Raw genomic sequence first — 576,716 nt, forward strand, 5'->3', positions numbered from 1 at the left:
GGAAACAGTGCTTTTTTTGGCCTATTACTCACTCTTGCTAGTTTATCCATTTAAAAAAAGAGAAACAATATGATCCAGCAACTGAATTTAATTTTCAAGACGATGCCAAAATCTTCACGGCACGTTCAGACCAATAATAGTCCTGAAGTAAATAAGTACCCAGTCCCCAAATGTTTATAACAGAAAATTGCGACCCTCACTGTCCCGCTCCCTATCTATCTATCTGTTGTAAATGTGATGTTCCGAGTGCATCAAGTTTTCAGATTAACTTGAAAAGACTACAGATGCCGAGCTCCTTGCACTTTGGTATGTTTTCAGTAGCTGAGATTTTTTTAATGCTCATCAGAGTTCTGGGAGTTGTAGTCTTATTGCCCACGTCCCACTCGACAGACGCGCAGAAACGGTGAATTGCAAGGTATTGCACTGAGTTTTGCTCTATGATGCGTCGAGTTTTACAAATAGTGTGAAATTTATTGCCACTTATCAATCAGGATTCAGGAAGAAGTTTTAATTAACGTCAAAGTTGTGTTTGATAAGTTTAAAACTTTTTTTCATTAACTCCACCAGCCAAAAAAATACAATTTATATATTAATTATTTATGCAATTATTGATAATGTTTAATTAGCAATGAGGTAAAGTATTACCATATTAACAAAATTATCCTATCACTTATTTTCTAAGGTTTGACTGAATATATTACAATATAATTATCTGATAATATGCTGTAATTTATCTCGAAATAACTCGAATATAAAAATGTGCCACCTTTCTCACGGTGATAATGGCACCAAGACATCTGGGTGCTAAAGGAGTTACATTATTTTTCTTTTTTTTGCAACTACCAGCTTATGTATCGATTTTTTTAATTGGTTGGGGTAAATCTAAGTGTATCTTTTGTTGTATGCTGTAATATATTTGTACTGTCAGCTAGTTCTTTCTCCAAGCTCCTTGGTACTGTTAAGCTGTTCACGTTCAATGGGAAACTGAGATAATTAATAATGTTAGGTATTGATTTTTTGGTGTTTGTTGAAATACAGGCTTATATAGGCCATCAAAAGGGTTAGTGCAACATTAATAGATACACCCACAGTGCAAATTTATCAATCTCAGTATGACTTTATTTTACTTTTATATTTTTGTACAATTAATTGATTGATTTTGGAAATTATGTTTCTCATAATGTCTTTTCAGGCCCTGTCTCTTTCGCCGAGGAACCCTGTCGGAACTTAGAGAAGGAACTTTAATCGCGGAACTTTGGAACTCATTTTTAAGAGTTTTATTATTGAAGTCTTCCCCCTTTCCGCCTTCCCAATCTATGTTATTCAGTTGAATCGATTATTGTCGTTAGCAGGAGCGTTTACTGAATGGCAAAGAAAGTAGTAAATTCTCGAAGATGACTGGAAATAGCAGACTAGAAAGTTAGGGTCGGAACAGGAATTTTCTTTTTTTCTTATAGGAATAAAGCAAACGAAACAATGAAGAAAGGGTAGGTGAAGTAAAATGAGGCAAGTAAAGCACAAAACAGAATAGCAATGAAACAGAAAAGCAATGAAACAGAAAAACGGGGTTAAATGGAGCCGACCATTGTCAAAATCAGGTGCATGGATGCACTGAGTGCACCAGGGAAAGAAGGAAGCGGAATTCATAAATCTGGGGAAAGTGAAGAGGCTAGGAGGAAAATCACAACAACATCGAAATTCTGCACGGACGGTAAAGAAAGTGGGAAGGTTGTATAGAAAGGGATGAAAAACAGGTCAAGTAGAGAAGCAGAAGGAGACAAGAAAGTCCATATAAAAAGCGATAGTGCTTATAGGTTAAAAAAAACACGAATCTTTATGTGTTTTAAAACTGAATAAAGAATGAAGCCGGGCACAACAAAACTCAATAGAATGACAAAGAAAACAAGACCCCGAAAGGAAATCAAAATAGAACATACCCAATATTAAACAAGATAGTGAAAAAGAATAAATACACAGCGGGCAGAGGGACCAAGGAGTAATATACTTTTAACAAGTAAAAACAGGAAATGATAAACACACGGACAATAGAAAGAATAACAGAATGATAGATCTTTAAGCAAATACAAACGACGTCTAAATATAAACTCTACATGTGAAATGGAAAAGGCAAGATTCAATCCATGAACCGGAAACAGGGAAAAGATAAGGGGGAAGCAAGATAATACATGGAGCTAAACAATTAAAAAAGGCAGGAAGAGAAATAGGGAAGAAGACCTCTTTTTTTTTAGTACAGCAGGAAGGCGAAAAGCGGGAGATAAAGCGATGAGTAAGAACTACAATTCCCAGTTACCAGTGTGAGGACAATACGGCTGCGCAGTAGACTGGCTGGGTCTGCGCTGCTATATTGCTGTCCCGGTGAGTGAGTTCTGAAATTGACACACACATATATATACACACACACACACACATACACGGGCACACTGAGCCAAGCGGAGCAGCAGCAACGCAACATTCCTCCTCTGATCCGACTCGGGATAGGGATCCCTCTGTGCATGTAATCAACACCATCCTCCAACAGGAGACTTCATTCACACACACACACGCACCGTATTTCCAGACTTCCACTACACAGCCCTTGTACACTAAGGGAGAGTTTTACCAAAAGAAATAAATCCTTTTATTTTCGCGTGTATTTGTTCTATTATAAAAAAGTGAAAGCATCCTTGGGAATTAAAGTAAGTACAGTAATGCAGAAATGTGTCTGCGATGTCTCCAACTTTGTGCGGAAGTCATTGTTTACATGCTCCACGGTCTATATGTGTTGGTGCGTGCACCTTGCAATAAAAAACATGCTAGAGTAAAAGTAGTTTAGTCCAGACAGTTTGCGGTCCTTGCTTGTATTATCACCTACCGCTTTAACTATTTAATGCCTTATTTATAATAAATTGCGCTATGCTAAACCGAACGTGCGAATTGTATTCACTTATCTCATGCATCTATGTAGTGATATCTGTACTATTGTTAATACTTTATGGCATAACTGTTTAGTTTTTCGTGCTGTTATCCATTTCTAGGTGATCGCTACGAAATATCATTAAATTAGCTGCTTAATTGGCCTCAGTTTCAAAGTTACAATGAATTATCTGGCGGTGGGTGTTATTAATCTTGATAGTTGTAACAAAAGTAGCAACTGGGTTTTTCGGTGTCTTGATGGCTGACGACTAGAAAAGTATGAGATGATTTAGTGTCGGTACATTTCGATTTTTGGCTGGAGTCCTGCTTTCTCTCTTTTTTACCAGCGCTGTCATTCGTTATTAGTTACTATTGATCGCTTTGCAAAGTGATAACTGAACTAAAATTAATGTCAATTCTACCGCGTAAATCAATACAGTTAAGTTATTTTAATCTTTTTTCCTTAACCATGTGGCAAATTAAAAATCCAAAAGATAAATATATTTGTCCAAAAAAGAAAACCTAAAAAGCGACTACTTACATTTTTTGGTGAGTAGGATTTTGGGAGCAAAAAAAACTGCTTAATCAGTAGCCGCCTCTTGTGATTTCGGAGCAATAAATGCATTTTTGATCACAGGGCTGCGGAGGTTCTGTTATTTGGGGTCAGTCTTTAAGCCCGTGACACTTTGACACCAGAGTGTATTAAGTATAGATTTTCATAATTACTGTGGTCAAATAGTACCTAATCTATACAAGCGTCAGAATGCCTGTAATGGAGTACATACATGTGTATATATAGTGAGGCAGAGTGTGTGTATGTGAATATTTATTTTTGTGCTCTCTATTAATACAGGGTCTATCAAGCTGTGGTGGTAATGATGTCACCTTGTTCTTTATAAAGCCAGCCTTGCCTGCATTTGAGAAGGTCATTATATAATTCTGGTACCAGCGAGCAAAGAGTTTCCAATGGACTTGCACAGAACAGCTTTCAAGATGGAGAATTCTTCCTACCTCCCTAATCCCCTTGCATCTCCAGCTTTGATGGTCCTTGCCTCTACAGCAGAGGCTAGCCGAGATGCTTCCATCTCCTGCCAGCAGCCTAGACCCTTTGGAGTACCTGTCTCTGTGGACAAAGATGTCCACATTCCCTTCACTAATGGTTCCTATACCTTTGCCTCGATGTACCATCGTCAGGGCGGGGTGCCAGGGGCCTTCCCGAACCGGGATTTCCCCCCTCAGCTTTTGCACCTGCATCATCAATTTGCACCTCCAAATCTGGACTGCACCCCAATCAGCATGCTGAATCATAGTGGTGTTGGGGCATTCCGACCTTTTGCCTCTGCTGAAGACAGAGACAGTTACCAATCAGCCTTTACACCTGCCAAAAGACTAAAGAACTGCCATGAAACCGAATCCCCCCATCTGAGGTTTTCGGACTCTGAGGGCAAGGAGTACGAGTTCACAACCCAGCTCCCATCCAGTTCCCCCAGTTCACTGAAACTAGATGACACTGGAAAAAAAGTCTTTGCTGTGTCAGGTCTCATCTCCGACCGAGAAAACTCAGCAAGCCCTGAAGAAAGTCGAAATGAGAGATGTAAGTGTTTTTTTTAACTTGTCTTAACTATTTTGAGCCTTTTATATTGTCCAAATTGAAATTTTCAGCATGTACCCTGAACTTGTGGCAACAACTTAAAAATGTATAGCATATCTCACTATATTTAGACTTTCTTGAATAATGTTTCATATTTTATTGTGTTAGTTGTGCTTGCTAAGTTTTTTGAATATAAGTACATGTATATTATTTTAAAGTTGAAGCAACTTAAATCTTTAGAACAGTTGTCATTTTTTTCTTAATGAAATCAGAAACTGAAATATATGGGCAACATCTAAAGTTATTGTTTTTGTCGATCATGTTTCATGTTTCATCTCGTGTGTTCTAATTTCATTTGGGGATATATGTTCTTCAGCCTGCAGATATTTGTTTGCTAGAAAGTTATTTTTAAACAGGCCAACACTTTAAGATAAAACTATGTAAAACAAACAGAATAATTTTATCTTCCAGTGATTAAAATCCTCCGAAAGAATTAAGTGTTGATCGTGTCTTCTGTGTGCAACTGATGGTTTAAATATTCATTTAAAGAAAGATTTGTTATCATTGACAATTTTCACCTTGCCCCACCCTGCAATCCAAATAACTCATGGGGGGAAAAAAAGACCCTGTAACTGAGAGGAAACCAATTCAATATATCTGTGTTGTGATGTTTGTTGAGTTAAATTGCGATTCTAGAAGTTTTGTGGGGGCTCATCAGCAGCCAGAGAAGAAAAGTGGTGCTTGGAGGATGAGGTGATAATGAGTGATAAGTTAACAAGCTTCAGCTGTGGGAAGCTACTGACTTTTTGTTACTGTTTGTTTTGGTTGAAGAAAGAGTAAAAGGCGGCAAGGGAAACAAGAGAAAAGTAAGAATAATAATAGAATTGAAAAAGATAGGCAGAAAGTGAAAGGAAAATGTAACAAAGTGAGTAACAAGCAATTGAACTACAAGGCTGTTGGAAAACTGGATGAACATACAAAAAGATGCATAAAGCTGATTTTAAAAGTTTAGACTAAAGACCAACTCAGTAGGGCTACATTATGGCAAAGAATGAGTGATTAATCTGTACTTGTTGAGTCAGAATCCAGGCCCCTATCTTCCTTCCTGAACGGTTAACAAAAAAACCCTTAAAACAACAAAACATGGATGTCTTTGCTTCCTTCCTGACAGGACCAACCTGGTTGATTTTCTTTTTCATAAATTTCTTTTGATTTATTGGGCAAACAAATTGGAGAAATGGTATATGGGATGGTAAATGATAGGGGAAGTGGCGCATATTGAAATATATGGTAATAATCTTTTCTCTCACTGCAAGTAAACTTTAGCAAGGACATTCTTAATAATCATATGGACAACGGGGTGTTTTGCAGCACTTAACCAGATGTGAAAAGGCTGATCTTTTCAGCTCTCCCCACTGGTTTTCAACTGGTATCCCTTTCACATTTCTTTAAGTGCTTCCCTCCCCTCTTTTCCTCTACCTCTTCTTATGGTAATGACAGCCACTAATATGGAAAAATCGAGAGGAAGAAGGCAGTAGTGGATCGGCTTTGAGCACTTGCTGAGAGCCGGTATTATACAGCCCCAGTCTTTAAGCCTGTGGTGTAGCAAAAAGGATTTGAGGGTTGTTGGAATGAATATTGAGGTGCGAAGGAGATAAGAGAAAGGACAATTGGCCTTTAACACTATGCCATTTGTTATAAAGCTGAGGTGTGAGTTGACACAGTAAAAAAAAGTACCTCACCCTATGCTGTGTATTAAATTGCATGCAGCTGGATTAAGGATGTCTTTTAAGCAGATAAATATGCATTGGCAGCTTTATATGATTGTAAGTAAGAATGCTCAGGAAAAAAAATGTGGTAAAGGAAATGGTTGCAAGAGCTCCCAAATAGTTTGCTCGTATCCAAGATATGTACATTACTTTCAAACTGATTTTATAGATGCTGACTTGCTTGACATCTGCAAAGTGTATCCAGCCAAATACACACCCAAAGCCGTTGTTTCACATAAAAGCAACATTAAACCTCCTCTTCGATATTCCAACCATCTGCTTTAGTTTTAAAAATTCTTTTCATCTCTCAACCAAGATGAGAAGCTAAATAAGTCTATTTTGTGGATGATAAAAAAAACTGTGTTAAAAATTACAAGCCTGATTTGTTACAACTAACTTTGCTGAAACTTGTATCACTGATTTGCCGGAAAATTCAAACAACAATTCGACTTACTTACAAGTCAGATTTAACCAGACATTCCTTTACTTGTCTAATTTTTTTTCAGGGAGTGGTTAATAATATCTGCATTATAATTGTAGTTTTTAAGAATGGCTATTGTATGTGAATGCTTTCACATCATAAAATGGATCATTTATCAATATTCTTCTTAAAATTCTATTTGATTTTTTAAAATTGACAGTAATGTGACATTTCTTCAACTATATTTGTTATTAAAATTGTTAATGATGTCAGTGAAGCAGGCTATACATTTGTAGCTTTATCTATTCAACTGTCTCAGTATTACTATTTATTGCAATAGCTACTTTTAGTTAACACTGATTGCATTGCATAACTGTATAGGATAAATGGTTGAATTACAAAGTGGAGTTTCATTACGAAGGCTGTAGTCTGAAATATTGCAGCTAAATGGTAATATGTATGGAATTTTTGGGGGCTGCCAGAGGCTTAGTACGCAGATCTGTCACTTTCCTTGAGCAACAACCCTGACGACCTCTATTCAAAGTGCCATCGATTTCCTTTCTTTTTTTCTTCCCAAAAAATCTGTTACAAGACTGCTGCCAAGGGAGTACCTGCTCACTTGCAGCATAACATTTCTCCTTGTTTAAATACCATTCCTCAAAAATAAAAATGTTACCAATACAAACTTTGAAATTGTTTCTTCCAGATAAAAAAAATTCTCGGTATATGATGAAATGTTACAGATTTCCAGTTCCCTATTATTTTAAGACGTTCGGACATCGTCTTGACTTTTTTTAAAGCCTGGTTTAAATACATTTATTTATTAAGCCAAACACAGTGCTTTCTTATTAGTAAAACGTTCCAAGACAATGCCGAGAGTCAAATTTCCATTTGTTAAGAACAATTTGTATTGTGTATGATTCAGGGCTTTAACAAATGTTTTAAAGAGAAAAAAAGCTAATGGTAGCCCACATATAGCCAATATTCTGTATAATTTTGATTTTTTTTTGAATTTTCATAGTTTAGCAAAATATTTGTCTTTAATATTTCAATACAGCTTAGGAAGTCACAAAAGGACCAATAAAATAGATAACATATCACTAAAGAGTGAAAATAACCCTAACCTAAGGCTTTGAATAAATAAAACCATAATGAGAAATAAACAGCTTTTTTTAAAAATGGGAAAATTGGGAAATGTGAAGTTATTTGTTTTGATCTGATGACTTATCTTAAGATTTTATTTGACCTTTCACACAATCATTCACATTCAACTTGCTACTTTCACTGCAACATAGAATAAAAACTTTGTGTACTCTTGTACATAATGAATGGCTCTTGAACACAGACTCAGCACCATGTGAACAAGTCCAACATTTGTTTAACTAAAAGTTGGGGGGGGGCAGGCATTTCAGGAATTGTTTCGTTTCTGAGCGATCAGTGACCACTTTTGGTGAATACGGTGGGGGGGGTGAGGGGTTGGGTGACAGATATCTTCTCAAACCCAGTCTGTGTAAAGCTATGCGTGTAAAGTCTTGGCTTTGGGATAAAAACAAACGGCTCCTCAGATGCTAACAATCGATGGCAGTGTTGCTGTACTACATTTTGTTAGTCCCTGTGCAGTGCTGTTTCATGTTTTTACCTTTATTTTTCATTTCAAAGTGTTCTGTTCACAGTTAGTGGCCCAATTTAAATTTTTGTTGCAGAATTCATGGCAAAGTGGGGCGTCTATCTTGTCTAGTCCATGTTTTATTTGTAAATGCCTCATTTCTCTGTAGGGGTACTATCTCTGTCTGGCAAAACATCTTTATTCTCATCAATTACTGCTCATTTGCCCTCTGTCTACATTTGTGCAATGTGTCTGGTCTACAGAGGCTGAAGGAGAGCTTGATGTTCAGTCAGTAAACCCACCAGGGAGACTTGGTCAGTATCCTCGGCTCTCTCCGACAGCATGATAACGCATACAATGAAGGAGACAACTGTCAGAAAGCAAGCTAGCATTACACCATACAATTGTAATCACTTTTGCCACCCAAATCCAAATAATTTTCATTGTCAGAATGCTTCTTGCAAATTATATATTGATAAATTTCCACTGTTTTAAAAAATCTTGAATAGCTAGTGCATGTATTTAGCATTTTCCAAACGACAGCCACGATTATTGTATTCTTAAGCACTTTTTTACATAGTAATATGATAATTCTTTCATTGTTTTGCCAAATTAAAAATAAAAAACTGTAATGATTGTTCATTATTTATGAATGAAGTAAGCTTAATATATTTGCTGCGAATAATAGATAACCATTTTACCATATTTTAAAAATGTTCAATCGCACAAAATATTTTTGCGCCCAGTTGAAAATATTAAAATGGTAAATGAAACCAGACTGAAAATTTCAAGGTAAAGAATATCTTAGCATTGTTTAAAACTGTTGCTCCCTAAGAGAAATACATAGTAAGTACTAAATTGGCAACCTTCAAACAATGAACTGGAAAAATATATTTTGCTATTCTTTTCCATAAAAATCAATTTGTTGTCCTTGCTACCGTGAGATTTTCACACAAATTTTCAATCATTGGTTGGCACAGAATGCATTTTCCTCCATTGATAAAACATAATTTTTATAGCTTTTGAAAAATCAACAACATACCAGCATTTCTAAGCTAATAATTGATAAGTTCTTTCAATGTAAATTTTTTCCAAGCAAAATAACCTTGTTGGAGTGTCATTATGACGTGTGCAAAATAGGGAAAGAGAAACATACCAAATCTTGCCAGTTAGTGGCTATGTGGAAGTAAAAACGTGTTTTGGTGTTTTTAATGAGAGTTCATCAATAAACTGAAAAATGCTCATCTTGGTTTCTAAAAGAATAAATTTCATATTAAGTACTATAATCTTGAAAGGGTTAATAAATAAAGCATATATGTTGTCAAAAGCTACAGATCTTTGCAACAGGTTTGCCTGTTGCTTGCCAGTTAGTTTTTTTTAAATTCAGCAAGTATCTTGTCCTTTTTTTGTGAAAAATGGGTAGCAGCTGCTCTGGTGGGCTGTGTATCGTGAGTATAATTCAGTGGCTCGATTGTGTCTCTCTGCTTGTGTGCGAGAGGGAGAGAAAGAGCCATCCCTTTGTTTCCTTTGTGAGAGCCAGGTGACAGAGCCAGTGTTGAGAGGGCAGAAAAATAGCAACCGGCAGTTCTCTGGCAGCCGAGATCAAAGAAGAAGGCAGGAGGTCTTTTCAAATTGGGGGCCCTGGTGTTGAAGCTATAATCACAGCTTACAGCCAGCCAGTTTCTGAAAGATACTAGCCTGAAAAAGGGGAAAAAAACTTTCCAGGAGCTAAGATAGTTAATTAAAACCAGCAAACAGGTGCCCTAACAGCAGCAGTGAATCAAATCATAAAGTTTTACAATGGAACAGTTTCTTTAAAGATACTGGCGGAAAAAAAAAGCAAAAGAATTGGCTTCACCTAGCATGTGGCACATGCCATTTACAAGCTCAGAGGCTTTTGGGAAGAATATAAACACTTACAGTTTGTTCGCAGAATCTTGCAGATTTAATATATTAAAATGTCCCTTTCGCTTCTGCTGCAAATCAAGCAGCTGTTTTAGTTTATTCAAAAAAAAAGACCGTGGTTAATGCAAAATCAGCAGTGGTGCAGGGCTTATAAGAAAAAGATCAATCATGGAGTGGGGTGATAAATTAGACACATCAGCGAAAGAGAACACCTTAAATCGAGCTGGCTAGGTGACGGGGGAATGCGTCTTGAAGGATGGTGGCTGCTTGTGTTTTTCAATAAATAGAAACATCACATTGAATGGAGCAAAGCAGCCATTTGAGTTTAGAATCTGGTAAATCTCTTTGACCCCAAGTTTTAATAGTATTTTATACAATTTCATCATTGTACTGTACAAAGAATTAATTGCTGAAAATGCCAATGTCATTTTTTGCAACTTGACCAAAAGTAGATGTAAAGTAAAAGTAAATCTTTTTATTTAAAAAAAGTTAATCTTTTGAGGTAAATCATTTTCATAGATTATAATTTAAGAAATGATATATTAGACTTTGTCCCTTATACTTTGAATTTGACTCGGAGCTCATGAATTAATGAGGGAGTTTAAAAAAAATAGCATTCTTGTTGATAATTATGTAAAGTGCAAATTTAAAAGTAATTAGATCAAGGACAACAGGTCACTGAGTTGTTAATCACACAAGAAACCCAGTGAATTCACCCCAGCTAAAATGCACTCATTCATTTCCCTCAGGAAGACAGCTCATCATTTACATTTCTGATAGACAAGATTTTAGTCCTCTTCAACCCAACTGTGGAAAAAGCACAAGAAAAGTTGGCATTTATATTAACCAGGCTGTCTATTCACCCCCAAACAGATTGCCTTTTGGAGTATTGATTGAGAGCTTCAGGTTCTAAATGAATGAGGTAGGGGGTGGGGAGAAATAAAACTAAATATTAACAAAAAATGCCCTTTTCCCTTTTTATGTCTCATTGCAGTCAATGAAATAAAATAAATGCTTCCTCCATTATAGTATAGGTTGAGTCACTTAACATTTTCAAGAAATTAAGGAAACAGTGAATAGCTCACTTATTTATTAATGAATTTTTGTGCTCAAATAGCTAAGCAAATCATTCCTTGGTTTTGTCCTACAGCTTTATAGTTCTAATTATTGAACTGCCCTTATGACCAAGAATTAATTTCTGTGTGGCCTAAAGTAGTTTTTAAATTTATTTCCATAACAATTTTAAATAGACTGAAAAATACAGTTGAGGGAAGCTGTTAAGGGGTTACCAGTCTCTGATGTCATAGTATTAATCCCAATAGTTGTGTTCTTGTCAAATTAATGGATCACGTTTTCTTGGTTACCTCCCTATGATAAATTAATTGTAATGATGACTGGCTTTATTATGAGATCTATGCTGTTGCTTGTAATCTGGGCAACAGTTTTAGTTTTTTTTTCTGTTTCCTTTTCCTTGTTTCATTTAAAGTGTCCTGTAATTACAGGGGTGTTAGCATATGCGGAGAGGGTGATATGATTTATCCTGCACAGACAGCCATGACACAGCTGTTTGGAAGATAAAATAGTACAACCGTGTAGCTACAAAATGCTCTCCTTATTATACCTCATTAAAAGCAGGCTGCGATAAGTCAGCCAAGCAATGAATAAAATCTATTGCCTATGTAGAAAACAGATATCTAAGTACCTTCAAAGCTTTTTTTTGTGTGCGTGTGTGTTTATGACATGATAATAGCTTGGTGGAGAAAAATTATGTCTTGTTTTCTTCTTTTTCCCTTCTGCCTGTGAGTGAAAGCAGATAGCATGTAGTGCTTCTCAGTAATTAGTAAATCTTTCAAGAGTGACATAAAGGAATATTTGATTTCAAGGATTGTTCTAAGTACTGTCATGATGTATCAATTTGACCTTTAGTTATCTGACTACCTTAAAATCATAGTCTCATTGCTCCCTTCTTTCCATTATCATCAATGGACCATATTTAAATCTGGAACATCAGAAAAAATATTTGGCTCTGATTGACTTTCATGTTTTTTTTGTTTGAATATTACAATACTCGAGCCTGGAAGGCAGCGGCGCCTGCGTTGCTCATTTTTAAAAAATAAGTGAAACTCGCGTGATTTTAAAAAAAATGTTGGATCATTGGGGCTTTAAGAATTGGAAAATCTTCCAAATGTTATTTCAAGGTTTTGTGTGTTAGATTATGACTTTTCAATTCAGTGTTGTTTGTATCTGCTAACTATAATTTTGAATTATTATCCAGCTAGGTTATTTTGACATTGTGCAATGATTTTATCATGCAAGGAATACTAGAATTCTTGTCATTACATATCAGAGTAACTGTCTTCCTGCCATGGTATGATATTCATTTAAGTACCTCCAGAATAAATATGGATACCAAACTAAGCATAGGGAATAGGTATATTTTAGACAGTTTTTAATAGAAGGAAAGCACAATCTCTTGGTGCTACACTTGGAGAGTGAGCATTAAAAGGATACTCAATGAATAAGGGCACCCTGTGTGAGTAAAAACTGCACAGAATGCATCAGTATGAATGAATTAAATTAGGAAATTTGTGTGCATAAAGCTACTCAACTTGAATAACGTAGAAAATGAATGGGGATATTTGGAGTAGATAAGAATGAGAAGAGAGTAAAGATGCTCAGCATAAATAAAGATGTGGGGTGAATAAAAACGTGCAGACTAAGGATGCATACAATGAATAAGTATGCATGAGATAAGGGTGCACACAGTGACTAAGAATGTATAGAGCTAAGTATGGGTGAGCACGTAAAATTACACAGAACTTGCAACCTGGAAACAGGCCACTCAGCCCAACTAGTCTGTGTTGGCATTGACCCATCCACCTATCTAATACAATCTTGGATGTTGACACAGTATCTGGCATAACAACCGACTCTGGAATGAATTCACAGCCTCATAACTCTCTATATAAAGAAGTTTCTCTTGCCCTTTGTTCTTGATCTACATCTGCAGCTTTTCACCATTGCTTGCAGTAGTTGAGGAATCAATGTACTTTTATCTACCCTGCCACATACTTCCATAATCTTAAACACTATATCATACAACTCCATAATCTGCATTGTTCTAATGAAGAAAGATGTTCCTATTTTTCCTTTTGTGTTTGTATTTCCTCCTACAGGACAGCATCCTAGTGAATCTGATTACATAAGCAGGCTAAAATCTCAATATTCTTCCTACAGCATAGACTCCAGTCCTGTATCAATAATCTAATTGAGGTCATATTAATATTTTTACATAGGGTTGCATCTTGACTTTGATGTCCAATATATCTTGTGATGAAACCTAGAATTACATAAAAACTGCATCACCTCACCTTTTACTGGCATGGAATTCTACCTGCCATATTTTAGCCCAATCCTCTCTCTCATCATTATCCCTTTGTGGCTGTATTTAGTCTTCAAAATAATTAATCATATCTCTTATTTTGATATTCTCTGCAAATTTTGCTACTACTCTTTCTGGGTATATATCCAAATCATTGATATGCACAGTGAACAGATGTGGCTCCAGAACTGAACCTTCTGGGTCACCACTATTGACTTGAAACCATTCTGAAAGATAGTGGCAAAGGGAGTCTGAAATAACAATGTGCACAGTGAATAAAGATCTATAGAGTACGTAGAGAGGCTGTGTGAAGCATAGAATAAGAGAGGATGTGCTATTTAAGAATATATTGAATGAAGTGCACAAAGTGAATTGCAGTGTTTGACATAATGGAATGCACCGTGTATGTGGGCAGCATGGTGGCACAGTGGTTAGCACCGCTGCCTCAAAGCACCAGATACCGAGTTCGATTCTGGCCATGGAGTTTGCATGTTCTCCCCGTGTCAGCATGGGTTTCCTCCAGGTGCTCTGGTTTCTTCCCACACTCCAAAGAATTGTGGGTTAGGTTGATTGGCCATGAGAAATCATCCCTTAGTGTCAGGGAGACTAGGAGTGTAAATATATGGGGTTACGGGGATAGGACCTGTTTGGGATTGTTGTCGGTGCAGGCTCGATGGGCCAAATGGTCTCCTTCTGCTCTGTAGATTCTATATGGATATAGGTATGCACAGTGAAAAAGATGTATGGAGTATGCGTGTGCATAGTGACGATGGACATAAAAGGGCTCCTTTTCTTCCCTAAAATATCTTAGGGGTGTTAAGTTTCCAAGTGCTATGGAGAAGACATGATAGAAACTTGATGCGTCAGATCATCACTTCTTTATCATTGCCCTGGATTATCCAGCATTTCTACAACTATGAAACAGGCAGAGATATCCTCAACATTCCTATCTAGATTACCTGAAAACATGTAAATTAAAACACTTGGACATGGTTGCACCCAGACCCTTCTCAGATCACAGTAGAAACATAGAAAATAGAAACAGGAATAAATCATTCGGCCCTTTGAGCCTGCTCCATCATTCATTTTGATCATGGCTGATCATCAAAATCAATGTTCTGATCCTGTCTTCTCCCCATATCCCTTGACCCCTTTTAGCCCCAAGAGCTATATCTAATTTCTTCTTGAAATCACACAATGTTTTGGCTAAGGCAATGTAGCTAAGGTTGGTGGCCAGGGCTGTAGCCTACAAGTCTCTCCGGCTTGCAGATGCATTTCTCCTTCTGCCCCCATTCCCCAACATAAACCTTTCCAGGAAAAACCAAAATGGGGTGTGAAGAAGCCTTGACAAGCACAGTACTCTTCATGTGCACTGAGCTTGCCTAGTGCTTTGGTCAGGGGAAAAGAGGGTGCAAAGTTGGCCCTATCAAGTTGCAGTGCGCACAATGACTAAAACTATGTGGAGTAAAGCTTCACACAGTGACAAAGAATGTGCCTTTGTAAAAGTTTGCATATTAAATGTAAAACCCTTGCATACTTTTGTTAGCTCCAGACTTCCCTTTTCTGTTGCCCTTCTTGTTGGCTCCCCAAACTTCCCCTCTTACAAGTACAGTTTGTCTAAAAGTCTATTAGCTGTCACCTGTCTCATACTAAATTATACTTCCTCACACTTATGGCCTTGCTGACATCCATTGGCAATGTGTTTTAATCAAAGCCGTGGTTGTTTTCTACAAATCCCTCAAATGACAATACTCCCATCATGCCATTACACCCTCCTCCAATGTTATGATCTGGACCTTTGATGTTTCAATTCTATTGTCCTGTGTACCCTTCCTCTCTTGTCCTGCAAAGTCATAGCCTGTTTTGGGCCTATTCTCAGCCTTCCTGACTCTCTACTCAGGTCTATTCGAACCATAGAATCCCTAAAGTGCAGAAGAAGGCCATTCAGACAATTGGGTCTGTACCAGCTCTCTGAAAGAGCATCTTACCCAGGCCCATCCCCCTGCCCTATCCCCGTAACCCCACTCATTTACCATGGCTAATGCATCTAACCTACACATCTTTCGACTTTGGGAGGAAACCAAAGCACCTGGAGGACATCCACACAGACATGGGGAGAACATTCAAACTCCACACATACACTCAAGGCCGGAATTGAACCTGGGTCCCTGGCGCTGTGAGGCAGCAGTGCTAACCATTTGTCACCTATTTGATTGCACTTTTGGTTACATGTTGTAACTTGCCCACTATTGCTTAATGACTTTTGTCCTACACAAAGGCCATGGGTTCTTTTTTTATATCAGTCCTATATAAATGAAAGTTGGTGATGCAAGTTTAAATTAAGTTTATTAGTGTCACAAGTAGGCTTACATTAACAATGCAGTGAAGTTACTGACAGAATCCCCCAGTCACCATACTCCAGCGTCTGTTCAGATACACTGAGGGAGAATTTAGCGTGGCTATTGCACCTAACCAGCATGTCTTTCGGACTGTGGGAAGAAACTGGAGCACCCGGAGGAAACCTGCACAGACAGTGACCCAAGCCAGGAATCAAGCATGTGCACAATGGCTGAGGATGTATTTGTGCACAATAAATAAGAATAATAGAATAAAGATGTATTGAATGAATAACAGTGCATGGGGTGAGGTTGCATAGAGTGTGGATGTATATAGTGAATGAAGAATTTTATATTTAATGCACAGTGTAAATAAAGATTTACACTGTGCATTTTATTCATGCATTGTCAGATTGTAAATGATCAGCCCCCCCTTATACATAAGTTGTGAAGACTTGACAATGAAATTTCAATTAAACATAAAATACTTTTAATATATCATGAACATTTGTTGCTATCAATGCAGCAATTCCATATTTTTATATTAAATTTTAAATTTAAATGTACTCTACTATGTCTTTTGCAGATTACTTATTTAACATCGCAGCCTGACTTTTTCAAATTGCAAAATGACCTTGCTATACATTACCACTGAGGAGTGAAAGCAGATATTAGAAAAACTAAGTGCTGCGAACAGTGACTAAGGGCCTTGCAGGGTTAAACCGATCAACCTTGGGTTTGGTGTATCACAGGAGTAACGAGAACAAATCAAGTATTGACTGTTTGCGCAAATTCACCTTTGTTCAGTAGATTAGCGTACTGGAGTCCAGTAAGTAATGAGAGTTCCTGTTTCCAAATAAATACAGCTTTGCTGGGTGGATGGTTTGACTATGCACTCTCTGAGATTGATAATTTGATGAAATTAAAACTTAATCAAGCATAGTTGTGTTCTACCTTTGAATAATTTAATAGTCGCTAAGAACTGTAACCCAGCAATGCAGTCAAGACTGATGTTGATTCAACTGATCATTTTGAATGTTTATTCTATCAAGTGCTACTATCTTAGTTTATATATATATATTTTTTAAAGGTTTTCTTTTAAAAGGTTTGTCATTGAGGAAAAGGTTTAGAGTTGAGATTTAAATAAACAGAACGCATCTCTTTCTCAGAGCTGCATCAAGTTGCATTGAATACACCCTCTGTGTAGTTGGAATTAGTCTGCAGTGGTGTTCGAACCTTTGTCCCTAGCTGTAAGTCTGTGGTTTTATGAACTCTGTTTGGAGAGTGTCAGAAGAGTTTTAAAGACATTCCACTGAATTTAAATTAGTTTTAACACCCCAAGTCATACAGTAGCAATGTTATAGTGTGCTGCGGCACTAAATGTGATAGCTGTTCAGCAACAATCAGGTCTAAAACATTCTGCAACTATAAGTGAAAGAAAACTAAGGTTAAAGGTTAAAAACTGTCCATATTCTCCTATTTCAATTGGCATTGATAAGCATGTCTAGTGTTTCTAATGATGTTCTGAGTTGACCTACTTGTGTCTAATACAGAATAAACCTTAGAAATTTAGCACTTAAAATAGTAAGTACTGCATGTTCATGGACACTTAAATTTTCAGTGCATTCTGTTTAATGCACGACCATGTAAGTAACCTTTTTAACAAACCACACTTTTTTGCAAGTCCAGGTATGATTTTAATGTGCTGCAGTTACATAACTGGCATTTTCTTAAAATAAACCATTTACAGTCAAAATATTTACTGAATACTTTTAAATCAATTTACAATGACTTCCATTGTTAACAAGATGCAATAACTTCTATATCTGATTCCCTTAGCCCTCTAGATTGTTTTCTCCATATGTACCCCCCTCCCCCCAAAAGTCACAGTTTTATCATTCAGTATTCTCAAGTACTGATTTAATTCTGATCATTGAATTAATATTGTTTCCTAACTTTATATCATTTTTGAAGTATTAGCCCATTGAAATTTGTAAAAAATAGTTGGAAATGAATTGTAAATGAAAATTATGCTGTGCTTTGGCTAAACTCAATGCAACCATTGTTTCAGGTGGCCATCAATGGTGATATTTTGACTGTTATTTAATAAGAGTGTCAGCATCTGGAGAATTTGTCCAAAAAGAACAAGATTACTAAAATGTTGATATTGTATTCTAATTAACTGATCCATGGTCTGAATACATGTCATAATTACTTTTACTTTCTCCACAAACATAATGGCTGGAATTTTGCCGCTGCTGAAAGCGAGGATGGAGAATTTGGCACTCAGCCAAATCTCCGTCCACTGCAGCGGGACAGGAGAATCCCACTGGTGAGAATGTCCAGAAAGTTCTGGCCAATATATCAGACTTAGTGTACTATTTATTTAGAAGTATGGTATAAATTGAGGATTCCCAGGTTTCTTCACAAAATCAAAGCAATAATTCCTTTCTATTTCACACACATTGGATTACAATGAAGACCATATAAGATAAATGAAAATTGCTACTTTACCTTTAAGTCCAGTTTGCAAATTTAATTGAGTTTTCTAAAATGGATGGTGGCTTGCATGTCCCATGTACAGGAAATGACAAAATTGGATTCATGATCAACTCAACATGCCATAGCTAAGACATTGTGTGTTTTCCAATTGAAATTGTTTTCTGGTCAAACTGAATGTAAATTGAGCACTGAAACCTTAATTCAGAATGAGTCCCCTAACTTTGCCCTGAAGGACGTTTGAGATGAAGAGGAATTTCTTCACTGTGATGGTGGCAAATCTTTGGAATTCTTTATTAATCATTGAGCATGTTCAAAACAGAAACTGACAGATTTCTGGACACTAATGTCATCAAGAGATATGGGATAGTGGCAAAAGATGTTGTAAATAATCAGTCATGACCTGTTTGACTGGCGAAGCAGGCTCGACAGGCTGAATGGCCTACTGCTGCTCCTGTGTTCCTAAGAAATACTGTGAAGAGAAAAATAACCATGTGTAATGTTTTTTAAAAAAATGTTATCATGCTAGTCAAATCTACAATGATGTGGTTTGGTCTCTCATTCAGAACTAACATCTCCACTATGGTTCTGCTCGTATTTGAGATGTCTTCTGTAACCTTAGGTTGGAACACTTCCTGCTACTCAGTCTGGGGGTATGGATGGAGTAAGGAGATTGCTGTACCTGAAGTGAGGTAGAGACACAATGTAATTCAAGATCTGAATTGAAAATATTGAGAAGATGGTGACTGTGAACGTCAGCCACCTCAGAAAATCTTTCAGCAATTAGTTAAAACATATTTCCAGATCAAAGGATTTTTATTTGGATCAGCATTTATTTGTCAAATGGACCATATGTAAAATAGCTTCTTCCATACAAAAACACTGTATATTAAGTATCCTTGATATTAATTTTCCATGTGTTTCTTGTTGGTTATTAGAAAGCTTTAATTGATTAACCAAACACTAGCACAATATCTGGGACTCAAAGGCTGCCCCTCAAGGAATGAAAAATTTAGCAGTTTTTTTTCAGGATGTAGATAATGTAAAACGTTAGTCACTCAGTTACATGGTGAAAATAACAAAATTGATCAGATTTAATCTTGAATTTTCTTAGTCTGCAAGACAGCCGAATGTCGAAAAGCATAAGGTATTTGATAACAGCCTCTTCTTTTGTAAATTACATGAGGATTCAAGAGGCTAAAAATGACATGTTGTGTCTGTGCCGTGAATCTGAGATGTTGGCTTATGAAGCCCACTTCTCGTCTCTCGGAGCATAGAGAAAGAGGGAGAAACCTTGAAGTTCTACTAATTTCTTGCTCGTTTGACAGATTGCAGAGCAGTGAAATGGTGGGACGGACTCCCACCGAGACAACACAGCTATAACCAGGGGATAGTTTGTGTAGCAATTGTTTGCTCTGACCCTCAAAAGCTCCTGATCTGTAACCGTGAAATCTCTAATCTCACGGTGGCAGGAGGGAGGAGTAGAAATCACGCATTCCACCGACACAAAAATATTCGAATCGTGGCTTATCTTGTCTAATCATATGCTTTCATCTGCGTCAAATACTTAGTGTATCATGGATTTGTTCTTTGTTTCCCTTCAACATATTCTATGAATATATCCTAAAGCCCAATACAAGTTAAGTAAATTTAGAGTTTACTCAAACCTTGCCATTATCTTTGAACAAAAGTTTTGAATAAAAACATTGCTATTCAAAATATATTGGAAGTGTGAGAATGCAGAAAGAAACCATAATTGGATTCAATCATTCAGAAACAAATTAATAATGATTTTGTTTAATGGCTCCTGACATAAAGTTCTTTGTCTTTTTTAAATCTATTTTGATCAAAACATAAAATGTGCAAATACAACAATAGATATCAATTTGGGCAATGTATTAAAGGCCAAAGTTGCTTTTCAAGTTTGGAAAAATAATTCGGCAACAAAATGACTTTAAACTTAAATGTTTTTAAAATAACAAAAGTTTACACCTTTTGAATTCATCAGCTGGCTGCACCGTATCAAAACATAAAATTTCTGTTTCCTTTAGCTTTGTTTCTATTAAACCATTTTACACATTATCATTCCCCACCTCTCCGCCCCCCCCCCCCTCACCCCCCCACTCTCCCCCTTATCTGTTGTTTGAACAAATGTTTGAACTGTTGAGTGGAAAAAAGGGATCGAGGGGAAAAAAAGCTGCGTGCAGATGGTGTAGTGTTTTCGATAGCCATCATGCAACCAAGGGGTGCTTTCCCTTCTTTTCCTCTATTATGCAGAAGTTTCTTGAGTGGGTGTGAACGTTTGCCCCTCTGTCTCATTTTGTCTTTTTCTCCTCAATGCACACTTTCAAGCCTTTCCCCTTGTTAAGTCCAGTGTGCAGTGCCGTGAATTAAAAATGAGTAGGGATAGACGCTATAAAATAAACTCCCTGGAATTGTGGGTGGCCATCAGGAACCCAGACAAAGCTAAACCTGAGAAACAATACACAGGCAAAACACAGTTTATCGGAGGAAAAAAATCTATCTGAAATGTTTTCTGTTTGCGAATAGAGTTTTTTTTCAAGAATGTTTCAATTTTATTCTGGCATTAAAATGTGATATGCCATGGATTGAGCATCAAAAGGTTTTTAAGCACAGAATTTCAGTGGGTGTTTTGTGTGTGTCTGCAGCATAAATAATGGTAACTTTATGGTTATTAGGTGCAAGTGAAGACACAGTGGCATACAAGCAAAGAACACCAGCTCTCCTTCAAAAGAAACAGCCTGGCATAAAATGTTCTGATAATTGCATTACTGTGGGGTTTAGTCTTTTTTTTGTGTCTGATTTGTCCCTTAAGCCAGCGTAACGCTTCTGCTGCTGAAGGAGAATGTGAACTGCAAATCGTAGGCAGAGCGTGAATGACACTACATGGTACACTGCTGCTTTTCTTAAAAAAAAATCTCTGACTCCTCTGCCACTGTGATTCAACTACATCCCTTTCCCATTCCCCAACTCCTTCCTGCTCTTTCCCCAAATGTGCATGGATGTGTGCACACACAAAAAACGGTAAAATAAGAAGCTTCACAAGCTCGGTTTGTGTGATTCCTCAGTGTCAAGTTGAACTTGTGTACTGCAGTTGGCAGCTATCTCAACCTCATAACAAGGAGAGATTGCATCGCTCATGTGAAGAGGGTTCCTTGGATGTGAAGTATTGGTTTTGGGATAGGTTAAGAGGGGCCACAGCAGCATGAGGATTTCAAGCCACATATCCATCTGTATTCTGACAAGATGTTGCTTTTTTTTTGCAGCCCCTACAAGTTTGTTTGTAGAAGATTTTCTTTTTTTGCTCCAGTAGAATAAAAACAAATATTTTTTGCCAAGGTTTGTAAGTGTACACATCATTTCTCAGTTTTGCCATTTGTATTAAAAGGAAGCTTGTAAATTTGGTGGTTTTCTCTCCAAGAAAGGCAATGAGATTTAGGTTTTAGTAAAATTCTGAAGTATTTTTAATTTTACAGAATTAACTATATATTTCTCAAAGTGAAAATAGGCAAACAGAAAGTGGATGGATATTAAAGATAAAATATTTTCTTTAAGTTTAAAAAAATTCCAAAAAAAACAATATTTAATCTGTTCTTGCATTATTTAAGTTTGGTTTCTTCTATTTTTCCCTATTTTCAGTGTTATTGCTGCATCTTTTGGGGTAGTTGGGATCTACGCAGATCAGGAAGGCCCAAGTTCAATCCTGATCAATACAGAATCGCAAATAATGAATAGCCTCTCTAGCAGAGGCTGCCAGCATCTGTGGAATGACAGCCCAGTATAAGTGTACACCTTTAGAACATTGGAAGAAAAGCAGATCTCGATGTAAGTGTTTTTACTGTCAGTAAGTTTTGCCCTGATTCAACTTACTTTCATCGTCCATAGCATGTTTTAGATTTGCTGTAAGGATGATGGGAGTTGTTGGTATCAAGAGCAGTGGACGTAAAATAATCAATTAGGTGAGACCAATTAAAACTTCTACAACATTTAGAAACATTTCCCAGTGCACAGCTTTCATCTTTAGGCTTCTGGCTGCATCTGCTTTATCTTCAGTCATTGATTTCTGCAGGTTAACATGTTGATGTAAACTGTTAGAGTGAGACATTACCACCACTCAACCAGCACCACCACAGAGATACACGGGTAGTAATGTGTCATTCATTCCATTTAAATGTATTTCATGCCTGTATGATTTGCAAAATGTAGTGGATTACTTCCAGATGCTGGCCAGACTTTGAGAAAGCTGTTAGCATTTTTTTTGCTAATGTGAAATGTAATTCAGTAACAACTGTTTGGTGCACACAGCCATAAAATGCAGCTTTAAAAATTATACTCATTTATTCTTAATGTTATAATTTTCAATTGAACAGATAGTATATCTCATTCCCTTTCTAATTTAGTAATGATCTAACCATTAAAATAATTAAGCTGTTAAAATAATAAGACAAAAAAGACATATAGAATATTTGGGGTTATGTTTTTCTCTAACCCCATTTACTATCATTAGTCTCGTTTGAGGAGTTGACTTTCATCTTTTTTTTATAAAGTCATGTTTGAAAAGGCAATGGTAACAATATGCTAGGTTTGTGTGTATTTAAGGTTAACATGGTCTATAATCAGAGTAGATCTAAGCTTATCAAGCTGGGGAGTGTTGAAATGCCACCAAAGTTTTCTGCCAAAGTGGCCATCACGCCTTGACAGTCATAATGTGGCCTGTCTTCTGACCCTTAAATGCACTCAAAAGGATCAGGTTTTTCTGTATTATCTAAGAGCTTGAAAAGGACCAAGTAAAATGGGGCTTTTGTTAATTCTCTCTCTCTTTCTCTCTCTTTTTAAAAAAAATCTAGTGATGACTGCTGTTTTTTATTGGTACAGAGACAGTGGTGACTGACTGTTAGCAAGCCATCTGTGCCAGCATTTAGGTCGGTGCATGTAAAAACTGTACAGCGCTTGGAAAAGAAATCTTTTTAACCGCCAATATTCACTGCATTAACTCTTTTGTTAGCTCTTTGCTTAGAGTGGATAAAATACGACTGAACACTAAAGTTTAGCTTATGTCAAATGATGTTTTGAATCCATTTGCATTTGCTCTTCCAGATTTTGTTGTTTGTTTCATCTCCCGTCCTTTATCTTCTATTTTAATTGCCTTTGCAGACCATTCACCACAACATATGCTCTGCCAGTTCACAGGGCTGAGTGTTTTAGAGGTAATAACTTCTCCATAGATAGCTTCTACCCTGTTGGTTAGCCAGCGAGATGAATGACAAGGATCATTATTTTTGTTTATTTCCTCCCCCACTATCTCACCCCTAATATTAAATGCCTTGCTTCTATGTGGGACTATGTCCAGTGGATCAATCAAGGTTGATAAAATTTACCTGATCAGAGGAGAGACATTGTGGGGAGGGGTGCAACTGTACCTCTATGGACTGTTAACTCAATTGTTTTGATTGGAAGCCAGATGAATCTAGCAATTTAAAATTCCTTCATTTGTCTTGAATCCAAGATACCTTGTGCCAAGATATGCCATGTGATTACACAGCAGGAGTCAGGTCAGGATTTGAAGTAAAAACTAGAATTGGCATAGTTGGTAAGTCATATCATTGCTGAAAAAGGGACATGTAGTTGAACTTTTTATTTTGCGCTCATTCAGACAGATGCAAACTTTCAAAGGAAGCAATGATTTATACTACATGAGAAAAGGGTGCTAATTGGTTATAGAGTCTACTCTGGGATTGCAGCCGGGAACTATTGGAGAATGCAGCAGGGAACTATTGTCCCTCACACCTTTGTTTCATTCAACAAAGGTGTAATGCCTGGACATGTTCCTTTTGCCTGAAGGTTTGGGAAATGCGTTGAAGAAACCTTGATGATGTGCTGCACTGTACCCTGTGGTTAGTACACACTGCAACCATGGTATGCCAATGATGGAGATGGTGAATTTTTAAGACTGGATCACCAGATTGCCTTTCTGTAGCATTATTCTGTTGCGACAAGCCTTGGAGGTATATTATCACATGTGTTGACCACTCTCTTGACCGGATTTACCATTCTTCAAATATAAGCCTGTGCATTGATTGGCTGTTCAACCATGCAGGTTTCACAGTTGAACTTGAACCTGTACTTGCTCAATATCCACACTTGTCTACTCTTCATTAGGAACCATATGGAAGCTGTGACTTTCTTTCTCCCCAGCCTAGAGTACCAAATCCATCCTCTTGATCACTATATTTTAGGTCCAATGAAGAATGAGGCATTGCTGGATCTGGTTCTGGGGAATGAGATGGGTGAAGTGACAGTAGAACATGCAAAGAATAGTGATTACTGTACCATAGGTTTTAGATTAGCAATGGCAAAGGGCAAAGAGCAATCTAGAGTAAAAGTATTTAATTGGGAGGGGTGCTTTCGGTTGCGGGAAAGGTTTTAGGAATGATAATTTGGACAAAAGTAATGGCCACTTAAACAAGTGTGGATCAATTAAGGAAAGTCGTCACGGATTTGTTAAAGATAAATCATGGGGATGGTTACTCAACTTGAGCAATTTGATGAGCTACCAGAGAGGGTTGATGAGGGTAACATGGTTGATGTGGTCCATATGGACTCCCAAAAGGCGTTGATAAATTGCCGCAAAACAAGCTTGCCAGCAAGATTGAAACCCATGGAACAAAAGGGATGGTGGCAGCCTGGATATAAAATTGGCTGAATCACAGGAAAAGATGCATAATGGTGAATGATTCTTTTTCAAACGAGGGGACGGTATACAATAATGTTCTCCAGGGTGTTTGATACTAGGAGCACAGCTTTTCTTGATCTATATTAATGACTTGTAAAAGAAAAGCCTATAAAAGTGCTAAACACAAGCTCACTGTACTTTCAGAGAAATGTAGAATGGCTGGTGGAACACAAAAGTTGATGAGCTGCAATACCTTGCTGAAAGGTATGATTCATATTTTTACAGTGAGCTGAGGACTGTAAATGGCTCACTGATCACAAACATTTCTCCTATGCAAACATCTGATGGAAATGAACTAATCACTGATAAGACAGCTATGATGGGAAGGTGGTGTAAGCATCAAATCGAGCAACTGCCTCAGAAAAAAAGCCTGTCCCTTCCTCCTTCCATTGAAGCAGTGATAAAGATAATCAAATCAACCGGACAAAGATGAAGCCCTGGTCCAGAATTTTCCACGGAGATTTGGAAGTGTAATAGTACAAAGCATGTTAACAAACTTACATCTGTCTTCAAGAGCATTTGGGATCCGAGAAAAATTCCACAGAACCTCAACAGTTGCTAACAATATCAACATTTGGAAGCAGAAACGATCCAAAGGGTGTGCGGCAACTATCGAGGAATAAGTCTTCTCTTAATCACAGGAAAGACCCTCTTAACGGTCCTATTAAAATGCCTGTGAAACAGCCTCGTCCTCCTGGAATTACAGTGTGGGTTTAAAAGTTACCATGGGATATCTGATATGGTTTTTGTAGCAAGATGACTACAAGAAAATTCAGCATCGTATATATGCTATTCATAGATCTAACAAAAGCTTCTGACAATGTGAGTTGATCTGGTCTATGGCACTTGCTCACTAAGCTAGGATGTCTGAACAAATTGGTTAAAATTCTGTGCCAATGGCATGATAACATGGGTTTTACATTTTTATGCCTGTGAGATGTCTGATGCCTTTGTGGTAACCAGTGGCATTAAAGTATGGATGTGTTGTGGTTCCCCAATTGTTCAATCCCTGAATTGCTGCAATGCTCAAGGAAGCCTGCAGATATCAACATCAGGTTCCATTCAGAGAAGCTCTTCAATCTGTCCAAATTTCATGCTCCAGCAAAGTCATGAAAGCAGCAATCGGAGAACTTCTATAGGCAGATAACTTTGACCTAATTACTCACATCAAGGACAGCACAGTGGCACAGTAGTTAGCACTATTGCCTTACAGCGCCAGGGACCCAGGTTCAATTCTAGCCTCGGGTCACTGTCTATGCGGAGTCTGCACGTTCTCCCCGGATGCTCCAGTTCAAAGATGTGTGGGTTAGGTTGATTGGCCATGCTAAATTAACCCTAGTGTCAGGGGGATTAGCAGGGTAAATATGAGGGGTTACAGGAATAGGGCCTGGGCGGGATTGTGGTCGGTGCAGACTCACTGGGCAGAATGGCCTCCTTCTGCACAGTAGGAAATCTATGATTCTATGATCCAGACTATGGAAAACAAATTCTTGAGTGCTACCAAAATTTCTGGTGTCCAAATCAAGTTCTCCAAGATCAAGGTCATGATTCAACCAGCATCAGGCACACACTATGTAATGCCAGGCATAACCGTTAACACCAGGTTCAAGGCTGTAGAAAAATGCTCATAGCTTGGTAAAAAGGATCGTCTGGACTCGAAACATCAGCTCTTTTCTCTTCTTACAGATGCTGCCAGACCTGCTGAGATTTTCCAGTATTTTCTCTTTTGGTCTCATAGCTTGGTAGTTTTCTTTCTAAGTTTGCTATTGTTGATGAAGCTATCCATGGAGGTGTCCAGAAAGCAATTTCTGCTTATGATTGATGCCATGAATGTGTCAGGAAGCTGCATGGCATTAATTTGAAATCTGAAATCAGACTCTACCAGACCATTGTCCTTATCATCCTGCTGAATGGCACAGAATCCAGGGTCTGCTATAGGGGCCACATCAAAGCTATGGAATTCTTCCACCAAGACACCTGAGATCCATTATGAAAATTTGATGGCAGGATAAAATCACAAACATTGAGGTCCTCCCTTATGCTGGGATCATCAATGTTGACTGCCCTCAAGAAAATTCAACTTGTATTGGCAGGCCATGTGTCCCGCATGGATGATTACAGAACCCCAAGCAGATCTTCTATGGAGAAGTGTCTCAGGGCAAACAGCATCAAGGTGGTCAGTAAAAACAATACAAGGTCACTCTAAAAAAGAGCCTTACAAACTTCTGCGTTGCTGATTATTTCTCTTGGGAAACCACTGTGATTGACCAGCCTGCGTAAAGGCAAGTGCTAAAAATTTGGTTTAGCAAATTTCGAAGACCACCTAAACCAAACTCATAACATCCAAAGTGCCAAGAAGAAAGCCTGAGGTAGTGCTGCTGCAGAGATTTCCCCAGGCATTAACAATGACAACATGAACTGCCAGTTCTGTGGACATCCATGTTGATCCCACAATGGACTCATGAATGGACCCACCAAAACAGTGGGATCACTTGCAGCCTGGACATACTTGAACAACAAGGAGTTTACCATGATTAATGGCTAGACATTAGTGTACAGGACACAATTTTAGTATTTGAAGATTAACCTTGAGGCAGATAGCGATAGACTTCAGGGAGATATGGACAGGCTGATGGAATAGACAGACATGGTGGTAGATGTAATATAATGCAGAGAAGTGTGAAGTACTAGAGTTGGGTAGGAAGAATAAGGAAAAGCAATGTAAATGAAAATATACATTTCTAAAGCAGGCGTCAAAACAGAAAGATCTGTGGACACATCTGCACAAATCATTGAAGAAGGCAGGGCAGTTTCAGAATTTGGTTAAAAAGGCATGCAGGATCTTGAGCTTTATAAATAGAACAAAGAACAATACAGCACAGGAACAGGCCCTTCGCCCTCCAAGCCTGCGCCGCTCATGTGCCCACTGGACCATTCTTTTGTATCCCTCTATTCCTAGTCTGTTCATGTGGTTATCTAGATAAGTCTTAAACGATCCCAGCGTGTCCGCCTCAATCACCTTGCTTGGCAGTGCATTCCAGGCCCCCACCACCCTCTGTGTAAAATACGTCCCCCTGACATCTGTGTTGAACCTTGCCCCCCTCACCTTGAACCCGTGACCTCTTGTGTTCGTTACCTCCAACCTGGGAAAAAGCTTCCCATTGTTCACTCTATCTATGCCCTTCATAATTTTATATGCCTCTATTAGGTCGCGCCTCATCCTCCGTCTTTCCAGGGAGAGGCATGGGGGATAAAAGCAAGGAGGTTATGAAATTTTAAACATGGGTTTGGCCTCAACTGGAGTATTGTGTGCAAATCTGAGCATAGATTAGAAAAGCTAGGGTTGTTCTTCTCCAAGAAAAGAAGACTGAGAGGACATTTGATAGAGATATTCAAAACTTTGAGGAGTCTGAACAGAATAGATAGTGATAAACTGTTAACATTGGCAGAAGAGTTAAGAACCAGAGGATGCAGGTTTAAAGTGACTGGGGGGAAAAGAAGACTAAAATCAACATGAGGAATTTCTATTTACATAGTGAGTCATGAGGATCTGGATGGCATGGTCTGAGAGGGTGGAAGAAGCAGACCAAATCATTACTTTCAAAAGGGAATTGGATAAGCACCTGAAAGGAAAACTAAATATCAGAGCTACTGGGAAAGAATGAAAGTGCGTCTAGATTAGAATCATAGAATCCCTACAGTGCAGAAGGGGACAATTTGGTTCATTGAAATTGCACCAACCCTCCAAAAGAGCACTCTACATAGGCCCACTCCCACCCTATCCACATAACCTCGTACACTGATCTAATCCACCTAACCTGTGCATCCCTGGACACTAATGGGCAATTTAGGATGGCCTAACCTGCACACCTTTGAACAGTGGGAAGAAACCAGAACACCTTATAGAGATCTATAAAATAATGAAGGGCATAGATCAGCTCGATAGCCTAAAACGAGAGGGCATAGGTTTAAAGTGAGAGGGGAGAGATAGAAAAGTGTCCAGAGGGGCAATTTTTTCACACAGAGGGTGGTGAGTGTCTGGAATAAGTTGCTAGAGGTAGTAGTAGAAGCGGGTACAATTTTGTCCTTTAAAAAGCATTGAGACAGTTACATGGGTAAGTTGGATATAGAGGGATATGGGCCAAATGTGGACAATTGGGATTAGCTTAGGGGTTTAAAAAAAAAGGGTCACATGGACAAGTTGGGCCGAAGGGCCTGTTTCCATGCTGTAAACCTCTATGACTCTATGACCTGGAGGAAACTTATGCAGAGACTGGGAGAATGTGCAAACTCCACACACAGTTGATTGCTCTTCCAAAAAAACAACACTGACTTGATGGGCTGAATGGCCTCATTCTGTGCTGTAACAGTTCTATGATAAAACCTCAAATGTTTTCCAGGGTCACCTAAGATAACCTATCTAAGATAAATAATCAAAACTGAAACCTTCTGTTGTCTTAGTTCTGTGGTGGATGATCCCTTTATCCATCACATAATTTGTGAAGAATCATATGATTTAATGCCTGACTGTCAAGGATAGTGTTTTGTATGTGAGGGGAATGCGTATTTTCTTACCCTCAGAGTGGTTGTCGCAATTTGAATACATCCAGAAGCAAGCTTTTTTGTGAGTTTAAAAATGAAGAAGGAGATTTATTATCCCACACTTGCCCCAGAGGTTTAAAATGTGACATTTCACACATGCCTACTTGCACAAAGATTAGATAGAGAAAGGAAAAACAAACAATAAAATTGCAAAGTATAATTGCTGATTAAAACAGCAATTATTGCAAAATTGCAAAGTATAATTGTCTTAGACTCTCTATCATGGCAGGCTTGTAGTTTCTGAGATGAGTGTGTGCCTTTAATTGAAGTAAAGATCTTGCAGGCAGAGGATTCGTAGTAATCTGTGGCATATTTGGCAAATTTCCAGGAGGTTGGTTTTTGGGTGCACTTAAACTTAGAACAGGTTGGAGAGAGTCCTTCTCCCACTTAAAGGTTTTGCTTTTTATTGCCTTGGCTGCTTTCTGGACCACAGCTGGTTTGATGGCTTTCTGATGTGCCTCTGTCTCACCCATGTAACCTGTTACAAATCCAAGGACCTTCTCCTGAATAATGTGGGTGGCCAGGGCAATTATGCATTCAGGTGTGATGACTTCACACCTTGAGCATTTGAGACAGCTAGTTTATTTTAATTGAATAATCCATCAATTCAAAATGATCCTTTTGAATTAATTTCAGGCAAAAGGCATCATGTCAACATCAGTCTAGAAATCCCCGTTGTTCTCCTTTGAAACAGGGGAGTGTTTCAATCCACAAAAGAAGTCAGGTTAACCTCAGGCAGCCATCTTAATGTGGCCTTTTGTGTTTTTTAAAAATATAAAGTATTGACTGAGAGCTCATAACCTACTGGAATATGACACCGAGGCAAACATAATACAGTTTCCTCATTTGATAGTAATTCAGCCATGGCTGACAACACGTAAGAGGGTAGACCTACAAATATAAATTGTTTTAATCAGCATGCAATGTCAATATAAAGAGGATAATAACTTGTAATGATTCAAATAATAGTAATTCAAGTGGTTCTCTCATAAGCAAAGCTGGAGTGGTTTATGAACACAAATAAACAATTCAAATTGAATCACTGACTCAACTCTATCAACGTGTAAAATATAGCATTTAGCAGTTATGGCTCTTTATGGGCTTTTTCTTTTAAAAACAGACAGAGAAAATGATAGCGTACACTTTTAGTGAGGCTCCAGTGGGGACATGGGGCTTTACAACAAAAAGTGCACATCAGAAACTCAACATCGATCATGTGTGATCGATTTGCAAAGCACTAGAATTTCTGATGGACAGTTTTGGGACAAAAACTAAGGCTACCCTTCCTGCATCTGCAGGTTTCATTTTATATCAATATCGATTCATTAACGGTCCTGTGCCAAATTTCACATCTTCAGGCAAGCTGCAATGCAAATAGACGCAAGTCCATTTTACACTGCAGCCAATATCCTTTTCTGTTGCAGTCAATTTTAAAGAAAATCCATTGTGGCATTAAAAAAGGTGCTAATTTGCTAAAATTTGTTAAACCAGCAAATCAAGTTCACATTTTCAGACAGAAGCTTAAAATTAGTAGACAGATTTATACAATTTGAACCAGAATAGAATGGTAAGTAACTTGAATTTGCTAAATTTGAAAATATAATATACTATTTATATCTATATACAATATTTTATAGACAATATTGTGATTGGCTTACTACTTTTATTGAAGATTGGATCAGGTTTCATGCAAATAATTACAGGCAGCAGACTATGGAGCCAGTCCGGCAGGCCTAGAAATCCTCCCTGAGTACAGCAGCAGCCATAGGCTGCCCTGTTGGGGGTTCTGTTCCCTTTTTTAGTGGTGATCGGACTGCAAAAGCCAATTGTTAGTCGACATTTTAAAAAAGATGGTGAAAGGGTGCCTCCATTTTAGGTGTCCTCTCCCTCCCCATCCTTCCATTGCGTCCTGCTGCTGTTATCAAGCTGGATGGCCTTTGGTTAGTCCTTCAGCTTCAAGAGCCTACCAGTCCTTAATTCAATGACGAGCGTACCCTCTGGCCATTATTTGGCAACCCTGGGGAAAATCACAACAAGTGACTGTTTTCCATACCATACAGGCTTCTGACCTACATTTCAGTGTGATGGGGTTCAGAAACCCACAGGGAAAATCCAGCTTCTAAACTCAGGATTTCCAATTCACTTCAAACTGGCTTCAGCGTGTGTCTATTACGCGTTTTGTCTGTTCTTTAAGTCTTGACGGGAGAGAACTCAAGAGAGAGCAGAGAGATATCTGGTGAGCTCGAACAGGGATCTGAGCTGGCAGCACAAGACACGGGCCACATTAAAACACAGATAGTTCTATTGTGATCTCAGCCCTACCTGGCTGCCTAGCTTATTGTAATATTTGTCTTGCCTGACATCAAGAGAACTGTTTTCCTATTTTAAACTATCCTGAGTAGGATACCAATACAAAAATTGAAGTACTAATTTTGTGGAAAAAATTTGGAAATTTTATCCAACCTTTTTTCTTCAAGGAGTTTTGAAATTAAATAGTAGAGCTCCAGTGGGCTATTTTTGGAATAATGGAAAAAGCTGTAAGCAAGCTTTATATAAAGGCAAGGCTGAATGAGAAATCACACATTGTTATTTAGTAATTGCATTTCAGTTTTGATTTCAGAACTTGACAAATAGTGACAACTTTTTGTATTGTTGAACAATAATGCATTTACTGGGGTTGTGTAGCATTGCATTTTCCTTGTTGGTAATAAAAAACATCTTTTATAACTGCTTGATTAAAGACAAAAAATTAATTACTGAAAATCATCTCTGATTTTATTAAAGATCTTTTGGAAAAACAAAAAAGGTTATTACTATTCATTTTTTGAAAAGTGTGCAATGCCAGTGCTTTCTTGATTTTTGTTTGGAATAACCTTGCAAAAGGTTTGTTGAGAAAAGACATTGAGGAAAAACAAGTAGCCGAACCAAAGAGAATGTCAGTATCCAGAGGGTTAATTCTTTACTAAAGAAGGGTTTCTTCGTTTTAGTATTCTGAGTCATTCTTTTACATTTGATGGCACCAGACTTAAGTTTTACAATTCAGCTTTTTTTTTAACATGATGGACTGAAAGTGGGTGTAGATTATAGCTCTCACACTTCTGCTGGCTATCAGGCAGTCAGTAATGGAGGCCTAGCCACTGGCATGATGTGAAACTAATGGTCATAATTGCCCTCAGTGTTTGACAGGGCCGCTATCACAGCTCTTGAAAACTCTATGTTTAAAGCAAGATTTACAGTAAATTACACCATAATGGTGAAACGAGCAGTGTACCCAAACACACATACAAACAGTCTTCCTACTTCACTCTAATCATATCCACTGCAGAATTTGGCTATATACCTAAGTGACATCTAGGTACGTTGTTTGACAGTTATTAGATTGTTAAATGCTGGAGTGCATTTTCACTACTTGCAGTGCAGAAAGGTAGTTGATAACTAGAATATGTAATAGAATTGGAGTCCTGGAGATAAGAAAATAAAGTTATGCTACCATGCGAATGCAACCTTCTTTAAATATCACCTAGAGAAAATGGCAAGTGCCTGGAAGATGATTGACAATAAATAAGGTTGTAAAGCAAATAGGCAACAATGGACCCATTTGTCTTGTTTCCACTCCATGTAAAATACTGGAATCAATTATCAGGAATAAACTTGAGGACCATCTGTGCAACAATAACTTGGATAACAGTCGCACATGGATCCAGAACGGGATGATCCTGCCTGATCAACCAGCTCCTTAGAGAAAGTGACAACTGAAGTCATTTGTTGTAGGCATGTATGACAAGATAAATCTTGACTTATAAAGGTTTCTGATAAAGTTGCACAAAAATGGATACTAATTAAAGTCAAAATCATGGATATTTAGATTAAACTTCAAGAATGGATAAGAAATTTGCAGAAACATGGGAAACGGTAAGTATTTTTGAAGGAGTAGAGCTGGATTTTTGTTCCAGACTCCCAATCTCACCACCAGGATGCATTCTGGGTCAGGAATCCGGAGCTGCTGGCATTAGGACCCTCGACCCTGACATCAATTTTGGAGGATGCAGCTAATTAAGTAGCTGCCTCCAGGAGGTCCTTCCAATTAAGGATGGTGAATGGGCATCAGAGACTAGAGGGTCATTATATTAGCTTCCGATAGGAAGCCCTCCAGAACTGAAAGATCAACAGTCCCATCTTCAGAGTTGGGAACTGTCAGTGTTGATAGGAGAAAGAGAGGATGCTTCAAAATGGAGGGATCATCTGAAAATATTTTTACAAGTTTATAAATACAAAGCGACCGCAGCTACCATGTTATCATTGTGGAGAAGAAACTCACCACTGCACATCCAGCAGTCATAACTGTGGCCTTTTGGCTATGGTCGATAAAGGATGGAGTGCTGGGCCCTCAGCCTGACACTGAGAGGCCACCTCCCCATGTTTCGGACTCATTGGGGGGACCCACATGCCAACTGGAGAATTATAGTCAGCAGTGGCACAGTGGCCTTAAGTCTTTTTAGGTGGCCTAATTGACTACCCAACTCTTGCTGGTGGGTAGTAGTTATAATATCCCCCTCCCCCACCCAACCCCAATCCAGTCAATTCACAAATGGCCTGGAGGCAGGACCAGGTTGGTGAACTGTCCCGGTGTCTGGTAGCAGGAGATTGCCAGTCCACCCACCTCCGCTCCTGCCCTTGCAGCCAAATGAAAAATCAGTCTAATGTGTCAGCTAAGTGAGGCACCTCAGGGCTCAACAGTGGGTCCATTCTCCTCGTGTCTGTGTGGGTTTCCTCCGGGTGCTCCGGTTTCCTCCCACAGTCCAAAGATGTGCGGGTTAGGTTGATTGGCTAGGTTAAAAATTGCCCCTTAGAGTCCTGAGATGCATAGGTTAGAGGGATTAGCGGGTAAATATGTGGGGGTAGGGCCTGGGTGGGATTGTGGTCGGTGCAGACTCGATGGGCCGAATGGCCTCCTTCTGCACTGTAGGGTTTCTATGATAATATTTCTAATTTATATATGACCTGAATTCAGAAAAACTCAATGCAAAGTATTTATATTTGCAGATGATCCTAAATAAGAAAGGGGAATGAAATCAAAAGAGGTGGCTCAATGAGCCACAATGAGTTGGACAAGGTATGTAAGTGGGCAGAACAATGGCAGAATAACTACATTACAGATAAAATGCTACACAGGAAGAATTTTCAAGTTATGTGTTTGTGGTGAACCATCGTTGGTTCCCGCTGTGGGGTTGTTCTAATGTTGTTGTTGGGCTAGGGTGGGATTGATACACCTGTGGTTGTAACTGTTGTGGCACATCCCAGTCAGGCTCCGCCTCCTGGGAGAGGTATAAGACCCCCTGCTCGGGCGGGACCTCTTCAGTCTGGGATAGTGTGTTAAAGTTCTGATAGTTCTATTGTTAGTTAATAAAAGCCTTCTTTTACCGAAGCTTTGTGCCTCGTGTCCAATTGATGCGCATCAGTGTTTCAATGAGATCACCTCTCATTCTTCTCGAGAATATAGGCTCAGTCTACTCAACATTTCCTCAAGAAAATCCCATCAGTCTAATGAACCTTTGTTACAGTCCCTCTAAAGCAGGTGTATCCTTCCTTACGTAAGGAAACCAAAACTGTTCACTCCATGCATGATTTCCAGGGCCCTATGTAATTGCAGGAAGACTTTAAAGTTTATTTATTAGTATCACAAGTAAAACATAGAACATAGAACATTACAGCGCAGTACAGGCCCTTCGGCCCTCGATGTTGCGCCGACTAGTGAAACCAATCTAAAGCCCATCTAACCTACACTATTCCAATATCATCCATATGTTTATCCAATGACCATTTAAATGCCCTTAATGTTGGCGAGTCCACTATTGTTGCAGGCAGGGCATTCCAAGCCCTTACTACTCTCTGAGTGAAGAACCTACCTCTGACATCTGTCCTATATCTATCATCCCTCAATTTAAAGCTATGTTCCCTCGTGCTAGCTATCACCACCCGAGGAAAAAGGCTCTCACTATCCACCCTATCTAATCCTCTGATCATCTTGTATGCCTCTATTAAGTCACCTCCTAACCTTCTTCTCTCGAACGAAAACAACCTCAAGTCCCTCAGCCTTTCCTCATAAGACCTTCCCACCATACCAGGCAACATCCTGGTAAATCTCCTCTGCAACCTTTCCAATGCTTCCACATCCTTCCTATAATGCGGCGACCAGAACTGTACGCAATACTCCAAGTGCGGCACTGCACCAGAGTTTTGTACAGCTGCAACATGACCTCATGGCTCCGAAACTCAATCCCTCTACCAATAAAAATGAACACTCCGTACACCTTCTTAACAACCCTATCAACCTGGGTGCCAACTTTCAGGGATCTATGCACATGGACATCGAGATCTCTCTGCTCATCCACACTACCAAGTATCTTACCATCAGCCCAGTACTCTGTAATCCTGTTACTCCTTCCAAAGTGAATCACCTCACACTTTTCCACATTAAACTCCATTTGTCACCTCTCAGCCCAGCTCTGCAGCTTATCTATGTCCCTCTGCAACCTGCAACAACCTTCCACCGACTTTAGTGTCATCCGCAAATTTACTAACCCATCCTTCTACGCCCTCATCCAGGTCATTTATAAAAATGACAAACAGCAGTGGCCCCAAAACAGATCCTTGCGGTACACCACTAGTAACTGAACTCCAGGATGAACATTTCCCATCAACCACCACCCTCTGTCTTCTTACAGCTAGCCAATTCCTGATCCAAACCGCTAAATCACCCTCAATCCCATGTGTCCGTATTTTCTGCAATAGCTTACCATGGGGAACCTTATCAAGTGCTTTACTGAAATCCATATACACCACATCAACTGTTTTACCCTCATCCACATCTTTGGTCACCTTCTCAAAGAACTCAATAAGGTTTGTGAGGCACAGCCTACCCTTCACAAAACCGTGTTGACTATCCCTAATCAAATTATTCCTTTCTAGATGATTATAAACCCTATCTCTTATAATCCTTTCCAAAACTTTGCCCGCAACAGAAGTAAGGCTCACTGGCCTATAATTACCAGGGTTGTCTCTACTCGCCTTCTAAACAAGGGGACAACATTTGCTATCCTCCAGTCTTTTGGCGCTATTCCTGTAGACAATGACGACATAAAGATCAAAGCCAAAGGCTCTGAAATCTCCTCCCTAGCCTCCCAGAGAACCCTAGGAGTTACTGTGAAAATCCCCTAGTCTCCACACTCCGGCACCTGTTCGGGCACACTGAGGGAGAATTTAGCATGGTCAATGCACCCAATCAGCACATCTTTCGGACTGTGGGAGGAAACCGGAGCACCTGGAGGAAACGCACGCAGACACAGGGAGAACGTGCAGACTCCACACAGACAGTGTCCCAAAGCCAGGAATCAAACCTGGGTCCCTGGTGCTGTGAGGCAGCAGTGCTAACCACTGTGCCACCGCGCCGCCCCTTCTTTCCTCCTCCTTCTCCTTGTATTCTTCTTTCCTCTTGTATTGCAATTCCTTTATAACAAAAGCTACAATTTGTCTCCAGATGACTTGCTGTACCTAGATGTTAACTTTGTGTATAAGGGTACCCTGTTTCCTCTGAATACTAATATTGTCCAGTCTCTCTCCATTTTAGATAAATGTTCTGTTTTTTTTAATCCTACTAAAGTGGATAGATACCCTCATACTTCACCATGTTATATTCTTGCCCACACACAGTACTTTGCAGTCTCTTTTTATCCTCCTTGCAGCCTGCTTTTCCATTCAACTGTTATCATCAGAAAACTAGGATTATTACACTCAGTCCCCTCATTCATGTCATTAATATAGATTGTAAATAGCTGAGGCCTAAGCACTCATCCTTGCGACAACCCACTAGTTACAACCTTCCAACCAACACCCTCCGGAGTGCTGAGCCCATCTACATGCAAGGAGAAGGAATGCAGAAGTTGCTGATTCCCTCTGCGCCAAAGTCTGTTTTCACCCCCATCCCCCACTCCATGCAATGTTCCATGTCTGTTGAAGGGTGAAGAAGGCACAGTGGTTACTCTACTGCAGAGTGGATGCACTGCAGTGGGGCTCTGAGGCATAATTATGCCATTACCACTGAAGCCCATATACCCTGACATATTGGTCTCTTTGTAGTTTATGTGACCATTTGCTGAGACTTATCCTGGTGGAACAAATAAGGTTGTTCATCCTCTTCTGGCATTTTATGACAGACTTTTTGTATACCCTCTGGGCACTTATGACATCACTCACCTGTGCCCATGCAGGGGCTGATCTCTCCTCTTATCAATCAGGAAAAGTATATTCCTCTGGACCTTCACATGGTCCAGGAGGATGCACAGGGTGACATCACTTAACTCAGGCTCTGGCCCCTTGGGTCCCCTTCCAGACATACATGAGTAGATGGCCAAGGGCCTTTTAAAAATGATGCCAGGATGTGACGATAAGGTTTACACCATTCAGCCCTCCCTGCCACAGCGGACATCGCAAAACCCATGGCTACATAATTAATGAGGTTAGGAACAGAAGATACCATGGGATTTGCTGTCTGCCTCCACAACAGGAATTAATCCCATTCCCCGTTCCCGCCGCTGGACCTTTAGACCCAGATGGGAGAATTCGGCCATAAGTACTTGTTTAATCTCTCTGCCATTTGCTTCTTCCTTATAATTTCCTGTATCTCTGCCTTCAGATTTATTTTTGTTCATTTCTTCCTTTTTACATACCTATAGAAAACTTTTACAACCCATTTTCATGCAACTTGCTAGCTTACTCTCCTATTCTCTATCTTTATCAATATCTTTGTCATTCTTTGCTGAACTCTAAAATCCTTCCAATCTTTGGTGTTGCTACTCTTTTTGGCAACACTATAAGGTTTTGATCTGTATTATCTTTAACTTCTCTTGTTAGCTATGGTTGGACCAATGTTCCCATGGGGTTTTGTATTCCTGAAGGGAATATATACTGATTGCAAAATATGAATTAATTATTTAAATGTTTGCCATTCCTTATCTATCATCATTTACGTTAGCCAATTCACCCCACAGTTTGCTTTTTCAGATTTAAGATGCTAGTTTGAGACTTAAGTAAATCTCTCTCAAGTACAATATAAAATTTTGTCATATCATGATCATACTTCCCCTGGGGCTCCTTTACTATCAGGTTATTAATTAACCTTTACTCATTGTACAACGCTAGATTTAAAATAACCTGTCCCCTCGTTGGTTCCATGACATACTGATCAAGAAAACTATTTGAATACATTACATGGACTTCTCCTTCATAATATTACTGCAAATTTGGTTTGTCCAGTCTATGGATTGAAGCCCCCCCGCTCTCCCCCCTCCCCCCACCGCTCCCTCCCTCCCCCCCCCCCCCCCCCCCCCCGCCCCCCCACATGATTGCTGTATTATCCTTGTTACATGCACATCCAATTTCATGACTTGTACACAACCCAGAGACAACAACTACTGTTAGGGAGCCAATAACCAATTCCCACCAGTGTTTTCTTCCTTTTGTTGCTCCTAAACTGATTCAACCTTTTGATTTTCTAAATCAAGATCACTCCTCTCCATTTTGTTTATCCCATCCTTTATAACCACACAAAACCCCACCCCTTCCTAACTCTGCCTGCTCCTTTTGCATTTGTCAACCTCTTTTGCTGGAATATTTAGTTCTAAACCTTGGTCACTTTGCTAGTAGGTCTCTGTAATAGATATTAGATCAAACCATTTAGTTCTATCTGTGCTGCAAATGCTTCATGCACTCAGATATAATGGCTTTAGCTTTTAGGTTTTTCTATTTTTCCCTCATGTCACCTTAGTGTCTCATGAGCCACCACCTTTGTTAAACTCTGTCTCTTGCTGATTTGACTGATTATTTTTTACCCAAATTGCCACTCAGCACTACAGCCTTGACATTCCCCTTACTGCATTTAGAACCATATTTCCTGAATTCTCCCACCCACCCCATCAACTTCACTGGATAAAGCCCTTATCTACTCCACTTAGTTGTTCCATTGACTATGACACTGGTGCCAACCCGATTTTAAGTGGAGCTTCTTCCAATGGAATGACTCCCTCTTTCCCCCAATACCATTGCCTGTGTCCCATGATCAAAATATTGGCCTTTCCCACAGTTCTTTCATCCATGCATTTAATCTTCTAGTCTGTTTGCCCATTTGCTAATGTGTGTGTGGCTCAGATAACAATCAAGAAATTATTAGCTTGAGATTCTGGGCAGGCAACACAACCTTCAGAACTCCTGGTCTCAGTTGCAAAGAACAGCATTTTTACCCCTGAATATACTGTCGTCTACCACTATCACATACCTTTTAAATCACCACAACTGGAATGGCCTCGAATAGTCATTTTGCTCATTCACCTTACAGATGTTTCCTTTGCATCAGCCATGGCTCAGTTGGTAGCACTCTCACCTCTGAGTCAGAAAGGTTGAGAGTTCCAATCCTACTCCAGAACTTGAGCACCACAATCTAGGCTAACATTCCAGTGTGAGAGACCACTGCACTCTCAGATGTATCATTTTTTGGATGAGAGGGGAAACCAAGACCCCCATCTACTCACAAGTCCCCATGGCACTATTTCAAAGAAGTATAGGGTAGCTATACCTGGTTTACTTACTAGTATTTACCCCTCAATCATGGTCACAAACACATTATTATTCGGTCTTTATTGCATTGCTGCTTGTGGGGAGTATGCTGTGTGCAAATTAATTGCCATATTTCCTACATTACAATGGTGACTGCACCTCAAAAGTACTTCATTCATTGTAAACCACTTTAGTACGTAGGGCCATGAAAGGTACCATTTAAATACAAGTCTTTCTTTCCTTCATTCAAACAAGCAGCAAGGACTTTGGTACCTGTCAGATAAAGGCAAAGCTCGAGGCATTCCCAGCACGACACCTCAAGTCCCCTTACCAGTTTGCCTCAGTTTCTCCCCTTCCTGTGGTTTGAGCACTAACTGAACCTATACCAGTATCTAACCTAAGGAGTGTCTGATGGATTAAAGTGTCCAGGTGATTCACTTCCTTCTTGATGTCCAATCGTCCAGCTCAATAACTCAGACCTGAAGTTCCTCAAAACACGGACTCTTACTGTAGAGATGGTTGTGCAAGATCATGATGCAGAATCTCCACAGATTCCCACATTGTGTCGAAGATGCACAGCAGCTGCACTGCCATCCCTGTATAACTGTGGAAATTCATTTCCTTATTTCAAGTTTTTATATATATATATATATAATCAGAATTTTGCAAACTTAACCTCTCTATCATTATTCTGTGAAACTGACAGCGACATTTGATGTCCGTGCATATGCTGTGGAACATGGAAATCCTGAAGTTGTTCATGATTTCTTCTCCTTAACAGGGGACCTTCAATTTCACTGCTGAAGTCCTCTAAGATGGCAATCCTTAGGCATCAATGAACAGACAAGGCCTCCCCTTAATGCTGTAAAGTTACCCTTAAAACTCCTCAAATGTTGAGACCATGATCACCACAAAGGACAGGGCAGTTCCATCGCTTTCAATAAGAGCAAAATACTGTGAATGCTGAAGATCTGAAATAGAAAATGTTGGAAAAACTTAACAGGTCTCACCGCATCTGTGGAGAGGTAAACGGAGTTAATGGGTGGGATTGTACGGCCTCACTCGTCCTGAAACCGTAAAATCCCGCCCGAAGTCAACAGACCTACCCATTGTCTGCCCCTTCACCCACTCAGATTCCTGTGGCGGGCAGGGCGGTAGAATTCCAGCCAATGTTCTGAGTACAAAACTCCTTTGGAATGGAGGAGAATATTCCGAAGAAGGAATTTTCCAGCACTTTCTCTTTTTATTTCAGACCTCCAGCATCTGCAGTATTTTGCTTTTATTATTGAAAATATTGCACCTTGTTAATGGGGTGTAACTGGATAGTGAATCATAACTATTGTTGATGAACCCTGTCCCTGGAAAACTAACTTTATATTTGTGTAAAGTCAAACCTTTCTATTATGATAATTCTGTAGTTTTAAAAATAATTTTAGAGTTTATTTCTGATATTTCATATATATTTGTCAATCTTTCTTTTGTTCTCTGCAAAATAAAAAAAAAATGAAAGGCAACCCCACATTTATTTCCTGATCTGCTGTCTGTGAGAATTTTTCAATATGATTGGCTGCTTGCCCTAACTGAGGACATCACTGTTGCCTGATGCCTGGAAATCTCCTTGACTTGACACCAGATTCAAATGAACATCTGGAAAGCTGAAATCGACATCACAAAAATCACTAGATCTTTGTGCGCAGCTTTCTTTTACTGTAAAATCTGAACTGCATATTTTAGTCCAACTCCACACTAAAATGACACGGTCGCACAGTGGTTAGCACTGCTGCTTCTCAGTTCCAGGGGCCTGGGTTCGATTCCCGGCTTGGGTCACTGTCTGTGTGGAGTTTGCACATTCTCCTCGTGTCTGCGTGGGTTTCCTCTGGGTGCCCCGGTTTCCTCCCACAGTCCGAAGATGTGCGGGTTAGGTTGATTGGCCATGCTAATAATTGCCCCTTAGTGTCCTGGGATGCGTAGGTTAGAGGGATTAGTGTGTAAATGTGTAGGGATATGGGGGTAGGGCCTGGGTGGGATTGTGGTCGGTGCAGACTCGATGGGCCGAATGGCCTCTTTCTGTGCTGTAGGGTTTCTAAGATTCTAAGAATACTGCGACAGATCTGCTCAACAAAAAATAAGAGAGACATTCAAGTACTGCAGGCATCGCAGAGAAGTGCCATGATACTGACCACAAGAATCAAGTGTGAGATATGAAGAGAGATTGGAGAAACATGGATTTTTCATCTTATAATCCAGCTGTCTGACTGGCCATCTTATTAATTTATAAAAAATTGTTATGAATTGAAGTGAACCTAGAATAATGCGTTACATTCAAACTACAAATATAGTGTGACTGAAAACAAAACCATAGAAACTAGACGCAGCAGTAGGCCATTCAGCCCTTTGAGCCTGCTCCACCATTCATTATGATCATGGCTGATCATCAAATTCAATATCATGATCCCCTCTTCCCCGCTCCCCCTCCCCCCCCCCCCTCTGCTCCCCTCCCCCATTTCTAATTTCTTCTTGAAATCAGACAATGTTTTGGCCTCAAATGCAGTAATTGCAGAATTGATATCAGGAAATTATTCGTCACACAAAATGTGATTGATCCGAGTAGTGGGAAAAAAACCCTGGAATCATTTGGATGCTATAATGCAGGAGCATTTGGTTTTCTGACTGGATGCATTGTGATGGCTAATGACCTTCCCATCTAAAATTATCTTGTACCATTGCAAAACAACAATAAAAGAGAATATAAAAACCTGTGTAAAAAATAATCATTTCCTTCTGAGTAGCTTTGTATATCAAACTAATCTCCATAATAAAACTTCAAGTCAAGAACTGTAGTATCTGATCATTTATGAGAAGAACACTTCAGTGTGTGTCATGGGCCTGAAAACAATATAGTGTCCTGTCAGTTGAAGACTATCTTGCGAACTGCATGGTACTATAGTTTGGATTTTGTTCAGGTGTTAGGCCAGCACAAACAGGTGCATAGAACGGTTGCCCTGCCAACTTTGAGCCCATTTTCAGCATATCTCAAATTTCTGCTGCAATGATTCCACTTGAAGTGAAGCTTCTGTCAAGATGCAAAGTAAAAGGTCGAAATGAAGAGATTGCTGCTTTTGAATGTGAGCCATTAACCGAGTGAGATTTTATTTGAAAGACCACTCAAAAACAACACTTTTTTTTACAAAAAGGAACTGTAAATATTTTCTGGTCTAAATGTGAGAAATCCAATGCAGTTTTAAATCCCATAACTGTCCATATTTGCCTATTGGACAATAAGTATGCTGTTTCAGCAAGCTGGCAAAATATGCTATGTACCCAAGTAACCAATATCATATGTGCAAAAGGATTTGACACAATGTACTTCACGGAACATCCAAATTCTGGAACCTTCAAGGATATGAGACCAAAAATAGCACACCCTCTCTTCCCTGTCTGGGCAGAGTCTGACTGGTTGGTCATCCTCTCATAGAGCAGACCGGCAGCTTTGTTTAGTTAATGCAGATCCCTGGCTCATGAGAATGTTTAGTCTGGATGACTTCAATGACTCTGACATCCTGTGCATCATGAACATCTGCAGAACTCATTTCTTCTTACAAAGGCCCAGAATATTTGTAACCGAAAGAAAATCTTGGTACCCCACACAATATGTCTCGCATTGTTAATCGCTATGACAAAGAATGTAGAATCAAATAAATGCCTGAGGTGTGGAAGCAGGTTGTTCTTGATAAATTTGTGATTTTCATATATGTTTCATGTGTTGCATTCAAAAATTGATGACTGCGTTAAGTTAAAGTTGGCCCATCATGTATTGTAGGTAAAATGCAACCAACATTTAAATGAAAAAAAATGGCTGCATTGAAGTAATTCTCAATTCATTTTCCATTGGCAGAACACCACAAGGAAATTAATCTCCAACTACTCTTTGTATTTCCAATCCTTTCCTCACTTAATCTTCCTTTTAAAATGCTCATTCATTTCAATTTGAAATCATGTCATAGCTTTTACATCTTGTCACTGATTCAGCAACACCTCAAAACTGCCTATTACTATTTACCCTTTCAAAAATAATACTTTTGAATACCGCCATTACATCATCCCCTCAACACCTATGTTCCATGGAAAGGTAAACTGAGTGAGGGTCAGGGGTATGTTTGGAGGCACATCTTGCAAATGATGGAAAGTGTCACATAGGGGGAAGCGAGCTAGACTATTAGTCCAGAAACTCAGCTAAATGTTCTTGGGACCCAGGTTCGAATCCTGTCACGGCATGGTGGTGGAATTTGTATTCAATAAAAAAAATCTGGAATTAAGAATCTACTGCTGACCATGATACCATTGTCGATTGTCGGAGAAACCCATCTGATTCACTTTTGTTCTTTAGGGAAGGAAATCTGCCGTCCTTACCTGATCTGGCCTACATGTGACTCAAGGCCCACAGCAATGTGGTTGACTCTCAACTGCCCTCCAAGGGCAGCTAGGAATGGGCAATCAATGCTGGCCAGCCAGTGTCACCCGTGTCCCACAAATGAATTTCAAAAAAGCAGTGTCAGCAGGTGAATTTTGTGACATCTTGTAGGGATTGATGTTGGTTTTGACTACAAGTGTCAAACAAAATGGAACAAAGAGAGAAATTCTTTACCAAAAGCAAGAATTGGAGGGGAAAGCAACTTGTATTTCATGTAATATTAACTGAGAATAACAGTACTCAGCAGGCCTGGCAGCATCTGTGGAAGTCATGATGTGGAGATGCCGGCGTTGGACTGGGGTAAGCACAGTAAGAAGTCTCACAACACAGGTTAAAGTCCAACACAGGTTAAAGTCAGACGAAGGAGCTGTGCTCCGAAAGCTTATGGTATTTGCTACCAAATAAACCTGTTGGACTTTAACCTGGTGTTGTGAGACTTCTTACTGAGCATCTGTGGAGACAGAAATGCGTTAACGAGCAGCATTTACCATCCGCCAGGGGTAGAAATGGCAGCAATGGGGCAGGTCAAATAGCAGAGAGCTGTATTGGAATGGTTTCCCAGTGGCAGGATGTGAGGTAGTTCAGCTGTCCAATCCAAGGATGCTATTTTCCAATTTGTATAATGAAAGGCCCTCATAAGCGCCGTTTTGGCTGCCAGTATTTTGCCCTGTTGCGTGGAAGCCCAGCAGCTTCATGGAGGCAGCCTTCATGTGGTAGTCCTCGGCGATGTTTAGTTTTAGTTTAGTTTTAAGTTTTTATTTATTAGTCACAAGTCGGCTTCTATTACAACTGCAGTGCAGTTACTGTGAAAATCCCCTAGTCGCCACATTCCGGTGCCTGTTCCGCTACACCTGAGGGAGAATTTAGCAGAGCCAATTCACCTGACCAGCACATGTTTTTGGATCGTGGGAGGAAACCAGAGCACCTGGAGGAAACCCACGCAGACACGGAGGGTACATGCAAACTCCACACAGACAATGACCCAAACCAGGAATTGAACCCGGGTCCTTGGCGCTGTGAAGCAGCAGTGCTAACCACTGTGCCACCGTGCTGCACCTTTTGGAGCTTGAGGCTCCACGCTCCAAAGAGAAGGCCATGAGCAGAGGAAGCAGCTCCCAGAGAGTCCCAATAATTCCCACGAAAGAGTTTTCCCTGCAATTGACGCACCCTTGGCTATCCTAATATTCATTTGTAGCTAACTCTACCAAGCTGTCTTCCAACTGAGGTCCTGACCTGCACCCATGTTGAAGGATCCTCTCTGTTACATACCTGCTGCTGAAGCCTTCTGCTCCTTTGAAGTTGGAAGGCTTCTGACCATCTAGCTTTGAGAGCCCGCCTGCTGCCTTTAACTGGACACGGAACTTGTCTCCATACAGATGAAGACTAACAGTTGTTGGGTAGGTGGAATGTGGAGTTGAAGCCACAGTCAGATCAGCTATGAGCTTGGTGAATGCTGGAGTAGGTTCGAAGTTGCCAAATGGCCTACTCTGCTCTTAATTTGTATGTTCATATACCAATTAAGGTGGTGCCTCTTTGAAAGTCAGAGTCACTGTTTGCTGCCAGGGGTGGGTTCAAGACACAAACAGTTTCGAGGTCCTGTGCACAGTGGGCAGTATCCCCATCTTCGAGCCAGAAGCTCTCGGTTCAAATCCCACTCCAGTAATTGGTGGCCGAGCATGGTGCATTCATAATACGGCTAAACAGCTTTCAACTTACAAATCCTTCCAACATATGCCGATGGCAGGTGATAAAGGTGACGAACTTAAATCTCCAGCCAGTCTCTGAGCTCACCAATATAGATTGAAACATGATGCTCAATTCTCTAATTCTATAATGCTCATCAAATATTTCGATTACATTCGTGAGAACATTGTATTTTAGACAAGTGTGATTATAAATGTGAGTTCAAATCCCTCCAGGGTATCCAAAACTTCCACCACTCACTCGCTCTCTTCAGTCTCCTCCACAACACTTTGACATCTGTGTTCATCAAATCCTACTCTCTTGAAGATCCCAGATTTTAATTGCTGCACCATTGGTGGCCATGCCTACAGCTTCCTAAGATCTAGACCTGACTAAAATGTTCTCCCACACTACTTCTGTTTCATTCTTTTAAAATGCTCTTTAAAACCTGCCTCTTTGGTCAAGCTTTTGGTCATTTGCCCTAATGTGTGATTCATTGTAAAATTTTACTTCACGACACTCCTGTACAGTTACTTTAAGTGTTTTAGTATGTTAAAGACATACATACAAGTTGCTGTTGTGTTGTAAAGGTATTAGAACAGGTACTTGTTCAATTCAACCTGCACACTAGATGGTGCTGTATTAGGTATAGATGTAATTATAGATAGCTGTATCTGTCTATCTATTGACTGTTGGTTGCTTCAGCAATTCACCTTGCTGTAGTAATTTCCTCTTTGAAACTTACCATCTGATCTTCCTTTCCATTTATCTCTTGAACACAGCTCTTAGTTCATAGCATAGTACTCATACTGCCAGTGTCTCTATTCCCTGCCACTATCCCCAGTCCTTTCAAAATTTCTGTCATCCTTTTTCAAAAAGCATATTAAACCATTATTTCTGACTTTCCCTTGGTCTCCAGTGTCCAAAACTCCCACTACTACTACTACCTTTCATAGAACATAGAACATAGAACATAGAAAGTCACAGCACAAACAGGCCCTTCGGCCCACAAGTTGCGCCGATCACATCCCCACCTCTAGGCCTATCTATAGCCCTCAATCCCATTAAATCCCATGTACTCATCCAGAAGTCTCTTAAAAGACCCCAACGAGTTTGCCTCCACCACCACCGACGTCAGCCGATTCCACTCACCCACCACCCTCTGAGTGAAAAACTTACCCCTGACATCCCCCCTGTACCTACCCCCCAGCACCTTAAACCTGTGTCCTCTCGTAGCAACCATTTCAGCCCTTGGAAATAGCCTCTGAGAGTCCACCCTATCCAGACCCCTCAACATCTTGTAAACCTCTATCAGGTCACCTCTCATCCTTCGTCTCTCCAGGGAGAAGAGACCAAGCTCCCTCAACCTATCCTCATAAGGCATGCCCCCCAATCCAGGCAACATCCTTGTAAATCTCCTCTGCACCCTTTCAATGGCTTCAACATCTTTCCTGTAATGAGGTGACCAGAACTGCGCGCAGTACTCCAAGTGGGGTCTAACCAGGGTCCTATAAAGCTGCAGCATTATCTCCCGACTCCTAAACTCAATCCCTCGATTAATGAAGGCTAGTACGCCATACGCCTTCTTGACCGCATCCTCCACCTGCGAGGCCGATTTAAGAGTCCTATGGACCCGGACCCCAAGGTCCTTCTGATCCTCTACACTGCTAAGAATGGTACCCTTCATTTTATACTGCTGCTCCATCCCATTGGATCTGCCAAAATGGATCACTACACACTTATCCGGGTTGAAGTCCATCTGCCACTTCTCCGCCCAGTCTTGCATTCTATCTATGTCTCGCTGCAACTTCTGACATCCCTCCAAACTATCCACAACACCACCTACCTTGGTGTCGTCAGCAAACTTACCAACCCATCCCTCCACTTCCTCATCCAGGTCATTTATGAAAATGACAAACAGCAAGGGTCCCAGAACAGATCCCTGGGGCACTCCACTGGTCACTGACCTCCATGCAGAGAAAGACCCCTCCACAGCCACTCTCTGCCTTCTGCAGGCAAGCCAGTTCTGGATCCACAAGGCAACAGCCCCTTGGATCCCATGCCCTCTCACTTTCTCAAGAAGTCTTGCATGGGGGACCTTATCGAACGCTTTGCTGAAGTCCATATAGACCACATCCACCGCTCTTCCTTCGTCAATGTGCTTGGTCACATTTTCAAAGAACTCAACCAGGCTCGTAAGGCACGACCTGCCCCTGACAAAGCCGTGCTGACTACTTTTGATCATACTAAACTTCTCTAGATGATCATAAATCCTGTCTCTCAGGATCCTCTCCATCAACTTACCAACCACTGAGGTTAGACTCACCGGTCGGTAATTTCCCGGGCTGTCCCTGTTCCCTTTCTTGAATATAGGGACCACATCCGCAATCCTCCAATCCTCCGGAACCTCTCCCGTCTCCATCGACGATGCAAAGATCATCGCCAAAGGCTCCGCAATCTCCTCCCTCGCCTCCCACAGTAACCTGGGGTACATCCCATCCGGTCCCGGCGACTTACCAACCTTGATGCCATTCAATAGTTCCAACACATCCTCTTTCTTTATGTCCACATGCTCGATCCTTTCTGTCCTCCGCAATCCAGCAGTACAACCACCCAGATCCCTTTCCACCGTGAATACCGAGGTAAAGTATTTCCACTTTGAATAAACCCACTCAAACTGTATTTCATATCCTCTTTCCATTATTGATTTTTTATGACTTCCCAATCTGGGTTGTAATTTTGTCATGTCACTCAGACTGTTTTATTCAAAGTGACTAACAATATCCTATGTGACTGTGACTTGAGTCATCCTCTTTAACTTCTCTGCAGTCATTGACACTATTGCCCAATTCATTCTATTGTCTCTATTTCTAGCAACTCCAAGGCTGTTACTATCCCAGCACGCGCATTTACCGGATTTTGGGCAAGGCTAAATTTTATTTTGGTTCAATACTACAAAACAGCACCTTTTTCAGTTCTGGCAAATACTCTTGGATCCACGTCATTAATCTCTGCCCAGCTGCTCGGGTGACCCTTGAGATATTACACCCTTACTCTTTTGAATTCTTCCTAAAACAACTTCAGTTTTCTACTTCACTCCCTTCTTTCAGAGGCCTCTTTAAAAATGTATCTTTTGTCTCTAAGCAATCCTGTCTCTTATTTGATGTTCTCCTTTTACCTCTTAAACTGTCCTGAGACTTTCTAGTGCTGACTGCTATATGCAAGCTTGCCTTAATTGACAGTGCTTTTCACTCTGAGGTAGCTAAAATGGAGCTGATAAACATATCACCTCATTCCACTTGGCTTTGTTTTTCTTGGGGGCTTCCAATTGACCAGTTGAGGTATCTGGTGGGGGGCCTCATTAATTATGCAAATCAGGGTGCTAAAATTACCTAGGATACTGATGCATCTGTAATAGCCTAATGGGCACATTGAGCATTTTGGGCACTTCCCTCGGTGAAACCTGGATGGTCGACAGAAGGGTGTGCGGAGTGTGGTGGAATTGTTGCTGGACTAATCCAGAGACCCGGAGTAATGTTCTGGGACCTGGGTTCAAATCTAATGATGACCAAGAAACCATTGTCAATTGTCAGAAAGTCCCAAGTGGTTCACCAATGTCCTTTAGAGAAGGAAATTTGCTGTCCTTGCCTGGACTGGCCTACATGTGACTCCATTGCAATGTGGTTGATTCTTAATTGCTCTTTCTGAAATGGCCAAGCAAGCCTCTAAAAAGACCTCTTAAAAAGTCTCAAAAAAATGAAACTGGATGGACTACCTGGCATTGACATAGCCACTGGAAATGATAAAGGCAAAATTGGGAGAGCTGTCTCACAGACTAGTCAAACAACATTCTGACTCATGGAATCATACCTTCCAGACAATGTCCCAGATGCCACCATTACCATCCCTGGATATGTCCCGTTCCACCAGCAAGACAGACCTGGCAGGGATGGCGGCAGCACAGTGGTATAGAGTTGGGATGGAGTTGTGCCGGGAATCCTCAACATTGACTCCAGAACCTATGAAGTCTCATGGCATCAGGTCAAACATGGGCAAGGAAACCACATGCTGTCCACCTTCAGCTGAAGAATCAGTACTCCTCCATGTTGAATACCACTTGGAGGAAGCATTGAGGGTGGCAAGGGAATAGAATGTACTCTGGGTGGCTTGACTTCAAAGTCCATCACCAAGAGTGGCTCAGTAGCACAATTGACCAAGCTGGTTGAGTCCTAAGGATATAGCTGCGGGACTGGGTCTGCAGAAGGTGCTGAGGGAACTAACAAGGAAAAACATATTTGACCTCATCCTTACCAACCTCCCTGCCACAGATGTATCTATTGATGACAGTATCAGTAGGAGTGACTACTGCATAATCCTTCCTCACATTGAGGATACCCTCCATCGTGTTGTGTGGCATTACCACTAGGCTAAATGGGATACTTTCAAACAGATCTAGCAACTCAAGACTGGGCATCCATGAGGCGCTGTGGACCATCAGCAGTAGCAGAATTGAACAACACCACAATCTGTAACCTCATAGCCCAGTCTATCCCCCACTCTACTATTACCACTTAGCCAGGTTTAATGAAGAATACAGGAAAGCATGCCAGGAGCAACAGCAGGCATACCATAACATGAGATGTCAACAAGGTGAAGCTACAACACAGGATTGTTTGCATGTAAAACAACACAAGCAGAACATGATTGACAGAGCTAAGCAATTCCACAACCAAAAAATTCAGATCTAAACTCTGCAGTCCTGCCACATCCAGCTATGAATGGTGGTGGACAATCAAACAATTCACTGGAGGAGGAGGCTCCACAATTATCTCCTCAGTGATGTGGGAGCCCAGCACATCAATGTATAAGAAAAGGCTGAAGCACTTGCTACAATCTTCAGCCTGAAATGCCAAGTGGATGATTCATCTTGGTTTTCTCCAAAGGTCCCCAGTATCAGATGCCAGTCTTCAGCCAATTCGATTCATGATTGTGCTCCAGAACTTGCTATGCCCCAAGTCAAACAGTTCCAGTACAGCTAAAACCCAGGCATCTACCCAGCAATGTGGAAAATCCTGTACACAAAAAGCAGGACAAATCCAACCTGACCAATTACTGCACCATCAGTCTACCTTCGATCATCAGCAAAGTGATGGAAGGGGCTATCAACAGTGCTATCAGGTGGAGTTTGCTTCACAGTAACCTGCTCGCTGACGTTTAGTTTGGGTTCTACCAGGGTCACTCAGCTCCTGACCTTATTACAACCTCGGTTCAGACATGGGCGAAAGAGCTGAACTCCAGAGGGGAGTGAGAGTGACTATCCTTGACATCAAGGCTGCATTTAACTGAGTGTGGCATCAAGGAGCCCTAACAAAACTGGAGTCAATGAGAATCAGGGGAAAACTCTTGGAGTCATACCTAGCACAAGCAAAGATGGTTGTGGTGATTGGAGGTCAATCATCGCAGCTCCAGAACATTACTGTAGTGTCCTGGGTCCAACCATCCTCAGCTAGTTCAGCAATGACCTTCCTTCCATCATAAGGTCAGAAGTGGGGGTGCTCGCTGATGACTGCACCATTCATGGCTCTTCATATACTGAAGCAGTTCATGTCCAAATGTCGCAAGACCTTTGGCTGACAAATGGCAAGTAACATTCATGCCACACAACTGCCAGGCAATGATCATCTCCAACATGAGAGAATCTAACAATTTCTCCTTGATGTTCAATGGCATTACCTTTGCTGAATCCCTTACTATCAATATCCTGGTGGTTATCATTGACCAGAAAGCTAACTGGACTGGCCATGCTATAAGAGCAGATCAGAGGCTAGGAATCCTGCAGCAAGTAACACACCTCCTGACTCCCCAAAACATATCCACCACTTACAAGGCACAAGTCAGGAGTATGATGGAATACTCTCATCTTGCCTGGAAGCTTGACACCATATAGGACAAAGCAACCACTTGATTGGCACGCCATCCACAAACATTCATTCCTCCACCATTGACGCACAGTAGCAGCAGTGTGTACCATCTACAAGATGTACTGCAGGATCTCACTAAGACTCCTGAGGCAGGACCTTCCAAACCCATGATCACTACCATCTGGAAGGACAAGGTCAGCAGACACATAGGAACACCACCACCTGGAAGTCCCTCTCCAAACCACTCACCATCTTGACTTGGAAATAGATTGCTGTTCCTTCACTGTTGCTCGGTCAATTTCCTGGAACTCCCTAACAGCACTATGGGTGTAGCTACACTATGTGAACTACAGCTGTTCAAGAAGGCAGCTCACTAGCACCTTCTCAAGAGTATTAAAAAGCCCACATCGCTCGAATGAATTTTTTTAATAAGCTAAAATTTCCCCCTAAGTGTTACTGGCACCCTCCAAGCCTTGGGTACAAATTCCCAACTAACAAATTAGTTCAGTATTGAGAGTGTGCTACAATATTGAGTTTCTATCCTTTTGTTTAGACATTGGAACTGAGGTTCTGTCTGCTGATTTCTTTGATTCCGTTGATATTGAGGATCCCATTGCATGATTCAAAGAAGAAAAACATTCCTTCCTATTGTCCCAATCAACATTTCTCCTTCACCCATTATCACTAAAATCAGATTATCTGGTCATTCAACCCATTGCTATTTGGGAACTTTTTGTGTGGAAAATGGAGACCCCTTTGTCTGTGCAACAACAGTAACCAAATTCAAAGCAGCCCATTGTTTATGAAGTACTTTGAGATATTTCTGAGAGACATGAATTCAACATAAATTGATGTATTTTGTTTATATAAATGTAATCCACTGAAGTTGGATGCTTGATATGAACTAAATTAACTTATCTTAGCTAATTGGTTGCAGGGATGCTGCAATTAACCTTACCTGTCCCCTGATAGAAAGGAGGGAACAAAAAGATCATTGCTATCTAAACACTACTGCTGGAAAGAGCAAACGTGAATATTGAGTGATGAATGGGTTGGGCTTAACTGTGGTTCAACTACATAGTTGAATAGCTTGCTGACACTATGGCCTAGATTTTCCAATTGTCATTATTTAGATCCACACTATATTTTCAGATTTGAGAGAACAAACTATCAGATGCCTGGTTTCGGATGCAATAAATGGGCCAAAAATTAGCAAGTAGTCAGCAAATATACAGTAGTGTGTGTTTGATCTACATTGATAAATAAAAGACTAAAAATGAAGACTGAGGTGCTAACTCTTTCGGGACGTAGTTGAAAATAATCAACTATGTGGTTATATTTTGCTCACATTTTGCTTTAAGTAGGGGCTGACTATGTTTCACAAATTAAGTGTGAATCCATATCCTTCAGGAAGCTGCCTGTTGTACAAACTCCAGCCCTCCTCTCCACTTGTGGGCAGCCCTGGGACAGCATATTAATTACATCTGTAAAATCCTCAAAGAATGCGCTGCAAGTATAAAAAAAGATCGTGGATGTTTGATTTGGAAGCACAGATCTTAACTTGTAAATTAAATTATTATGTTTATATGTGTATACAATTTAAGGGGAGACAGGGAATTATTAAAGTAATTAGTCTAAATATTTGGCAATGATAATCAAAGATCAAGTAAACAATTGTGGGTGAGCACATTTTTATAAATGGCATGGAGAAATGAATTTGGGCAGTTTAACCTGTTTTTCCTTTGCAGATTAAAATATATCTTTTTGAGCTCCGAGCTCTTGATTGTCTGTTTTACATGTGTGGCTAAGACAGCAATGGCACAAAATTCAGATTAATAGCGCGTGTTTGGATGCCACAAGTGCTGCTTGGGATCCAAAATGGCATCCTTTGTGCTCTCACCGTTTTGGGTGAGTTGCTCTGGATGCTGTATTAGTGAGGGCATTAGTGCACACAATGAACAGCCGCTGGAAATATGCAGAGCAGCCGATCATGACGTCAATTAGAGTGGCACACTGATTTGATGCCAGCAGTGCCATTTGGAGGTCAATGCTTGAGCTAATATCCTCTTAAAGGAGCCCCACCAGCACTATTTTAAAAGATTATCAACTGCTTACTAGATTAGTTGCTGGTTGATTTGATGTGCGGGTTAGGTTGATCCAAAGATGTGCGGGTTAGGTTGATTGGCCATGCTAAAATTGCCCCTTAGTGTCCTGAGATGCGTAGGTTAGAGGGGTTAGTGGGTAAATATGTAGGGATATGGAGGTAGGGCCTGGGTGGGATTGTGGTCGGTGCAGGCTCGATGGGCCGAATGGCCTCTTTCTGCACTGTAGGGTTTCTATGGTTTCTATGATTTCTTCTGGCTGTTGCCTTGATGTCATAAGTGTTTGGTTTTCCCTAGGGTGGCTCAAAGTTGGCACAGTGTACAGGGTGTGAGGTGGCAGGTGCCCAAGGAGTTTTGGTCAAGAACTTCAAACCTTTGGCAGACATAGGTGTCCTAGCAGCTATTTCCATTGGAATACATTTTGACGTGGGAAAATAAACAGTGGTCACAGAGTGCATGGCAAGCTGCTGGATGAAAGAGTGGGGGGTATAGGGCTCTCAGCAGGGGGACTCATCAGTCTGTGGTACTTGGGGAGCAATTCTCTGACCTGAATTTCAGTGAGCAGCAACATGTGCGATATCTGTGCTTCACAAAGGAAACTCTCACTAAAATCTGCCACCTGCTGCATCCTATTAACCCGTTAGGCCAACTAGCTGACAGGCAACAACAAGAGTAATAGGGGATTATCAGGAGTGGGAAGAAGAACGCTGTCTTCCTGTGAGGGGACAGCAGGTTATGTTTCATGGAGCTACTGCTACTCCCCTGTGGTGATGCCTCGGCAGTCCTAGTTATCTGTAGCAAACAGATTGCTGGACTACTGTGACACCTCACAAGCCCCTCGCACTCCACAGTCACAACAAGAACAATCTGACCTTGTATGACTTCAGTCTGAACTTCCAATGCTGCACTCAGACTTCTGACGGAAGCTACTTATGATGTCATGGAAACCAAGACATCAGCCATCCGCTGTTGAAACATAATTGCATCCACAAATCTACTGATGGAATCGGCCATCCCTTCCGCACTTGAAAGGATGGGCTCCAAGTCTTGCACGGAGGCCTGTGTCAAGTTGCTACTAGACTCTGCCGTGCTTCTTCACATCGACAGCAGGCTATGGGGAACACCTCCCAATGCATTAGACATTTTGTTGTGCATATCCATCAGCTTTCTTTTGTAGGCTGCCCCATTGATGTGCTCACCTGAGTTCTGTGCAGCAGAATTTGTGTGCAACCTTGCCCTCCAATGAGCTGGTACGAGTGCTATCCTTACCATTTCCCTGGCTGCAGGCTGCTCATGCCCTGTGTCTCATCACATGAAAATCCCACCTCTGTGCTTTCCTCCAAAGTACGCACAGTAACATATCTGGTGGCTGAGTGTGAAATCAAGTAATGATGCTATGTCTTCTTGCTATGCCTGGCCAGGTTGCACTTCTTTGAAGTCTGAAAGAAGGACACAAAAGTAAGGTTGTGGTGTGGGGAGAGTAAGAGGTCCATGTTTATATTACATGCAGCTTGTAGAGCAGAAGAGAGTGTGGGATGAGCAAGGAGAATTGGGTTTGAAGATACCATCAGCCTCAATGATTTAAGTTGGTCTGCTGGCCACAACCACAGCAATGGACATCTCTGTGATGGCCAGCACCATCAGCTCCATGGGGTCAGGATATGCAGGTGTCCCTGACCCCCCCCCCCCCCCTCCCCTCCCCCGGTTAGCTCCTGGTTTCTCTGGTTGTGCACCCCCTTGTCCTGCAATAAAATGGGAAGTTCATCAATGAGCGTTGTGCAATCTGTTTAGGTAGTATGTCATGATTAAATAGCTCACAGTATGTACTAACCGTGGAACGTAGTCTTGTGGTGGTGCTAAATATTTGAGGATGCAATGGACCGTGTGAATTACTGATTTGAGCTTCAATTAATAGAGATTCCTGGTGTTTTGATGAGTGAAGCAATTGGAAGGATATCGCATTTGAAGATGCATTCACTGCCCTTCATCATTCATGTGAGGTCAATGAACATCTGTAGCCAAAATATCCAGATTCTTTGGGCTTGACATCTGGTATTGATCTGTACAATGCTTCCACTGCTTTCGAACATGTGGCTGAGGACCACATGGCTCCCTGGAGATACAGGACATCTATCCTCCTTTCCACTGCCTTAACCAAGGTTTCCAGTTCAGCTTATCAAAATCTTGCAGCCTGTTCTTGTGCAAGTTGTGACATTATTGAATGTTAAATGGGTCAGATGCTGTTCCTGCATGACTGACTACATGTGTTCCAGCTACAATGTACCTCCTCTTTAAAAGGTGCAGGCCAGATTTGAGCAGTGGAGGCTAGCTTTAATTGGCATTAAGACTGTAATTGATGCCCTGTTTATCCCTGTGGGGAATTGCATCAATTTCTGGATAGAATTGGTGTCTCACATGCAGAGAGCCATGACCTTTGCCCTATGAACAGACTCCCCTCTGGTGCAGGGTGTTAATGATTGCACCCATGTTACCGTAAAGGTCTCAACTCTATGTCAACTGAAAATCCTTCCACTTATTCCATGCACAGGTGGTTTGTGACTGCCACATGGTCTTCCCTTGTGTATGCAAATTTCTAGGAAGCTGCCACGACTCCTTCATACTTAGAAATTCGAATGCCTTCGGATATTTTAGCTACTAATGCAGATCTGTGATTGGCTTCTAGGGTACAAGAGGTGTCCCCTAAGGACTTTGATAATGACCTCCTTTTGGACCCCTCAAAATGAGGCAGGGAGCAGCTACAAAAGCAGCCATGTCATCACCACGGGTATCATCAGGCAGGCAATTGGTATTTGAAAGATCCACTTCAGGTACCTCAATTGCTCAGGTGGAACTCTGCAATATACCCCAGCAGGGGTATCAAGAATAGTAGTGAGGTGCTATATGCTGTGTAGCAGAGGGGCATGCGCATTGGTGATGATGACACCATGGACAGAGTTCTAACCTCTGAAGGGCAGGAAGATGAGAAAGCCCTTGTCCATTCCGTAGCTTCCAAAATGTATTAGTCTATGAAGGCCACCAATGGCAGAGCAGTTGGGAGGCATGATCATGTCGCCAGGGCTGACTCATTACCAGATGGTTCCTTGTGCAAAATGCATTCCCATACGATCCTCCCACATCACAATTGCCATCAGCAGATTCCTGGAACCTCATACATTGACTTCACAATGAGTCAAATTATGTCCATTCTCCAGAAGGGAGACAATGGGCCCGATTTTACCATCAAGTTGCGCCCATTTTTAGGCGTGAAAACTTGGTAAAGTCGGGCGTGAGGCGAGTAACGCGATCCGCGCCCGCCTCCATGCCAGTTTCCCCTGTACCACGGCCCGAAAATGGCCGCGATCGGGCCGTGCCCCAAATGGGCGCGATAGCCATTTAAATGCATTTAAATAGACTTAATGGGCTGCACGCCCAACCTTACCAGCACTTCCCCCTTTGTTTGCCCATCCAGAATCGGCGCGAAACAGACACGCTCTACAAAAGTCCAATTCGGGCGCTCCAGCGAGTGAGGAGGTAAATGCAGAGCATCTGACGGCGCTCTGCTTGAGATCGGTGCGGGGGCGGGGGGGGGGGGTGGGGTGAAAGGGGGGTTCGCTGCCACTCTGCCTGAGGTCGGTGAGGGGGAAGGGGAGGTCCACTGCCACTCTGCTTGAGATCAGTGAGGGGGAAGGGTAGGTCCACTGCCACTCTGCCTGTGATCAGTGAGGGGGGGGAGCTTGAGATCAGTCTAGGTGGTGGGGGATTGGGGGGTAAGGGGGTTAGTAATGTTGTGGGTGTGGGGCAATGTCTGTGGGGGCCAGGGGGAGGCATTATCCAACCCGGAAGCGATATGACAGGGGAGCCGCATTCTATCATCTTTTTTTCTGCGCATGCGCAGTTGGAGTGCTGATCGGAGCTACAGGATTTCGGTGTATTAAGTCCCGCCCACAGGCTTCTGCCGCGCATTTCGGAATTGCTGATGTTTTTTCAGGCAGAGTATATATGGGGGCGCCTGAGAACAAGTCTAAAAGTCGGATCTGAAACACCCGCAGTTTCAAGTCTGCCCAGCACTTAGAATCAAAATGGTAAAATAGGGCCCAATAAATGGCAATGAGTTGGACCTGGTCACATTCATATGGTTGAAACCCTCACTATTATAACTTGGGCCTCATCATATTGCAGACAAACAAGGTAATAAATCAATCACAATCTGGCCCTCTCACATGAATGCTAGTGACTGTAAATGAAGGGCCCATGCAGCCAAATTGACCATAGCCATGTCCACAATGCTGAGAGTGACAGAATTCAAACTCTGCACATGCTGATAGGATTGTACTTTGCAACACACAGACAGGTAAGGCATTTCACACATGAAGAGCCCATAATTCTGCAACAACAGGTCTTTGAAAGAACCATTCTGGTCAATGGTCCAGTTTCTGACCTTGGGACCACATGCAACGTACCTGAATTTAATATGCCTCTGTAACATCTGGAATGCAACTGCAGCCAAAGTAGTGGACACAGCAGAGGACCAGTATTACCCATGCAATGCATGGCCTTTGGAGCTGTGATGGCTACAATGTGTAACACTGCAGTACAGATGAATGCCCTGAACCCAAGCATTCATATTTGAGCTTCACCTATGGCCCAGTATCTGTTCATGAAATCTGATCATTGAATCTCACTTAAAGTCAAATTTGGAATAGAATATACAAGGAGCATCTCGGTACGCAAGCATATGAATACTTGAATCTTATGCAGAAAAAGAAGAAGCTCTCCGCAGTATCGCAAATTAGCCAACAACTTGAGCCGGCTGATGGTATGTCGAGATGGACCTCAGCATGCAAATGATAGACCTCAGTAGCAGACGAGTGCTCCAGCTGACGAGGTGCAGGAAGATGAGAAATTGCTGGTGATCTCTCAGTATTTTTACCCTTCTTTGTGACCTGCAGAGCCTTGGATTGGCTTTCAGGTGGGTTTGATGGGGCTGGTTGTTGGTGCACTGCAGCCATCCATTCAAGGAATTGCTGTACCAACAGTGCAACTGACCTGTTGAAGGTCTGTAACTCCTCATGTACTCCCTGGATGTCAGTGCTCATATTCGAGTGGACTGATCCAGGCTACAGTAGGGGGCTTGCATCCTTTCCTGGCTAAGGTGCTGCTCTTGCACCTGCTCCAAATTTTGCTGCAAGTGTCTCTCCACAAGGTTTGCCAGTTTTTTCATGGTCAGAGCTAATGAGCTGGAGCTCATGGGACAGTGTGGAGCTCATGACAGCGATGGACTCTTGCATTTGACATCCAAGAGCTCCCACTGCCTAATATCTACACATCTGTTGCTGATCTAAATACTGTGCCCAAAAGGTGATTCTTGAGCCCAAAAGGCCCACTTGAGCATCATTGTGACTTTGGTCCCTCCTCTGAATGGGGCTGTGCACAGATATCTCTGACTTTGACACTCTTGTGTATTTGTAGAGATGACACTTGGCAAAAACAAACTAATTTTTTTGTTGTTGAGTGTGTTGACTCTCATATCTGCTGCTTCTCTTTGTATACCGCTCTACATCTTATTACTTTGTCTGCGCGCGTGTGAGAATGGGTCAAAACCTGTGAGAATACTTACCTGCATATATTACTACAGCAGGGCTCCACTGTGAACCAAAAGATAAATACATAACAGACACCTTCTTGTGCACTCAATTCTGATGACTTTCAGTATTCTGGCAAGCTCCACAGCCATCTGTTCCATTGGTCTGATGCGACTTTGCCAGGCTGACTCCCCCCGCCGGGCGGGTGCATCTCAGTGGCATTCTTTGGCCTTTTCGACTGCTTGTTATATGGTGCACGGTCTTCACTGTCTTTGTCCATTAGAGTGCTCATTCACATGTCCGTGTGCACAGAACAGTACAAGCCTCAGTGCTGAAGCAGAGGTATGTGCCATGCCTCGCATCTTAGCTGCAGCATGTGGATATGACCTTTCCCTGGGATCTCTATGTGATTTAGTGAAGCTACATTGTTGGAATGCAGCAAGCCATTTACCCTTTTATTCAATGATTACTGGTGAGGTTTAATGGAGAAAATGGCTCTGCGCAAATTCTTGGTTCCATGTTGTAGCTATGAGTCCAAGGTAACATGCTGTTCTGTGTGACCATTGACAGCTTCACTGATTTAATTCCTCAGTCACAGTTATGCCATGACAGTGTGCAGCTGTGAGAAATCTGGTTGGGAGTCAACTGTGTGGACTCATGCTGATAGACGGGGGCAAGAAGATGAATCGCAGCATCCCGACTGTGCAGAAGAGGCCATTCGGCCCATCAGGTCTGCACCGACTCTGACAGAGTATCTTCTTACCCAGGCCCTCTCCTCAGCCCTATCCCTGTAACTCCACACATTTACCATGACTAATTATCTAACCTACACATCTTGGGACATTAAGGCGCAATTTAGCATGGCCAATCCACCTAACCTGCACACCTTTGCACTGTGGGAGGAAACTGGAGGAAACCCACACAGACATGGGGAGAATGTACAAAATCCACACAGACGGTCACCTAGGGCTGTAATTGAACTGGAGCTGTGAGGCAGCAGTGTTAACCACCATCCAGCAAGTGGATAGGGTTGATCATTGGCAACTAACTACATGACTGAAGAACATCTGTACCAGGTAAGTGGTAGCAAGATGATATCACTTCCACGGCTATGTTTTGAGAATCACTCCATGCTTTTAGTGGTTCAGTAGAGTACACTTTGATTAGACAGCACCAATTCTCCCCATAGGGAAAGCCCAGGATGGGACATCCATTCCAGGGTCAGCTAACATTTGGGCAACCTTTACAATTTGGACATTTACTGCTTGCAATGGCGTCTCCTCTGAAGCACAGGGACTTCAACATTGATGACCAGCCTCTCAGACTGGCCTTTCTGAAGGCCAGCTTTTGAACTGTGCCTGACTGGGCACTGAGCCCACCTTGGACCCTGCACTACTTCCAGGATTGCCCGCCTGACTCCTATCTTACTCTGCATCCATCACCTCCCCTCACCACCACCCCCCCCCCCCCCCCCCCCCCTCCCACAAACACAGACACACACACCCTGGACCAAAAAACGGAAGTTCAGGCAGAAATTTTTAGAGGTTGTGTTCACTGACCCAGGAATTCTCCCATCTCTGCGCACCTGACCCAGGAGTTAAAAACTAGGCCATAGTAGGTTACAGCTTTATATGTGTCACAGTTTTGGGGTTTGGGGTTGTTCTCGCAAATATTTTGTATATTTATAAATGAATTAAAAAATAATTTCCTGCCTGCTACAACAGCAGGAAACACTCCATGTTCCCACACCTGTCATGTTACTTTGTCTCAAAATGGAAAATGTTTGCCCCTAAAGTTGTTCCGCACTCTGGCCTAATCACCACTCCAGTCGTACATCATTGTGGTTGCCTCTTGTAGGTGATTTCACCTCATTCTCGGTTGAGACCAAGGATTATGATTGGCACAATCTCATACTAAATCTAGGACACTTGGTGAGAAATTTTAAACAAAACAGTTCAAGTAAATCATCTAGTTACTCCTCAGGTGGTCAATCTGAGATGACTGTATCTCTCTTGGGAGTGATCATTGACTGATATCTTCATGCTTGATTCACCAGGACTCTGCCTATCCTGATACCCATCTTCTCTTCCCTCTCAATTAAATCATAGAGTTAGTACAACACATCTGAAATTTTTGTTTATCTTATTGCCAGTACTTTGCGGGTAACCAAGAGGGCATTTCTGAAATGTGTAATGTAGTTGCTTTTTGAAAAGGGCAGGGCAATTTACTTAGTTCAGTTTCTACTTGCGAAGTCTCTTTGCTCTACTTCTTGCTTGGCTAAAAGGGGTAAGCTGGTCCCAGCTTTCTTAGTGCAAGTCACTGGGAGATTATACAGGAGAGTCTCTGGTGAAGATGAGAATCTCACAGCACAGAGGCATGTGGGTATGATCCTGCCTCCCACCACTCAGTGACACAGCTCAGCATTCATTTATAACATGATGATGCATTCTTCTAATGTAATGGTCTCATCAATTTTGTAATAGTGCCTTTTGGAAAATATGCGCTATTGTGTTTTCAAGAGCATTGATTGCCTCTGACGCCATTCAGGCCATCAGTTATGCTCAGTGACAACTGTTTGGAAGCAGTGCTGCTAAATGCCATGTCGTAAGCTGTGCAGTCAAATTTCAAGAGGTGAAGCTACACATGACTGAAAAGGGCGATGGATAGTTGTGACAAACAACTTGACCATAAAAGGGGAGGTGTAGTTTTAAGTAACTGTCGGGAGCTTTGCTGAATGGTGAATTTGTGTTGAAGTGAAGGAAGTTGTGTTATAAAGTAGGCGCTGATGTGTTAAGCCTCAAATTTTCCCTGAGTGATGACATTTAAGAACAGTAAGAGGCCTGTGGTGTCATGCTTCTAGCTTTCCATCTGATTTTTAAGATGAGGACAGGATGCTTTGGAGATATAATTAAATTTGTCTATTTCCACTGTTTCCTAGATCAAGTGATAGTACATTGAGTCCCTTAAGAAATTGTATAACTTAAGGACACTGAAAACATTTCTCATATTTAAATAACATGTTCCCTTCTCAAAAAAACATAGGCAAGCAACAAGTATTTTTTCTTTTCAACATAATATTGGCTGATGATATTGATTTTCATTATATTTGTTTGTCTTGTTTTCTTTGTACCAAGCTCAGATAATTTTCCCTCTCCACACATCCATTTTCCAGAATTCAAACAATTGATATTCTTGCTGCTGAAAGTTGTCAGCCAGTCAGAGGATCATTTGTGGCCAGTTACTGGTTAATATGCCTTAGTACGTCGCAAGGTAAGCATAGGTATTTGGAAGACGATCATAATAATTTAACATAAGAAATAGGAGCAGGAACAGGGTTTGCAGCCCCTCAAGCTCGCTCTGTCATTTTATAAGATTCTGGCTGATCTTAAACCCAACTCAATTTTTCCACCCTATTATAACCCTCGAATCCCTCATTGTCTGAAAATCTATCGCTCTCAGCCTTGAATTTCATAGAAATCATAGAAACCCTACAGTACAGAAAGAGGCCATCCAGCCCATCGAGTCTGCACTGACCACAATCCCACCCAGGCCTTACCCCCATATCCCTACATATTTTACCCACTAATCCCTCTAACCTAGCATCTCAGGACTAAGGGGCAATTTTAGCATGGCCAATCAACCTAACCCGCACATCTTTGGACTGTGGGAGGAAACCGGAGCACCCGGAGGAAACCCACACAGACATGAGGAGAATGTGCAAACTCCACACAGACAGTGACCCAAGCCGGGAATTGAACCCAGGTCCCTGGAGCTGTGAAGCAGCAGTGCTAACCACTGTGCTACCGTGCCACCCACTGGCATTTACACAATTTGCACAATGGCTGAATTTACACAATGGCTGATCATCCACACCTCTAAGGTAAAGAATTCCAAGGTTCACAACCTTTTGAATGAAGGAATTTCTCCTCATTTCAACCCTAAGTGTCCACCCCATTTCCCAGAGACTAGACCAGAATTTGGTGACTGAAGCAGGTGGTGGAAGACTTCTTGATTCACTGGAGCCTTCTTAGTAAAAATTACTCAGAAATGTGCAGATAGGGTCAGGCCTATTGACTCCAGAAGTAGAGTCTAGGTAGCCAAAGGGGCAAGGTGGGCTGGTTGGAAGGCCTGCATTTGATGCCAACAAATGCCCCATTGACCCATGGCCCTTCTAACTCACCATGCCAACTCAATGCCAACTCAAGACACCCAACCACAACCCATGATCCATCATGCTTTTCATGGTCCCCTTAATTCTCACTCACCTGGTATCCACCATGGGCAGAGCGTAAGAGCCAGGTAGAGATGAAAATAAAATATTTTTAACAATCAATCACAGCTTACACTTGATGATGAAAAACTTCCATTGATTAAATCTATACAAAGCTTTTAATTCTCAAGTAGTTAATCTCATAAAAGCATACAAACTTCTATTCAGAGCCCACATCAATAACAGCTAATCCTTTAATAGTCTCCTTAAACTGTCAGTTACATTATGAAGTAATTTTGAAACTCAGCCAGGTATTTAGAATGATAGCCTTTGGGAAAATATTAACAAAGAGCTCCAGTGAAATTGCACAACCAGATGCTTTTTTTCCCTTACCTATGCATATCAATCAAAGCAGCCCAGCAGAGGGTTTTCTTTTCTTTTAACTTTCAATCAGAGCTGCAGCCTGCTTGTTGTTCCCCCTCCCCTCGAGCATTTACATCGACTCTGTTGATTCATGACTCCCACATTGCAGGTCAACGTCCTTGGACTAGCCAAAATGGGGATTGAACTCAGCACTGAGTTCTGGTTTCTCACCTATGTGAATCATGCCCCACCTCTTTACCCTATCAGCAAAAATTGGATCCATCAGAAATGGGGTGTAACTTCTGCATAAAAGTCCACAAAATCTTCCTGATTCCATGAGAATTCATCCCAAGACCCCGAGTTCTAGATCCTCTAGCCAGAGAAATCAGCCTTTCAGCATCTATCCTGTCAAGGCCAATAAGGATAATACATTTCAATACGATTACCTATCATTCTTCCAAACTCATGAGATTATAGGCCCATCCTGCTCTCTGCCTAAGACAACCCTCTCATACCAGGAATCAATCTTATTATGACATTAATATTCTGCAATTACATTGTCAAGTCAGTTTATTTATTGCCAAACATTACTTGTAAGAAGTAAACAGCATAAGATGTGCAAGTAAAATTCAAAGAAGCTTTGGCATCAAAAAGATACAGTAAATCTTTATCTTCCACTGTAGTGTCTTGGTAATTGGTGTTTACTCTTCAATATTGGGGAACAAGTTGCAATACCATGTAAATGATTATGCCTATAATTCGAATAATCAGATACTTTATTGCTAAAGATGATTCCATCATGTTCTTAAATTGTGCTATTGAATCAGGCACCCATATTGTCGCAACTATTTGTAATGTGCATTTAATGTGTCACTTTTCTAGTAAGAAACAAAATACACTTAAATTAGTGCATGCATAATTTAACAGTTATACCGTTTAAAACAGAAGTTCTGTACATTATGTTAGAAATGCATCAATAACAATAGTTATCCTCTAAGAGTTCACATCTGAAGTCTGAAAGCCATAAGATTCACATGGTTTATGACATCACCTGGACCTTAATTATATAATTGCATTGCTACTCACTCCCAACCATTTGTTATCACCGTAGCTTGTGGCTACATTTCCTCGATGAGACATGTTTCTATTTTTCAGGTGAGGATGCTCTTGAAATTACTGGCATTTATCAAAAACAAAGGAAGTCTTCTTTTGTTATTCATTTTTTAAAAGAAAGCTCCCACGTTTTGAAAAATTTGACTTGAAATATTTCATGCCAAAAAAAAGGTATCCACACATTGAGCTGCTGATTTTAACCTTGATGGCGCAGTGGTAGATGGGGTGTCTCCCTGCAGGGAAGTGATTATGCAGTCAAAATAGCCCAAGCCCATTGCAAGCCCCCAATAACTCGCTGGTTAGTGATATCCATGAGTTACTAGGTCCTTTACTGGTCAGTTCCTCTTTACTCGGAACTGCTTCTTACGGGGCAACATTTTAGCACTGCCTCTTCGAACTGGTTCTAACTGGATCAGTTCTTAACAAAACATGCAGCTGACTTATTTTGCAGCTGGACACAATATAAGAATTCCAGAGCATAATGATATCCATTCTGTGCATTACCCAAATATTGTTACAGTTACAGAGATCTCCGAGCTGGATTCATCCACTTAACGTTCTCTCTTGGGTGGAAAATGGTGCATGGAACAGAGGCAAAAACTAGGAGAGGAGAGTAGCCGAGAGTTAGAAAACAGAGCATGCGAGAGAGAAACAAGCTGAGGGAGGAAAAAAATAAATTAGAAACACTTTTCACCTTGAAAACTATTGAATCACCTTTGCAACAAAATTGTGTGTATTAACTGAATATTATGAATTATATGTTATCTTAATTTTACTTTATAATCTTCACATTAATATGCAGAAAATTACACATCAAAGTGGCAGAGAATAATCAACAGTGCAAGAGTTAAAATATTTAGCCTAAGGATTGTTATCCCCAGTTTCATGCACAAAACCAAGCTTTTAAAGTTAAAGTGTCATGACCAGAATTCCTTTCTCATCAGGCCCACCATCAGACTGGAGATTTGTATTTGACTTCCTGCATATTTAGAGCTTGAAGGGGTGTGGAAGTCCATCCCACTGTCTCCTTAGTTACCAACAGCTATTTTGCTGTGTTATTCAAGTCATTTGTGGAGTGTGAATCTATTCACCTCGCAAATGTGGGAAATAAAAACAGGCCCAAGTTTTATTGTGAGTTTATCACCATCCCGGCTGCTTTCAACATTGATTTCCTTTGACACAAAGCTCTGTTTCCTCATTCAGCCTAAGCAGCAATGTTCGATATTTCATCTGAGGGTGTTAATCGCATTACCATCCTTGACGTTTTACAGATATCATATTATAGGCACAAATTTGGCAAATTATTGTAGGCATCATGTATAGCTTGTCATCGGCATTTAGAATTCAAGAGCTGCTGGCTTATCAGGAAAAGCAGCGAGTTGGGTTGATCTTCAGATGTGACGGAAAGTTGTAAAGGAGCCTCTGACTGGCTTTTCATCAGTGAAGTACAGGACTGATAAAGAGTTACATTTTCCCAATCTGCCGTTAGGTTGAGCAAGAGGTCAGGAAGCAGAAAAGCAGTATTTCAAATCGAACTAATGCTGGGATTTAAATTGGATCTATCTATGTAAAAGTGTATATTGACAATTCAGTGTTGTTTAAACTTCATGGCATTGAATTTAAGAATCTAACAGCCAGGTCTCATTATTTTGGGCAGAGTTCTGAATGTAATTGTTCTGAAGCATAAAGGATTCCACCTAAATAAATATCAATGCTTTTATTGTAAATGATAATTGAAGAAAATGTTGTAAAAATGCAAAGAAAGTGTGAAAATATGTGGTATTGTGGATTTAGTATTTACATTCCAGCATTTCAGTGATGCTCCCATTAATCCCCTCATGTTGTAAGTCTCTGTTCTTTAATGATCAGGATCTTAGAATATTTACAACTTTGATCATACAACAATGTCATGTTCAATGTGGTGGACATATTGCATGTGCTTTTGTTGATAAAACCATGGCCAACTGAAAATGGTATGTCAGATAAACGGTATGGTAGTGCAAAAAGCTGAAGCATTATCGTATTATACCACATTGTGGTCAGATTCAGGTTACCCATTATTCCCATTAGTGCTCACATTGTGAGTTCCTGATCTCAAGTGTACTGTTGGGTTTGATGGAGGTGAGAAGGAACAAAAACCAGGTACTTTCCCACAGACATTAAGGTGAAAATAAACAAAAGATGAAGAGGCTCTTTCTCCATCCTATCCTTGACTGCTGTCAAGGAGCAGCTTTAGCCAGACTGGACCTGGACTATAGAATCCCTACTGTGCAGAAAAAGGCCATTTGGCCGGTCGAGTCTGCACCAACTCTTACTCATTCCTACCCTGTAACCCCATGCATTTAATTACGCCATTAATCCCCCTAAAATGCACATCTTTGGACACTAAGGGGCAATTTAGCATGGGTAAAACACCTTACCCATCCACCTTTGGACTGTGGGAGGAAACTGGAGCACCCGGAGGAGATCCACATAGACACGGGGAGAACAAGCAAACTCCACACAGTCACCCAAAGGCTGGAATTGAACCCAGGTCTCTGACACTGTGAAGCAGCAGTGCTAACCACTGTGCCACCGTATTGCATTCAGTTCTGGGCATCATACCTCAGGAAAGTTATACTGGCCACCGAGGGGAGGGAACCATACCAATTCACCAGAAAGGGTTAAATTATGAGGAGAGATTTCATAAACTTGGTTTGTATTTCATGAATTTAGATTGCTGTAAATAATAAAATTGTTTAATATGATATGTAATGGGATTTAATAGAGTAGATACAGAGAAACAAGTTCCCTGAAGGAACCCGGAACAAGGGGTATAATCTTTAGCTTTGAGTCGGGCCTTTCAGGAGTGAAACCAGGAAGAGCTTTTTTCATAAAAGGGGCAGGAAAATGTAATACTCTCTCGGCTAAAAGATTGTGGATGCTGGTTTGATTTGAAATAGTCAAGAATTGTAGAGTTCTTTAGGTCAAGCTGTCACTGGATGTGGATCACAGATTGGTAATTAGAGCTAAAGTGCAGATCAACCAAGCTCCAGGGTCCTGGGTTCGATTCCTGGCTCAGGTCACTGTCTGTGTGGAGTTTGCACATTCTCCTCGTGTCTGCGTGGGTTTTCTCCGGGTGCTCCGGTTTCCTCCCACAGTCCAAAGATGTGCGGGTTAGGTTGATTGGCCAGGTTAACAATTGCCCCTTAGAGTCCTGAGATGAGTAGGTTAGAGGGACTAGCAGGTAAATATGTGGGGGTAGGGCCTGGGTGGGATTGTGGTCGGTGCAGACTTGATGGGCCGAATGGCCTCCTTCTGCACTGTAGGGTTTCTATGATTTCTAAGATCTATCTGAATGGAAAAGACTTGAGGGGCTGATTGGCCTACTTGGATTCCTACATTCCTCTGATAATTTGAGTTGCAATGGCATACGGTTTCAAGCGGGAGTAGAGGAAGGAGGTGGAAAAAATTTATAATAAGTTAAGGGAAGAAATCTGAAATAGTTTACCCGTTCTAATGCTTTTCCTAACACTGCATTTATAATGGACATTTTGTCATTACTCTTTGCAGCTGTTTCACTGGGAAGTCCTGTCAGGAACATGGTCCCTGAGAAATGATCAAAGTTCTGTGACGAACAGGTTATTCACCCAACAGGAAATGATTACGGATGTTTTCAGTCCGGAAACATCTGACTCATGAGACATTACCTTCGTTTTGATTTCTTTTTAATTTAAAAGGCTGTTGTTGACCCATTCTGGGAAAAAGGAAGAGTTGTCCTAATTACAGACAAAAACAGCAGCAATTAACATGCAGTTGAACCGCAAGCTCTTTACTATCTTTTCAATGATTCTGTTTTATAAAGAGGATTTAAACAATCCGACCTTTACTCAATAGGGTGGACTATTTGAACTTGTGAGAGGTGCTGTGAGTGAAAAAGCAATTACCTGTTTTTGTTCACTAGCTGTCATTAGGCCGTTCAGAATTAAACCTTGCATTGCTACCAGTACTCTGAGCGTTATGTTTTATTTTAGGAGTGAGATTAAAGGAAAAACATTAAATTGAGATAATAAAATGTGAGGAAAAATAATGATTTTAAGGACTCCAGTTGAAATTATTAATTCAACATTTAGGTGGCTCTTCTTTGTATTTTAAAAAGCCTCCACATTTGTTCCTTAACGTAGATAAAATATTTTCCGAATTAAAAGGTCATGTAACAACAGCAAGTGTAAGTAGCAATGTCCTATTGGTGACCATTTATCTTACATTGTTCAATTTGAAATAGTACCTTAAATCATCAGGGTCGGGTCATGGGTTAAGCACAGGTGTTAGGGGCTCTGACAAGTTAACCTAGGCGATTATCTTGCACTACCTAGCAGCAAATTAGAGAATGGTAATATCAATGTTACGGGATCAGGTTGCCTGATTGTTCTTTCAGTTAGGGAATTATCTGGGCAAGAATTGCACGAGAAAAAGAGAAAATAAAAGTTATAGATGAACTGCAATCAAGCTCCTATACTGTTAACAAAATGAAACATTCTGAAACCACGTTGGAGTGAGACTTAGAAATCCCATTGCCTTTGAGGAATTGTCTTTTTAATCAGTTACAAAAAAAATCTGATATTGTTCCACCCCCAAGTCTGAGACTACATATGCACTCTTATCCATTTTAATCCCTCTGTTTGAAAGCAGTATATTAGAATGGTTTTAAGATCAATTGAACCCACAAGGATTTAAAATCTTTTCTCTAAGTAGTGGCAAGTAGCGTTTGCTCCTTTTCATTTTCATGGAAATGCGCCTGCAGTTTGTAAACGATGAACTACTCAGAGAGTGAGTGAGCGAGAGAGAGGATTGTGTAACTTGAATTCACTCCCTGCTGATCGGAGAATTGATATCATACCCTTCATTATATTGTTAGGCAGAGGAGTGCTCCCGCTGTGCATCATCAATTGCGACAGCTGAGATCAGTGGAATCCATAAAATCTGACTCCAAATTTTCCTTCTGACGAGTGCTACTTGACAGGCTACAAGCGGCAAGTCTCTTCCCCTCCCCTGCACCAATCTCCAAACACTACTCCCCCTACCCCCAAAGCCACACAGGGGGCCATGTAGTCACTTCAGTAATAAATATGCCTTGAGATAATTGGTATGAAAACAACACTTGTGCAGTATATAACGTTTTATGGCTGTTTCATGTACTTTATTATAATACTAATGAGAGGTTGTATATCAAAGTTAACTACATGCAAGATTAGCTTGTTAGAGGGATCAAGCTCTGTATGTCGATAGACAGCTTTCCCTTCATTTGCACTTGGTAATTAGTATGCAAATTACACAGAGGACCACACAAGTTCTAGTATATTACAACAGCTTTATTATGCTTCTGTGAAGATGAGACACAAACAAGCTATGACAGCATTTATGTGGATACTTTCCCCACAGTAAATGCTGGTATGTCTAAGGTGTGCTGAGCAGAAGCTTTCTTTCAAACAGGGCCCTGAATCACTTTAAATGCAGCCAGATAGCAAGATTCATCCAAGAGGCTTAAAAACACATTTTTATATTCTTCACGCCCTCTTCTTGACATGGTTGGAAAATGTGCCGATTTGTCACGTAACTATAAAAATAATCTTTTTTATCTCTGCATGCAACAATTCAAAATAATGATTTTGATAATTAAATAATTATTATGCCCCTTTTTAAAGTTAAGCAGCATAATATAATTAATGACAGCTACTTAAATTTTCTCACTTAATTTGGACATGAAAAATGTCAAGTTGGATATGCTTACATCCCAACTATATTTCCTGACCCTATAACAGAATATCTTTTCTTCATCATTTTATCTTTCTTTACTCCTTATAGTTTCCTTTTGGTTTAATTTTAGCTAAACTTCACAACAGCCAGAAGCCAGTGAAAAAAATAGACCATAAACTATCTGCCAAAACAGGAATAAGTAAGCATTAAAATAGATGAGTGCAAGGCAGTTTTAGTAAAGTGTTCCTAGCTGCTACAGATCACTGCATCACAAGCCTGATGTCAGCTCCAAAATGTACCACAGGAGACTCATTATGAAAAGCAAATATTGTTTCACAGAGAAATGATTTATAACAGAGCAAGGTTTTTTTCTCTGCCTTTGTATGAGTGTTATTTACAATCTAGGCATACAGCAAGTTGTGGTGATGAAGCATAGCCAAAAGGCTCTTGATTCTGTCTGTGTGTTTCTCTGTCTCTTTCATGTCAGAAGCTCTGTCTCTTACTTTTATTGCAGAATGAATACAGTATGGGTTGAGTCCTGGAATGCAATATAATGCAGGTTTTACAATGGGAAAACTCCAAGATAAAAGCAGTTGCACCGAGCCATGGTTCAATCACTGTTTCACCTTAGCACAGTGCTGTAATACTGAAGCCTGCAATTATGTCCCACTACATACCACTATCCTATTGCTCTTGTCGTTGCCAACAACATTGAATTCAAAAATATCATCATCATTTTCAAATCTCGCCATAGCCTCATCAGCCCCTATCTCAGCAATCTCCTACATGTTAGCAAGTGGTTCTGCTCTTCAGACTCTGGCCTTCTTTTGCACTCCTGACCTCTTGCAGTTTTATCGTTGACGACAGAGCTTTTAACCATCTAGGTTCAACACTCTGGAATTCTTTCCTTAACCCCTTGACCTTGCTACTTCCCATCCACCTTCAAATACCTGCTTAAAATCTGTGTGTTGTGTGTGTATGCGTCCAATGGAAAATGTCAAGGGCAAACCGACATCCTACTTTTAGTGCCATAATTAAAGCAAAAATGTGCTAAACGTTTTATTTTTGTTTAGTACTGGTTTTGTCCAATAAAATATTAAGATCTTTCTATAGTTTCTTTCACCCATTCACAATTTTCTAAAATCCCTCCATTGTTTTCTCACTCATTCAGAATGGAAACAATCAAAGATTTTCAAAGGAAGTTGGATAAACACTTGAGAGAATCGAACTTCTAAGGCTTTGGGGATAGAGCAAGGGAATTGGGCTAACTGGATTGCTCTACAAAGAGCCAGCATGAACTCGATGAGCAGAATGGCCTCCTTCTGACTCTCTAAAACAGAAACCCAAATTGATCAAACTAGACTTTCCATTTTCATAATTTCATAATTCACATTGTCCCCACTTTCCTAAGGCTCTGTAAAATGTAACATTGTTCAATTTAAAAAGCTAGTTAAGAGTTCTTTATCCCAACTCTGTGGCCAGGATTTTGACTCTGAGGTTTTGCGCATTCTGAAATTTACACTTGAGATCCAGTTTATAGCTATGTCATCAGTGCTTCGAGCACACATTGTGCTGTTTGTTATTCCTCATACTTTAAAGGTTAATGAATGAAATTAGAATTTCGCATCCTCCAACGACAACAGCTTGCTCTTAGATGAGTATCTTCAACATTATGAAATGTCTCAAAATATATCATACAGAGGATTGAGGAAAATGGATGGAGAACTAAGAAAGAATAAATTAGAAAAAGATAACTTGAGGAGATGAGTGTTGAGAAACATTTGATAAAGGAAGATTGGCAGAAGGGAGGAGGGAGCTCCAAACATAGGAGCCGGTTAATGAAGGACCTGTCAAAATAATGGGTTGAAGGGAAGGCAAGATACCTAGAAGACTGGATTGGAGGAATGGAACATTTGGGATTGCTCGATGAGATTGCATAGATAGGATGGTGCAAAGCCACAGGGTGACCCATAGTTCAGGACAAAAATTAGGTATTTAATATGTCGGGTGACAAAGGATGGGGTGATGGGCATATAGCACTTGGTATGCAACAGGATACGTGTATCTGTGGTGGAGTTTTAGACTATTTGGATTTTAAGAAATTAGATGGATGGGGCCTTAAAAGAAGGTGTCAGAGAAATTGATTTAGGTTACCAACCCTCCAAGATTAGCCTGGAATCTCCAGGAATTGAAGGTCAAGCTCCAGTACACTGTCATGTACAACTCTGGAGAAAAATCATTGGGACACCAAAAAAGATTTGTTTTTGTAGTTTTCTTGGAACATTTCTTTTTGCCAGATATCAAAATATGGAAAATGGGAAAATGGACTATTTGGTTGACAGTCAAACATCATGCAATTGGATAATAAGTCATTTTGCTTTCTAATTAGTTTGCTTTTCTCAGTTGGAGTTGGTGCGTCACATGGATAGATGTGTTGGCTGACCAATGACTGGAACATGGGGGTAGTTATGTGATGAACAATCCAGGAATATATTTAGTCAAAGTTGGCAACCTTAAGTTGAACCTGGCGATAATGGATTTTAGGAGCGGAGTAACTGACATAGGTTGTGGAAGTTGGCAACATAGAGGAGATGAAAAAAAGCTGTCTTGATGATGTGGACATAAAGCTTGGCTCAAAGTTAAATAATACACCCAGACTGCCTATGCACTGAAGAAGTTCTGATGAAGAGTCATCCAGACTCGAAACGTTGACTCTATTCTCTCTCCACAAATGCTGTCAGACCTGCTGAGAATTTCCAGCATTTTCTGCTTTTGCCTGTGGTTTGGTTCAGCGTGAGAAAATGCACGTTGAGGGGAATTAAGTCCATGTCAAGAGAGTAATGTTTGTAGTTGGGTCAGTGATGGTGGCTTTTATTTTACTCATGTAGATTATAAATGCATAAAGTGTTTGCACTGTCATTTCCAATCTGGTATCCATCATGTTCTGTGGAGGAAGAGTTCCTAAATACTGTTCAAATTGTTCAGACAATATACTTCTTTTCCCTTTATAAACATAGAAACTTGGGAATATTTTTTAATCACCAAAAACATATTTTGCTATAAAAAATAGATAAAACATTATAACAACTATTATTTTCCAATGTATCCACTCATCAATTTACAGTCCAGGCTAAGAACTAAACTCTGTGATGTGAAAATAGAGTTGAGTTTTCAGTTGATAACAATGTGGCTCTAATTAGATTAGAGCGTAATACGTAATATTGTCCTTGCTAAATATACGCTACAACAACTTGTAGTTATATAGCACCTTTAATTTAGTAAAATGTCCCAATGCTTTTTGCAGGAGCATTATTAAACAAAATTTGACACTTAAGGAGAAATTAGGCTAGATAACCAAAAGCTTAGTTAGTTTTTAAGGAGCTTTTTAAATAAGGTAAAATAGGTGAAGAGATGGAAAAGTTTAGGGAGGGAATTCCAGAGTTTTGGGTCTTGACAGCTCGAAGCATGGCAGCCAGTGGTAGCATGGTTAAAATTGGGGATGCCCAAGAAGCCCAGAATGGAGAAGTACAGATTTCTCTGAGCAAAGGCAGCAAGCAAAGTTATTTTCACTTCCCATGCAGTACCTGGGGAAATTTTGGCGATCAAAGTATTTTATTTTGAAAGAAACCTGTGTAGCAAAGATGCCCAATATTACTGTTTTTTCCCTCTTTCTGTGAAAAATAAAATGGTCTTTTGCACATCAAGGAAACATGCCCACTGATAATGGAGAAGAAAGGAATTTTAAATTGGTTTTATATTGATAACTTGAGCTAAAAGGCTTTGAGAGATGAGGTGATATGTTTGACCACCCCTCTCTTCACAGTTCCTTTTCAAAGCTTAGACCCTGCTCCTGTTTGCAATCCTGTGTGGGTTTCTATGGAGCTTGTAGTTAGGCATGGGTTAATGTCCTGTGACACCTGCAGTGAGGATCGTTGGTGGTGCTATTGTCTGATTTCCCAAAGACTATAGGGTGTTCTTTGTGTTACTAGCAAATAAATGAAGAAGGGAAAGTGGTCTTCCCTATCTGTTATGGCAGGAGGGTCAACATCTGTACATGACATGACAAATTGGGCCTCTAGCAATGATGGCAAAGGACGGAAGCTGAGGATTGTGTGGGTGGGAAGCAGCTGGAGGAAAGAGAGGCAAGGGAAAGCCGAAAGATTTGTGGATTATCTGAATTGTACTTCTCACTCGGAAAACATAATTATGCTCATTACTGCACACTTTGCAAAGGGACAATAAACTGTCACTGCTTTTTCTCGGATGTGTGTGTGCGTATTGTGGGGAGAAGCTGGAACAGTTTCATTGGTAAATCAGAAAAGATACAAACCACAAGAGCAGAGGAACTGCTTTGTTCCACCCCGTGTCGTATTTTTGGTAGCTGTTTACTATGTGTTTGTCCAACGGTGATTGTAATGTTTAGACAAACCCCATGCCAAGCAATTAATGAAGGCTTATAGGAGCATTTTCACAGCAGCGAGTGAAAAGAGCCAGTAATTGCTGGGAAAGGGGAAAGAAAGAAAGAAACTCGGAGAGCAAAAGAGATAGTAGTCTAAAGAATCTTCTCTCTGTCTCTGACAGCATGCTTGCTGCAGCTCTCTAATTTTGACCATTATTTACCTCGAAATAATTGGTGATCTAGTTCTTTTTACCCCATTGGCCTGTCAAAACAAAGGTTTTATACACTCCTCATACCATGAAAAATTGGTGGAAACGTATTGATTTTTGTCAGCCCACCTCCGGACTCTGAGCTGATGACCTGACAGCTGACTTAATGCTTAAACATACTACCTCAGGAGTGGCAGCCACTGACTGGCAAAGCATGACGCCTTGCTGAGAGGCAGATCCTGGCTCCTTACGTACTGCCATCACTGAAGTGCAGTTTACAGCTACTTTCTGACACTGTAAATTAGCTGCGAGTTCCAATTTGCTGTCTGATCTATAACGTGCTGTCGACAAAAATCCAAAAGGAAGCTACTCAGGCTCTGGGTTTTTTATTGGCAGAGTTGTTTTCTCTTGCTCCTGCCACTGGGAAGGACTAGAAATTCTTCTCCTGCTTCGTTCAGTTATCTATTTATTCAGCTTGAGCAGCCTGCATACTGTCATTTTTGTATCACTCTGGGAACTATAAACTTAGCTGAGAATATTTTTTTCATACTGAAAGCTTTCATCTGTCTAGCCTTGTTTAGCTTGCCAACAATAAGCAAAGAGAACATAAAGATGAAAAGGGAAGTTTATTTGTGATTAAGTTTTTTCTGGTAATATTTTCATCCTATTCCTTCTCAGATTTTGGTTCTCAATAACAATGTCATTTCCTTTGACTGGAAACTTAAGTGAATAATCTACAGGCATTCCAACAATTTTGCTACTGGTCTCTGTACCACTAAAAAGAGGCCTATTTATTGTTGCAGGACTGGTGATCCCAACCCAGGGTTGCTATTTTCTTTTCAGTTTTTCTGTCCACCAAGTGTTTTGACTCCTGCTGGGGTATGTTTCCATGTGTAACTAGGCATTCAAGTGGCCTCTTTCCATAAAGGAGTACAAACAGTGAATCTTTTAAATGTTATTCTATAGAGGGAGCAGTGGCTTGAGGTCTGGAGAGTGAGAGGATCAGAGGCCTGGGAAGGAGCAGGGATCAGACAGAGGCCTGGTTAGGGGAGGCAGCTAGAAGCCTGGGATAGATTGGAGGCTGGAGAGTTGGGCCAAGACCGCAAGAAACTACAAAAGGTCGTGAATGTAGCCCAATCCATCACGCAAACCAGACTCCAATCCATTGACTCTGTCTACACTTCCCGCTGCCTCGGCAAAGCAGCCAGCATAATTAAGGACCCCACGCACCCCGGACATTCTCTCTTCCATCTTCCGTCGGCAAAAAGATACAAAAGTCTGAGGTCACGTACCAACCGGCTCAAGAACAGCTTCTTCCCTGCTGCCGTCAGACTTTTGAATGGACCTACCTTGCATTAAGTTGATCTTTCTCTACACCCTAACTATGATTGTAACACTACATTCTGCACTCTCTGGTTTCCTTCTCTATGAACGGTATGCGCAAGAAACATTACTTTCTACTGTATGTTAATACACATGACAATAATAAATCAAATCAAAGTCAATGATCTTCCGGCCTAGGGTTGGGAGATTGGAGGCTATGGCATCCATGTGCCTGATTTCCCTCCCCTCCCAAATCTTCAATTGCAGCCTCCTCTCTCATTACCCCCCCCACCCCCAACCAATGCACTACAGGCCTTAAATCACCACTCCCCTCCCCACCCCCCTTCCCAAGATTCTGCGGTCTGACCTTCTGACTGCCCCCACAAGCACAGTCACTTCAAAGAGAGACCTGGAATACATTGAAAACGTCCTAGCCCCTTCTCATCAAAGGCCACTATTGACAAGAGGATCCAAAACCAGATCTGCTCTGCAGTTCAACCTTCTACAAACTACAGCAGTGAGTGTTTAACAATGAAGACTCTGTAAGTCAATAGAAGACCCAGTGTACAGAGCAGCTGTTGTCACAATGTTTCTGAGACCTGGACAATGCATCCATAACACATAAGAACGCTAGCAAAATTCCATCAGTAATGCCTCTGCCGCATTCTCTGGATTCAGTGGGAGGTAGTGTTCTTCTTGAAGGCAGAGCCATAAACATTCAGGCAAAACTCCTGCAAAATCAACTTTGGTGGACTGGACACACTGTCCGCCTGATGGAAAACCATCTCCCAGACCAGATCCTCTTCTCTCAACTAGGGGAGGGCAGCACAGTGGTTAGCACTGCTGCCTCAGCGCACCAGGGACTCAGGTTCGATTCCAACCTTGGGTGACTGTCTGTGTGGAGTTTGCACGTCCTCCCCATGTCTGTGTGGGTCTCCTCCAGGTGCTCCAGTTTCCTCCCACAGTCCAAAGATGTGTAGGTTAGGAGGATTAGCCATATAAATGTATGGCGTTGCAGGATGGGGTGGGCCTGGGTAAGATGCTCTTTCAGAGAGTCAGTGCAGACTCAATGGCCGAATGGCCTCCTTCTGCACTGTGGGATTCTATGGCTCTATGGTTCTAACTCTCAAATGGCCAATGTTCCAGAACAGGACAGGGAAAACACGTCAAATACATGTCAAACTCTCTCCTTGAAGAGTGGTGGCATTGATTTTAATGACTAGGAAGAGTTTGCTATCAGACATTGAAAACTGCATCACACTTTGAGTCCCAGCTCTTTAATGATGAGACAGAGCACTAGCAGAGAAAGAAAGCAAAGGAGGCAAATCCTGCACTCCAAACCCCACTACCTCGTGACATGTCCTGCCCCATGTGCCTAAAAATCTGTGGGTTGAGAATCAACCTGTTCAGTCACATGAAGAATCGCCACAGAAACTTGCAACCCTGAGTAGATGCCACCCTCAAATCAAGGGAAAGCCGACAATGATGACAATAACCAGTATGTTCCTACTCCACTACCTCCCTGGGGCAGGAATATACCCTGTTTGGTTATAGAGTGCCCACTCCTGTGACCTTTACCAAACTCCTTCCCGACTGACTGGAAACTAAACCTGTCAGACTGGCTTCCAATTGGGGAACCAGCTGGTGGCATCACACGCAAACTTAAAGCTTCAGGTGGTATCTTGGGCCCAACCATCTTCAACTGCTTAATCAATGACCATCCCACCATTCTAATGTCAGAAGTGAGGGACGTTTGTGTTCAGTATCATTCACAACTCCTCAGATACTGAAGCAGTCCATGTCCATATGCAACAAAACCTGGACAGCAGTGGAACCAGAAAATCCCGCTGGCATGAATGGCTGGAAAATTCCACCCATTATCTAAGTTCCAATTTAAATATGATCCCTTAGTTGAATTTCCAAATGCCCATTGCTTGCAAAAACTTATCCATTAAGGAGGGGAGAAATTGGTTGGAAACAAAATACAATGTACGCTAGGTATTAAATTGAATGGAAGTCTTGTGGTACAGTGGATAGTGTCCCTGCCTCTGAGCCAGTAGCTCCTGGTTCAAGTCCCACTCCATGTCTCCATGACCAGGGAAGGTGTGTTCACAATGTGGCCAAACAGGTTGAGTGTTGTAAATCTTTCTCATAGGATTAGTTGGATTGACCATGCTGAATTGCCCCTTAATGTCAGTGGGACTAGCTAGGGTAAATGCATAGGGTTGTGGGGATAGGGCCTGGGTGGGATTGTGGTCGGTGCAATGGGCCAAATGGTTTCCTTCTGCACTGTAGGGATTCTATGATTCTATTCTATGATTCTATATACAGCAATGGCAGGCAGCAAGAGTGAGAGAAATTCCTGACCAGCCATGTGATGGAAAGAAATTGGAGCCTCTAACCATAGCTCCAGGCTATGACATGCATTTAAACATGCAAATGGGACTCCATGGCGTGGGGGGGGGGTGGGGGGGGGGGGGGGGGTGGTGGAGGGGTGACAGGGTGGTTGCTGGTTGACTCTGTTAGCTCGATGGCTGGTGTGGATCAGATTGCTGTCAACAGCATAAGGTTCGATCCCCATTTCAGCGGATATGGATTTGGGACTTGCCTTCTTGACCAACCTTTGATGGAAGTCGTGTTGTTGTGGTTCAACCTGCCGTCGGAAAGAGAACTTGAAAACTCGGGAGGAAGAAGATTGCATTGAATCAGCTGTAAATGTACAACAAAAGCAGAGATTATTTGATGAAGGAGCAGCACTCTGAAAGCTCATGATTCCAAATAAACCTGTTTGTCTTTAACCTGGTGTTGTGAGACTTACTTACGATGGTGACTGTTGTGCTGTCAGATAGCTGTTTGCACTGGGTTTGTTTGGTCAGGTATTTAGTAATACCCCTTCCTCGTTGTGGCACAGTGAAGCGTGACTTTAAGAACCCCCTCTCCCTGAGACAGAGGCGTTGATTTAAAGTATCATATTTTTTAATCATCCAGCTCAATCATCTGGGTGGTCTCAGAGTTCATTCTGTGGTTATAGCCACTGGCTTGGGAAAGGGAAACCATGCTGCAGCAATGATCTAGTCATTTTTTAAATGGCCTTCTTGTAAAACAAAGTATTGATTGAGTAACACGACACATATGCTGCATGCGGCACACGGGGCAACCAGAAATCACCCTCTCGCATGTGTTTTCCTCTTTAGAACTCTCTTTTTTCTCTTAAAGAAAACCTTTTGAACTTTTTTTTACATGTGGGGAAACTATGAGTAAATAAATTCAAGCAGAAAAAATAAACGCTTCAACACAGCTTGATGTAGGAATTGTTTAGAAATGGAGCTGGGGCATAGATGGATTTTTGGCTGATTCGCCTGCCTTGGCGATGAACGTTCTCACCTATTTTGGGACTGTGTTTTTCCAACCTGGTGAGCACATGGTGTTTGGGTTGTACTGTTTATTTTACATTGGATATCTTGCTGTTCACCTTGTTGGAAACCCCTTTCGGATCTCTCATTAATTTCCTTCTTGAAAGTTTCAGGTCCTAGATCATCCACTTCATTCCGCTTTGCTTCCTTTCCTAACTTATCTTCTGCTGCAGCATGAACTTCATCTGGTGCCTGCATGAGTAACAAAGGTGAGAGTCTAGTTCAGGGAACTAATTTTTCAGCTGGACGTTTGCATTGCAAAGAACTATTTTTGTACAAATGTATTAGGGTTCTGGCTTGCTATAGTTACGTATCGATGGAGAGTAGCATTAGTGGTGGTGAATCATAACCGGAAGAAATCCTGATGTATCTCATGCTGGTGGACAATTTTGGTGCAAGGGGGAAAGAATCACTCAGTGAAAGTTAGTCTCTATTGAGACAGAATGAGAAACATTAATGGTTAAGTCACCCTTCTGTCTCTCATGCATTCTGGAATTGGCAGTTCTCTACCAACTAAATAACTGGTGCAACTTATGGGCAGAGGGGAGAATGAACCAATGTTTAGTTAGTAATGTAACTTACACCTACTGTTTGTTGCATGCAGAGATCACACTGTACTTCCACAGGTTGCAGATTTTCAGTGATTTGTGGTGATACTGAGTTTATTTGGGAGCATAGCAGTTAGATTTGGAAAAGGGCGCCTATAGCCATGAGATGAGAAGGCCTTGGGTGAGCATATGGTCCCGGTGCTGCAGAAAATTGAGGCATTTTCTGGGAAGAGACTTTAGTGAAGAGATATGGGTGAAACTGGATGAAACAGAAGCTTGGGGACCACACCAATGAGGAACAGATCTTTTAGGCCTGGAAGGTTATGCTCTGTGATGTTATTGTACGAGACTTTAATGTACTTACATTAAATGCCTCTGTTTAACAATGGAGTTGCGTGTTGAAAAATACTGCACAATGTAGTTACCAAGCTTTAATTTCACACTAACCTGTCCATTCTTGAATCATTTGATTTGTTTCTAAAAATAAGTTCACTTAATGGTTAAGATTTATTCTGATTTTAACCGAAAGGGGTTTTAAAACAATCTCATACATATATTCAATTTTTAAAGTTACAATTTAATTTTCTCACACGATACAACAAGCGACATATGTCCAGTTCAGAAGACAAATTCACCAATAGAATTGTTCCAGTTAAGAGCCATGCTTGAACAAAGCTTTGATTGGAGAGAAGGCTACAATATTGTACTGCTGATTCTCTGACTCAAACTCCCTTTGAGCGCAGCACCCCAAGTACAAGATATTCATATATTTAACCCTTGTAAGGAGTCCTCTTATCACAAAGCCGCTATTGTAAACAAAGGTCCTAAAATGATCTTTTTTGAGATATTAGCATGCAAACTCTCAATATATGTATTTTTGAATTCACTCTCGGCTACCTTAGTGGAAGTTTAAACTCATTCAAATAAATGGGTTACAAAAAATACAAGAAGAAGTCTCACAACACCAGGTTAAAGTCCAACAGGTTTATTTGGTAGCACAAGCCACTAGCTTTCGGAGCGCTGTTCCTTCATCCTTACTGTGTTTGCCCCAGTCCAACACCGGCATCTCTGCATCATGGTTACAAAAAATAGGCAGAGGACAGATTCAAATGACCACATCAATAATTTGTAGGTTAGTATCCCATAGTTTATTTCTAGGTTAAGTTGAACAAAATGTTATTCCACGAACCTTGCATTCCTTTTGCAAACTGTTACAATAAACACTTATTGCAAGTCTGGTATTATTGTTTGTTTTTAAAACTGTTGCTACATACAAAATACTATTAGAACAATTGTTGCTGCAAATCTTATGTTACCACAAACTTTGTTGGAAGTAACCTGATGTTATTATAAGAATCATTATGCATTTTGTTTTTTAACAATCATATTATTACAGACCTAATTAAATAAGTGACTATGTAATAGGGAGGAAAATAATAAGTAAGTAGTTCTTTTGTCCAATGTTGTACAAAACACATGGCATCCCTTAATTGATACTTTGGGGTAAACTCAGAAAGATAATGGCTCCGTGTATTTTAATAAAGTTCAAATGCCATAAAACCATTCTCTTTTACTGCCACTCTCCGAGAGAATCAACCTCACCCCCACCCGTCTGATTTCCCTGGGTTAAATTGTGCAGGATAATACCTGCATTAAAAATGATGGGCTAGAGTGCATAATTCTTGCACTTGCACAGGGCACTCCTTCAGTGGTGGATAGTTACTTTGATCTGAAATCCTCCTTTTGTGTGAGGCATACATTAGTAAAAGTTTGATTTACTGCACAGCAATTTTACAACATTGTACTGCATGCATTTATTACTGATTATTTAAATTTAACATTTTATTTTGGCCAACTAATGAAACAAGGGATGCTAAATAGTTGCTTCGTTAGTGAGGAGCACTTGTTTGAAAGTCTGGTTTTGGGGCACAATTTTCAAACTAATTGATGTTTTGAATGTAACCAGAAACTTGTGAGTTTTGTATTCAAATGATGATTAAATCGCTACAGGAATCTTTGCACCCACTTCCACTGAAGGTATTGACGGTTCTGGCTAGCATTCAAAAGCATGTTGCAGGATCTCTTGGGTGCACAGGTGTTTGGATAGGGAGTTCTGGTGGAGGTGTACCAGAGGAAGTGGAATATCCTGCACCAAGGAAGGCTGGATGTCAACTCACTATCTTCTCTTATACCTGGCCTTATAATCTCCTCATCTTTCACGTCCAGATCAAGGAGGATCTCTAAAAAGATGCTGATGATCAAGCACTTCCTTTGTCCCGGTGACTTTGATTGCTGTAGCATAGTATGTACTCTTTTTAAATGAAATCCATAGAAAATCTCTGGAATAAATGTTGGTGAAGTCTTTACAAAGTGTCCTGGAAAGCCGATAGTTACAAATGTAAAGTTTATAAAATGGTTGCGTTTTGGGACAGTCTCTTTAATTTGAGGCGAAATGGAGGAACGAAAGGGGCCATGTGACCTGCTTTGAATTCTGTCTGATAACAAGCCTAGGTGTCTTAGTTATTACAAACTAAAAGGTTGTCTAAATGGGAAAAAAGGTACTATGGTTCACACTTGTAGACAAAGGTAAGAACAGTTGTGCTGGCAAGTCTCTCGGGATGTGATAAGAATATCAGGTTTTATAAACAGTTATACTTTGAACTGTCTGTGTAATTCCAAGATAAAATTGAGTTGGGGTCCAAAAGATAGCTCGTTAATATTTCCACCTGGATACCTCTCTCTTTTAGTAGTTCCTTGCGATTGAGGATGACTTGCTTCCATTCCAGCTTGATGAGTTCTGAGTCAGCAGGCATGTTTGACCCCTTCAGGGATGCTTTGAGGACATGCTTAAAATATTGTTTCTGTCCTTGGAATCTCCTGCTGTGACCTGAGTGGTGCAGTTGCTTTGGGGATCTGGTATCAGGCAGCGGAGCTGGTTTTGAATGAATGGAGCCATAATGCTGGATACGTTGTCTTGGGAGAGGATGCTGCTGTTGGACTGCCCTACTTGCCACTGGATTTGGAGATTTCATTGACTGTAAAGAGAAAAACTGTAGTCCTACAGGTGGCTAGAGGCAGCGGTACGGCATAAAACCCATGACATAAAGATCAAATGGTGGATAGAAAGGAAAAGACATCCAACAACTCATGGACACGATAAATGGAAGAACCATAAAGGGTGTAGAGACGCAGAGAGACCTGGGTGTGCAAGTCCACAGATCTTTGAAGGTGACGTCACAGGTGGAGAAGGTGGTGAAGAAGGCATATGGCATGCTTGCCTTTATAGGACGGGGCATAGAGTATAAAAGTTGGGGTCTGATGTTACAGATGTATAGAACGTTGGTTCGGCCGCATTTGGAATACTGCGTCCAGTTCTGGTCGCCACACTACCAGAAGGACGTGGAGGCTTTGGAGAGAGTACAGAGGAGGTTTACCAGGATGTTGCCTGGTATGGAAGGGCTTGGTTATGAGGAGAGATTGGGGAAACTGGGGTTGTTCTCCTTGGAAAGACGGAGGATGAGGGGAGACTTAATAGAGGTGTATAAAATTATGAAAGGCATAGATAGGGTGAACGGTGGGAAGCTTTTCCCCGGGTCGGTGGTGACGTTCACGAGGGGTCAGAGGTTCAAGGTGAAAGGGGGGAGGTTTAACACAGATATCAGAAGGACATATTTTACACAGAGGGTCGTGGGGGCCTGGAATGTGTTGCCGGGCAAGGTGGTGGAGGCGGACACACTGGGAACGTTTAAGGCTTATCTAGACAGCTATATGAACGGAGTGGGAATGGAGGGATACAAAAGAGTGGTCTAGTTTGGACCAGGGAGCGGCGCGGGCTAATTGTTCTTTGTTTCTCGTTTCAAGGCTTCATTCTATGATCATCTTGCTGGTGGACTGTTGGACTTTAACCTGGTGTTGTTAAACTTCTTACTGTGTTTACCCCAGTCCAACGCCGGCATCTCCACATCTTGCTGGTGCCAGTACAGAGCGAGACTGCGGATAGTTGGGAACCTGTCTCGGGGGCAGGGAATTCAGATGGTGTTCATAAAGCAGAAGTGGAAATGAATAGGGTTGGGAAGCATTTTCTGATCAGGGCCAGTGTGATCTCCTGGACTCGTTTCGATCGCCTCAGGGGGTCGGAGAGGAATTTCCCAGATTTTTTTTTCCTCATATTGGCCCTGGGGTTTTCACTCTGAGTTTTCGCCTCTCCCTGGAGATCACATGGTCTGGAATGGGGGGGTGGGGGTGAGTTAATAGGTTGTGATGAACAAAGCATCGTAGCTATGAGGGACAGCTCGGTGGATAGGATATTAGGATGTAGATAGGCTGGAAAATTGGGCGGGGATCCTGGATTCAGGATTCAATCCTGGACCGGGGAACGGCGCGGGCTTGGAGGGCCGAAGGGCCTGTTCCTGTGCTGTATTGTTCTTTGTTCTTTGACATTGACATGTATAGTTTCCTCAGTGCTGTCAAGATGACCTATGGCCCAAACTCTGAAGTGCCCAATGGTCTGAGAGACAATCGTGCGTGGGGGAGGGGGGGAAGGTTGGGAACTCATCAAGGATATGGAGGTAGCAACTGATCTCTGGAAAGAACTCCTGAATCAAGATTCTGTCTTCAACTTGAATGTCCTCAACTCCATTCTTCAATACCCTGTCAGGCTTGATCTCAGCACTACAGTGGTATGGAGTGAAGTTATAAAAGCTGTTCAACATTTGGCAAACAGCAAGGCCTCTGGAGCAGATAGAGTCGCTGCTGAAATTGTGAAACATGGCAAAGATGAAAGCATGGCAGGGCTGCATAACCTCATAACCCTCAATTGGGAAGAAGAGCACAAGCCAGTGGATCTCTGGGACTTGGTGTTCATAACTATATTCAAGAACAGAGCCAAGTTCAATTGCAATAATTACAGAGGATGCTCCCTGTTGTCTGGCAAAGACCAGATCATTGTAAGAATCTTCCTCAACCACTGCCACCACTGGACCATTAACTCCTTCCAGAGTCAATGTGTTTTTTGTCCATCAAGAGGCACACCGACATGATCTTCACTAAGCAGCAAGTTCAAGGAACAACATGACCTGTTTCAATTTCTTGAAAACCATTGACTCTGTCAACCACAATGGCTTATGGGCTGTTCTCGTCAAATTTAGCTGCCCTTGGAAATTTGTCACCATCCTCCCCTACTCTATGATGATGTGCAAACTGTGATCCTCACCAATAGAACCCTTCTTCAATGGAGACTGGGGTCAAACAAAGTTATGTCATTCCACCAAATCTCTTCTCCATTTTCCTTGCTGCAATGCTGAACTAACCTCCAACTAATTATCCATAGGCGTGGAGATAATCTACAGAACAGGCAGGAAATTCTTCAGCATGCATTGCCTTCAATCCTAAACCAAAATCAGTCCAACCTCAGTCATGGAACAAAAACAGAAAATGCTGGAAAATCTCAGCAGGTCTGGCAGCATTTATGGAGAGACAACAGAGTTAACATTTCGAGTCTTGCTGACTGTCCAGTCTAGAAATGTTAGCTCTATTCTCTGTCCACAGAAGCTGCAGGACCTGCTGAGATTTTCCAGCATTTTCTGTTCTGTTTTGGATTCCAGCATCCACAGTAATTTGTTTTTATTTGAGTCCTGGAACTCCAGTTTGCAGATGACATTTGTGTGCACGCTCACTCAATAAACTGAGTTTCAGGTCATTTTTGAGTCCTCCTCCAAATCATGTGAGAAAATAAAGCTTATGCTCAACACCAGAAAAACTCTTCCAATTAGCTCCTTCAACACAACACCTCCCCTGTTGATTATGATCAACAGCGAGATGCTGAAAAATTCCGTATCTTAGGAGCCTCCTCTCAACAAAGGCCGATGACGGTGATAAAATTCATCATCACTTCTAATATGTCTCTCAGTCTTCGACTGACTGAGAAAAGTAGTATTTGCGAACCTGCTGACTATGGTCATTGTTCACTCGGCAGCAGTGATCTCCATGCTCCTGTATGCTTTAGAGACTTGGACAAACTACAGCAGACACCGCAAAGCACTGGAGAAGTACCACTAGTGGTGGCTTCACATCTGGACACATGTGATTCATATTGCCCTGGAAAAGGGCTTTGAGAAGGGAAGTGGCCATAGAAAGCCATCATAGTATCGGATTACAGGTTTTCTAAGATTGGTTGTTTTAAAAGTCAAATGGGGAAACTTTCTGTAGTTTAGAACATAAGTTGCTTACAAAAATTGGGTTTAGTCAATGTTGCTTTTAGTTTGTTTATTATAGTAAAAGTTTGAAAACTTGAAATCTTGCTGTGTGCTTCTTTCAGTCAGTCACTGGAATTCACATATTGTTATAAAAGTTACTGATCTCTATGGGGATTGTAACACTACCAGTGTGTTTCAGGAGTCCCCTTTACAAGACCAACATAAAAAAGAACAATGAAATGGTCGGCATCTGTTTAACTAGCACTTGAAATCTACATCAATTCTGCATTTACTCCGAAATAGTTGGTTGCCATTAGAAGAAGGGAGGGTACTTGAAGCTGCAGCTTCCAAAATGCATCCCGCCTCTTTAATGAACATTAGCAGGTATTTTAGATGGCATTCAACTGTTGAACTAACCTTCAGGCAGCCACATGTAGAGCTGGCTTCAGTTCCTTTATCAGGATGGTATCTCGCACTGAATGCAGGCTAAACTGGGATTTCAGCTCAAGACCTCACCTTGACCGCCACTGTACCTCCTTGGGGTCTGAACCCTTTGGTAAAAATCACCTCCACTATGCCTAGTATGGTTATGTGATGCTGGGAAAGAATTATGCAGAACTCAGCTTATTGAATGCTCAGGGAACCAAAAGTGCTCTGTTAGAAGTTACTGTTAAAAGAAATTAAAAGAGAGGTCAGAACTCTGAAAAAAGAAATGTAAGATGTGTCCCGAAATATCTTCATTATCCTTTGAGGGGGTGCATAGCCTAAATGTTTCTTGAGCTGGAAAAATCTTTGTATTAGTCTAATATAAACAGAGATGAATATTTGAAATTTTTTCGGTCCCCCTTTCATGTGTTTTTGCTCCTCTAAAGTTATGTCTGAAGTAAAGGAAGCTGGCTAGTCAGGATTAGTTGTCTGCCTTGTGCAGGCAATTTCAAAATAAGAGCTCTTATTATGGTGACAAACTGCAGTTAATAATAGCCTGTGATGGAGTCGACTAGGAAAGACCTCTGATTGAGGTACTGTTGAGATATGAGGGTGGCTAATCTGTTAAATTGTATGTGCCTGCTAGCCTCTATACTGGGAGTAAAGTACATATCCATCTTCAGAGTAAGAAGAAAGAGATATTGTGTGCATGGCAGGAGGCGATCTAAAAGATGAAAAATACGAAAAAGAGGAGGATATTGTAACTAATAAGTAAATAGTTGTGTTTTTCAAGATGTGCTGTTAGATAAACCAACTTACATGAGCTAGCTATTCTATTTATGAAGGAAGAGAGAGGACAAGCTGGTTTGGGATTAATTTTCAAAGCTTTATATTTTGAGTTCAGGCACAACTCTTGTCACACAAACATCTTATCCCTTTATCATCCATTGTCCAGTGATTCATTAAGATGTAAATCTGAGTCAACTGATATTAGTGACATGTTTGCACTTCAATTCACATCCCCCATGTGCTAAAGTAAAGCATTGGTCCCTCATCTGGGGTGTGTAAGGATGCAGAGTCCTTATCTGACTGAACTGAAGTTGCACAATTTAACCTATTATGGCTACCTGCAGAGGACATTGTTCAGATTTTATAGCCAATTAATACAGGATAACCACGGTCACCTAGGAGGGTGTGAAGTGGTCACGGTCATTGCAACAGTTTACCACCCAATTTGTTACTGTACATGTAAAAAGATACAAACTCAAATTGACCATGACCTTTGTAACTACAATAACGTAGTCAGCTACTGTGCAAAATATGTGAAGTATAGTCACACTACACGTGATGGTAACATCTACACTGAATGGAATGCTTTTATTAATGATAAAAGTATGAAGTTTTAAATAGCAATGTTAATGAATGAACTGGCAGGAAAGTAATCTAAGTTATATGTATTCGAAGGGCAACCACTTTAGAATCATAAAAATCATAGAAACCCGACAGTACAGAAAGAGGCCATTCAGCCCATCGAGTCTGCACCGACCACAATCCCACCCAGGACCTACCCCCATATCCCTACATATTTACCCACTAAACCCTCTAACCTACACATCTCAGGACACGAAGGGCAATTTTAGCATAGCCAATCAACCTAACTGGCACATCTTTGGTCTGTGGGAGGAAACCGGAGCACCCGGAGGAAACCCACACAGACACGAGGAGAATGTGCAATCTCCACACAGTGAGTGACCCAAGCCGGGAATCGAACCCAAGTCCCTGGAGCTGTGAAGCAGCAGTGCTAACCACTGTGCTACCATTCCGTCCTTTAGGTTATCAAACATTAGGTAACTTTAGGTTATCAAAGGACCATAAATAATAAATGCACTTCCAAATTCTACCTGCAAGATCCCTCCAAAGTTTCACAGTCACTATCAGTTTTCCTCAGTAACGTGTCACACACTTCACTGAATCACTGTTGTTACAAAGATCATAGCTGATTTTATAGTGCGGTTACACTTTTAATTGTGCCTGCTTTTGTTTCTAAACTGGAGCTTTTTAATAAACAAAAAAAAGAACAACATACAACCTTAATCCTATTGCATGATCTTGATTAAAGGCAGTCTCCCTTAAGACCATCCAGTGGGTGCAATTACTAGTTAATGCTAATTTTTCAAAACAATTATATTTTGCTCCATGTGTGAATCAATGTGTTTACTGCAGTGTCTATCAGGATCAGTGTTGGGCCTACAAGATCACGAGAAATATGCAAGCCTGTTTGAAATAATTTATTTTTACTTGAAATCCTTCCTTTCTTAGGGTCAACGGGGAGGCTGTGTTTTGATTACTGGTCCTATCAGTCGTGTTAGGCTGACTGCTCTCACAGCATCGTGTCGCTAGCTCCCACATCTGCTGTTCAATGATACAGATATTGTTTTTCCCTCCACGGTGGTTACTCTGAGGTAATGACTATTGACCCTTGGCCTCTCAAGTCGAGCTCTAATCTTGTTGTGACTGCATAGCAGGTGCCTAAAGCGAAGGGCAGGGGGGTGCGGGGGTGGGGGGGTGCGAATGGTACAAATTAGTGGGGAGGTGGGCTTTTGGCTTGGAGGAGACATGTGTGAGTGTATATAGTGGAAGTATAGGAGGTTGGGATGGTCACTCCACAAGAACAATGGCTGCTATTTTATTGAAGCTGTCATTTCCTGAAGGATTTTTCCAGTCAAGCAGAAAGAAGCTAAGTAACATCAACGTACAGTATGTCAAATAATCAAAAAAATACAATTTCTTCTTTTTCACTGCACTAAAAACAAGCTGTAAGAAAAGAGATTTTTAGTTAAGCCAGTGGCATGGAATAATAAATAATTTGAAGAGTTTTCTGCTTCTGTTCCTACTTTCAGGTCCCATAACAGTCTCCAAGATCAGTGTACTGCAAATAACCCTGTTTGCATTAGTTTTGCTGTTGAGGAGGTTATGGTTTGAGGTGTTGATTCCTTCAGTAAGACTGAGATTCTACCATTCCAAATCAATGAGCTATGAAGAGAGGCTAAAAAGAACTCAACCTCTTCCTGTTCTCATTGCATTGGTAATGGACCTATGGAGGGTTGGTGGCACGGGCAAAGGTTGTTAGGATGATTTCTCATTTGTCTCCTCTCGTGCTGAAGGTGCTGATGGTAATGATTTCTTTGGTGTTGCCACCTTGCTAGTGACATATCATTCTGTTGACATGCTATTGAAAAATGTAGGCACCACAACCAGACCTGATCCTATTTCACCAACATGACCACATCAGATCCCATCTCCCTTAAATGTTCATATACTGGACCATCATCAGGAATGGGAAGTTTTCAGGGGCAGATAGACTGAACTCGATTGCAACACCTCAACATCTGGCAAATTCAGCATGGACTGGAAAGCATACATATCTTCTGACCAATGATCATTGACCTGAAATGTCAATTCTGTTTCTCTTTTCACAAATGTTGCCTGAGCTGCTGACTAATTCCAGCATTTTCTCCTCTTATTTTGGGATCTTCACGATGTGACCATTTCTGCTGTGTACACACTTGCCAATTCTTTGTGAAATGATTGTAGATATGAAAAAGAAAGGGACAGGTTCCTAAGAATAGCAGAACATGTGCTTGGTGCAGAGGAGAAAAGAATGTTGATTCTGCACAGGATTTGAACAGTATGAGCTGGATCAGCTAATGGGTCTTTTGTAAGTTCTGTTTTTAATACTGTTAAAGGACAAATGTCAAAAAATTACAAAGATTCTTGTCATGTTATGTCACTAGAAGTGCTAGTGCCACAAATTTTAAAAGTTATTATTCTGATACTCTGGGCGGAATTCTATGGGCATGTCCACCCGAGGTTCACACAATCCTGCCTGAGGCCAACGGAGAATGCCATTCTCCGAGCCTCACCCGCCCCCCAGAATTGGGGTGGGTGTGCCAGCAAAATCCTGGCCTCTCAGTTCCATCTCCTGTTAGAAGCAATATAACATCGCTGATAAATTCATTCCACACTTCTCTCTGACAACCAATCAGAGGCTAACAATCTCCTGAATTCTCAAGTGATTGAAAATCTTAACACTGAAATAAAAAAAACTTATGTATAAGCACCTCCTCCTCCTAATCTTTCAGGAGCCATGCCCTAAGAGGGCAGCCATGACCATGGACTTCCATTGGATTGATCCTGGTTGTCATGTGACTGCAGTGGTTTGCTGTTGCCTTCTGTGTTATGTCTGACCAGGAAACCCTCCTGCTCTTATTATCAGCCTGTTTGACTATGCTTTGAGCGTACCTTCCATTACCAACAAGTTCTGAAGTGGGATTTGTACCTGAAACATCTGGCCCAGAGGTATGGGAGCTTGCCTATGGATAAACACACATTTTTCATAACAAGGTACATGTATAAAAATAACATAACATTTTTTAAAAAGGTCCAAGAAATACATTTTATAAAGTAGAAATCTACTAACATGTTAAGAGAATTTTATAAATGGTTTCCTGTACTTGTACAGGAAACTTGTACAATAAATGACTGTTGAGCCAACAAATGCTCATATTGCGCCAATAATTATTTTTTATTTTGTGTTCTGTTGTGCCAGCAGACCCAGTGAGAGCTTGCATATCCTTGAGTCAAATGTTTGTGGGTTCAGCCCTATTCCAGGGACCCGAACACAATCTAGGCTGACGTCTCTTGCTGCATTGTTGGAGGTGCTGTCCTTCGGTGAGGTGTCAAATTGAAATTGTGCGCACCTTGGTGGCCTTGGAAGAACAGAAGAGGAATTTTCTCAGTATTTTGGCCAATATTCATTCTGAATCAACACCATAAAAGCAAATGAGCTAGTTAACAGATATGCCGGTATCTACCTCACTGCTGTTGGATAAATTACTGAGTCCAAATTGGCTAGTGTATAGGTCAACAGAACAACATCCAAATTGGTTGTTGTATATGTTGACAAAATAACATTGATTTCCCTTCAAAAGCAATTAATTGAAGCGCACTTGGACAGTCCTGATGACATGAAAGGTGCTACCTAAATGAAAGATCTTTCTATATGCCATCTCTTTTAAAAATCATGTTCTCCTTTGATAGTCTCTCATTTGCAGCTCCTTGACCAAAGAACAGCCGATTAGTGTCTTGTTGCAAGGCTACTGTTGTGTCTACCATTAGTGATACGCATTAGTGATTAGTTTTATAATAAAAGATTAAATTACTTTACGCAGTCCAGGGTTAATACATATTGGCAGAAGTTATTTTACATACTACAACCTTCAAATGTTTAGCTTTTCAGGAATTTCATATCTTTGGAAAATGTGATCCTTTATTGAACTGCCCACATTAAACCCAGTGGAAACTGTAAAAATAATTATCAAAATAATCTTTGTAACAATCTTTCCTTGTGTACTTTAAGCTTTTACCTGCCTATCTAACAACCCATCACCCACATGGCAACATCTTAGAAGTGTTTCATCTCTAGCTAAGTCTATACCTGTATTTTTTTCTCTTTCTTGCGAATCCATGCTGGCTCTTTGGTGTTTTGTTCACATCGAGATGTCAAGATTGTTTTACCGGGTTTATTAGGTGTCTGCTGTCACACCATTTGCTTTCCACTTCATTAAACCTGTAGCAGAGTCTGATAGAGTTGTTGCAGGTGGGGTAGGGAGCTGTGTGCTCTGCAGGATATCAGCTCAACAGTTCAGCACATTGTATGTATCCCACTTTCAAGTCAGCGTTTGTTTAATCTAAAAGGTTTAACTCTTCAGTGGGCCACTTCAGTGGCAAACATTTAGCACCATATTTCAAAATGTCCAATGCCAGTATCTGTCAGATAATAAGTATGTAGGTCTGTTTTAAATGAAATGTTGAACAATAAAAGGATGCGTACGTGCAGATCTCTTTGTGTGTTCTTTTAAATGATTTTAAAATTAATATTTAAGTGTGGAGTTTTCAGATAGAATCGGCAGAGAAAAAAATCCTACGAGCCATTATGGAGGAAGGTTCTGGTTCTAAGACTATTTCTGTTGCTGACTCCGGATCAGTCCCTGACTTGGCCTGTTTACAGTGGCACTGATTGAGCCTGTAGTTCTGATAGTTTATTGGAGGAAATGGGACTCAGATTTGTTAAGTTCATCTTCTTTCCTACCCCCATAAATGGGATATAACTGAAAGGTTCAGATGATGCCATAAACTACAAAAGTAAAGCTTTGAGCAATTTATACTTGTCATCTTAAACCCAAAATCAGATTACAATCTCTCTTATTGCCCCTCCTCTCTCAAAATACAATAAAATTCGTAATATAAATTATTCTCTTTGTTTGACGTGCTGTTTGTGCATGGGCAAGTGTCTGCAGGTTGCTTGTCCTCATACATGTTGTGAAAATGGTATTAATGCCTTGTGATATCGACAAAAGGGTATTAACGAGAATTATTGTGCAGTGGTTTACCAGGATTTAGCCCGCTCAGTGTATCTTATAATGAAAGAACTGCTAGCTTATAAGAACAGTTTAGTCTGGAGTTGCAGCACTAAAGACACAGTTCTTGGTTCGTGCTGCAACTGATCTATTATGGGATTAGCAGACCTAAGTGCTTTAAAGAAAAGCAGTTGTCTCATTTGCATCTAGTTAACCAAGTACTGTGACCCTCTGTGATGAGAGCTGATTAGATTTTCTATAAACAGATAAAGTGAAACTTGTATGAAACACAGTTTTGCACAAATGTCCTGCTATTGATGTTCAATAAACCCAGAAGTATGGATTTTGGTGAGTCAGTTTTATACCTTTTCTGAGTAGACTGAGTTGAAACTGGGATTATGAATTCGATTCTCAAGTAATTTCGAGGATTGCTGATAGCATCAGATTAATCTGTTAAAGAAGTTGGGCTATCAATAGTATTGCCTTCAATAACGGAATTGTTACAAAGAATAATTATTGAACTTAAGTTGCTTTTGTTATTAGTCTCTCGTAAAATTATAGAATCCTACAGTGCAGAAGGGCACCATTTGGCCATCGAGTCTGCACTGACCACAATCCCACCCAGGCCCTATCCCCATAACCCCATGCATTTACCCTAGCTAGTCCCCCTGACACTAAGGGGCAATTTAACATGGCCAATCCACCCAACCCATACATCATTGGACTGTGGGAGGAAACTGGAGCACCCGGAGGAAACCCACGCAGACACGGGGAGAATGTGCAAATTTCACACATTTCTATTGTATTCTTAGATGAAGAACAAACATTGAAAATCATCAGGGTAAATAGCTGACAATTCACCGAACCACTGGACAGTAGAAGGTGACAAAAGTCACAAACTATTGGTCTGCTAACACCATTGTAAGAGGGTCAATATCCTAGAATTCCCTACCTAATATCAATATGGAGCACTATTACTACAAGGATTGGCAGGCTTCAGGCAATAAATCTACCACCACTTTCTCAGGACAGTTAGGAATGAACAGTAAAAAATTTCCAACTTCAACCACATCCAGAAAAACATTAAAAAACGGCTAATTTAAAACAACATTGAGAAGTGGCCCTATTAAGAGGTGCCACGAAAAGAGCAAATTATTCTTTCCAGGAGGCCTGCCACCACCACCTCTTCCCACACACATACGCGGACGTGTATACATGTGCGCACACACACACACACACACACGTCTTCATCTGGAGCTATCTGATTGCTTTGGATGTATAGGTGTTCTAAATGCATCCATATTGCCTTGAACACTTGCCATTGAATGCCAAATTAGAGGAATTTTTCCTTTACCCTGGAAAGTCACTCTGGATCCGTCATGTAGGATCCCGACAGATGTGTTCTGGGATTCGATGAATTTTCAGGATTGCCTCTTGGTTTTGAAGAATAAAATTACACCGAGTTGCTACGTTACAGCTACCACTGGGGTATTATTAACTAAAGTTGATATACTATTCTGACATCTTGAAAGAAATGATTCGATTCTTGAAAAATTCCTTCTTTCCTGCAGTTGACTTCACATTTAAATGCAAGCTTTTAAAGTGAGCCATATGTAGTTTGATTATTCACATCTATTTCTAAGAAACTGCCTTAGTTTCCCTCTCCCTTGGCCTTGGTCATCCCTTGGTGATGACATCCTCTTCTGCCTGGGAAATCTTCTCCAGCTATGCAGCCCTGTCCATTCCTTATGATATTTGTAGACTGGATTATTCTTTGTTCCCCATTCCCTCCACTTCATCAAAGGCTGATCTTTTCAAAACGCCCCTGCTGTCCTGAAACTTTTACCAAAACTGCTTTGTCTTACTATCTTCTTGCTTTTAAAAGTCTCTTTTTCGTTGGTCATACTTTTACCTTACACTTTCTGAATTACCCTTTTACTGCTCGGATCCACTCTAAAAAGTATTTATATTCTGAGGAGTATCTTGCAAGTGCAAATTATTATGTTGAGCTTGGTGCAGTGAGCATGAGCCTATTATATTGTCACTCTCTTTATTTTTTATTTTACTCCTTCAGCTGCCATATCATTTGGTGAACTTATGCTTTTTCAATTTCTCACCACAGAGAAGAGAGTGTCACTACTGTAACTTTTTTCTTTGTGAGGATAAGTTGTGCACCTTAAACAAATTCTGATTGGGAAATACCTTGGAGTGCTCTCCTTTGGCTGCCATTAGTTCACTGAAAGTGAAACAGAGAGACAATTTTACATACACAACCAAGGTTTCTGCTGCACTTACAACAAAATAATGCTGATGGAGCGGGAACTCCTCTGATGAATATCCAGCTTATGTAGTCTTTTATACGGTACTTTAATACTTCTAAAAATATTATTAGTTTATATTAGTAAATATTATTAATATATGCAATGAAGCAATCAATATGTATTTATATAATATGCATATATACTATATCTATCTATCTATACAAGTAGGGCTATTAAACTATTGAATGGTTGTGAATGTCAGATTAATTAGTTGTCCACATATTTCCTACTGATATGTCATTATGTGTCATACCTTATGCGGAATTATGCAAACTCTTAATTACATCCATTTATTTAGTCACTTTATAATTTTTTAAATGTTTATTTAATAGTGTCACCAGTAGGCTTACATTAACACTGCTATAAAGATACTGTGAAAATCCCCCAGTTGCCACACTCCAGCGCCTGTTCGGGTACACTGAAAGAGAATTTAACATGGCCAATACACCCAACCAGCACGTCTTTCGGACTGTGGGAGGAAACTGGAACACCTGGAGGAAACCCACGCAGACACAGGGAGAATGTGCAGACTCCTCACAGACAGTGACCCAAGCTGGGAATCGAACCTGATTCCCTAGCACTGTGAGGGAGCAGTGCTAACCACTGTGCCACCATACACCAAAGACATTTTAATGCTGCAGTTGTTTTATATTGCAGTGGTCTCCTTATATATGTGATATCCTTATATATGAGCGTACTGTGTTATGAAAAGCTGCTGTTAATTCCGACATATTCTTGCCCTCTTTTGTACTCATTTTCAAACCTGATGCTTGGTGAGATCAGGCTTGAAATTAACGCTGGTCTGCTAGAGCAAGACCAGCATGTTTAGCAATTGATGAGTGCAACTGGCCTGCTGGATCATGAATGCATTCCAACAGCAGGACAAGCTCAGAAAGCATATTATGCAAGTGGTTGCGTAGCAAACTACCTTTAGCAATTCTCTGTGCAACCGTCAGTGTTCTTTTACATTCTGGCGTATTAGTGGATCAGCAATTTGCGGGTTTTTTTGTCATCTGCTAATCCTGCTGTCTATTGGTTCCACAATTCCAACTTTCAATCAAGGGTGAGAATCAAATTACACCATTAGAGCATCTTATTTTAAGAAAGAAGTGGTTAAAATATCTCCATTGTCTTTTAATTTATTTAATTATACCTAAGCACTGAGTGGTAAACAAGAGCATTAATTTGGAAGAGTTATTGAAAGGGCCCATTGGTGAATGATGAATTAACATAATTCAAAAAGATTAGCTCAAGATGCTTCAGCAATTATGCCACCTTGGTTCAGGATATTCGCAATGGTTAAGTGCAGCAGCCCATTCCGCCAGTTACCTTTGATGAGATCCATAAACTGAAATATATTGGCTGAAACATTTCTATAAATGGAAGCACAAATATTTGGACAAAAACAGAAGAACGATCAAATTAATCTTTTTTGTGACTATTTGGTCATTTTTTTAATAGGGCGGCACGGTGGCACAGTGGTTAGCGCTGCTGCCTCACAGCTCCTGGGACCCGGATTCAATTCCGGCCTTGGGTGATTGTCTGTGTGGAGTTTGCACATTCTCCCCATGTCTGTGTGGGTTTCCTCCAGGTGCTCCAGTTTCCTCCCATATTCCAAAGATGTGCGGGTTAGGTTGATTGGCAATGCAAAATTGCCCCTTAGTGTCGGGGGTTTAGTATGATAAGTACATGGGATTATGGGGATAGGGCTTGCGTGGAATTGTTGTTGGTGCAGGCTTGATGTGCTGAATGGCCTCCTTCTGCACTGTAGGGGTTCTTTGATCCGGTGTAAAACTCATTTGAGCTTTCCTCTCCTCTCTATTTAAAATAATAACCAAGGCTGGGAATTCTAGCTGCTCCCAGTACCCTACCCAAATGACCATTCTTCCTGTGTGAAGCAAGATAGAGATTGCCCAGATTTTAAAATTATATAGGGCATCATGCACAAGCCCAATCAGTTGTCAACCAATGCACCATTTTCTAGTGGTGGGCACTGGATAGGAGTGCGCACTGTGAATTTTGGTTTGGGCACTGCGGCTAATTGTAGCTTCCATATTAATGTCACTCGCGAAGTCAACTAATTCTGAAAAGTCTAAAGTTTTAAACCCAAGGATTTTAGAGTTGAAGTGGCTCAGTTCTGTACTGGGTGGTGTAGTGACCAACTAATGAGAGTTGAAGGAAGACTTAATTTCAAATGACTGATGCAGTGAAAAATATATATCATTTAATATTGTTAAAAATGCAAATGCTAAATTATTTTGTACATTGGAAATAGCCAATTTTAACAGAAAATTTGATGGCGCATTTGTTTGGGTGGCTTTCTAATTGGCTGCTCTAACTTTGCTTACGAAACTTTTGTGTGAATTCTGTTGAAGTTACGGTGATTGATCAGGAGAATCCTGAGAAAATCCCAATGAAACCAGGAAAATCGCCAGCAATAAGGATAAGAAGATGACAGCTATAATTGTTGTGTTATCGTAATAATAGTTAAAGTAGTTAGTGTCAAAAACACTGTAAATTTTAGATGAGAAAGGAAGAAGGGCACAGTGGTTAGCACTGTTGCCTCACCGCTCCAGGGACCTGGGTTCGATTCCCAGCTTGGGTCACTATCTGTGTAGAGTTTGCACGTTCTCCCCGTGTCTGCGTGGGTGCTCCGGTTCTTCCCACAGTCCAAAGATGTGCAGGTTAGGTGCATTGGCTATGCTAAATTGTCCCTTAGTGTCCCAGGATGTGTAGGTAAGAGGGATTTGTGGGGTAAATATGTGGGTTACGGGGATAGGGCTAGGTGGGATTGTTGTCGGTGCAGACTCGATGGGCTGAATGGCCTCCTTCTACATTGTAGGGTTTCTATGATTCTATTTTTATGAAGAATATTTTCCTTCTCGAATAAATACACAATCAGAGCTTGCTTGCAATACCTAATAGAATATGTTCCAGTCAAACATGAATAATTCTGTGGAAGATATTTCTTGGTGCAGTTCACTTCCTGCAGTTAAACTAGATTATTTGAAAATTCCATGCCGCTTTTTCTCAGCTGATCCAAGTCCCAAGGGTCAGTAAAGCGCTTTCCTTTTTTATTTTGAATGATAGGTATTTTTAATTTCTTTGCACCAGTCATGTGCTTGTCCAACTTTGCTGATGTTCAGCGAAGGAGTTGCAGTTCATGTTGTGACTCATGACAATTCTTCCAATTTGCTCCGTTTGGTGAAAAGCCGAGAAGCGATTGATATTTCTTCCTTTAAATTATTGAACCCCGGACTTCTCTTACACTCTCGGAGGACCTTCTCTGACGCTGAGTGTAACAGCCATTGACTGCTGATGCTAAAAATGTGAAGTGGAAATTGATCAACCTTCTCATATTTAACGTGGTTACTGAATAATATTTTTACATCAGTTTCTCACAATTTTTTTTCCGGGCTTGGCTCATTGATTTGCTTACTGAAAATGGAGGAAGCAGTAGCATGTTTCTCTCTCTCCCTCTCTCTGGATCAGATACATTCCATTAAATTGATCAATACTCAAAACGCCAAACGCTGAGTGTTGACAAAACTAAATAAATACAGATGAGCAAGAGAAAAGAAATTAGATTTGTGTCAAAGAATCCTGGCAAAACACATTTAACCCTTTCACCTTTACAGAGCATGTTTACATGCTTTATGTGAAGAGGTGAGGATTGGGGCAGGGAGTATGGTGTTGACATGGAGAGGGTTTAATACTTTCTTATGCCCATAGTAGCCAATTCTACGAATAAACCTTTGGAATGCTGTGACTGAATAAACCATGCTTAGCAACGGTGTTTGACTTGAAGCAAAAATCAGCGGCAAAGTTAAAGAGATAATTGGGCAGTGCTGCTGCACTTTCAAACTCCTAACTGCCTCCGAGCCTTCCTTGTTCGATAATATTTCTGCAGCTGTTAATCTGTTTAAGCATGTTGTCGCCTCCACCTTTGCCCCAGCCGCCAATGAAACTTCAATTCTCTCACTTCCCGGTCACCCCCTGATATTGCCTGTATCTATGTTCTCTCAAGTTCAAGAGATAAAAATCTGGTGCACGATTGATTTAGCCAATCATCACCAAATCTGGCTGTATCGCATTCAACCTCACTCTCCTTTGCCACAACCACACACTACTCCAGGATCAGCCTGGTGAACAAAGATAGTTTTTAGCCACCTTAGCCCTTCCTCTTTCCTTTTAAGAACCTCCATAAAACCCATCTCTTTGACTAAGTGACCCCTCCTACCATTTCCTTCTTTGGCTAGATGTCCATCTTTGTCTGACCAAGTCTCCATAATGTACCCTGGGATTCTTATATACATATTAAAGGTGCTATTTAAATGTTAATTTATAGAACCATAGAATCCCCACAGTGCAGAAGGAGGCTATTCAGCCCATCGAGTCTGCACCGACCACAATCCCACCCAGACCCTATCCCCATTACCCCACATATTTACCCTGGTGGTCCCCCTGACACTAAGAGGCAATTTTCCATGGCCAATCCCCCTAAACTGCACATCTTTGGAGTGTGGAAGGAAACCCAGACTCCGCACAGACAGTGACCCGAGGCTGGAATTGAACCCTGGTCCCTGGCGCTATGAGGCAGCAGTGCTAACCACTGTGCCACTGTTCCGCCCAAGAACAAGTTGTTCTTGTTGATCTGATTCAACTTGGATATTTTTTAAAATCTAAATTTCCTTAACACTCAGAGGCGAATTTTCACACCTGAGTCAGGAGCACCAAATCAAGAAAATTCCTGATTCTGCAAACCTGACTCAGGAGGAAGTACCCCGCTTATTGGAATTTTGGTTTTGGTGGGCAGGGGGAGGTGCATATTAATGGGAGTTGGACCCACTTCCCAGAAATGATGTGGAGGCAGACTGCTTAAAAGGCCAATTTCAATGTTACAGGACTTGGTCCAAGCTGTAACCGAAAGCAATCAAACCAAAACAGCCCTCTAGTCCTCAACCCTCACTCCCCACATACACCCCATGGCAATGCATGCCAACCCATGCACCCTTACCACCCTTTGCCCTTACACTCTCTTTGCCAACTCGCCCAGTATCCATGGGCAGACCTCAGGAGCCATGGTTGAGATTAAATTAAATAAAGTTCTACGTGTCTGTTGATGACTTCACAATTTAAAAAAAAACCATCCATTTATAAAAATCCCATTCATTATATTTAAATTCCTTCAAGTATTGTCTCTCTTATAAAACATTTTCTTCAAGTATAAGTTTTAAAGTTTATTTATTTGTGTCACAAGTGGGCTTACAGTAACACTGCAATGATGTTACTGTGAAAATCCCCTAGTCGCCATGTTCTGGCGCCTGTTCGTGTACACTGAGGGAGAATTTAGCAAAACCAATGCACCTAACCGGCATGTCTTTCAGACTGTGGTAGGAAACTGGAGCACCCAGAAGAAACCCACGCAGACACGGGAAGAACGTGCAGACAGACAGTGACCCAAGCTGAGAATTGAACCTGGGTCCCGGGCGCTGTGAGGCAGCAGCCTAACCACTTTGCCACTAGGCCGCCCTAAGGGTATTTAAACCCTGATAAAACAAACATTTGTATTCATAGCCTCACATCAAAGACTCTTTGATCACTTGGAACTGTCAACCAAACTATGAACTTATAGGCCCCTCATGTGATAATAATAACGATTGTGGATTCACTAATCCTATAATGATGACCCTCAGGCTTATGTCAACAGACATGCCAGGGTGGCATGGTGGCACACTGGTTAGCACTGCTGTTTCACAGCGCCAGGGACCCGAGTTTGATTCCCGGCTTGGGTCATTGTCTGTGTGGAGTTTGCATGTTCTTCCTGTGTCTGCGTGGATTTCTTCTGGGTGCTCTGGTTTCCTCCCACATTCTGAAAGGCGTGCTGGTTAGATGCATTGACCCGAACAGATGCTGGACTATGGCGACTCAGGGAATTTCACAGTAATTTCATTGCAGTGTTAATGTAAGCCTTACTTGTGACTAATAAATAAACAAACAGACAGCTAGTGAAATTGTAATCACTGATTTTTTTTTCAATTGCAAGCTAGATTTTTTTCAAAAGAATAAGGAGCTTGGCGCTTTAAATGTCTTGAAAGTTTGACGGTTTCATTGAATTTATCCACTTTTATATACATTTATGTCTACTTTTAACAATCCCAAAAGGCAACTTTCCTCTCCCAAAGGAGCACTTGACCTCTCCAAAAGGAAGTCCAAACTTTCCCAGATGATTCCCATGTAGCCATTGCATGGGGAATTCCAAGAGGTCCTCCAGTGCATCTTGGGAGTTATCTCAGGGATATGATCACCCAGAGATCAGAAGTTCTTGGCCAGTGTTCATCAGGACATTTTATCCTGAGCTGTCGTCAGAAATGTAGTCAAATAATTGACGCTTTTGTGATTGTTAAGCATCTAATGAGAGGGGTATGTATTTGATCCTTAAAGTCTTCAGACCCCACGTCTTTCAATTTTGAGTTAGATTTGGAGTGAAGGGAATATTAATGGTGGCAGGTTTAAAAACAAACATATTTATGATAGAGCAATAGTATCCAAATCTCATTGTACATATTAGTTTTATAATCCTGCATAGTTATCTCATACATGTGGTAATGCACATATCCTTTCCCGATGAAGTTATTGGTTTCATTTGTTTGTTTTTACCTCATCTGATACTTTAGGTTTGAAGAAAATACTGGCAAACATACAGGTGCTGTACCTGGAAATAAAAATATCCTATATCATTCTGTCCATTTTTGTCAGCTAATGGTGTTAAGCAGTAAATTTATATTGAACACATGTCTGTATGGTAATAGATGGAAGGCAGTGATCCAAATTTGAGAGTCTGATGCTGTTCGAAAAACACTTGAGCTTGGCTTTTGTGGTTTATGGATGTCAACAAAGCCATGAAATGAAATCAGTGTCTTAAATATGTTGTATTTATAATATCCTTTGTTTTACATGGCCTGAAGCCCAAGTTGAACGTGCAATGTAAATTTTTACTATTTTTCTATTCATTCGTGTGATTTAAGTGTCACAGGCAAGGCCAGGATTTATTACTCAACACTATTTGCCCTTCATAAAGAGTAGACCTTGAATTGCTGCAGTCCGTGTGGTGTAGGTACACCCCAAGCACTATAAGGGAGCAGGTTCCAGGATTGAATGAATACCAATTTATTTCCAAGTCAGGATGGTGTATGATTGGACAAGAACTTGCAGGTGTTGTTGTTCCGAAGAGTTTACTGTGCACATGTTCTTCTAGCTAGTACAGGGTTCCTGGGTTTGGAATTGCTGTCATAGACCAAAACTCTTGCAACTGTTGCCGATCATATGGATAGTTAGATAATTGATAAAATAATAATGGCACGGGATCAGTGCAAGTAACAAAGTACAAGGGAATATTTATGAAAGGGTTATCAAAAATATTAAGAGGAAGAGAGAGGTAAATAGATGGGAAGGCAAGTGGTGAAGATGACAAAAGAGTGTATAGAGGGATACAGATAGGTTAGGTGAGTGGGCAAAAACTTGGCAGATGGAATGTTATGTAGGATAATGTGAAGTTATACACTTTGGTAGGAAGAATAAAGCAGCTGAATATTATTTAAATGGAGAAAAACTGCAGAAAACTGCGGCATAGAGGAATTTGGGGGTCCTCGTGCATAAATCACAAAAAGCTAGCATGCAAGTTCAGCAGGTAATAGGGAAGGCAAATGGAATGTTGACCTTTATTTCAAAGGGAATGGAGCATAAAAATAGGGAGGACTTGCTAAAACTATACAAGGCACTAGTTAGGCCACAACAGGAACACTGGGAAGAGTTTTGGTCCCCTTATCTAAGGAAAGACATACTGGCATTGAAAACAGTCCAGAGAAGATGCATTAGGTTGAACCCAGGTTTGGAGGGATTTACTGATGAGGAGAGGTTAAGTAGGTTGGGCTTGAGAGGTGACCTTATTGAGACGTATAAGATTCTCAGGAGGCTTGACAGGGTAGATGCTGAAAGGTTGTTTCCCCTTGTGGGAGAGTCTAGGACCGGAGGGCATAAACTCTGGGTAAGGGGTTGCCCACCCATTTAAGACAGAGATGAGGAGGGATATTTTCTTTCATAGCGTAGTGAATCAGTGGAATTCTTTACTGCAGAGGGCTATAGAAGCTGGGTCATTTAGTATGTTCAAGGCTGAGATGGTCTTATGGTAAAGAGGATTGTGGGCCCTTTAAAGACTGATGTAAGTGAGATGACAATTGACAATGAAAAATTGACAGGATTGATGACCTTCTATCCATTTTCGCAGTGAAGGAAGTGGACAAAAAAACTCATTGTACAAAGAACCTAAAAATAACTCAAGGGTTAAAACTCAATGGATTTAAACAGAAAATATTGACAATTAAGTTGGGCAGATCTCCAGGATCAAATTGTTTCTACTCTGGTGTATTTTTTAAAAAAGTGGGTGAGGAAATTAAGATGTGTTAATCATAATTTTCCCCAATATTGTGGATTCAGGAATTGTGCCTTTTTGGTTGGGGGGAGTGGGGTGGGGGGGATGAATGATGGTTGGGGGCGGGGGAGGGGGGGCGGGTGGAGAAGCCAGGTAACTACCTACCTGTCAGGTTTCTTAAAATCAATTTTGATGAAGATACTGGAGTTTATCAGCAGAAATAGGATAGAAGGGGAATGGAAAAGAGACCTCTCTCTGGACAGCAGGAACCCTGTTCCTCCTGGCTCCACATCAAGCTTTTATTTTTAAAAAAACCTTATTAGTGGTGGCTGCTTGTTAGACTGCATCCATGTCGTGGAATTCTCAGCAGACCGTGCCTGCTATTCATTTTCAATTTCCCAGTGGGATGTTAAGTATTAGGCTCCTTATTAACAATTATAAAGAATCTAGAACCAATTTTAGGCGGACACTAGGGATCGGCCTACTCAATATGCAGTTAAACGGAATTAGGTGTCCTTGGGGCGTAAGGGACAACACAGTTAAGTTAGTACTGTTGCTTCCCATAGGACACGATTTTTGTTCTGGTGTTTGGACCCCAATGTTGTGACCATTTCTGGGTCCTGACCCATACTGTTGGCATCAGCCGCCTGATGCAATTTTCAAGAAGATGGCCAGTTTGTGACCAGATGGTGCAGTTGCTATAGTGAAGGGGCTCCTGAGGGTGCAGCTAATAGAAGTGCCCTCCAGCACTGTAAGATCAGCAGCCCCTCCATCAGAGCTGAGCATTGCTTTGCTTTGATTTGATGTATTATTGTCAAATCATAGAATCATAGAAACCCTACAGTGCAGAAAGAGGCAATCTGGCCCATCGAGTCTGCACCGACCACAATCCCACCCAGGCCCTACCCCCATATCCCTACACATTTACCCGCTAAGCCCTCTAACCTACGCATTTCAGGACACTAAGGGGCAATTTTAGCATGGCCAATCAACCTAAACCGCACATCTTTGGACTGTGGGAGGAAACTGGAGCACCCGGAGGAAACCCACGCAGACATGAGGAGAATGTGCAAACTCCACACAGACAATGACCCAAGCCGGGAATCGAACCCAGGTCCCTGGAGCTGTGAAGCAGCAGTGCTAACCACTGTGCTACCGTGCCGCCCAAATGTATTGGGATACAGTGAAAAGTATTGCTTCTTGCGCACTATACAGACAAAAACATACTGTTCATAGAGTATATAGGGGAGAAGGCAAGGAGAAGGTGCAGAATATAGCATTGCAGTTACAGATAGGGAGAAGAGAAGGATCAGCTTAACTTATAGTAGATCCATTCCCTGCTGATGGCAGCAGGGAAGATGCTGTTCTCGAGACGGTTGGGACGTGCTCTTAGACTTTTGTATTCTTTTCCCAATGGAAGAAAGTGGAAGAGAGAATGTCTGGGGTGCATGGGCCCTTGATTATGCTGGCTGCTTTTCTGAGGCAGCGGCAAGTAAAGACAGAGTCACTGGATGGGAGGCTGGTTTGCGTGATTGACTGGGCTACATTTACAACCATTTTTAGTTTCTTGCGGACTTGGTCAGAGCAGGAGCTATACCAAGCTGTGATACATCCAGAAAAGATTATTTTTATGGTGCATCTGTAAAAAATGGTGAGAGTTGTAGTGGGCATGCCGAATTTCCTTAGCCTCCTGAGAAAGTTGAGACGCTGGTGGGCTTTCTTAACTATAGCGTCGGCGTGGAGAGACCAGACAGATTATTGGTAATCTGTGCACTTAGAAACTTGAAGCTCCCGACCATCTTCACTTCATCACCATTGATGTAGACAGGGGCATGTCCTCCACTACTTTAAAAGAAAGAAAGGGCACCTCAAGAAGAATCCTCAATCTTATGAAGAATCTTCAGAAATGTAAAATAAGAAGTGGTCACAGCTTTCAGACCATCATCGTGGAGGTAGTTGGCATCAGGAGAGTGGCCTTAATAGGCTCCTTAATTGGCTTAGCTGGCTACCTGCTGCTTGTAGGTAGCCGTCAGCTCCCTGAAGTCACTTGTTCCAAAATTGCCCAGCAATGAGAACCTATCAGCAAATCTATCATGACAACTGGTGGTGGGAAATGGTTGATCTGCCTGCTTTGGGCCTCGCCTCTACGGTTGAATGAAAATTTGTTGCATATTATGCCAATAGTGAAAAGAGACAGCATTATTCAATTTCTGTGTAAGTACAATCCAGCAAGTTGAGAGCCTGAAAAGTAACACTAGGTACTTTACAGAAATGCGAGCAGTAAAATGAATGTTGACCTAAATTTGAAAAGATTAGGCAGTATCAAAAAACTTTGCCAAAGGACTGGGCTTTAATAGAGGATAGAAAGGTGGATACATGGAGGGTTTAAGGAGAGAAATTTGGACATGGGGGCATGGTAGCCAGTACAACGGCCAAAGGAAGGGAGCAATGTACTGCAGGAGGGAGCAGGGGATTTTGGTACAGGGGCGAAGTGTAGTACTAGAGGAGGCTAGAGGAGCGATGAGTACATGGAAAGATTTAAAAATAACAATGAGAATTTAACAGATAAAGTTAATGTCGGACAAGGAGCCGATGTTGGTTAATGAGGGTGGGACCAATGCCCAATTGGCATTAGGTGCAGAATAGCATATGCATTTTGAATGGGAGTTCACGCAGAGCATTGAAATGATTAGGTCAGGACCAGGCATACAGTGAGGGCAGTGGGACTTGAGATAGGTTTGGTTTTATGGATGAGGAACAATGGAGAATACAGTTGGGTCAATGGAATAGATCGTGATGAAGAAATCCATTGGTTCCTCTTACTTGTTGGAGCTGACAGTGGAGAGCACAGGGACTTAATGAACCTGTTAACAGTAGAGAAAAGGCTCCTAGCATTGCCTTGCTGTCAATGTCATGAAAGATCTGCTCATACGATATTATTATGTTGTCCTGACCAGATGAACAGGGGCCAATTGGCTCCCCTTTTTGATCTCACTTCATTTGACTGCAACAGGTTGGTTTTTGTTTGAAAAGGATATACTTGTTGAAGAGGTAAGTACTTAACTGTTTATACGCTGTGATCATGAAAGAACCAATAGCACAGGTTTTCTTACTAAAGTTTAATAACCAAAGAGGTTAGCTTTATGATACTAAATCTGATCTTAATAGGATAATAAAATATGCACTGACTTTTGCACTCACGCACATGCATACAGATTATAGAGTGAGGAAGGATAGGCTGGCCAAATTAGAACGCATACAAAAAGCAACAAAGTACATAGTCTGTAGTTTGGTGACTCAGCTGGCTTCAGGCTGAATTTCAAATTCGGTTCTTTTGATCCAAAAATGTAGACAACTGGTTTGGCTGGTCTTCTGGAGGTGGTAGAGCTGGGTTGGATTCTTGGTGTGCAGAAGGGTAACCCTGGATGTTCACTGTCACTAAACAGGTCTTACCAAGTCGGTTGGAGAAAAAAGGAGCTAGGAGGACCCCAAACCAGGTCTTCTCCCTGGGCTCCTTGTCCCTGGTTCTGCTGAGAAAGCATGTGCTTAAAACATACAAAGGGTTGGCGTGTCATGTGCCTTTCCTGCTCCAAACACCAAGTGGTTTAAAAGAAGACATTATTCGTATGTTCTAAAAGCTGACTTGATTAACTCATGTCTAGAAGCTAACTTAGCCAAGGTCCCATTGTCCAAACGATTAGTCTTAATGGCCCATCTCCAACAGTTGAGTGCCTCAGATGATTGCCATAGACAGGAGATTGCAAGTCCTTCACACTACCCTGAAGGCATTGTCTTTGGGTTTTGTAGACAGGCTGACTCCAATTCAATGAATTGGAATATGGAACATATAGTAATGCAAATTGGGGTAAGCCATCTTGACTGTGAGTTCAAGTCATTTTAGTCTCTTTTTTTAAAAGAAACTCTATTTTTAAAAGTTCAATTCAGGTTTCCAGCTGGTGGATTAAAAAATCATTATTTGACATAAAGCACATCTTCATGACAACATTCTATGCATACTTCTTAGCCTTGTTGTGAGCACATATCTTGGTGTATTGTCAAACCAGATTGCACAGTTGCATTTTACTACATCCATTGCACCTTGTACCTTTCTGCTTTGTATTACAGTTTCACATTATCCAGCAAATCTTGTTTCTTAAATTTATCCTTGCTATTAGAAAAGAAACCCAGAGATTTTGCTATCAAACACACATGTCAATTCCTCTGAAGTATATATTCTTCATAATTGGATACAGTTTTGTGGTAAACAGCCTATTTAATTACAAAGAGTCGACGCTACCTTTTCTTTTAAAAGCCTATAAAAATGTTAGCCAGCCCTTGCAATTTTGTTTTAATATTGAGTAGGGACTGATATTAAGGATGTTATCAATGGGACTATGTTCTGTTTGGAATTAGTTTAGCAATCCGCAGGATGGGCTGCGGAAAGGAATATTGTTTTTTGGCATTTTGAGAAACATATCATTATTTTTCTTTTTTGAGGATATGGGCGTTAGAATGAAATTGAGAAAACACAGTCTGGAATTTAGATGTTTTTGAACAGAATTTGGCTGCAGACTCCAACGTCTGTTACACACATGGCCGTCTCAACACGGCAGGTGGCTCAGTACAAATGCTTCCTAGACTGGGCAGTACTAACTTGGCTTCTTTCTCTGAGGATCTAACATGGATTAACCCTCTAACGTCTTCTCCCTCCCCTGGTTCCATTCATTAAGACAGCAGCAACACCAAGGCGTTTTACAACATCTGGCCCGTCTGTAACATCAGAATTCATGTGGCCTGGTAATACATGACTGAAGACAGAACTGATGCTTCTCTGCGTGGTTGTTTATGAAAAACAACAATTTTGAATTAGGATGATCAAAAGGATATTCAACGAGGCATCATCTCCTCTTTAAAGTTATTTTTGACTGTTTTCAATTTGCCTTTTGGTTTTGTGCTCTTTCTTCACACAAAATTAATGTTATTTGTGTTAACCACAATTAAAAGCAAACCCTCGTTTGAGAGGGAATTATAGGAATCCTGTTTTAATCACTGCTTTAATTTGGCTTATGATTACATATACAGAGCTTCTTTTGCAGCACCAGCTAACTCTGTTTCAGTTGTTTCTGGATTGGAGTGAAGTAAAGCAAAAGGTTTCTCGAATGGTTCTTCGGATATGAAATTAAACAAGATTTGAACTTCGATTCGTACAAGTCCTCAGCACAAAACTGCCCATCATTTGGCACAAAATAAGTGCTAAATGTAGAATTGCAGTCGAGAAGCTGGATTTGGAAAACAGCAATGTAAACTGATGCAATGGAAGATATGGTTATGAAGATAAAGGTACCATGAAAGCTACTTTACATCATGTATGTGCTTTCATAATGCAGCAATGGTTGGAGGTGACATTTTATGCCAAAAGTGGAAGTGTTCCATTCTTCCACATTGACATCTCTTATTTTAACAAGCAAAAATGTAAATTCAAACCAGCAATAATGAGAGGTGTTGATAGGTTGAATAGGAAAAAGTTATTATTTTCTGGGTGAATAGTCAGTCAGTAAGAAGTTTAACAACACCAGGTTAAAGTCCAACAGGTTTATTTGGTAGCAAAAGCCACACAAGCTTTCGGAGCTGCAAGCCCCTTCTTCAGGTGAGTGGGAATTCTGTTCACAAACAGAGCATATAAAGACACAAACTCAATTTACATGAATAATGGTTGGAATGCGAATACTTACAACTAATCAAGTCTTTAAGAAACAAAACAATGTGAGTGGAGAGAGCATCAAGACAGGCTAAAAAGATGTGTATTGTCTCCAGACAAGACAGCCAGTGAAACTCTGTGGGGGTTACAAATAGTGTGCCATGAACCCAATATCCCGGTTGAGGCCGTCCTCGTGTGTGCGGAACTTGGCTATCAGTTTCTGCTCAGCGACTCTGCGCCGTCGTGTGTCGCGAAGGCCGCCTTGGAGAACGCTTACCCGAATATCAGAGGCCGAATGCCCGTGACCGCTGAAGTGCTCCCCAACAGGAAGAGAACAGTACCTCTCCGGCTATGTCGAGGGCATCCTGAAACCCATTGTACAAACAACCCCCAGCTTTTGTCGCGACACGACGGACTTCCTACAGAAACTCGGCACACATGGAGCAGTTGAACCCCTCGTCACAATGGATGTCTCGGCACTCTACACCAGCATCCCCCATGACGATGGCATTGCTGCAACGGCCTCAGTGCTCAGCGCCAACAACTGCCAGTTTCCAGATGCAATTTTACATCTCATCCGCTTCATCCTGGACCACAATATCTTCACCTTCAGCAACCAGTTCTTCATCCAGACACACGGAACAGCCATGGGGACCAAATTCGCACCTCAATATGCCAACATCTTCATGCACAGGTTCGAACAAGACTTCTTCACCGCACGGGATCTTCAACCGATGCTATACACGAGATACATTGATGACATTTTCTTCCTTTGGACTCATGGTGAACAATCACTGAAAAAACTCTATGTTGACATCAACAAGTTCCATCCCACCATCAGACTCACCATAGACTACTCTCCGGAATCGGTTGCATTCTTGGACACACGCATCTCCATTAAGGACGGTCACCTCAGCACCTCACTGTACCGCAAGCCCACGGATAACCTCACGATGCTCCACTTCTCCAGCTTCCACCCTAAACACGTTAAAGAAGCCATCCCCTACGGACAAGCCCTCCGTATACACAGGATCTGCTCGGATGAGGAGGATCGCAACAGACACCTCCAGACGCTGAAAGATGCCCTCATAAGAACAGGGTGTGGCGCTCGACTCATTGATCAACAGTTCCAATGCGCCACAGCGAAAAACCGCACCGACCTCCTCAGAAGACAAACATGGGACACAGTGGACAGAGTACCCTTCGTTGTCCAGTACTTCCCCGGAGCGGAGAAGCTACGGCATCTCCTCCGGAGCCTTCAACATGTCATTGATGAAGACGAACATCTCGCCAAGGCCATCCCCACACCCCCACTTCTTGCCTTCAAACAACCGCACAACCTCAAACAGACCATTGTCCACAGCAAACTACCCAGCCTTCAGGAGAACAGTGACCATGACACCACACAACCCTGCCACAGCAACCTCTGCAAGACGTGCCGGATCATCGACACAGATGCCATCATCTCACGTGAGAACACCATCCACCAGGTACACGGTACATACTCTTGCAATTCGGCCAACGTTGTCTACCTGATACGCTGCAAGAAAGGATGTCCCGAGGCATGTACATTGGGGAAACTATGCAGACGCTGCGACAACAGATGAATGAACACTGCTCGACAATCACCAGGCAAGACTGTTCTCTTCCTGTTGGGGAGCACTTCAGCGGTCACGGGCATTCGGCCTCTGATATTCGGGTAAGCGTTCTCCAAGGCGGCCTTCGCGACACACGACGGCGCAGAGTCGCTGAGCAGAAACTGATAGCCAAGTTCCGCACACACGAGGACGGCCTCAACCGGGATATTGGGTTCATGGCACACTATTTGTAACCCCCACAGAGTTTCACTGGCTGTCTTGTCTGGAGACAATACACATCTTTTTAGCCTGTCTTGATGCTCTCTCCACTCACATTGTTTTGTTTCTTAAAGACTTGATTAGTTGTAAGTATTCGCATTCCAACCATTATTCATGTAAATTGAGTTTGTGTCTTTATATGCTCTGTTTGTGAACAGAATTCCCACTCACCTGAAGAAGGGGCTTGCAGCTCCGAAAGCTTGTGTGGCTTTTGCTACCAAATAAACCTGTTGGACTTTAACCTGGTGTTGTTAAACTTCTTACTGTGTTTACCCCAGTCCAACGCCGGCATCTCCACATCATGAATAGTCAGTCAGCCAGAGATCTTCAATTTAAATTTGGCGCTAAATGAGTGAGGAGAGAGTTTAGGAAAAATTTCTTTATACCCCATAGGGTTACAAATAGTTGCATTGTAGCACATCCTTGGTGTTGCGATTGACCAGAAACTCAACTGGACTCGCCACATGAACACAGTCGCTACAAGAGCAGGTCAGAGGCTAGGAATACTGCGGCAAGTAACTCACCTTCTGACTCCCCAAAGCCTGTCCACCATCTACAAGGCACTAGTCAGGAGTGTGATGGAATACTCCCTATTCGCTTGGATGGGTGCAGCTCCAACAACACTCAAGAAACATGACACCATCCTGGACAAAATAGCGCACTTGATTGGCACCACATACACAAACATCCACTCCCTCCACCACTGATGTTCAGTGGTAGCAGTGTGTACTATCTACAAGATCCACTGCAGAAATTCATCAAAGATCCTTAACACATTCCAAACCCACGACCACTTCCATCTAGAAGGACAAGGGCAACAGATACATGGGAACGCTACCACCTGCAAGTTCTCCTCCTAGCCACTCACCATCCTGACTTGGAAAGATATTGCTGTTCATTCGCAGTCGCTGGGTCAAAATCCTGGAATTCCCTCCCTAACGGCATTGTGGACCCATAGCATGTGGACTACAGTGTTTCATGAAGGCAATTTACCCCTACCTTCTCAAGGATAACTAGGGATGGGCAATAAATGCTGGCTAGCCAGCGACGCCCATGTCCCACAATTGAATAAAAAAAGACAGAAATTGAATGTTGAAAATAGACAAGTTGCTGCAGCTTTTCCTCTTGCTCTCATCAGGCCAAACACAAGAATGCCAAATTTCAAACGATCGTAATAATATATACTACAGGAGAAAAGGGTGCTGATTGGTTGGCTAGTCGACTTGCCAGCCATTCAACACCATTTTCTCCTGTAGTGTAAATTGTGATCATTTGAAATTTGATATTCTTGTGTTATTCCTGATAAATGCAAGGCAAAAAGCTTCAACAACATGTTTCTATTTTCGGCAACGCACATGGGCTTGTTAGAACACAGAATGGGCAAAGTATTCATGGGCACTTTGAGGCAAGCATCATTGCATATTTTCAGGGAAATTTGGGTAAATATTTGGACGAAAGGAAGGTATAAGGAACAAGTTGGGAAATGGAATTCTGGATTGCTGTTGGAAAGAGCCTTCAGAGACTTAAGGGCTGTGTGGCCCTTTTTGTGCTATAAAAGTTTATGATTAAAGAGCTATTAATACTAACTTTACCATAGTGACCGTCGACATGGTGCAATATGAACTGTACAATGATACTGGCAACAGTATTAGGAACATTTCAAGGTGATGACCTTATCTAATTTGTTTGTTCCAATGTTTAACAGCTAAACTGAAGGTTATGTGCTCCTTCAAGGAATCCAAACAAATTGAATTATTTTATAAATGAATTAGCCTTCATGTGAATTTGTTTTTAGCTGATCTAGTGGTGTAAATACATGTACTTAAAATTCATGTACTCAGCTTTGCTTGTACTTAAGAATTTTTATTTCTAGCGCTTACATGACTACTTAATGTGGTGAATTCCCCACTTTCCCCAGAGGGAATCCAGTGGCACTAGTTGGACAGCCTATGATCATGCAAGGAGGCCTATTCCATTTTGAGGACCGAGCCCCATATGCAACAGGTTGACAGGATGCAGCTAGAAACTGAGAGCCCCAGTGTCTTCCGCTGGCTCCAGGTCACCACAGTATAAATTGGCCCAGCTGGTCATCGGGCCAGGGACAGGTACAGACTGTTCAATACCCAGTGGGGTAGACCTTGGCTTTGTGCGATTGTGTAAAATGGATAACAGCAATTTGACAGTCCCGTTTACATCCCTCCTAATTGTAAAGCCATCAAATTACAATGAAGATTCCTGTGAGTGAAGTTGCTTTAACTCCTTGTGTGCTGGCAAAATGAAAAAAAAATCATTAAGCTAAGTATTGCAAAAAGTAATCTTTTTTTTTGGTCGTCTACCGTTTCCCACATCATTTGCTTCAACGGATAATGATCCTTGCTGTTATACAAACAACAAACAGTATTCCACAGAAAAGAATGGGACAACGTTTCACAAGAACAATAGCTTTTGTTTTACAGTACAACTGAACGACTCCCTGCTTATGGTTTTTTGTTGCTGAAAAACACATTCCAGCATGTTTTTAAAAAAACAATAATTGTAATCTTTTAAAAAAAGAACAATAGAAACAATGGGTAACTTGTATATAGGTGCGATTAATGCACAGGATTTAACAGTAATCTATTCATACTGCTGCCTTAGTTTAAATCAATACATCTTTGTATTTGTCACATGCTTTGAATGAAATGGTCATTCAAATGCAATTCAATAAAAAAGGGTTAAGTACTTGTGGTGGACCTCAGTTGTGCCTTTGTCCTATATGGACCACCGTTGTGTGTGTTTGTCATACCTGGACACATCCCCTTCCAGTTTGGTTCCTCCCCTCAGCACCTAGTATAAAGGTGGCTGTCTCCTCCCCCTTGTTCAGTCCAGGTCGGTTAATTGTTGGGATCTGCTCCTGATTCTGTTGTGAATAAAAGCCTACACTTATATTGGCATATCGGTAGTCTTTCGCCTTATTGATAGTGCATCAGTACTGTACCGAATAATCAGCCTGAAATGTGAATTTTAGCTGTAGCTTTCGGGTTTTAGAACGTCGGGCCACAACAAGCATCTTTTTATATGTACCTGTTTGTTTCTTATTACTATTGTGCCCTGGGTATTAGTATAACACAGTAAGAAGTCTCACAACACCAGGTTAAAGTCCAACAGGTTTATTTGGTAGCAAATACCAATTTACTGTGCTTACCCCAGTCCAACGCCGGCATCTCCACATTATTAGTATAACTACACTTTACAAGCAAGACATCTGATGACCAAAACTTACTTCATTCTATTATGTTGAAATTTAAAAACATGATTATCAAGCACAGATTGAACAGACCTTCTGGTTCCCTTTCGCCACGTAAATAACTGTCAGCGTTGAGCCTTAATAACAAAAAGTTTTCTTGAATTAGAAAGAGCAGGGGAAAATATTTTTCACCAATCTTAGCTTCTGACTTCATCTGAACCCTTGTAAATTGGTGAATCTGAAAGGATATAAAATGCACAGTTGAGTGCTTTTTGGAGATATTTTACAACAGAGAATAAGATACAGTATGTTGCAGATGTTATGGGCTACTGGAGGAGTAAGTTTAACAGCGCATCTGAGAGCCTTAACAATTTTACAGAGTCCTTTTTACTTACTTCACATAGCATAACTTTTGAAATTTTCCTCTGCTTTTGTATAGGTCTATATGATCATATTACCTTCAGCTCTTAATCCATTTTTAAATTTTCCCAGTTAGTGCTCCATAACGATCACTTGCCATATCGCAGGTTCTTTCATCTAGGAAGGGATTCTTCCTGACTGCCATCATTGCTACCATTTGACAGATAAAGTCACTCAGCTGATGGAGCTGAATGTGTCAACTTTTCTATTTTTCATTCTACGCCAAAATACCCAGGCAGAGCGAGTTACTAATGCATCAACAGTGGGCTGATAAAATTCACTCTCAATGCTCTCAGCCAACCTTGAATGTCAAGAAACACTTGGCTTCAAGGTCATGTCGGTCTCAGTAAGATTTAAGTACTATTCCCACTTAAGGTGACCAACTTCTGATGTCTGCAACCCAGGTTCCTTATAGGCTTTTCCAAGTTCACTGCAGGGTAGTCAGAACCTGAGCATAAAATATAATTTGGGAACTGGTACATGCATGCTTAACTTCAAAATGAATTATAAAGTGATGGCATGGGTGGTCAGTCTACTGCAAGTTGTGCTGCAAGCCCATACATTGTAATCTTCAATGAGTCTTGAAGAGGGTTTGGGCATGGTTTTGCTTTTAGCTTGGTGCTAGAAGTCAGTGACTAGATCCATTTCTGTTATCTTGAATAGGAAACTCTACTGGATAAACTTTCACGCTAATCTAAATGTGTACCCTTCCCATAATTTAATAGGGAGAATCTTTTTCACACAGATTTGTTTTCAAAGGTGACCCTTCAAGTCCCAGAAGAAGTGTTTTAGTAACTTGCTCTGAAATGTCACTTATCTCTCTAATTTAGTTTATTTTTATTTATTAGTGTCGCAAATAGGCTTACATTAACACTGCAATGAAGTTACTGTGAAAATCCTCTGGTCACCACACTCTGGTGCCTGTTAGGGTATAGTGAGGGAGAATTTAGCATGGCCAATGCACCTAACCATCATGTCTTTCAGACTGTGGGAGGAAACCGGAGCATCCAGAGGAAACCCACGCAGACACGGGGAAAACGTGCAGACTCTATACAGACAGTGACCCAAGTCGGGAATCGAACTCGGGTCCCTGGTGCTGTGATGCAGCGGAGCTAACCACTGTGCCACCGTGCCGCCAAATCTGGTATTTCTCTTTGTTTTGTTGAAAATGATATTAGACAGCAGCTCTGATGGCTCTATAAATGTATCCAGTAAATCATTGACTGGGATGTCCTAGGTTCCAGTTCCATCTCTGCTGTGGAAGCTCAGGCAGGAGGAAGGGTGCTATAAATGCCACTCGGGAGTAGGAAGTGAGTTAACAACAACATTTTTACACTGCTTCTCATGTAAGAACACCTCGGACTTACTGATGGTTACAAAGTGAGAAGAAAATAAAGTTAATGAGAAAGACCAAGGCCACAGTGGAAGATAATTTTAGCAGACTTTTAAAGCAAAATGGAGTGGTTTTGGCAGAGAATTCCAGAAAGTTGGACATTAGGACAGAAAGATAACTCTTCACTTCACAGGATGGAGAAATAGACAGCAAGCAGTAATCTGCCATTAGAGGAACAAAGGGTGCAGGCTATAGCATGTAGTTGAAGATGATTGTCTAGATAGGACGAGAAAGACTGTCGGGGGGATTTGATGAACGAGGATTTTGAAATTGATTTTCTGGACCACTTGGAGCCAATGAAGCTTTCTAGGATGGACTGATGGATTTGCAGGACTTTGTGCAGGAGAGGACACAAAATCTGAGTAGGTTAGCCAAAGTTTTTGTAAAGCATGGATGGAAAATTCCGAAATCAGCCCTTGGGATGATGTGATATGGATTTCAGGGTACAGCAGCAGTAGGCAGAAGATAGAGATTTGTGCTGGCAATATTCCAGAGAGGAATCTTGGTGACAGACAGGATATAAGGTAAGGTGATCAGTTCATGCTCAAGCATAATATTGAGCTTGAGCACCTTGAATTCAAACGGAGTGGACAGCCTCAGAGGTAGATGGAGTCAGAGCACTTGGGGTATAAATGTTGACAAGAACCAAAAAGGTGGGTTTGCTTTTGTTAGCATTGAGTTAAAGGAAATTACAACTCGTCCAGGACTCGAAGGCAGGCAGGTGAAGCAATTGGTTGTTTTTGACATGGAAACAAGTTGATGAAGAATTGCACGTCAATAGGAAGGCCAGAATGATCCAAGGGTGGAGCTTGGGAATACATTTGAGGCACGGATGCAGAAACTGTGGTAATGTCATGGCTATGTTGGAATAGATGGGAGTGGAACCATGGAGAAGTGATGCTGTGGAGAACTGTAGAGAACAGTAGAGAGAATTGGTCCTCGTGTTAAATATGGCAGTTATGTGAAGAATAATGAAGGGGCAATGAGACCTGTTGGAAATGTGGTTGTGGACATTGGTTGGGGACAGCTCAAGCCTGTGATCCCACTCCTCTGCACGGTACAGCAACCTGTCAGCATTAATTATCAAGGTATGACAGTAAAACCATCAAAGTGTGCCCGGCATAGAATCAATGGTGTAGATTTTCAAATTATCACCCAGGCATAAAACTGAGGTTGCAGATCAGAAATCTGTTACAGTAGCAACCTAATTTCCATTTCATTTAAATCAATAGAAATGAAACTCCAGCAGTTTTTATAATAGGCTGCCACAACCCACAATAGCAACTTCATGCCCAGATGATAAAATGAAAATCTATTCCAATGACTTCAAGGGAGGAGGGGTTACAATTTGGAAGGAAAAGAAAGAAGAAACCAGTCCTACACAAGAAAATAAAGTTAATTAGAGATATGAAATTATTTAAAAAAAAATAACTGATGGATATTCTGCAGATTTGGACAGCATGTGATGTTGAGTTGACACCAGTGGTGCCATTTTAAACCTCAACGATCTAACATCCTCGCTAACTGGCACAGCTGAACATGTGTTCAGCTGCCTGATGGACCCCTAGCCAAGCGACATTTAAAGGATCATCAACTGCTAACAGATTAGTTGTTGGTTGTTTTCTTCTGGCTTCACTTTTACATGTGTTTGTAATTGTTTAAAGATACAAACATTACAGGAAATATTGAGACATTTGCTTTGGGACTTTTTGCTGACTTTAGAGCCTTTGCACTAACCTGTTGCTCCCAGACAGAAATGCTTAAATTGACTGCATGTCAATTCTGCCTTATATTGGGACGAGTCCTCCAGTGCCCATCTAGTGTGCCATCACAGGCTGTGACTCATGTAGATCAATGCCCTGTATCCTGGCAGCAGTCATGATGCCTGTTGAAATACAGTATCATTTGAAGAATGAACAGAGTTCATGCAGAGCAGGAAAAGCTGCTGAAAGAGGGAGGAATAGTTAGGGAGAAGGACCCGCAGGAGCAGGCCATATCTGCTCCGGGAACAATTCTTTGATCTGAAGTTCAGTAAAGAACAATGTGGACATGTCTGCACTTCAGTATGGAAGTCCTCACTGAAATCTGCCCACAATGCACCTAAAGCTGCCACCTTAAAGCAGGGCAAGGCTCTTGAACCTATCAGCAACCAATGCAGGTCAACATCAAGCTCTGATTGATGGAGACCCTCTAGGCGTCTAATGAGGTTGGAGAAACTTGAGCCAACATTGAGCTTGCCGCGGATGCGAGGGCTGAGGAGGAGGCACCAGTGGTTGTGGCAGTGGGACGACTTGACGAGGTCAGCAGCAAGGCTAAGAGGGCTGGTGGGCAACAAATCAAGGGTGAAGGCAAGGCCAGGCAGCAGCAAAGCAGTCAGTGCATGAGTGAGTGAATCAGCACATTTCCTGAGATTATCATCAAGCAGAGGTGAAGTGTGAGGGCTGAGAAGGCGCTGCCGGTTATCAAGGTGAGCAGCAGGATGACTCAACCAGGCCAACAGGGCTGTGGAGGGCTGGGCAACAAGGTGAGGGTGAGGTGGGGAGGCCAGATAGCCAGGCAAGCAGCCTGTGAGCCAGCAGAATAGCGAGGTCATTGAGTGAATAGGGCTAACTTGAACCCCAGCCAGGGCTCAGGAGGACTGGGCAACCCAGGGTGAGGCAGAGGCCATTCCATAGCCAGTCAGCCAGCACGGCAGAGAGGGGCAACTTGAACCCCAGGGCTGAGGAGGGCAAGAAAAGCCTGCTCTTTCAGAAAAAATTTATTCATGAAAATCAAGAAAGATCAGTCAATACGATCTAAAAAGAAGAAAAACTATCTAAATTGTCATGGATTGTAAACAGCTGATCAGCAAGAAAATCTTAAAAATAGATCCCTCTTCCATATTCTATTGTTTAAATTCTGTTTTTCAAATGAGACCACTATTTGCTGGTCCGATATCATGGCTGTCACATGCAGAGAGTTATAACCAGTGAGTAACCACTAACCCCCATCGCCCTCAATAAAGGCCTTCAGAAAGTCTCCTTTGGACAAAGAACAGAATCCTGCCAGACATTTGCCAGAAAAGCCACTGATACTGGTCTCGGAGTCACTGGACTCCACTTGATTGGAGTATTTGCTCCTGCCTGAGGATTGGGAGCAGTTTAAAATTCAGCAAAGGAGGACCAAGGGATGGATTAAGAAGGAAAAATAGAATATGAAAGTAAGCTAGTGGGGAACATAAAAACTGACTGTAAAATTTCCTCTAGGTATGTAAAGAGAAAAAGATTGACAAAAACAAATGTAGGCCCTTTACAGTCAGAAATGAGATAATTCATAATGGGGAATAAAGAAATGGCTAAGGAATTAAATTTGTACTTTGCCTCTGTCTTCACAAAGGAAGTAAGAAGTTTAACAACAGCAGGTTAAAGTCCAACAGGTTTATTTGGTAGCAAAAGCCACAAGCTTTCGGAGCCTTAAGCTCCTTCTTCAGGTGAGTGGGCCACTCACCTGAAGAAGGAGCTTAAGGCTCCGAAAGCTTGTGGCTTTTGCTGCCAAATAAACCTGTTGGACTTTAACCTGGTGTTGTTAAACTTCTTACTGTGTTTACCCCAGTCCAACGCCGGCATCTCCACATCTTCACAAACGAAGACATCCATAATGTACCAGAAGTACTGAGAGAAACATGTTTTATTGAGGAGCTGAAGGAAATCAGCATTAGTAGAGAAATGGTCATAGAATCATAGAGGTTTACAACATGGAAACAGGCCCTTCGGCCCAACTTGTCCATGCCACCCCTTTTTTTAAACCACTAAGCGAGTTCCTATTGCCCGCGTTTTGCCCATATCGCTCTATAGCCATCTTACCTATGTAACTGTCCAAACAACAAATCTCTTTCGACTTTGAGAAGGCTTTTGACAAGGTCTCACTTATTAGACTACTATGTAACGTTAAAGCACATGGGGTTGCAGGTAATGCCTTGAGATGGATAGAAATCTGGTTAGCAGATAGGAAGCAAAGAGTTGGCATAAATGGGTCTTTTTCTGATTGGCAGTCAGTGACTGGTGGGTTCCGCAGGGATCTGTGCTAGGACCCCAACTGTTCACATTATATATTAATGATTTGGAAGAGGGAACTGAATGTATTATCTCTAAATTTGCAGATGATACAAAGTTGGGTGGGAGGGTGAGCTATGAGGAGGATGCAGAGGTGCTACAGCGTGATTTGGACATGCTGAATGTGTGGGCATCTGCATGACAGATGCAGTTTAATATGGAAAACTGAGGTTATTCACTTTGGTAGCAATAATAGGAAGAGAGATTATTACTTGAATGGGTGTAAATTGAGAGAGGTGAATATTCAATGAGACCTTGGAGTCCTCGTGCATCAGTCGCTGAAAGTAAGTATGCAGTAAAGAAGCCAAATGGTATGTTGGCCTTCAAAGCAAGAGGATTTGGGTGTAGGGATAGGGATGTTTTGCTGCAATTGTATGGAGTGTTGGTGAGGCCACACCTGGAGTATTGTGTGCAGTTTTGGTGTCCTTATTTGAGGAAGGATGAGCTTGCTATAGAGGGAGTGCGGCAAAGATTTACCAGGCTGATTCCTGGGATGACAGATCTTTCATATGGGGAGAGGCTAAGTTGGTTAGGATTATATTCATTGGAGTTTAGAAGAGTGAGATGGGATTTCATAGCAACTTATAAAATCATAATAGGGTTAGACAGGGTAGATTCAGAAAGAATGTTCCCAATGGTGGGGGAATCCAGAACTAGGGGTCATAGTTTGAGGATAAGGGGTAAGCATTTTAGAACTCGGGTGAGGAGAAATGTCTTCACCCAGAGGATGGTGAATGTGTGGAATTCACCAGCACAGAATGTAGTTGAGGCCAAAATGTCTGATTTCAAGAAGAAATTAGATATAGCTCTTGGTACTAAAGGGATCAAGGGATATGGGAGGAAGGGGGGATCAGGATATTGAATTCGATGATCAGCCATGATCAAGATGAATGGTGGAGCAGGCTCGAAGGGCTGAATAGCCTACTCCTGCTTCTCATTTCCATGTTTCTGTGTTTTCTGGCTCATCCTGACCTGCACTGTCCTGTGCTATACTGCAATCATATCATTGGTTGATTTCTTCATCTCATTGCTCATTGGTGAGTTCCATGTTTGCTCACCAAAAGATTGCAATATTGACCAACTGCACGGACATGCTGACAACAGCTAGGTTTGGATTTCAATTGATCAATTTCAGGCTAATTTTCATAATTTAAATGCACTAAAGCGGTGATTTGTCATTTGTGATTTTTTTACGGCTTGCATTGTGGCTTTGGATTTGAATTCGTCAATTACCAGCTTGTTTTATCAGTTACAAAGCACTGAAGCCGTGATTTGTGTGCTTGTACTTTGTTTTTGGGTTCCTGTGGCTAGCATTGTGGGTTTGAATTCATCAATTACAGGCTTGTTTTCATGAGTTAAGAAGCACTGAAACTATGAGTTGTGTACTTTTCTGTATTTTTGTGGCTTGCATTGTGTGAGCTGAAGGTGGGTGTGGTCAGGAGAGCAGTTCAGTCATTTGGCATTGGGGGGGGGGGGGTAGGGCTTGATATAAATTGGGATGGGATTTGATGTCATAGAAACATAGAAACTAGAAGCAGGAGTAGGCCATTTGGCCCTTCGAGCCTGCTCTGCCATTCATTTTGTCATTGCTGGATGGGTCCTGATGGCACCGGGGTCTCCTTAAACCTTACTGCACAGTGAGGTTGAGCTAACTCTGCTGCCATTGACTCACAGGCTGCTCACATAATAATGGAATCTGATGATCCTCATAAAGTGATCTCAGAGTGCCTTGGTATTTTTGTGCCAGTTATCCTACTCATCCTTTTCCTCTGTCTTTTGGTATACCTTGTCTAGGCTTCGTTGTCCAACGAGATATTTTACAAAACAGTCTGCGAAGTTTTCAAAGAGAGCAGCACTGTATTTAACATTATTACTTCATACATTTGCATCTCTGCCAATGAAACATCAGGCTTCTAAGTTTAAGGTCTGAAACAAAGTGTTGAGAGTGTGAAGCTGGAAGGATGTAGGTCGAGAAATTGGATTGCTCAGCACCCTTTATCTGGGTGACAAACAGAATGATCCAATATAACATATGATGTATGCACACATCATGCTAGTAAAGTATTACATGGTGAATTGCGAGAGGCATATGCAATGCTCAGTTTTTACAGATGTAAAACAGTTGAATGGCTGCAGGTGACCACAATCAGAGAATCCCTACAGTGAAGAAGGAGGCCACTCGGCCCATTGAGCCTTCCCCAGCAACAATCCAACCCAGTTCCTATTCCCATAACCCCAAATATTTACTCTGCAAATCCTCCTGAAACTAAGAGGCAATTTATCATGGCCAATCAACCTAGCCCACACATCTTTGGAGTGTGGGAGGAAACCGGAGCACCCGGAGGAAACCCACAGCGACATGGGGAGAACATGCAAACTCCGCTCAGTCACCCAAGGTTGGATTCGAACCTGGGTCCCTGGCGCTGTGAGGCAGCAGTTCTAACCACTGTGCCACCGTGCTACAAAGATTATTTTTAAAATTTACTTTTCTGCAGGTAGAGCCAGGAGGAGTCCTTTGGTTGACATTGTAACTGCGATACATGCTGGTCACCTCTTGAGCCATCCAACCCATGAACCCCTCCCAGACTCACCATGGTCACCCCAGTGCAGATGTTTCTGCTGGGTGATTTTCTTCCTCTTCTTGACCACTGCAGTGCCTCCCAATAGGCTACTCTTATACTCATTATTCAACAAGATCTGCATATCAGTTTTGGCTTAATGGTTTGCTGCCGCTGTTGGGTTCTTGCTTGAAGCCAGGTACAAAGCAGTTTCTGGACCCTGGTATCTGGTGGCTTGCAGTTAATTCTTTTGGAAGTGGATTCTTCCTAATTGAGCTGAAGCCTTACTGTGTCATTAAGAATTCTTGCCCTTCAAACAAAATAAGTCCTATCCAGTACAAATTCGTGAGTGGTTGTTAGTGCACATCAAGAACAGATGGCCGTGCGCAGATTGATAAACATGAGGCTCGACATGGAAAACTATATAACTTTTGAACCTGAACAAAAATTCTGTGTATTGTAGAACTACATACATGGGATTGGGGGATTCAGAATGGCAATCTCTCCATCACCATTTTTGCTGATATTACAATAATATGGTTTTGTAACTCGCCGGTCATGTTATATCAGTGCATCTCAGCAGTAATATCTTGTTGGCGAGCCAAGAATTCCTGACAACACAGAAGCTTTAAATGGCTACTCATGTTGCTGCATGGTGTAATCCAAATGAATTTTACTCGTCAATAGGCTGGAGGTTAACTTCCAGCAACCCTGACATCTAATCCTGCAAAGTGACTGATACGAAGGAAAACCTGAAACAAGCACAACTGCTATAGGGAAAAAAATTTGAATTTCAAGCTGTATGCAAGCCGGTTCCAACTTTGTCACTGACCAGAATGCTTAAGAAGGTACACTCTTGCAAGCTTTTCCCTTTGGCAAGAGAAGCCGTGACAGCTGAAATGCTGAAGGAATAAAGTTTAATGTTGTGTGGAAGGGTTTTTCTTTGGTGGTAATGCACAAAAGGTAATTGAGAGTGGCTATTCTGGTGTAATGTACAGCTCGGGGCTGCAGGGGTTGTATTGCCACAAAGGGTCTCCATTGTACTCCGTCTGCAGTTGCTCAGGTTACTGGCTGCATTGTTCCTGCAATTTGTTCAAACAGTGTCTTAAAGGAATCTGATAGACCGAGTCATGACACCACACTTAGGAAAGCTGTCAGCTGCCAGAAAAGAGTGATGATTTACTGGCTATGAGGAGGACCATTCATAGTACTGCCTCACACTGATTGCAGCATTGTGACTGGGAAACAAAACCTGGAAAAAGAGAGTTTTAGAAAGAGAGAGGGAGAAAATGAATGACTGAATGAATGACAGGAGAACTAGAGAAATGCAAAAAGGTGAGAGTGTTAGGGAAGTCTTCTATGTAACTTTGATGATCAGGAGAGAAATGGAAATCTATTCAATGTCTTGTTCTAAGAGGGATTTTGGATAGTACTATAGAATCCTTCGAGTGGTTGGATAAGAGCAAATTATGGCAGGATAGATTAAAATAAAATATTCAACCTTTAGTCTTTTTATATTAAAATCTAAAATGCGAAGTTAGAATTAGAAAATGATAAAGACAGCTACTACAAAAGTAGGGTTGTCGAATAATTTACAATTGTCTATGAATTATGATCGGTGTAACAAGTGCAGATATTTAGTAAATCTTAATTCAATCCAGTACATATTCTATTTGTAGCATATGTTTCAGATTTCAATGTAAAATGCATTTACATTTTTATAACATCACAAATATAAGGTATAAAAAATAGCTCTACAGATCCCAGGCTCGACATATATTCGACGGCCCAGTAAGAAGCTGGGTGTGAGTGTTTCAACGTGACGCGTCGAAGGTGTGGGCTGCAGTTATCACTCCTAAAAGGGCGGTGGGGCCCGGCTAAATGCATTATTCTTTTTCTTCCTTTTCCAATTGGGAAAGTGACATTCATGGACCAATGCACTTCACCATGGAGGGAAAAATCATAACATTCAGAACTCCATGAACCATTGAGATCCAGAGTCACAATGGCAAACGCATCAAAGCAGGTGAGTGTTCTCCATCCATGCTTAAGCATAGTCTGTGGAAAGACTTAAGAAAGTTGAAGAAAATAAACTATCTCAGAGAACAAACAAAAATCAAAGTTAAATAGTACTGGTGAGCTTTTTACAGAGATGTTGGATGCTTAATGATAGAATCATAGAATCCCTACAGTGCAGAAGGAGGCCATTCAGCCCATCAAGCCTGCACCGACAACAATCCCACCCAGGCCCTATCACCGTATGCTTCGTATTTATCCCGCTAATGCCCCTGACATTAAGGGACAATTTAGAATGGTCAATCAACCTAACCTGCACATCTTTGCAATGTGGGAGGAAACCGGAGCAGCCGGAGGAAATCCACGCAGACATGGGGAGAACGTGCAAACTCCACATAGAGAGTGACCCAAGACTGGAATTGAACCCGGGTCCCTGGCGCTGTGAGGCAGCAGTGCTAACCGCTGCGCCACCATGCCACCTGTACAAACCATGCCACATCTATTTAACAGAATGAAAAGAGAATGGCTCATAGAGTTCTATATGTTGTGATTTTTTTTTTATCTTCACGGTGAAGTGGTTGTATACCCAACAAGGGAACAGGCTAGGAGTGAGTTATTTTCAGCCTCATGAGTGGAAATAAAAATCTAAGATATCAATCACTGGTCTTCATGAAGTACTCTGCATAAAGCTGATGTTATGCGTTTCACTTAAAAATGAAAAATGCTTTTAATGTGTTTCAGCAGTTATTTTAATCCAAGAAATAAGAAGGAAACTGCGACTTTATAATGATACATTGGGGGATGATTTCCTTTTGTATGTTTAATAAAATCATAAGCTTGTTTTTAACGAACAGGGTAATAATTTAGTGACATGTTGCACACAGATGAAATCAGTCTCCGGATAAGTATTGGAATATGATTTTTGTTTTTACTGTTTTGGAGCTGCAGACACGCTGTAAATAAATGAAATATAACAGTCAGTGGTTATGATAAATCGCCACAAATGAGATGACCAAATAATTCGCGAGCAACAATGTGACAAGTGGATCACAGTTAGTCTCACAAGTGGGGATATTTATCATATCACACCGACACATTCTATTTATACCATTTTCCGTTCATTTTCAGATGGGAAGTAGAAAAATTCATTTTAATGAGTGTTTTGATTAATCCAAGAAAATTGTCTGACGATGTCATTTTTGCCGGTGAAATCTGAGCGCTATAGATTGCTGGAAACCGTAAATCCCATTATTAGCAAAAAGAGACACAGAGAGGAACAAAAAAAAGACATAACAAGTGACTGATACATTCACAGAGAGTGAAGGAGATGTAATCTGAGAAGCAGGCAAAAGAAAAAGCAAATCGACAGGACAGACTTGGATAGATGGCATATTGCAAGTGAAATCTGACAAACAGAAGAAATGCAAAAAGAACCTTTTGAAAGGCATAAAAATAAAGAAAACCGCAAATAGGTAAGTATTTAAATACATTAAGATAAAATCTCCTAGGTTTCAGGTGTGAAAGCAGCATTGCGGTCCATGATGCGTGCTTGAACCGGTAGGGCTGAAGCTGGCCAGGTATTGGGCATCATACCTCATTAATAATTTTGGTCGCCGGCATGCGCCTCTGCAGGCAGAAAGCCTAATGAATGAGTTAATATTTCTGCATGCATTGCTGGCAGCAACATGAAGCTAAGTCCAGTGAATGGAGCTGGCAGAAATGGTGGCAAGGTAGCACAGTGGTTCGCATGGCTGCCTCACAGTGCCAGGGACCCGGGTCCGATTCCCGACTTGGGTCACTGTCTGTGTGGAGTCTGCACGCTCTCCCCGTGTCTGCATGGATTTCCTCCGGGTGCTCCGGTTTCTTCCCACTGTCCGAAAGGCGTGCTGGTTAGGTGCATCGGCCATGCTAAATTCTCCCTCGGTGAACCCAAATAGGTGCCGGAGTGTGGCGACTAGGAGATTTTCACAGTAACTTCATTGCAGTATTAATGTAGGCCTACTTGTGTCACTAATAAATAAATTAAAACTTAAATGTGATTTGTGGAGGCTGTGGAGCACACCTGTGTTTCCTGGCGCCTTCGCAATATTTAAAAGTTGTATCTTTTGATGATGGTAACGACTTACGAATCCCAAGTGGAGCAGAACTGGCATATCCAATGGAGCCGAGGAGAGTAAAATAGGCGTTGAGCCCCTTATTTACATATGTAAACTGCCTAATGTCTGTTTTAGACTGGTGGTAGCAGCACCTGAAAAATGGCCCAACATAATGTGTCGGTTTGGATGACCTTTGGATATGGGACATTGATCCTCATAATTGGCCCTTTGCTGGCACATTTTATACTGGTAAAATGGGCGCAATAGTGTTCATTTTCTACTGCGTTGCTTCGATATTTCTGCCTGTGTGGGAAAAAAAACACCTCTAAGTTCACTAAATTCTAACAAAATCTGTTTATTTTAAAAATACAGCAACATTTAATGGGTGATTAGTTTTTTGAGTACAGGCAGAAGACAATGAGTCTTCTGTAGCCAGTGATTTTACTGTTAATTGGTAGCAAAGCAGCCGAGAAAAATGCTATTAATGTTCAGTAATCACTGGGCCAAGTAATAGTAATCGCTGTTTAGGGGCAATCTTATTACTATGTAACTGAGGGCCTGATTACTCTATTAGCCTCTTCTACCCATTCTCCTAAAGCTTGCACAAAAATCAAATTATGACATGAATGACAATGTAAATCATTCGCCTCTACCATAATGGACATAAAAAATTTGCCAAAGGGTCATGCAAAGTTCACACCAGTTAATGAAAGTGGCACTGAGGTAATAGCTTCAACAGGGGGGTGCGATTGGAGCCCAGTGTCTCAGCATCTGTGCTTGTTAAGGCCTCAGCTGTCTAGTCACTTGATTGACTGCATATTCAATATCTACTCATCTTTATGTGTCATACTGCAGATTCACCAAATAATGTATCTCATAAAAGAAGGTGAATGCTTCCCCAAACCTATGGAAGAGACAGGGGAGAGATTTTAATCAGTGTCACTCGTTTGACGACAGTGTCTCTCTGAGTTGACTCTTGCAGGGCTATCGTGCACAGTGTATTAAGCAGCTAGGGAAAGGGTTTTTTTTCCCTTTATTCTTCCAATTCAGCTTTTCATTTATTTAGTTCCTTTTGCATTTTCATCTTTTGGCTCAGACAAGGAAGGCTTGCTCAAAGACGTAGATGGCTCTAGGCAGCTTGCGGCGTCCTGTTTTTAACATGACAAATTACCTCAGGAAAAAAATTCAACAAGCTTTATTCTTTGCTCTCCCCACCATCACCCCACTCAATTCCTACCATAAATTTGATTTTTGATTTGTTTTCTCTCCTCCTTTTGTGAAAGCAAGTTTCTATTACTGTTTCTTACGCTGGGTCAGAACTGAATTACCAAGCGAGGTAAGGTTTACATATTACACGGAACAAGGGGAAATATCAATAAAGAAATTCTTTTAAACAAATGTCACCTGCATGTGAACACAATTTCATCATAGCTCAATTAATATTCCACCGTCTGCAGTGAACTTCCAGTCCTTTTGTAATGTTAAAGAGAGAAGATTCACTTTGGTCAAGCCTGAAAGAGAATCAGGCTTCCTGCTTTTGATATCAGCAGTGGGTCACCTTTTACTGTGTCAGAAAATGGTTTTGTGCTCATTAAAAACAACACAGAGCTGATTACAAAGGTGTTTCTTGATATCGACCTGTTCAGCACTGGTTCTGATATTGCCCAAGTTCTTTATTTGTGATTCTGGATTTCGGAATGAATTTTATTCCTCATAGTCAATGTGATACAGTATCCAAATAAATCTTTGGATAGTTAAAGAAATAAATTAAAAATCGCAATACCATTGCTGATCTTTGATTTTTAAAAAAAATATTGCAATGTTTTTGTTACTTAAACATTGAGTTGGCTTGAATTGTGCAGGAGATACAGACTTCATGATGTGGGGTGTAGCAAAAATATATATTCAATTTTATTGATAATTATCTCAAAAATAATATGCCCCATCTTGCAGAATGGTGAAAACTGGGAGGTCTTGTGGGGGATTTGAACTATTTATTTCAACAACGGTATTAATGGACTCAGAGACAGGATTGTTATCACTGAGTCAAGCCTGACGCCTTACTGAAACTGTACTGGGAAAGAAGGTGCTGAAGCAGGTTGAGGGGGGAATTTTAACCTGACCCATCCATCAGGGTATTGCCTAGATTAGGGGCAGCACTGATTTTATACCCCATCAAATTATACTCTCCATTGGAGACTAGCAACGGGATTTTACAACCTCGCTCGGGCGAGGCTCGTAAAATTCCGCCCGAGGCCAACGGAGAATTCCATTCTGCGAGCCTCGACCGCCCCGGAATCGGCGGTAAAATTCCAGCATTCCATCACAGCTGGGAGCTACGCTAACCACCAATTTAAGTTAATCAGTCAAATTGTAATCTGGTTCATTTATGCTTGCTAAAGGAGACAATTATTTTCATACGCAGGGACCCATTCTCTGCAAACAAAGGGAATATGTTTAAGCCTTGGTCCTTTTCTAAAATACCCCAAAACATTGGGAGCGTATAATTCCCCATTGCTTTCTCCATGGCAACGTCTTGTCCAATCAGAGTTGAATCAGCTCTCCTTTTCTCTTGTAGTATGAATTATTGTGACCATTTGAAACTTGACATTCTCGTGTTTGTCCTGATGAGTGCAGGATGAAAAGATTCATCAACATGGAACACTCAACAACTTTTCAGTAATATTCAGATTAAAAATCAGGCTGGGTCAAATCCAATTCCATGCAATCCCTGCTTGGCATCATATTTTTAAACATATTTGATGTCAAGTGACTTTCTTGCATACAAAGGTAAGTTAAAAAATCATCCCCATTTTACTTATCTTTGTATGCAAGGAAGTCACTTGACATCAAATATGTTTAAAAATATGATATATATATAACTTACTGTATATATAATATGCATGTATATGTGTTTCATAAAGTCTTTGAAGATATGTGGCATCACTTAACTATGACTGATGTCAGCTTGGCACATCGGTAGCATTCTTGCCTGGGAAGGTCATATATTCAAGCTCCAATGCATGGCTCGAACATATAATCAAGGCTGACACTTTAATGCAGTACTGAGGGACTACTGCATTGTCAGAGTTGCCATCTTTTGGATCACACCATAAATTTGTGGCTCTCTCTGCCTGATCAGGTGAATATAACTGATGCCATGGCACGCCTTGAAGAAGAGCAGGGGAGCTCCCCCAGTTTTCTAGATGGCATTTGTCCCTTCACCATCACCACCAAAGCAGATTCCCTGATCACGTGCATAAAAACCAAGTACTGCGGATGCTGGAAATTTGAAAAGAGAAAATGCTGGAAATACTCAGTCCGTGAGTATATCCGTGAAACATTGGGCGGTATCTTGATCCCGAGTTCACTTTCTGCAAGGTTGCCGATGGGGGCTCAAGATCTGGAAGTCGCAGTTGTCGCCAGTGAGAATGCGACTTCTGATCTTCCTTGCCCCTCACCAGCTATGCCATCAGGTTCACACCCATCACAGGCATGAACCTGCTCTACACATATTTCCATTCATTTTAATATTATTAAACCGCCCCCTCGCCTGGTATTGAGCCCCCCCCCCACCGCCATATCTTCAAACTGCGCTGACATGACATCACATCGGCATGGTTTGCAACAGGTTCACCCTGTTGTGGAGGTCTCCCCAGGTATTAAAGGTGAGTATAGCCCCTGGGGGTGGGGGCCATGGCCAGGCAGTGGCCTGGCAATGCTCCTGGCACTGCTAGGTCAGTACCATGCCCATGCCACCCTGGCAGTGCCAACCTTTACCAAGGGGCAGGCCCTAGTGGGAGCCTTATGGGGGCGGGGGATGATTCATTCACATTTGGTTTTGGGCCAGGTGCGGACAGAGGAGTAGGAGATGCCAGCAATGGCAGCTGGGGGTGGGTGGGTTACTGGCTCTGATCGTGGGGGCTGGGGGAAGGGACAGATGATTGGGAGGGGGGGGGTGTGAAGTGGTGGGGTGGGGGAGGGAGAGAAGGTGCCGATATCAGAGGGAGATGGGTAGAGATGTGCCGACTCTGGGGGGGTGTGGGGGGGGGTGTGTGTGTGTGGGGTGGGGTGGGGGATGGGGTGTGTGTGGGGGGTGTGTGGGGGGTGGGGGGGTGTGTGTGGGGGGTGGGGGGGTGGGGGGGAGGGGGAGCTGGGAAGAAGGTTCACTAAGGTCCTGATCTTTTGGCAGAAAGGCCCTTTTTTTGGCAGAATGTTGTATGATCTGGAGAGACAACCAGTGTGTTTGTCAGGAGAGAAACATGCTAGTTTTCTTGTCAGAAACAACACTCTGCCAATTGATTGGTAACATTTCACCCATTAACCCTTTTTCTCCCTCTACAGATGCTGCCTTTTCTGCTGAGTATTTCCAGCATTTTCTGTCAGTTTATCATTGGTTGTTTTTTAATTGTCTTTTTGTGGGACCATATTGTAATTTAGTAGATAAGAAACATTTCCTTATAACATATGAAAAGGTGCTATATAAAATTGTGCAATAGCATTCCCAACGTTTGAAGCAGATTCCGGTAAAATGTACAGAATATATATAATGGACTGTTGATCGTAACTATGTATGCATTAGAGGTGTTGGTAAAGCAATGCACCTTATTACTATTATCAGAAAAGGTATGTGAAATTGTTGGCTAAATGTCTCAGTGATGGTTTAAGTTATTGCAGTGGATTAGCTACAAAAGGAGACTTACAAGCTTGAGAACCACTCGGCCACCAGTCAGTCAGCATTGCATGACTCCTATGAATGTGCTATTTTGTATTGTTATGCATTCCCTACCAGTTTTGTATATATTTTCCACACGGTTTGGTGTAGGGTTATGTGAGCTTATGACCCCGGTACCTCTCCTTATACACCTCGGACCCTTAGCTGTGTCCTGGAAGTGGCTGTGTTCCTTTTAATACTTTTGCTCGTGTTCTGGTTACGTGCAGCATGGTGTGAATGTTTTTGGCTCTTTGCACCTACCTAGCCTTCCTTTGGCATTCCGGTGATGAGGGAAGCCAACCAGCTGGACCCATTCTTGACAGCTGGTCACCAGGAAGTGTCGGGTTTGGTTTAAATCAACTCTCCTAGACCTTGCAAAAAAAAAAGAAACACATTCTATTTTGGAGATGAACACTGCAGAAGCTGATCAGGTGATTAGCAATAAAAAATTTAACAGGGATTCGTATGTGCATATTTCTGTCATTTTTATGAGGTCATTTACTCAAGTAGACAGTGAAAGCCTCAGTAAATCCTCTGGGGCTTACAGTATTTTTTTACACACAATCTTGTGGAGATATGATAGGCCATATTTTAGCCTTACTGTAGTGAAAGCCTGTTTCCCCCATTGTTCTACTGTAATGGAGAACAGGCAATGAATGAAGTACACTGAAATGGCTGGCTTCAAAGCCATTTAAACTCTCAGGTTCAAAATTGGAGGTTGTGGTCCCCACATTCAGGATGGAATTCTCCCATTTTGAGACAAAGTGGCATGGTGGGGGGTGGGAACATGGAGTGTTACCCACTGTGGAGGCTGGCGGGCAAATATGCCAAATCCTCTGGCCCTGACCTCATTAGTCATGCACCCTGGCATTTTTACACCGTATTCAGTGGCGGGGCAGCCCTGGATGCTCCGTAGCACGCCGACATGGCCGGCTGCCATATTGAAAAGATGCCCGACATCACTGATCCACTATTGAAGAAAGAAGGTGGACCTTTTGAAAATGAAGATAGATCTCCAGGAGTACTCTGATACCAGAAGGTGGACCGCCTGAAGATGGATCTGAGGAACATTCTGAGGCTGGAAAATGGGTCCCCTCCAGGATACTGAATCTGGGAAGTCCACCTGGAAGAGTGGCATGGTGGCACAATGGTTAGCACTGCTGCCTCACAGCGCCAGGGACCTGGGGTCAATTCCGGCCTTGGGTCACTGTTTGTGTGGAGTTTGCACATTTTCCCCGTGTCTGCGTGGGTTTCCTCTGTCCAGTTTCTTCACACCGTCTAAAGATGTGCGGGTTAGGTGGATTGGCCGTGCTAAATTGCCCCTTAGTGACTTAGGGACTAGCAGGGTATATAAGTGGGATTACAGGGATAGGGCCTGGGTGGGATTGTTATCAGTGCAGACTTGATGGGCCAAATAACCTCCTTCTGCACTATAAGGATTCTATGATTCTAAATGCATGCCTGACCCACTGTTGTGATGTTCCAGGGTTGCAAGCTGCTTCCATCCCGAATTCAAGGGGCAGCACCAGGTATTGCTCAGGTGAGTCCCAAATCTGCACGCCATGTTGTTCCAAACCTGTCCCACACTGGCATGTTTTACGCCGGCATCACAGAGGATCTAATGTGTGGAGTTGGACATTTATCTGTGAAATGGATGCAACTGTGGTTTATGCAGGCCTCTGCCGGGTTTTCTGACCCGCCATGGCAGTCACCAGTGGAAAATATGGCTGTAAATTCACACCAACGTGAAACTGATTTCTGGGCCTCCCGCCATATTCTCCCCGGCCACCCCCAGCATTCACCATTGGACCTGCCAGCAGAGCTTGGGTGAATCTGCCCTCAGTCTTTCATTTCTGTACCAAAATGTGCTTCTATAAATGGAATAATTTGGGTTAACTTACAATAGTTTTCTCCAAACACACATGCTCAGTACAAATTATAACTTCACTTCCACATACATATTGTTCAAACCATCAGGAATACAGGTGTATGGTTCTTTCCTATTAAAACAAATGACTAGTTGTCCTTTTTATACCAATTCAGATTCCAATATGTCACAGTAACGTGACGTCTTTCACACTATAGCTCCTAAGAATTGGGTTTTTCATCATTAGCACTTTTCTTTACTTCATTTATAATGTGGCGATGGATATTTCATGTGTGCTGATCCTTGAGATCAGTCCACGTTTTAGTTACAGTCAACAAATGTAGCAGCAACTTTACAAAGAAGCTTTCGAGATTACATCAAAATTACTTTTAAGACCAGGTTTACGACCTCTCTGTGGGAATGCTGGACACTGATTCTTATCCTTGCACTGTTTCTTTTGACAATCAGTTCATCTGTGATAAGTTTTGGGATTCTAATTGCTGTGATTCCCACCAGGTAGTGTTTTTTTTGAATATTGTCTTTTTGCCAAACAGCACACATTTCTTCACCATTACTGCAGGTGCTTCACCTGTCATTGAGTAAGTTTATCTGCCATCACCATACTTAGGGTTTGAAGCCTGTTTTTATCAACAAACTTCTTTTCTCTCTCCTTTGTCTATCTTCTCAGTAAATAATTTTATGATGAATCAGTGATTTCTCCAATTCAGCAAAACTGATTGTCTAAAGGCTCTTTAATGCTTTGACATAGCAATCGATTGTTTGCACTCATTTGATTTCTTGAACTCTTATCTATACTGTTTTGCCTTGGCCAACAGTTTTTCTCAAAATTTTCTGTATTTTCTTTTCATCACTTCCATGTAAAAGTGCTTTAGACGTTAATCATTGTATGAAGCATTGCAAGGCTTAAACCTGTATTTGAAACATTTGTAGTTGTCTCCTAATCACTATTGTACATCGTGATCAATGTTCTCCCGTTGGAACTGCTGTTATTCAAACAAAGGTAATCTTTGTAAACCATCTTCACATGTTTTTACCTTCTAAGAAACTTTAGCCAGCAGGTCTTCTGATTACTTTTGGTGGCCTCTAATAATGTATCCAATTCACAGCACACTCAATACTTTCTTTGCTACCATTGGCATCGTTTTTATTGTGAGCAACCTTTGTTATATGTCCCTGATACAGTTGTCCGTTTAATTATATAAGGTGATTCTCCCTTGAGTTTTAATAACTAGAAACGTAATGTTAACTGCTGTCAGTCTACCATAGTCTGTATTAGGCAGACATAATTACATCCACTGCCTATGGTTCTTAACAATTGGAGGTGTGAGAATTCTGTATTTACTGTCGCTGTCTATGTTTTTCTAGAACATACAAAGCCACCAGCCTTTATACATTCTTAGTGCCAATAATAAAATTTGCACTGAGATTGGTAACAGTGTATCACTAATAAAACCCTTAACTTAAGCCATTGCCAGAAAACTCAGTTAAGTCAATAAAGCAATCCATCTGTACTGCATGAATCGCAGAAGCAGTGTCCTATGTAGTGGTTTTAGATGTACCTGAAGGAAAGAATCTGATTTCTCCCTCAGAAGGCGGATTCATGAATTATTACAAATTACAGTTGTGACCTTTATTTCAATAACAAATGTGTTTCAAGCTTAGTATTGTACATAGTGATCAATGTCTCTTGTCATGTTTAATGACATCTGTTTTATTGTACTGTAACTCTGCTAATAATTATCGTAAGTATGTGAAATCAGTAGTTAGCCTTAAAGGATTATAACATTTGAAGGGGAAATCCAATAGTGATGATTCAAAAAAATGACTTGCGGATTATGCCATTAGGATGGTTATTTTATATAAATTTAAATTGGCAACAACGGACATACTGTATAATTTAATCACATTTATTTTTCTTTTGCTAAAGACTTGAACAAAAGCAGTTACAGAAATATCATAAGCTGTCGTGCTATTCGGCTTACGTTTTGGAAATGCGATATATTTACCACCACCATTGCACAGTGCAGTATATGTTGTCGAGGTCAAAAAGGCAAAGTTTCACCAAAGGGTGAATTAGCACTGGGACCAATATCTTGGGGTCAAACCTCTAACAACTAAAGTAACAGAGTTAGTGCCTCGCTTCAGAGGTCTGTGCAAACAGCACTAACTAAACCAATTAATGCCACCTAATCATCTCTGATAGACGGTGGCAAGTCCTTAATATTTTGTCAGGGAGTGTGGCCTCGCCAGTAGGTTATTCTTCAAATGGCTAATGCTATAGTCCTAACTAAATTAACCTCTGTTTGAATGGGGTGAGAGGGAGGTTGTTTGCTGGGTGACTGCACCTTAGGCCGAAGGAGAGAAAATAACATTGGGCTCAAATTTGATCAGGGACCATTGTGTGTGCCCAATTGTGTGCGCACATAAGCAGTCACTAAAAATATTGTCCAGCTTTGTAGAAGTATAAGTCAGTCCTTTACAAAAATAAATCCACTTTCTCTTGTTTCAAAATTTGAAGTAGAAAATGAAGGTACAAGTGACCTGTTAATTTGGAAGAAAAAGATATTGGTGGACCTAGATAGGTTATGGGAATTAAGCCTTTTCTTTATCCATTTGTGGGACATGGGCGTCACTGACTGGCTAGCATTTATTGCCCATCCTGGGTTGCCCTCGAGAAGGTAGTGGTGAGTCACCTTCTTGAATCGCTGTAGTCCGCGTGCTGTGGATTGACCCACAATGCCGTTAGGGAGGGAATTCCAGGATTTTGACCCAGCGACTGCGAAGGAAGGGCGATATATTTCTAAGTCAGGATGGTGAATGGCTTGGAGGGGAACTTGCAGGTGGTGGTGATCCCATGTATATGCTGCCCTTGTCCTTCTAGATGGAAGTGGTCATGTGTTTGGAAGGAGCTGTCTAAGGATCTTTGGTGAATTGTTGATAAACACATTGGACACAATAGGGTTGATTTTGACTTTTGGGTGTTTAACTGGCAAAGTACATTGGTCAGCCATCTGTTCTAGTCCCCAATTGACCATTGAGACTCCAACCTGATTTAAATTTGGCAGATGTTTTGCAAGTGTCCTGGTCCGGCTTGTTAAGGTTAAAGCTTGAAAATTGGGCCCAAGATGTCGTCAACAAGGTAAGTAGAAGTTTGGGATGAGTGGTGGAGTATACGTTGTGTCCCTGGCAGGCAGTGATCCAAATTATTTTTTCAGGAATCTGGTGGTACTGCTCCGAGGCCCACATAAAGAAATCAAGTCTTTCCTTTGCTGTGTCTCTTCTCTTCCATCACCGATGCAAATGGTCCCACCCTGTTGTTACTGACTATCCATCTCCTCCACATCAACTCTGCTGGCATCAATGCTTGCGCGCTCTCTGGCACGATAACTGGAAATGCCTAACAGGTGTTCACAGTTTGCTGCTGCAATGATGAAGAGGCCCAAGGCCCAGTATTATATGTGCCTCAAGGCAATCCATTTTGGCTGAGGGACCCTGAGGCCACTTCCCAGGGTGTAATCGAATTTCTTGGCCATGGTTTGTTCCAAGTTAAAATCTTTTTTTAGAAGTCATCTTGTGAGGTAGGGCTTATGATATATTTTGAGGTATATTGGAAGGTATTTATGTAGTATTTAGTTGTACTCTAGAGTTCTTTTGCTTTTTTGACTCTTGGCTGCTTGGCCATTGAAAAGTTTGTGGGGAGATCCATAGGTTGAGCCTTTACATTCTCTTGATCAGGAAGGCTAGTATATGGATGTACAAAGTTAACTTAGGTTATTGAGGTGGAGAGCAGAACAAGGTATCAATTGAGCTTTGGGTTAGAAAGTATTAAAGGGAGTTTCCTGACTCCTGCATGTTTCTGAGAGTGAAGTAGAGTACAGAACTATCTCCTTCTAATAAGTCATATCCATGAAAAACATATGTACTACCCTTCAATATAAACATATTTAATATATATATATCTTATGCTGCATATAGACTTTCATGGTTACCCAGAATTTCTCAATGCTTCCAAGGAAGATGTCTGTCTGTTTGCAATGTCTTTTTAATTTATTTTAAAGTAACCACCCCACTCCCCCACCCCCCCACACCCACCCCTTCCTTAAATCAGCCTGATTCACATGGCTGTACTTGTGCCTTAAATAAATTTTTTTTTTTTTGTTGTTGCCGAGGGCTCGGGGAGGTCAAGTCACCACAGATCAATTTGAAATGAAGTAGTTTACGACAGAAAATGGGGTCTAAATAGGAAGAGGCAATTCAACAAAACAATTCAAATTGATTCAAGACTGAAGACCGCAGCGGCCCATATGTTTTATGTCTGTTTTGTTAAGCACTCACCAAAACCCACAAAGAAGCATTTTCCTCACTACTGTAATTAAGTGGATTTCAAAAGCTTTTTTTGGGAATGTTGTGAAACAAACTTGCAGAACTATTGTGGGGAGTGGTGGAAGAACATTAGTATACAGTTCATGTAAATTTTAATTTGTAAATGTTATTAAACAATTCTTTATCTTCAGACATGGTAATATTACACCTATCGTTTCACCATGTGGTGGACTGAACTGGTCTAACCAGATAAAGTAAAGTTTATTTATTTGTCACATGTAAGGCTTACATTAACACTGCAATGAAGTTACTGTGAAATTCCCCTAGTCGCCACACTCCGGCACCTATTCGGGTCAATGCACCTAACCAGCACATCTTTCGGATTGTGGGAGGAAACCGAAGCACCCGGAGGAAACCCACACAGACACGAGGAGAACGTGCAAACTCCACACAGACAGTGACCCAAGCCGGGAATTGAACCCGGGTCCCTGGCGCTGTGAGGCAGCAGTGCTAACCACTGTGCCATCATGCTGCTCGTAATATTCTTTTGTGGATTTTGTAGAGGATACAGAATTTGAATCATGCCGAATTATGAGACATTGTTCCCGCTGTCTCTCATTCATCAATCAGATATGTATCTTGCCTTACGTTTTTCTGCGGTTTGTTCAACAAATCCTGTGGAAATATTTTGGCCACACTTTGGTTGCATGTTGACCAGCTTCTACCTTCCGATATCATGGGGCTTGCTCAACAGTAAATGCGTTACATTTTTGAATCATTTGCATGAAGCAGACTTTTGAAGCTTGAATGGTCTTTGTTTGTTGACGTGCAAATAACTCGTTTATCCTGAGAAGGGGAGGCAAGGGAGGTAAGCTCAGCACTGTGCAAGGCATTTTATTTAGTAACCTATGCCATAAAGTACCATCCATACACACTTCATACCTGATGGTATTAAGCCACTGTTAAATCACACCTGTAGAAGCAATCCTTCCATTGCTTGCAATCTTCTGCCTCTGTTACAAAGAACAACAAAGAACAACACAGCACAGGAACAGGCCCTTCAGCCCTCCAAGCCCACGCCGCTCATGTGCCCACTAGACCATTCTAGTGGGCACATGATTTGTTGTGAGCTCGTAGGTTTGAATTAGGGTCTTGCATCACCACTGCTTATTTTCATTATTTATCATCTACCGTTGTAGTGGAAGAGGAATTTTCACGACAAAGAAATTATGTTATGTTGTCTCACATGAGAAGATTCATTTTACTCATACTGTATTTTGTTTTACTCAGGCATTCTTAAAAAATGGAATCCATTGTATTTTGTTGGGATATTCATTAGCCAATATTATAAAGTATAACAATAACAGAGGACACTGGAAAAATTCAGCAAGTCTGTCAGCATCTATTGGGAGGGAAACAGAGTTACCGGGCAGGATTTTCCGGCCGCGCTCGCCCCAAGGCCAGAAAATCCTGCCTGAGGTCAACAGACTTTGCCCGATCCATGTCCTACCTGCTACAACTCTCGGGACGGGAAAATTCCACCCAACGTTTCAAGTCCTTTGACTCTTCATCAGAACTGAAGGGAGGGAGAATGTGTTGGTATTTTGCTTTTGTTATATTGAGTATAATCAGCATGTTCTATTGTGTTATTCACTAGCCTGTAAAACATTGTAATATACGGTATTTTACAGGATATTTTAGCTAGATTATATTATAATCCTTTTGCTTGATTGAATATTCATTTTATATAATAGTGTTTTATTGAGATTTATTTGCCTTAATTGAGACATTCAATGTGTGTGTATTATTTTATATATCTGTTTATCAAAATCATATACGCAGCTAACTTTGTCATTCACACATCAGCTATTGCACTGTCAGATACATTTTCTTTTTGAAAACTAAAAGAAACTCAATTTGACCTCTAATTTAGTTGATCATCTGTGAAGACCAATCAGCCTCAAATTGATCTGAGGATGATGCAGAAAATACTTCTAGTTGCCTTCAGGATTTACTCTTTGAAAGGATTTACACCTTAAAAAGATGTGCACTAATCTGCTAAGACCAATCAGTCTCTAAATGACCTAAACTTGGAAAGGGTATTACACTTTGTTGTAAGAATGTACATTGTGTGTTAAATGATCCAGTGCTCTTGTCTTTATAAAACAACACATCCCCATACCTACTGTGAACAGTACTACAGGATATCTATAAGATATTTACAGAGACCAAGTTTTACTGGGATATTCAGTAGCTAAGATCAGGGGTATTATTACCTATTGCACACTTTAAAGCAAAAGAAAATGATGTGACACAAAGTTTAAAGTTTTTAAAAATCCCTAGCAATGACTTATCAGTGAAACCCACAACTGACAGACCAATGCTAGATCTCCAGCATGTGGATCATACGGTGCCAAGTTATGTATCAGTCATATACTGAGAAATACAATTACCCTTGTCATGATCTGCCTCGTGTTACAGAGGGCAAGGGCATACGTCAGAAGTATGAGTGTACAACATTATAGTTAACTGCAAGAGCTGTTCACAGAAATAAAAACTACAAACAGCAAACCCCTGACTAACAAGTGTTGAAAAAAAATGAAAATTACAGGGTAAATATCTGAGTGACTAAAGGGGACCTTTTAATATGTAATTTCGTATTTGGAGGTAAACTATATGATTGTAAGGGGGTGATTTAGGCTGAATACTTTAGATGCTAAAGAGATGGCTGAGATGTGGTCTAAAACTGGGACACCAATTTAACTGCATCAATTTAAGTCCATCACAAGACGTTGAGGTCAGTGCTTGGAAAGGCTACTCAAAGGCTTGATTCCCACTTAAAATACCTGTTAGTGCTCATTAAAGAGGTTACATTGCATTTTGATGGCTAATGTTTCAACAAATACCTTCTCCTAAGAGCGATCAGCTCTTTGAGAACAAGCACAGTTATGATGTTGGTGTACCTTTAAGAGATTTTTTTTTAAAATCGTGATCTCTGCAGCTCTCACAGTCTTAGCTGATGTCATTATGGCACCAGTTTGACTGGAGATGTCCTTTTTATTGCTGCTTCTAGTAATTACTGGGACATTTATGACTCTACATTGTTAAAGAAAAAACTGGTTGACGAGTGGGGTGATGGGAGGTTTTTCATTTTCAGTTTGAGCTGCTGTTTAATTTGAGTTTTAGTTTGAGAAGGGCATCAAGCTGAAAAGAAGGCTCTATCTCTCTCTCTCTGGTTTTCGAACTTCTGCTGGTCACCTGAAAGCAAGGCCTTGCCTTTCTCAAGGGGGAAATCAGCTGTTGGTGGATTGCCTAGAGTCCCTGGTGTTCTGGGAAGCTGTTATGACTTCAAACTGTTCCGAGTCTATCCAGAGAACTGCAGACTTCATCCAAAGGTCTCAAGTCCAGTATCACGTGAGCATTAGTCTTTTGTCAAACGGGATTGGTTTGATTAGAACTCATTATACATATTTGTTAAGGGTTATACATTATAGTGGTTGTCTTGTTTCTTGTTTATAATTGACAACAGTTCTTGCTAATTTTCTTACTATACATGTTAACTATATTCTTAAATAAAGTTTGTTTGATAAAAGCTCCCTCGTGGGTCATTTGAATCTTACCTGAAGTGAAACCTATCATGCTTATTCTAGCCAAATTCCAGATGCAAAACGTATGAATCAGACGGGCTCCATAAAACACTTTGGAGTTTCTGACCTGAGCCATAACACAGTGTTGATGTCAATTTCAAATTCTACTTAAAGGGTATTCGTCCTTTAATTTTCACTATGAAAGGGATGTCTGAAACAGAGCAGGAGACTTTCTGGGCCATTTTGTCAAGACTTCAACAGTCGAGCAACATTTACATTGGAATTTCTCTGAGGATTTCAAAAAGAGGAAAACCAAGAAATTCCCTGCTACTCCATCTTATTGAATATCTGATAAGAATCACCAGGAGAAAGGGCATGATTATGCGGATCTTACTAAGGGGTCCGCTTGGTTTGGAAGGGGAAATGGAAGGAGGACATGAGACAGAGCAAAACCAGATGCTGCAAGACAAAAGAATACAAGGGGAAAGGTGGTGTCCTTTCACTCTGAAGCTACAGGAAATCCCTCCTTCTCAGTGTCTCCTCTATTAAGACCTCCAGTGCCACATCTGAGAATCAGTGTGCCCTGTCTCTGAGCCTGAGCTACCCTGCAGCATGCTGCTGTATGCCAGCCAGAGAAGTCCATGCTTTCTGTCAAAGTGAATTTGTGCAAAACACATATATGGCTCCAAAAATATTTGGTCAAGTCAGGATTAGAGTGCGAAACCTACAGGTGTCTGATTTAGTGTCTCCAGGCAAATTCAAACTTTGGTAAGCAGGATTTACATGCTAAAACCAGACTTTCAAATAGGTGTGTCTTATTAGCACAGGATCTATTTAGTAACTGTTTTACCTTGTGGCTAAAATAACCCCATCAGAATCAAACATGTCATTGGTCTCTGGTCCAGTATAGATTATTTAGGTCAGGGCTACACCTCTGATCCTGCTCCATGGATCAGAAATGATTATGTACTTTTTTCTCCGTCAAGTATATGTGCTAAATACCAGAACTAGTAGCTAGGGTTCAGATGGGGTTGATTGTGAGGAATATTCCTCTAGTTATTTGTTTGGTTGTATGCAGTCGGTTCTTTTATGTGCACAGTACCTTTACTTTTTTTTGCTTGGTCACACTGTGCAGAATCTTAAAGGGGGTAATTTGCACATGGACTGCATGGTAAATTCCAAGTTTTGTGACTGCAAACATGCATAATTTAAGGGGACATAGGGAGAAACCATTTCTGCTGGATGGGGAGTTTGGAACTGGAGGCATAAGGTGAGATTTTCTCCGATATTGGCAAAGTCTGATGTCAAGTGGGAAAAGCGGCGTTGAGCCTGCCAAGGGGGATGGTGGCTTTTTACGCCATATAGTGCAGGTCTCAGAAGAGAAAAGAGGCAGGCAGTGGTTCCACAATGTATCACTGGTGAGCAGTCTCTGATTCACCTGCCCTGCCATCAACTCAGTGAATCGATCGATGATCCAGGCACCGTTTTTAAAGGCCGTCTCAGTGCACACTGAGCACACCAGGAAACATTCTTCACCCAGGTGCACCTCCTGTATCAAACTGACATCAAACTGGCACCACTGGCATCAAAAATGGCACCCCAGCATCAAATCGCATTACCCTGGCACTTCCTGGCCTAACCTGCTCCTCCTTGAGTGCTGTGCTCACCTTCGAGATCCCCTTGGAGTGCTGCTCGCCAGGTGCATGCCTTCTGAGACCAGTCGTGCATTGTGCTATTCAGATATCACACCATTGTGGACACATTTTGTGACGTTGGGGTATGATTCTGGCGAATGGGGCCAAGATTGATATGCAAATGTATTACAGTGAGGTTCCTGGCATTGAACGGTGGGAAATGCAGAAATTAAGGTGACTTTTTAAAAACGTTTTCTTTGTAATGGTCATTTTCCTGGAAAGGAGACCCTGGCAAGCTTCTGTTAGCATTTCCCGAGTACTCTGGATTAGATTTTTGAATCTTTCTTTGCATGTGGTATCGTCTGTATCACCAAGGCACTTGACCAGTAAACACGCATATTCTTGTCAGTTATTGTCATAGGGAACCAATTGGCCCAGGAACCTTACCAACAATTTGTATTTGTATAATGCAATAAAATATCTCAAGGTGTTATCAAACAAAATTTAACACTGATCCATATTAGGGTGGCACAGTGGTTAGTAGTGCTGCCTCACAGCACCAGGGTCCCAGGTTCAATTCTGACCTCTGGTGACTCTGTGTGGAGTTTGCATGTTCTCCCCGCGTCTGCGTGGGTTTCCTCCGGGTGCTCCGAATACCTCCCACACTCCAAGGATGCGCGGGTTAAGTTGATTGACCATGCTAAATTGTCCCTTTAATGCTAGAGGGATTAGCAGGGTAAATACTTGGGGTTACGGGAATAGATATGGGATTGTTGTCGGTGCAGACCTGATGGACTGAATGGCCTCCTTCTGCACTGTAGGGATTCAGTATAAAGAGATATCAGAGGAGTTGATCAAAAATGTGGTTGAAGAGGCAGATTTTAAAGAGCATCTTAAAGGGGAGAGAAAATTGTCGTGATATTTTCTTTATTCTCTGCAACATTCTATCCATTTCTTTATCTGCCATTTTTGACTTTAAAAGTCACTTGAATTTGGGCCGCTTGCAAGTAACTGAGGATTTTTTTCTTTGGAAGTCCAAGGATAGAGCCTATCTCACTTTCTACAGTCATTATGTTATCTATATTGCACTCTGAATTGAAGATTTGTTCTATTCCAGCATTTCCAAAACTCTTGACATCACTCCTAAATAAGTGATATCCCGCAGTATATAACGCACATTGACAGTTCAGTGCTATTAGAATCATTAGTTATCTGTTGTATCACAAAGATATGTAGTACATTGATAACAGTTGCATTGAAATCTATTGACTGCAAAAAAATCTATGAAACGCTGAATAAAACAGCCAATATAATATTAATCAGCACGCAATTTAATTTCCATTGCCAGCACTCTGTCCGATTTTGCGTGACAAAGACTTATGTGAGAGCTGCATTACTGCACAGCATACTAACAACATTTCCTCCTTTCCCCCCCAAAAAAATCATCCTCATAACTAAATAAAGATTAAATTTGGTTTATGTTATTTGCGTTGTACTTACCTTCAATCCCATTCCCAAGGGAATGCTGTATTATGCATTGTGATATCAAATTTTGGACACTCTCGATTATTTGCCAACTTCCATTACCCCGCCAGGGGGCCTCTTCCATTATGGCAGATAATGGAGGTTCCAATGATATAAATAATAACAAATACCAAGGGAGCAGTTTAAGGCACTAATCTAATCTGGGATATTTGGATAACAGTTACAAACCTCTTGAGCTTCGCTCACATAGCTGATGACATCATCCAAACCTCACGATTAGATTACTGCCTTTTATAACCACTCCTAGTTAGCCATTATTCTCTGTATATTGTGATAATTTTACAATGGTAAGAGTATCAGAAAACGCGTGCTGTGTAACCTCCTGAAGATTAACGTGGTCAGCAAATATTAGCCATAATTTCGTTTCTCTCATGACACAACTGCACTCTCAAGTTACTGCTACCAGTTTGCTTCTAGCTGTCAGCCACAACGTAATGAAAAAAAACACACAAAAGTTGTTATTTATGCTCTTAGCTTGATTCAATCACGGCGATTATTTATACGGTCAGGTTACTCAGCCAAGCTCCCATTACAACTGGACAAGGTAAAAATTACCAAGAAAAATGTGAATGTTGGCTCCAGTCGGGTGCTGATAGCAATCAGCTGATGATCGGATAAATTGTTTCTAAGGTATTTGATTACAATATGATGCACCCATTTACTAATCTCTTCATCTCTGGTTAGCCACATTACACATCACGTGGGAAGATAAATATCTTCTTTGGGGTCTGAGAGTGTTTTGTGCCATTTCACAGGAATTTATCTTCTGACTACCATACGTAACTTTTCTTAGGCCTGAAATCTTAATATTTTTGAATGATATCAGGTCTGGTTGGTACTGTCTCTTCATCTCTAAAATTCAATGTCCATTGCCATGTTATTTGCATAAGCATGTGGGAAAGCTGAACGTATGGGACACACCAGATTGATTCTGGGGGTGAAGGAGTTGACGTATGAGGAGAGATCAAACAGTTGGGGCTTATACTCGCTGGGGTTTGAAGGATGGTCAAGGCATATAAAACACTAAAAAGGATTAATAAAGTAAATGTCGACCAAATGTTTCCCCTTGTAGAGCAAGAGGTTATGGTATAGGAACATAGAAACATAAAAGATAGGAGCAGGAGTAGGCCATTTTGCCCTTTGAGCCTGCTTCGCCATTCATCACGATCATGGCTGATCGTCCAACTCAGTAGCCTAATCCTGCTTTCTCCTCATGACCTTTGATCCCATTCACCCCAAGTGAGATTGAGAGGTGGTAGATTTAAAACTGAGAAGAGGAGGAACTACTTCTCGCAGAGGGTGGTGAATCTGTGGAACTTGCTGCTCCATAGCGTTGTGGACTCTGAACCATTGAATGGTTTCAAGAAGGAGATAAATATATTTCTGATAAAAAAACAGGTTAAAGGAGTGTCGGGAACAGATAGGGAGGTGGATTTGAGACCAGGGAGAGATCAGCCAGGATCTGATTGAATGGCAGAGCAGAGTCGAAAGGCTGAATTGCTTATTTCCTCCTACTTGCTTCTAATTCCTATGTTCCTATGACAGCAGAAAATACTTTTTAAAAAATTATGTACTTTTCCATTTTCTGGATATGATGTCACAGATTAGTCCTAATTCTTGTACCATAGTAGGGATACATTTGATTAAACTGCAAAATCATTTGGTGATCAACACTAGTATAGCCCCACCAGGCCCTCGGGCCATTTGAGAATGCCAGTGCTAACCTGTGATAGGTTTTCAAACAGAGCAGAAAGCAGAAGTGGTAAATCACTGGGCCTGAATGAGGGCGAGTCGGGGGAAGAAACCTGGCTGAACGACTATGCTGCCTTCTTAGGAAGTGAACTCAGGGTAATGGAAACGGTGCTTGCGGAGATGGAACTCATAGCCATAGAGGATCATCTGACTGCTGAAGAAACAACTGAATAAATATTGACAGTGTCAGCCACACAGCAGCAAAAAAACACTTATTAATAAGAATGGCAAGAAATACATTTTTAATTTGAAAATTGTTGATGGGTGAACTAAAGCATTATTGATTCTACTGTCAACGACTATAATTAGGGAATGGTTGTCCTTTAATGAGACCAATGAGATAAAAGGAACATTTTTTCCCACTGCAGGCATGCTCCCATTAAAAACCATCTTCTATGTTTGTTCAATAAACGGAGGCACTTGGAGACATTACATTAAAACAATAATCGACTGAGAGGAAGCACTATTGACGAACAATGCATTTCAGAATTTAATTAGAGTCAACCACTTTTCCCAAACTGTTATCTCTTGTGGTGTTGTTTGAATGAGAGTGCTAAATAGAATATAAGTCATTTCACAGAATGAGACGTAAAAGCTAAGCCTTGTCAGAATGTTGTATTTTAATATTTTTTTCATTCTCTACCCCCATATCCAAATATGTTTCTCAGTTTATTAATGTAGATAAAAAGAGTGCACATTTACTTTAATGGACAATGGCTGTGAAATTTGATAAGACCCAAAAACGGACAAAGGATAACAATGAGTGATTAACCTGCACTCATTGTTTCCAATGAAGGCATCATGCAAACTTCGTTCTGCCTGCTCATTAAGTCTCGCTTTGAGGACCTGGGTACAGTGCCGCAAGATGTTCACATGAGTAGTCAATGTCAGTAAATGCATGTTCAAGTGCCACATCCCACCAAATTCATCACTAGCCCCAGTCACTGCTTAATGCAGCACACTCCCATCACACGACCACCAAAAATCTCCACCAATCACAACACATACCTAACACTTACAACTTCAACTCATCCTCCCTGTTATATATTTGTCCCTTTTGGCTCACCGTAAAGCCCTGCTGTAGCAATATATGCAAGGAAGTGATGCAATACGATGTCGAGTGGGAGACAGAGAAGCAGCAAGTATGAGAGAGATCACACCACAATAAAGTTGTGTTCGTTTATCGAGTGTCATTCTCCAAATACACAACAAAACACAATGAGGATGACGGACGCGCGCTTGCTAAACCACTCGGAAGAGGAAGTTTAAACACCAAAAAGTCAAAGATAGGGCAATCTTTTACACCTGTCTACGGGAAAATCTGGTGTGGACGCGAGTAAAAGATATTCTGGAAAACAGATTCTCGAGTCGCCTATAGTAAATGACAGACTGAAGCTCAAATTAATGCCTTGGATAAATAGGAAAACCAAGCTGGCTGCTGGAAATGGGGTTGCAAAATACGCATATAGGAAGCCTGCATGAGTAAAAATGGTGGGAGGTTTTGGCACTGTTGGAGCTTTTGAGAATATGGAGCAATGGAATTCTTACACTGGCTGTTCAGATTATTTTGCGCTGGTGAGCAAAATAGATGAAGACATTATGGCACTCGCTTTCTTAAGCGTGATGGGAGATAAAACTTTCCGTCTCCTCTGCAGTTTTGTTCTTTAGATTCCATGAAAAAAACCAAGTGGAGGGGTAATCAACCACACAATTTGTTGCAGCACTTAAAGGACTTGCAGAATATTGTGGATTTGGAGACTTTGGAGTGCTTAATGATACCATTTGCGACAGACTTGTTTGTGATCCAAGCAACAAAGCATCACAGAAATGTCTGTTAACTGAGTGTAATATCACTAAGAGAGGGGTCATCTAGACACGAAACGTTGGCTCTATTCTCTCCCCACAGATGCTGTCAGACCTGCTAAGATTTTCCAACATTTTCTGTTTTTGTTTCAGATTCCAGCATCCACAGTAGTTTGATTATATTTTAGGGACCTCAGATTGTTGTACAGAGAGGTTGTAGATATCTGTGAATACCCCCACCAGCTGATCCACACACGATCTGCATACTCGTCTGGATACCCCATTCGGGCCAGTCGCTTTCCGTGGGTTGACCTTCGAGAAGGCTGCTCTGACTTCTGCAATGGTGACCTTGGATACAGGTTCATCCGAGGCTCCCAGGGTGGAGGGCGCGCTCTCGATGACCTCTTACTCAAAACGGGCATAGAATGCATTGAGCTCATGAGGCAGGTGTGCATTGATGCTGGCGATTTTACATGCCTTCGTCTTGTAGCCTCTTATGTCTTGCAGACCTTGTCATAGTTGGCTGGGACTATGTGGCTAGCCTGGGATGCTAGCTTATGGTCACAGTATGCAAATAGTTAAGCACTCTCGGAATTGGCCCGTAAATTCTTTTTTTTAAAAAAACCTGTTGAAGTCTGGATCTGCACCTTAAGTGCTGTAAGCTACAGGGTGATGGGCCAGGTGCAGGAAGGTGGGATTAGAAAGGGCAGCTGGGCATCTTCGGACTGGCATGGACAAGATGGGCCGAATGGCCTCCTTCTGTACTGTAACTTTTCTATGTTTCTAGGTCAAATGAAGAGGGGGAAAAGAGGGAACTATTCAACCCCTCCTAACCTGATTGTAGCAGATCCCAAGAGCAAGTCACTTGACAATCAAAAGAGCAAGGCAATAACTCTTCATGGTGTTGAGGTGCAATTTTTCTTGTGTTCTTGTGCCCCCATTGTTCTGAATGGAGGGTTGCAAATGAATGCCTAATAATGCAATTTGAGTTTTATTTTACTTGTCACAAAGATTTAGTGGTGCAATTTTCCTCGCTCATAAAAATAATAATAATCCAGATTCTGCCAGCTGATATGTGATATCCTGTTAAGGAAGAGTATAATTGGCATATTGTACATGTGATTCTGGGCTTATCCAAAAGGGTAAATTGTTTTATTGAACACTTCACAGATATAACGTCAGATCTGGAGCACCAGGCAGGTAAGTACCTACAACGCAAGATTAATAAGCAGTTGGGGGTGGGAGGATTTTAAATGGACAAATATTTCAACTCTTAAAAGTGTTGTTCATTGCTAGCTGTCTGAAGGCCCCTGTTGATTCAGGACAATAAGAGTTAGTAAAGTTTGGAACTGTGAAAGGCCACCTTTTCAGAGTCAAATCCATTTTATTTAAGGGTTGTAACAAAACATTTGAATGACCACTCAACGACTGAAGCTCAGGTATCTTTCCAATGGTAGAGTCAGGTGTATCACTCTGCCCATATCGCCCGTGGAATTCTATTAATACCTCTCCAAGCTTTCACTCTGCCTCCCCACTATGGGTGGCATGGTGGCACAGTGGTTAGCACGTTAGCACTCCTGCCACACAGCACCAGTGACCCGTGTCCAGCTTAGGTCACTGGCTGTGCGGAGTTTGCACGTTCTCCCCGTGTCTGCGCGGGGTTCCCTCCGGTTTCCTCCCACAGTCCGAGAGACGTGATGGTTAGGTGCATTGACCATGCTAAATTCCCCCTCAGTGTACCTAAAGAGGTGCCAGAGAGCGGCGACTAGGGGATTTTCACAGTAACTTCACTGCAGTGTAATTGTAAGCCTACTTGTGACACTAATAAATAAACTAAACTTGATTCAGGACAATAAGAGTTAATAAAGTTTGAAGCTGTGATAGGACACTCTTGCAGAGTCAAATCCATTTTATGTAAGGGTTGTGACAAGGCACTTGAATGATCGCTCAACGACTTAAGCTCAGGCAGCTTTCCAATGATAGAGTCAGGTGTATGTATCACTCTGCCCATATCACCCATGGAATTCTGAGCTTTCCCTCTGCCTCCCCACTATGCTATTGCGAAAAGAGGGAATAAGTGCAGCCAGCCATCGGTATGGGTTGTATTATTTTATGAATAGAAAACAGCGATTAGCGAAAAGGTGCCCGGTGAAAGCCACAGACTTTGAAATCTGGCTGCCTTGTAAATGAAAGCAGCTGGGGTCAGTGGGGAGCTGTGTCTCGCATGTGGTGGAGCAAAAGGATAAAACAGGCGGCTGTTAAAAATAACACACTAATGATTACATTTTTTTTCCTTGCTGGGGAAAAATTATTAGAAAGAATTATTACCATCAGGGATACTTTTCCAGTAAAAAAAAAGAAGAAAAGCATTCATTCATAATTTATACCCTCAATTACTATTAATAAAAAAATTACAATGGGGAATCGGCTGAAATTACATATAATGTTGCATTAACTTTTGGTTCAACATTTCCTCCCCGTTTATTATAAAATTAATAGAGATATGTAGTGCTGACTTTTTCATGACAATATGATATGAATAGAATATTCTAATTGTACATTTCATATATTAGCATAATATGCAAGTCAGGATGCAGATATAATAAGGTGAGAATTTATTCGAGAGAATAATACTGACTAAGAAATGCGTTCCCTTATGCCTGCTTCTACAGTTCACAGACATTCAACTCTGCAATCTGGAAGGTAATAGAGGGTGAGAGAGGCCGTACAGTGCTCCATAGGGACTAACTTCACTGTTGACCCATAGATTAGGCAACAGGAGTCAGGGATTCAGAGTGGGCGAACGCAAATCTAAATATCTTTCTTCTCACTATCTCTCCCCCGCACCTCCCCACGCCCAAACAGCAGGGTATATAGGAAATGTTTGATTTGGGTGATTAAGAAAAATACTGAATTACGGTGGTGTCAGCATGGAGGCAATTTTGTATTGTATTTTGTATTGTATTACACAGGGCCACCGTCAATCCAGTGGGGGGTGAACAGGTGATGTGATCATGTTACAACGCACCTGTGTGTCCGACTTGTCTCTTCCTCTCTGTGGTAGTATTCACAAACATCCCTCTCTCCCTCATAACATTTTGTGGACCTCATTCCTAAACACGCCCCCCCCCCCCCCCCCCCCCCTCCCACCCTGGCCTCCTACACTGCCACTTTTATCTCTACTGGAAAAAAACAATCCTGTAATAATCATGCATTGATCGCAAGTTATACGAAGGATATATGACATAATTTGGGGTATTCACTGGCCCCATATACTTACAATAATCCTCCTGAAGTAAGAAGTTATTAGAATACAACATTTTTACAACACTGAATTGGGTCATATTTAATTTGATTTATTATTGTCACATTGGTATACAGCGAAAAGTATTGTTTCTTGCGTGCTATACAGACAAAACATACCGTTCATATAGTAAATAGGGGAGAAGGAAAGGAGATGGTGCAGAATGTAGTGTTGCAGTCACAGATAGGGTGAAGAAAAGGAGCAGGTAAATATATGGTAGGTCCATTCAAAAGCCTGATGGCAGCAGGGAAGAAGCTGTTCTTGAGTCAATTGGTACATGATCTCAGACTTTTGTATCTTTTTCCTGATGGAAGAAGTAGAAGAGAGTATATCCAGGGTGTGTGGGGTCGTTGATTATGCTGGCTGCTTTTCTGAGGCAGCGGAAAATGTAGACGGAATCAATGGATGGGAGGCTGGTCTGCGTGATGGTCTGGGCCATGTTCACAACCCTTTGTACCTTTTTGCAGTCTTGGGCAGAGCAGGAGCCATGCCAAGCTGTGATGCAACCAGAAAGAACGCTTTCTATAGTGCATCTGTAACAGATCCATATTGGTCTTTATGCTCCTGGTGAACCCCCTCACCAAATCCATGACCCTCTGCACCTAACTTATTCTAAATAGTGATCATACACTTGTAGGAAAAAAAATCCATTCTCTCTTACAACTCTAATAACAAAACAAAATGTCTTCTTACAACTGTATCAATATATTAAATAAACATTGGATCAGTAGCAATGCATTTCTAGGCTAGAGTTATGCTGTTAAAAAAAACTTCATGATTCATTTATGTGAAAAAATGGGAGATCGCGCTTAAGAAATAGATACTGGCCACTGCGTCAAAATCAAGGGCTGTTGAAACAGGTGACCAAACTTGAGATTATTTATGAGCAATGGAGATGAGCCCTGCACAGCTCGAGCAAGCTCACAAAAGTGCAGGCTGGCTGACAACATCTAAGAAACTCTTCCATATAAGAAATGTCCCATGGATTGTGTTTTAATTATAAACATTTTCCGTAGATTCACTGAATCACTTGCAGGTGACAATGATACAACTGTGTTGTGATATTATAATGTCAAGTTGACAAGTTTTACAGATTGGTAATGGGTTTCAGTAATACTTATACAGCAAAAGTGGTGAAAATGAACAATATTTTCATTATACATTATATTTGCTGTTATAGCTGTAGTGTGAGCACTTGTGCAGGGGCAGTTAGATGCACCACATAATTTAGCAACATGACATAGCGTATGAATGAATGAATCAAATTTGTAATAATGGGTATAAAAAAAGCTGCCTTAACCGAATAGAAAGGTCCTACGTTCTGCGTAATCTTATCTGCCGTTATCGCCACGCTCCTGCTGCAGCGAAGTCAGAGAATTTGGCAGTGAGCCATAAGACATAGGAGCAGAATTAGGCCATTTGGCCCATAAAGTCTGCTCCGACATTCAATCATGGCTGATATTTTTCTCGTCCCCATTCTCCTGTCTTTTCCCCATAACTCCTGATCCCCTTATTAATCAAGAACCTATCTATCTCTGTCTTAAAGACACTCAATAACCTGGCTTCCACAGCCTTCTGCAACAAAGAGTTCCACAGATTCACCACTCTCTGGCTGAAGAAATTCCTCCTCATTTCTGTTTTAAAGGATCGTCCCTTTAGTCTGAGGTTGTGCCCTCTGGTTCTAGTTTTTCCTACTAGTGGAAACATCCTCTCCACGTCCACTCTATCTAGGTCTCGCAGTTTCCTGTAAGTTTCAATAAGATCCCCCCCTCATCCTTCTAAACTCCAACGAGTACACACTCAGAGTCCTCAGCCATTCCTCAGACATCAAGTTCTTCATTCCAGAGATCATAGGGTGTAATCATTATTTAGAATAAATTAGGTACAGAACCAAATCTCCGTGGCATGAATGGTGGTAAGATTCCGGCCTAAGCCTCTGCTGACTTAAGGAAAATTTTCATTTATAAAGTGCAAGTGATGGGCAACATCGAGTTCTCTGACCTTGAGGGCATTCTCCATCACAGCCGTGCTAAATGACAATTTGAGCAACACAAAACTGGGCATCCATGAGGCACTGTCGGCTATCAGAAACTACAGAATTGTATCCTATCACAACCTGTAACTTCATGGGCCAGCACATTCCTCACTCCATGATCATCATCAAGCTGGAGGACTGATCACGGGTCCATGCAGAATGTAGAAGGGTAGTAAGGCTACCACACTCGGACATCTACACAAAAAACACCAAAAGCAACAGTCTACACAGCATCAATAACAAGTTTCATTGATCAGCCTTTAACATGGAAAAATATCCCAAGGTACGCCACAGTAACATAATCAGATAAAAAACTGACACCAAACTAAAGAGCAGATATTGCCAGGCTGACAAGCCTTGATCAAAGGGGCAAGATGAAGAAACAGGTCCGGGGCAGAGATTTTTCAGGAGGACATTTCAGAGCTTCAGCCTTGGTGAAAAAAGCACAGTTACCAATGATGGGATGCAGGGATTGAAGATGCCAGAGGTGGAAAAATGCAGATTTCCCAGAGGGTTGTCGGATTTGAGGAGATACAAAGAGGTGAGTCCATGAAAGAGTTTAAAGTTTACTTATTAGTGTCACAAGTAGGCTTGCATTAACACCGCAATGAAGTTACAGTGAAACTCCCCTCGTTGTCAAACTCCGGCACCTGTTCGGGTACACTGAGGGAGAATTTAGCATGGCCAATGCACCTAACCAGCACGTCTTTCAAACTGTGAGAGGAAACTGGAGCACCCACGCAGAGGAAACCCACGCAGACACGGGGAGAATGTGCCGACTCTGCACAGACAGTGACTCAAGCCGGGAATCGAACCCAGATCCCTGACATGTGAGGCAGCAGTGCTAACCACTGTGTCACCATGCCGCTCCCCAACATGAAGGTGAGGGTTCTAATTTGAGATACTGGGAATCAGGAGCTAGTGTAGGTCAGTGAGCACAAGGGTGATAGATGAGTGGGACCTGATGTAGGTTGGGTTGTGGGCAGCAGAGTTTTGGATGTCCTGATGACAGTTTCTTCTGGGGCAGATAGAAGGTGCTGGGGTTTGAAGTGAATAGGAGGATGTGAGTGTTGAGGGGTTCAGGGAAATGGTCAAAAGATGATGCCGGTGGAAGTAGAAAGGCCACACGAGACTGAAAGGTAAATGGCCTGGGGGAGTTCAAAAGCAAGGGAGAATTTAAGGGAGATCATAGTAATGAAATCAAAGGAGAATAGAAAAACAACTTGAGATGAAAATTGAAAACACCCAATATGAGAAGGAAAGGAACGATTAACTCTTGTTGAGAAATGTCGGATCTCAAACAATGATGAGACAGAGTACAGGAATGAGATAGAGAATCTGGTGAACTGGTGCGGCAACAATAATCTCTCCCTCAATGTCAATAAAACAAAGGAGATTGTTATCGACTTCAGGAAGTGTAAAGGAGAACATGCCCCTGTCTACATCAACAGGGATGAAGTAGAAAGGGTTGAGAGCTTCAGGTTTTAAGGTGTCCACATCATCAACAACCTGTCCTGGTTCCCCCCATGCCGACACTATAGTTAAGAAAGTTCACCAATGCCTCTACTTTCTTAGAAGAGTAAGGAAATTCGGCATGTCAGCTACGACTCTCGCCAACTTTTACAGATGCACCATAGAAAGCATTCTTTCTGGTTGTATCACCGCTTGGTATGGCTCCTGCTCTGCCCAAGACCGCAAGGAACTACAAAAGGTCGTGAATGTAGCCCAATCCATCACGCAAACCAGCCTCCCACCCATTGACTCTGTCTACACTTCCCGCTGCCTCGGCAAAGCAGCCAGCATAATTAAGGACCCCACGCACCCCAGACATTCTCTCTTCCACCTTTTTCCTGTGGGAAAAAGATACAAAAGTCTGAGGTCACGTACCAACCGACTCAAGAACAGCTTCTTCCCTGCTGCTGTCAGACTTTTGAATGGACTTACTTTGCATTAAGTTGATCTTTCTCTACACCCTAACTATGACTGTAACACTACATTCTGCACTCCCTCGTTTCCTTCTCTATGAACGGTATGTTTTGTCTGCATAGTGCGCAAGAAACAATACTTTTCAGTGTATGCTAATACATGTGACAATAATTAATCAAATCAAATCAAAATCAAATTTGGGGCAGTAAAGAATGTGGATTTTATGGAGAAACAAGAGTGCAAGATGATGTGTTTGAAGCAGGAGAAGGTAATAAAGGACTGGAGGCAGAGATCAAGGTATGATATGGTCATAAGGGTCACATTGTAGTTTGAGTGTGGCAGGTGGTGGAGAGTATAGTCAGAATGAGAGGTTTCAGTAAGGGGCAAGGGTTCAATAAACAATACCCTTCTTATGCATGTTGCCCTAAATTTTCAGATGTGATTTTCCAAACAATTCATTAGCGTTTTAGGGACATTTTGTTATTTCCAAAGGTTAATGTCTTCCACATATCACAGTTGTCAGATGTGAAGTTTCATTATTAAGTCCTGGCTCATAGGGGAGAGAGGGCTTGGTCTGTTTTTTCACTCCCGCAGAAAATATCAAAGGAATACATTTGTGCTGGGCCACACTAACATCTCGCAGTAACTCTGCACTCTTTACTTTGAACACAGTTTGATATCAAATGATTGAAACAGGAGAGACTGTATTATGCTGTGGATGCTGGTGCTGCTGTAATCACTTTCATGTACAAAATAAAAGCAGCTTGTAAGCCATTGAATTCACTTTTTATTCATGCTAGCAGCAAACAAAACAAGCGGTAACTAATTTTATTTCTGTAACTTCACTCTGTCATTGGGGTAATTCACTAATTAGGACACTGTAGAAGATGGTTCTAGCATAAAGAGGAGGCTTACAGATCACAAACCTGAAGTCTCGAGATATCCTCAGCAGCAGGCAGGTCAAGCGTGTGTCCTAGTTGCAATAGAATACAAGTTGTACAAATGTGGTCATTTCACTAGATTTTAATCTTCCTATCACTTAACCACACTTCTCGCTTCTATTCTGTTCGGTCCGTCTATCTGTCAAATTAATGTTATTGCTAGACATGTGGGATGAATACCTGGGGTGACTTTCTGGCAACTTTCCAGAATGGAAGCTATTCAAACCTGAACAATGGGCCTCCGTGTGCAATCCCTGCATTCCAAATACAAAATGTAGACATCCTGCGTCAAATTTAAATTATTTCATCCCATGTTGGTTTTTCTAAGGACCCAAAGGACAACTAGAGCCTAAAACAGTTGGATGTTACATTTATGTTTCTTTTTAAGTGAACATTGGGAAAACCTCCTTTTTGTTTTTTAAAAAAAACCCACCAGGTTCCAATTTTATAATTTACTAGCTATAACAAACTGCAACTGAACAAATATTTTGTGGTTGGAAAGTCTCATCTGGTTGTGCTGAACAGTCATTCTCAACATTGTTTTAATGTTGCCAATCATTCTTAGCATTATTCTTTAAACAAACATGTCTGCAGAAGAAAATGCAGATATGCCATGCTAACTACCAGTACATGTTGGGACTGCTTTGTAGCTGCTATTTCTAGCGGGGGGGGGGGGTACAAATCTGAATGTAGTTTCCAGACATTTAGATGAGCTTTCATTAAACCCTTGTCTTAACAAAAATGTCTTATTTTGCAACGTGCTCCACTTCAAAAGCTGGAGGAAAATCCTGTCTTTCTGTACAGTTAATGGGATTCTGCATTTTCTCATTTTTCCAAGTGATGGATGAATGTTTAAACCTACTTGGCACTCCAGAAGGAAGCTGAATTTGAAGCAAATGAGATTCTGTTAAATATTTATGCAAATCAAAATAAAATTAAACATTTGGATAACAAAACCAAATTAAAGCACACCTTTGTAATAAGTAACATTTACTTCTGGAGATGAAACCATCCAATATGTCAAGCTGATGCAGTAGATCATCAAATCGATATCAACGATACATTTCACACTTTCTGTTTCATTGGTTCTTTTACATGTGATTGTACCAATGCTGTTTGTTTGTACAGGTGAAGGAATTGGATAATGCACATTAACCAAAATATCTTCAGTGACTTTTGAAGTGATATCCTCTGTATAGTATCCATTGTTAATTGGTTAAAAAGTATTAAAAAAGCATCATGACGGGACAGTGTGATACAATGGTTAGCATGTGTTTTCAGGCAATGAAACATGATGGGGGCAATTTTGCGCCTGTGTTCCAAATCTTGTAAGAATTGGAAAATGAGCTTCTTGCCGACAAGATCTTGTTTTTTGATTTTTGCCCACCCCTTGCGGTTAATGTATCGAGGTTCCTGCCCAAAGGATGGCACAGCTAGGGGCCTGTGCCAGGGGCAGGCCCGCTGAGGAGGCCCATTGGGGAGGGGGTTCCCCTTATGGGTGGGGGGAATGCCCCGCTGTTTGTGTTGGTCCTACCTTCTCTAGAGGTCCCCAGCATTACAGATGCCAGTCTTCAGCCAATTTGATCTACTCCATGTGATATTACAAAATGGCTGAAGGCACTGGATACTGTAAGGCTATGGGCCCTGACAATATTCCGGCAATAGTAATTCATCTTGTGTACAGAACTTTCCATGCCCCTAGCCAAGCAGTTTAGCACTGGCATTTACCCAGCAATGTGAAAAATTGCCCAGATATGTCTTGTACACACAAAGCAGGAAAAACTCAACCCAACCCGTCACCACCCCATCAGCCTACGCTTGATAATCAGTAAAGTGATGGAATAGGTTATCAACATTGATATCAAGCAGTATTTAGAGTCATAGAGTCATAGAGGTTTACAGCATGGAAACAGGCCCTTCGGCCCAACTTGTCCATGCCGCCCTTTCTCTTTTAAAACCCCGAAACTAATCCCAATTGCCCGCATTTGGCCCATATCCCTCTATACCCATTGTACCCATGTAACTATCTAAATGCTTTTTAAAAAACAAAATTGTACCCGCCTCTGCTACTACCTCTGGCAGCTGATCCCAGCTGCCTATGCATGTCATGTGCCTCTTTCTTCTTCTTGACCAGGGCCTCAATATCCCGAGTCATCCAGGGTTCCCTACTTCTGCCAGCCTTGCCCTTCACTCTAAGAGGAATATGTTTACCCTGAACCCTGGTTAACACACTTTTGAAAGCGTGCCACTTACCAGACATCCCTTTGCCTTCCCACAGACTCCCTTATTGCTTTGCAATAACCTATTCACTGACACTCAGTTTGGATTCTGCCACGGCCATTCCACTCCTGACCTCATTACAACCTTGATTCAAATATGGGAATAAGATCTGAATTCCAGAGGTGAGGTGAGAGTGACTGCCCTTGATATGAAGGCAGCATTTGACAGAGAGTGGCATCAAGGTGCCTTATCAAAACTGTAGTCAATGGGAATCAAGGGAAACTCTCTGCTGGCTGGTTGGAGTCATACCTTGCACAATTATAGTTGATTGTAGTTGTTAGAGGTCAATAACCTCAGTTCCAGGACATCTACAGGAGTTCCACGGGGAGTGTCCTAGACCCAAACATCTTCAGCTGCTTCATCAATGACCTTCCTTCCATCATAAGGTCACAAGTGGGGATGAGCGCAGATGATTGCACAATGTTCAGCATAATTCGTGACTCTTCATGGGGGGGACAAATGGGGAAAATGATTATCATTTGGGGGGTGGCCTCCATTGGGTACAGACTGCCTGAACAGGAGCCCTGCCATCCCTACTCCTCCGCGCCCACAGCCTGGATGCCAAGATTTATCTAGCTGTCTTGCTACATGGAATGGGTGCACCTTGACGCTGGTAAAAAGGGGGTGGTAAAATGGTTCGATTCCTAGCTTGCGTCACTGTGCAGAGTCTGCACTTTCTCCCCGTGACTGCATGGGTTTCCTCGGGTGCTCCAGTTTCCTCCCACAGTCTGAAAGGCTTGCTGGTTAGGTGCATTGGCCATGCTAAATTCTCCCTCAGTGTACCCGAACAGGTGACGGAGTGTGGCAGTAACCTCATTGCAGTGTTCTCATGTAAGCCTACTTGTGACACAAATAAATAAACTTTATAGTATGACTGTTCGCGCCAAACATTTAATGGGGGAAAGTAGGAAATAGCTTCACACACAAAGGGTGGCAGAGGTTTGGAATGCTCTTCAGCAAATTGAGACTAATTATTAACTTTAAACGTGAGATTGGTAGATTTTTGTTAAGCAAAAGTGTTAAGGCATATGAGACAAAGAAAGATATATGGAGTGAGCTCGCAAATCAGTTCTAATTTTATTCACTGGCACACAGGCTTGAGGGACTAAAGGGCCTAGTCTTGTTCCTAAGTTCTTCAGCATGCTTCTGGTGATGTTCCATGCACATCTGTTAATGCCCTCACGAAAATGGTGTCCGGCATAGCTAGTACCAGAAACATGCACTAAAACACTACTCATAGCACTGAGAATTTGATTTGATTTGCTTTATTATTGTCACCTATATTTGTATTCAGTGAAAAGTATTGTTACTTGCACACTGTACAGACAAAATATACCGTTCATAGAGTACATGGGGAGAAGGAAAGGGGAGGGTGCAGAATATAATGTTACAGTCATAGCTAGGATTTGGAGTTTTTAAAACATAGAACAAGAGTAAAAGGTAGAATTAAAGGATATGTTGGGGACAGCTCGCAAGAAGTCAGATGGCTCTGGCGCCATCTTGAATCTTCATTGATGTGATGGAGCCCCATTTTGTGGCTATTGAATTTGCTTGGTGTGTTCCTTGAAGCTCAATGTGCAGCTATGAGGTCTGCGGTGCTGATCGATCTCCTCAAAACTTTGATATAAAGCTTAGAGGCGTAACATGTTGTGATAAAGCTATTCAGCAGTCAAAGGAACAAGCATTAACTGTGGAAGCATTAAAGTCACAACAGAATTTGATGTTTCTTTTCCATTTCCCGTCTCATCTGCCTCATTCAAAAACTGCATTTTCTGCAGGTCAGCATTGCTGGTGACTTTGGGCGATCCACCTAATTGACACTTGAAATCAAAGAATCCGGAGCACCGGTCAGAAATCCCTCAGATGTCAAACTTTCCATTTAATGCAGTGTGTTGGAGACAAGTTCGGATGAGAGGTAGAGCCCGGATATTCAAATGTAGGCCGCTAGTGTCAACAGGATGCTTTTTGTAAACAGGCCACAGATGGAATAAATTTAGAAGCAGGGCTCTGTGGGGTTCCAGGGCAGAAATTTTGGCCTAAGCTGAATAAACAAACAAGCCTCTTTCCCTTTTTTTTTAAATCTGCGGCTGAAAATGTTATTCTAACCACAGACCTCATCCTTGGATGACTGGCTTTGCTCATAACTGTGTTTGTTAAGAAAGCCACGATAATTAGAGATTTAAAGATGTTTTCGGTGCATCTTCCCACGAGAATTTTGCATTACTGAATGCTTCTTGATACGTTATTGTGCAATCACTGATGGACTTTAGTTCTTATTTTGCGAAAAGTAGGATGATAGTATTCATCCAATGCTTAGGTAGACCACCTGACCCAAGGGGCAAGATCTTATGGCCTCACTTGGGCGGGATCATAAAATCCCACCCTGAGGCCAACGGAGATTTCCATTCTAGGAAACTCGCCCTCCCCGATTCTGGGCCGGGCAAGGTGGTAGGTTTTCGGCCAAGATCTGTGACGAGGCCCAGAATACATTATAAAATACTATCTTGTAAAATTAGAAGCTTTTCAGGTAAGTCATAAACTGCGTGGATCCCAATTTCTGATATAGATGCAAAGTTTGTTTGATCACAAAATGCAATGTGCAATTGCATTGGATGTAGAAAAAAGATGAGTTAGCACATTCTCCCCCTGTCTGCGTGCATTTCCTTCAAGTTCTCCTGTTTCTTCCCACAGTTCAAAGATGTGCAGGCTAGGTGGATTGGCCATGATAAATTGCCCGTTCGTGTCCAAAGATATGCAGTTTAGGTGGATTGGCCACACTAAATTGCCCCTTAGTATCCAAACTTGTGTAGGTTAGATGGGTGAGCCACGGTAAATGTGTGAGGTTAGGGGATAGGATGAAGGGGAGGGCCTGGGTGCGATGCTCTTTCGGAGAGTCAGTGCAGACACGATGGACCAAATGGCCTTTTTCTGCACCTGTAGGGATTCTATGACATTTGCCTGAATTAACTGACAAAAACAGAAAATGCTGGAGAAACTCAGGTCTGAAAGCATCTGTGAAGAGAGAGAATAGAGCGAATGTTTCAAGACTGAATAACCCTTCATCAACTTCCTCATTAACTGATAAATTGTGTACATTGAAGATAATTGTCTATTTATGCAATTTGTGCTGAAGAGCAGCCCCTCCCTATTTTGGTCTTGGCTCTACTGCCATTTTGTTCAGAAAGGAAATGAAATGGCAGAGTGTAGGAAGTACCACTCTGCAGCGATGCCACCCAGTAGATTCTCTTCCTCATGGAATCACTTTCTTTCAGTGTTGATTTTCAGGGAAGTTAATGAGGAAAGGGGAGGGGAGTGGACTAATTGGAGTAGCTTTCAAAGAGCAGACACATGTGATGAGCCAAATGACTTCCCTCTATTATTCTATGAATTTATTTAGTAAGAGTATTTGTTTGGTCGTGAGTTTGTGACTATACCCAAGGCATTCTTGTTGAGTAATAACTGGACCCAAATCTACACGGTGTAAACAGCTTTCTGCCAAGCTTCTTTCAAAGTTATAGTGGCTGAGTGGCTAAAGCCCCAGGGGGTTTTCTGACCAAATAATCTCTGACTAAACTTTCACAAACACTATGATAATTGAATCGAAAACTTGGTTTCTATAAGCTTTGAATTCTAAATATGATAAAAGTGATGTGAACTCTTAGGGTAGTATCAGTAAGGTCTGAGACAAGTAACATATTTGAGTCTCATTAAATAGCTGAGTAGAAAAAGTCTTCAGAGCGTAGAAGTCCTGAGGAAGCAGCGCAGATCGAGGCTCAAATGATATTTAACTCCTTTGCAGTCACTGGCCAACATTGGCGTCAGTCACTCTTGATGTCACTTAGCAGCAATTTGATAATGCATCTTCTGTAACACTAGGTAGTTATAAGCTGACAGTTTTAATGTTGATGGCTATATTATAGAGATTGATAAAGAGTCATAGCTGTTGTTTATGTAGTTAAATATGTTCCCTCCTAGAAATAAAACAAAAGTCTCTGCTCTGAGTATTTATAGAGCCTGCTCAGTAGTTAATAAATTGCAATATTTCAGCAATATCAGGAGATAGGAATCTTCTTTGAAATTCTCGATTCATATTAAAAAATAATCTTTTTAACCGGTTGACGAATAACAATTCCTATAGGAATGGGAATTTAAGAAAGCCAAAGAAAGTGTAGAATGGCTTTTAAAGCCATTTACAGCTTATAACTGGACAAACAACTTTAAGTATATAATTTGATATTCAGCACAGGATTCTCAATGTTGCAATGTTTTCAATCAGATTCGACCTAATCAGTCTTTGAAACAAATGGTGATCATTGTGCTCAGGAGAAGTGAAAAAATTGAATGAAACACTTATAGAATTTTTTCCATTCACTTTCTGCTTCAAAACAATCTCACGCATCTAGCAACAAAGCTAAGATGCAAAGAAAAGCTCTGTACCCTACTCCAACAGCAACAACAATGCACCAAAGTCCAGTGGGAGAAAGTAAATCCTAGGGTGACATTTCTGTTTCTAACACCGATTGTTTTTATGGCCTCTCTGACTTGCTAATAAGACCATCATATGGGTCAGCTTGGTTCAGTTGATAGGACTGTCACCCCTGAGTTTGAAGGCTGTGGAAATCACGGTCCGGGGCTCAAAACTGAATGTAAATGACACTCCCGTACAGTACTAGTAGCATGGGGAGTTGGTTAGCTCAATTGGCTGGACGACTGGTTTATTATGCAGGGTGATGCTAACAGCATAGGTTCAATTCCTGTACTGGCTGAGGTTATTCATGAATGCCTGCCTTCTCAACCTTTCCCCTCTCCTGAAGTGCGGTGATCTCAGGTTAAATTTACCACCAGTCAACTCTCCCCTTCAAAGGGGAAGCAGCCTATGGTCATCTGGGACAATGGCAATATTACCTTACTAGAAGCGTGCTGTATTGTTGGAGGTGAACTGTGTATGGGAGCTTGCATGGAAAATGGCAAGATATGATAAGACGATGTGTAAATCTAAGTTTTCTTTCTTTTAAAGTGAAGTATAGCACGAGAAAAAAGTCAAGTTGCTCTTTCAACTCATTCTTCTTGTGCACAGTTGGCTGCGCATTGGGCTTTACCTACCTCACTCAATCTCCTGAGGGAGACAACCAAACCAAAAGATAAAACTGTCTGTCATTTCTCCATAGCCCAAAGGATCATTGAGAAAGCAACATGATATTAAACATGATATGCAACTATACAATTCTAACCAGATGATACAAAGGTTCCACTGCATTGTAAATGTTTTTTGGCCATCTCTACCTATTCTCTTAATATACTTCAGTTCCATTCTTCAACACATATTTATGCAGTTCTGAGAAAATTGACCATTGAGCGTAGAGTCGTTATAGCAAAGAAAGAAGCCATTTGGCCTGTTCTGTCTCCACCGGCTCTCCGAATGAGCAGTTCACCTAGTGCCATTCTTCTTGCCTTCTCCCCCTAACCCTGCACGTTCTTCCTTTGCAGATAACAGTCAAATTCCCTTTTGAATGCCTCATTAGGCTCTCCAGTGAAGCAAAAGAGTTTATTTCCCAAACAGATCACCAAATTTTGGGAAGTGTTATACATAAAGCCCAGATCCAGCAAGAACATTCAGTGCTTATCCATAGTTCTTGCACATTAAACACTTACAGACAACCAGGAAGAGGGGACACTTCTTGTCAGTCTCAGGTGGATTCAAATCCTGCTCCAAGAAATGGACTTAATCTAGTGCGCTGTTTTGTCCTATTAGGTCAGGCACTTTAAATATCACACATTAAATTTGCAAAACCGTTTCAAAATGTCCTCTTACTGTAATGATAAAACTACCTATCTCAAATAAATCAGCTTGGTCCTACACTGTACTTTACATCTACACCATTGATATATTACTCCTGGTGAGTGTTTGAAAACCCATGCAAACACTAGTACACAATTTTAACAAGAGTGCACTAAAGGTCACAATATTAATTTATAATAGTGAGATTCAAAGAGGTTACACCATCTGATTTGGCTGATATTACTTATTAAAAGCATTTTGTCTGTTCAAGGTATCAGTGATTTATCCATAGTTGGATGTTACAAGACCTTTTTTCACAAAATTTTCAAATGCTATCTACTTTTCTAAGTTAAGGAGTGTTGTGTATTTTTATGTAAGGTCTGGTAATGTTTGGCAGAGATTTTTTGTTATCAAGTATCAGACTTTGAACTTATGCTGTACCTGACTTGGAAATGCTTGGTGTTGATATTGGAAGTAAAAAAAAATATGTAAAATCCCCGTCGCCCAACCATTGGTATCTTGCAGCAAAATTACCACATCCTTGGCGCTGTCAAAAATGGCAGTGCATTAGTGAGCATGTTGGTGCTCCAAGATATTGCATTATGGATTGTTCTTCCCCAAATTCCATGTACATATTCTTCCCATTGCGCTAGGAATAAGGCTCTCTTACTGTTCTATTACAGAATGGTGTTGTGCAAGAGTTGTTCAAATAATCATTCTCTTGGCTGGAGGGGGTGGGGGGGGGGGATAACAAAACAACTTAAAAATGTTAATACTTGAGTCATTTTGCAGATACAGTCTGGCAGAATCATAGAGTGGAGATTCCTAAAGCTCTGATGTGATCTTATTTTGTTGGCGAAATGTCTGACCACCAAATTATTGTGAAGCGAAACAAATAAAAATCCACCAACATTGGTCACACCTACTGTGAAATGTTATATAATCATCGGTGTTGGCCTGTGGGAAGTTTAGACTTGTAACAGTCATAACCAAGAGGGGACGGTGGTTTCTGAGGCTGCAACGGCTGAAGGTCAAAGGAAGTGGTGGCAGGATTTTTAAGTATTTGTAAGATTTGTTGCATAACCAGCTTCTATCTAAATTTTTACATTCCAACTGTAAAGCTATGGTGGATTGAAGTTACTTTACGCATGTTTATTGAGTAGAATCCTGTGCGCAGCAATGGAGTTTCCTCACATTGTTGTTTACTCCCCCCGCCACTGTAACATTAGTTTGACTGAAGAAGCCTGCTCATAAATGCAAGACCTATTGCTGCAGGTTTAGCTTTGCTGCTGCCATGGATGAAATAATATGGATGAGTGAATGAGTGTCTGTCAATTCACAGTCAAATTCAATGTAAATCCAAACCAAATTTAAAGAAGAGTTTAACAATTTGCTGTAGATCACAATGGAGGTTTATATCTCCATATGGATTGGCTGCTTATTTTCACTTTGTCAACTGCTTGCCTGGAACAAAATAGAATCACATTCAAACTATTACAACTACCTCATCATTTATACGCATATTTGATGTATTATTCTCACACATATTGGTGAAAAGTATTGTTTCTTACACGCTATACAGACAAAGCATACCATTCATAGAGTTCTTAGGGGAGAAGGAAAGGAGAGGGTGCAGAATATAGTGTAACAGTCATAGCCAGGGTATAGAGAAAGAGCAGCTGAATATAAGGTAGGTCCATTCAAAAGTCTGGTGGCAGCAGGGTTCTTGAGTCGATTGGTACGTGACCTCAGACTTTTCTATCTTTTTCCCAATGGAAGAAGCTGGAAGAGAGTATGTCCAGGCTGCATGGGGTCCTTGATTACCCTGGCTGTTTTTCCAAGGCACAGGAAATGTAGACAGCCAATGGATGGGAGGCTGGCATATATTGGAGATACTGTCTCCTCGACTTCTTAACTCTGCAATTAATTTTTAGCTTTACTATTTCAGTGTCTGCGCTCAATTTGCCCTTCCCCAGTTTTGATCAGAGATGTTACAGTGATGTTTATTCCAACACTATTTTACCAATGTAAAGATTGCAAAGATGTCCAATCAGGAAACATTGATCCAGATTTTGTGGTCGACATTGATAAAGGACCAACATACACATTCATTTCATTGATAGCTGACCACGTTTTTGTAGGCATTTGAACAGAAATTTCTTCTAAACTGATATGCCATCCAGCACAGTGCCTCTACAGGGCATCAAGGTGAGTCAAGAAAGCCAGACTCTTTGACCAGTCAGATTGAAGAATGCCCACTGAGGCACACAGAGTCTAAAACAGGAACTATAAAGCAGAAAATAAATCAGATTTAAATCATGTGCAGAAAGTTAAGTAGAGAGTAAACAAATGTTGGGATTAAAATAGACAGAATAAAAGAGACAAACTGAGAAGTATATATATATACCTCCAACAATATTTAACTTCTGAAGGAATGAAACTACACACTTGAAATTTATATTTTCAAAGTTAGAGAGCTTGTTTGTCAGTAATTATCACTTATTGCAGACTGCAATCAATAAGGATAGGCAACAACATCACCTCCACGGTCATCCTCAACACCGGTGCTCCACAAGGCTGAACCCCCAGCCCCTTATTATAGTTCTCATGCACCTATGATTTTGTGGCCAAATTCCCCTCCAACTCGATTTTCAAGTTTGCTGATGACACCACCGTAGTGGGTTGGATCTCAAACAATGATGAGAGGGAGAACAGGAAAGAGATAAAGAATCTGGTGAACTGGTGCAACGACAATAATCTCTCCCTCAATGTCAACAAATGAAGGAAATAGTCATCGACTTCAGGAAGCGTAGTGGAGGACATGCCCCTGTACACATCAACGGGGACAAAATAGAAATGGTCAAGACCTTCAGGTTTTTAGATGTCCAGATCAACAACCTGACCTGGTCCCTCCATGCCGACTCTATAGTCAAGAAAGCACACCAACGCCTCTACTTTCTCAGAAGACTAAGGAAATGTGGCATGTCCACTACGATTCTCGTCAACCTTTACAGATGCACCATAGAAAGCATTCTTTCTGGTTGTATCACCGCTTGGTATGGCTCCTGCTCTTCCCAAGACTGCAAGAAACTACAAAGGGTTGTGAACGAAGCTCAGTCCATCACTCAAACCAGCCTCCCACCCATTGACATTGCCTACTTCCCACTGCCTCAGAAAAGCAGCCAACATAATTAAGGACCCCACACACCCCAGATATACTCTCTTCCACCTTCTTCTGTTGGGAAAAAGATACAAAAGTCTGAGGATACGTACCAATCGACTCAAGAACAGCTTCTTCCCTGCTGCTGTCAGACTTTTGAATGGACCTATCTTGCATTAAGTTGATCTTTCTCTACACCCTAGCTATGACTGTAACACTACATTCTGCACTCTCTCCTTTCCTTATCTATGTATGGTATGCTTTGTCTGTATAGTGCGCAAGAAACAATACTTTTCACTGTATGTTAATACATGTGACAATAAATTAAATTGTCACACCATTAAAAATGATCCTACTCCTGAATGCATCAGGCTTGATGACGTCCTCCTTGCGGAGCTAGTAGACAAGTATTCCAACTTCATGCTACTGCATTAATTTCAGTGCTGTGGTTATGGATGAGGTCGATTACAGCACACCTTGTGTAGAAGCAGTGTACCTATGAAGGATTTTTTATGGATTTCTGTATTTAACTTCACAAAAGTGGATGCTTTTGTGTCTAAATTACTGTCTAATTTACTCTGTTATAAGTAAATGCCATTGCCTCACTGATATTACACATGCAAAACTCAGACCGTTATTTAGTCCAGGGTTTCCCCAACCTTTACAACCATGGAACCCTTTTGACTTCTCAGTAATACTGAAGGAACCTCTGAGAAACATTTTGGTACATTGAAGAATTAAACCACCAAAAAAGATTACAATTGTGCAATAGGTAAAAAGGCACAATTACAAACTTAATAGATGTTTTCATGTCTTATGTGGATACATTTATTACAATAAAAAGTTCTGGTGTTCAACAAACACTTCCAAGTCTTACCTTTTTGTTATTCTTAATGGGAACACCCACTAGCATACACTCTCTCATCCTTACCCACTCTCACCCTCACTTATTATCAGCCACTCTCACCCACCCGTACCCATTCTCACCCTCACACACTCACCATCCTCTTGGCCTATGCCGTACATGGCCCCAGCTCCGCCCCGGACCCTCTTGATTTTGGCTCTTCTTGCTGCCACACCCCGGGTCTCAGCTCTTCCTTTCTAGACTTCGCTCTTCTCAGCACCTCTCCCAGTTTGGGCCGCCGCTGTCTGGGCTTGTTTTGGCCCCACCGCCTCCCCCCGGCTTTGGCCCTCCTTGGGTCCCCTCGGCCCTGGTTCTTCTCGAGCCCCAGTGGTCCTGGCTCTTCTCAAGCCCTGAGCGGTCTTGGCTCTTCTTAAGTCCCTATGGCCCTGGCACTTCTCGGCCTCCCTTGGCCCTGACTCTTCTCAGGCCCCCCCAGCCCTGACTCTTCTCAGACCCCCTCAGTCCTGGCTCTTCTCGGGCCCTCTCAGTCCTGGCTCTTCTCGGGCCCCCTCAGTCCTGGCCCTTCTCGGGCCCCCTCAGTCCTGGCTCTTCTCAGGCCCCCTCAGCCCTGGTCCTTCCTGGGCCTCCTCAGTCCTGACTCTTCTCAGGCCCCCTCAGCCCTGGCCCTTCTTGGGCCTCCTCAGTCCTGACTCTTCTCGGGCCCCCTCAGTCCTGGCCCTTCTCGGGCCCCCTCAGTCTTGGCCCTTCTTGGGCCTCCTCAGTCCTGACTCTTCTCGGGCCCCCTCAGTCCTGGCCCTTCTCGGGCCCCCTCAGTCCTGGCCCTTCTCGGGCCCCCTCAGTCCTGGCTCTTCTTGGGCCCTTAGCCTCAGCTCTTCTCGGGCCCCCTGGGCCCTGACTCTTCTTGGCCTCCTCAGCCCTGGCTCTTCTCAAGCCCCCTCGGCCCTACTCTTCTTGGCCTCCTCAGCCCTGGCTCTTCTCAAGCCCCCTCGGCCCTGACTCTTCTTGGACTCCTCAGCCTTGGCTCTTCTCAAGCCCCTCTCAACACCTGTGGCCAAGCTGACTATGGAACTCTGGCAGGTGTACCTCAGAACCCAGTTTGGGAATCTCTGAATGAGTCCATTACATCAGACATCGACTGTACTGACCATGGGGGCACTGCATGCGTTTCATTTGCCTTTCTACATTGTCTGTTGATCCAGCAAATTAACATCTATAGAATGTCATTGCGCAATGCTTGTCTTGCTGTATCAACAAAATATCTGTATTGGTCAACACCAATTAAATGGCAGTGTTCTTTCTGTGAGACTAGCTGACTTGTGCACTATGCTTCATTTACATCTGCATACTAAAGGTCATCAAACAAAGCTACAGTGTAAATTACAGCACCTTGCGATGTGCAGTGCTACCTGATAAAGGGATCCATTATGATTTTGAAAAGCTCCTATATACATCTGTTAGCCTGTTGAATGGTATTAAATTTTCTGCTGTTTGAACACGATGATTCACTGACCCTTGTTTTTAAATGGTAAACAGCTCTGAATTCACAGCGCAGTGCGAGATGTTGTTTGAAGCAGTTAACCTTGCCTGCCATTAGGGAACTGTCAGTGTTAGCAGCCCTTTTCAAAATGGGCTACGTGATGCTTACTTCACGATAAGAGACCAATGTGCATTGCAAAGCTGGGAGCACTTGATACAACGACTGATAACCACCACGGCTCATTGTAGTGCCTGAGTACTGTTATCAAATACCCTGAGATTCCTGTTTTCATCCACAGTTTGGGAATTAGTAAACCACTCAAATACATTTCATGTCAAAGTCGTTTTTATCAGGAAGTTGTGGCTAAGCTAACCTCAAACATTATTTCTTGAGAATTCTATCGTGGTAATGGAAAATAAGTACACCGGGATAATCAGAATTTGACACTCGGCTTGAAGTGGGAGCATTAATTCAATTAATTTAAATTGTTACCTTTCTTTTGCTTATTTTACTCCTGTCTTTTACATATTTTGTCCAGATACAATATGCATTGCCCGGATGAAATAACAGCATTGTCTGCTGTATGCTTCTGCCTTTGCGACACTGTAACAAACTATTAGAAAATGTATGAGTGACCACTTTATCGCTGCTTCCCACTTCCCCCTACTGTATACCACCGCCCCCCCCCCCCCCCCCCCACCTGCCCCAACAAGCTTTTTACCCATACTTAGCACCTGTCTTCAGCTGAGGGACTCCCTTTCCCTTGATACGTTAGCTGAGATGTGGAACCCACTATGGGCAAGCCCAGCCTAGCATCTTACCACTTGGTGCTTAAAGCCCACTTCTTGGATTTTGCTCAAGCTTTTGAACTTTACTATCCCACGGTTGGGGGCGGTAAGGCGAAAGAGAGGTGTCAGATTGGAAGTTGGATGTTGCCCTGTGAGGCAGGAGGGAAAATTGGTGAAAGAGCTACAAAAGCCACTCTTTCATGGATCTCGTGAAGGGGCATCCTCGGAATGAGGTTTGCAGAGGCCTGGGGACGGGTCACTGTTCAGTGCCTGCCTGGGAAATGTGCACGATGCTGAAGAGGCGAAAATAACTGCAAGGATCTTTGGATCTTGCAGCAACCCTCCCTAAGCAGAAACAAAACCCACGGCTGTTTGAATATGAAGATGATATTCGAATGGATTTGCAATATGAATAATATGAATGAATAAACAATGAAATTACTCATTTTTAAAATGCATTTAACTTGTTTCAACTTGCCCAGGAATAAAAACAGGAATCCAATGAACCAACAAATACTAATTGCTCTTTCAGCCCATATCAGACTGTCATCCTGTTAGTATTTTGTTTGTTTTTCTACATGGAACCCATCTGAATACTTGTTAAGTGGCTACAAAGAATGTCATGGACACGAAAGGCTTATGACTGCACCACAATAAAAGCAATAATTGCACAAAAATAAAACCCACGTAACTGTCATCTGTTTAGCAGCTTGATTGTTGTGTTATCCTGTGCTATTTTTATTGGCGCTACTGTGAAGTGCATTGTGATTGAAACTGGAAAATCTATTTTTTTTCCAGAGATGCCCCAGCACTTCGAGGGTTAATGACGAGCAGTGTGCTGAATGGGTGTGGGTGCCAGGAAAGTGGGTGACTGTTACCAGTTAATAACTTTATGGCTTAAAAGCAAGACATTCATCATAATGAAGTTTGTTTATCCAGTAGTAATGTTGGATAGTACCAGGCATAAGTTTATTTGATGAATTGTAGTTGTCAAGGCAGGCTGGTAGGGCAAGTCTCTAAGCCTAAAAGTAGCTTTCCTCTATCCAGGCAATGTAAGTCATGGCTATTTTTTCAAAAGCTGTGACAGGAAAGGTATTAAACCTGTAGGTTTTACTGTTGGCTTTCTCCACCCGAGCGCTTTATGTGACAGGGGTAACTTTTTATCTTATAGGAAACTATTAACCTTCTGAATCTAAATGCTGTCTCGACACTCAGTTCCTGAAGAGGATGCAATTAAAGATACAAGACTGGAAATTCCTGTTCACACGCAAATCAGGGGTAAACGGTGCGATGCGAGCTTTTCCAATGACTGCATTCTCATAGTTTTTCACCTCCAGCCTTTAGAATTAGCATATTTCATCTATTCACTGCAAATTCCCGATCACGTACCGGGCTGCCTAATTGAGCGCTCACATGAGGGTAATAACCGAGGCTGTTTTAAAGGGTGCTAGCAGCCACGTAAACAGCCACGAATCACCCGCACCACAAGGAAGCGATTTGGAGCCACAGAATGTTTGGGCAATGGAGGCTTCTCGAATATACAACGCATGCAATTTACTAATCCTGCAGTGGCTCTCGTGCCTCAGGAAATGAGAGCGAGGAGGGCTGTGCTCTTTGTCCCCAGAGGGCACCCTCACAGAAACAATTAGTGCATCAATCCTGGCAGCGGACCACCGATCGAATAAATGGTGTCACAAACACCCAAAGGAGCTGCCTGAGAATCAGACATTAACCTGCTGGTCACTGATGGAGTCGAACTCTTTTCCATTCTCCCAGGCCATTGTGCTGTGCTGCGGGACCTAGCAGTAGAGTAAAAAATGGGCATCCATGCATTGAGTACAGTTGCTGTTTAATGGAAAGGGACGTGAAGTTGTTGGCTCTGCTAAATAAAGAATTGGTTACCTGTTTGTAGACAGCAAAATGGCTTCTACTGCTGATGCCCCCCATGCTGGGGAGGCACGGTGGCTCAGTGGTTAGCACTGCTGCCTCACATCACCAGGGACCTGGGTTCGATTCCCGGCTGGGGTCACTATGTGTGCAGAGTCTGCACGGTCTCCCTGTAGGTTTCCTCCAGGTGCTCCGATTTCCTCCCACAGTCTGAAAGATGTGCTGGTTAGGTGCATTGGCCATGCTAAATTTCCCTCAGTGTACCCGAACAGGCGCCGGAAGTGTGGCAACTAGGGAATTTTCACAATAACTTCATTGCAGTGTTCATGTAAGTCTACTTGCAACACTAATAAATAAATAAATAGTCTGGAAGGAGCCAAAGTGAGGGTTGTGGCGACCTTGGTTGCCGCTGACAGTGCAATCTTTATAGTGGAGAATGACCTCTTGAAGCAGATGACATAGCTCTGAACCTGCTGAAACCAAGCTTATAAATGCAGTTTAACACATGCTTTTTAATTCTTAAATAGCTGTACATGAACCTGTGATTTGTTAGGTCAAGACAGACTGCTTCTGATGCCACGAGAGATCCCTGGAATCCCTTTGCACCTTTTTTTTGCCTCCTTCCATGAAATTAGCCTTATTATTTAGTGGTTGAAGGAAGAAATGGACTTTGCTGCTGTGTTTCAATTCCCCTGTATGTGTAAACTGGCCTTTTCAACCTTAAACCTGCACACTACACAGGTGCTTTGTTAAAACTTTTACTCCGTTCTTAAAGTTACAAAGCCAATGCGCAGAGTGGAATGGGCAGGCCCAAATCCATCTCCTTGTTTGCTCCATAAACCAAATGCAAATTGAATCCACTTTCGGGTCCCCACATGAAAACAGGATAATCGCACGCTTCCCCCATTAAACAATATTCAGCAGAATGTTTGCATTTCCAATGAAAGCACCGCACATTGGTGTGAGAGTGTACACTGCTGGTGGAGGAGAAGAGATTTAAAGAGCAATGCTCAGTGGGTGGGAAGGAAATAAGTTCAGGAACTTGCCTGACCCCTGCCTGCACAATCCCATCAACAGGAATTGCCGTTGTGTAGTTTGTCCAATCTTGGAACATTTTCATCAATGGTGTTGATTCAGGTCAACTGCTTCCCTTTCGGATGCTGCTTAACTTTGTGAATTGCAGAGAGGGTGGAGCATATTAATAATGCCAATAAAAATTCAAATTTACTCTCACTCCAAGTGATTTTCTGTCATTCCCCCAAGTGTAGTATCAGGATCTGCTGAGTGTCAGTGTGTGAACAACTGATAAGAGAGGTGGGTCATGGCATTTCCTTGATGCCCCTTTGCCCACAAGTTTGATTAAGCTTTGCAATTTACCACAAGGGAATGAGTGAGTATGACATGAGGAGGAAGATGGGATTAAATAAAAAACAAAAATGTCATAAATGGTGAAGTGACTTGCATATTACTCTACCAGATTGAGAATCGTAGATCAAGAAATACTCTTGGTACATTCCACCACTAAGCTTGCTTTTGTTAAAAATGATTTTACTGAATTTTAAAACTCGAGGAATTCCGTCTAGCCAGAAGCTCCCCAAAGCCTCTTAAAACAGAAATCTGAGGTGCTCTCGATCATACTTACTGTTTCCTTAAATGTCTAACTGACATGCATGAGCTTGGGGAGGCAGTGGCCTAATGGTATTATCGCTAGACTATTAATCCAGAAACTCAGCTAATGTTCTGGGGATCTTGGTTCGAATCTCGCCACGACAGATGGTGGAATTTGAATTGAAGAAAATAAATCTGGAATTAAGAATCTACTGATGACCATGAAACAATTATCGATTGTCAGAAAAACCCATCTGGTTCACGAATATCCTTTAGGGAGGGAAATCTGCTGTCCTTACCTGGTCTGGCTTACATGTGACTCCAGAGCCACAGCAATGTGGTTGACTCTCAGCTGCCCTCCAAGGGCAACTAGGGATGGGCAATAAATCCTGGCCAGCCAGCGTCCCACGAATGAATAAACAAAAACTGCTGAAGTTGGTTAAAGGAATAACCTAACCATGTCAGGTGAGCTTTCAGGAATATTCAAGGCAGAATTCTCCCATTTTGAGAGTAAGTATGTTGCCGGAAGCGGGAACATGCTGCAGAGGCTAGCGGGAAAACATGCCAAATTTTCCAGCTCTGACCAAACTATTTATAGACCTAGATTTCTCTTTTCGTATTCAGGGGCGGGGCAGGCCTAGATGGTGCATAGCCTGCTGCCCTGTCCAGATGCCATATTGAAAAGGCGCCCAAGATCACTGGCCCATCATTGAAGAAAGATGGTGGACCATCGGAAAATGAAGATAAATCTCCAAGAATGTTCTGAGGCTGGAAGATGGACCCTCTCCAGGACATCCAATCCAGAAGGTCCACTTGCTTCCCCGACCCACTGCTGTGGTGGCCCAGGGTCTGGGGTTATGGGCAGCCTCCATTCTGAACTCTCGAGGCAGCCCCCAGGCATTGTTCAGATAAATCTTAACATCTGCTCAGCATGTCATCCCGAATGTATTTCACACTGGTGTGATTTCCCACCAGTATTGTGAAGAATGGTCAGGCCTTCTTCGGCATCCCTTTAACGGGATCTAACTGAGGTCTACCCCAGCCTCTGGCGGGTCTTCTGACCTGTTGTGGTGGGCACCAGTGGAAAATCCAGCTGTGTAAATTAAGCTGGTGTGAAACCAATCTCTGGGCCTCCTGCCATATGCTCTCCAATGCCTGCCATTGAACCTGCCGGCGGGGGCTTGGGAGAATTCCGCCCTCAGTTTCAGGAACAGCCCCAAAATGATATGCTTCATTTTGCACCTAATGCTACAACTGCACAAAATGTCAGTGCTGCCTCAGCCACTGCTTTTATTTTAGAATGTTTGATTTAAGATGCATTCATAAAGTTTTTTTAAAAATGGGCCAATATTGTAAATTGTATAGTATCTCACTATCAAATGTATGACTACGGATTTACAATTTTACCAAGTGACTGGGGCAAATTATTTGGTACACCAAAAGTTGTTTTATTTTTAAGTTTATTTATTAGTGTCACAAGTGGGCTTACATTAACACTGCAATGAAGTTACTGTGAAAATCCCCTAGTCGCCACACACCGGCACCTGTTCGGGTACACTGAGGGAGAACTTAGCATGGCCAATACACCTAACCAGCGTATCTTTGAACATTACGGCAATCTGGAACTGGATGGTTTGTTTTTTGTAGTTTGCAGTTTTTTTTCCCCTGAGCAGCACTTTATTTTCAATTAGAAGAATGGTTCAAGTGTTGCTATTTTGCTATCTCAGCCCACCTAATAATGAAGGAGGTTTTGACCTGCTTGCTGTACCAGCTGGCTGTACAGTCAGCATGTCCTCATTTCATCAGCACTGTAAAAACTGGAATCTGAATCAGGCTGTCAGTAAGCAGGGCGTCTGTTACCCGATAAGCAGCTATTACATTAGCCAGCCATTCTCCGGTGCTTTAAGAGGAGCACATCGCTATTTTAAAAAACATATTACTGATTAAAATTAAGATGCTAAAGAAGCTGACTGGGAAAGTTGTTCCGTGGGATAGAATTGCAAAACTTCCCTTACACCAAAGTTAATTTATAAAGAAGTACCTGCCTTCGGCACGGCGGCACAGTGGTTAGCACTGCTGCCCCACAGCACCAGGGACCTGGGTTCGATTCCCAGCTTGGGTCACTGTCTGTGTGGATTTTGCACATTCTCCCTGTGTCTGTGTGGGTTTCCTCCGGATGATCCGGTTTCTTCCCACAGTTCAAACATGTGCGGGTTAGATGGATTGGCTATGCTAAATTGCCCCTTAGTGTCAGGGGGACTAAGTAGGGTAAATGCATGGGGTTATGGGGATAGGGTCTGGGTGGGATTGTGGCCGAATAGCCTCCTTCTGCACTGTAGGATTCTATGGGCCCGATTTTACCAAAACTTCCGTGCGCGAAATCGCGGTAAAGTTGGGCGTCGGGCCTATACCGCGATCTGCACCCAATTCCAAGCAGATCGCGGCTTTACCGACACCCGATTCGGGCGTGGGTCCGGCCCGCGCCCGAATCGGGCGGCCTGACGATTTAAATGCATTTGCATGCACTTAAGTCAACTTAATGAACCGCGCGCCCAACTCTACCACCAAATCCCACTTTACCATCTTCTGGTCTGATGCGGATCTGCGCTCTAATCAACCTGCCGAATAAAAATCCGAAGTCGCCGCTGCAGCCTCCGAAGAGCGGGGTCAGAGACTGCAACGGCTCTCTGACCCAGCTCCTCCTTTGGAGGCGGGGGGGGGGGGGGGGGGGGGGGGGGGTGGGAGGAGGAGAGGGGGTGTGACGTATCATCCTCTGGGGGGGTGGGAGGGGAGGGGATGTGACCGATCATCCCCTGGGGAGGGGGGGGGTGGGGGTGGAGGAGAGGGGGTGTGACGTATCATCCACTGCGGGGAAGGGGGGGGGGGGGCGCGCTGCCACTCTGCGGCCGATCAGTGGGGAGGGAGGGGGCAGGGGGTTCCGCTATAGAGAGAGAGAGAGAATCAGATATATATATTTATATATGTGTATATATATATAGAGAGAGAGAGTATTATATATGTATATATAGAGAGAGTATCAGATATATATATATATGTATAGAGAGAGAGTATCCATTCAGCGTTCCGCTGAGGTGAATAATGACAGTTGTGGTGTTTGAAGTATGCGGCCACTCCGGAGAGGAGGGATTCGTTCCTCCGGTGGGGAGGAGGGATCGGCCGCAGAGTGGCAGTGCCCCCCCCCCCCCCTCAGAGGAGGATACGTCACACCCCCTCTCCTCCCCCCCCCTCACCCCCCAGAGAATAATACGTCACACCCCCTCTCCTCCCACCCCCCCCCCCCAGATGGCCTGTGTCAGAGAGCCGCTCTCTCTGCTTTTTTCTTTCGTGCCCGGGCGCGCTGCTTCAGATTTTTTTTGAACTGCGCATGAGCAGTTCAGAGCTCCGATCGTTCCGGCAGCGCTAAGCCCCGCCCACAGCGCGATTTGGACCAAAACGCATATGGGCGCGCTGCAAAGAGGATTCCGGGCTCGGATCCGTATTACGCCCGGATCCCGCCTTTAGGCTCCGATTGGTAAAGTCGGGCCCTATGATCTGAAAGACACAAATCTGAATGATACAAAGATCTGAAGAGTGACATGGCTTTAAGAGGTAGAAGTTGCCTCACCCTTTTTACAAAAAAAGTTAAACAAACAAACACACTATTTTCTATTAACGTTCAATCCTTAATTTTTGTCTTTCATATAATTGATTTGGTAATGAATGCTAACAACATCAGGTAAAATGACTCAAATCATTAAGCTTGTTATACATGTGACACATATACAATTGGAATTGAAGTCACTCCAGCTAATGTCTTTATTTCCACTAGTTTAATGTCAATGCATTGTTGAGCAGCATAGCAAAGCAAATTCCCTCCCCAGTGGAGCCACCCATGCACACTACACAATATTAAAATGAACAGAGAAACAAATTAACAATCTTTAAAAAGTTTTAATTCTCATACTGAGCTCTGCAGTCCCATCCAGTACTGGTTGGCTGCAGTGGTAACATCATCTCCTGATAATTCTATTACCTGATTATAAAAAAAGGACCTTGCTCGAAACAGTATGGCCCAGGAATGGCTGGTGAGACTACACCTTGTGTAAATGACATGCTGTTGTTCAGCTAACCCTCACTCTAATAGATGGTGTAAGGGGATTGCCATGCTCTGCAATTGCTGAACGGTATCGGAAAAATGAAACTGTAAACTCAGTCAGGAGTCAGAGGTTTGAAAAGTTTATTACTCAAGGTCACCTCCATAAATCATGGTTAGGAGGCAGGCTCTCTGGCGATACCCTTTTGCTCAGGCTCTGAGCGCACTCAGGTGTGGTTCTACAAGGCGGCTTATGATTAAGGTGAGCCTGTAACGGCGGTTAACCCTCAGAGGCCTGAAGCAGCATTTTCACAGGTCTTTAAATTCCTGCCTTCAGGGAAAGGAGTTTCTCCCCACAGATTTATTATTTCCTAATGCAGTTGGAAAAGGCCTTAATGCAGCGCTATGAGCTTTGAGGAGAGTGTATGTGGGTGGGTCATGGATATCTTTAAACATTCTCTATAAGATGTGAATGTTTCACTGACATGAGGGAAAGATGGATGAAAGGGATTGAACTGAAAACGTTTTGTCCAAAATTGGATCTTGTGGTAGTGCATCTCAAAGTTGCTGCGGGGAGTTGGGGGAGCTGGAGGGCACAATATGAGAAAAAATAGCATTGGTACGCTATTACAACAAATGTAAAAAATAATAAATGAGCCTTACATTTCATAGCTGCAAGCACTTTCCAAGTCAACTCCCAGTTTTGCTTGTCAAGCTGATATTTATTACTGGGGAAGGGAGAAAACATTAATAGTTGCAAGCAGTCAAAACACATTGGTAACTCTATTTTTAAAATCTTTATTTCATGAGTTGGCAGAGTGAGATTTTCTCTTTTGAAATACTTTATCCTTTCTCATTTCTTGGGGCATCTGATTGCACTGGTCAGAATTTCCAATTTGGTGAAGTTGACTGCTTGTAAACTTGCTAATGTATCCCATTCCCACAACTGTAAATGATTGGTATCTTAACTTGGTCGGTCAGAACTTCTACCTTTACATGTCATCACTGTCCATGAAGCATGGTGGATAACCTGCTCCCACGCTTCCACCAATGCTGCTCCAACTCAGTCAACTCAAGGATCAAGATTGTGTTTTGCTTGATCCAGATCTGATTTTTCTTCTGTTGCTGTGGATAACTGATTTCCACTGAGTGCCTCCTTATACCACTGTGACTGAGATTGGTAACTGAGTATGTAGATGACCATGGTCATGAATTCAAGTAACAGCATCCACAACATAATATATTAGTGCTCAGAAAGACTACAACACGACACCCATGGCATTGTATTTTTGCATTTTTGGTTACAGAAATGCAGCTGAAGTGAAAATAGTAAATCTGTGAATTACAAAGGACCAAACTAAAAGTTTGCTATTTCTGCTGCATGGCAGTATCTGTATTTGATAGATTTTAGACCAGAACACTTACTTTGGAAACTCTACTGTGGTGTTGCAAATCTGGATGTTGCCGAATGTATCTACTGTGGCAAATTCAATGTCTACTGCTGGCGATCTATTCAATATTCTTCAATGACTTGTCCATCTTTAATTTGAACTAAACAAATTCAAAATGTGTAGCAACAGAAAAACTTGCGACATGATGATATCACAGTACGAGTGGTTACTGCAACCTCATCTGAGTATAGAAATTGCACATTACCTTTATACAGCATGGATGGCACGGTGGCACAGTGGTCAGCACTGCTACCTCACAGTACCAGGGACCTGGGTTCGATTCCCGGCTTGGGCCAGTGTCTGTGTGGAGTCTGCACGTTTTCCCCGTGTCCGCATGGGTTTCCTCTTTGTGTGCCCCAGTTTCCTCTCACAGTCTGTAAGACGTGCTTGTTAGGTCGATTGGCTATGCTAACTTCTCTCTGTGTACCCAAACATGTGCCGGAGTGTGGCGACTCGGGGATTTTCACAATAACTTCATTGTAGTGTATATGTAAGCCTACTTGTGACACTAATAAATAAATTTGAAAATAGCAGTTTACCATGGCCACATACTTTATTTATTCAACCCTTCACTTCAGTAGCAATTAAAGAAGCTGATGTTTATTTTTTTCCTTACTCAATCATAATAACGCTACTTTTTATGTGAGAGTCTGTATTATTACTCCATCAGTTCTTCTCTTTTCTATAATGTGTGCACTTCAAGTAGGAATCATTGGATATTATTAAGCAGCAAGAATGACGGGTTGTTCCAAGTCCAGAGCCTTTTAAGAAAAGTCCATCCAACAACAATGACACTATTTATTTAAGTAAAAGTGGATTATTTTTCTGTTTTTAAAACTGTCATATAACGGACAGTCATATATGTCTGTTATATGACAACTCTGTCAATGGTCCAAACATTAGAGTTGAGTGAAGCTTAGCTGAGATAAACCAATTGTTTTGTTCAAACCTAAACCACATCTACTGACTCTGATGAAGAAAGCAAGATAACTTTTCCCCTTTAGCTAAGTGACAAAGGTTAAATGAACTTTGAAATCAAGTCCTCGAAATTGTGCAAACACATTTAGAGTGATGAAAATGAAATGGGCAGAGTTCCTAGGGGATCCCAGGAATACCCAAGGAATCCCCAAGATCAGCGGGGTGGGTGGAATTTGTGAGGTGGGCTATGTCGAGTTTAAACCTGATGAGTGGATTCCTTGCCACATTCAAAAATTTCCCCTTCAACGCTACTGGAAAGCTTATCTTCCTGCTCTCTGAACTTCACCTGATCCCTACTGACCCCACCCAATCAACTGTACCTGAATCCTATCCTCCCCATCCCCCCAACTCCACCTTAATCATATTCTCCCCACTTCTTTGGATGACTAGTATTTCTGGGCTTAAGTCTCTTAAAAAAGAACAACTGCTGCCAAATTAAAAACTAATTAACAGGTTAATTTTAGACTTGCCTTGCCAGATATAAATAGGATGGTAGCTGGACAAACACTATGGGGACTTTACCAGAATTCCAAATTTTTGGAGGGACCTTAATTTTGGAGGCCAGCACACCAAGCTTTAAAATATTGCAAGAGGGTCAACAAGCCATTTTCACATTAATCAACCTCTTCACCACGGAGTCATCAACTCACCTGCAAGCTAAGGCCGCTACAGGTCAGGAGTCAGCCATTTACAATGCAATTTAAAGGGATCCTTAGCTGCAACCAGGGAAAGCTGGAAGCAGGTATGGCACTCATTTTCATGATTCCTTTGGGAGCTTTGAGCTTTAAATGGTTCCTTAAGACCAACTCTTCGCTCCAGGGCATGCTCATTAAATTTCCCTGATGCTGAAATATGCTGCTGCACTTCACCCCCAATGTTTCCAGCTCTCCCGTTTAACGGGCTGCTACAGACTTATGATGAGCAGCTGCCCCGCCAGATTTCCAACCCACCCAAATGGTGAGCTGCCAATAAGTAGTGCTATTAGCACTGGCAAGTCGCTACTCAGTGCAACTGAGCCCAATCATGTAAGTTAATTGGGTGTCCTACCGATAAGATCCTCAGCAGGTAGAGTGGTCACCTTGCCCTCCTGATGTGTGCCCAATGTCAGTATCGACCCCACTAACTCTGTCAATCAAATTTACATTTAATCTGATTTCTATCTCGAATGGGCACTCAGCTTCACTGGAGTAAAATGTGTCAAAGTCCATTAACATAGATACAGTTATATGCATGGACCTCTTGTCTATTATAAAAATCAGTATAGATGGATCTCTTATCTGTATTCACCAGTAGCCTAGAGAGATTAACTGCCCATAACGCACACCAGTGTCAAGAAAATTGTTGTTATCAGGGCATACACACAGGGCTGTCTGTCGTAACTAGTTAATGTTTATCCCCAGCACAAAGCAAAGGATCAGTTTTTGTACCTGCATTGTGAAACTGCCTAACTATATAGACTACTTGAAGTCAATCTCAGAAGCTGTTTCTGATAAGTAGTTATATTACTTTACTGATTGTTGCAAACGTTTGGCATCAAATAATGAACCTTAAAAGTAAATCTCTGGCTTATGAGTCAAGAGAGAAGAAATAAGAGAGGTTATTGTTTAATAATGTAAATATTGGGATTGGGCTGTTATTAGTCATACTGTGAATGGTCGTGCTGTTTGCTTTGTTGTAATTCCAAACTCTCAGGCAATGTTCCTCACTGTCTTCTTTAATAAATCCACTAGGCTTTGGAATAGGCCTTTGTGGAGCCCAATACATCCTTTAAGACAGAAGAAATCCTATGTGGATTCAGACACCAGTTCTGGGTCCATTCCTTTCTCAGAAGTTGCCCTCTCCTGCTAGTGTGCCCTGTGAATAAGGACTCTTGGGAAGTTGGTCTTCAAATGTGTTGAGACGCTGTTGAGAATGGCATTTCAGCTTTATTTCCTTGAAGTACTGTTGGTAATTTTCGCAAAATGTAACTACTTGGATGCACACTAATCATATTCCTTTTACCAACCTTGATAGGATGCAATTCTGAGTGGACCTCAGTGGAATTTAAAAATGCAACCTTTCAACCACAAGCCTATATTAATTAAATTACATTCCTTATCTAGGTTAGTGGACTGGGAGAGCTTCAAACAATCCACACAGTAGGATATCTAAACTTGAATACTGTTGAAAGGAGACAAGTTGCTGAAACCTTTGGTCTTGCACTTATCAGGACAAATGCAAGAATACCAATTTCACAGCAATGTTACGATGCCGGGTAGGTGGGCCGTACATCCCAATGATTGGCTGATTGAATCAGACAGCTTTGGGGTGGCACGATGGCACAGTGGTTAGCACTGCTGCCTCATAGTGCCAGGGACCCGGGTTCAATTCTCAGCTTAGGTCACTGTCTGTGTGGAGTTTGCATGTTCTCCCCGTATCTGCATGGGTTTCCTCCGGGTGCTCCAGTTTCCTCCCGCAGTCTGGTTAGGTACATTGACCCGAACAGGTGCCGGAGTGTGGCGACTAGGGGAATTTCACAGTAACTTCATTGCAGTGTTAATGTAAGCCTTACTTGTGACTAATAAATAAACTTTAACTTTTAAAAAAAAAGCTTGGTTCTTTTGGTTGTTTATAATGGGCAGAGTGCAGATCATACTCAACCAGCCTGTGCTTGCAAAACCCAAAACGAAACATCTACTGTGAGTTGCCATTCCACAATTGGGCAGCGCTTGGTGAACAATTCTGAGTGTGCTCATAGTCACATTAACAACCAATTTAAGATAATCAGTCAAACTTGTAATGTGGCTCATCGATAGAAGGGACATACATTCAGATGCAGGAACCCAGTCTCTGCAACCAAAAGGAATATGTTCAAGCCTTGCACCTTTTTTGAATTTTCCAGGAGCTTGGGGAGCCTATAGTTCCCCAGTGCTTTATCCATGACAATGCCTCAGTCAATCGAAGTCGACTTGACAATCAACTTTGATCATTTGAAATTTGGCATTCTTGTGGTTGTCCTGATTTGTGCAAGATGAAAAGCTTCATCAAAATGTCCCTCTTTTCAGCAATATCTAAACTGCACAAAGAACATTAGTTTGTCCCAGAGAGAGAGAGGGAGCAGTGAATGTGTGTGCATGTGTGTGTGCGCTTGCGTGTGTGTGTGCACTTGTGTATGTGTGTGTGTACGTGTGTGTGTATGTGTGTGTGTGTGTGCATGTATGCACGCATGTATGTGTGTGCGTGGATGTGTGTGTACGATTATACATGTCAAGTGGGTCAGACATTTAGCAGGAAATCTTCAATGTAAGTCAACAACCCACGTGTAGCTTCAATTCATTCTTGAATTTATTCCATTTTCAAAAATGAGAACTATATAAAAGCAAGCAAGAATATTTATTACTCCTCAGGGAACCAATTTGAGGAGAAAAGTTGATTCTTCTCACAAAAGGACAAAAATACTCTTTCATAGCAAGAAAAGATACTATTGCGAGGCACTGAATATTTAACAAACAGAGGCACTTATAGTGTTCTCCCGTGGTATATAAATGCCTGACTGTATTTTGTTTCGGCAACACTCATTGTAATTGGAAGCCCGAGCTTTGTGCTTTGTACTGCGTTACATTCTCTAACAGAGAAAAAAACACAACTGAAAGCGTCTGCTGAATGAAACAGTATCCAGCATGTCTCACAGCATGCAAGCAGAGAAATAACAAATACTATAAGTGGTACCACTTTGTGCCAGGACCTGGGTACAACAAGGGCTAAGCTTCTGTTTCATTTTACAGTGGTTACTGGTTCAGCTTGGGTCTCAGCCTCTCTCCTCTATGTCTCTTTCTGTCTCTCACTGCCACAATAAAAATCAGCTGGTCCACATTCTGTACCAGTAAAAACCTTCCACTTAACAAAGGGACTGGTATAATCCTCATGCTGTTGATGGGAGCAAGTTTAATGTACTACTTAGTGCCTTGATAACTTAGCACCACATTGGGACATAAGACAGAGTTTAACACTTGGATACAAATACACATTTTGGCTTTCACGCCACACTGTGCTATTATATTCTTAGGACAGGATTTTATTTTATTGGCTACAGGAGCAGTTAAAGGAATGCTTCATGCTGTTATTTCAAATGCAAGGACAGTGTCATGAAAGACTGGAGTATGTTGTTTACTTACTTCTTTGCATCTTTATCCCTGGAGAGTTTCTGTTGGAATTTACTGTAATAATTCTGCAATCAATGTTCCAAAGGAGGAGGTCCCCTCACGAGAGAGGAGGTTGGCGGGTATAATCAGGGGTATATTGAAGTGTGACATCATAGAATTAGCCCTTTTATTCTCAGTTCCTCCATGTGAATGCTGGTTACAAGGCTAATGTCCAAAAGCATTTTTCTTTCCCATTGGAGAGAGGGGGCAAAGACCTGTGCAGTCTGTCAACACTTTCCAATAGCTGAAATCGTGTCTATGATTTTATGGAATCGATCTTCCACCATCGTAATCAATATTTTTCAATAAAACTTTAGAAAGGAATTACATTTTTTGTTTAAAAACACTGTTTATTGCTCAGACCACAAAAAACTGTATGATAAAATAAGTAACATCTAAACATGCTTGAGATTGAAAGAAAACAGGGAGTTATAGTGTAGTAACACTAACATGTTACAAAGCTGACACCTTTGTTTATATATTCTTAGAATACTGTTTCATAGGAACAACATACTCGTGCTATATTTAAAAGAGTTACTGCACTCCTGAATACTTCAGCATACAAATAATTGAATAAAACATTGCTGCAGAACAACACAAGCAGATTGAAAAGAGTGTAATTATTGACAACTCACCCAGGCTCTTTCCTATTGTTTAAAATACATTACTAACATTTGTAACAATAACACGTTAACAAGACGGAAAAGCATGCATTTATTGGCATATTAAACAACAATGAGATATGTGGCCACTTGAAAAGTCTGAGTGGATTGAATTTAAATGTCCTTGCATGCATACTCTCATTTTTATTTTTTGGATCAATTCTGACTTCCGACGACACGTACTGGCTGCATCAGGCAAGTGCAGCTTCAGGATTTTTTTAAAGCACAGGTGTTGCAGCCTCCTCCACCTCAAAAGTAATCCTGTGCCGTTGAAAGTTGACTTTGAATTCCCTGGCTGTGTGCTCACAGAATCATAGAATCCCTACAGTGCAGAAGGAGGCCATTCGGCCCATCGAGTTTGCACGAACCACAATCCCACCCAGGCTCTATTCCCGTAACCCCATGCATTTACCCTAGTTAGGTCCCCCTGACACTAAGGGGTAATTTAGCATGGCCAATCCACCTAACCCGCACATCTTTGGACTGTGGGAGGAAACCGGAACACCCGAAGGAAACCTACGCAATCGCGGGGAGAATGTGCAAGACAGTGACCCAAGCTGGGAATCGAACCCGGGTCCCTGGTGCTGTGCGGCAGCTGTGCTAACCACTGTGCTGCCCCATCTCAAACTGCCTTAAAGTCTTCACTGTGGAATATCATTAATGGAAAGGTGACAGCACTGTGGGAAATTGACCATTTGTTTTAAAAAAAGATGTCAACAAGAATTATAGTAATAAATTGATGGTTTTAATATTTTGCTTTGTTACATTAAGTTTTCATTAACAGGTCTAAGATGAAAGGATGTCTGCACATTCTCCCCGTGTCTGCGAGGGTTTCCTCCGGGTGTTCCGGTTTCCTCCCACAGTCCAAAGATGTGCGGGTTAGGTTGATTGGCCATGCTAAATTGCTCCTTAGTGTCAAGGGGACTAGCAGGGTAAATATGTGGGGTTAAGGGGATAGAGTCTGTGTGGGCTCGATGGGCCGAACAGCCTCCTTCTGCACTGTGGGGATTCTATGAAGTAAGAATGTAATGAGCAGTGTCACTAGAGTCAGCTGAATCACCAATATGGTGTGCCACAGAATGTCAGGGGACAAGGCCACCCTGATGGTCCTCAGGAGGAACATAAGAAATTTGCGAAGGAGCAGACCATATATCCCCTTGCTGCACCTCCTCCTTCACTCAGTACAATAATGGCCATTCTTCTGCTCCATCTCCACTGTCCTGCTCCCTCCTCATATCCTTTGTTTCCCTGAGAGATCAAAATCTATCTACTTATCAGTCTTGAATATTCTCAATTGCTGAAGGCCCAGCTCAGCAACAACTCAGATAGCCAGGAGGTGAAAGATAGCAGAGCCAAATCTTTATACATTCACAAGCTTGTATTTACCAAGACACAAAAATACATATTGTGCACCTCCAATCCAACCACCACAGTCAGCCTGCTCCTGCATTTAAACAGGTGAATTCCTAATTTATATCTGACACCTGAATATAATTAAACGCTCAATTAATATACAATTAACAGTGGAGGATATGGAACGGAGATCATGAAGCTCATTGGGATATCCTGGGGATGTGAAAGTTGTTGCACACATGGAATTTCTTTCTTTTCCCAAGGGAAGGTGGGAGAATCTCTTTAAAGTAGCATTGGCAATGATCTGGAAATGAGTTGCAGACCTGACCCCCCTCAGCCAGTGATGCTCCCTGGTGCAGGAAAAGGAAAGGAACGAAAGTAACTCAAAAAAGCGAGTGTCACAAGCTGAACAGAAAAGAAAATGGTTTCCACCCTTCTGCGTTCTCTCAACAAAGAACTGAAGCGGATGACAACAACCCCTTCCACCTGTTACAATCAAGTTATGTTTAGTCACAGTATCACAGTGAAACACTACTGCAGAATAAGACCAGTAGAATGGTGTTAGGTGTTCATTATTTATTTAAAGACACTACAATAAGGCGTCAATATTCTTGTGTATGAAACCAATCACAAAATGTTACTCATTGCGTGGGCTGAAAAAAAACTAAGGATTGTGTACCTAAGCTCTGTGGAGAGGCACAGGATAGTTATACGAATATGTTTTAAGGTTACTCCAGAACATGATGTACTGGCACTCAAGAGAGCATTTACATCAATTTGTATTTTGAAACTGAAAAATGCAACTATATTATTCCGTTGAATAATTATTCCAAGATTCGATCCTTAATTGCAAATGTTAAGTCTGGTTTACTTGATGCTGACCCAGCAAATAATTGAGTTGTATCTGGAAAGTTAATAACCACGGGCACGTAAAAGCTAGGAGTCATTCGATACATTTTGAGCTGACATTCTGGGTTTGATCATCAATTTATATTGGATTGTGATTCTGACATTTGACCTCTGTGCCTGTTAGAGAGGAGAAACTTGGGTCAAGTTCCCATTCCCCTGCTGGTAGTTCACATAGATCGACGCAAGATTGGGGTGGGCTGTGATGCCATAAGTGGTTGAATTTCCTGCTGACAGTTACTCTCGAGGCATCATCATTGTGAATAATGGACACTTGGCACTGGAGAAAAGCCAATGTTTGTGGAAACGTACTTCTCGAGATGTCAGCGGTTTGAGAAGAGGGCAGGAAAGTTGGTGGAGAAAAGGTTCCACCCACTCGCATTGCAGTATATCAAATCAACAGATTTTAATCCCAATTACAATTTTTTTAAGTGAGTGTTTATCCCCTAGCTTTTACAGCCCTGTAATAGTACACAAAGGAAGTGTGGTAAATAAAGACTATTAGGTGGATTAGAAGTTACAAGGTATTAAAACAGTCTAAGGGTTCAAATGACAAAAGCCATATGTAAATCTTGGTGGGTTTTCTTCTCAAGTGACATCAGAGTCCTGGAAATGCAGTACTGTCTTTAATTACACATGAACTTGCAAGTACTTTAATATTAAATAAACAATTCTTATTTTTAACCGAAGTTCCAATGACTCGCCAGTATTTTTGCCCAATACTTTTTGAATAAAACCATGAAAGACATAAAATATGCACTCACAGATAAGTGAATGCTCCTGCAACTATACAATTTGAAAAAATGTATTGCATGGGTAATTTTTGCAGAGAAATACTCGCACATTTATATTAAAACAAATGTCAGGGCATGTCTTTTTGACAGGAAGAAAATGTAATCTCCACAGGATACCTCTTTTTTGCTGCCTTTTTGTAGTGGAAAAACATCTACCACATGTTTTATGTTCAAAGGGGGGAAAAATCTGAAAACACCATCACTTTCTCTGACCCTTGTCCTCCATCCCATAAGCCCTCACTGTGGAGCGCCAAGTCTTTTAATCAATCTCAGCCTAGAATGATAAGTGTCTCTTATCTCCATTGTCATTGTAATAGCTTCCAACATTTTAAGATTGAAATACGAAGCCAGGCAAACCTCAGTTATCAGCAGATGGGACCACTGCACATCAAACAGCACTGGCAATAAAGTCAAGTATAAATTGCTCTGAGACTTGGGTCTCTCGCTACATTGGCAACCTGAAAATCCTATCTCCTTTCCTGCTTCTGATTTTCTCCGCTGCTCATGCTGTCGACCTGGGGCTCAGTGCTCCTGTAAGTGCCCCTAATAACTTTGCTGCCCGTGTATGCTGGTTCTATTTACAAACCTGGGGGCATCTTGTGTAATGCCTGGGGGACATGTTCATCCCTCCTGTATCTCTGCAAAGAGGAAAAAGAGAAAGACACCCTTGCTGAAATCTGTCAGCGGGTAGTTTTATTAATTTTTATTTCCTTTTGACTTTGACAGCTGTTCTGTTAACATCCTGGCAAGTGAGAATTGTGTCACTGCAGCGGGGAGCTTAGGCTTGAAATGGTAAAAGAGGGGAAGGTGATAACACTGTCAACAGTTAAAAGCCCTACAGCAGCTGAAAAGCAAACAATACTGTTGGCCTTGTGCAGGGGGTGGATGGGGGAAGAAAGAGAAATCTTACGGATAAAGGATAGGCAGGGGAAAGGCCCCAATCTCAGAAGAAGAACAAAGAACAGTATAGCACAGGAACAGGCCCTTCGGCCCTCCAAGCCTGCGCCAATCACGTTGTCCAATCCAGACCAACTGCTTATATCCCTCTATTCCCTGTCTGTTCATGTGTCAACCAGATAAGTCTTAAGTGTCGCTAATGTATCTGCCTCAACCACCTCACTTGGCAGTGCATTTCAGGCCCCCACCACCCTCTGTGTAAAAAAAACTTCCCGCTCCCATCTCCACTGAACCTTTCCCCCCTTATCTTGAACTTGTGCCCCCTTGTAATTGTCATTTGTGCCCTGGGAAAAAGCTTCCAACTGTTCACCCTATCCATACCCCTCATAATTTTATAAACTTCTATCAGGTCGCCCCTCAGCCTCTGTCTTTCCAGGGAGAATAATCCCAGTTTATTCAATTTATCCTCGTAACTAATACCCTCCATACTGGGCAGCATCCTGGAAAACCTTTTCTGTACTCTCTCCAAAACCTCCACGTCCTTCTGGTAGTGTGGTGACCAGAATTTCAAATGTTGCCTAACCAAAGTTTAAAGAATCATTTTTTTAATAACATAAACATTCCTGCATCCAGCCATGTCCTGATGTTTGGAGGAAAGGGAAGGTAAATGAGATGGTCCCAACATTTGCAGCATCAGTAAGAATGAAGGAGTTGTGAGTAATTAGCTTGACTTTGAACAAAAGTGAAGACAGATAGTGGTGGAGGCAAACTCGATAGGGTCTTTTAAGAGACTTCTGGATGAGTACATGGGACTTAATAGGATTGAGGGTTATAGGTAAGTCTATTTATAAGCCTAGGTAGGTAGGGACACGACCGGCGCAACTTGTGGGCCGAAGGGCCTGTTTGTGCTGTAGTTTTTCTATGTTCTATGTTCTAGATGCTAAAGACTCAAAAAACAGAAAATGCTGGGAAATCTCAGCAGGTCTGACAGCATCTGTGGAGAGAGAATGGAGCCGATGGACAGGACTCTCTGATCTTGTTTGCCCTCACCCCTGCTGCCAGTGAGAATGGAGAATTTGGCGCTCAGCCCAAAATTCAATTCACTGTACCGGAGAATCCCGGCCGCAGGAGAGGTCGGAGGATTCTGGTGAACATTTCAAACCTGAGATGACGCTTCGTGCTCTGTTCTCTCTCCACAGATGCTGTCAGGCCTACAGAGATTGTTCAGCATTTTCTGTTTTTGTTTCAAATTCCAGCATCTGCAGTAATTTGCTTTTATTTTGGGTGTTTAATACAGGTGCGAAGGATTTTCTTCCTGGTGTGTTTTAATTCACATTTCTAAACGCAGGGATGGATGTACAATGAAGCACACTGTGCCTAGGCATAGGGCCTCAAATGATAGAGATGGGATCGGGGTTGGGGGTGGGGAGAGGGCATCCTGGAACACTCAGCAGTGAAGCTACTCTTCTGGTCACAAGCCGATTCCTCCTTACGTTTGCTGCTGATCTCCTTAACCCCCCCCACCGCCCCCCCCCCATCCCCTCACCCCCCCATAGCACCTTCCCTTGCAATCGCAGAAGGTGTAACACCTGCCTTTTACCTCCTCCCTCCTCACCATTCAAAAGTCCGAAACACTCCTTTCAGGTTAAGCAGTGTTTCACTTGTGCTTCCTTCAATTTGGTCCATTGTATTTGCTGCTCCCAATGCACTCTCCTCTACACTGGGGAGACTAAACACAGACTGGGTGACCACTTTGTGGAACACTTTTGCTCAGTCCCACAAGCAAGACCCCAACCTTCCCGTTGCTTGCCATTCTAATTCAGCACCTTGCTCTCATGCCCACATGTCTGTCCTTGGCCTGCTGCAGTGCTCCATTGAAGCCCTGCGCAAGCTGGAGGAGCAGCAGCTCGTCTTCCGGTTGGACATATTGCAGCCCTTGGGACTGAAAGTTGATTTTGGTAACTTGAGATTTTGACCTTTCTCCTCCATCTTAAAACTCCCCTTTCTTTTTTTAAAATATTCCATTCATGTATTGCATCAATGCAAAACATTCCCTTCTCCCCCCACTGCTACTTTTTTTGCAGTTTCTACAGCTTTAACACATTCTTCCTCCTTTCTGTTCTGACAAAGGGTCTAAGGACTCGAAGCGTTAACACTGTTTCTGTCCTGATAGATGCTGTAAGAGTTTTAACAACACCAGGTTAAAGTCCAACAGGTTTATTTGGTAGCAAATACCATTAGCTTTCGGAGCGCTGCTCCTTCGTCAGATGGAGTGGAAATGTGCTCTCAAACAGGGCACAGAGACACATAATCAAGTTACAGAATACTGATTAGAATGCGAATCCCTACAGCCAACCAGACCTTAAAGATACAGACAATGTGGGTGGAGGGAGCATTAAGCACAGGTTAAAGAGATGTGTATTGTCTCCAGACAGGATAGCCCGCAAGTCCAGGAGGCAAGCTGTGGGGGTTACTGATAATGTGACATAAATCCAACATCCCGGTTTAGGCCGTCCTCATGTGTGCAGAACTTGGCTATCAGTTTCTGCTCAGCGACTCTGCGCTGTCGTGTGTCGTGAAGGCCGCCTTGGAGAACCTCCAAGTTTTGAGGTCCATAACAAGCAGTATCATCTCCCCACTGCCTGCAGGTGGGCAGCCTTGTCCTGCCTCCAGTAAAATACTCTTGCAACTTGGCCAACGTTGTCTACCTGATGTGCTGCAGGAAAGGATGTCCCGAGGCATGGTACATTGGGGAGACCATGCAGACGCTACGACACCGGATGAATGAATACCACTCGACAATCACCAGGCAAGAATGTTCTCTTCCTGTGGGGGAGCACTTCAGCAGTCACGGGCATTCAGCCTCTGATCTTCGGGTAAGCGTTCTCCAACGCGGCCTTCACGACACACGACAGCACAGAGTCGCTGAGCAGAGACTGATAGCCAAGTTCCACACACATGAGGACGGCCTCAACCGGGATCTTGGGTTCATGTCACACTATCTGGAACCCCCATAACTTGCCTGGGCTTGCAAAATCTCACTAACTGTCCTGGCTGGAGACAATACACATCTCTTTAACCTGTGCTTAACCCTCTCTCCACTCACATTGTCTATACCTTTAAGACTTGATTACCTGTAAAGACTCGCATTCCAACCATTATTTTGTAAATTGAGTTTGTGTCTTTATATGCCCTGTTTGTGAACAGAACTCCCACTTACCTGACGAAGGTTTTTGCTACCAAATAAACCTGTTGGACTTTAACCTGGTGTTGTGAGACTTCTTACTCCAGTAAAATAGCCCAGGGTGGAGTGGAACTGGGGGATAAGCTTGCAGGCTGGCAGGGTTATATTTAGCACCCACCCATCTCCAATCCCAGCCCAACCCTAGTGGGAGTTGAAAATCAAGCCCTCAGTTTCTACCTACCCTGTACTGTCTCTCTGTTATTTTAAGCACATATCAAATCACCTTTTTTATTTCCTGTTTTAACTAAAACAACCACAACTTTTCAGTTTCTTTTGTTATTTTATTTCCTTATGCTAGGCAGCAACTGAGTAAATCTGCACCATACTCTTGCCTCAATATCCTTCCTATGATGTGGAGCCCAAAACTGTACACTGTGGACTTAAAAAGTTAAATATACATTCACCATTACATCTTCACTCTTACGTTTTATATTTCTTGCTATAAATCCAGTATTCCATTAGCTTTCTTATCCTCTTGAGATGCAGCAATTAATGTCTTGAGAATTTAATCCTTCTGCTCTACCATATGATCCAGCCTTCTCTTATTCTCTGGGCTGCATTTTACAGCAGGTGTGTGAGGAGGGTGTGGTGCATTGCTCCCCTCCCCCACCACCCGTTAAAAGTTTGGTTGTGGACTGATCAACATTAAAGAAAGGCTTCCCCACAGTGATAACATGCCACGGGCAGCTTAAACAAGCAGAGAGTGGAACCTCCATCTCTTGGTGGGAAATGTATGAGCACAGGTCACCCCCCTCCAATCAATGTACTCCCTGCTTCCTTCCCAAGTTTTAACCTCATGGTGAAAAATCAGATTCTTGACTCTCGCCCACCTGCAAACGCCAACTGCATTGTGCGTGGGCAGCATAATATCCAGGTCAGTTGGCTTTTAACAAGTGGCACGGTGGCACAGTAGTTAGCACTGCTGCCTCACAGCGCCAGGGACCCGGATTCGATTCCCAGCTTGGGTCACTGTTTGTGTGGAGTCTGCACGTTCTCCCCGTATCTGTGTGGGTTTCCTATGGGTGCTCCGGTTTCCTCCCACAGTCCAAAAGACTTGCTGGTCAGGTGCATTGGTCATGCTAAATTCTCTCTCAGCGTACCCGAACAGGCGCCAGAGTGTGGCGACTAGGGGAATGTCACAGCAACTTCATTGCAGTGTTAATGTAAGTCTACTTGTGACACTAATAAATAAAATAAGCTGAACATTAATTTTTAAAAAAATAGTGGGTGGGCTACTGATTTCGCCACTTGCCTGGGAAGCCAGCGTGTTAACATTGGCTTCACGACCCATGTTACCATGCCAGATTTTACACATGCAAGGGTTGGCAGCAGTCCCAATTTGTGACATAAAATCTTGTCTAAGAATAATAATAATTATTTTTCAGTAAAATATACCAGTCCACATTTACTGACATCAAATTCCACCTGTCATATTTTTGCCCATTTCATCATTTTACCAATATCCTCTTGTTGGTTTTCAGAGTGAATTACAATGTTTCTTTTTTAATATGTTGTTTTCAAATTTGAGCACTCCTTCCTCTTTATATCCAAAGCACTGTTATACGCAATGAATACAATGCAATCTGACACAAACATGAAGATTTGGAAACCTGAAATATTTATTGCTAGGAACAACACAAATGCATTGACGAGAATCAGACATGATCAGAAATTGACGAACAAGGCATCCACTTTGCACGTTGTTGCAGCTTCCTTATGTTATCCGTCAGCCTGATCAGCTAGCTGCTAGTTCGAAATCACAGGCCCGTCCCATACATTTACCTAACACTAATGAGACTTATTGATTGGAAGTATGGGATTTGTAAAGGTTACAGGGTTAAAGTACATAAAACTGTCATTTCTGTTGCAGCAGTTTTTCGCAATATCAGTTTTGATTGGTCAGTAGGGAGAGATTAAAGTCTTCCATGTACGAAGACATGGGGCAAGACACAGACTGATTTAGATGGTCGATAGGCTACCTGCCCTACTGGAGCACTGTTATATTGTAAGCACGGTTTCTGCAGCAGGAGACATGAAATTAAATGTTGTCAATGGACTGGATTAAATCAGGATTGAACCTGAATATCTCTGGATTTTGAATAATTATTTTAATTTCTCAACATTCAAAATGCACCTTATTTGAGCAACTCAGGCCAATCGTGCCAGAAAATATGTTGATGTGATGGTGTCATCAGGTCATTGGCTCATCTCTCCTGGAAAGACACTGGTTAATGACTGCAAAGTGCTCAGATAGTTTGAAGGAAGCGTCACTGACAGGGTTCCAACCAATTTTGGTATATGATGTCAGAGTATTACGCCTGGAAAGTTGTCCATGACCAAAATTTCAATTCTTCTGATCCAAAATTAAAATAAAATGATGCTGCCCTGTGTTTAGGAATTTGACCCCAAATCAGGATTTCAGAGATTTTGTTTGATTCTCCCAAGTGGATGTGATTTGTGTCACACCTTGAAGTTTAACTGTTTAATTATAGAATGGTCACACATAAAGCTGTCTGATGAATATGGTGTCTGCCAACACTGACAACGAATGGAGCGTTTTAACAATAAAACTACCCTAAATACTACATTTGCATATAACCTTAAGACTATTCTCTCATCCTAAAATACTCAACCCAAAGCAATTTTGAAACCCTTTTCTCGATCAACCAGTGACTAAACTAAACAGCACAGATCAGAAAGGTGTCAGATTTGATCACTAATCTACACTATTTTGCCCATAATTACTGGCTGGACACTACTGGATGTGATTACAGTGCCCCCTGTTGAAAGTGCCTGTGTGGGGACATGAGAATCATAGAATTCCTACAGTGCAGAAGGAGGCCATTCGGCCCACCCAGGCCCTATTAGATGCAAATAGCATGCATTCCGTGGTTGAATATCTGCCATCACTTGGTGTCAGGGCACAATTCTAAACAAGATGACGACAAGTGCTCATTTGTTTCTTTTTTTTATTTGTAAAAGCCAGAAATCAAATGCTGAAAGAGATTTGAAAAATATTTTATGAAAAAACAGTCATTCATATATTTCCAATCGACTGCGGTACTTGGTCCTGAATGTTGATAAATCACTGACAAACACATTCTGATTACTGAGACATATAGTTGTATGGCTTTCAAGCTTTTTACAGATCTTTAATTCCAAATTATGGAAACGTTCTGAAGCCCAGTGTCGTCTTGTTTCCATAGCTGTGGAGGCTCTTCCATCACTCTCTCACATATACGGACAGGATCCATGAAAAAAGATATAATTTATCTTTCATTATGTATTCTCCCATCACTTTAAATGTTTTCATTCGCTGTCTCTTTGTGCCTCTATATTATATTGACAGTACTAAGGATTGGAATATTCCTCTTTTGTTTCTTCCAGCTTGAAATATGTGCATTCCTCCTCCCCAAATCTTCAGTGCCAAAATCAAAATTCATTGCTTGATCTACTCCTCACACTTCCCTTAAAATGGGAGAACGACTTCCCTCCCTGGATTTTTCTCTCCTCAGATCTTCTGCGGGCTACAAAATCTAAGCATCGAATTACTTAATCTATCTTTTTGATTTTCCTTCTCGTTTTCACTGACGGTATTGTCACTCTTCATCTTGATTTCTCAATAATAAAGAAAATATGTTCCCAGGTCCAAGATAGAAGCTAAGCGCCATGATAGTTATTTTATGTAAATAAAGGGAGACGATGGCCGGCACAGATAATCCAATTATTACAGTTTAATTACGGTAATTTACACAGGTGACAGGAACAAATAATGCAGAATGCAACACTGAAGCATCTAGCTCTAAATTAGCAGACATTAGATAGTTTAATTGTTTATCACCCGAACTAATTTGTATTATGGTGTTTTTTAAAAGAAAGTTATTAAACATCTCCAGTTGTTTTCATTCATTAATAATTCATTCTGTTTTCTCACATTTTCTTCCACTCATGTCCTCTCCTGAAAATCTTTCCGATTTTGATTTATTATTGTCACTTTTTTTTATTATTGCCACATGTATTGCTATACAGTGAAAAGTATTGTTTCTTGTGCGCTATACAGACAAAGCATACCGTACATAGAGAAGGAAAGGAGAGGGTGCAGAATGTGGTGTTACAGTCATAGCTAGGGTGTAGAGAAAGATCAACTTAATACGAGGTAGGTCCATTCAAAAGTCTGATGGCAGCAGGGAAGAAGCTGTTCTCGAGTCGGTTGGTATCTTTTGTATCTTTTTCCCAACGGAAGAAGGTGGAACATAGTATGTCTGGGGAGCATTGGGTCCTTGATTATGCTGGCTGCTTTTCCGAGGCAGCGGGAAATGTAGACGGAGTCAATGGATGGAAAATCCTGTATCTTTGTGCAGGTATTCTGACACCCATCCTGAATGCCCACTGGTTATGCAACAAAGTGATCACTGTTTATGTGTGATCGTTGATTGTGGCTATTTTTGGCCTCTTTAACCACATGATGCACTGCTGGTGATCCTGACCTATCCTTCACACATTGTTTCCCTTTGTGTACATACGGAATGGTTTGCTAGAAATATGGAACCTGAGGCGTTTTCCTCTCCCTAACAGAAAGGCGCTAAGGAGACTACTCACCATGTGAGATTGGCAAACTCAACACAGACCAGGGATCAACATTTTTCCCTTTTCAGTCATTTTTCCAACCACTCTCCACCCCATCCCCTATTTTTGGTTGACTCACACCATGCGCAACTCAAGCAGTAAGAAAGCAAAGCACTGTGGACTGTAAGTGTGAAACAAAGACAGAAAACTCTGAAAGCATGCAGCAGGTCAATCAGCATCTATGGAAAGAACAGACAAGTTATCTTTTCTGGTGTGTCCCATTAGCTAACTTGTTTGTTCATCGCACAGAGACTGTCTGACCAACTAAGAATTTATGTATTTGTTTCATTAACTCCATTGTTGGCAGTTTAAGTTAGTGGAAAGTATTGATTCAGACAATATTTGAATCCTCTTTAATGCTAAAGAATGTCACAAATCGTTATTATTGTCCTATGGGGGATTGTGCACTTGGTTTTGACTTGGGCCATGCAGTTAAGTTTTATATTTTTAAAAATGTATTTCTCTCCACTCACTTAGATCTCCTTCAGAGTGCTCACCATTCCCCAAGTAGTGCTTGAGTCTTCAACTTGCACCGAGGCTTTTTGTAAGCCATTGTAATTGATGTGAGTTAGCAGCCACTGGGCAGAAAGTGCTTGTCAACTCCCCACATTGATACAAAACAGAACAGATTTGTGCAGTGGAACCAGCTCTGGTCTGCCATAGTATCGTAAAATGATTACAGCACAGGATGGGGACATTTGCCCCATCGTGCCCATGCCAGCTCTCTGCGTTAGTTCCACTCCCCCATTCTTTGTCCATTGTCCTGCAAATATTTTTGCTGGTGCTTGTCCAGTTCCCTTTTGAAAGCCTTGATTGAATCGGTCTCCACCAGATTTGCCGCCAGAGAGTGCATTTCAGATCCTAACCACTCACTGTGTAATTTATTTTCCTCATGTTGCCTTTGGTTCTATTGCCAATCAACTTAAATTGGCATCCTCTGGTTCTCGACTGTTCCATCAAATGAAGTTCCTCTTTATCTACCATGCCCAGACTCCTCATGATTTTGAGCACCACGACCAAGTCTCCTCTCAACCTTCTCTTTAAGGAGAACAACTCAACTTGTCCAATCCATCCATGTGATTAAAGTCCTGAATCCCTGAATCATTCTCATAAATCTTTTCAGCACCCTTTCTAAAGTCTTGATATTCTTCCGAAATTGTGGTGCCCAGAGCCGGGTGCAATACTCCAAGGCCAAACCAGTGCTTAATAAAGGTTCATCATAACTTCCTTGCTTTTGTACTCTTTGCCCCTATTTATAAAACCCGGGATCCCGTAGGCCTTTTTAGTTATTTTTTCAACCTGCCCTGCCATCTTCAATGACTTGTGCACATATATCTCCAGGTCTCCTTTAGAATTGTATCCTTTATTTTATGTTCGCGTTCCTCATTCTTCTTAACAAAATGTATTACTTCAAACATGTCAGCATTAAATTTCACCTGCCATGTGTCCACCCATTCCACCAGCTAGTCTATGTCCTCTTGAGGTCTCTCACTATCCTCCTCATAGTTCATGGTGCCCAACCTTTTCCCCTCATAGCAATGTGTCTCGGCTGTACATAGATACATTTTTGAACAGTAAAGGAATTAAGGGTTATGGTGAGCGGGCGGGTAAGTGGAGCTGAGTCCACAAAAAGATCAGTCATGATCTTATTGAATGGCGGAGCAGGCTTGAGGGTCCAGATGGCCTACTCCTGCTCCTAGTTCTTATGTTCTTATGTACAATCTCCTCTTTAAAGGCTATTGTTCCATTAGAGTGTTCCTTGTGAATCATTGATTCTAATTTGCCTGGGATGCATCTGTTCTCATTCAATTATAACAGGGATTTAAATTCAAACTATTGCAGAATTAATCTATTAAAAAATGCTGCTATTGGCAGAAAAGGGCAGTCATGTTCCACTCCTGATATAGAGGGGCAAATTTGAAATCGGCCCCTCTCCAATTAAGTACCTGTCTTTTAGGTTGCTCTTTGTCCTTCTTCATTGTTAACTCACTGTTCTCTAAATGTTCCCCTACTGAGTCTTGAATCCAGTTAACCTACCTCCTTCCCCAGAAGCAGATTCAGCAATGCCTCCGTCCTCATTCAGTCAGAAATATAGGGGGGAATTTTCCCGCCCGCCATGCAAATCGTAGCGGGTGGAGGGGGGTGCAGACCATGCAAAGGTCCATTGACCTCGAGTGAGATTTTCCAGTTTTGGGGCGAGCACTGCTGGAAAATCCTGCCCATACTGACCAAGAAAATTCTCCTGAACACATTTCAGAAACTCTTCTCCCTCTCTGAGCTTCACACTATTCCTAGCCCAGTCTAAAGTAAGATAATTAAAGTCCCTTATTACAATAACTCTTGCACCTTTGTACTTGCCCAGCAAATTTGCTCCTCTATATCTTTCCCATTAGTTATGCTCCATAACAGGAATGGAGAATGACTGTCCCATTCTGCTACTGGGAGCGGTTTTTAATAGATTGATCCTGCAATAGTTTGAGTTTAAACCCCTGTTTTAATGGGGGTCTCTCTACATACAGTAACTGTGGTATAAGTTAGCTCCATAGTACTGACTGGCACTGAATGTCAGTGGGAGGACTGTTACCTGTCCTCTCAGCCTGGGGAATGGCCTGAGAAAGAGGTGAAAAAATATTTACAGCGGGGAAATCTTCTAAAAAAAAACTTTGAAAAATACATTACGTTTCACTCTTTCTTCTCATTTCCTGGACAAGTGATCAGCGTGTCTATTCAATCATGAAAAGCTTGAAGTGTCAAAGCTGTAATGCAGGGTGAGCAGTGTGCTGTGCTTTTGACAGTGTGTTACAGGAGTAAGCCCTCAGTACTTCACAACATATCCAATAATCAAAGGGTGAGGATTAGGCTGATACCAGCGTGAGCTTCCAAATGCTTGGCAGACGTTAGCTAGAAACCTGTCAATTAGGACTGGTTCTACTTTAGGGACCCAAAGGATTTTATAGGTACAGTCATTTTTAAAAATCTAAACTCGCAGTGCTTTTACACATTTGGCAGTTTGTTTTTGGCTCCTCTTCCATCAAAAACAATTTCTGATTAAAATAAAGAATTTTCTTAATATAACAATTCTTTACAATGCATTGTAGTGCCCCATAATGTTAGTCTTTTGATCTAATTTCTGTACGCTATGTGTTCTATGATATCGAAGTACCTTTTTTTACTTAACTAAATTGGGTATGTTTTAATGTTTCTTTTTATGCTGTCTAAAGGGAGTATAAACACAATCAGTTAGCACTTTAGTGATTAGATAATTCCTACTGCTGTTACTGTGCTGTCACAGTGCTGTTTTTCTCCTCAATGCCGTTGAAACAGAACCAGCTTGCCAGACACCTATAAAATGTTTTAATTGAGTGCTAATGACATCATCACATCGTCAGCATTTGACACAGTGGATACTCAGCTGAGGCTCAGTGAAAGCACAGTCACCACAGGCCCGTGGTCTATCTCATGTCCAGACCAGTCTTACTGTCACTTATCTGATGGGAGAAATAGGCTTCAAAGTGAATCCCTGAACTGGCTTTTGCCTAGCATGTCTGCTGTGGTGTTTTGAAATGAGTGATCTGTATAGTGGGTGAATAGTGAGTGGGTTAAGCATAAAACGTTGAGCTCTGAAAGTATGATTATTGTGGCAAGTAAATCTTTCAAATTGTACTGTTAAGTAGTGTCATTGATAGAATCCACCTGCAAGGTTTCTCTCTCCTTTAGTGTAAAAAATCAATTTTCTGACTTAATGCTTATTTTCTGAGGGAAAGCAATAATTTCTTTCCACAATAAGTGCTGATGCCATCATAGAAGGCACTATGTGAGAGGATTTGCTGAGTATGTCTGCATGAAGGAGCTGAATTAATGGTACAGTTAAGCAATCCAACATAAGGCACCTCAGTGGTCTTATCCTTTTTAACATCGCTCGACTTCACCCCTGCCTCAGTTCATCTGCTGCTGAAACCCTCATCCATACCTTTGTTACTTCTGGACTCGACTATTCCATTGCATTTGGGGCTGGTCTCCCAGATTCTACCTTCTGTAAACTTGAGGCCTTCTGTAATATCTTGCAAAGATACCAAGGCTACCAAATAGCTCAATGAATGAGCTGTTTATTAAGGTAAATAACGATGTACAGAGAGTGATTATAAAGTCTACTGTACTCAACAACTCCAGACTCTTAACTGGCAAGGAAAATCCACACTCGGCTCCAAGATTTGCATGCTTAAGCCTGATTGGCCGAATAGGTCACATGATCCTCTGAGAGCTTGCCCTTTAAAGGGGCATGTTACTACATCCCTCCCCCTTTAAGTTCCTGATTAACACATTTCAATAGCAATTGAACTATTTACAATATTATACAATAAATGTGTATCAAACACAGTCTCTTATAAGTCGTTCTAGGGACTTCCTTAATTGCCTTTATCTTCTCCATAGAATGCAGTCCTTTTGCATTCACCTTGAACCCTAAGTATGCTACTTTATGAGCTTGGAATGTACATTTCTCCCTTTTTAGCCTCACTCCGACCTTCTTAAATCTTTTTGGAACTCCTTTGAGATTTGCAAGATGCTCCTCTTCGGATGCCCCTGTAATCAGTACATCATCCAGTAGAAACAGAATTATCTGTCACTATGGCCATGGCTCAAAGTCCCTCTTTCCCTTTCTCAGTATTCGGTCATTGGCGTGGTCACCACACCATCCTCTTCCAATGCCTTTCCTCCATCATTCAGGTCAGTGGAATTGTCCGCAGTTGATTTCATCCTTAACTATCCAATCAAAAGCACCGCATATCCAGCAATGACTTCCCTTCCCACCCCCATAACAGTACCTCTGGAGTCCCTAAGGATCAATTCTGGGGCTTCTCCACTTCCTCATCTATATGGTTCCCTTAGACAATGTGGGAAAGACTGAAGTGAGCCATTCTGGCTCCCGTCACAAATTCTGTATCCTTGTCACTGATTCCACGCCCCCTTCCCAACCCCCAAATCCGTTGTATCAGACTGAAACTGACCGTATCCATCCTACCTCTGCACCCTATTTGACCCTGAGCTCAGCTTCTGACCTGTTGTAGTTTCCATCACAAGGAGAGCCTACTTCCATTTCCATCGAGTTCTTCCATTCCTGCCATCCCTACATCTACAGCTGAAAGATCTTGCCTTTGTCACCCAAAACTCAACTATTCTGGTGGTCTCCTTGTGGGCCTCCCATCCATTATGCTTTTTATGACTGCGGTCACCAAAGACTTTGTTGCCTGTATCCTATCCGATAAGGGCTGGTTTACCTTAAGCGGGGTGCCACATCAGGTTATTAAAATGCTTGTTAATATTAATCCAGCTCATTTGCGCTTTCAACTTGGTTATGCCAGCCATTCAGTACCCTCACAGATTATTATCAGTAACAATCATTTGTATAATAATTCACAAATCATCACAAGAATAAAAAAAATGGAATTCCTCTCTTTAAATAACCAAATTTGATGGGATATTCAGCTGGATGAACAGGAGAGCTTTAAAGAAGTTGAAAAGACTATTTCAGGAGGGGATCTTAAATTCAAAAGTCCTTTGGACAGAGCTCTAAGTATAAAACATCCATCATTAAAAATGGTCTTGATGCTGGGATTCCTGATTGTAAGGTGCTCTGGTCTCGCATGCCCCGTTACCGTTACCAGCGAGAACGGAGAATTTGACGCTCAGCCAGATCTCCATTCACAGCAGCAGGACCGGAGAATCCTAGTCGCAGGGGAGGTCTGCGAATTCCAACCTTTATCTTTAAGAAGGGGGTTAAAAAGTTGTGCCTTTTTAATATTAGTTTTTAAAATCAGACAGAGCAGTGGGGCATCCCAAATTAAAACAAATATTAGCCAGCGACAGAATTCATAGTCCTTTACATTTCTAAGATCCTACTTTTGTGCATGGTATGGGATTTGAAAAAAAAGTCCTGACCATTCAATCCTCTGCCTAAAAGTCTGAAAACATTGAAGTAATTGTTTTTATTTTAATGGGAGACACATCTGGTGTTTTATTTCAGGCACAAGGGACAGCAATGATGTTGTGATGCTTGGAAGGAATTTAGAAATAATATATATTTGAAATATTTGGAATGTAAGGTCAGCATAGACCGGGCTTGGAACATGCTTAGCTATTTACAAATTAGAAACCTTTCCGATTTAAGGGTAAGAATGCCATGGTGCAGTGCAGGTCTGCTGAAACTTTAAAAGCCATGTGGTTTTGTTATGCTGATCTTTAAATCAAAGCCTGTCCGACAGACAGCAGTACAATCAGAAAGATACATTAACTCCTTCACCGATATACAAGGTCCGTGTGATTTATATTCTGGATTGAGGTATGAATTCTCATGTTTGCCACTATCTTTATCTTGGTAGAGAAATCAATAATTGCAACTATGCAGTATTCTGCTACTTAAATATATGTAATTCATTAAAGATTTCGGTTGCTTTTTTTTTACAAAATGTCGTAATTGAAAGAACAGTTATTCTGTTAACTTCACTTTTCCCAGCTAAATTGACAGCTTTATACTCCTGCCAAAATTCCCCTTGAGGAGGCATTAAGAACTGAAGGAGACAATTGTGTCTTACCTCATACAAATGATCAGAAAATGAACAAGGAAATCTTTACAGGATTTGCTTTTGCTATTTAGAAAAGGTATCATTTTCACTGAGTCATTAACAAACACAATCACTTGCAACATTTGCAGCTTCCAGTTTAAGAGCACCTGCAGAGTTATGTTGGGATGAACTTCACAAGTAAAAGCTGCGCCTGACTCTTTGTCCATATTATCTAACACGGCATCAAGGTGCTACAAAGAGTGAATGTAATAAGGACAGATATCTCAGGCCACAAGTCTTATCCTGGTGCTGTCAGTGAGCACGAAAAGCATTGAAGAAATTGAGGTCAAACACCAATTTGATTTGATTTATTATTGTCACATGTATTAGTGTACAGTGAAAAGTATTGTTTCTTGTGCGCTATACAGACAAAGCATATCGTATATGCAAATCACTTATTTTTCATTGCAAATACAGGTTTTTTTCAATGTTGTTCAGCAATTGATCGGTAAGTCAATATTCAAGATAGGAGTTTGAGCAGGAAGAAAGAGAATTATTATATCTCAATATGTTATACCAATACCATAAGCTACTGGCTGACATAGACCAGTGTGGGACTACTGTGGGACTCTTCAGACTGAAGTTACAGCAGAACAAAGAATAAATGGACTTGCTGATGCTATTATATGTAGAAACTATTGTCGTTCAAAAGTGTCCCAGTAGGGAAAATTATAACACCATATTTCTAAATCAGAGACTTTATCACAGTCATCTATGCACATTCATCAAATGTCACTCTTTGAAGACACTTATGCTTTATGATTTGTGTCAAAAAACCTCTCAAATAACTTTGTCTCTCGATAGTCTTTGCAGCAGCCAAATGGTGTCAGAGGAGGTGGAGGGGTATGTAATTTCAGTTGACATGACTCACATCCAATGCCAATATAGGTCTAGACTGAAATGTATTTGTAACAAAAAGGAGGTTGAATGCAGCCAAGCAATTTTACTTGAGCAACATGTGCTCTGATAATACTTGAAAAGAATTCTGCCTGTATAGCACTAAAACTTTCATCCGCTCTGTTGCTGCATTTTGCCAACAATGTAGGTTTATGAGGGGAAAAGCAGTCAGGCACATTGCAGACTCAGTGGAATGAATAGAACTCTGCTCATTTTCGACATTTTTAAGTAATACATACAGAAATAGGTTTCAAATTTGCCCATCACCTAGGGCACTGTAGGATCTTGCAGTTTTCATCGGAGGGGTCTAAATCCAGCTGTGAAAAATGACATTGAATTCTCTCTTTTGCTTGATAAGGATCTTAAGTGAGATGTGTTTGATCAGATCCAATTTAGTGCCTTGCAGACAGCTTTGAAACGCTCATAATTCACTAAGTGGTTGGGAATTTTACTCAAATTCACTGACACAATAAAATTTTCTTACTGAACTGATAAAAATACAAAAGTTAAATACAACATTTCATGAATGATGAAATGCTTCTGGATGTTTTAATCATAATACGCACATACTATAGCTAGCCACAACTTAAAATAATAATGAACTAAATAATTGTGAACAATAGGATTGGTTGGTACACTGACTATTAATAGACTATAAAAATATTGAATGATAAAGAATGAGCAACTAAATCTGATTGCTTTGTCATCATTATTTTTCTTTTTGAAATAAAAACAGGAAGTGCTTTAAAAACTCAGCAGGTCATGCAGCACCTGTGGAGAGAGAAACAGAGTTAACATTTTGAGTCCAACATGACTTTCTGTCTCATACTCTTCATAGCCGTCTCAGATGCTGCCAGACCTGCTGAGTTTTTGCAGGCACTTTGTTCTTTCAGATCTCCAGCACCCACAGTGTTTCGCTGCTTTTTAAAAATTGTTTGTTATTGTGTCCTTTAAGTCCAAGCCCAAACATTTCATAATAAACCAGTGATTTTATGCAAAACAATTCTATCCAAATTTTCTAAATATTGAATATGGTACAAATAAATACAGTAAGAAGTTTAACAACACCAGGTTAAAGTCCAACAGGTTTATTTGGTAGCAAAAGCCACACAAGCTTTCGGAGCTGCAAGCCCCTTCTTCAGGTGAGTGGGAATTCTGTTCACAAACAGAGCATATAAAGACACAAACTCAATTTACATGAATAATGGTTGGAATGCGAATACTTACACCTAATCAAGTCTTTAAGAAACAAAACAATGTGAGTGGAGAGAGCATCAAAACAGGCTAAAAAGATGTGTATTGTCTCCAGACAAGACAGCCAATGAAACTCTGTGGGGGTTACAGATAGTGTGCCATGAACCCAATATCCCGGTTGAGGCCGTCCTCGTGTGTGCGGAACTTGGCTATCAGTTTCTGCTCAGCGACTCTGCGCCGTCGTGTGTCGCGAAGGCCGCCTTGGAGAACGCTTACCCGAATATCAGAGGCCGCATGCCCGTGACCGCTGAAGTGCTCGCCAACAGGAAGAGAACAGTCTTGCCTGGTGATTGTCGAGCGGTGTTCATTCATCCGTTGTCGAATGAATGAACACCGCTCGACAATCACCAGGCAAGACTGTTCTCTTCCTGTTGGGGAGCACTTCAGTGGTCACGGGCATTCGGCCTTTGATATTCGGGTAAGCGTTCTCCAAGGCGGCCTTCGCGACACACGACGGCGCAGAGTCACTGAGCAGAAACTGATAGCCAAGTTCCGCACACACAAGGACGGCCTCAACCGGGATATTGGGTTCATGGCACACTATTTGTAACCCCCACAGAGTTTCACTGGCTGTCTTGTCTGGAGACAATACACATCTTTTTAGCCTGTCTTGATGCTCTCTCCACTCACATTGTTTTGTTTCTTAAAGACTTGATTAGTTGTAAGTATTAGCATTCCAACCATTATTCATGTAAATTGAGTTTGTGTCTTTATATGCTCTGTTTGTGAACAGAATTCCCACTCACCTGAAGAAGGGGCTTGCAGCTCCGAAAGCTTGTGTGGCTTTTGCTACCAAATAAACCTGTTGGACTTTAACCTGGTGTTGTTAAACTTCTTACTGTGTTTACCCCAGTCCAACGCCGGCATCTCCACATCACAAATAAATATACCAAAGTAATCTTTAATTTGTATCTTGGTGAGTTCCTGGGCTCGGCAGGCTAACTCTCAGAACTGCCTTCACCATGAGAACAGGAAGACAATCAACAGATGAATTGGTACAAGGATAATCGCTCATATTTTCAGCAGCCGGTTGTACATCAAAAGGAGGTTTCTTCCCTGTCCTTGCAACTGGTAAACATGCTGGAAATTCATCAATCTTCTGACGCTCATCCAGCCATAACTCCAGTGGCATGCGGGAGAATTCCTGTTAAATTACACTAGAACCTAAACACGCCAGGTCCCAGCTGATCATTGGACCTTCTTTGCCAACTCCAAACATAGCCAGTAATGTAAGACAGAACATGATTGGGGTGTGGATATCTTGGCCAATCTATCCTTCCTGGAGTACAGTGCACACAGTACTCCAGATGTGGCAAAGTGGTTAACACTGCTGCCGGAACTGTGGCAGCGCCAGGGACCTGAATTCAAATCCAGCCTTGGGTGACTGTCTGTGTGGAGTCTGCACGATCTCCTCGTGTCTGCATGGGTTTCCTTTGGGTGCTCCGGTTTCCTCCCAAAGTCCAAAGGTGTGTGGGTTAGGTTAATTAGCCATGCGAAATTGCCCTTTAGTGTCAGTGGGACTAACAGGGACTAACTAAAATGTGAGGTTATGGGGTGGGATTGTGGTCGGTGCAGATTCCATGGGCCAAATGGCCTCCTTCTGCACTGTTGGGATTCTATGATTGATTCTAAGATGCTGTCTAACCAACGATCTATAAAGCTGTGGCATAACTTGCATCAATTCCAAATCAGCTGAGATAAAGACTAGCATTCCATTAGCCTTCTAATTTATCTTTTTGTATGTATCCATTTGTTTTAGCGATTTCTGTAAATGGAACCCTAAATCTCTCGGCGCTGCCACAGTTCCGGGCTTACCATTTGGAAAGTACTCTGTACTATCCTTCACAAATCCAATGGATAACTTCACACTTTCCCCTCATTGGGCAAAACTGTAGAAGATGGAGTTCAATCACTTAATCTATCAATATCCCTTTGCAACTTTCTGCTCCCACTTCATTATTTACTCGGCCTCTCTGTCACCAGTAAATGATGCTGGCTTACCTGCTGTGTGTTTACAGCATTAACTGTTTTGTTTCATTAAAATCACTAATTAGTCACGGGCAGCTGGATTATAGTTCAATAGCTTTTCTGTGAAAATCTTACGAACGGTGGTATTACGTTTTTGAAAAGCAGGCTAGCAATCAATAGGATGTGAGAAAGGGTCGAGCATTTTTAAGAGAGCCATGCTTGCCTTTTCCCATACCCTCTCAAGCTTGGGTGGCGAGATTAATTACCAGAGTCAATTTGATGTTTATGCTCTGATGTTTTAACTAATTACCTCTAAAGACAGACAACAGTGCCTAATCTTGTTAATTTAATTCCTACAACAACCTCATTAAGCTCAGTGGGAGTTTAGCAGTAAGTTTCAGTATGTAGTTATATGCAAAACTTGCCTCTTAAAAAAAATTGTCAGAAAGTAATCACAATTGTAACTTTGTATTAAATTAAGTCTCCAAGTAATGGAACACGTTTAACCAAAATTTTAAAAATACTGTTTAACAAATTTAAAGAAAAGCTACTTGATTTCAATTTTTTCTATATTGAATCAATTTTTGCTTCATTTTAATAACATTCTGTTTTGCGTGGCTCCTGTGAAGCACCTTGGGACATTCCATCATGTCAAAGACACTATATAAATATAAATGTCATTTTGATTTTAAAATCTCATCCTTGCTTGCAAATCCTTCTATGGCTGAGCCCCACCCATAACTCCTGCAGCTCCACAATCCTCCAAAATATCTAATATCACATCTAATTATGCCACCTCATCCAGGTAGGTAAAAAATCTTGCTGGACTGCTTCACTGAAAGGATGAGCTGCATGCTTTGTGGAATGCCCTGTGCCACATCGGACCCTGACTCCTCCATTCTCCCTAACGGTGACAGGAGGCTGTCTGACAGACCTGCCAATGCACCAAGCATCTCGGTATGGAAGCATCTTCCTGTGTGCTGCCCATCAAAATCTTCATCTGAGCCTCATGTAGCAGAACTCACCTACGACTTAGTCCCCTGGGGTTCAGACTCTCAAACTGCCCTATTCCCCTGTCGTGGCTTGCAGCCCACTCATACCCAGTGAATCACCAGGCGCATATTCCAACTCAATACTACCCAAAGAGGTACATGCAGTGCCAGTATCTGATCTGATGCTTGCAAGCATCAGCTAAGTGACCGTGCTTCCTCATCACTGACTTGGGTTGCTGTCTCTCTTTTTCTGCTGGATATGCCAAGGGTGCCATTTTGTCGGTATCTGAAAGCATAAAATCAGAAGGATGGGTTGGGGTGAAGGAGGAGGCGGGTAGCGAGAAGAGGAAGAAGTCTATGGTCACGTCATCTGCAGGGTTGGACACCATGCCAAATAGCAGTAAGATAAAGGCAAAATACTATGGATGCTGGAATTTGAAACAAAAACAGAAAATGATGAAGGATCAGCCTGACCCGAAACGTTGGCTCTACTCTCTCTCCACAGATGCTATCAGACCTGCTGAGTTTCTCCAACATTATCTGTTGTATGCCAGATAGCAGGATGGGAGTAAGCTATTAGGCCTACTTCGCCTTGCATGCTGTGCATGCAGCTAACCAGCAGCACAGGCCGCACACGACTTCACACTGAAATCAGGTGAACGAGAAGGCAGTGTAAAATTTGCTGTTTGCTGTTTGACTCAACAGGAACAGTTGCAGGCATTTATAAATGAATTTTTAGCCCCTGTTGTTTTGGAAGTATTTTCTTTTGAAAATCATGTTGGAGGGTGCCAGTGTTTTTGTTAAGACCATAACACCATAAGATATAGGAGCAGAATTAGGCCACTCAGCCCATCGAGTCTGCTCCGCCAATCAATCATGGCTGATATGATTCTCATCCCCAATCTCCTGCCTTCTCCCAGTAACCCTTGATCCCCTTATTGATCAAGAACCTATCTGTCTCTGTTTTAAAGACACTCAATATTAATATTCATACAAATTCCAAACAGGTAAATGGTAGTTTGAGGCACACCTCCTATTTTCTCTGTCTTCTTCCCTTACCGGGCACTTAGCTTTTAATTTCACTGAAACGTGTTCATTTGTCACAAGACTGAACTCAGTACAAGTGCTCAGTCAGAGAAAACCAAACGCCTGTGTGAAGAAAATCTCCACTGATTAAACGCTTCTTTTCAACAGCGTTTGGCTCACTCTGTGAACTTAATCCTACTTCCATTGATTCTGTAAATGCAATGTAAAGTCATCAAACTTGGAGCCTTACACAGCACAAGAAACTAACAGCTGGAGCAGTGGGCATCTGAGCCACTTGTTACTCTGGTGTAAATCTTTGAAACATAGAAAATAGGAGCAGGTGAAGTGTTTCAATCTGATACAAAACTACCTCGAAGTAGAAAGAGCAGGTCAATTTCTTCACATTGTAGCACCCATCCTCATCTGTACAGTTAGTTACATCTGACAAATACGCCCGAGGGATTTTTTCCAGTCTGCAAACCAGGTATGTGCAGTCTCTGCAGTGCTTTTCCAACCTCCTGACTTTTAAAACACCAATCTGTGATGGCAACAGGCACAGGGTATCTTCGGGTCTTAGGTTTTGTCAGAAGTTTAGCCATTTTCACCAACCCCAATCTTACAGCCCACAAAGCCCTGGCTAATTCTTGGTGTTGGTTTCCAGTATGTTTTTCAGCATTTCATGCAGCACGAGGTCCCTTGTTGTTGACCCACCTTCTTTTTGAATGACTAGAAGATAACGGGATATAGTCCAACTTAACACAGGGATTGCAACTGTACCCTTTCGCTCTGACCATATTGTCCCTTACGCAGTAACTCCCTCACATTGATAGAAAAAAAGTATTAGTGAAAATTATGCTTGAGAACATGCATCACCACATAGGAGAACACAAGATTGGAGAACCTGCCTGCATATGTCACCAGACACACAAAAATGCTCACTTATAATGGGGTTTTGGTGCAATTTTAATGCCACCCTGCAGTTTTTAATGTGATGTGGAGATGCCGGCGTTGGACTGGGGTGAACACAGTAAGAAGTCTCACAACACCAGGTTAAAGTCCAACAGGTTTATTTGGTAGCAAATACCATAAGTTTTCGGAGCGCTGCTCCTTCGTCAGATGGAGTGGAAATGTGCTCTCAAACAGTGCACAGAGACACAACATCAAGTTACAGAATACTGATTAGAATGCGAATCCCTAAAGCCAGCCAGATCTTAAAGGTACAGATAATGTGGGTGGAGGGAGCATTAAACACAGGTTAAAGAGATGTGAATTGTCTCCAGACAGCACAGCTAGTGAGATTCTGCAAGCCCAGGAGGCAAACTGTGGGGGTTACTGATAATGTGACATAAATCCAACATCCCGGTTTAGGCCGTCCTTCTGTGTGCGGAACTTGGACATTTCTACTCCATCTGACGAAGGAGCAGCGCTCCGAAAGCTTATGGTATTTGCTCCCAAATAAACCTGTTGGACTTTAACCTGGTGTTGTGAGACTTCTTACTGTGTTCACCCCAGTCCAACGCCGGCATCTCCACATCATCTCTCTGTTCTCACAGGGTTTCTGCACACTTCTTGAGTTTTTGCTTTTTTGTGCAGGCGCATGAGATCTTTGTGTTCAACTCCAAGTCCCGTTGGTCATGCACATGAGCCTGACCAACGTAACAAATCTAAACCATGCATGTGTGGCTCTTTCCCAGCCGGCACATGTGCGGGAGGCCCAAGATTCGTCAGGTCTTGGAGATGCTGACCACAGCGCTGTAAACGAAGGTTAGTTTTAGTTTAATTACATGAATTTTGAATCTTTTCTTGTGGCACACTTGGGTGGGGGGGTCTTCACAGCATAAGAGTGTGCCACGGAACATTGGTTAGAAACCATTGCTGTAGTGTGGCCCCATACTTTCCCAGGCAATGTATGGTATGTGATAGATGGTATTGGCTCAATGGTCACCGTATCTGCATGGAATCAGGCAGGACTGCTTGGGATGATATTGTGTTTGTTATTAAACACTCCTAATTTATTCAAATCTTTTATTTCTGTTTTGTTTTAATTATTCAAATGAGAGACATTGAAGAGTTGGAATAAAAGGAGGCTAGACCATGCTCGACGCCACAGATGTCGCATTTGCACTTTGACGTTGGCCAGTAGCTAAGGCAGAGCAGAATCTGGCCATTTCTTGAGGACAAAAGAGGGCAACTTGAGGAATAATTACCCACTGTGTTTTTGCATAGCAGTTGGTTACGGGGCTGGAATTGGCAGAGGCCTGGGAGCAGGATGTCTGTCTGGCCTCTTAACCAGGAATGGTGTGGATGGGCCAGTGAGACCTAAAGAGAGGAAATGGGAAAAGCATATTCCAAAACATAGCAAAGGGACAACAAAGATGAGGGAAGTCCTGACCAGCTTTTTTTGTTAAAAAGGGGAAGATGAAAACACTCCACTTCTTGCACAGGGTGGACATCCCAAAATTGAGGTTCAAGTGAAGTTTATTTTTATTTCAACTTTTTAGTCAGAAAGGGGGAAACGATGTGGCAACTTAATTCCCTTTCCCCCTGCAGCTACTGGTTAAGGTGAATGTGTGAACAGCTAACCCGGCTAGGCACCTTCATTTTGTGGGTCACTGCTTGGGTAATGGTCTATTAATTTGCTCTATTTTCCCATGTGAGACAAACTCAATTTCTTGGGTGGATTGTGAGCTAACTGTTGACACTGTGATTGATTGGTTGAACAGATGTTACTCCCCCCCCACTCCACTCCCTGAAAAGAACACTAACCGGCAGTATTTGCTACATGCTAGAGTATCTGCCTCACACCATGAAAAATGACAAAAATATTGTTCAATAAATAGGGTTTACAAACCCAATTTAAAATTATTATGGAAGGCTGTGTTACAGATGGGGCTGCTTGATACTCATCTCAAATAAAATAGAATTTTCTTATCGTGGTATTTTAAGGTGTTATCAAGCGCAGTAATGCATTTATAAATTCAATTTTTGCTGAAAGATTCTGTTGTTTGCAGTTGAATGTTGCGTGACAGTGTAAACACTGGATACCTGCCAAAAATTAATTTCCCAAAGTTGGGACAAAAGGAGAGTCCGATCTGCATTTGTCAAGGGCGAAATATGTCACTGGCCAGTGGAAGATGGCAATACAACTTCAAAACTTTTCATTCCTTGAGATCTTCTTGTTCTGTTACTGCTTTTTTTGTTTGTCTTATATCATGTTGCTTGTTTCTTCTTTTTGTGCCTCCCAAGCCTCCCTCCCTGAGAAGAGGGTGATCAGACAAGCTGCTCCCAGTCCTCTTCAGATATCTTTTTTGCTTAGCTAGCAACTGCACAGATGAACTGCTTCTAGTTTTCTGTTTCTCCTTCCTTGAGATAGAGGGCAAGAGGAACCATTGAGGGAAAGAGAGAGGATGTGTAGTATTTTCTCTCTCCTCAGACGCTGCCAGATTTGCTGAGATTTTCCAGCATTTTTCTGTTTTTGTTTCATACAAGTATTCACCTGGTTAGTGCTATGATCCCTGTAGAGGCTGGTAACTTTTTTAAAAAGTTTGAACTTGCATGGATTCTCCCATCACTCTGACAGATCAGTGTTCAGTAAAACCAAAAGTTTTGATGGTGTATCATGTGTGACTTTAGACCAATCCTCGATTTGCTTAACTGATTGCAAATATTGCACATGAAGTCAGTGTTGAAGAGATGGATGGAGCCATTGATTTGCGCTGCATGTGGCTTGTCCTGAAGATACTTGATTCTGAAGGTTGATTCTGAAGGTACTCAGCACAGTAGCACAGTGGTTAGCAATGCTGCCCCATAGCGCCAGGGATCCAGGTTCAATTCCCAGCTTGGGTCACAGTTTGTGTGGGTTTTGCACGTTCTCCTTGTGTCTGCGTGGGTTTGCTCCGATTTCCTCCCACATTCTGAAAGACGTGCTGGTTCGGTACATTGACCCGAACAGGCTTTGGACTGTGGCGACTAGGGAAATTTCCAGTTAGTTCATTGCAGTGTTAATGTAAGCCTTACTTGTGACTGATAAATAAACTTTACTTTTCTGTTCTCCTCAAATGTCAAAATTGCTTGATGACAGAGATGCCTCCTTTTGGGTCTATCTGATGATTTTTGCTCATGTATTGGGATCCAGCTTGCAAGCTGTGAGGTTGCCTTTCAGATTGTCTTTATATCTAAGTTTGGGATAAACCTGTGGTGCTCAGCTGGCTGCAGTGTACTACTTTTGGTATGCGGGAATCCTCCATGTGAACCACACTGACGATCTAGCGAAATTGAACACTGGATGAACATGCTGTCAATACCAGGTATGCAACAGTTTGCAAGGACCTGTGTTGAGGAGTTTGTCCTGCCACCTGATGTTACAAATAAATCTCAGACAGCAAAGATGGAATGCTTCTCGTTGCTTTTTTGATGCTGGTGGTCTGGCACCCATAAAGAACCACTGCCTGGTCGATTTTGATCTTTATGTTGAGACAAACTACATGCTCTTTTCATTGTCTGTGAGTGAGGCTGCCAACTGCTAAGCTTGCTTTTGCCAAACGGTGGTTAATTTTGTTCTTCTGTTGATTGCACCGTCTGTAATCTGTTTCTGATTTGGTACCCTTAGATAGATGGTGACTTCTCTTAAGAGATATTTGAAGCTGGCAGTGAGCTGCTCTTTCCCTCTCCGGGCTTTGGGAGGTGGCAGCCCTTTGGTTGAACTGCAGGCAGGCAGTTGATCTCCTGTTTTTATAACTGTGATGACCTATCAATTTTCCTACACCAGGCTTGGTCTGATGCTATCAACAACAGCACATTCAAATCTGATAGGTTCCTGATAGCTGAATGTCATCTTTAAACTGATAGGCTGTCAACATTCAAAAGCCTGCAAAGCCTGTTACCAAGGCAACCCTGATACCTGGTCTTTGCTACAAATGTTGCATTCTGTGTACCTTGTATGCACCTGCATTTTAAATTTCCAAGCACTAACACGAAACCAGCTTTTAAAGAGACCACACTCCACAAACTCAATTTCATAACACTATGCCTATAGTTCCCCATCTTGTAGGAAGTCACACTGTGATTCTGGTTACACAGAATCAATGAGAGGAGTGACAATCTGATTAAGAATAACCTTTGCAAGAGATTTTCCAACTGTCACAGATGCATTTGCTCCCTTTCCATTTGTAGGGATGAGTTATGGATATGTGTTCCTTGTAGTCTTGGGGCACAGTGCCCAGGTTCCAGATTAGGCAGAAGACACTAGTGAGTTTCCTAACAATGTGAGTCTCTCCATACTTGAATAGCTCAGGTGGGATGTCACTTGCCCAGAAAAAAAACTTTACGATCTTTGTGACTTCCACTTGAGAAGGCTTGAGAACAAACTCTTTCAGAGTGATTTGCTGTGGAAGTGACTCAATGATATTCATCACACACAATGGATAGTTGGTTTCGGAGATTGCTGAAGTGCTCTGCCAAATGAGAGAGAATCTCATGCCTGCTAGTTAGGGGCTGATCTGCTGAGAGGATGGGTGTCACACTTTGGTTTTGGTATTATAGTTGGGTTACAGTCCTTTGCGTAGAACTTTCAGGTCGTATTTATCAGCAGCTGCTTGAAGCTCACCGGCCTTGTTTTCCTCCCATCGGTTCTTCCACTCTTAGCTTGGCTGCATCATGTGTTTTGCACTATGGCTGCTGGCATTCCATGCTGATGATTCTTGTCAGATATGTAAGATCTATAAACGTCATACATTTTGTGTAGAAGCTTGCCTTTGTCTTGGTTGCTGTTATTGAATAGTCTTGGCACTTCCATTTTAACGAATCCTAGGACATCAGCTTCTGTGCTGTCAGTAACAACTTTAACTATTTCCAAGAATCTCCAATGACAATATTGTCCTCTGAGGTATCAGCAATTCCTGAGCTTAGTTTATGTTCCAGCTCTTGTCTCTTGATCATGTCATTAAGAACAGTTACATTAAGTTTCCTTTGTGACTTGACTTTGTGCCAAAACACCTTAGATTTTAGCTTCAAAAACACAATACTCCTGATAAGCTGATGGTCAGACAGCATTCTGGACCACTAATTTAGCAGGCAGAATGCATGTCCTTGAGATGTCTCTGTCATACACATTGTCCAACATGTGTCAGTGTTTGGATCTGGGGTACATCCATTATGTTTTCATTTTGTCTGCTTGCTGGAATGCTGTGTTTGTGATAGTTAGATTAGATTCACTGCACCTAGCGAGAAGGAGATGACCACGGGAATTTGCTCTGCCAACCTTGGTGTCCTGGTACTCCTTTTCATGTATTACAGTCTGTGCCCATCCAGGCACTGAAATCACCAAGATTAACATGTTTGGGGTACTCCTCTAATTATCTTGCTGGGGGCATCATAGAATGCTTCTTTGACCTCATCTATATGTGTCATTGTTGAAGCACAGGGGCTCGTGAGTGTTGTGTGCTGGCTACTGGAAATGGAGAACCATGAGTTGATCATTGACCCTGTTAGAAGCGACTCAAGCTTACATGTCAGTTCAGATCGAATGGCAAAGCCAATGTCAGACTGTCGAGGACAGTCCTGTGGGGCGGCATGGCGGCACAGTGGTTAGCACTGCTACCTCACAGCGCCAGGGATCCGGGTTCGATTCCCGGCTTGGATCACTGACTGTGCGGAGTCTGCGTGTTCTCCCCGTGTCTGCGTGGGTTTCCTCCGGGTGCTCTGGTTCCCTCCCACAGTCTGAAAGACATACTGGTTAGGTGCATTGGCCATGCTAAATTCTCCCTGTGTGAACCCGAACAGGCTCTGGAGTATGGCGACTAGGGGATTTTCACAGTAACTTCATTGAATGTTAATGTAAGCCCACTAATAAATAAATTTAGTTTAATTTAAATTGTACTTGTAGCATGTGTAGCCTGCAGCACCCCCCTCAAACTGAGACTCCTCAGCCTTGTTTTGCTTATGTCGATGTGGTATCTGCCCAACACTCTGCCTATGAGGGCTGTTCTGTGCTCTGGTCACGTATTGTCATCCAGAACTTCTGACTTTCCATGAACCAAGCTTTGTACAATGTTCTTTATATTTTGACTGAGGTGAATGGACGACCAGTCAGGAGCAATAATCTGGCAGATGCAGGAGGAGCAGGCTGTGTTTAGAGTTTCTTTTCTTCCCCTTCCCAGGATTGGGGAGAGCAGCACTGTACCTGAAAAGGTCTGTTGTGTCACCTCACGAGGATATGAATTCCACATCTGCCCTGATCTATGGAGAATGACCATAACCATATGGTCCATAATCATGGACGAAAAGAAATTGGTTTAGGTTGGAGGGTCACAGTTTTTTTTTTTAAACTGGTCGGTGCAACATCGTGGGCCGAAGGGCCTGTTCTGCGCTGTAATGTTCTATGTTCTATGTTCTATAAGGCTGCTCATGAGCAGGGTTGTGACGGAAGATTGCCAGAAACATCCTCTATCTGCCCCCCTCATCGCTTTCCCATTGTCACGGGGTTTAGTATGTCTGATCTCTTGATTGATGACTTGCTGAACAACTTGTAAGTTAAGTACATTTAAGTAGGTGGGCTTTGTGCAGAACCTCTCCCACTCCCTTGTCCAAGGCAACTAATTATACACAGATGCAGTCTGCACCAGAATTGTAGCAGCTGAAAGGATGTTGGTTTTATTTTGGAGTTGTCCTCTCCTGAACTGGCTGAAGAGCCTCATCCACCCTTGACATTGCCATCCAGTCTGTTGGAACTATTTGTGATCTTCTGTGCTGTCAGCCAATGCACATCTTACTGCTTAACCCATAACTAGGGCTTTTGTAGAGTTACCTTTTCCTAGGCAGACTGCCAATGATGGCTAATGAGCCATACCAATCAGAAGTTGTCTGGGTTTAGACTTGCCAAACACCTGTCTTTGTGCCTCTGACTAGGATTTGAAACAGGCATTGGCACATGAAGCCAGGCAGTAGGGGTTTGATTAGGAGAGGCAATTTAAGATGCTGGCCATATGGGACTCTTTGTAGGTGAAAAACATCTTAACTTCCTTCATTGTTCATTCAGTTAATCACTGCAAGGAAAGCACATTTTAAGACTATTACTGTAAGACCAGACTCAATGCACTATGGACTGAACACTATTTTTGTAGGCATCTTATACTTCCGAAACTACAGAACAGAACTTTTCCCTTTTTACTTTAAGCACAACTGAAAAACGTTATTTCTTAAGAAGACATTCAACTCTCCCAGAATCAGCCCAAAGTGGTTCTTAGTTCCCAAGGATTGACTACTGTTATTTTCCTTTCTCAGCTTGGTAACTTTTAACCCTAGAACTGTGCTTCACTGAGAGACTAAGATCTTCCCTTTAGTGCAAGCTAGGCAATCTTACAGCTTTGATTTAAGTGTTCACGAATTTGGTCTTTTCAATCTGAATGTGAACTTCCGCCCACAATCCAGTGAACCACAGAGACTCTCATACTTTAGCTGCTCTCCCAATCTCTCTCTCCTGGAGCCGAGCAGACTACCCTGTCTGTGATATTCAGCGATATTTTAGGAAGCTTGTAACCTGATCTTTATAATGGTTTCCTCTCCACCTTTTCCCATGCCCATGTGAATCATATGGGCCTTGTGTCCAAGTAGACATGCTGATTAACTATTCTTTTGACCAGAACTCTATCCCATTCTGGAATCAAATGGACAATTAAAGGTGTACCCTTTAGGGCCTGACATTCGTAACACTTCCCTGAGATTTAGTGACCCACAATCTATCCATTGACATCGCAGCTGCCTTTACCAGGTGCTGAAGCAGACTTCAGATCACATGGCTCCCTTCATTTTACCTACTTTTAAAGACACTGACCCAAAACATAATAATCTTATAAACCTCAAAATTGCAACATTAGAAAAGTTTAAAGTTTTTTAAAAAGTTTATTAGTGTCGCAAGTAGGCTTATACTAACACTGCAATGAAGTTACTGTAAAAATCCCCTGGTCGCCACACTCCAGCGCCTGTTCGGGTACACTGAGGGAAGAATTTAGCATGGCCAATGCACCTAATCAGCACGTCTTTCAAACTGTGGGAGGGAACCGGAGCACCCGGAGGAAACCCATGCAGACACGGGGAGAACATGCAGACAGACAGTGACCCAAGCCGAGAATCGAACCTGGGTCCCGGGCGCTGTGAGGCAGCAGTGCTAACCATGGTGCCACCGTGCCACCCATTAAATCTTCATTACCTGACCGGGAATCAAACCCGGGCGGCGGCGGTGAGAGCGCAGAATCCTAACCACTAGACAAGATTCCACTGGCCAGTTTACAATTCCTTAATTTGTTTCCAAATAATCTGGACCTTTCAGATTCCAGTTGCTGCGAACAGTCGTAGAAAATGTAATTCATTTCTCACTGGTTTGTTATTTTTTACTTCACATCTTATCACAACACCTTTCAGGAATAAATGTCAAACTGGTTCACGGTGGTCATTGTTCCACTGTAACTTAAAAATTGAAAGAGAAAGAGGCAGAAACTATAGAAAGGAAGGAGGAAAACAACAACAGTCTGATCTCAGGGCAGACTAAAATGCTTTATCACCAATTAAATACTTTTGGAATGTTATCACTGTTATAATGTAGAAAAGGGTGGCAAGGTCCCACAAACAATGATGAGATACTAACCAGGTAATTTGTGTTTTCATAATCTTGGTAAATATTGGCCGGGACACAGGGGAGAACAACCCTGCTCTTTTTTCAAATAGTGCTATGGGATCTTTTACATCCACCTGAGAGGGCAGAAAGGATTGTGATTTATCGTCTTATCTGACAGTGCAGCACTCCTTCAATAATACACTGGAGTGTCAGACTGTATTATGTACTCAACTCTTTAGAGTAGGACTTGAACCTACAACCTTTCAGACTGAGAGAATGGAGTGCTACCACTGAGCGAAGGCTGACACCAATAGGACTGAATTAAGCAATGCAAATTGCTGTTTTACTGCTTAAGCAGTTGTTTTTAAAGAAATTTAAAAAATATAAGTCCCTCAATATTTGGTTGATCGCTGTATTTAAATAAATAGTTTTGAAATACAAGGAGGCAGACCCTTCTATAATTCCCAAGATGCGACGTTTTAGATGTCTGGGGTTGAGGTACTTCAGATGTACCATTACAAGGCCTTGTTTTATTACAATGCTCATCCCCCAGGTTACTCAACCAAGTACTGGCCAAATGTATTGCGCTTATGGCAGGGAGCTTTTTTAATGCACCATCTTGCTTTACATGTGCAAATTGAGGACATTTAATGGGATCATGACCAGAAGCCAGAGAGTGAGGTTGGTAAGCTGGAGACAAGGGGAAAAAAAAAGAGAGGCCAGACTATCTTATTTCGACTTGGTTTTTAAGTTATTTTTAAAAGACAATGTCCAAATCCCTCTGCCAAGGAAAAGTTCAAGAGCCCCCATTAATTCAAAACTAAAATGACGAATTCATCTTCTGATGACAATTAAATGAAGTACGTTTGTAATTGATATTAATTGATCCATGGAGAGCCATTTCATATTTTACAGTCTGCACTAAAAACTGCTAACGCAGCATATTTTTTGATTTTTTTTTTTGGTTAGCAGCGAGATTTGTTCATTCAAGCTGCCAAAGGTTTATGGGACACAGCAGTTCTAAAAAAAATGCGACACGTGTATAATTAGTTAAAAATTTATATCAGTGCCAGTTCCTGACACGAGGGTGCCTACTGAGCTTTTCTGATCTCTACAGGTACTCAATGCCACATCAAAAGAGGACCCCCGTTTAAATCAGCTCTTTTATAAATTTCATTTGGAACACAGGTAACTGACAATTTACATTTGTTAACAAAAAATTTACAATCTTCATCTGGATGTGGTTTTCTCCACATCATTTTCCAGTCTAACATCAGCCGTTTGGTGCTAAAATACAACCCGCTTTCCAACTATGACAATGTTAGCACATTTATTTGATTTAGGTGATTTTTGTTTCTAATGAGGAGCTTTTTCAGGGGCAGGCACGCACTCTATGCTGCTGTATAATGAAGCTAATGACTCAAGGCATTTGTGCCACTTTGGGGAAGAATAAAAGAAACAGGCATTATTTAAAAAAAGAAGTTTGAAATCCTGAAGATTTTTGACTCACATTGTCTCTCCTTCAGTTACCTTTCTTTTTATCACCAAGTTTCTTTTTTTTGGTGTTGGGGTGTGGGGAGGGATGGTGGTGCAGAGTGGCAGGAATTGTTATCTGTGGAATAGATACTCACTATTCTAATGGAATAAATGATGATTTTGCAAAGAATGAAAATATTGACTAATCAAATTGTTCTTTCATTAGCATGAAAGATGTTGGAAAGAGAGTCTCACCAAAATGATTTCTCATAAAGATCAAATAGTTACGATGAATTATGATTGGTTTTAAATGTCATTTGTTCCTTGGCTACCATTTTTGTTTTGCTTCGAAAAGATACCTTTGTTTAAACATTGGGTTTTGGTAACATTCAGAGGGGAGCCATCTCGGAAAGGTTATTGAAACAAGTATTAAGCTGCATTAACATTATTGGGAATGTCATACCTACAGCGGTCAGCGATTGTGCTTTTTTAATCCAGTGTGTTGACCTGCTGCATACAACATAACCATCTCACCCATAGCTCCTTGTGTGAGGAAGCTTCCCTTTATCATGGATGCACTGAAGAATTGTGGCGTCTCCTGGATCCAGATTGCAGTAAAGATGTAACATTAATGCTGGGTTGGCGTCAGTGCTCTGTTTTTATGGCACAGAATTTACAGCACCTCCCATGCACTGGATGGAGATCTTGAGGGGAATAATTGTGTTACAGCTTGCCGCTCTGTTATTGAGGTTACACATGCTTGTAATTTTATTACCTTTAGCTTCATCATTGTCCTGGCTATCCCTCGATTCGAGAACACCATCTACTCAGGGTCACAAGTATCTGCCATAGGTCTTCATGTGACTGAACAGAGCAATTCTCAACATGCAGGTCTTTGGCACATGGGGCAGGATGTCCCACAAGGTAGTGAGATCCACGATGCAGGATTTGTTTCCTGTAATTTCCTTCTCTGGTGCTGCTCTGCCTCATCATTTGACATTGTGACTCAAAGCGTGATGCAGCTTGAGTCAATTATAGAATCCCTACAGAACCGAAGGAGGCCATTCAGCCCATCAAGTCTGCACCGACTCTCCAAAAGAGCATCTTGTTTAGGCCCACCCCTCATTTCCCGTAACCTCGCGGAGGGATTGTTTCTCTAGCACTCTTATGTATCTCTGATACAGAGTCCAGATCTCAGTGCAATACAGGAGTGATAGCAATTTCTATGTACACTCGAACTTTTATCAACTCGCGGCGGTCTTTGTTGTCAAACACTCAGTGCTGTAGTTTGTAGAAGGCTGAGTTGGTGCAGCTGATCCAGTGTTGGATCTTCTCATCAATGGTGGTCTTTTGAGAGAGATGACTGCCAAGTTGCAGGAAGTGCTCTAAATATTTCAGAGTCTCTCCTTCAACATAAATGGGAAGTGGATTATTTGGTTGAACAGGTGTGTGTTGATATGAGTTTTCCTTTGGCAACAATGAAGTACGAGATAAGTTTCTTATATGTGGAATTGCATAAAAGCTGGTTTACTGATCTGTTGCAATGTGGGCAATGACACTGCAGTCATCTGCAGACTATCGATCATGTCTGCCTTCGGTTTAGTTTAGTTATGGCATATGGCGAAGTCAAAGAGTTTTCCACCTGGGCGATATTTAATATTACTTCAAAGGGCACTTGATCTTTGATGAGGTAAATAACAATTAACATGTAGATTGCCAATAGTATGGTGGCTATCGCACAGCCTTGCTTGGCACTGGTGCAGATCTTGAAGGCGACCGCTTCAGATCATCATGAAGCAGTCGCAGCATTGTGGTGAAGCTTCTCGGTGCACAATTCTTTGGACCACGATCTACAGAGACTCATGATTTACTGAGTTAAATGCAATGAAGAGTTCCTGGTTTGTGCTAGACATTATTCTTGGATTTTTCTGGCAACAAAGATCAGAGATTCCTCTGCAAAGTTTAAAGCCATGTTGTGTCTCTGGGAGGACTTAGCAACAAGAAGCAAGCAATTCAGGAGAATGCTTATCAGGGTCTTCCCTGCTATGGAGATGAGGGAAATGCTTCAATAGTTTCCACAGCATGATTTAACTTGGAATCTTAGAACACTCATAGATAATCTCAAGAATGATCATTCAGAATTAGGAACTGCAGTCGTGCTACTTGAGATACCAAGACTCCAAATGACGTTACAGCCCTCAGTGATACCTGTCTTCCTGGGGAGGGACAACTGAAGGAACAACCATGGGGATGCACTTTATACTGGGAGGGAAAAGCTGACAACGACCCTCATGTCTACCGAATTGGATTTGCCATCCAGAAGCGGATCTCGGATGCACTGCCATAAATCTCAAATGATATATAAATGAAGGGCTCATGACGGTCCACCTACAGCATAGCCATAATTGACAAGCCACTGTCATCAGTGCTTTTGCCCCGACCCTTGACTCAAATGAAGGTGTTAAGGAAAAGATCTATTCTGACCTTGATGAAGTCCTCACCGTCATCTGAAAAGAAGAAAAAATCATCTTTCTGGGCATTGTTAATGCCAGGGTTTGGGCCATGATTCCAAAGTCTGGAGAGGAACCGTTGTGGAAAAATGGTGTTGGAAAAGCCAATGCAAATGGCGTTCTCTTGCTGACCAAGTGTGCTCAGCAGAAGCTCATTATAACAAACACACTTTAGTTACAATCTGTGCTGGCACCCATGTGACTATTTAATCACCCTGCAGCCATTGCATTAACAGAACAAAGCTCTACGTATATGAAAGTCCAACATCCTGCGAGTATCAGTGGATATCATTGGTGTTGGTTGCTATATTATATTGGACTTTGGGAATGAGATTATCAGCATTTTTTTAGGAATGTGCTGTTTCCAGTGTGCCATGCCTGCTGATGAAAGCTTGCCATGGTAGACTCAAAGGGGGCAAAATTCAACTTGCATGGTTTCCAGCATGAAATGGGCAGCATCATTGGAACGTCCTCCCAGGGATGTCATCCTAAGGTTTAATTAAAATGGTACTTCGAAAAATCACTTGTGATGAATAAACAAGCCACAGATGTCAAATGGGAATTCAGCTTGCCAGCCGGGGCCTGGTTTGTTTCCGGCCAGTCCACAGCTACGTCCAGGGAGGAGAACTGGAAGGGCATGTTCCGCCTGGTAGTGGCCCAAAGTATTTTGTTGAATTTCTCTCCTTATGACCTGATACTTGAACTGGGTGGATCTTCCTTACTTGGCATTGTTAAAGCATGACCAGCCAGCTTAATTGCTACAGGAATCTGGAGGTGTGATCTTGTTGCATGGGCTGAAAACTTTCCCATTAATAGCCAGAAAACCCTACAAAGCAATAATGCAACAAGTAGGCTCTCCTAGCTTAAAAGCTTAGGAAGTTTACCAGTGCCCTATAACAGTTAGCTGTGTGGTTTTAGCATATTGAAACACCAGCATGACTCTTGTGTTTACTTTGGAATTCTTGCCCCTTGGTTCCTTGCCAGCCTGTACTTTAAATCTTTGACCTTGGACAAGTAAGTTATACACACACTGCAGGAAAGTGTGCACACCATATTGAAAAAACAAATCGTATTGTGCTTGTACATTTTTCACTACTTTGTGTTTCTGTATACCTCAGTCTTCTTGTTGGCTTTGAAAAAAAGGGATTTTGTGAATCAGATAATCACTGCTCCTTGATAGTGCACAGCTTCGTTGAAGAATTGGCAACATTGCCCTGACTAGCTTGCATCAAGCTCTGCGAGGAGATAAATAGCTGGATGATCTGCTCACGAAATATCCTTCATTTCATTGTTGGCCCCCCCTTGAGGTCAGAATCATGAAACATTGCAGTGAGACCACTGCTGAACAGCAGCCAACCCTTCTTCACCTACCACCTCTGCTTCCTCCATACCTGTGATGAATGTCTCACCCTGTGTTCTCTCCTGTAAATTGCTGAAACTATCTGACCTACTCGCATCTGAGACAGCGCCTGCTTCAGATTATGCGGGTGATAGAGTGCAATGCTGAACCAAATGTTGCTGGAATTCAGACAGCTCTATAGAAAGACAAGATAGCATATGATGCTGCTGGCATGCACATAATCCTTCTTAGAATAGAGTAGAATGGAATCCCTACAGTGTAGAAGGAGGCCATTTGGTCCATCGAGTCTGCACCGACCATAATCCCACCCAGGTCCTATCCCCACAACCCCATGCATTTACCCTAGCTAGTCCCCCTGACACTAAGGGGCAATTTAGCACGGCCAATCCACCTAACCTGTATATCTTTGGACTGTGGGGGGAATCCGGAGTACCCGGAGGAAACCTATGCTGACACATGGAGAATGTGCAAACTCCACACAGACTGTGACCCAGGCCGGGAATCGAATCCGGGCTCGGGGCGCTGTGAGGCAGCAGTGCTAACCACTGTGCCACTGTGCTGCCCCGAGCTATGGAGGTCCAACAATGTTTTTGCAACACAGCATAGTCATTCTTTAAAGCTCATGAAAATCAAACTCAGTGGCTCAGTTGAAGGTTATGTATAAAACAATTTTGATCTTGTCTTTTTGCTGCATCTTCTGCTTAACTGCTTGCCTGCCCAGTTATCCGTAAAAATTTCAATCAGGGTTTTGATTTGATTTATTATTGTCACATGTATTAGTATAGTGAAAAGTACAGTGAAAAGTATTGTTTCTTGCATGCTATACAGGCAAAGCATACCGTTCATAGAGAAGGAAAGGAGAGAGAGTGCAGAATGTAGTGTTACAGTCATAGCTAGGATGTAGAGAAAGATCAACTTAGTGCGAGGTAGGTCCATTCAAAAGTCTGATGGCAGCAGGGAAGAAGCTGTTCTTCAGTTGGTTGGTACGTGACCTCAGACTTTTATATTAAGGTGGAAGAGAGTATGTCCGGCATGCGTGGTGTCCTTAATTATGCTGGCTACTTTTCCGAGGCAGCGGGAAGTGTAAACAGAATCAATGGATGGGAGGCTGGTTTGTGTGATGGATTGGGCTACATTCACGACCCTTTGTAGTTTATTGCAGACTTGGGCAGAGCAGGAGTCATTCCAAACTGTGATACAACCAGAATGCTTAGAATGCTTTCTATGGTGCATCCGTAAAAGTTGGTGAGAATCATAGCGGAAATGCCAAATTTCCTTAGTCTTCCGAGAAAGTAAAGGCATTGGTCTTATGCACATCACCAAACCCTGACTTTAATACTGAAAGACCATACAGCCTGAAATACATTGCTACGTGGGCTGACCAGCAGACTGTGACTGGATAGCAGCCAGCCCATCTACACCCAACATCTCTGCTCCTTCCACAGTTGTGATGAATATCTCAGCTCTGAAACCTCAGCAGTGCCAACGGGCAGGATGATGCTGGGTGTTGCTGGGGTAAGTCAGGGATCTTATGGTGGCTCCCCGACGGAACCATCCCAGTGCCTCCCCCATGGAAACCACTCCCCACCCTCCCCGACATTGTTCACAGACAATGCCGGGGCAGTGCCAGGGTACTGCCTGGGCATGACTCCTCCTCAACCGCCCACCCCAAACGCTTGATTTGCAATGGCAATTACATGTGGATCCCCAACTTTAAAAGTCAGGAACCCCATCACGTCATTGGCGGGGCGGGGGATCGGGGATAATCGTGTGGGGAAATCCCAGTGACGTAAAAGCTGTTTTGAGACTCCTGGCTCAATTCTCTGTCCCCTAACCATTCCCGCTTACTGAACACAGGGTGTCGCCTTTTGTTATTGAACATGCTATTGCCACGTGAAGAGAGTAAAAATAACTCTCCTATCCTACCGCTCCAAGTCTGACTGTAACAGTTTTTTTTGTGAATTTGTAAGGATGAAGATACAGACTCAATGTCTGTGCTGAACCAATGTCTGTGCTTTTTTTGTTATTCATTCATGGGATGTGGGTGTCACTGGCTGGACCAGCATTAATTGCCCATCCCTAATTGTCCTGGCTTGCTGGGCCACTTCAGCGGGCATCTCAGAATCGACCACATTGCTGTGGATCTGGAGTCACATGTAGGCCAGACCAGATAATAGCTGGCAGATCCCCTTCCCTAAAGAACATGAGTGAGAGCATGGGTTTTGAGACAATCAACAATGGTTTAATGGTCATCATTAGACTTCTAATTCCAGATTTTTATTGAATTCAAATTTCACCATCTGCCATGGCGGGATTTGAACCCTGGTTCCCCAGAGCATCATTCTGGGTCTCTGGATTACAAGTCAGTGACAATACCGCTACGTCATTGCCTCCCAGTTGTGCAGATTGCAAAGAAACTAGTCTGGCAGGGTTTCTTGAGTTTAAATCCAATTTTTATTCCGTAAAATAGCCCAGGTAAAGATATCAAAAAATTTTAAATGGGCAATCCAGAGTCCGACCTGCACAATACATATGTTTTATAAATATATATAAGCATACAGAATAATAAGATATGCGGCAAGAATGTGCTTTCTTAGCCAAATGGAAGTTCAATGTTAATAGGTAAGAAAAGGAGAGTGCACTGTTATGAGTCCTTTACTGGTATCCGTGGCTGCAGCAACTGTTTCTCCACAGTGAAGTTCCAGGAGTGGAAGCCCATGTATAACTGCAATTGCTGGAGACAATTTCTTTTTAAAAATGTAACCATCTTTTCCAGCAGTTGATGATTTTTGCACTGAGGTTCCTTTTGATGGAAATTCTGTATCCCTGAATTTTTAACTTTAATAGAGATAGGGTCCTGAACCTGAGAGAAAAGAGAAAGGAGCTCGGTGTTGCTTCATTGTCAGCTTTTCCAGACTATTGTCTTAGCAGCTAGCATGCTGTATTAAAAGAGATTTCAAAAACGATTACTCTATTTGATTTATTAATGTCACATGTATTAGTATTCAGTTTCTTGTGCGCTATACAGACAAAGCATACCGTTCACAGAGAAGGAAAGGAGAGTGTGCAGAATGTAGTGTTACAGTCATAGCTAGGGTGTAGAGAAAGATCAACTTAATGCGAGGTAGGTTCATTCAAAGATCTGATGGCTAGTCACATGACCCTCACCCCCACTGATGATTTCAGAAAGTGTTTGCTAAGCTGATGTCTGAACCAACTGTGGCTATTGTCACATTGCCTATAATGTCTCGCCTATTAACTTCTGAATGATTTATTATTCAGCTTGATGATATGGGAAGAACACCTTTCTATGTAGCTATTGTCCTATTGACTTTCTGTCTCCACTTGAGTGGTAGCCTTATAGAAATATATAGGGTAAACCATGACACTCATTTGGAGAGCCAGTGCAGACACGATGGGCGAAATGGCCTCCTTCTGAACTGTAACAATTCTGTGATTCCGTGAAATGCAAATGTGAGGTCCAGTACAGTTTCAGAAATATTATGAAGTAGCTCTTGACATCAGCAGGTGTGAAATTCCATGAGGATTCCTGGGTATATCTTAATTGTATTCCACACTGAAACCTTCCAGAAAACTGGTTGCTTGCAATACTTGACATCAGGTGACATATGTCAGCCATCTTAAGTCAGTACCTTTGCTCATTTTTTAAAAGTCCTTTTTAAACAATTCGATATATGTTTGATCGGCTAATGAAAGATGAATACCACTCATGCCCACAAGTCATATCATCATGACAAACTAGAGTTAATAAAAAAAACAAAAATGCAGAGGAAAGTGGTGTGACTGGGGGGGTAATTTTCCCCCAAAATATGGGTGTTGATAAAACATTACATGACGTGTTTAGAATGGTTGAGAAAGGGTTAGAAGGTAGATTAATATGTGGATTTCTCTCCACAGGAATCATAGGGTTTGATACTGACTTCGACATAAGCACTGATCCCTTTTTCCCTTCTGTAAAATGGGCCTATAACCACTCATGGAGTCAATATTTATACAGTATTTAAAATTCATTGGAGCACCTGTGCTGCAGATCCAGTAAGTGCTTCCATCTGGGTCTGTGTGTGTAGTTAAAACCTTATCAACTCTTTATCCTGACAAATTATGACGCACAGAAACGTAGTAAAACTAATTTATCATATGTGAACATTACACTGTGGAAACATAACAGAAGGACTAGACTTAAGCAGGTGTATTACACGGATAATGTATTTGACATATTAATAAACTGCTGCATAGCTCAATATCACAGATGTAGGATGCCGATAAAGTGTGACAGATTGCTTATTGATGAAATACATATGTTTTGAATCATCAGCTTTGGCTTCCCATACAGAATGAGGTAGATCATTACATAGTTTAGTGTAGCGGGACTAAAATTGCATTCTGTGATGAAAGAAACTGCCTGTGCTGGGGTCTTAGTTGTGGGACTGCAGGGTGACCTTAAAGACTTCACAATGTTAAAGTGGGGGAAGGTTTTGGTAATGATAAGCTGCTCAGGGTAACCAGGGTGGTCGTGACACAGCTGGTGACACGGAAGTGGCACTACATCACAAGTCAGCTCTGCTGCAATTAACTTATTTTTTCTTCATTTTATTGAAAGGCACCCAGTCCTTTTTCAAAAAGAGGAATTGCATGATTTCTCAAACTATGAGAATCCGTGGTGATATCGGAACTGCACAAAAAGAGCTTGGCCCAACTGACTACTACAGAAGTAACAAAATCTCATTTTACAATGTTGGGAGAGTGGTGGAAGTCATTGATTAGATTCAGTTACTGGAATGGTCTGGAACAAATCCAGGTAAAAGTCCATCCTAAATGGCACTGTCAGTGCATTCTTTGATGAAAAAGACACTGGAGTTGGAAGCTTTCCCTAATAATATTCTTTTTCTTCTAAATGTAATTGAATTTGAAGAATTGTTTTAATGGGTTTTCTGACTGCATTCAGTTGACACTGCTGTTGTACCAACATGTTTTCATGCATTTGCAAAAGCACCTTTTCCCTTGATATAAACACGTTTTATCATTAGATGGATTGCTCATTGTACAGAATTCTAAGCGAACTGAACACCATTGTGTTTGTTTTCTCTCTGTTTGCTTCTGTTTTTCAATATCTTTCTGAACTCGTCAGACCTCAGTAATTATAAATTTTGATAGAATCCTGTAACCTTTAGTTGAAAGTCAATGAATTCTGTAATAATACAGCGTGAATAAAATTTATGCTTCTCATGTATCATTTGGAAGAATCTCCAGTGTCAAACGTTCAAGTGATTCTTGTGCCTTCCTTTTAGTAATAAATGGGAGCTGAGGTGACACATTATTTGGCTCTTCTTTTCCATTATAAATAGCACAAACGAGAAAAAATCTAGTTGTTGAGAATCCCATCTTTCAGGTAGGTTTCTCAGACTTGAAGGCACCCCATAGCTACATTTCAAAGCTTCTCATTGTTATGTGAAAAGGCTTTGGCTTGTTTCTGACATGATAAGGAATATATAAATGCATGTCCTCCCAAATCAGTCATAGCTTCAAACTTCACTCTCCTGCTCCCACGAACAGTGATGTCAAAAAAATAAATTATTGAAGGCCAAGTAGCATGACTGTTGCCTACCCTCCTAGTCCGCTGGGGGAACTATTACTTTCACGCATGATGTCTAAGCTCACTTGGGGTGGTCATACTTGGTAGTAGTCATTACTCTGGTACCTGCTTTCGCCTTCTCACCAAAGAATATATATACATTCTTACCAAAGAAAGACTATATGTACATTTTTAGAAGGCATCTACTGCCAATCCTTCAAAATTTACTGTAAATTTAGAAAGATCTCACGAAGCAGTGCTAGATTAGGGATTCTGGGTGGTTACCAGCACAAGTATTTGGTGAGGGACAGGAGGTTTAGAGGGGGATGTGGGGGAAAACCTTTTTACTCAGAGGATGCTGACGGTCTGGAATGCGCTGCCCGGCAGGGTGGTAGAGGCAGGTTGTCTCACAACCTTTAAAAAGGTTGATGAGCATTTATCATGTCATAACATTCTAGGCTGTGGGCCAAGTGCTGGTAAATGGGATTAGGTGGGAGTTCAGGTCTTTCTTACGTGTCAGTGCAGACTTGATGGGCTGAAGGGCCTCTTCTGTACTGTACGATTCTATGAGTATTTCATAATATGTATGCTAATTGATAGTTGGGACTACTTAGCTTCAACAGTAAAGGGAGATCGCATCAAAAGGGAATCTGGGAACAATGTGAAATAGTTGAATTCATATGTATTGTAAACTTCATTCAATATAGTTCTGTTGGTATTAACACACACATCTCTCACTGATGAGCTGAATAGACATTCCATAGTCCTTGTACCTCACACAATAACAAGTTGACACACATATGTCCAATGGGAACTGATCACATGTGCAACTGGTGGTGGTTGTCACCTGTATTTCTAATATCAGAGGATTTTCTTTAATTATGCTGCTGTGTACGATTTATAATGGTAAACCTTGTTGAATGTTCAAGTCCAAATTGTGTTGGTTGGAGGGTGAGAGGGGAAGAGTAGTGGTGGGAGTCCCTAATACATGTCACTTCAAAGTATTTGCCATATCTTTTGCAGGTTCAAAGCAGGATGGTGGGAGACCGTATATGGGTTCCTCGCAGGGTCTTTGTAAATATATTGATTTTTTGAACTGTATTTTCAAATCAACAGTTACCTGGACGCGATCTGCAATTACTCCTCTACAGAGTTACTGTCCCTCCCTCCCACTTTGTTTGAATGTTTCAGATTAGCAGTTTACATAATATGGCATCTATCAGATTGATATAGTTTTTACTGTTAGTGGAAACATAGCCATCATATTGATCAGATTGTGTCTCTATTAAGCTAAACCCACCAATACTGACTCAAATGCTGAGAATCAATTGGTGCCTGAAAAATGGACAAATGCCCTAATTAAGTGGCGTCGGTGCTATTTTGAGCATGGGGGGGGTGGGGGGGGGGGGTGGGTTTCTGTAAGTGCAGGACTTGTGATAACTGCAGTCTTGATCGAAAGCATCTTCCCGTCAGTGCCGGTTCCCAGCTCTGCTATAGTTTATTTCTGGTATCTCACCTCTAGTTTCACTGAAAGCTGCTAGAATATTAACTTCTGCTGTCCAAGAGTTTCTGGATATCCCCTGGCCTCAGATACAAGGCTGAAACAGAGGAATCTACTGGACATCTAAAACCTCCGCCAGTGGCATGCATGTTGAGAGCAGATACCAACCCAACATACAGTTCACCCATATTTTGCTCACCAAAATACTGTATATCATTGAATAATACAGTGCAGAAGGAGACGATTTGGCCCATTGAGTCTGCACCGACTACAATCCCACCTATCCCCGTAACCCCACGCATTTACCCTGCTAATCCCCCTGGCACTGAGGGTCAATTTAGCATGACCAATTCACTTTAGCTGCACATCTTTGAAGTGTGGGAGGAAACTGGAGCACCTGAGGAAACCCACACTCCACATCAGGCACAAGTAAAACATGCAAACTCCATACAGACAGTCACCTGAGGCCAGAATTGAACCCGGGTCACTGGCTCTGTGAGGCAGCAGTGCGAACCACTGTGCCACTGTGCCACCCTCTTTGAAGTTCCAGTCCCTATGCCCAAGAAATCGCCTAATAAAAAGCATGAAATGCTCCTTCTGCTATACTCAGTTGAAGCAATCTCTCCCTTTCCTTTTTTTTGACTAGGCTCTGTTAAGCCAATCTATTAGAATGTCGTTTGCAGTGCCCACTCACTAGACTGCAGCTACACCTGTTTGATGCAAATGTACACTCTTTATGTATAAAGAAAAGCCTGTCAGGTTTCAAGTGTTGGATCTTGCCCACGATCTATAAGGGCTCACAGAGTAGGCACTCTTGTTTGAGTTGATCTGAGCTGCCTCTCTCCTCAAGGGGAAACTCATGTCACTTTATGTTAGCCCATACAGCCGCTGGCTGTTAACTCAAACTGCACTTAGCAGGAACAGACTGGGAAAGATCGAAGCTGGCGAAGGTCGGAGCGTTCAGGAGTGCCTGAGAGATGGAGGCAGAGGGGAGGGGAGAGGGGGGGCAAAGACATGTTGGCAGCATGTGCCCAAGTGAGCAGGAATTACTGAAATGATAATAAATGTAGATGGTCTGGACAAAATGAAATGATCCATCTCAGTGCATAAGCAGCACTTGAGCTGCATTCAATCAGCCTGTCATACTTATTGCCTGGCATTTTTGTGAAGAATCTGTCCACTAAAATTTTTTGTCATTCCTATTTCCTTGTTATCAGTCCGCTCCTCAATGGCGACCGGAGATTAACAACAATTCATAGAGCACATCCATTTCTGATAAACCTTATCCATTACTTCACGATCCGCGGGTCCATCCCATTTCACCTCGACCATTTATCATCTTTAACGCTGACAGCTAAACAGAGTGCTTTAAAATTTATCTCGGTGTGTCGACAGGGCGGATCTATTCGTCAACCTGTGGAGGTGCAGCTTAGCCTCTTCCTCTTCTTATCAGGATTCCACAGTAAAAGATTTGGCGGAGATGCCCGATTAATCATTGGCCGCATCAATTTGCTTGATTTACTCTCTTGTGGGAAAAGGGTGTAAACACAGCGTACTGAGGCAGCGCGAAACATAATGTGTCTGTCTATAGGAAAAACATTAGCAGATCATCCTGTCTTGTGATTGATGGAGAAGTGAAAGGCACCACTGCAGTGGGCTTGAATCTCATAGAGGACAATAAAAAAAAAGGTGAAGGTGTTTTTTTAAAAAAATAATCATGCCAACAGTTTAACGCCTGTCACCTCGATGTGAACTTTGATGTTTTAATTTGCGTTTATAAATATAAAATACTTGTTACAATTTCTCTCTCTCTCTCTTTGCCCCAAGAGGAAATGGTCATGATCCTTGTCCCTAACTGAAAGATTCATGCTCTTCATTCCACCCCCACCCCCTCCCCAAGCTTTAGCAGCATTCAGCAACAATAGGGTTAAACAGAAAAGAACGGATAGAGAGAGTTTCAATGGTGGGTCATTACTGAGTCTCGGTTTGAACAAGAGTTTAATCACAATTTAATTTTTTGACTTTCTTTTTCACACTTTGCCCAGTGTCTCTCTCACTTTACCTCTCCCCTCCCCCCCCGCCCCTCCCCGTCCAACCATGTCCTAGTTACCCCCCCCCCCCCCCCGCCCTCGTCCAACCATGTCCTGGTACCTGAAGTTTTTCAGCTAAATGTTTAAAAGAAAGAGAAATGTATCCCAGTATAAATCTGTCATCTATCAGGGCAGTGACAGATGGCTTGCTGGATTGTATTTCATTATAAAACATTGCAGGAGTCACTCAGATTCATTCTGACACGCACTCTGAAAAATTCTGAAGAAATTGGCAGCCAACCTATTAGGGAGGAGACCAGCTTAGAAATTAGAGCAGAACATGCACAGTTTTTCAATGCTTGAATAAATGCCATTCATAATCAACTGTTTGTACATAATGGGATTAAATTCTTATCTTTAGCCTGTTGTTTCTTTTCTTTACGACCACTCTACCTGGTGATTCTGATTTTTACACAATGGCATAATCTGTGCTTCCATGTAACCATTTCCCATTGTGTATTCATTTTGTTTGTTGGTAATGCCATCTGTAAAACATTAATATTTTTTGTTTTGGGTGGTTTGATTTAGTGCCTGGATTTAGTTAGGCTATTTTCTCCAGGGTGACACAGCGTTCCCTGTCTTCTTCAAGATGGAAATGTCCTCTGTGATTGAGCACCTAGCTTTAGGAGAACATTGAGATCGAAGGAGCAACTGATCTTACCTGAGCACTATTGCCAATCCAAACAGTCATTGCGAGTTAGGGATAGGGGAATGACAGGTCTTACAGTACTGCAGCCTCACATCTCAATAGAAGATACAGTTACAACCAGTGAATGATGCCTCCAATACCGCTGTGATGATGCTCGGTGTTTTTTCAGGTGAAAGTGAAGTTTTGCCAAAGGAGGGAATTAATCATTGTGCCCAGGATCAACTCCCTCCTGGATCTTTAATGCATGCCTTCTTTCACTGCAATGCCTAGTTTTCCCGAGACGACCAGGATTGGGCCCTGACTACCTCAGAGCAAACCAGTCTTGCAGTGAAGGGCTCAAACAGACATTAAGGCCTTCATCTTGAATATGCAAAATACCTAATGCCTGTTTCAGTTGCGGGCACTGCACACTGATCTATGTGACCTTTCTCAATACAGCCAGTGGCACATTTTCAGCTCATTATGAGTGTGTGCTTCCTACCTGTTATATTAGAAGCTTAGAGGATGATTCAATACCTGGAAAATTGGAAATGTGCAGCAAAATTTCTAAGTTAGTGAGTTCTGGCAGGTCACTTAACCAAGAGGGGGACATCTCAGTACCTCCTCACAATTTTGTTCCCACAAATGCTTCCAAGACCAGATTAACTTTGATCCCACATTTGAAGGGAAAAGCAATCAAAGTTTCCCAGTAAGATTTTACTAACTTAAATTATTAAATTTTTGGGGTAGCTACAAAATGAATGTTTTTAAGCCATTGCAAATAAAGACAGAGACAGAATAGAAACATAGGAACATAGGAATAGGCCATTTAACCCCTTGTGCCTGCTCCGCCATTCAGTTAGATCATGGCTGTTCTCCTGCTGCAATGCCATCTTTCTGCACTATCTCCATATCCCACGATATCATTGCTACCAAGAAATCTATTGACATCTGCTTTAAATATACTCAATGACTGAGCCTCCACAGTCCTCTGGGTAGAGAATTCAGAAGATTCACCACCCTCTAACTGAAGAAGTTCCTCCTTATCTTGGTCCTAAATGGCTAACTTCTTATTCAAAGACTGTGTCCCCTTGTTCTAAACCCCCCAACCTGCAGAAACATCCTTCTTGCATCTACCCTGTCAACCACTGCAAGAACTTTGTACATTTCAATGTAATCCCCTCTCATTCTTCTAAATTCTAGAGAAAGCATCTCCTCAATCTCTCCTTCTTGGATAATCTGGCTATCCTAGGGATTGGCCTGGTGAACCTTTGTTGTATTCCCTCTATGGAAAATATATTCTTCCTTGGGTAAGAGACCAAAACTGTGCATAATACTCCAGGTGTAGTCCCACTAAGGCTCTATACAGCTGCAGCATATCTTCCTTATTCCTGTACTCAAATACCCTTGTGATAAAGGCTGACAAAGCATTTGCTCTCCGAATTGCTTTTTGCACCTGCCTGTTAGTTTTCAGTGACTTATGAACAAAAGTACCCAGGTTCCTTTGGACAGCATCACTTCCCAATCTCTCACCATTTAAGAAATACTCTGCATTTCTCTTTTTTCCTACCAAAGTGGATATCCTCACATTTTTCCACACTGTATTCCATCTGCCATGTTCTTGCCTATTCACTTAGCCTGTCTACATTCCTTTGAAGTCTCTTTGCATCCTCGTCATAACTCACATTCCCACCAAGTTTTGTGTCATCAGCAAACTTGGAAATATTACATTTGGTCCCCACATCATTGATATAGATTGTGACTAGCTGGGGCCCAAGACTAGAACAAGACTCCTGTAATAAAAACAGAAAATGCTGGATAAATTCAGCAGGTCTGGCAGCTTCTATGGAAGGAGAAACACAGTTAATGTTTCGAGTTCATACAACAATTCTACAGACTCTTGTAATGCCTCCTGTCACCTCATGGGTATGTTTATTTAACATAGTGAACATTGTGGCATGGAGTTGTGCTGATTTTTAAAGCACATTTTCCCCAAAATTGGTCAAACCAGCACTAAAGATCGCAAAATTTCAAGTGCAAATTGTATCTAATGCAAATTGCATCCATCTTTTGCAAACATTGAGCGAGAGCTGATTCTGCCCCTAAACCCAGCCATACCCTAGATTGAGTTATTCATCACTGTGAGCATCCACTAATTTGATTTGATTTGATTTGATTTATTATTGTCACGTATTAACATATAGTGAAAAGTATTGTTTCTTACGCGCTATACAGACAAAACATACCGTTCATAGAGAAGGAAACGCGAGAGTGCAGAATGTAGTGTTACAGTCATAGCTAGGGTGTAGCGAAAGATCAACTTAATATAAGGTAAGTCCATTCAAAAGTCTGACAGCAGCAGGGAAGAAGCTGTTCTTGAGTCAGTTGGTACGTGACCTCAGACTTTTGTATCTTTTTCCTGAAAGAAGAAGGTGGAAGAGAGAATATCCGGGGTGTGTGGGGCCCTTAATTATGCTGGCTGCTTTGCCAAGGCAGTGAGAAGTGTAGACAGAGTCAATGGATGGGGGGCTGTGTCCATTTGGAGCCGTGAAGGAGTCTCTTAAAATGAAGCTGGTTCTTTTGTATCAGAATACTAATAGATGAATTTTCAAAGCTTTTGATTTTGTTTCATTGCGAAGAAACTGACCACTGTCAATACAACTGGCAAGTTGTACATTTTCTTTAAGTCATTTGAATAGTTTAAAATTGGGTTACTCACAGGTAGTGGACTGGACTCTGATTACAATTATTTTAGTGATAAACCCATTTTCAGCTGCATTAATCAGATGGCATGAAGACATTTTTTTGGTTACACTAAAACATTGCTGGGATGCATCTGTAAATGGTGAATTTTACATTCGGCAACATGCAAGTGAATATGAGCAGAAACTTGAGGGCAAAAGACACTTCTCAAAACTAGTGCAATTTTTGGAACAATGTGCGTCTGAATTGCTGATTATTAATTGGAAACTCTACAATTATATATTGTTAAAGGAGGAATGTTACAGACTACAGATCTTGACATAATTGTGTCACAGAACACAGCCGCCGCTATTCATTTTTCATCTTTATATAAACAAAGGTAAAAGTTTCTTTAAAAAAATACGTGTTGGCTGACATTTTACCACAATACTGCTATTCTATTGTCACATATATTCATGATGGGGTGAAGGGCCCTTTCTGCGCAGTATGCCTCTATGACTCTATATGGAATTAAGCAGTGGAAATTTGGAGATGTCCATCTAAAGCGCTGATGTCACTTTAATTCCTTTTCAAGTAAATGATGGAAATGAGAAATCAAGATTTCAAAAATGCATTTTAAACAGTAAAATTAATGCGAAGTACTATTGGATTTATTACATCATTAAAACTAAAAGTAACTATCATATTTCCTGGATTATTTGAAAGTCCTGAAATGATCCTTCAGCCTATCTGTGCATATTTCAAAAAGAAAACAGCTAACAGTTTTCTTACTAAGGACAAGCATTACGTGTTTTAGTTAGCAAAGTTTAGTAAAATGTCATTAACTTAAAACCAGAAGTGCAGTCTTTGTTTAGGTGGCTGAAAGGTAGACTTTATGGATGTCAGTAGAGGGGGTAAAATGGACTGTTTGACGAGATAACCGATGGAACAGTATGAAAGGCGTGGCTGAGATTCATTTGTGTCATTAGTAATAGAAATGCCCAAAAGGTAAGTAAAAATAGCATCTTTGAAAATAGAATTTAAAGTATCAAATCTTTCAAAAATATTTTTGTTTATAAATTGGTAAGGGACCTTTCACCATTTAGATTTATTTTAATGCTGTAATTCATAGTCTGGGGTCTTACCTTCATGTTGAGCCCTATATTTTTGCTTTTCCTCCCTTTATAACCTTCTTTAATTTCATCTAACAGCAATTACGACAGGTTGTGTGCACATGGATGTATTAAAAAATGACTTCAGTCATACTGAATTGATTGTTGCCATAATTTACCTGATTCAGGTGATTAATTTGTAGATTCTGTTTTTGATGGTTCCATGAATGCTAGAATTATTTGCAAATGATGTGGTGAAGGCAATAAATTACAGAACATCATTCAACCTCAGGCAACATAATCACAAATTAATTAAGCAAATAATTAGACCCGCCCCCCCTCAAACAATCGATTGGAAATGCTACGGAGTGATGGTTCTCCTTGAGCCATATCCAAGCACAACAACGCACATTTGACGTGGCATTTTTCAGGATTACCCGGCATGTCAGCTTAATTTGACTCATTTTGGCGAATGAGAGATATCTGCAAAGAGAATATTTTATGTAATAAAAAGATGTGGCCATTAAGGCCTTTCAAAGCACTTCACCTTATTGATCATGGGGAAGAAGCTTGGATCCCAGCATCATATTACTAATTGTGTCTGTCATTACTGATCTTTTGATTGCAATAAAAATGAAGATTTAAAAGAATAATGGAAAAACAATGTCGCACCCATGGCAGCTCTGGGCTTCCGAGAGTGGGCTGTTCCTGGATGACAGGAATGGTCATCTTCAAAAGGCTGTGGACAAGGTGACAACACCCCTGTAGTAGACGATTCATTAGGCTGGTGAAACAATGTTGTCAATTTTTGGAAAATCTATTGCTAACATGTCCCCCCCCCCCCGCCAAGGTGGGCTCGTTGGATAAAAGAACAGTTGACTGGTAGATTGCCACTAAGGCTTTGATGAACTTAAATCAGCGTTTATTTGCTGAGAACTTGAAGCAGACGTGCACCTGTAAGAAGCTCATTCATTTACATTCTGTTCTGGATAAAATTCAAATTAGACCAGATTTTTCCATTTGCAGCAGATTTTCTATATTTGAGAGTGGATTTAGACAAGCAGGCTCTCAGAGGGGAACTGGTGAAAGCTGAATCATAGAAAGTAAGTGCACACAAACAGGCATGACTTTTTTTAAAGGGACAGGCCAACCACCATATCTGACTGATAGAAAATCAGATCTAATGTTGAAATAAAACTTAATTTTGGGTCTCATTCTTCCATGACAGTGAATACCTATGTTTCATTTTTCACAAAAGATTTTTGTAAAAGTAAACTTTAATAGCTACACTGAACTGGGTCAAAGTGACTAAATTCAGTATTTCTCATGTTTGATTGTGGAACAAACCCGATGGAAGATTCTACACAAGAGGAGAAAACAATAGTCTGGTGACCGTGGACCTATTTGCACAATATTTTATCTCCTCTTTAGTGCCTTATCCATTAGAGTAGGGATATATGGCCCATTTTTGGGTTGACAAGCTGTTACTAGCCGAATGCCACAGGGATCTGTGCTGGGGCCTCAACTATTTACAATCTATATCAATGATTTGGATGAAGGGACTGAATGTATGGTTGCTAAATTTGCTTATGACACAAAGATAGGTTGGAAAATAAATTGTTAAGAGGACATAAAGTCTACAAAGGGATTTGGATAGGTTAATTGAGTGAGCAAAAATTTAGCAAGTGGAGTAGATTTAGGGAAAATGTGAACTTGTTTGCTTTGGCAGGAAAAGTAGAAAATTATCTGAATGGAGAGAGTCAGATTTCCTTCCCTAAAGGACATTAGTGAATAGGTTTTTCCAACAATCAACAATGGTATTATGGTCATCAGTTGATACTTAATTCCAGATATTTTTTATTGAATTCAAATCCACCATCTGCCATGGCGGGATTCGAACCCAGGTCCCCAGAACATTAGCTGAGTTTCTGGATTAATAGTCTAGCAATAATACCACTAGGCCATCACCTGTCCATTGCATCCCTCTGAAAGAAAACATTTCTACATGAAGATCTGGGTGTCCTGGTACCTGAATCACAAAAAGTTAGCATGCAGAGCCAGTGATTAGGAAGTCAAATGGAATATTGGTGTTTGTTGCAGGGAGAATGAAGTATAAAAGAAGAGAGGTGCTGCTACAGCTGTAGAGGGCCTTGGAGGGATCAAATTTGGAGTTCTATGTACAACTTCAGTCTCCTTATTTAGGAAAGGACATAACTGCATTAGAAACAGTTCGGAGAAGATTCACTCAACTGATTCCTGGGATGAAGGGGTTAATTTGTGAGGAAACATTGAGCAGATTGGGCCTATACCCATTAGAGCTGAGAAGAATGAGAGATGATCTTGGTGAAATATATATGATTCTGGAGGGACTTGACAGGGTGGATGCTGAGAGGATATTTCCCTTTGTGAAGAGTCTAGAACTAAGGACACAGTTTAAAAATTAGGGGGTTTCCTATTTAAGAGAGAGATGAGGAGAAATTTTTTCTCTCAGAGGGATGCAATGGACAGGCGATGGCCTAGTGGTATTTCGCTTGATTATTAATCCAGAAACTCAACTAATGCTCTGGGGACCTGGATTTGAATCCTGCCAATGCAGATGGTGGAATTTGAATTCAATAAAAAATAGCTGGAATTAAGAACCTACTGATGACCATGAAACCATTGTTTATTGTCAGAAAAACCCATGCACTAATGTCCTTTAGGGAAGGAAATCTGTCACCCTTACCCAGTCTGGCCTACATGTGACTCCAGAGCCACAGCAATGTGGTTGACTCTCAACTGCCCTCGGGCAACTAGGGATGGGCAATAAATGCTGGCCCAGACAGCAACGCCCATGTCCCACCAATGAATTTAAAAAGTCTGTGGAATTCTCTTCCCTGGGGACAATGGAGGCTGGATCATTGAATATATTCAAGGCTGAGTTAGATAGATTTTTGACTGACAAGGGAATCAAGGGTTATGAGATTACAGAGAAGAAAATGGAGTTGAGAGGCCGCAATCAGATCAGCCATGATCTTATTGAGTAGAGGAGCAAACTTGAGGGGCTGAATGGCCTACATCTGCTCTTGTGTTTTGTGACATGACAAGTTAAATGCAAACTTAAGTCATAAAGAATATCTAATTTTGACTGATGGAATACACTGTCATATTGTGCAGTGAAAGTAGACTTGATTGAAAACTTCAGGAAAGAAATGACCAGATTCCCAATTCAACTGAAGCAGAGGCAGAGGGGTTGAATACTATGTTCTTGACTCAACTGTTTTACTGTGTTATAACTTTACAACTCATTCTCAACCATTCTTAACTGCTGTTGGAGAGAAAGCACAGCTCATTGCTCATTTCACAAACTGCAGAAGAGGTACAAATTCTTGTTGCAAAATAAAGGATATTGATGGGGAATCTTTTCAGAATAAATTAAACTTTACAAGAGTGCTCAGATATATTAAAGGAAAGAGTTGGAGCATGCAAAGGTGTTTTTAAAAAATCAGAAATGCGAGGACTGCTCCAGTTCTGCTTAATTTCCACTTCTAATGTTTTCTTAATTGTCTGATATCCCAAGGAGCTGAGGGGAAGGTCACACATCACCAAGGTACTCACAAGCAACCTCAAGGTTGTGGCTTTGGAAGGTGTTGTTAAAAACCTGTATCAACAGTGCCTCAAGTGGAATTGTCTGGGCCCTGCCTATTCATTAGTGGTCACAGCTGTGCAGCCGTTCAATTACTTGGAAATAATAAGTACATTTAGTAGTGAATTAAATATTAATTAGTCTTCAGTGAGTTCCTTTTTAGCATTGGGAGCCAGAAATAGGATGTCTGGAGCATGGAGTTCCTGGTGCCAGAATGTGAAGAGACAGAGAGGTGTGCAAATATCTTTATTTGTTCTTACTCTCTCTCTCTCTCTGTTCCTCTTTTTATTTTCTTTCTCTCTCATTCATCCCAAGGTGAAATGAAGGCAGGCTGGAGAGGAGAGGACTGGCATGATCTTGTGATTAAACAAAAGGATTCAGCCAACATGTGTAAAATTAAGTGATCAAGAGTTGATTACAGAGTATATTGATTGTGTACTGATGGATTAAATAGAGTCGTGATCTGGGTGAGATTCGAGGGAGAGAGAATTTACTAGTTAGCAAGGAGCTGCCGGCCCAGCCACAGTTCTTCATACATTTTTGGAATAAATCTGCGGAGAATGCACGGAATTATAATCGATTATCCATTTCTCAAAGTCACTTAAGGGGCCAGAGCAACGAGCTAAGTGCGTGGGGCGACAATTCCTAGTCCATATGCATCGTCATGTGTGTGTGCTGGAGGGGTGGAAACAGCACTGACCCTGCGTGCTGCAAGCTGATGAATCCATTTTCTTGTAGGAAATAGTTTTGACAATCCAATATCTGTGTTTCGATATGTGCCCCCCAGGGAAAAGACACTGCCCCAGTCGCCCTTTCAAATTATAGGCATATCACTATATCACTATCCTAACAGGCTGCCCTCCAAGTCAAGGACATTGGCGCTTAACTGTGGTGTGAATAATTTTTTTTATTATTATTTTTAAAGAGATCTTCTCTTAGCAAAACATCTTACAGGATTTTGAAATTGCCCTACAGGATCAAATTAGATCTTGTAAGACATAAGTCGAAAAAATGCTGCAAGATTTATAGTCTGCCTTATGGAACCCTACACGATTTATCCTACAGAATGATGAGAATCCTATATAGGATTTTGAATAATGTACTGTAGGGTATTATTTGTAAACGTTATCTACTTTTTAAAAATGCCCTAATGATTTGAGTGGGAAAAATTGTTGTTAGAAATTTCTGGTTTCCATGCAACAATTTCTGCTTGGAAGCGGCGCAGACCTGTTCTGGAGTCTGAAAGATGGCTTTAGATATAAAAAGCTTCTGCTTTTTCACAATGCTGATTTTATTTTCATTGTTTGGGTTCAGCTTTGGAAAAGCTTTATTCCCAATGGGTGATGGGGTGGTGGGGTGTGGGGGTGTGGGGGTGTGGGGGCTGGGGTGTGGGGGGGTGGGGGCTGGGGTGTGGGGGGGTGGGGGCTGGGGTGTGGGGGGGTGGGGGCTGGGGTGGGGGGGGGGCGGTCATTGTAATGATGCATTGTGTTATGAACTGAGGGGAATGCAGGCTCAGTTTGTGTTCTTCCCCCATTTGTTTAATTTAAACGGAGCTTGTGACTGACCTCAGCTGTGTGACTTAGGGCAAACCACCTCTCCAGGAGCACGGAAAGAAAGCCAGAGTCGCTCATTGCTACTCTTATTCTCTCACAGTTAGAGAATAACTTGGGCAAAGGTTTGGCAGGGGCAAAGTTTTTGCCCAACCTCTTGGAATGTGTAATGTGGCTTGGCATGGGTGGGTTGGGGTCTTAATAGGGAAACATTAACTCAGAAAACATTTGGAAGGAAGAGAAATGAATGATATAAAAATTGTGACAGTGCAGTTCAGCTGCATATACAAATTGGAGCAGTACAATGATGCAGCTCTCCTGTGACATTGCTCATGGAGAGTAGAGAAATGTGACATTAGTAACATGGATCATGAGAAGTGAGCCAAAGGTCAGTTATACAGAGGAATCCAGCAGTCTTGGAAGGGAACGCACATGAATGTAATATTGAGTTGCAACAGTAATGAAGGGTTGGAGGACAAGTAGGAACTTTTAGAATGGGAGCTGAACTTGCTGAGAAAGGAGAAAGGCTAGGGGATGAAAGTTGGTGAATGTAAAATTCGATGGTTAACTCATTATAACTCTTACAAAATTCAAGATCTTGTAAAACTAATGTAAGAGTGAACCATTGTGTTATAGGAATGGTACATGTAGGTGGCGATGTAATGTGGTTGCTGATAGATTGTACTACTAGACTAGCAGAAATAGGAGAGTTCAGTCAATGAGAAGAATATCACATTTAAAGTGGATTTGTGTGCTATACACAAGACTCTTAACTATATATCAATAACATTTACCCCTGGCATTACTTGAGATTTTTAATGCTGCATTAATGAAAGAAAATTATTGCTTCAGGACATCAAGACCATTATAATGTGCTTATATGCACAGTTACTGGATATATCACAGGAAAGGAAGGTGGAATATTTTACACAGCCATGATGAAAGCATGCTTAATAATGAGGTCACGTGACAGAAAGGAGTGACTTTAAAGGGAAATAACGTATTGCAAAGTGACAGGAATTTTACCTTTAAGAAAACCTATGCCCAAATAGTGACTACTGCAAAGTACCAATTGTTGCGACATTTCATCTGAAGTTCACTTTCATTTGATACTTAAAAAGTATCAATCTTGATGATACCTGTTCCATTTTTATTATCCAACAGATATTTTCTTGTTCAGTGTAAGTGCAGTGTTCTATTAACTGTAAAAAGCCGGGAGTTTGTGCTACTGACTTAGATGTAGGGGAATGTGGTTCTTGTTGACTGTGAGTATGTTTGGCGTATAGAATACTTCACAGTGAGACCCCAAATTCGTGCCTGACTTCCTGCGCCGATTTCCACAGGCATGGGATTTGGTAGCAGCAGCTGTAGCTCCGGAATGGGCATCTAGTGAAGAGGTATATGTAGGTAGGCGAGAGGGACATCAGAGTGAGTGGGGCGGTGGGAATGCTACTTATTTCTAATCGAGGGTCAAAGTTTCTGCGTATGAAAGATTCATGTCAGTGACAGACTTTAGCCAGATGCACATGTGAATCCGCGCTTCCCTTCATAAATTATAGTGCTGCCATGCTATACTTCAGTAAAGACAAAAAATTGCACTCCATCACCGTCTTGCCTGGCTTTTAGCGGTATTGATCATGCTGGTACCTAGTTTACTGAGGCAGTTAAGTGTGGCATCTTATTTTGCGCTGGGATAAATGAAAAGAATATTAGTACGCTGACTTTTCATCCAGTTTTATTGAATCTTTTGAGCAGCTGCCCTTTCGTGTAATGACATCGCTGACAGGGTCCTCATTAAGGCCCAGACAGTAATTGTGATGCATCTACTGTCCGACATTTTCATTGAGTTTTAGATCTATGGAGCGGTAGGATGTATGGATTCGCTCAGTTTCTCAAATTAATACACAACTCGATCCATCAGAGCCCCTTCCATGCTCTTTCATCTTCCCTGTCCCCAGAGGTCCATACGCGGTAATGTGGAGCATCATTCTCCCAGACAACTACACAATGTCTCTTTTCTCCTGCTCCTTATTTATTCAATGTTTCTGAGCAAACACGCCAGATAAAGTTGTCAGGCTTTATTAAAGAGGTCCCTGATGAAGTATTTATGAAAATCTTAATCAGCTACCTCCAGTCCAAGGGGGGAAAAAAGGACAAGGAAGTGTGCTTTGAAAGAAGAACTAAAAGACAACAAAAACATTAATATAAAATTACATTGATTTCTGAGATTTAAAAAAAACCCCTCCACATCTGCTGCCTGGGATTTCAGTTCAAATGTTTATTAAAGCTGCTTTAAATCACAACTGCATTGCGCTTGTTGTTTTCAAATTACGTGAGCTGGGCCCGGGTTATCCAGTAACATTCAGATTTAATTATTTAAAGCTGGGAAAAAATATCTGAAGATTTGTAAGCATTTTAACACTTTTAAATTAGTGAAATGTATGTTATCCAAACACATGCTCATTCTTTTCCATGCAACATTTTAGACGATGGTTTCTGCTATTTTTTAGTTCACCAAAATATCCTTTTCAAAATCAAATACGCGCCAATCATGATTAGTAATTTGATATTCTGCAAATTTCAGGTGGCTTTTTTGGCTCATAGTTTAATTGGTAAGTGATATAATTAAATGACTTCACGATTTATAGGAGTTACATTCTGACATTGCTCTGAAAAGAAGTAAACTTACATGCGTGGTTGAAACTGAATTACTTCTGGGTTAACGCCTATCTCTTCTGATTTTAATTTACCTTCTTCACAACGACATGCCCAATTCTCTTGTAAAATAGTTCCACTCTAACATCTTGTGATGTTACTTATACTCACTGGGAGTGATTTCCATGTGCTTTTCACGTGCCGAGCTCTCCATTTACTCTGTAAAAAGGGTGGCAGGCAAATGAAGGTTTATGTTAAAATGTCCTCTCGCCCAGTCACCTGTCACTCAATGTCATCTCGATTATCAGGTGTACCACAAAAAGATCAGCCAGGACTGCTCTTCAAAACAGGGGTGGGAGTTTTATTCAAATGAGAATCCTACTGACTGTAGAACCATTGCCTCTCGGCCTTTTGGCTAAGATCAAAGGCGGAATCCTCCCATCCCATCCGCCAAGGGAATCGTAGTGGGCGGAATATGGACCACGGAAAGTTCCGTTGACCTTGGGCAGTATTTTCCGGTCTTGGGGCGAGCGTGAATGGAAAATCCCACCCCAAATGTCAGATAAACCCCAAAATCAGGTACAATGCCTTTCCTTGTCAGCTTGGATCTTGCATATTTCTCATGTGGGGACCATGAATTGGATTCAGTTTGAATTTGAATTGGTTGTTGTAGCAAGCAAGGAGGTGGATTAAGGTCTTGTCCTGTCCACTCTGGGCATTGAGAAAGGAATAAAAAAAAACTTGATGCAGTTTGGTCCACCTGAAACTTGTCTGCTTCCAGTGCAAAGTGTTTTCCATGACTGAGTTTGCAGACTGACACACTGCAGGATCTAGGACTATGTACTAGAGGCTGCTGCTGCAACGGCGCAATGGGGGATAGGCCACTGCCCATGGCCCTTCTGCCATTGTCCACCCATGGGCTGGAAACTGAAAAACTACATGTGGAATTCTCTCACCTCGGATTAAGAAGCCTGGTGGGGGCCAGAGCATGGAGTGTTTCCCACTGTGGAGGCTGGTGAGAAAACACAGCAAAAATTCCCACCCAACTTAATTAATTATGTAACCTGGTGTCTTGTGCCATATTCTGTGGCGTGGCAGACCCGATGGCGTATGGTCTGTCGTCCTATCCGGGCACCATATTGAAAAGTTGCCCAACACCATTGACCTCACTATTGAAGAAAGAAGGTGAACCTCCTGAAAATGAAGATAGATCTCCGGGAACACTCTGAGACTGGAAGATGGACTTCCTGAGAAAAAAGATTGATCTCCAGGAACATTCTGAGGCAGGAAGATGGACTCCCTCCAGGACCCCAAATCTGGAAGGTCTACCTGCAGATGCACCCCACCCTCACCCCCCCCCCCACACACACACACACACACACACTGCTGTGGTGGTCCAGGGTTGCATGCAGCTTCCATCTCAAATTCTGAAGCCCCAGGCATTGTTCAGGTGAGTCCTGGCATCTGCACACCACATTGTTCCAGATGTGGTTTGCACCGTCGTGTTTTCCTGCTGATGTCACAGAGAATTGGGCATGGGTGGTTTGGCCTTCACCTTGACCCCATTAGCTGGAAGTGAATGAGGTTCACGCTCGCCTCCAGGGGGTTTCCTGATCTGTCGTGGCGGGCACCAAAGGAAGATCCTGCTGTAAATTCATGGCAGTGTAAAAACAATTTTTGAGTTCCTTCAATTGCCCCATTCTCCTGATCAGCAAACTGTCCATCAGTGAGTACTTGCAACTCACAAAACAAACTTAAATGTGAACTGACCATGAAAAAGTTTCAGGCCTCTTCCTTGTGTCATCAGGCAGGTGATGCAGTTCATTCACTCACTTGAATTGGAAACCAGCCTCGTCGTTTTAAAAATTCACCAACTAACATTCGATTCTTGAGAACCTTGCTGAAACTTGGCTGTGAGACACTATCATACAAAGGCACGTACTTTTGGAGTGGCATTAATCTAGTTACTTTAAGATAAGAGAGAAATATTTCACACAAATGCACTAAATGTTTGGTTGGTCATATCTTTTGGCATATTTTCATGACCCATGCTTTGTAGGTATGTTTGGAAACAGTTCCAGTTGTTAAAGCTTTCCTCTTTAATAAAATGTCAATCGATAAAAGTGAAAAACTGCAGGATGTTTCATCAATCTCCATAGTGGTAGGTTTTACAGGCTTCAATTTAAAAGATGCAAAATGGAAGCTGCTGAGAACTGAAGCTTAGTGCTGCACTGTGTGCAGACCCCAACTTCAAAGGATCTTGAAAGATAGTAGTCCTGATTACCAGGGCAGCCAAATCACCAGGTGTTTATTTTTATAAATTGGACATGGATGTATATTTTAACCTAATAATTGGAAGCTAAAACATTAGGCATATACACTTCTGGGCTTTGAGTATTCTATGTGTGAAGTGGTTTGATTCATTGTGTATGTGCATGTTTACACACACATACATCCATACACAAATACACATCCACGCACAAACACACATTTATACACAAATCTATGCACTTATCATTGTGATTATTATATATGAATTTTAAAAATAACTTATCAACACACTCACTGGCACTTGTATGGCGCGAGTGTCACATGCCACTTAGCAGGCCAAGCTTGAATGTTGTCTTGGTGAATATGGGAATGGACTTCTTCAGTATTTGAGGAGTTAGAACATAAGAACTAGGAACAGGAGTAGGGCATCTGGCCCCTTGAGCTTGCTCCGCCATTCAATAAGATCCTGGCTGATCTTTTCGTGGACTCAGCTCCACTTACCCACCCACTCGCCATAACAGTTAATTTCTTTGCTGTTCAAAAATGTATCTATCCTTGCCTTTAAAACAGTCAACAAGGTTGCTTTAACTGCTTCACTGGGTAGGGAATTCCACAGATTCACAAAACCCTTTGGGTGAAGAAGCTCCTCCTCAACTCAGTCCTAAATCTGCTCCTTCTTATTTTAAGGCTATGCCCCCTAATTCTAGTTTCACCCACTCGTGGAAACAACTTCCCTGCTTCTATCTTATCTAATCCCATCATAATTTTATATGTTCTATAAGATCCCCCCCTCATTCTTCTGAATTCCAATGAATATAGCCCCAGTCTACTCAGACTGTTCTCATAACCCAACTGTCTCAACTCCAGAATCAGCCTAGTGAATCTCCTCTGCACCCCCTCCAGTGCCAGTATATCATTTCTCAAGTAAGGAGACCAAAACTGTACACAGTACTGCAGGTGTGGCCTCACCAGCACCTTGTACAGCTGCTACATAACCTCCCTGTTTTTAAACTCCATCCCTCTGGCAATGAAGGACAAAATTCCATTTGTCTTCTTAATTACCTGCTGCACCTGCAAACCAACTTTTTGTGATTCTTGCACAAGGATACCCAGGTCCCTCTGCACAGCAGCATGCTGCAATTTTTTTACCATTTAAATAATAGCTGTTTTTGCAGTTATTCCTGCCAAAGTGGATGACCTCACATTTACCAACATTGTACTCCATCTACCAGACCCTTGCCCACTCACTTAAACTATCTTCATCCCTCTGCACTTTCAAATGTCCTCTGCACACTTTGCTCTACCACTCATCTTAGTGTCATCTGCGAACTTTGACACACAAATGTTGCTGAACATTGTGCAATCCTCAGTGAACATCCCCATTTCTGATCTTATGATGGAGGCAAGGTCATTGATGAAGTAGCTGAGGACAATAGGACAACTCTCTCCCTCACAAAAATTAAATATGGAACATAGTCCAACTGTGTACTGGACGCACTACACTTAGAGCACTGTATTCAGTTTTGGCCATTGTGCTACAAAAGAAGACATAAATGCTTTGGGAAGGGAGCAAAAGAGCAACATTATTGATTCCAAGTATAAAGTAGAAAGCAATGAAGAAAGAGAAGATAAATTAAGCTTTGCCATCTAGAGTGAAGATGGTTAAGGGAGAAAAATTGTGAAAATATCTATTAAAATATTATAGATAAAATAAACTCCAATTATTACTTTGAAAAGCAAGTCAAGAAATAGGGCTAAAAGATGTAAATTTGAATTAGTGAAAAATAAATTTAAAACAGATATCAAGAACAAGTTTTTTTCTCAAATAGTGCAAATTGTAGAGCAGGGAAGAAGAGGCACAAATAGTGGAGTGGTTGGGATGTTATTACAGGGGAGTTAGGCTACCACAAGGATGAATTATGATGGGCCAAATGATCTTTTCTCATTGTTGACTCTTTAATTTTTTGGGACTCTTTGAACTGTCTTCCTGGAATGGATCACTTCATTGTGGATTTATAGTGTCCATATAATATTTGTGATTAAAACTGAGATATAAAAGAAAAAAATAATAAATCAAAGCCAAGTTCTCGGAGTTGATCCTTCTGCAAAGCAGGGTGTGTGGGAGTTGATGTCCTGATGGATGGGATTATGCTAAACTAGCAGAAATCGCAGATGGTGATCTGCTAATCTGAATAAAGGGTCTGGTGGAATGAAAGGCGAGGACAAGCATGACCCTGTTGGTGTTCAAAGAAGAGAAATGCGGATGATAGCAGGAAAATAGGAAGGTACAGTCAAAGATCTTGTTGACCACTGTTGAGAAGAAATGTCAGTTGAGAAAAAGGGAAGACATTGTAGAAGCTCTGGCCCAGAAGTGGTGACATTGGAACAAATATGACGGATCAGGAGAAACTGAGAGAAGAATACATTTATTGTGGGTAGTTGTGGGAGGGAGTGGACTTGTAATAGATATCTTTCCCCATTCCTGCAGATAAAGAGAATAATCTAGGAAGGAAAGGAGTCGGAGATTAGCTAAGAGAAGGTGGATGAAAATTTGGCATGGTGGCATAATGGTTAGCACTGCTGCCTCACAGGACCAGGGACCTGGGCTCAATTCCAGCCTCGGGTAACTGTCTGTGTGGAGTTTGCACATTCTCCCCATGTCTGCATGGGTTTCCTCCGGGTGCTCCGGTTTCCTCCCACACTCCGAAGATGTTCAAGTTAGGTTGCTTGGCCATGCTGAATTGCCCCTTAGTGTCAAGGGGGATTAGCAGGGTAAATAAGTGGGTTTGCAGGGATTGGACCTGGGTGGGATTGTTGTCGGTGCAGGCTTGATGGGCCAAATGGCCTCTTTCTGCACTGTAGGGATTCTATGACCATAGTTAATGAAATTCACAAGATCAGAGTGAAAGCAAGCAGCACAAGCAATGCATGAATGAAATGGAAGAAAAGTCAGAGATTGATGCTTGACTAGGACTGGAACAAACTGTTCCTCAAGTTCTGCAAAATGACAGGCAAAGCTGCGATCCATGCAGATTCCCGTAATAGCTAACTGGACAAAAGGATAAGTTGAGAGAAAATTTTTAGGGTGTGGAACTAATTAAGTCGGAGGGTGATGATGGGTAAGTGGAGAGCTGAGACATTATTATTGGGAGGGATGTTCGTGCAGTGGGACATCCATGATAAGAAGGGTATATTTGGGGTTGGAAAGCCAAAGCAGTCAAAGTGGCAGAGGACATTGCAGCAATCACAGCGGTTGAATGGAGACTACACAAAAAGTGAAAAAATTGAGTCAAGGAAAGGGAAAATTAGATTAGTGAAACAGGAGTAAAACATCTTGTAAAAATGCATACTAATAAAAATATACTTGAGGTGCAAATCAGTTAGGTAGTGATGTCATCCAACTGTCAATCATGCCATTGAACTCACCTCGGTTTATAATATTTTAAATTTTATTCAATCATGGTATGTGGGTGTCACTGGCAAGACCAACGTTTATTGCTCATCCTTAATTTCCCTTGAGATACTGGTGGTGAGCTGCCTTCTTGAAGCGCTGCAGTTGTGCAGTGAAAGTACTGCACAATGGAACGAGTTTGGAATTTAACTCAATGATGATGCAGGAACAGTAATGTATTCCCAGGTCAGGAAGGTGTGTGACTTTGAGGGGAACTTGCAGGTGCTGTTGTTCCCATGCACTTGCTGCGCTTGTCCTTCATCAGTTTAGAAGATGCTGTTGGAGCAGCCTTGGAGAGTTGCTGCAGTACATCTTGTATGTAGTACTCGCTTGAGCATCCGTGATGGAGGGAGTGAATGTACAAGGTGGGGGACAGGTTGCCAGTCAAATGTGTTGCCTTGCCCTGGATGGTGTTGGGTGTCTTGAATTCTGTTGGCGCATGCTTTATCCAAGCAGGGGGGGAGGGTGGAGGGGGGGGGGAAACAGGTGGGGTCAAGATGGAGGTCTATCCATTCATCAGATAAGAAGGGCTATAGGTGGTAATCAGCAGGAAGTTTCCTTTTCCATGTTTGACCTGATGCCATAACAGTTCATGGGGTCCAATGTTATGGATTCCCAGGGCCAATTCCTGCTAAGTGTTTACCACGGCATGGTGTCACAGTGGTTAGCATTGCTGCCTCACAGCGCCAGCAACCTGGGTTCAATTCCGGCCTTGGGCAACTGTCTGTATGGAGTTTGCATGTTCTCCCAGTGTCTGCATGGATTTCCTCCGGGTGCTCCAATTTCCTCCCACAGTACATAGATGTTTGGTTAGGTTGATTGGCCATGCTAAATTACCTGTTAGCGTCAGGAGGATTAGCAGGATAAATACGTGGGGTTACAGAGATAGGGCCTGGGTGGGACTGTTGTCGGTGCAGACTCAAAGGGCTGAATGGCCTCCCTCTACACTGTAGGGATTCTATGATTCACTGTGCCATCACTTCTGGTGGGGCTGTCATATCACTGGAGTAGGACAACCGAGGGATGGCAATGGAAGAGTCTGGAACGTTGGCTGAAAGGTTAGGTACTGTGAACATAACTATGTTAGGCTGTTGCTCACTAGTGGGGCAACAATCTCCTGATTTTGGAATAGATCCGCAGATATGGAATGAAGGTAGAAAATCAGCTGCGATTGTATTGAATAGTAGATCAGGCTCGAAGGGCTGAAAGTCTTATTCCTGCTTCAATTTTTACTGTTTTAACGTTGGTGAGAAGGACTTTCTGGGAATCACTAGGCTGGGTGTGCTTTTATGTCCAGTGCTTCAGTTGATGCCAGGTAGTCCATCTTGTTTTATTCTTATTATTTTTCATAGCAATTTGATAGCATGACTTGCTCGGGCATTTCAAGTGGTTAAGTGTCAACCAAACTATGGGTTTTGGATATATACATTTTAAAAATTCATTCATTCATGGGACATGGACATCGCTGGCTGGCCAGCATTTATTGCCCATTCCTAGTTGCCCAAGGGCACTTGAGAGTCAACCACATTGCTGTGGTTCTGGAGTCACATGTAGGCCAGACTAAGTAAGGATGGTAGATTCCCTTCGGAGGATATTAGTGAACTTTCGACAATGGTTCGAACAATCAACAATGGTTTCATGGTCATCATGGTAGATTCTTAGTTCCAGATATTTTTTATTGAATTCAAATTCCACCAGATTCGAACCCAGGTCTTATTCCTGCTTCAATTTTTGCTGTTTTAACGTTGGTGAGAACATTAGCTGAGTTTCTGGATTAATAGTTTAGCGATAATACCATTAGGCCATTGCCTCCCCTATATATCGGACCAAATCAGGATGGTAGGTTTCCTTCCTTAAAGGACACATGTGAAACTGATAGGTTTTTACAGCAATGGTTACTATTACTGATACTAGCTTTTCATTCCAGATTTATTTAATTAACTGAATTTAAATCCTCAACTGCCATGGTAGGATTTGACTTTGTGTTTCCCGGATCACTAGTCCAGGCTTCTAGATTGTCAGTTCAGAAACAAGCACTGTGCTACCATATCCACATAAGCAAGGTAAATTCCTCTGAAGACATTTTGTTTTATGATCCAACCCTACTTATTTAATTTATAAACATAACTTTTGACTTTCCACATTCAAAATACATTGCGCTGACTCTTTATAATTGTAGTTTTCAGTTAAAAGTAGCATTTTAGTTTGACGGCCTTGTACCTCTAAAATTGTCTCTTTGCAATCAGGTCATTTTTTTTTTCAGAGCAGAATATATCACAATATCAAAATTCTGTACTTATTTTAGCATCCTGAAGACCAGGTTTCAAATTTGTCTGTAAAATTACAGCATTAAAAAAAAATCCATGTCTGAACATTGCAATTGCCGTTAGTCTTTTAAAGAAACTCAATTTAAGCCATTACTTTGAGGTGCTGGCTTGTCTTCTCCTTTCTCCGTCTGATTTGTTCAGTAACAATTGCACTGACCAATTCCATTAGCCAGAGCTGTGCAATTCATTGTACACTACTGTCCTCAATGTACCAGAATAATTCCGTTGCGTGTGTGTGGTGGGGGGAGGGAAGGGGAGAAGAGAGAAAAAGTGAGAGAATAGTTAACTATACTGCTGTCCACCGGGGGATTGTTGGATCCCTATGGAATGATCATCAATCACTTTACAAAATATCAATGAGGAATAGTGCCTTGCCTATAATTTGCTCGATCTCTTGAAAATCCACAGTCCATTGGAACAGAATGTTGTCCTTTCAGTCTTACGAAATGAACGTACAAGTTAGAGTTCAGTTTGGGGGGGTTGGGCTTTGAGGATTAAATGATCTTTCACATGGTTATTTGTTAGTTGTAGATGCAGCACAATGAGATGTGATGGATTAATTAAATGTTCCAAAATGGATTTAACCCTTTAAGAGCTGGAGACTCAGAGAGGATAAGCTGGATGCCTCCAGGGTGAAGGCCCAAAAGTCTCCTGCCCTCTTTTTCTCTCCTTTCCCAGTGACACAGACAAAGGAGAATGGGATTTTCTGAATGCTGGTTTACTTGCGGCACAAATCTACCAGACATCATGGCCAGCTAATCAATGACCATTTATCATGAGGCAACTCAGTTGGTTTGTAGTTATCTGTACACAAAAAAGTGAACTATAGTATCAGCAACCACATGCAAAAGGTGTAAAACATTCCACTCGTTTTTTCAAAATCCCCGCAACTACTTTTAGACTGGGAAGACAATCTAAGGCCTGAGGGGTCATGGTTCACCTTGCAAATTATGGAAGCAGAAATTTGGTAGGTGAAGGGGAAGGAATTGCTAAATTAGAAAGGTAATGGTGAAGGCCACTTTTCATTGTAAAGATATTTTTCATAAGTTTCAAAGAGGACGTTTCATGCTACTCATCCATAAGAAGTGTGACCATATCAACAAATGAACACCGTTCTAAATGATGGATCCAAATTAATATCTATTGGCCCTGCCATTAAGCTTGGCCGCACAGCTCTTCTCAAAATCAAGTTATGATGTGGAGATGCCGGCATTGGACTGGGGTAAACACAGGATGAGGTCTCACAACACCAGGTTAAAGTCCAACAGGTTTATTTGGTAGCAAAAGCCACTAGCTTTCGGAGCGCTGCTCCTTCGTCAGGTGAATGGGATTTCAGTTCACAAACAGGGCACATAAAGACACCAACTCAATTTACAAAATAATGGTTGGAATGTGAGTCTTTACAGGTAATCAAGTCTTAAAGATACAGACAACGTGAGTGGAGAGAGCGTTAAGCACAGGTTAAAGAGATGTGTATTGTCTCCAGATAGGACAGTTAGTGAGATTTTGCAAGCCACGACTTGCCTTGGCTTTGAGGATTAAATGATCTTTCACATGGTTATTTGTTAGTTGTAGATGCAGCACAATGAGATGTGATGGATTAATTAAATGTTCAGAAATGGATTTAACCCTTTAAGAGGCTGGAGACTCAGAGAGGATAAGCTGGATGCCTCCAGGGTGAAGGCCCAAGAGTCTCCTGCCCTCTTTTTCTCTCCTTTCCCAGTGACAGCAGTGCTACCAAATAAACCTGGTGTTGTAAGACTTCTTACAAAATCAAGTTAGACAAATGTTTGTTTGGACTTGTGTAAGAGTAACAAATTGCCTGGTGGTGTCTATGATCCACACAGATATGGGCTGCCCAAGCCATGCAAAAGTGATGCCCCTTTATGCCTTATCTTCTATATGATTGGTTCTGCACAACATGAATTCGCCAAATGGTTGAGACGAGTTGCCACAATCAGTTCCGAGCAAATTTTCCACATAAATAGTAAAGGATTCCATTACCTTTGCAAAGACCATACAGGATTTGCACAGTGGTAGCAATGCTGTGTCCACAGACTCGTTCGACATTGCTAGCTTATTTACTAATGTAGTGCTTGAGGAAGCTATAGGCATTTGCACCATATCTTTATAACACGGCAATCTAGATGCACCACCATTGTCTGAATCTGTATCAATTGCAACTCATGCACTTGCGTTCAGTTTTTTAACAACACCATGTATTCCTAATGGATGCTGTTGCTGTGAGATCCCCTCAAGGCCAAAGCTCTAATCAGTATCTTTGTCAGTTTCCCAGAGTAAATATGCCTTCGATGGACTAACTCCTAACCTCCTAACCCTTGATTATTTCTGATATGTTTGCGATATTTGAATCTGCAACTGCATGAAAATATTTCCTTACACACCTTAATGGGTTCCACCCTGTACTCATATCCATTTTGAAATGGGGCAGTCAAATGAGCTCCCTTTCCTTGATGTGCTGATTAAGAAATCTGTCAATGGTTCTCTGCTACTGTTTACCTCAAGCCCACTTTCACTGGTCAATATGCACGTTGGGCTTCTTGAAGTTCCCTGTGCTATAAGATTGACCTTATTGGTAACCTCAATAGGGCGTGAGCCATTTACTCACCTTGCAAGCTTGATGCTGAAATAGGGTACACCTAAACCATTCTGCAGTATGACGGTTACCCTGATCAGATCATTGTTTCCTGCATGCCGCACAAACTCGAGAATGGGTATAAGGTTGCAACTTTCAGACACAAGTGCCCAGTCTACTCCAGAATACCTTGGAAATGTTGAGCCACAGATGAAGCTAGCTGTTTCACACTGCTACTATCCAAAGGTGTTCTCCACCAATAGAATGTTGCTGTCAAACCAAAAATACTTCCTGCCGCCTACCACACAAATGAGTAATGTGATATATGAATTTCAATGCCTGTGTGATGCCAGGTATGTAGGCCATTCATCCCAATGACTGGGAATCATATCAAGAAGCACATCCTTTCGATTGTTTGCAACAGGCAAAGTACCGACATACTCAACCAGCCCGTGCTTGCAAAACTCAGAACAGAGTGAGCAACATTCTTTGCGATTCTGCAACTGGGCAATACTTGCTGAACAATTCTGATTGTGCTAAGAATTATGCTGACAATCAATTTAAGATTATCAGTTAGGTTCGTAGTGTGGCACATTTCCTTGGGCTAGAAGCTACATTAATTCTTGGGCCTTGTCCTTTGCAGGCAGAAGAAGCATGTGCACACATTGTGCCTTTTTCAACTAAATGAAAGCTTGGGAAACAGCCATTCCCTGGTTCATTCCCCGGCAAGGCTTTGATCAATCAGAGCTGACCTGCATGGTTTGAATTTAAGCAGAAGCTTGGCAGTTAACTGTTCCCTGGGGCATTCTCCATGGCAACATCTCTGCCAATTAGAGTCCACTTGCCAACCAATCAGCACTCTCTTCTCATGCAGTATAAATTGTTGGTCTCTTTTGAGATTTGGAACGGAATCTTCTGTTCTGAAGTCTAAGTTCGGTGGCGGGAGCAGAAGTTGGAGTGTTTTCAGATGGGAGGGATGCCCCCCACCACCCACCCACCCCTTGCCCCGAGGCGTGATTTCTGGCACTGGAGGTGACTCACTATTGGCCACCAGCGGGATGTTCCAGTCCTGCCAATGTCTACGGCATTTTGCATGACTTGTCCATACCGCCATCAGGGAACCCACAACAGGGATTTGCCTTCGGCAGGTCCAATGGATCTTGCTGGTGGGAAGGGCCAGCCATCGAGTTGGATCAACTACTGAAATGATAGAAATAGATTGGAATAAAGTTTAGATAAATTCAAGTCCCAGTGAAGCTTTCAAAGGCATCGCTACAGTAATGGAACCTGAAAAAACAATCTCGAGCTGAATTGAATTCAGGTTTAATTTGAATAAAGTTTAAATTAAGCTGAACACTGATCCGAACTGATGAAAATGTTAATTCAACTTTGTTCTAGTTTGTTAAAAATGTTTTAACTCGTCTTTAAGGAACTAGGTTTTCCTGTCACCTTTGCGACTTGTCCTACCACCATCCTCATTTCCCACCACACACCCCCTCTTCCCGCTCCCCATTGACTAAGATGACAAGCAAGCAACCTCTTCCTAGACCTGACAAAGCTATTCTTGCTGTAGTACTTTTCGTTGTCTCAGTGGCTGATTGTTTCTCCTTCCCTCTTTCCTTATGGGAAGCATCTGGTTTCTGTTCGATGCCTTGACTCAGACACAATGGCCCAGGATCAGGAACTCACAAGGTGGAAAATCTCAGAAATGAATTTGTACTCCTGCTTATCATATTGAACACTGCCCCAGCTGCCTTCCTCTCGTACATTTCTGATTAAGTTCCTATTAATCACTCGACCGACCAAAGATTGTATGGTGAAACACTATCTGACTGATCAGAGCAAAAAGATTTTAGCTCAAAATTTATCTCTGGAAGGTCACAGATTTTTGTTTCACTTTATTTGCGTATCCTAGTAATTAGGAGAAATCTTTTGTCAAGAAACACCAATGTTCAGCCAAGCTGCTGTGAATATAAACGCTTGCCATGTGTTCAGTAGGTGTCAGGATGCTTAGCTTGTTAATTGCTGACCTATTAATAAATGAGTCTTTAATACAGTACAACTAGAGGCAGGGGATGAGGCCAAGGGTGGAGACAGCTGTTTACGTGACATCTGTTTGTGCTGGTGCATGGCTGTAACAGGATTTCCCTGTTGGAAACGTGCGTGTTTTTTTTGGGAAACAGTCGCAGTAATTTGTATTGTTTGTGGAAGGTCTGGTGACAAAAATAGAAGCAAAAGTAATTTCTGGCTCAGGCCTGCCTTCAGCTCTCTCCAGTCATCTTTTTTTTAAATGAGAGGAAGTCGTTTCTGACTGTAAATATTGCCAGTTATTTTGATAAGAGCAAATTCATTGCTATTGTCTGCAAACTCCTCAGTATATCTTATCAGGGATGGGAAAAGAAAGTGGTAGAATCATGTTCACACTTTTCCCTCCCCTCTCTCAATAAAATATGAATGGATTGAGGGCTGCGGAATTCCTGTTCCTCTGCCCCTTTAATTGTGAGCTCTATCTATAATTGAGATGGCTTATGTCTAATGCTGGATAGCTGGTGACTCGTTAGACAACGAGACCTGAATGGAAAGTTCAATTATCAAAGTTTGGGAGCTATCAGCATCGAACCTTTGAGAGTTCACTGGCTGGGCAGCACCGATACGTTTATTAAAATGAGACAGTCAACTTAGATTCAAACCTCTTTGTAGTCTGACACTTTATTTTCTTTCCCCATGATGTCAGCTCATCTATTAAGTATCCTCCTTCAGAACAACTAAGCTTCTGGATTTCCCCATGTCATGCAATCCTGTGCTGATCGGAAGCACTCCTATTGCTACTGGTGCTGTGCTTTTCCCTCTTTCTCTGATTCTCACTTCCTTTGCCTGCTCCACCACCTAAATAAACAGTAGCCTTGTCAACTCTACGTGCCTGTCACAGTTAGCAAGGTAGGATATCCAGATTGCATCGCAGAGGCTCCAGTTAAGATCCCCATGCATCTTTCAAATTCAGTTGTTCCACTGAAGTAAGATGAGTTGTATTGAAATAGGCCGAAATTTTACCGGCACACGTACCCCGGAATCGGGGCGGGCGCGGCTCACCGAACAGCTTCTCTGTTGGCCTGAGGCAGGATCTTACGAACCTCGGGTGGGTGAGGCGGGTAGTGTCAATTGGAATGGAAATGTGGCCTTGTCATTAGGTGAAAGGACACCGTGCCAATTTATTTTGCAAATTGATTGCCCCTTCCCTCAATCCAAGTGCTTGGCTGATTCCAGGAGCTTCCGATATATTTAGGGATTATTGCATGTTATTACTCAGGTGACCCTGAACATACTTCAGCGTGTCTGTTCGTTGAAATGTTACGCGTGATTCGCCCAAATTGCCTCTAAGTGCCCACACTGGTGGAAAAACCGGAGTGTTTCCCATTGGTATTAGCAGTGGCTGTGTGGTGGGATTCACCCACCTTAACCATTTAAATTTATGCAGAGTGTGAAACACCCCAGCCAAACCGGCTGCTCAGAGATCTGAGGGTGCCTTTTTTAAAGGACATGTTTGTAAAGAGCCCGCCCCCGCCTTCCCCTGTTCCCACAACAGAAATGATGACCCACCCCCCCTGCCTGCTGACCGGGGGGGCACCCCTAACCCCTCAGCAAAAGAGGGGCACCCTCCTCCCGCCACTAAAATAAGAAGTCAACCCCCCAAACCACTCAGACATGAGGGTGGCCTGACCACACCTCCACCCGCCCCCCCCCCCCCCCACCACGCCCCCCCCCCAGCTCCCCACAGCCCCCCTTCAGACCCTTCTCCCCCATTATTCCGAACCACAATGTTGATATAAAGGAGGATCTGGGAGCACTTAGCTACTTTGAAGTTACCAGCAGCTGCTTGTAGTCACAGGTGTAGGCAACTTCAAAAGCAGCTAAGTGCTTTCAGTTCCTCTTTTGTGTAACCATTGCAGTTAGGAACAATGGGGAGGCAAGGGTGGTACTTGAGGTGCAGTCGACTGTAACTGGCAATTTAGCATGACCAATCCATCGAACCTGCACAGTTTTGGACTGTGGGAGAAAACTGGAGCATCCAAAGGAAACCCAGGCTGATACTTTTTAAAATATTAGAATAATGGTCCATTCGGTTCACATGCAAGAAGAAGCTTGATAAGTAAATTTGTATGGTAGACATAGCTTAGTTTTGTTTTAAAAAGGGGGAGGATGGAGAGCTAGTACATTCTCATCTCGTGATTTTTTTATTGTGGCATGTTTGTAATAATTTTTGTGTTATTATTCTAACCAGGTAAGAAGAAAGCCACTCTGTATGATACTCAAGCCCCAATATGCCCCATCTGTCAGGTACTGCTCCGTCCAAGTGAACTGCAAGATCATATGGAACAGGAACTGGAAAAACTCACTCAGAGCAACACTTGGTATGACATCTTTTAACTTTTTACTGGTGTCAGGGGCACAACATTGAAGAAACTACACATACACACAGGGAATAAAAAAATTATAGTGAACTATCATGGAAGCAGACAAGCCGATAAGATTTACACACAGATTATCTGTGTTGTCACTGGTGATGGAGTGCACATGCACCCGGTCACTCAGGCTATGTTGGGATTGAAATGAACATCTATTACAGATGAGTTAAAGACTTGGCTTCGATGTGCTCCTTTCAGCGCCATTTATTGCCTACATTTTTTTGGTTCAGTCGGTTTTTTTTGTACTTTCTTACTGACCTGTTTGGGTCGAATAAAACTTCTAATTTACAGGATAGAATGGAAATGTTCCACCATTTTTATTTTGCATGCTATAACGTATAGAACACAATCCACTTATTTGCACGAAATAGCTGCCTACTGACAAATTTGTTAATGGCCAGTTTTAGCGTTTTAACTACTTGATTTGGTGTAGAGAACAGAATGACATAAAGTGATATATTTGCTGCTTAGCTGGAGAACTGGCTGCCAATTCTGAACAGGCGCCAATAGCAGAGTTGTGCAGATTTGTTTTCAGAGGTTACTTGTGTTTACATTCCATTGACAGTCTGAGAAAATAGTTTTTAAATTGATCAACAAATTGTGTTTGCTAGGGACATAAATTGTGAAAACCTAGACATCCAACTGGCTGGCTTAAATTCACGTAGGCAATGAAACTGTCCAACCAAACATGCCTCTATTGCCAGGGCAATCTGGTACAAGATATAAATTTTATTTATTACATATCTATTAAAAAGACAGCTGTATTGAATCAGAACATACCAATATCTTTTATTGTGTTACATAGGAATTAATGCAGCAGTTATCCCATGGCTTCCTAACTCAAACCAGGAGCTGAAAAATGGGTTCTGACCACCAGCACCCTGTTTGGCCCAAACTCCAGTTGTTATGCTCTGGAGGGAGTTTTGTGTATATGCTTGCACAAAGTCCACCACTCAGCGGTTAAAGTTTAAATGTTTGGAGACCGTGCTTGAATTGACTAAGCATTTAAATTAATGTCGAGTTGGTTTAAAGAGTGCTCAGAAGGTCCAAGGGAAACCCCTGGGCATTTTTAAACCTGGTTTGACATCTTGCTGTATTTACACTCCCTTTGGTACCAAACTGAAACAGTTTGAGATTATCTCCTCCAGAATGTTGCACAGCACCTCTCTCAGGCCTTGACCCAGACCTATATTGTAACTTCAGTGTCGATCCAAAGTGGGAAGGCTTTTTTAAAAAATAGCAACGATTATAAACGTCTTTTGTTTTAAAAAAGCTAGTTAAGACTGTTATTTTAATGGATGTTTTTACAAAACAGTAGTTTAATCTTAGGAACAATTCCTGTGAGAAAATATCTGCTTAATTCTGATTAACATTATTTTAATGAAACTAGTAGATTCCCCAACTAAAGCTGCTATTTTGGGATTCTTTTTAGAAGTTCTAACCTGAGATTGTTTCAGCTGTTGTATCCTACAACTGTGGTCTCACAAGTTAATCCCAACTTCCCATATATAAACATGCCACACAAAAATTATTACAAACATGCCACAATAAAAAAATGAAAGAAAATAGAATTTACAAGTTATACAGCGCCTTTCCCATTCTCTGGACATCCTAGAGCTCTTCACAGTCTTTTTCGCAAATATGGCAGCCAACATATGTTCAGCAAGGGTCTCTCAATGCCTTCATCTATATTAATAATAAAGAGTATGAAGAACATCCTAACATCAATTCGTGCAGGATCCCACTAGTAATCAGTGTGCACACATAACTGCGTTCATTAATAATGACCTTCTGCCTATAAGAATTCAACTAATTCCTTATCTAACCCATCATCTGCTGAACTCTGTTTTCTCAGTAATCTATCTTGTGGCACGTTGCATAGGTCTATGGAAAATCGAGGTAAATAACATCAAGCCTGGACTACCTACATCCAACTTCCAAATAACTGCCTCAAAATATTCAACCAAGTTGGTAAGACATGACCTCTTTTTGGTTTGAGAGGCCTTGTTGAGTGTTCAATTACCCCAACTCTATCCCGTGCACGTGGAGCAATTCTAATGATCCCTTGTAGAAACTTGCCAATAGCCAAAATCAAGCAACCAATGGATCATATCAAAGCTCTGCAATCGTCCCATAACCAGTCATGAATGGTGGTGGATAATTAAGCAACCAATAGGAAAAGGAGTGTCCATGAACATCCCAATCCTCAATGATGGCGGACTCAGCATGAGTGCAAAAGACAAGGCTGAATCATTTGCAACAACTTCCAGCCAGAAGTGCCAAGTGGAAGGTCTATCTCGGCCTGTTCTGGGAGGCCCCCATCACAGAAGCCAGCCTTCAGCTCATTCAATTCATTCCACATCATATCAAGAAACAGCTGAGTGCAATGGATACACTAGCATCCAGGATAACAACATCTTGGCTGCAGTGCTGAAGACTTTTGCTCCAGAACTCCAGCCAAACCATTCCAATACAGCTACAACACTGACATCAACCTGACAAAGTAGGTAATTTCCCTGGCATTAAAAAGACAAGACAAATCAAATCTGTCCAATTGGCAGCCCTTCAGTCTACTCTCAACCATCAGAGAAATTATGTAAGGTGCCATCGACAGTGCTATCAAGTAATATATACTGCTCAACAATGTTCAGTTTAGTCCTGCAATGACCAATCGACTCCAAGTAACTTTAAACAGCCTCGGCCTGAACATGAACAGAAATGTTGAATTTCAAAGATGCGTAAGAATGACTGTCCTTGACATCAAGGCAGCATTGGTTTGAACGTGGCATCAATGAGCCCTCACAAAATTAAAGTCAGTGGAAGTCAAGGGGAAAACACACCACTGGTTGGAGTCATACCTAACACAAAGGAAGATGGTTGTAGTTATTGGAGGCCAGCCATCCTCACCCAAGGACATCACTGCAGGAGTTCCTCAGGTTAGTGTCCTAGCCCAACCATCTTTAGCTATTTCATGAATGATCTTTCCTCCATCATAAGGTCAGGAATGGGGATGTTCTTTGATGAATGCAGTGTTCACTTCCATCCACAACTTTTTAGATCATGAAACAGTCCATGTATGCATGCATCAAGACCTAGACAAATGTTTAGACTTATGTTGAGAGGTGGCAAGTAACATTAACACCACACTAGCATCAGGCAATGATGACCATCTACAGCTAAAGTCTAACCACCTCTCCTTGACATCCAATGTTACTACTGTTGCCAAATGCCCCGCTATTAACATTCTAGTGGTTATCATTGACCAGAAACTTAACTAGACCAACCACATAAAAACTGTGGCTACAGGAGCAGGTCAGAGATTGGGTATTCTGCAGCAAGTGACTCACCTCCTGACTGTCCAAAGATTTTTCACTATCAACGAAGCACGAGTCAACAGTGTGATGGAATATTCGCCATTTAATGAGTGCAGCTCCATCAACACTCAAGACGTTGGGTGCCATCCAAGTCTAAGCGCCCTGACTGGCATCCCATCCACTATAATAAATGTCCACTCCTTTCATTACCAGCACTCTGTAACAGCAGTGTGTATCATCTACAGGATGCACTGCAGCAACCCACCAAAGTTCTTTCAACAGCCTTCAACATCTACTGCCTAGAAGAACAAGGATAGCATGAATATGGGAGCACCACCATCTGCAAGTTCTCCTCCAACTCAATAAGTTAGAAATATATTGCTGTTCCTTCACTATTACTGGATCAGAATGCTGGAACACCTTCCCTGACAGCAGTGATTCAAGAAGGTGGCTCATCATCTCCTGTCAAGGGCAATTTAGGGATGGACAGTAAATGCTGGCCTTGTCAGGAACACCCATGAACAAATGGTTTTTTAAAAAAGCTTCTGGACTTTATAAATTTCTAGCTCTAAACTGAATATTGACACCACAAAGGTTTTCTCCAGTCCATGGCAAAAATTCCATCCTCTAGCAACCTGTTAAATAGCTGAGTAAGGTGCTTGTTGACCACCTCGCTCCATTTATTTAAGCACCCTCAGTTGGGTGCCATTAGAGTTTGCAGTTCATTCTGTTTTGTAACCCCTTTTTCTATTCAGGGCTATATCCACATCCACATCTTTGACCCTTACAACCTTCGAGCCAAGAATTATTGGTAACTGAACATTTACCTATTGGAGAATACACTGATACAGAATACCCATTTGAAACTTCTGCTGCATTGTGCAAGTATGCCTGAATCTGCCGTGAAGAAGTCTTTAATGGCCATCTGATATCAAGCACAGTGGATTTTTTGACGCTTTGGGCAGAATGAATGTAGACCAGACTGATGGGATGAAAGTCTCCTTTCTTTGCCAGCTGCAAATGAAAAGGGGTTGGAAAGTCCTAACCTGTAGCACAACATCGGTTCATAACTCAGCACTAATTTGCACTTAATCATCATTTTCATTCAGAAAGGCCAAAAGGATGGCTACTTAGGGAAATAGAAATATTCACATCAGTGCAATGGTCAAAGTGCTGAGAGAGCATATTGTTGGTGCAGAACAGGCAGAACTTTACTCAGCATCTAACTTGACATCGGAGCCTTTGATGTTGATTGATATTACAATTCCACAGTACATTAGGTTACGTTATATTACAGAACATGTACATTACATTATATTTAAGCTCGTGCACAGTACATTATGTTACAGTACATGTTCATTACTTTTTATTACTGTACTTATCCAATATGTTACTATGCATTACACAGTGAAGTGAAAAGTCTCATGAATATAATGATCCCAAATATGCGTAGCCAAATTGGCGGACGCCTGCTGTAGGTTTGGCAGGAATATGACAGATGGCTGCAAACTGCATTACTGCCAGGATTAAACCCCAATGGGTTTTCTAGGCCTATGTTCATAGTTGGCGCTTGTCCAAATTTTGATCAGGTAACAGATTACAGAAGTTATATTCTCTTTCATACTTTAGCCCGTTTTATTTTCTATTTCCCAAACCACTGAATGGAAGTGTTCCATACAATCGTAGTAATTGCAGCACAGAGGAGGCCATTCAGTCCATTGTGGCTATATCAAAGTTCACTCTTCAGTTGAAGCTGTGGAGCTTCATAGCCTAACATACTCAGATAGCGGGGTAAATTTTGACCCCCAAAAGATGGGTTTGGGTTGGGTTGGGCGGGAAGTTAAAATGTAAAAAAAAATCTCAACTCTGAGTTTAATCTGCCTCCAACCCACTAACTTCTGGCTTTAAAGGGGTTGGGGGTAGGTAGGTACAGAGAGCAAGTGGCCATCCTGCTCCCAAGAGTTTTTCTCATTTAGATATTTGAATGAGACTGCGTGCCTCAGATTTTATCATTCTCTGAGCTTTTAACACTGGCCAGTCAGCTTTCTCAGATGTTGGGAAACCCAGCAGCTAAATGGAGGTGCAGACTGCTGCATGTAAGGGGTAAATACCTTTGCAAAACTACCAGTGTGTCAGGAGGAGCAGGAGTATGTCCTACCTGCAGCCCCCAGGATTGGAATCCCTCCCCACAATCATTAATTTCCCCCTGTCCTTGCAATCACTGACACCCTCTCAATCGCCAACCATCCCCACAATTACCAACACTATCAACCAACCCCAACACACCGCCCCTGAACTTCCACTTTCAGTCAGGAGCTGGGACTGTTTCCAGGTCCTGAACACACGCCTCGGGGAAAACAGTCACTCTTTGGGATTTTGACTGGGATACTTAGTGGCATGGAGACAAGTACTCAAGAGTAGAGAGGATGATGAGAAGAGGGTGACCTTTCTGACATTCACCTTGCGTCATCAGATTTCCTCCAACAGCAGAAGTGCCATTGAAGATAACCCTGTGATATAGATAACCCTGCACATGTGCCACAGGAGGTAATAGGTGTAACTGGAATTGGAGGCAGGTAGGACCTAGTAAGAACTCAACTGGTTGGCATGCTATTTCCCTGACTCCAAACTGTGCCCGGGCCATTTTTGCAGAGGCAGGATTTGTGTATGTGAATGTGTTGCATGGCATAGGGCTATCTACCCACACTCTGTGGGTACACAACATGGCTCGTTAAGGGATACTTTAGGATAATTAAAGGAGGTCAATTGTAGCATAAGGGTCTGGCACATATAGGATTAATGTGGGACTGAATACAGTACCACCCCACAGTGATATAAGAGAGCACATGACTTGTACCCAGAGTCAGCTGAGTGTGTACCAGCGAACAATCTAGGAGCTTTCTCCATGTATCTTTACTGTATATTTATAACTAGTTCCAAGAGTTAATAAAGGTTTACAGTTAACCTACATATGACTGCAGAGACTTCTTCAGACATACCAAACCATATCCAACACAAACTGAGACTTTCTAGTTACTTTCCGGGTTCCTGCAAATGCCAGCAGAGCAGCAAACTGGAGTGTGCCAGTGTTCAGGGCAAACCTTAAGACCCAGATTTTTACTCTAGGGTTTGTCATGCAAAGATGAAAGAATTCCTGGCACCACGAACCCTATATTTAAAAATGGCTCTTGGATGTTAGATTTTTGGTCTGGCAAAGCGGGCACTCCAAGGATGTGCGGATTAGGTTGATTGGCCATGCTAAATTGCCCCTTAGTGTCAGGGGGATTAGCAGAGGTTATGGGGCCTAGGTGGGATAGTTGTTGGTGCAGGCTCGATGGGCCGAATGGCCTCCTTCTACACTGTAGGGATTCTATGATTAGAAGTCAGTGAGGGCAATCTGGGAGAACTGACGAGGATGCTGGGTGTGGAGGCAGGCTTGGGGGGGGGAAGGCCTACCTCGGAGCTCTGGCATTGTGTCCAAAGTTTAAAAATGAAGGTTAAAACAAGAAACAGCCCTCACCATGTTCACCACCCCATCCCACTCCCACATGCTCCCCATGTTCCATCCATACTAATCCATGCCACCTCATGCCCACACCCACCCCATAACCCCTCATACTGTCCATGCCAAACTATGCCCTTCCACCCACCCTCCAGGGTCCTTCATAGCTTCTATGCAAACTTAGTTCCAACCCACGGCACCTTACCAACCATGCTTTTTTCTTACACACCCCCATGCCAAACCACATAGTAACTACCATGGGCAAACCTCAGGACACCTGTAGAGGTGTGATAACACAAAGTTCAATAAATTACAGTTCTATGTGCCTATTGCAGACTCCATTATACTGGGGAAAAAAACACTCATTCGTAAAAACCCTTTCACTACATTTACGTTCTTTCAACTAACCACAGCCTTAACCAACAAACTGGGGAGGTGGTGGTGGAGTGGTGATGTCACTGGACTAGTCTTCCAGAGACCCAGACTAATGTTCTGGAAGCACAGGTTCAAATTCCACCATGGAAGCTGGTGGAATTTAAATTCAATTAATGAATTTGGAATTAAAAGACAGTCTCAGTAATGGTGACCATGAAACCATTGTCAGTGGTCATAAAAATCCATCTGGTTCACTAAGGTCTTTTAGGAAAGAAATTTGTCATCCTTACCTGGCCTGGCCTACGTGTGACTCCAGAACCACTGGTTGACCCTCTGAAATGGTCCAGCAAACTACTTAGGTTTCATATTGGTTTGATACAACTAAGTGGATGATCCATCTCGGCCTCCACCTGAGGTCCCCAGCGTTGCAGATATCAGTCTTTAGCCAAGTCGGTTCACCCCATGTGATGTTAAGAATTGGCTGGAGGCATTGGAACTGAAAAGACTATGGACCCTGACAACATTCCGGTGATAATACTGAAGACTTGTGCTCCAGAACTAGCTGCGTTCTTAGCCAAGCTGTTACAAAACTGGCATCGACCCAGCAGTGTGGAAAATTACCCAGGTATGTCCAGTCCAATAAAAGCAGGACAAATCCAACCTGGCCAATTACCGCCCCATCAGTCTACTTTCGGTCATCAGCAAACTAATGCAAGGTGCCCTCGACAGTGTTCTCAAACACTCTCAAGCAGCACTTGGTTAGCAATAATCTGTTCAATGACACTCAGTTTGGGTTCCGTCAAATCCACTCTGCTCCTGACCTGATTACAGGCTTAGTCCAAACATGGACAAAAGTGTTGAACTTTTGGAGATATTGCATGATTACACAATGTTCACCATTCGTGATGTCTCGGTTACTGAAGCAGTCCACACTCATGTGCAACAATGTCTGAACAATATTCAGAGTTAGGAACTGTGGTGAACCATCGTTGGTTCACCACTGGGGTTTGTTACCATGTTACTGTTGGGCTAGGGTGTTATTACTGTGGGGGTTGTACTATGTTGTTGGGTTAGGGTGTTTACCTGTTATGAGAGTTATCGTGGCACATTCCAGTGGGGTCCCGCCTCCGGTGGCAGGGTATAAGACCCCCTGCTCCGGCAGGACCCCTTCAGTCTGAACTGGTGTATTCGTGTTAGTAGTTCCCTTGTTACTTTATTAAAGCCTTCAATACCGAAGCCTTGATTCCATGTGCTTATTGACGCGCATCAATTTAATAAAGTAAACAGAAAACTCACAACTGTGCAACAAGAAGAAAAAAAAAACAGAGAGTATGGAACAGATCCTAAAACCGGATCGTCTGACACTGGACCCACGTGCGGTCGGTGCAGCTAACACATTCGACCATTGGTGGAAGTGCTTTGAGGACTACCTGGCAGCCTCGGTAGCTATCACTACGGACAGTGATAGACTCCAGGTCCTCCACGCGAGGGTAAGCGACACGATTTACCTAGCCATTCGTGCAGCTCCCACTTACTAGGGTGCTGTCGAGCTCCTAAAGAATAGGTACATTATGCCACCCAACGAGATACATGCTCGTTACCTCCTCGCTACACGACGTCGGCAGTCGGGCGAAACCATAGAGGATTATGCCAATGAGCTCCTGCAGCTTGCCAGGGGTTGCGACTGTAAGGACGTCTCCGCCGAGCAGTATATGTACGACCTCGCCCGAGACGCGTTCGTAGCAGGGGTAGGGTCCTCGTACATCAGGCTTAAATTGCTAGAAAAGGGGAAACTCAACTTGACCCAGGCAATGGGGATGGCCGTGAGGTTGGAGGCGGCGTCGAAGAGCTTGGCGCTGAACCCCGAGGACCACGTGCAGTCAACGTGGTTGGAGCAAGCTCTGCTCCCTCCTCGCCCCGCGAACCCGCGCTCCCAGACCGATTCGACGACGGCGGCAGCTCCAGGTGGCCAGCGATGCTATTTTTGTGGAGGGGCCAAGCATCCACGGCAACAGTGTCCGGCAAGAACGGCAATCTGCAGCCAGTGCGGTAAAAAAGGCCACTACGGCAAAGTCTGCAGGTCCAAACCTAAAAACGGCAGTGCAGCTTGTAACCCTCCAGAACGGAGACGATCTCTTTCGGCGTCGCAGTACCCACGAGGTCCGACCACGTGCGATCTCAGGACGGCGCCATCGTGGCAGACAGAGGAGGAGGAAGACCACCAGGAGTCGCTGCGCTTGGCGCCCTCGCCCACATGCGATCCATGGGGGCGGCCATCATGGTCCACGACGACTAGGAGCGACCAGCAGGGGTCCTCAGCATCCACATCGGCAGCATGCAGCAGCGACCAGCAGGGGTCCTCAGCATCCACATCGGCAGCATGCAGTGACGCCCAGGGGCCAACGGTGGCGTCGATCTCTCTGGATCAGACCAGGCATTACAGACTGGAACATTCTATGATGGAGGTAAAGGTTAGTGGCAGAACTGTGAATTGTCTGTTTGACAGTGGGAGCACCGAAAGTTTCATACACCCTGAAACTGCTAAAAGGTGTGGACTCCGGGTTCTCCCTGCCAAACAGACAATTTCCATGGCATCACAGTCCCGGTCTGTACCGATCCAAGGACGATGTATGGTAACTCTTGAGGTACAGGGCACAGTTTACGAGCAATACAGGCTCCTTGTGCTACCTCACCTTTGCGCGCCAATTCTCCTCGGACTAAACTTTATGGTCCACATGAAGAGTGTGATCCTACAGTACGGTGGGCCACTCCCTTCACTGGCAGTAGGGAATCAGCCGCAGCCTCCAAATTGCCCAAAGCGCCCCGCATGCAATTTATCCACCCTGAAGATCACGACACCATCCCTTTTTAAAAATCTGGTACCTGGCTGCAAGCCCATCGCTACTAAAAGTAGGCGTTACAGCGCTGAGGACCGGATCTTTATTAGATCTGAGGTTCAGCGGCTCCTCAAGGAAGGGATCATACAGGCCAGTGCTAGTCCGTGGAGAGCGCAGGTCGTGGTAGTCAAAAGCGGGAACAAACCTCGGATGGTCATCGACTATAGTCAGACCATTAATAGATACACGCAGCTGGATGCGTATCCTCTCCCGCGCATTTCTGATATGGTCAATCAGATTGCGCAGTACCGAGTGTTTTCTACCATAGACCTTAAGTCCGCCTACCATCAACTCCCCATCCGCCCAGAGGACCGACAATATACGGCTTTTGAGGCGGATGGTCGTCTATACCAATTCCTCAGGGTTCCATTTGGTGTCACCAATGGGGTCTCGGTCTTCCAGCGTGCTATGGACCGAATGGTGGACCAGAACGGGTTGCGGGCTACCTTCCCGTACCTGGATAACGTCACCATCTGCGGCCATGACCAGCAGGACCACGACACGAATCTCCAACACTTTCTGCGCACTGCATCTCGCCTGAATCTGACCTATAACAGGGAGAAGTGCGTATTCCGTACGCGTAGGTTAGCCATCCTCGGATACGTGGTGGAAAACGGGGTCATTGGCCCTGATCCAGACCGTATGCGCCCACTCACTGAACTTCCCTTGCCCGCTAGCACGAAGGCACTGAGGAGATGCCTCGGGTTCTTTTCATATTATGCACAGTGGGTCCCCAACTACGCGGACAAAGCTCGTCCGCTCATTAAGTCCACGACCTTCCCACTTACGCCGGAGGCCCAATTGGCCTTCAAGGTTTTGAAGAGCGACATCTCGAAAGCCACGATGCACGCGGTGGATGAATCCATCCCTTTCCAGGTGGAGAGTGATGCATCTGACTTCGTCCTAGCCGCCACACTAAACCAGGCAGGCAGGCCCGTCGCGTTCTTTTCCCGCACCCTTCAAGGCCCAGAAATTCGGCACTCAGCGGTGGAAAAGGAGGCTCAGGCCATTGTGGAGGCAGTCAGACACTGGCGCCATTACCTGGCAGGTAAGCGGTTCACCCTGATCACGGATCAACGATCCGTGGCGTTTATGTTCAGTAACACGCAGAGGGGCAAGATCAAGAACGATAAGATCTTGCGGTGGAGAATTGAGCTCTCCACCTATAATTACGATATTATGTATCGTCCAGGGAAGCTCAATGAGCCCTCGGATGCCCTCTCGCGCGGAACATGCGCCATCATGCAGGAGGACCGCTTGAAGGCTCTCCACAATGATCTGTGTCATCCTGGAGTCACCAGACTCTACCACTTCATCAAAGCCCGCAACCTGCCCTACTCGGTGGAGGATGTCAGGTCAGTAACTAGAAGCTGTCGGATTTGCGCAGAATGCAAACCACACTTTTATCGACCAGACCGGGCACAATTGGTCAAGGCCACTCGCCCTTTTGAGAGGCTGAGTGTGGATTTTAAGGGCCCCCTTCCCTCAACGGACCGGAATGTCTATTTTCTCAATATAATAGACGAGTATTCCCGGTTTCCGTTTGTTTTCCCCTGTGCGGACACGTCAACTGCCACCGTCATCAAGGTTTTCAGTGAACTTTTTACCCTGTTCGGGTACCCCTGCTACATTCATAGCGACAGGGGCTCGTCGTTCATGAGCAACGACTTGAGGCAATTCCTGCTCTCATTCGGGATTGCCTCTAGTAGAACCACGAGCTACAACCCTAGGGGTAACGGACAGGTGGAAAGGGAGAATGCTACAGTCTGGAAGGCTGTCCTACTGGCACTGAAATCCAGGGGCCTTTCAGTCTCCCGTTGGCAGGAGGTCCTTCCAAATGCGCTCCATGCTATCCGCTCCCTCCTGTGTACGGCAACCAATGCTACTCCCCACGAGAGGATGTTCTCATTCCCTCGGAAGTCGTCCTCGGGGACCTCATTGCCAGCCTGGTTGACGTACCCAGGACCCGTCCTTCTGCGGCGCCATGTGAGGGCTCGCAAGTCCGACCCCTTGGTCGAACCGGTCCAACTCCTCCACGCCAACCCTCAGTATGCCTATGTGGCATATCCTGACGGGCGAGAGGACACTGTCTCCATTAGAGACCTGGCGCCCGCAGGGGACGTAGCAACCCCTGTCGCTCCTATTCCCCCAGTCACAAATCCACTACTCCTCATTACTTCCCCAGACGTGGCGCGGTCAGCACCGGGACCAGTGCATAACACTTTTACTCCCATGTACAGCTTGCCTGAGACTCGGAGATCGGCGCCACCATCATCATCACCACCACCACTACCACCAAACGTTCCAGGATCCCCTGCACCATCGCTTCACCAGGGCCGGCCGGCCCGGGAGTCCTTGAGGGGACAGCCAGACGTTACTTTAAGAGCGCCACCACAAGCACCTGCTCCGTTTTCGCAACCGGTGTTGAAGAGATCGGCACCTGCTCCGGTTTCGCAACCGGTGTTGAGGAGATCGCAGCGTCGGTGCGGTCCTCCAGACCGCCTGGACTTGTGAATCCTGTGACTTTTCTGTTATTGTCTGATATATGACCTGTTTTTCGTCCACCCCGCCACCTTTTGTTCTTAAAGGAGGGGTGAATGTGGTGAACCATCGTTGGTTCACCACTGGGGTTTGTTACCATGTTACTGTTGGGCTAGGGTGTTATTACTGTGGGGGTTGTACTATGTTGTTGGGTTAGGGTGTTTACCTGTTATGAGAGTTATCGTGGCACATTCCAGTGGGGTCCCGCCTCCGGTGGCAGGGTATAAGACCCCCTGCTCCGGCAGGACCCCTTCAGTCTGAACTGGTGTATTCGTGTTAGTAGTTCCCTTGTTACTTTATTAAAGCCTTCAATACCGAAGCCTTGATTCCATGTGCTTATTGACGCGCATCAGGAACACAGGAACAGAAGTAGGCCGTTTGATCCAGTGAGTCTGCTCCGCCATTCAGTATGATCTGGGCTGAACGGACACTTCAATATCTTTTACACACTCTATCCCCATAACCCTTTACGTTATTGCTAATTGGAAATCTATCTCTACCTTAAACGTACTCACAATGCCTGAGCTTTCACAGCCCTCAGGGGCAGGGAATTTCAAAGATTCATATCAGTCTGTGTAAAGAAATTTCTCCTCACATCGGTCCTAAGTGGCATTCCTTTATTTTGACATTGTACCTTCTGGTTCTCGACTCCCCAACCCAGGGAAATATCTTATCTGCATATACCCTGTCAATTCCTTTAAGTATTTTCTAAGTTTCAATGAGGTCACCCCACATTCTTTGAAACTCTTGAGAATACAGACTGAATTCCCCAAATATAAACATCCTAGATGTTACCATTGACCAGAAACTGAACTGGACCAGCCATATAAATACTGTGGCTGCAAGAGCAGGACAGAGGCTAGGATTACTGGGGAGAGCAACTCACCATCTGACTCCCCAAACCTTGTTCACCACCTACACATCAGGAGTGTGATGCAAAACTCTACACTTGCCTGGATGAGTGCATCCAACAACACTCAAGAAGTTTGACACCATGCAGAACAAAGCAACCTGCTTGATTGTCACCCCATCCGCCACCATAGATATTAATTTCCTCCATCACTGATGCACAGTGTAAGATGCTTTGCAGCAACTCACCAAGGCTCCTTCAACAGCACCTTTTACACCCATGACCTTACACCTAGAAGAACAAGGGCAGCAGGTGCATGGGAATACCACCAATTGCAAGATCCACTTCAAGTCACACACCATCCTGACTTGGGACTATATCGCTATCACTGTCACTGTGTCAAGATCCTGGAGCTCCCTTTGTGATAGAACTGCAGGTGTTCCACATGGACTGCAATGGTTCAAGAAGACAGTTCACCATCGCCTATTCAAGGGTAATTAGAGATGGGCAATAAATGCTGGCCTAGCCAGTGAAGCTCACAGCCCATGAACGAATTTTTAAAAATAATTCAGCAGTGCAATCCTTTGTAACAGCAAACATTGAAATTCACTACCCCAACTCAGGGTTTATTTTGACAGGCCTGTTGCCTGTTCCAAGTAGTTTGATAGTAAAGACCTTATGTAGTTCTTATGGACATTCGTGCCTTCTTTTAACAATCAGAAAGGGTATCTGACCTACTCCAAAAGGCCTTTCACAAAAGAATACCTAACAACCCCCTTGCCAAAGGTGTCCCAGCCAGTTCCTGTTAATGTCGATTCTGTGGAAGCATCTCAGACTACAGAATTACACCGCTCTGTGACAAACATAAAATCCCCTTAAAGACTTGATTTATAATCATCCAACTCATGTGTATAATGTTCAGTTAGAATTTAGGACTGAGTAACTTAGTTACTGAAGATTGTATAAAGGAGTTAAAGGGGGAGAGATGTAATGGTTTGTGGTGATTGTCCCTTTAAGGGAAACACAGCAGAAAAGGGTCACCTGGCTTGGGGACAAATTGTGACGGAGAGTGGGTAATCACCCCAGAGTGAGGGGGATGTGGGAGGGGGCGTGAGTCCTCTCCCAGGCAGTAGACATGTAGGGGACTAGGGCAACTGTGCTGGAGCTGGCCTCAGTACAGTTTTTCTTATTAATAAATCCCTTTTATGTTTCTAATGAAGTCTGTGAAAATGGATCATCACAATTCCTTTTATAACTTGGCCAAGGTATCCTGTTTGTTCCAGTTGGTAGTGGAAGGTAGGCTTCAATGAATGGAGGCCCTGATTTTCTCACTCATTTCCATTGTCACCTTTACTTGTATTAGCCATCCCGAGACAACCAACAACACAAATCTGAGCATTACCTGGAGGCATGGACGAGAAAAATCTGGCTTAACAATGTTTGAAGCTAAAGGTATAAATAATGAATCCAGATGGCACCTATGGACTTAAGATTACAGATACACAAATAAGTTCATCAATCCTGTGCCTTTGGATGGTGAGTCTGTTACAATTGAAGGACGCGGCAGTTTGCGGTGTCGATGGTAGTCACTTCAATTGAAGGAACCATGGCACGATAGTGCTGCAGCCTGATTTCTGGTCCGTATTCTCTTCGATCTTTCACTATATACAGTGTTAGGCATATTTAAACTCCAGGGTCTGACAATACCCTTAGTCTTCAGTTTTGAGCGTTGTAATACATTCTTGGTTACCTCTGAAGCCCTCAAGTAATAGATTCCTGTTATAGCTTTCAACTGCCATCAATAATTGTACAGTGTGGATTACGTCAATAGAATCCAAAAGCTCCTTTAATCTACCTGACCATTTATAGCATTTAAACTGTGATATTCTTTTGAAAAGTTAGGGGTAATCAGTTCAAGAAGAAGTGTACCTTAAAATGAAATCAGTTGCCCTTATATTAATCAATATGGCATGGATTCAAATTTACAAAAACCAAGAAGGGTTAAAAAGGGCAGGGAGCGTGTTCAGGGAGCCATTGTGTTAAAGATTAGCCAGCATTGCCTGAATAACTGAATAGATTGAATGTTATCTATCATTGTACAAAGGGAGCCATTATTTAATAATTAATACTGAGGCCTTATTCTTCTGCTACTTGTGTAAGGATGAGTGTATCAGGAGACGAGACTTGTCTTTTATTCGATAGCAACTATTATTTAGGCAAAGGCGTCATTCCTTTTCATTTGTCACGAGTAGACAACAGTGTCAGCAGAGTTTATGATTTAGCTTTTTTTTCCCTCTAGCCGATCGACTGTGGCTTTAACTCCTTGCAGGCCGTGGCTTTCTATGTGACCTGAGTGGAGTAAACTTAAGAGAGAAATAATCAGGCTTTTCCACTGGGAGGGAAATTTGCAACTAAAAGTTGCAAATAAGTCATCCAATGGTTTTTAACCCCACAACTTCCACCTCCCCCCCTGTCCCCCGTCCCCTCACTTCCGGCCACACTACCTTTTCTGTCTGGACATGTTTGGCTTCCATTTATTTCCTTGGTAGCATGACTGAGATTGGGAAATTTTCCTTGTAGAGAAAAGTACACAAAATGGGACAGAAACAAAAAGCAAACAATGTTTTTTTCCATACATTGCATGTTATATGATATAAGGGTCCTGCACTCATAAAGCAGCATATCCCTTAAGCCACCGTTTCATGGGAGATGTTGAAAATGCACAGAAATCACAATTTTGGACCCTGATGTCTACAGAAGTAATAAAACTGAGGTCGAGTACTGAGCCGTGCATGCTGTGTTAAGCTAGATGCTGCACGGTTGAGAGGTTCTTTCTCTGTATATAATGAGGTTGGATGAAATGTGTTACCATGTTCTGATTCTATGTGGAAGCATCATGTGATCAGCAGAAAGAAAAGGGTTTAGCTGAGAAATTATACTGTTTTACTATTCGTATTGCTGTGTACCAAATTGTGAATGAGTGTGAGGATTCTGACAGAGGGTTTATCAAATAATGCCACATCTCATAGGTTTGTGACCACCGTTTGACCCCCTTATTGAGATACTGCGTAGCTATGATTTTAGCTCAAATAATCTATTCTGTGAAAGTCTTAAGGGTCTTTTGTCCGACTTTGTTAGCTGATAGCAGGACTCTTAGCAGCTGCTGTCACAACATGTCGTAGATGTGCAATGGAATTCATATGAGGAATATGTATGTTGGAAGAACAGGATCCAAGTGATAATCAACCCTTGTTATTGAAGATGGTACATATAATAAATTAATACTTTTAGGAATATTTCACAACTCCAACGACTGACAAATCTTCCCTCAGTGGGTGTTAATGAGAATGTTACTGCACAGTGACAGAGAATTCAGTGCAGTGAAATCAAGCGTGATAACTCACTGCCGTGGTTTATAAGTCAGAAAACTGGTTCCACAATGCATTAAAACGTAAGGACAAATCATCTGTGGAATAGAATCTTACACCAGTGAAGGAGTGTCACTGTCATTATTTCATTCATTGGAAAGACCTCCATTACTCAAACCCAGGGTGCTGGTTAGTTCACGATTAAGCAAACTTGCAACAGGGATTTTGGAATGCACTCTTGCCGTATCTTTAAGCTGCAAAATATTCAAATCAATGTTCAGCAGAAATTAATGGCTCCTTGTTAAAAATCAAGCCCCTAACTTGCCTGCATCCAGCAGCAGAGTCTGGCAAAAGGGATTAAAATAATAGAACGCTGATTCTAAAGATCAAATAAGGTCAATTTTTTATCAAGAACTATGGTTCTTAAATGTTTATTTCTGTCTCTTTTGAAAGACAAAAATTATTTTGATACTTCGCTACTTGCGAGAAATTTGGGAGATCTACAACCAGGTCTGATTGTGCAACAGACAAAAGCAAAATACTGTGGATGCTGGAAATCTGAAATAAAAACGCATTCTGACGAAAGGTCACAGACCTGATGCGTTCACTCTGTTTCTCTGCCACAGATGCTGTCAGATCTGCTGAGTGTTTCAAACATTTCCTGTATTTATTATGATAGTGTGACACGAGTTAAATTAACCTGAGCCGTGGAAATGAATGCACTGTATAATTTGACTTTATTGTGTTGGCTGTAAAATTCCTCATGCCAAAGTGTTTTAATGAAATGTTGGCACAATTGTAAAACTTGATGTCTCATTTTGTGCCCACTCCAACGTTTTTGCCAAAATTATAAATGGGAAGGATTTCACCACACTGTTGAGCTCGCTGACTCCTCGAAAGGTCTGCTTTGCTTTCCGTTAATAGCAATCTTGCCACTGAAACAGAAGGTCATGGGTTCAAAACGGATTCATTTAAGCACCCCCATGGGTGGGTTGGCAGGCAGGTGGGGGGGGGGGGGGTGGTAACACTGGGCACAATGCCATTCTCAGCAGCTGTCACAATTTTACCTGTAGTGAGGGAGGCATCAGGCAGCCTACCTGCCTGCAGGACATTATTTGGCCACTTGCATCCTTCCATCCCTGCTGCCAGTGCCAATTGGGAAGCCCAGCAGCTTTCACAGCGTGTGGCAGTGCTGGATCTGGCAACCTTCATGGATCTTTAGGCAGTGTAAAATTCCACCATAATCCAGGCCTAGTACTGCTAGAGTACCTCACTGTCAAATCCATAATTGACCAAACTAGTTTGTATGTCTGTTACAGTAATCCCGGCCAACATTAAAATCAAGTGGCGTGATTCAAAAAAGAACAAGAGAACATTCCTTTCTCAAACATCATCACCAAAGAGAGATTAACTAGTTATGTATTTCATTGGTATTTGCGGGATTACACTATGTTCAAAGTGGCTAATGTATTTGCCTATGTAAAGATTATTAACTATTAATAACAGTTAGTTTAATCATAACAATTGGCTCACCTCAGGTACAGTTTTCTCCTCCTTCAAGTCTAGTGTCATCACCCTTCTCCTCAAAATGATCCTTGGCCCTTCTTTCATTCTAAACTATTGCTCCATCTCCAACCTCCTTTGCCTCTCCCAAAATCTTTTAATATGTTGTCACCTCCCAAATCCATCCACATCTTTCTTGGAACTTAGGTGCATTGGCCATGCTAAATTCTCCCTCAGTGTAACCCAAACAGGTGCTGGAGTGTGGCGACTAGGGGATTTTCACAGTAACCTCATTGCAGTGTTAATGTTAGCCTACTTGTGACAATAATAAATAAACAAAAACTACTTTGAAATACGTCTGAGGGCTGCGATCAGGCACTTTAATAAATGTAAAGCTTCATGGTCTTTATTCTGTCACAACCTCTTACTGTTACGTACGTTCATACAAACCATGACTGTTGCCTTACTGTAGGGTAGATTTTCAACATGCTGTCTGGGTGATTGGCTACCAGTGTCGAAACACCCTGATTTTCATTGCCATTTTGGTGAAATTGAAAGTGGGCAGTTTCTCTGATGGGCGGCTGATTGGTAATGCAGGGCAACAGGATGAAAATCTACCCCGATGTGACTCATTGCAGCCACTTCACAATGCAATTCATGAGTAAGGCTCCAGCTGCTCTTTTGCACGACCCAAATCCCTCTCGGTTTAAGGTTGTGTGAAAGCAGCAGAAACTGGTAAAGCCTCAAACAAAATGGGACTTGTAGGACGAGGAAAGCAGTCAAGATGTAAGGGGTAACACATGTTGAACGCCATAGGTAGAAATGGCATCACATAGTTAAATTTCTAAAGAGGTAACTGGTCATGAGACAAGGAGTTGTCTCTCTCTCTAAGTATTTGTAAAGTCAGTGAGTATGGAAGTGTGCATCCTACAGACAAATGTTACCACAGAAATATGGCCTGGCTCACTATGACCCTTATTTCTGTTGGAAATCAGTGCCACTTGTGTTATTATTAGCACCATATATTGCTTGGAAGAATGTAATGTAATTCCTGCTCTGGCAATTATTGAGTAAATATGGCAGAGCTCAGACATGCCTCTGTAGGTGCTGACAGGGTAATGGACAGTGAAGTGATACATATATTCATTTCTCATGAGTGACAACACTGGTATTAAGAGCTGTGACAATTCTGAAGTTGGAACAGCTCTGAGTCATGTGCTTGTGGCTGTTTTCTCTGCCAAAACGGAGAGAAATTGAGGCCATCAAATGGAAATGAGAGAAGATAGCCACTTTTAAGTGAAAACAACATCTGCCTTAGCAGATACTGGGCTGATTTCCTGCTGCACTGTATAGAGCTGCACAACATCCGACCAATCAGATGTTGCCTTGATTTCTACAGCAGTCCCTTTATTTGTGAAGTGCTCTTGACATGCGTACGCAGGGTTTTTGCTAAGCTGTGAGGCCAATGCTGAGATATCTGTGCTTTTCTAATTCTGACTTCCTGCAACATCCCCAATGTTATTGCCCCACTCTCAGCAGCTGTGCTTTCAGTGCCCAGGCATTAAGCTCTGGGGTTCCCTCTGTGAACCTCTCCATCTCATTCCCTCTCTCTCATCCTTAAACATGCCTTAAAACCTCCTCCTTTAGCTTGGCTTTTGGTCATCTGTCCTAATGGCCCAAATTTTGTCAACAGCAGTGAAGGGGCAGTGCTCGCCATTGATCAGCGAGACAGCTGCTTGCAAAGATCACGTGGTCTCTGTGGTGTGAATTTCACTTTTCACTTAAAGTTCCCTCCCACCCACTCTGCAATTTTATGTGGGGCAGGAAAGGCCTTGGGAGGGACACCTGCCCTTGTCCCAATTGAGACTCTAAAGTGACCAAATTTGAGACTAGCAGGAGGAGTCAAGGGGCAGGAGGCAAGCCTGATAATTCGCCCTACTCTGGCTTTGAAACTGACAGTAGGTCAGTTTCAGGAAGGTCAGCGCGTCATCCTCCTTTCAGAATCAGGTGCCCCCACTCAAGGCCTGACCCCTGTGGGTGGTCTTCATTCTTGGGTTCTCCATCTAGACCTTACTAACCTGGGCTTCCCGTACCCTCCCCCTGTGTGAAACACCCTGCCCTGGCCTCGGAATCCTGGACATAGGGTTTGGGGACTGCTTGTAGTGCCCAGTCTTGGCCAGTGATGACATTGGCACTTCCGGGACTAAGGAGCTGCTGACCAATCCGATTGGAAGCACTCTAAGGCAAGATTCTGCCCAAGTGAGGGGCAGAAGTCCCAACTCCAGCCAATTAATAAATGGCTGTGGGCCTACTGTGATTGCAGGTGAGGGGAAATCCGTTCCCTATCGATTCTCCCGCAGCAGGAATCCCCACTCTCCAAAAAAAAAGTCATCCAGAAAATTAATTTTCTGGGCCAAAGTGGTTATTCAGCAGTTATGGATTAGTATTCTGTTAAAATCTCTGACAAATTAGCAGAGTGTAGCTTTTTAGGATTTTCAAAGTATTATTATAGCATGGAAGGGGAAGTCCTCATCAATTCAGTGACTTGTAAAGATTGCCGTCAGTTGGGACTTCAACAGTGCACCCTATGCAGTAACAGGGAATCACTGATGACAATAACTTCTGAATCCCCATGTTTAACTGTACATGTGTGGATGCTGGATGCCAAAAATTGCTATCAGTTTCAAAGTTGTAATAACAGTGAGCGCTGACAGTTTTGCTGTCGTTCCTCTTCTTCAGGTAGCATCCTCAATTATTTAAGGGTCGCCAAACCATGTTTTATGCCATGATTTTACTATGGTGCATGGTGAGATGGCAGCCGAGGAATTGATTGCCACCAATTTTCCACCCAACAGTATAGTGGGGAACCCAAAATCCAAATGTCAATTGGTCACACTGGGGATAATTTTCACTTTCACTCTTTAGGAGATAAAGTGGAAAACAGATTACCTGCCCATTATAGCGCTTCTAACATGCGTACAGTGGGCTCTGTAATTGGTCAATGATCTCTCTCCCAGTGCTGATCTCGGAAAATAGTGTGCAGTTCCACGCCTGGCACCAAATGGTTTGCAATCTTCCCGGTCCCTTTCTATTGGTGCAAACTGGATCATGCCCCTTGTGGCTGATTGGCATGAGATTGACTGGATATCAAACTCATTAGCAAATTCGGCACATGATCGTTCCCCCTCCCACAATGTTCCCACTTCTCCCTGGCAGGAGGTCATGCTGGGCTCCACTCGCGGAGACCTGGCACAATGGTCATGACAGGGGGCTCGGAGTGCCCACCCAGCAGTGCCCACTGGATGCCCTGGCAATGCCCACCAGACATCCTGGCAGTGGCCACCAAGTGCCCTGGCAGTGGCTGTCAGGTGCCCTGGCAGTGCCAGTTGGGCACCGCCAATGTGCCATGGGCAGTGCAACAGGGTGGGGCCTGAGGGGATTATGATGGGGGTGGGGAGATCATCTTGGGGGTGGGGGGAGGGGTGCTATCCAGGAGTGGATCATGAAGGGACCCATGATGGGGGGGATCTGGGAGGGAAGAGGGTCCAGATGTCAATTTGGAGAAAGAGGGAGTCTCCCAGTGCAGTGAGAGACTGGGGCACCCTGCGAAATGCCACCCAATTGCTCTGAGGCCAGACTCACCGGCATGTTCAGGCTCCCCCGCCGCCCCCATTACCAGTGCGCAACTCACCACTCCAAAAAAGTGACTGAGTGTGGAACAATTGCAGTATGGAGCATGCCTGAGAGAGTGGCGCAGATCAGTCCGTTATTCTCGCCGTTATGACACTTTCTTTGGGAAAATTCCACCTATGATACCAGCTCCATTGTAAAAAGTGAAAGCATCTTCGGTCAGACTTAGAATATCCATGACAAATACTACTTCAATTGCTGTTGATGTGTTTGATTGCGGGTGCCTATGGCGGGGTTGGGTCTCTCCTTCAAGGGCACTTGGTGGCTGATTGAAGGACCCGGTATTGGGAAACGGGTACTCGTTGACCTTGCTGCCAACACCCACAAACCCTACCTGTAACCCCCATTCTCGCCATCACTCAGCTGTGCCTGGGTCCCTTCTCGGTCCTAAGCCTCAGGACCAATCACGAAGGGCTGGATATTTAGCCATCCTAGTGCCAGTAAATCCTATCCTCACCTGATTGTGAAAATAGATAAAAATGGAACAACCTTTTATTAGAATTAAAATACGAGGACTAAAATTACAAAAATGTAAGAGAAAAGCATACATTAAAATATGCTTTAAAATACTAATTAAGAAAGGAAGAGGCCATGATGAATACCATTAATTGTCCATGAAGCTTTGTTAAATCTCCAGCATCCACTGCCTCCCTGGTGAAGTTGCTGAGTACGGAAGAGCTATCGGCCTCTAATTGGCTCTTGGTATGGTGGGGTGGAGGGGGGCGAAATCTTGATCCTTGATCCCAGGGGAAGGCCCACTGGTGGTTTCCCAAGGACCTGAGTGGCACGAGATGCGGCAGTCCTTCCCGTAAAGAGACCAAGACCCTTGTCGCCTGCACAAGATTCCACCCCATGAGTAGGGTTACATTGAACCTCTACTGATATAATATTTGTAAATTTTACTCATCTAGAGCCAATGCTCATCCGAATCCTTTCGCAGACTCGGCAAATGGTGGGAGAGGCGTGGGGCAGTAATCACTTTATTTATTTGAATTTCAAATTTTGCAGAAACCAATTCTGGCACTTCAGAATCCAAATTCTTAACCCTGACCCATGGTTTAACATAAAGCACATTCTTCAACATGGTATTCACATGATGTTCATTCATAAATCATCCTTTGTAATTCCATATAAAGTCAGCCCAGCAGCATGCCGCGAATGTAAATTTTTAAAGAGTTTCATTGAAGATGACATTTTAAATTTGACCAATTTCTATAAAATCTTGCTTTAATGATGGTGTGTCAGATTGGCAAAATAAGAGCAGAATGAATGTGAAATGGGAAAAAAATGAAGCAGTGTGCTTGAAATGTAACACTGGGCTACATTTCCCTCTGTAATAAAGATAATGAAAAAAGTATCTATGCCTAAGTTAGCGAGCAGGACATGTAATGTAGTTCACTTTTAACACGAATATTTCTCTCCTAAGATTCTGGTGCCATGCAAAAAATGTATATAAAATAGCCTGGGGGAAAAAAACGTTTGCTAATTAATTCTAAGTCTTTGTTACAGGGCAATCAAGACAACTTAAGCAGTTTTGCCCATTGTAAGATATAGATTGGACTTATCACTCGCAGTTATACTTGGCTTTGTTGGCGAAAGGAACGGTTTCAGAGTACTGGCAGAAGCAAAATCTATGTAGTTTCCATGTCCCCAATGTATGTATTACTGTTGCCAGCTATTTCATAATGGAACAGGAGAGGGAACACGAGACAAAAAAAAAACACACTCTTTACAGAACAAACAATCCCAGTGGGGAGGTTTATCACAACAGGCACAGATCCTTGGATTTCCAGAAGACGATATGTGATGATTATATTCCAAAGCAATCAAATCTACCAGAGCTTTTTCATGTAGAATGAAAAGTAAGAGTGCTGCTTTTTTGGGGGAAAAAAAATGGAGCGTTGGATGCAAATATATTGAATACCTCTGCACCACCACAACAACACTCTAGTTGAGATTAGATGTAAAAATGCACATGGGGCAGCACAGTGACAAAGTGGTTAGCAGTGCTGTCTCACAGCGCCCGGGACCCAGGTTCAATATGCAAACTAAGACTCAGAGCAAATATTTAGGGTGCTAAAACAAATGCTTTGGGTAGGTTAGGGAAGGGGCCTTAGATGGGTTTGCGCTGTTCGTCCTGTAAGTAACCACTGTCAGCATAAGATTAAGAACATTTCAGTCCAAATGAAACATGTGGCCGCGACCTTACCGGCTCGCCACACCAGTCGATCAGCATGATGAGCCGGTAAGATAGGGTGAGAAGGGAAAAATAGGGTTCGCGCCAGGTTTCTCGCCTCTCCTGATCCTACTGGCACTGTTTTGCCAGTGAAATCAGTCTCATGCCCAGAAAGCTGATTTCAATATTAATGACATCATTTAATTGTCATTAGTGAGTCCCAGATGCTATCGTCTGGACCCACGTACCTTTATCATCTCACCGGTTGAAGTCTTCGCTGGCGAGAATCACAGCTGGTCTCCATCAGCAGAGACCAGACTCGATGGCCTCCCTGGTAGGATCGGAGGTCACTGCAGCCCCTGGGTAGTCAGGAGCATGGCCAGGCAGTGGCAATGGAGCAGTGCCAGCCTGTCAGGCTGGCACAACCCACTGGGCACCCTGGCACTGTCCACCAGGCACTTGGCAGTGCCAAGGGCAGTGCCAAGGGGGTAGAGTTTGGGGGTGGGGTGGGACCTGAGGGGGTGGGGAGATGGCAGGGTGGGGGCTCCTCAGTGGGCAGGAGGAAATGGAGGAACTCTACAAAGGGGGTGATTGGGGGTGCGGGGGAGACTCTGCAAAGAGGGCGATTGGGGGGGTGGCAGAACTCTGCAAAGGGGGAAATCGGGGAGGGAAGAGAACTCTGCAAAGGGGGCAATCGGAAGAGGGGGGTTGATCCTGATCTCGGTGGTGGGGTGGAGACTGGCACAGCGAGCAATTAGTTGGAGGGTGGTGGGAGTCCCGATGCTCATTGCAGGGAGTGGGGGGTGGTGCTGACAGGACCTGCACAATGGTGCCTCAAGAGCTCAGCAGCCAGCTTCACTGGCAAGGTTAGGCTCCCCCCTCTCCCACTGGCGAGAAGCGCATCTTATTTTGCACTAACAGCCATAAGATTGCGACTCGTCCACAAAAAACCTGCGTGTTCTCTCTCATTTTCTTGCTTGTTTGGCATTTTTTTTTTGGAAAATTCCATCTGCTGTATTTGCTCTCATATAAATGCATAGAGAATCTGTGTCCCATCAGGGATGCATGGGATTTTAAGGCCAATCGTTTCCAACCCCAGTCCATGTACCAGATTTGGATGCTTCATCCAGTGTCTTCCACATTGTCCTTAAAATGTCCTGGTATTTCATTAGTACACCATCATTGCAGCTTTGTGATGTTAAGGTGAGTGAAATATTATAGAAAGGATGGTTTTAAAATGTTTTCATATTGGAGATATCCAGTAGGTTAAATATCCAATGCAGACCATCATTTATAGGAGATTCTCGAGGTCGTGGGCTGTTCAGATATTGAGTTCATAAGCTGCTGAATGAACTTGTTAGCGTTTTACTCAGCCACACAAACCAAGAGGTAGTTTACACAATGTTTCAAGTTAAGAAAACTTTGACTTTGTGCCGTGCAAAAGCTCCCCAGCTTTTGTACATTAATTTTCCTTTAAATTTGAATATAGATTGTACACATAAATATGGAGATTATGGAACAATTTGATGGCTGCTATTTAAGATGATGAAGGGTTGGGACAGAGTTGATAGAAAAATTCGGCAGTGCTGAGGACTCTGGAACCAAGGGACAGAATTAATTTTAAATATAGAATGAAAGCCAGAGAAACATTTTACACAGAGGGATATGAGACTGTGGAAAGTCCTACTGAGGTTAGTAATTAAATTAAAGATCGTGTCAAATTTTCGGAATAGGTTAAATAGACAGTTAACAGAGAAGGGATAAAGGGATATGGGTGTAGGATTGGAATAGGGGGTTGCAAACCAGCTGGGTGAAGTGGTCTGTTTTACTGTGTTGTAATTTCTGTGTGTTTGGTCTATAAGCTCTATATTTCCAAGCAAAGCTAGAGTGTATGAACAATGTTATTAGCATCGAAAGCATCCTATCTAATGCTCCAGGATCAGTTTCTCCAGCAGAAGCAAGGGTGCATGTAATGGAGAATGGAGGTGGAGAAGAGGCTGGGTAAAAGATTTGCTTTCTCCTCCCTTATAAAGTCCTATCTTGTACTGAGAATTGAAAAATGTAATTGTACTTAATGATAGAGGGAAGCACAAATCAGGCAGAGGCAAGGCTCAAGAATCCATGACGGTGCCTTCAAGTGAACAGTTCTGTTATTAATCAGATGCATCTGCTATAGTCCTGGGAATACAATACTGTACTTGCAATGACCAGTTATGCTCCTGTCATCCAGAAGCTCATTCTCCAATTGAAGAAGAGCATGAATTGAGGAACTACGGAGTGTGAGGGAGACGTGGAGGGAGGAGATGAGCTTGCAATCTTTTGGTCTTCCTTTTCTGCAGGAGACTAAAAGCATGCAGTTGGCCATTTTTATTTAGGAATGTGCAGCTATTAAGTCTACATGTTGCACATTGAATCATTAGATTAAAAGGATCGACCATCAATCTCATAAATGCATCCAAAATTAACTTTAGCTAAAAACAAATGAATGAATTTTAAGTTTTCACAAGTACTTCATTATACTGGTAGGTAATTTAAAACATCTATTTTCTGTGGCATCTCTTGCGTGCTCCTTGAAATTTTAAAAGCTGGTGATCGCTCACTAAGTATTGGGTAACTGTAGCTCCTAAAACACACACATACGTTTCATTCGATACGCCAATTGGGTGAGTTAAAAATATCAGCCAGTAAGTCAGAAAACTTAAAGCTTTGCATCAGTAATGCAATTCACCCTGTTAGCATCACAGATTATCCTTTGCTACAACAAAGCACCCAAAAGCATTAATACATTTACCGATGCAATGGTTGCAACAGCATGAGGACAGATTGTCCACTTTGTTGTGTCTCTGTTTCTGCACTTTTCTTGTCAGCTTTGCAGCCAGCTCATTTCAATTTGCCCCAAGGCCCTGCTGACACTGTGTGTATGCACAGAAAGTTAAATTCTTCTCTGATCAATAAAGAAGAAGTGTTCCTTCTGCCCAGTCGATATTTTTTTTATCTGTCTTCTGCCCTGTTCTGCTGATGGCAGCTTTTGTGAGGAAAGTCACTCAAGGGCACCAGGCAAGGCTCAGCTACTTTTTTTTTCCCCTGCTAAAAGTTAACAGATTTGGCCTTTTGCTAATAACAGCTTTATGATTTATCTCTATTTTAATTGGAAAATTTGTGAATTAATTGATTTTTCTTACTTTCCAATTAACATTGTAATTGGCTGTGTAATAAATTCTTCAGCACCCTACAAATGAGGGTTGACATAAAGATTGAGGGGGACATGGGAAGGCTGCATGACACACCCTATGATCTAAAAACACTAATAAAGTATGTTATTTTAACATATCCCTGGGTGAGCTTCCAGGCATAAATTCACAGCTGTGAGGTTACAGGAACTGACACTATTAAGTGCTTTGACAGAAAGTTCTGACAGGCCTCCTCATGGGCTGACCTGATTGATCTATAGCTCTGTCCATTGACAGCCTCAGGAAAGTCAAGCCAACAGGGAGAAGAGATCAGCTTCCTGATGCAGGAACTGACTTGCAAGGACTTGGGGCAGCTGTAAACAAGTGACAGGGCAGAGCAGGGCTACACTGTGGGTGTAATGTTCAGGGCTGTGTGTGTCCTTATCTAACACATTATCGCCATTTATTAGGGAATTTTCAGGACCAAGTTAGTTGTTTTAAGTGCAGCATATTCCTGCCACTTTAAAAAAATGTTTCGATTGCCTGTATTTTTTTTAATGAATTTATTTTTTTCTTGGTGTTATCAAATTAATCCTTTTTCAATAGAAACAAAATTGTCAAATAGCCAATTTCTTGAAATTAAAAGAAAAGTTAAATGCACATAGAATATTAAATTGCGAAATATTTTGAATCCACCAAGTGATGCACAACATATTCTGGATAGTGTTGCATTCAGATGCAGATCATGTTAAAAACTGCTTCCATATATTTGGTTTCCAATGTTCTGCATTGTTTAATAATGAATATTTTAAGTTCTTTGTATCTGCTTACACAAAATTAAAGAATGTATATTTTAGATGTAAACTTCTGTGTCTAATTTCTTTCTTCCATTTCTTCCTATTTTCAAGTGTTAACATTTTTCTTAAAACTTAGGACTTTTTGAGCCAATTCTTTGTAGGATTTCAAATGATCCTGGTGGAAATGTTACTGGGAGGGTGGAAGCATTTCCGATAACATTCTCATAATGCTTGTCATGAATTATATTAGCTGCACAATTAGCGAAGATAAATCTTTAAATTTTGGATTTGGATGATTGCATTTGTATTTCTTTGAATAATTCTAAACCGGAGGGATGTTCCGAATGTCCACAAATGACATCACGGTAAAACACTAAATAACTAAAGAGGTATCTATATATATTATGATTTATGTATCAAGTTACTAATATTCAAAAATAACATTTGAAAACATGAATAGGGACATAAAATACATTCGCATTACTTTCTGGATCTGGTGGTGTAAATCACATCAGCTTTATGGCCCCTGATTTGTATCTCAGCCTAAACATAAGTTGGTTTCACTTTCGATATTGTACATTGAACTATACTCTACACACTGGTTTGCTTTTATGAAGGATCCAAGCAAACTATGAAAACCTCATTTGATACCATTTGCTTTTTTCAAATTGTTAAACTGCGATTATCTTCTAATGTGAGATGTATTGCCCCTGATATATGTGTTAGGAAGAAAGGTTAGAGTTTCCAACACATTCTTCTCTCCCCACTTTATTCCATCGACTAACAAGTAGTGAGTGAGAGGACAAGAGAAATGCAACTTAGTGACAGGGTGATTTTCCCTTCAGGCTTTGCATGTTATATAACCTTTCTAAAAAAGCTGTTGATATTCAGGAAGAAGTGCGATACCAGTGCCTGATAATTAATTCAATTTGATCAGCGCTGCATTCTACAAGCCATCTCGACTTAAAGCCGTCATCATGTTTTAGTTTTAATAGAAATTACGCAGATATAGAATGATCAGCAAAATAATAATTGATTATTGACTGAGTTGCCATTTAGGATTTAAGGCCAGATTGTAGATATTCATAAGGTCTATCTGCTATCTGTCTAGGTTTCCAAAAATGTGCTTTAATTAACCCAACACATCCTGTTTTCTTTAATTTAAATTTAAACTGAAACTTAAGTTTCTTGTTAAGGGTGCAGGAGGAGTATTTTTGGTTAGTTTAGGGATTTGCTTATGTAGGGAGACTCCTAGTGATATGTTGTATGTTACATTTGAACAGGAAAGTTTCATTATGAAATTAACCATTTTTCCTACCTCCTTTAGTCCATTTTTCTACTGATGGCAGCAAGATGTATGTATTCTGCTGCTATCACAGAAAAATGAGTTTCAATATTAAGTTATTAATGTCACAAGTAGGCTTACATTAACACTGCAATGAAGTTAATGTGAAAACTTCCTGGTCGCCATATTCCGGCGCCTGTTCGGGTATACTGAGGGAGAATTTAGTGTGGCCAACGTATCTAACCAGCATGTCTTTCGGACTGTGGGAGGAAACCAGAGCACCTAGAGAAAATGCACGCAGACACGGGGAGAACGTGCAGACTCCGCACAGACAGTGACCCAAGCTGGGAATCGAACCCGTGTCCCTGGTGCTGTGAGGCAACAGTGCTAAACATTGTGCCACTGTGCTGCCCAATTTGGACACACTTAATCTTTGGGTGCCTTACCCACACAGTGTTAATAGCCCACACTCAATTGATGAGGATGAAAAGCCTTGGATTATGATCTTTAGACTTCATCACAATTAAGGCAGCATTGATGTGGGGGTCTCATAGGTTAGTGCTCTAATTTCCAGGTAAAGTGGGTTGGATCATGGGGGCTTTGGAGGAGGGACAGGTGGACCTAAAGGTTCATGATTAGCATTCAGTGAGAGATACAATAGGAAGATTACCGACCTCGAAAGTATTGCTGGGTGTTGGGAGTGCAGTCACAGGCTAGAAATTGAAAGCTGAGGCCAGGATAACCAGTGGGATCTCCATGTTGGAGTCATTGAGATCAGAAAACTTGCAACCCAGAGCGGCAGTGACTTTGGAAAATACTTAAGTTAAATACTGAGATAATAAGATTTTTAAAATGCTGTAAATACTCAGCATTGGTGAAGAGAGAAACAGAGTTTATGAGCAGAATCTTGTGGCATCAGGGGTCTCACTTGCTGATGGCAGAGCAGGCGAAAGAACCGTGGTGTCTCTTTCTGGGAAAGCCTGCTGAACCACAGGCCAGTCAGAAGGTGGTGAGGACAGTGGCGGACCTTCTTCTTGAATTCTTGGGAGCAGAAGTCCGAGGCCGGCAGCTGTTACACTTAGCAGCACCACTGAAGAGGGTATGGTTGCTGCCAGAAGGGCATCTCTGTGGAGTCCTAGGATTGCAGAGGACCCAGGTTACAGGACTAATGTGGGAGGGTGGTTTGTATGGTGGGTGTTCTGGGCTAGGTACAGGGGGTTTGGAAAGTTGATGGTGGACCTTCCCATCTAGAACCTAATTGTGGTGGAGATGAAAAGGTGGTGGTGTTCAGGTATGTCACCAGCCCTGCCTAAGTAAATGCCCTTCCTGCCTCCAAGCTCATCATCAGTGAGGTTAATGGCCATCCATTGGAACTTTTGATGGAAGACCATTGACCTGAAATGTTAATTTTGTTTATTTCTCCATAGATGCTGCTTGACCTGCTGAGTAGTTCTGAAATTTTATGTTTTTATCATAGTCAGTACTTGCCTTTTTTAAAAAACTCACCTGGTGTTTAGAACTTGAGGGCGAAAAATTGGGAAGGATAGAGCCACGGGTCCTGGCTATCTCAGGGCAAACCAAAACTGTAACAGGGCCCAAAACAGGTATTAAGCCCCTAATTTGCATATGCAAATTGTTTCAGCTATGGGTAGAAGATGCTTTTTGGTTGTTCTGTATAAAGATGGCAGTGGGTGTGATTTGTGGCTGAAGTGTGCGTGCCTGCGTGTGCATTGGACATCATATTGGTTCCAAACGTTGATATCAGTAGAGGCCAAACACTAGTACTGATCTCAATTTTGCACCCTCACAGCTTGACTCAATCCCACTAAAATAAAAACAGACTTTAGCTGGATTGACCTGTCACTGCCTGTGAAGATACACACCTCAATGATGAAAAAAACTCTGATGCAGCCACTCTAGATTTGTCTTCATTCTTTTATGGGATGGGGCGTTGCAGGCAAGGCTAACAATTGTTGTCCATCCCTAACTTAACTGCCTTTGAACTAAGTGGCTTGCTAGGCCAGTTCAGAGGGCATTTAAGAGTCAACTGCATTGCTGTCGGTCTGGAGTCTTATCACAGGATCATTTTGCTGCAAAAGAAGGCTGTTCGGCCCATCATGTCTGCACCAGCTCTCCGAATGAGCAATTCACTGAATGCCTCACCCCCAGCTTCCCCCCATAACTCTGCACATTCTTCCTTTTGAGATAATAATCCAATTCCCTTTTGAAAGCTTTGATTGAACTTGCCTCCACCACATTCTCAGCTTGAGCATTCCAGAGATGTTGCGCGCAACACTTTCTCCTCATGTCATGGTAATGATGCACTTTCACAGACTTCACTAAAAATGCAAAGGTATTTATTAATAAGAAAAAATATACAGCTGCCCTTAGTCCCCTACATGTCTCTTGCCTGAGAGAGGACCCCACCCCCCTGGGGTGGTTACCCACTCTAAGTTCCAATTGGTTCCCCCAAGTCAGGTGACCTTTACTCTGCTGTGTTGAGGGGCAATCACCCTTTTGCTTCTTTTACTAATTACTTCAAATTTTGATCCTTTTATGATCTAGCTTCATAAATTGAAGTAGTTCTTCAACCCTAGAATTATCTTATGAAGGTCAGACTGGGTAAAGGTGGCAGATTTCCTTTCCTAAAGGACATTAGTGAACCAGATGTTTTGTTTGAAGCAACAATAGACGATGGTCGCCATCACCAAGACTAGTTTTAAATTCCAGATTTGTTAATTGTATTCAAATTGTACCAGCTGTGTGGTGGGATTTGAACCTGTGTCCTCAGAGTATTATTCTGGGATCTGAGCTTATTATTCTAGTGACATTACCAGTGCACCACCATCTACACCTCAATTTGTCTTTGCGATTCTCCAATTGGTGGTCAATTCATAGAAACCCTACAGTGCAGAAAGAGGCCACCTGGCCCATCGAGTCTGCACCGACCACAATCCCTCCCAGGCCCTATCCCATATCGCTACACATTTACCCGCTAATCCCTCTAACCTACGCATCTCAGGACACTAAGGGGCAATTTTAGCATGTCCAATCAACCTAACCCGCACATCTTTGGACTATGGGAGGAAACCGGAGCACCCGGAGGAAACCCACGCAGACACGAGGAGAATGTGCAAACTCCACACAGACAGTGACCCAAGCTGGGAATCAAACCCAGGTCCCTGGAGCTGTGAAGCAGCAGTGCTACCGTGCCGCCCAAATTGATTTTGTTATCTAGTGGGGGGAGATGCTGGAAGTCAGAGAGTCCTCTCTCTTTTTGAGCTACAATTAACAGAAGTCCAAGTGAAAGTTTCTAACTTGCCCTTTGGGCTGGGCTATGGTACACTGTGTTGATGAGTAACAGCAATCACTTTATAGCAGCTGAAATAAAGACAATCCAAGTAAGCCAAACAATACAGTGTTACATTAGGAGGCATAATAAGACCAGCATTGAATACAAGTCCCAGAGAATTTCAAGCATGCAAAGAATTGGACATATTTCTGTGGGTAGGGAGTAGAGAGGTACAAACTCAACATTTTAAGGCAGCACAGGTCAAGAGGCCTGAGCAAGTCATATCCTTGGGCATAAAACGAGAGATGTGAATAAATTGTACAGCCTCTACTCATTCCTATCTTCCTATAAAGGATTAACAAAAGAGTATTATACCAACTATATCAGAGCATGATCCTCAAAAATATATTTAAAAATCCTTTAGTGCAAGACAGCATTATTAGATTAAAGCATTTGTGTACTGTGCAACAGCAAATAATGGCAAATAAGCTTTCATGTGATTTTCTTATCTTGAGTTGAAGAGGATGAAATGTATGAAACTAATAGCAGTCGTGTGTGTTTGCGAGAGGGGATAGGTAGTATTGCTGCTCTTAGCTGGTAAATTTGATGTAAGCTAACACCTCTGATAGGTTTTAGATGAGTGTTTCATTATTGAACATTTAGCTCTGAGCAGTCCCATCTCTATAACACTGATATATTATAACCTTTGTTTATGTTTAGCTTTGTTTATGGGTCCCTTACCAACAAGAACCCTATCAAACAGCCGGTCTCTCTTACACTCCCTTGTATATCATGACACGAGGTGTAAAATGCATTGATTAGGAGTCCTCACTACACAGAAATGTATAAAATATCTCCTCTCAGCACCAGTTTTGGATATACTATGACCTCTGATATAACCCCTATTGTTTCTATTAACCCCTTACTATGAAAGAACAGCTATATATTTGTTAATAAGAAGATTAATGTGAAGGGAAAAAGATATCAATAGAAAAGAGATTAGTCGAGGTTTCCCCCTGCCCCTTACATGTAGGTTCATTTCTCTGCATTAGTCGTGCACAAAGGAATTCATACAAATACATGAAGCATTTATACAATTGTTTTCACAGACATCAGTTCAGTAATCCAGTTCTTAACACACTCTTGCAAAAATGTATTTGATATAACTAATATTGCTTGTAGCCCTAAGATGTCATTTCCTTAACACGCAATTTGAAAGACACCCAGTTATAATTTTGAATGCAAGCAGTGTTCTAAGGCTAACTTAAATGTTTTGAAATCATGTCAGTGGTCTGTGGTCACATTACTGAGTGCACTGCAGACCACATGGATATAGATAGTCTTTATTGCAGTTGTTATCAGGAGTTTTGAATGTTTGTTGCCTCTGATACCAGCTGGCAGGGTTTTTAAAAAAACCTCGAGAAGGATGCTAGAGCAACCAAATGCCATGGTCACTGTTAGAATTGTAGGGCGGGATTTTCCGGTCTTGCCCACCATGGAAATCATAGTGGGCGGGTTGGAAAACTTGACTGAAAAAGGTCTGTTGACTTCAGGTGGGAAGTTCCAGTCTCACATTGGACGGGACCGGAAAGTCCCACCCTACTGAAGTATACTTGAGGTATTGTGGAATGCGTTTATAGATCTAGGCACGAGATTGGAAATCACCCTTGTGGTTCAGATAATATCCAGGTTACTGTCTGTGAAAATCAGGAAGGTCAATGTGCATTTACAGGGGAAAAAAAGTTCTTATTCCTACAGCACGGGAGAGATTTCTAGAACAAGAGAAGGTGATAGTAAAGAAGAATGTTCAGCTGAATTGAAACATCACCCATGTCTTTGTGAATAGAGCAGTGGTGGGTGGATTTAAACCAATATGGTAGGAGACTGGAGAATGTGTAGTTTTGAAACCAAAGAGGGACAACAGCATCATTAAAGCTATTGGAACAGAAGCAAAAAAGCTAAATTGAAATGAATAGTGAGAAAATATGAGAAAACAAAATAAGTAGACTGAGATAATAAGGGATATAAAAAGTGTTGTAGAAAGGACAATTTATATCAACAATTTAAGTGCAAAAACCAGAGAAAAATATAGGATCAAAGCTTCAAAAATAATGGAGCCAGAATTGTGTGATATTTCCAAGAATGCAAAAATCATTCAAAAGAAAGTTAGAGTTAGAAGCATTAATAACTGGAGCGGTGTGATATTGTAGCTACAACTAAATCAAAGTGGGGAGTGTTTTTTTAGAATACGTTCAGGACCATTTCCTAGATCAGGATGTTTCAAGTTCAACAGGGAAAAAAATATTGCTTGATTTAGTCCTGGAAAATGAACTGGGACAAATAATTGACGTGAAGAACAATTGAAGTGAGAGAGCAATTACTAAATAATGAGCCCAACATATTTAGATGCTGTTACAGATAAGGGTAGGAAATAATCTGATTCCAAAAATATTAGCAGGGATCAAGATGGTTAAGTCACTGGGCTATGATTTCATGCTCACTAGACTGTTGATATAAGTCAGAAAGAAAATAGCAGAGGCACTGGCCACCATTTTTTAATCCTCCTCCAATATACCTTCCAAACCCACAACCACTATTATCTAGAAGGACAAGGGCAGCAGATAACTGGGGACATCACCACCAGGGAGTTCCCTTCCAAGTCACTCACCATCCTGACTTGGAAAAATATCGCCGTTCCTTCCCTGTCACTGGGTCAAAATCCTGGAATTCAATCCCTAACAGCACTGTGGATGTACCTATGCCTCAGGGACTGCAGTGGTTCAAGAAGGTAGCTCACCACCACTTTCATAAGGGCAATTAGGGAAGGGTAATAAATGCTGACGTAGCCAGCAATGCCCACATCCCATAAAATGAATTTAAAAATCATACAATTGGTGCCATGGGACAGAAGGTGGGAGATTAGGATAATCTGGGTAATTGTAGATCAACCATTCTAATGTTAGTTGTGGGCAAACCCTTGGAATCCATAATGTGCGATACTTGATGTGAGATAACCTGGGAATGCAGTAGATGTAGTACACAGATTATTTTTAGAAAGCTTTCAAAAACGTGATGTAATAGCCTTTATTAGAAAATTTCAGACATGCGGAATAAGACAAAATGTTGTAATATGAATAGAAAGTTGGTTGATGGAGAGAAAACGAGGAATTGAGTGCTGCACATGCTAAAGAACATTGGAAGAGAGTGTAATCCATGGGTGGGTGCTGGGTCTACATTTTCAATCAACATATGTGTAAATGATTTTGCTTTGGGTATAAGAAGCACATTTGCTGTGACTTAAAAAGGTTTAGTAAAAAATCTTCAGGAAGATGGATAGAGTTTGGTGGGTTGGATAGATAGATGGCAGATGGGGAGAGAACAAGGCAGAGGAACTGGTTTTGAGTTAGTCTTGCAAAGTGCTAGCACAGATAAAATCAGCCAAATGGCCTCCTTCTGTGGTTCTAATAGTCTTGAGGAGAGTAGTGGTGCTGTGATGTTGTCAGTGAGTGAACATTATGGAATGTGTGTACCATCTAGTCTTATATGATCTCTTAGTCACAGAGATCCCAGGGCAGCTTACTCTGAATGTGTAAAATTGACTTGAAAGTTAATTATATTGATCATCAGAAAGGGGACACTGCAGTATTGTTATACAACAAAAGTGGACTCGAAGCTTGTTGAATACACCAGGGACTTAAGCACTTGAAATCAAGCTATGTTCCTGGGGCTGTGGCCTCACTTCACCCTTTGAGAAAAGGACAATAAAGAAAATAATTTAAAGAAAGTGGTTGAAAGTGCTGCTCTTCACCCCACTCCTGTGTTATAAGTAGAATCACAGTGGAGAATTGCTGAATATGAAACTTTCAGTCCAAAATCCAATTACCCAATTGGTTACGCATCGAACATTTGTGGTTTTCAATTAATCATTTCTTCTTCACTTGACAGGGCTAAAAGTAAGTCAATGATTTCCCTCAGAAATAAAAACTTGAAACAAAAAAGACGATTTTTCCCCCCATTTTCAAAGAAATGATTGACTTTGCTGAATGCTAGTTTCTGGGATCTGATCAGCACCCCAAAGGTTAAAGAAAGCCTTTATCATTTTTAATTGGTTTAAATTTGATCTGTTTTACTCAAAGTTATACATTATTAGACAAAATGTGTAACAGCCTTTTACAGATCTTTTTGAATAGCTGAATCCTGACAACTAGCACAATCTGCCTCTCTGTTTCCAGTGGGCTAATTCTCAGAAGAGTTGACACCACCTCCTAGACAGCATGGAATTCTCTTTTTATTCTCTTTTACAACTATACAGTCCTCTGCGTTTCACAACAACTTTATAGAAAAAGAGATTATCTGCCTTTTCTATTTGTTCCACTTTGTACCTTTCCTTTTCTTTTCCTTTTTTTGTCAAACTGTTAGCCTCTTTTTGACTCCTTCGGATTGTCACCGATGGGGTGTAAACCCTCTGCTGACTTAGAAATATGTGGAACTGGGATTTTATTTCCTTCAATTCAGCAAAATGGATTAGAACAAAGACAAAAAAAGTACTTGATGAAAAGCAAGATTGCATGACTGGAGAGTGGGAAGGCAAAGAATTCGACATCCACGTTATATCTGTGCATCCTCCTCCTTCTCTCTTTCTCTCTCTGTCTCTGTCTCAATAACATTCTCGATTTCCATAATGCCTTTATTACATTAGTTTTTGCCTTATACCAGAAGCTTATTTCTGACTCTCTGGCTTGTGTGCTGTTTTAAAAACAAAATATCCTGGAGGAGCTTAAGCACCCCATGCCTTCAAGAAGCACCTTCAGTGCTCATTTCAAGGCATCCGGCCATCTGCCAAATGAAGGTGGATTTAATCTTGAAAATTAAATTTCGCTCCGCTGACATACTCGTAGGCATCTGCAGCTGAGCACTGCGGACAAACTGAACATGACAGGAGCATTGTTTTTTGTCACATCTACTGTGTTGATCTTTTCAAAGTCTCATAAAAATTTATTGATGTCCCTGTTTGCAGCCTAGGATATTAGTGTCTGTAGCACAGATATGATTTGATCTGTCTTCCCTTATTGGCGACCAGCGCTTAGCAATGCTTTTTAATACTTGCTGTCTTATAATCAGTCATTCCCAAAGTTGCAAGGCAGATGCAGTTAAGATCTGCCCTTTATAGTAAGCTGGTTCCCCCCTGAGGGCTGATGGCACTGGTGCTATAAGTATGTAATTTTTGTGCAATACATTCTCAAGTAGATAGATGTACGTTGCAGCATTTACATCTTTCAACAGTTAAGTGTGATGAGCGAAGGAGGAGAAAACAGTTACAAATTTGATGTGCCAGAGAAAATCATTATTTCTCAGTGCTGTTTTCGTTTGTAAAAGAATAATGTATGTCTGCCATTGCATAATTACTTTAATAAAAAATTTATTTCCAACTCATTTTCTAAAGCTGTATAATTGTTTCAAATTGAACTTGTCTAAAAGGGGAAATTTCATAAGGGATTAGATTGAAACTTCAATAATTTAAATGTATAATTGAAGAGTTTTACTTCAGGGTAATTAATAAGAAAATTCCTGGCTAGAATACAGATTAATACATTCTAAAGGTTAGTAATCTGTTTTATAGAAAACTAATAAAAAAGAATGTTCCCAGAACGGCTCCAAAATATGTTTTGTCACAATCTATCACACACAGCTGTCCATTTGTCATGATTACTCTGCCAACATTTTGCATGCATTTCTTTGGTGTTGTGTTGATTGCGTGCTGCTTTACAAAATGTACAAGTTTTTAGTTGGGTATACACATGAAACTTTCTCCAGAAGCTGCTAGAAAGGATGGAGCTTTTATTTGGGAAGCCAGCATTCGGGGACCCCTAATACTATTGATCTCCCTGAGGAAAGACCCTTGCCAAAGCGCATCTGCACTTATTCCACAGGGAGGCAATTCGAGGGGAATAACTGCAAAGTATATTTTCTAGGAGGCATTGAGATGGGGTGCTTTTGTCAAAGAGAAAGCGAGGTTGGTAGAAATAGAAATGACCCGTTGAGATTTTCCTTGCAAGCCTTGTGGTAACCTGTCACCACAAGACTGGCCGATGTCTCCTGTGCATTTTATCTTTGGGTATGTGTATGGCATGGGAATAGAAGAGAAAATGAAAAAGTTTAAATTGTCTTAAAGTAAAGGTGGTACCCGTGCCTAAACCAACAATATGCTGAGTACAAAGTGACAGGTTCGCCATGTGATCTCAACCATTGCCCACACCCATGCACCCAGCCATATTTTAGTACAGATGTTCTAAATGAAAGCCAACCCTTTCCCCACAGTGAAAAATGGGAGCTATTCTTTCATACCTTGGGAATCAAGTCACACGATTGTCCTCTCAACAGCCTTGGTTTGCAGTGCATTGAGACCAAGAAAGGCGCGGAGAAGAAAATAATCATCTCATTATCATGTTTTAAAAAACATAAAGAAGAAGTTTACTTTACCAATGTGTTGATATTGAGAGAAAGGAAAATATCTTGACATGTCAGGTTTTGTCTTTGGAATGTGTAAAACATAATACTCAAAAAAGCCAGTAATTTAGAGCACAACAAGTTCTGTAATTATTATTACTGTAATGATATCTGTGACTAGCAGACAAATGAATACCATTATTGTCCTGGGTGAGAGGAAATTAAAATTCTCAAACTCCCTTTGCTCCACAGCTATTAGTTGAATTATTTTAGCTGTTTATGTCTACCAATTAAATTCAATTTTGTCAGGTTGCACATTTCTAACAGGTTTCGAGACCAAATGACAAATACGCTGAGTAAAACAGACACTGCTTCTGCTATTTGTGCTATCTTTCTATCGGCAGTATCTTAACTCTAATAATAAAGGATGATGCGATTGTAGAATGTGGACACTGTCTACCTAACACCATGGAATGAGAGGAAATGGGTTTATACTTTTAAGTCCTGACAGGACAACTTTGCCATCTTGCCCATGCTATTCGGTGCAATCCCTGAGCATAGGTCAAGATCTCCAGCAGAGGGAAGGAAGGAAATTCAGTTGACCTGTGCACCTTCCCGCAGATGGATTAAGGGTAAAACAGGAGACATGATAGCAGGTCATCAGCTCAGCCCGACAGCCTCAGAAGATGAAGAAAACATTAAATACTTGAACATTGGGATGGTTCGAAAAAAAATGAAATTGATTATAGATTTTGACAAATGCTGTCATATAATTGAAAATGTATAGCTTTTATTAAAGTGTAGATTCCTCATAAGTGAATCCATGCGGCAATTTAAACATTTTGGAGAGGGCGCAACTTGCTTAGTATCTTCCTTTTCATAGCTCCATGATTCCTCAGAGGTAGTCCTGTCTCTCTCTGAACTAATAGCGATCAATATGATAGTGTGCATATATCATGGACGATTCTTCCAAAGATGCTGAATTGGTGGGAAAACTGATCTAGATCATGATTATTTTTTCAGTGCAACTTTAGACCTGAATCTCCCACACTCTGTGCGATGCAGAGGTCACAATCGTGAATATCATTAAAAACCCAGGGGGTGGGGCCTATTCACGCCGGAGTCTGGCAGCTCCAGAACTCTGCGCATGCGCAGTGACCCCGATCTGTCAGTTTCCCTGTTTGGTGGCCAGCTCAATTGCTGGCCAGCTCAGGACCCCTGCAGTTCTGCCCCTCCAGAACCCCACCCCCCCATGATACGATCGTGGCTCTCACAACAATTCCTGGGCCAGGCCTGACCCCCCTCCCCCCAACTCAGAGCGTCCCGATGTCAAGCCCACACCACCCCACCCCCTCCCCCCCAGCAGTGGCGATCCCCCCACCCTCATCACCCCGGCAGACCCCACGGGGTCAGACCACCCCACCGCCCCCCCCTCCTCCCGGCACAACACCAACCCTCCTAGCCTGCCCCAATCACTGGCCTCCCCCCAGCCCAGACCGATCGCAATGCAGAGTGGCAGCGGGACCCCCACAACCCCACCGATCGCCCCCTAGGCCATGGCCACAATAGGCCCCGCCCCCTTTGCGCTGCCCGATGCCCGGTGGGCAGTGCCAAGGTACCCCCTTGGCACGGGCACTTTGTCCCTTGGGCAGTGCCAGGAGGCATAGGCTGGCACTGCCAGAGTGTCCATGCCCGGGGGCACCACTCCCCTGCCGTACGACCCCTGGGGGGCCCTCATTGCCCCCCCTTCACTCTGGCAAGTTCTGTGCCGGGCCCACTAATGACATATAAAATAGATTTAAAATACATTTAAAAAGATTTAAATCACTTACCTCTCTTCCCACCAGTCTCCAGCGCGATCCCGACTGTGATTGTTCCCTGGCTCCGGGAGACATGGCCAATACGCGATTCTCCCGACCGGACCCCCCAGAAAATTTTCGGGTCACGATGGGAGAATCGCCCCCATCATTTCTGTTGCTGTATCACTTGTTTCCCGGAAGCAGTGAGGTGATCTGTGGATAGGTGAGAGTGACCAGCTGCAGTTTACATAGCAATGTGTACCAATGGGTAAAGTGGCAATTGTCTATGGTGGATGTGGGGGGGGGGTGGGGGGGGGGGGGTGGCGGGTTTGGGGAGTGGATGGGGAAAAGGGTAATGAAAGACTAAAGGAATACTCCTGAAAAGTGGCCATTTTCGGTTAACAAAATATCTTTTTCATTCATTCCTGGATGTGGGAATTGCTGGCAAGGCAGCACTTGCTGCTCACCCCCCCAAGTCAATTGGTGGCAGTGAACTATAGTTTACCATTGCAAGCCTAGCAGTTTGGTACAACTGAGTGATTTTGCGGATCATTTCATTGACCAGTTGAGAATCAACCACATTGCTGTAGATCTGGAGTCACATATAGGCCAGACCAGGTAAGGATGGCAGATTCTCTTCCCCTGGAGGGCATTAGTGAATCAGTTGGATTGTCCAATAATCTAGTGATTTTATGCTGATTATGCCATTACTGATGCTCACTTTTTATTCCAGATGCGTTTAATTAACTGAATTTTAAGTATCCCCGTCGCTGTGGTGGGATTTGAATTCGTGTATCTGGATCATTAGCCCAAATCTATGGATTATGAGTCCTGTATCATTAACACTGTGGTACTGTACCCATTAAATAAAATCCTCGTCCAACTTTATTCATTCAGGTTGTGACTGATTATTTAAGCAATTTTGAGAGGCTAATAGAATACCCTTCAATGGGAATCACTTAAGGATAAGGACCAAGAGGGTGTAAGGAGCAGAGCTGTTAGCAGTTGATCGAAGAGTGACACAGGTAAACACTGAGGAAACAGATCAACTGTTTTCCTGTTGGATTGTGAAAAGAATTACAATCTGCCGTTGATCAGTGGCTGCCTTTCCTCCTCAGGTGGAGAAGCAACTGACTTTCTCTCTGCATCTCCCCAGCTCAGGAATTCTCTTTTGTGGGGAATCAGAGGCACAAACCATTTGTGTTAAGCAGATTATATATTTTTCCTTGAATCGCTTTTAGTTAGATCCCAGAGGTGGCAATAGAAAGGATGCTATCTCTTTTAATGCGCTATCAAATGACTCAAAGTAATATTGCACAGACCTCTAAATCAATGTGATAACTGACCTTTATAATGCAACTCTCAACTTTGTCTCCTAAATCTATTTAAAACATCTTGGAATTTTTGTATATGGGTAAAAATGTGCTGCAGCTCAGGCTGTCGATAATCTTGAAATCCAATTTTTTTCTCTTTCTCTTTGTGCTAAACAAAAGTAATGTCACTTTGACATGTGTGCATTTGGACAGCTGATGTGCTTTCAGATGAGATGCCATTTATCGTGTGAAATGTTGTACCGAAACTGCCAGAACACACAATTTGATTATTTCACACTACATCTAAATAAATAATTACAACTTTGCAACGGTTTGTGCAGACAATTTTTTTGGAAAGAAAAACACTGGGTGATATTATGAGTAACAAAAGATCATTAGCATGTTTGGAATCGTGCTCAAGCGTAAAATTATCTGGAACTGTGGGAAGATATGAACTGCAATAAAGTAAAATAATTATTTCCTGTTTCTTCAACAGTAAGCATTCCATGTTGAAGGACAGCACAATCCAGGGGACTGTGAAGGTAAGTGAACCTGAGTAAATGTTAAAAAATAAGAAACACATGTCAGAGATGGGGGAAAGAGTGTGGAACGAAACAAGGAGGAGGAAAGAAAGGGAGGAAGGAGAGACAGGGAAGCAAAAAGAGAAAAATGAAATCTGCATGCAAGAAATGAATAAGGTACAAAGGGAAAAAAGAGACCTGAGAAACTAAAAATGATACAGCATTTGAAATGAGAAAATGAAAGAAAGACAGAGATATAGCAATACAAAAAGCTCAACAAAATTGAGCAAACGAGAGAGAGAGAGAAAGAGAGACAGGGGACAGAGCTCTTTTAACTGGCATGAGAACAGTCTCGTCCCTGGAGCGTCTCATTTCAAGATAAGTTAGAATTAAGTCCTTGTTAAACAAGCGCTCTTCAAGGACTTTCAGCTGCCTTAGAGTGGGATTAAGGAGCAGAAAATATCGCAGAACCCCGTCAATCCTGTGTAAGAATAAGCTGTTAAAAGGCAGCGCCATCAGATGACTAACTTCTGGCAGCTACTGTAGCCTTTATTGCAGAGACCTTTTTCCAGAATTTGTTGATGCTGTAAGAATATTAATGTCACGGACCTTTAAAAAGAAAATTTACAAGACCACTTTCTTCTCTTCAAAGATGCCTTCCTTTCTTCTGGAGTCAAAGCTTTCTCCCTTTTAACTCATGGATTATTTTTGTCTAAGTAATTGGAATAAAATTAGACTTGAAGAAAGGGTATCAACAAAATTTTTTAAAGTATATATACTTTCCTTATAAAATAAGTAATGAACTAGAAGCATCTCTGCAGGCCTCAGAAAGTGGAATCATAGAATGAGGCTATCCAGCTCTTTGTATCCTGTGCACAAGCCTCGTATCGCCCATCAGTTTACTCGATCATCAGTAAAGATGGAAGGGGACATTAACAGTGCTATCAAGTGGCCCTTATTCAGCAATAGCCTGCTTGTGGATGCTCAGTTTGGGTTCCATCAGGGACGCAGCTCTTGACCTCATTACAGCCTTGATTCAAACATGAACAAAATAGACTTCAGAGTTGAGGTAGAGTCCTTGATATCAAGACAGCATTTGACCGAGTGTGGCATCAAGGAGCCCGAGCAAAACTGGAGTCAATGAGAATCGGGGGGAAAACTCTCCATTGGTTGCAGTCACAAAAGAAGATGGTTATGGTGGTTGGTAGTCAATTATCTCAGCTCCAGGATATCACGGCAGGAGTTCTTCAGGGTAGTGTCCTCAGCCCAAGCATCTTCAGCTGCTTCACCAATGACCTTCCTCCATCATGAGGTCAGAAGTGGGGATGTTCGCCAATGATTGCACAATATGCAGTTCTATTCGTGACTTCTCAGATACTGAAGTAGTCCATGCATGCCTACTGTTTGTGCCAAGGCCACCCCAGTAAGGGGTGAAGATGGAGTTTGTGCAGCATGATCGATGAAATGTTGGGGATGTTAAAGTATCTGTGAGACAATCAGTGCTGATATCTCCCAGCCCTAATATTGTAAGAGATCCTTTGAGTGCATAATGCCATGATGTGCGCGAGATTGTAATGAGCAGATTGACTTACCCTGGCAGAGTGGATGAGATCATTCATCCTCTTCCTACATTGAATGGCATTTCGAGGACGATTACCTGATATGCTGACTGTCTTTGCAATGGCCTCCCAGGGCTTTCTTCATCTTTCCTTGGAGTAGAGAATAGAATCATAGAATCGCTACAGTGCAAAAGGAGGCCATTCAGCCCATCGAGTCTGCACCGACAACAATCCCACCCAGGCCCTATCCCGATAACCCCACATATTCACCTTGCTAATCCCTCTAACCTAAGCATCCCGGGACACTAAGAGGCAATTTAGCATGGCCAATCAACCTAACTCACACATCTTTGGACTGTGGGAAGAAACCGGAACACCTGGAGGAAACCCACGCAGACACGGGGAGAATGTGCAAACTCCATACAGACAGTGATGCGAGCCGGGAATCGAACCCAGGTTCTTGGAGCTGTGAGGCAGCAGTGCTAACCACTGTGCCACCGTGCCGCCCACGTGTTTCCGCATACCATTGATAAGCATCTCCAGGGAGTCAGTGTTGAACATCGGAGCAGTTTCTTCTTTGATGCAGCCATGGGCGGCAGGTTGGCATAGTGGTTAGCACTGCTGCCTCATAGCACCAGGGACCTGGGTTCAATTCTGGCCTTGGGTCACTGTCTGTGTGGAGTTTGCACATTCTCCCCGTGTTTGCGTGGGTTTCCTCCAGGTGCTCCAGTTTCCTCCCTTACTCCAATTGGTTGAATGGCCATGCTAAATTGCCCCTTAGTGTCAGGGGGATTAGTTGGGTAAATACGTGGGGTTACGCAGATAGGGCCTGGGTGGGATTGATGTCTGTGCAGGCTCGATGGGCTGAATGGCCTCCTGCACTGTAGGGATTCCATGATTTCAAAATGTCATCGCCTCAAAGTTGGGCTGAAGAGAATGAGGATGACATTTAAATATGGCACCCGAGACGTATGCACCTATTAGGTGAGAACGGACAGGTGAATCAGTTCCGGACCTGCAACATGACTCAGAGATACTTACCAATGCATAATTAATGAGCTTCTGAGCGCAAAATCATGCACTGTGGCATCTGACCGCCACTGCACTTCGTCACAAAAAAAGGAAAACTCCACCCGTGGTTAGAGCACAGAGGTGGCCATTCAGCCCACCATTATGGCCTTGCCAGCTCTTTGCAAGAGCAACTCAGTGATTCCTGCTCCCCTGAATTTACCCCATAGCCCTGCAGTTTCTCTTTCTCTTCGGCCTAATTCCCATTCAAAAGCCATGATTAAATCTGCCTCCAGCACACTCTCCGCCAAAGCCCTTCAGATCCTAACCACCCACTGCACAGAATTATTCTTCCTCATGGCCCCTTTGATTCTTTTGTCATTCACTTTAGAATCATAGAATCCCTACAATGCAGAAGAAGGCCATTCAGCCCATTTAGTCTGCACCAACCACAATCCCACCCAGGCCCTATTCCCGTAATGCCACATATTTACCCTAATCTCCCTGACACTAGGGTCAATTTAAGATGGCCAATCAACCTAACCTGCACATCTTTGGACTGTGGGAGGAAACCGGAGCACCCGGAGGTAACCCACGCTGACACAGGGAGAATGTGCAAACTCCACACAGACAGTGACCCATGGCTGGAATTGAACCCGAGTCCCTGGCGCTGTGAGGCAGCAGTGCTAACCACTGTGCCACCATGCTGCCCCTTATATTGGCATCTTCTGGTTCTCAACCTTATGCTGGATTCCCCCCCCCACTCCCAACCCTTTCCTGACCCCATTTTCTCATTGAATTTTAAAATTCAGCTGCATCATGGACACGTCTTTCTTGCATTGAATCCACTTTTGGGAGTGGATGAACGTGAAAGAGACAGAGCTGGAAGGATCGACATCATCTGTCAGAATTCCTAAATGTCCTGCCTCATTTGCTTCCAAGGCAACATGAGGCAGGCATAGGCATAATTGTTTGCCAAGGACTGATCCTGTCATAGGTTGGATATTGAAGATGTCAAAGATCAGTTGAAAAAGCAACAGTTTTAAAACAAGACCTCAAAGATCTGCTATAATGGCAGAAAATGTTGGAAATTCTCAGCAGGTCAGGCAGCATCTGTGGAGAGAGAAACATGCTTGTCATTTCAGGTCAATGATTTATCATCTCACATTTAGCTTGAAAGGTCACCGACCTGAAATGTTAACTTTGTTTCTTATTCCCAGCGTTTTCTGTTTTTATTTCAGATTTCCAGTATCTGCGGTATCTTAGTTTGTGTTAAAGATCTGCAGCTGGACCTCTTATGCCTCAGTCAGGTGCTGCTAGTGAAATCTCTTTCCTCCTGCCCCTCTGGCGGACACCCCAGTAACAGTGAAAGCTTCATACTTCTTTACATTGAATTTTATAATCATAGAGGCATAGAAACCCTATAATGCAGAAGGAGGCCATTCAGTCTGCACCGACCACAATCCCACCCAGCCCCTATTCCCTCAGCCGCACCTATTACTCTGCCACTCTCCCCTGATACTAAGGGTCAATTTAGCATGGCCAATCAACCTAACTTGCACATCTTTGGACTACCCCCATCTGCCACTTGCCCACCCATACCCACCAGCTTGTCCATTTCATCTTGAGCATACCACTATTCTTCTCAAAGTTCACATTACTTCCAAGTTTCATCAGCACAACATGGTGTCATTGAAACACCGAGAATACTTTAAACTGTTCTATCGTTATGCCACTAAGAATTTATCACGAATGGATGGACTCTGATCCCTTACAGCAATATTGCTTCATAAGTCATCTTTACTCCAGGAAAAAAAATCCTCCCCTAACTTTTCCCTTTGTAGATGACGAGTGAGAATTTGAACTTGTTAATACCATTTTTGGGCTCTTCCAGAGAGCTCCCAAATGGTGCCTTTGGCAGACACTTTTTGGGTGAATCCTATGGGATGCAATATTGCTACAGGTATTCACATGTAGTGATTACCCAGCTGAAGAATGCAGAATAGGTAAATCAATCACTGTTCAATGCTAAAAGCAAAAAACTGCAGAAGCTGGAATCTGAAACAAAAACAGAAAATGCTGGAAGATCTCAGCGGGTCTGACACATCTGTGGGAAGAGATTAGAGCAACGTTTTGAGTCTAGATGACACTCTGATGAAGGGTTATCTAGAACTATGAACAGTACAGCACATGAACAGGCCTTTCGGCCCACCAAGTCTGTGCCAATACAGATGCCTCTCTAATCTGATATTTACTTGCCTCTATGTGGTCCATATCCCTCTATTCCCTGTTTATTCATATATTTATCCAGATGCCTCTTGAATGTTGTTATAGAATCTGCTTCCACCACCTCTTCCGGCAGCACGTTCCAGGCATTCACCACCCTCCGTGTGAAAAACTTGCCCCTTACATCTCTTTTAAACTTTACCCCGCTCACTCTCAACATATGCCCCCGAGTAATTGAGCCTTCGACCTTGGGAAAAAGACTCTGACTATCCACTCTATCCAAGCCTGTCATAATCTTGTAAACCTCTATCAGGTCCCTCCTCATCCTCCGACACTCCAATGAAAACAATCCAAGTTTGTTCAACCTTTCTTCATAGCCCATATCCTCCAAACCAGGCAACACCCTGGTAAATCTCTTCTGCACCCTTTCCAATGCATCAACATCCTTCCGGTAGTGTGGCGACCAGAATTGTACACAATACTTCAAATGCAGCCTAACCAAAGTCCTATATAGCTACAACATGATTTTCCAATTCCTGTACTCAATGCCCTGACCAATGAAGGCCACCATGCCATACTTCTTGACCACCTTATCCACCTCAGTTGCCACCTTCAGGGAACTGTAGATCTGCATGCCTTGATCCCTCTGTATGCTAATATTTCTAAGGGCTCTACCATTTACTGTATACTTTCCTTCTGCAGTAAAAGCTTCCAAATCGCAGCTATATTAGACTCAAAATGTTGGCTCTATTCTCTCCCCACAGACTCTGTCAGACCTACTGAGTTTTTCCAGCATTTTCTGTTGCTGCTCAATGCTGATTTGACAACATTGTGCTATCTTGGACTTCAACCTTCCAGCTAACCCCTCACAGCTGAAAATTTGTTCAGCAGGAGGAAGAATCTCGACTAGCACTACATAGAAAGATCAACGACATATGGGCTATTTGCGGTTGATTACTCCTAGCTGTTGTTTTTATTCTACAAGTGTTTGATGTTTTCCATAGTTGTTTAAGTTGCAGATGTCTAAAGGGGTGGGTGTGATAGATGCTGCAGAAGATTTTTGCTAACCTCAGGGCTTTCTGCACAAATCAGTTGCTCCCAGACTTGTAGGCAGAGTTCTCTTGGAATACAGCATCACTTGAAGAATGAAGAGAGGTCACACAGAGCAAGACAAGCTGCTGGAACAAGAGGAAGGAAAAGGCTGAGATGGATTTTCAGTTGGAGTCCATAGCTGCCAGGGTTTTCAGGGAGCAATTCACCTATCCAAGCCTCAGCGAGGAACAGTGTTGCAAGTTTTCTTTTTATCCATTCATAGAACATGGGTGTCACTGGCTGGCCAGCATTTATTGCCCATCCCTAGTTGCCCAAGGATAGTTGAGAGCCAACCACATTGCTATGGCTCTGGAGTCACATGTAGGCCAGACCAGGTAAGGATGGCAGATTTCCTCTTCTAAAGGACATTAGTGAACCAAATGTCTCTGCTTCACTAAGGTTGTCCTCATTGAAACGTGTTACCTACTGCAGCCACAACCATAACCTTAGAACAGGTCAAGGACTACATTGTCAATGGCTATGAAGGGGTGAACCTTTCTGCTTGTGGCATTTTGCAAGCTGGAGTAGGAGCTATCCTCAGTATCTTGCAGCTTGCTGTCCTCTGTTACAAAAGGCTGTCTATTCAAGGACATTCCACTCTCTTTTACCAGAGAGGAACAGTTAGAGCAAACACACTTAGGTAGGATTGTAGGCTTCCATGTGGTTTAAGGTGCCACACATCAGTAGCTCCCTATACTAGAACCAAATTGACCTACGCTCCTTCAATGTGCAGCTGCTGTATGACCACGGACAGAGAATCTAACAGGTTAATACACAGTTTCCAGGCACCAGGTCATGAAGTCTTCATTCTGTGGTAGTCCACCTACATTTAAATTACATTTAAACAGCTACATTTGAGCCACCATGGCAGAACAAAAGGCGTGGCTATTAAGTGATGAGGGATGGCAATGGTTGATAAGTCTGGTATGCAACCCAAGCATATATGCACAGCAAGCATTCAGTGAATGCTGCCACACGAACTGCAATGGCATGCTGACTTTTCTGCTGCCTGGATGCTCTGGAGGAGCAGTATTCAGCATGTGTCAAGATCCTTGCTGTATGATGCACAACCTCTCCACCATGACGGCATGGCCCTCTGTGAGCAGCTGAGGAGCAGGCACATTAAGAGCATGAGGAGGAGAAGAGGAAGCAAGGAAGCAGTCTAGACAGCCCCTAAATACCCAGACTATCTGTGAGCCACACATCCAAGTGCAATTCCAGTAACCGGAGCCCCAATTTCCCATGCTTCTGTTTTCTCACCTTTGTCAAATGATTTCTGTAAAGTTTTAATTGTGGAGGATAATTTTAAAAATTTCAAAAAATATGCTCCTGGTATGAGCCAGGGTCACTAAAGGAGATAATCTCCTTTATGTTCTCATTTTTAACAAGCCATCAGATTCTAAGATAGGAATGTAGTTTTTCATCTGAACCAGGAGGTCTGGGGTTTTACAGAAATAGGCATCATTTTAACAATAGCAGTGAATTGTCGGCCCTGTTGCCCCCCTTCAGAGACAAGCCATTGTTTTGCTGAGATCCAGTTTGGATCAATTCCCTCCGTAGCAACAACCTCTCGGGAGGTCGAGGAAAAATGTGGAGGCAAACAGGATGAAGGCTAGTGCCACAGAGGTGGGAGGAGCCTTCTGCATAGGAAGCTCTTCCTCCTCCCAAGCCACCAACAGCTTCACCTGCATGTTTGTTCTGTGCACCTTACTTGGTGTATTGGCTTCTACTTCACTTTGAACACCCTGGGCTATATACATCTGAGCTGCTGCTTGGAAGTGAGAGAGTATGTGTGTGTGTGTGTGTGTGTGGTTAAGTGCTGTGGCCTGGCTGGATACGGGGTGGGCACTAGCTCACCATTATCTAACACATTTAGAGAAAGACAGGTCACAATGATATCCTAACGATCAGCTTGCACATACAGCTTTCAAAAGGAGTGCCACAGTGAAGAGCCACAGGTTATGTTTGGTAGCATTTAGTGAAAGAGAAAGAGAACATACTTGAAAAGAACACATTTTCTGAGCTAAGGAGAAGGAGCGGGGGAGTGGGACTAATTGGTAGCTCTTTCAGAGAGCTGACATAGGCACAATGCGATGGATATCCTCCTGCTATACTGTATTATTTTATACTCCTAAAAGAGGCACAGCAAAAGTTGGTATTGAATCTTGAACCTCCTACTTTCCAATCCTTACTTTTTACAGCCTCTCGATCAATTAACTTGGAGTGCCCTTTTTCATATAGGGCACAAAATTAGATTACAGGGGTTCTCCTGTGATCTCTTGTAGTTGTTAAAGAAAGTCTTGTGCAAAAACAATATAAGAAGGGGGAAGTTGCAATTGGAAGACTCAAGCTTTGGCAGGTTAAATTTCAGTGCTCGGATCAAGTATGTTTTTACCTGAAATCATATGTCATGTCAAATAGTTTCAATGTTGCAGTTTGAATTTTAATACAGATAATATTTTCCCCAAGAAGTCTAAGTTATGCATTTGTGTGTGCCATGGATAAACCGCTTGAGCTCAGTGACATGAGGAGTCAAACTACATTGAGAATCGCCACCCAGCCAACCATCCTCATGCATTTTGAGCTCACACAGCTTGTATAACACTATTTCTAAAAGGCCAGTGCTGGATTTGTGTCCCGCCTCTCTGGCTGGAACCCCACTGCAGAACGTAGCAGGTAAACCTGCCAAATCCCACAATGTTCAGCTCATTAATTATATAGCCATGAGGTTCACGTCTAATCCTGTGGCAGTTCTGGCAAAAATTCAGCCGCTCCACCATCATGTCCATCTGCCATATTTCAAAGGCACCTGGGCACCCCTCCTTGCAGAGTTCCCTTCCCCAAACACCCATCTCTGGCAGAGTTGCACATCTCACACCTCCCACCCCTGTTGCAGAGTTGCCCTCACATGGATCTCTCCCCATTTAGACGTCATCTCCCTACCCTCCCTTCCTTTGTGTGTTTCAACACCCCCTCCTCCTTCATGTGTGTGTCATCTGTTGCACGTTATGCTGCCAACGCCCAGGAGAAGAGCAGCCAATGGGGAAGGAAGAATCTAATAACAGGTAAGTGAAAGAGACCTCTCACAATGGGTACATGCCATGTTTGCAGATTAGGTAATAGAAAAGTCTGACTTCCTGCGAGCAGCATTGAAGTTTTCACGGGGATGCACGATTCCGGTCTGTAGCCGTATTAATAAGCATTCATGACATGCAAATTAGGACCCCGATGTTCACCAGCAGAAAAGATGACCCTCCATGAGCCCACGATGAAAGTGGAGAGGGGAAAATTACGACTTATTTCCCCGCCAGGGATTTCCAGCTTTAGGCCTCACTCCACAATTTTCCGGTCGTGCCTGCCATAACTCCTACTGCCAGCGGGATGGGAAAATTCCGCCCACGGTCTTTTGTTCCTGTTTCAAACACCATTCCCTAGCTGTCGAGTCCATTGCTCTCCCTGGCAACTGTCTGAGGTTGTACCAAACTGTTCACCAGCAAAGGGAATTCTGGTTCAAGCCTCCGAATAAATTTGGTCTCCCACTGGCACCAGACAGACGCTGCTGATAGTGTTATTCACATGCCAGGAATTTAGGGTCTTTATAGTCTGAAGAGAAAATATAATACCACAGGAGAATAGAAATCCTGTTTTAAATTACAAATCTTGTGACGACATTGTCACCCTTTCATATCAGTTAGGGCATAAGTCATGTTGGGTACAATGGCCCCCTACCATTGTTTTGACAAAATACCTCACTTCCCAGACAGTGAAGAATGTTCTGCAGTAATCTGATGTTTCATTTCTGCACTCACTGCCTCCAATGTCTTTGTTGTTGAATTAATGACAAGAAGAGTTGGATTTGAAGAACAGAAGAGCTATTTTTAAGTTCATTTACAGGATCTGGGTGTTGCTGGCTAGGCATCACGAGTTGCCCTTGAGAAGATGGTGGTGAGCTGCCTTTTTGAACTGCTGCAGTTCCTGAGGTGTTGGTACTCCCACGGTGCTAATGGCCCAACAAATTGTATTCTTGCCAACCCCACAAATATGATGCGTTAGTTGCATATTATATCATTCATTCTCTGGCATTGCAGTCCGTTTTCCCACCTCCTGACTTTGTGCTTTTTCCCTCCGTACCCTAGAACAAAATTAAAACCGAACAAAACTACATCTCACGTCTTATGAGTCAAGTTTTTCTGAGCTTTGTTCAAACCAGGCTCTGATGTAACAATGCCAGCTAATCCTCTCCCAACAAGAAGAAAGCACTGCTGCGTCACCAGCACCAGGGACCCGGGTTCAATTCCTGCCTTGGGTCACTGTCTGTGTGGAGTTTGTACGTCCTCCCTGTGTCCGCGCGGATTCCTCTGGGTGCTTCGGTTTCCTCCCACACTCCAAAGTGGGAGATTGATTGGCCATGCTAAATTGTCACTTAGTGGGGTAAATATGTGGGGTAACGGGGATAGAACCTGGGTGGTATTGTTTTCAGTGCAGGCTTGATAGGCTGCATGGCCTCCTTCTGCACTGTAGGAATTGTATGATTCTAATTGACTTATTATTTTACACTGCAACAATTTTTGATTCCACAAATTTGGTTCCAGGAAGTACTGAAGTAAGATTGGAGAATTTGGGACTCTTTTCCTTCGAGAGAAGAAGGCTGAGAGGAGGTTTGATAGAGTTATTCAAAATCATGAGGGGCTGCTGCAGAGTAGGTAAAGAAAAATAGTTTCCACTCAAGAAAGGGTCGAGAATGAGAGTGCACACATTTAAAGTAATTGGGAAAAGAAGCAAAAGCAATATGAGAAAAAAAAATATTTTCACGCATTGAGTGGTTCGGGTCCGGAATGCACTTCCTGAGAGTGTGGTGGAGATAGGTTCAATCGAGGCATTCAAGAAGGAATTGGATAATTAGTTGAAAATAAACCATCTGCAGTGTCACAAGCAGAAGGCAGGAGATTGGCACTAGGTGACATGCTCATTTGGAGAGCTGATGCAGACACGATGGGTCAAATGGCCTCCTTCTGTGTCATAACAATTCTGTGAAATTGGAACAATTAGACATCTCACAGTGGTGCAGTAGGGAACACTATTCTCAAGTTAGTGTTTAGTACACTCTTGTGGTGATGTGAGGGGATCCTTAATACTATGATTATGGGAATGAATGGGAAACATGATTAGTAAGTTTGCGAATGAAATACAGCTCATAGTGCCAGAGAATTTGGCACACAATTTTTAAATACCTACTGCTTTGAGGGCTGAAGTACTTTTCCAAGCAGAGGAATTTTTAAAAAATAGAACTGGGGAATTAGCTTTTTGTAGAGCTGAGTTTCCTTTATAAAATTCATTCCAGTGACAACCCAGCAGATAGAGGGAAAAGAGAGCGGGAGAGAGAGAGAATCCCAGATTTTTTTTCTTTCAGCTCTCTGTAAATGAGGGGATAGCACTTAATAGTCTCAAATGGCTGCCTTAAAGGGAATTGAGTTAACAAAATGTCAGAGGGAAATGCACTTCCATTCACTTTATGACACATGATCCTGCATGCGTAGGGAAACAATATTTACAATGTGCTAGCAATTTCAATTCATTTTGGAGATGTACGACGAAGATTAATTTGTGGGATAGAAAATAGCAGGGGAAAGATGTCTAATGCTTCTCTCTAAAAAGGAGCTGTCTTGAAGTCAGAGGTGTTGGAGCCACCAGGCTTGCAAAGATTAATTGCCTTGCTGCCATTAAACCTAAAATTAGCTGGTGGGGGAACATCATGTAAAAGGTTGAGAAGCCATGAATTATTATTTTTAAGCTCTTACCTTTTGAAGATACTCTTCCCTCTTGCAAATGTCACTTGTGCTGAGCTAGCCGGTTGTGTAAAAGTTATGTTTTTTAATCATGCTGGGCAAATTATTTTTTTGATTAATTTTTCCTCACTTTTATCGTTTCTCCGTCTCTCAGCACAACTGCTGACCTGCACCCTTTCTTCAAGCACAGAACGAAATAAAGGAGGGAGAGGACAGGTGGATGAGTCGCAGGAGCCCCTTGATTTTGCACTCACTAGAGAACCCAGTGTAGCAGAAACATATCAAAGCGTTGAGTATTCTGGTAACGCACTGCAAAAGGCATTGCTCTTTTCTTTCACTCGGTGCAGTATCATTACTAATACTTCCATCAAAATGCTTTTAACATCCTCTTTCCTTTTACATGGTGTAAACATTATAATGGAAGGTACGGCTGATGAATTGATCTTTGAGTAAAATTGCATTTTTAAAATTCATTTTTCAAGATAACAAAACGTCGTCCCATCCCCCTAATTTCCGACTGATGTTTGGGGTCCTACCAACTTCCAGAAGCTTATCCAATGGGCTATTTGAATCTAAATGGCCGTGAGTCTTAGCAACTTGTTTAACTTCAAGTTTAGGGCTGTGACAAGTGGTGTTCCTCAGGGATCAGTGCTGGGACCTTTGCTGTTTGTAATATATATAAATGATTTGGAGGAAAATGTAACTGGATTGATTAGTAAGTTTGCGGACGACACAAAGGTTGGTGAATTTGCGGATAGCGATTAGGACCATCAGAGGATACAGCAGGATATAGATCAATTGGAGACTTGGGCAGAGAGATGGCAGATGGAGTTCAATCCGGACAAATGTGAGGTAATGCATTTTGGAAGGTCTAATACAGATAGGAAATATGCAGTAAATGGCAGAACCCTTAAGAGTATTGATAGGCAAAGGGATCTGTGTGTACAGGTACACAGGTCACTGAAAGTGGCAATGCAGGTGGAGAAGGTAGTCAAGAAGGCATATGGCATGCTTGCCTTCATTGGCTGTGGTATTGAGTTTAAAAATTGGCAAATCATGTTGCAGCTTTATAGAACCTTAGTTAGGCCACACTTGAAATATAGTGTTCAATTCTGGTCGCCACACTATCAGAAGGATGTGGAGGCTTTGGAGAGGGTACAGAAAAGATTTACTAGAATGTTGCCTGGTATGGAGGGCATTAGCTATGAGGAGAGGTTGGAGAAACTTGGTTTGTTATCACGGAGGTTGAGGAGAGACCTGATAGAAGTCTACAAGATTATGAGAGGCATGGACAGAGTGGATAGTCAGAAGCTTTTTCCCAGGGTGGAAGAGTCAATTACTATGGATCATAGGTTTAAGCTGCGAGGAGCAAGGTTTAAAGGAGATGTACGAGGCAGATTTTTTACACAGAGAGTAGTGGATGCCTGGAACTCGTTGCCGGGGGAGGTAGTGGAAGCGGATACAGTAGTGACTTTTAAGGGGTGTCTTGACAAGAACATGAATAGAATAGGAATAGATGGATATGGTCCCCGGAAGGGTAGGGGGTTTTAGTTAAGTAGGGCAGCATGGTCGGTGCAGGCTTGGAGGGCCAAAGGGTCTGTTCCTGTGCTGTAATTTTCTTTGTTCTTTGTTCTTTATTTATTCGTGTCACAAGTAGGCTTACATTAACACTGCAATGAAGTCACTGTGAAAATCCCCTAGTCGCCTGTTCGGGTACACTAAGGGAGAATTTAGCATGGCCAATGTACCAAACCAGCACGTCTTTTGGACTGTGGGAGGAAACCGAAGCAACTGGAGGAAACCCACGCAGACATGGGGGGAACGTGCAGACTCCGCACAGACAATGACCCTAGTCGGGAATTGAATCCAGGTTCCTGGCGCTGTGAGGCAGCAGTGCTAACCCGCTCTGCCACCGCAAACTGTGGGGAACATTACTGTTAAGCCCAATCCTGCTCTCCACCAATATCCATGTTTGCCATTTTCAGTAGGGGCTAAAAGCATATCGCCTAATAAGGTGATTATGGCTGATTGTACATGCCAATTGTACACATTTCACATATAAGATCTGAAGTTTCAATGCAGAGTCTACAGTTGAAAATCCACATTCCAGCCTATGCTGGTGAGATGGGAGAGGCCTTTTCCTGCCTCCTGCTTCCATTTTCTCTTTGCTTAACCATGAGGCAATGAGCAGAGGATGTCTGACATAGGGCCTTTCCCTCTCTGAGGTAAGTGACGAACTGTGTGTTTTTAGAATTTTCTACAATTACTATTTTTGAGTCCCTTCAACTGTAGCTCCAACAGGCTCTGATGTGAGCAGACAGCAGTATATTCAACTCATGCAAATGGCATGTGTCAGGAAAGCGGTGGGCAGTCTTCACAAATGCACAGTGCATGCCTGGAACGTTAGACTGGAAGAACAGTCTAGACCAAGAACGTTAGACCAAGTAGGGACATGGAGATAGAAATTGGCCCTATTTTTCCACAAGAGAAGAAAAAAGGGGCAGCACGGTGGCACAGTGATTAGCACTGCTGCCTCACAGCGCCAGGGACCCGGATTCAATTCCAGCCTTGGGTGACTGTCTGGGCGGAGTTTGCACATTCCCCCTGTGTCTGTGTGGGTTTCTTCCGGGTGTTCCAGTTTCCTCACGTGCTCCAAAGATGCGCGGGTTAGGTTGATTGGCCGTGCTAAATTGCCCCTTAGTGTCAGGAGGATTAATAGGGTGAATGCATGGTGTTACGGGGATAGGGCATGGGTGGGATTCTTGCTGATGCAGTCTCGATGGGCCGAATGGCCTCCTTCTGTACTGTAGGGATTCAATGATTCTGTTCAATGAGAATGAGGAAAAACCCTCTTATCTTTTGCTGCAATTTGCCACAATGCAAGCAGTGAGTATGTCTGAAGCTGACTTCATGACAACCCTGCTGTTTCACTGTGGCTACTTGTCATATGTTGTGCATTGGAGACGTGATACTTGGCGGGATAGACTTTGGTTACAAACAAATGGAGCTTTATTAATGGCGTGCGATCTCTTCCATGGTTGCTGCTTCTCTCTCTATTTCCCGCACTAGGTCTATTGCATCATATTTGGTGAATACATTCGTACGGCAGTGCTCCAGCTAGCCAACAGGAATAAGAACAAATAAATAAATAACTGCCAGAAATGTCCCACCTCGGTCCCGGCTGGGATTCTCCAGTGCTGCTGCAGTGAATGGGGTTTTGGCTGAGCACTAAATTCAACATTCTCACTGGTAGCGAAGGTGGTGTGAACGAGATCAGGGAATCCCACCCAACATTTCCTCCCCCCACTAAATCAAACTTCCCCAAACAAGTTCAATGTGAACAATAGTCAATAAGTCAGTCACTATTAATAAATCAGACATCCTGGAGGTCGTCGCTCTTAGAATGGTTGCTGGCGTCCTCTTCACACTGTTGGGAACTTCTGGCTTCTTTGTCTTTCTAATGACATAATTGTTGGTTGCTTTAACCAGCATAGTCATAGAGTCATAGAGGTTTACAGCATGGAAACAGGCCCTTCAGCCCAACTTGTCCATGCCGGCCCTTTTTTTTAAACCACTAAGCGAGACCCAATTGCCCGCCTTTGGCCCAAATCCCTCTATACCCATCTTACCCACATAACTGTCTAAACGCTTTTTAAAAGACAAAATTGTACCCGTCTCAACGACTACCTCTGGCAGCTCGTTCCAGACACTCACCACCCTCTGTGTGAAAAAATTGCCCCTCTGGACACTTTTGTATCTCTCCCCTCTCACATTAAACCTATGCCCTCTAGTTTTAGACTCCCCTACTTTTGGGAAAATATGTTGACTATCGAGCTGATCTGTGCCCCTCATTATTTTATAGACCTCTAAGATCACCCCTCAGCCTCCTACGCTCCAGAGAAAAGAATTCCTAGTCTACTCAGACTCTCCTTATAACTCAAACCATCAAGTCCCAGTAGCATCCTAGTAAATCTTTCCTGCACTCTTTCTAACTTAATAATGTCCTTTCTACGATAGGGTGGCCAGAACTGTACACAGTGCTCCTTCCTAAAGGTGGCTTTAAGTGAATAATTAACAACTTATTTTGTTCACTTTAACTAAACCAGTAACAATTTTAATTAAAGGATGGTTCGACTGAAATGCTGTTCAAATAAAGATAAGGATCATTTAGTACCAAAACAGTAATAACAGAATCTTAGTCACTCTCAAAAAAAAACTAGATACAGCAATGATGTAGGAAGTAGAGGTTGTCTCTGCTCCTGAACCAAAGGTGAGATGTTGCTTTCTTCAACAGTGTCTGGTGGTATAGGGATTGTAGGAAGGTTTAATTCAGGACTTTGTAAGTCTGATCCTGAATTCTTAATAGACTCCAGATTTGGCGGATCTGTTCTTCCAGCCAATAACTCCTCCCAGATAATGTCATCTCTGTTCTGGACAGTATAAGAGACAGGTCCAGTCTGCGCAAGGCTGGCAGGAACGAATTTCTCCCCTGTGGACTAATTCTGAGCCAAAACCCCTTGTCCTTGGTGGAAAACTCTTGGTGAAATTTTCTCAGAAAAATCCTAAGTGTAAAACGGGGAGGTTTTCCTGCCTGTTTTTTCATCGAGATAAGTCATGGTAACTTACGATACACTGTGCAATACAGAGGCCATAATGTGATTCTTGCCAGTCGAGGGGGGTGTGGAATCTCAGCACATCTGTGTGGCTGACTGCTGAGCTTCAGGGCGCCATTGTGCAGGTACCCTGATTGCTCAGTACCTGTGTACACACTGGGACATCCATCAACACCCTATCTCTCCCTCACCACTCCCCTGCCATTTAGATCACCCTCCCCACACCCCCCAGATCGTCGCCCCAGGCGAATGCCATACACACCCCCTCACTGACCCCAGCCCTGTCCCATCAGACTTCCGCTCACAGCTCTGGCCATTTGGACCCTGATCATGGTCTCAGCCAATTAGAACCCTAATCACGGCCCCGGTTGATTGCACCCTGAGCGCTGCCTGGCCGATTGTCCTACCCCCCCGTCCCTGATCACTCCCTGGCTAGTGAACCGCCCCCTCCCCTCTTCCCCCCTCCCACAGCGCTCCACCCCCATCAGGCCCTGCCCCATTAGGCCCTGCCCATCAATCCCCACCCCCTTGCTCTTTGAAACATAGGCAGAAGCAGATGTGATCCCAAACGGCAATCTTTGGTACCCGAACAAGCTTTTGTATGTCATGATTGTCAGAAGTTCCTGTGACCTCTTGTTCACATTCATCTGCAAGTAGGCCTGGCTCAGGTCAATTTTGTTAAAATTTTGGCCTCCTGCTAATCCTGCAAACATGTCTTCAATGCGAGGTAATGGGTACTGTTCACCACATAGTACTGGATTTATAGTGACCTTGACGTCTCCACAAATTCTTACAGATCCATCTTTCTTGATATCTGGAACAAAGGTGTGGCCCATTCACTGATGTTGATAGGTTCCAGAACTCCAGTCTTCATCAGTCGCTCCAAGTCAGCCTCCACTTTCAGCCTAATAACATATAGTACAGACCTTGCCTGCAAGCATTTTGCTTGGCTTCTATCTTTTGCTTTCAGTTTGACTCCAATGCCATTCATGCTCCCTAATTCACCATCGAAAACAATAGTATGCTTCTTTAAAATTTTTGTGAGGCCTGATTCTCCATTGGTCATCATGTTGACTTCAGCCCAGCCATGTACGGCCCTTCAATGCTTGGTAGTTTTCCTTCACTATGTGTAGAGGCAAATCTGTTGATTGCCCACTGGGTTGCACAGCCATTTCAATGTGGCCCTTCAGAGGAATCACTTCACCTGTGTGCCTCATCAGCACTATCCTTCATGGCCTTAAGGAAATGTGTTGGAGTTTCTCATTGTAGATAGTCTCTGGCCCCAGTGAGACTGCTGCCCCAGTGTCAACTTCCATCCTTATTGGCTGTCAGTCCAACATTGGAGTGATCCAGTATCTGTGTGTTGTACCAGTGATGGCCTAGCACATTCAGTGATAACTCCTCCTCTGACTGTGAGTCTCATCGCTCTTTTGACCCTGTAGTACAGCATGGACATTTCTTCTTTTATTTAAATGCTGTCTTGGTTTGTTCTTGCTTTTTTTATTCATACGGACTTTTACTTCCTGCAGGCATGATTCATGTTCTTTACTTCCACAGCTTCGACAGTCCATGCCTTTACACCATCATTCAGCAGAATGCCCTTGTGTATTGTGTTTTCAAGTACACAAACTGTTGTGCTTCCTTTGTAGCCAGTTCCATAGAAATAGTGATTTCAATGGCCTTCTGAAGAGTAAGATTACTCTCAGTTAACAGATGACTTTGTATCACTTCAATGTATAGACCACAAACAAATCTGTCCCGAATAGGGTCATTCAACCATCTCCAAACTCACGATATTGCTGCAAGTCTTTATCGCACTGCCACGAATTATGCAATTGACTGTCCCTGTTCTTTGTTTCTTTTATGGAATCTAAAGTGCCCTGCAATCACCAGGGGTTTCACTGAAAACTGTGCTTGAAGAATATCCACAATCTATTTGATTGTTTTAGTGCCGGGTTTGTCAGGTTGCACTGAACTATGGAGAAGATGAAAAGTTTTTCCCCCTGTCATGCTCAGGAAAGTGGGCACAATGATATCTTAAGCTATTTTGTTTGCCTGCGCAAAATAGTCAAAATGCTCGGTATAAGCGCTCCACCTATTTTCATCAAATGGTGCCGAGAACTTCTGCCATTTTTTCACTGAAGCAGGTTTTGTGTATACACATTTTTCACCCGTGTTTCCAATAGCTACCTCGATTTTCTGACACACGTGGTACCTAATCATGCTTCAGTATCTTCTTTATCACAGCCAGCTTTATAATCTCTTGTAGTGTATTATTTACTCACATCCACCTGTTAGTCTCCATAGCATGTGTGAAAGTTTTCATTTTTTTAATCCTGTCTTTTCCTTGGGTAATTTCTTCTTTCCGGGTGACTAGCAAGTGCACGTCCGTAGTCCCTGTCACCAGATTTTGTTCTGTATTGGGGATGTGATACATGGGACAGACTTTGGTTAGAAATGAATGGAGCTTCATTAATGGTGTGTGATCTCTTCCACGGCTGCGTCTTCATAGAATCCCAGAAAGAGGCCATTCGGCCCACTGAGTCTGCACTGACCACAATCCCACCTAGACCCTATTCCCATCATCCCGCATATTTACTCTGCCAATCCCCTGACACTAGCGTCAATTTGGCATGGCCAATCAACCTAACCCGTGCACCTTTGGACTATGGGAGGAAACCAGAGCATCCAGAGGAAACCCACGCAGACACAGGGAGAACGTGTAAACTCCACACAGACAGTGACGCGAGGCCGGAATTGAACCTAGGTCCCTGGCATTGTGAGGCAGCAGTGCTAACCTCTGTGCCACTGTGCCACACTTCCAGGTGGACATTCCAGATTTGGTGCCCTGGAGGGGATCCATCTTCCAGCCTTCTCTTTCTGTTTCCCGTGCTAGGTCTATTGCATTATTTCCAATGCAGAATAAGTACAAATACAAAACATCATAGATCTATATTCAGGGCTGAATCTGAATGGTGAACTTTTTTTGAAGCCATGTCAGCTTTTTCTAGTTTTATAAACTAGCGCACATATAGTGAAATCTTGGCTATGGTTTTGATAGAGGGCTTTCACTATTGCTATGGATGCTGGGATAGCTGCACTTCCATATACTTCTCCTCTTACTAGAGGGTACAAGAGAAATGTAATGATTTACAGACACAACCTTTCACAATTCTAAGGCATGGAAGGCAGAAAATTATAATTTGCTAAATGCAGGCGTGTTGACAGTTTTGAAATTATTGTTAAATTAGGTTAAAATAAACGTTTCCCTTCACCTCTGGACTCATGCAGAAACACAGTTGCATTTTCCCAAATATTATTTTTTGTTGCTGTCCCTCATCAAACAGAGAGAGGCAAAATGAAAGGCCTGCTGGTTCATTTCACAGAAAGTTAAGCACACTTACTGTTACTGTTTAAAAAAAAAACTTTAAAATCTTTACTGTATTGGGAATCTGTAATATTGGCTAGTTAACAACAGCCTAAGAAAATATATTTTGACGGCATTCTTGGATTTCCATTTAAATTTAGATGGTTAACAATATACCCGGATTTCAACCAGCTCAAGGCTGTACTTCTGGGTGGCTGTATCTATCGGAATCTCAAACGATTGGGTGGAATTTTAACCATGGCATCATGGTGGAACAGGAAGTGAGCACCACTATCACTTCCTTGTTTTTTGCTGGTTCCCACATGATTCCAATTGAAAGTGCTGGCAGTGTGTGTGAGAGGCACATGTGAACGCACGGTGTGGGGAGCTTTTCAGTGGTGACACCTGTTGTCAGCTGACAATGCAGCAAGTATGGGCGGGTTATAAAAGAGCCTCCCGAACAAGCAGGGAGGCTGTCCAACATGGCCCAGCCTCACTGTCATTAACAGAAAACTCACAGAGGGAATAAAGGTAGCACAGTGTTTTTCCAGTTTAAATTACATTTGTAAATATTCCATATTACATTGGTTTCAGTTTATTCATGTGTGCATCATTGTTACTTGTTGAGACTAGCTTAGTCAAAGGGCTAAATGTACTGGCATCACGCATGGTTGTCATGCATTTCTGGTTACAGGGGAATTAGAGACATAGCTTCATTGTGGGAGAAACAATGTTGTGTTTTTTTGCATTCAATCTTTATTAAATGTTCATATTAGTGTCCAGTGTTGTACTTGCAGCTTTATGGGACATGGCTGAACTTGCAGGCACAGTCGATTTTTCCATCTATGCATTCTAAAGGACATTGTCCAAGACTACTCTCACTGGGGATAATTGAAATGTTGTAGGTGAACTCACATCTTTAAAAGGACTCTTGTCGGCCAACACCTGAGTTGGACCTACATCTGGACAGTACTAACACTGCCCTAGAGGCCCTAAATTTTACCTTGACCCACTGTTTCCACCACACCTACGACACCACGTCCTTTCCACTTCACTCCTCCATGCCCCCAACCTCATCCCATTCAACATCCTCACTTTGATCCCTCTACCATTCCTCCATACACCAGCCCCACTCCCACCACCTTCCAACACCCACCACTGATTCACCCCTGCAGGTCAAGAGCCTCCATAGAATCATAGAATTCTTACAGTGCAGAAGGAGGCCATTCAGCCCATTGAGTCTGCACCGACCACAATCCCACCCAGCCCCTACCCCAGTAGCCCCACACGTTTACCCTGCTAGTCCCCCTGACACTAAGTGATAATTTATCATAGCCAATCAACCTGACCTGCACATCGCCATGCAAGTTGCCATTCTCCTGCTTTCCTCCCTTATGCCACAGAGTCCATCAAGGAAACCCACTGACCTCAGACACAACTGCACAAAGCCGACTACTGCATGCTACCTTTAAATGAACGTGAACTGGGTGCAGTGAGATTCTCATGCGCTGCTAACTTTATCATGAAGGTAGGATGTAATTTCAAATGTATTACAAGTAGGAAGCCGTCACAGGATATTGTGAGGCCTGACCTGCCACAACCACGCCAATGAGTTAATCTCTAACTTGGAACTCACCATTGAGAAAGCTAAATTTCAGTTTCAGCTCCTGTCTAATTAAGCCCACTATGTTTCACACTTCCGCAAGCCCCATGGAATCCCATTCAATCTGGCAAGTATATTGTTCCCATTCCAGAAAGGTAACAATCGGGATATTTCTGTAACACCTCAACCTCACAATTATTTATTGTGTAGCCAAATAAGAAATCTCGTCACCACAGCACCAAACTGTTCAAATTAAAATTGCAATCATTGTAAAACTAGAATTGAATTAGTTCTTCATATCAAGGGCTATGTTTGACTTTAATGTGGCTGCTGCCAAGATTTATGAAAATATTCCAGCAAAGGTTTGTAATTACAAAGTTACAATGTTTCCTGTTCATTTCAAGTTGTTGAGAGTTGCATTGATTTTCCCTTTAAGTCCAACTTTCATTACCAGAGTATGTATTTAAATAAAAATATTTTGTCTGCCTTGTAGACTACGCGACACTGTGCATTTTCCTCCATTTGGTTGCCAATCTTTTCATAATATGCTACTAATGCCCTTTGCATTATCCAGAAGGATGTATGATTTATGGGAGGGGTGGTCACAAGTTACCGGATGGAAGAGGTTGTTATTGTCCAGCACTCTACACAGCTGAGAAATGAAGGTCATCCAAAGTGAGGCGTGCAAGTTCAAGCGACAGGCAACACCTGGGACTTAAGCACGTGACCCAGTTGGGAGCAAAACTCTCAACTACGTATTCATATATGTCAGTCATTAATGAACAATCTACACTCTGTGCCCATCACTAAAATATCTAATTCTCCGGTGTCAGATTGAGTTGTATATGCCTCGTGAACACCTGATATTGGACATGATGGAGAGGATTTAAAGGCCAAACCAGCTTCTGAATATTTATGGTATTTTGCAGTCAGTATCACGATGGGATAAGTGATCCAGGATTAATATTTTACCACTAGATGAAAGCACTACATTTAGTATATATCTTATTTTAATTACAAGGCAGGTACTAAAGACACAAGTTGCAGCTGTTAAAAAAAATTGCAATCACTGTATCTTCACTTTGACTCTTTCAGTCCAGTTTCAGGATTTTGAATGTTCTGCTTTGGAGTGAGTGAACACTATTAATTCCTACACTATTCCATTGGGGCATCACCCATCAGCTAAGTATTCATCTAGCTGAGCACCACAACTGGCAACTCCAACTGTTGGCTCCCATGAAAAATGGAATGTGTTTTACAGCATTGGGTGATTGATAGTGTCTCATTTCTGCATTTCAGTTGAAAATAACAATATTTATTGTTAAAAAAGTAAAATGTTGAAACTGTAACTGCTTCCTCTCTGTCATCTTCGAATAATTAATTATCCACCCAGCAAACCCATGACTGTTTGGCATTAAAAAATCTATTATTTGTGACTCCCCTATAATACACTACAGCTTGGGAAGGACAGTATTATTTGGCATCAGTGGCTCTGCACTCCCACTTACGCATGCAAGGGAGGTGTTTGGAAGTGAGCAGCTCCACAGTATTTAAGAATAGTTTATTAAGCTGAACTGTAAGCTGTATGTAGAAGAGGGCTTGAGATTGACATGTTTGGGATTAATTCGGCCCTACATTTTTCAGAGGTCGTCTCCATGGATCTCGGAGGCTGCGAAATAAATGGGTCTTGCTTTAGCAGCTGGCCAGAAGTATGAAACCAATACATAATGTTTAATTCCACTGTCTGCATAGGGAGAACACAGATTATTCAGTTCTTTGGTTAATACAGGAATGAGCTTCTACTTGACTAGAACTATTGTGCTGTATTAATCATTTGACCTCCATTTAGAATAAAAGGTTTTGGAAGGGAAAAGAGAATAATTTACATTACAAAAATACTGCCTCAGTACATCCTGGACATCAGACTAACCATAGGACAAGAGAAGAAGGAAATGATAAATCAGAGGTTAAAGAAGAAGTCTCACTGACGACGCATCTTTTATGAATTAAACATTTACAAAGAATTAGGATTCCCCTTAGCATTCTTTTTATTTTCCCTGTTTGTTTCTGCTTATTAAAATATGTACATATATTTTTGTTTAATTAGTGAGAGTTCCCCGGTCTCACGGGGGTTGGGGGAGAGCATTTGACAAGGAGCAGCAGTTGGGTGTGATGACTGCACAGGAAATTAACTATCGGCCAATGTGGATTGATATGTTTGGTGAATCCTGGGTTACGGAGTAAACCTCTGATGTTGTTAATTCAGCTCCTTCACACTGTCAGATTTAATACCTCCTCTCTACTAGTTTACCCTTATGATGCCATCATCATTTACAACAGAATCGTGGATAAATCGACGGGAGAAATAACCAATCAATACTAATTGCAGCTCTTACAAACAGTTAATTTTCTTCGACGGTAGATTGCCAGCATGTTACCCTTTAAATATTAGATGCAGAGTTGTGCCAATCCTATTGCCCACATGTGGCAAAGGAAACTAATTTTTTCAAGGATTAATGATGGGGAGTGATGATTAAAAATTGTCGGGAAGTATACATCCTGTGTAGCCAGCGGACATGTCTGAGTTACTGACTCTCTGATATCACAATGGTTTTATGTGAATGATCGGGAGCAGAATGACAAGAATGATTCTAACACTCGGTGCTATGTAATGAGGATGGACTGACAGAATCTGCCTTGTTGATGTCGGGGGAAAAAAAAGATATGGCGTGATCCGGGTTTTTAAAGCGCTGCAAGGTAGGGATAACGTGGATGCAAGCAGGTTATTTAAGTTAAAATTTGATTGTACGACAAGAGCACACAAGTACAAAATTGACAAGCCTCAAGCAAGACGAGAGATTAGAAAAATTGCTTTTTCCCCATGGAGTTGTAGATATGTAGAGCAGATTCCTATCAAAAGTAGTTAACATTAATTTGATTAAATCCTTTAAAAACACTAGGACAAAATATCTAATTATCAAAGAGATTGAATTTACAAGAATATGTATAGGATCAGATAATAAGACTTCCAAGATTGGGTCATGTTTTCTTGGGACCAAAGGGACAGGTCAGGGCTTAAGAATTGTAGATGGATTTCCCGAAGTTTTGCTTCCAAGTCTTTGGACTAAAATAGAGGTTACGTAGAATCTCCTTCTCATGGAAATGCTCTTGAATTATTCTTTGCCTCTCACGTCAGGTTGAACAACCTAGAAAGAATGCATAGCTGTACAAGTCGTTTCTGGTCCATTGGATAGAGTGGGCTTTTAATGGAACATATGGGCTTTTCTCATTTCATATACGCTTCTCGCCTTTATTAGGATTCTCATCCTAAGTGCCTTATTGATAAATAACAGACTTCCACTGGAATGCTGTTACCTCGTTTATGTGAACGTAATTTGCATACACCCAACAAGTTCGTTTCTGGTATGACGCTGGCCCAAGCCAAGGTTTTCAACATTATTGCCGAGTTGCTGTTACTCTATTAACAAGTACAGCTGATTTATTTCAACGTACAATGCAACGGTTGTTCATGTTCTGAGTGCCTGGCACATTAAATTTCAACTGAGACAAGTTGGAAACACAACACTGATCTTTTAGTCCTTTCTTGAGAAACCATAACTATCTCAGTTTAGTTTCAGTATAGGTGATAAAGCTAATTAAAATATGAAGGAGTGCTTTTACTAAAGGTGCTAAATAAATAGAATATATATAAATGTGTATATATTTAAATACAAGAAGTTATCATTATACTTCATGGAGTTGCAAACCGAAGGGATGCAAGACTACTCTCTTCAGGAAGTTTTACATTGCTTCTCACTGGATTCAACTTGTGCTTGGGCTCCCAAGGTTTGTCCTACAATTTGATCATCATGACAATGCAGCAACTGCTTTGTCGAAATAACAGTGTAAGCATACGAGCAGTTGAACATTTTATAACCCATTCAGGCTATAGAAAGACACTGTTAAGGTTCACTAACCCTCTGCTGTGACCCAGAATTGCATGATGTGAATTTGCCCCCATGAGTTTCCGGCACTATCAGTAAGAAGATAGGTAGAATGGAGAAAATAAATTAGGTAGACTAGAGGGTAAACTAGTTATATAAAGGATAGCAAAACATGTATGTTATTTTGACATTTTAACTGAGAACCGGAGAACATTTATGATGATTGGGCTTGCAATGGTTCTTGTGAACACTCAGGAAGAGGAGCAGATACCCAGCACGAGTCTTTGAGTTGGTTGTACTCTGATCCACTGCCCAACTTCTGTGGACCTTGTTGCACCAGTGTCTGTGCTCTTTTAACAATACGAATTGTAATCCTATTTCAACAAGATTAAAATTTTCCAATGTCTGATGTTGGATTTTGCGAATGATGGATGTTTTTTTCTCTCTTTTTTTGCAGTCTGTTCTGCTATCAGCACCAATTAAAAGGGAAGGGGAATCTCCTACAGCGTCGCCTCTCTCTGCAGATGACACTCATCATTCAGACAGATACCAGGTGGGATTGGGGGAAGAATGGTGTCCATTGACTGTTGCAAGAACCCAGGCGTAAAGTGATTCTTATACATATCCCTGCAGTGCCTCAACTATTTTAATTCTTTTAAAGGGGGCAGTGATGTCACGATTAGGAATCTTTTCAAAAAGAACCTCATTAACGGGACTGAATTTATATTAAGTGTGCCCCCAATAGGATTTACTGTACAATCATTTAAATGGGGAATCTCATCAGTCAGGCCCATTTTAAATAAGAACATTAAGTACTGAGATCCCTTTTAAAAATCCAATTCAATGAGTATTGATGAAAGTAGAAAGTGATTCTGGAGTGAGTACTCAACGTGACCTCAACGTGAGTACCATACAATTACTATTTTTCCAAAAAAAATCAAAATAATGTGGTTTGTCTTGAAATGTTGCACAAATATTGTTGCGTTCGTCTCACAACACCTTTGAAGAAAATCATTTCCTACCACTGGCGATATGATTGGTTTGTCATTAAATCAGTCCGAAGGATATTCTCTTACACTTTCCAGGAGCTTTTACTGAAAAATGGTAGGCCATTAAACAATGACAAGTGTACTTTTGTGATAGAATTCCATTATTTGATAAATGCATCCTGGTAAAAAATGTTTGTGGAACTGTTAATAATGCCATCTCCTCCAAAAAAAAACGGAACAACGCAACTTTCAAGTTTTGTGAGCTCTAGGCAAAGGACATCATGTTATCAGCTTCAGTTGCTTGTTTGATCTTTACTTTTGATGGTAGCCTTTACAGAGTTGTGTCTGCGAGAGCGTAAGCGCGAAGGATCACAGACTCACTCTGTGAAAAAAGTCGCTGGATGAGAATTGGACAGTTCCATGGAATCATTAATTTTCATACCTCAACATGATGTGCCTTGGCACAGTTGGAAATGAATTTGTATTCACGATTCTACAAAATTACGAGAGGCGTAGACAGGGTGGATAGTCAGAGGCTTTTTCCCAGGATGGAAGTGTCAATTACAAGGGGCACAGCTTCAAGGTAAGAGGGAAAAAGTTTAAGGGAGCTGTGCGGGGCAAGTTTTTCAAGCAGAGAGTGGTCGGTACCTGGAACGCACTGCTGGAGAAGGTAATGGAAGCAGACACATTAGCAACATTTAAGAGGCATCTGGATGGATACATGAATAGGGAGGGAATAGAGGGATACGGACCGAGTAAGGGCTTGTTCTTAGTTTAGTTGGTGCATCATGACTGGCACGGGCTTGAAGCACCGAAGAGCCTGTTCCTGTGCTGTACATTTCTTTGTTCTTTGATACCACTTCTCATTAGGTTATCAGTTGGGCTGTGCCATCATAGGCAAGGGTTGGGGTAAAATAGCATCTACTACTTCAAGCACCCTGTGCAATTTTGAACCATGGTCTACTGGTTAACCTGATAGCAACATGGAAGAATTGGAAATGGGTTCTCTTAGTCATCCCCAGCGGCGGAAGCAAAAAGCAGAAAAATAAAGGGTGTTTGCAGTCCAAAAAGACTCTTTTAACTGAGCAAGTGTAGGAATGCTCACACATATCACATTTTTGATTTTTTTTCTACCCAGCAAGACAGCGAAAAAAAGGTTATTCTCATAAAGGCATTATGGAAAAGCCCAGCTGAGCTAAAGCAAAAAACCCCAGAAGCTTAAGAAGACTGGATGAATAAAATATAATTAAACCAAAATGCTTTAACACTTTGGACAGCAAATAACCGAAGTTTTCCTGATTTTTAATTACAGTATGAAACAAAAATTTAATTGTTTGTTTTCCAATTTCTCTTCCTCTAACCCAAAGGCTTTAACTTATGCTGATATAGTTGTTCCTAGGGCATCGATAGCGCTCATAGAAATATAGAAAATAAGAGCAGAAGGAGGCCATTTGGCCCTTCAAGCCTGCTCCACCATTCATCACGATCATGGCTGATCATCTAACTCAATAGTCTAATCCTGCTTTCTCCCCATAACCTTTGATCCCATTCTCCCCAAGTGCTATATCCAGCTGCCTCTTGAATGCATTCAATGCTTTGCCATCAACTACTTCATGTGGTAATGAATTCCACAGGCTCCATTATCTTGAACATTTGTTAACTTGGGTAGTGAATTTCAGCAAGTTATTCAATCACGGGGACCATCATTGCTAAATCTGATCTGTTCTCAACTGGAGAGTACACGCATCAACTTGGATAATACCCTTCCTAGGTTAAAAAAAAACATTTGACACAAATAATGATGATGATAAAGTGATTATTTTGGTGGAAGCAGAAACTATTCTCCATGTCTAAATGACAAATTAATGAACTAAGTACAGAATTATCACATTTTTACCTGAACAGTTTCAGCCATCAAATAAAATTGAGAAAACAAAGTGCCTCAAAGTTTGAGGCTGGAAAGTCACTAAAATAATGTTAATTTTCCTGTTTTTGGAAAGTAATGATTGTTATGGTAAATTTAACATACTTTGCTCATTCTTTTCATTACAGGTTTTGAGTAAATGTTTAGTCTCTACCTTTTGTGTACAGATATATTTGTTCCTGTTGCATGTCATGAATGCTTTTAAAAGAAATGAACTCAGTGTGGCTAAGAAGTGTTTTTCTCCTTTTTTTGCCCTGTGTCTGATTTGTCCAAAACAAAACCTGCGTTTAAGAGTCTCCAGTCCATGCCGCTGAGAAATGCACAAGGCTATAAGTTTACATTGTTCTGTACATCGTGTGTACATCAGATCAAATGTTTTAGGCAAAGGTTGGTAGCACCAAAGCTGAGAGACCCCCGAAATGCCTACATGTGACCCAACCAAGACTCATCCCGCCTACCAGCACACACATTGCAAAGCTTCCTGTTGCTTCACAATTGAACACCAGTTTGATAAATTATGTGGAGCTGAGTGAAAAAAATCCCTACCCCACATATCTCCCTCTTCAGGTTCCATCAATGGACTGGTCTGGTTGGTCAATTATCCGCTGCCCTGAAGCCTGGCTGGCTTAGTATCAATCTTACTATGGGTGCTCAAGGATCTAATTTGGTTTCGAATTTTCATTGCTGGGCATATTATCTGGGGGATAGCTCAACGCCAAAGAGATCTCACCATGCAGCCACCTTGACCCCAAAGCAACCCTATTTACCCTTGCGATACACCCATGAACTACAAAGGAGGATAGTCAATGTATGAATCATAGAATCCCTACAGTGCAGAAGGAGGCCATTCGGCCCATGAGGTCTGCATCGACCACAATCCCACCCAGGTCTTATTCCTGTAACCCCTCATATTTACCCTGCTAATCCCCCTGATATTAGGGTTAATTTAGCATGGCCAATCAACCTAACCTGCACATCTTTGGACTGTGGGAGGAAACCGGAGCACCCGGAGGAAACCCACGCAGACATGGGGAGAATGTGCAAACTTCACACAGACAGTGACCCGAGACTGGAATTCAACCCGGGTCCCTAGCGCTCTAAGGCAGCGGTGCTAACCACTGTGCCACCGTGCCGTCTCACATGAAGTATAACTTTGCATTCTAAGTAATGTGATCTTGGAAAAAGTGCGTTTTCATTTATTTCTGTGTTATTGCTCTTGCCTTCTTCCATTATTCTAAATTTGAAAATATTAATAATCTCTTAACGGGGAATCCTTTTACTTTGCTTTTATTGATGAAGATGATGTTACACAAAACATGTGTTGGAATGCAGTGTAAATGTACAACAGAAGTAATAGATTTAATGAACGCTGAAGCTTATATTCATTACTGGAACCACACCTTGGACGAGAGGCCCCCTAAAGAGATGGTTTGACTACACTATGTTATAAAACTATGCAGAATGTTACATGTATTGTTAATGGAGAAAAGAAAACTGGAGCGATAATTCTATTCCAGAACAATCACACATTCAACAAATGAAGAGGGCACTGCAGAGTTCTTCCTTGGGTTGAACCCTGTTTGTGGACCAATTTTCTTGGAAATCCATTCCTTAGTTTTTGAGATATGTTATTTACAGACAAAGAGACTAACAAATGGGGCAAAAATGGGTGGGGGGGGGGGGGCGTGGCGGGGGGGGGGGGGGGGGAGTCATTGGCAAAAGACTTGATGGAAATGAGAAGTTGTTACATGGTAAGTAGTTGTTGTAATATTTCAGAAAGCCAGCTGGCAAAGGATAGAACTGGAATCAATCTTCAGACTATTTTCTAAGCATTTATTTACATGCACTTCGTAACCCAACAACAAGAGCTTCAATGTGTTCCTTTTTCTAGGTGCACAAGTGAACCCTCAGTTAATGGTCACTGCTTGCTTACCATTAATTACAATTAATATACAATAAAGCGGTGATTTGGAATGCATTGTTTGAAAGGGTCGTGGAAGCAGATTCAACAATGACTTTCAAAAGGGAACTGGGCAGGGGGTAGACCTGAAAAGGAATAGAATTGAAAGACTTTTGGGGAGAAGCAGGGGAGTGGGACTCATGGATAGCTCTTTTAAAGACTATAGAGTCATCGGATCACACAGTGCAGAAAAGGCCCTTTGCCCCATCGAGTCTATAACTATCACTAAAATCACGCTAATCCCATTTCCAGCACTTGTCCCATATCCTTGAATGTTGTAATGTTCCAAGTGTTGATCCAAGTACTCTTTAAAGGTTGTAAGATTTCCGACCTCCACTACCTTCCCAGACAGTGCTATCCAGACTCCCACCACCTTCTGAATGAACAAGCGTTTTCTCAAGTCCCCTCTGAATCTCCTGCCCTTTACCCTAAAACTAAGCCCCCTTGTGATTGACTCCTCAATCAAGAGGAAAGCTGTTTCCTATTTACCCTTCCCATACCCCCCATCATCTTGTACACTTCAATCATGTCCCCTCTCAGCCTTCTCTGCTCCAAAGAAAACAATCCTAGCCTATCTAGTCTCTCCTTATTGCTCAAATGCTCCCACAACATCCTGGTGAACCTCCTCTGTACCCCCTCTAGTACAGCCACATCCTTCCTATAGTGTGGTGACCAGAACTGCACACAGTACTCCACCTGTGGCCTAACCAATGCTCTGTACAACTCCAACATAACTCTTTGCCCTTATGCTCTATACCACGACTGATGAAAGCAAGTGTTCCATTTGCCTTCTTAGCTATCCTATTCATGTGCCCTCCTGACTTCAGGCATCTGTGAAGAATTGCCCTAAGATCCCTCTGTTCCACTGAGCTTCCTAGTGTCCTGTCATTCATTAAATAGACCAGGCATAGATATGATGGGCTGAATGGCCTCCTTTGGTCCAGTGTGTTCTATAATGCTGTTCCTACACAGAGAAAGAAAATAACCTTGCATCCATGAACTAATTGGTGTTTGAGTATCTCAGCGAGTGAATTATTGGATCCTCACCTCTTCTAATTATAAATAGTTTAGATAATTGACATTCTCCTGCAGTTGATGAAAATGTGTGTTTTACCGTGTTGTGCTATCATTAACCTCTCTCACACAGAAGGGACAGAGCGTCTAAGGATCTTCTCTCCATGAGGCTCTCTTTCAGCTGTTGTCTTCTGTCTGACTTTTGTTTGCTTTTAACACTTTTTTTTCCCCTTTAGGCTGCTCCAACACGAGTTAACTGAATATGTGAGCATGTATGTTAAAATGTTCACTGTTAGGGATGAAAGTAATTACCCGCAGCTCAGTTGTTATTAAGAAGTCTTAACACCTTCTCAGAGCAACTTGAGATGGCCAATAAATGTGGCCCTGCCAACATTTTGAGAACAAAAGGACACTGATGCTTACGGGAATTCTCCCTCTGCAACCATGCTGCTGAATTTGTGATTTTACAGGTATACCTGCAAAACAGTTTGGAGTAATTTTTTGCTGGATAGCATATAGCATGGAAAGCTATTCCCACTCTTGGACTACCTTTGTTGTGAAATGATTATCCTTCAATTTACAGGGAATGATAAGTAGCTGTAACCTCTGCTGAACATAACGTCATCACAACCTCGCGCACTTCTTGGACTGCCTCCCCACAAAATGATAAATTAAAAAAATCAGTGTGGTATATGCTGCTATCAAACATGATTTAGAAAACTGTTACAGTCCACTGGAGCAGTGTGTAACATCATCTAAACTTCATCTGAAGTTCCTCGATTGAATCTTGTAATTTACTCAGATTAATATTAGTCTGTGTGAAAAAAATTGAAAACTAGTTCATCTATCTAAAAAAAAGTCACATCGTTTTAAAAGCTACTTAATGCCCACTGACAAATCTGAGCCATCCTCAGATTCTTTTTTAACCAGTTCCAGTGAATAGGTTTAAAGTTTCAAATGTTATTTATTGGTGTCACAAGTAGGCTTACATTAACACTGCAATGAAGTTACTGTGAAAATCCCCCAGTCACCATACTCCAGCGCCTGTTCGGCTACACCGAGGGAGAATTTAGCGTGGCCAATGCACCTAACCAACACGTCTTTTGGACGGTGGGAGGAAACCGGAGCATCCGGAGGAAACCCACGCAAACCCCGGGGAGAATGTGCAAACTCTGCACAGACAGTGACCCAGGCCGGGAATCAAACCCGGGGTCCCTGGCTGTGAGGCAGCAGTGCTAACCGCTGTGCCACCCGGGTATCAGTGCACTGAAGAATTTTCAAATCAAGGCAATCCTTTTAAAATAAAAAAAGTTGATACAGTGTTCATTCCCCCCCCCCCCCAAATTTATTTCTAAAGTTGATCGACATTTGATTTTGTTGTTTTCAATGCAGGAAAATATTTTGAATCAATGCTTGTGGAATGATTTGACGAAGAAATGGTGTGGTGGCCAGAATCAGCCACGCATTGAGAGAGAGAGAGGGTTTCCAATAGCAGAGAGAGACTGTGTGACCACAGAGACAGCGCATGGAAAGCTAAGCACTTGTGCGCTTCAGTGCTAGTTTGCTGCCACCTATCGGCCAGGGGGCGCAGGCGCAGCTCTAGTACTTTGCACTTTCACCTTTCGCTCTCCCCCCCCGGTCACGTGACCCAGCTGTTTCCCAAGGCCTGCTGTAAGCTGAGCAAGATGCCGCCTCTTGGTTTGAATCTGGTGACATCCTCTGCGTCCCTGTGATCTGCCCGGATCGGATTTATGAAGGTGCACAGTTGCCCAGGTGCTACATTCATGCCCAGCAATATTGACAGGCTATCCCACTTTAATCCTGCTATGGAGCCAGCAGTAATGGAGGACACAGAGCAGTCCAATGGCAAGGAGGAAGTAGGTTTTGTTTACATCCTGTACTAGTCTTGGGGCAATGGGAGAAATCCACTGCAATCTGTCTGCTCCAGGCATGTTTTTCACAGATCTTCAAACAGAATCTGACAGTCTTAAGTGCCTCTTGTTTATTTTTCACCTTTCTTTTCTGTTTCCCTTTCTTAGACATTTTTGCGAGTAAGGTCCAACAGGCAAGCAAGGCTGAATGGTAAGGTTATGTTGACTGATAACAAAACTTTTAAAAATATTGATTTTGGAAAGGGAGGCGGGTATGGGAATTAGAGTGACATCATTTGAAAAAAATCCAAATACCTGTTTGACGGTGTTTTCCATGCTCCTGAACTTTCTGTTACGAGTGCCTAATAAGCAAACTTATTGTTGAGTTGGGGTAACTTTTTGTTTATTTGTTCTGAGTGGGAGGAAATGATGCACAAGATGCTCCAATCAGCACTGCTTGTATGTATGATTGCTTCTCAACGTTGTACTGCTCTTATATTTACTTTTATTTGTAGTTTTGTTATTTTTAAACATACATTCAGTAAACAAAAACTTTATTTACGTAGCACCTTTTAACGTATTGAAATGTCCTAAGGTGCTTCACAGGTGTTATTAGGGCTAATGACCACAAGTTTGACCAAAGGGTGGCGAGGTTTTAGGGAGTGAATTCTGAAAAATCATAACATTTCTTTGTAATTGTTGCTCTCAACATCAATATCTACAAAGGCTACCCCAAAACAGAATAAAGGTACCATCATCAAACTCTCAAGTCGTCATGGTCACCACAAACTTGCAGTGCATACTTCAAAATTGCCAAAACAACACCTTGGCTATTATGGAATGATATCAGTGAAATCTTTTCTGAGAGTTTGAGAAACAGTTATAAACTCGTTGGGTTTTGGTATATGAGCCTGTTGATTGGTTCACTGCTTTATAATAATTCACAGCCACACAGACTCTTTTGTAACTTACGGATGTCGCTCTTATGGTTGGTTGGCTGCTTTAACAAGTGAATGAGGCTACGTGTACCATTCACTCTGGGCAGAATGACCAACCCTAGAATCTTAAATTCTCAGCCTGTGCTTGCACACGCATCATGAATCCAAATCTGTGTGCACACCCGCCCCTATCGTGACCTGAATCGGTGTCCATTCCCACCCATGTTACTATCTGAGTTGGTACCCACTCCTCCAGGCCCCTGTCACTATCTGGGTCAGCGGCTGTTCCCCCACCCTTGTCATGACCTGGGTTGTCGTCTGCTCCCCACCCCTGTCACCGGCAGGGGTCGTCGCCAGCTCTCCGACCCTCTCACAACCTGGGTTGATGCCAGCTCTTAACCCCTTGTAGCCCCCACCCCTTTCACCCCCCCGCCCGCCCGCCCGTTTTTGGTGCATCCCTTTGCTTTGCCAAGACAGGAGTCAGCGCCCCTCCGCACCAACTGTGTTGCTATGATTTAATTGTTGTTTTATTTTATTGGCCTCCAATCTTTGTGGTCACTAACCTGTGTGCGAAGTGAGAAACCTGAAAGAAAGTTTGCTATATTCTTTCATTTACTATTTCTATCCAGGTTTAAATTTTTCGTATTGAATGTTATGGTTCGATGTGCAGAGAATAAGATACCTGGATATGAACAGAAAACAATTCATCGAAAGTTTGAAGCAGCAACATAAACTATGAACTAAGTTGGAGCTATTGAAATCAAAGAAAGTATCATAGAATCCCTACAGGGATCCCCCCTCCCCCTGTAACATTTCCCATGGCTAATCCACTTAATTTACACATTTTTGGACACTAAGAGGCAATTTAGTATCCCCAATCCACTTAACTGCACATCTTTGGATTGTGGGAGGAAACCGGAGCACCCAGAGGAAACCCACGCAGATGTGGGGAGAACGTGTAAACTCCACACAAGACAGATACCCAAGGCCAGAATGGAACCCAGATCCCTGGCGCTGAGGCAGCAGTGCTAACCACTGTGCCGCCCAAATGTTTTTGATTTGATTTATTATTGTCACATGTATTGGTGTACAGTGAAAAGTATTGTTTCTTGTGCAGTATACCTAAAAAGAAACATGAGCAGTTTATATACATTTGTTCTTCAATTTTCCCTGTCAAGTTTTTGAGTGTTAAAGTGGCTGGAGTGTTAGCAGTACAGCCCATTGGACCCGTTACGATTGTTGCTAGAATTTAAAGTGAAGGGCCACATGAAAGGAAAGGTGAGGCACAAAATCTTCCTGCCAGCTAGAATAATGTCAGTTACTTGACACGATGGCCTGAATGGTCTTTCCTGTGCTGTAAATCTTTCCACGTTTACTCCACTGAAACAAGCAACGAAAGCAGTTTTGTCTATGGAGAAAGAATAAAAAATTGATGGATTGGCCCATTTGGGTGACACTTAGTTGTAAACAAGACAGCTCTGATTCACACCGTTTGCTATGATGTACAGGATTCTGCAAGATGCTTTCATCTAGTTGATGTCCATATTGAATGATTATTAATAATTAAGCTGCATGTACTCCCAGCAACAGTCTGTAGTTGGCTATTGGATATGATTCAGTCTGTCTGTCTTATTTAATAGATGTATTTCCATCATGATCTTTAATTCTCCCCAGTCATGACTGTAAAACTGCTATGTTTTGAACTGGCAAAAGTTAAGAATAATTTGGATTAAATCCACATCTAAACAAATTTCAAATGTATTCCAGGCGTTGCTTTTTTTTTGTTTCATTCATATGCATTTTTTCATTTCTTCGTAGAGTACTGGAATTAGGGAGCACCACCCACAACTCACTCTCTCTCTCTCCCTCTCTCCCTCTCTTCCCCTCTCTCTCTCTTCTCTCCCCCCCCCCCCCGCCGTCCCATTAGTCAGGATAACTGTCACTGCTCTACCAGCGAAGTAGAATTGCCGCCTTCTGCACAAAAAGCTAAAGGATTGCAGAAAATTTGCAATGCCTCTGTAGGAAGCATCCTGTATATTGCAGTACAGTGGAAGAAGGGTACTTGCAAATTTATATGGTGTCATTCGTGAGTTCATCACAGCAGTCAGTTTGCAGTTAGTGTACCCATATTACTTAAATGTCCTGCATTACTCAAAGAATGAAGTGGTACAGGGAACTGTGAGCTGTTGTGGGAACCCGCTGCCACCCAGCAGTTCAGTCCTTGGAAGAGTGTAAGAGAGAGGGAGAAGAGTGGAGCCTTCTCGGAAACTGGATCCTCCGGGTACTGAAGCTGCTCATATGGAGCTAAATAGTGGAAAGCAATCTTTGAATTGCTTTATGGATCAGAATTTAATGGTTGCCTTACCTGCTGGCTGGAGAACTTTCCATAGCCACCGGCACTATCGGGAATGGTGGCAGCTACCGGTAATGCATTCACTAGAGGTTCAGGATCAAGGAGACACTCCAGGCTAAAGGTGAGTGAGGGGGCAGCTCCCCTTCCTGATGGTGGGTCACTTGATCAGGCACCAAGTGGAAGCCCGCAAGCTAACTTGACACAGTTTGCTTTTGGGGCTACCCACATGGCGACTCCCCTGCCTGCCTGGCCCTGGTTGAATAACAGTGGCCATGGGGTGAGGCCCATAAGTCGACACTTATTGTCCACTCGTGAGCCTCATTCGCACCTGGTTGGGAAAGGCAACCACAGACCTTTCTGTCCTGGAATTAATCAGGTGGACGTGAGAGGGCTTGAAACAAAAGCAGGAATTGCTGGAAAAAACTCTGCAGGTCTGGCAGCATCTGCGTAGAGAGAAACAGAGTTCATGTTTCGAGTCCAATATGACTGCTTTGGAACTGAGGAGAGGCTGAATGAAGAAAGGAGGTGAGAAAGCAGCGGGGTCCCCATCCTTCAGCCCAACAAATTCCCCCCCCTCCCCAATTCAAAGGTGGAGTGGGGCGGTCTTAAATTCTTCCCATAGTTGCTGCATTTGTTAGAAGGATTCTGTGGTATGATATGGCGGCACGGGAGCACAGTGGTTAGCACTGCTGCTTCACAGCTCCAGGGACCTGGGTTCGATTCCCGGCTTGGGTCACTGTGTGGAGTTTGCACATTCTCCTAGTGTCTGCGTGGGTTTCCTCCGGGTGCTCCGGTTTCCTCCCACAGTCCAAAGATGTGCGGGTTAGGTTGATTGGCCATGCTAAAATTGCCCTTAGTGTCCTGAGATGTGTAGATTAGGGGGATTAGTGGGTAAATATGTAGGGATATGGGGGTAGGGCCTGGGTGGGATTGTGGTCGGTGCAGACTCGATGGGCCGAAGGGCCTCTTTCTGTACTGTAGGGTTTCTATGATTCATTTTGGGTACCAGAGTATTTGCGAAAAGTAACTGCATATAGCATGCTGGAATGTGCTTTATGCTTTAAATGTTGCATTTATGCCCATAATTTCTACTTTCATGTTGAGGTTAAAAATAAGTTCTACCTTTTGCTATCCTTGTTAGTAAAACAAGCATAAAGTAGCCTTGGAACTGATGCTCAGAATCTATACTACCGGAGGTACTATGTCCGGCTTTTTTAAAAACTACAAATCACATCTAATAATAACATATAGATATGTATTATTTTTTCAAACATTTTCAGTAATGCTCTGCAATTAATCTCACAGCGTGACTGTTGTTATAGGTCAATGATACAGAATTGACTGTATTTCTTAGTAATTTTGACAGGAGGTGGTAACATTAAAATGAACTTGATCTTGAAGAATATCCCCAGATAAGATTAAAATAGTATCATTTGCAAAATAGGAAATGCCCTGGAATGATTACATAATACGCTAACACTGTGGCTGAAGCCTGTTATGAGGTATGTAAGAACATAATCAAAGGCACAGTTGATGTCAAGACAATGAAGCAGGAATGGCTCATCAATCTCATTTTAACCTAAGATGTGTCGCATCATTGAAAAATCTCTGGCCAGTAAGTGTATTGAATAAAAAGCAAAGTACATTAGTTGCTGGAAATCTGAAATAAAAAGCTGAAAATGCAGGAAGCACTCAGCAGATCGAGTGGCATCTTCAGAGAGAGGAAGTTATGGTTAATCGTCTAAAATTTTAACCTTCCTCTCTTCACAGATGCTGCCTGACTTGCTGAGACTTGCTTTCCAGCATTTTCTGTGCTGTTTATTGTATTTCCTGCCCATGTTGAGTGTTTTGGCCAGTTGTGCCCAATTGGCAGATTTATGCCATTGAATTATTTGATTTAATCTGAAGTGCTATTGCACTGTTATATTTTTGATGAAGCAGTCACCAAAAACAACGCAAGTGCCACCTCCACTTTGCCACTATTCAGAATTGCTGGTTGCAGGAATATTGTATTTCTCTGATATCCGTTGTATAATGTGCAAGAGAAATGCTAAGGAGAATTACCTAAGTTTATTTTCATTCCAAGATAGTTTTCACTTGAAAAAGGCAGACCCCTGTAAAGGTCTGGGCTGTTAATATGAAGTGTATTTTCCTTCATGTACCCACATCCTATCCTTATATTCATTAGATCCTGGGAAAACATCTTTCTTCAAAGTATATGCCCTGCTGCAACACCGGTTTGGCATATGTGGGGGAAGGGCTGTCCTTGTCTACCATGCAAGGTAGCAGCCACTGTTCGATGGAGCTTGTTGTTTTTCATGTTAAGAATCTCTTGTCACGTTGTTGAACCTAAGTAATTGGCTGTGTAGATCTCAGGCTTTCACTCAGATGCCCAGATTTTTATTTTTTGCTCAAACCTTCCCCTCCACTGCCAGAATAAGTTACAGGATCTGACAATTGCTGGCGTACTAAAGGCATCTAGTGGTAATTGAAGTTGATTGATGCCTGTGGTATTGGCTGTACTATTAACAGTTCATATGTCCTTGGATGGTGATACCTATCTCTTTCTCTCTTGCATCAAACAATCTCTATAATAATGAAACTGGTACAGTTGTGTGCACTTCCTGTCATGAAAATCACATTTGGCATATACTTAAGGAAATATAAATGGATACATTCTAGATAAATCTCTTGGTCGTCATTGCAATGCACAAAAAAAAAATCAGGAAACAAAGCCACACTTTCTGCAGACCCATAATTCACCTTCTCACAAATCAAGTAGGGCTCCGATTTCCAGCTCTCATAGCAATTATTCCTTTGCTGAACTTAACCAACGTTTACTTAAGATCAGGTCAGTTCAGTAGCCTTAAAAGGGCATATTTACACTTACTGTAGAATGATGCATTGTGGATTACCTTGCGAGATATTTTGAGGCCTTTCACTTGGCAAGAATGGGGCATTGGTATCCCAAAATCGGCAGAGAATGAGCGCTATTTGCCACTGTTCTTCCTACTTGATTAGTTTTATTGATAATTTCCTCTAGTCTCCAGCTGCCTTCTTGATTATCAACCATACAGCCAATTTTTGCATCATCTCAATCACAACCTCTACATTCAAGTCAACAGCATGGATATATACCACAAAAAAACAAGGGACCTTGAACTAGGCCCCGTGGAACCCCACTGGAAACACCCTTCCAGTCACAAAAACACGAATCAACAATTACCCTGCATCTGAGCCAATTTTGGATCCAATTTGTCACTTTGTCTTGGATTCCATAGGTTTCTACTTTCATGTATAACGTGTCATGTGGAACCTTGTTAAAAGCTTTGCTAAAATCCTTATAGAGGGCATCAAATGCACTACACTCATTGATCCTTGTTATCTCCTAAAAAATTAATCATGTTAGTCAGACATGATCTTCCCTTATCAAATCCATGTTGAATGTCTTTGATTAATCCATTTGAAAGATACTAATACCATGGATGAGGATCCAGATTTTCTCTGTGCTACTTTATAGTAATAAATCTCCAAACATTTTAGGGACAAAAGCAAATATCCAGCCTGTTTGCATCTCTGTCCCTTTAGTGCCATGACATATTGAAAGAAGAAAAACTTTATATAGTATCTTTCCCTGTCTGCCACATCCACTGAAGTACTTTTGAAGAGTGGCCACATGGTGGCATAGTGGTTAGCACTGCTGCCTCACAACGCCAGGGACCCGGGTTCAATTCCAGTCTAGGGTCACTGTCTGTGTGGAGTTTGCACGTACACCCCGTGTCTGCATGGGTTTTCTCCAGGTGCTCCGGCTTCCTCCCACAGTCCAAAGATGTGCGGGTTAGGTGGATTGGCTGTGCTAAATTGACACTTAGTGTTAGGGGGGGACTAGCAAGGTGCATCGGGTAATGGGGATTGGGCCTGGATGGGATTGTGGCCAGTGCAGACTCGATGGGCCAAATGGCCTCCTTCTGCAGTGTAGGATTCTATGGTTCTATGGTAGTTATAATGTAGGAAAACGGAGCATCAACAGCAAATTGTTTTAAGGATGTTGGCTGGGGGTCTATTCTTGGGAGGGATAATTAGGCAACTCCCCAGCTCTAATTCAAATAATATAACATAATTTGTTGCATCCATCTGAGGGAGTAGCCAGGGACTCTGCTTAATCAAAAACATTGTGCCACCAGCAGTGTTGTGCTCCTGCAGTACTGCACTGAAGAGTCAGACTATTATATGCTCAATTATTTGAGCATGAATCAGAGAAGCTGACACTTGTTTTGGCTCATCTTTTCCTGGAACTTTGGCAACGAAGAATACTGGTTCAATTCTAATGCTGATGGCTTATTGCCTTTCATTATGTTGCTCTGGAGAAGTGTTGAGCACAGGGGAAGTGGCTCTGCAGGGAAAAGGAGAGGGAGTTCCCTAGGAGTTGGTGTTGGGACCCTTTCACTTCTTGATGTATATACCATTGATCTAGATCTAGACCTTGGAGCACAGAGCACAATTTCAAAGTTGGCAGATCATGAGGGTTCTGGACAGAATAGATAGGGAAAACTGTTCCCATTGATGGAAGGATCAAGAATGAGAGGGCACATATTTAAGGTAATTGACAGACTAAGCAATGGAGACATAAGGAAAAACGTATTCATACAGTGATTGGTTAGGATCTGGAATCCACTGCCTGAGAATGTGGTGGAGGCAGGTTCAATTGAGGTATTCAAGAGGGAATTGGCTATTACCTGAAAAGGAACTGTACACAGAGTTACTTGGAGAACGACACTAGGTGAATTGAACATTGAGAGTTGGCGCAGACTGAATGACCTCCTCCAGTTCTGTAGCAAACTTCATGTGAAAAGATATGTAATTATGTATCCTAAATAAGTGGAAATCTGCGTAAGTGTGCTGCAGTGTCAGAGCTGATGTGATACTTATAAGCTGAGTTTTGCTTTCTTAGGTTTAGCATGTTACCTGATACTTGCTGGCTAGTGTCACAGAAATCTTAGCATCTGATCAGAATGGCAGTGGTAGAGTTCTGATGTCAGGGCACTTAGCTACCATCTTGGCTGCAGATAATGTGCAGACTGATCAATCTTCAGTGCCTTTTTAGCATTTTCTAACTATTTTCACAGTTTGGCTCACACTGATTGCATCTTGTGACTGTCATGGGTTGCAAGGTTGACGAGGGGTAACCTTCTTGCCATCTATAAATATGTCGATAGACAAGATTCTGTCTACATCTTGTCATTCCTTTGGGTTCACATCAATAACAGGTTTCCTAATTAACCACAAAGAGTATTTCAGTTTGTTTGTGCAGATATCCCTCGAGACTAATGGATTCTCTAAATAAGAGAGAATGCTCTGAAAATAGAGAGCTGCTCTCCAGTATCCCAATGGTAGTATGGAGAGGGTCACTGGGGGATTACAGGTGTAGCCGGTGGGTCTAACATTACAGCTGAGAATGCTGAAATACCACAGTGATGGTAGTGCTGTAGCAGACCATTTGAAACTCATAATGGGCAACAGACCTCTGCTCCTCTGTTTGTATACTTGTAACGTGCATCTGTCCTTGCTTTTGTTTACAGACAAGTATTGCGATGGAATTAATTGGGTATGATTGCGGTAACTCAGAGAACTTGCCTTGATTGCAGTATGGAGTAGTATTTTTTCAATGGGGTGATTCCTATTGTACTGGACAGTGTGCCAGAGAGTTCCACTGTGAGATTGATCTGTTTCTGCCTTTTGTGGAATGAAACTGGTAGTTCAAAGTGCGAGTCTTGCCAATTAGATTCCTTTCGAATAAAATGTTACAAAGAATCCCACACGAATGAATATAATTTCACTTCAGTCTCCTTGAACTATTGAATATTTGTGTTTTAAGTGTTGATTACTGATGAAAGCATTGGCCAGCTGATTTTGAGGAGTTTGCGTGACTAGCATTGCAAAGAGCATTGTCCATCAAGAAGTTTCACCAACTGTGTATTTCATATCCGTATGTGGCATTCTTAGAGTTATAGGCTACAATTTTGCACCCAGGTTCACCTTCCCCGGCAGGCTTTGAGGCAGGAGGGGTGATGGAAATGTGAAGTTGCATGAGCAGGATTCCCTCTGGGATCAGGTTCGATCCATTCCCTTGCTCTATCGCTGTAAATTATTAGCTCCAACTCTGATTAGTAGTTTGTTGGTGACAGCACTGTTTACTTAATAAAAACTATTAATTTGCTTTTTTTTTGAAGTACCAATCAGCTTGTGACCTTGTACTTTGTTAGTCCATAATAAAAGCAAATTACTGCGGATGCTGGAATCTGAAACCAAAAGGGAGAATGCTGGAAAATCTCAGCAGGTCTGGCAGCATCTGTAAGGAGAGAAAAGAGCTGACATTTCGAATCCAGATGACCCTTCGTCAAAGCTTTGACAAAGGGTCATCTGGACTCAAAACGTTAGCTTTTTTCTCTCCTTATAAATGCTGCCAGATCTGCTGAGATTTTCCAGCAATTTCTCTTTTGACTTTGTTAGTCCACAGTTCCCTTAGGGAACCTAGAAACTCTTGTCCAGTGATCTTTGCCCATATCCCTCGCCCAACAGCAAGTTTCCCATTGCAACAACAGCCATGAGGTTTCCTCAGGTTGATGAACATGTGATTAAAATTAAGATATTTGACACAGTATTGAAATTAAAGAATGTAGTATTGTTATAAGGCAATGGGAAATAGTTAAATGATGTAACTGTTGGAAAATGTTTTAGAAATCTGGTTCAGTGTTTGAGAGCAAGATCATCTGAGATGAATAATGAAGAGCTGCAAAATCGCATAACGTGGAATTCTTATGACTTTGCCAACTTTCTAGAGGATGAAGGGCATTAAAAGAACAAATGCACGTGAGAGTCTTGAATTATAGTCTCAACCGAAAGATGGCACTTACAAAGTGTAGCATTTCCTTCTGCTGTGCTGAAGTGTCATCTTAGATGATCTGCTCAAGGATTGGATTTTATGGGGCTCCCATGGGTGAGAAAGGAGATAGGTGAAGCCAGAGAATAGGGTTCTATGCCATTGGCGGCATGCCCGCTGCCTACCTACCCACCCTTTCATGATTTTAAGAACATCTCTTTAAGCTTTGGCTCCAGAGGGCCACCTGCCCATGACCCAGTTGAGGCCCTTAAGTGGACAATTAAAGGCCAATTTAAGAGCCTCATCCAGCCACTATTCCAATTGAAGTGGGATAGGCCTGCATCCAACACGCAGCCCGGCAAGTGGCCAGTCAAAAGTGGGAGAGAGGCCTTCCTTTCTGTGCCTGTGGTGTCAATTGGATGCCCCACCCACAATATTTCTTCCCTCTGCTATGTACAACATGCACCCTCATACCCTCATCTGCGAGGTCCTGAGGTATCCATGGTTATTCTTCCTCCTGGGTCTCCCAAAGTACTGACGCTGCTATTGTACCAGCAGTGGCCTGCAACACTATATAAGGTATTGGGACTGACTTCTGGAGAAGGACGGAAGTCTTGTGTCATAATAATTAGAGTCCAGTATTCTGAAAAATTAAAGTGGGGTAAACCAGCCAAGCAGAGCTGGGCTGTCCCGTGATATTGGCACTGGGTTGAGGGGAGCCCAGCCTCTGGGTATAATCTAGTCCCATGTCTCTGTAGTGAGACTTGAACCCATGACCCTCTCACTGAGGTGAGACTGTTACCACTGAACGAGTCCCAGCTTACTATTGGAAGAAGGGATGAGGAGTCTGTCCTGTGTCCAGTTTATCCCTTAACCAACATTACTAGAAAACAATTATTCAAATCATGTCTCTTATGCTTGGAGTGGAATCATGTTGTGTGCAAATTGACTGTTGCATTCCCCTTGTAGTAACTGCAATTCAGACGTACCTCATTGGAACTAAAGCACTTTTGGATGTCCCCGGTCATGAAGGCCTTTCCTTTAATTGCTGAATCTAAATCAGCTTTCAGTGAACACTGAGTTTGTGCATGTGTGACAACTATGTAATTGTATATCTGAAGTAGTGGGAATCCATTATGCAAATATAGTGCAGTCTCAAAGAGTTGATGTGTTGCTCATAATCGGAGGTTTGCTCCCCTCAGTTTACCATGTTACCTGAATCTCTGGAACTGAAGTTGTCTTTTATGCATTTATAACCAAACAGGAATGCACTGTATTTGATGCGATTGAAAGCCTCAAGAAGCTTTTTCTATTTGAATGTTCTGTGGCTAATTGTACCCACTGAGGGCTGTTTGCAAACAAACCTCTGGCAAATGGTATACACTTAGCCATTTACCTGTATGACCTTTCACTGTAGCCTGTCAGTTATAGTGTTTTTTCAGTATATGTAGTGTTAACTTCCCTCATTCATTCCAAGGAGATTAGCAGATGAGACCTCTTATCCTTCATCCGAAGACAAAGTGACTTTGTCAGTCTGTATATTTTGCATATTAAAAGGCCATTTTCTGTGTTCAGTCAGGTGGGTCAATATAGAATCTCTGTTGTGGCTATTAACTTGACCCTAATCAGAATTTATCCAATTAAATGCAACAGTATCTTTCGCATGGGATTGCTGAACAGTGCCTCCAAAAGCTTGAAGTGCATACATATATGTTGTTTAAAAATCGATGAGCTGCTTCATTTTTGGTGATACTGGGTAGATTTTTTTCCCCTTGAATAACGTTCAAAGAAATAATTTTTTCATAGAATCTGATACTGACACGATACCGGTTTAAGATAATGATAACCATGAGTAAAATAGGGAAGCCAGTTTAATTTCAATGTTACAGTTTTACAGTTCACCTGTTCACAAATTTGTACTGTTAAACATTAACAAGGATCCTTGATTCAAATTCAGTGTGAAATTTACCAACTGGCTAAATGTTACTGTACTTTGCAACATCAAGTTTAAGCCATCAGTGTGAAATCAGTTTTCACCACTAATAAACATAATGCAAATTTGTTAGTAAGGTGTGACCTGACTCCAAAGTAGGATAAGGTTTGCCACTGCAGTTGCAATGTGAATGTATCTGAAGATGGTTTATTTCCATTTGCGTGTTCAAAGCTGGTTGATTGTAAGCGATGATTCCACACTGAGGAATATGCAAGTACATCCCAGACATAGTCAAATAATGATCCTTTCACGGTAGGAAAATGTGCAGTGCAAGCCCTTATGCGCCCAGGTTAAACAAGCTGGCAATATATTTGTGAAACGTTCAAAATGTTATTCGGACATCAAGGGATGATTTATAATATTTTTAAAGGAGTTCTTCCATCCACCAACAAATGTGTCTGTTACAATTTTTATAATTGTTGGGAAATGCACATTTTAATGGTGTTGCCACAACACATTTCTTAAATTTAAGCTGTGACAGTTCACTTAATACACAAGATCCCAGTTAAGCCTGAAAATGTCTTTACACTTTCTGCCTAAGGGCGGCTTATATACAACGTGGAATAGAAGGTATTGGAGAAGTACAGGTGATGGATCCAATGACATTTATTATTTTGGTCACCTCTTACCGTAAATCCCAGGTTATAAGTTGTGCCTTTGTGTTAGTTCAGAGCTTCTTCTGTTAACGTAGTTTTCGTGATTGCAAGACTGTTCCAACTTCCCAAAAAAAAAGCCTCATACTTGTGAAATTTTAGCAAGAGGGTAAGAGAGAACTGCATGGAGTTTAAGTCCTTTGATCCAAATTCACACCAGTTCTATCAAGCAAGAGTCTGTTTACTGTCTGTTGACTGAAAGATTTCAGGAGACTCCTGAATGTCTCTCGGCTGGATGGCTGAGAGTATAGGTCAAGAATTTCAATTTGTTTTTTCACAAAATTGGTACTTACCAGGAGTGAAGTTAAATTCCTAGTTTTAAGCTTGTAACTGAGTAAATCACAATAGCTTTAACTTGCACTTTTCCATAAATCACTTTGATACAAAGCTTAAAATGGATATCAGTGCACACTCCGAGATGTAAGATAAATATAACTCACCTATTTTGGAGTGACGTTTCTGGTTGAAAGTCACTTACTTGTGTTGTGAGGGTTTCAAACTGAAATACCAGATTTTGTGGAAAGTCTAATCCATCCTGCGAAAGGCATGAGCTTAGATTCTGGCAGTTTCCAGGGTAAATGGAAGTCAGCAAGACAAAATTGCCTTTTTCCAAACTCTCTTGTAATCTGCAATAGATCAGTTTTACACTTTCTTTCACTGTTACACCTCTTAGAGTTCTCTGCAGTATTCAGTAATACAAAGACCAGTTACTTGCTCTCATGTCTTTTCATGCTGCTCTGTAATCAGGTCCTCAGAGGTGTGTGTGTATGTGTGTGTGTGTGAATGCTCTCTGAAATCATCTCCTGTCTTCTCCCTGTGTTGGTGTGGTATTAATATAATTCTGCCTGTGGGCTTGTCTTGCCCATCTATCTTGGAGGCTAAAGATGCAAAAGCCCTAGCTGTACAAGTACCGTAAAACAGGCAGAACTGCAGCCAAATTTGAGGAGTTTGGTAGAAATGTGGGAACACTATTGTCTAAATGTCCCTTCATAGAAATCATAGAAATCATAGAAACCCTACAGTACAGAAAGAGGCCATTCGGCCCATCGAGTCTGCACCGACCACAATCCCACCCAGGCCCTACCCCCATATCCCTACATATTTTACCCGCTAATCCCTCTAATCTACGCATCCCAGGACACTAAGGGGCAATTTTAGCATGGCCAATCAACCTAACCCGCACATCTTTGGACTGTGGGAGGAAACCGGAGCACCCGGAGGAAACCCACGCAGACACGAGGAGAACGTGCAAACTCCACACAGACAATGACCCGAGCCGGGACTTGAACCCAGGTCCCTGGAGCTGTGAAGCAGCGGTGCTAACCACTGTGCTACCGTGTGTGTGAATTTTGTGATCAAGTGGCAATTCTGTGACAAACCTAATAAGATACTGGAATGAAAACCTGTTTCAGAATCAACAATTTACTCTTGGGTTCTTCTTCCAATTAAAACTCATATAGTTCAGATTTCTGACTGAACTTTGAACATGATGGTTAATTTTCATGCATTATTATTGATTTAGTTGCATAATCCATTTTACCTAATCAGAGGTCTCGATCCAGAAAAAACACTATAAAGTTGATATTATTGTAAATTATAGGAAGATAGTGGTTACGCTACTGAACTAGCAAAGCATCGACCTATACTAATGAGCTGGAGGTGAATTCAAATTCTATCATGGTAACTGAGAGTTTAAATTCAATTGACTAAATAAATCTGGATTAAAAATCTATGGAGTTCACTAATTTCTTTCTGAGAAGGAAATCTGCCGCCTGTCATCCCTGACTTATATGTGACTCCATACCCAAGTATAGTGTGATTGACCGAACATGAAGGCAAAATACTGCGGATGCTGGAGTTTGAAACAAAAACAGAAAATGTTGGAAAATCTCAGCGGGTCTGACAGCATCTGTGGAGAGAGAGTAGGGCCAACGTTTTGAGTCAGGTTGACCCTTTGTCAGCTCTGAATGTGATTGATTTAACTGCTTTCTCAAATGTCCAAGTTGACCACTTGGCTGTATTCAAGAAGGCAGCTCACCAACACCTCTTCAAGAATAGTTCGGGATGGAAAATAAATGCTGACCTTATCATTGATAGCAAATCCTGTGAATTAATTAAAAAATATATCATTGGAAAAATTTAAGTTACTTAGTTTACTGTTGGGATAACCTGTCGCAGGATAACGAAAGGTAATTCCTCCGAAAGAGGAATCTACCTGTCACTGTCGTCATTATTTAATAGAATCTGAGTGATTTCTGATCAAATCTCACGAATGTATTTTTCTTTTAACAGCAGTAGCATTGTGGGCTCTGTACTAGTCGGGTGTGGTTGGGTGCCTGTGATTCCTTGGAGACTGATTTCTTAACTTTTTTGAGCAGTGTAATCCAGGACAGAAGGCGAAAGATCAACTGGGCAGTTCTCTTGGATATATCTGCTTGGCTTTTCTTTTGCTCAGATATCAAGTAGTTTAGTAACAAAGTTAATTTAAAAATTGAACAACTGTGACTAAAGATCTTTTTCAGACTTATCAGTGTTATGATTCTGTATGACGCTGTTGAGTGGGGGAGGAAGCAGACCGTGAAAATCAGAATTGAAATTTTCCAGTATTCTGAATATATTAGAATTGCAATGGGAATTACTTGCCCTTGATATTCTGTGTTGATTCCTTAAAAATTGCACTGTTACGCATAAGTATCATTACTCTTCTTGCTGGATCTGGTTTCTTACCTTCATTGGCCTGGGTTTTTCTGTTAAACAAGGATAACCATGAAGCTATCAGTGCTCACCATTAATAAATAGTACGTTGGGCAGTAACACCCAGTAATCACACACTCACGGTTAAACACAGAAATCAGGAAGTTGTACCATTCCTCTAGAAGCAGGGGCTTAACAGTGGCTGGAATTCTCTGGCCATTCACGCTGATGGGATTCTGTGGTCTCGCTGGCAGTGCATCCCCTGCCGAGGATTTCCTTGCGGCGTGGGGAGGCTTCAGTGGGAATTCCCATTGACAGCAGCGGGACCGGAAGATCCCGTCGCCAGTGAATGGCGCGCCAAACACTGAGGGCAGGCCAGAAAATCTCGCCCAGTATCTTTCCAAGAAACTTGCCATTGAAATATGTGTAATGGTGTGAAGTCGCTGTAATTAAGTGATAAGTACCCATTAAACTCAGCAGAAAATGGAAGCACTCGTCCATTAGGAGCACTCGGTCAATCTCAGGTGATGTTTTGAGATGCTGCTGACAGCCTGGATTTGCTGTCACTGAAACGTGCAAGCCATGTTGCCCTAACCCAGGAACAGACTTTGGAACTTATTTTTATGTTTTTAAATCTGTTTCTCTTAATTTTTTAATTTTTAGTTTTTAAATGCAATTTCTTTTAATTTTACTCGACCCTTTATCAATTAGGGAAAAATGATAGCTGTTTATCTGAAATATTTAAGATACTAACTGTGTATCAAAGAAAATATCTATCCTGCTTGTCACAAATGCATTTATCCTTGACAGGATTAGGAGTGACCATTATACAGTCTTTGTGGAGCCCAAATCTCATCTCTACACTGGGCAGTAACCTCAGTGCGTCTTGTAGCACTGCCACCGTGCAAAGTGGGATAGATTCTGAAAAGATCTAGCAGCTCAGAATTGGGTATGCATGAGTTGCTGTGAGCCACAATCTGTAATCTCCTCGCCTAGCATACCTTTCGCTCAACCGTTACTATCAGACCCAGAAAACAACCTAATTCAATGAAGAGTTTCGAAGACAATATCAGGGACAGCAACAGGCATACCTAAAAGTGAGGTGCCAACTTGGTGGAGCAACAGCACAGTGTTACATGTATTATAAACAAAGGAAGCAACAAGCTACCGACAGAACTCAGCACATTGACAAGCAATGCATTAATTGAAAACTCTACAATCTTGCCACATCCAGTCGTGAATGGTGGTTGAAAATCAGACAACTATCAAAAGAAGTAATGGCTTCATATTCAATTCTCGCCCCCCCCCCCTCTCCGTATTCAATTCCCCCCCCCCCCCTCCAAAAAATAGCCCAGTCACATGAGTACAAAGAAGAAATCTGAAGCGCTTCATCCAGAAGTTCCAAGTAGATTATCCAACTTGGCCTCCTTCTGAGGTTCCCACCGTCATAGAAGCCAGACTTGAGCCTACTCTCAATCACTCGCAAAATGATAGAAGGGATCATTGATGATGCTATCAAGAGGCATTTTCTCACTAATAACCTGTTTACCAGTACTAAGTTTGGGTTCCACTCGGGCCACTAGACTCCAGATTCCATTACAGCCTTGTTCCAAACATGGTCACGAAGAGACGAATTCCAGAGGTGTGGTGAAAGTGTTAGTGACTATCCTTGACATCAAGACAGCTTTTGATTGAGTGCTGCATCAAGAAGTCTGAGCAAACTAAAAGTCAATGGGAATCAGGGGACAACTCTCCACTGATTGGAGACATACCTATCACAGTGGAAGATGGTTGTGGTTGTTGGAAGCCAGTCATCTGACCCACAGGATATCAGTGCAGAGGTTCCTCAGAACCCCTTTCCTAGGTATAACCAACCATCTTTAGCTGCTTCATCAATGATCTTACCTCCATCATATGGTCAGAAGCGAGGGTGTTCACTGATGATTGCACAGTGCTTATTCCCATTCAAATCTCCTCTGATAGGAAGCAGTCTTTGCCAGCAAAACCTAGTCAACATTCATGCCTGTGTTTATAAGAGGCAAGTAACATTCATGCCGCCCGAGTCCAGATAATGACCATCTCCAGCAAACTAAATTATAGTCACCAGGGTAACTGGGCAGATACATATTGTGGGTACAACAGCAGGCCAGAAGCTAGGTATTCTGCAGTGGATCACTCATCTCCTGTGCCCACACCACCCCTTACTAAAGCCTTTCTATTATCTCATGCTCCCAACAGTAGCTCAAGACCATTTAGGACAAAGCAGCCTATTCATCACCGTAAACTTTTACTCCCTCCACAACTGATGCACTGTGGAGGTAGTGTGTACCATCTACAGGATGCACTGCAGAAACTCACCAAGGCTTCTTCAACAAGGCCTCCCAAACACTTGGCTTCTACCGCCCGGAAAGATAAGGGCAGCAGACACATGGGAATACCAATACCTGTAAGTTCCCCTGACTTGGAAATGTATCACCATTCTTTTATTATTGGATTAAATTCCTGGAAGTCCCTCCCCTGTCAGCACTATGGGTGCATTTTCACCACATGAACTGTAGCGGTTCAAAAGGCACCACTTTCTCGAGTGACATTAGGGATAGGTAATATATACTGACCTTGCCAACAAGCTCATATCCTGTGAATCAATTAAAAAGAAGCTTTCCAGTATAAGTATTGGTCCTGTTCATAACACTTTCTTATTTTCTATTTGTTTTAAATAAAGTTTCATTCAATTAACATAAAATGTTTATGTTTTGGAATGGTTTGTCTCATCACCGTCAAAAAGAAGGGCATTGCCACTGCACGGCGAAACTGATGTCGTCTCTTATCACCAATGTAAGCCAACTTCCAGCTCGGATGAAAACCTCTAGGGATGAAAAACCTTCAGCAGCCTAGGCTTTCCTGATTAGAAGATGTTGCCTGATGCTGAACTTTTCTATGGAAAATAATAGGAAAACATTAGAAGGATAATCACAGTGAGTCATGCACAATGAGGACAATATAAAGAGAAAATGGAATTAATCTGTGTTAAGACTGTAGTAAATCAGAATTGCGCTTTCTTTCTGTTGTCTTGGCAATGTTGTTCAAATGCCACTGTCGTCTTCCAGAGGGGCAACAAATGGGGTCTTTTGATTTACTTTAGATCCAGGCTGTAGTTTACAGTATTATATGAACCAGAAACATCATGTTGAATCAGTTTGAATGAATAGCCTAACTCACCGACAGGCACCGATTGGGGCTAGATTCTGTCAGTGCAACACAGATGTTAAAGTACACAGGAGTGTGATTACCAGATAATTAATTAATGATGATAGTGTAATCACTTCTAATTAATTCAGTCTTAACTGTTTTGGACGCAACATTCCGAGAAGTACTATGTACTAAGAGTGTCAGGTAAGTAAAGTTCAACCTCCTTTTATTAGTCTGCTGTCCGCTTAATCACGGACCCAACAATTTCACTCTTATTGCCATTGGGATTAAGATCAGCTTCCAAGCAGCTACTCAGCTGTGGTGATAGCAATCTGCTTGTAACAGAACCATATGTGAATATTAATGAGTAGTGGGTGAGGATTCAGGCTATATTTTAAATTCCAGGAGAAGAGCTGACGTGACTTCCCCATTTTATCTGAAGCCTCAAGTGCATTGCTCTCTTTTAATGTAGCATTTGTACTGAGTTCCATCGGGTTCAATATTTATATATGAACTGATTAAATGTCGTTAGTTTAGATTTATGGTACTTAATCTGTTTGTTTCTGCAAATAAAATAATTTCGGAAGATATCACTAAATGAAGAATTTTCTAACTTCTTTCACGAGATGTGAATGGTGCTGGCTAGGCCAGCATTTATCGCCCATCCCTGATTGTCCCTGAATAGGTAGTGGTGAGCCACCACCTTGAACCACTGCAGTCCATGTGATGTAGGTACACCTGCAGTGTTGTTGGGAAGGGAGTCCCAGTATTTCAACCCAGCCACAGTGGAAGAATGCCAATATAGTTCCAAGTCAGAATGATGTATGACTTGGAGGGGAACTTGTCAGATGGATGTTCCCATCCGTCTGCTGCCCATACCTTTCTAAATGGTAGTGTTCATGGGTTTGGAAGGTGCTGTCAATGGAGCCTTGGTGAGTTGCTGCAGTGCATCTTGTAGACGGTACACTGTTGCTACTGTGCATTTGATGGTGAAGGGAGTGAATGTTGAAGGTGATGGGTGGGGTGCCAATCAAACGCTTTGTCCTGTATGGTGTTGAGCTTCTTCAGTGTTATTGGAACTGCACTCATCCAGGCAAGTGGAGTGTTCGATCACACCCCTGACCTGTGTCTTATAGATGGTGGACAGACTTTTGGGAGTCAGGAGGTGAATTACTCACTGCAGAATTCTGAATCTCTGACCTTCTCTGGTCGCCACAGTATTTATTTGACTTGTCCAGTTCTGTTTCTGGTCAATGGTAATCCCCAGGATGTTGTTAGTGGGGAATTCAACCATCTCCCTTTGACGTTCAATGAGGTTATCATAATGATAACCTCATTGAACGTCAAAGGGAGATGGTTGGATTCTCTCTTGTTGGAGGTGGTGATTTCTGAGCAATAATGTTACTTGCCATTTATCAGCCCTAATTTGAATGTTGTCCAGGTTTTGCTACACGTGGGCACGGACTGCTTCAGTATCTGAGGAGTCATGAATGGTGCTGAACATTGTGCAGTTATCAGCAAACATCCCCACTTGTGACCTTATGATGGAGGGCAGTTCATTGATGAAACAGCTGAAGATAGTTGGGCCTCGCACACTATCCCAAAGAACCCCTGCAGTAATGTCCTGGGACTGAGATGATTAACCTCTAAGAACCTAAAACATCTTCCTTTGTGCTAGATCTGAATCTAATCAGTGTAGAGTTTGCCTCCCTGATTCCCATTGACTCCAATTTTGCTAGGGCTCCTTAATGCCACTCTTTGTTCGACACCGCCTTGATGTCACTCTCACCTCGCTTCACCATGGTGGGGAGGTTGGAAGTGGCCAACAAAAGAGACCTCCGTCTTTGAGATCCTCTCATAAAGAGCACCAAAGAGGTGATGGAAAGACTGATTGGATGTTTTTAGCCCTCTCTTGCACTCAAGCAGGAAAGGGCTAAAAACTGGTGGCAAGTTCAGAGTTCAAAACTGTCAGAATAATGTTGGCTGAATAGATTCTATTCACAGAGCTAAAGAACAAATTAAAACCCAGAGCTGAGGCATTCCCTCATAATTCAAGCTCAACAAATGGCAGTAAAACTTGTCTGAACCATTTTCAATTTTGTATCTCAAATCAGTCTCTCCTGAGGCTGATACAGGAAATCATACCTGCAATAAATAAATCTGTTCCTCTTTGCTGCCTATCATTAATGATCCTTCGCTTAGAAGAAAAATATCTTTGTCTCCTTTTGAGGGTGACAGTCCCTTGCATATGTTCCACAGAAATCAGCAGAGGGTGGACCAACATATGCACTGACGAGCTTGCAGTTTCTGATGAGCCTTATTCACTTGCTTTCTGTGTTACCCTGTATGGCAGGAACAGAAAATAAAGGGCATTTCTTAATTTGAAATGAATTTTTGTTAGCTTTTTAAAAAAAAACATGTGTCAACCTCTCTGATGTATTCAAAAGGCTTTATATTGGCCTTTCCATCACCTCTGCCTCTATGGGTTCAAAGCTAATCCTGGGTCATAATATCATCCTGCTTCAGTAATGTGCTATCAGGTTTGTACCCTGTGGAAGACAGTAGAAGAATTGTATTTCTCTGGAGCCTGGATATTAAGAATTCAGTAGTAGTTACACTAGTGGGCCCTGCGTAATTGAGCTAGGTTTTCCTATTCAGCCGAGCCTTTCAAAAGTACATTGTCGATTAGAGCAGAGATTATTCATTTAGTATTTAGCTAGAGACAGCTGAATAATCTGCATATAGCCGTGGATGGCTTTTTCACCCCCCCCCCTTTACAGTTGATATTACTTGTACCTAAAAATTAATGTGGCATCGCTCAATATGCAGTTAAGAAAGAACAAAGAATTACAATGTAATAGGCAGTGTTCTGCAGCGTTAAATTTCTAATTACGTGCAGAACAGTTTTTAAAGAAAAGGATAAGGGAAGGAAAATGCATAAATTTGTACAATGAGCACTGGGGATTGGGAGTAGATTGAGGACAGTTTGGAGTGAGACTGTCGAGTGAAATGGACTCGCGAAATAGCCTAGTTTTCCTACCACAGCACGTTTAATCTGCTGTGTGATTGCTATTTAAATTAAGACCCTAATTGTCATGATAAATTATTTCTTCAATGAATTTTCATACAGGCAAGAGCAGACTCCTTGAGATTTATTGCTTTTTAAAAATTTGATGTGCCCCCTTTGATGTTTGATCCAATGAACTTGTTCCCAATACCTTGACACGAAGATAATGCCAGCGAATATACTGGGGTGGGGTGCAGAAATTGTTTCTTTTCTCCAGTAGATGCCTTGATTCCCTTAATATTCAGTCAGTATAATTGCAGAGATAGTAACTAATGTTACTATCAATTGAGGAGGGTTTGATTGGCTCCCCTCTTTTCCCTCTTCTCGCTTTTTGTTAGAACAGATATACTTGCCAATTCAGCAATTGTTTAACTGTTTACATACTGCGATCATAAAAGTCACAATCAGACAGGTTTTCTCAAGTTTTAACAAAGAAAGCAGGATGGTTTTTATTGCATTTAATCCAATCTAAGTAAAAATAATATATGCTCCGACCTCTGCACACTTGAAGTTCGCACATGAATAAATAGATTATAGAGTGGGGAACAATATGTTAGAGTCCAGTAAGATTAAAGTTTGTGGACTTTGAGTTTATTTATTCGTGTCACAAGTAGGCTTACATTAACACTGTAATGAAGTTATTGTGAAAATCCCCCTGTCGCCACACTCCGGTGTCTGTTAGGGTACATTGAGGGAGAATTTAGCGTGGCCAATCCACCTAGCCAGCCCATCTTTCGGACTGTGGGAGGAAACCGGAGCAGAAGTGGGGAGAATGTGCAGACTCCACACAGACAGTGACCCAAGCCGGGAATCCAACCCGGGTCCCTGGTGCTGTGAGGCAGCAGTGCTAACTACTATGCCACCGTGATGGCCCTGGCTTTAGACAGAAATTGGGATACTGTTGCATGATGCTTTGAGGCGAATCAAAGATGCAGACATTCTCTTAAAAGAGACTATGTAAGTTCCAGCTAGCTACAATCCAAGTAACTGTTGTATTGTGCAGCAAGGTTCTACAAACAGAAATATAGTGATGACTAAAGAATCTGTTTTAGTGATATTAGTTGAGTTTTCAATATTGGTTAGGATAGCAAGGTGAACTTAGTGCTGCATAGTTGAAATCTGAAGGGCACCTCCCAGTCTTCAATAACTACTGTTAATGCATGCAAAAACCATAAAAGCTGAGGCAAGTGAGTGTCATTTTAAGTCAGTGGTTCTAAAAACGTGCCATGGACTGGTTCAAAATACAAATCATTAACGCGCAACACCACTGCCCCAGGCAATCTGAAAGTGCGGCTGAGAACTCTCATCCCCACTACTCGTATGACGTCACAACCAGATCGGCACACTCGTGTGTGGCATGAGTTATCATAGTCTGAGCAACAACAACATAGTCTCATAAGCAAGATTTGTGTTGATGTTGATCATGTTTGGTTATCATGGATGGAAGCAAGTACAGTATTAGTTTCTCAGAAAATGATTATTTCGATTTTCTAACATTTAGAACGTTGCAAAGAACAAAGAGAACAAAGAAAAGTACAGCACAGGAACAGGCCCTTCGGAACTCCAAGCCTGTGCCAATCATGACGCCCTAACTGAAAGGAAAACCATCTGCCCTTACTTGGTCCATACCCGTCCATTTCCTCCCTATTCATGTACCCATCCAGAAGCCTCTTAAATGTGCTAATGTGCCTGCTTCCACCACGTCCTCTGGCAGCGCATTCCAGGTACCCACCACTCTGAAAAACTTGCCCTGCACATCTCCCTTAAACTTTCCTCCTCTGACCTTGAACCTGAAATATACACATTCTCTTGTTGCATTAATATTTATAATATGAAAATGTCTATACTTTTGTTTCTGGCAAGAAGTAATAGTATACTTTTGGCTTTGAGACTTTGAATAGGATTTCTTGTGTGGACTCTTCTCATGAAGCTTTCTTTGGAATTTAGTCTGCTGATAGGATCATTAGCTTCCCCAGGCAAGCCTGGGTACATGGCAGGGGGCAAAGTGTGAACGCTGATCCATTGCTCCTCATTGCTTTCAGACAAACTTAAAGACAGGCGTCCTCTGAAGCTGTCATGGTCCCTCTCCCCCTGGGCGACCAAAAGCACTGGGACACTGTTGAACAATCGAAGGTTCAGAGTTCACCTTGGACAGGCAAAAATTACATGGAGAAGATAAACCAGTGGACTCCCCCAAGGCTCAGTACTGGCTCCAACCCTGTTCAATTTGTACATAAATGATTTTCCAAAAACTACCTTTTGAAAATTCATATATGCCACCAATATCTATCTTGCAATTCAAGGTGACTTTGACACCTTGGACCGGACCATAAATGAGGACTTGCCAAAACTTGAACAATATTGCAATACATGGGGACTCAAGCCAAGCCCTGCAAAAACAGTATTCAGCTTATTCCATCATCACAATGCAAAAGCCAATAAAGAGCTCAACATCCAAATGAATTAAAACAAGTTAAAGCACTATTCAGCTTCAACATGTTTTGGAGTGACCTGAGATAGGACACTAACCTGCCGGGAACAACAAAAACAACTGCAGGCAAGGTCAGGTCCAGGAACAATTTGATTGCCAAACTAGCTAGCTCAATGTGGATATTGCTACCACCACCCTCCGAACCTCGCACTCATACTCATTAACAGAATACTGTGCCTCTGTTTGGCCAAGATCATTGTGCGCGTGCACACACACACACGCATGCGCGCACGCACATACACACACAGTTGACACCCAGCTGAATGCTACTATGCATATCATTACTGGAACACTACGCTCAACAACACCTCCTGTTCTGGTAAGCAACACTCCTGCACATATCTGCTGACTTGCAACAACCCGCAAAATGATAGAAAAATTTTGCACTGATCTATTCAGCCCAAGGTATGGACGACTCCTATCAAGAAGGTTGATCTGGAAAAATCCTCCTACACAGGACTTCAATGCAAATTCCACCTGGACAAATGAATGAGAATCATTGGACATGACAAACAGCTACCTGGTCTCAAATCCAACCCAACAGCTGCCTGATTTCAACCTTCCAAGGAAAGAGTAGTCCACCTCAACAGGTTCAGGACTGGCCACAAACCCTGCTTGGCCAATCTCCTCAGTTGGGGGAAAAGCGCCAGCCCCCTATGTACCTGTGGGAGAGAGCAAACTATGCACCACATCTGCAGACTCAGCGGAGGCCTATCTGCACTCAACACAGTGGGACTGGGAGAAACTGCTTGGCTTTGGGCCTATGCACTTGCTAAGTTAATAAAATAGTATACCTGTGATATTTAATAAAATAGTTAATGAAGATTAATTAATTATGTTTATTCTGAAAATTCAACAAAATATTTAAAGCTTCAAGAAGTTCCTATTTATGATTTCTTTTTGGCAGTGGCAAGCAAAAGCAGGTAGGGTAGGGAGGTAGATTTTTTGAGGGGTCTTCTGCCCTAATTAAGTGGTTTGTGGCATGCATTTGTCCTGCTTTTGTTGTGTTTTAAGCAAGAAAATTGTTTCTACCATAAGCTTCACAGCCACAGGATGTCACAAAGCGCTTTAGCGCTATTGACATGTAGTGTATGTTACTGTGCAGCAATGTTCTATGAACAGAAATACAATGATGACTAAATAATCTGTCTTAATGATATTGGATGAGGTTTCAGTATTGATCAGGCCACCAAGGAAAATTCCCCTGATCATCATTGGATAACAGTGCCACAGAATCTTGTATGCTCACCTGAGAAAGCAGGTGGGAACTTGGTATAAAGACTTGCCCAAAAGATGGCTCCTCCAACAGAGCCATTCTCCATCAATGCTGCATTGGTGTGTTATCAGCTGATCACTACCTTATTTTCCAAAAATTTATCTAATGCTTTTTTAAAGAACTGCAACATCAGTTTCTAAAGTGTTGTTTCACACTGTGAGGAAAAGTAATACTTGCAGAAATCCAACAACCTCTTCTTTGTGAGTATGAGTGGTCCCTTGGTCTGATCATTTGAAGCACTGTGTCTGCTTGAACATTACCATTGCCTTGTCAGAACCCTCCAACTTTATAACTTTCCGACAAACGCAAACTTGGATTGTTAAGAGATCAGCTAACTCTTTATCCAAACTGTAACCTTCATAGTCTTGATGGCTCAGTCACTGAACATAACCTAGTGAAGCCATCAAGGAGAAACACAATTTTTGTAGTTCCATGATAAGAATGACATGGGGAAGGGAATTGGAAAGAAAGACTTTTTTTGGTGGATTTTTATTCTGCCTTTTTGACATAATACTCTAGCATGGTAACTTTGATTAAACAGAAGGAAAAAGGGTTCAACTATGACATTTTATTTTACCTAAAAAAAATTTGCTGTAATATCCATGCGTTAAATAGATCTAACCATTGTGTGCTCAATAGGTTGTTTTAAAATAAAAGTGTTTTTTTTTGTTGTATTGTTAAAAAGCATAATGATGCTGCTCCCTGTTATCAGCCTGCAAATGATGAGCGGCACAGTCTCTCATTGATTTTTACCCAGGAAAGGGAGCTTCTACATAAATTAGACCTTCCTACTGTGTTTGGGCACTGTTTTAAAACCTTTACTTATTTATTTTTGGTGTCTAGACATGAGCGAGTATTAAACCATCTTTGACTTGCAATACATTAAACCGGGCAGCAATGTATTACTAACTGTATGGCCTAATTGAGTTTCCTTGTTCAACTACTCCTGGTCTCTCTAATTTAGTAGTCGAAAGAGTGTGCTATTACTGATATACCGACAATTTGCTGCCATTTAACTTTTGTTCTAGAACATTTATTTTTATCTTTTTATTAAATAGTAATGAATGTCAAATTTCCATTTTTTTTCTTTTACTGAATTGTTGATGGGTTTCTTTAAAGGGTTGACAAATCTCCTGTTAACCCATGTTGTACTGAGCCATAAGAAAAGAATTTGCTTGAATACAGAATCTCACTGTGTTCTCGAGATTCTGCACAGCACTTCACAATTACTTTTTGCAGTGCAATCACTGTTGAGCTGGCTAACCAACCATTCCAATATTTGCACAGTAAGCTCACATTAATGGCAGATGAGATAAATGGCCAATACATTTTTATAATGATGCTGCTTGAGAGAGAATTGGTACCCAGGATACAGGGGGAATTCCCTGCTCTTCCTTGAACGGTCCCATGGAACCTATACATCCATGTGAACAAGCAAACTGGATTTAACTTCCCATCCTACATTTCTGAGAGTTGGCACTTAAATAAACAGTGCCAATTTTTGCAATGACTGGAGTGGTCAATATATCCCAATGGCTAAAGAAATCTGCAGCAACAGAGGGGAAAAGTACATGGTACAGGTGTTGATTCACAAACATTTTTCAGAAGAAGTTGAGCGTGCCCCCAGTTGAAGTTTCTTAACTGTGCTTTGCATGAATGATATGAAATGGAAATGTTTTTGGATAGAGTGAATTAATATATGTATTGTAAAACAGAAAACATGCTTGCTTGCTTGTCAGCTGTGTTGTTCTCTATAGTGCTTTGCTACAGAGTACAAATGGATCAGAAATGCATTCATCCATAGAGCTAACATTAATGTTGCAGAAACCCCCATACAGCAACCTTCACCAGTAGTGTAGAGGATAATAGAACCTAGCCATGTACATTGTTTATCAGATGCACGATGTAGAAAGGTAGTAAAGAAGTGTCTTGACAGTGTAATGTAATGAGGGTTGGTGGTGGAATGCTTTTATCAGTCAGATTTTCGCTGGACTGGTAAATGTACTAGTCTCTTCCTATTAGGCGAGCTAAATATACTGCTATTCATGTACCTGTTGATACTTGGTATTCCTTCATTGTTAAGTTAAAATTCAGTTCACAGTTTGACAGATTAGTTGTAGACTTTTATTTAAAATTCAGCTCCCGCAAATACTTAATATCTTGTTAAATTATATGAGAATTTTAGAATGTTTTAAAGAAAGAACATTGATAGTAAATTCTTGTTTCTTTCGTGTTTTCCAGCACGGATAGGGAAAAACAAGAGGAAGAAGGCCTCAGAGGATGGCCAGGTATGTCCACTATGCAATGAGACGCTCTCTGGATCTGTGGAGGAGATGAGTAGACATGTGGAAGCCTGTCTGGACAAGGTAGTTGTTGGGCATGTTGGACCACCAACAAGTCTTTTTTTACTTCTCTCGGACCTTATCAGAAACCTGATTTAGGATATCAGTATATTTCTGTTGTTTCAGGTGACTGACTCATCTTCCGAGTGCTCCCAGAGCTATAACACTCTTCCCATTGGTAATTTCCCCAATATCTTTTTCCCAGTATTCTTACGTCTAATAAACATTCTCCCCTTGCTCCCACACCTGGTCATCTCTATCCCAGCTCACCATAATCTTTCTTAAACTAGCTTCAGCCACTGTGGCTCTACAGTGTCCTTCCATGGTGCTTCATTGGGTATACCACATTCATGGCTGTCACATCGTTTTGCACTTGGCATGGTCAGTGTAGGTAACCAAGTCCCTGCTAACATTTTTGAGCAAAACTTCAATGACTCGGCAAATGCGCTTGACACCCGCATGGCAAGCCAGGAAGCGAATGGCTGGCTTAGCAATACCCTGGATATTATCGTGAAACAATTCTGCAGTGCTGCTTGGCTCCACTTTTCCCTCTACCCAACATGATCTTCTGTCACTGATTAAACAATCACTTGTACCGCTCACACCCTGCTTCCCCTGATCACTTCTATTTTGTTAGCGCATCATTTCCAGATGCTCTTGTCTTTGCTTTCCTCCTCCTATCTCTTGCATTTCATGGCACAAACCTCTACCTACTCCTTTCTCTGTTCTGAGCACTGCTGGCACTTCACCAGTACAAACTCCATTATAAAACACGTCATAATGACATACTCTGTTGAATGCTCTTGGACACCATGACCCCCCACATCTCACTACTCTCCCCAGTATACCCAAGAGCATACTGCTGCCATTGTCACAAATTAGCTGTGTCTGCACATCATTTTCACACTCCCAGTGTGACAGTCACCTGACTCGTGGACCCTGCAGCGAACCCTCCTTTCTCTCCCCAAGAATGGCCACAGTGGAACACTGTTTTACTCCTTTCATCTAACCAGACTCCCAACTACTATTAGAACCTAAGGCTTCTGTCTTTACAACACCAAGCCACATGCCTACTCACACCAATACATTACCTCCCATTTATCTGCAACATAAACACTGCCCCTACCATCTTCATGCATATCCTGGGATTCAAAATAAGGCAAGACACAAAACTGAGCACATCGCTAAAAATACATAATCAAGTTTGCTGATTGACAGATTCCATGAAAATATGAACATAATTTGAGGCAGAAAAGACTGCTTAAACTACCAGAAGAGTATGCCATAAAAACACTTTCATTTATCTGATCGTAAATCAGTGGCCCTGATATATTTTGTGTGGCATAAAGCAGCCTATCTTCTAACTCGATGTGAGCAATGACATTAGTTCGGTTAGTCATTTAATAGGTTTCCACATTTGAGTACTCTATCCAGTCCACTGTGCTTCAGATGTCACACGCTGTCTAGTGAAAATTTCTGTGCCATACCAAAAGAACGTTTAAAGAAATAAAAACAGTCATTTTCAATGTGTCAAATTACTGTCCATGAACGAAACGTACCCAAATCAAAATGTTACGGAATCTTAATGGACACTCTCGCAAACAAAACCAGGGCACTTACTTCAAGCTTGGGTAGCAGTTAATGCTTGATTGAACTCACCCTGTGTTTAATTAACATCAGCTGGACTTCGTAACCTTAAAACAACACATGCCTACACTTCAGCTGCTAAATGATGTATTGTGTTTTATGTAGTCATGTTCCTGTATTGAGAAAAGAGCGTATCCTGTGATTTACTCCATGTGGTGAGATTAGGCCCAGCAGTTTTCTCAATTTTGTTGCTCTTTCAAGATCATTTGGGTTCTTGGATTTATAGTTTTTATAAGAACTACTTTATTATATTTTAATTCCTTGTCAGCTATCCCGTTTATTGTGCAGTCCAAATTATTCATACAATGCAGGGAATGGAACTATTTGAAAGAAAACATATAACTTTAAAGGATTATTTTAATGCAAAATTGATGTAGATCCCATTATAAACTGATATGGAGGGTCAAAAATGAAGGTTGTTTTAAAGTGGGGACAGAACAGATCCTTGAAGTATATGGTAAATACTGGGGCATGGTGGCCTGGCTGATTTAAATGGCTAGTTCACATCTGAACCAGAGCAGATCCACTAACAGGTTGGCGGTCAGGAGCAGGAATTTAGCGGCAGAAGCTCATAGTTGAAGACCCATGGGAATGATGCCAGGAATGACATGATGGAGATGATTTGGGAGGCACTTTCCGGTTGCGATCAGGAGGGGAGTCTGAGGAAAGAGAGGCTGGAGGCTTCATTCTAAGGCTTGGAAGAGTACCTCTGCCCTCCTGAACCATAAAGATTCCTAATTGTTTTTTTTATAAATGGCTATCCCTCCATCTATCTCCTCGGGTGGTGGGATTGTCTGATGAGAAAAGATTAGGGAGGCTGAGTCTGTATTCCCTCGAGTTTCAAAGAATGAAGGGCGACCTCATTGAAACTTTAAAATTCCTACAGGGTGTGATAGGGTTGATGTAGATAAGATGTTTGCCCTGACTGTAGAAGCTAAAACCAAGGGACATAATCTCAGGATAAGGGATAGGTCATTTAAAACTGAGATGAGGAATTTCTTCACTCAGAGGGCTGTGGAAGCTCAATCATTGAGCGTTTCAAAAATCAGAAATCAATAGATTTCTGGTGACCAATGACATCAAAGGATATGGGGATAGCGTAGGCACTTTTTGGTTGAAAGTGGTGTTGAGGTAAGTGATCAGCCATGATCTGTTGAATGGCAGATCAGGTTTGATGGGCTGAATAGCCTACTTCTATTCCTATGATAGGTCTGGCCTGACAGAGAAGCCATCAGTGCTCCCCTGCTTAGCCCTCCAGCTAAAGTACAGTTGACCATAATCCAGATGACATAATTGAGAAACTGAACTGTATATTTAAACAGGACCCTACCCCTTTCCTGCAGGTATTAAAGAGCAGGAAAATTTGAGACATGGTTAAAAAAACAACGGGATTAGAAGTGAGCAAACTTAAAATCACACCTAAATCTTTTCTTGCTGAGCTTTACAAATGGATTTTGTTAGCCTTTTGATTCAGGATTTAGGATTCCGCTCCTAAGTCAATGATTAATTCAATGCACTTGAGGAGCTTCTTGTGAGTTAGCTTCTCAAATTCTTTCTGAAAGTCCAGGTTTTTAAAAAGAAATTCAAGGCATGTGGGCATCGTTAGTTGGACCCATCTCGAATTTCCCTTGAAGTGAGTGGCTTTCTAGGCTATTTCAGAGGACATTTAAGAATCAACCACATTGCTGCAGACCTGGAGCCGCATGTAGGCTAGAATAGGTAAGGATGGCAAATTTCCTTCCCTAAAGGACATTAATGAATCAGACGGGTTTTTATGGCATCGACAGTGGTTTCTTGGTCATGATTAGCCTTTTAATTCAAGATTTGTTTTGGAATTCAAATTTCACCATCTGCCATGGTGGGATTCAAGAGCATTACCCTGAGTCTCTGGATTGCTAGTCCAGTACCTCGACTCCAATGCTTCCCCCTGTAAATGATGTGCACTGCATTTCCCTGATTCACTAACTAAGTAACTTCTTTAAAATATTTTATTAAGTTATAAGACACAACGTACTTTTTCAGCAACCATGTTGAATGTCTTTAATGATGTCTCTCTATTACCCCTGACACCTCAAGGCATGAGTCAGGAATATCTCCTTTCCTGAATGAGTGCAGCTCCAACAACACTCAAGAAGCTTGACACCATTCAGGACAAAGCAGCCCACTTGATTCGCACTCCATCCACCACCTTCAACATTCACCCCCTCAACCAATGAATCAAGTTGGTAAAAGTGTGTTCCATCTATATGATGCACTGCAGCAACGCTCCTTCAACAACATCTTCTAAACCTGTGACCACTACCATCTAGAAGGGCAAGCACAGCAGATACATGGGAACACTACCACTTCCAAGTTGCCCTCCAAGCCACATGCCACCCTGTGTTCTAACAATATTGCCGTTTCTTCACTGTTGCTCTGTCAAATTCCTGGAAATCCTTCCCTAACAGCACTGGATGTGCCTACATGGACTGCAGAGGTTCAAGAAGGCAGCTCACCACCTCCTTCTCAAGGGCAATTACAGACAGGCAAGAGTGCTGCTTCAACCAGAGACACCGGCATCCCACGAATGAATAAAAAGATATCTAAGTAACTGGTGTTTCTTGCAATACTTATGACCTCTTGCCAATTATTGAAGGCAGACCAATATGTAATTGGCTCTGCCTTATCAACCTTTTGAAAAATTGGTCACAGATTAGCATCCTTTCAATTTGAAGAAATAGTCCTAGATTCTTGTGAACTATTAAAGATAGAAGGGGCTCACTTATCAAACTTGATTAAGGACTCCAGTTCCTTATTGTGTCAAACATGATATCTTGATGCTTTTTGTTATTAGTAATCTTATCGATGACATCGCAAGTTATTGCTATTAGTTGAACATCTTTCAGAATAACACTGATGTGGAGAACTCATTTAATATCTCTGCCATTCCCTGAAAGTCCTTTCTAATCTGTGCTGGAAAATTGTTTGACCAATATTCGCAGTTCACGTGGGACAAGAGATGTAGTCCTAGTCATGCCCACGTAGCTAATTAATTGCTGTAAAGGTAATGAAATGCAACAGGCATTGAATTATAGAGCAAAATATCCCACATATGACCTTTGTACATCTTCAGACCAAAAAATATCATTACTTTTATTGGAATCAGCACCGTTATCCATTATTTCACTCGTCAGAAATTGGTTTAAAATGATGTCAGAATTTTGCCATTTTTCCTTACAACATATCTGGAATATCTTTTCTCTACTGTACAGCAGTCGGCAAGTGAAGTTAGGCCCTAATTACTTCAAAATTTTAAGGAGAATTAAAGGCAGATTCATGGTAATTTTTGCTCCTCTTCTGCTGCAATGCACAACATTGCAACCTGTGTCCGGCAGTGCCATTTGATAATAACCTTTGTGTTTTAAAAAAAAAACTACTATTCAATTTACTTAGTACATAAAAATATGCTGATTAAAAAGTATCGAGACATATTGTAAAGGTATAAATATTCACAATTACAAATAGGAAAATGATAACATTCTCACGCAACAACTTCTGCTGTATTGCATCATTTATAATATATTCTTATATAATATTGCCAAACTACACATTAGTTGAATCAGTCTGTTGAAGTCAGGTGCCGTTGTTGGCTTTTTTTTGCATTAACTTATAGCTAATTTAGTATCATTAGTTTTAATTAGGACTCTATTTTAAGAATTATCACAAATTTCAGTGAATTTGCACTATGTATGCAGTCCTACATTACTATTTCCTGCCTTTAATAAAAATACTTACTTTTCAAATTAAACACAAAAAAACATGGAAGCTGCGTATATAGATAATCTATAATATCGCCCTTCAAGGCATACAAATCTCTAATATATTTTGTTACTGCTAAGAGTATAAGTCGGTGTTTGAACTTCCTAGAGGAATTGGGGTGAAAAAAAAACAAAGGATCTGTAACAAAAAGTGGATGAGAAGCAAGTTTTATTTTTGAAAAAGCAGGAAACCGCAAAAGAATCTTTTGGCTATATTTTGCATATTGGACTCATTTGCTGCCTTGCTAAAATGCCGCACTCCTTTGGAATAGCATTGTAAGTATCAACCTGGTCTAAATTCCTAAATTAACTATTACATTTGTAAAAAAAATTGCTAGAGTGTGCAATTGGTCAGTAAAAGTTCATTTGGGGAAATGATGCTCAGGAAGACTATAGCATTTCAAGTTGAGTAAGTACATATTGAACAGATCTTAGTTTGTTTCAGAAAAGACCAGGAAGAGAATAAATTTGAAACAAGTTGCTGAGGATATAAGATAATCTTTAGCTGAATGAAAGGATTTGCAACATCAGTTTTTCTTGTTTGAAAAACAACTACACGATGGGCCAAATGGCCTCCTCCTGCACCGTAGTGATTCTTGTGTATTCTCACTGTGTCACTCCTGTTTTTGAAGTATTTTGGTTGAGTGATTTCATCGGGCTAACTGGGTAGAAAGAGACACTTTTCTCTTGCAGGAGTTGCTCTTAAAAACAAAGAAAACTGAAAAGATGTTAACTATATGGAACTTAAATGTGGTTGATTAAAACATTCATTATTAAAACAGTTTATTTTAATCCACAGAGAGATGGCTCTTACACGAATGATGACGAGTCAGTGGACATAGAAAATGAGAGTGCAAGTGGGAACAGATTTGAAGAATATGAATGGTGTGGGCAGAAGAGAATACGAGCTACAACCTTATTAGAAGGTGGCTTTCGAGGTATGCAATATTATGCAAGCTTTGTACCTGCCTACTGTTAATTTTTAATTTTATTCTTGCAGAATCAATTTTCCCCACATCTTTAAAATCAAATCCTTGGTATAAATTATTTGTCAATTTGTACATTGTGTAGGGGCAGGGTGAAGATACGGTGGTGGTGAAGAATGAAAGAAATGCATTCTGGCGTGGGTTGGCATGTGGAATTATGATATTGGTGTCATCACAGAGACATGGTTGGAGGAGGGGCAGGACTGGCAATTCAACATTCCGGGGTAGAGGGTCTTCAGGCGAGATAGGGAAGGATGTAAAAGAGGAGGTGGTGTTGCATTATTGATTGAGGAGTCAGTTACTGATGTGAAAAGGGGCGATATCTTGGAAGGATCTTCAATTGAGGCTTTGTGAGTAGAGTTTAGGAATAAAAAGGGGACAGTCGAATTTCTGGGTATGTATCATAGGTCCCCAAACAGTTACCGGGCAATAGAGGAGCAGATATGTAGACAATTCTCTGAGGTGTAACAACTATTGTAACAATAATAGGGTAATTATATTAGGGGATTTCGACTTTCTCAATATTAATTGAGATAGTCATAGAGAAGGTTTATAGGGGGCGGATTTCTTGAAATGTATTTGGGAGAGCTTTTTATGTCAATACGGTAGAAGGTCCAACAAGGGGCAGTGCAGTGCTGGACCTAATTCTGGGGAACAAAGCCAGACAGGCGTTCGATGTAGCAGTGGAAGAGCATTTTAGTGATAGCGGCCTCAACATAGTACGATTTAAGTTTGTTATAAAAGAAGAATAAGATGGTCTGCAGAACAATGGTTTTGGATTGGGGGAAGGCAGATTTTTTTAGAATAAAGCAGGATATGGTCAAAGTAGACTGGGAACAGCTTCTTCTGGGAAGATCTACAGCAGAGTTGTGAGGGAGGGAGAGTGGGTGGGGTTGCGGCAGTGGCTTCAAAAAGGAAAGGGGGAAGAACAGGCCCTACATGTTCCCTTTAGGGTGAATTATAGAAGCAACAAGCCCAGAGAACCCTGAATGTCTAAAAATATTCAGAACTCGATAAAAAAGTAAAGAGAAGTGTTTAGCAGGTGAAAAGGGCACTAATCGGTGGATGCCCTAGTGGACTTTAGAAAGTGCAGGGGGGAACTTAAGAAAACAATTAGAGCAAAGAGGAAGCATGAAAAACCACAGCTGGGCAGGGTTAAGGAGAATCCCAAGATATTCAATAAGTATGTTAAGGGGAAGAGGGTAACTAGAGTTAAGAGTAGGGCTCATTAGGGACCAAGGGGGCAATCTGTGCATGGAGCCGGAGGACATTGTTAGGGTGTTAAACAAGTACTTAACATCTGTTTTCACATGGGAGAAGGAGGATGTAGGTACAGAATTCGGGGAGAGGGACTTTGAGGTTCTTGAACAGTTTGACATAGTGAGCGAGGAGGCATTGGCGGTTTTAGCGTGCTTGAAAGTGGACAAATTCCCAGGTCTGGGTGAGTTGTATCCCAGTCTGCTGTGGGTGCCAAGAGGAGAAATTACACCTAAATTTTTAATTCCTCTCTGGCCACAGTGGAGGTGCCAGAGGATTGGAGGACAGTTAATGTGGTTCCACTTTTCAAGAAGGGTGGTAGAGGTAAACCACAGAAATACAGACGAGTGAATCTCACATCAGTGGTAAGGAAACTATTGGAAAAAATTCTGAAGGGGATAATTAATCTCCACTTGGAAAGACAAGGCTTGTTCAGGGATAGTCAGCATGGCTTTAACAGAGGGAGGTCTTGCCAAACAAATTTGAATTTTTCAAGGAGGTGACTGGGTCTGTAGATGAGAGTAGTGCAGTTGATGTTTTTATGGATTTCAGCAAATCCTTTAACAAGGTCAACATGACCTTGTTAAAAAGGTTTAAGCGCATTGGATCCAGGGTAAATTGGCAAGATCAATCCAAAACTGGCTTAGTGGTAGGAGAGAGGATGGTGGTAGAAGGATGTTTGTGTAACTGAAGGCCGGTGTCCAGTGGGGTACTGCAGAGATCGGTGCTGATGGGGGAGATTCTAAATGTTTTAGCATCTCTACAGTGCAGAAGGAAACCATTCGACCCATTGAGTCTGCACCAACACTCCAACAGAGCATCTTACCCAGGCCCTATCCTGGTAACCCCAAATTTACCTCGCTAATTCCTCTCACCTATCCACAATGGAACACTAATACTAAGGGACAATATACCATGGCCAAACAACCTAATCTGCACATCTTTGGGGTTTGTCAAATGGGCAGATCAGTGGCAGATGGAATTTATTGCTGAAAAGTGTGAGGTGATGCACTTTGGAAGGAGTAACAAGATAAGGGAGTACTCAATGAATGGCAAGGCACTCGGAGACTCAGAGGAACAAAGGGATTTGGAAGTGCTTGTCCACAGATCCATGAAGGCAGCCAGGCACATTAATAGGGTAGTTAAGAAGGCATATGGGAGACTTGTCTTTAGTAGTCGTGGCATAGGTTATAAGAGTGGGGAGGTTATGTTCGAGCTGTTCAAAATTTTGGTTTGGGCACAGCTGGAGTACTGTGTGCAGCTCTGATCATCTCACTATAGGAAGGATGTCATTGCACTGGAGAGGACGCAGAGAAAATTCACCAGGATGTTGCCTGGGTTGGAGCATTTGAGCTATGAAGTGAGGCTGGATATGCTTGGGTTGTTTTCTTTAGAGCAGAGAAGGCTGAGGGGGGGGACCTGATTGAGGTGTATCCACATCATAAGTTAAGAGGCACATGGAGGGGGTGGATAGGAAGCAGCTGGTCCCCTTAGCTGAAGGGTCAATTAAGAGGGGGCATACTTTTAAGGTGAGGTTCAGAGGGGATTTGAGGGAAATTATTTTCACCCAGAGGGTGGTGGGAGTCTTGGACTGCCTGCCTGGGGGGTAGTAGAGGCAGGAAACCTTACAACCTTTAAGAAGTAGGTGGATAGGCACTTGAAATGACATAACATTCAAGGCTTTGGGCCATGTGCTTGAAAGTGGGATTAGAACAAAGAACAGTACAGCACAGGGACAGGGCCTTTGGCCCACCAAACCTGTGCTGACATATGACTCCTTTCTAAACTGAAGATGTTTTGCCTCTGCGCGGTCTGTATCCCTCTATTCCCTGCGCGGTCTGTATCCCTCTATTCCCTGCTTGTTCAAGTCGGTTTATGTAGTGTAGGTTTAGTGTAGTGTGGTTTTGTCTGTGCAGACTCAATGGGCTTTTATGCTGTATGACTCTTTGGTAGAGTGGAAGACAGAAAAAAAATTAAATGGCAAAAGGATGGTGCAAGGCTAAAGGTGATGGTAATGAAACAAGGAAGTAATGAAAGAAACAAAAGATGGGCCTAGAAGAGGTGTAAATGGGAACAGCAGAATCATTATCAACAGCTGTGGTCCAAAAAGGAGGCTAGGTTTGAATTAGGCGATGAATCCTGAAGGCTGTAGAGTGCCGAATAGAAAGATGAGTAAAAACTAAACATACTGGAGAAACTGCAAGTCTGGCAGCATCTGTGGAGAGAGAAACAGAGTTAACATTTTGAGTACAAAATTACTCTTTGGAACTGAAAAAAGGTAGAAATGTGAAGGGTTTTATGCTATTGAAAAGGGAGGAGGGGCAGATGGAACAAAATAGGAGGTCAGGCTAGAAGGCGAGCGGATTTAAATAACCAAGGTGTCTTGGAACACAAGACAAAAGAAGTGGAAATAATAGGATTAAAATCTAAAGCTTTGGTCCAGAATAGGAGGTAATAGCAGAATAAAGGAACTCTTCAAGGCTCCTCAGACAGCACCTTCCAAACCCATGACCACTACCATCTAGAAGGGCCAGGGCAGTAGATACCTGGGAATACCACCACCTGGAAGTTCCACTCCAAGCCACCTATCATCCTGACTTGTAAATATATCGCCGTTGCTTCACTGTCGCTGGGTCAAAATCGTGGAACTCCCTCCCTAACAGCACTGTGGGTGTACCTGCACCACAGGGACTGCAGGAGTTCAAGAATGTAGCTCACCACCACCTTCTCGAGCAATTAAGGATGGACAGTGGCACAGTGGTTAGCGCTGCTGCCTCAAAGCGCCATGGACTCGGTTTCAATTTTTTCGGCCTTGGGTGACTGTGTGGAGTTTGAACATTCTCCCCGTATCAGTGTGGGATTCCTCCGGATGCTCCAGTTTCTGCCCACAGTCCAAAGATGTGCAGGTTAGGTGGATTGACCATGCTAAATTGCCCTTGGTGTCCAAAGATGTCTAGGTTAGGAGGATTAGTGGGGTAAATATGTGAGGTTACCAGGATAGGCCCTGGGTAAGATGCTCTGTTGGAGAGTCGGTGTAGACTGGATGCGCTAAATGGCCTTCTGCACTGTAGGGATTCTATGACAATGAATGTTGGCCTAACCAGCGATGTGCATATCCTGGAAAATAAAATTTAACAGAATAAAGGGGGGGGTGGGGACACGGTCTAAAAGCAAATTAGTAGAATGTGTTAAAAGCAGAGAAAGGGTCAGCGCTGTCTGAAAGCAAAAGCATGAGAACGAGATACAGGCTGGCATTTGGGTCAAAAAATAAAATCAAAATGGAGGACAAAGTTCATGGTTTGAAGTTGTTGAACTCAATGTTAAGTCCAGAAAGCCTAATCAGAAGGTGAGGTGCTCTGACTTGAGCTTAAGTTGAGCTTTATTGGATGTGTAGGAGACCGAGGGCAAACGGGCATTCATTTATTTTTCATTTCAGAGTTCTAGTATCTGTGGTATTACATTTTCACACATTCCATTGCTGTGTTAGTTTCTTATTAGAAAGTCCCCCACCCCACCCCCAAAAAAATGGTTCAGAATGTGTCCTTTCCATCTGTCTCACAGCACAGGACCAGTTAACTCATGAGTATTTATACCCTGGTGCTGTGCTCACTAGAGGTAAAAGATCAGTTCTATGAGGAGCTTTACACTCTATAAGCAGAATCCCCAAGTCAGAAAATCTTTACCTACTGGGGGATTTAAAAGGACATGGCCCTTCTGCCTTGGACATCATGGCCTGGGAAAGATGAACGAGAATGGACAGAGAGTACTTGAGCTTCGCTGCTATCACGAGCTTTGTGTAAATGGCACCTCCTTTCAGAACAAATCTTGATATTGGTGTTTGCTGCTTATGTGGTTAGGGGAAGTGGAGACAGTGATTGACTCCAAAAGGAAATTGGATGGACACTTGAGGGAAATAAACTTGCAGGACTGCAGCGATAGAGTGGGGAAATGGGACTGACTAGATTGCACTACAAAGAGCCAGAATGGACTTAATGGGCTGAATGGCCTGTTTTAGTGTCATTATGACTTGATGATGAGGGGTGAGCAGACACAAAATGCTCAACTGGCCAAGAAGAGGGCCCAGAGAAAAGAAATACCAGCAAACCAAGGTCACTAAGTAGAGTGAAGAACTAAAATGACAAGTGACCAAAGGTTAGGAGCCAAGCTTGCGGAGTGAATGGACGTATTCACAAAGCAGTCACCCAAACTGCAATTGATCTTTCCAGTCTAGAGAAGTGTGTGGTGAGCAGTGAATACAGTATGCTATGTTGAAAGAAGTACAATTAAATGGTTGTTTCACCTGGAAGGATTTTGGGGGTCTTGGATGATGGAAAGGGAGGAGGTATCTGCTGTGCTTGCAGGAGAAGGTGTTTGGGAAGGGTAAGGGTTGTCTTGGGTGATTGAGGTGTGGACCAGGATGTTACAGAATGAACGGTCCCTTTGGAATACTAGAAGGGGAGGAAAGGATGCATTGGGAGGACAACCGTTTCATGATGCTGGGGAACCGTTTCATGATGCTGGGAAGTAGAGGAAGGGACAAGAGCAGAAGGGTAGGAAATGGTCAAGATCAATTATGTGGCAGAGGAATCCTTGGTTGAAGAAAAAGGAAGTCCTTTCGGAAGTACTGGAATAGAAGGTGGCATTGTCAGAACAGCTGTGACGGAGAAACTGGCAGAATGTAATAGAATCCTTTCTGGAGCAGGAAGTGTAGTCAAGGTAGCTGTGTGAGTCAGTGCACCTATGGTGGCATGTAATTGTGTCCCTACATTTAAGAAATATATTGCTTGTCTGTATTATGCCTTTATATTTTTCCTTATCCAAAGGTAAATTGGACTTACAAAAACATTTATAAATATCTTGTGCAGATACTGCAAAACTGGAAGGTTTTAGCCTGTAGAAATCTGTGAAAGACTAAAAATCTGGTGGTAAATTCCCTTTAAGGAAACCTGTCAAATCTGAGCCATTTGCTCATCGCTAATATTTGACCTTTACTTGACCAGTCCTAGGGAATGTAATTTTAGCAAGGCTTTGCTTCTAGCTCACAGAGGGCAGAAGAGCTGAGAAATGAGAGCTTGTCAAACAAAATTCCCCGTTATCTCCCTTGTTTTACCTAAATGAGGTAGGGCAAGGAGCACAGTGTCTCATTTCAGAAGTTATAAAATATTGAAAAAGCTGTGTCTAGTGGGAGCAGCCGGGGGGATTGCAGGTACAAGGGCTGTGATCAATTTGTACCGTTTTTCTAATGAAAGCTTCAGAGTTTGTGTCAGCTGTGCTTCACAGCTGGGCCTGTCATGTCAGTTGAAGAACATGTCTGTTTTTCGAACTAGCTTGAAAGGGAGAGAATATTCATTTGACAAAATTTTCAAGGAACTACTTCATGGTGTTCACTGTTGTTAAAACATATTAGTTTCTTTTGAGGAGTGTAATAAATGTGGAACCAGAATATTTTAATCCTTTTGAATATATTGACGTTGTTTTGTAATCTGTTTGAGGAGCTACAAAAATCAAGCACTGTTGCAAGAAAGGGTTATGTAGCTTTATATGGTTGGTTCCATTGGTGCCTCTTGTCTGCTATGTTTGGAATTTTACATTTGTGATTGCAGTTCACTTTAGTCTGAGCTTTCCCTTTTGAGGAGTGGCAGAAGTTGTGGGTGAGGGAGTTTCACAGAAAATGGGCGGGATTCTCCAATCTTGTCCATGCCTGTCCCGCTGTGAGTGAAAACAAGAGAATTTGGCATTTCAGCCAAAACTCCATTCGCTTTCAGCGGCACTAGAGAATCCCAGCTGCGAGCGAGGATGTGGGTTTTTGGCAAACATTTGTCAGGACTTTGGTCACAATTCAGCACGCTTTTTAGGTTTGGCTACATAGTTCCAACGGCAACAGCCCTGTGTTGCTTTGTGTTGTTCATTCTGTTTCAAGTAGCGAGCAAAACCTTTCGGTTTGCGATTGGAAGAAAAATGCTTTCGAACTGGCTCTTCCGAATTTTAATTTAGTTTGGAACTGAATTCACAGACTTCTTTTCTCTCCACCTTTATTTAAGACATTAACTGCCTACTAGAGACCTGGTTCCACCAGCTGCTGTTAAAATTCTTCAGCCAAATAAATTGTCATTCTTCAGATGAGAGGCTGAACAGATTTTGACTAAAAGCACATGGGAGGAAGTAAGAGAGGTGGTGTGATGTAACATGTTTTTCAGTTACAAACTGGTCCTTTTCCATTCCATCATTCCCTTTTTGAACATTTTAATAAAAGTGTAGTTTTGAGACCATCAAGATGCTTGATAAATGTCAATAACTTATGACAGAAGTGAAATCTCAAATCTTTGTCCTCATTTTCAAAAAAGCTGTTTTTATTTGGTGTATTTTGCACTTCAGAAAAAATAAATAAATCCATTAACCTAAAAATCGAATTGGTTCAGCCTAAACCTGGACTATCATCTTTAAATGATTCACTGCAGTTTAAGGAAAGTGACTTTGAACAGTAACTAACCGAGGCTGCTCACAGATAGCAGACTATTGACACGCTGCAGATGAAACTATAGTAACTGTGGAATGAGCAAGGAGATAAGAAAGTAATGATGGCATCAGAAAATGTTTGAAACTGTGCTTTCATACCTGCTTTGTAATGTGACTTCAAAGCTGAGGGGAGGGGGTGGTTGTTCTGCCTGAGCAAGTCCCCACTCGCTGGAAACCAGTGACTGAGGAAATCTTCGGTTGTTATTTCGGCCTGAGCAGATGGGACTAAGTAGATTAGGTAGCGATAGGTCAGAGGCGGCCAGTTGTTCCCTTCTGTTCAGTTCCATTTAGGGATTTCGGGTCGATTGGCATCATGTGTCATTCCTCTAGTGATATCGCTCAGGTATTGATCCAGTCTAGACAAGAGCTGGAGGCATCGCAGGGAACGCGTGCTGCACCATGCATAATGTGATTGAAAGGCAGTTAAAATGGCACTGACCTTTTCAGGGAGGATTAGATTGCCTGCCAAGTCTGTTTAAAGCAAGTGATAACGCGAGGTAAGGAAAACTGTCCGGACAACTTCAGAGAGAGAGAGAGGGAGGTTGGGCAAGAATGTTGTACAGACCTCTGCTGGGCTTTTTGAAATAGCGCTACTCTGTGTGCAGATTTGAAGATGATTGAAGTTTCTAAAGAAATTGCTTCACATTTCAGATGTTCAGAACAAAATGGAAAAACTTGCTGAAGCCCCATAAAATAGAGCAGTGACTTAGAGTTTACAAGCTGAATATTAACTCCTGAATACAGGATATCAATTATTTTAACCGTCTAGGTTTGAGCAGGCCTGTGTTTTATTAACATTTCAATTTTAAAATTGAAACATAAAGACTGAACATAATTTTAGCTTTGCTTCGTTTGCTTATTTCACTGTGCGTGGTTTAATATTGAAAGTGTAGAATACATAAATAATGTCAAGTGGTTTCTGTGGGTTGACTATGTAACGCCATAATCTGTTGGAATTGTTTTAGAAGCCTCTGGTTGAAGGACTTAGGATTTGAGATTCTCTAGATGCAGGTTTGTTGGGGTGGAGGTATGATGGAGGGAGAGGGGGAGCTTTTGGTGTTGTAACCTTAATGGAAAGATTTCTTATTATTGTCATTTCTAATGTAATTGTAAATTAAAACACCTTTCTGATTTTTTTCAGAAATAGCTTAAGTGGAGAATCTTCATGATTCATTTACAATGTTGTAACAAATAGCCGGCAGACTCAGTCTCCCATGTTGAGGTGGATTGGTTCTTGCTTGCGCTGCTCGATGAGATAACCAGGCAGTGTAGATTGAGTGGGACACACATGTATCATTGCAAAGTCCAGTTCCTTTTAAAGTAGGTATAAAGTGCTAAAATTCAGACCTTGACAGTATCACACCATCCTTTTTGGTTTTGATTTTGGTGGGTGATTTTGAAGTGTGGAAGTCAGAATGAGCTAATGTGGAGCCAGTACTGAATTGTTGAGTGATACATTGAGTGTACAAAGGGCAAGAGAAACTTGGGATCTTTTCAGACACACATGAGAGGCTCCAGATATCTGTGAAAGGGAAAGATAGAGAGACTAACGGTAAAATACCCAATGTCATATATGAAACATCGCATGAGCGATATTAGGAGCTTATACTTGGACTTAATTTACTATAAACTATCATCATTTTTAATGTGCCATTCTTCCTATTACAGTGTGACTTTATGAGAACAGTTTAAGATGGACTGTTTTTGTTATTTATTTACAGTAGAACAGTTTAGCTCACTTCATTTGGCAGAAGTCAAGAATTTTAAAGTTTTTTTAAGTTTATTTATTAGTGTCACAAGTAGGCTTACATTAACACTCCAATGAAGTTACTGTGAAAATCCCCTCGTCGCCACACTCCGGCGCCTGTTCGGGTACACTGAGGGAGAATTTACCATGGCCAATGTACCTAACCAGCAAGTCTTTCGGATTGCGGGAGGAAACCGGAACACCCGAAGGAAACCCGGGCAGACATGGGGAAAACTCAAGCCGGGAATCAAACCCAGGTCCCTGGAGCTGAGGGGCTGCAGTGCTAACCACTGTGCCACCATGCCACCCAAGACTTATTCCAGGACACCATTTCCACTGCAGTTTTGAGAGAGTAATGCATGAACTTAGATGGGAATGCAGTTTTTTTTAATGCAACATGGATGTTTGACATCCTAAGACTATTCAAAGAAAAACAAGCTGCTTTTTTGGTACACTAACTTTTTTCCCCTCATTGCTCTTTGTGGGAATCTTGGTCTGCAGTATTTTACATTTGTTCACTTAACAGTCTGGGTAATCTCCTTGTGCATGAAATGCTTTGAGTTGAAAGATGTGAAAAGATGCCTTATACAAGCAAGGCTGTGAACTTGGAGGTTCAGCGAGTAAAACATTGAACTTTCAATTGCATTGGGTAGGAGCGTAGGAATAGGAGTAGGCCGTTTAGCACCTGGAGCTTGTTCTGCCATTTAGTTGGATCGCAGCCGATCTTTATTGGAGCTCCATCTATCCCTTGGTTCCGTAACCTTTAATACACTTGCCTGTAAGGCTTCTGTGTCTAACAAGTTTGGGTAATCTGAATCCAGTTCCATGAAGGGTGGGCTTATTTAATTCTGCTTTAACGTGTAATGTCACCGACAGGCTTAAGACCAATGTGGAAAATGGAGGGGTCAGCAAATAGGTCACTGGTTCTGAGCGGATTCCGATGTTGGGGCCGCCTTACATCTTTGGGGCAGAGTGGATGATCGTTTAGTCTGCAACCAGGAAGTGCTCCATGGTGACATTACATGCTTAAAATCGAAAGAGTTCCAATCTCGTGTACTACCACCCCTTGCCTCATTGAACACAAAACTGTTAAACGCATGCCTCCAAACTCGATATGACTGATACTCCTCAGTGGATAAAATGTACATTGATTGATTGAACCCTATCTCTAGATCAACAACAAGAACTTAAATTTATCCAGCACCTTTAATGTAATAAGACGTCCCGAGACGCTTCACTGGAGCGTAATAAAAACGAAATATGACACTGAGCCACATGAGGAGGTATTAAATCAGATGATTAAAAGCTTGGTCAAAGAGCTAGATTTCAAAGTGGTAGTGTCTTAAAGGAGGAAAGCAAGGCAGCGAAGCAGAAAGGTTTAGAGAGGGTATTCCAGAGTTAGGGGCTTAGGAAACTGGTGGCATGGCCACCAATGGTGGACCGATTGAAATCGGAGGCGCACTAGAGGCCAGACTTAGAGGAGTGCGGGTGAATTGTGGCGCTAGACACGATTACAGAAATAGGGAGGGGTGAGACCATGGAGGGAATTGAAAACAAGAATGAGAATCTTAACATCATGGTGTTGCTTGACCAGGAACCAGTGAAGCTCAGTGAACATGGGTGTTCGGAGAAAGGAATCCAACCATACATCACCATGTTAAGGGCAGAATTTTACACTCAGGCCTGTCCCCAGTAGGTTTTTAAGCGGAAAGAGTGAAATTGCAGGGATTGGATTCCCTCCAAATTCTCGGCCACCCTGACCTTGCAGCGATTATATGCAAGGCCTTGAACGGGAAGCCCACCCTTGCCCCAATTGAGTAGCACAGCCTCAATTTTAAGGCTGGTGAATGGATTGAAGTTCTGTGGGGGGAAAGTTGAAAATAAAGTAAGTTAGATCCCGGGCCGGAAGTTGGCAGCACACCTCCAACAGCAACTCCCTTACGGTCTGGTGACCTTGAAACACCCCACTCTGGGCCTGTTCCCTGAGACCCTGATTGCCCCCTCCCTGTCCCACTAGGCCTTCCCTACCCCTTATACTTAACTGGGTCTTCAGTTCCTAGGACCTGGTCTCAGGCAGCTCACTGCGGTTCCTCTTCCGGCCACTGCAGTGTAGTTACTACAGGGGCCAGAGAGCTGCCAGATGATCAGGTTGGCCGGCAACTCTCCAAGGCAGGACTTACTCCAAATGAGGGGTGGAAGTTGCGCTGAGTTGTGCTGACTGCTAATCAACGCTTGTTTGAGCATAAATTTGCTGCAGGATAGCCAGAGTCGGCAAGGACATGTTCCTGCCAACAATTCAGACCTTGCCATCCTAAAAATTCAGGCCTTAAGTCTAAGTTTAGTTGTAGCACTTTGACATAAAAATTAATTTGTACGAATATACAGATACTTGATTGACAATGTTGCCACCTTCCCTAAACATTACTTGAAGAATGCTTTATTTAGGCTTATTTCCATTTGTTATCATGGATTCCACATTTTAATTGCACTGAAAACTACAGCTGATATTTTGGATGATTTTCCAGCATTGGTCCAGATGTCTGGATGATCCTATCCTGGAGGTGCCCTCCCAAGATGTGCTGGGGGACCCCTCAGAGGTTCTCATGCACTGACTACATGGGAACTGCCCCGGAAGTTTGGACTTCGATAAGCAATTACCTACTCTGTTTGGAACCTTCCAAAACTCTTTGAGTTGGATGGTTTTGACTTATGTAGCAGAATAATAAAGCAGAAAAAGTTAGAAGGATCTAAAACTGGTTCTAACTCCTGGGTAACTATACTACTGACGGCCAACTCCTCATTGGAACCTCCAACTCCTGCCCTGACTACCACCCCACCCTCTCTCTGCTCACGACTCCCATACTACCCCTCCCTGCCGACTACCCCCCTGACCCCCGACTATCCCTCCCAGCCAACTGCCCCCCCATCCACCTTATCCCCTTACCCACTTGCCTGCCACCCTATCCCCTTGCCCACTTAACTTCCACACTTAGCTTCTCTTCATAGCTTGTTAAAATTACTTTGGGCATTTAAACTTACCGGAATATGGCATCTAATCCTGTTAAAATGGGGCGTGGCTTGGCTTCCCCAAACACACTTGGGCTACAAGTGAAGTACTCCTGAACACGTACACTTCACGTTTCTGAGGAAGCCTGGTTTGGAACTCCGCTGCAAGGCAAATCAATCGGAGCAACTCTTGTTCAATGTGAAATATAAGAGAGCATGCCAAGAGTAGGACCAGATATACTTAAAAATGAGGTGCCAACTTGGTGAAGCTATAAAAAAAGTTGATGTGGATACAAAAGATCAGAAACAGCATGCTGTTTACAGAGCTAAGCTATCCCACAATCAACAAATCAAAGCTCTATCATCCTATCATATCAGTCATGAATGGTGGTGGACAATTAAACAGCTGTCTGGAGGAGGATGCTGATTCGGCCCATTGTTATTGTTCCAAGTAAAATTGTCCATGTTTTTAAATGATGTGACAGCTACTTTTTCAGTACATTTGGGCTGTAATTAATAAACCTGTATTGAGGCACTGATAAAATAGCCCTTGGGAATGCATTGGAATAGCTTATGAAATGCAGTTTCTCTAAGACATCTTGGAACCATGAATTTTATATGTAGAATGGATCGAGTTGGGTTTGAATAAAAATAATTATAATTTTACCTGATTCCCTCGCCTTGTTTTGTGACCATGACAGGCAATAGTCATGAGCAACTGAGATCACAATTTCTGTGCCACTGACATTCATCCTTGGTGTGAAAATTATTTCAGAGCCAATGAATCTAGAAATGGTCTTTTATGTTGCCCAGATTGATAGCATTGCTATTGACAGCTGGCAGTTCTGAAGGACATAACTGCTGGATTGAGCCTGCAGCAGGTGGGGAGAGAACCAACAAGAGGGAATACCCTACTCTACCCCGTTCTCCCCAGTCAGCCTGTCACAGATGCATCTGTCCATGACAGTATTGGTAAGAGTGACCACCATACAGTTTCTCGAGAGACAAAGTCTTGTCTTCACACTGAGAGTACCTTTCATCATATTGTCTGTGATGTTAAATGGGATAGATTCAGAAAAGATCTAGCAGCTGAATGAAGAGCTGAAATGAAATGCTGTGGGCCATCGGCAACAGCAAAATTGTATTCAATCCTAAACTGTACCCTTGTGATCCTTTAGGATCCAGAATGTAGGAGAGTATGTCAGGAACAGGACCAGGCATATCTAATAATAAGGTGCAAACCTGGTGGAGCTATAGCATAGGACGATGTGGATGAAAAAGAGTGGAAGCAGGATGACAGAGGGCTAGTAGACAGAGCTAAGTGATCCCACAATCAACAGATCAGATAAAACCTTTGAAGTCCTGTCACATCATTTCACCTAAATCCCTCCTGTGATGGGGAGCCAGTGTGTCAGTGCAAAAGACAAGGTGGAAATTTTTGCAACCATCTTCAGCCAGATGTGGCAGCATGAATACGAAGTTGACTGAGTGGCAGAAAACAAAGAATAGTGATGAATGTATTTCTTAGACTGGAGGCAAGTATATTGTGGAGTTTTGAGGGATTGGTATCAATTGATCTATATTAATGGCCTAGAATTGGATGTGCAGAGTGCAATTTCAAAATTTATGGATGACACAAAACTGGAAATTATTGTGAGCTGTGAAGAGGATAATGATGGACTTTCAAGAACCTGGGGCTCTTTTCCTTAGAGCACAGAAGGTTAGGAGAAGATATGATAGAGGTGCTCAAAATCATGAGCAGCCTGGACACAGTAGATAGGGAAAAATTGTTCAGTTGATGGAAGGATTAAGAATGATGTGGAGATGCCGGCGTTGGACTGGGATAAACACAGTAAGAGTTTTAACAACACCTGGTTAAAGTCCAACAGGTTTATTTGGTAGCAAATACCATTAGCTTTCGGAGTGCTGCACGCTCCGAAAGCTAATGGTATTTGCTACCAAATAAACCTGTTGGACTTTAACCTGGTGTTGTTCAAACTCTTACTAGGATTAAGAATGACAGGAAACTGATTTAAGGTGAAAAACAGAAGGACCAAAGGAGACATGAGGAAAAACCTTTATACAGCGAGTGGTAAGCATTGGAATGCACTGCCTGTAAGTAGTAGAGGCAGATGTAATCATGATTGTCAAAAACATATTGGATAATTTTCTGAAGAGAAGAATTTTGCAGGCTACAGTCAGAGAGGAGGAGTGGGACTAATTGAGTACTAACTCTGGCAGAGAGCTGGCATGGACATGATGGGCTAAATGGCTGCCTTCTGTGTTGTAACCATTCATATGATCTATTTTGGCCTCCTTCTGATTCCCCTATTACCACCAATGTCAATTTTCAACCATCTCAATACAATTCACTCCACGTGATATCAAAAAACAGTTGAAGGTACTGGATACAGCAAGTACTATGGCCCTGACGATATCCTGGCTGTAGTACTAAAGACTTGTGTTCCATAACAAACTGTGAACCTAACTAAGCTGTTTCCTTAAAAGAGGCCAAAACAACTTCAACACTGGCATCGATCCAACAATGTGGAAAATTGTCTAGGTCCACAAAAAACTGGACAAATTCATTCTGGCCAATTACTGCCCCGTCAATTTAGACACAATTATCAGTAAAGTGACAGAGTGTCATTGATAAAGTTATCATGCAACAATTACTCTGGAATAACCTGTTCTCCAGTGTTCACTTTGGGTTCCGTGAGGGCCTCTCGGCTCCAGATCTCATTCCAGTTTTGTTGTAAACATGGAGCAAAGAGCTAAATTCTAAAGGTGAGATGAGGGTGAATGCCCTTCACATCAAGGCAGTGTTTGACTTGAGGAACATTAGTAAAATTGAAGTCAGTGGGAAAGGGGGTGGGGGGAGAGAGGAGGAGGAGAGAGAGGAAAGGATCCTACCACAAAGGAATTGACCAGAAACCTAACCGGATCGGTTAGGTACCATCCATGATAAAGCAGCCCGCTTAATTGGCACACCATCCACTGCCTTAAATATCCACTCCATCCACCATTGGTGCACAGTCGCGAGCTGTGTATAGTCGACAAGGTGTGCTGTAGCAATTCGCCAAGGCTCCTTCAACAGCATATTCCAAACTACTGACCGTTACCACCTAAAGAGAACAAATCCAGCAGTCACATGGGAATACCACCACCTGCGGGTTCCCATCCACGTCTTGCACCATCCTGACTTGGAACTACATTGTCGTCCCTTCAGTGTTGCAAGGTAAAATCATGGAACTTCCTCCTCTACAGCATTGTGGATGTACCTACACCACATGGTCTGCAGCAGTTCAAGAAGGCAGTTTATCATCTTCCTGGTAGCATTTACGGATGGACAATAAATGCTGGCCTCGCCTGTGATGCTCGCATTCCATGAATGAATAAAATAAACCTCAGTGGCTTTCATTGTTGTTGCACTGTTCCACAAATAAATCGATTTTTGAAATAAGAACAGAAAATGCTGGAGATGTTCAGCACATCAGTTGGGCCTGTGAAGAGAGAAACAGAATTAATGTTTCAAGTTGATCTTTCATCAGAACTGTTCAGTCCAGTGAAATGATCACTATACTGCAATACTCTTACTAACACAGCCTTCAATAATTATCAGCACAGTCTGAAGTTTGAATAATGGATGCTCAGGCGACTATTGTCATTAAGTAATTTCAAGAAGTGTTGAAATTCGGTCATTGTACTTATTTCTTTCCAGCCAAAATATCATTGACTATGATTCTTTTGTCTTCGTCTTAAATTTTATATTATATATCCTCAGTCTGAATGATCTTGCCTAAACTTTCTCCTAATATTGTGTCTTTCAGGCATCCCTGTATTCTAGCTTGAAAGTAAATGGCATCTTGTAGATCTTGCTAAACACACAGCTTGCATGCATATAAATACACACACTTTATGGGCCTTTTGAGCAGCATCTGATGGGGGCTAACTGTATTTGACACACGCAACTTCTTACCTCCACACCAGATAATTGCATTGTCAACTATTCAGCAAAGTGGCAGGTGACATCTGAGGCGATTGACTAGCTGAGTTGTTCGTGTTGGACTGTCAGCTGTTCAATCAATAGAGTTTACAGAAGACACCCTGATTGCATCTGTAACTAATTTAACTTTGAAACCCCTAGCTCCCCTTTGCACAAAGTTGCAATTCTATTCAGGATGTGCACTGAGTGGCAGGTGGAAAAATCAATGACAGCTTTCTGCGGTCGTGCAATCGTGGGTTTTTGCTCTGCATGGTTAACTAGCCGTCTTGACTTCAAATCAATGAACTGATCAATTGATTAAATTAACAGTGATTTTCTTTTGGGTTAGCAGTCAGGGCCTTACATTATTAGTTGTGTTGTCTTTTGGGGTAACTCGCATTTATAAAATTTAAGGATTATTAACAACTCAGCACTTGGAAATTCCACTTTCCCCTCTCTTTCAACACTTAATGTTAATTAGTTGGGCAGAAGCCTTGGCCTACTGGGATTCGGGATATATTTGACGGGACTGGATTGGGTTACCGCGGCATAGGCCTTTTGCTTCCTCTCTCAGCAGTTCAGAAGCTGGTTAAGTAGTCCTGATAGGTAGAGCGTGATTGATGGGGAAGTTTGTCTCCGGTAGTGTCAGGGACTTATAGAGGTGTCAGTCAAGATCGGCGCCTGAATTACTTGTCACATTCTGTGAAAGAATGTCGAAGAAACAAGGAACTGCTGCATTACTTTGTTTTTTTTCACTAAATGACCCGTGTCTTAGCTGTTTGCTATTTGTGGTGGTTGAAGGTTAAAAAGACAGGTTTAAATAGACTGCATTTAAAGAGCCAGAAATTAAATCTGCAAGAATTTTATTCAATTGGGCATCTAAACAAAATGAAGAAATTGTTTTTTTTTGTTGTTTTGGAGAGTTTGACATGGCATGTCCTTTCTGGCTGAGATGGATGGTCTGTAATTTGGAATTCAGGAGGTGCATATGTACAAATACTAAGCCTACGCATATCCACACTTATCCTGCTCTTCTGCAAAAACTTCCAAAGCAAATTGAAGTTTAAAATTAAACTCTGGTTTGTTTCCATGTAAATAATGCAGAATTTCAGGTTAGCAATGTATCAGTGAAATTCATGAGAAGCAGTGGCCTCAGACCCAGATCAATTTTAAAGCTATGTAGTCTTGCCAGTAAAAACAAGCTGACAAGTTCCACTGCTGAATTAGTATCACAGCAGCATGACCAGCATCTGCTGCTGTTCTTTCATTTTCATCTAACCTTCTTCCCTCAAAGCAGTTCTTACCTCGAGCTCGGTTCATACTTAACTAGGCCACTGATCCTGGTTACGTGCTTTAAGAAGTCTTAAGAAAATAATGTGGGTAGAATGAAAAAGGTTTCTGTTTCTCTCTTTTTTAAAAACTGTGAAGGAGAATGCACTTCAAGATGGGAACTAAAGGATTTTTAATGAAATGCTTTTTTTCCCCTTTTCGACGTAGGATCCGGCTTTGTCACCTGCAGCAGTAAAGAGAATCATGACAGTGATGCAGATCTTGATGTGGATGGAGATGACACCCTGGAATATGGGAAACCACAGCATCCTTTTTGATTAATAATAGCATGATTTGATCCTTTTGTTCTGTCAGATAATCATGGACTTGCAGTGATTTCAGATGGTCTGTTTTTTACTGATTGCTTTCCGAAGAATCCCTCAACTACTTTTTGGGAAAAACATATATTCATGTCTAAATCAGATACTAATATTTCTGCTAATAGCTAATAAAATGTAGATTATCCTGCATCTACATAACACCACAATACCTAATGTTGAGTAGAGAGCCTCAGATACTCCTGCTTGAGTACCAGCTCAAAAGGGCATGGTGACCAATTTGGGGACTGAAAATGTTGATAGGTGATGTAAATGCCAACATATTCCAGTAAATTATCTGTTGTAGCTGAATTGAAATGACAGATCTGAAAATAATTTCTTGTTGAACTGAATTGTTGCTTTTCCAAGTCGCCATCAATCTTATCTTTGCTACTGTAGCCATGACTGCAGTATTTGTGTTATGATCATAACTCAGAAAGCATTGACACAAAATATACTTCCCAGCCATAGGATCAAATAAATACCAGTTTACCAAGGCTAATCTTAGTTCATCTGCTTTTCTTTTGTAGCTTGGTTATTTCCTTAACTCTGCTAACAGGTACACAGAGGCAGACATTATACCTTGCACTGGAGAAGAACCAGGGGAGGCCAAAGAGAGGGAGGCACTCCGAGGTGCTGTGCTAAAGTAAGTAGAAACTTAGTACAGCACATGTTTGTTTACAGTAGAAATCTGATCATGTAACCCTCTTTCAGGCCTGTATTAGTGATTTTTGGTTTGAAAATGCTAATTTTCCCCCTTTCCATTTAATTTTAAAATATATTCTGAATTTTTAGTGTTGGAAAGCATAGCTAGTCAAAATATTTAATTTTTTATCTCTCTGTGACATTCTGCTTCATGCAGAACAGATAGAATAACCACCACCTCTGTCTGGGTCTCATGTGAAATGAGTTTGGTATCGTTTCAATCCAATTCTTAATAGGTCCACTTATAATTCACTATTAATCACAGCTATATTGTTATTCTCAGTCAGAAACCACAGGAAGAATTAGATGTGAAATGGAACTACCCCATCGTTCAGAATTCCTCATCTGAGGTTTGAGTTTAAAATAAAACTAAGGTGCTACTCTTAAATATATGAAAATGAGAAAGGAATAACTTGATGTATGGAGGATATCTTTTATTCTTGACCTATTTGCGATTAAGACTCACCATTTCAAGTAATTTGGGTTTTATTGAACTATTAGCTCTGTCATCAGATTGCTAGTAATTCTAATACGTTTACCGAGTTCCTCACGATTCAGAAACTCTATTTTTGATTGTTAATTTGACCTTTGCGTAGCTGCCTCCAGGATCTATTTTTTCATTGATTGGGTTCATGTATAGGGAGCTCTGAGTCTATTTTAATTTCTCAAAATCTTTGCCAATTCTATGTTAATGTGGTAATTCTGTCCATTTCCTTTTTGAGTGTTTTAACTGAACCACATTGAAGAAGTAACTTATTGCTTACAATCTGGTCCCCCAGTTTATAATCATCTTTCTATTCTTCACAATTATTTAATTGGAATCCTTCATTAATTAAAAATTTGTATCTTGCCTTCATTCTAGCAGCAGTTTATCACGTGAGAACTGAATTAATTCCTTCACTGTTTCCCTGGTTCCTAAGGATCTGTAAATGGGCTGGTTGCACTGCTTTGAATCCTTCACAATCTCCCACAGACACAAAATGGTTGTTCCATGTGTGAATTTTGAATTTTTAGATTTTTGATTGCAATGGTAATTTATATTTCTAAATAAAAGACAGTGCTGCTAATAAATATGGTCCTAATCAGGGTGTATTATTAATTTTGCAGTGGTGGAACCCCGAGCAACAGAATAACACCAGAATTTTCCAAATGGGCGAGTGATGGTAGGTATTTGGACAAGGTGAAAGTTCGATTTCATAGAATAGATTCACTACCGTGCAGAAGGAGGCCATTCAAGCCTGGCCGACAAAAATCCTCGTAGGTCCTATCCCACCTAGATCCTATCCCATATTTGCCCTGCTAATTGCCCTAAGGGGCAATTTAACATGGCCAAGCAACATAACCCACGCATCTTTGGAATGTGGGAGAAAACTGGAACACCCGGAGGAAACCCAAGCAGACACGGGGAGAATGTGCAAAGTCCACACAGACCGTCACCCAAAGCTGTAATTGAACCTGGGTCCAAGGCGCTGTGAGGCAGCAGTTTGATTCCCGGCTTGGGTCACTGTCTGTGTGGAGTTTGCACATTCTCCTCGTGTCTGCGTGGGTTTCCTCCGGGTGCTCCGGTTTCCTCCCACAGTCCAAAGATGTGCGGGTTAGCTTGATTGGCCAAGCTAAAATTGCCCCTTAGTGTCCTGGGATGTGTAGGTTAGAGGGATTAGTGGGTAAATATGTAGGGATATGGGGGTAGGGCCTGGGTGGGATTGTGGTCGGTGCAGACTCGATGGGCCGAATGGCCTCTTTCTGTACTGTAGGGTTTCTATGATTTCTAACAACTGTGCCGCCCTAATAAGTACTTCAGTAGGGATGATATAAGTGCATGATGTATCCCTGTTTATCTATGTTTATAAGTGAGCCACCAAAATAAGAGACTTGAATGTTTGATCTTTTATGGCATCCTTCATGTTACTCCAGAAATTCTTATGGTCTGGCATTGGGTTAATGTGGGTAATTAGGGAGAGATTTCTCTGTTAACGTGGACTATGAATTTTGGAGAAAGAAACCCTGGGTGATGAAGAAAGAACTTGTTTTTAACTAGTGCATTTTTCAGTGTTTAGAAGATCCTAAAGTGTTCATTGCATTTTGGGATTTTTATTAATCCTTTTTGCACAAAAGGATTTTAAAAACAAGTAATATTTAGAGTTGTGTTTTAAAGTAAGGTATTCATACGAGTTTAAACAAAGGGACTGAGATAGTTGTATCTGGTCAGTAATGAATTATGGATGTGAAGTTTGGAGCATTGGAAAAAAGGAAGAAAAGAAAATCAGCAAGTTTGAAATGTGTTGCTTAAGGATCCTCCTGGGTAAGCTGGGTGGACGAAAGAACTACTGAATGAGGCCGGAAGAACAAGAGAGCTCTAAAATTATATTAAAAGAAGATGAATGGAGTTCTTCGGACATGTTATCCCTGCAGATAAGTTGGAATGCCTAATCATCACCAGAAAGCTTAACGAAAGAAGAGCAATAGGCCAGCAACAAAGGAAACATCTAGGCAACACTAAAGACTGGTTTAACTGGAACTCCAGCAACAAGGTCATCCAATGTTGATCAGAAAGTTTGGAAGACTATGGTCACCTACGCCACTTGGTCTGGCACTTAGACAAACTTTGGTAGTTAAAATTGCTAATATGAAAGGCTTTGATATGTTTCCCTCAAGACTGATTTGATTTGATTTAATTTATTATTGTCACATGTATTAACATACAGTGAAAAGTATTGTTTCTTGCACGCTATACAGACAAAACACACCGTTCATAGAGAAGAAAACGAGAGCGTGCAGAATGTAGTGTTACAGTCATTGCTATGTGTAGAGAAAGATCAACTTAATGCAAGGCAAGTCCATTCAAAAGTCTGACAGCAGCAGGGAAGAAGCTGTTCTTGAGGAGGTTGAAGCAATGACTTCAAACTTTTGTATCTTTTTCCCGAAGGAAAAAGGTGGAAGAGAGAATATCCAGGGTGCGTGGGGCCCTTAATTATGCTGGCTGCTTTGCCGAGGCAACGGAAAGTGTAGACAGAGTCAATGGATGGGAGGCTGGTTTGCGTGATGGATTGGGCTACATTCATGACCTTTTGTAGTTCCTTGCGGTCTGGAGCAGAGCAAGAGCCATACCAAGCTGTGATACAATCAGAAAGAATGCTTTCTATGGTGCATCTGTAAAAGTTGGTGAGAATCGTAGCTGACATGCCAAATTTCCTTACTTTTCTGAGAAAGTAGAGGTGTTGGTGGGCTTTCTTAACTATAGTGTCAGCATAGGAGGACCAGGACAGGTTGTTGGTGATCTGGACACCTAAAAGCTTGAAGCTCTCGACCCTTTCTACTTCGTCCCCATCGATATAGACAGGGGCATGTTCTCCTTTACACCTCCTGAAGTCGATGACAATCTCCTTCGTTTTGTTGATATTGAGGGAGAGATTATTGTTGCTGCACCAGTTCACCAGATTCTGTATCTCATTCCTGTTCTCTGTCTCGTCATTGTTTGAGATCTGACCCACTACAGTGGTGTCGTCAACAAACTTGAAAATCGAATTGGAGGGGAATTTGGCTGCACAGTCATGGATGTATAAGGAGTATAGTAGAGGCTGAGAACACAGCCTTGTGAGGCACTGGTGTTGAGGATGATCATGGAGGAAGTGTTGTTGCTTATCCTTACTGAAAGACTGCAAATGGTCAGCAATTGTCTTAGGAATTGCTAAGTATTGTGTTGTAAAGACCTAGCCCTAGGTGTTTGGCAGGAGTTGTCTAACTTCAGTTCTTCCATTCGATTGTGAACAAGAGTGTAAAATAGCAGTGGTAGAGACACAGGCAACTGATCAGGTCTTTAAATAAAAATATGCGAGGGCAAGCTTTCATTGGGTTCAGAAGGAGAATGTAGTTAGAAATTATTTTGTTTAAGCCAAGTGAGATGACCCACTGATATAGTTTTGCATTATGCTGATTAAATTAAATGAGTTGTGTATGTTCACATGCGGTCAAATAAAGCACCTTTACGTTTTCAGATTGGCTTAACTGTACCAGGTGCTTTCTCGGTCAGCCTTTCAAAGATTGGGACCACATCCAAAAGACACGAATATCCAGTTTGGTCCATTAAGAGGTATTCTGTCTATGCCCCTGGATTCTGCTGTCATATATTTAGGTTTAGGGCAAGGAAATGTTTAGAGGAGTGACTGATGCCTTTGAACCCAAGAGAGTAAGAGACTAGAACTTGTAACGGTGCCTCACAACAAATGAATTAATATTTGATGTGTAATTAGTATTGTTTTGGAGGGAAAACAGCAGTTTTGCAGACAAATTGCAAATGAAATAATCAGTGGATAATCCATTTTGAGTGGTGTTAATTGAATATGCTTATAATGTGGCTCTTTCTTGAGGTTGTATTGAAATGTCAGCCTCTGTTTTCAAGTCTTGAAACGGGATTTGAATGTCAACTATCTGACTTGGGTGAGAGTGCTACCACCTGAGCCAAGCTAAAATTACAACATTTTTAAATATGATCTGATGTGACATTATACTTTAATGTTTTATCTGTTTATATGTGTAACTAAGTTACCTTTACATGGTCCAGTACTTGCCAACTGTTTTTCACGACCCGAATGTTATGGAGGGAAAAGAACTGTGGGCACAAAATTCTTTTCAGTCCTTGGACTCAAATTCAAATCCAGCCAGGGATATGGGCTGAAATCCTCCTTGTTGGCTTTAAAGGTTCTGACTAAAATTACTTTTGGCTGCTTTCAACTTGCCTCTTATTTGGAGTACAGTGCAAAAACGCCTGGTAGTATAAATACCCTGTTTCAGGTGGTGAGATTTGTGATTTTCAAAAATATAGATTTATTTCTTACGAAAATTAATGCCTGGATTCACTTCTATATCTGATTTCTTTATAGAAATGCCTTCGACAAGTAATGGGGAGAGTGGTAAACTAGAGGTGCAGACACAGAAGACGTGTAAAAACAGCGAGATTGAAAAGTAAGTGCTTGTGCATTAACGGGATGGATCAAGGCAGTTTCTGTCCTGATTGACTCTCAAAATAAAAGGATTGCATTTCCATTATCTGCAACAACAGATGTTGTTTAGTATCAATGCATTTTCAGGATAGAGTGGAGCAGTTGCATTGCAATTTTTTGTAACCTATTAAGCGTGCGTTCTGTAGCAAATAATTATACTGATGTTTGAGAGGGGCAGTAGCATTTTGCTGTAATTGTTTTTATACAGAAATCCTATAAAACTATTTCCTGTGTGTCCCAGATTGCTATGGCGCAGGAAAGCGCTTTAAAACTTGGGGGCTGCACAACTCTAAAGTTTCAAAAAGAAAATAGTAGGTAATGATTGAGACCAATCCAAATTTTTCTGTGTTGAAGTTTTATGCTGTATGTTATTCTGTTTGGCTTAATCATTTCCAAGAGCAGCAGATCTTGCACTTGGGAAAAATTCTTGCAAGGAATCATCTTTGCACTGTTAAATTTGTGTGGTCCCAACTAACTGCTTATTTTCTTTGCAATTTTCTCCACATAACTGTACAGCATTCCTCATTTGCTGTATAGCATCCTTTCTTGAGGTATATTGGTTAATAAACTGCTTACTTTTCAGAAATCATTGGTCCTTTCATTTTAAAAAATCTATTATGCTTGTCCAGGTAACAAGTTAATTTTCTATTACAGGGCTTCTTTCGATCATTATGATTCCCTTGGCCTTAAGCCAAATTTATGAAATGACCCCCAAATGAAAAAATCACAAAAAAGATTACACTTTTTGTAACTTCTACCTGACATGAATCAGAACCAAGGCAAATTAAATATGAATTTACAGGCAAATGCTCCTGCAAATGAAAATACAAATTTCACTTTAAATAGTTGGTACAACAACCACATCACTCTCCATACAATTCCAAAGCTCACTAACTCAGCCTATGGTATGTAGGGTCTCTCAATTTCACATTCAATCAATTCGGTCCTTGGGTCAGGATTTTGGCAGCCATATTCGATCTGAGGTTCCCGGAGCTGGTTATCATCCAAATGGCATAATCCTGCAGAGCCTTCTTTAGGCTCATGACAATCTTGATTTTCCAGTTACTCCTTATTTTCAAGGAAATTATAATTGACCCCTTTACAATTGATGCAAACTCTTAAAAGTTACTTTCAAACATTCCAAAAATCAATTATAAATTCCACAGGCGTTTAAAAGAAATTACAAATTTTCCTTTTTGTCCTGCTTCTGGGTGAAAGGACCTTTACACCATGAAAATATTAAAAGTATAACATGGGTCAGAGAAAAAATGGTAGGAAAATAAAAACAAACATTGCCTAGCTTTCATTGGTGTAACCACTTATATTCCAGCTAACTGCTGGATGGGGAAGAGGATAGATCTTTGGAAGAGGTGGTCGCTGATAGTAGGGTTTTCAGAGCGGAAAGTTTGGAGTGGACCTTTTGAAGGATAATTATTGACCACAGTTTTAAAATGAAGATGGTGCCTGAGACAAATAAGACATTTGCAATGTTCACAAGGACGAGGCAAAGAACAGTAATTGAATGCTTGAAATAAGAACAGTTGGAGAGGAAAGTTGAGAAAAGATGGGAGGGAAATTTCACAATGATCAGGGATTGGAGATACTTTGATTAGGAGTTGAAATCGCGAAAAGTGAAGAATTGCTCTATACAATGCAATGAAGGAAGAAGAGGAACATAGTTCTTACCATTGATGGGAGGGCATAATTACAGCATGGTGTGACCTATTTACAAGACATTTCCATTATAAACGTAGATGTAGGAATTTATAATGGGGAAACTTTTATAGCAGAAACTAAGGTTTATAGATAGGAAGTGTGTGTACACATAATTTACACATGTTGAGTAATCTTGAGTTCAGAGAACATGTATACCTGGAAATTTACTTGTCCTTTGACCTGTGAAATGAAATAAATGTTACAGATGCCAATGTGTAGGCTTCTGTAAGATGTTTTATCTTTGTATAGTTTGTTATAGAACTGCATAGAGTTAGCATATTTCAGGGCTGCACACTGAGTCTTGAAAACTATCTAGAAAAGATTTCAACAAAAATAATTAAAATACCTACACTCTTCCCCTCCTGACAGAAAGTGATGAAATTACATCTTGCACAAGAAGAATCTTCTTCAAAACAATTTATGTTATGATTGGCAGTGTTTCCTAATGCACTTTCGGTGCTGGTCCAGCAAATTCTTTGTAAGCAACAGATATGTGGCTAAACGGTCACAATTGATAGATCAATTAGCAGGACCTGCAATGCAAATAAATGCAGTCATGTTTTATTATTGCAATCAGTCATTTCTAAAATGGAATGGATTTTCTTTATCCTCTTGAAGTACCTCATTATTTTATTTTATCTTTTACAAGTATTACTGATAGGAATAATAATTGTGTCAAACAGCTTTAAAGGGTCTCAAAAATATTCCATCAGTTAAATGTGTTTTTAATGCAAATATTTATGGAGTGTTTAATTTCACTGTGGTTATTTTTGAACAGTAAAATTGATATTTTGATGCAGGACCACATTGATATTGACTGTTGTAATTGGTTTATTTATTGGCCAACTTGCCAAATTTTCGTTCATGCTTAGTTAATTTGCATCCACTTGGGTGATTGGGGGAGAGAAAAAAAGAATGGTTACAGTCAGAGGTCTGGATAAAGAGAGTGAATCGTTAGTGCCGATTTGATGCCTATTGTAATGTGTTGGCTGCCTAACCTTGTGGTGGATTAAATACTGTTCAATTCATTTATGGTAGGAAGTGTCGGCTGTAGTGGGAGCTTGAAATTTGCAATCAAGTGATCATGAGGGATAGGAGGGAGTGCAAACTGTAGATACAGGGATACTTACAGCAACAGGTCAAAAATAAATGTTTGGTTCCTGTCAAGTTATTGGAGACAGACAGGTTATTTACACGGCTGTAATATATCTGAAATATGCAGAAGGTGCTGGTATGTGCTCATGTTGTTTGCAAGACTGCTTTTAAGTCATTTTAATTGATTGTTTGGTGTTTTCTTGCATTTTTCCTTTTAATATTTTTTTGCTTCAAGTTACCTACGATTGTCATACGTTCCAAGAGAAAATTAACTTTTGTATTTTTATATACGAAATAAGGTAATGTATTCAAAAAATGAAAATGAAAGTATCACCGTGTATAATATTATGGGCGAAACATCCCAACCCTGGTTTACATATTGGTTGTAGCAGTATTGTTTTTTTTTATCCCACTTTTCTCATCATGTGAAAGAGACCAATGCAAGCTACAAACCAGATATGGTAACAGAATATCATGTGCTTAGAGCTCCAACAAAAAAGTTCAGGAAGCTTCAGAAATTTACTCCTATGTACACTGCAAATGCCTAAATTATTCTATCTTCTTTTTACTAATGTGCACACTTTTATTTCCCCCTTACATTGAACTCAAACTTCTGGGTGAAAGTGGGGGGATGGGTGGGGGGGGGGGGGGGCAGCACCCAACCCCTAAGCTTGTGGATGTGACTAAGGAAATACATGTTGCTTAATCTAGTGGTTGTTTTCCACTGGCTTCATGTGGAAGAAAAGTGGCTTTGCTCAATTTCTCCCTCCCAATTTTCCAGCTGAAATTAAGTTTTTTTTTTAGGTTAATTAAAGTCTACCCATTTCCTAAATAGTGAATATGCACACTAATCTATTCTCTCACCAGCACATCTATTTCTCTTCTCTTCTGCTCCCCCCCCCCCCCCACCCATCCATAAATCATTTGTCTGCATAATTATATTCATTTAACAGTAATTTGTACATAAAGGGGATTTCCATTGTGAGATTCATAATGTATGAGTGGCCTGTGGCAACTTTGCTGGTGGAATTTTATTTCTGTTCAAGATAACATATAAATTAAGTACATAATCTTTTCAGCTTCTGACTTGCTGTGTTTTGGTGCAAAGTCAAATGATAATGAATGCAATAGTTCAGTGTAATCTGTGCATTGTAGAAAGGGCAATCCAGGGAACACATCACTTGTAACAAGAATTTACGGCTGAAAGTTGTTTTTTTTTTAAGTTAACCGGAGTAAACACAATAGATTTTTTTGTCATTTTATTCACAGAAGCAAAACATTAATCAGAAACATCAAGTAGAATCAGTTGTATCATTAATATGAACACGATCTGTCAGTGTTTGATATGAGTCAACTAAAACAAGAGCATTCTCTACTTCTAGTAATGCTTTCAAGGGGAATCTTGAAAATTATAGTCTGATTTTATTGACACTGGCAGCTCCTCCTCCATACCATTTCATCTATGCTCCTACCATTGACCAATCCCTCCCCCAACCTAACCCACAAACACCTAACCATGCACCTGTGCATTTCTAGACAAGCAATTCTGTTAAATTTCTCGGAGCCTGCAGAAGGTTTGACTGACTGATGACCTGGGGCTGGTTTGGACGGCCTAAATTAATATTAGGGTCATACTTTGGAGGCCCTGGCCCTGGAACTAGTGGTACCTGACTTGAAAAAAAAAATGGGTGATGATGTATGCCTAATGTGGCAGCAAGGGGCCTTCATTCGAGATTGATTCATCCTGGGCCAACACAGGCACTCTGAAAACTGGGAGACTACTGCTGGCATGATGTATGACACTAAGTGTTTTAGCAAGTCGAGGCATGAATCATTCAAGATGCTGCGTGTCAGAGTTAAAGCAAACAGTTGCTGGCGCTTGAATTCCTATTGGAGTCAGTTGCATTATGAGGAGTGTATGAAACAGACATGACGTATGAATGTTTATTTAATAATTCTCTAATATTTCCAGTGTGGCTAAGGCTTGTCCAGCGGGGAGTTATAAATCAGGAATAGAAGGCCATTAATCAGGGGAATAAAATGGAGCGACACGCTTGCAGCTGCTACAAATTCAGGGGTTTTAATATTCATCTCCTAGCCCTCAATGAGGCTGGCTTATGTACCCCAGGAAGATAAATGGGACCTACAAGGCCGCCAATCTGATTGTTGCCAAATTTCAAGCTTGCTTGAAACAAAAGAAATTTTTATGTAGTTGTGATAATTTAATCTCTCTTCCAATTCATACATACTGTGGCATGGGTTCTGCGACAGTTGAATACAGAACGTCTTTTACGATGTGTTTCTCTTATTAAATGAAGGGAAGGGGCACTCAATATCTATCTTTTTGCTTGCATTTCCTTCTGACACTTGTAACTGTTATTGATGGCATAAATGTTGAAGCAACAAAGTACCCTTGCATTCCTGCAGTAATGTTTAAATGCCATGAATTCCTATATTTACTATAATATTTTTATTGCTTTTGTATTGAACATACAAAATGCAAATATTGCCAATGTTTTTGTATGGCAGGAGAGAAAACAAAACTTAAATTATGGAGCTCACCTACGAGGAGATTGAAGTTGCATCGCGGATTTTAATTCATCTTAGAATTTGAACTTTTTATTTTTGTAAGACTTTGTTTGAACTGCTTTCAGTTTTATTGATAATCTGTGGAGGATTTGTTTCATCTCCGCACGGTGGCACAGTGGTTAGCACTGCTGCCTCACAGCACCAGGGACCCAGGTTCGATTCCCGGCTTGGGTCACTGTCTGTGTGGAGTTTGCACGTTCTCTCCGTGTCTGCGTGGGTTTCTTCTGGGTGCTCCGATTTCCCCTCTCAGTCTGAAAGACATGCTGGTTAGGCGCATTGACCTGAACAGGCATTGGAGTGTGGCGACTAGGGGAATTTCACAGTAACTTCATTGCAGTGTTAATGTAAGCCTTACTTGTGACTAATAAATAAACTTTAACTTCATCTGAGGTAGAAATGTGATATTTAGCACTTGTCATTTTATTTTATTGTGTCCCCCATCTATTCCATATTTTGTTTCATGGCAATCTCTTTGATTGTATTATCCTTTAAAAAACAATGCCCAGTATGTATTCCACAATGCTTTGAGTTTTTTTTAGGTGGAATCTGTAGGTATTTTGTGACGCTAAGCTTGATTAATTAAAATTACCAGATTTCACATCCAGACCATATCTTGTGTGACATCTTGTTCAGCCCATTCTCCTTTGGCATTGTTATTACGTTACATGTCATCTTCTCTCCAGACCTTTTCTGGAATATTGTCTGAGAGGCAGGTAGATGTGACCATCTTTTAGGTCTCAACCAGTGTCAATGTATATAATATTGTGATTTATAATGCAAATAATACATTTCTAAAACTGAGATGAGATGGCATTGCTGCCTTCAGGCAAATATGAAAATTCACAATGGTATATCATCATGCATATTTAATGTGATTGTACCAGAAAATTGTTTCATATAATGGTCTGTTATTTATCGTACTTTAAAATTAGTTTTGAAAATGTCATTGAAGTTTAGAAAATAGGCAACCATTGCAAGATATCTACTGAATACATGAAATGACTGTCACACAATGATTCCATTTCATTCCATTTAAACTTTCAATAACCTTCAATTTAAAGAGTTAATGTATCCTTTTTTGCCCTCCACAATCCACAATGATTTTCTATAAATATTCAGTCCGGGGATGGAGTATCAATGCCTATGCTTGCATTAATTTCCCATTCCTAATTGCCCTTGAGAAGGTGATGGTGAGCTGCTGCCTTGAACTGTTGTGGTGTAGGTACACTCAAAGTTCTTTTAGGGAGAGAAGTCTGAAATTTTGACCCAGCGTCATGAAGGAATGAAAATATAGTACCAAGTCAGGATACTGTGTGAGTTGGAGGGAAATGTTCGCAGGTGGTGGTGTTTCAGTGTGTCTTCTGCCCTTGTTTTTCTAACTGATAGAAGTCATGGGTTTGGAACATGCTGTTTGGAACATGCTGTTATCACAGTGCATTTTTTTAGATGGTGCACACAGCTGTCACCGCCAGCCTGCGGGTAGAGGGATTAAATGTTTAAAATAGAGATGAGTTGAAAAAGTAGGCTGCTTTTGGCCTGGATGGTCTTGAGCATTTTGAATAGGGGCTGCATTCATATAAGCTAGTGAAGAGTATTTCACCACAATCCTGGATTTTGCCTTGCAGATGGTGGACAGGCTTTGGGGTGTCAGGAGGTGAGTTACTCGCTGCAGAATTTTCCATCCTTTGACCTGCTCTTGGATGGTCCAGTTAAGTTACCGATCAGAGGTAACACTAAGTTATTGACGGTGAGGGATTCAGTGATGGTAATGCAGTGGAATGTCAGGAGGAGATGGTTGGGTTCCTCCTTGTAGGAGATGGTCATTGCCTGGCACTTGTGCTGCGTATGTTACATAAAATGTCTCTGATTAGTTCAAGTCTGAATGTTGTCTAGGTCTTGCTGCCTTTGAGCAAGGACAGCTTCAGTATCTGAGGACTTGGGTATGGTACTGAACCCTGCAATTGTTGGCGAACATCCCCACCTCTGATCTTGTGTTGGAGAAAAGATCATTGATGAAGCACCTGAAGATGGACGAGGACACGATCCTGAGGAACTCTTGAACCGGGTGTTCTAGGGCTGAAATGATTGGCCTCTAGCTACCACAACCATCTCCCTTGGCACCAGATATGTTCCAACCAACGTATTGGTTTTCCCCGATGCCCATTGATTTCAATTTTACCTGACTTCACAATTGGGCAAATATTGCTTTGATGTCAGTCGCTCTCATCTCACAGTAACATGAACTCTAGCATAGTTAAAATGTTACTGGACTAGCAATCCAGAAGCCCAGACTAATGCTTCTGAGGCACGAGTCCATCTGGTAGAATTCAAATTCAATTAATTAAAAAACCTGCCACAATCATAGTCCTTTGAAAAAAGAATTCTGCTGTCTGTACCTGGCCTAACCTACCTGATTGCAGATCCACAGCCAATGTAAGAGGGGCGAGGTATAACTCAGATATCAGAGGGACGTTTTTTACACAGAGAGTGGTGGGGGCCTGGAATGCGCTGCCAAGTAGGGTGGTGGAGGCAGACACGCTGGCATCGTTTAAGACTTACCTGGTTAGTCACATGAGCAGTCTGGGAATGGAGGGATACAAACGAATGGTCTAGTTGCACCAATGAGCAGCACAGGCTTGGAGGGCCGAAGGGCCTGTTTCCTGTGCTGTACTGTTCTTTGTTCTTTGCGGTTGATTCTTAATTGATCTCTGAAATGGCCTAGCAAGTCACTCAGTTGCATCAAATTGCTATAGAAAAATTACACGAAAACCAGGTGGGCCACCTGGCGTCAACCTAGGCACTGGAAACGACAACCCAGTTCATCTTGCTAAATCATTCTCACTAACACCGAGGGACTTGTGCCAAAATTGGAAGAGTTATCTCACAAACTAATCAAGCAACAGCCTAACATAGTCATACTTCCTGAATCATACCTTAAAGTCAATGTGTAAAGCAGTGGGGATGTTTGCTGAAGTAGTCCAAACCGGTAAACAGCAACATCCCCACCATCAGCATCCTTGGGGGTGCCATGGACTAGAAACTAGACCAGCCAGATTAAAAACTGGAAATGTGTACCTGTCCACCATTTGCAAGGCACAAATCAAGTTGGAATACTCCCAATTTGGTTGGATTGGTGTATCCTTAATGACATTAAAAAAGCTTGACATCATCCAGGGCAAAGCAGTCTGTTTGATCGACACCCCATTCACCACCTTAAACATTTTTTCCCTCCATCGCTGATACACATTGACAGCAGTTTGTACTGTGTACAAGATGCACTGCACCATTTCGCCAAGCAGCACCTTGGAAGCAACCCACGTTCTCTGCCACTTAGAAGGACTAGGGCAGCAGATACATGGGAACACCTAAGTTTCCCTCCAAGCCACTTACCATCCTGACTTGGAACTATGTTGCCATTCTATGTTGCTGGGTCAAAAATCTGGAACATCCATACTAACAGGTTATAACTATACAACATGGCTTGCAGCAGTTCAATAAGGTGGCTCACCACCACTTCTTGAGGGAAATAGAGATGGACAATAAATGTTAGACTTGTCTGTAATGCTCACATCCCATAATTGAACAAAAAAAATCTCAAATTAAATAATTTTGTCCATGCTAAGATTAGGTTGTAGTGAGGTCCAAAGCCAACTGGTCCTGACAGGACCAAACTGAGCGTTGGGGAACAGGTTATTTACTGGTTACATGGGTGACACCTTCCATCATTTTGCTGATTGATGGGTGGTAATTGATTGCCCAACCAGCTTATTGAATTAGTTAGTCCTCCAGTACTTCTGTACACTAATTGACCAGAAACCCCAGCTCATTAGTGGGTTGTGGAGAAGCAGGCATGTAATTTCAGTCTGGAAAGGTTGCCAGTTAATGCCATCTTTATTGCTTTAAAGGGTGCACAAACCAACAGGAACTCGTGTTCTCTGAAGTAAACAATGTGATCTTTGTTGGTTAAACCTCAGCGTCAGGGACCCGGGTTCGATTCCCAGCTTGGGTGACTGTCTGTGTGGACTATGCACGTTCTCCCCATGTCTGCACGTTCCCTCCCACAGTCCAAAGATGTGCAGGGTTTTGATTTGATTTGATTTATTATTGTCACATGCATTAACATACAGTGAAAAGTATTATTTCTTGCATGCTATACAGACAAAACATACCGTTCATAGAGAAAGAAAGGAGAGAGTGCAGAATGTAGTGTTACAGTCTTAGCTAGGGGGTAGAGAAAGATCAACTTAGTGTGAGGTAGGTCCATTCAAAAGTCTGATGGCAGCAGGGAAGAAGCTGTTCTTGAGTTGGTTGGTACGTGACCTCAGACTTTTGTATCTTTTTCCCAATGGAAGAAGGTGGAAAAGAGTATGTCTGGGGTGCATGGGATCCTTTATAATGTTAGCTGCTTTTCCAAGGCTGCGGGAAGCGTAGACAGAGTCAATGGATGGGAGGCTGGTTTGCGTGATGGACTGGGCTATGTTCCTGGCTATGCAAAATTACCCTTTAGTGTCAGGGGTAAATAGGTGGGGTTATGGTGCAAGCTCGGTGGGTGAAATGGCCTCTTTCTGCACTGTAGGGATTCTATGATAGCCCTGCACTTTTGGTTCCTAGATTTTGGATGGTACCAGCCTGCAGTTGAATTCTCTGGACCTGGAAGATGTATGGGTTCTAAGTCAGGAAAACAGAAAGCATTGTAGTGAACTTCATGCATGTCAGATACACGGCTAGAAAAAAAAATCTTGACTTTTGTTTTGAAAGCTCTTTTTGTTGTTCTCAGGTGTTCCTGGTGATTTGTTGTGTAACAGAACAGCCTGATGCCAGTTCTAGGGAATTGAATACTTTCCACTTCTTGCAAATTAACAGACTCACTGCTTTGGTTAGGAGTATAACAGACTAGATCTGGCTCTTTTCTGTGGGCTATTCAGTTGTTTGCCATGAATCCTCTTGCCGTAAATATAAAATTGCAGTAAAAGGATCAAATTGAAGGAATGCTTTATTGTAGACAGGGGCATTATGTCCTTCACTGGAAGCTGCTGAAATGAAAGAAGTATTCTGTTCCTTTTTTTTAGGGGATTTTGTGGGCAGTGGTTTACACACACCACACAATCTAAAGATCCCAAGTTTACCTACATAACAACCGTTACTACACTTTCAGAGTAATTCCATCACTGTGACGTGTTCTTGATGCCCCGGGGATGTGAAAGGAACAATATGAATACAAGTTTTTTTTCTTTCTAAAGGCGTACACTCCGGTTGTTTTCTTTCCTAATAAGATAATAAAATTCCTTCTGCCTCTTTACTACCAACAAGAGTAACTCTGCGTAAGCGTGCTGAGCCTATAACCTATGGAGGTCGATGGATCAAAGCCATCCTCTGCTATTCCCATTGGTTTTAAGCCACACACATTTCTGACATTCGTAGAGTTTACAGTTATTTGTGTGGGTTTCTCACTTCCATTAAATGCTTCAATCTCCAGCAAGTCACCTTTAGGAGGAGACAGTGGTGTAGTGGCACTGTCACCGAACTAGTAATCCAGGGACCCAGGGCAATGTTCTGGGGACACAGGTTTGAATTCCACCAGGACAGATGGTGAAATTTGAAAACACTAAAAATCTGGAATTAAAAACCTAATGAAAATTGTGAAACTGTTGCCGATTGTCGTAAAAACCCATCTGGTTCACTAATGTCCTTCAGGGGAGGAAATCTGCTGTCTTGCCGACGTCAATGTGGTTGACTCTTAATTAAAGCCACAATTCAAGGGGAAATTAGGGATGGGCAATAAATGCTGGCCCAGCCAGTAAAGCCCACATCTCATGAATGAATTTTTAAAAGGCAGTACCTTGTAAGTACTGAATCATGAAATGATGGTGGTAAGACACTAGATTGTTTTAGGAAGAATCTGAGAGTTACAGTTACAAGCATTTCAAACTTATAATGAATGCATGTTCAGCAAAGTGAAATATAACTAGAACACCAAGTTAATTAATTGAAGTGAGTAAATGTAATCTCATCTGACTTGATCTGAGCCCGGTAAATTCACAGGATCTTAATTTGCTTTTCTACTTATTGAACAGCAGTTGGGTATTTCAGTTCACTTATTGACTGAGGATTGCAGGTGGTCAGTTAGAAATGGTTGTGTTGATTTTTCTGCGATCGATGATTTGGCCCTTGGTGTGGGTATATTCCTTTAGCCTAAGCCTATGGCAAGGGTTAAAATGGGGAGAACAAAATGACATTACTGTGACAGCATGTGATAAATGAGGACTTCAACAGTGCTGGATTTATCTGATATTTGATTCAACTTATTAAGTAAATTTTTGTTGGAAGAAAGTTAGTGGATCACAAATTAACATGTTCTCCCATTTGAAATATGGCATTTATTTCAGTTAATTTCTTAAAATCTCTCTTAGTCAAAAGCAATTAGGTAGTACTGCCCAATCAAAGATTCTAACAAGCGAAATAAAAATCAACTGGGGTATTTGCTTTGCATTGCTCACTAATGAATGCCATTGGAAGCACTTATATGCTGATGTTTACCTTCCTTGATCCTTGCAACGGCCAACTAGTGTATCACCAGTTAGTGTTCGGGATCAGGTAAGAAGGGTGAGTGCATGAGTGAGGCTACAGTTGTCAGTGGAATAATATTCCAGCATAAGCTATCATCCATGAGAGGAAGGAAAGGAAAATAGAGTGGCAGAAACATAAGCTAGGCTTGCTAATCAAAATAATTAAGACAAACCAACCATTTAAACATACTGAATAAGACTGCTGCATTTCTCCAAAAACATACTGGGCTTTCATCCTCAAAACTGCATCCTGTATTGCACTAACATGCTATTTCTGTTTCCTACATCTTGTATTCTGTCAGAACACATATGGTTTTATAGTCTAGATAGAAACCTGCACTGTCACATTTGGTCTAAGTTTTAAAAGTTTTTCAACGCATCTGCCTGGTTTAGAATCATAGAATGGTTACACCACAGAAGGAGACCATTTGGCCCACTGTGTTCATTTAGCTGTCTGCAAGAGCAGTTCACATGGTCTCCGTCCCCATCTTTTCCTCCATAGTCTGCAAATGTTTTCCTGTTTAGATAATGACCCACCTCTCTTTTGAAAGCCATGATTAAATCCATCTCCACTAATCTCTCAGGCAGTGTGTGTTAATGTCAAACCCAGCACAGTTATTGAGGCTCGCTTCAGTCAAGTAGAAAGCAGTCATGTAGTTCCCAACAAATTAAGCTAAGGATAAGCATGACAGTCAAAAAGAATGTGAGTCCTAATTCAGAGTAACTCTGTCTTCAGGCTTGGTCCAGTGATAGCATTACTGCCTCAGAGACAGAAATTTTCACTTCAGAGACTTGTGTATGCTATTTAGCTTGACATGTCAGTGCACTACTGAAGGAGTGCTGTACTGCCAGGGGTGCTATCTTTCGTTAGAGATTTTAAATTTAGTCCTAATATTGTCTCTGGTAGGCATAGAAGATCTCATGTTCAAACAAGAGCACAGGTGTTTTTTTGATGTCCTGGCCTATATTTATCCCTCAATCAGCATCTCATAAACTGGATTAATTGGTAATTGTCTCATTGCTGCTTGTGGGCCTTTGCTGGCCACAAACTGGCTACCACGTTGCTCTACATTACACCAATGATCACACTTCAGAAGTACGGATCCAAAGATGAAACAGGAGTTTTATCGATCCATTATGCAGAACTGGTCTTAACTGCTCTCCATTCATGTTGTGCCAATTTTGTTTTTGTTGGGAACATATTTAGATTGTAAAATAGTTGACATCTGACCAATAAACACCTTTTCTCTGATTATGACTGATCATTAAAACACTACCCTTTTGAGTTTAAACACAATGGAAGCAGCCATTCTAATATTTCTAGTTTCTGAGTATGTGTAAACTAATATGATTTAATTAATGGATTGCATAGTGAAGCCATCTGAGATGTTAATTTGGGAATTCCACTGTTTAATTTGAGGAGCAAAGAGCACACGTGTGCACTAATGTTTGACAAATGACCTGCTCTATCTGATAGACCTAGCTAGGTCCATTGAGACTCTCCACCATGATCATTATTTGCTAATGAAGTTAATGGATTCCGTTAGAGGCTGCATTGTTGCCCAGGCAGAGACATGATATAAGATAATTAATTCAGCGTCTGTGTTACTAGGACTAGTGGGAGAACATGCCATTGAGTAGGTTAAATTCAGATTTCTGAGGAATCATTGTAAGAGCAAAATTATTTTTTTACATTTTTATGACTGATTATTTTGCAAGCTAACGGTTTCAGTAATTCTGTGTAGTTTACCAAATAAGCCTACACAAAATATTTGATGTGCAGCCATTCTGAGCCACAGGTTTTCATAGATTAGCTTTAAAAGTTAGGAATCAAACATTGGTTCGTCTATTAATGACCAAAATGAATTATCTTGGGTCTGTGATTACATATATAATCTATAAATGTAGACTGGTGGTTATATCTTTCATGTATTATATTGAAAGTATGATTTTTGATATAACAGTGTTCTCTCCTCAAAGTGTTAACTTATGCAGGGATGTTGTCACACCAACATTGATATTCGTTCGGCACCTTGCCCTAATGGCTATTCATCATGTGAACTTGGAGAATGATTCTTGGCAGGTTATCAAATGCTTAGAGATCACTGCCAGGTCTGATCCTGCCCTTACTCAAAAAACTAGAAATGCGCAATTTCCATCAGGAGTTGTCATTACACACAAGCCAGAACCCTGGCTGCTCTTCCCACTCCCCATGCTAAAATGAGTATAACTTTTTTAAAAAAGGTTTCAGAGATAGGTATGGCATAAGCACATGGAAGGTAACCACATTCCTCCAATTGTACATCTAAACAAGTTTAATTTGTGTGCACCCACAAATCAACTATTACTACTTTCAGTCTAAATAGCTGGAGCTTGCCTATTCAAAACAATGGACCCTTGTAAACCTAGGTGATATGCATCAAAATTAAATGGTTAATGAGCAATACCCAGTTAATAAATGTGATTTTAACAAGGTCTGGAGCATATGAACCTACAATAACTAAATCAATATTTTCTCTATTGATTGTGCAGTATTCACATATTGCACTGGTCTTTGGGTAGCACAGCAATTTTTTACAACGGAATCAGGACTTGATGTAGCCTACTCATTGATTACTGGCTGCATCACACCTGCTACTTCGACGCATTTCAAATAATTATTTTGTCTACCCCTTTGTTATTTAGATGAACCACAAACATTTTTTGAAAACGGAAATTGCCTGGTGAGCTTGCCTTTGGGCCGATGGCATTGCTGATCTACAGCTAATCATTTGGGTGCACAAGATAGGTATAGGTTGTGCACTTCCTCTGCCTTCAAAGTCAGTGCTTAGCATGGGGAAGTTATCCTTTGAACACCGTGTAAAGAAATCGTAAACCTGTTGAGAAAGTATGGATTTAAATTTTTATTGCACAGAGCGGAATCAAGAAATTCCTCCGAAGTGAGTAATTAACAGGGGCCATCTGCAATACATTCACTTCCAGAGCTACCTATTCTTTAATAAAATAACTTATGGCTTTTTCACGGTACTTGAATGGCCGTGTGTAAATCTTTTTGCGCATTCTCCTGACCTCCCACCCCCTACCTCTCCCCACTCTTCACTCGTACTTTGCAACATAAACTTGTCACACTTAGTTGCATTGTGTTTGTGCTTTGACAGAAAATGCACAGCTGTCCTTCAAAGATTTGTAGAGTTGCTGTTGCAAACTTCCTAAATTGCAAAATCAATGTGTGGCTGCCAACGTGTAAAATTCGCCCAGACCTCCCGAGTGCAGTGAATAAATGTACCCGGGCTAATTTGAGCAGCATTAAATTGTCAGGGAACAAATGTCTTTTCAATGCTTGACACTAAGGCTTGCTTACTTGCATGGTAGATGTAGTTTATAGGGCCCTTGTGCAATGATAAATGACTGCTGGTTACACAGTTGCATAAAGTGATCGTTTTGGTCTTTTGAAATTTCCTGCTGTGATTTGAGGATGTTTATCAAATCTGAAGTATTTCTCACTTGTTTTAGATCCATGAATTAGTTAGTAAGTGCACCACAAGAAGGTCTGTGTCATACACTGCTGTTTGCTGGTGAAAAGCTGTCTACTGTTGGGTGCATAAGATTAAATTCTTCCTTCTTGCCTCCCTCTTTATCTTCCCTCAATGATATAACTTATAACTTCCATCATTCTCTTCTGGGTTTAGAAGGTGGGAAGAGCATCTCCTGTGCAGTTCTCTGTTCTTGGATCTGCAGGGAGTGCAAAGGTGTCAAGATTTCACTTTTATCACTCCCACCAAATTATCTGCTATTGTGTAGCTAATATAGTATCACCATGTCATTCTTTTTGGTCACACAATAGAGTGAAGCCATTAGTATCCTGATTTTTAAAAGATTTTAGTTGCTTTGTAACATTGATTCTGAAAGGCTGGAGCTAATTTCTGGAACAATTCAGTTTGTAATGGAAGTGTTAAGGTTTTGGTGTAAACTGCCTCAATGCAGTAAATCAACCCTTTTTCAATGACTGCCACCTGCCTATGGCCACCAATGGCTTCACTGCCCAGAGGCTCTTCGACTGTCTGTAAGCAAGCTGACAGTGCGCTTTAACTCTATTAGATTGTGCAAATTGCTGCTTCAGCACTATGTATTTCTGCCCAGAATATTGTGTATATGTTAAGAGAATTACATTTACAGAACCATTTCAGTTGTCCTGATGAAAGGTCACAGACAGACCTGAAACCATTAACACTTTCTCCACAAAAGCAGCCAGACTTGCTGAGTTTTTCCAACATTTTCTGTTTTCATCTCAACCGAGTTAAGTCAAATAGACTTTTCTTGAGCTACCAGACATGTCATCAACTTTATTTTCACAGTAACTTCATTTCAATGTTAATGTAACGTTGTGACGCTAATAAATAAACTTGTGCATAATGCATTATTTCCCTAAAAACATTCAAATAAACTTGTACCAGTATAATGTTCCTGATGTTCCCTTGTATAGTGTCCATTGACCACGTGTTTCTGAAAGTACTTGGGAACACAGATGAAAAGTATTATTGTGTTGATGTTTTCTTTTAAAGGAGCAGGAGTAGACAGACCATTCATCCCCTCAAATCTGCTCCACCTTTCAATTGGGTCATGACTGATCTGTTCCTTAACTTCATTTAGTAGCCCTTTGCTCTAAGCCCCTTAATGCTTAACAAAAAAACCTATCGATCTCCGTGTAAAAAATTTCACTTAATCCAGCGTTCATGTTCTTTTGGAAGTGAGATTCCAGATTTCTAATATCTGTGGTGTGAAAAGATGTTTCCTGATTACATTCCTAAATGGCATACTAATTGTGCCCCATTGTTCTGAATTCCCCCACTGGAGGATGTAATGTTTCTACCTCATTGAATCCCTTTATCATTTTAAGGACCTTGTTTAAATCCTTCTAATCTAGAAGGAAGACAAAAGTTTATGCAACCTGTTCTAATGCTTTAACTCTAAAAGTCAAATATCATATTTTGTTGAATCTGCACTGAACCTCTCCAAGACCAGAATAATGTTCCTGATGTTCAATGCCCAAAACTGAATTTGGTCCTCCTCTAGATGGAACTGACCTGTGCTGAGTATAGTTGCATCATTAGTTCCTCACTACTTGTATTCCAACTCCATTAGATAAAGACCAACATCCACTTTGTCTTTTAGGTTACATTTTGTATCCAAACACTTGTGCTGCACAGTTCTCTCTTACAAAAATATTGCAATTAGTTTAACTTGAATCCAAAGTCGATAATTTCACACTTCCCCACATTTCGATTCCACCTGCCATGCTTTTGTCCGCTCGTATAATTTATGTTCCTTTCATCTGTGGAGACTTATTGTACCTCCAAACATTGTATTATGTGTAAACTTGAATGTACAACTCTCTCTTTATCCAACTTATTAATGTATATGGTGGTTAGTTAAGGACCCAGTATAAACACTTGGATGCAAACTAATCATTACTGAGAAGAACATGGGCTAGAGATTCATGACACGTGCTCCCTGACCATTTTACAGTCAAATGTATTTCCAGTGAATGGAATTCTAGAAGGGAGGCATATCTTGCCTGAACAGACAGGTGCTTTGTTTTAACATTCTGAAGTTGCAATGATCTCACTTTGAAATTTCAACATCAATGATAATTAGCATAAAATGTCCAAAAATTAAAATGTATTTGATTTTGATTTATTATTGTCACATGTATTAACGTACAGTGAAAAGTATTGCTTCTTGCGTGCTGTTCAGACAAAGCATATTGTTCATAGAGAAGGAAACGAGAGAGTGCAGAATGTAGTGTTACAGTCATAGCTAGGGTGTAGAAAAAGATCAACTTAATGCAAGGTAAGTCCATTCAAAAGTCTGACAGCAGCAGGGAAGAAGCTGTTCTTGAGTCAGTTGGTACATGTCCTCAGACTTTTCTTTCTTTTTTCCGATGGAAGAAGGTGGAAGAGAGAATGTCCGGGGTGTGTGGTGTCCTTAAATATGCTGGCTGCTTTGCTGAGGCAGCGGGAAGTGTAGACAGAGTCAATGAATGGGGGACTGGTTTGCGTGATGGATTGGGCTACATTCACGACCTTTTGTAGTTGCATGCGGTCTTGGGCAGAGCAGGAGTCATACCAAGCTGTGATACAACCAGAAAGAATGCTTAAAATTTATTTATTAGTCACAAGTAGGCTTATATTAACATTGTGATGAAGTAACTGTGAAAATTCCGTAGTCGCCACACTCCGGCACCTGTTCGGGTACACTGAGGGAGAATTTAGCATGGCCAATGCACCTAACCAGCACATCTTTCGCGCTGTGGGAGGAAACCGGCGCACCCGGAGGAAACCCGCGCAGACACGGGAGTACGTGCAAACTCCACACAGGCAATGACCCAAACGGGGATCGAACTCATGTCCCTAGTGCTGTGAGGTAGCAGTGCTAACCACTGTGCTACCGTGCTGCCCCAAGGAGCGTTATGAAGCAAGTTTAGACATTAAACTGCATAAGGCAATATCAGGGCAGATGGTGAAAGATGTAGGTTTAAGGAGCATCTCAGAGGAAAGAAGAAGTAGAGAGTCAGAAGTTTAGAGAGTGAGTTCCTAAGCTTAGGACCTAGGCAGCTGAAGGCATTGCCACAAATGATGGTGCAATAAAAATTAGAGATACTTAAGTGGCCAAAATTATATTAGCGAAGATATACCTGAGGATTGTGAACTCGGAGATTACAGAGGCAAGGCCATGGAGGGATTTGAGAACTAGGATGAGCTTCATACAATTTTCTGATATTCTTGGATCCATTATAATGAATGATCATGGAAATTGAGGGCACGATCTTGTGACCTTGTCCCTCCTGACTTTTGGCAGGACGAGCTGGTATGATTGGGTGTGAGGCAAAAAACAAGAAATGCGCCTGGTTTTTCGCTCGTTTCTTCGCCTCCCCCAATTGTACCGGCCCTGTTCTGCCAACGACATCGCCTTCGCTCTCAGGGTATGAAGCCGATTTCAGTATTAGTGATATCATTGACATATCATTAGGGAGTCCTGGACACTATTGTCCGGGCTCACTTCACCTTAGCTACTTGCTGGTTGAGTTTCTCACTGGCGAGAATTGCAGCTGGTCTCCACCAGCGGGAGACCAGAGGTGATGGCTTCACTGATGGGATTGGAGGCATTGAAGCTCCCGGGTGGTCGCGACATGGCCGGGCTGTGTCCAAGGGGCAGTGCCAGCCTTAACTTTCTGTTTGTAAACCATGTTAAATTTGTCTGATCTTACCATAATCTTCTAAGTGCATTTTTAAAAGATAATATTAGATTCCAGTACTTTACCAATGATGCTGTCAGGCTAACTAGCCTGTAGTTCCTTTTTCTCGCTCTCCCTTCTTTCTTAAATAGTGGTGTTACATTTGCTAACTTCCCACCTGTTGGGACCATACCAGAACCTAGACCTAAATCATAGTCATTCAATATCTCTGTAGCTATCTATTTTAGAATCCTAAGATCTAGTCCAAAATTGTCATTGAATCATAGAACCCCTACGGTGCAGAAGGAGGCCATTCGGCCCATCAAGCCTGCACCAACAACAATCCCACCCAGGCCCTATCCCCGTAACCTGCTAATCCCACTGACACTAAGAGGCAAATAAGTGTGGCAAATCAACCTAACCTGCACATCTTTGGAGAGTGGGAGAAAACCCGCGCAGACACAGGGAGAACGTACAAACTCCACACAGCCTGGTGATTTGTTGGATTTTAGTCCCTTAAGTTTCTCCAGTTACTTTTTCCTGCTGATATTAATTATCTGAATTTCCTTACCTTTTAGCTATGATGTGGAGATGCCGGTGTTGGACTAGGGTGGGCACAGTAAGAAGCCTCACAACACCAGGTTAAAGTCCAACAGGTTTATTTGGGATCAAGAGCTTTCGGAGCAGCTAAAGTTGGAACTCTCCACTCACCTGATGAAGGAGCGGCGCTCCGAAAGCTCATGATACCAAATAAACCTGTTGGACTTTAACTTGGTGTTGTGAGGCTTCTTACTGTTCCTTACCTTTTAGCACCAGGTACCCTGTATTTCTGGCATGCAATTTGTGTGTACTACTCTGAAAGCAACCAAAATATTTGTTTTGTCTGCTTTTTCTTCATTTTCTTTATTTTCTCCTGTCTGCTTTTAAGAGACCAATGTTTACTTGAGCTGCTCTTTTCCTTTAGAAAGCTCTTGCAATTTGTTTAAATATGCGTGGTTCATATACTCTTATTCTATTTTTTTCCGTTTTTATCAAGGTGGCCCTTTGCATGTTTCTAAAACGCTTGCAATCCTCGGACTTGTTACCTTTTGCAACATTATAAGCCTTTTCTTATCTAATATTATCAGTAACTTTCTTCGTAACATCATTATAGTCTGCACATTTTTCCACTCAACCACTCAGAATAAAATGGTCAGTGGTCTTTGTGTCTGTAGCCCTTCTGGGTAATCCTCTCCACTCATTTGGAAGCCACAATAATAGTCTTTTCAAGAAAAACGTTGGACTGAATTTTCTCAGATCAGGGGAGGCAGTATTTGGGGATGAGCAAGTTCTGAAAGGAAGGGTGTTGGGCTGGTTTGCTAACATGTTCTTATCTCCAGCTGCTTTTCCCGAGGGTTGGCTGGGTTGAGTGCCAGCAAACTAGTCTCTGCAGCAGAATGTGAATCAAGGTCTTTGAGTGACTAATTATCAGCACCGTTGCTGGCATCGCCTGTGTCCCCACTATGTCAGCACCCTGGCAGCTAAGAGGAGGCAGCTTCCCACCAGGCATTCGGAGCTGTGGGAGAACTGAAGGAGATTTAATGGTTACTGTCAGAAAATGAGGAGGCTGCTGTCTTCCCAAGTACAGTGGCGCACCTTTGAATGAAGATTTCATGGTGACGGATGTTTCCAGTTGTCATGGGACCTAACACAGTGGCATTTGTTCCATTGATATTATTGGCATCTCCATTACTTCCTGCGCCTCCTACTGCTTGGCCTACAACAGCATTCTCAATGGTGACACAGAGAGTGCTGATGGCTTCTTTTGCAGTGAAGTGTTCTATGTTCACGTCCCATCTTCAGAACCTATCCAATGTCTCTAATTGGATGGCGATTGTGGAGGAGGCCCACTAATTGGCCACCTCTTGTAAAATAAAGCTGGCAGGCATGCTGCAGCAGTGAGTAGCACTTGGACCTGGAAATGAACCCATATTTTTAAAGATGGAAGCATTTTAGTTCTTTTTGTCTTCAACTGTCCAATTATTCATACCTTTATATTAGCAATGTTACAAATGACCATAACTTTAATATAGCATCTTTGAGTCATTTAAGGTATAATAATTTAAGGTATTTTTGTGTCTTTCCAATTCTGTTTTGTTTTGCAGGGGTCGGGATAGATCTAGCCAGATTCATCCAGCCTCTTGTGTGCTTTCTTTTAATGTCTCCTCTAATGCATACATCTCTGTGGCCAGCATGACAGCATAATTATTCTTAATTTCATTCTCAGTTTGACATCCTCTCTTTGCTGTATTACCCATTTAGTGACCTGACAAGAGTGGCAATCTAAAGATGAGGCTGTCACTTAGCATGATAGCACTTAAATTTGGGTGCTTTCCAGAGGTACTTCAGAACTATAGACTACTTTTCAGTGATGCACTTGCTAATCATTCGTCAATTTATCTAAGGACAGTCAAGTTGGGCAAAACATTTTGATTTCACCCCCCTCCCACCCCACCCCGTCCTTTTCCTAGTCATTTGCTTGCTTCTCTTATCTTTTGTGAATTATTGCTCATATTTACTTGATATTATTAAACGTATTGAATTCATTGCCATGCCTATTCCAGATCTATAAACTAAGAGATGATGCGAGCAGGGACCGACGTGGCTAATTCAAATAGGGAAAGGCAGGAAGGAAATATGCATCATACCAGTCATTGCATTGTACAGAATATTTATGTTCAAGTTTGAAAATGCTTGATACTGTTTTGCAGTGGCACTTGCGCGCTAATTTTGAAACCTTGGCATTCTGGTGTGAACTTTTGTAACCATTGTGAGTTTAAATCTTATCTGCTTTATTCAAGAATATTGTTAGGTACTTAATATTGTTTATAGTTTTCCAATTATGGTAGGGTGCATGCTTTTAAAAAATATAAGGCTCAACAACTGCTATTTCAAATGTGTTTTAACTAAAGTAATGAACCTTAAATCTGATTTGTTTTTCTTGTATCTGCAGGATATCTGAAGATGCAACTGTAACGACAATTGAAGCACTGAAAGCCCGTATCCGGGAATTGGAACGACAGCTGTCCCGTGGGGATCGGTATAAATGTCTTATTTGCATGGTAGGCATCGTTTTAGCTCCGATTTGAAAGTCCTGCTGTCTGTGCTGTTAACAATCATAATTTGCCCGAGGATCTAATTCTTTTAACATACAATTTGGAAGTAGCATTTTAAATTGAAGACAGTTGTGACCACCAGACATTCTCTGCCGCAGTTAGGAGAATCAGCAACAACAACTGATATTATTGTAGCGCCTTTAACATCATGAAATGTCCCAAGACACTTCACAGGAGCATTATAAAACAAAATGTGATACAAAGTCACATCAGGAGAGATTAGTTCAGATGACCAGAAGCTTGGTTGGAGAGGTAGGTTTTAAGGAGTGTCTTGGGGAGGAGGGGGGGGGGGAGAAATGTGTTGGGATAGTTGGGTCATGAGTTAGCGAAGGCCTGGATGAGGGTTTCACCAGCAATTGCGCTAAAAATGGGCAAAGTCGGACAATGTTAATAATATCTGAAGTGGAGACAGGCAGCTTTTGATGGCGAATTATGACAAACATGAGGTCGAAAGCTCATCATGTGGCATCAATGTTGTGTGCAGTATGGTTGCCAGGATGAAGGATGGTGTTAGTAGCTAGCGAACAAAGTTTGTAGCAGGGACCATAAAAAATAATCCCAATATTTATTTGAAGGAAACATCTGCTCATCCAGTGCTGGATAAGCGGTCTAATAATCTGGCAATAATGGAGGAGTCGAGAGAGGTGGTGGTGAGGTTAAGCTGGATCTCTACAGTGTACATGTAAAAACTAATGCTGTGCCTTTGGATGGTGTTGCAGAAGGGCAGCATGTAGATCAGAAGTAGGGGGGGGGCAAATGGTGCGGGCACAGGAAGAGAAGCCATTGCAATAGATTTTATTGCTATGATTCATAGATTAAAATGAACCAGCTGAGAGTAGTCCCACACAGCTGGATGACAGTGGAGAGGCAGTGGTGTGGTCAACTGTGTAAAAGCTGCAGACAGATCGAGAAGGACCAGAAGGGAATATTTACCTTTTGTCACAGTCACATTGAATGTCGTTTACAACTTTGATAAGAACTGTGGCGGTATACGAGCCATGATGCCTGCTGTCAAGGTCATTTCATCACTTGAAACATTTTAACGACATGGCCTCAGATTACGGGACAACTGTTTTGGTTTATTGAGCACTGTGGAAATTCAGGAACTGCAAAACTGAGAGTTATCGATTACAATAAAGAAAGCACTGAGTGACATGACACTTGCAATCTCACCGTGATTGGTTGGTTTCCTTAAGCCACTTTCAGTTGTTTGTTTACAATGCTTTTCTCTTTAAATTGTTGATTTTTAAGTAGGATGTCTCCCTTCTGATACTCAGTGACACTGGGTTTCTGGAAGAAATGGATTCAAATTTATTTCAGTGTTGACGGTCAGCTTCTTGTACTCACATGCATGAGTGAGGCTGGTAATTTGCCTTGTTTGCAGCATGCCACTGAAATTTAGATGCCCAGCAAATTGTGTGTTATATTTTCAATTTTGCTGGTAAGCTTTAGCAATTGCTAGTTTAAAAAAACTAAATTGCATACAAACCGTCATACCTGCTGTCATTGCGCAAGTAATCCGCATCAAGGTCATTTCATCACTTGAAAACTACTGTTTCTGCACATGAACATTGAGAAACACTGTACTTGACATGTGTACTTAGTTTGATTTGACTTATCTGCAAATTTGTTGCTTATATAAATGTTCCAAGTGTTTCTGCTTTTTGTCTCTGCTCCACTGCTATTTATTGTCTAAGGTATAGAGCAAGTTGTTCTGGTGCATAATATTAAACTGAGTGCTGTACTTCACCTGCAGCTTGGCATTTCAAAAAATATATTAGCGTTCATCTTGCAGTTGGTGACGAATAAGCAATACTCACTCTGCATTGCAGTTACACTCGTCCGTAGCGTTCTAAGGGATTTCTGTTGCAAAATGCAGTTATTAGACAGTCAAAACAGTGCAGCATCCTTTACAAGGGATTGGTGACCGGTGTAAATGGGGAAAACATTGGCATTTCTCCTAGATCATCAGATTGAAGAATACATACTGAGAGACGCAGAGTGTAAAATTGGACTTGTTAGCACTCGTAGAACTCCCAACATGATATCTGCAGCATGTACACACACTTAAGGGGTAAATTGTGCCAGATATCATATTGGTGCAGGCATTGGAGTGTGAAGAATGAACATCTGCTGGAAGTATGTAGATCATGATATCAATCAGTATGCTGACTTGATGCCAGTGGTGCCATTTTGGAGCTCAGTATGGCAACCAACTTCCTCTATTAATCTCATGCAGCTGAACACATGTTGAGACGTGGAACAACCTTCCATCAGTACCATTTAAAGGATCATCAACTACTTGCAGGTTAGTTGTTGTTGATTTTTGTTTTTGGTTCTTGTTCCATTCCAGAAGTGTTGCTGGGACCTCAGGCTTCCACGTGCTGCAGGATGGTATTGACTGCGCACATATCAATTATACCTTATAGCGGAACCAACAGGAATTCCACTGCCTCAGTGCTCAGTTAGTGTATGACCATTATGATGACCACATCATGCTTGCAAAGCTTATTGGGAGGTGGGCACTTTACTTTTTAAAAAAAACACAAATGGAAGCTACACTTTCACAAAATGGATTGTGGAAAGATACTTTTATTGTGACTTTTATTGTGGTTTCTGGAAGTTACTCAAAATGCAGACGTTCTTCCCAGGTTTTAATTGACTACTCGTCACCATTTCAGTGGAAGAACATTAAAATGACCAAGGCTGCTCGACCTGCCTGCTCATGATGATGGGATTTCAATTAAAGTCATTCAGTGAGATGATCATAGCTGGAATGTTGATAGGATATCAAATATTTCCCCATCATGTGTCATTTACATTGGTTTCAATCCACTGTGCAGACAATGGAATGCATCAAAACTGCCATCACATGGCTGAAGTTGGCTAGAGAGGAAGTTGATACCTTATTAATCCTGAGAACAGCCAAGCAAGACAGTCTGGGACCAGCACCTCAGAGGGAGAGATCACACCCAGCAAAAAAAAAAATCCTGCCTCAAAGGCAGTGAAAAGAGGATACTTCGTTTCACCTGCAAGATTATATTTTTTTCATTACAGGAGCCCTCCACAATTTTGTCTGAACATCCAGAAGCTTCCAACCTCCATTTGTCTTCAAGGAACCAAGCATGAATATCAGGACTTTAGAACTTTAAACCACCATCTTAAGAACTATAATTGAGTGATCTGTTTATTCTTACTCTTGTTAGTAATCTAAGTTCATGTTATATTTCTAGAAATCATCTTTTCTCGTATGTGTGCCTTTGTGTATGCCTGCATGCTTGGAGTGGTGTTTGTTGTGTTTACATTTCAGGTGTTGTGAAAATAAAGGTTCATTCTTTCTTTTGATTTAAATTTACAAAAAAGCCTTCTCCTGTCTATTTTAAGTCACTGCACTCAGAAGGATTAAAATACTCCATCTCAAAAATACATCTTGTTGCAATCAGCCGAGAGGTGAGAAAAGGGGAAAAATTGTCCCATATCTTCTCTCGAAACCCGCACAAGAAAAAACTAAGATGAGTAATAATAATAAAAAAAGGAAAAGGCTCAGAAGACAAGAAGACGACAAGCCACAATACAAGGGCAAGGCATCACAAGGGGCAACAAGAGTTGGACGTGAGCCAAATGAAAAGAGGCAGAGCATGAAGAAAAGGGGACATGTCCTCTCTCTATCTGACCCTATAGGCAGTGAATCATACAGCATGCTGGTAGCAGTAATGACGCCTCCATTCTGTGGCAGACTGCTATGCCAGCCACCAGGGCAAATGAAAGGAAGGTTACTGGGCAACGAGCTATTGCTGATGATTGCCGGGTTTAACCCACGTACAAATGCAGATCATGCATACAATGAAAATTATACTGACACACAAAATGTGATAAAGCAGACCATGGAAATGATGCTTCCGCTGTCTGGACCGCTCTGGAGACATCCTGCTTTACTTGGCAGAGCACCATTTGTAGGGGTCTGTTGCATGCCTCTCCATCATGAGGGTACACCCCTTGCCTCCAGCTATACAATGAATAGCTGAGGACAGGAAGAGGCAAGGAGGAGTCAACTTGGAAAATCCCTTTTTTTTCTTGAGCAACTCATCTGACTGTGATACCAGTAAATACAACCCTAATTCCCCATTCACCAACAGTCCCATAATTTAGCCGTGCTGTTTCTGACCATCACAGTGTCAACTTTGCACAATGCAAAAATAAAAATTCAAACCAAATTCATAAATCAAAGCGTATCATATTGCATACAAACTAATCACCCCTGTGCATTCCTTTAGTGCCAGTCGTTGTGTGCTTTTGCCTGTCTTGGTGCTGATACAGTAAGAGTTTTAACAACACCAGGTTAAAGTCCAATAGGTTTATTTGGTAGCAAATGCCATTAGCTTTCGGAGCGCTGCTCCTTCGTCAGGTGGAGTGGATATCTGCTCTCAAACAGGGCATACAGAGACACAAAATCAAGTTACAGAATGCTGATTAGAATGCGAATCTCTACAGCCAACCAGGTCTTAAAGATACAGACAATGTGAGTGGAGGCAGCATTAAGCACAGGTTAAAGAGCTGTGTATTATCTCTCCAGACAGGACAGCCAGTGAGATTCTGCAAGTCCAGGAGGCAAGCTGTGGGGGTTACTGATAGTGTGACATAACATACTGATAGTGTCACACTATCAGTAACCCCCACAGCTTGCCTCCTGGACTTGCAGAATCTCACTGGCTGTCCTGTCTGGAGAGATAATACACAGCTCTTTAACCTGTGCTTAATGCTCCCTCCACTCACCTTGTCTGTATCTTTAAGACCTGGTTGGCTGTAGAGATTCGCATTTTAATCAGTATTCTGTAACTTGATTTTGTGTCTTTGTATGCCCTGTTTGAGAGCAGATATCCACTCCATCTGACGAAGGAGTCGCGCTCCGAAAGCTAATGGCATTTGCTACCAAATAAACCTGTTGGACTTTAACCTGGTGTTGTTAAAACTCTTACTGTGTTTACCCCAGTCCAACGCCGACATCTCCACATCATTGGTGCTGATACACAGTGCTACTCTAGTAGATGGAATATGTTTAGTGGAAGCCTGCCTACTTTCAGTGGGGAAGACTGCAGATGGCCTTGGAAAATGACTTCAAGCAGCCCTGGCTCAAGAAGGTCTGTCTTCGAACTACAACATCTTGGAATCGACAGCAGCATCTGGATTGACTGGCTGATGGACAGCAGCAAAGCACTGTTGGAGTGGCAAGTGTAGAAGGATGAATGCTGGAATCCTGGTTTGTGCTCCAAGGAGTCACTGCCACTTCCCTGGAGCAGCGCCTCAACAATCCTAGTTGTGTTAGAAGACAGATTGTGGGATTCCTTAGAGACCCTCCAAGCCACTTTGAGCACTAATATCTGCAGCCAAGATGGCAGCAAGCTGTGCTTGCATGCTTGAGTCTAAATTTCCCAGATGTTAAGTAGCTTCTGCTTGTGCTGCAATGGAAGCTGAGATAATTGCTTGCAGATAACTGCATCATGGTTGGGTCCACAAGTGTGTTAATAGAGGGGCTCAAACAAAAAGCCCTAAACGAAGATGGTGCCAGGCTTCTTCATGCTCCCTGTATATTGGGCCTGACAATGCAGTGCGCATTTCATTGTGCATCCCATAAATCTGTAGAAATTGTGGAGTGAGGGAGGAAGTGAAATATAAGAAAGAAGCATTAGTATGAGGATATAATAATTATCTACAGTTTCTTCTGTCTCAACCTCTGAGCTACACTCTTAATTCGTGGCTGGTCCAATGATGGCAAGCATTGTCTCCCCCTGAGAGTAAGGACATGCAGCTGTACATGTTTCTCATCAGTTGAATGATGCTGTCACTTGTTATGTGCAACCTTGTCCAGCAAGCAAGAGGGAAGAGTCTCGGTGAGTGTGGTACAGTGTGTTGTGGTAATGTGGTTGTAAAGGTTGAATTGTGTGTACAACCTGAGGCTTGCAGCTGTATTTATGAGAGAGAAATGAAGTATATGAATCTTGGGTATGGGGCCTGGTTGATGGAGATTGTTGGTAGGTGAGTGATGTGGAGATGGGGTGATTTAAGCAGTGGCTGCAGCTACTGATGCAATTGGTAGAATATAGCCTTTGATGATGCATTCACTAATCTTGACCACTCGTGAGATAATTGAATTTCTTGCAGCACTGATCCAGGTCCTCAGGTCTTGACTCCTGGCATTAGCCTCCACATCTGTTTGCTCTCACTACTCTTTGACATTGTGTTTGGAAGGCCGCCTAGCCCCCTACAAACATACAACATCACTTCTTTCCACCTCCTCTGCCAAGGCCTTCATTGCAGTGCCCGAAAATATTTTCCGTTCTCACTTTTGTTGTGTTATTCATTGCCCTTTCCCAGGTCAGATTCTCTTCAACTATAGCTGTAAGCACTTGCTTCAGCTACCATGCATCTTCCCTTTAAGAGGTCCAGGTTGGCTTTACGCAGTGCAGACTATATTTAGTTGTAAGATAGCATGTTTAATTTGTAAAAGCGTGTATTGAAAGTGAAATAAAGAGAGGGAAAGAAATAAGGGATTAATTGAGAGATAAAGAGACAGGAAAAATTTACTTTTTAAATTTTCAGCAATAGTTAAAGACTGAAGGAATGAGGCGCCACACTTATAACGGTAATTTTTTATTGCCAGAGAGGTTGTTTGGCAGTAATTAAGCTTTGTCACGCTATTGAAATTCAATTATACTTCAATGAAAAGGCCTTGCTTTTTTTCTAGCATGTTTAGCAGATAACTAATGGATGGCTGCTCTAATTTTACTCTCTGACATATATAGGAACACCAATTCCTTTGGCAAGATACTGGAGTAGTGAACTTGTGGAAGAGCAGGGGACATCAGACAAAAATATCTGAATTTCCATGTTTAGCTGTGCATCTGTAGATGCTGAAAGTTGCTGTCCACTTTACTACTTTTGTAATAGTGAGCACTGATAGTCTCACATTTATTCTTACTGCAAAACCCGAGCCATTACAGCTGCTGTATTCATTCAGCGTTCACAAACAAATCTTCATTACAGGCATCCACAGGGAAAATCAGCTGGCACATTATTTCAGAAAATTATCCTGACTCCTCAGTAATCTCCTAGATTGCCTCATGGTGCACTTTGACTGCCGCGCTGAGACTCAGTGTTTGTTCCAGCCAGATCACATTCCTGACAAGTACTCCCAGTCTTCATCCTGAAGTGACCTCTATGTATTTTTGATTACAAGAACAAAGCTTCTTTCACAAAACATACATTTTCAATATTTACGGAGTCTTTGTGGGCAGTGTCCATGTTATGTAAACTTTTAAATTATTTGCAGGTAAGTTGAGAAATATCCAAAAAAGACAAAGACCCATCCCCTCAGCCACTTTTCATACCTAGTTTGACACTGCACTGAAATCACACTGCAGTAAGAAACCCTCTACAGTTTTTAGAAGGAATTTTGGAGATCCGATGTGTTCCCTGGTCACCTTTGAAATCAGTTTTTTAAAAGATGTATTCTTTCACAGCGAGTGGGTGTTGCTGTTTAGGCCAGCATTTTTGTTGTCCATTCTAATTGCCCTTGAGCAGGTGGTGTTAAGCTTGCCTTCTTGGACCGCTGCAGTCCATGTGGTGTAGGTGCACCAATAGTGTGTTAGGAAGGGAGTCCCTGAATTTTGACTCCGTGGCGGTGAAGGAATGGCAATGTATTTCCAAGTCAGGGTGGCTTGGAGGGAAACTTGCAGGTGGTGGTCACATGCACCTGTCACTCATATCCTTCTTGGTGGTAGAGGTCATGGGTTTGGAAGTTGCTATTGAAAGAGCCTTGGTGAGTTGCTGCAGTACATCTTGTAAATGGTACATACTACTGCCACTGTGCGTTGATGGGGGAGAGACCAATGTTTAAGTTGGTGATAAGGTGCATATCAAGTGGGCTACTTTTTCCTGGCTGATGCCGAATGTTGAGACAAATGGAGGGTACCCATCAAATTTGTGACATGTCCCTTGTAGACAGGCATTAGTGAGTCAGAAGGTGAGTTACTCACCACAGAATTCCCAACCTCTGGCTTGCTCTTCTGTTCATGTTATTTATATGGCTGGTCCAGTTAAGTTTGAGATTAATGGTAACCCCTGGGATGTTAATAATGGGGGACTCTGCAATTGTAATGCCTTTGAAATGGCATTTAAATTGTATTCCATGACAATTCTGGACATAAGCGCAATACTGCCTGTTTTGTGTGGTTGAGGAGAGGTGTTCTATAGATTCCAGCATCCGCGGTATTTTACCTCTGTTGGTGTGCTGTAAAGGTTATGCTGTAAAGTTGGTTCAGAACTTGACTCTGTAGTGATACTGCAACTTAACCATTGCTGCAATGTGAAACTACTTCAGATCAATGCAAAATGTGAATGTTTCCCAAGGAAAAAAGTGAAAGACTTTACAAGCTGTGGCTCTTTTTTCTAGAAAAGAGAAGGCTAAATGTTACCTGATAAAGGTCTTTAAGATAACGAAAGGTGTTGATAGGGTGGAAGTTGAGAAAATGTGTTCACTTATTAGGGTGTCTAAAACTAGAAGCTAATAAACCCAATGGGGAATTCAAGGGAGAGTTCTTTATCCATGAAATGATAGGAATCTGAAACCCACTATTACCAGTAGTTGCTGTGAATAGCATAGTTGCACTTAAGTAAAAGCTAGATCTGTGCATGAATGCGGAAGGAATGCGGGCTGAAAGGCTCATGGAGAATAAATCTGTCATGGTTACACGGTGTTCAGGATTGACAGAAAGTACAGATTGTTTTATGTATTCGAGAGAAAATATAAATTAGGGAAGTGGAACTGATATCATAAGAAAAAAAGAATAATGGTTTGGTACACGTTAACCAACAGTGAGGTTGGCTATAGATGTTTGGGAAGAATAATAATGATTAAGATATACTGGGTGGAATTTTATGGCCTTGCTCAGATGAGATTGTAAAATCCCGCCCAAGGCCAATGGAGATTTTCGTTCTGGGAACCTAGCCTGCCCCGGGTAGGGTTTTGGCTACTGTGTATGAGGAGATAAGAATGGTACTAGTGTCTAGCCAAACAGTTTGAAAAGAACTACTTCAAGGGAATGTTGGAAGAGCTTAAAAAATAGATTGAGAGCCATGCACTGTAAAATGAGACTAAACAGATGGGAGTACAGATAGATTAACATGACACTGTTATGTGAAATAAATAAAAGCAAATTCACAAAGTTTATAAGGTGCAAAATGAGAGAGAGTGCCATGAAAAGTGCAAAAACCATCAAAAAGAGACTGCCAAGAAGGGACTGGAAATGATCAAATTTAACATAGATTATAGTGGTTGGAAAGTTCTCATTGAAGAGTGATGCAGGCAGGATATAGTCCAAATTTAAACTGACCTTGAATCAAAAATGTGTAACGCACTGAGTAACCTATTTCTTGAAATGGACACTGGAGAAGGCATGTAGCATGCCACCATCACAGGAGGTTCTACATATCAGCTTCATTTTGAGATTATCAGGATGGACTCAAGACAAATAAATCTTCAGGACAGCTGATATACACCCAAGCTGTTTAGTAACAAAATCTACTGACAGTCGCCATGAAGAAATTGGTGAACTCAGGAGGTCTCACTAGATTAGAAATGAGATAACATGATGCCGATCTCCAAAATAAAAATTGAGAGAACAATCTGAGTAGTTTTTAATTATTTATTAGTGTCACAAGTAGGCTTACGTTAACACTGCAATGAAGTTACTGTGAAAATCCCCTAGTCGCTCCGGTGCCTGTTTGGGCACACTGAGGGAGAATTTAGCATGGCCAATGCTAACTGAATGCACCTAACCAGAACATCTTTCAGACTGTGGGAGGAAACCGGAGCACCCAGAGGAAACTCACGCAGGCACGGAAAGAACGTGCAGACTCTGCACAGACAGTGACCCAAGCCGGGAATCGAACCCGGGTCCCTGGCTCTGTGAGGCAGCAGTGCTAACCACTGTGCCAAAATTTTCAATCTTACAGTAACCACCAATCATCAGGAATAAGTTTGTGGATTGTTAGATGGAAATAAGCTAATTAAATGTCAGTTAACATGGTTTCAGAGGGAGGAATATGCTTTCCTCATTGACAATGCTGAGGAAATCACCAGCTAAGTTGACATTGAAAGTTCTGCATAACAGAGTTTCACACATGATTAAATATGTAAGTATCTGTGGTAAGACTGAATAAGCCGTGAGTGTTATGTCAGGCTGCTCAGAAGAACTGAGAGATTGGTATATGATTCTTTACTTTTACTTACCTAACTAAACAATCGGAATTTAGAAACAGTTGTCAAAATCTTGCTCCCGTTCACGCCAGCCGATTGTTCATGGTCCCACCGACAACACACCCCTGCCACAGGTTTCCCGGTGGCAAGGCATGCGTTCAACGGGCGATCCCGTTGACAACGGCAGGACCATAAGATCTCGCCAGCAAGTGCGGGCCGTCTCCCACTGTCGCTAAACACGCTGCGGAGTGGGATAAATATCGTGTCCAATATTTTCATTTGTTGCCTATACTGTGGGGAGGGAAGAGAATTTATCAGGCTGAGGTGGTAGCGAAGAAGTATGGAAGGACTTCAGCAAATTTTGTAAGTAGCTCAAACAATGGTAGAGGAAATTCAGTAAGGCATCACTTGAGAGGAACAAGTGAGAAATGCAGTTGAGGTGCTGAACTGACTAGCAGACAAATTGTTGCATTTTGGAGTTATAATTAGCACCACCAGTCATTGTGGCACAGTAATTAACAAAGCTCTTAGAATGCTGAGTTATGTCAAGTCATTGGAGTACAAGTCTGTCATCCAGAAACTGCAGAGTTGGCATTTTGGAGTCAGATTAGGGAAAATCATGGATTTCGAAAGAAGAGTGAGCTAGGCAGACAAAAATACCTTCATTACTTGAGTTTAGTTTTACCATCTTTGTTTGCACTGAAAAATCAGTTGTAATAATGCTTGCCTTCAATCAATTCAGTATTAATTGTGAATGCCCAAATGGAAGTCTGGCTGAATCAGAGTCGATGAACTTGGTCCATTGTGGTAATCTAGAAGTAGAGAATGCTTTCCCAATATGTTATGAAACCCACTAGGAGCAATTTGTGTCGAGGTCAAGTTCTTACGAGTGACAAGGATAGCATGCACAATATAGTAGTAGTGAAGCCTTAGGGAACCAGTAATCACATCATGATTAAATTTTGGTTTATTTGGCAGCCAGCAACAGAAAGGATCAGGACAGTCTTTAAACAAATTTCAAAGAGATGAGGGATGATTGAGGAGAAATTTAGCTGGGTTATAGCTCAAGAATATTACTAGAAGAGAAGTAGAACACTTTTAAAACAATAATGTCCAACCTACAAGATAACAATATACAATAGGAAAACAAATGCAAGCTAAATAGTCTGTAACCAAATGAGTAGAAAAGAAAAGAACAAAAAGGTCCCAAACATCTTCGAGTATAATGAAAAGTGGATGCAGAACCCAAGGAAAAGTTAGGAGGGGTGACCTAGAGCTTGCTCAAGAATTGAGTTCCAACGACAGCCTTCAAGGATGACAGAAATCTGAATGTATTCAGGGAAGAAATTGCAAAGTGTGGGATCTAGATGCCTAAAAGTATGCTGCCAGTGGCAGGGTGAAGGAAGTAGGGAGGAGAGATGCATGATGTTTGGGTCAGAGGAATAAAGAGTGGGATGTCTTTGGGAAGAAATTCACTATTTTATGGGGCTGCAGAAAGTCGCAAAGTTAGAAAAGGATCGGATAAAAAAGAGGAACTTAAATGTAGCTTTTTTAAATTTGAGATTTTTGAGGACTGGAAATCAGTCTAGATCATCAAGGACTGGGATGATGAACACACAACACTGGGCATCCAAGGGGATGATTTGAGGTTTACAGAGGATAGAGGACTGGTGGCTGGCCAGTAGAGCATTGGCATAATCACATCTGAAGGTGAGGTTTCAGCAGGAAATCAACTATGTAGACATGCTTGTAACAGAGGTAGACAAATGCAGCCTTTGTGATTGGTAGAATATGGAACCAGAAGTTTATGATTGAACAGGATGCTGATTTGGAGAAGTCTGGTTCAGCCTGAGACACTGGCCAAAGAGTATAATAAAATTTGAGACAAAAATCAAGAGTTTGTGTTGTGGGGCAAAGACAATGTGTGTTTTTGCATCCCAAATCCATGACCATCTTTTAGCGATTTTTGTGTTTGAATTTCTCCTATCAGGTTTCTGTCCCTGGCACAACACTGAAATGATCCTAATCAAAGTCACAAATGACAATCTCTATCACTGTGACCATAGTGCATTATTTCACTTTTTCTTCCCTGCAGCCTTTGATATGGAACAACAGATCCATCATCCTCTTCGTTGTTAACCAGTTGAGTGACAATTACCTTGGTTGGTTTCATTCTTGCCTATCCAGTCACAGCCAAAGCAATGGCTTCTCCTCCTGTTACGGGCATCTCTCAACTATCTGCCCTTGGACCCAGGCCAACATCATTCAATGTCATGACTTCCAGAACCAAAGATAAAAGAGGCGATTGAATCTAAATTTAGTTATTAAATAAATAGAAAGCAGGCTGTTCTCATCAGATGGGTAATGATAGAATTTGGGAGTGTGTAGCATGGGATGCTGCAGGTGGCTGTAACTAATGTTTTTAATCCAGATTAATGACTCGGGTATCAAAAACAAAAGTAAGCTTTTTGATGGCACAAAAATAGGGCAATTGAGAATTTGCGGGGAAAAAAACTGGCAGGATGATTTAGATCACCTTTGCAATGAGGTAAAGCAATGTCAGATAAAATTTCATGGAAAATAGAAATGATTCCATGTTGATCCTAAGAATAGTAAGAGTTTTAACAACACCAGGTTAAAGTCCAACAGGTTTATTTGGTAGGAAATGCCATTAGCTTTTGGAGCCCTGCTCCTTCATCAGATGGAGTGAATATCTGCAAACGATTCTAAGAATAAACATACATAGGTGATGATTGGGATTAAATTAGCAGAAGAGATATTAGATTGACCTATTTCAATGTCGACACTATGGTGAGCAATTTAAAAAAAAACAATGGAATGCTGAAATATATATCCAGATTAGGAAAGTATGAGTCTTTGAAAGTTGTGTTGAGGATTTACACTTTACTGGTTCATATTGTATTCCGTTCTAGTTTCTACAGCACATGAACATATACTGGGAGAGGGAGCAAAGAGCCACAACATTGATTGTGGATGAACTTTGGAAAACATTTAAAAAGCTTAAGAATGAGTGGAGAGAAGCTTGAATGCTTAATTTTGTTGGATGTTGAATTCTGTTCAAGAGTAAGTCAGGAAGTGAGAACAAAATGATACAAACTTAAATTAATAAAAATAGTATTCAGACTAGTAAAGGGAAAACTTAGCGAGATTTAACTCTATGCTTGGAAGGATCAAAAATCTGGAGGAAGAAACTGGAAGTTTGGTAGGCAGGATGATATGATGGAATACAAACTGAATTTCAGTTGACTGGTTTCTTACTCACAACTTGTTGATATGCATCCTCCACTCGTGGGCTCAAAGTGTTAATGCATGTACTAACCCATGGCTGGCTTCCCTTGCTGAGTGAATGCTCACTTGGAGAGAGTCTGGAAATAGGATATTAACAAGCTGACATTCTGAGCAGCTTCACAACTGCTGTAAAGTTGCAGATCATCAACAGCATCAATTGCATCTTAATTTTAAAACTTACAATCACAATGTGCTGTGTCATATATCCCAATACAAGTGGAAATCTGTAAAGAATGTCTCCAGTTAAATGCCCAAATCAATAGTAGTTTCACTTAAACTCATTCATGACTGAGAATATGGAATGAATGTTTAATGTTCAGTGTCTGTTTCTTACTGAATTTCACCAAATGCATCAGAAATTGTGCCATATTCTGCTGACTTAATGAAAGCATGGTGTGTTATGTAGCTTTTTAAAGAAATCTTGAAAATCATATTTGTGTAGTTCCTTGAGCAATCATGGTGATAGTGCCAGACAAAAATAGAAATTTTTGCATGTGTAAGTAAAGGTTACAGCCCATAGGAAAGATTAATTTTCATCAGCATGTTTTATATGATAGCTAGACCATGAATGCATACAAGGTGGGGCAAAGCATCGTCTTACAAGATCTGTGGACTTGGTATGTTCTGCAAACTTGAAAAGTTTTAAAAAAAACATTCGTGCAAATAGGCAAAAGTTTTCCCGTTAAATATTACAGTGTTTCTCCCCAGCTGTTGTGAGACTCGATAACCTTATTTAGAGAGGCAACTGTTAGGTTAGATTAGGCTCGGTTTGGTTCTCCACGCAATTTCCTATGATGAAAATGCTTCTGGTCAGTCTCAATACGATTATGGAGGTAAAATAATACTGTCCTTTCCATGGACACTTTGTTATCCAACAGATAATCAGCATGTGGAAAGGCAGCTTGGACAAAAAACATTTCTAATTGGTATTTTAGCTCCTCCTAGTGGTAATCTGATCCATTTGAAGAGCTTTTAGCTTTTCTATTGTGTAAGAAACTTCAATTTAAAATGATTTAAAATATTATGTAGTTACATGATTGCATTTTTGTGAAAGAGCATTGGATCAAGAAGAATCTCCTTTAAAACATCTGTCTCAATATTGGTATACCTTTCAAAGCCAGTGTAAATATTTCAAATAATGCAGTGTTACTCATGAGAGTTGTAAAGATTGTAATGTTTTTTACTATCCCAGTAGGTTTTTCCCATCCTTTTTCCTTCTGAAGATATTGAATTGTTGCTGCAGTATGGTTCAAAGAGTTTCAGGTGCATTTCACAATTGGCCATACATGTGTGAACCTTGATATTGACTATCAGTAAGCTTTTTTTTAATTTTGGGAGCCTGGAAGTCAATCTTCTTCACATTTGATAGCCAGACAACAAACCCTTTTAAAAATATTCTTTCAGGGAATGTGAACATTGCTGTCTAGGCCAGCGTTTGTTGCCCATCCCTAATTGCCCTTGAGAAGGTAGTGGTGAGCCGCCACCTTGAACTGCTGCTGTCCATCTAGTGCAGGTACACCCACAGGGTTGCTGGGAAGGGAGTTTCAGGATTTTGATCCAGCAACAATGAAGTTCCAAGTCAGAATGGTGTGTGGCTTGGAGGGGATCTTGCAGGTGGTGGTGTTCCCATGCATTTGCTGCCTTTGTCTTTCAAGGTGGTAGTGGTCACACGTTTGGAAGGTGCTACTTTGGTAAGTTCCTTCAATGCATTTTACAGATGGTGCACTCTGTTGCCACTGTCTGTTAGTGGTAGAGAGAGTGAATGTTTAAGGTGATGGATGGGATGCCAATCAAGCAGGCTGCTTTGTCCTGGATGGTGTCGAGCTTCTTGGGTGATGGAGCTGCACGTATCCAGGCACCTGAAAGAGTGTTACATCACTCTGACTTGCGTCTTGTAGAAAGTGGACGGGCTTTGGGATGTCAAGAGGTGAGTTACTCTCTGCAAAATTCCCAGCCTCTGATCTATTGTTGTAGCTATAGTATTTGTATGACTGGCCCAATTCAATTTCTGCTCAGTGGAACCCCCAGGATATTGATAGTGGGGGATTCTGTGCGGGTAATGCTGTGAGTGGCAACACACGAAATAGAAACAGATGTAGACCGTGTGACCCTTTGAGCCTGCTCCACCAATCAATACAATCATGACTGATCTTGGACTTCAACTCCATTTTCCCACCTTCTCCTGATATTCCTTAATTCCCTGCAAGACCAAAAATATGTCCACCCAGCCTTAACTGTTTTCAATGATGAAGCATCCACAACTCTCTCGGGTAGAGAATTCCAAAGTTTCACAGCCATTTGAGTGAAGTAATTTTTCCTCATTTCAGTCCTAAATGATTGACCCTTTATCCTGAGACTGTGTCCCCATATTTTAGAACAGAAAATGCTGGAAAATCTCAGCAGGTCTGACAGCATCTTCTCTCTTTACAGGTTTTCCAGCATTTTCTGCTTTCGTTTCAGATTCCAGCATCTGCACTATTTTGCTTTTATCCCCCATGTTTTAGACTCCCTGACCAGAGAAAATAATCTCCCATATAGAATCCCTTCAGAATGTTTTAGGTTTCAATGAGATCACTGCTCATTCTTATAAACAACAGAAAATATAAGCCCAGTTTACTTAGCCTCTCATCTTAGAACAACCTCCTCATCCTACGGACCATTTTAGTGACCCTTCACTGTACCGCCTCCAATGCAAGTAAATTCTTTCTTAAATGTGGAGACCAAAACTGCAGTCATTTCAGATGTGGTCTTAGCAAAACCCTGTACAATCACAGCAATACTTCTTTATTCTTGTACTCCAATCTTTTGCTATAAAGGCCAACATGCCATTTGCCTTCCCAATTGCTTGCTGCACCTGTGTGCCAACTTTTGCATTCCTTCTACAAGCACACCCAAAGTCTCTTTGAACATCCAATATTTACAATTTTCACAACTTTTACAAAATATTCTGCTTTTTTATTCTTACAACCAAAGTGAATAACTTCCCTACATTCTATTCCATCTGCTAACTTGTTACCCATTCACTTAACCTGTCTGTATCCCTTTGCAGCACCTCTGTGTCCTCCCCTAGCTTACTTGCCCACCTAGCTTAGCATCAGCAGCAAACTTTGATACACGACTCTCTATCTCTACATCTCTACATTGGCACTCCACTATTCACTGTTTACCCAACTTGAAAAAACCCCATTTATGCCCACTTTGTGCTTTCTTTCTGTTAACCTATCCTCTATGCTGAAACATTACCCAAACTCCATGAGCTCTTATCTTGCCTATTAATCTTTTGTGTGATACCTTATCGAATGCCTTTTAGGAATCCAGTAATACTGGATCCATCTATAGTGAAGACATACACAGAATATTTGTTCAATGCCTTTGCCATTTCCTCATTCCCTATGGTAATTTCCTATGTCCCTGCTTCTAAGGGACCAATGCTTACTTCAGCTACTCTTTTCCTTTTTATATACGTATAAAAATTGCTTGTAAGCTTTTATATTTGACTAGTTTACTTTCATGTTCTATATTTTCCCTTTTTGTGAACTTGTGTTGGCCCGCTACTGTTTCTAAAACACTCCCAATCCCCAGACTTGCTACTGTTTATTTGCAACGTTGTCAGCCTTTTCTTTTCATCTAATACTATCCTTAACTTCCTGAGTGAACCATGGATTGGTCTTGCTGAGTTTTTGTATTTCAGTGGGATATATTTTTGTTAAGCATTTTAAATTGTTTCTTTAAATGTTTGCCACTGTTCATTCATCCCGTTACATTTTCATCGAATTGCCCAATTAACCTTGGCAATTTCCTCCCAATACCTATGTAATTGGCTTTGTTTAAGTTTAAAATTCTTATTTGAGATTGGAATATGTCAGTTTTAAACTTAACATGGAATTGAATGCTGTTATGATCACTATTTCCCAGTAGATCTTTTACTACTGCATTATTAATTAACCCTGTTCATTGCACAATACTAGGTTTAAGATAGCTTCAGTTCCCTAATGTATTGCTCCAAGAAACTATCACCAAAATATTCTACAAACTCATCTACTAATCTAGACCACTCTTGCCAATTTGATTGTCCTAGTTTTAATGAAAATTAAAATCCCCCACAATAATTACTTTTCCCTTGTTACAAGCACACACAATTTTTTCCTTTTGCTCTGCCCAACAGCATAACGATTATTAGGGAGCCTATAAACTACTCCCACCAGTGCTTTCTGACTCTTGCTATTCCAAATTTCTACAAATATTGATTCTGCTTCATGATTTTCAGAGGCTAGATCCTTTCTCACTAATGTCCTTGTGTCATCCTTCTGTCCTCCTTTGCCATTCTGTCTGACTTTCTGAAATATTCTTTGCCTTGGAATATTTATTTCCCAACCTTGATCACCTTGTAACCATGTCATTGTGATGGTGATTAGATCTAAATCATTTACCTCTATTTGTGCCACTAATGCATCTATCTCATTGCAGATGCTTCATGCATTCAGATGAAGAACCTTTAATTTCATTTTTTACTTCTATTCCCTGCAATGACCTCATTCACCACTGCACAATGTTTATTCAACTTTGTGTCCCTTCCTGCCCCACTCTGCTTGTCTTTACCCCCATTGCTATATTGTGAGTATTGATGCCAGTGCACGATTAATCAAAATCCCTTTTTTCCACGCCACAGTTTGAGCCATGCATTTAATTCTATAATCTGCTTATTCTTACGCACATTGTTCGTGTAACATTCAGGAGATGCTTTACCTTTGGTGTTCTGCTTTTAAATTTGGACCCTAACTCCTCAAATTCACTTAGCAGAATATCATTCCCGGTTCTGCATGTTGTCAGTTCCCATGTGTAACATGACTGCTGGTTCCTCTCCAGCTGGAAGGAGTTGTCCTTAACCCTGTTATCAGGCAGTCAACACAACCTTTGGAGCTCATGGTCATGGCTTCAGTTAACAGTATCTATCCCTCTGACTCTACTGTCTCCTATCATTACCGCATTCTCTTCGCTCCTCCAACTTGAATGATATCCTTCACCATGATGCCAGGCTGGTTCACTCATCCACCTTGCGGTCTTTCTCCTTATCCACACAGAACCTCGTACCTGTTGGACAAAGTCAGACGCTGAGGCCCCTCCATCACTACATGCTGATTCCCCACATCTGCCTGACCCGCAGTCATACACTCCTGCCCCTGACCATTGACCAACTCTAAGGTTCTGCTTAACCTAAGGGTGTGACTGTTTTCTGGAAAGAAGTGTCCAACTAACTCTTCCCTGATGCCCTGCAATGTCCCACAACTCAGAATCCAGCTCAGCAACTCTGAGCAGAAGCTGCCTAAGCTGCAGATATGACAGATGTGGTTGTCTGGGATTGTAGTGCATTCCACAGATTGCCACATACTGCAGTCATGACGCACCACCAGCCCTGCCATTTCTGCCCAAACTTATTTGCTTAATTAGTTCATTATTTCATAATTTACATAGATAAAGGAATAGAAATTTGCATTCACCTAGCTTGGAGACAAAGGAGGAAAACTCACCAACTATTGCAGGCTGAGAAAAACGAGCATGCCCCCACCACCCTCCCCCCACCCCCCGCATCAAATTACCACCCGAACCAAATTCCTTAACAACATAATCTCTCACTCCAATTGTTTCCACTTTGTGAGCTCCCTTACTGAAGGGGAGACAGTTAGATTATCTCTTATTGGGTGCAGTCTTTACCTGGTACTTGTGTGGTGCGAATCTTTCTTACCAGTTATCAGCCCATGCCAGGTCTTGCTACATACATTCAGTATCTTTAGTATACGAGGAGTCGCGAATGGTGCTGAACATTGTGCAATCATTAGCAAACATCCCCATTTCTGACCTTATGCTGGAGGGAAGGTCATTGATGAAGCAGCTGAAGATTGTTGGACCTAGGACACTACCCTGAGGGACTCCTGCAGAGATGTCCTGGAGCTGAGATGATTGACCTCCAACAACTACTACCCTCATCCTTTATGCTAGGTATGACTCCAACCAGTGGAAAATATTTCCCCTGATTCCCATTGACTCCAGTTTTGCTCGGGCTCCTTGATGCCGTACTTGGTCAAATGCTACCTTGATGTCAAGGATAATCACACTTGCCTCATCTTGAGTTCAGCTCTTTTGTTTATGTTTGAACCAAGGCTATAATGAGGTCAGACATTGAATGGCCCTGGTGGAACCCAAACTGAGCATCAATGAGCAGGTTACTATTGAGTAAATGCTACTTGATAGACTTGTCAACAAAGTCTTCCATCACTTTGCTGATCGTTGAGAGTAATCTGATGGGGTGGTAATTGGTCGGGTTGGATTTGTCCTGCTTTTTGTGGATAGGATATACCTGGGCAGTTTTCCACCTTGTTGGTTGGATGCCCAGCTTGGTATGGGAATGTTCTGGAGCACAACTATTATTGCCATCACCTGCAAGTTTCCCTCCAAGCCACAAACCATCCTGACTGGAGCTATATTGCTGTTCGTTCACTGTCACTGGGTCAATTTCCTGGAACTCCCTTCCTAACAGCACTGTGGTGTACCACTTAGCGATGGGCAATAGATGTTGGCCTAGCCAGCAATGCCCACATCTCATGGACAATTTTTAAAAAAATCAGATGTGATGAAGACACTTCTTTTGCTGCCCAAACAGTGACTGATCAAACTTTGGACCTTCCCATACACTATTGCCCATGTACTTGCATGGAAATTAACTTCGCAGTCATGATAGTTGTAGCTTCTGATTTTTAATGTTTTACTACCAATAAAGAGTAAATGTAAGTACTAACCAAAAAAAATGAACATTTAAAAAAGTTTAATCCATGTACGTAGAGAAAACATTTGCTGAGCTCTTTGTTGTCCTTCCATTTTTAAAGCCGCGTGGCTGCCCTGTAAATTATTTCCCTTCACGTACAGATAGAGTTGAGCACAACTTTTATTTTTTAAAATAGTCATTGGTATTACTCATGAAGATGTTGAGGTTTTTTTTTAAATTTTGAAATGCATCATTTTATGTATTGTTCCACACAGTTTTGTAATGGTTTGGTATATAGCAGGAAAATTAATAGGCTGCAAAATGAATACATGATCTAGGCATTCTTAAAATTGACCTCTGCTACAAATTGTGCAATAACAAGATGTTGCAAGGAAGAACGTTATTATGTTCTTCTGTAACAGGTTAGAGGGAGATTCACCTTCTGCATGAAGTGTTGCATGTTTCCAAACTGGAAGTGCTCCATTCTTCACAATTGAAATCTGCATCTGGATGCGAAAGGAATTTGTGGGGTGTTGTTGAACATGCATTTCACAGGTAGTGCAGAACAGCAAAAAACAGCCTTCTGAGGTTGCTGCTCAAGCCAATTTCAACCAATTCTTTCGAGAATGATAATGTTGAATTGATTTGCTGTTCTCTAATCCTCTGTTGCAAATGGGTGGCATTTAGACTATAAATAGAAGAGAACTTTCTTATTTTGTTCTTTCATGTGAACATGTTTGCAAATGTAATTTATTGAAGAAAGATCAAGCATTTTATTAGCATGGACATTTCCCCATTAACAGAGAGTGAAATCAGAACAAGAACAAAGAAAATTACAGCACAGGAACAGGCCCTTCAAGCCTGCACTGACCATGCTGCCTGACTGAACTAAAACCCCCTACCCTTCCGGAGACCGTATCCCTCTATTCCCATCCTATTCATGTATTTGTCAAGGCACCCCTTAAAACTCACTATCGTATCTGCTTCCACTACCTCCCCCGGCAGTGAGTTCCAGGCACCCATCACCCTCTGTGTAAAAAAAACTTGCCTCGTACGTCTCCTCTAAACCTTGCCCCTCGCACCTTAAACCAATGCTCCCTAGTAATTGACTCTTCCACCCTGGGAAAAAGCTTCTGACTATCCATTCTGTCCATGCCTCTCATAATCTTGTAGACTTCTATAAGGTCGTCCCTCAACCTCTGTTGTTCCAGCGAGAACAAATCAAGTTTCTCCAACCTCTCCTCATAGCTAATGCCAGGCAGCATCCTGGTAAATCTTTTCTGTACCCTCTCCAAAGCCTCCACATCCTTCTGGTAGTGTGGCAAGCAGAATTGAACACTATATTCCAGATACAGCCTAACTAAGGTTCCATAAAGCTGCAACATGACTTGCCAATTTTTAAACTCAACGCCCCAGCCGATGAAGGCAAGCATACCGTATGCCTTCTTGACTACCTTCTCCACCTGTGTTGCCACTTTCAGTGACCTGTGTACCTGTACACCTAGATCCCTCTGCCTATCAATACTCTTAAGGGTTCTGCCATTTACTCTATATTTAAAATTCTAGAAATTTGCCAGAATTCCATGAAAAGTTGTTTGATAAGCGCAGAGATTTTGAATCACCCTTGACAATAATAATGCTGGTAATAGAAAATTATAGAAATCAGATTAGCCAAGAGTTTTTGGACTGTGTGGGAGAATATGGTTTGCAAGGCATCATGGTTTATTTTAATTCAGAAATGCCCACCTCCTACTTGAAAATGACTGCATTTGTAAATGTGACAACTGAGGAGCTCTTGCGTAAGAATATTTTATACTTTTGCTGTTTTTTATTGTTTCATAGTTTAATTTTGTATTTAGCAGCAAGTTTAAATGCTATATTTTCTGAAAACAGAATTTAATAAGACTGTTGGAGAGGCCTCGACCTTTGATTTGTGTCAGGATACCAGCAATATCCAAATGTTCAAATTAAAAGAACAAAGGTGAAATGCCGTAATGTGGTACAAAAGGAGAGATGTGCAACAGGTCAGTCAGAAGGTGTCAAGGGAAAGGGCAGGGTAACATCAGGGGTGTCAGCCTTTGTATTAATGTCAGTTTCAAAGTTGCCATGTGTTGAGAGCAATATCTATTTTGTGTGGACACAGCTGTGTTCACTTGCTAGCGTGAAGATTTTGCAACCCCTTAGGCTTCCATTTCTTCTGCAATTTAAAATGCAGATTTAGTGTCATAGAAACATGTTCCAAGGCCGCATTCAAAATGCTGTTGTTTGGAGGAAATTAGTTACAAGACAGCACCTTTATTGTGTAGTAGTCTTATAAACAGTTGTGGTGAAACTTCAGCTGCATGTCAGTAACAAACCTTTGGATTAGGTCACTGCTGCTCCTCTGCTGCCCAGTCAGTAAGTATTGTGTGTTATATGAAATATATTTTGAATCTGTGCTGGTGCTGCTATGTTATTTTTAAATTTCATTAACAGTACTATGTCATGCCAGCATTTGTGTATAGCAGGCAAATGGTGTTTACATGAGCACACCCTCTATAAGCATTGGGGTCTATGTTCATAATGGAGCTGAATGGCCTTCTAGTTTACCTGCATGGATAAAATCTAAAACATGCTAAATCATGACCAAAACACAATGTCATGTGAAATATTAAGCTATTTTAGCATGGAAAATTTATAGATGAATGACACCTAAGTAGGAGGTGCTACAAACAACACAAATGGAAAAAAAGAGGGCAGGGGAGAGGGCCTGTGTAAGATACTCTGTCAGAGAGTCGATGCAGACTCGATGGGCCATATGGTCTCTTCTGCACTGTAGAGATTCTATTAAGATATCAGCAAGACAAACACAGGTTAGTTGAATGGGCAAATGCAGTTTCTCATCCTGGGGCAGTCCCTTATGATCGAGGATGCTTGCTTCCGGGTTCTGAAATAACGAATAAGTCCAGTGTGTGATCTGCAAACTCTGCCACATGCGAGGCAGGTGGTGCTTGAAGGGTCAGGTAGATGAGCTGTTTGGAGGTTTGTACGCTCTCGCTCTCTGACACCTCGATTTCACCTCTGCGTGCTTTTTCACTGCTGTGTTGTACCTTCCCAAATAAATCTCCATTTTGATTGGTTGCAAGCCAGAGACTCCCACAAGTCTGTGAGACGGTTGATCTCTTCAGGGGTGGTATGAGGATTCCGTAGAGCGTTTCTGCCAGCTTCCTGGGAGTCTCAGAGTTTCGAATAGAGCAGTTGCTTCGGGAGTCTGGTATCAGGCAAATGAACAACACATCCAGCCCATCAGAGCTGTTTTGAGTGATTAGCACCTCGATGCTGGGCATGTTGGCTTGGGTGAAGGCGCTGTTGTTGGACTACCTTTTCTGGCACTGGATTTGGAGGATCTTGTAATGGCACTACTGATGGTACTTCCCCAGTGCTTTGAGCTGTTTGCTGGCGGTTGCCCATCTCTCTGAAACATATTGAACCATGGGGATCACTGCTGCCCAGTAAACCATGACTTTAGCCTTGGAGATGCAATTTAATGTAGGTAGTCTGGAGTAATATATTTGAAAATAAAAAATTAAGATGTTGAATATACACTTAATGGGGAAAGGCACTGAAGGATATAATTGAACAGAGAAATCTAGGAGTTCAAATATATAATTTCTTGGAAGTGTGCATGGGGGTAAATAAATCATTAATGATGGCCAAGAGAATTTTAGGTTTTATTAATAGAGGCGTAATGACAAGAGTAAAAAAGTAATGATGAATGAATATGTAACATTGGTTAGCCATATTTAGAATACTGTATGCAATTTAGTTTATCCCATAAAAAGAGGACGTTTAAGACAGAGAGCACCAGGATGATGTCAGGAATAGGAAACGAGCTATGAAGTGAGATTTTTGACACTGGGACTTTTTCCACTTGAGCAGTGAAGACTAAGCTGAGAATTAATAGAATTTGAAAAGAAGATTTTGAGGGAGAATGGGCAGGTTTATTTCCTTTTGCTGGGGAGTCATTAAAGAAGGACTAAATTTAAAATTGTTAATCAGACTGCAAAAAAGCAATTAGGGTTACTTTACATTAGGGGCTGTTCAGATAGGCAATGCTTTGCTACAGGAGGTGTTTGGACAGGGATCATTTCATCGTTTAAGGGAGCAATGGAAAAATGTTTGAAGCAGAGGTAAATAATGAGCAGCAATTGTCTCCAACTAAATAGTGGGAAGATTGAAACCATTGTTTTCAGTGCCCGTCACAACTCTGTTCTCTAACCACAAAGTACATTCCTCGCTCTGACACCAGACTGTTTGCAACCTTGGTGTCACATTGGACCTTCTGATGAACTTCTGACCACATATTTGTACCTTCGCTAAGACTGCTTCTCTCCATTGCATTACGTAAATCTGCCCCTGCCTCAGCTTATCAGCTGTTGAGGCTCTTATGCATGCCTTTGTTACCCCCAGGCCTGATTATTCTAATGCACTCCTAGCCATCCTCCTACAGTCTGCCTTTCGTAAGCTTGAGGTCATTGAATATGCTTTGGCCTATGCCCTAAATGGCGTCAGGTTCCATTTGCCCTCTACATACTAACCTTTATTGAACCTGACTTAATAGTACCTTGATTTTAAATTCACATCTGTGTTTTCAAATGGCATTGCTCCTCCCTGTCTTTGTAGTTTTCTTCAACCCTACAAGCTTCTGAGATATCTGTGCTTCTCCCAATTCTGGCCTCTTGAGCATCCCCAATTTTAATTGCTGCGCCATTAGTGACCGTTCTGCCAAGGGCCCAAACACTGGAAATTCCTTCCTTTTGATTTGATTTATTATTGTCACATGTATTGGAATACAGTTAAAAATATTGTTTCTTGAGCGCTATTCCTATACTGCTCTGCCTCTCCTTCCTTCTTTAAGATGTTCCTTAAAGGCTACCTCTTTGACCAAACCTTTGCCCATCTGACATACTATAATCTCAGTGTGGCTCATGCCAACTTTTATTTGATAACGTAGCTATGAAGGACTGTCGAACATTTTACTACCTTGAAGACCTATATAAATACAAGCTGCTGTTGTTGTTGATACAAGGCTATGGGAAGAAAGCAGGTTATTGGGATTAGTCCTGGTTTGGATCTAGCTAGACACAATGGGTGAACTAACTCCCTTCTATCTTGTAAACTTCTATGGTTCCACACTTCTGGAGGATGAGCAGAAAGGAGGAAACTGGGTATTATTGCATTGCACTGATTATCGCATGATCTGTATGATTGTTGCTACTTCACACACATTTTGCACCCTTCCGCATAACACTTAATTCAAAGAAAATCCTTGGTGATCTTATTTGTTGAACACAATTTAGAGGACCCCAAGCCCCAAAACAAAGATATTTAAATTGTGTAGAAATTTGTAAACTAAAGAAGGATGATATCTGAACTGTAGATACTTTTCCTATTTTTCATAAAACCATTCTTCAAAATTAGTAGGTTTATTTTTTTATTTTATGCAGGACTCCTACTCGATGCCCCTTACATCAATCCAGTGTTGGCATGTTCATTGTGAGGAGTGCTGGCTCAGAACACTGGTAAGAATATCCTTCCATTTCTTCATGTTGTTTCTTTTCTTTCTGTCGTTCTGCCCTAGTGCCTTCAGGGAAAAGTGTTATAATCCGGTCAAACATTGCAGTACAGAAGGAAGCAATTAATAAGAAAATGCTCATCTGTTTCGCAGCCAGCCTTTTCCAATACACAATTTATTATATAAACACTTTCACGACGTCCTTTAAAATTTGCTTGCTGTGGCGGCTTGTTACTAATGTTACCATTAAACCATACCCTGAAGACAGCAATAAAGTTGGAATGCTAGGCCCTTGCATCTTTAATCAAAGTGAATGCTTGTAATCTTGTTACTGCTGCCTTTTTTTATGAAACTGGGCAGTACATAGCAAACTGTTGTGTGTACGTGTGCATGTGAATATGTAATAATCATTCATTATTCTCATTAACTTAGCTTTATTTAAACAGAGACTTTTTGTAATAAGGAAATAGAGGGGGGAAACCATATGATTTTACTACATTGATCATACATATAACAAATGAAACGTCTCCAGTGCTGTAACCACAATTAGTGCAATAAAAGATTGGAGGGATGGGGGCTTTTCTTCCCTCAAAATGCCTGACTATAATGGCACATTGCCACAGTGCTAATGAGGGTTTGAAGTATAAAACACTAATGAACTGAAAAGGAAAACATTTATTGTTGAGTTTAGCACACCATGGTTGAGGTAAGTTCATTACCACAATTAAGTTACTCCTTTAGGTTTTGTTTCAACACTTCCTAACTTATAATTATTGCTAATAGTTTAATGTTTCTTTGTTCATCATATCCCCCACAAGGGAGTATGGTGACTCTCTTAGGTTACACTGTTCCGACTGCACTTTCCCAGATTTGTTTACAATGCATGTTGGTCAGTCTTCAGATTTGTCATGTGCCCCTACTTCGCACCACTAGCTTAGCAACTGAAAAGCCTAGTTTGCACTATTTTTGTTTCAGGCTTGATGTCGCGGTAATGCGTAACATCTCATTTCATTCTCCCAGTCACTGGGTGATGTTGGTTGATAGTGTGAGAGCCAAGCGATCATACTTTGGGGCCATTATAATACTTGGACTTGGGGGTACCATGCATTGACTACTAAGCTTATGCTAAAGTAGCACATGTGTTCAGTATCAGGTGTTCCCACATTAATTTCAGCAGTTCTACCTCCCATTACAGATTGCCTGGCAGCAGAGACACAAGACTTGGCACTGGAATTGTAGACAGGGGCAATGTGGCACTAGAACTCTTCCATACAGCACCACAGTGTGGAAACAAATTGATTTGGTACTGTGTATATGTGACAAAAATGAAACATTTTAGTCTTTTAACATTTTTCTGCTGTTGTCCACAGTATATACAGAGAATAAATATCAGTAATTTTTGTTTTCTGCAAGCTGGAGGGAATTTATGTTCCAGTTGACCTAACATTCACACCTCAGAATAGGGACGCGTGTAGTCATCGGAATTCTTGCTATGCATAGTTTGATTGCTGCCATAGTATATGGATGGGAATGCAGATAATTTGCTGTAATGGTTATCAATGGGGTAAATTTAGTAACTGATTTCTGTTGAAACAAAAGGAGTTATTACATTTGAATGTGGCTTTATTGGGTTGTCCCTATTTTAAAGTATCTTTGATGCTGGATAAACATGAACAATATGCATTTATGTGGCAACTTTAATGTAGAAAAATATCCTAGAGTACTTCATAGATATGCAATCAGTCAATTCAGATACCAGACCAAGAAAGGAAATAGTGAAAGTGTGACCAAAAGCTTTGTTGAAGAGGTGAGTTTTAAGAAATTCCAGTACATGGGGACACATGGCTGCACGTGGTGGGTTGAAAGGATAGGAGGTATGTACAAGCTGTCAAAAGTTCGAGGAATACTGAGTTTTGGGTGTATTGGAGGAGAGTACAGAGATAATGAGGAGCAAGGTCATGATGTGAATTAAACTCTCTGAGGATGAGAATTTTAAATTGTAGTTCGGGAGCCAGTCTAAGTCAACAAGGGCAGGGGCGATGACTGACATGGTATTAATGCAGGTTGGGATATGGCAGCAGAATGAGCTGGAGTTTACAGAGCTTGGAGATTGGCACTCCTGGCAGATGAGCATTGGAATAGTTGTGTTTGGAAATACCAAAGGCATAGATGAGATTTTTAGCAATCTGGACAGAAGGGGGTACTCTTCCGGAGGTGGAAGTAACCCATCCTTGTAACAGTGAGGAGATAAGGCCAGGAACTCAGCTTGGGATTGAATAAACCGTCAAGATTACAAGCATCTTGCTTCAGCCTGCGATGGTGGCCTGGGACTAGTGGTGATATAGAATTTGTGGCAGGGACTGCTTAATTGACAAAGAATGGCGCTAGCGTTCCAGTGTTATTTAAGGAAATGCAGATTTTGTGAATGGGCTTTGTTTCAGCACCTAATCAGAGGATTTGAAATGACGGTTCAGTGGTTGAACTTACTTCAGAAGTCTGTAGCCAGCAGAGAAACTGACTCCTGCAGCCTTTCACAACAGGAGTGAATGTACATTTTCATGGTTTGATGTATATTGAGAGATAGCTCAAGGGAAGCATCTTTATTATTCTGATATATTGTGGAGGGTTATAACGTTTGTAAATTATGATAAATACACTCTTTTGCAGTGAATCCTGCATTCATTTATCTGTTAATGTTAAATAAAACATCAGTTGCTTTATAGCCGCAGTCTGGCCTGACAGACTATAAGTTCAATCTTTTCCTGTCCTTTTTTTCTGTGTTCATAATCCATCCAACGAGGACAAAGGGAATCATGTCATGACATGTGAAACATTTCACTAAGCCAGTTTACAGTAACAAAATTATTTGGTCAACCCCTGCATTTTGCTATCGCTTACCTAAATATTGGATAGGTAACATCCCTGTCAGGGATGCTGATGGTAAACCTAAAAGGAATATCATACAAGAAACACAGCAATGCAAGTGTAAAAGATGTACGTGGTGCTGCTTGTGGGCATTTTGATAACTGTTGGTATTATTTTGATTGTCAGGCATTGTCTTTTTTTTGATTAGATATTTACCTGAAGGTCCAACCTGCCCATTCCAGTGAATCACGTAGATTTTAACAAGCTCCCATCAGATAGTTCTTCCAATGTACTGGTCAACACTTCTCCTTCAATCTACATCATAAATAGCAGATTAATTGATCATATGTGGTCATATGTTGGATCTCCTATTTACATGTATAAATAAATTCACCAGCGGAGTTCATTATATGTGGCACACTTTCTAACGTTTCTGGAAGGTGTGAGAAGCAGCTAAATAAATGCATTTTTAAAAAATTTCTTCTTAGACATGCAACCAAATTGTGGTTGCACATATCCAAGATTCCTTTAGTGACTTTGGATTGGGATGTCTCTGAAAGTCCTTTATTCTTTCAAAGCTTACGTTTTATCATAGACAGCAGAACAAGGCTGAATTACACTGGCAATAAGCTCACTTTTGTACGGGCAGTCTTCATAAATATATTTTTCATGCTATTTTAGTTTGGGATGAGGTGGGGGCAGAGCTTGTTTATTTCCAATCCTTTCACTATTCATTGAGAATCAGCCCACTGCTACTAAAACTTCACACTCGGGTACAATATGTTATCACTGAGATGTGAAGAATCATTGATTCGATGGCTACACTGTGTGACATCATAACAGATTTTGAATTTATCGACGTAACTGTTCAGTCTGCCTTTTGAGTTCAAGACTGGTGTTTTACCACTCACATCCCCCGCCCCAGAAAGAAAATTCCATAATATAGAAACAGAAAATGCTGGATAATATATTTTTCTTAATATAAAAGGCAAAATACTGTGGATGCTGGAATTCTGAGATAAAAACAGAAAATGCTGGATAAACTCAGCAGGTCTGGCAGCAGCTGTGGAGAGAGGAACAGAGTTAACGTTTCGAGTCCATATGGCTCGTCTTCAGGTGCTGCCAGACCTGCTGAGTTTATCCAGCATTTTCTGTTTTTATCTCAGAATTCCAGCATCCTCGGTATTTTGCCTTTTATATTAAGAAAATTCCATGCCCTGAAGTCTCTGTTTATTTGCATTGTTTTATTTACCATCCTGCCTTGGAAATGTGTTGCTGATCCTTTATCGTTGCTGGGCGAAGAGTTGGAGCCCTTAACTAACACTAAGTGTGTACCTATACCATATGGACTGTGGTGGTTCAAGAAGGTGGGTCATCATCACCACCTCAGGGACATTTAAGGATGGACAGTAAATGCTTGTCTTTCCCATGACGCCCAGATTCCCATGAATAAATATTTTTAAGTTCGGCTTAGAGATACTATGACCTGCTTAGCTTTCTCTATCGCTTCACAAAGTGAATATTCACTAGCTGATCATTGGGCATCTGACACGTGGAGGTTTGAGTGGCAGGTTTGGTTTAATTTGAGTTCATTTGATTTGATTTATTATTGTCACATGTATTAGTATACAGTGAAAAGCATTGTTTCTTGCGCGCTATACAGACAAAGCATACCATACATAGAGAAGGAAAGGAGAGGGTGCAGAATGTAGTGTTACAGTCATAGGTAGAGTGTTGAGAAAGATCAACTTAATAGGAGGTAGGTCCATTCAAAAGTCTGATAGCAGCAGGGAAGAAGCTGTTCTTGAGTCGGTTGATATGTGACCACAGACTTTTGTATCTTTTTCCTGATGAAAGAAGGTGAAAGAGAGTATGTCTGGGTGCGTGTTAGATCCTTGATTATGCTAGCTGCTTTTCCGAGGCAGCGGGAAGTGTAGACAGAGTCAATGGACGGGAGGCTGGTTTGCATGATGGACTGGGCTTCGTTCATGACCCTTTGCAGTTTCTTGCAATCTTGGACAGCGCAGGAACCATACCAAGCTGTGATACAACCAGAAAAGATGCTTTCTATGGTGCATGTTTTAAAGTTGGTGAGAATTGTAGTGGACATGCCAAATTTTCATGGCTTCCTGAGAAAATAGAGGCATTGGTGGGCTTTCTTAACTATGGTGCCAGTGTGGAGGGACCAGGACCGGTTGTTAGTGATCTGGACACCTAGAAACCTGAAGTTCTTGACTCTTTCCACTTTGTCCCCATTTATGTAGACAGGAGCATGTCCTACGCTTCTTGAAGTCAAAGACTATCTCCTTCGTTTTGTTGACATTGAGGGAGAGATTATTGTCGTCGCACCAGTTCACCAGATTTTTTATCTCTTTCCTGTTCTCCCTCTCATCATTGTTTGAGATTCGACCCACCACGGTGGTGTCATCAGCAAACTTGAAATCGAGTTGGAGGGGAATTTGGCCACACAGCCATAGGTGTGTAAGGAGTACAGTAAGAAGTTGAGGACACAACCTTGTGGGGCACCGGTCTTGAGGATGACCGTGGAAAAGCTAGCAGGAGCTTCTCACAAGCAGCACAACTGACCATGAAGTGTGTGCATTTCCATTCACCATTTCTTCTTGAATGGTTCCATCAATGCAGAACTTACATAGAAGCTGCTTCTCTTCAAATTATGATGGGTACTAGAGTCTATATAATCTACAAGTAAGAAGTCATCTCAGGCCTCGGGTATATAATGAACATTTGTTTACATTGTAGTGATAGACCTGTTTGTGGCATGTGAGTTTAATACCATCAGCAGCCTTTTGCAATTCAGTATCTGCATCCCTGGGAGAGCAGGGTAGGATTCCCTAGTTTGCACAGAGCTACTGCTGGATTTTAGCCAACTAACACTTTTGACCAACTAACAGCCTTCCTCTCTTGCAACCTCTTTGCCTCTTTTTCACAATTACTTTGCAGCTTGTTCTTAGATTTTGCTGATAGCCTAGGAAAAAAAATCTCTTCTGAACAATGAACTAGAACTATTTGAACAGATGCTCTGTATCCCACAAGCGGAACCTGCAGTGAAGTTTTGCTGTCACTTAAGAAAGATGACAAAGGCCAAGATATCCTTTGTCCCTTTTCAGCATGATACGAATAGACTGCATCCAAGCTGAAAATGTCAGCATTTGGACTCCTAGATAGTAAAAACAGTGCTTTCTCCTCTAATTTGTGCAGTATTAATGACTTGTCAGTAATGTCATCTTGCTGGTTGATTCTTAGTTTGAAATGTTCCATGCATTTTATAATTAAATGCCTAATATATTTACAAATAGATTTTTATCTACTTGGTGTGATATTAAACCTTCATGTATTATGTGAGCTTCAAGCACTATTGGTATTTAGGGGGTTAAATGATAAATGGAATTTTTCTTGTACTGGTAATTCTTTTTACAGCGGCCCTTGTAATAAATTGTGGGAGTAAGTAGAGTTTACATCAGTAGTTTGTCATTTATTGTGGCTTTGTTCATAGAATCCCTACAGCTCAAAAGAGGCCATATGGCCCATCGAGTCTGCACCAATTCTCTGACAGAGTATCTTACTCAGACTGTCTCCCCCACTCTATCCCAGTAACCCCACACATTTCCCATGGCTAATCCATCTAACCTACATGTCTTAGGACACTAAGGGGCAATTTAACTTGGCCAGTCCACCTAACCTGCACATTTTTGAGGTGTGGGAGGAAACCAGAGCACCCAGGGGAAACCCACGCAGACACAGGGAGAACATGTAAACTCCACATAGTCATCTGAGGCTGGAATTGAACCCGGTCCCTGACGCTGTGAGGCAGCAGTGCTGACCACTGTGCCGCCTGTGGTGTTTTTTTTTCAACTTTTGCATGCTCACTTTCTAGAGCCTTATCCAAGACTGATTTTTCATAAGATTTTTTACTAAACTATTTGATCCGAAGATTGAAATCAAACGGTGCTATAGCATTACATTTCTGTTGATAGTGGTTGCCTCTGGTCAGGTATTTACAGTTTTTAATAATAATTTAGTGCCTCACACTTGGACTAGGAATGGACTCAAATGTTAGATTTCTGTATCAGAAAACACAGTGCCTTATTCAAGTTGTCTGCTGTGATTCACAAAGTGACATTCCCTACTATAGTGCAAAGTGCTAAAGGACCACAGTCAGCTCTTAGATGTATCCTATTACTGACTTTTTGATAAAATCCTCATGACTAAATAAATCCAACAACCATAAATCCATCTGGGCTGTTAGTAAAACTTGATTCTTCACTTGTGAAAATAATGTCTATGAGGAAAGCATGTTTGTTTTGCAGGGGAAGTTGTATTTTGTAAACTTGTGATTTATTAGGAAATGAACAGCCAGGTTTTCCCCAGTGAGCTGTTCAGTGTTGGTTATAGGAAGTCCACTGAGCACCTAATCTGCTCCCCTGCAGTAACTTATTTAATATTGCTAAGCTGCAGAGTGGCATGACTATAATAGTTTAGATTAAAGGTGCAGAAAATGAAGGCACATAACTTGAAATTGTGCTCTTCCAGCTATTTACCCCTCTCTTTCGTCAGTACAGTACTGTAGAATATCAAATACGTTAGGACTTTTAAATCTGAGCTCACATTTTTATTAGGTTGCATGTTTTAAACATCAAAGTATTTTTCTCCTCTTTTGGCCATTCATACTGTTGAGAGTACTGGTAATCCATTCACGAGCTTTTACCAATCCAAATATTAATCTTATTGTTCTGAGATGTTCTGAGATTGTTATTACTCTCTGTACTGGGAATAGAGAATGTAAACCTATCTACTTCCTACCAATTTGTGGCTTGTTCCACATTGGTGAAGTACAGTTGATGGTTACTTGATCAAATGTAGCGCTAACTTCATGCATGGAGATATATATTTGCTCAGACAGTCAACTGGGAAGTATTGTTTGAAAACGCTGAACAGAAAATGGGGAATAAAACCACTCCAAAGGCTCTGATTCTGCCTGCACTTTTTTCTTGTATCCTGCAGTGTTCCTGGGACATTCCAATATCAAGCAACATTTGGGATATCTATACATCGATTCATGCAAATACATGTTTCCATGTAAAGAAAGTTCTTAAATTTGCCCATGTTCTGTCAGAATAGCATAACTAAGATCTAGTAGTGTGACGGCTATTGAGAACACAGGATTAACAAACTTGGTTGGCAAGTGAACCCAAGCTCCTTAGTTATCCTACTGATTATTCTGTTAATATTGAAGCTTTGGCATTTCAGCTAGTGGTCATTGTTCTTACATTATCTGCCTTTACTACTCCAGTTTCTGATAACAGTTAGAGGTAACCACTCATTCTAATGACTGTTCACACCTTTTTTGCTGTCACTCTCTTTGACAAATGAGATAATGGTGGTAGATCATTTACTCCTTTTTGCAGACATTTGTTGCTTGTTATCATTACGAAAAGAAGCAAGGCCTGTGTGGGCCATTGATATCTTTGAGTATAATGTCTGGTAATGCTTTGAGATTAATGTTTGATGGTCGATATTAGTTGCTAACATAAATGTGTAACTTTGCAGCAAGTTGGGTCCAATAACTGCAAATTGGACTGGCTCTCAATATCCAGCAGCTTTGACTTAAAATGTGCACTACAGTGAGATAAATTTGTCTTCCAGTTCAGGTTCCACTACAAATTAACTGAACATAAGACACTTCTAATTAATAATGCCGTGGGTGGCACAGTGGTTAACACTGCTGCTTCCCAGTGCCAGGGACCCAGGTTCAATTCCGGGCTTGGGTGACTGTCTGTGTGGAGTTTACACGTAGTCCCCGTGTCTGCGTGGGTTTCCTCCCGGTGCTCCGGTTTCTTCCCACACACTCCAAAGATGTGAGGTTTGGGTGGATTGACCATGCTAAATTGCCCCTTTAGTGTCAGTGGGATTAGCAGGGTAAATACGTGGGGTTATGGGGATAGGGCCTGGGTGGGATTGTTGTTGGTGCAAGCTCAATGGGCCAAATGGCCGCCTCCTGTACCGTGAGGTTTCTATGATTCTATGAAATAATGCAGAAGAGAGGAAAAATTCCAGGCTCATTGGGCTTGGTTTTAGGGCAGGAATGAGTGGGAACTATATCCTTGTCAATAGGTTAACTGGAGGTGAGGGAGAGGGTGGGGGAGGTTAAAGCTAAAATGTAAAATTGGTGGCTCAGAAGGTAAAATAAGGTGGAAAGGAACATAAGACAAGAAGACTTTAGATGTATGGATAACAACAAGGCAGCAAAGATTAACATAAAATTACACAAGCCAAGGAAAGAAAGTCCAAAAAGGAAATCAATGTGTCAAAAGACAAAAATAGTGAAAACAGAAGGAATCTAAACTGAGATGTATATTAGCACAAAAAAAATTGGAGAACTAGAGCTGTTGATTATAATAGAAAATTATGATCACGCAGCAAAATTAAAACATGGCAACAATTAGTAAATAGAAAATCTGGATATACTACTTTTGAGAGGCCAGGGAAAGAAGAAAGGGGAGGCGTGTTAATATTAATGAGAGTTAGACAGCCAAAACAATGGAAAGCGAATTGAGGATGAACTTTGTAGACAGATTAGGAAGATGCATACAAACATTCAAGTTATAATTTATGGATATTTTCATTGTTGACAAATAGATTTGATTAAAGAAAATACTTGTGCTGAGAAATGAGAGCTTATTTTATCAGAACTGTTTACTGGGTCAATATTTTTGAAGGGAGGAAGCACTACTTAACATGCTTCTGGTTAATGAGGTGGCGAAGGTAGATAACCTGAAAGTAGGGGAACGTTTGCACGATACCATTTGCTTCAGTGAAAGATCAGAAAATGGAAGGAAGGAAGTTAAGGGCAAGGGAGATTATATTGAAAAAGTAAATTATGATGAGTAAAATTGGACCTTGCCCAGATTAGTGGAAGAAGATAAAATTGGCAAATAAACCTGTTGTTTAGCAAGGTAAGATGTTGAATGGGGAACATACAAATAAAATAAGCTCCTCATCAGAGAAAAGGGATGTATTGAAAGACCCATGGTTGAATGGCAAAATTAGACCAAATTTTTTTTTAAATGCATTTAATTGCTTACAGAACACTTAATAAAGCAACTCAGGACAAATATAAAGAATATTGGAAAAGTATAAAAAGGGAAGATTTTAAAGACTGATCATTAGTACCTGTTGTTTGGAGAGCAAAATTACATTTGGTGTGCGTGTGCATATTTCTGCCACACGTGGCAATTGATGAAGAATTCTTTCCTGAACAAAGAACAGTACAGCACAGGAACAGGACCTTCGGCCCACCAAGTCTGTGCCGACATAAATGCCTCTCTAATCTAATATTTTCTTGCCTCTACGTGGTCCATATCCCTCTATTCCCTGCCTATTCATGTATCTATCGCGATGCTTCTTGAACATTGCTATAGAATCTGTTTCCACCACCTCCTCCGGCAGCGCGTTCCAGGCATTCACCACCCTCTGTGTAAAATACTTGCCTCTTACATCTCTTTTAAACTTTCCCCCTCTCACTTTCAACCTATTCCCTTGAGTAATTGATCCTTCGACCCTGGGAAAAAGATTCTGACTATCCACTCTATCCAAGTCTGTCATAATCTTGTAAACCTCAATCAGGTCCCCCCTCATCCTCCGACGCTCCATTGAAAACAATCCAAGTTTGTTCAACCTTTCTTCATAGTCCATATCCCCCAAACCAGGCAACACCCTGATAAATCTCTTCTGCACCCTTTCCAATGCATCAACATGCTTCCGGTAGTGTGACGACCAGAATTGTACACAATACTCCAAATGCGGCCTAACCAAAGTCTTATATAGCTGCAACTTGATTTTCCAATTCCTATACTCAACGCCCCAACCGATGAAGGCCAACATGCCATATGCCTTCTTGACCACCTTGTCCACCTGAGTTGCCACCTTCAGGGAACTGTGAATCTGCATGCCTGGATCCCTCTATATGCTAATATTTCTAAGGGCTCTACCATTTACAGTATACTTTCCTTCTGCAGTAGACCTTCCAAATCACATCACCTCATATTTGTCCAGATTAAATTCCATCTGCCATCTTTCGGCCCAGGTCGAGCAGATTTATATCGCTGTATCCTCTGACAATCCTCCTCACTATCCACTACTCCCCCAATTTTTCTTAAACAGAGGAACAATGTTAGCTACTCTCCAATCCTCTGGCACGTCGCCTGTGGCAAAAGAGGAAACAAAGGCTTTGGCCAAGGCCTCAGCAATTTCTTCCCTCGCCTCTCTCAGTATTCTAGGATTGACCCTATCTGGTCCTGGGGATTTCAGGGCTTCTGAGCAAATCAGTTGCTGCCAGAACTGGGTGCACCAGTATGCCTCCTCCTTGGAGGAGAGCATGACTCAGAGCAGAGGTCACACAGAGCAGAACAATAGGTGTAAAGAATAGAGAAGGAACAAGAGGAAGGTAGGTGGCAATAGTTCCTTTCCACCCAGGCTGTATGCAAAAAGCTACTTTGAGTGAGATACCAGAATCCTAATTTTCCTAATCAGCAAAACCCTTTCTCCTAGCTTCCTTCTGTCACTGATCATCACATTGTCATCTTGGCCATCATGCAAAAATAATAATAATATCAAGTGCTTTCCCAGTGGTTGCAGCATGGTTGGTGGAAGCCTGCTGAATTTCAATGGTAGAGAACGCATTTGGTCTTTGATGGTGCCCTCGAACAGCTCTAGGCCTAGAAGACCGGGCTTCGGAGTGTACCAGTTTGACATGGGCAGCAAGAGTCAGAGCTGGCTAGCTGACAGTAAGCGTGAAAGGGGTGGGAGGATGAACGTTGTCATCCTGAGAAACGACAGCAGGTTTGTACTGGATGGAGCCACTGCCACTCCTCTGGTGCGGTACCTCAGCAATCTTAGTAATCTTTTGAAAGACAGATTGGCTCGAATGTTTTGACATTCTGCAAGCCCCTTTGAGTACTGGTATCTGCAGCCATGGTTGCAGTCTGAGCTTAGATGGCTCCAGTCTGAGCTTCTGTTGCAGTAGGGTCTAAAGTGTGCTGGGAAGGATAGGCACCTAGCTGTGCATAAAGCGTGATGCAAAGTTGGTGCTAGACATTGGTCCTTGACATTGAACACAGGCTTTTTGACAGATTTCCTCAATGCACCAAGCATTTAATTGTGCATACCAATCAGCCTTTTTCTGTAGGCTTCCCTGTCAAAGTCCTCATTTGTGTCCCCTGCAGCAGAATCCTTCTGGGCGGGCCTCTGCTAATCTTGCCCACTGGCTGCAAGTCACTGCGTGTTAAAATAAAAACCACCACAAAATAAACATTCCATTTCTGCCCGGTGTCTGAGCATGCCCAGATCATACCACTCTGATCTGATCTCTACCTACTCTATCTCTAATATCTAAATCCTAGCCAGGGAAAATGTTACAGCAGTGCTCAGGCAGGACAGATTAGAGGGCTTGTCTACCGAGGCCATATGGGTGGAGCTGAGAAACAGGAAAAGTATGACCACATTAATGGGGTTGTATTATAGACCACCCAATAGTCAGCGAGAATTGGAGGAGCAAATCTGCAGAGAGATAGCAGACAACTACAGGAAACATAAAGTTGTGATAGTAGGGGATTTTAATTTTCCACATATAGATTGGGACTCCCATACTGTTAAAGGTCTAGACGGGTTAGAATTTGTAAAATGTGTTCAGGAAAATTTTCTAAATCAATATATAGAGGTACCAACTAGAGAGGATGCAATATTAGATCTCCTATTAGGAAACAAGTTAGGACAAGTGACGGAAGTGTGTGAAGGGGAACACTTTGGTTCCAGTGATCATATCGTCATTAGTTTCAACTTGATCATGGATAAAGATAGATCTGGTCCTCGGGTTGAGGTTCTAAACTGGAAAAAGGCCAAATTTGAAGAAATGAGAAAGGATCTAAAAAGCGTGGATAGAGGTTTGATAGAGGTGTATAAAATTATGATGGGTATAGATAGAGTGAATGCAAGCAGGCTTTTTCCACTGAGGCCAGGGGAGAAAAAAACTAGAGGACATGGGTTAAGGGTGAAGGGGGAAAAGTTTAAAGGGAATATTAGGGGGGGCTTCTTCACACAGAGAATGGTGAAATGAGCTGCCAGATGAAGTGGTGAATGCGGGCTCACTTTTAACATTTAAGAAAAACTTGGACAGGTACATGGATGAGAGGGGTGTGGAGGGATATGGTCCAGGTGCAGGTCAGTGGGACTAGGCAGAAAAATGGTTCGGCACAGCCAAGAAGGGCCAAAGGCCTGTTTCTGTGCTGTAATGTTCTATGGTTCTATCCTTTAAATTGCGCGATGTTGCTGTCTTCACTGGTGGCTGTGAGTGAAATTTAGTGACGGTTTTCTTCATCATCACTGTCTTTTTGCAGTTCTTCCTCTGCCTGGCCCGGTTTCACATCTTGGGCATCTGAAAGGGGAAAGGCACCAAGGTACGGTTGTGGAAGTGGGAGGTAGAACCTTACACCCTCTGCGACTTGTAACTCAGAAGAGATTCTGGAATGAGGGACAGGTGGAATGTGAATTGGAGATTAGTTGTGAGGAGGGTGTCATCTTCAAATGATTGATCTTCAGGGCTGGGTTGGGGTCAACAATTGCTATTCCAGTAACGAGCAGCACTGTCTCCTTTACGGGGGTTAGGCCGTGCAAGCTTGCCAATCTCCTGGTTAGCTCCTGCTGCCTCCAGTCATGGGCTACCTAGCCATGCAAAAGAGAGGAAATTACGTCAGTGAGTGAGGTAAAATGTGTTTCAGCGATGTGGTTGTTATGGTTGAATAGCTGACAGTGTGTGCAGGTTTTGATGTGTGTTTATGAAGCTTGTAGTAATGTTCACTGTGTGAGAATGCAGTGGAGCATAAGAATGTTAAGTATGAGTCCTGATTAGTGGACTTGATGACAACCTGACCATTTATGTGAGGGCATTGAATTTCTAGGTCCTTGAGGCTTAAGTCCTGGCATTGACCTCCATCGCTATCATTTTGAGCTGGCTGGCCTCCTAGCCCCCTGAGGACACAGGACATTTCTCCTTTCCATCACTGTTAAGACAAGCATTTGTTATTCATCCCTAACTTCCCCCAAGAAATAGTGGCTAGCCGATTTATTGAACCACTGCAGTCCTTGTGGTGATGTTAGGCTTCCATGTTTTTTACCCAGGGACAGGGAAAGAACGGCAAAATCCAGCTCCTCCGCCAAGCCTTCCAGTACAGCATCTGAAAACTTGTCTCCAATGTTGTACCATTCCTCACTGTTTCACTTGCTGTATGACTGTCAGCAACTATTCCATTTACTGCACTTTCTTTTTAGGAGATAAAGGCTAGTTTTAAGATGTATTAGGAAGTTACAATCTTAGGCTCCCACTGATGTCAATAACCAGCGTACTTATCACAGAAACCCTACAGTGCAGAAGGAGGCCATTCGGCCCACCGAGTCTGCACCGACCACAATCCCACCCAGGCCCTACCCCCACATATTTTTTTTACCCGCTAATCCCTCTAACCTACGCATCTCAGGACTCTAAGGGGCAATTTTTAACCTGGCCAATGAACCTAACCCGCACATCTTTGGACTGTGGGAAGAAACCGGAGCACCCGGAGGAAACCCACGCAGACACGAGGAGAATGTGCAAACTCCACACAGACAGTGACCCAAGCCGGGAATCGAACCCAGGTCCCTGGAGCTGTGAAGCAGCAGTGCTAACCACTGTGCTACCGTGACACCCTAACCACTTAGTGCTGGCTGGATGTAGCAATCACACTAATAAGCAAACAGCATGAAGATGACCTGCTGCCCAGATTTCGCTCAACAGCTGAGGGTTAATCATGCATCACAATCCCTATGCCTGCTTTGGAAGGCTATTAAATCGCAGGGGAGGCGATGGCCTTGTGGTATTATCACTGGACTATTAACCCAAAACTCAGCTAATGTTCTGGGGACATGGGTTCGAATCCTGCCATGGCAGATGATGAATTCAATTTGAATTCAATAAAAAATATCTGGAATTAAGAATCTACTGATGACCATGAAACCATTGTCGATTGTCGGAAAAACCCATCTGGTTCACTAATGTCCTTTAGGGAAGGAAATCGGCCATCTTTGCCTGGTCTGGCCTACATGTGACTCCAGAGCCACAGCAATGTGGTTGATTCTCGGGCAGCTAGGGATGGGCAACAAATGCTGGCTCGCCAGTGATGCCCATGTCCCATGAATGAATAAAAAAAACTGTTTAGCTCCCTAATCATATGAGAGAAAGGACAATAAAGAGGTTTTCAATAGGGACACCACTGGTAAATTGATAGTCATTGTACATTAAGAGAAGGGAACCAGGATTCTTTCCACTTAGAAAGGAAACTAGAACTAGAGGGCACAGCCTCAAAATAAAGGGGGGTCAGTTTAGGACAGAGTTGAGGAGGAACTTCTTCTCTCAGAGGGTGGTGAATCTCTGGAATTCTCTGCCCACTGAAGTGGTGGAGGCTACCTCGTTGAATGTGTTTAAATCACGGATAGATGGATTCCTGATCGGTAAGGGAATTTGGGGTTATAGGGATCAGGCGGGGGGGTTATAGGGATCAGGCGGGTAAGTGGAACTGATCCACTTCAGATCAGCCATGATCTTATTGAATGGCGGAGCAGGCTCGAGGGGCTAGATGGCCTACTCCTGCTCCTATTTCTTATGTTCTTATGTTCTTTAGCAGAGACTGAGGGAATGGAAGAGACGCTAAATAAGTTTTTTAACTTCAGTTTTTACAGACCCAATGGTTGTTGAAATTGTAGATTCACCAGAGGTCAGTACACAGCAGTCAGCGGAACTTATAAATCTCATAGATATGATACTGAAGAAGTTCCTCAAACATAAGGTAGATGGAGCACTGGAATTTATACTAGAATCTATAATATGGTGGGCAGACAGTTAGCTCAGTTGGCTGGATGGCTAGTGTGCGGTTCAGAATAACACCAGCAGGGCATGTTTAGTTCTCTTTCTGGCTGAGGTAGACTTGGAAACTGCCTCCTCTCCATTACCTGAGAGTAGAAGGCAATGGCAAACTCACACTGACAAAAGCGACCAAGAAAACAGCTCAAGTTGAAGCATTTGCAGACTGTGAGTTAAAGACCTGCCTTCAGGCAAAGCACACGTGGCATGGCATACATAATATGGTATGAAATTGCTAAGCACTTAGATAAACCTACACTACTCGGGGATGGTCAGTATGGATATCTAAAATGTTGGCCATGCTTGATCAATCATATAAAAATCCTTTGGAGAAATAACAAAGATAATGGATAAGTGAAATTGATTTGCATGAATTATCATAAAGAAATTGGTACGGTACTACATAGGAAACTTGTTAGAAAAATAGCAGCAAATGGAATTAAGGGGAATGTGGCCAAATAGATAGATGGATGGCTGGTGGATAAAAAGCCAAAAGGATAAAAGGAAGTTTCTCAGACTGGAAGGATGTGGTAAGTTGTTTTCCACTGGAGCCCTTTTGGGGCCAATCTCATTTATATTCATAAATGATCTAGAATTATGGAAAGAATATCCACATTTTGCTGATGACAAATTATCGATTGCAAAAACATGCTTTTGGATGACACAGAAATGATGATGGGATGGACAGATAGTGGGGATCAAAATGGTCAGATTTTAAATGGAGCAGAGGGATCTTGATGTGCAAATACACAGGTCATTAAAAGTAAATATGGCCATAAGAGAGGCAAACAAAACCCTTGATTTTACATCTAGAAACATAAAATACAAAGCAGTGAGATGATATTGAATTTGTACAAGGCTAAGCTACAATTGAAAAATTGATTTGCAGTTTTGAACGGTCTATTATATGGGTTTGGGGTGTAGAATAGTGCTTAATTTCAAGCAAAGCCATGGAGTATATTTTTATTAATAATTGTGTCAAATTTTAATTTGTCCTCATAAATTATTAATGGAAAAATGTTTCATTGGTGCCTGTTTTGACCATGTATACAGGGTGAAGATAGCAGGAAACTTTTACATTTTCTGGCATCTATAAGCTGCAGATCAGATAAATGGTGTCTAACATTGTTGAATTTGTTTAATTAAAAATTGATCAGTGGCTAACTGAATGGATTTATCAGCTTTTAAAAACTGATAAAATTCAGTTTTAGGCAGTCCTAATGTTTACCGAGCTCCGATACAAATTGTTATTTCAATCTCTGTATAATGAGCTTACCACATTTTATCTGCTGTTATAATGCATCAACTCTGAGCATTCCACTGCCATGTTGCATACGTTGTCATTCACCATATCACTTCAGATTAGTGTAAATCAGAGCAAAATTGCATTTTATCTGGTTTAGTTGTTTGGTTTATGAGAGACTTGCATTTTTCATTTTATCTTATTACATTCATTCTTTCTAAATTGTTTTTGAGACGACTCCTTTATTAGCATTAAAGCCTATTTCACATCCCTTTTAAATTGTCACAGTGGTTGAGATGACTACCAGGGGTTTTCGTACTAATGATCTGGCTGGTCCAAGTTATAGGATGCCAATTTTAAAATGGCACAAACCAGTTTTGGTTGATCTGTTTTTGACTTTATTAAAGTAAACGCTCAATATAATTAAATCTAGCCACTGTAGCTAATTCAATGTAAATGTAAAATAGTTTCAGCATTTCCTGCACTCTGAGCTTTATATCAGATGTGTTTCATCATGGAACAAATATAATAAAAGGGGTGCTTTACTGATATTTTAGATTAGACAATATGTCAACCGATTAAGTGCTAGGATACAAATGAAGTATTAGCTGATTAGGATCAGTTGTTAGATTGGATTGAAAAAATACATTTTGACGAGTAGGCAATGTGAATTGTAGTTACCAAGAGTGTGGGAATAGACATTGCAAGTAACAATCTGAAATGGAATGTTAATGCAACCAGTGCATTCCAATAAATAATAACAATTCTTTATCTTTCTTCACTTTGATAGAACCTCTGAGAAATATTGTGCTTAAAAGGGAAGGAAATAATATTTGTTCAAATAGCACCACCCTCCTCCGTATTTAAAGTTAGTAAGGTGTTTTGTGAGATACTTATTGTCCTCGACAGAGACTTGCTTTGGTAGTGATCCTATTCTCCCGACAACCCGAGTGATGCCACTGGCTGAAGGGGAGAGGAGGCATTCAGGAGTAGTTCCACTGATAACAATAGAGATAGCAGCACAGGCTCTGGCTTTGGATTGGCATTGAAGCCACTTGATCCCAGGATAACTTGCTGCATGAAAAGGATTTGCTTAAACCGAGGTGAGGTTCTTGTACCTAGAGGAAAATCAAAAGCTCAGTCACCTTGAATTATCGAGCCACACCTAACAATTTGTTGGATAAAAATATTACAAAAGACCTGGGTCTTAGTTGAGGAAATGGTATAAAGTACCGAATAACATCAAGGAGAGATTATTTTTAAGGGAGTGTGAACAGATATGGAAATATAATAGAACATCTGCCTTTGAAAATATATTGGAATCAGTTCTTGTATATTTCTAATAATTCATAGAGTTGGAGAAAAAATTGAAATCATAGCCCTTTCGCTATTCTGGGAATAAATATGTGAAATATGAAATTGTGCTGTAAAAATTATAGTTTGGGAAGGGTTAAATGGGTAATAATTTTTCCACCTTAATACACAAAAGAAAATGAGTATGATATTGCTTTTTCTGGTGCTTAATTGAGTATTTCTTCTTTTTCAGGGGGCCAAGAAGCTCTGTCCACAGTGCAACACCATCACATCCCCTGGTGATCTTAGACGTGTGTATTTGTGAAGGAGTGGCATGTGGGGAAAAAAGGCCACAGTTGCCCTGAGGCCAAGCTAATCACAATGCCTCAACAGGAAGAGGACCATGAACAATTATGGGGTGGCACCAAAAAAAATGTACAAATATTCCATTTTTGTTTTTCTCTTAAGTGTGTGGAAGGAGAGAAGCCGCCCATCCAAGAAGAGAACTTGATAATGCTGTTTGTTGTATTAATAAAAAAGGAACCCCTATTCCCCCATCCGAGTTTTATCAGATGATTGATGCCCAGAACATACACACAAACTCCTCCATAAACCCTGTTGACTGGAGCTACGTTTACCAGAAGACATTCTGGGCTGTGCATTGTGAATGGACCTGTACTGTGTTCTATTGTGGTGTTATAGTGACAAAACAAAACAAAAGATGAAGCACATGTAATATAAATTATGTATGTTTACACCATTGATTGTGTATAAATGGAATAGACTTATGAACAGTGCATACTAATAAGTCCTTAATCATTTTGAGAGAGAAAAGAGAAGTAAGATGCATTAAATCTACAGTATTTTTTACCCAGCCTGCCTAAGATTTAAATGTCTTGAGCAGTTGGTTAAAAAAGAATCTGGTTTAATGAATAATTTGTGGTGTATATTTCTCATTCAGATTAAAGGAACAACTTCAGTAATGGCTGTAATAATACCCATAACTTAAATACTAAAGGATGTAGACAAGTTGGCTTGTCTTAGTTGTAACAAATGGGCTACTTGTACTGGAAGCCTGACCCATTTAAAATATCAGGCTGCCGCAGCAGCAGACCCCTGTGGGAGAACCAGACTGACCCCTCTGTAGAGGCTCCAGCCCACTCCCTAAGGTGGAAGCTGCGTTAGTTCTTGTGGACCAGCGTTGTGCTGTGTGTCTCAGTTGTACCAGAATATGTAACCAGTTATAATGTTTGTTATTCATGTGAAAAGTCCTGGAATATACTGAAGAACTTGAAGGTAGATTTTTGAGCAGAATGCAGATATTCTGTGATTACCAGTTGCCTGTAACAATTGGCAACCTGCCCTTTCACAAAATGATAACTAAATTGGCTTCATTTATTGTTCCTGACAACCTTTCGAATGTTGCCAATTGGTAAAGTTTGTATAGCCCATCATTATAGGTCTCACAGTTTTAGTGTTGTCTTGTTAATAAGGTGGTTGGACCTTGGTTGCTGGTTCTCTTTTGTCTTACATTTATGCTACATTCTGGGACAGTCACTAAAATGTGCAACTCACTATAGCATGTAAGATGCTTGGCTCCCAAGGAACAGATTATAAAAGGAGTAGACAAATTAAAATTCTACTTTGTTCTTTACAAAACACATGTGGGCCATGACACATACACAGGTCTATAAAGAAATGAGAATTTTATGAATTTATTGTAGTAATTGACCATTGATGTAAAAAGAATCTCCCGGCCAAAGCAGGCTATATGGTGACCTTTAAACATACCCTTTTGATGTTGGTTGGACATAGTTGCAATTCCTTACAATTTTATTTCCTTTCTTTCTCTTTAATAGCCAGTTGCTGTTTTGATGTTTCCGATCATCCCTTGAGCACTGTATTTTTTAAAAACAAATGTTGCCACAGTTCATGTAATATGGCTTTAATGGACAAAGCTTGAAATATCCATTAACACACTGGCATTTGCTAATAAAAAGTTCAAAGTCCTTGCAGAATAAACTGTGGTTGTCTGAGCTAGTACAGAACCAAATGGTTTCGTTGTAAATCATCTCTCAATTCGCTCTTTACGTGTTGCTTATTATTCTAGGGTTATTGCTTTTGAAAATAGATTCACGTGGCTTATCCTTTCGCACAATTGTAGCAGTGCAAATCGGTTCTGAAATATTATTCCAATAGAAGTACTAACAGTAGTGTCAGCCCACTTGGAAACCAAAGCAAGCCAAAAAGTCACGGCAAACAAAAATAAAAGTATTTCCTCTTGTTAATGTGGCCATTCTTGGCACATTTTCGCAGCAAATCTTTATCTTTGGGTGATAGTTTGGATCAACCAATGTTAGATTAACTTCTTCGATTGATCGTTAAGAATCCAGAGTCGAATGATTCCAGTAGTCTCGGGCCAGTAAATCCATAAAAACTTGGCCTTAAAAATGGTACTAATTTACAACCTTCCAGACAACCCACCTAACCATCCATGAACAAATATCAAGGCCAGTGATCTCAAGTTCTGGAAGAAGGAAAAATTACAAACTTCGCAGTTGGCCAGTAAAGCTGCTTGTGTTGTGAAACTTATAGGTCATGCACTAAGTTAATCAGTTAGCATTACGTATCCTGGTATTGAGCCAAAGTAGCGACATTTGCGGTTAGAGTTTAATTAATGGGTTGCTCGTGCTGTGTGAAAGTGCACTGTCGGGGCAATACTCATGGATGGCAGATATTTCTGATTTGAATGGGTTTTTTTTCTCAATGTGTTGAACTCTCTAATGGCAATACTAACTGGCCAGTTCATCAGATATGTACCACTACATATTAAGTTGCCACTTTCAGTTAGGTTCCTGGCATATGTTTGGCCCTTTAGCTTAAAGATTTTGCTCTTTTTTCCCGAAATGGGAATGGTTCCAGGTAAAGTTTTTTCATTCCACTTCATGAGGTACAACAAATGAGGGCATTTATTTGATGCCAATCACATCACAATAGGAAACACTGCTTTTCTCATCCTTCATTGAGTTTCTTTTGTCAAAATCTCATTATTTTATGGCTCTCATTAACTGTGATGGGCAGATTAAGTGAATGATGTGCAGACCAAAATTGTGACTGGGTGCTCGAGTATTTTTTGCCATCCTTCCACACTTTCTCAATTCTTTTTAATGGTCTTAGAGAAGATATGTGAGACCAAGACAATGCAACTCATCCTGCAGGGAGGAAACTTTCATTCTTTTCTTGCCAACCCAGTTCAGATCAAGAACTTACCATGTGAGGAAATTCCAGCTGCCTGACTCTAGTTTTCCTTTACCTCTCCTTCAAAAAAAAAGCAGTAATAGTTCTTGCGTAATTGTATCAGGATGTATTTTGTTTTGGCGTTTTTCAAGTTGAGAGCAGATTGCAGTTGACACCTAACGTAGTTGGTTTTAAATCTTTTGTGGTTTTCTAATCACAGAATGTGTATTGTTCGCATCCAAGAGGCCATATGATCACCTAGTGTTCAGTGTGTGCAAGGTATTTCTTATATTCAGTCCACAAGAGCTACTCCAACTTAATATGTACCCTGCTTGAATTCTTTAATGTAGACAAGGGGGTATAAGTTGGGTAATAGTATATGTGTGAGAGGAATGCACTCGCTAACAAAAGTCACGTATTTTTGTTAATCTTTTATGTTGTTCCTTCCGCATCTTTATTCTTTATTACAATTTCTTTTCACTTAGCAAGTGTTTCTATCCATCTTTGGTAAATGTGCATCTGATTTATGTTACGTATGGCGACACTGCTAACAAAATCCCACTGAATCCCATGCTACTTAGATAGGAAGAGATTGTGAAAATTTGTTAAGACGTTCATGTAAAGCATCCAGTTCAAACCGTGAATTTAAACACAACAGGAGGATGCTGTGTAATGAGCATCTTTTCTAGCCAGATGGGATGTGATGGTGGTGTTTGTGGCATACCTTTCATAATCCTTTTCCACTGGTGGTCTGCAATCAGGATTCGAAAGGCTTGATTCAAATGAGCAAAGAAAAGGGATTTGACCGTATTAGTTCCTCATTAGCATCATATTTCTGAAGAACTGCTTAACTTCTCTATAATGCTCTATTCACTGCCAGACTTGTAATCAACCAACTGAAGCGAGTGATTTTAAGAGGCAGGCACCCCTTGTAGTCAAAGTGATAAACCTAGTTGGGGGTTAAGTGTTCACTTACTCAGGGTATTGACCTACCTTGATCTGAGCTCCACAGCTGTTTCTTTGCCTCACACTCTCCCCACCCACCACCCCCACCCGGAAAACGTTTTCCTATTTAAATAGCAACGTAGTTTACGGGTTGTTTACAACTCTTTTGGACAAAGTGAAATAAGCTCATTCCTGATGTCCCTGGTGTTTGTGCCAGTTGTACAATGGCAAGTCTTTGAATCGAAATCCCAGCCAGTACAGATGGAGAATAAAAACAAATTGACACCACCACCCAGACATTCTTTGTTGCCTGGATGCGCATGATGTTTATCAAAGACAGATTAGCGTGGAGCTGTGTTTCATACTACTCATCCCTGCAGTTCTTCTTAACAGTGAAGCTGAAGCTGATGACATTCGTGTGCGAACACAGAACATTGTGCTCCACAGTCGACTTATGAATTCTGTAATAAAAATAGAAAATGTTGGAAATACGCAGGTCAGGCAACATCTGTGGACCGAGAAACAGTTAACATTTCAGGGTGATGACCTTCCATTAGAATTAGAATGTTAGAAATATAACAGGTTTTAAGAAAGTGCTAAGAAGCGGCAAAGGGGAAGGACAAAAGGGGAGGTCTGCGATAGTGTGGAAGGCAGAAGAGATTAAATAACAAAAGGAAATGGGAATATGAGAACGTAAAAGATGAGTGAAGGAGGTATAAATGCAAAAAGCAAAATTGGCTTGAAATCAAAAATAAATTTAAATTTTGTGCACCATGTTTACTGCCCATGGGGCAGTGTCCACACTGGAGAGATCGGACACATATTGGGTGATTACTTTGCAGAACATCTCCATGGGTGGCACAGTGGTTAGTACTGCTGCCTCACAGCACCAGGGACCCGGGTTTGTTTCCTGACTTGGGTCACTGTGCAGAGTCTATGTGGTCTCCCCGTATCTGTGGGTTTCCTCCGGGTGCTCCAGTTTCCTTCGACAGTCCGAAAGACGTGCTGGTTAGGTGCGCCGTACATGGGAAATTCTCCCCCAGTGTACCCGAACAGGCGCCAGAGTGTGGCGACTAGGGGATTTTCACAGTAATTTCATTGCAGTGTTAATGTAAGCCTACTTGTGACACTAATAAATAAACTTTCAAACTTTATAGTCCATAAGCATGGCCCAGAGCTTCTGGTCACATGTCATTTTAATTCACCGTATTCCCATTCTGACCTCAGTCCTAGGCCGCCTCCTGCTGTTTCAGTGAAGCTCAACGTAGGTTTAAGGAACAGCACCTCCTCTTTCAGTTCAGCACTTTACAGCCTTCTAGTCTTGGCATTTAGTTCAACATTTTCAAATCATATCCACTGCCCCAATGTTTTCAGGTGGTGACTGTTAGTTCTCCTATTTATACATCCTCTTCCAGATCCATCCCTTGTGTCTCATCCCATTACCATCATTGTTTGTCTTCACCATAAATCCTTTTGCCCTGTCGCAGACTTTGCCACTTGTGCTTTCCCCACCTTTCTCTGCCTCTGTGCTTGCCTAAATCCAGTTACTCTTCTAAGTTCTGACAGGGTAACTTTGTTTCACAGATGCCTGCCTGACCTGAGTATTTTATTGTTTGTTTCAGATTACCAGCATTTGCAGTATTTTATCTTTGTATTATGAGTTCTGAATTTTTGAATGAAAGTTGATCATCATTAAAAGAATTTGGAGTTCATGGCAAAATAATTTTAATCTGCCTATCTCGGTTTGAATTGACTATTTTAATGGATGTCTAGGTTATAGGCAATTTATGCTCCTGTTTGCCTTTTAAAATCTTTGAAAATATATAAATACCTCTGTAGTTTTATTTCTTGCAGCATCCTCAGCTTTGATTACCGTTGTCTTATAATTTGGTTTACAAAATGCCTATTTACTACAAGGAAAAATGGATAGTATTCTAATCTTTCTTTCCACCATTCTAATAAGGCAACATAATTCCCAAGATTAACCAGGAGGAGAATTAATCAAAGTAAATGAATAGGGTCTCAAACACAGAAAATCCCTGTCACAAAAGATAAGGGACACATGATGCTCAGAAATGATTCTCCGTCCCTCTCTCCCAGAGTTTCTTGTTTTTTTTTTTGATCTGCCAAGCATCATTCCATGGCAGAAGGGCAAGCCAAATATCCTTTAAACTATAACTTGCCCGGTTATCCCAAGTTTCCCTTTTTCTGTCTTTTCCCCATTCCTACTTGGGGGTGGGTGGGTGCTGGTTATAAGGGCCTCTTTGGGGTTTCCTGTCTACCTTGATTGATGCTCCATTGGGTTATGTTATATTACTGGTTTGCCTCAGCAAAAATGATTTTGATTTGATTCATTTTGAAAGTCAGAATTTTGCTTAAGTTCACTCATTTTCAAACTAAATTCTGGAACATCGGCCAGTGGTGACTTCTTTCAGCTCACGATGTAGCAGCCAATAAATGAGGATTCTGAAGACCTAACAGTAAAAGTAAACCATGGAATGAACAAAATAAGGCCAAAGATGTAACAAGTTAAAACTGCATTTTTATGAGTGTGCTTCCTATCCCCACTGAACATTTAAACAGCAGGACTGCATTGTGGGTAAGAAAAGGATACTGTAAGGTTGAGTGATTTAACCACCTTCTGTCTGGTTTGCAATGTAAAGTTGATGCATTCTGTGCTTGACGTTGGCATAGACCAAAAGCCTTTTATTGTAGAATTTGCGCTTTGTGTCTGCGTGTGAAGCCTGTACCTTAAAGTATTGGATTTCTGAGTCTTGCTGTTGAAATACTTGTAAAGAAAATAATAAATTTTTTGTAACTCACCATATATAAAAGAGTAATGAGCTATTCTTTATGATGCAAATACAGTACAGAACATCGACTTGCGTTTGCTAATCAGCAGAAAGACATGAATAGTATGGTGGCACAGTAATAAGCACTGCTGCCTCACAGCGCCAGGGACCCAGGTTCAATTCCCAGCTTGGGTCACTGTGTGGAGTCTGCACGTTCTCCCCGTGTCTGCGTGGGTTTCCTCCTACAGTGCGAAAGACGTGCTGGTTAGGTGGATTGGCCATGCTAAATTCTCCCTCAGTTCACCCGAACAGACACCGAAGTGTGGCGACTAAAGGATTTTCACAGTAACTTCATTGCAGTATTAACATAAGCCCACTTGCAACACTAATAAATAAGTGTAAACATTAATAGGTCGTGTAAAATGGGAAACTGAATGCACTGCAATGTGCGTACAGATTGCCCCTTCACTTCTTATACCTGGGTTGAAAACACCAGAAAAGAGGATAAAGGCATTTGAATTTGCAGTCTGCATCAGTTTACAATAGTTAAAACCTATCGGGATAGTTTATATTTAACTTACAGGGTTCTATCCTGCAGATCAGGAATGAGAATTTTAGATAATTGAGTAAAGTATTACAGTCTACAATAATTTTCCTTCCTTTAAAGTGGTGAAATATCCCAATGTGTTTCACAGTAGTGCAATCAGGCAAAAATGAACACCAAGCCAAAGAAGGACAGGTACTCAACAACTTTGTCAAGATGTAGGTTGTTGAGTTTCTTTGAGGAGGAGAGAACACACAAGAAATAGAAGCAGGAGTCGGCCACCAGGCCCTTCAAGCCTGCCCCGCCATTCAATATGATCATGGCTGATCTGTACTGGCCTCAACTCCTTTTCTGTGTCATTTCCCTGTGGCCCTCTGTTCCTCGATCTATCAAATATTTATCCACCTCCACTTTAAATACTTCTAATAATCCAGTCTCCACCACCTTTTGGGGCAGAGAACTCCGGAGTTTCACCACCGTATGTGAGAAGAAATTTATACTTACCTCAGTTTTAAATGATCGATCCTTTATCTTGTAGTTATGTCCCATTGTTCGAGACTCTCCCACTAGTGAAAACATCTCACCATCTATCCTGTCAAGCCCCCTCAGGATCTTATTTGTTTGAATACGGTCAGCCCTCACTCTCTAAACTCCAAGGAATACAGACTCAGACAATATAGTCTATCTTGAAATGACAAGGAATTAGCCTGGCCAACCTTTTTACTGCCTCCAACGTTACTATATCCTTAAGGGGACCAAAAGTATGCAGTATTCCAGGTGAGACCTCATCAATACCCTGTACAGTTACAACAAAACCTCCCTATTTTTAAACTCCAACCCCTTTGCAATAAAGGCCAAAGTGCCATTTGCCTTCTTAACATACCTGTTGGACCTGGCTGCTAGCTCTGTGATTTATGCACTAGAATACCTAAACCCTTCTGTACTTTACTGTTCTTCAGTCTCTCTCCATTTAGATAATCTGCCTTTTGATTCCTCCTACTGAAGTGCATGACCTCTCACTTCTCCATATTAAACTCCATATTTGCCAGATTTTTGCCCAGTCACCCAATCTATCTATATCCCTTTGCAGAATCACAGTATCTCATCACAACATGCCTTTTCACCTATCTTCATGTCTTTGGCAAATTTGGAAACCTTACTTTCTGTTCTAGGTCATTAATGTAAATAGTGAACAATTGCAGGACAAGAACTGATCCCTGCGGTACTCCACTAGTTACATCTTTCCATTCTGAAAAGGACTCATTTATTCTAACTCTCTGACAGCCGGTTTTCAATCCACGCTAACACACTATCTCCAATTTTACTTTATGCACCAGCTTCTTAAGTGGCACCTTGTCAAATGCCTTTTGAAAATCTGAGTACACCACAGCTTCAGGTTCCCCTCTATCTGTTCTCCCTGTTGCATCCTCAAAGAATTAGAGCAAATTTGTCAAACATGATTTACCTTTCATAAAACCATGTTGATTAGGTTTGATTATATTCAGCTTTCCTAAACGATTAGCTATTTTCTCTTTGATTATTGATTCCAGTGTCTTGCCAATAATAGATGTTAAACCAACTGGCCTATAGTTCCCTGCCTTCTGCCTTTCTCCCTTTTTGATCAAGAGGGTCACATTGGCTGTTTTCCAATCTTCTGGTACCCTCCCAATCCCAGAATCTAGTGAGTTACGAAACATTTCAACCAATTGATCCACTATTTCCGCAGCCACTTCCATTAAAACCCTTGGGTGCGGTTCATCGGGTCCTAGTGGCTTGTCTGCCTTTAGACCCTTGTGTCTCTCTCATACTCTATCCCTTGTGATTGGGATTTTTGTAAGTACTACCATGTTATTTGAAATCAGCCTATCTGATATCTTAGAGATATTTGCAATGTCTTCTACGGTGAAGACTGATGCAAAACGTTTATTTAGCATACCCACCATTGCTTTGTTTGCTGTTATCAATTCAGCAGCCTCATTCAGTTGAGGTCCCACGTTTACCTTAGCCGCCCATTTTCTATTTATATATCCATAGAAACTCTTATTGATCGTTTTTATGCTACACACAAGTCTTCTCTCTCAATTCATTTTCTCCCTTCCTATGAGCTTTTTAGTCTTTTTCTGCTGGATCCTAAAAACTTCCCAGTCTTCTGGTCGACCACTATTCCTTGCCACTTTGTATATCCTGCTTTTCAGTTTAACATTATCCTTGACCTCCTGTGATAACAATGGTTTTTGCCTCTTTCTTGTGGAATCCCTCTTTTTAATTGGGATAAACTCCTGCTGAGCATTTTGGACCAGCTGCCACTGCTCATCTACTGACCTGTATCTGAGCTTGTTTACCCAGTTCACCTGAGACAACTCCTCCCTCATACCATTATAATTGTCCTTATTTAGGTTGAAGACTCTGGTAATGGACCTATGGCATTCACCCTTGAACTGTATCTGGAATTCTATCGTATTGTGGTCACTACTCCCTAGGGGATCCTCAATGACAAGATCCCTTATTAATTCTTCTTCGTTACACAAAATCAAATCTAAAATAGCCCGTTCCTGGGTAGGTTCCACAACGTACTGCTCTAACAAGCATTCCTTGATGTACTCCACAAATTATTTTTCCTTGCTATCCTTGCTGGTTTGGTTTGTCCAATCAATATGCAGATTAAAATCTCCCGTGCTAATTGCAGTTCCCTTCAAACATGCCCTTGATCATTCCCATTTATGATCTGATTTCTTGAGAGGTCACATTACGGGGGTGTCTATAGATTACTGCCACCCTTGTCTTCCTTCCCCTGCTATTCATGATTTCATATCGTTCAGTAGAGGTTCAGAAATAGCAGAAGGATTTAGAGAGGGAATTCCAGGATGTTAGGATAAAAGACTTCAGGTACATAAGAACATAAGAAATAGGAGCAGGAGTAGGCCATCTAGCCCCTTGAGCCTGCCCCGCCATTCAATAAGATCATGGCTGATCTGAAGTGGATCAGTTCCACTTACCCGCCTGATCCCTATAACCCCTAATTTCCTTACCGATCAGGAATCCATCTATCTGTGATTTAAACATATTCAACGAGGTAGCCTCCACCACTTCAGTGGGCAGAGAATTCCAGAGATTCACCACCCTCTGAGAGAAGAAGTTCCTCCTCAACTCTGTCCTAAACTGACCCCCCTTTATTTTGAGGCTGTGCCCTCTAGTTCTAGTTTCCTTTCTAAGTGGAAATAATCTCTCCATCTCTACCCTATCCAGCCCCTTCATTATCTTATAGGTCTCTGTAAGATCCCCCCTCAGCCTTCTAAATTCCAACGAATACAAACCCAATCTGCTCAGTCTCTCCTCATAATCAACACCCCTCATCTCTGGTATCAACCTGGTGAACCTTCTCTGCACTCCCTCCAAGGCCAATATATCCTTCTGCAAATAAGGGGACCAATACTGCACACAGTATTCCAGCTGCGGCCTCACCAATGCCCTGTACAGATGCAGCAAGACATCTCTGCTTTTATATTCTATCCACCTTGCGATATAGGCCAACATCCCATTTGCCGCCTTGATCACAAGAAACCAGAATTGGAGGAATACAGAATTCTTGGAAGATTGGAGGACTGGAGAAGTTCACAGGGCTAAAGAAGGTTTAATTTTATTTAAAGTTTATTTATTTATTAGTGTCACAAGTAGGGTTACATTAACACCGCAATGAAGTTACTGTGAAAAACCCCTTAGTTGCCACACTCTGGCACCTGTTCGGGTACACTGAGGGAGAATTTAGCACGGCCAATGCACCTAACCAGCATGTCTTTCGGACTGTGGGAGGAAGCCGGAGCACCCGGAGGAAACCCAAGCAGTCCTGGTGCTGTGATGCAGCAGTGCTAACCACTGTGCCACCGTGCTGGCCTATTTGAGGTCAAGGAGGGGTTTGAACACAAGAATAAACATCTTACATTCGAGATATGGGATTAAAAATAATGTTTACCATTCCTCAAGCCAAAGGAGTTAAACAGAATCATTCTGAAACTGCTCTGAAATAAGCCACAACTTGTGTATTTGATAGTCCTGTCAGCTGCCAATTCATTCATGATGTGTGCATCAGCATGCAGTCATTTACGGACCACCTGTTTACTGAATGAATGGACTCAGCCAACTGTCCACTTCCTCCTGTGAGAAACTTCAGCTAAGCATAAACGGTGGTTATTTTGGAATAAAGATCACGCCAACTTCAGATTGCTCTTCCAGATTGCAGTTACCCGCTGACTATTACTTACAGCGATAATGCTTCATTATCTTTTTAATCAACTAGGAATGCTCAAATTAAAATGTCTTTCTTTTGTGCAACAGATGTGTGATTTCAAGATTTATAAAGCTGTGAAGCTTTCATTTTACTGCTGGATATTAATTAGTAGTCACTTCTGGGTCAATACACTGTGGACACCATGTAATGGTCCCTTTGTCACTGTACAAAATTGATTTTAAACTTGGCTGTTTACCTGGCTTAATTGTAGCACACATCTGAGTCACAGCCAGACTAGTGAAGGCAGTCACTTTAATTCAAAATCAATAGGAATTCAGTGATCCACATCATTTACATGCTGCCTTTTTTACTCCAATCACTTGAAAATTTGACATTTTCCACCAGCATTCTTGGTGCATATTTCTCAAGCCAAGAATGACATTCAGAAATGTAGCTGCTTTGCTGTGGTTGTAGGAAAAAAAGACAAAAGTGGGGGATAAAATAAGACTCAGTGTACAGGCACAAAGGGAAAGGAAGGCAAGGTTTTCTTGCCACCTGTTGGCAATAGAAGTTATAGCACACACAGTACGGCAACCCATACCTACTTGCTGGAGGATCTGAGAAATATGGAAGTTTATTGCTTTGGAGGAAGTTACATTCCAATGGTGGGATGCTATTCTGAAATTGCTTCATAAATATGGTCTAACACATTCCTCAGTACCACAATGTTTTATTGCCATGCACACTAAAAAGTTCCACATAAAAAGCCACATCTCTGATTATGCCATTGTAGCCATGATGATGCGGAGATGCCGGTGTTGGACTGGGGTGAGCACAGTAAGTAGTTTAACCTGGTCTTGTGAGACTTCTTACTATGCCCTTGTACCCACTGCTGACATGAGATCTCTATGAATGACTGAACCAAATGCGCTCACATGTTTCATAGAATAGAAGAATCATAGAATCCCTACAATGCGGAAGGAGGCCATTCGGTCCTTTGAGCCAGCACCGACAACAATCCCACCCAGGCCCTATCCCTGTAATCCCACATATTTACCCCAGCTAGTCACCCTGACATGAAGGGGAAATTTAGCATGACCAATCAACCTAACCAGCACATCTTCTGACTGTGGGAGGAAACTGGAGCACCCGGAGGAAACACACGCAGACAGGAGGAGAGTGTTCCAACTCCACACAGACAGTGACCAAAGGTTGGAATCGAACCTGGGTCCCCGAGCTGTGAGGCAGCAGTGCTAACCACTGTGCCACCCCATTTCGAATTATAGAATCTTAGAATAGTTGCAGCACAGAAGAAGGTCATTTGGTCTTTCAAGTCCATGACAGCCCTCTGCTGAGCAAATCAGATAGTTCCACTTCCCTGTCCTTTTCCTTTCGTCCTGTATTTTTTTCCCTCTTGAGATGTTTATTTTAAAGTCACGATTGAATCTGTCTCCACAACATTCACTCAGTACATTTCAGATGCCAATCCCTTGCTGCTTAAAAATGGTTTTCTTCATGACACTATTGGTGCTTCCATCAATCATTTCAGATTCTCTATTTGTCAACTCTTCTGCCAATAGAACGGTTTCTATTTATCTACTCCTTTTAGACCCGCTCATGATTTTGAACACCTCGACCAAATCTCCTCTCAACTTTATCTTCTATAAGAAGATAAATGGTGGCACAGTGGTTAGCACTGCTGCCTCACAGCACTAGGAACCCAGGTTCAATTCCGGCCTTGGGTGACTGTCTGTGTGGAGTTTGCAAGTTCTCCCGTATCTGTGCAGGTTTCCTCTGGGTGCTCGGTTTCCTCCCATAGTCCAAAGAGGTGCAAGTTAGGTGAATTGGCCATGCTAAATTGCCCCTTAGTGTCCCAAGATGTGTAGATTAGGGGCATTAGCATGGTAAATACATGGGGTTAGGGGAGTAGGGCCTGGGTAAGATGCTCTGTCAGAGAGTCAATGCAGACTCGATGGGCAAAATAGCCTCCTTCTGCACTGTAGGGATTCTATGATTCTAAGAACAATGTCATGTTCTTCTATCTATCCTTCTATCTTTTATCTAAAGCCCCTCATTCCTTTTTCTGCACACTCTCTAAGGCCTTCACATCCTTCCTAAAGTGTGACGCAATACCCCAGTAGAGGCTGAACCAGCTTTTTATAAAGAATTGAGAAAACGACAATGGGAACTGTATCAAGAAGATAAAAGGACTGGCAAGTGATATTTTGGAACAAGATCAGAAGCAAAGAAGCAGTTAATAGCAGCAGGGACAAAGGTGAGGGAGTTTAAAATTGAATTTGTTAGTGAGCCAGATGAGAAATTTTCCAGGGCTGGGTGGTGACTGCAGTAAGAATGGAGGAACACAGGATATTAAGGAGTGAGATGATGTTGACAGAAATCACCTAATTTGTTATCCATACCTTGATGTTGGGGTTAGCAATTTGTGTGGGAGACTTTACTTAAAGTGTGTTTACGCGAGGACAGCACGTCTAGATTCATCCTGTTTTGGTGTATGAACTTAACATTGAATAATTATATAAAAATTGTTATGATACTATTAATGTTCATTATTTGTTCAAACGAAAAGTCCAACATTTTCCTCATTACTTTTTGATACCCTGGTCAGATCAAAAGGCTCTGTAAGCACTTCAGTGTTTCGGCATATTCAGTTTCTGGAAACCAAATTTCATACCATGATGATCGCTGTAAGATAGATAACTTCAAAAAAAGAAATTTGAACTTTCAGTTGATAGCTGAAAGGAAGACACAGCAAGATTTCACACTGAAGACACTTACTGTAACGGACTAAAAACACTATTGTCTCAACACCATTTTTGTAGCCAACTTAGACTTTAAACTACAATATAGGACTTGCACCTTTTAACACAACCAAAAAACCCACTTCTCAAGTATACTTTACACTATCCCATAAATAGCCATCTGATTTACCTGGAGCCAGTCCAAAGTGATTCTCAGCTCCTGATGGTTTACTTCTGTTCTTTTCCTTTCCCAGCCTAGGACCTCTTAACCCCAGAATTGTTTTTCACAGTGTGGGGGTTTCCTGGTGATTCTCCCTCTGGTGCAAGCAAGGAGAATCTTATAGCTTCATTTCAAATCCTCAGGAATTCGGTCTTTTCAATCTGAGCACAAGTTCGCATCCACATGTAAAGTGAAGATTTAAAGTAAAGTTTATTTATTAGTCACAAGTAAGGCTTACATTAACACTGCAATGAAGTTACTGTGAAATTCCCCTAGTCGCCACACTCTGGCGCCTGTTTGGGTCAATGCGCCTAACCAGCATGTCTTTCAGATTGTGGAAAGAAACCAGAGCACCTGGAGGAAACCCATGCAGACACAGGGAGAACATGCAAACGCCACACAGACAGTGACCCAAGCCGGGAATCGAACCCGGGTCCCTGGCGCTGTGAGGCAGCAGTGCTAACCACTGTGCCACCATGCTGCCCATGCACAGTGAACCACAGAGACATTTGGCTTCTAGCTGCTCCCTCTCTCCCGAATCCAGGCAGACTAACTTGTCTGTGAATTTCAGAGATATCTTAAAAATCCTTCCTCTCTCAAAGTTCATGCCCATGATGATGTGAATCACATGGGCCTCATATCCAGGTAGAAATGAGCTAATCTTTGGACCTCAATATCTCAATATCTTGGAATAAAATGGACATTTTAAATTACACATGTTTACAACCTGACATTCTCACCTTCTTGGGACTCTGGACTCTATCAGCAACTCATTAAGCCTCCTTTGACAGCATCTTTGAAACCCATGATCTCTATCACTAATAAAGACAAAAGCAGTAGACGCATGGGACCACTACCACTTGCAGGTCACAGTCCCAAAACATAATTACATTATAAACCTCATAATTGTAACACCACCTGTTATAAAAGTCCTTGCTCAGCAGTTGTTCCTGCTGCTACCACATCATTTTATAAGAGATAGCAATGGCTTGGAATAAAAACAGAAAATGCTGTAAATAACAGGTCAGGCACCATAGAGAGATAGAGGTAATGAGGGGGATTCTTCCGTCCTGCCCGCGGCAGGAATCGTAGCGGGTGGGGGTGTGGACCACGCAAAGGTCCATTGACCTTGGGCAGGATTCTCCGGGTTTTGGCACGAGCGTGGCCGGAGAATCCCACCCAACTTTTCATGCCAGTTCTGACCACGTTCTGGCATATAGATCATCGGCCTGATATGCCAACACTGTTTTTCTCTCTCTCCACAGATGCTACCTGATTTGCAGAGTGTTTCTTCATTACAGATTTCCAGAATCCGTCGTATTTTGCTTTTGTATCATTGACATGGAACCGTTAATACTTGAAGAAAACAGTAAAGTATTTTATGAGAACAACAGGCCCCTTTTAATATCTGCAGGAAGTTTCTTGTGGATAATGTTATCCAAGAATTTCAGCATAGTCTACAACCGTTGAACAGATTTAATTTTTTTCTTTCAACCACCGAAGAGAGATATTTGCTTATTGGATATTTAATTAATTGGAATCGATTGTGCAATTACACAGTTAATAAACTGTGAGGATTTTGATTGAAAGTACAAATGAACATTTGGATAAAAATGTCCTCTTCTTAGTCACACACTGGGGAAATATATTGACTTCCGTCAGTCAGAAGTAGCAGCTGTTTACAGCCACTAAACATCCTAACACATCCTTTAATTTGATTCGTTTCCCTAAGAGGGAGAAACGTCAGAGAGGGATGAACAGTGTCGAATGTCGGTTGCTTAGGTATTTCAGAATTTTGTTTGCTCAACCTTTCTGAGTCTGGGAGAACTTTATTTCAAAAAAGTTTAAAAGTTTATTTATTAGTCACAAGCGGGCTTACATTAACACTGCAATGAAGTTAATGTGAAAGTCCCATAGTCACCACACTCCGATGCCTGTTCGGGTACACTGAGGGAGAATTTAGCATGGCCAATGCACCTAACCAGCTTGTCTTTCGAACTGTGGGAGGAAACCGGAGCACCCGGAGGAAATCCACGCAGACACAGGGAGAATGTGCAGACTCCACATAGACAGTGACCCAAGCTGGGAATCAAATCCAGGTCCCTGGGGCTGTGAGACAGCAGTGCTAACCCAAGTGATGAAATGGTACATCTTAATCCTAACAGGGAATTTGTCACAGGAAGGACATCTCCCTGTGCTTTACTTAGAGTAAGAAGTTTAACAACACCAGGTTAAAGTCCAACAGGTTTATTTGGTAGCAAAAGCCACACAAGCTTTCGAGGCTCTGAGCCCCTTCTTCAGGTGAGTGGGAATTCTGTTCACAAACAGAACTTATAAGACACAGACTCAATTTACATGAATAATGGTTGGAATGCGAATACTTACAACTAATCCAGTCTTTAAGAAACAAAACAATGGGAGTGGAGAGAGCATCAAGACAGGCTAAAAAGATGTGTATTGTCTCCAGACAAGACAGCCAGTGAAACTCTGCAGGTCCACGCAACTGTGGGAGTTACAAATAGTGTGACATAAATTCTGATTCTAGGATCGCATGATAAAGACTCAGGAGGAAAAAAGCAGAAATATTTATGTGAAATAGTGTGACATAAACCCAATATCCCGGTTGAGGCCGTCCTTGTGTGTGCGGAACCTGGCTATCAGTTTCTGCTCCGCGACTCTGCGCTGTCGTGTGTCGCGAAGGCCGCCTTGGAGAACGCTTACCCGAATATCAGAGGCCGAATGCCCGTGACCGCTGAAGTGCTCCCCAACAGGAAGAGAACAGTCTTGCCTGGTGATTGTCGAGCGGTTCTCCAAGGCGGCCTTCGCGACACACGACAGCGCAGAGTCGCGGAGCAGAAACTGATAGCCAGGTTCCGCACACACAAGGACGGCCTCAACCGGGATATTGGGTTTATGTCACACTATTTCACATAAATATTTCTGCTTTTTTCCTCCTGAGTCTTTATCATGCGATCCTAGAATCAGAATTTATGTCACACTATTTGTAACTCCCACAGTTGCGTGGACCTGCAGAGTTTCACTGGCTGTCTTGTCTGGAGACAATACACATCTTTTTAGCCTGTCTTGATGCTCTCTCCACTCCCATTGTTTTGTTTCTTAAAGACTGGATTAGTTGTAAGTATTCGCATTCCAACCATTATTCATGTAAATTGAGTCTGTGTCTTATAAGTTCTGTTTGTGAACAGAATTCCCACTCACCTGAAGAAGGGGCTCAGAGCCTCGAAAGCTTGTGTGGCTTTTGCTACCAAATAAACCTGTTGGACTTTAACCTGGTGTTGTTAAACTTCTTACTGTGTTTACCCCAGTCCAACGCCGGCATCTCCACATCTTTACTTAGAGGTCAACACTGGACAGGATTGGGGAAAGCCAGTGCGAGAAACGAGTTGAAGGCTTTTAAGGAGAATTTTGGAAGACAAGAAAGGAGATGGTGAGACCTGCAGAGTTTCTCCAGCATTCCCAATATCTGCAGTATTTTGTTTTTATTCCAACAGATCCGATGGATTTCTTGCTGGAGAGTTAGGTGAAAATGATCCCATCAAATTTGTGTTCAAACTTTGAATTATTATGGGTGTAATTCTATGTTCTGCAACTGCAGGAGTGTTAGAGGGTGTAATCAAGTTAGATGTTTTGAAAAATGTTTTCAGTTGTTGGACTTACTCTTATTGCAATATCATTTATACTCAACATCTATTAATCAATGAGGGGACAAAGAAATCAACTATCCATTACATTCATGTGAACTATAGTTTTGTTTGTTTGAACAAATAATGAACAGAAGGTATTTTTTTTCTTCTTTATGTGTGATACAGTTAGTTTTGCAGGCCAGATTAATAAATAATAATTGGAATTTCTCTGTTAATGTTATTTTGGAAATTATATTACTACTTTTATAATTGTCCTCTAGACAAGGTAACAATAGTCTTGGGATTTTTCCAGAGCACTATTGTCAAGGTAATAATATAAAGCTTTGCAGAAGTCTCCATTCTGAATGTTTATACCATTGATTGTAAACACACAGAGATTTAATTAATTAAAAATTATGTTCTCTTGTTCCTTTTTTATTACAAATCTCCATCTGTCATTTTTTTCATTCCAAACTTGCTGCTACTATAAAAGTGTACCATGTTATTAATTCACCAAAGTCCTTAATTTCATTTTAGTGCAGACCCAGCTTGTCAGTCTCAGTCTGCTAAAAGCATTCATGCTGGGGAATATCTGTATTGTAACGCTAAATCATGGCTAAATGCTATCTCAATAGATAATTTCTCTCACCCTTGGAAATGCATTATATGTCAGTGCTCTGTATTTGTAAAATGAGTTAGTTATTCCTGTCAAGGTTTCATCAGAATTTTACATTGCAGCAATACTGTAAATAATCAGTGTCTTATTACCTGGGCTGTTCTCACAATGCACTCATTTATGGGATGTGGGCATCACTGGAAATGCCAGAATTTATGGGTTATCCCTGACTCACAGAGCCAGGGATCTGGGTTCAATTCCGGCCTCGGGTGACTGTGTGGAGTTTGTACGTTCTCCATGTGTCTGTGTGGGTTTCCTCCGGGTGCCCTGGTTTCCTCCCACAGTCCAAAGATGTGCGGGTTAGGTTGATTGACAATGCTAAATGCTTAGTGTCAGGGGGATTAGCAAGGTAAATACATGGGGTTATGGGGATAAGGCCTGGATGGGATTGTTGTTGGTGCAGAATGGCATTGTAGCGATTCTATGATTCTATCTATGATTCTAATTGCCTTTGAGAAAATGGTGATGAGCTGCATTATTGAACCACTGCAGTCCTGTGTGTATGTATGTGAGGGAGTTCCAGAATTTTGACCCAGTGATAATGAAGGAACGGTTGTACATTTCCAAGTCAGGATGGTGCATGGCTTGGAGAGGAACTTGTTTCCATGTGCCTTTTACTCTTGTTCTTCTAGGTAGAGGTCACGGGTTTGGAGGATGCTAGCAAAGACACCTTGGCAAGTTGCTGCAGTGCATCTTGTAAATGGTATACGGCGTGTGCCAGCAATGGTGGAAGTGAATGTTCAAAGAGGTGGGTGGCTTGCTGATCTAGTACAGCTTGTGGAAATAGCTTGTGTGTGGAGTCGATGTAGTGCCTGACTGGGAAACTCTTCTACCCTTACCGTCTTGGATAGAAAGGATTTAGAGATTAATAATCAACGGCTCGGACTGCATTATGAACGCACCTTCTATCGTCATCAAGTCCTGGGTGGGTCTCAAACCCAGAGCTCCCACTTCAGACAGAGGAGCTCTACCCACATGCTACTACAACAATAAGAAAATGAAATGAAAGAAAGATCACTACAATGACTATACTTTACGCAAGAATGGATATCTTCCTGGAAATTAAAACAATGATCCAGTCATTTTGCTCTCACAATTGATCAAAGTTAATAAAAGGAATTCTATTCCTCAAAAAACTATTATAGGCAGCTGGATTTCCAATTCTCAACATTTTGGTTCTCAATAACTTAATTGGCTCCTTGTCTGATTATCTTATTCTCTCACTACCTTTGGTAAGGTTCACAAAGCCTTCCTATTTCTTCCAAAAGAAGGCAATGTTATTATCATCCCTAAACTCTCAATCACCCTCCTCTTCAGATATTGATCCTATGTTTTTAAAAGTGGTAAGTGACTAAATCAACAACATTCTCATTGCCTGAGGTTTGTGAACTTTATTTTCACATGCAAAGTGCCTAATCAGTGGCACAGTGGTTAGCACTGCTGTCTCACAGCCCCAGGGACCCGGGTTCGATTCCCGGCTTGAGTCACTGTCTGTGTGGAGTTTGCACGCTCTCCCCGTGTCTGCATGGGTTTCCTCCGGGTGCTCCGGTTTCCTCCCACAGTCCAAAAGACGTGCTGGTTAGGTGGATTGGCCATGCTAAATTCTTCCTCAGTGTATCCGAACAGGCGCTGAAGTGTGGTGACTAAGGGATTTTCACAGTAACTTCATTGCAGTGTTAATGCAAGCCTACTTGTGACAATCATGAATAAATAATGTCTATTTCAGGTATGGATCTTGGATGTTTGTTCTGATGCCCATGTAAACATGGTGGGTGGCACATTTCTGACTCAGAATCCATACACACTCGCCGCCTGACATACTGAATACTTTGGTGTTCATTTTGCGCCTCATTGAATTTGTTGGGTGATTTGTTCAGGCATTAGCACATTGGAAGAAATTGTCAGTATTTTTGGCCTGTTAATATGTATTTCCTGGTGATCAGCTATACAATAGTATGTGCTAAGGTCAGGTAACGGATCTCCAGTCTCCTCTTTTTGGCTGAAGACTTGTGTGTGGCATAGGTTTAACAAGAGGAAGAAGAGAAAGTTAACACATTGGTTTGAATTGTATAACATACAGTTAATTTCTTATTTCGATTAATTGTTGATCTGCTATTTACTCGATTATTTGCCCAGACTTCCAGCGAGCATCTCTTAATAGTTTAGACACAATTGTTAATTTTACAACTGTATTAATTTTTTTCTTCATCAGTCTCCCCCTCCCTCTTTTGCTGAAGGCATGACTCCAAGCTGAGCTAAGGTTCCTGAGGTATTGCTCACTTGCCTTTGGTAGTGAGTGTAGGTTGTGCAACTTATTTGATCCCTATCCTGTTCTCACCCAGCATCCAAACATGTACGCTTCCAGCAGAGGTAGCTGGATCTAGATGCTTTTCCTCTCCTTAATCTAGGAATAATGTGCACCCTGCTACTTGCCTTTGCTGAAATCAGATAATTCAACACAGACATGAGATCAAACCTGAGGCATTGTTGCCCTGCATGGATGAACTACAGACTAAATCAATCAGTTCAATCGTGAGAAGAGCCCACTTTTACAGTTGATATCGCAGACTGTAGTACAATAAACCCATTTCTTCTTGAAGTTTATTGGTCCTTTCTCCTAACCTCTTCCTTTCTGGTTCAATATTTCTTTCCTGATCTATGAAATGATGGACCTTCTCAACTTTAATAGGACTGTATCAATGCAAGTTATTGTTCGTGATGTTAATACCTATAATCCAGTGAATATAAATTAATTAGTAAGTGTGGTTCGGCCACAACTGGGTGATTGCATTCAATTCTGTTCACCACACTTTAGAAAGCATGTGAACATCCGTGACGGTGAAGTGGAGGTTTACCAGAGTGATCAGGGATGAGAAATTTTAGCTAGTTAGAAGTCTCACAACACTCGGTTAAAGTCCAACAGGTTTATCTGGAGTCACAAGCTTTCGGAGCGCTGCTCCTTCGTCAGGTTAGTGTGATGAAGGACCTGATGAAGGAGCGGCGTTCTGAAAACTTGTGATTCCAAATAAACCTGTTGGACTTTAAGCTGGTGTTGTGAGACTTCTTACTGTGCCCACCCTAGTCCAACGCCGGCATCTCCACATCGTGGAATTTTAGCTACACAATTAGGTTGGAGAAGTTGAGTTGTTGTCCTTGGAGCAAAGGGAGATTTGATAGAGGTGTCCAAGATTATGTTAGATAATGTAGACAAAGAAATGCTGTACCCATTGGTTGATGGTACAAGGACTTTAGGACAAAGATTTAAGGTTTTGGACAGGAGAAGCAAGGGGAGATATGAGTTTTTTTTACATAACAAGTGATAATGACCTGGAACTTTCTGTCTACGAGGTTGGTGGAGGCGGAGGTGATGAATGATTCCAAATGGAAATGGTCACTTGAGAAAAATGGGACTGGTTTACTCACCAGTGAACTTGTATGGACTCAATGGGTCAAATGACCTCATTCTGTGGTGTAATGATTCTATGACTATGTTTTCTTTTCTGTACACCAAATTGTGATTAACTTATAAAGAAAAGCTCTGATATATGTAGAACTGAGGCATCCCCTCTGAATTTCATTATTTAATCCTGCAGATAGTGGAAGCTGAATCACCCGGTATCACAGCAGCACAGTTTGACAAATGATTTGTTTCTCTTGTCCCTTAAATTATCTTTGTTCAGTAAAAAAAAACTGTACATCTACCGTTAAAGTGAGGCATTTTCCAAGGTAGGAGAATAAAACACAATAATCAGGTAGAATAGGAGCTTGCGACAGTACACAACAAAAAGCTTGATATGACACAACAAGTTCAGCTACCAGGAAAATGTAATTCCATTAGCAAGATAATGGAGCCTGCAACTTTAACATACAGTTTTCATGATTGCTGTTGGGCGGTACAGTGGCACAGTGGTTAGCACTGCTGCCTCACAGCTCCAGGGACCTTGGTTTGATTCCCGGCTTAGGTCACTATCTGTTTGGAGTTTGCACATTCTCCCTGTGTCTGCGTGGGTTTCCCCCGGGTGCTCCAGTTTCCTCCCACACTCCAAAGATGTGCGGGTTAGGTTAAATGGTCATGCTAAATTGCCCCAGGACGCATAGGTTAGAGGAATTAGCGGGGTTACAGGGATAGGGCCTGTGTGGGATTGTTGTCAGTGCAGACTCGATGGGCTGAATGGCCTCCTTTTACACTGTGGGGATTCTATAATTCTATACAAAATTGGGGAAAGAGAAGGGGAAAAGCAGGAAAATGAAATTACGAAAAAAAAAACTAAATTTGGATAGGTCAGATGAGGAATCAGTGACATAGCAGTGCCACTTGTCCATTGCCTGAGCTCCATGTTACAGATGCAGCTTGCTTCTTTCATGAAATTATATTTTTGGGCTGGGTCTGCTTCTTGTGTGTGGAAATGAAAACTCATAGTGAGGCTTTGTCCAAAGTTGATAACTGTGTACCATCTAGCCAGGAAAGTGGGCAGGATTTAAGACATGTTCCTAAACTCTAATGACGTGCTCCTAGGTAAACGTGCCTTCTGATTTTTTCCTTCGAGGTAGAAAAGTCTCCTCTGATTTGGGTAGCTAAGCAGGTGTTGTAGAACATGTACTCCAAATGTGACACTGGATAACTCTTTCCTACGATTGTTGTTCGGGTACTGCAATATGTTTAACTATCCAATACTGAGAGAGCATTTATTAGCCTCTATGGGCGGGGTGGCCAGGTGGGAGGGGGAGTGGGCAGTGGCAGCTAGATGGTGAATGATTATTTATTTAGCCTTTGCAGAAACTATTGATGAGAAACAAGTTAAGCATTAGCAGAATGAACGGTTACTATACCATAATTATCCATAGAGTGGAAGGTATGGCTTTGCTAAGAGGAAAATTTCTAAATCCATAAACATTGACAGCAGTTGTACAATAGGTTAGTTAATCCTTTACTGTGCCATTAGATTTCAAACACTGACAAAATATAATGGTTATTGGAAAGAAAATATGAAGTTAAACTTCACAAGTCTGATAAGTCTGAAAAGAAAGTTAATGATGAATTGAAGATCTTGTTGTTTTAATAAGATTCCGCTCGTGTGCATATTATGGGGTGTTTGCACTTTAACATCACTCACCAAGATGTGAAACCATTCAAACCAGCTCCTACCCAACCATGTAACAAGTACAAGGGGAATGTGTAAATGTTTTACAGCTCTGGAGATCCTGCAGAATCCCAAGTGTGATATGAAAAACCCATTTAAAATTGACTGCTGTGTGATTTCCACATTTGTATGCCCTTTATACTGTCTCAATGGCTTTGAAGAGGTCAAGGGGTTAAAGTTACATGAAGAGTGAGGGTGGTGGCTGCTTTGTAAATCAAACGCTAATGAAGTAGAAGCTACATTATTCTGCAATCTTCTCCAAGAATTTTTTTTTGTGCATGCGTGTGTGGAGCCAAACTGGATCTATAAATTGCACATTAATGGGACATGTTTTAGTTCATTATCAGTGTCAGGTTACACCTAAGCCCAGGCTTCGAGTCGTTTTGCACCTGAGATAGTGTTAGAAGCAGGTACCAATCTATACAAATTGGCTTTAGAGGTCAGTGGCTTTGCTAACAGGGGAGTAGAGTGTGCCGGCGCCATTATTGCTAGTTTACAAACATTTCTAGACCAATCAATAAGAAAGTCTTTCTGCTCTGTGTAGCCTAATTCCCCCATTACATTTTCTGTCTGTTATAATGGTAATTCACACCTTGTGTGGGAATTTCTATATTGTTTTTAAAGACTGACTCACTCTCTCCTCCAAGCCCTTTCCATTATCCATAGTCTGGACTTTCCATTTACAAGACCAACCATTAGGGCTTCTTCCTTTCCATGTAACTGTAGTAGAATTGGAAACACTTTAAAGCCATGATCAACTTTACAATCCGACTTCATGTCACTTACCATGAAACATAGAAGAAAATTACTTAATCAGGATGCTATAAGTTACTCGTAGAATATATGTTACAAATAGATTTGTTCAAAAGATATCAACTAAAGATCCAACGAATGCTTTGCAAGCAGCTTTGGTATTTTTATACAAGCATTTTCATTGGAATGATTGCTCTTTTTGCAAAATATTTTTTTATTTTACAGTTGTAAAATAGCTATAACTTGATCACAATACATAAAAATAATGTGTTCTTGTTTGACAAATTTTTCACTAAAACACTTTAGCCAAGTTAAAGGACTCACTAATCTAAAGGGCCACAATGTCATCTTTTTACCTCCGGGAACATAACTCAATCCCAGATCAGACTGATGACGGTTCTCATCAGGCTGATGGCTTAGTGAAATGAGTGAATGTATTTTTAAAAGTTCTTTTACATGATGTAGACATCATTCATAAACCCAGCACTTATTGCCCATCCCTAATTGCCTAGACAATATGGTGCTGAGCCACCTTCTTGAACCACTGCAACCCATCTGGCATGTATGCCCACAGTGCTGTTAGGGAGAGAGTTCCAGGATTTTGACCCAATGACAATGAAAGAATAATGATATAATTCCAAGTCAGGATGGTGTGTGACTTAGAGGGGAACTTGCAGATGGTGATATTCCCATGTGTCTGCAGCCTTTATACTTTGAAGTGGTAGAGGTCACAGGTTTGATAGGAACTGGTGAAGGAACCTTGGTGAGTTGCTGCAGTGCATCTGGTAGATGGTACACATTGGGCCCGATTTTACCATTTTGATTCTAAGTGCCGAATCTGGGCGTAGTACAGATCCGACCTTGAAATCCGTGTTCAGACCCCCCCATATGCTTTCAGCCAGCTCCAGTCCGATCCGCGCCATGGCGGTGCTTAGCACTGCCGGAACGATCAGAGCTCTGAACTGCGCATGCGCAATTCGAAAGAAAATTGAAAAAGCGCACCCGGGTCGGGGAAAAAAAAGCAGAAAGCGGAGAGAGCGGCTCTCTGACACAGATCATCCTCGGGGGGCGGGGGAGGTGGGTGGGAGGGAGGCAGGTCAGATGTATCTCTGGGGGGGGGGGGGTGAGGAAGAGGAGGCAGGTCAGTGATGCGGATCATTGATGTGCCTTGCACTGGAAGTCGCTCCTGTGCTAATTTTATTCTGGTAGTCACAGGAAGATGGAATCTTGTAACCCTGTGATGACTTCCACGATTAGGTGAAAGAGAGCCTGGTTCTGCTGTAAAGAAGGCAGAAAACAATAGCTAGCTGTCTCAGGTCACTGATATAAACCTTTGATCAGACAAATAAATTTTGCAGGCATTTCTCACAGAGAGGAGATTGCTTATCAATCTATATCAAAAAATTCATGCTAATCCTGGGCAGTGGAGAGTATTTTCGAGCAGAGTTAATAATCTGATTGCTGTCCTGTCTAGTGCAATTCACTGGACCCGGAGCTCTAATCAGTCTGGGGCCTTGCAGTCAAATGTATCTCTGGGGTGGGGGGGGGGGGGGGTGGGGGGAGGGAGGCGGGTCAGAGCATCCTCTGGGGGGGTGGGGGGGAGGAGGGAGGTGGGTCAGAGCATCCTCGGGGGGAGGGGTGGAGGGAGGTGGGTCAGAGCATCCTCTGGGGGGGGGGCGGAGAAGGAGGAGGAGGCGGGTGAATGTTTAAGGTGGTGGATGGGGTGCCAGTCTTTGTCTTGGATGGTGTCAAGCTTCTTGTGTGTTGTTGGAGCTGCACTCATCCAGGCAAGTGAAGAGTATTCCATCACAGTCTTGACTTATGTCTTGTAGATAGTTAGAAGTTTAACAACACCAGGTTAAAGTCCAACAGGTTTATTTGGTAGCAAAAGCCACACGAGCTTTCGGAGCTGCAAGCCCCTTCTTCAGGTGAGTGGGAATTCTGTTCACAAACAGAGCATATAAAGACACAAACTCAATTTACATGAATAATGGTTGGAATGCGAATACTTACAACTAATCAAGTCTTTAAGAAACAAAACAGCATGAGTGGAGAGAGCATCAAGACAGGCTAAAAAGATGTGTATTGTCTCCAGACAAGACAGCCAGTGAAACTCTGTGGGGGTTACAAATAGTGGAACATGAACCCAATATCCCGGTTGAGGCCGTCCTCGTGTGTGCAGAACTTGGCTATCAGTTTCTGCTCAGCAACTCTGCGCCGTCGTGTGTCGCGAAGGCCGCCTTGGAGAACACTTACCCGAATATCAGAGGCCGAATGCCCGTGACCGTAGCTAGTTGACAGACTGTGGGGAGTCAGGAGGTGAGTTACTGGCCACAAAATTCTGAACCTGTGACCTGTTCCTGTAGCCACAGTATTCATAAGACTGGTTCCGTTTCTGGTCAATAGCAATTGCATGATGAGACAGTGGGGGCTTTAGCGATGGTAATGCCATTAAATGTTAAGGGGCGATGGTAGATTGTCTCCTATTGGAGAAGGTCATTGTCTGGCATTTGCTTGATGCAAATGTTACTTCCATTTATCACCCCAAGCATGAATTCAGGTCTGCTGCAAACGGATATGGACTGCTTCAGTATCTCATGAATCATGAATGTTGCTGAATATTGTGCAGTCATCAGCGAACATCCCAATTTCTGATCTATCATGGAGGAAAGGCCATTGATGAAGTGGTTGAAGATGGTTGTGCCTGGGATGCTACTCTAAGGAACTCCAGCAGTGTTATCCTGCAACTGAAATGATTGACCTCCAACTACCACAGTCACCTTTGTTTGTGTTAGGTTTGGCTCCAACCCATGGAAAGATTTCCCCTTGATTCCTATTGACTGAAGTTTTGCTCAGGCTCCTTGATGCCACATTTGGTCAAATGTTACATTGATATCACGAGTAGTCAATCTCATCTCACTTCATGTGTTCAGTTCTTTTGTCCATGTTTGGGTTACAGCTCTAATGAGGCCAGGAGACGAATGGCCCTGGTGGAACCCAATCTGAGCATCAGTGAGCAGATTATTGCTGGGTGTTTTATTGTTGTTGGGTTGTCTTGGAAGATGTTGTCTTATTCTTAGTGAGTGATCTGGCTGGAGGTATATTAATCTTACATACTCAACTATGTACAGAATTACAAAGATGAAGGACTGCCCATCTCCGTGAATCTCCACACTTTGTTTCTGTGTGACTTCATTATTACATACACATGTTATAACACTCAAGAAACTTGACACCACCCAGGACAAAACAGCCCACTTAATTGGCACCACATCTACAAACATCCACTCTCTCCACCACTGACGCTCAGTAGCAGCAGCAGTGTATACTATCTACAGGATGCACTGCAGCAATTCACCAAAGACCCCAAGACAGCACCTTCCAAACCCACGACCACTTCCATCTAGAAAGACAAGGGCAGCAGATACATGGGAACACCACCACCTGCAAGTTCCCCTCCAAGCCACCCATTGTCCTGACTTGGAAATATATCGCAGTTCCTTCTCAGTTACTGGATCACAATCCTGGAATTTCCTCCCAAATGGCACTGTGCGTTAATCCACAGCACATGGACTGCAGCAATTCAAGAAGGCAGCTCACCACCACCTTCTCAAGGGCAACTAGGGCAATAAATGCTGGCCAGCCAGCGACCCTCCTGTCCCACAAATGAATTTTAAAAATCTCTTTACACAAATGTTCAGCATCTATTATTAGAGTAGTGTTAGAATTAACTCTTTACAAGTAAGAGCCACTTGATCATGATTGGGTCAACAGCCATTTCCATAAGCTTTGCTTTTGATTGAGAGTAGACTAATGGGGCAGTAATTGGCCAGGTTGGATTTGTCCCGCTTTTTGTTTACAGGATATACCTGGGCAAATTTCCACACTGTTTGGTAGATTTCCATCTTGTGGCTGCACTGGAACAGCTTGGCTAAGGGTGCAGCTAGTTCTGGAGCACAAGTCTCCAATACTATTGCTGGAATGTTATCAGGGTCTATAACTGTCGTATCCAGCACCTTCAGTTGTTTCTTGACATTGTGTGGGATGAATTGAATGGACTGCAGGCCGGTAACTGGAGATGTCAGGAGGAGGCCGAGATTGATCATGCACCCGGCACTTTTAGCTGAAGGTAATTGTAATGCTTGTCTTTTGCATTACTGTTCTTGGTTCCCCTATCACGGAGGCTGGGATTCTTGTGGAGCCTCCTCCTCCAGTTAGTTATTTATTTGTTCAAGATTGGATGTGGCAGGACTGTAGAGCTTAGATCTGATCCATTGGTTGTGGGATCATTTAGCTCGATCATAAGCTGCTTCCACTGTTTGCATGCAAGTGGTCCTGTATTGTAGTTTTGCCAGGTTGCACATTTTAGGAATGCTGAGTGCTCTTCCTGGCATGCTCTCCTGCACCTTTTATTGAACCAGGATTGATCCTTCTGGGGGGGATATGCTGGGCCATAGGGTTACAGATTATGTTTGAATATAACTCTGCTGCTGCTGATGGACTTTAACCTGGTGTTGTTAAACTTCTTACTGTGTTTACCCCAGTCCAACGCCGGCATCTCCACATCGCTGCTGATGGTCCACAGCGGCTCAATGATGCATAGTTTTGAGTTGCGAGATCTGTTTGAAATCTATCCCATTTAACACATTGGTAGTGCCATGCAATATTATGGAGAGTATCTTCAATGTGAAGAGGACTGTGCGGTGGTCGCAACTTCCAATACTGTCATGGACTGGTGGATCTGCGATAGTTATATTGGTGAGGATGAGGTCTCGAAGGTTTCTTCCTCTTCTCGGTTCCTTCACCACCTTGCAGTTATGTCCATTAGAAATTATTCCATTAGGAGTTAGCCAGCTCAGTCAGTAGTGGTGCTATCGCATCATTCTGTGATGGACGTTGAAGTCCCCCACCCAGAATACATTCTGTGCCCTTGCCACCCTCAGCACTTCTTCGAATTGGAATTCACAGAGGAGTACTGATTCATCATCTGGGGAAGGGGGGGATTGGTAGGTAGTAATCAGCAGAAGGTCTCCTAGTCCATGTTTGACCTGATGCCATGAGACATCATGGGGTCCAGAGTCAATGTTGAGAAGTCCCAAGGTAACTCCCATTGACTGCATACAACCTCTGGCGTCTCTATCCTACAAGCGGGACAGGACATAGCCAGGGATGGGGCACTGTGTATAAGATATGATTTCATGAGTATGGGGTTGTTGCTTGAGTAGTCAATGGACCAATGCTCTCCAGAGTAAGAGGACCTTGCAGGGTCAAGAGGACTGTTGTTATTTTCAGTGTCATATCAATGCCAGGTGGTTCATCTGGTTTCATTTCTTATCAACTTTTTCCGATAGCGTTTTGACACAACTGTAAGGGCATTTTAACAGTCAACTACAAAGCTGTGGGTCTGGAGTCTCACGTAAGCGTTAGGCTGACAGATCACCCCTCATGAGCCAGATGGGTTTTTACAATAATCACAATTACTGAGACTAGCTTTTAATTCCAGATTGAATCTAAATTCCACCAGCTACCAAGGCAGGATTTGAACCCATGTCCCCCAGAGCATTAGCCTGGGCATCTGGGTCACCAGTCCAATGACATTACCATTACTCCACCGCCTCTCCTCAATACATTACAAATTTCAGCAAATTTATGTCAGAACAAACAGGATAAGATGTACAGTATTCAGAGAATGTTAAATAGAGAATACCAAGAGTATGTATTATACAGAGGCGAATACAGATAATTGCTTATATATAGAACAATGATGGATTAAGTGTGAATCGCATGACCTTAATTGATCTGGTCCTTTTTCCACTCATGCTGTATAGCAATTTAACAGACAATAAGTGATCTTGTACAGGTCTAGAATATGCAATGGGGTGAATAAACCATGGGAAGAATAAGATATCAATGTAATATCAAGTAACTCTTCTTGTCTAACACCTCAACACTGCACAATGTTTAGTGATTATGATACATAAAGGAATGGGTTAACTTTTTAAAATTCTCAAAGCATGCATTGAATTGCAAAACCATAGTAATTACATTACAGGAGAAAGAAAATGAACCCATTACACCTGTGGTACTGCTTGTTTCTCAACTAGAACTATTCTGTGCGTGTAATTTAAGAATTAAATCTTTGGCTTTTAGTTAAGTTTTCTCCTACTTTTATAGAATCATAGAATCATAGAAACCCTACAGTGCAGAAACAGGCCATCTGGCCCATCGAGTCTGCACAGACCACAATCCCACCCAGGCCCTACCCCCAGATCCCTACACATTTTACCTGCTAATCTCTCTAACCTGCGCATCTCAGGAAACTAAGGGGCAATTCTTTTTAGCATGGCCAATCAACCTAACCCACACATCTTTGTATTGTGGGAGGAAACCGGAGCACCCGGAGGAAACCCGCGCAGACACGAGGAGAATGTGCAAACTCCACACAGACAGTGACCCAAGCCGGAAATCGAACCCAGGTCCCTGGAGCTGTGAAGCAGCAGTGCTAACCACTGTGCTACCGTGCAGCCCCGCTTTTGATAGAGCCGCTTTGTTTTACTCAATTATTATTTTTTATCTCTAAAGTACAGGATAAAGTTTACACCTTAACAGCTGTCTTCAGCTGTAGTAGCAGTTCATCTCATGGTTCATTTATGGTTCATTTCTGGTTTTAGCTCCATACTTTAAAGAAGTAACAATAAACAGAAGCACAAACACAAATTACTACCTAAATCTATGAGCGGGGCATTTCCTACTTTGAGGGGCTAAGATTTTATATGAGGAACAGGAACCAAGGACCATAGGTATTTTGTAACTCTAAGTGCTGGACTATGGAGGTGAGGGTGCCTTCTGACACTGTTCCACAACTCTTTCTCACTGTGGGCCCAGATGCTGAGTGCTGGCAGGTTATTAGGCGGTGGCAGTCCTTGCTACCAAGCTTAATTATATATTCACGCAAAATTCACGCACACTGGGCGGGAGGTGACGGGGTTCTGGCGATGGGATATCGGCCACTGGCCAGACAGCCAGTGAGAGTCCCGCATTATCTCTTTTTGGGAAGGCCCATCACATTATGCATCAATTAGGCACTTGACAGGGAAGGGGTAGGGGCAAGTCCTCAGCAGAAGTCCTCATCCCGATGCTGGGTCCCTTGATCAGACACTGCCTTTGGATAAGGGACCCCCTGATGATGGAGAAAAAACAATGGAATCATATACAGAAATAATGGATCTTAAAAAGACTTGAGTTTAATATTTTTAAAAAATGGACACAAACTCTGAAGGTGACTAAAAATGCACAGCTAGCCACTGACAGGAATGGCTGCAGGCTGTTTCTCTAAGGGGCAATGGAACCATTACCTGTGGTTTCAGACAAGCTAATTCTAAACGCATCCAAGGACTGATTACCACCTCTGGTAATGACAAGGGAACGTAATGGCTATTTCATCTAAAAGACCCTGTGTGATTGCCTCCCTAGACTGATGAGTGGTTTCCAGGTGCCTTGGTCCATGTGCTGCAAGGAAAAATAATGGGAAGTTCTACATTGAAGGTATATGATACAGTGTCAGAAGCAGTGCCCCTGAAAAAAGGAAATTACCATATTTTACAGGAATATCTAAAAACGCTCTCTCTGACTTTGGAAATCAAACAGCCAGCAAAAAGAATTGCAGCTGGAAAAATAACTGAAATCCACCCCCCACTACCCCACAGATCCTGGGGGCATGCTGCTGTCTGCACGTTGCATTATGGAGCCTGACTCCCATCCTTAATAGAGCAGCATGCAAGGAGGTGACCAATTTGGAGGCATTGCAGATGCTGCTGTTGGTAAGTGTAGACTCAGGAGCTTCATGCTGTCCTGAAAGATATGTGAAGAGAAAGAGGATGGTGAAGACAAATGTAGGTCCCCTACAGACAGAAACGGGGGAATGCATAATAGGTGACAAAGAAATGACTGAGCAATTGAATACATACTTTGCTTCTGTCTTCACAAAATCAAATGCCAGAAATGTTGGAGAATGCAAGATTTAGTGAAAGGGAAGAACTGAGAGAGATCAATATTAGTAGAGAAATGGTGCTGGGAAAATTGATGGGATCGAGTATGGATAAATCCCCAGGACCTGATAATTTACATCCCAGAGTACTTAAGGAAGTGGCTCTAGAAATAGTAGATGCATTGGTGGTCATCTTCCAGGTTTCTATAGGCTCTGGAAAAGTCCCTGCAGATTGGAGGGTAGCTAATGTCACTCCAATATTCAAAAAGAGAGGAAGAGAAAAAACAGGGAATTATAGACCAGTAAGATTAACATCAGTAGTGGGGGAAATGCTCGAATCCATTATCAAGGACTTTATAGCAGAGATTTAGAAAGCAGTGGCAGGATCAGACAGAGTCAGCATGGATTTATGAAGGGGAAATCATGCTTGGCAAATCTGTTGGAATCCTTTGAAGATGTAACCAGTAGAGTTGACAAGGGGAAACCAGTAGATGTGGTATATTTGGACTTTCAGAAAGCGTTTGACAAAGTTCCACACAAGAGATTATCATGCAAGATTAAAGTGCATGGGATTGGGGGAAGTGTATTGAGATGGATAGAAAACTGGTAGGCAGAAAGAAAACAAAGAGTAGGAATTAATGGGTGCTTTTCAAATTGGCAGGCAGTATTCTAGTGGGGTGCCACAGGGATTGGTGCTGGGACCCCAGCTATTCACAATATATATTAATGATTTGGATGAGAGAATAAAACGTAACATCTCAAAGTTTGCAGATAATACCAAGTTGGGTGAGAGGGTGAACTTTGACGAGGATGCAGAGATCCTTCAGAATTATCTGGACAGGTTGGGTGAGTGGGCTAATCAATGGTAGATGCAGTATAATTTGGATAAATGTGAGGATATTCACTTTGGAAGCAAAAACAAGATGGCAGATTATTACTTGAATGGCTGTAAATTGGGAGAGGAGAGTGTGCTGTGGGATCTGGGTGTCCTTGTGCACCAGTTACTAAAGGTAAGCATGCAGGTGCAACAGGCGGTAAAGAAGGCAAATGGTATGTTGGCCTTCATTGCGAGAGGTTTCAAGTACAGGAACAGGGATGTGTTGTTGCAATTACACAGGCCTTGGTGAGGCCACACCTAGAGTACTTTGTGCAGTTTTGGTCTTCTTTTCTGAGGAAGGATGTTTTTGCTCTCGAGGGAGTACAGCGAAGGTTTACCAGGTTGATTCCGGGGATGGTGGGACTGATATATGAGGAGAGATTAATCAGGTTAGGATTATTTTCGCTGGAGTTCAGATGAATGAAGGGGGATCTCATAGAGACTTATAAAATTCTAACAGGACTAAACAGGGTAGATGCAGGGAGGATATTCCCAATGGTGGGGGAGTCCAGAACCAGGGGTCACAGTCTGAAGATCCAGGGTAGATCATTTAGGATGGAGGTGAGGAGACATTTCTTCATCTGAAGACTTGTGAGCCTGTGGACCTCATTACCACAGGAAGTAGTTGATGCCAAAACATTGAATGTATTGAAGAGGTGGCTGGGTGTAGCACTTGGGGCAAATGGGATCAAAGGTTATGGGGAGAAAGCAGGATTAGGCTATTGAGTTGGATGATCAGCCATGATTGTAATGAATGGCAGAGCAGGCTTGAAGGGAAAAATGTCCTCCTCCTTTCTTCTATGTTTCTATGATGTTGGGGTCCCAAAGTCCACAGAAAAATCCTTGCTCGTGTGTCTTCATCATTAGTCACCTCTTGGTGTCCCTTCTCTGCCTGGCTATGTTGCATACCTTGGGTATTTGGAAGATAAAAGGCTCAACAGTAAGATGGTCAGCACCACCTTCAAGTTTCCCTGCAAGCCACGCACCATCCTGTCTTGGAGTTATATTGCCATTCCTTCACTGTCAATGGATAGAAATCCTAGAACTCCCTCTCTAACAACCCTGTGGGTGTACCTACAATACATGGACTGTGGTGGTTGAAGAAGGAAGCTCAGCACCACCTTCTCAAGGGCAGCTAGGGATGGGCAATAAATGCGGGCCTAACCTAACGCCATCTCGTGAATTAATTTTAAAAATTGTCGATAAATGTTTAAATGCAGCCTTTAGTTGAAATAATAAGGGGTGATTTGAGTTATTCTTATTTATGAGCACTGTAAAAGTTTCTCAATAACATTGTGTGCTCTGGAGGAGAGATGGTGTGGCACATTCTTTCATCGGGAAAAAGTTGTAGATAATTTCTGCCAAATCTTATGCTGACAACAGATTGTCCTGTGCCACCTCCTCTATCTCCTGGGTGCCCTTTGATCAGGAGAATGATAGGTTCCATCTTCTCCCATTTCATCTTCTGCAAAGACCAATCCTTTCCTAATTGAAAATTTCTGCAACATTGCAGAATGCCACTGTAATTCTTGACACTTTTGTTGGGTCACCCCCTAATCCAGGCAACAAAACCAGTTCTTAAAAAAAAGCTAAACACTTTGATCAATTATGATCCACGCAACACTCAAAGCTTAACTAGTTCTGTTTTCAATGTTGTTTACAATGAATGTTCACTGATTACTGAATAGGCTTCAACATAAACATTTTCTAATTAACTGTTTTCCTCAAAACTAGAAATCCTAATTTACTCCAGGTTGAAACATAGCGCTTCTTGGCAAACTAGTTATCTATTCATCAGGATTTAACTGTGGTATCCAAAGTCACAGATGGTAAATAAAATTGATAGGTCTCTCTTCACTAAAATATGCAACAAAAATGTTAAGCTTGTGTGTTACATCCTGTGAATATTAATACGCCAAGGTTTTGAAAAGGTAAAATTTGGCCAACCTTTTATTTCTAAAATGCTCACTCTTTTTAAATTTCTTGCTGAATTTTCGCATTTTGAATCAACAGCTTTATTAACATCCATTGCAGGGGTGGTGTGTGCATTGTGCCAGATGCTGGCAATGGTGAAGGAAGAGAATCTAACTTGGGCAACATTGACCAGTGGGGCAATGGGGGAGACCAGACTCCAAGATTTATTAATGCTATACTCCTTGGTGTTGATGGTAGAAAGGGGGAAACATCTTCTGTGTCTGCGGGGACCAGGAGGCCCTGCAGTCATATGCTTAAAAGGCAGTGAGAGCAGATAGCCATGCAGATCAATGCCAAAGATCTAGCCTGGATGCAATTCTGTCAGGTGAATTGCCTCACATTAGTGGTCGAGGTGAATTAATGTTTGGAAACATAGAATCATAGAAGATAGGAGCAGGAGGAGGCCAGTTGGCCCTTCAAGCCTGCTCCGCCATTTATTACGATCATGGCTGATCATCCAACTCAATAGCCTAATCCTGCTTTTTCCTCATAACCTTTGATCCCATTCACCCCAAGTGCTATATCCAGCCGTCTCTTGAATACGTTCAATGTTTTGGCATCAACTACTTCCTGTGGTAATGAATTCCACAATTCCACTTCTTCAAATGTTGCATTCTACCAACTTTACCATGAGCCTCAGACATCAATTCAACCCAACTCCATCACTAACCTGCCAAAGGTTTCAATCAATCAGGTCTCATACCTGACATTTATACCGGCCAGGGTACTCTCGCACAATTAGTTTTGTTGCAAGCCTCTCACATTACCAGCTATTCAACTGTGACAGCCACTTTTAAAATGTATTGTTTTATGGGATCTCGACCTCACTGGCTAAGCCAGCATTTATTGCACATCCGTAATTGGATTTTGACCCAGTGACAGTGAAGGAACGGCGATATATTCTCAAGTCAGAATGGTGAGTGACTTGGAGGGAAAAGCTCAGCTGGTGGTGTTCCAGGTAGCTGCTGCTCTTGTCCTTTGGATGGTGCTGCCTGAGGAACCTTGGTAAGTTTCTGCAATGCTTCTTGTAGATGGTGCACACAGTTGTCACTGATCATCGCTGGAGGGACTAAAGGGAAATAAAAGCTTCCCTAAAAATGATTAATAAATACATCAATTGCCAAAGCTCTCCACAATTACTGCTTGTCTCTTCATTATATCCTATTACTATCCCTAATTACCACGTCTATCCCTTGTCTCCAAAACTCTTTTCACACAACAACGTACTCACTGGTTTCTAAATCCTGGGCCCTCAACGTCTGAAGGTTGTGATTTTGGTCACAGGGACTATGCCAAGGACTTCTCTTGGAGCGAGGTGGTGCTGAGTGATCCTGATGTCCTCGCAGCTCCTGTTTCATAGCATCATGAACCTTGTGCAGTTACACTTTACCTGGCCAGACTAGAAGTTCCCACCTATGCTGAAATCAGGAAGGGCTAGATTGATGCAGCCACTACAATCATAGAGTGTTGTATTTATTCAGTATGTAAAGTCGCCATAGTCCCAGATGACCTTTGAAGGGAAGAGCTGACTGGTGCTGATTTAACCTGAGGATCAGCAGGTGAGGGGAAAGGTGGGGGAGGTGGACCTTCCTGAATAACCTCAGCCGGTATGGGAAGGGTCAATTTAGCTCAGTTGGCTGGACAGCTGGTTAGCAATGCAGAGGGATGCCAACAGCATGGGTATTCAGTATGTATTATAAATTCCAATGTAGGGCATTAAATCCTCCAACCTACACCATTTTAAAAAATATTCTTTCATGGATGTGAGTACTGCTGGTTCAGCCAGCATTTATTGCTCATTCCTAATTGCCCATAAAAACGTAATGGTGAGCCATCTTCTTCAACCATCACAGTCCATGTAGTGCGGGTACACCCATACCGTTGTTAAGGGAGTTTCAGGATTTTGAACTTGGCAACAGTGAATAAATGCTGATATTGTTCCAAGTTAGGATGATGTGTGGTCTGGTGGTGGTTTTCCAATGCTTCTGCTGTCCTTGTTCTTCTAGGTGGTAAGAGTCATTGGTTTGAAAGGTTCTGTCAAAGAAGCCTTGGTGAGTTCCTGCAGAACAATTTGCAGATGATACACACTGCTGTCACTGCGTACTGGCGGTAGAGGGAGTGAATGTTGAACGTAGTGGATGGGGCATTAATCATGTGGGCTGCTTTGTCCTGAATGACATAGAGCTTCTTTACTGTTGTTGGAGCTGCACTCATCCCGACAAGTGAAGAATATTCCATCACACTCCTGACAGGTGTCTTGTAAATGGTGGACAATCTTTGGGGAGTCAGGAAGTGAGTTATTCGCTGCAGAATTCCCAGTCTTTTCCCTGCTCATGTAGCCACAGTGTTTATATGCCTGGTCCAGTTCAGTTTCTAGTCAGTGGTAACCCCCTGGATGTTGATGGTGCAGGATTTGGTGATGTTGATACCACTGAATGCCAAGGGGAGATGGTTCAATTTTCTCTTGTTTGAGATGGCCATTGCCTCACATTTAACATAGAAACATAGAAGATAGGAGCAGGAGGACGTCATTTGGCCCTTTGAGCCTGCTCCACCAATCATTACGATCATTGCTGATTGCCCAATTCAATAGTCTAATCCTGCTTTCTCCCCATAACCTTTGATCCCATTTGCCAAGAGGTGGCTATATCTAGCCACCTCTTGAATACATTCAATGTTTTGGCATCAACTACTTCCTGTGATAATGAATTCCACAGGCTCACCACTCCTTGGGTAAAGAAATGTCTCTTCACCTCCGTCCTAAATGGTCTACCCCAAATCCTCAGACTGCGACCCCTTGTTCTGGACTCCCCCACCATTGGGAACATCTTCCCTGCATCTACCCTGTCTAGTTCTGTTAGAATTGTGTGGTTACATATGTAATTTGCCACTTATGAGGCTGAGCCTGAATGTTGTGCGGGTTCTGCTGTAAGCGGGCATTGTCTGCTTAAATATCTAAGGGGTCTTTAATAGTGGTGAATACTGTGTAACCATCAGCAAGAATATAAGAGAAGATTGTCTCCACTGAGTGTATTATGAATATTATGCACCTGAATGTTACTTCTTCTGAAGACTGAGCTCCTGAAATGTTGCTTTCTGAGATTAGTGATGTGTCTGGGGCATATTGATTCTGATGATGTGGAGATGCCAGTGTTGGACTGGGGTAAACATAGGAAGAAGTCTAACAACACCAGGTTAAACTCCAACAGGTTTATTTGGTAGCAAATGCCACTAGCTTTCGGAGCATGCTGCTCCTTCGTCAGGTGGAGTGGGAGAGTGGATCACATCTCCCACTCCACCTGACGAAGGAGCAGCACGCTCCGAAAGCTAGTGGCATTTGCTACCAAATTTAACCTGGTGTTGTAAGACTTCTTCCTGCATATTGATACTCTCAGTTTGTCATTTATGCGAATATAGATGGTGTGAAGGTGGGGTTTTGCTACCAAGTTATTTCAAACTGTTTAGTTACCTGTGCCCTCACTTGCCTTGACTGACATTGTGATACAATGAAATGGTGTGGTTGAAGAGCCACTATAACTGCCTACACCGTCTCTCTCCTTATTATCTGCAACATCCTCTCTGAGGCTTTCATTCCAATTAATCTTGACCTCCTTGTCCTCATCTCTGCCAACTCTTCATGGAAGTGTCCAGGAATCTTGGGGTCTTGGCCACAGCAGACATCCCTAAAAGTCACCCAACTTCTCCTTTCGCTGCTTCCTAATGCTATTAATCCATAATACTTGGATTATCTCAACAAAACTGCAGCTAAAGTCTCTCCCTCTCAAAAGCATTAAGACTCCTACCTTTCATGCTAACGGAACACTAAATTAAAGGTCCTCCAGGAAATACAGTCAAATTGACACAAATGTGTGGTAGGACAAGTCTTATCCTGTTTCAAATATGCAATGGAAAATGCAGGCCTTAACCTGCTTGGATTTTTCTTGTCATATTTGAAGGGACTTTAACATTATACTTCCTTGAGCTGTGACTATATAGGTAAGAGTGATCTCCATTCTGATCCCGGCTTGAGTGCATCCCAGCTTGGGTCACTGTCTGTGTGGAGTTTGCACATTCTCCCCGTGTCTGTGTGCGTTTCCTCCGGATGCTCCGGTTTCCTCCACAGTCCAAAGATGTGCGGATTAGGTGCATTGGCCATGCTAAATTGTCCCTTAGAGTCCCGGGATGTGTAAATTAGAGGGATTAGTGGGGTAAATATGTGGGGTTATGGGGATAGGACCTGGGTGGGATTGTTGTCGGTACAGACTCGATGGGCTGAATGGCCTCCTTCTGCGCTGTAGGAATTCTATGATTGATTCTATGATTCATTATCATTGCTGAATAGATGTCCAAAAACATATGCGCAAGCTTTATTCTGACTCCTCCACTTTCTCTCCACATCCTAAACGTTTATCTCCCAGTTTATCCACTTTCTGGCCTTGGGTCTGGTACTGAAGCAAATGAATTAACCAATGTTATATTTCATTTAGTCTTGCTACAGATAATAATATATAAAATGTCGATTTTTTGATTTGATTTGATTTATTATTGTCACATGTATTAACATACAGTGAAAAGTATTGTTTCTTGCGTGCTATACAGGCAAAACATACCACTCATTGAGAAGGAAAGGAGAGAGTGCAGAATGTAGTGTTACAGTCATAGCTAGGGTGTAGAGAAAGATCAACTTAAGGCAAGGTAAGTCCATTCAAAAGTCTGACAACAGCAGGGAACAAGCTGTTCTTGAGTCAGTTGTTTTGTGACCTCAGACTTTTGTACCTTTTTCCCAATGGAAGAAGGTGGAAGAGAGAATTTGATTTAATATTGTCGCACGTATTGGGGTACAGTGAAAAGTATTATTTCTTGTTCGCTATACAGACAAAGTATACCGTTCATAGAGTACATAGGGGAGTAGTAAAGGAGAGGGTGCAGAATGTAGTGTTACAGACTCTACCATCTGAGTTTTTTTTATTGAAGCATTTAGGATCAAAGCTTCATTCTTAAGCATTCTGGTTAGTTTTACTTAACAAGATGACATATCGGGGGCGATTCTCCCAGCCTGCTGGGCATTGGGCAGTGCCAAGGGGGCAAGCCCAGAGAGGACATGGCCTATTAGGGGCAGGGCCTATTGGGGGAAGCGATTGTTGGGGGTGGGGGTGGAAGAGGTCCCGCTGCCACTCTCCACTTGGCATGTCTTGGAGAGGGAAGGAGGAGGTGATCGGGGCTGGCCATTTGGGTGGTGGAGGAGCGGAGAGGAGGGGGTCGGGACTGTCGGGGGTGATTGGGAGTGGGAGGGTTGGGACTGTTGGGGGGGGGATCGGGCTTGTGGGTGGGGTGTTGGGGAGATCGGGGTTGGCTGGGTGGGAGATCGGGGAGAACAGAGATTGGTGCTGGCCGGGGGGGGGGGGGGAGGAATGAGTTGGGGGGGGGAAGGAGTGAGGTGGGGGGAAGCATCGGGGCTGGCCTGGGGAAATCTGGGAGGTCAATGATCAGGGAATGTGGGGGGTGGGGGGGGGTGGGGGGTGGGTTGGGGGGGGTGGTGGTGGTCGCACGACCAGCGATGGGGACTGCAGGACTGGCCAGCGATTGGGCTGGCCAGTGATCTGAAAGCTGGCAATGCGGGGCCACTGCGCATGCACCGATCTTTGCCCTGACCCAGCACTATGCTGCCGGCCTCTCGTGCCTGGTTTCCAGAGTGAATCATGCTAAGGCACCCCGTGATGCACAGTCACAGATTTATTCTGGAAATCATGCTAAAAAAAAGGCAGGATTTATTTCCATTTTCCCGCACGTTGGAAACCTAGAATTTTTCTGGGGGAATTCCAGTCATCCTCTCACCTCCAGGACCTGGGGTTTTTAATTTAAATTAATCTTAGTGATACAATTTTCCTCTCTCTGTGAAGGTCATGTAGTGACATAAGTTGGGTTGCTCTTAATCCGGATTCAAGTGCGCACAAGACCATACAGCATAGCTGAGCTTGAATTATCAACCAGAGAGGCCGCAAGCCTGGCTAATGTGGGAAATGGCATATTACACTGGTCAATAATGTTCAGAGGCTGTGATCAAAGTACATAGTTAGCACAGAGAAGTGAAAGATTTGACTCTAACCAGGGCATTTGATTCTAGACTGACCTGCATAGAAGAAAGTTTACAAATCTTTCAGATAAATTAATACAGTCACATAAACTGTGATTCCAAAATAGACATACCAGTTTTCAATAATCAATTTTAATTGTTTCAAAGTGCCAGAAAAATCTTGAATTTTTGCTAGAAAAAATGAGAAGAAAATTAACTATTGAATGTATTGAAAAAATGCTAATGTGTAATTGTTACCCTTGTGGGGCTCATTTGTCAAAGCAAATGTAGTTGTTTAGTAATCCATATCCAATTAAGCAATAATGTACGAGTCGGTGTACATTAGGTCAGAGTGGGTCTTAGTTATTGAAATGAGTATGAGAAACCAGGCAGACACTTAATTAAAAGGAACTTTACAGAAAAAAAACGAGTAATGAAAAGTGTTTTACGAGTTGTGTCAATGTATGACAACACAGAGAATTATGGGAATTCAACCATGTTTGCCAACCTCTGCAATTGTTTTATTGTGCCAAACGGGAGTATATTTTTTTGGGAGGGCAAGTTTTATTTTAAGGTGCTCCTTATTTTACTCTTGAATTTCCTTCCACCTCTAGGTGCCCATGACTTATTCTTAGGACAAGCTTCAAGAGCTTTGCAAAGGCCACTCTTTGGTTGGCTTAGTGATAAAGTATCTGTGAAATTCCCACTTAAGTAACTATTCACCACTGACCTCCTTGTTGCTTGGGCAGAATTGTCAAGTGAAGTCCGACTGGGGTGAACATTGCCATTTACCGTTTTGTAATCGAGTTGCTTGATAGAGTTGTACTTTGTACCTCACATTAAAGACAAAAAGAAATAACCTGTATCATTATACACAGTGATGAATGCTGATGTAAATTTCCCAATGTCCAGGTAAGTTCTGATATTGATGTGAAGCAATAGGATTTGTATTTCCCAAGCACCATTTTAATGTAGCAAAGGTGGAAGTTGATGGACTGGAAAATATTTTGACACAAAAAAGTTCAAATTTTAAACAAAATTTAAGTATGATAGTGAGGCCATTTCTGGCAGGGACCTCAGATGTCTAAAGTGACTGCATGGTTTAGAATGGTAGCAGATGGAGATCAAATGATAATATTTTTCAATTTGATACAGTAAATGGCAGAACCCTTAAGTGTATTGATAGGCAAAGGGATCTGGGTGTACAGGTACACAGGTCACTGAAAGTGGCAATGCAGGTGGAGAAGGTAGTCAAGAAGGCATACGGCATGCTTGCCTTCATCGGCCGGGGTATTGAGTTTAAAAATTGGCAAGTCATGTTGCAGCTTTATAGAACCTTAGTTAGGCTGCACTTGGAATATAGTGTTCAATTCTGGTCGCCACACTACCAGAAGGATGTGGAGGCTTTGGAGAGGGTACAGAAAAGATTTACCAGGATGTTGCCTGGTATGGAGGGCATTAGCTATGAGGAGAGGTTGGAGAAACTTGGTTTGTTCTCACTGGAGCGACGGAGGTTGAGGGGAGACCTGATAGAAGTCTACAAGATTACGAGAGGCATGGACAGAGTGGATAGTCTTTTTCCCAGGGTTGAAGAGTCAATTACTAGGGGGCATAGGTTTAAGGTGCGAGGGGCAAGGTTTAAAGGAGATGTATGAGGCAGATTCTTTACACAGAGAGTAGTGGGTGCCTGGAACTCGTTGCTGGGGGAGGTAGTGGAAGCGGATACGGTAGTGACTTTTAAGGGGTGTCTTGACAAGTACATGAATAGGATGGGAATAGAGGGATATGGTCCCCGGAAGGGTAGGGGGTTTTAGTTAAGTCGGGCAGCATGGTCGGTGCAGGCTTGGAGGGCCGAAGGGCCTGTTCCTGTGCTGTAATTTTCTTTGTTCTTTGTTCTTTGATTTTAACTCTGCCAGTCCCTGTTGGCTGAGAGAAGTTAAAATTTCCTCAACAGTTTTCCCAGGAAATTGAATCCTTGCTGCATTAGATCCAAAAATACTATTGAAACCTGTAATAAGTCCTTGGAGGCAAAAGTCCCTTCATCAAAATCCCTTCATTAACAAGCCTGACAACAGCATACAGAGTGCTTTCAGTTAGTAGTCTACACTAGGAGTCCCAGAGGAACTGACACTGCTGGTTAAGTACAAAGCAAAAGGCTCCCTGATTGGCCCATCAATTTGGCCCTTAATCAGGGAGTTCATATTCTAACACGCCCACCTCAATTGTCAGATTAAAGTCATCACAAAATCCCAGACTACCATGTAATAATATCAATATTTGATTTATTATTAGTTTAAAGCTTGCAGAATGACCCTCAGGCCTATCAGGCAGCATGTCCCCCTGTAGGAGGCTGTACTGATCGGTGACAACCTCCCTTGAGGAAAAAGCATGGATTGCTACTCAGACACCATCTAGACTAGTCACCATTAGCCGACAGACATTGTTAGGTGATAACAACTTCAAGCATGTAATAATGTCAATATTTGATTTATTAATTAGTTACTGTGAATTCATAGCCACAATAATATTTTGTTTGTTACCTGACATAACCACCCCTATTATTATATAATAGTGTCTCCTCCTTTATGAGGGATGTGGTGGGCCAACCAAAAGGCCATTGACTTTTTGGTGGAAATCTGTGCTGTTCAACAGTAAAGGAAGATTATTTGTTTTTTTGATGAGCGTGAAGAGGCCAGTGATGAAATTTTACTTCACCATTTAGAATGGATCATGGTTATATAAAATGCCTGATGAACTGCAGCACATTGACATCTTAGAGTTAGAACCATAGAATCATAGAATCCTTCAGTGCAGAAGGAGGCCATTTGGCCCATCAAGCCTGCACCGACTACAATCCCACCCAGACCCTATTCCCATAACCCCATGTATTTACCCTAGCTAGTCCCCCTGACACTAAGGGTCAATTTAGCATGGCCAATCAACCTAACTCGCACATCTTTGGACTGTGGGAGGAAACCAGAGCACCCGGAGGAAACCCACACAGACATGGAGAGAACAGGCAAACTCCACACAGTAAGAAGTTTAACAACACCAGGTTAAAGTCCAACAGGTTTATTTGGTAGCAAAAGCCACACAAGCTTCAGACAGTCCGGAATTGAACCTGGGTCCCTGGTGCTGTGAGGCAGCAGTGCTGATCACTTTGCCACCGTGCCGCATTGAGTTGGCTCGCGTTATCCAATGTAAGGCCTGGATAAAGAATAAGAGGTTTGTTCCTAACTTTTTTTGGTTATAGGCTTGTCTATCAGCACCAACATTAGCCTAGTGCTAAAAGTTTCTATTCATCAATTCGTTGAGCGGTGAATTGCTGATCAGCCATAGCAAACTGTAAAAAGTAAGCAGAGCATTTGTCTCTGATCTCACCCTGTCTCTCGCCTGACATAAATGTTTCTCAACAGATCCGGCAGAATCCGTGGAGAGAGAAGCAGTTTTAACGTTTCAAGTCCATGTGACTCTTCTTCAGAGCATACAGACTTGAAACATTAACTGCGTTTCTCTCTCCACAGATGCTGCCAGACCATCTGAGTCCATCCAACATTTTCTGTTTTTGTCTGATATTTCCAGCATCCGCAGAATTTTGCTTTTATGCAATTCATGATTCTTTTTGAGGCAGTGAAAATTTCCCTTATGTAAAAACGATTCCTTGCTAATGGTGTTACTCTGAAACCCGAGTCAAACTCAACACTAAAAAAGGGGCATGAATAAACACTTAAAAGAGAAAATGATGGAGAAAGAGCCAAAATTTCGACATCGTACTATCTTCATTTGATGAAGTAATGTTTGGCAAACCTTTTAATTTGACAGATGCTTGGGAACCTGGCACAAATTGGCACAATCTTTTGTTGTGATCACATCCAAGCTACACATTAACCGAGTGAAAGCCCTGTCTGGTTTGTGAAACTCCTGGTGGATTGAGAGGCAACACGAGTACGGTCAGTAGCATGGTGTGATTAAGGCAGCTGTTGCTACAAAAAAGGATGTCTCAATTTGGCTATTACCATCGATCTAAAATGGAGAATATCTGTCCTGGCAAATCATGGCCTGGTCATTAGCCTGCCGCATTTGTGAACTGCCAACTTTAAGCTGTGTCACATGACTCCGATAGCAGCCTGGAAGGATTCTATGCCAATAAACTTCAGCGCATTGGCCAGCTTTTCCGCTACCGGAATGTCCCCCAGGCCCATCAGGCAGCAAGTCTCCCTGTAGGAGGCTGTGGAGATCACTGACAACTTCCCTTGAGAAAAGACAGGGATTCCTACTCAGACACCATTAGCCTACAGATGTTGTCAGGTGATAACAATTTCTGCGAATGGATGCGCTCACCTGCCATCTTTGCAGCGCCAAAATAAAAATAAAGCCTTGCATTTATGTAGCGCCTTTCCTGGCCTCAGGACTTTACAAAGTGGTTGACGTGAGTGGAAAACTTCTGAATTGTAGTCATTGTTGTAATGTGGGAAAGGCATCAGCTAATTTCTGCGCAGCAAGATCCCACAGCAATGTGCCAAAGACCAGAGAATTTGTTTTTGTTGACTGAGAGTTAAATATTGGACAAGGCATCAGTGAGAATTCTCCTTCCCTTCTTTAAAACAGTGTTTGGGGATCTTTTATATCCACCTGAGACAGGTCCTCAGTTTAATACCACATTTGAAAATGGCACTTTTGACAGTGTAGCAGTCTCTCAGTACGACAGTATTTAAAGTTTACTTATTATTGTCACAAGTAGGCTTACATTAACACTGCAATGAAGTGACTGTGAAAATCCCCTAGTTGCCACACTCCGGCGCCTGTTTGGGTACACTGAGGGAGTCTTTCGGACTGTGGGAGGAAACCGGAGCATATGGAGGAAACCCATGCAGACACGGGGGAGAACGTGCAAACTCTGCACAGCGAGTGACCCAAGCCGGGAATCTAACCTGGGTCCCTGGTGCTGTGAGGCAGCAACGATAACCACTGTGTCACTGTACCGCCGGTGAAAGCATTCAGTACATTCAGTGCCCTCTTAAAGCATTTCTCTCCATGACTGACTGCGATTCAGGTCTTGGCTGCAGCTTCTAAACAGATCATTGCACAGCTTGAAGAACAGAAAGTCCTAACTTACAAAGGGAGGTCAAAGTAGTGACTGTTGTGTACTCATGTTATTGATGCACCATCAATCGAGCAAAGACTAGTTTGTATGCAAGAACAAATAGGCTTTTATTAGCAAAAGACTTGGAGCACACCCATGCCAATGAACTGGTCTAGACTGAGGCAGGGGGGTGGGGAGCAGTCGCCTTTATACCTGGACCAGGGGGAGGGAGGAGTCTCGGGTAGGGCCGGCAGGGATGTGTCCAGGCATGTCACATATACAGGTAATAAGCTAACAGTGGTTTACCACAGTTATTTCTAGTGTTTCCTCATGAGCAGCTTTGCAGTGGAACAGGGGCACTTTAAGAGATCGACCACCATGATATCACTGAAGCCATCACTGGCCATTAGCACAGATGCACAGGTAGTCTATCTTAACAGCCCATAGCGTTAACATCCTTTCAATAAAGCTGTTTGTTTGTTTGAACCTTTGAGACCTGCAGCCTATCACCACAGTGACAGTGATCTATAACGAAGGGTGCACAAAACTAATTACTAAAGCTTAGGAATTCTGCACAAGGCCAAAGTTTAATGCCTCACTTGACAGACGACACCTCTGACAAAGCAGCAATCCCTCAGTACTGCACTGGACAGTTAGCCCTGATATTTGTGTGAAGTATATCACTGTTCCTTCACTGCCGCTGGGTCAAAATCCTGGAACTAACAGCACTGTGGATGTACCTACAGCACAGGGACTGCAGTGGTTCAAGAAGGCAGTTCACCACCACCTTCCCAAGGCCAATCAAGGATGGGCAATAAATGCTGGTATGGCCAGCAACACCTACATCCCGTGAAATAATAGAAAGAAACACAACAGAGAATCCCTACAGTGCAGAAGGAGGCCATTTGGCCCATTGCATCTGCACTGACCACAATCCCACCCAGGTCCTATTCCCATAACCCCACATATTTACCTTGCTAATCCTCTGACACTAGGGTCAATTTACCATGGCCAATCAACTTAACCCGCACATCTTTGGATTGTGGGAGGAAACCAGAGCACCCGGAGGAAATCCACGCAGACACGGGGAGAATGTGCAATCTCCACACAGACAGCGACCTGAGGCCGGAATTGAACGTTGTGAGGCAGCAGTGCTAACCACTGCGCCATTGTGCCGCCCTTGGTCTCCCTTTGAGCTGTGACCGTTCTATGAGTCCACATCCTAACTCGGAGGTGAGATTGTTTTTTAGCTGAACAAAGGAAAGTGTGGTTTCACAAGGGAAGGAGAGCTTTGTAACATTACACAGCCAAGCAAAAGACAATATCTGAACGTGGTGACATGTGAATCTTCCATCCAACTGGGGCCATGGCATGATGTGGTTCCCAAGAGGAGCATTTACGAAAAATATTAACAGCACCACCTGCTGTGACTTAGTAAAAAGAACACACACACAAACACACATAAAATGCATATGCATTCTACTGAATTGTCAAACAATCCTAACAAATAGAATAAGCCACGTATGTCCACAATTCTAGAAATCCTAGTCATTCTTTGCAAGGGTGGAGAGATTAAAAAGTGCGTGGCCATTATGACCATTCTAAGTGGGTTGGAAATTACCAGAGCTCTGAGGCTCAAAGGGTCTTGACTGTTCAATGCTGTTGGTTTTTTCTCTTTCTCTGTCATAAATCAGCTTGTCGCGCTGCTGGCCATTTGATACTGTGTATTTCCTTTAATTTACAACACTCAGAATCTATTGACAATGAATCCATAGGGGTTGGAGGTTAATTCCTTATCAATATGGCATCAGCAGGCCATTAGTCATATAGCGAAGGCAGTAAGAGCAAAAAGAAACAAGGATATTCCCCTTCTACCAGACACTGTGGGGATGCAGCGCTCATTTTATTAGGCTATCATCGCTCCAGAGCACATTTTACCTAAGTGTGTTCATACTAGATAAGGGTACAATTTGGTTAAGTGGATAACATTTTGAAAGCAAATCTCATTTCCTGTCTAAATTAATTATATTCCTATTGTTGTATATTTTCTCTGTAACATTTGCGTTTGAAATGTACTTCAATAAACTTTTACCCGCTTTTTATTGGTTTCAAAATGTAGGTTTTCTTTTCCTGTCAGGGCGATGGGAAATTACTACTGTTGTTACATTTTGCTTTTATTGCTGGAGTTATGCTGACATCTGCTGAACTCTGGTGTCAAAGTGAAGTGTACAGCTGCAGTGCTGTTTGAAACTCCTTCACGCTGGCAAAGAGAGACTGCTCAATGCTGATTTTATCAGTCTCCCGGTGTGCCAGCTGCCACATAGCTGTTTGGCAGCAGATTTTAGAAAACAGTGAAACTAACCAATATTTTAGGGAAGAAAGGGGGATGTAAAAAAAACACATACGTCCTTGTATATGACATAGATTCTGTTGTAAGTGCTGGTTCTCTCACTGGCTCAGATGGTTTCACACACCACATTTACACCGATGGGTGATGAGTTGCACTTTACCAATGCCCTGGACTGGTATTTACTTACACTGGACGTTTTTGGGCAAGCGTATCTGAATATCCATTGGAGTGTTGTTAAGCATGATGCTCCATGTTCCATTTAAATAGGAGTAGGGAATTGGTGCACAGGGGATAGACAGCAGCCTTTACAAGGTCAGTTCTGGCGTGAACAGACATTCTGGGGCGAAATGCAGAGAGGGTGCTGGTGAGCTGGCAGGGGAATCCAAGAGGTCGGTGGAGGTTTTGGGGGAGTGGGAAGAGAAGGAAAAAAAAGATCAGAGAAGGGACTGAGTGCTGTGCGTTCATGGCAGGTAACCTACCAAAATGGTGACTGATGCCTTGTGAAGATCGAACCATAGAATCCCATCGCAGAGAAAGGCCATTTAGCCCATCGAGTCTGCATCGACTACTCTCTTAATGAGCACCCAACGCAGGCCGTTCTCTTTGCCCTATCCCTGTAACCCCGTGCATTTACCATGGCTAATCCACCTAACCTGCACATCTTTGGACTGTGGGAGGAAAGCAGAGCACTCGGCAGAAACCCACGCAGATGCCAGGAGAACATGCACACAGACAGTCAACCAAGGCCAGAATTGAAACTGGGGACCCTGGCGCTGTGAGGGAGCAGTGCTAACCACTGTGCCACTGGCACTTATCCTAACCCTCTCAGTCCCTGATTGCAGAGAACTGTGGCAAAGAGTTCAATGGTTTGACACATAAGTTTCAGCATACTGCAGACAGAACCTGTCCCCATTTGGCTTGGCAACGCACATGTTTCTATATGATCCTAATGGTCTACTTGATGACCATACTGGTAGATGCATGTGCATTGCTGCAGTGCTCATCTGCTGCTGTGCAAGCTATGCTCACTAGAGTCAAACTATACACTTTGTCACCCGCAAACCATCTGGTGATATGATTTTCTTTTCTAAGGAGATCAAAGCAACTGTTAGAATTTTGATTATGATGTGGAGATGCCAGCGTTGGACTGGGGTGGGCGCAGTGAGAAGTCTCACAACACCACGTTAAATCCAACAGGTTTATTATAATTATATACAATTATAATATGTAATTGAAGCCCAGGATGGAGCACAATGCCTTATCTTGTCAGCTTGAATCTTGTTTGTCTCTCTTGTGGGGAACTTGAATTGGATTCAATTGGAATTTGAATTTGAATTTGGTTTTCGGAGCAAGCAAGGAGTGGATTTGGGTTTGCCCAGTCCACTCTGAAAACTAGCATTGTAATTTTAGGGATGGAGTAAAAATTTTTTAACAAGTATGTAACCCAACACCATTTTCAAGGTGCTACTGCCAAACCAGGTTAACTGGTCGTTATTACATTGCTGTTTGTGGGAGTTTGCCACGTGCAAATTGACTGGTGTATTTCCCAAATCAAAACAGTGACGGTATTTCAAAAGTATTTAGCTGACACTTATGCATGTTGGGATGTCGTGATGAATCCGCTACTGAATACTTGTCCACTGACAAGCAGTCACATCAGGTTCTGCTCTCTGGCTGACGACGGCCACGCTGATCTGTTCCCTCCTGATGGTTACTGGCACTGTAACATCCGCTGCTTCCAGTTACAAACATCTCAGCAACTAGAACCCGGAGCCCAGGTGGTTGAAGTTGCCTGAATGTGCTACACCCCCATGGCTTATCCCCTTCCAATCCAAACCACACTCACTTCACAGAGATGAAGGAGCATTTTTTTTCTCTCAGAGAATCGTGGAACTCTCTTCCTTAAAAGGCAGTGGGAGCAGAGTGTTTGAATGTTCTCAAGGCAGAGGCAGATAGATTCTTGATAAACAAGGGGTGAACGATTAATGGGGGTAGAAGGGAGGTAAGAGTCAGATCCGACATAAGCTTATTGAATGGTGGAACAGGTTTTGATGGGCTGAGTGGCACACTCCTGCCCCTAGTTTGGGTTTGTATGTTCACATGTTCTAGGGCAGGATACTGCTGCCAAACAGCCTTCTGAGCCTCCTACCAAGCAAACCAGCACCCAGAGACATGACGGTCACATTCGGTTACTCGTGCATACCCTTCTCTACAACTACACGTGATACCTTAGCCTTTAACCATCTCGGTGGGAAAAAGCAGCCAATGACATTCATGAGTGCAGTATGAATGTGTGACCCGCGTCACTGCCACTTTACATTTTATGTCAACACGCTGCTGCGTATGCCATCATTTTACAATCAATGCTGAGCTCTTGTGAACAAATTATTGTGCATATTAATTTACTTGCTTAAAGTAACATTTAAAAATCTCCCAGATTGCTCTCGATAGCCACCGGGACATGGCTGCCGATTCAAGGAGACTCCTGGGTATTCCGGCAGGGACAACAAACCCTATCCAGCACCTTTCCTTTCTTCACTGCCAGATCCACCCACACCATGCGATCGTTAGATTTCGGATCCTACCTGTTTGCTAGGTGGATGGACAGTTTGGACATGGCAGTGATCCACAAGAAAGTGATACTTGCACATTGTCTCGGAGAATAAGGTCAGTGAATATTCGAGCAGCCCACTGGAGACGTCTGGGAAGTGCTCCCGGAAAATACTTTGAGCAAAAGATAAATGTGACGATTGAATGATATACATTTCACCAGTGATGTCATAAGCCTATCGTCAGATAGCTGCAAAAAATTGACCAAATTGCAAAAGCAGTCATTAATACACTTTACTATATTCAGCTCAAGAGAAAACCTGTAACCCCTGGGACAGCACGGTGGCACAGTGGTTAGCATTGCTGCCTCACAGTGCCAGGGACCTGGGTTCGATTCCCAGCTTGGATCACTGTCTGTGCAGAGTCTGCACGTTCTCCCTGTGTCTGCGTGGGTTTCCTCCGGGTGCGTTTGCTCCCACCATCCGAACTTCTTGCTGGTTAGGTGCATTGGCCATGCTAAATTCTCCCTCAGTGTAACCCAAACAGGCGCCGGAGTGTGGCGACTAGGGAATTTTCACAGTAACTTCATTGCAGTGTTACTGTAAGCCTACTTATGACACTAATAAATAAACTTAAAATTAAAGTGGAGTCACTTCATAAAGGTTTGCAGGTCATCGAAGAAGAGGACTGCATAAGTTCGACACATGGAAGAATCTCTTTGTGAGAGCGAGGTACGGCATGTTGAAGAATCAGGTCATTTTAAGGAATGCTCAGTTGAGACTCAAACATTTCAATGTTGTTTCTCATCCATGTCGGTTCAAATAATAAATGACAAATTCTACCAATGATTTTTTTTCTAACTTTCTCTCCCTCTTGAGACAGACAATCTTCAAGCTTACGACGATTTGATTATTCCATTTGGGAATGATCATAGTTCCAGTGAGTACAAAAACCCGCCCTTGACAGGCAGCCAAAGGCAAAGGCCTTATGGAGGTAAATATTTTCAATAGTCTTGACCTCACCGCAGCACAAGTTGATGCCACTGACTTATGTGCCCTTCCTTATTTAGTGGATTTGGGGTGATTATGGGGAACTGTCATGCTCCGCACGTCAGCTCATCCAATTCTGCCAATTTCATAAAATTTGAGACGGTTGTCATTTGCAGTTCCTGCTCTTGTGTCTCAGGAGGTGACACAACTTGAAGCAGCTGGTGATCGAGCGAATCGACACAGTGTCATGGACTGTTAAACTAGTCATTGCACAATGCAAAAATGGGGAACTTGGACTATGCATGGGCCTTAAGGCCAGCAACAAAGTAAGTATTCAAGATTTTTCTCTTCACCCTAGCTATGACTATAACACTATATTCTGCACCCTCTCCTTTCCTTCTCCCCTATGTACTCTATGAATGGTATGTTTTGTCTGTATGGCTCGCAAGAAATAATACTTTTCACTGTACCCCAATAAAGTTTAAAGTTTATTTTATTAGTATCACAAGTAGGCTTGCATTAACACTGCAATGAAGTTACTGTAAACATCCTCTAGTCGCCAGACTTCGACATCTATTCGGGTACACTGAGGGAGAACTTAGCATGGCCAATACACCTAACCAGCACGTCTTTCAGACTGCGGGAGGAAACTGGAGCACCCGGAGGAAACCCACGCAGACACGGGGAGAACGTACAGACTCCACGCCGACAGTGACCCAAGCCGGGAATTGAACTCGGGTCCCTGGCGCTGTGCTAACCACTAATACATGTGACAGTAATAAATCAGGTATTAACTTCCTACCATTCAAGAGCTATCATCATCATTTCATGAGATCACAGTCCTCACAAAGTTTGAAAGTCACGGAGTTATCTTTAGATAGCAATGGCAGAGCAAATTTGATGGGGGGATTTCTCCCGTCCCACCCGCCACGGGAATCATAGCAAGTGCGGGGAGGACCACACAAAGGTCCATAAGACCTAGGGCTGAATTCTCCGGTTTTGGGGCGGGGGCGGCTGGAGAATCCCACCTCATATCTTATAGCTTTCGTTACTCAGAAAGATGTGTTTTATTACCGTGGAATGCCCTATGGATTAAATTCAGCACCAAGAGCTTCCCACAAGATTATTTCTTCAGTCTTGTCTGATGTTAAGGGGATGCTCAATCTACAAGGCAATGTAGCTGTCCATGGAAGGGACAAGGCAGAACAAAATGACCGGTTATCAGCAGTGTTCACTCATCTTGGACAACACAATTTGATGCTGAACAGAGACAAATGCACGTTTGTGGCATCTAAGATTGACTTTCTGTGCTTTGGAGTGACAGCAGCTGGAGTAAAGCATTTACATGACAACGTCAAAGATGTTCATGTGCTTCCAACCCCATCTAATGTGAAAGAGTTGGTTGGCATTGTTCCTCAGTACTTTCAGCAGAAATTTGTGCCTAAGTACCCAGAGATTGCAGAGCCTATTCGAAAGCTACAATGTGAATGGACAATCAACAGCAAACAATGTGACATCTTAAATGTGAAGATAGTATTTCAGTCAGTCCTCGCGCATTTCAACCCACGTGCTGAAATATATATCACAACAGATGCGTCAGGAAATCCAATTCATGCTTTATTCTCACATGGAGGAAATGAACGGCCAATCCTCCACACTTCACACCTATTGCAGAAAGCTGGACTCAAACACTCTACTGGAGAGGGGGAAGCACTTCCGTGCATCCATGTTTGTGAACATTGGCATATGTATTTCTATGGTAGAGAGATCCACTATCAAGTCTGATCAAACGCTGACTGCTTTGTTGGCCATCTCTATCTCTCTACAGATAGTCAGAATGTCTTTATCAGTACAACTTTGAGATTGGGCATCTTGCAGGTTCACACAAGCAAGTAGCTGACATGTTTAGCTGCACTACCATGGCAGACATTAGTGATAGTGAATTGCAAATTGTGACATTGAAGACTACGTGATTACAATGATTTCACATGCGATCACAAATCTTGTTACGCGAGAGGAGTTGAAGGCATAATCGGCAACAACGTACGACACAAAGTAAGCCTGTACCTGTACCTGTACCTAAAAACAAAACTGCCTCATGAAATAGAGGAAGAACTCATCCCTTATGACAGCGTACACAATGAACTCACATCGTTTGATGACAACTATGTACAATAATGCTACAGCAATGTGTATCGCACTTTATCTATGAAGGACATCCATGTGTTAAGATTAAACAACAATCCCGTGAAGCAATCTGGTGGCCAGCAATTGATTGCTGTCTCAAAGGGTTCATTAGAAACTGGGTTGCAAATGCACTTGGTGAACTATCTATTAAACTGCGTTCCCCAATCTCTACAACTGACCACATGGCCAACAAACCCATGGCAACAACTTCAGGGAGATATTTTTGGAGAAGTGCAAGTCGCTGCCGGAAATCAACAGCTTTTGCTTGTTCATTATCGACAGAATAATTGGCTAGAAATTGCTACCACAAATTCCATAACGACCACTTCACTCTTTGACATTGTAGACAACCTGCTTACAAAATGGGGTTCATCACTCAGGACAATAGCCCACAGTTTGTTCACGGTTCCAAGCAAGTTACAGAATTCACCATCATCTGACATTGAAACGCAAGTTACAATTGAATGGTGGCATCAAATGACACAGCAAAGTGATTAAGGACAGTCTGAGAACTAGTTTGTTGGAGGAGAAAATAGAGAGTCATAGAGGTTTACAGCATGGAAACAGGCCCTTCAGCCCAACTTGTCCATGCCGCCCCTAAGCTAGTCCCAATTGCCTGCATTTAGAACATAGAACATAGAACATAGAACATTACAGCGCAGAACAGGCCCTTCGGCCCACGATGTTGCACCGACCAGTTAAAAAAAAAACTGTGACCCTCCAACCTAAACCAATTTCTTTTCGTCCATGAACCTATCTACGGATCTCTTAAACGCCCCCAAACTAGGCGCATTTACTACTGATGCTGGCAGGGCATTCCAATCCCTCACCACCCTCTGGGTAAAGAACCTACCCCTGACATCGGTTCTATAACTACCCCCCCTCAATTTAAAGCCATGCCCCCTCGTGCTGGATTTCTCCATCAGAGGAAAAAGGCTATCACTATCCACCCTATCTAAACCTCTAATCATCTTATATGTTTCAATAAGATCCCCTCTTAGCCGCCGCCTTTCCAGCGAAAACAATCCCAAATCCCTCAGCCTCTCCTCATAGGATCTCCCCTCCATACCAGGCAACATCCTGGTAAACCTCCTCTGCACCCTCTCCAAAGCCTCCACATCCTTCCTGTAATGTGGGGACCAGAACTGCACACAGTACTCCAAGTGCGGCCGCACCAGAGTTGTGTACAGTTGCAACATAACGCTACGACTCCTAAACTCAATCCCCCTACCAATAAACGCCAAGACACCATATGCCTTCTTAACAACCTTATCTACTTGATTCCCAACTTTCAGGGATCTATGCACACATACACCTAGATCCCTCTGCTCCTCCACACTATTCAAAGTCCTCCCGTTAGCCCTATACTCAACACATCTGTTATTCCTACCAAAGTGAATTACCTCACACTTCTCCGCATTAAACTCCATCCGCCACCTCTCGGCCCAACTTTGCAACCTGTCTAAGTCTTCCTGCAAACTACGACACCCTTCCTCACTGTCTACCACACCACCGACTTTGGTGTCATCAGCAAATTTGCTAATCCACCCAACTATACCCTCATCCAGATCATTAATAAATATTACAAACAGCAGTGGCCCCAAAACAGATCCCTGAGGTACACCACTTGTAACCGCACTCCATGATGAATATTTACTATCAACCACCACCCTCTGTTTCCTATCCGCTAGCCAATTCCTGATCCAATTTCCTAGATCACCCCCAATCCCATACATCTGCATTTTCTGCAGAAGCCTACCATGGTGAACCTTATCAAACGCCTTACTAAAATCCATATATACCACGTCCACTGCCTTGCCCCCATCCACCTCCTTGGTCACTTTCTCAAAAAACTCAATAAGGTTAGTAAGGCACGACCTACCTGCCACAAAACCATGCTGACTATCACCTATCAATTCATTACTCTCCAAATAACTATAAATCCTATCCCTTATAATTTTTTCCAACATCTTGCCGACAACAGAAGTGAGACTCACCGGTCTATAATTCCCGGGGAAGTCTCTGTTCCCCTTCTTAAACAATGGGACAACATTCGCTAACCTCCAATCTTCTGGTACTATACCAGAGGCCAACGACGACCTGAAGATCAGAGCCTGAGGCTCTGCAATCACTTCTCTTGCCTCCCAGAGAATCCTTGGATAAATCCCATCCGGACCAGGGGATTTATCTATTTTCAGACCCTCCAGAATATCCTGCACATCCTCCTTATCAACTGTAATACTGTCTATTCTACTCCCTTGCAACCCAGTGTCCTCCTCAGCTATATTCATGTCCCCTTGCGTGAACACCGAAGAGAAATATTGGTTCAATGCTTCACCAATCTCCTCCGGTTCCACACATAACTTCCCTCTGCCATCTATAATTGGCCCTAAACTTGCCCTAACCAACCTTCTGTTCTTGACATACCTATAGAACGCCTTAGGATTCTCTTTAACCCTATCCGCCAAAGTCTTCTCATGTCCCCTTTTAGCCCTTCTAAGCTCGCTCTTCAACTCCCTCTTAGCCAATCTAAAGCTTTCTAGTGCACTACCCGAGTGCTCACGTCTCATCCGAACATAAGCCTCCTTTTTCTTTTTAACCAACAAATAAACTTTTTTGGTGCACCACGGTTCCCTAGCCCTACCAATTCCTCCTTGCCTGACAGGGACATACCTATCACAGACTCGCAGTAGCTGCTCCTTGAAAAAACTCCACATGTCGGACGTTCCCAGTCCCTGTAATCTCCTAGTCCAACCTATGTTTCCTAATTCTCTCCTAATAGCCTCATAATTACCCTTCCCCCAGCTAAAACCATTGGCCCGAGGTTCATGCCTATCCCTTTCCATCACTAAGGTGAACGTAACCGAATTGTGGTCACTATCACCAAAATGCACACCAACTTCCAAGTCTAGCACCTGGTCTGGCTCATTTCCCAGCACCAGATCCAATATAGCCTCACCTCTAGTTGGCCTGTCTACATACTGAGTCAAAAAACCTTCCTGCACGCTTTGAACAAAAACTGACCCCTCTAACGAGCTAGAGCTATAACAATTCCAGTCAATATTAGTCAAGTTAAAATCCCCCATAACAATTGCCCTATTACTTTCACTCCTAAGCAGGATTGACTCCGCAATCCTTTCCTCAACCTCTCTAGAACTTTTAGGAGGTCTATAAAAGACTCCCAACAGGGTGACCTCTCCTCTCCTATTTCTAATCTCCGCCCATACTACCTCAACAGATAAGTCCTCATCAAACCTCCTCTCTGACACTGTGATACAATCTCTGACCAATAATGCTACCCCTCCCCCTCTTCTACCTCCTTCCCTACTTCGACTAAAACATTTGAACCCCGGGACCTGCAGCATCCATTCCTGCCCCTGCTCTATCCATGTCTCTGAAATAGCCACAACATCGAAGTCCCAGGTACTGATCCACGCTGCAAGTTCACCCACTTTATTGCGAATACTCCTGGCATTGAAGTATACACATTTCAAACCCTGCTCCACCCCACCTCTGCAATGCCGTGCATTGCAGTCCCCATCCATGCATCCCTCACTTTCAGCCCCACTACTCAGGATCCCTCCCCCCCCCCGAATCAGTTTAAACCTCCCTGCATGGCCTTAGCAAATTTACCCCCCAGGATATTGGTCCCCTTCTGATTAAGGTGTAGACCATCCTTCTCATAGAGGTCACACCTTCCCCAGTACGAGCCCCAATTGCTTAAGTACCTGAACCCCTCCCTCCTGCACCATCCCCTCAGCCATGAATTCAAACCTTCCCTCTCCCTATTCCTCTCTAAACTATCCCGTGGTACAGGCAAGAGTCCAGAGATAACCACTCTGTCAGTCTTGGCCTTTAGTTTCCACCCCAACTCCATAAATCCCTGCCTAATATCCCCTTCCCCTATCCTCCCTATGTCGTGTGTCCCCACATGTACAATAACTTGTGGTTTATCTCCCTCCCCCCTAAGAGTCCTGAATACCCTGTCAGACACATCCCGGACCCCAGCCCCTGGTAGGCAACACACCAACCCTGAGTCCCTACCTTTAGTTCCGACCCTCCTATCTGTCTCCTTAATTGTGGAGTCCCCAATCACAAGGCCCAGTCTTTTACAGCCCCTAACCACCTGAGCTTTCTCACTCGGCTCACCCCCAGAGATCTGCTCTCTATGCTCAGTTGATTCCTCCTCAACTGTAGCCTCCAGCACCGAAAACCTATTATGGAGGGGAACCGCCCCAGGGGATTGTCTTCCCGATTGCTTCTTACCCCTCCTCCTGGCATTGACCCAAGCCTCATTTCTAGGAGTTACTATTTCTCTATAACTCCTATCAACTTCCACCTCCGCCTCCCGAATTATGCGGAGTTCCTCTACCTCCCCCTAAAGCTCCTTTACACGCTCCTCCAGAAGCTGCAATCTAATGCACTTCTTACAACTAAAATCTCCTGAAACACTACTGGATTTCCTCACCACATACATCCCACAGGAGATGCAGCATACTGCCTGAACTGCCATCCCTGAAGCCATTACCAGCAAGAAAAAAAGAAAACAAAAAACTTCCCCACACTTCCCCAACTGTCACTCTCCACTGCAGCCCGAGCAGCACTCCCTCACTGAGACACCAACTGTCACTCTCCACTGCAGCCCGAGCAACACTCCCTCACTGAGACACCAACTGTCACACTCTACTGCAGCCCGAGCAGCACTCCCACAGTGAGACACCAACTGTCACTCTCCACTGCAGCCCGAGCAGCACTCCCTCACTGAGACACCAACTGTCACTCTCCACTGCAGCCCGAGCAGCACTCCCTCACTGAGACACCAACTGTCACTCTCCACTGCAGCCTGAGCAGCACTCCCTCACTGAGACACCAACTCAATTTGGCCCATATCTCTCTATACCCATCTTATCCATGTAACTGTCTAAACGCTTTTTAAAAGATAAAATTGTACCCGCCTCTACTACTACCTCTGGCAGCTTGTTCCAGACATTCGCCACCCTCTGCGTGAAAAAATTGCCCCTCTGGAGATTTTTGTATCTCCCCCCTCTCACCTTAAACCTATGCCCTCTAGTTTTAGACTCCCCTATCTTTGGGAAAAGATATTGACTATCTCGCTGATCTATGCCCCTCATTATTTTATAGACCTCTCTAAGATCACCCCTCAGCCTTCTACGCTCCAGAGAAAAACGTCCTAGTCTATCCAGCCTCTCCTTATAACTCAATCCATCAAGTCCCGGTAGCATCCTAGTAAATCTTTTCTGCACTCTTTCTAGTTTAATAATATCCTTTCTATAATAGGGTGACCAGAACTGTACACAGTACTCCAAGTGTGGCCTTACCAATGTTTTGTATAACTTCAACAAGATGTCCCAACTCTTGTATTCAATTTTCTGACCAATGAAACCAAGAATGCTGAATGCCTTCTTCACCACTCTGTCCACCTATGACTCCACTTTCAAGGAGCTATGAACACGTACCCTTAGATTTCTTCGTTCTGTAACTCTCCCCAATGCTCTACCATTAACTGAGCAAGTCCTGCCCTGGTTCAATCTATCAAAATGAATCACCTCACATTTGTCTAAATTAAACTCCATCTGCCATTCGTCAGCCCACTGGCCCAATTGATCAAGATCCCGTTGCAATCGAAGATGACTTTCTTCACTGTCCACTACGCCACCAATCTTGGTGTCATCTGCAAACTTCCTAACCATGCCCCCTATATTCTCATCCAAATCATTAATATAAATGACAAATAACAGTGGATCCAGCACCGATCCCTGAGGCACACCGCTGGTCACAGGCCTCCAGTTTGAAAAACAACCCTCTACAACCACCTTCTGTCAAGAAGCCAAATTTGTAAGCATTTAGATACCTCACCCTGGATCCCGTGAAATTTAACCTCACGCAACAACCTACCATGCGGCACCTTGTCAAAGGTCTTGCTAAAGTCCATGTAGACAACATCAACTGTACTGCCCTCATCGACCTTCTTGGTTACCCCTTCAAAAAACTCAATCAAATTTGTGAGATATGATTTTCCATTCACAAAGCCATGGTGACTGTCCCTAATCAGTCCTTGCATCTCTAAATGCCTGTAGATCCTGTCTCTCAAAATACCTTCCAACAACTTACCACTACAGATGTGAGGCTCACTGGCCTGTAGTTCCTAGGCTTTCCCTGAAGTCCTTTTTAAACAAAAGCACAACATTTGCCACCCTCCAATCTTCAGGCACCTCACCCGTGACTATCTATGATTCAAATATCTCTGCTAGGGGACCCGCAATTTCCTCCCTAGCCTCCCACACCGTCCTGGGATACACTTCATCAGGTCCTGGGGATTTATCTACCTTGATGCGCTTTAAGACTTCCAGCACCTCTTTCTCTGTAATATGTACACTCCTCAAGACATCACTATTTATTTCCCCAAGTTCCCTAACATCCATGCTTTTCTCAACAGTAAATACTGATGAGAAATATGTATTTAGGATCTCACCCATCTCTTGTGGATCCGCACACATAGATGACCTTGTTGATCCTTAAGAGGCCCCACTCTCTCCCTTTTACTCTTTTGGCCTTTATGTATTTGTAGAAGCTCTTTGGATTTGAAAATGTTTGAACAATCCATTCACATCCAGCTTGGCACATTTTGATCCACCTCACGTTCTTTGACTGAAAAGACACTGGCCAAACCCATGACTGACTGTACGTTTTGCAGGCCTTTGGCCATTCTGAAGTCGCCACCACCATCCATCTAGAATGTCAGAATGAAAGCAGACAAAATGGCCAAGCAACAAGGTAAAGCAAAAGTGTACGTTGGCAAGCGAACACATGCAGGGAAACCACAATTTGAAGTTAGAGGTGAGGGCAACCATAAACTTGCACCATCAGGATCAAAGCAAATCAAGTGGTCGCTTGGTAACAATGCTTAATCTACTGGATGACAACATCAGATGGAATACAAGATGCTTGATAGTAAGCAGATCAGGATATTTCAAGGACAGCGATTATGAGGATACATTTTGTTTTACGATGAGTGACTGTGATGTTCGTAGATCTCAGTGCTATTTACAACAACCTTCACATATCAAAAACTATTTGTGTATTTAGAGAAAATGGACACTCTGAACTCTCAGGAATAACTCAATATACATATATTTGTTTTTTTATGATGGTTTAATTTAAGGTAAAGCGTTTTAGTGTTACAAGGGGGAAAGATGAAGTCTTCAATTGTTCAGTTGTTCAGTGTTTGATTATGTGTGCCTATTGCCTCTGCGCTGTTATGCGAGCTGTTAGTTAAGTCTGGGTATGGTGACTGAGAAAGAGAAACTGAAACTAAACTGAAAGCAAGAAGCTGTAAGCATGAGAGCGGACATTTTAGAAGCAGTAAATTAAACTCCTGCTCAGACATAGAATGTGGCGTATCCATCCCTCCATATGTCTGAAGCATAACACACAACGGAAGGGTTTTGGGAGGAACTCCCATAAGTCAGAGCTGGGGCGGCTGAAGGCACATGGTGGAGTAATTAAAATCGCGGCTGTGTTCCTCCTTCAGCCTCTCAACCAGAGTCACTGCGGGTACCACTCAGACCACCCCAGCTGAGGTGCAGTCCAAGCAAGTGGCAGCCAGGACCTCTTTAGTCTGATGTTTTAAGTTTCATTTGTGCTTTGTTTTTGTTTCCCTCGCTCCCCTTTTAAGGGGATGCACTTGTTGCTTTGTCCCTTAGTCTACTTAATTTAGTTTCATTTGTTCCACTTACAAGAATGGCAGCCAGGACCTCATTGACCCCAGCTCCTTGAGGCCATTCACTGTCTTATGCCCTCACTGTTCTTCCACACCTTCCAATCATAGCCACTGGGGAAGCGCCTTGGAGAAGCACTAAAATAGGTATATGAGAACACAAGGCAGGCTTGTACTTGCACAAGACTTATTTGTAGAAATGGCAAACACATGGGGCGGCACGGTGGCACAGTGGTTAGCACTGCTGCCTCACAGCCCCAGGGACCCAAGTTCCATCCGGGCCTCGGGTGACTGTCTGTGTGGAGTTTGCACGTTCTCCCCATGTCTGTGTGGGTTTCCTCCGGGTGCTCCAGTTTCCTCCCGCAGTCCAAAGATGTGCAGGTTAGGTTGATTGGCCATGCCAGATTGACCCTAGTGTCAGGGGGACTAGCAGGGTAAATGTGTGGGGTTACGGGAATAGGGCCTGGGTGGGATTGTGGTTGGTACGAATCGATGGGCCAAATGGCTTCCTTCTGTACTGTCGGGAATTCTATGAATCTATTCTATGATATAACCAATCGAATTAAGAATGGAATCCACTGGAGTAATGAAGAATATATTTTAGTTTTCATATTGCTAACATTCTTCATCATCTTCAAGATGTAATGGGGACACCTGTGTGGTTGTACTGCTTGAGGGCATTGATATGGTGGGTGTTAGGACTCGGGACAGATTGAGGAAGGAATTGTTCGTGCTTTGAGTAGGAGAGGGGTGATTTAGGAGAATCTCTCCTCAATCATTTTCTGCCTTATAGCTCTAAGATCACAAAGCTGAGTTTCTGCATCTCCTTCCATTTCCTCTTCCATTTCTTCCACATCAGGAATGTCAAGGGCAAGTCCCCATCCTGTTGCAAGGTCATGGAGTCCTTGCTCTGGGTCGTACTAAAGGATTCTTTTTAATCTGACCAAGCAGCGGGATCATGAGCCGGTTGGATAGTGGATATCAGGCTGTAAAGACAGAAATCTACTTCAATGGATCAGAAAAAGTTAATAATGATATGTTACAATATTCTCCATCGAGATGTCTGTGCTCTGTTGCACATTGATATTTATGTGGTGTTTGTGTGAAGGGTTAAAGCACATAAAATTCAATTCTTAGTAAAGTGCACATTAAACAAACAGCTGATGTAGGAAGTGTATAATGAAAACCTGTCAATGTCCAAGATTTTAGCAGTCTACTCCACTTAGAAAGGAGTGATTTTTTTTTGTTGCTTTATATTCTTTCAAGTTTCTTCTCAAACAAAACATTTATCAGTTGTTTTGAACAGTATACCACTGTCTAGGCAGTACAGTGGCACAGTGGTTAGAACTGCTGCCTCACAGCCCCAGGGACCCGGGTTCAATTCTGGCCTCAGGTCACCACCATCTGTGTGGCGTTTGCACGTTCTCCCTGTGTCTGTGTCGTTTTGCTCCGGGTTTCTCCGGTTTCCATCCACAGTCCAAAGATATGCAGGTTAGGTGGATTGGTCATGCTAAATTTCCCCTTAGTGTCAGGGGGACTAGCTAAGGTAAATGCACGGGATTGTGGGGATAGGGCCTGGGTGGGATTGTGGTCAGTGCCGACTCGATGGGCCGAATGGCCTCCTTCTGCTCCGTAGGATTCTATGAGTCTAGGACGTGAGTATATACAGCACACATCAGTTCTATCTGGAGACATTAGAGGTCAGATGCCTCTGCTACCACTGGATAGTCTCCTTCAGAAGATACTGCATAATAGAAACGTGTTCCTGTGATTCACTTGTTCGCTGGGCTTCCTAACCAGATGCTCCATGACCACCATTAGAATAATTTCTAGGGTCTGTTTTTTTCTCTTTGTCCTTTCATAGGAGCTGAGCGTCACTGGAAAGGCCAGCATTCATTGTCCTTCCTTAATTGGCTTAGTCTGCAGGGAGCGGTCGGAGGGCGGAGCTGAGCGTAACTGTGAGTATAAAACTAACTTGCGTCGGGGATCAGTGGCCTAGTCTGCAGGGAGCGGTCGGAGGGCAGAGCTGAGCATAACTGTGAGTACAAAACTAACTTACCGGCGAAGGTGATTGGCGGTTGCAGGTCACATTTGCATAAGTGCAGTCACTGTGACTAGAAGGTGATTTGTGGAGGAGCTGCTGTGAAGAGACAGTTGAACCCCAAACTTGACTTCAGTGTTTCCCTCCCTCCCTCCTCCTCTAACCTAAAAAAAAGTCAGCAGGAGGACCACAAGCAAGGGAGAGGTGAGTTGCAATTTTTTCATCCGTATAAGGGCAAAATGGCAGCTTGGGCAGTGGCATGCTCCTCTTGCCAGATGTGGGCAATTAGGGAGCAATCTAGTCTCCCTGACAACTTTGTCTGCAGGAAGTGTGTCCAGTTGCAGCTCCTCACAGACCGCATTGTTCAGTCGGAACGGCAGGTGGATGCACTGCGGAGCATACAGGAGGCACAGAGTGTGATAGACACTAGTTACAGGGAGGTTGTCACACCACAGGTTCAGACAGGCAGATGGGTGACTGCTAGGAGAGGCAGGCAGGTGGTGCAGGAGTCTCCTGTGTCTATTCCCCTTTCAAACAGGTATATCATTTTGGATGCTGTGAGGGGGATAGCCTGTCAGGGGGAGATACCAGCAGTAGCCAGGCCTGTGACACCACAGCTGGTTCTGCTGTAGGAAAGGGTCGGACAAAGAGCAAGCGAGCAGTAGTAATAGGGGACTCGCTAGTTAGAGGCACGGAGAGGCATTTCTGTGGCCGCAATCGAGACTCCAGGATGGTTTGTTGCCTCCCTGATGCCAGGGTCAAGGATGTCTCTGAGCGATTGCAGGATATTCTTCAGGGGGAGGGTGAGCGGCCAGAGGTCATTGTACATATTGGTACCAACGACATGGGTAGGAAAAGGGATGAGGTCCTGAAATGTGAATATAGAGAGTTAGGCAGAAGGTTAATGTGCAGGACCTCGAAGGTAGTAATTTCAGGACTGCTACTGGTACCACGTGCTAGTGAGAGTATGAATAGGAGGATTAGGCAGATGAATGCCTGGCTTGAGAGCTGGTGCAGGGGGCAGGGATTTAGATTTTTGGATCATTGGGATCTTTTCTGGGGAAGGGCTGATCTGTTCAAGATGGATGGGTTACATTTGAAGTGCAGGGGGACTAACATCCTGGCGGGGAGATTTGCGAGAGCCACTCGGGAGGGTTTAAACTAGTTTGGCAGGGGGGTGGGATCCAAAGCAGTAGGGAGACAGAAGAGAAGTTTGAGGACAGCACGGAAGTTAAAGAGAGCACATTAATTAGTAAAGGAAGTGTCAGTAATCCTAGTACCAGACAGATCAGACAGAAGCAAGACAAAGAGCAAGGGAAGTCCAGATTAAACTGCATTTATTTCAATGCAAGAGGCCTGACGGGCAAGGCAGATGAACTCAGGGCATTGATGAGTACGTGGGACTGGGATATTATAGCAATTACTGAAACATGGCTAAGGGAGGGACAGGACTGGCAGCTCAATGTTCCAGGGTACAGATGCTATAGGTAAGATAGAACAGGAGGTAAGAGAGGAGGGGGAGTTGCACTTTTGATTAGGGAAAGCATCATGGCCGTACTGAGAGGGGATATATCCGAGGGTTCGGCCACTTAGTCTATATGGGTAGAACTGAGGAATAAGAAGGGGGAAATCACTTTGATAGGGTTGTACTATAGGCCCCCAAATAGTCGGCGGGAAATTGAGGAGCAAATATGTAAGGAGATTACAGATAGCTCCAAGAAAAATAGGGTGGTAATAGTCGGAGATTTTAATTTTCCCAACATTGACTGGGACAGCCATAGTATTAGAGGGTTGGATGGAGAGAAATTTGTTGAGTGTATTCAGGAGGAATTTCTCATTCAGTCTGTGGATGGCCCGACTAGAGAGGGGGCAAAACTTGACCTCCTCTCGGGAAATAAGGAAGGGCAGATGACAAAAGTGTTAGTGAGGAATCACTTTGGGACCAGTGACCATAATTCTATTAGTTTTAAGATAGCTATGGAGAATGATAGATCTGTCCCAAAAGTTAATATTCTAAATTGGGGCAAGGCCAATTTTGATGGTATCAGGCAGGAACTTTCAAAAGTTAATTGGGGGAGTCTGTGGGAAGGAAAAGGGACGTCTGGTAAGTGGCATGCTTTCAAAAGTGTGTTAACCAGGGTTCAGGGTAAACACATTCCTCTTAGAGTGAAGGGCAAGGCTGGCAGAAATCGGGAATCCTTGATGACTCGGGATATTGAGGCCCTGGTCAAGAAGAAGGAAGAGGCACATGACATGCATAGGCAGCTGGGATCAAGTGAATCTCTTAAAGAGTATAGGGGGTGTAGGAGTAGAGTTAAGAGAGAAATCAGGAGGGCAAAAAGGGGACACAAAATTGTTTTGGCAGATAAGGCAAAGGAGAATCCAAAGAGCTTCTACAAATACATAAAGGGCAAAAGAGTAACAAGGGAGAGAGTAGGGCCTCTTAAGGATCAACAAGGTCATCTATGTGCGGATCCACAACAGATGGGTGAGATCCTAAATGAATATTTCTCATCAGTATTTACTGTTGAGAAAAGCATGGATGTTAGGGAACTTGGGGAATTAAATATTGATGGCTTGAGGAGTGTACATATTACAGAAAAGGAGGTGCTGGAAGTCTTAAAGCGCATCAAGGTAGATAAATCTGCGGGACCTGATGAGGTATAACCCAGGACGTTGTGGGAGGCTAGGGAGGAAATTGTGGCTCCCCTAGCCGAGATGTTTGAATCATCGATAGTCATGGGTGAGGTGCCTGAAGATTGGAGAGTGTCAAATGTTGTGCCTTTGTTTAAAATGGGATGCGGTGAAAAGCCTGGGAACTACAGGCCAGTTAGCCTCACATCTGTGTTGGGTAAATTGCTGGTAGGTATTTTGAGAGACAGGATCTACAGGCATTTAGAGATGCAAGGACTGATTAGGGGCAGTCAGCATGGCTTTGTGAGTGAAAAATCATGTCTCACAAATTTAATTGAGTTTTTTGAAGGGGTAACCAAGAAGGTAGATGAGGACAGTGCAGTTGATGTTGTCTACATGGACTTTAGCAAAGCCTTTGACAAGTTACCACATGGTAGGTTGTTGTATCAAGTTAAATCTCACGGGATCCAGGGTGAGGTATCCAAATGGATCCAAAATTGGCTTCTTGACAGAAGCCAGAGGGTGGTTGTAGAGAGTTGTTTTTCAAACTGGAGGCCTGTGACCAGCGGTGTGCCTCAGGGATCAGTGCTGGGTCCACTGTTATTTGTCATTTATATTAATGATTTGGATGAGAATATAGGGGGCATGGTTAGTAAGTTTGCAGATGACACCAAGATTGGTGGCATGGTGGACAGTGAGGAAGGTTATTTCTAATTGCAGCAGGATCTTGATCAATTGGGCCAGTGGGCTGAAGAATGGCAGATGGAGTTTAATTTAGATAAATGCAGGCAATGCATTTTGGTAGATTGAACCAGGGCAGGACTTACTCAGTTAATGGTAGGGCGTTGGGGAGAGTTACAGAACAAAAAGATCTAGGGGTACATGTTCATAGCTCCTTGAAAATGGAGTCACAGATGACAGAGTGGTGAAGGAGGCATTCGGCATGCTTGGTTTCATCGGTCAGAACATTGAATACAGGAGTTGGGACGTCTTGTTGAAGTTGTACAAGACATTGGTAAGGCCACACTTGGAATACTGTGTGCAATTCTGGTCACCCTATTATAGAAAGGATATTATTAAACTAGAAAGAGTGCAGAAAAGATTTACTAGGATGCTACCGGGACTTGATGGGTTGAGTTATAAGGAGAGGCTGAATTTTTTCTCTGGAGCGTAAGAACATAAGAACATAAGAAATAGGAGCAGGAGTAGGCCATCTAGCCCCTCGAGTCTGCCCCGCCATTCAATAAGATCATGGCTGATCTGAAGTGGATCAGTTCCACTTACCCGCCTGATCCCTATAACCCCTAATTCCCTTACTGATCAGGAATCCATCTATCCGTGATTTAAACATATTCAACGAGGTAGCCTCCACCACATCAGTGGGCAGAGAATTCCAGAGATTCACCACCCTCTGAGAGAAGAAGTTCCTCCTCAACTCTGTCCTAAACTGACCCCCCTTTATTTTGAGGCTGTGCCCTCTAGTTTTAGCTTCCTTTCTAAGTGGAAAGAATCTCTCCGCCTCTACCCTATCCAGCCCCTTCATTATCTTATAGGTCTCCATAAGATCCCCCCTCAGCCTTCTAAATTCCAACGAGTACAAACCCAATCTGCTCAGTCTCTCCTCATAATCAACACCCCTCATCTCTGGTATCAACCTGGTGAACCTTCTCTGCACTCCCTCCAAGGCCAATATATCTTTCCGCAAATAAGGAAGGCGTAGGAGGCTAAGGGGTGATCTTATAGAGGTCTATAAAATAATGAGGGGCACAGACAAGGTAGATAGTCAATATCTTTTCCCAAAGGTAGGGGAGTCTAAAACTAGAGGGCAGAGGTTTAAGGTGAGAGGGGAGAGATACAAAAGTGTCCAGAGGGGCAATGTTTTCACACAGAGGGTGGGTGGTGAGTGTCTGGAACAAGCTGCCAGAGGTAGTAGTAGAGGCGGGTACAATTTTATCTTTTAAAAAGCATTTAGATAGTTACATGGGTACGATGGGTATAGAGGGATATGGGCCAAAGGCGGGCAATTGGGATTAGCTTAGGGGTTTTAAAACAAAAATAAGAACGGCTTGGACAAGTTGGGCCGAAGGGCCTGTTTCCATGCTGTAAACCTCTATGACGCTATGAACTGAATGGCTTGCTAGGCCATTTCAGAGGTTACTTAAGATATAAATTGCTGGGGATCTGGAATCATGTGTTAGCCAGACCAGGTAAGGACAGCAGATTTCCTTCCCAAAGGGATGTTCGTGAACCAGATTGGCTTTTCCTACAATTGACAATGGTTTCATGGTCATTATTAGACTTCTAATTCAAGATATTTTATTGAATCTAAATTCTACCTGCTGCCATGGTGGGATTTGAACCTGGGTCACCAGAGACACCCTGGTCTCTGGATTACTCGTCCAGTGATAAGACCACTATGCCACTGCCTAACCCAAGTGTTGGGTAAGTCAGCCATCAATTACTTTTTTCAATTGACCTCTTGATGAGACACTTCTGTAAAGTGAATTCCAATGCCTCAATGGTTCCAGTCAAAATGTCATGACAGAATTCTGTTTTGTGATTGCTTCCTCACTGTTTTGAATCTTTCTCTGAAAAGAAAAACAAAAATGCCCCTCACTCCATCATCACCAAATTTAAGCGATTCCTCTTTGCAGGAATATCAGAAGTGCATTGCTGTATATTTTTCTCCTCAAATGCTGCTCAAGGTGACTCAACGGATATCGAAGTGCCATGGTGGCACAGTGGTTAGCATTGCTGCCTCACAAGTGCCAGGGACCCGGGTTCGGTTCCCGGCTTGGATCACTGTCTGTGCAGAGTCTGCACGTTCTCCCTGTGTCAGCATGGGTTTTCTCTGTGTGCTCCTGCTTCCTCCCACAGTCTGAAAGATGTGCTGGTTACGTGCATTGGCCATGCTAAATTCTCCCTCAGTGTACCCGAACAGGCGCTGGAGTGTGGCGACTAGGGGATTTCCACAGTGACTTCATTGCAGTGTGAATGTAAGCCTACTTGTGACAACTTAAACTTAAAATGTTTCCTGATACTGCATCAACTGTTGTCTGAAGGTAGGCCCAATAGGGTAACAATCTCTTTTCACGCAGTTATCAGCTGTGGGGTCAATGCTTGGAAAACATCTATGCTCTTCCTCTCATGCCACACCCATTTGCTCAATGTAGCTGTGCTTCACCCTGTGGCTATTCCCCCAATACACTTACTAAATTCTCCAGAATGTTAGAAGTTCTGCTGGTACTTGGGCGATTCCACGAACTGGTGGAGGCCTGAAAGGTAGTGGCTGTATAACTTCAAATTCCCCATTGTCTTTTATTGGGTCTTGTCCAAACAGTGTTTGTCCACCTCCTATCCTGCATCCTTTCTGATGGTTGCGGACAGGCTAGGTCTGTAATAAAAGCACAATTATGAAGATGTCAGTAAGTGGCCTTTTCCTTCATGGCAAAGACCCTTCCCATGAGATCACACAGCATATTTCACACCTTAACTGTGGATGACTCTTGTAGTTCAACAGAGTGAGTTATTCTCAACAGTTGCGTAGTGGTTATATCACTGGTCTAGTAATCAGGAGGCCCAGGCTCTTGAGCACATGTTCAAATCCCATCATGGTAGCTGGTTGAAGTTTAACTTTAAATCTGGAATCGAAAACTAGTCTCTATAATGATGACCATGAAACCATTGAATATTGTTAAAAACCATCTGGTTCACTAATGTCCTTTAGGGAAAGAAATCTGCTGTCCTTAACTGGTCTGGCCTACATGAATGTGGATGATTTTTAACTGCCCTCTGAAATGGCCTAGCAAGCCACTTGGTTCAAGGGCAATTATGGATGGGTGACAAATGCTGATACCCACATGAAAGAATTCTTAAAAACCTGCAGCTGTTAGCCAGTAGCTCAGTTTGGAGCACATTTGCCTCAGCTGAGCTTGAAGGCTATGGACTCATGTCCCACTCCTGAGACGGAACAGAAAGTCTAAGTTGACATGTCAGTGCAGTCCTGAGTGGATACTTGGCAGCGCCGTCCTGCTGATGAGATGCTAAATGGAAGCTCGGTTATTCCTCTGAGGTGACAAGCTGAAAATTCCAGCTGAGAATACCCCTATAACCAGCAAAACATAGGCTATGGCTTTGTGGATTTAGCTGAATACTAGTCCCTTTAGGCTTGCAGCAGCAAGCTAGCCCGACCGTGCTGTAATGTCAGAACATTGGTTTCATTTAAAATGTTTACTATAGGATGGGGAATTAAACTGGCTTCATAAAACATTTCATCTCAACACTACAGCAGTTAGAAACAAAGAAAAACACAATGAATTAGACTTTTCTGTAATTGCTCTGGGCCTCTGTTATTAGCGACTTCTACTATCATTTAAAATTAACACTGAAGGATTTTAACAGCAATAAAGCAATTATTCAATAGCGGTTAATTATTTATTTTTTAATATAGGAAAACAACAATTTACTGACTAAAATCTCTGGAATCCTGCAACAAGAATTTAACACTCGGATTGGAGCAAATTAGTTTAAGTTTAAAGTTTATTTATTTATCAGTGTCACAAGTAGGCTTACATTAACACCGCAATGAATTTACTGTGAAGTTATCCCTAGTGGCCACACTCCAGCACCTGTTCAGGTAGACTGAGGGAGAATTTAGCACCAAACCAGCACGTCTTTGGACTATGGGAGAAAACTGGAGCACCCGGAGGAAACCCACGCAGACACAGGGAGAATGTGCAAACTCCACGCAGACAGTGACCCAAGCCGAGAATCGAACCCGGGTCCCTGGCGCTGTGAGGCAGCGGTGCTAACCACTGTGCCAACGTGCCACCCTTGCAAAATGGAAATTACAAAGAGAGCTGTCCACTTGTATTTGAACGTTTAATAAATATTTATTTATATATTGTCCGAATCGAAGTGCTGAATGTCAGTTCTTCATTTCCCATGCTCCAGCTTTAACTTTAGGCATTTGTTGGGCAATAGTTTGAATTTGAAACTCTCCTTCTATTCCAGTAAACAGGCCAGGGCTTTCATTTCTCCTGGGCCCCGTTCAATTCTCAAGCCCATCAGTCAGGAGACTCCTAGTTATCCATGGGCCTATCTGAAAATGACAATGCTGCCCTTAAAGCCTCCTGGTTCCTGGTTACATTTTGCTGCATGGATAGGGGACCAGCCAGCATAGATGTCAAGGAAACAAGCCTGAGCTTCAGTGGAACACCTGCTGGAGGTGGCCATGTGTGAAGGGAAGCTTTAATCACTGAGGAAGGAGCGCCCTAAAACAACAAGTCCTCAAGACATGGAGAGGCATTGCACAGATTGTTAGGATAATGACAGCTCTACACTTCCCCATCCCTCTCAGCAATACCCCTTTGCTCATCAATCTTAACAATTCCCTTCCCTCTACCAGATCCTTCACCACCCAGCACAAGACCGCATTATGCCACATCACATTCTCATTAGAAACACATAATCAGCTTTCCTTGCTCCTTACACAGCACCCATCAGAACCATTTGCTTCACGTTTGTTAGACTTTACTCAGTCACCTTCTCTCAATGTCTCTCCATGCCAACACTATAATTAAGAAAGCCCACCAATGCCTCTACCTTCTCAGAAGACTAAGGAAATTTGGTATGTCAGCTACGACTCTCACCAACTTTTACAGATGCACCATAAAAGCATTCTTTCTGGTTGTATCACAGCTTGGTATGGCCCCTGCTCTGCCCAAGACCGCAAGAAACTACAATGTGTCGTGAATAAAGCCTAGTCCATCACGCAAACCATCCATTGACTCTGTTTACACTCCCCGCTGCTTCAGAAAAGCAGCCAGCATAAGTAAAGGACCCCAGGCATACTCTCTTCTACCTTCTGCCGTCGGGAAAAAGATACAAAAGTCTGAGGTCACGTACCAACCGACTCAAGAACAGCTTCTTCCCTGCTGCTGTCAGACTTTTGAACGGACCTAACTCACACTAAGTTGATCTTTCTCTACACCCTAGCTATAACTGTTACACTACATTCTGCACTCTCTCCTTCTCTATGAATGGTATGTCTTGTCTGTATAGCACGCAAGAAACAATAGTTTTCACTGTATATTAATACATGTGACAATAATAAATCAAATCAAATCAAATCAAAATCATGGCTCCTTCCTCACTTCCCATTTTATAGGCATTCGGTGCAGCACCTCCCATCCCAATTGTTGCAATTTTTCTCCTCCACATCTGATGCTGCACAAGTCTGCATGTCCTCCTCTCCCCTCTCTGTCTGTGCAGAACACCATAAGGGAAATTGAAGAGAGTAGTGAGACCAGGGCTGGACCACCCAATCTTCAGTGCTGTTGGAACTTGAGCAGCAAACACCAGAAGTCAGGGTAAAATGTTTCATGTTTCAGGTTTCTGTGAACAGAATTTTTGTTCCCTTCGAGACCCTGCCCCATCAGCAGTCTGCGTTAAAATCATCCCATTTTCATATTCGCTGACTTCATTGGAGATGAAAACGAAGCCATTTCCACACTGGGTGGCTAATCCACAAACTCTGCAAACTGTGCCTGGGCTGCACACTGAAAATCTAACCCATATTTTCTCCATTTTTATTGGGTGGGGCTTAGGTGTAAGCCCCTCTCACGTAAAAATGGTCACCCTGGTAAGAATGACTGCAGTTTGAAAAGCTGCGTCATTTTAAAAGGCTAGGCATTCTAGGGGAGCGATAATTTACTTGCTCTTAGGATCATGCTGGGGCCAACTTATTGTAGTTACTGAATACTTCTAAACAGCTTAGAGGCATGTCAATTGGATGTCTGCATGTCATTTCGAGTATTGGAATATATTTGTACCTTTCCTTTTCCCTGCTGTATTGTAATATATTGGTACATTTCCCTCCCTCAGCAGTATTGTAATATATTTATACCTTTCCCTGTCTCTGAAGTATTTTGTAATATATTTATACCTTTCCTGCCCCCTGCTATATTGTAATATATTTCTATTTTTTTCTCCTTCTGCTGTATTGTAATATATTTGTACCATTCTCTCCCTCTTTGTACCATTCTCTCCCTCTGGTGTATTGTAATATATGCATACCTTTCCCTCCTGCAATGCAAAAGAGCCTGGAAACTATCCTTGTGTGAACCTCTCAGCAATCTATCCGTAAGGTGCCTGTGCGCCGGTACACCTCTCTGACCTAGCTTACTTTCTATGATGCCTGTATGTAATGAAGACATGATTGAGACATTAATAACAGGTTGTAGCTGGTCAAGAGAGGACAGATAGTGTTGCAAAGATTAATAGCCAATGTATGCACCAGCAGCAGCGCTTCTCGGGTCAGAGCCCAGGAGTGAGAGTCATCAATGCCAAACCCTGCACAGGCCAGGGGGCCAGATTCAAAATTCATTAGTCCCCACTGGCTGGACAATCAGAGTGTGCCACCAAGAGTCACACCAACATTTATCAATTGAATTGAAAGCATCTATCGACAGTGATCTGTATGAACTCACAGCTGAAGAATCTCGGACACGATCAAAGACCGTGTTCAACACATCACCCGCATACAGTCGCAGTCTAACTGTCCGTGCTGAAGGTTAACTGTTTCATTGATTGGAATCTCTTGCCTCAGTCTCCTGTTTCCTCCATTATCCTGCATCAGTAAAAGTAATAAAACAAATTTGATGAAGCAATTATTATATCATGGATTAGGATAAAGGAGCTGTGTACATGCAAAGAAAAAGCTCTAATTAAATTGAGAATAAGTATGAAAACTCAAGCATCTCTTGCAATAATTATATTTTAAACAGGGCTGAGAAATTTCTTGCAGGCAAACAGTGCACACACATCCTAGGCTGGGCTGGAAGTGCAGTGCCTCCCAATAGTAGATCAGGCTTCGTCCTGTCCTGGAAGTGTGCTGGAAATATGTTAAATAATAATTTATATAAGGGCCCTATAGCATCGTCATAGAATCTCTACAGTGCAGAAGAAGGCCTTTCGGCCCATGAGTCTGCACTAATTCTCACAGAGCATCTTACCCAGGCCCTATCGCCGTGACCCCATGTACTTACTCCGCTAATCCCCCTAACTTACACATCTTGGAACACTAAGGGGCAATTTAGCATCGCCAATCCACCTAACCTGCACATCTTTGGCCTGTGGGAGGAAACCAGAGCACCTGGAGAGAACCCACGCAGACAGGGGAGAACGTGCAAACTCCACACAGTCACCCAAGGGCGGAATTGAACCAGAGTTCCTGGTGCTGTGAGGCAGCAGTGATAACCTGCCTCAATCAATTACTTGTTGTCAAATCTTTTTGTGCCATTGAGCTGCTCCAGAACCTGACTCAGCGCTATTTAGAGCCATATTCACCATATACAAGTTGGTTGTTGGGTGGTCCTTTTCGGCTGATGATTTCAATTGTTCAGCCTTGAACGTAACTGTTGTTTTACAATCCCAACTCTAATAGGAAACTGAGAATGATAATTCTGAATACTACTCACTGCATCACACACTAATATAACAAATGGCTTGTTTCCATCCTTGTGTTTAAGATATAGTTCAGTCCACATTAGTTATATCCACCTCAAGTAAGTTCTGTCATGGTGTTAAAGTGTGAAGGTGTGAAGGTATCCCCTCATTACTTAACTGTTTTAGGACAATGATGAGAAGGTACCATTGGAATGACATACACATGAAAAACTGGAGCTGCTATTAGTGGCTACATGTAAATGCCACTTAAGTGGAAGTTGGCAACTCCATTGATCTTTAATAAATTAAATCCTTCTTCTGCATGTCTCACTTATAATTTACAGAAATCTCGATATTACGGCACGATGGCACAATGATTAGCACTGCTGCCTCACAGCAGCGGGGACCTGGGTTCAATTCCTGCCTTGGTTCACTGTGCGGAGTCTGCACGTTCTCCCCGTGTCTGCGTGGGTTTCCTCTGGGTGCTCCGGTTTCCTCCCACGGTCCGAAAGATGTGCTGGTTATGTGCATTGGCCATGCTAAATTCTCCCTCGGTGTACCCGAACAGGCGCTGGAGTGTGATGACTAGAGGATTTTCATAGTAATTTCATTGCTGTGTTAATATAAGCCCACTTGTAACATTAATAAATAAACTTATGTTACATTTTAACCTACTGCCAGACAGTTGAGGCACAAAATTTGCACCCAGAGTCCATTTTTTGGATGCAATGAGTGCCATTCGATGTCTAAAATGGCATCCACGGTGTGCATGCACACTTATGGTGCAAACCAGGGCAATTCCACATTGCTGAGAACACAGCAAACGTTCAGCAGACATGTGCAGATCACGAATGAATCAGCATGTCGTGCTGATTTCACATCACTGCCATCATTTTAGAGTTTGATGTTCCAGCTAACAGTTCCAAAGAAGAACCATATTGAACTCAGGGGATTTTCACAGTAACTTCACTGCAGTGTTAATGCAAGCCTACTTGTGACACTAATAAAATAAACTTAAGCTTAAAATGTTTCCTGCTACTGCATCAACTCTTGTCTGAAGGCAGGCCCAATAGAATAACAATCTCCTTCCACACAGTTATCAAACTCTGAGGGATCAATGCTTGGAAAACATCTATGCTATTTTGCCACACCTTGTTTACTCAATGCAGCTGTGCTTCACCCTGTGGCTATTCCCCCAATACACTTACTAAATTTTCCAGAGTGTTAGAAGTTCTGCTGGCACTTGGGCAAGTCAGATATTTAATGTAGCTTGCTGTGAACTGCCTGACACTGTCGTGTCACTTCTGGGGTCCTCCTTTGGAAAAGTCAGGTTAATATTTACGGCCAATCACCCAGACATTGTTTCCAAAACAGGTTAAATTGTAAGTCTCAATGAACTACATATACGGCTGTTGGGTACTTACCATCATTTTGGAGTTTGATGTTCGAGCTAACAGTTCCAAAGAAGAGTCATGTTGAATTCAAAAAATTAATCATCTTTCTCTCGCCACAGATGCTGCCAGACCAGCAGAGTCTGTCCAGCACTTCCTGTTTTTAATTTCAGACTTCCAGCATCTGCAATATTTTGCTTTTATTCCAGTTAACGCCCTTTCCGAACCTCACATAGTTGAACACATCCTCAACTGCAGGGAACATTCCCTACCAATGCTTTACAAAGCGTTCACCAATTACTTTCAGGTTAAGATGCTGCTGGATTTCTACTGGTTGTTGTTATTTTTGTACATGTATTTGGTGCAAAGGTTCTTTCAAGTTGCTAAAGTCTACAAGGAGGGATGTGGCATGTGCTGCTGGACATCATCTTAACTTAAAGGCAGAAACCAGTTGCTTCCAGACATGGGTGCCGTCGTAGACATTCTCATTGGATTACTACATGATTTGGAGGATGACCAGAGGTCTTGCAAAGGAAGAGTGAGGAGGAGAAGGGCGGGGGGGGGGGGGGCGGGTGGGATGTTGGGGAGGGGAGGTGACAGAATCTCTGCAGAAGGCAATATCCACCCAGGGTATTCAGGGAACAATTTTTCTACATGAACCACAGTGGGCCATAATTTCACATTTGAGCTGGTAATTGGGAATCGGGTGCTATCCCAACATCACGATCCTGCCTCCCACACGGCAGTGCCTGCCAACGCTATTTTCATCGGGCTGAGGCAGGGGCAGCCTGTAATCAAGTTGATGACAGAGGTGGGCTGATACAAAGGTATCAAAGGCCTGCCGTCGTTTGTTGGGAAAACAATAATCCCACTTATTGAATTGAATATTCCCGGTCCACTGCAGATGGACAGAGAAATGGGAAGGTGTCGGGAGGGACCCTGGCATCTTCCTGTCACCATGCAACATTGCCAGTGGTGGAATCCTTAGCATAGTGACTGCCCACTAGGCAGTTGAACCACTTCAAAGCACAATTCAGTGCTGTTTTCCATCCTCTCTGGCATTTAAACCGTATCTTTGAGGACCCATTGCCTCATAGGACAGCACCAGCTGACAGTTATTATAAAATGCCTCTAAAGGATATCTGCATAACATCACTAGAAGGGAAATGTGTCATGTGATCCAGTCTCAGTTTCATTTTTGCTTTTGAGCAGATTACACACATCTCTGCTGTTGATGTCTTCAAGCTTTCTACCTATGTATAAATGTTGCCAAGTCATTAATGAATGAACATATGAACAAGGAGCAGAAGTAAATTATTTGACCCCTTGAGCCTGCTCTGCCATTTAATAAGATCATGGATGGTTTTATAGTAACCTCAAATCTGCATCCTGCTTACCCCTGACAACCTTTTGCCTCTTGCTTGTGTGACAATATTGTGCCTTTAAGAAATGTGTTTTAATCATGTTTCTCTGCAGGATGTTTCAAGCAGTCCCTGACATTTTGTCAGAACCATTTTGTCTGCAGTCGGTATCCTCTATTGTTACTGAAGCAGTATAGTTGGCATAGGGTGGGATGTTATGGCTTTGCTTGTCCCGAAACCGTAAAATCCAACTCGAGGTCAACGGACCCTTCCATGGTCTGCCCCTCACCTGCTCCAATTCACGTGGCAGACGGGCCGGTAAAATTCTGGCCATTATATTTACTTTAATCTGAACTAATGCAATGTTCTTTTTTAATGTTCCCCTGGGATTACAGAGTAGAGCTTGATTGGGATAATTGACAGGTCAGGTCATATGACTGGGGACAGAGAATTCCAGCTTAGTTTTTCAGATGCGGCTTGAACTTGAGAGAGAGAGAGAGCAGAGTCCCTTGTTTTCCCCCTCTGGAGTTGGAGATTCTTCCGTTTGAGTGTTGCTGTTTTGGAAGCTGCAGAAAGAGAGAAAGAGAGGTATCCTTTTGTGTCTCTGAAGTCTGAAGACTAGAAGCTGCTAGAGACTAGGTTAACTTCTCTGTTTTGCTGTTTTGAGGATATATCCTTCCTGAAAACGGCTGTTTGGATTTCAGTCAATAGATGTTAAAAGCTGGAAATCTAGTATCACGCGAGCATACTTGTTTTAATGCTAATTAGTTCTGAAGAAGGGTGTATGCCAATGGGGTATTGCTTTTAAATTGGAACAACAGAGATAGCTAGCTGTTAAGAGTTATACAGTGTCATGTTTAAATCTTGTAATTGTTAAAAGTTATGCTAATTCTTTTTGTTATATTCTGTGTTTATTGTTTGATAAAAACTTCCTAGTGGTTGCTTGGATCAGACCTGGAGTGAAACACTTTATGCTCACCAATGCCAAAATCAAATGTAAAACTTAGGATCCAGGCTAACTTCACAAAACACCCAACACTTATCAAGAATCTTTCCACCTCTGACTTACAAATATTCAAAGTGTATGCTTCCACTAGCTTTTCAGGACGAGAATTCAAAGGCTTTTGACCCTCTGAGAGAACAAAATTCTCCATCATCTCTATTTTAAGTGGGTGACCCCCTTATTTTTAAAGTGACCTCTAAGTTTAGATTCCCCCAAAAGGAGAAACATCTGCTGGTATTTTATGACCTTGCTCAGGCGAGGCTTGTAAAATCCCATCCGAGGCCAACAGAGAATTCTATCCTCTGAGCCTCGCCCACCCCGGAACCGGGTGGAGGGGGGTGGGGGGGGTGGTGGGGGGGTGCGGGGGCGGTGGGGGGGTGCGGGGGCGGGGCGTGTCGGTAAAATTCCAGCAATTCTCTCCGCATACACCCTGTCAAGAACCCATTACACATTGTCTTATGAGTGATTGGTGCCTATCCATTTCAATAGCATGACAGTGGCCTCCCAGCAGGTTTTCCAGGGGTGAGGGCCTCTTTAATGGGTGCTCCAGGAGATGCCACCTAGTAGCAATGGCAAGGCACTGCTGGTGCAATAAACCTCCCCAAGGTCTGTCTGCTTGGCCTAGCTTTCCTGGAACATTGTCAAGGATGCCTCAGCATTTCCCTGGTGATGTAGCCTCATTACTAGCCATCGTTAGCAAAGATACTGCTGAAACCATGGAGCTCTTAGCCCCCTGATTAGGCTGGCAACTCTTGTGTGAATATCCCCGTCCTCATAGCCAGTTAACATGCCACCACCAGCAAAATGCCACCCTAGTGTCCCGTCGCCCACCAGAGCGGCATTGGCTCCCACTCTCACCCCTGGTAGCTGCATTTCCAAGTCTGGAATTCAGTCTATCGTCTTTGGGTTTATATAAAGGAATTTTACTACACACCAACACTTCTGAGGATGATTAATATCAGTTATTCCAGACACTTTAGTATCAGACAGAATTACCATGCAAATTCATTCATGGATAGAAAGAACGATTAAACCTGATTTACATTGTGCCTTTCGCCACCTCTGGATGTCCCAGAAGCACTTCAGAATCCATGCACTTTTGAAGTGGTACTGTTGCAATGTGGGGCAAAGTGACAGTCTATTTCACATCCAACATACATCAATGACATAAATTAATATTTGAATTGTATTAGCAATATTGCTAAAGTAATAAATATTGGCCAGAACACTGGAAGAAGTCGCTGGCTTTTTTTCAAATATGACCATGGAACCTTTCACATCCACCTGAGAAAGTTGACAAGACCTTGGTTTCATGTCACAGTATAACATTCAGTATAGCAGTGCAGCACTCCCACACTACTATACTGAAACATCAAGTGAGAATCTGTTTTTGTTATGGTGGCAGTAAAATTGTAACTGTTATTGAGGTCAGCACAAATAAATGGTATTTTTAAACCAATTGGTTCTGTTGCTTCTTTTGTAAACTTATCAGGCAACATAGGGGCGATTTCTCAGTGAAATGAGATGATGCAGCCCCAGGATCCAAGAGAATTGGGAGAAGCACCTGATCCTGTCTGACCTCTCCCATGGAACTGCTCCCTGCCAGTTCTCAGGCCGGTGGGTGAAATCACTGCCAGCCCAACAAAATCCCAGCCATTGAATTATTGCCTCCTGTTAAGTGTTGAATCTTTATTCTTCCTCAGACAATAACTCACATTGGCTACTACCCATCTCCAATTTCTCTCTAAGGCATTTAGACATGTGGTAGCCTCCCAGCCTCATGTGCATGTCTCTGTCAACCACTCATGGCCCCAGTAATGTCTTCTCTTCCTGTCTCGACACAGCCACTTTTGGAGTCCCTGAATAAACCTCCTCACCTTCATTCTGTTGCTTATTGACATCATTTGCAAAGATGGAGTCACCTTCTGCACAAAGGTTGGCCACAATCTGCTCTCACCCTCCACCATTTCCCTTGACCCCTGTAGCAACCTGACTGTCTTGTTGAATATCTGTCTCTATATTCTCTCCATCACAGAGAATTCTACCTCAGCTTTCTTCAGTAAACTCTGCCATTTTCCACAGAACCTGTTGTCCGTGCCTACGTCATCTCCTGGCTGACTTCTGCAATGTTATAGAATCATAGAATCTACAAAAGGAGGCCTTTTGGCCTGTCGAGCCTGCTCCGACAACAATCCCACCAGGTCCCATCGCCATAACCCTCCCAATCCCATTGATACTAAGGGGCAATTTATCATGGCCAATCAATCTAACCTAACATCTTTGGAGTGTGGGAGGAAACCGGAGCACCTGGAGGGAACCCACACAGACACGGCGAAAATGTGCAAACTCCACACAGATAGTCACCCGAGGCTGGAATTGAACCCGGGTCCCTGGAGCTGAGAGGTAGCAGTGCTAACCACTGTGCCACCGTGCCGTTACTGTTCTTCTGGCTGCTCTCCAATCCTCTATGCTTTGTACACTTCAGCTCCCCTATACTGCTTAGTTCCTATCAAAATCTCAGTCACTAAACATCCCTATCCTCACTGTTCAGTTCCTACAATATTTGCAATTTCAAATTCTCATCCTCATTAAATCATTTCATGACCTTCTGGCTTTTTTAACCAAGTAAAGCTGTTATGGATGGCTCCTGATATTCTGATTTTGAGGGAGAAATGGTGGCAAGGACAAAATGACACCTCACTGCTCTTCTTAATACTGCATGATTATTAGGAACATGGGAGGAACATAGGAACAGAAGTAGGCCATTCAGCCCATCGAGCCACCGAACACTTCAATGCCTTTTACACCCACCATCCCTGTAACCCTTCACGTTATTGTTAATCAGAAATCTATCAATTTAAACATACTCAATGACTAAGCTTCCACAGCCCTCTAGGACAGAGAATTCTAAAGATTGAATTCCTAATGAATGCTTTAACACCTCGTTGGAAGGGCTGCACCTCCAGCGGAGTGGCAGTCTCTCAGTATGGCACTAGAGTGGCATTCAAGATTGTCTATGAGGCTAGAGCTCTTGTGCCTAAGAGGCAGACATTTCAGGACAGTAACGTTGCTACAGGGGTCCAGGGAAGTTGTGGAGAGGTTAGAGCAACTTGTGGCCAACCTTCGTGCCAAAGACGACTCCATCTTTTCAAATGCTATCAATAAGAACAGAATGAAGGTGACGTGGGACTCCAAAGGGGCAGCACAGAGGCAGGAAGAGAAGACATGTGAATGCTACCACTGACCCAAGCTGTACTTTCACATCGAAACAAAATTTTACTTCTCCAAAGATACATCGATCTTGCTTTTTCATTTCCTCAGACATCTTATTTCTTTCTTGAGGTCGCCGGGCCATATTTTAATGAAGTCCCAATGGGCCAGCACCAAGTGGTAACATATTCAAGGCTCAGCAAATGATAAGGCGCCAGGTGAGATCTGCCTATCATTAAAATGGTGATGTGTCAGTGAACGCTGTGCTGCCTTCACTGTTCCTTTAGCTTTTTGACCCTTGCGTCCTAACTAACAGGAGAAAAGAAAAGTGGAAATATTTCAGATGATAGGCACCAAGTGTGAGCCCAATCAAATGCAGCCATTGCTGGTCCATTTCTTTAAAGACTTGGTGAATCAATCGCTTTGGATGTGGGAACAGCAGAACATTTGTATGTAGTCATTTTGTGCGCCCTATTATTTCTGCTTATATATCCCATTTGTTTTTTCTGTTCTTTTCACCTCAGGATCAATGTGGACTTTTGTGACTCCAGTGGCTGGTGGAGCAGACTGACCGAAGACCTATTCTGGTGGTGAAAAAGCCCTTGTGATTTTAAGGCAAATACCTCATTTTAATTTTTCAGGTGAGCTGAAAGGCACCAAACATGAGTCCCGAAACAGCTCACCACTTGAAGCTGGACCGAGCCTGCCAGCATTGAGGTAAATTAGACAGGGGCAGTCGGAGGGAGTGTTTGGAGAGTCCTAATCACAGATAGAGGTGGGTTCTTTTTATTCATCCGTGGGACATGGCTGATACTGGCTGGCCAGCATTTATTGCCCATCCTTAATTGCCCGAGGACAGTTGAGAGTTAATCACATTGCTGTGGGTCTGGAATCACATGTAGGCCAGACCGGGTAAGGACGGCAGATTTCCTTCCCTAAAGGACATCAGTGAACCAGATGGGTTTTTCTGACAATCAACAGTGGTTTCATGGTCATCAGTTGATTCTTAAGTCCAGATTTTTTTTATTGAATTCAAATTCCGCCATTCGCCATGGCGGGATTCGAACCAGGGTTCCCAGAACATTAGATGATTTTCTGGGTTAATAGTCTAGCGATAATATCACTAGGCCATTGCCTTCCCAGGATGGCTCAGATTATTTTAGTGGGCCTCAGAGGTCGTTGCTTATCTTTGGTGGGTCTCTTTGCTTCCATTGCCCTTGGAACTGTCAGAGGCTTCTATTATATCAGACCAAACATGGCAATTAGGGTCCTGTTTATGTTGTAGGACTCTGATCTATGTTAATCCATGTGCTTTGGATATCCAGCAGTCAGCCCATTTCAAAATGGAGCTGACTGCCCAATGTCAATGGGGCTTTCTATCCTATCTTGAGGCTGTTACTGAATCTCACCATCTTATCTGAACTAGAAAGACTGTCCGTCTCAGTAAAGAAAGGACAGGTGGGTCACAGTGAATCTCTCCAGGTAACACTGTGTGCTTTATGGTTGCTGCAGTAAAAAAACATCAACTTCCCTGTGAGAAGGAGTCTGTCTGCTCTCATGTTTAACTTAGAGCTGACATAACTGCTACAGTATGAGAAATGACCTTGGTGAATTTAAAAAAAATCTGTCACCATTGGAGTAAAAAAAATTGCAAGAATTTGCATTTATATAGTTTTGCATAATGTTCTCAGGACATCTGAAAGTGCTTTACCATCTTTTGTGGCAAATGTGGCTGTCACTTGCTTAATGCAAGATCGCATAGACAGCGGATGAGATGAATGACCAGTTAATCTATTTTTTTTGGCAAAGTCAGTTGAGGGAAGAATGTTACATAAAATTAGTTGGAATATATATCATAGAAACAGGCCCATTCGGCCCAGCGAGTCCATACTCATGTTTACGTTCCACTTGAATGCTCGCCTCATCTAACTCTATCAACATAACATTATATGTTTTCTTTTCCTTCATGATTATCTGACTTCACTAAATGTGACTATACAATTCACCTCATCTACTCTCTTTGGTAGTGGGCCACCACTACCTCACAGTGGTAGTGCCTCACACTGTGCCAGGGACCCGGGTTCAATTCCTTGTGTCTGATTGGTACGTCTATGTCGAATAAAAGAAGAACGTAACATGGTGGCAGTGTGGTTTTGAAGGTTTGACTGTAAATTATATCAGCCTCAACCTCTTTGCATCCAGCAGAAGAAAAGACTTGGTGTGAAAGTGGAACATCTATCAAGGCTCACCCTGTGTAAGGATTCTGAAGCTTTGTAGGGATTCTACTCATCATACTTCTGTTCTGGGATTGCATCTTGCCAGCAGGCATTAGGTTCCAGTAATATTGTTTGAATTTAGGAGAGCTTAATAGGAATGCAGAGCAGAAATGAAATAGCAGAATCTGGCGATTCTCCCTGTAAGTGAAACTTAGACAGGAGAGGCATTCTATCACTATTGCTTCTGGGGAAAGAAAGTACTGCAGACTGAGCTAAGAAGAAGAATCCATCCCTTAAAGGCTCCCAGCAGCCAGAAGGAGCCTGTAAAAAAAGTAATTTCTTTCACTGTTTGCTTTCATTTTCAAAGATCTGCAGTCATTTTTCTGCCTAAATCACTGCAGTATCGGTGGAGCTTAGAGTTAAACTGAGCAAAACCAGGAAGAGGTCAGCAGTGCCACCATTGCAGTTAAGCAGTAACCCATGACTAGCTAAGGCAGTGGCCGCTAACAGTACTGAACAAGGTTATAGGCCAAGTGCTGGCAAGTGGGATTATGTTGTCAGGTCAGGGCCTTTCATGTGTCGGTGCAGATTTGATGGGCTGAAGAGCCTCTTCTGCACTGTAGTATTCTGTGATTCTGTGAACTCGGAGCAAAATTAATTCCAAAAGAAGATGGAGATCCAGATAGCATTAGAAATCATGCAAGAAATTAAAAGATGACCACACAATTTCCAACACACAACTGGAAAGCAAAAAAATCTCTTTAGTGTTTTCTGGGCCTCAATATTTCCAAACTAGATACACAAGATAAAAATTTGATTTGGGAAATGAAAGCCTCTGCAGACTGAACACATCAGGCCTGTCTGAAGATCATCTTAAAAATCCAGATAAACTTTGGTCAACACTTAAAGATCAATTCAGCTTCTCAATGCACCACCTGGAATAAGTAGATTCCGAGATAAAGGACGCATTTTCAACATCATGGTGACAGAACTAGGGCAGAACTAGTCAAGGGCAGATCGTGCCTTACGAGCCTGGTGGAGTTCTTCGAAAATGTGACTAAACACATTGACGAAGGGAAGGCGGTAGATGTGGTTTATATGGATTTTAGCAAGGCGTTCAATAAGGTCCCCTCTGCAAGGCTTCTAGAAAAAGTGAGAGGGCATGGGATCCAAGGGGCTGCAGCCCGGTGGATCCAGAACTGGCTTGCCCAAAGGAAGACTTTGGGCAAACCAGTTCTGGTGTGGCTTTTGCTACCAAATAAACCTGTTGGACTTTAACCTGGTGTTGTTAAACTTCTTACTGTGTGTACCCCAGTCCAACGCCGGCATCTCCACATCTTGCCCAATGGAGGCAGAGAGTGGGTATAGATGGGTCTTTTTCTAAATGGAGGTCGGTCACCAGTGGTGTGCCCCAGGGATCTGTTCTGGGACCCTTGCTGTTTGTCATTTTCATAAATGACCTGGATGAGGAAGCGGAGGGATGGGTTGGTAAGTGAGAGACACGAAGGTTGGTGGGGTTGTGGATAGTCTGGAGGGATGTCAGAAGCTACAGAGGGACATAGATAGGATGCAAGACTGGGCGGACAAGTGGCAGATGGACTTCAACCCTGATAAATGCGTCGTGGTCCATTTTGGTAGGTCAAATGGGATGAAGGAGTACAATATAAAGGGAAAGACTCTTAGTACTGTAGAGGATCAGAAGGACCTTGGGGTCCGGGTCCATAGGACTCTAAAATCGGCCCCGCACGTGGAGGAGGTGGTCAAGAAGGCGTATGGTGTGCTGGCCTTTATCAATCGAGGGATTGAGTTTAGGAGTCCGGGGATAATGATGCAGCTATATAAGACCCTCATCAGACCCCACTTGGAGTACTGTGCTCAGTTCTGGTTGCCTCACTATAGGAAGGATGTGGAAAAGATTGAAAGGATGCAGAGGAGATTTACAAGGATGTTGCCTGGATTGAGTGGCATGCCTTATGAGGATAGGCTGAGGGAGCTCGGTCTTTTCTCCTTGGAGAGACGAAGGATGAGAGGAGACCTAATAGAGGCGTATAAGATGTTGAGAGGCATAGATCGGGTGGACTCTCAGAGGCTTTTTCCCAGGGTGGAAATGTCTGCTACGAGAGGACACAGGTTTAAGGTGCTGGGGGGTAGGTACAGGGGAGATGTTAGGGGTAAGTTTTTCACACAGAGGGTGGTGGGCGAGTGGAATCGGCTGCCGTCAGTGGTGGTGGAGGCGAACTCAATAGGGTCTTTTAAGAGACTCCTGGATGAGTACATGGAGCTTAATAGGATGGAGGGTTATAGGTAGGTCTAGAAGGTAGGGATGTGTTCGGCACAACCTGTGGGCCGAAGGGCCTGTTTGTGCTGTAGTTTTTCTATGTTCTATGTTCTAACTAGCTGACAGAATAAACAAGATCATGATAACATCCACCTTAGTGGGAGCATTCCAAAAAGTCCTCTTGCACCAAACTAAAGGATGTAAGATTGAAGCTTTTAATGCTGTATGCAAGGCATGTGGAAGCACCAACACAGAGGGCAAAGGCCAAAACAAGTGGTTTGAAGTCATGAGAAGCCACAAAGAGAGGCCAGACAAGTACAGCATTCTAACCAACCAAGAATACATACTAAACAGTGCAAATCCAAGATCCACAACATGTTTAGCTAAGCTTTCTGGTCAGTTGATGATGATGAGAATGACCCAGAACATCAACACTCAAAGTGAACAGGCATTCAGCTCGATGAACATCAAAGAATGTATTGCCACAGTGGTGTCAACAGAAGCCCTTGACACCATCAGATTATATACCCACAGATGAAGGGTCAGCATAACTTATATGCAAAACTGGATACTGGTGCAAAGCATCCTTTTGACTGGCACATTGAAATTATATATCTACAGAAGTGGCAAATGGTGATTTGACCGTCCAATGCTGAACTCACTGGGGTACAATGTCTCAGAGCTTCCATCCCTGGGGTCCATTACACAAAGGTGTCACTACTATTGTGGACACCACAGGCCCAGTGATCACAGGCCTCCCAGCATGTGAGAGCATCACCTTGGTCATTCTTCGTGGTATCCTCAAGACAATGGTGAAGTCCAGTGACCACAAGCAGCACCATTGGAAATCTTATGCTAACACTGGGGGAAGATGACATAATTCTGCAGATCATCAGCCAACAGGGTACACACAACAGCTTGGACTGAATACATGCACCCACGTCATCCTTGCAAACATTGCACTGCAAACTTGGGACTAGATGGCCTACTCCTGCTCCTATTTCTTATGTTTTTATGTTCTTATGTTCTTAAACCAATGCAGAATTCCATTCAGCAGACTAGTGTGAAAAACTTCCCTGGACATCACTTGTTGATACTTCCCAGGTACACATGATGCCCTGATCAAAAAACAGGGGAAGACAAAAGATGTCCAGAGCCGGCATGCAGGTAATGTTACCCAACCTGAATATTGGAAAGTTTGGGTACAACACCCAACTGATGGCATTTGGATCCAGAGAAATTATCAGCATGTGTCTAGAACCAAGATTGCATCAAGCACGAACATTAGATGGCTTGACAATATAATGAAACAGTTTCCAAATGAGGACAATACCATAACCAGGAACCCCACCAAGTATTCCCACTGTGACTAGAACACGGTCTAAAATGCAACACAAACAAAGCAATGATAATTAGCATTCTGAAAACATATAGCAGCCTCAGCAAATGTCACCATAAAGAAAGCTGGATAAAGAAGCAAATCACCAATATGTTCCAGAGACTTGTAAATTTATTGTTGTATATGTGGTAAACCACTGTCAGCTTATTGCCTGTGTGTGTGACATGCCTGGACATGTCCCTGCTGGCCCTGCCCGGGACTCCTCCCCCCCCGGTCCAGGTATAAAGGCGACTGCTCCCCACCCCCTTGCCTCAGTCTGGACCAGTTCATCGGCATGGGTGTGCTCCAAGTCTTTTGCTAATAAAAGCCTATTTGTTCTTGCATACAAACTAGTCTTTGCTTGATTGATGGTGCATCAGTATATTGAAGTACATTCAGACGCTAAGCCATTTTCTTTTGCTTTCATGTAAATAGTTTGATTCTTTTATTGACTCTTAATTTCAGAAAAGGGGGATGCTGTGATATGATGATATGCACCTTTAAGGGAGTGTATCCTAAACTACTGTCAATGTTACCTTCCTCAACATGTATTAGTCCCATGACTTGTCATCAGCCTGTAAGCAGCTGTGGTTGAGGCCAGATAACCTCCTAGCGAACATTATCTGTACATCGCCTTATCTTCAAATAAGGAATCCCTATTGTTTCGCCAATCTTTGTGCCTGATTAGTACATTTATTTCAAAGAAAAGAAGAACGTAATGCCAATTAGCTATCCATTTTGTTACGTGTCCCCTGATTACACATCCTCTGATCTTATTCATTAGTCTATTATGTGGCAGCTTTCATGGTCTTTTGGAGATGCAGATGAATTACATCTACAGCGTTACCTCTGTCTATCTTTCCATCAGCTCTGGAAAGAATCAGTTAGGTTGGTCAAGCAATTATTTCCCATTTGAAATTAATGCTCAATACTCATTATTAGTGTTTCAGTGTCCAGCTTTGTTTTTGTATTTTCTCCCTGAATGTTGGTCATCAATTTGAGATACTCATTGAGGTCACTAGATGGCAATATAGTCATGTGGTAAAAGAAGCCTACACCAAGGAGCTACCTTATGAAAACCTCACTGTAAAAGTTACTTCATTTAAATTCCTTTTGGAATGCTGAAGTTGTTACAAGTTACAGCCTGCATTTCTCAGAGCTGCTATCACAATCACTTGCTCCCCTATTCATAATAATAAAGTTTTAAAGTTTATTTATTAGTGTCACAAGTAGGCTTACACTAACAATGCAATGAAGTTACTGTGACAATCCCCTAGTCGCCACACTCCGGCACAGTAGCACAGTGGTTAGCACTGCTGCTTCACAGCTCCAGGGTCCCGGGTTCGATTCCCGGCTCGGGTCACTGTCTGTGTGGAGTTTGCACATTCTCCTCGTGTCTGCGTGGGTTTCCTCCGGGTGCTCCGGTTTCCTCCCACAGTCCAAAGATGTGCGGGTTAGGTTGGTTGGCCAGGTTAAAAAAATTGCCCCTTAGAGTCCTGGGATGCGTAGGTTAGAGGGATTAGCGGGTAAAATATGTGGGGATAGGGCCTGGGTGGGATTGTGGTCGGTGCAGACTCGATGGGCCGAATGGCCTCCTTCCGCACTGTAGGGTTTCTATGATTTCTATGATATGTTTCGGTTACACTGAGGGAGAATTTAACATGGCCAATGCACCTAGCCAGCACGCCTTTCGGACTGTGGGAGGAAACCGGAGCATCCGGAGGGAACCCTCGCAGACACGGGGAGAACGTGCAGACTCCACACAGACAGTGACCCAAGCCAGGAATCGAACCGGGTCCCTGGTGCTGTGAGGCAGCTGTGCTAACCACCGTGCCACCGTAATAATGTACTTACCTCTATTTAAAGGGATATTAACAATCAGCATTTATGTGCAATGGGAAAATCTTGCATAAGATAACTTTGGGGGGGGGGCATTGTGGGAATGCCCCAGGTATTGCAGGTTGTGATTATTTGGTTTCTGATCTCTTTCAGAAATCTGGCAAATAATCTGTTTATGCAAATCAAGGTCCTGATGCTGGTTGTCGAACCTCAAGTGAATTTTGTCGACAAATTTTGAAGTTTAAAAACAAAATTATTTATTAGTGTCACAAGTAAAAGTTACAGGTTTACATTAACATTGCAATGAAGCTACTGTGAAAATGGACAGAAGTTGCATTATGCAGGTTCAATCCAGTTGCTCTAAAACCTGAATTTGTTGGATGGCGGGATTTCGCATCTTGCCATCTGAAGAATTGGCGGGAAACACATGCCCTCTGACTTCAAGTGCCCTTCAGCCATTTCATGCTCGATTGTGTTAGATGGCTTTAAGTGGGACCCCCCCACCCCCCTCCCCCGCCCTTCACCTGTGAGGAAGTCTGGCCTTAGTGTTGGCCGGTGTCTCTCAAGTCCCTGTAGCAACAGTGCCAAAGTGGATGGAAGAAGAAATGCAGGAGGACGTTGGAGCCAAAGTCCAGGCACTGGAGGCCTAGGTAGTTTCAAGGCGGTCCCAGGGTGTAGAGGATAGGGAAGACCTAGTGCGGCACAAAGGGGGCTTTCCCAAACTCGGGGGACAGGCCTGGGGAGGAGGGAGGTCTGGACACCACCGGACCTTAAGGGAGCAGGGGAGGTGGGGGGAATTTAGAAGGAAGGCCCCCTTCACACCCAAAATATATCTTTTTCAGGCTTCCCTCACAGAAGTCCAATCTTCCCGCCAGCCTAAAAATTGGGGATAGGTGGGGAAATGTCCCTTCAGTGACCATTGATTGCCCACTTAAGGACCTCAACTGGGGAAAGGGCGGACTTCCTGACCAAGTCCTTGCCCAGTGTAAAATCACTGTGACATTGAGGCAGTGGGAACCCAGATGGAATCCTGTCCTTTCGATGTCACGTTGCCCCCCCCCCCCCCATCCCTTTGCCTAAGAACCCACCGGTGGAGGAATGTAAAATCCTGGTCCAAGTTTTGAGCAGCCTAATCAGTGGTTCCTTAAGGAGCCAATGGTAGTTGCTGAAAAAAAAGTAATAACATTCTCTAATACTTTCATTTCCGTGGACCCAGGAACAGCAGGGGCACCTCGGCACCACAGAGCCCCTTAGTGTCCCAGGCTTACTTTAATCAAAACTTGTCACTTGCACATAGCTTTCCTTCTGCGACTGAGGTTCAGCTTGCAGCTTATGTGATTTTTATGCGTGTGCGATTATTAACCCTTTCAGTTAGGATTAGTGGAGTAAATGCGTGAGGTTACTGTCGGGATTCTATGAAAGATGGTTCACAGGAAGGCAAGGTTACCTCTAAGTTATGATGAACAGATTAGGACAACAAGTGTCCAACCAAAAGAAAATACCTTTGGCAAGTATGCAATTGCACAACGTGTTGGAGAGCCTGCAAAGGGTGACTGCACCATGTCGTAAAGTTTAGAATTATGCATTTTCAGTTTATTTTTTAATTCGTTCATGGGACATGGACATTGCTGGCAGGCCAGCAATTATTGCCCATCCCGAGTTGCCTGAAGACAGTTGAGACATTACTGTGGCACTTGAATCACATGTAGGCCAGACCAGGTAAGAACGGTCGGTTTCCATCCCTAAAGGACATTGGCAAAGCAAATGGATTTTTCCGACAATTGACAATAGTTTCATGCTCATCAGCAGATTCTTAATTCCAGATTTTTAAAATTCAAATTCTACCATCTGCCGTGGCGGGATTCGAACCCGAGTCCCCAGAACATTAGCTGAGTTTCTGGATTAATTGCCTGGTGATAATATTATTAGGCCATCGCCTCCCCTATACGGTATTTTGTTTGAGGGCATCAAAAATCAACAGCCTGCCCTGATGTGCGGTCATCTCCAGGGATACTACAGCCGGGTCCTCATACCAGAGTGTGTGGCACCAGATTTTTCAGGGTTGATGAAAACTTCAGCAGCCATCCAAACTCCGAAGATCTGATGTATCCTCTACCTAGGAGAGACTGGTGGGCAACATGGTTTTCAAGGCATGGTAGCACAGTTATTAGCACTGCTGTCTCACAGTGCCAGGGACCCAGGTTCGATTCCCGGCTTGGGTCACTGTCAGTGTGGAGTTTGCACATTCTCCCCGTGTCTGCATGGGTTTCCTCTGGGTGCTCCGTTTCCTCCCACAGTCCAACAATGTGCAGGTTAGATGAATTGGCCATGATAAATTACCCTGTAGTGCCAGGGGGGCTAACTAGGGTAAATGCATGGGGTTTATGGGGACAGGGTCTGTGTTCGGTGCAGACTCGATGGGCCGAATGGCCTCCTTCTGCACTGTAGGATTCTGTAATTCTATGATTCTCATCTGCCCGAATGCAGATCCGTGTGAGAAATGAAACACAGCCACTTGGGAGACACAGTGGCATTTTAGGAATGGCACAGGCTGCCCTTTATCAGGATGTCAGCGCATCCCCTCTCGGCCAATGCCCACAATGGAGCCAGAAAGCCAGTTAGGCCAGGCTGCCCCAGCAGCAGCTGAAGTGTTCTGTTCATTTGAATCCAGTGGCTGCACCCATGCATATGAAGATGAGCTGTCCGAGGAAATCCCATGTGTAATTCCACTGCAGGCCACAGGTGGACACAAATTGCTTTTGATGTGGTAGAATTCATCTTGAGGAAATTCTTGGTTCATGTAATTGTGGGCTCTGGCCACTAGGTGGGACTGCATCATGCCTTTCCTTTCTGAAAGTTAGAAAGCCAATTCTCAGAATGGACAGGACATGCCTGAATCCATCGCCTTGCTTACTCCAAACAAAACAACTCAAATTCAAATTAAATTCAATTCATGGTTCCCCCACAAGAGAGACATACAAGATCCAAGCTGACCTACTAAGCACTCAAACACCTTCTGCAAAAAATTAACTTCTTATTTATTTTCTCAGTCACTGTAACTTAAAATATCCAAAACAAGCCTTTGCACAAAATAAATCAAACTTATTACACAATTCATAATAACATAATTGGGGCGGCACAGTGGCACAATGGTGAGCGCTGCTGCCTCACAGCGCCAGAGACCTGGGTTCGATTCCCAGCTGGGTCACTATCTGTGTGCAGTTTGCACATTCTCTCCGTGACTGCGTGCGTTATCTCTGGGTGCTCCGGTTTCCTCCCACAGTCCAAAGACCTGTGGGTTAGGTGGATTGGCCATACTAAATTGCCCCTTAGTGTCAGGGGGACTAGCTAGGGTAAATGTATAGGTTTATGGGGATAGGGCCTGGGTGGGATTGTGGTTGGTGCAGACTCAATGGGCCGAATGGCCTCTTTCTGCATTGTAGGATTCTATGATTCTAACATGATTAAACTTATAAATTGAAGTATCTTTAATGCCCCCTTTTTCATGTTTTTACTCAAAGTCTTCAGAATCTACAAAAATCTCGGGAATTTTGATTTGATTTGATTTATATTGCTGTGTATTGGGATACAGTGAAAAGTATTGTTTCTTGCACAATAAAGACAAAAACATACCGTTCATAGAGTATATAGGGGAGAAGGAAAGGCGAGGGTGTAGAATATACTGTTACAGTCATAGCTAGGGTGCAGAGAACGATCAGCTTAATATATGGTAGGTCCATTCAAAAGTCTGACAGCAGCAGGGAAGAAGCTGTTTTGAGTCTGTTGATACGTGACCTCAGACTTTTGTATCTTTTTCCTGATGAAATAAGGTGGAAGAGAGTATGTCCAGGGTGCGGGGGGTCCTTGATTATGCTGGCTGCTTTTCCGAGGCAGCAGGAAGTGTAGACAGAGTCAATGGATGGGAGGCTGTTTTGCACGATGGTCTGGTCCACGTTCACAACCCTTTGTAGTTTGGTTAACATAGAAACATAGTGAATAGGAGCAGGAGTAGCTAATTGGCCCTTCGAGCCTGCTCCGCCATTCATTCTGATCATGGTTGATCATCCATCTCAATAGCCTGATCCCACCTTCTGCCATATCCTTTGATCTCCTTCGCCCCAAGAGATATATCTAACTTCTTCTTGAAAACATGTAGTGTTTTGGCCTCAACTGCTTTCTGTGGTAGCGAATTCCACAGGCTTATCAATCTCTGGGTGAAGAAATCTCTCCCCTTCCCTGTCCTAAAAAGTTTCCCCCATATCCTTGGGCTGTGACCCCTGGTTCTGGACTCCCCCATCATCAGGAACATTCTTCTTGCATCTACCCTGTCTAGTTCCGTTAGAATTGTATAGGTTTCTATGAGATGCCCCCTCATTCTTCTGAACTCCTTTGGATATAATTCTAACTGACTCAATCTCTCCACATACGTCAGTCCCACCATCCCAGGAATCAGTCTGGTTAACCTTCGCTAGAATCCCACTATAGCAAGAACATCCTTTCTCAGATAAGGAGACCAAAACTGCGCACAATATTCCAGGTGTGGCCTCCCCAAGGCCCTGTACAATTACAGCAATGATGTGGAGATGCCGGCGTTGGACTGGGGTAAACACAGTAAGAAGTTTAACAACACCAGGTTAAAGTCCAACCATCCCTGCTCTTGTACTCTAATCCTCTCGGTATGAAGGCCGACATACCAGTTGCCTCCTTTACCGCCTGTTGCACCTGCATGCTTACATTCAGTGACTGATGCACGAGGACACCTAGATCTTGCTGCATTTTCCCCTCTCTCAATTTATAGCCATTGAGATAATAATCTGTCTTCTTGTTTTTGCTACCAAAGTGAACAACCTCAGATTTACCCACATTATACTGCGTCTGCCATGCATTTGCCCAATTTCGCCCAACGAGCAGGATTTTACAGCCTTGCTCAACCCGATCAATGGATCTTCCCATTGTCCGCACTTCACCTGAGGCGGGAGGGGCAGTAGAATTCGGGCAAATGTGTCCAAATCACACAGAAGCATCTCTACATCCCCCTAATAACCGACTCTCCCATCCAGCTTTGTGTCATCTGTAAATTTGGGACATTGCCTTTCATTCTCTCATCTAAATTAATATAGATTGTGAGTGGCTGGGGTCCTAGCACTGATCCCTGTGGTACCCCACTAGTCATTGCCTGCCAGTCAGAAAATACCCCTTTATTCCTACTCTGTTTCCTGTCTGCAAATCAGTTTTCTATCCATCTCAATACACTACAATCCGACACACTACAATACAATACAATCCCATACGCTTTAATTTTACACACTAATCTCTTTTGTGGGACCTTGTCGAAAGCCTTTTGAAAGTCCAAATAAACCACATCTACTGCCCCCTCCCCCCCCCACTCATCAACTCAACCTCAAAGAATACGAGTAGACTTGTCAAGCATGATTCCCTTTCGTAAATTCATGCTGACACTGTCCAATTTGGCCGCTGCTTTCTAAGTGCTCTGCTATAAAATCTTTGCTAATAGGCCCGAGAATTTTCCCCACGACCAATGTTTTTTCCTGATCCTGATCTTTGCCCCTACAAGTTCCCCAGAACTTGCCTTTTAGGTGGCAATGACAAGGTCACCTGAGTCTCCGTTATTCTTTGCAACCTTGATATTTCTGGAAGTTTCTGACAGAGGTAGGGAGAGGTGAGTTCCTGTAAATGAGGGTTCATGGGATCTTTGTAAATGGTGGTGTTGTGCTTATATTTCTGAACTATTAATCAGAATAACATGAGTTAAGAATCACACTATTGGAAGTTTCAGAATTTCAAATAGATTTACATATTTTTATTCCTTTACAGGATGCAGGCACCATGAGCCAGAGCTACATCTGTTGCCTATGCCAAATACCCTTGTGTAAGTGCTGGTGAACCGCCTTCTTGAACCGCTGCAGTCCATGTGGTGTAGCTGCCCAAAGTACCGTTAGGAAGGGGGTTCCAGGAGTTTGATCCAGTGACAGTGAAGGAACAGCGATATAGTTTCAAGTCAGGATGGTGTGTGGCTTGCAAGGGAACTTGCAGGCGGTGATACTCCCATGAATTTGCTGCCCTTGTCCTTTTAGGTGCCAACGGTTGCGGGTTTGGATGATGCTGTCGAAGGAGACTTGATGGGTCGCTACAGTGTTCCGTGTAGATGGTACAAATCCCTGTCTGCCAGTGGTGGATGGAGTGAATGTTTAAGATAGTGGATGGGGTGCCAGTCAAACAGACTGCTTTGTTCCGCATGAGTGTTGCTGGAACTGCACTCATCCAGGCGAGTGAAGAGTTTTCCATCAAACCCCTGACTTGTGCTTTGTAGATGGTGTGCAGGTTTTGGGGCTTCAGGAGTTGCCACAGAAATCCCAGACTCTGAAACCTGGAAGTAAAAAAAAAAATCTGGAAATAAAAAACAAAGTGACCATGAAACTGTTGGATTAGGAAAGTTGTTTGGTCTTGCTCATCTGGGACGCCAATCCCACACCAACAAGGCTGACAATGAACTGGAATCTAAAGTGGCTGAGTTAGCTACTCAGCTGTATCACCACCTTCACCTGGCACCAAGAAATGAGCAGTAAATGCCAGCCTTTCCTGTCGTAGTCAGGCTTCACAAATGGATAATAATATTGAAAACAATGAGGCGATAGAGGCCGTTCTCAGCCTCCCCTTCCATTTCTTTTCCTGTTTCTCTGGGTGCTCCAAGCCACTTGCCCTTGAAACACATTACAGTGGAGCTGTGCTCCGCCCCCCCAGATCCTTGCCAATTGGAAGATCCATAGAACATAGAACATAGAACATTACAGCGCAGAACAGGCCCTTCGGCCCACGATGTTGCACCGACCAGTTAAAAAAAAAACTGTGACCCTCCAACCTAAACCAATTTCTTTTCGTCCATGAACCTATCTACGGATCTCTTAAACGCCCCCAAACTAGGCGCATTTACTACTGATGCTGGCAGGGCATTCCAATCCCTCACCACCCTCTGGGTAAAGAACCTACCCCTGACATCGGTTCTATAACTACCCCCCCTCAATTTAAAGCCATGCCCCCTCGTGCTGGATTTCTCCATCAGAGGAAAAAGGCTATCACTATCCACCCTATCTAAACCTCTAATCATCTTATATGTTTCAATAAGATCCCCTCTTAGCCGCCGCCTTTCCAGCGAAAACAATCCCAAATCCCTCAGCCTCTCCTCATAGGATCTCCCCTCCATACCAGGCAACATCCTGGTAAACCTCCTCTGCACCCTCTCCAAAGCCTCCACATCCTTCCTGTAATGTGGGGACCAGAACTGCACACAGTACTCCAAGTGCGGCCGCACCAGAGTTGTGTACAGTTGCAACATAACGCTACGACTCCTAAATTCAATCCCCCTACCAATAAACGCCAAGACACCATATGCCTTCTTAACAACCTTATCTACTTGATTCCCAACTTTCAGGGATCTATGCACACATATACCTAGATCCCTCTGCTCCTCCACACTATTCAAAGTCCTCCCGTTAGCCCTATACTCAACACATCTGTTATTCCTACCAAAGTGAATTACCTCACACTTCTCCGCATTAAACTCCATCCGCCACCTCTCGGCCCAACTTTGCAACCTGTCTAAGTCTTCCTGCAAACTACGACACCCTTCCTCACTGTCTACCACACCACCGACTTTGGTGTCATCAGCAAATTTGCTAATCCACCCAACTATACCCTCATCCAGATCATTAATAAATATTACAAACAGCAGTGGCCCCAAAACAGATCCCTGAGGTACACCACTTGTAACCGCACTCCATGATGAATATTTACTATCAACCACCACCCTCTGTTTCCTATCCGCTAGCCAATTCCTGATCCAATTTCCTAGATCACCCCCAATCCCATACATCTGCATTTTCTGCAGAAGCCTACCATGGTGAACCTTATCAAACGCCTTACTAAAATCCATATATACCACGTCCACTGCCCTGCCCCCATCCACCTCCTTGGTCACTTTCTCAAAAAACTCAATAAGGTTAGTAAGGCACGACCTACCTGCCACAAAACCATGCTGACTATCACCTATCAATTCATTACTCTCCAAATAACTATAAATCCTATCCCTTATAATTTTTTCCAACATCTTGCCGACAACAGAAGTGAGACTCACCGGTCTATAATTCCCGGGGAAGTCTCTGTTCCCCTTCTTAAACAATGGGACAACATTCGCTAACCTCCAATCTTCTGGTACTATACCAGAGGCCAACGACGACCTGAAGATCAGAGCCAGAGGCTCTGCAATCACTTCTCTTGCCTCCCAGAGAATCCTTGGATAAATCCCATCCGGACCAGGGGATTTATCTATTTTCAGACCCTCCAGAATATCCTGCACATCCTCCTTATCAACTCTCAGGATGTTTCAAAGATCATACAATGAGATAAGATTTTTATTTTGCCAACCCAGTTTCCTATGGTCCATTCGTCCAAAATGTGCAGGTTAGGTGCATTGGCCATGCTAAATTGCTGCTTAATCTTCAAGATGTGCAGGTCAGAGGGATTATCAGGGTTATCAGTGTTGTGCGGATAGAGTAGGGGGGCGTACCGGGGTAAGATGCTCTGATGTGGAGATGCCGGCGTTGGACTGGGGTAAGCACAGTAAGAAGTCTCACAACACCAGGTTAAAGTCCAACAGGTTTATTTGGTAGCAAATACCATAAGCTTTCGGAGCAATGCTCCTTCGTCAGATGGAGTGGTCTCTGTTCTCAAACAGGGCACAGACACAGAAATCAAATTACAGAATACTGATTAGAATGCAAATCTCTACAGCCAGCCAGGTCTTAAATTCACAGACAATGTGGGTGGAGGGAGCATTCAACACAGGTTAAAGAGATGTGTATTGTCTCCAGACAGTACAGCTTGTGAAATTGTGCAAGTCCAGGAGGCAAGCTGTGGGGGTTACTGATAATGTGACATAAATCCAACATCCCGGTTTAGACCGTCCTCATGTGTGCGGAACTTGGCTATCAGTTTCTGCTCAGTGACTGCGCTGTCGTGTGTCGTGAAGGCCGCCTTGGAGAACGCTTACCTGAAGATCCAAGGCTGAATGCCCGTGACTGCTGAAGTGCTCCCCCACAGGAAGAGAACAGTCTTGCCTGGTGATTGTCGAGCGGTGTTCATTCATCCGTTGTCGTAGCGTCTGCATGGTTTCCCCAATGTACCATGCCTCGGGACATCCTTTCTTGCAGCGTATCAGGTAGACAAGATGCTCTGTCAGAGAGTCAGTGCAGGCTTGATGGACTGAATGGCCTTCTTCTGCACTGTAGGGATTCGATGGGCCCAATTCTACCATCACGTTGCGCCCATTTTCGGGCATGAAAACTTGGTAAAATCGGCGTGAGGCAAGTAGCATGATCTGCGACTGCCTCCGAGCCTGTTCCCACTTTATCAAGGGCCTAAAATGGCTGCCATTGGCACCGCACCCAAAACGGGCGTGACGTCAATTTAAATGCATTTGCATGCATTAAATTGAATTAATGGGCTTTATGCCCAAACTTATCGGCATTTTCCTCTTTACCACCGTGTTCACCCGTCCAGATTCAGCGTGAAACAGACATAGTCCACAAAGGCCCAAATCGGGTGCTCCAGCTTCTGAGGAGGTAAGTTCAGAGCTTCCCGTGGTTCTCTGACTCAGATTGGTGGTGGGCTGGGGTGGGGAGGGGGGGGGGGGGGTGGAAGGGAGGCGGATCAGATGGCTCTCTGGTGGGGGTGAGGAGGGAGGCGGGTCAGATGTCTCTCTGGTGGGGGGGAGGAGGGAGGCAGGCCGATAGCTCTCTGATTTGGGGGGGTCCGCTGCCACTCTGTGTGCGATCGGTGGGGGGAAAGGGGCTCTGCTGCCACTCTGCGTACGATTGGTCAGGTGGGTCCACTGCCACTCTGCGTGCAATTGGTGGGGGTGAAGGGGGGTCCGTTGCCATTCTGCGTGCGATCGGTGGGGGAAGGGGGTCTGCTGCCACTCTGCGAGTGATTGGTGGTGGGGGAAGGGTGGTCTGCTGCCATTCTGCGCGTGAGCGGTAGGGGAGAAGGGGGGGTCCGCTGCCACTCTGTGTGTGATCAGTGGGGTGGAAGGGGGCAGGGGGCCGTGATCAGTCTGGGTAGTGGGGGTGTGGGGGGATAAGGGAGACAGTTATTTTGTGATGGTGGGGCAATGTTTGTAGAGGCCGGGGGGAGGCATTATCAGGCCCGGGAATGATGTGGCAGGGCAGCCATATTTGCTTTACTGTGCATGCGCAAGTTGAAGGCTCCGATCGGAGCTGCAGTGTTTTGGACATGTTAAGCCCCTCCCACAGGCCTCTGCAGCGTGATTCAGAATTGTTGCTTTTTTTTCAGAGTGTGTATGGGGGTGCCTGAGAACGGGTCTAAAAAAACGGATCTGAATCACTCCCAGATTCAGCACTTAGAATCAAAATGGTAAAATCGGGCCCTATGATTCTATTCTATGATTAGCACCTTTAGTCACCTGAATTGTTAGAATATTTCCCCTTAGATTTTAGGAATTTCTGTTTCATGTTTCTCAAAATTATTTGATGTTAAGCTAGTCCATTGGGTAAAGTTTACAGTGAGTGACTTAACTTATTTTATTTGATTTTTTAAAAACACATTGGCTGAGTATTTCAGAATAAGAGAAGTGAAAGAACACATTTATACCAGTTCTTGCTTTGTGTTTACTAATTTCAGAACACATCCTTTCCTAAAAGAGACATGGGCCTTTTTGCTTTAGTGGCAGCAGTATATAATTTTATTATATATTTCCAGCGAGAAGGGAGATTGCAGGCTGTTGAAAAACTCTAGACAAGGTGTCTTTCCTTACCCTCAATTGAGTTAACTAAAACATTAAGATGCATTTTAAAATAAACAGTTCAGTCACTAGTTATCTCATGGATAGAAAATATCAGTAATTGATTCACTGACCTCAGAAATGAGAGATACAGAGACCCCTACACTTCCAGGGTGGTGGAGAAGATGTAGGCCAGCCAGGTATGAGGTTCTGTCACTGAAATGGACAGTATCCCATTCACATACTATAGGCCCACTTACTGCCTGACTGCTGGCCAAACAAACAGCCTGGCCAGTGGTGGGAGGGAACAGGATGCAATTGGAAATCCTTGGGGATAAGACCCCACATTTGGGCAGGCAAGACAGCCACACTCAGGCATGGGATGTTTGGCAATCGCGCTGACGGGGAATCTAGTGATCAGGGTCGGGGGAACCAAAGGCCTGAAAGAGGGTTGAAAGAGGCACCCACTTGAACAGACCCCCATGCCCTCTCCCCTACCCCACCCCCATCACTTCCAACTTGTATGAGGGGACCCATAGCCTCTGCATGTCTGTTCTTGAGGGGGACTGAGTAAGAGTGAGGGGCAGTGGATGGAGGTCTCTTCCTAAATCTCTTCACCTTTTTTCCCTCCTAACTTTCAAAAGATATTTCAATAAATACAGGAAGAATTGCAGGGCTCTCCTAAACTCCCAGAGGTCAGTCATTCAATTAATTCTATGTTTCAGGAGAAAGAGCAGTGGAGTGGGATTTTTTGGATAGCTCTTTCAAATAACCAGCTGAATCACAATCAGCAGAATTGTCTCTTTCAGCGCTGCAGTCATCTTGAATTTGCCAATTTAAGATACTCCTTAAAGCCTACTCCTTGATGAAGCTTTTGGTCACCTGCCTTTCTTTGGCTCGTAGTCAAATTTTCTTTTTGATGACACTCCTGTGAAGTGCCAGTGGGGATATCTTACTGCATGAAAGGCGCTATACAAATGCTAACTTTTGTTGTTGAATAAAGGTATGCTAACTGGCAATGAAATGAGCAGTCGTTTGAAGGGGAACAGAAGCTGGCATGATGAAAGCAAGGGTGTTGGGGAAGGGCGGGTAATGAAGGGAGGAATGGGAAGAGAGCCACATTTTCTTCGGAACATTCTGTCTGAAGCTCTTGGTGGCTCCTCTCTCTGATGCATTTTCCGACAAGTCCAATCTGAAAGAAAAAGGGGAAGAAACAAAGGAGCAGAAGAGAACAAAATGAAGAAAAGAAGCAGTAAGGAGGCTTACACAGGCAGCAGCTGGAACGAAGAATAAAGAGAAACGGCAACATGCAGAAAGCAGTAAGTGAAGATAAGGGAGATATTCTCAGACTTACTGGGTGGGATTTTCTGGACCCACTCACCCCAAGAGCGGAAAATCCTGCCCGAGGTCAACGGACCGTGTCCCGCCTCCTACGATTCACGTGGCAGGTGGGACGGGAAAATTCTGCCTTCTGCGTGCAATAGCACAGGAAATCCGTTTGTCATACATAAAGATACAAAATAATGTTGAACAACATTTGGAAAGAGGATTCTGCGTGCATGTGCAGGATGCCATGTAATGTATATACTTTGTAAAGTGCCATCTTCAGTATGAAGCAGTTTGCACCCAGTATGTAATAATTCTTCTGTAGAAGGATCATTTAGATCCAAAACGTTAACTCTGTTTCTGTTGCTGAATTTATCCAGAATTTTCTGTTTCTATTTCAGATTTCCAGCATCTGCAGCATTTTGCTTTAATTACAGTAATGATTCTTATTGGTTCCAGCCAATGTATGTTTGTATCAAAATGCATAAATTTGCACCTGACCCATCTCGATAACCTTCGTGACTGGAGTGTCTCAGGATTGGTTCATTTCATGCCTATAAAACTATTAATGTGACTTTCTTTGTAAAGAAAATACAAATAGTGAATAGAATTTCTTGTGCAGCTTTTCTACAGAAGACAAGCATGGTGGCATGGTGCTTAGCACTGCTGCTTCACAGCGCAAGGGACCTGGGTTCAGTTACCTAGGTAACTGTGCAGAGTTTGCATGTTCTCCCTGTGTCTGCGTGGGTTTCCTGTGGGTGCTCTGGTTTCCTCCCACAATCCGAAAGACGTGCTGGTTAGGTGTATTGGCCAAGCTTAATTCTCCCTCAGTGTACCTGAACAGGCACCAGAGTGTGGCGACGAGGGGATTTTAGCAGTAACTTAATCACAATGTTAATGTAAGCCTACTTGTGACGCTAATAAAAATAAATTTATTCTCCCTTCCTTCTCTGGATGGGAAATTACTCCATCCCAGTCATATAAATAATATTGCACAAATTTTTAATGGTACAATGTACAACTATACCCACAGGCTTTACATATTTAACTTCAGGAACATGTAACCTGTGGTCTGCTTTCACAACATGACTGCTATTAGTACTGATATTATAATTGCTGATGACTTGTATTTAAAAACATATTATCAATAATTTTCATATTTTGGGGTTGGCTTTAGGCTTGGAACATAACTTGAAATTGCCTAACTATTCCATTAAGAAACAAAGATGCTGGAAGCCTCTCTCACACAGGTCTGTGGTGATCGCATACTAACCCAAGGGAGGCGCCAAGATGGCTCAACTGTGACTTCAAAATTAAATGTTCAACTGCTTCTGAAATTTACTATTTTTGGCCCTGAAATGTTGTTTTTCTCTGATGAGTTGCCTTGCCTACCCTATCACTGCAGGGATCTGTGCATGCCGGATTGATGTTTCAAAAGCTTGTATATAACTGGCTATTTCCACTAGCAATCATAAGTTTAGCATTTCTGCTTCTTGGGGCTCCTGAGGAAGTGAAGTGAGCTCAGAGAGACTGGAATGACTTCAACTTCAAATTAAAGGGGAGGCTTGGCTCCAGGTTTCATATCTTTAATTGACTGAGGTCCAGGGCAGCAATCATGTAATTTGGTTTCCCGACAGGGTGCCAGCAAGAATCTTACTTTGAGCCAAAAAGAATCCCACGGCTCCACTCTGCCCCCACCTGTGTTTTTAGATGTGCCCTCAATGAATGAGTGGTCTTTTAAAAAGAATTTAACACCTTGGCAAGGAGGGCAAAAGAAATGAACTGAAAAAAAAAACAATCCTTTAACGGCAGTTATGGAACAATTTATATTTCTGCTTTGCAAAAGAGAATGAGTAAATAAAAGGGTCTGCGTAAGAAAGTCGGTCTATAATAAACCGAGCTGTTTATTCATATAATCAAAATAGCACACGGCTTATAGGACCGAAAAGGCTTGTTGCTGCTTGCTGTTGCTGTCTGAGGTACTACACAAGGTATCCCAACCACAATGTGTGTGGTAACCTTTCTTATGCATCATATGTTTAAGAAGATAGTGGTGTTTCATAGCTTTAGCAGCCACGACCAAAACTTATTTTTTTGCAAAGCACACGCTTAGAGCGATTTGAGATGTGTATTCATTTTTCAATTTTACATTTAGTCTCAGAGAGCATTTAAAAACTTTTTTTTTTGAGTGTGCGGAGGTTTATATTTATTAAGGTAGGAATATTATATTATATTAGTATTAGGGGGCAAGGTGGCACAATGTTTAGCACTGCTGCCTCACAGCGCCGCCAGGGACCCGGGTTCAATTCCGGCCTTGAGTGACTGTGTGGAATCTACACGTTCTCCCTGTATCTGTGTGGGTTTCCTCTGTGTGCTCCGGATCCTCCCACATCCAAAGGTGTGCAAGTTAGGTGCATTGGCCACACTAAATTCATTCATGGCACGTGGGCTTCGCTGGCTGGCCAGAATTATTGCCCATCTCTAGTTGCCTGAGGGCAGTTGAGAGTCAACCACATTGTTGCGGCTCTGGAGTCACATGTAGGCCGGACTGGGTAAGAAGGCAGATTTCCTTCCCTAAAGGACATTAGTGAAACAGGTGGGTTTTTCCGACAATCGACAATGGTTTCACGGTCATCAGTAGATTCTTAATTCCAGATATTTTTTATTGAATTCAAATTCCACCACCTGCTGTGGCAGGATTCAAACCATGTCCCCAGAACATTTGCTGAGTTTCTGGATTAATAGTCTAGCGATAATGCCACTAGGCCAACACCTCCCCATTGCCCTGAGTGTCAGGAGGACAAGCAGGGTAAATATGTGGGGGATAGGGCCTGGGTGGGATTGTTGGCAGTGCAGGCTTGATGGGCCAAATGGCTCCTTCTGCATTGTAGGGATTCTATGATTCTATTAGTATTTTGCCCCGTGTCAATATCTAGCACACCCTGATGAAGTACTATATGTTTAAACATAGAAGGTAAAACAGTACAGCATAGAAACAGTCCCTTTGGTTCACGATGTTGTGCTGAACATAATGCCTTCTGCCTGCCCTTGGTCCATATCCCTCTATTCCTTGCATATTCATATGCTTAGCTAAAAGCCCAGTAATCGCCCCTATCATATCTGCCTGCAGGCAGACTGAACTCTCTTTGCTGTGCCCTCAAAGTCTGCCTCATCCCTAACCTCATCAAGTAGCTGTAGCAAGGTGACATTTCTCCATTTCCCACCCGGGCTGTGGGCTTTTGATGAGATTGTCAGGTTAGCAATGGTGTTATGCTGTGGGGGTCTTTCCATTTGCAATGAGACATCGACAACAACTAAAACCTTGTGACTGCACAGTATCTGGATATATCAGCATGTAGATGCAATTTATGAAAGAATGTCATGTCACCGGAACAAGAATAGAATGTGCTGGAAGCACAGAGCTGTCAAAAAACAAGGTAGGTTAATGTCTTGAGTGTAAGCTTTGTCAGTGCTGAAACTGTAAAATGTTCTAATAATGAGTGTCAATGGGTGCTTCAATCACAGAGGCAAAGATTGAATGATCTTCAAACTGCTTAACAGAGAAGTAGGTAACTATTACAAAATCCAAATTATATAAGATAGTCTCACTGAGGCAATTAAAATTAATGAAAAGAACAAGAGAATAGATAAGATGGTAAAAAACCTCAAAAGTGGATAAAGGAAATGAGGAAAATAAATGACTTTAGATGCAGAAGGTTTGAAATGGTAAAACAAGAAATGGTAGTGTAATAACTCCACAGAGGCGAAAGTCCCGTCACCAAGTTACTTTATTTACATCTGTACACAGCCAGCTCTCCAGTTGCTCCCTGCTGAAATACAGGCTGAGAGACTGACACACCTGCTTTAAATAGGGAGCATGAGGCTCCCTGATTAAACCATCAATTCGGGCTCATCAGGTACCTCTTTTGTAAAGATTTGGCTCGAGGGATGACTTTCAATAGATCGCAGCGAGATAGCTGCTTTGCTACGTATGAAACCTTGAGCCAGAATCAGGTCGTCTACATTAATTTCAGATTTTTTAATTGAATTCAAATTTCACCATCTGCCAGGGTAGGATTCAAACCCAGTCCCCGGAGCATTACCCTGGGACTCTGGATTACTAGTCCAGCGACAATACCACTATGCTACCGTAGTTGCCATAGGGCTCATCAGGTACAAAGAACAAAGAACAAAGAACAATACAGCACAGGAACAGGCCCTTCGGCCCTCCAAGCCCGCGCCGCTCCCCGGTCCAGGATTGAATCCTGAATCCAGGATCCCCGCCCAATTTTCCAGCCTATCTACATACCAATATCCTATCCACCGAGCTGTCCCTCACAGCTACGATGCTTTGTTCATCACAACCTATTAACTCACCCCCACCCCCCCATTCCAGACCATGTGATCTCCAGGGAGAGGCGAAAACCCAGAGTGAAAACCCCAGGGCCAATATGGGGAAAAAAAATCTGGGAAATTCCTCTCCGACCCCCTGAGGCGATCGAAACGAGTCCAGGAGATCACACTGGCCCTGATCAGAAAATGCTTCCCAACCCTATTCATTTCCACTTCTGCTTTACGAACACCATCTGAATTCCCTGCCCCCGAGACAGGTTCCCAACTATCCGCAGTCTCGCTCTGTACTGGCACCAGCAAGATGATCATAGAATGAAGCCTTGAAACGAGAAACAAAGAACAATTAGCCCGCGTCGCTCCCTGGTCCAAACTAGACCACTCTTTTGTATCCCTCCATTCCCACTCCGTTCATATAGCTGTCTAGATAAGTCTTAAACGTTCCCAGTGTGTCCGCCTCCACCACCTTGCCCGGCAACACATTCCAGGCCCCCACGACCCTCTGTGTAAAATATGTCCTTCTGATATCTGTGTTAAACCTCCCCCCCTTCACCTTGAACCTATGACCCCTCGTGAACGTCACCACCGACCCGGGGAAAAGCTTCCCACCGTTCACCCTATCTATGCCTTTCATAATTTTATACACCTCTATTAAGTCTCCCCTCATCCTCCGTCTTTCCAAGGAGAACAACCCCAGTTTCCCCAATCTCTCCTCATAACCAAGCCCCTCCATACCAGGCAACATCCTGGTAAACCTCCTCTGTACTCTCTCCAAAGCCTCCACGTCCTTCTGGTAGTGTGGCGACCAGAACTGGACGCAGTATTCCAAATGCGGCCGAACCAACGTTCTATACATCTGCAACATCAGACCCCAACTTTTATACTCTATGCCCCGTCCTATAAAGGCAAGCATGCCATATGCCTTCTTCACCACCTTCTCCACCTGTGACGTCACCTTCAAAGATCTGTGGACTTGCACACCCAGGTCCCTCTGCGTCTCTACACCCTTTATGGTTCTTCCATTTATCGTGTAGCTCCTCCCTACATTATTCCCACCAAAATGCATCACTTCGCATTTATCAGGATTGAACTCCATCTGCCATTTCCTTGCCCAAATTTCCAGCCTATCTATATCCTTCTGTAGCCTCTGACAATGTTCCTCACTATCTGCAAGTCCTGCCAGTTTTGTGTCGTCCGCAAACTTACTGATCACCCCAGTTACTCCTTCTTCCAGATCATTTATATAAATCACAAACAGAGCCCTGCGGTACACCACTAGTCACAGGCCTCCAGCCGGAAAAAGACCCTTCCACTACCACCCTCTGTCTTCTATGACCAAGCCAGTTCTCCACCCATCTAGCCACCTCCCCCTTTATCCCATGAGATCCAACCTTTTTCACTAGCCTACCATGAGGGACTTTGTCAAACGCTTTACTAAAGTCCATATAGACAACATCCACGGCCCTTCCTTCGTCAACCATTCTGGTCACTTCTTCAAAAAACACCACCAAGTTAGTGAGGCATGACCTCCCTCTCACAAAACCATGCTGACTATCGTTAATGAGTTTATTCCTTTCTAAATGCGCATACATCCTATCTCTAAGAATCTTCTCCAACAACTTCCCCACCACGGACGTCAAGCTCAAGTAGTTCATACTCTAGCAAGCCAACTTCATTAGCCTGGCTGAAGTCATCACAGGGAGCAAAACACAATGGATTTGCCGGTCCCAAAAGTAGAAAGTCTCGCAGGCTTCACCAGCACTACGATTATGCTCTGATGAACAGCATCAACCTGCCTCACCAACCTGCTTTCACCCTGCCTATAATACTCAAGTGCACCTAACCTTAACAGCAGAATGTAAAGGAAAAGCTAATGTTTGAAGTTACTATAGTTAATGCTCATGTTGAGTATGAGAAAGATAAGATCGTAGAAACCCTACAGTGGAGAAGGAGGCCATTCGGTCCATTGAGTCTGCACCGACAACAATCCCACCCAGGTCCTATTCCTGCAACCCTACATATTTACCCTACAACCTACTAAGGGGCAATTTAGCATGGCCAATGCACCCAACCCACACATCTTTGGACTGTGGACAGAACATGGAGCACCTGAAGGAAACTCACACAGACACGGGGAGAATGTGCAATGTCACTGGAACAGACAGTGACCCAAGCCGGGAATCGAACCCAGGTACCTGAAGCTGTGAGGCGACAGTGCTAACCACTGTGCCGCTGTACCGCCCTTATTTTTTAAAAATTCCCACTCCCATTCCAGTGTTCTGGACACCATTCCCTCATGATGGTAAATTTTCATCTTCCACACTGGTGTCTGAAAGAGCGTTTTGCTTGTACATTATTGGAACTGCCTGATTAACATTCCACTAATCCTGCAGAAACAAAATTTCCCCCATTGTTCTTCTGGCATGCATGAAGCTTGTTTGCAACAGTGTCAGAGTCCAATGTAGGGAGGTCAGAGTAGAGAAGAGAGGGAGAATTAACGTGGTGAACCACAGGCAGGCCAGTACATGTTTGGAGACAGAGTGAAGCTGCTCAGCAAACTGATTCCTCACAATCTGTATTTAGTCTACACAGTGTAGAGGAGACCAAACATTGAGCGGTTAATATGGTACACATAAATTGCTGTTTCATATAAAAGAAATGAATAAGTGATAACCATCTGCTTGTTCATTCTTCGGGGCAATGCCTTAAACAATCAGGATCCAACTGCCTGGTTTAAATTTTCGAACCATGCTTAGCAGTTAACTGTCAGTCACCATTAACTGGTGTATTCTCCATGGTTAACACCTCTACCTATAAGAATCCACCTGCCAACCAATCAGCACCCACTTCTCTGCTACCCTTTGTGTTATCTGCGAACTTACTGATCATATTCACATCTAGATCATCCATGTACACTACAAATAGTAAGTGTTCCAGCATCAGTCTGCCAGTCACAAACACAACCTTCAGCCACCACATTCTGCCTCCTGCCACTGTCAATTTTGGGTTTCAATTTGCCTTCTTGATCAATCTGGGAGGCGATGGCCTAGCGGTATTATCACTAGACTATTAATCCAGAAACTCAGCTAATGTTCTGAGGACCCGGATTCGAATCCCACTACGGCAGGTGGTGGAATTTGAATTCAATTTTAAAAATCTGGAATTAAGAATCTATTGATGACCATCAAATGATTGTCGATTATCGGAAAAACCCATTTAGTTCACTAATATCCTTTAGGGAAGGAAATCTGCCCTCCTTATCTGATCTGGCCTACCTGTGACTCCAGAGCCGCAACAATCCGGTTGACTCTCAACTGCCCTCGGGCAACTAGGGATGGGGAAAATGTGTTTTCCAGCCAGCAATGCCCATGTCCCACAAATGAATAAAAAATAATGTGGGACCTTGTCAAAGGCCTTACTGTCTTCCATGTAGACCACATCAACTGTACTGCCCTCACCTATGCTCCTAATCGCCTTCTCAGAAAATTCAATCAAATTTGTTGGGCATGATATGTCTTGAACAAGCCATGATCTTGATTAATCTTTGCCTTGCCAAGTGGAGATTAATTGTGATACTCAGAATTTTTCCTTAAAAAGTCCCTACCACTGAAGTTAGACTCACTGGCCTGTAATTGCGTGGTTTTTCTCTGCTACCCTTTTTCAATAATGGTACCATATTAGCTCTCCTCCAGTCCTTTGGCACCTCTCTTGTGGCCAGAGAAGATTTGAAAGTTAGTGTCAGAATCCCTACAATCTTCTCCCTTGCTTCCTACAACAGCATGGGATACATCTCATCTGGGCCTGGGGATTTTATTCACTTTTAAGCCTGCTAAAACCACAGCACCTCCTCCCTCCCAATGCTAATCTGTTCAATTATATCACAGTCCCACTCCCTGCTGTCTATATCTACATTGCCCTTCTCCACAGTGAACACAGATGCAAAATCCTCATTTAATACCTCACCTACGGCTTTCAGCTCCACACACAGATTGTAGTTTGGTCCCTAATGGGCCCTACTCTTTCCCTGGTTGCCCTCTTGGCCTTAATATACTTATAAAAAAATTAGGAATTTCCTTTTTTCTGCTTGCTAGTGTTTTTTCTTACTTTCTTACTTTCCTAATTTATTTATGTACCTCAATGCACTTTCTATATTCCTCTAAGGCATCCACTGTTTTTAGACCCCTGTACCAACCTTAAGCCTCCCTTTTTTTCCTCATCTAATCCTGTATATCCCTTGACACCCAGGGGTCCCTGGATTTTTTGGTCCCATGAGACCTTTACAGGAATATGTTGGCCTTGTACTCTATTTCTTTATTGAATGACTGACATTGCTCAGATGTGGATTTTCTTACAAGTAGCTGCCCCCAATCCACTTTGGCCAGATCCCATCTTATCATGATAAAAATCGGCCTTCTCCAAATCCAGAATTTCTGGTCTTATCTACCTTAAATCGTACAGTTATGGTCACTATCACTGAAATGCTCCCCCAACTGACACTTCTATCACCCACCTGGCTTCATTCCCCTCCACCAGGTCCAGTAGCGTCCCCTCCCTTGTAGGACTTTCTACGTGCTTCATCTAAAAGCTCTCCTGGATGCACTTTAAGAATTCTGTCCCCTCCAAGCCTATCATATTTTGCCTATCCCAATTAATATTGGGGGAAGTTGAAATCCCCTACTCTTATTACCCTATTGATTTCACACAGAAAAATCATTTTAAAGACTTATGGAATGCAGCCTTTATACAGGGAGGACCGGAATATTAGAGGGTGAAAGTTATCTCTAGTAACTCAAAATCCTGGAACACTGCAAGCAAATCGGAATTCAGCACCTTCGGAAGTTGGACTTTGGAGGGAGTTTAGAAGGAGTTTTAAGTTTAAGTTTATTTATTATTGTCACAAGTGGACTTACATTAATACTGCAATTAAGTTACTCTGAGAATCCTCTAGTCGCCACACTCCGATGCCTGTTCGGGTATACTGAGGGAGAATTTAGCATGGCCAATGTATCTAACCAACATATCTTTTAGAGTGTGGGAGGAAACCAGAGCACCCGGAGGAAATCCACGCAGACACGGGGAGAACATGCAAACTCTGCACAGAGAGTGACCCAAGCTGGGAATCGAACTCAGGTCCCTGGCGCCGTGAGGAAGTAGTGCTAACCATTGTGCCACCATGCTGCCCCTCTGGAAAGATTGAACAATCTAGGGTGGTATTCCTGGAACTTAAAAGGTTAAGGGATGATTTGATTGAAGTTTTCAAGATATGCAAACAGAACAGATAGTTTCTCCCAATCTATCCTATTTGCACCAGCTTGAGAGTCAAGGTGGCATAGCTTAAAAATTAGAGCCAGACTTCAGGAGTGAAATTATCAAATATTTTTCACACAAAGGGTGGCAGAAGTTTGGAACTCTCCTCTGCAAACAGCTACTGATGCTAGATCAATTGTTAACTTAAAAACTGAGATTATTAGATTGTTAAAGGTGTTAAGAGATATGGGGCAATGAATGGAGTTAAGTTGCAGATCAGCAATGATCTCGTTGAATGGTGGAATGGGTTCAAAGGGCCAAATAGCCTGCTCCTAATTCCACACTCCGAAATGGGAAGCCCCACCTTTGAAACATTTTGGAGTTTTACATTTTAGTGCAGTGTGATGTTTCATTAGAGCACAGTTTGTTTAAGCTTAACAGAAACTGAAGTTGGCGTTCAGTAGGATTAAGGTTGAATAATGTGTGGGGCTATTGGAGGTGAACTGTACCCAATAAAGATTGAGCTT

The 576,716-nt window shown here is 42.1% G+C and overlaps 1 protein-coding gene across 7 annotated transcripts; it reads left to right on the forward strand.

Moving 5' to 3' along the window:
* Positions 1 to 2,326: 2,326 nt before the first annotated feature.
* rnf220a (ring finger protein 220a) lies at positions 2,327 to 465,984 on the forward strand. 7 transcript variants are annotated; one of them, XM_078218664.1, is made up of 16 exons: positions 2,335 to 2,696; positions 3,767 to 4,507; positions 263,159 to 263,288; positions 306,158 to 306,203; positions 331,838 to 331,933; positions 339,307 to 339,349; positions 366,914 to 366,960; positions 373,258 to 373,396; positions 391,453 to 391,549; positions 392,161 to 392,247; positions 393,414 to 393,469; positions 397,187 to 397,268; positions 419,499 to 419,607; positions 445,472 to 445,546; positions 446,735 to 446,842; positions 464,161 to 465,953. In XM_078218664.1, the coding sequence occupies exons 2-16, from the start codon at positions 3,880 to 3,882 to the stop codon at positions 464,230 to 464,232; spliced, it is 1,815 nt and encodes a 604-aa protein (XP_078074790.1). In that variant the 5' UTR covers positions 2,335 to 2,696; positions 3,767 to 3,879; the 3' UTR covers positions 464,233 to 465,953. The 7 variants fall into 7 exon arrangements, with proteins under 7 accessions (XP_078074793.1, XP_078074790.1, XP_078074791.1 ...); XM_078218667.1 differs by lacking the exon at positions 446,735 to 446,842 and having other exon boundaries at positions 2,327 to 2,376; positions 464,161 to 465,984; XM_078218665.1 differs by lacking the exon at positions 446,735 to 446,842 and having other exon boundaries at positions 366,914 to 367,038; positions 464,161 to 465,984.
* Positions 465,985 to 576,716: the final 110,732 nt, after the last annotated feature.

The sequence above is a fragment of the Mustelus asterias genome, chromosome 8 (assembly GCF_964213995.1).
Source record: "Mustelus asterias chromosome 8, sMusAst1.hap1.1, whole genome shotgun sequence".
NCBI lineage: Eukaryota > Metazoa > Chordata > Chondrichthyes > Carcharhiniformes > Triakidae > Mustelus > Mustelus asterias.

Bases quoted from the DNA above. Each gene is read 5' to 3' on its own strand.
- rnf220a (XM_078218664.1), top strand. From the start codon at position 3,880: ATGGACTTGCACAGAACAGCTTTCAAGATGGAGAATTCTTCCTACCTC. The intron at 331,934-339,306 runs GTGGGATTGGGG...TCCCTTTCTTAG, and splicing joins ATCATTCAGACAGATACCAG to ACATTTTTGCGAGTAAGGTC. The intron at 339,350-366,913 runs GTAAGGTTATGT...CGTGTTTTCCAG, and splicing joins CAGGCAAGCAAGGCTGAATG to CACGGATAGGGAAAAACAAG.